This window comes from Bacillus rossius, chromosome 7 (genome assembly GCF_032445375.1).
Source record: "Bacillus rossius redtenbacheri isolate Brsri chromosome 7, Brsri_v3, whole genome shotgun sequence".
NCBI classification, from domain to species: Eukaryota; Metazoa; Arthropoda; class Insecta; order Phasmatodea; family Bacillidae; genus Bacillus; species Bacillus rossius.
This window is the reverse complement of record NC_086335.1, coordinates 47,457,579-47,928,348: the sequence shown is the minus strand read 5'-3', so window position 1 is coordinate 47,928,348 and position 470,770 is coordinate 47,457,579. Positions and strand designations below refer to the sequence as shown.

The 470,770-nt window shown below is 38.4% G+C and overlaps 2 protein-coding genes across 14 annotated transcripts; one reads left to right on the top strand and one right to left on the bottom strand.

The window, feature by feature from the left end:
• Positions 1-12,996: 12,996 nt before the first annotated feature.
• LOC134533972 (DNA-directed RNA polymerase III subunit RPC3) lies at positions 12,997-24,806 on the bottom strand. Of its 2 annotated transcripts, XM_063371830.1 has the most exons (9): positions 24,596-24,806; positions 21,982-22,106; positions 21,067-21,200; positions 20,212-20,464; positions 19,278-19,489; positions 17,295-17,448; positions 16,327-16,516; positions 14,288-14,455; positions 12,997-13,160 (listed from the first exon to the last, which is right to left on the bottom strand). In XM_063371830.1, the coding sequence occupies exons 1-9, from the start codon at positions 24,740-24,742 to the stop codon at positions 13,020-13,022; spliced, it is 1,524 nt and encodes a 507-aa protein (XP_063227900.1). In that variant the 5' UTR covers positions 24,743-24,806; the 3' UTR covers positions 12,997-13,019. The 2 variants fall into 2 exon arrangements, with proteins under 2 accessions (XP_063227900.1, XP_063227901.1); XM_063371831.1 differs by lacking the exons at positions 21,982-22,106; positions 24,596-24,806 and having other exon boundaries at positions 21,067-21,971.
• A 6,328-nt stretch (positions 24,807-31,134) lies between these two features.
• Positions 31,135-422,983, top strand: LOC134533970 (atypical protein kinase C). Of its 12 annotated transcripts, none has more exons than XM_063371820.1 (15): positions 31,135-31,238; positions 31,443-31,649; positions 38,109-38,230; positions 42,083-42,172; positions 338,172-338,222; positions 344,930-345,015; positions 347,342-347,522; positions 348,528-348,626; positions 351,533-351,708; positions 352,690-352,924; positions 361,339-361,519; positions 367,631-367,749; positions 369,252-369,421; positions 379,815-379,930; positions 418,763-422,977. In XM_063371820.1, exons 2-15 carry the CDS (start codon positions 31,594-31,596, stop codon positions 418,848-418,850), a joined length of 1,770 nt encoding a protein of 589 aa, XP_063227890.1. In that variant the 5' UTR covers positions 31,135-31,238; positions 31,443-31,593; the 3' UTR covers positions 418,851-422,977. The 12 variants fall into 12 exon arrangements, with proteins under 12 accessions (XP_063227890.1, XP_063227889.1, XP_063227887.1 ...); XM_063371819.1 differs by lacking the exon at positions 379,815-379,930 and adding an exon at positions 378,973-379,088 and having other exon boundaries at positions 31,137-31,238; positions 418,763-422,980; XM_063371817.1 differs by lacking the exon at positions 379,815-379,930 and having other exon boundaries at positions 31,137-31,238; positions 418,763-422,980.
• The last annotated feature ends 47,787 nt before the right edge of the window (positions 422,984-470,770 follow it).

Below are 470,770 nucleotides of genomic sequence, written 5' to 3'. Positions count from 1 at the left end.
ACTTAAAAGACTGTCGAGCAACCTTTGTGATGGGAATCAATTACATTGAGTTGCACCATATTAATGAAAGGTAAATACATCTGGGTGCGGGACAACTTTTCGTGGACATATACTTTGTGCAAGCATTGTTCGAAATGATGTTGGTAACAAGACCAAATATTTTGGACATGGACTTGACTCTGATGGGTCACACATCTCATACAGTTAATAAACCTGCCTCATCAAGTGAGGCTATTTTGCAGAGCTGGAATTGAGGAAAATCAATCATCACCTAGTTCGCCTGGGGAAATAGCTGCCCTTTCAAAACTGGAATAGAAAAGGCCACACATAAATTTATAATTACATGACGCCGACCGCCAATGCTCCTCTATGTCGCATAGACCGCTAGGCCTCATCAACGTCTCGCAAAGGCGTGTGCACCGAACGCGCTCGTGTGCGCAGCAAAGTGTAGTTCGTGTGACGAGGCGAATGCCAGGCAACGAGTGCTACGCCGGCGGAAGGATCTGGCCGGGTGTGGCATATCCCTCCGCCGCACTACAACAAATTAATTTATGTATATTTTTCCACAGGTTTTTATTAAACATTAATTTTCATCAATTGATATTTCAGTCCTTTCAAAATCATGTTTCACTGTGCGCTTTGTCCTGAACCTGGCCGGTTCAGTTTCCCGCGAAATTCACGCGTTTCCGCGGGAGGGCTGGCGGGGGAGAGGGGTCGCGCGCGGCGACACGGGCAGTGTCCTTCAGGAGCTCCGACAGGCCAGCAGCCTGCGCGCAACGTGGAACCATCAACCTTTGCTTTCACCGACATGTAGTTTCAATAGTTTAATATTTTCATAATCGTTTACGTACAGTTCCGCGGTCGGCCTCAATCTACCATGAGGTATTTCACTTAATTAAATCAGTGCTCCAAGATGAGTGTTCTACATAATACGTGAGTACTGTGGGGAGTCTACGAGACTTTACGTCGGCGCTTCACGCCCCAACTTAGCTTACCGGCTACTTAGTTTTGGCCCGCACGGGGCAGCCAGAAGGTGACACGTGCCACCGAATGTACTAACGAATCAGTCCCTGGGACACATATAGGTATCACGTAGAGTCGCCGGAGACACGGGCCTACGTGCCACTAGCCCAGTATAAGAAGTGTACGTAGTAGTGAAATGTTTGCTCGTCAAAGTGTAATCTGTCATGTTAGAGTTTAGGTATCACCGCTGCACGGTATCGTGCCACCAAATGTACTAACGAATCAGTCCCTGGGACACATCTAGGTATCACGTAGAGTCGCCGGAGACACAGGCCTACGTGCCACTAGCCCAGTATATTAAGTGTTAGGTAATAGTGAAGTGTTTTGTTCGTCAAGATATCGTTCGTCATGTTAGTGTGTATTTTGTAACCGCCGCATCACGTGTACAAGTCCGCCCCTCACGCGCATTAAAATCGTGAGCCGCCACTGAGGAAGTGAGCTGTGCGTGTGACTATAGTCGCGTCGGGAAAACCGTTACGGCCAGAATGGGCAGCACCATGTATAGGGCTGTGCCGTAATAAATTCATCAAATATCCTCCAGAAACTTTGTGTTATTCTTCAGGCGTCCCGAGTGGCCATAACAGCTCGGGGGGCCCTACTGCGTTAACCCCTACCTCTAGCCACAAGGCCGAACCTTCCCTGAGATCTCGAACCCAAGCAAAAATCACGTAAAAATCATAGGAGGTATCGGGGACGGCGTCATACATTAACAACGAACCTTACACCTACAAATCTGGCTGAAGGCTCCCGAAACATCAATTATTTTTATTCAATTAATTAATTATTGTATTATTTTATTGAAAATTAGATGCGACATATTTTAGTATTTAAAATACAGATACATTTACTTTTTTTTTTTTTTTCAAAATCTATAGGATGGATTTAAATCGACCATGTGATGTCCCCACACTTACTCGGCACATAAAACTGCTGTTTCTCCTGTATTACAAACCAAACAAAGCTAGAATCCTGGTTGCAGCTCAGGTCAATCATACTATGATTTCAAATGTTTTTGTTGTCCTGTTTGCTTAAAATTGAATTAAATTTTATGTATCATTGATTCATTCCAAGCTGTGCTAAAATGTGGTGAGCATCTCCGAGTGGAGAAATATATAAGTGTTCCAATCTGCCTGAAGTCAGCTATAAAAGAGTAGCTTCACATTGATGTCATGACGCCATCCCCGCTGCCTGATTTGAATTTTACGTGAATTAGAAATGTTTTGATTAATTTTGATCTCAAGGGCATGCTTCCTGGCCTCGTAGCTGCAGGCAGGGACGTGTCGGCAAAGGACTCCCAGGGCTGTTATGGCCTCCCAGGACGCCGTATTAGTAAAAACACACACGTCCTTTTAACTGGTTTATTCCGTCGCACACTTTACACTTGACACGCTCACGCGACTGGCCGCTTCATCGTCGACCTATGCTCCACGCACGCCACCTTCTATTGGCGGTACTTATTACGGCCACACGGTAACCCAGTGGCTAATACGTTAATAGGGGTTGTTTCCGGCGAGCTGCGAGTTGGATGCTCGGGTGAGCGATAAGTCTGTTCCTACCTACGTGAGGGTTTGCGGAACGCAACATGAAATACATGGACGACTGGTCATACAACATTACTTAATACAAAACACTACACTACAGTCACTGTGGTTAGTCCCGGGTTCGGACCAGGTCCGGGCGTCCCACACAGGTGGTTACACAATGGCGGCTACTCCGCGCGGTGGCTAGGGCCACGTTATGCTGGGTACGGACGCGGCGGAATCCGGCAGGATATTGCACCCGCGACCGTGGCACGTCCCAGTTAATGACTCGTCTGAAAACTTAAGTTCGCATTTGGCGCAGTGCCGCCCGCGTGGGCGACAGAACTAATTCCCGATGTGGGATTTCACTAGCGTGAGGCGCAGGTGCCACGGAGGGTCACCTAATTAATTACGTAGCACACGAAAAGCCCGGTGTCGGGCTACACATTATATTGAAGGACCGTACGAAATCTCGAACGGCCGATTCGGGTCGACCGGGGAGCTGAGTTAAACGGTTTGACTATAATTACCTATTGCAGTGAATGTTGATGTTGGCGCGAAAGTTGAGAGCTCCCCGTGCGCGGACTGCCGGCCCTGGCGAGTGCTGGATGGCGACTGACTAACCTCCCTGGCCATCTTGGCCAGGGAGGGGGGAAATTCCGCGGAAAACTGCGGAGCGCGGGAAGATGATTTCGGCCAGTTTTGTGAATGATCCCAGTTTACAAAATGATTATTGAATTAACATTAATTATTAGTTATTTTACAAGTATTAGTTTTTGTTTGTTTTATCAAATGCATGAACAAATTATTTAGTTGCGCAGTGCCACACCCGGCCGGGCGCTTTGCACACGTAGGGGGCCGTGACTGACGTCACGCCGTCCGGGGCACTGCACTACATTGCACGCACTGGCGCGTTCGAGGCGCGGCACTGATCAGGTGTTGAGGAAACATAACGGCCTGTGCTCTCAGAGGGAGCACTGACGGCGGCGTCAGTCATATTGCCGACTACTTGATGATACTGATGTCATTCGTAGCCTGGCAGAGTAAGCCACCAGGGCTGCTACTGTGGATTATGGGGGGGAGGTTCACTCCCACTGTTGGGTGGACCATGGTTTGTTCCTTTGGTTGTTCATGGTGGTTGCTGTTGTTTTTAGTCGGAGTTGACTGCTCTGAGAGTGCTGATATTGTGGCGGTCAGCCGTGCGAGTGAAGCAGAGCTCTTAGCAGGGCCGGTGCAAGGTAAATTGGCACCCTAGGCGAAAAACCTTAATGCCCCCCCCCCCCCCCCCGGGCTAACACCACAAAAAAAATTTTCCTTGCCTCAAAATACATCACGTAAGCCTAATATTTTGTCAACAATAAAATGTAAGCAGGCTTGTGTTTTTTCTTTCTTTTTTTCTTATTACAAATCATAAACAGACCACCGTGGACTTTAAATAATTACTTATATCAATATAAACATTCCAAACTGTTACAAAAATCCATTTTCATCTAGTTTCAATAATCATTAAACAAATTATATCAGCTGTTATGTGTCGTGCTGTGCCGCCCCCAGCTACTTGACGCCCTAGGCGGTTGCCTAGTTCGCCTATATGGACACGCCGGCCCTGGCTCTTAGCCTTCTATGCTGGTAGGAGAAGCTAGTTTAGTCTTTCGCCAGTAAAATTCATTCCAAAAAATTGATATTTTCTTTGGGTGGTCGCCAACTTGACGTCAAGTTGGCGACCACCTTAATATATTGCCGTCACCCGACCTATGTGAAAGGCCCGGGGGGTACCTGACGGGCGCTACGGGCGTCGCGGTGCTCTTGTTGTCCGGAGGAGCGCCAGGCTAGCGGACTGCTAGGCCGTTGATGTTGGGTCGTGGGTACTCTGCCCCCGCGTGCCCCGCCAGGTACACGGCTTGAATCTACCCTGAATGGTTCTCCCTTGACTGTGAAGGCCGCTCGGCCGTGTGGAGGACGGGAGACTCCGGAAAATTAGTATACACGAGTTGGTGAGAATTACCTTTAATCTAGTCCCGCTACAAAACACTCTCACCAACACTTGGCGACGTCTAGCCGTTACACGATTAACACAGAAAAAACAACGCTACTCGACATTAATGGTTACCGCGGCAGTCTCGTGGGACGCGGGTCGATGCTCGCTGGAAACGGCCAGCGCCGAACATTAACGGGTGCAGGGGATGCTCTATGAGCGGGCTCCTAAATTCGGCGAAACACTTACGTGTGTGCAGCCGGCAGGCATATGCACGGCGTCCTTAAGTAAAAACACTTTCGCTGGAGTCGGCCAGCACCGTACGTTTTGTGCTACGATACGTATCGCGGTATCACACTTAAGACGGTCGGGATAGGCCCGGCTCCGCAAAATACGCGCCGAGTCGACGTGGGCAGCGGTGAATTAACAAAAGGTTTTAAATTTAAAGATTTAGTACAGAATAAAAAGTAATAAAATGAAAGAAACTTGGATGCTGCCCACGGACACACGTCTGTTCCCGGCGCGGAGTGGTTCGAGACTGCCGGACATGGCCGCCTCGCAAGGAAGAGAAACTTTCTCTTCTTTGTGAGTCGGCGTCAAAAAACTTATATTAATTTAATTTACTATATTACCAGTTAAAACATGTTCCAGGTGCCCAATTAAAATGTAGCACCTGGTAATTGGGTGCTTAAGGCTTAGCAATAGTTTTAATGTATTTAATTATTTAAAATGAAACATCAAGTTGGCGACTGTAAATTTACTACCATGTTGTCCCACTGTGAATTGTTTTAGAGGGACTTCTCCTATTCCGACATTCACGGGCATTTTAATTAAGGCCAGTGGCCGCGGTGACTGTTAATTTGGTTTGTTGTCTATTGGGGTCACGCCCGAGGCGCTCGCCTGACTCAATCCGGCTGGGCAAGGGGCGCGCTTCGAAAATGGGATACGGTACTGGCGGTGCGGAGCACGGGCTTAAAGGCCATGGTCGGTACGACGTCAATATGCTATAACTTTTTACGTAATGCAGCACAAACTCTGATTTCGACGGCACAAAGTAGCACAAATTGAGCACTAATTTGTGACAAATTTTGACCTTGAAATTCCAATGTGTGGTCGCCAGCTGTCAATTCGCTTCAAACATATCAAGGGCTATAACTTTTTAGTTTACGTTGCGATAAGCTCGAATTTTTGGCTTCTTAATTCGTGACATAAAATTCATTCCAAAAATTGATATTTTCCTTGGGTGGTCGCCAACTTGATGTCAAGTTGGCGACCACCTTAATAAATGCTATAACTTTTTACGTAATGCAGCACAAATTCTGATTTCTACGGCACAAATTAGCACAAATTGAGCACTAATTCGTGACAAATTTTGACCTTGAAATTCCAATGTGTGGTCGCCAACTTGACACACGTGCTGCCTAGCAGCCACGGTACGTCTTTCTCTGCGAGAATCTCAACATGACTGCCACTTTGACTGGTCTGAAGCGTGTAAAAAAGCATACAGGTGAAGCTAATAATAATATAAAAAGCATGTATAAAATCATTATTCTTGACGATCCTTTTTAGGATAATGACATTTTTCCCATCATTTTCAATTGACCATTCTATAAAAGTTAATAACTAAGACATGCAAAATTTACACAAAACTTTGTAACTTAAAAGTGTAAGTATAAATATTTTTATCATAGTGACATAAATGCATCAACGTTTTCTAAAGAGATACCAATATTTTCAAATATGTTTTATAAAAATTGCGGTGTCAAACTGAACCTTGAGAAATCATTCATCACTTATAACAAGAAATAAACTGCACAATGTTATTGACTTGGTTATAGTAGCTCGAGAAAACACGGCTGCCATCTCTCGGTAAATAAAATTAACAATTCTCAATATCGATTTTTCAGTCGACTGCCTGTTTCCAGAGTGAGGAGAATCAGTGTTGCCAGACGTACCCGAATTCGGGTACGCACACCCGAATCACTGTGTCTGTACCTGGTACCCGAGAAGACTTGCTCGGGTACGCAAATGTACCCGAATTTTAGAAAACGAAAAAATCAATAGTAAAAAATTCTCAACTTTATTATTTTAATAAAATATTTCTGTTTTATAACAGTAACTTTATTATTTAATATTAGTGAGATGACTCTGGAGTTAGGTTTTACCCAACATACTTGGAATATATTGGGGATTTACAGGTAAACGAATAGTAAATATGAAATATTTTCGTGTGTAGAACCACTTGCTTGAGTTACTTGTTTTTATGTATTAATACTCCTGCGTTTTTAATTGTGCATGGTTTACATGAATGAAATTATTCAATAAGTCTTTTTTTTTCAATTGAAATTGCCTGGTAAACGTATTTTACGTCCAAGTTATTTGGCTATTTATATTTATTTCACTTAATCGAATGACAAATGCAAATGTTTATGCAGACCTGAAACCACAAACATCAAACCAACTACATGTCACTGCTGAAGACGATTTCTCTTTTGGTGACTGAACGTCCCACAAATATTTCCTGAACTTTCTATAAATTGTTAAACACACGTGTCATATAAAAATTTGTGTAATTTTTTTTGCGAAAGTCTGTCGCACTTCTAAAACTACGATTTACGAGTGTAACACTCAGCAAGAAAAAAATATCAGTATATAGAATCAGTTATGTACATAATTACAATTTAACCCCAATAAAAAATTTGGTGTTTAAAGCGACGTCAACTACAAGAAAACACACATACTTTAAAAACAAAATTTTATCCTGTTTATGCAACAAAATTACGGAGTGTAGACACACGGTCAAGAACAACACAGAGGTAAGGTAAGTGAGAGAGCAGTCAATACTACAAAAATGGACTGTACTATTCTCTCACAAAGCATTCAATCATTCGGAAAGCTTGATACATAGGTAAAGTATTCTCATAAATAGTATCAACTGATATTACAAACCAATCTTAAAAAATTATAATATGCCCATTTGTTCACCAGTAATACTCATAAAAAGAAGCAGTAGCATAGCCATGCGTTAAGAGGGTCTGGTATTGTTTAAAAAAAAAAAAAGAGGGGTAGTTGGGTGTGAAACAGATGTAAGCTCCAGAGGGTGTGGAGGCGGACAGAGAGAGGGCGGAACACCTTCCTGGTGAGGACGGGGAGGGAGTGGAATGGGCTGGGGGAGGAAATGGTGGAGGTCAGGGATGGGAGGGAGCTGAGGAGAAAGCTGAAGGAGGGGGGGGGGGAGAGGGGAGTGAGTGGGAGTTCTTGCCACCGGGTGAAAGCCCAATTGCAGGTTAGGTAATAATCAGTGTTGTTAGAAGTACTCGTAAAAAGTAATTGGGCTCAATTACAATTACTGTGGTGACAATGTAACTAATTACAAGTAAAAATTACTTTACATAAAAGTAATCAGTAAAATTACAATTACAATTACTTTCCACTACCATTTTAAAACTGACTTACGATTCAATTTTTTTACACACTGTTACATCAATAAACATACATATATGTTTTGTTAAAAAAAATTATTTCATGTAATGATTAAATATATTATCTTTAGTTAAATGAATAATATTTGAGGACAAACATGCTTGAATAACATCAAAAGACTTCATACAAGTAGCTACCTGTAATACAAGTAACACTCTTTAAATTCTGGAATTGACCTTACAAAACAATTGCATTTTAAAGTTCTCATCAAATATATTCCCTCTCTTGATGGCAAAAACATCTTTACTAACAGTAAAAAGACGCTCAACGGGAGCACTTGACGGTAGTGATGTGTTAAATTTTAAAAATGCAGATTTTAGGATAGGGTAATGTTGGATACACTGCAAGTCACTAGCACTACAAGCGTAATATTATAAACTTTACTAATACAAAAATGTATGTTCTTCTTGTTCTTAACTGTATTCATTATACGTTCCGAGAATAAAAGGAACGGCAAGTAAATATAAAGTATCGATTACCTTAATGTAACGATTACAATTAATGTTATGTATTCCGATTACATGTACGAATTTCATTTTTTAAATGTAATTCGTTACAAGTATAAATTACTTGAAAAGTAATCGTTACAAGTAATCCGATTACTTGTAATTCGTTACTTAACAACACTGGTAATAATAATAATAATAAAAACACTTTTCACTGTACCAGGAAAAGTTATATATATATATAATGGTTTTGAAGATCTTATATTCATTTTAATTTACTTTTAATCATATAATATAATTGAGCTGTTAACTAAAAACTATAATATTAGCGAAGTTATTTGTTCCTGACCTCTAAATTATACTTTTTTTTTTATTTGAGACCTAATCTATCCCTTCCACCTCGTTCTGCCAAAACCACACATTTTAATATTCTTCACACGGGCCTTGATACTATAAAAGTTTTTGCTATGAGATTGTGTCATATATGACAATTATTTGTTTAAGAAGATAGCTATTTATGTTTTAATCCTTTTTTTTTTGTATGTACCGGAATGATACCCGAAATAAGAAATCCTCGTACCCGTAAGTACTCGAATTTTGAGGTAAGTGTACCCGAATTTTGTGTGCTACGCCTGGCAACACTGGAGGAGATATTCCATTCGAGATAATTTTTCGGTTTAGTGCATTTCGGTCTAGTGCCTTTCGGTGTAGTGCCTGACGCCAGAGTTAAGATATATTCTTAGCTAGAGAAATATTCCATTTTTCGGTCTTGTGCCTTTCGGTCTTGTGACTTTCGGTCTTGTGCCTGACGCCAGAGTTAAGACATATTCCTAGCGAGAGAAATTTTTAATTTTTCGGTCTTGTGCCATTCGGTCTTGTGCCTTTCGGTCTTGTGACTTTCGGTCTAGTAATTTTCGGTCTAATGCCGCTTCCCCATCCTGGCTACGCTACTGCCTCTGTTTACACCACAACAATCTTAAAGATGGTAAAGAACATGTGGGTGATTAATGAGGTTATGAAAGTTTAAAAAAAAAAAAAAAAAAAATGTTTATATGAATGTAGTATGCGAAATAAAATTTACCTGTAAAAAAGAAAATTATGACAGACGATCATCATTTAGATTTATGTTTTTAAATATATTTATTTACATTAAAATTTAACTTCACATATTTAGGCCTCCAGCCCCCTAATTTGTCATTAGAATTACAATGGATTTGTGCAGGGTTTAGTTTTAAAGTTTCACATAAAATTAGTTTTAGTTCTTTGGCGTATTTTAGGGGTTGCTGCTCTGCCACCCCTCCCCCCTTGGCAATACTATCGCTCGCCACCAACAACCTCCTGGCAGCCTTGAGTCTTCTTCGAGCCCCAGTCCAAGAATGGATTGTCCTACAGAGAGCCATCACCGCTGTTTCATTGATCACAATACTTCTGGTAATTACACCTTTTCAAACTGAACCTTTTTGTTTATTTCTCCCCACATGTCTCCGAACCATTTCTAGTGCAGGGCATGACCCGGCTATCGTTAACTTTACCTGCCGTGTGACCCATTGTAGCGTGGTTTCGAACTTACGGCACTGGCCGACTCCAAAATATAACTTGGCTTCAATCGGCCGCGCATACATCAGCCAGCTTTTCAAATAATGTTTCAGCCAATTTAATGTAGATTCCCAGCACTCACTGCATAACCCGAGCTACGTGTTTAAAACACCATTTCTTAGAAAAGACTGTTGCGAGGACTAAGCATCGCGTGCCACTATGCCGTCACCCGCGGTCTCGGGATCGAGACCCGGGGCAGTCCTGGTGGTTTTCAGTGGCTCTAAAGGAAATCTTTGGCGGGCGCCAGGTTAATTTGAGGTTTAACCGAGGTGGTCGTGGGTTTTTGCCCCTGCGTGTTCCACTACGATCGACGGCTGTTGATGGTGGGAGGGAGTCCCTACTTCTAATAAGCACTGGCCCTAAACAGTATAGAGGACTGTTTCCTAATTGTTCAGGAGGTGTTTGCAAAATAAATAAACGGGATTTAGGTGCTGGTTTTTTAATATCGCATCTCACATTGTGGGGATGGAGGCACAAGTTACACAATTGCACTGGAAAAAAAAAAAAACACGTTGGCACTACATACACTCACACTGATAATTAATTACGTATTACATGGATGTTACGTTGCGACACTTGCAAACAAGGTCTCTACATTGATTTGTGGGTCGACGAAGAGTTTGGGTGGATTAACGGCCACTCCTGTGATAAGCTGTAGATGGATTCGTGCCCGGGCTCACCTGTGTGAGTCACGGGACCACGAAGATAATATTAAATGGCAAAGTCTTTAAGATTGCAGTCGGCAGGTGTATGCTCGACGAATTACGTGAAGTTCTGTTCGCGGGAGTCGGCCCGGATCGTAAGATGACTGCGTCGTGAACCTTTGTTCCGCGACGAGCAAAAATTAAAGCAGCCAGGATAAGCCGTGCACCGGAAAAGGGGGAGGAAAAAGGTTTTAGCAAATTATAATAGTTACCAGAATGACGAATCAGAAGCACAAAAAGTTGAAGTCTCCTCGCAGGATCACACGTCCGCCCCAGCCCGTGAGTAAAACTCTACTACCGCTTTGTGCCAGCTTAGGAGGGGAGGAAGCGTCATGACGCGCCAAACTTTCTAATGTACCGTTATCCCAACTTCATAATCATAATTAGTCATTATTATTTATAGAACACTCTTATCTTAATGACATCTGTCTGAATTAGTTGGCAGAAGGCCTATAATAATAATACATAACAAAATTTATATTAATTATATTTGAAAAAAAAATGTCAAGCTGGAAACTGTCTGTCACTTGTTGACTACTCCAGTGGCTATTTGCAAGTAAAAACAGGGAGGTAAATTAGGTTTGTTAACACTGTGGTTAATTATTGGCGGAAGGCCGCAAGGGACGTTCCGAACGTTTATAAATTGCGGTTTCCCATGGGGAAAACCGCTGCACCCCTACGACGCACTTTCACTATTAATGGTTGTTCTGCTAATTAAAAATCACTTAATTAATCACAGCAATTTAAGATGCGTGAGAACTGTTTGGTGGTGTGGGCATATGGATGTATCTGGGGCACTCACCGACGTCGGCGGCTCGCTTGACTCACGTGAAATGTGCTAGAGGTGTGTTCTGTTAGCGGGGTTTAATACTGGCGAGTGGAGGCCGGACTTTAGGGCCTTCGGAGGGATGACAACAACTATTTATAAATTGTGTTTTTGGTGCTTCATTCTTTCATTGGTTTTTGTAGTTTGCCTTTGCAAACAGTAGATATGTAAAACAAGTCACATGTAAATAAAACATCGTTGCTGAACCACTTTCACCTACATCACTGCATATTGTGTACCTTTCATGGTATGATAGAGAGGGCATGGCATTTGACATCTGGTGATGCCACCCTAATATCTCTCCACCCCTTGTCTCTCTAAATGTTATATTTTAACTGGCGTCCAAATCAACCATATATATATATATATATCTTCACCAGTCTCTACCAGCTCGTATTTCCCTCATCAACACTCACCCCACAAGTGGCATTCATCTTAAGGGTAATGTTTTCTATAGCATACCTATCATTACGTGTAAACCTGTGGGTTTTAAACTTGTAATAAGGTTAGAAACATATTAAAATGCTAAGAGAATGAAAAAGGGTTTCTAAGACTTAAGCTACTTTAGAAAATTTAATATTGTTCAATTATCAATAGTTTACTTATTGCCATACAGATGTTTTATTTGGCAAGTTAAAATGCATTGATTTTCTATTACAGCACAGTTTTTAACTAGTCCAACGGTCCTTACAGCATGACCTGACGAGACACAGTGCTTCAGTGCTGTTTTTCCTCAATTCTTTTACCTAAACTGACTGAGGTGAAACAGACTACCTACTTAATGATTAATTATATTCTCCCTCTCTCCCTCCCTCCCTCTTCCCCTCTCTCTCAATTATGAAGGAGCATATATCTAGGTTAAGGCTTGTGGGATGCAAGAGAGCCAGCAGTAATTATCATTACACATAATTTGTAGCTTGCCCAACACTGACAGCATGCCATGTGTTTGTCTTCCTGAAAATATTGTTGCGACGTGACTAGCGACGAGGCAACGAAGGCAGGCCAGTCCATGTTGGTGCAGAGAGGTTGCCTTGATCGCTTGTACATCATTCTGCACATAACGTCACTTGCAGCCCCAGCTTGGCTTTCCACCCCGTCCACTCCTATCCATGACTGCAGTTTAGTAACACATCTGCTCGTAACAAGTGTTAAACGACAGGGTAAAGTGAAAACAGTTATTGTACTTGATAAGACCTATACAAAGTGCACATGTTATAAATTGTTATTATTGCATATATAGTATGTATGTTGCAGTGGTGGATTTAGAGGTGGGGGGGGCACGTGCACCCTCCCCCTCCCCCTCCCCCTACTATGTCAATGGTAGGAGAATTTTTATCTCATATGTATCATCATATGTAAAGTTTGAGCAAAACTGGAGATTTATTACACTTTATAAAATAATTAGAAAAAGTCACACAAAGAGTTTTAAAATGTATCAATTTATATTTATAAGTTGTGATAGTTCAGGAACAACTGAAGCATGAAAACTGTATCATCAAGTTGCATTTCAGCATCACTAAGTCGTTTTATCATAGACTTGACTTTTTCCAGGAGTGTAAGTTCAGGTGGGGTGATCATGTCTTCAATCTGAAAAACAACAAATTCAAAATGAGGCTTTCTTTCGCATAGGCAAATACATATATATTTATTGTACAACCAACTACGTACTCATCAAGGAAGGTTGTAGTATAGTCATAATTCAAAACAGAAAAACAAACTTTCACAGCAAGAAATAGGAATTCGTGTGCAAGCTGTATGATGTATGATATACACAACTCAGGTGTGAAAATCTTTTTCAAGAATTCCAATTTCATTTCCAGTCTCCATTATTATACTGCTTTACCCCTCTCAACACATTCATTCTTCAAGTGGGATTTCAATGGCAGTGATCAATAAACTTCCAATGCATGTGAAAGTGGTTCACATCCAACTTCTGGCATCGTAAGTACTATGTTACATACATCACAAAGTCTTTATAATAATGGGGTTTCATCATTTAAATACTTTCGGGCCATAGTAGTGCAACTCAAAAAATATCTTTATTAATAATAATTATGCTAGTTTCTGTTGGTATTTAATTTTGTTTGCCAACATGAGCAACAAGTGGTGTAGCTATAGGAGGGGATATGAGTGTAACTAATTCCAAATTACTTTTTTGCTTGATAATCACGAGTTACATTACACGCAGGGACATAATATAGGAAATATTAGTTAAATACAAGGTATTTTATTAATTCTCTTCATGTATATAAAATTAAAGTTTTTAATTATAAATAGTAAATATGTACTTCATATGTAGCTAAATTTAGCTCTGAGACGTTTGTGTAGACACCTTAACCAAGAACACCCCCCCCCCCCCCAAGAACACAAACCTACACCACTGTGGAAGGTCCAATCTACAATCCCTCAAGATTTATCTATACCCCAAAGTCTCCAAAACAGTCAGCCATAAAAAAAATTAATTTATGTATAAACTGTATTCTATAAAAATAAATACACACATGTAACTTTATATACATACAAGAAATCTTTTGGGTCAGATCCTTAACACTCACGGTCATGGATATTGTCTATGAAAAGTAACAACATGGACCCAGGAATGTTAGGAATCCTTTCCCCTAGTTTCATAGAAAAAAAAATTAAAGGTTTCCCACTTGGATGCAAAAACTGCTCCTCCAATATACATTCTCAGACTACGGGGTGATATACTCTACCTCTGTTATCTGTTCTGCCGCGATCCCTTGTGCACGCATGCTCAACGTGATGGACTCAATCCTCTGGTGTTTCTCAATCAAACGACAGTTCTCCTTCTGCTCATGTTCCCTGCGAGTCAGCGCATTGTACAGTGCTTTGTAACATATCTCAATTACCATTCTAGCAACCTGGAAAACAGCAAAAAAAAAATATATTAATTTCATTTTAATAAATTAACTACATAATACCATCTGCTTGTCCTCTATAAAATTGCAAGTTCTGTAAAACTTGTTTGATTCACAACCAAAAGAACAGAAAAATAAAAATAAAGTTTCAAAACCATCCACATTCATCCCTACCAGAGCTACTAGTTCCTTGGTAAGCTACTGCCACTGCAGTCTGGGAGTACACTTGAAAACAATGTTGCAAGTGCAGGTTTAGAGAGTAATGTGACTATGAAATGTAACACATCAGACAAAAATCCACAAAGTTGAAACTATAAGTTGTGGGGGAAAAACACACGTTAGAAGACTGACACAGTGACAACTATGTTAACAAACCTAACAGTAAGAATTCAAGAAGAGTTACAAAGGGATTTCATGTTTGAACACATCTATGGTAAAAGAGTGTTTATTCCTTTGCCACATAATAAGTCATACATCTGTAAACAGTCTTTCATCTTCCACTGAAAAAAGAATATGTCCCCTATGAAGAAATCCCGCATGTTTTACTAGATGTTCCAAGCAATTTACTTACAATTATTTAAATAAAAGTATAATTAATCTTTTTTTCACTTTGATTGATTAGGAAATTAAAATGACTAATGAAAATTTTTGAACTATCCACAATATTGAAACAAAGATCGAATCAGACAGGTTTTACTGTAGTTCACTTTATGATTTTAAATGACATACATTTCTTTATCTTAATACCCAACATTTTTATATCACTAAACAGCAATAAGAATCAATGTATAGTATATTTATGTTAACTGAGCCTGGCCATTTTCCCCTCTTTCCACCCATGCCACACATTAAGGTAAGGGGTGGGAAGATGAGCAGATGAATCCACGTATAATATATCAAAATAAAACTAAGGGTGGGCTAATATTTATCCTCAAATACCATCAAATCTTTAGTATTCTCAGGATTCTATATTCTAGGAAAAAGATTTGAAGAAAAATATTAGACTGGTCGGTGAGGTCATTTGGCTGCCTCTTCGCCGCGTGGTTACAAACAGTTACGTAGTCTCGTCAGTCGTCCAAGTGTTGTGCTAACTAATCGCGCCATTCAGCGTCTCACAAAAAAAAATTTTTACAGGTGCTTTGAAGCACACATTTCCATGTCTAAGGCCAGGCCGCAACTAAAGTATTTTTCAGCCTTTGTCTCTTGTCAGTTTATGGACATTTTTAATTAGAAATTAAGCCCCAAACGTGCAGTGCAGGCTTGGGTCGCCAGGTGGTCCACCAGGACATTGTTCCTTTTTGTCATACCTAGACGACGAGGTCGCTAGGAACATTCTTTCACAAAGGGACGCAATAATGAGGAGCAATCAGCAAAATTGAGTTTTGGATTTGTGGAACCATTATTTAAATTTGACATGAGAATAAATAATCCAAATTAATTGCAAACTCTTTTATTTAAATATAACCATGAACAGTTTTGAGAAAATGAATAGTCATTGACAGAATTTTACAACTAACTGCCTAAAACATCAGACAGTATATTTTTCAATTTTTCAAGTTTTTTTTTTTTGCAAGTGAAAGGAACGATCCTTGTATTAGCCGGGCACAACTGTGACTTGTGCCAGCCAATTCTACCTCTACGTGTAAATACATAACTTGTTCACTATAGTCGTACAAATTCGTACAAAAAATTCTAACTGATGCACTAAACATAATTAACTACATTAGCAAAAGTAGACAATCTACAATATTTATTCATCTTATATCTGAGTCCATTAGTTACTTACCATTTTACCATTGAATATTTGATGTTGATCACACAAATAAAACAGTAAAACAGCATCATACTCTTAACAAATACGTATTATGGTATACCTGATCTATTTTAATGTAAAACAGAAAGAATGTTTTGTTGGGTCCTGCAGTAAGCGACTTCCTCAGTTCCTTCATCTGGATGAAGTTTTCTTCGAGCAGCTTGTAAGTCAGCAATTTGGCTTCCTTGGCAGGTATCATCGCTATCTGTTGTATCTGCTCTTGTTCAACATACTTTTTTGCCCTAATTAACCTGGAAATAAAAGCAACGTAATGGAATAAATACCGGTAATAATAAAAAAAACTTAAAATGTGCACAGGAAAGAAAATAACATGTCATAAAAATGCAGTATTACTGTTTTGAAAAGTCTCTGAAATGACTTAAAAATTTAAATTTAATAACCTTGTAACATGATAACATTTGATGTATTCATAGATCAAGGACCTGTTGGCTCAGTCGTTAAAGTGTCCCAAGTTAGATTTCAACAATAGCAAACCACCGTAAACTCATCTTGCCCAATTTGCCCTAGCCACACCATGGCTTTCTTCCCCCTGGTGACGGCTGGGTGTTCAAAACAAGCTTTTGGGCAGATCAAGCCGTTGTCAGAAATTGATACAACTGCCAAATTATTTAAATCTTTAAGTCACAAAAATTTATTAAACACTTAAGGGGAAAAAATAAACTAGCACGTACTGCACAAACTGATTCCACGAAGGTCCCATAAAACTAAAATTGTGCTGGTGACATTTACGGAGTTCGCGCAAGAACAACTTTGCACTTTCGAGACATTGGAGATAAACTCATAGTCTCTAAGACTACAGTTAAATCTCATTAAAATTTACATAAAAAAAAAAAAAACTTAATTTGGGTACTTGATGAAAGTTCCTTATACCGAAGCCATTATTAATAATGATGAATGACTAGTAGGGATTTGAAAACGTACCTAAAAGTTAGGAATACTTTAAAGTTAATTGCTTGTAAATGAGATTCTACTGTAGTGGTAAACTGTACACAAGACTTCAAACAGTACCTGAAAATTCTTGCTGCTTTTGAGCCAAACCTCTCGAGAACTATATTTTCTACAGTTGTCCAAGTCAATTCCAGAAAAGCATACTTGATATTGACGCTGTACTGGCCACCAGCACTGTCACCAACCTTTGAAACAAAACAGCTTGAATCCTCTTCTGCAAACAAAAAAAAATCATTTAAATAGCAATATACTTACATTCCAATTCTTCAGCAAACTAAAAGAGCTCAAATTAGGGTAAAATTTTTAAGTATGATTATTGAATAGCACAAAATATAAATCACTGTTTATAAGATAAATAAAAAATTCAAAATGACAAAAATTAAGGTTTACTCACTTACAATGATGATATTCACAGAAATTAGATGACTAGTTAAGTACATAATTGCAGAACCACAACATTACAGATAATTCAAAAGAAAACAAACAACTCTGTCCTGGCCTCCAGAACATTTACAACACAACCCTTCATGAGAAAAATAATTATGAATGAAAAATTGACAAAAAAAAAGAGAAAATATTGAAACTCAAATTTAATACACAATACATTTGATAACTTTACACCTTAGAATATTGAAAATAATGACATGAAACAACACTGAAGTAAACATTAAACATATTTTCAGTCAATTGTGAATGATGGTTGGATGATTGATGATTATGTTGACTAAGTCCTTGTTGTTTATGATGATGATGGATGATTAGGATGAAGATAAAAACAAATATGAAGACGAAAAAGAAGATGATATTGATGATACTTATGATGATTTGACAATGAATTTCAGCCGCTGAACATCTTTAGCACTAAGAAAATGAATCACAGCACGTATTTCACAGTTGGCGGGATTCTCAATCGACATAGGCATAGGTACACATGCCAATTGCAGCGCTGCAGCGGCCGAATTTCAAAACGGCCCTTACTTAAAAAACACGCCTCGTAAATTATTTTATTTTGGACCCTTGAGACCTAGATTTGGATTCAAGAAAATTGGGATTTGACCCATCACTAAAATAAACACAAGAAAATAATACACAATACCCTTAGCAATAACATATACACTTCAACAAATTACAACTTTTCAATAGAACAAAGAATCTCCAAAACATAACCAAGTACGTACGTAGAATGATTCTGATTATAATTCAGTTTGTAGGTTGGGCACTTGTGACTGAGCAGTAAGGTGTGGCTGGAGGCAGTTGTGTCATTTCGCCAGTTCTCTGCTCAATGTCATCTGTAAGTCACGTTCTGCAGTGGCTCACGCCAAAACATAATGTGTGATACGTAACGAACTTCACTGCTGTGGTCCGGGCTGCGCCGGCATCAACTTCGTTTCGGATTTATTTAGAATTTCAGTCACCACAGTCTCAGTACACAGCCCAAAATGGGGCTTAAGTAAATTTTTGCCACCATCCCAAGCACACCTTTGTCCTGGTCTTGTACTGTCAACGCCAAGCGACTTCACGACTTATTTACAAAGTGGAATGTGTATACGTGTGTGTTAAGAACGTTTTTTTTTGCATTATCAAAATCAACAGACATTTAATTTTTGAGCAGGAAAATGTAGTTTTTGTTGTTAAGAGAACTGTAAGCAATGACTGTAAACCTCGTGTAATGACGAACTGTGTTTTGTTTTGTGCAAGAACCAAAAAAATTAATCTATGTAAAATTTCTTTAAATCATTTTCCTTCAGTAAAAACAGCATAACCAAAGTCGTACATAACCTCGAAATCTAAAACCATTTTCGATGAACATTCTCATTATTTATTATTATTTTTTGAAGTTTTTTTGTAATGTTGCAAGCCAGATCGTCTTTCAGCCGGGCCTATCCTAGTTGTAATACTCAAGACATAAATTGAAAACCTGGTTACATTCTTATCATTAATTTTACTTAACTGTCTCACATACAAAACAAACTAGATCTGACCCCATCTTGTAACAGATACCATGCCAACATGTTAACTATCGATGGAAATCACTGAACATACCCATAACCTTCAAGTACTGATCTAGGTACTGAATCAACAGAGGGTGACTGTTCAACTTCTTGATGGTGTCCCGTAGCTCCGTGAATGGCACAGGGTTGGAAACCGAGGCCCAAGGTTCGGTTCTCAGGTACATCTGCTGCAAGATTACACGCATCAATTCACCAACATCCTCGTCAAATCGTCTGGTCATGGAAGATATCATGATGTCATCCCTGCAAATGTTCCCAATACCGACATAAATTCTTTTATTTAGTATTTAGTCCCACAGAAGTACTACATATAAAGTACTTCTATAAAACCACTAGTACATAACTACTTATATTTCAATACTAAAATCAGCACACCTCATATAAATATTATAATAATTTTAAAAATCTAAAGGCTAGTTTTAGAGAGCAGATTTTTTAATAAGCACTTTTTATTTGAGGTGCTATTATGTTGCGCACAATGACTTAAATGTTTGTCGAATTTGTATTTGCTTTGAGTTTCACGAATTCGTATTTTTCTGAGCGCACGTGAAATTATGAATAACTTTTTTTTCTTTTTTTCTTTCTAATTGCTACAGATATCATTACCTTCCAACCATAAATTGTTTGTGCCAAGCTAATTGAGTTAGTTGTGCGCACTCCCGCTTTGAAAATTTCTGTAATACTTTGAAGAGATTAGAGACTTTTTTAAACAATAAAGCTTATCTGTACTTTTTTATTCTATGCAGTAACTTATTACAACTTGTTTTTAATACTGTTGCACTGCATTTATTTCTATGGTGTTCATGTTGAAACTATATTGAAGTTTTTATAATTAGACAAAATTTCTAATCAGAATGGCAGTGACTCAGAATGTGCCGGATTAAAAACTTTTCATTGTAGTTAATGATTTAAAAAAAAAACTAATTTAAATTAAATTTTTTTTTAACAAACGCTAGTTAATTTACCGGAAATCCTGGTGGAATCTATCCAAGTTCACCCTCCAATATATTCCTTTATCTCCGGGATCAGCATTTTCCCCTTTCTGCAATTCAGTCAGTGCCTTAAGATTCAGTTCGGGTGGTAGAAACAGCTCTCGTTCTTTTATCGTCAGCGTTGGGACTGCCTTCTCTTCCACCGGGTTGGGGCATCGCATCAGAAACTGCTTTGTTGCAAGGGTCGCAAACTTGTCCCGTATGGTCGTCAATTCCACATTACCAGCTGCATCACACAGGCACAAACAACAAGCAAGTAACAAACCGTTTCTGTGTCGTAAGCATGTTATTCATTGGCAGAAAAAGATATTACGTATTAGCACGATACACACAATAGAGCAGTAGTTATTTGTATCACATTCACTAAACAAGCACATAAACCGAAGTAAATTTATTTTATGAGATTATTTCATAGTTTAAAGTTAACTATTTTATCTACTGCAGCTATTAAAAACATAATTGTATTATTTTTAAAATCACATTTAATGGGTTCCCTTTATTATACTATGTATTTCTAAATTTTTAGAATGCAAAACACAGACATACATACTCAAAATTCTACAAAAACAAGTCTCACTGCTGTACATGATTATATTTTTATTGGTTAACACTACATATTTGTATGCCTGCAGGCTGAATGGAAATGCCTTACAAACTGAACTGCTGGAAAAAAATCGGACAGCATTGCTGGGACAGTGCTCTACGATCCTAAACACAGTAGCAGAATCAGTTTAAAAAGCCATTATAATATAATTTTAGCATTTATGATTTCAGATCAAGGTCATTATAATAAGCATCTCAATGAAAAGGCATAATATGATACATTACCTTCTGTTGTGTTTTTCAGTCTTTCTGACGCTCTCAAAATTACGGCAGAGGCGGTGTCTTGCCCTTTCCTCAGGATTTCCTCAACCAAGATTTCTGCCTCATTTCCATACCGAGTCTTCATTAGCAATATGTATCTGAAAGAAGTACCACAAACAAGACTAGACGGGACCAGAACCTGTTAACATCACCTTAAGTTCTGGATTAAATGGAATTTGCCTTAAAAAGCATGTAAGACAATTAAAAACCTTTCACTTAAGTAAAAATTTTTAAAAAATCTTTGTTTTCTATGTGTCTCTTGCCCAAAGCAAAGTATGTATGTCAAAAGAAATGTTGTCAGTAATAAAGGTGAAACGAAACACTTGCCTATGTTTTTCTCTTTTAATTTATTAACTGGTAGTGACAATCCACTGTTCATAGGAATTACTGTTGGGCCTGTATAGAATTTAAATTTAAGGGTGTCTCGGTGGTTGACCTCTGGTGATTTCTGACCGACAGGTTTATTACAACCTGGCATGCCTTCCTCAATTTATTTAATTTCTAAGCTGTTTATAATTATTGATCATAAATCACCGATGGCATGTTATCTATAGGTACCTGTATTAGGTACTTTTTTATGACCACATGTGTATACTTGAATATATTTGAATAATATTATTACTACTATTACTTTCATGTCTGTACTTGTATGTACATACTTGTATCTACCTTTTATTTATAGGCTATATTTAAATCTGTATTGTTATTGTTATTATTAGTATTATATTATTTTAATGTCTGTACATATATGTATCTAACATTTAACTGATATTTCTTGACGTGTCCCATACCATCATGTGGTAAAATGGACGAATGAAAACAAACAAAAGGAAGTGATGATAGGAGTGATGGAATGCATGGTCTCCAGAAAGTACTTACTTAGGATAACGAAGTAACAGCAGCACACGCTCTGGTAGCAGCGTATACTCTGCCTTGTTTGGAACACTCCCTTCACAAAACGTAACGAGTCCATACTGAACCAGCACACTCAAGGCCCTTGTGACCTGAAAAACAATTATTTTTCTTTACATCAGAGTTGTGATAGTAGGTTTAGGACTGTATGTTGTGTTGTTCCGAAACTTTAACTTCACACAATTTGTGGGGTGCCATATACGCGGCAAGGAAAATTTTCATGAGAGGAAAATCAGAGACCCGGCTGGAAATTAAATCTGGGACCTTAGCCTCACCAGGCAGAATTTCTAAAAACTGAGCCAACAGGGCGAAGCAGCATCCAAAACAACTTTTTTTTATATAAAATATGTTTAGCTTTACAATTACCGAAGCTTACTTGCTGTTTAAAATTTAAGTTAGTAGACCACTATAATTTCCCCTGTTGTGTGGTCCCCAAAGATTCACACAACAGACACACTTAGGTTCAGTAAACCATGCGATATAACAGGTATGCAAAATTGTGGTATGCGAGGTAGAAAATATGTCATTGTGGAAGTCTTTTAAGAAAAATAAAGGAGGATATAAAAAAATCTGTGGATGTTAAATTGGTACAAGGCAAAGTAGGAATATCAACATTCAAAAGTTATAGGAAGTGATGCTACATGGATGTTTGTGTTGTTACTGTGATTAAGATAGTGTGTTTAAAATATGAGATAATTTGTTGGGAGATACTACAAAACCAATTTGTAAAAAGCATTTGTTACACATAAAATTGTTTCAAATTTGTTGTGACAGTAAGTTTTTAGTGCTACGATAAAAAAAAAAAATATACAAGTATTTATGTGCTGTGAAAAAAATAAGCTGGGATGATACAGTCAGCAGAGAAAATTTAAATTTAATTAATTTTAAAGAAAGTTGTGAAGAGCATCTGAATGTCAATGAAGGTAAATGAAAAACAAATTGTGTCCAAAAACAACTGAATTCATAAATAAATTTTTCACTGGTGTGACAAATTGCAACTATTACAATACTTCTTATTTCTTCCCCTGTAAAAAGTGTTAAAAGAAGAAAAAAAAGGAAAAATTATTATTTAAGCACGCAAGAAGACATGTCTTAGAAAACTGTAGGGAATAACCAGAAAATAATATGATCCTACAGAATGTGCAATTAAATAATTTATCAGTTATAATGATTGGTAAATGAAATGTGAAATATTTGTAGGCAGGAGTGGTAGAAGATTTAGTAAGTCAGTGAATGTCATTAACAACACTAGACTCCTAACAAACTAATATACATATTTATAGATATTTGCATATGTGATCGTACTTTCACAGTGAAATAGATTGTGCACTGTAAAATACATTAGGATACCATTATAGAGTACTATGTGATACCAAAAAAAATTAATTTATAACATTAAATGAACTGAATTCTGATAATCTAGTGTACTATGTGATAATATAATATAAATATACATATTCATAAATGGCTTTATAATTCAAGGCATGGTAGTTTACTAAATGATAGGTAAATATGTAACGGGTAATGCTTGATATCATTACTACTTTATATAATGCATTTTGCAATACAGAGATAGATCGAGATAAGCAAGGAAAGCTGCTGATGTTTGCATACAACTGTGAGGTGAATTAAACAGTGGTGGAGGGGGGAAACTAGCTACAAGGTGATCTAGACAAGCTAGCGCATTGGTCAATGAATAGTGGGATGGCATTAAATGTAAACAAGGCGAAGGTGGTTAGGTTTACGAGGAGGAAGGTGATAAAGGAAGTTTATTGGTAAAAGGTGCAAGACACACAGAAGACAGAGAATTACAAGTACATGGGGGGTAACCCTGTAGAGCAACCTAGTATTGGGAAAAAGGTACAGCAGGTGGTAAAAAAAAAGTGAGGAGGGCTGAAGCTGATTTCTAAGACTTTGAAGAGAAGAGGAAGGCAGGAAGGTAAAGGCAAAGGCATACTCCAAGTTTTTCAGGCCGATGGAATATGCGGCCATGGTGACGGAGATAAGAGAAGGTACAGCTCAGGGTGGAAAGATGGTTTTTGGGTATGTAGAGAAGGGATTAGGAAGGGAGGGAGCTATATACACCATCTGTGACAATCCGGGAGATGGGGTGGGAAATGCTACAGGGGAGGAGGTGGGTAAAAAGGCTTTGAAGCTGTGGGCAAGGGAGAGGGAGACTAGGAGAAGCTGGGTAATAGATTCCACAGATGTGTACAGAGGGAGAAGAAACCAAGAGTGGAATATACAGAAGGAATAACAAACGGGAGGAGGAAAGCACTCATTCCTGTTAGGTCAGGGTGGGAGTGGAATGGGCTTGAGGGAAAGATATTGGAAGTGAGAGATGCGAAGGACAAAGCGTAAGAGAATGGGAAACTGAAATAGGGAAGGAGTCTTGCCACCTGGCGGAAGCCCAATTGTAGATGTAAAGTCCAACTCTAAAATTAAATTATTTTTATTTGCGATTAGGTTTATTATACATGTACACCAAACAAAAGCCACAAAATTGGCATATTAAAGAAAATGTAAAGTACAATATACCAAACCTATTAAACCCTTAGAATTGTGAAAAATAATCTGATACCTGCTGAAATTTTAGACGTGTACTATTTACTATAAACTGCAATGGCTTCGAACCCCATTTAAATAAATCGTAACCTACAGTTTGCACAATTTCACCGAAATGTTCTAATAAAATAACTGAACATAACTTTCCGAGTTGAACAGACATAACCAAATTCTTTCAACATGCTTTAAAAATCTGTCATCAATGAGAATAATAACATCGCAGAGATAAGAATTATTTTTGGAGGAAACTTCCCTTTTATTTCAATGGCATAAGTGAAGCTCGTGGGGAATTAAGACCGAACGGCGCTAGTAGTAGTATCTCCCAGGCTAAATGTAAATAGGTGTATGGTAAACCAATATATACTTAACTCCAATATTTAAATATTGTACCCAAACTTGAAAATAAAAAATAAAAAAGGTTATTATTATTTTGTAGCGATTTGTGTATGTTGATTATAAATCTTTTATGGCTGTATGTGTTTGGTCAGGTATTTAATACAGTTTATTGGTAGCTAACCGACTAATTATCACTTTGCACCTGACAGCAACAAATGTTAACAATTTTAATTAAAAATTATTGCAATTTCTCTTAGACTTTATACGTAGTTGACATCGTACAGTCTATAATAGTAAAAGTCCGATCCCCACCCACCAGTACCAATTTCTGCTGGCTCAACGTACCACTCGCTCATTATACACGAGTAAAGAGTGCAACTTAGCCAATTGACTAATATAGTGTGACATGTGCTAACCACTGAAGTTTGAATCAAAAGGGAACTAATAATTCGATGTGTACTTAAGTTTATTAAGGTTCAGTTGAGTTATGACCATTAGGGAAGTGTATCATAGGGTGTAAGTGTAGGCCCCATATGGCCACCGTGTGAAGTTAGTGACCTTAAAACCCATTATGTCCCCTAAACCTTAATTAATTGGAAATATAGCTTGAGCAGGCCAAATTAAAGTTCTTTAACAATAAATAGAGTAGTGGCAATCAGCAACCGACAGTCTCCAGTTTGAGTTGCCATCACCTGCGGTCTTATGTTCGAGAACCGTGGTGTGCCTAGTGAGGACTGGCATGAATGATGTTTGACTTAGCTCTGGAAGGGCACCAAGCTAGCTCTTGCAGTTAACCGATGATGTCTCCTCGTGGGTCATCGTCCCCAGTATGACCCACTAGGCTCGGAAGCTGAGGTTTAATTAGAAGCCCAATACAAACCAGACACTCGCATCGCTCATTAAACTGATAAAGATCCCTGAATTATATAAGTGTTTGGAAAACATTTGTTTTATTCACATGTGACTTGGTTTGTAGATAGATTTACAGTTTGACGCCGCCGTCAGTGCTCCCTCTGAGAGCACAGGCCGTTATGTGTCCTCAACACCTGATAAGTGCCGCGCCCCGAACGCGCCCGCGCGCGCAACGTAGTGCAGTGCCCCGAACGGCGTGACGTCAGTCACGGCCTCCTACGTGTGCAAAGCGCCCGGCCGGGTGTGGCACTGCGCAAGGGTATTGTTTCTCATGCATTTTATAATATAAACAAAAACTAAGAAATCTAAACCATTCAATAATTAATGTTAATTAAATGATCATATGTTAAAAGGGTTTAATTCACAAAACTGGCCGAAGTCACCTTCCCGCGCTTCGCAGTTTTCCCGCGGAATTTCCCCCCTCCCTGGCCCCAGCGGCCAGGGAGGTTAGTCAGTCGCCATCCAGCACTCGCCCGGGCCGGCAGCCCACGCACGGGGAGCCTTCAATTTTCGCGCCAACACCATATAACTGCAATAGGTAAATATAGTCCAAACGTTTTATATCAGCTCCCCGGTCGGCCCAAATCGGCCGTTAGCATCCACGCGCGGTCTTTTAATAATATGTGTATCCCATCAGGGATTTGTATAGTTTACGTAAGCAATTAGGTGACCTGTCGTGGCACCTGCGCCTCACGCTTTAACGTCCCACCACGGGACATAGTTCTTTGCCCACGCAGGGCGGCACTGCGCCGAACGCGACCAGAACTTTCGGACGAGTATTCACCTGGGACGTGCCACGGCCACGTGTGTGATATCGCTCCAGATTCCACCGTGTCCGTGCCCAGCTTAACGTGGCCCAGCCACCCCGCGGACTATCCGCGCATGCATATCCTCCTGTGCGGGACTAATCGCAGTAATTCAGTGTAACGTGTTTTAATAAGTAAATATTCTCTTGTGCGGGACTAATCGCAGTAATTCAGTGTAACGTGTTTTAATAAGTAAATCATTCTCCTGTGCGGACTAACCACAGTAATCTAGTGTCATGTGTTTCCTTAATTAATTTGCGGGACCGATCGTCCACACACGTCACGCCACGTCCGTGTACTCTCGCAGAGACCCTAGCAGGTTCAGGTGCGCGGAGCTTAGGTCGACGGTGAAGCGGCCAGTCACATGAACGTGTGACCTGTAGAGTGTGCTACGTAATAAATCACCAAAAGAACTCGTGTGTTTCATTAATAAGGCGTCCTGGGAGGCCATAACAGCCCGGGGAGTCCTTTGTCGCCGCATCCCTGCCTACCGCCACGAGGCCAGGAACCCCCCCCTTGAGATTCAAAATTAACCTACCAGCTTAAATTTACGTAAATTCAGTTTAGGCAACGGAGACGGCGTCAAGTTTATGTATAAAAACTACTATAGCTCTTGAAAGAACGAATCACTGAACACTGCTTATCAATAGTAGCACACTATGGTTAGATCTCGTTGCAGTCTTTTCTAAGAAATGAAACCAGATAAAACACGTATTTCTAGTTCTTCAGTGGGCGCCGAGAATCTATATTAAATGGGCTGAAAGAATATTACTTGAGAAGCTGGCAGACATATGCATGGCCGATTCAAACAAAGTTCTGAAGTCGGTCAGTGCTATAAGTTCGAAACATGCAGCGGAAGGGTCATACATCACGTGAAGCTAATGACAGCTGGGTTATGACCTGCACTGTAAATGGTCCAGGGACATGTGGGGGGAATTAGAAAAATGTTTAGGTTAAATAGTTATAATAATTAGAGGTAGTGTTACCAATGAAACAATGACAATGGCTCCCTCCTGCGAACGATGCATCCATCCCGAACCATACCCTGACGAAGACTGGAGACTGCCGGTAGGTGATGGAGATAAACTTATTATTTTGGTAGGTGGGTGTGTATATATATGACTTCTGCCAACTGCATAAATGAACTAACACTAATTTTACATGAAACTTAACAACTAAACACTTTACAAATCCATTAAATAAAAAATCTAATGACAAATTAGGTGACTGAAGGCCTTAAAATGTAGTCAAATTTTAATGTAAATAATTAAATTTGAATTAATGAATCAAAATGGAGATCGTCTGTCACTTGCTGTGACCACTCTATTTACTATTTTGACCTTAAGAAACAAAATTAACAGAATGGATTAACTTAAGAATTTAAAAGAAGAACTGTGGGCAAATACGTATTGCACTTATTAGTTATTTGGTACTAACACTATGACTTCTCTGACTCCTGCGGTCTGGTAGGAGAAGGGGTTCTGCCAGTGGGCGAATAGTACTGGCGGGTTGGTGACCGGTCTTTACTGCTGTAGGAGGTACCATGTTAGAGTCATAATTTCAAACTTATTAATTAGGTTAAGAGCAGCTACAACATGTTACGCCCTCAGTAAAGTATTGACATGTCCCGGCAACAGCGTCCAGTGCTGGAGTGGCTTAAAGTGGGGTGAACATCCTCCTGAGGGGGGTGGGAGGGTGACATCTCCAGATCCAGACTTCACTGCCAAATAGCTCCATAAATCGGGCAGCTGGTCCTCTTATTGGACAGGAGAACAAGGAAGAGGAGGGGGAAAGGACCTAGAGCATAATCCTCGAGAGGCCACTCCAGGAGGAATGTCCTAGGTAGAGCATAATCCTCAAGAGCCCGCTCAAGGGGAAGAGGGATGCTGGAGCGTAATCCCGGGAGCCGCTCCAGCGAAGGCCACTCCAGAAGCAGGAGAGAGAGTGGGAATGGAGAGTGAGAAAGGAGAGCAAAAAGCACTATACCAAGTATCAGTATTCTGCTTTTATTCCCCCAGATTACTCTAGGATAAGTATCTCTGTCTGGAAGATTTTTTCTCCTAACCTAAATTAAAACTAAGTGTATTTGAGAGGGGTCTGGGTTAGGGAGAGACTCTAAGTGCGTCTCAGGCCGAAGCCTATACGCTCTAATCATGCAGGGGTTAAGCCATGCGGGAGAGGGAGCATGCATCCTGTGCTAGAAGGGGGATTGGCCAGCCATGGTAGCGATTTGCACCATGACTAACTCCCCTCACTGACTATTCTAGACTGTAAACTAGACAAGCTGGGCCCCGGTAAAACCTTCATAGACACAGGGAAAACCCTGGGCACTTACATGCTGTATGCAAAATTCATGCATTATTGGCGAGCAGGTTGAATACGGGAAACAGAAGGATGGTTCAGGATGAAGATTTGGACAGAATAGAGAAGAGTCTACCATGCGGGGGGTTGGGGGCTTGCACATTGCTGTACCTGTCTGGTCAAACATTGCTGGATGATTATGTCCCCCAGCTTTACAAATTAGTCAGCGAGAAACCATTATACTATTCTATTATACATCATATATCACAGCACACTGCATATTATTAACTAAATATTTATAACCCTTTATAATACATATGACGAATAATTAGTGCCAGAGTTCCATTGCGGCAAAGGCACAATAATTATTTAGTATGTTTGTTCATAAATCTTGACGCCTTCTGCCTTCTGCCGAGGTGATGTTAAGGGTGTGGAGTTGCTTTTGGACGCCAACTGGCAATATTAACTACATGCTAGTGCGTAGCCGAGACTCTTGACTCAGGGCGTGACGTCGCCACGTGGCCGGCAGGCAGTAGGGGTCGTTCCGTCAGAGTTACCCCCGGCTGTTTTAGCCACCAGGGACGCTATGCTACGGGCGTTGTAACAGATATGCGGAGGCTCAATTTAAAGTATTTTATTATAAGGCACGCTATACATGCACTGTGTCGTGCATGGTTCGCTTACTGGGAGCCGGGCTCTACAGGCCACGTTTATGATGGACTTGTGCCGCGCTACCCTAATGTTCCGCTCGGAGCTGACGGGTTTAAAATCTCACGCAATTCCGGTAGAGGTGGTAAGGGCGGAGGTCGAGAGGCTCCGCGGGCGACTCGCGACTAGTCTCCTTGGAGGGCGGTGATCAACTGGCGATGGCTGTGGCATCCGCACGACTCCCCAGCCTCGCTCCCGCGAAAATGTGTCGTGTGCAAAAGTAATCCTGGGCCATGCACGCCGCCTGATCGCGCTTAAGTCCAGAATTACAAATAACATTTAATCATAGCCATCACTTAATTAAAATTGTTTTAAGAGCGCTGAAAGTTAATTACAAAGTCCAGATAATCAGGTCACCTCACAGTACCTCCGTGGTCGACTATCGCGCGGTCGACAGTCGATTAGGCGGGGCAGCTTATGTTCGAGGCGTTGCACCACCCTGCACCCAGGTGCGTTCACATTGCACACGCTCGGGGTGAGGCGGCGATGCGCCATAGCGGTCTGTGCGGATTCGAGGAGCACTAATGGTTGGCGTCAATCTGTTGTCGCCATCTATGGGCGCTTGCTGCACTAACTGGCCAACTTCAACGTAACATTTTATGCAACTCAGTCGTGCATACGCGTGCTAGTCACAAGTAACTTCATGAACTAACATTGATTCACGTCTCACGAAGCCAGGTTGAGTCACGAGTTAACAAACATTAGGGGGTTGAACGCCTCCAACCATTTACTTTCCCTAACTAGACTACTGTTAAAATCGAGTAAAACATACATAGAGTGCAACCTGTTTGTTTAGGGTCTCAAGTGTAATATGTAATTTTTCGGCGTGAGCCATGCAATCCAAACCATGCAACACACGATTAAAAGCAAGCCTTGCCAAAAACCTCCCATTATTTAGTACGTAGTTTACCGCCTACTCTAATCAAGAACCAGCGACCTATGCTGTCTAGGAAGTGCGTCCCTGTTTTAACAGTTAGTCATTTAGTAGTATCTGACAGCCTAGTGCCTAGTGGAATACGGGGGCCGACGACCCACGCAGATTATCCTGGTGTCTCCTTCCCCCTAATGGAAAAACCATAATTTCTCCTCAATCACAACTAGGCCCACCCCTGGCTTCAGCCTCGAAGCCGCGGGTGAAGGCACAGTTATTAGAATGTCTGACCATATGTAAATCGTGCCTTTTCGATTGTAACATGGCCTTTGTAACTGATTAAAAAAATATTTTTTTAATGATGTCAAATAACTGTAATTTTGAACTTGATATTAAAAATCAAATATATACAATATATAGAGAGTTGTAAGATATTGGCAAAGATCTATTTCTGAACCATAGTGACAGATTCAAGTTAACTCCAGTGCTAATAAATCACTTATAAAATTCTTATTAAAAAATTTATAAGTGGAAGTAGAAGAATCTGTTATGTGCAAATAGTCCTTTTTGGTATGAAGAAAACTGTGCTGCTCTCTTTCATGTTACTTTGCAACTACCTTCGAGGCGAGGTTTCAAGCTACCTTAACAAACAAGCATGATACTGTGTTTTGTTTTGTAAGGCGTTGCTGTCAAAAGTATACAAACTTTGTTTTAAGTTCACAAGGGTAAGTATTAAACCTTTTAGTTTTGTATTTATTTATAACCCATAGTGATTCTATTATGTATGAATTCAGTTTATGCTCGTATAACATTTGGTTATGGTTTTAATTGCTTAGGTAACATCATTTGTTTCCTTTAAAGGTATATCAGATTTTCATGTTATATTACTGATTTTAATTCTATTCTATTGTACATTTGGTGTTTTTCAGACTGGTCAGCGTGTTTGACTGTCAGTTTGGTCTGAAGAGTTACCGCCCCCAAGGCGAGTTGGATTGCTTGTGGCAGCTATACGTTGTAGTGGTTAGGTTTTATAGACGTAGAATCAGAAAAGGGAAGAAATTTTTACGACGATTTTCAGTCATGCCTACTCAAAACTCAGAAGTACCAGATATAAGAGTCAAATTTGCATACAATGGGTAAGTGTTAAAAGTTGGTACAGCAAATATTACGCTTCCAGCCTCTCTAGCGTGGAGCATTTGTAAACAATTTAATTTTGCGGTAAATATTTACTTGGGCGGTATTTCCGAAAAAAAATGTTAAAAATCCGAAAAAACCTTTATTTAATGCTCTTCAACTTCCTCTTTTCATTAAAAGCGGCGGAGATTAGAAATTCCAAATACTTTAGGAGATATCGAATTTTTAAATTTCTTCATATGTAGCTGAGCGGTATTTGCGAAAAAAAATGTTAAAAATCCGAAAATACCTTTATTATACGCTCTTCAACTTCCTCTTTTCATTAAAAGCGGCGGAGATTAGAAATTCCAAATACTTTAGGAGATATCGAATTTTTAAATTTCAGCACAAAACCAGCGCATTCCTGTGGCGTGCGTGCACCATTGTTTCTTGTTTACGTACGAGTATCTGTTTTTTTATTGGATAATGATGTCACGTGATTGTTCGTGATAGGCCAGAATTCAAATGAACTAATACGTGATTATTTAGTTCAATTATTGTTTAAAACAGTGTTTAATTACCGCCTCCAACTTAGGTGAGTTTTTAACGTTTCTAATTTTAAAGTCTTATTTGTTATTTTGATATTGTTGCGCTAGTAATAAGTAACAAAAAAATTTACGTGAGTTGTTACTGTACATCCTTTGTTACGGGTTTGTTAGGTAAGGTCAGTTACATTATAAATAATTTAAAACTAAAGAATAATTAAAATTAATTCACATTATTTTTAATATCACCTTAGTTTGAAAGTATTTATAATGTAACTGACCTGACATAATCGACCATTTTAGTTTACTGTTCACCCTCTGTCCGGGTTTGTTTGGTCAGGTCAGTTACATTATAAATATTTTAAAACTAAACAGCCATTAAAATTAATTCACGAAATAATTTTTAATGTCGGCTTAGTTTGAAAGTATTAATAATGTAACTGACCTGACCTAATCAACCATTTTATTAATTACGCATTCACGGTTCACGTATTCACGAACACACGGCAAAATAACAAAAATGGCGCCGCTCGAATGGTTCCACAGGTCTTGTATTGCAAAATTAAAAAATTTGATATCTCCTTAAGTATTTGGAATTTCTTATCTCCGCCGCTTTTAATGAAAAGAGGAAGTTGAAGAGCATATAATAAAGGTATTTTCGGATTTTTAACATTTTTTTTCGCAAATACCGCTCAACTACATATGATGAAATTTAAAAATTAGATATCTCCTAAAGTATTTGGAATTTCTTACCTCCGCCACTTTTAATGAAAAGAGGACGTCGAAGAGCATAAAATAAAGGTATTTTCGGATTTTTAACATTTTTTTTTGGAAATACCGCCCAAGTAAATATTTACCAATTTTGCTGTTTCCTTTGTGTTATGGTATAATTATGATACTTTATGTGGTAAACGTTGAATGCTACTACTTTTCTACAAAAAAAAAATTAAAAAAATTCTTAAATGCAGTTAACTTCCTAACATGTTTTCTAATCATTCTGTAAAAGCTCATTGCATTTTAACAAGTATTTTCCTCATAATAAACTTTTAGGTAGAGGTTTGGTTAAGGTAGCCACATGAGAAAAATTGTATTTTCGGGTAAACATTTATTACTTAACGTAAATATAGGATGAATATTGAGGACGGGTGCATCGAAAGAAAGGCAAACTATAATTTGGAAATTCATTTTTTTAATATCATTATGTTTTTTTGTAATCACTGTGTAAAACTGCATTGCAAAATTACTATTAGTTATTTCATTAGATATAGCAGAATTATTTTACAGTAGGTGTTCATACAAGGATATGATTTTCACCATGTTTTATTCTTGGAACAAGACATTTGCATGTTGTTTGAAATATTGCTTTTAGTTCCTAACTTTTGCCTAATCAATGTATAACACATTATTGTGATACTGAGTGCAGTTTTCTGGTTTATCGGACAGCTAAATACACTTTGTAAACTACTAGAATAAATTATGCTGTTATGAAATTCATGTGATAAGTCATGATAACCAGTGCTATGTAAATTTAAATTCTTTTATATGTTTTATTTATTTTACACAATACTTTGTTATTGTGAAAACATTATCACTTTGAGTGGTATACTTTGACTACATTTCGAATTATTCCGTTGTCTGTTGTATTATACCTATTTTCTTTGTACTTTCAATAAATCTATGATGTTTGCAAGTTTAATGGTGATGCTTGGCTGGGTGCTTGGGTCTAAAACCATGTTGGCTAATGGATAACATGTCACTTCATCCAACTGGTGTCCAGTCTTCACATAGTTAATATGCCTTTAGGAAACCTTAGCTAAGCAGTCACCCTATAATTTTATGGTGAAATATTAAATATATACGCTATCTGTTTGTTGCTATATTACTTACAATACCTTAAAATATTTGTGAAAATACCTGTTTTAGCATTTTAGGGACTATACTATATCATGATACCATAACAATATTAATGATGTCACCAATATGGTATTGCTTACGTTATACCAAAATTTTATTTTCTTAAATGACAAGTACGGAAACAATAAACACACAATTTTTCACGCATTTCAATTTTTAATATCATATTAATTTGTTGGTATCATAAACTAGAATATAATTCCCCCTGGTACTATTCTATTTTGCCGATGCAGATTTTTCACTACCAATAAAATTATGTCTATTACAATTTATGGCGGTATCAAGAAAATTAACATAGTGCCCTATTTATTATAAAAAATCATTTTACTGAAAAATAAAATTTGTTTGAAAAGTGAAAATACCAGTATCGCAAACTAGAGTTGACTGGGTGGAACTGTGTTCTTGGTCACAATACCGAGAAAATATATTGAAGAACTCACTTTCAAAAAATTAAATACCAGTATAGCAAAATAGATTAGACCGGGTGGGCCTATTTTCTATTTCATGATACCACAAAATTTTAATCACAAAAATTCTTATTTTATACAAATGAAATACAGCTATCGCAAAACACACTAGATCTTGTAGAATTTTAGTCTCCTTTACGATACATTCCACCTATATAATTCACTAATTTACTAAAATGATAAACGTGAAAGTTTTTTTTACTAGTCGACCTACCTTTCCCAAACCTTTTGCTTTTTTTAATCACTTTAATGATTTCACAATTAACCTATAGGAAAATGAACCATTTTTACATGATTCACCTAAACAAAGTAACTATTTCACCTAACATTATAAATTAAACACATAACACACCTCTCACCTAACTCATCACACTTACCACTGGAGTGCGAGATGACAATGGAAATAACCTGGAAGGTGTCTCCGTAACTTTTAACTCAACATTTATTCAAAATTATAATGAACCTGTTCACAATAGTAATAAGTGACATTCATCAATCCTTCATTCAATACTTCAGTGCTTCTGAAACATATACCAGGTGTTATTTGTAGATGGCAATGAAACAGATACCTAAATCTAATATAGGTAGGTCATCATATAAATATTGGTTATGATACTCCAAAAGATAATCATTGAAAGGGACATGAATATAAGCCATCTGAATTTATCTCTTAATATATGTACAAGTCCGGATCTACACAATGTAAATATAAATAAAACACTAATATTAATCCCCAATTCACAATGCAATAACAATATTATACAAGATTATTTTCTTATTATAAAATTACACGGGCTGTTTAAGGAAAAACTGTTAGTACAAATTCGCTTGGTAACCGTGTGCGCCAAAGGAATAGCGCAAATAAGATACGTAATATACTACAAATATTAAAATATAAATATATTATCAGGGCACTGCGTGTGTTCAGACTCAGTGTTCAGCAGTTACATCTGTAGCCTAAGTCTTTAAAGCTACTATGAATCTTGTAGTAACTTGCCTTGGTTTCTGCTGCGCTGCGGCCGAGTTCCCACTCGTGTCACCCTCACCTCGCTGCCGGGTGACTCGCTGCAGGCCAAAGCATTCGAACCACTCGTACACAGACACCGAGCTGCCATATGATCTCTCGGTACCAGATCTTCTGAAACAGTTGAAAGTCACTCGCTTTTGCACAAGAGTTTTGCACAGATCAGGCACACTACCACTTGTGTACTGCTAGTCTTTGTCCCTTGACTGAAGACTGTCACTGCGTACTCGCTGCTGTTAATGAATGCGCCATCTCTTTACAAGCGCGTGACTATCTTATAACTCAATTGCGAACCCACTTTAGGCACTCCGAAAAAACACCTCGGACAATCATTTTCATGAATGCCCTGCCATACTGAGTTTGAATCTGCATAGTGGTTTTCCTATTACGTAAGCGCAACACCTCTTACATAATTATTTAAGAACACGTAAGCACTGTAGTCTCGTGCAGGAAATTAAGTCCAATCTATAAAAGTCGCAGCCACTACCGTCAACCGCTGACCAGTTCTATGACTAACCATAATCGTCACCCGCCACTAAGTCCAGTAGTAAGTGTCTAACAAACTCTGCGACGAACGGCAACGTCTTCCGTAAATGATTAAGTAAGTCCAAACTTGTTTTATAATATTTCCAACCTCTTCCTACAGTGTTCCACTTCAGAAATATTCTTTCACCTCAGGCTCGAAAATTATTCTATCACTTAAATACGACTTAACGTTTCATTGCCATACACAGAGGCGTGTCGTTCCAGTGGAGTTCGGGCAGCGTGACTGTGTCTACGGAGTCGGAGCGTCGGTGGGCATAGTGACGTTCTCAGTGCGGCAAGCACTGGCAGACTCCATGCTGTTACTCACCCTCCAGGGGGTTTATATATCTGAAGCAGCAACGATCTGCCCAGAAGAGAACGTCCTAGACGTCCTAGCTCTTCTATGTAGTCGCAACAATGGCAGCCTTCCGGTATGACGTCATTTCCGAATGTTGGCAATAGGAACTTTTATTTTTTCTTGGGACACTTCTTTTCTTAGCAGACTACTCACTTGGCGTGCAAGCATTGTGGCTAGCATCCCCGTAGGCATTGTGTTAGGGATCGTTCTAAATAATTACAAGACAAGTGCTAAAAGGAAAGGGCGCCCACCTAGGGCACAACAAACTAAATTAACATAAAACTACAAATCACAAACATTTTAAAGCCATAAAAATCACTTAGATTTATTAGCATTATGGCAATAACAGTTTTCTGTCAATATTTCTCTTGTAGATATTAAATTTAAACCAAATATAATATGCCATTCCTCCTTTTAATTTATTTTATTTCATTAAACACTAACTGTCAATCCCCTGGTTACTACTACAATCACAACCACACATTCTCTCTACACTGTACCATTATATTGATATATGATGAATAAACACAACCTTCCTCTTCTCTTGCCACTACTACACTCACTACCCCACATATGCAACAAATTTATTATTACTTACTTAATGCTTATTGCATACTTATTTATTCAATTTGTAATGATATTCATTTCAGCTTATTCATTCGCTCTTGTATAAACGACCATTACTATTGCTCCAAAACTCACACTATCATTAGTATTTTTTTCTACTGTGTTATTTTGTCTTTGGGTATTGCCAATACTACATGATATATTTACTGTTCCACTATTAAGTTTATCATCATTGACGTTAAGTGTGACGGTGTATGCAAAGCCACATGTAATAATTCAGTAAGTTCTCCAGAAGTTGCTGAAAACAAATTCTCATGATTTAAAAAAATTTAAATTTGAAAATTCAAACATTTACACATATACTCAGTAACAACACACGTAACATTTTAACCGAAGCTTCTAAACCATCCTAAGTAGTATCCTTTAATTATAAACCCAATCAAAAACTTTCTTTTTTAAATTTAAAAACTGGATGTTGTGATGTCATGATGTCATTCTTTTCCCCTACTTTTTTTTTATATGTAATAAGCTTCCGCATTTGGCCTGTATTGCGATCTAGAATTGAGAATTCAGCCCATTTTCTCATTGCCACATGTTAACACCTGGAACTGTCCACGCTGATTGGTGGCCCAGTCTGGCAGTCACCTTAAGAGGCCTATCTACCTGGGCACACATTCATTGTGCAGAGCTTCAGAATAAACCATGCGATTTGAAAACTGCTTAAGAAATCAGAGTGGTGTCTGTTTACAAAAAGCATTGATAATGTGGTGAGGGTGGATTAGTAGTTCTGTTTCCATATTTTATTTTTAAACTTCATATTTTGGAGAGTGAAAGATGCTAAAACATGTGTTTTCAGACGTGAAAACCACGGTAAAAATTCTTGAAAGTGCCTTTATCTTAGTTTCTAATGTTATGGTTACTGCTTAGTTGTCATAGTTGCCCTATGCACTACAAGAAGACTGCGCGCCAGCTCAGAGCCTTTTGCTTAGAGAAGATACCAACTAGAAGCGAACATCGCACCTATCATCCCGCCTCACTAATACAGATCCTCCCTTGGCTATGAAATTTTGTTTTGTTTTCAGAGAGATCATGATCACTTACATAATACCTCAGATCACTTTGGACCAGCTAACCCAGGAGATACGAGACATTTGCCGTTTTTCGCAGGACCAAGTGTTCACCATGAAGTGGGTTGATGAAGAAGGTGTGTGTGCCATGATCACCATTTAACCATAAGACTTAGTTAAAAATATAAAAATAAAATAATCAGCTAACCAATGTTTTAAGATGACTATAAAAATAAAATAATCAGCTAACCAATGTTTTAAGATGACTGATAAACCCATTGAAAACAGTATACTCTTAATTCTAGCAGTGATGCGAAGCTTGAAAAATTCACAATCATTTCATGGATTTTGAAATTAATTTTTTATAATTGAAGTTATAATATTCTAAAACATTTTATGAAATTTTTTCAGACTAATAATAATTTGAAGTAATTTTGTTCTTTCCGATCACTTTGAAAACTCATTTTTATTTTTACCAACATGCAGAACTCACATTAATAATTAATTTTTTACAAAATTTTAGATTAGTACTAGTAAAATCCACCTATCTGAATTTTAACAGAAAATATGAATGCTCTGAATGTTTGCTGCCTCCACAATGTGTATCAGCAGCTTATCATGGTTTCACATGCCTTGAAAGTTCTTGAAAAGTTTTTGAAAAGTATTATTATTAATTTCAAGGAACCTTAAAAGAGGTTAAAAAAAATGATTGTGTGTATAGAACTCCAGACTTCTGGTTATCTCAAAATTTGTGTAGAGTGCACATACCTAAATACTTGTAAAGTTTGATAGAATGATAAAAAAATATATTTAACTTTCTAAAATAAATTTTACTGCCATTGATTGATTAATGAAATAATTTCTCTTGTACACAAACTGATTTTTACTGTTTTTATTTATCCTTTGCGAAGCGACAGGACACAGTCTATATTAAGCCTGCGACTCATATGTCTGGCATTCATCCCTTCCTTCCACAAGGCCATACACCCTACTTTCTTCACGCCCTACTTCACGTACTTCACAACGCACTACCTACTCAGTGCAGTGCAGTTTATCATTTTGTATGGATTGGTTTATTGTGTGTTACATGTGTATCTGTCTCAGTTTGACAAACATTGTGTTGTTTTGAAAGTTGAAATTAAAACAAGTATGGCGACAAAAAGGAAGAAAGTTATTGTATCAATGGAACAAAAACTTGAGGCTATCAGGAGACTGGACAAAGGAGAGACAATGCAGAATATGGCTGAAGACTTTGACGTTGGACGGTAACAGTAGGGGACTGGGGAAAAAAAACAATCAAATAGAAAAATGGTGTGCATCAAGAGTTACAGAGGGGCATTCAAAGAAAGAAAAACTATGAAAAAAATGTGACTATGAAAAAGTTAGCAAAGCTTTGTTTTGGTTTACACAGTTCAAGGGCAAATGTTTGCCTATTTCAGGGCATATTTTTACAGCAAAAGGCATTGTATTTTCTTAATGAATTCAATGAAGGGGTTCCAGATTTCACAGCAAATGTTGGTTGGCTCAACCGATGGAAGATATGCTATGGCATCCGTCAGTTGAGTGTTGAAAAACTTTCATTGAACTTTGAAGATATGGAAGCATTCAAAATAAGATTTCAGGAATTTATTGAAACTGAAAACCTAATGGGTGATCAGATATTTAACAGTGATGAGACAGGGCTATATTACAAAATATTACCTAGTAAGAGTCTTGCAGCCAGAACCCTGGCTACAAGTATAGTAAGGAAAGGATGATTGTTTTAGCATGCAGAAATGCTCAAAATGGACCTTGTAATGATTGGAAAGTCCAAAAATCCTAGAGCCTTTAAAACAATTTCAAAAGGCACTCTTCCTGTAAAATACTACAGCCAAATAAGTGTGTGAATGAGCAGTGAAATTTAAAAAAAAAACTGTTTTTTTTAAGGAATTTATTTCTTCAACACAAAAGTATTTGAAAGAAAAAAATCACCCAGAAAAGCTCTTTTGTTGTTAGATAATGCTCCAACGTACCCTGATGCATAGGAGCTTCGAGATGGTTACATTAAGGCAATATTTTTGCTTCCTAATGTTACTGCCATATGCCAACCTATGAATCAGGACGTATTGGAAACGATTAAAAAGAACTACCGCAGAAAGTTACTGTCTGCAGTGACAAAATAAATCGATGAAGGGCGAGACATGATTGACAAATTAAAATGCGTTAATGTGAAGGATGTTGCTTTTTGGGTTGCAGGAGCCTGGGCTGATGTAAGGGCTCAAGCAATTGCCAGATAATGGAAAAAGCTGCTCCATAGTGGTGAAAGTATGGACATGGAAAGCACAGATGAAGCTGAAGAAACCATTCTACCTTAAGTGCAACATATTCTTGTATGTGAGGATGTGTCTTTGCAAGAAACCGAAAGTTGGATGGAGGCTGATCAGCATGAAATAACTGATGGAGAAATTGTTGCTCTAGTCAACTGCAATGACAACAGAAATGAAGATGAAGATCAAACACCAACTGTTCAGCCTCGCAGAATTTTCACGTAACGACAGAGTTAAGGCTCTGGTGACTGCAATTAAATACATTGAGCAACAAGAAGAAGCTATAGTAAGTACATTATAATGCTGCAAAGATGGTGAGATTTGGCAGCGAAGAAACGGCACTTATCAGGGAAACAGATTACAATAAAAAGGACTGAACTTTAAGTGTAACATATGGCACTCATAACTTCAGACAATAATTTTGTAACTGTAAGTTAATTTTTTTCAATTCATTTTTTAATAGTTTTTTTTATACTTGTAGAAGATTATTTTGATGTAAGATCGTAATGTATATTATAAAAAACATATGTATGTACAATGTATTATGTTCCAAGTTTCAATGTAGCTTAATATTTAAGAAGTTTTTTCTTGACTCCTCCCTATTATCAAACATTTTCGCTTATCCGATGTTTAGCCGGCCCCTTTATGATGGATGAACGAGACTGTACTGTACATGTCAAAAATGCAGACTGGTCGCACAAAACTTCTGCACTGACTCCAAAACACAAATTTATTGTGGTGTACCGAAAGTTGAAAATTATATACTGTTCATAAGTAAATCTCATGATTGCTTGCAACTCACAGTACAAGCCGAAGAACTTCTTCCTCGGAACAGTGACGAAGGTACTATATCATTTTTATGGGATGTTACCAACGATTGTGGCCAAAATTTTCAATTAAAAGTTCTGAAACACAAAAAAGGTTGAATATAAATGGTAGAGCCCTAACCACAGCCAGAAAATTGTCTCCCCACTACATTTTTTTGTTAAGTTTGAGCCACTGCCCGACCCTCTTGCATAATGTGCTCCATGTACTCTACAACCACTGAATGCAAATTGCACTTCTATTAACGTATGCATGTGAATGCTCACTTATGCATCTAAATACACTCACACACAGGACACTTTGAAGTTTAAGATGAATTGGAATTAACTGCAGTTCACTATGATCAAGCTGGTGGTTTATCATTGCTTTAAAATTTGCATTTGGCCCCACAAATATTTGTCAATGGCTAGTTCACTTGTACTAAATTGTTTATGTACTTATTTATTACAATGTTATTACTCAACTCAGAACTCAGTTCAGTAAATGCTAATTAGTAATTTACTGTACAGCATTTACCAGAATCCAAGGTAGTGCACTAAGAGTGAATTTATTAAGAAAATTATTCTCTTTATCATTCCCCTTCTATTTCATTGGTAATAAAAGCAACAACTATGCTGTAAAGTATATATTTTCACTGCCGAGCATGCACATTTGTTAACACTTGTCAGATTTTGGTGTCTCCTTAAATTATATGTTAACTCTCATAGAACCGCAATGAAAGTGTATTTTATTTACGTGCATCACAAGTATCCAGAATAACTTTCAGCAATTTGTTTTTCAAAGCCAGTTACAGAAATATTCGCTAACTAGAATAGAATGTTATCACTGGCAATATTTAGGAGTTTGTTTGGTTCGTAGGTGATCCTTGCATAATTTCAACACAAATGGAACTCGACGAGGCAATACGCTTGTACGAGCTGAATAAAGATTCAGAGCTGACAGTTCATGGTGAGTCAGAAAATTTTCATTGATGCATGTGTTATGTATTTTATTTGGTGTTTTGCACATTTTGCAATATGAGTTTTAGCACCTTTATTTACAGTGTTAGCCTTGTTTAACTTATCTCAATGTTTTCACACACTTAATTTATTTGTTTACCAGAATTTTAGTTCATCATTTTCTTTACTTAACTAAGGTTAGGTTATTTTTTTTTCCTGTCACTTGAATAAAATGCTTCTTATTTATGTGAGTTTAGTTTATTAGTTTTAAACTTTAACAACTATAGTCGGGCTTTGTTAAATACAGAGTGGGTAAAATGTAACTCAGGTTGTCACGACATAGGAACAGTAAAACATAACATAGACCAGGGATGTTGGGACCTATAGTAAGAAGCATCCCAGCTTTTGCCTGGAGCGGGATTCGAACCTGAGTCCAGTGTCCCCTACCATGCCCCCACCTTTGGGTACTTCAAAATGGTCCCTTGATGTCATCCTAGGAACACAGGAACAACTTAGTTGAGGTTGTTAATAGTACTCTTCTGAGACGTGTCCACTCTGTTGAAGCTTCCTGGAACAGCAATTGGTTTAGCATGCTGAATTGAATAAGTGGTTCTTTGCAGTAGTCGAATGTGTTCATTTTTAGTTCCAGAGCTTGTGTAACATGCATGGTACCACATACAGATGTACATACCAGTATGCCAGTGGTGTACATACATAAATAATGCCTGTTACCTGCCCATTCTTACTTAAATTGTGTAAATAGATTAGTGCATGATATTGTTTGAGTATTAGTAAACTTTACTTCTACAAGTTAACATTATGATTATATGTGATGTATATTTTGTTGTTTAAGTCTCTCAAGAAAGAATATGTCAGAAAGTAAAATCAGTTGTCTGAGCATTTAGTTGTTTACCATGAAACACTGGAATTTACATTTTCACCATATAATTATAACTGTGAAGAAATGTTTTGTTGTGCAAGTTTTCATTTGTAAATAGACTGAGTATTCAGATTGATGCTGGTTATCAACATCTTAGTTCTAAGATGAATGAATGAGGAATGAAGGTGTCTCCTATAAACTGGTAGTTTATGATCTAATTCAAAATAATAAGCTGCATTGTGAGGTATAGCACACATATACACGTATGTAGGTAAAATCCAAATATTTTAATAATTTTTGGTTTGTAACTTTGTGTTGGTTACTGATATTAATTTGGTAATACACGAATCCTTCACTTAGCACATCTTTTATAAATTGCGTTAATTCATTTAGCGGGATGTTAATTTTACTGCCCCAGTCTTGAATAGCACGTCTGTAAATTTCAGCTAGCATGAAATCGCTACAGGCAAAAAAAAGTCAGGTATGACACCACAAAGTCTGCTTTAACTTTAAACAACAGATGTATCGGGCATACAGTTAGCTATGCGAGGGAACGAAGAGAGAAACGTGCAGGTAACTACACCATCGGCTGTTGTACAAACATCAGCTATGGCAAGTTCAGTTGCGGCTATTGGGTGTAAAGGACCAAATATTTTACATCCGCACGTATGGCGCTGGGCCGTACCGTTGTCGCCCGGCCACAGACCGGGCCGTGATGAACTTCAGTCTAGCCAGTGGCAGGGAACTCGAGACTGTAATGCATCATGTTCAAGTATTTGAGACAAAACTAGAAGTATTATGGCATGCAGACTGTCATGAAGGCCACAGTTTTGTTGGTCGCACTTTAGTTTTAAGCAAGAATTTAACTGTGTACACAATCATATGTATCGTAAATAAGTACTCTATCAAACATTCATATAAGTCCGATGCTGTTTGTAGTACTAGGGGGAATGTATTTGACATTAGATACTGGAACAGAAATTTTAGATAATTCACATGGAAAAGGTTGTTAAATGAATGGTGTACTTAATTAAAAAAATATCATGGCCTAACAGGATTGGTGTGAACCAAGCGGTGATATGTGATTAAGCTCTTTAATTTTGAAATACGTAACCACCTATCTCCCGTTACGCGATATCGTATTTTTCATACTAAGGATTCAATGGTAGGCTTATAAGGATAAATGGTGTGACGTATTTATTATTGAGTGTTGTTCTACATATTTATATTATGTGAAGAATATTTCCCTACACATTTTGGAACACATTAAGTAAATTAACCTTGCTATTATTGGAGAATAATGCTTCAGAATACAAAATTTCAAATAACACATTTTTAGGATCGCATTAGTCGTTCTAAGTGAGGGATTGGTGTAGTTCCATATTTGTTTTTTTGCAGAATTGTAACCATAGTGTGACCTCTCTGACATTAGTACTGTAACAGTATTAATGTTAATCTGTGATATATATTTATAATTATTGTTTAAGCAAGCAGTCATATTGTATGAATTGATGTGCTATGGTGAATATGTCAAGCTAATTTTATATGTAGCTAGGATTCCATGACTGACACAGATTATAAGTTGTGTGGAATTATAACAACTATTTTGATATTAGGATAATTGTGTACCTATTGTTAAAATGACGGTGAAATTCATGCTGTGGAGGTAAGTCTTCACATTGATTGGACTTATTGGCATTGTATATATTACAGTCCAAAGTTAAATATTTTGAACACAAACTTTCTGAGTCATAACATCTATATGAGAAATTATCTTTTGGTAATGACATTTTAATGATCAACTAGAGACCAAAGCATTTATTCAGTGATCAGTTATTTTGGTTTGTGGGAGACCAGTGGTCCGAGTTGAATCTCATGCAAAATTAATACCCTGAGTGAAAAGCCTATTGAATTTAGTAAAAACTTTAATTATTGTGGACCCAATAAGAAATTGTATTAAAGGTACACACTCCTGTAAAGAACTCTTGACTGGACATTTGTGTCCTTCCTAAAATACTGGAATTTACCCCCTCGGACCTGCTAACAATAAGTTATGTGTGAAGGATACAAACATATGGCATAAATTTAACTTTGCAAAAAATTAGTAATTAGGTACATTTATTTATTACAGTGTACATATAATTATTATCCGTAGTATTTTATTGGTGTAATCCTTAAGCATTTACATGCTTGGTTATTGTATTATGATTACTGTATTTTGCGTATGTTTAGTTAAGTAGTTATTTTAAGGATATCAAAACCCAGTGAAAGTATTATCTTTTAAATGGTGTGGTAATATTATGAGTATATAAATATTAGTATACTGACAAGATAGTATTTTGTGTATTACAACACCACTGTAATAACCAACACAGTCTCAGAGGTCCGACTCAGCACATATTATTTTTATAGTGGCTAACAGAATTTATGGTAAGCTTTACTTGAATTCCTAATCCTGCTTTTAGTGTATGCGAAAGTGCTTCATGAAAATGTGAAGTTTGAAGATATGGTTTAATTAATGCATTACTAATGAGCTTGTCAATATTTTGCAGTTTTAATGTTTAACCAGCTACTTTTAAACATAATGTTGACTTAATGGAATGAAGGAACATTCACAAATGATGCAACCATTTTACTATAGTCAAATTCATGAATGGAAAGTGATTCAAATGCCCATGTTGCAATAATTCACAAGTTAGTGGTGTTGTGTGATAGGTACATAATCATGCATTTGTTCTTTATTGTTTCAAGAACAATTAAATCAATATAAAATAAACACCATTACATGCAGTACTTAATGAAACATCATTTCTCAATGTGATGCTCACCTTGTTAGAATCTCCAGGGATAGCCATACTTGAATGGGACATTTACTGGTAGATGACTTTGCTGATATAGTCCAGTGCTTTGGTCCCCATGCATTCCCTTGGAATGAACCCAATTGAAAGTTTTCAATTTGTTAAATCATTAAAATTGTAAATGTCACCCCAAAAATTGACGTATTGATATCAAGGCTGTGATTGGTTCTATTACTACTAGCTTACTCTTCAGAGTATAATCCAACTTTGGAGTATTTTTTTAAGTTTATTAATCTAAGAAATCATTGTTAATACTGGGTGTTTAAAATTTGTTATATTGTCTATTTACAATCCTCTTAATCTGTAAATATGAAAGTTTGGATATTTGTTACTAATTATGGCTTTAATGCGGAATTGATTTGGATAAAATTTGAAATAGAGGTAGCCCATATACTGCATTAACAGATAGGCTACACAGCATATAAAATACCAATCCTAAAGGTATGTGCACAGTGGTCATCAACGCACGCATGTATTAAACAAGACTGCTTTCACTTATCCGCATTGTACGTATCGAATGTCTGCAATTCCGATGGGAATGGACAAGAGGGCAAGATATCTGTATAGTCTGTACAATGCGGATGACTAAACGACACATAGAATGGAGCATATTTATCTGAGATTATGATGTTCCAAATGCAGTGGGAGTACTACGTAGAATAAATTGGATTTGTGCCCTGTGTCCATTGGCAACCAATGTCCATCTACCTTAAGGGAGTGAAAAAAGAACAAATTTTGTTTAAGTAAAAAAATTAATCATAGGCAAGACATTGGGTATCCTTTTTTTATTTCCACCAAGCATAACCTACAAACTTTAAGTTGTGGCTCCAAAGGTGAGCCATGTGTCCATTAATAGCTCAACACATTGGGATTTTACATATGATTAAAAAATAAAATTACGTGACTTTTTACCCCTCTACTACTAATATTATAATACTTATTTCAGTGAGATTTCAATGAGTTGCCAAAAAATGATAGCTGAACCAAAGCAGCATGCATGTTGTCATTTATTTAAAATATTTATAGAATATTTAATGGATTGATCTCTATTCAAAAATACTGTACTATTTGACTTGTGTACAAATAAACAAAATATTGGATATTTTGTATTACCTTAATAGTTTACATTTGTTATAAATGGATTATAATTACTTTTGTCCTACTTCCTACTAATATATGAATGTTAAAGTTTGTAAGTTTGGATGTCTGTTATTCAATGATAATTGTACTATAGAATTTATTTGGATAAAATTGGAAACAGAGGTAGCCCATGTACTGGGTTAATGCATAGGCTATATAATTATGAAATTTCAACGAAGAGATGAAAATAGGTAAGTTTAGTTTCAATAAAAGAAACATATCCCTGAAGTAAATTAGGCAAGATGTAAGATTTTGGATGTGATTAATAAACATTAAAAAAGTTGGATGCATTGAAACTGTGCATCACTGATTTTCAACCAATTAGTTTTAAGATACTTTAGTTTTCATCAGCACAAAACTCACACTCATGAGGTTTTATAAATCATTTGCAGGCAACATACATACTACTTTTGAATTATTCTTAAATGTTAGGATGTCATAATATGGAAACAAGCTAATACACGCTGAGTTAGTATTTTGTAACCACAGTGCTAAAACACCAAGTTTATTATGCCCATATCTACAGCATGTGGATTACAAGGTAAGTTCGATGCCATCCTTTGATGACCTGAACTAAGGCAGTGATGGCCATCACAGTGAAGTGACATTACAGTCGCTGATGGGGAAACTGTTTTAGGCATCTAAGAGTGAAAATTTTTGGAAATTAACGTACCAGACTCATTTTAATATTGCAGCGGTGAGAGACTTGATTTTACTGCATGACCAGGCAATCCATTCTCATTATGCTGGCCAAATTTGATCTAGCTTTGCATTTATACCTTCAGCTGTGCCATCCCAGCATTTCCCAGTAAACATTAGTAAATACAGTGTCTAATTTGCATGTTTATGAACAGAAATGCTAAAGATTAATGAATCTCCAATATGATGAGCTTTGAACAACTTAGTTACCAACTCGATGCTCATAAATTAATCTGATTCATGCTTGAGATTTTGCACAACCTGTCCCTCTTACCCCTGCCTCACTATTTGAGTCTAATGCAATAGTGACCATGGCCACTTAGAATACAGTTAGCACTGGTGTTCCAGAATTTCATGTCATGGCAGTCATGTTCGTGTTCACTTTGGCAATGGTCAGAAATCTCTTTCTTCTCGGAGAAAGGTGTGAAGCGTAGCCTTGACGTGAGCCTCTTGTTGGCATAACTATTATTATGTTTAGTGTAAGTGATTCTAGTGATGATAATTCCTGTGAAAATGCTAACATTTTTCATTGAGCCTTTAAAGCAGCACGCAAAGGACATTCGTTTCAATTGTTTATTATTTTACTTATCTTATTAATCTTGCACATAAAGCCTGAAGCTAACATCTAACTGATGAGGTACCATTGTGGTTTTTAACTTGGTCATGAAGTGGATGCATCTCGAACCATCACCAGTTCAACGTTACCACAACTGGAATTTGGTGATTGGCAGTGGTCATTTAAGACCTTACAAGTTAATATGTGGAAGAGGAGCCACATTCTTTGCCCTTATAAAAAGTGGGTTTTGACCTCAATTGTATTTTTAAAAAAAAAATTAATTTCCGCTGATACATGTGTGAATGGATAGTTGCCCCTTTGTCACATAAATATAGTGTTCCCAATGCATTAGGTATCTCTTATTTTTTCTCGAACCATGCTTTATATAATAATCATCTGCATAATTGTTTTATCCAAAATGATAAAAATGCTTATTGAGGCTGGTATTCAAGGTGCCTTTCCTTGTGAAGTTGAAATGCAAAGTAGACAGTATCTGCAATGAAACAAAAATAAAGAAATCTACTGTGCATCATCACTCATAGGTTTAATAGTTGCAATTAGATTAGCACAAGAAACTCTGTTGTAGTTTGCCAGATTTAGTTGCATGTTCACAGAAACTATCTTTTTCATATTCTTCTGTTGTATGACTTAAATATGTTTGCAATATTAGGACTACTTTGAAAGTTGATAATGTGTAGAAATTTTTTTCCTTAAGCATCCATTTTCTGTGTTAATTACTTTTCTGAAGCTTAGTAGACAAGAGTATTTGGTTCTACATACATTCTTATTTGTCTACTTCAGTGACTAAATTTATAAATAGCTAAACAAAACTGTTATAACATAGCATTCTTATGCTCTAAGCCATTAAGTGCCGGGAGCTTATAAAGAATTTTGTTTTGTGAAGGGCCCACACTTTGCCTGCTGTTTGCTTCAAATTATTTTCTTTTGTTACTGGGAATGACAGATTTTTTTTTTAGGTTTTCCAAGGGGGGGGGGGTATATATATCTGTCATCCTCTGTATTTATGCCCCCTGCTTAGTGCATTATTCTTATATATCTATGAAAATAACTAATATCTGACTATATTACATGGTTATTAAAGTTAAAATTACCTCATTTCAACTTGTCTTGCAATAGAATGGAAATAGAAATAAAAACAAAATTTTTAAAAATAGTTATGCATTTTTTTAAATAATAATTCAACAAATAATTTCTGATGTTTTCTGTTGTCCTTCAGCAATGACATTGAACCATAAAATGTATCTTAATTGCTTATTTAATTATCCTTCCTTATAAATCATACATAATGGTTCTATTTTATTTTATTAACTTTAAAATACTTTCGTTATGGTAATGATAGAGACATTTTAAATAAATTACAATATATTTTTAATGACTTGCAGTAATTACATTAACCATAACAGCAAGCTTAAATTGTAATGTTTGAAAAACATTTTCTCAAAATATTAGCAGTAGTTACCGAAGCTATTAGGCGACTAATATTGCAGACAGTGAATTTGTTCCCCCCTCTAAAATACAACTATTCTATGTTAAGTTGTATAAACTACCCAGAATTATGACTATTGTTTTTGAAAATCAACATACAAGTTAACAACTTTACTGTATATATACAGGTATGTATTTATGTGTAAATGTATGTATGCATTATATAAGCAATTGTTGACACATTTCTTTTCTCAATGATTTTTCACTTTACCGTACGCAAGGTAACAGCATTATGTATCAAATTTGAATTAAAAAACAATAAGTTATTACTGACGTGCGTATTGTTTAAATATAGCAAGAGTACACACAGGCAGAGCGCAGAGTACAATAAGCTTGCTGAAAGGAATAATGCACCCCCAGGTACGGGGTTAGTGGGAAGTTGGTGGCTTTCCAGGAAAGCCATGCGAATTTTTCGTAGCGTTTAATCTTTAAATACCGACCGGTAAAAGCTCGCTCGCTCCCTCCGTCTCAGACTTCCGGCCCGAGGCATCCATCGACGGAATGCCAAACTATGGGAGGCCGTGCCTGAAATATTTAAGCAGCGGAGCTCGTGGAAGAGATGGCGGCTCATTATGTAGTTTCCCCCCTCCCCACCCCCCCAGCACCCACCACCGCCAAATTTCTCCCATCTTTTCAACTCTTCTCTGCCTCCGACCCAGAACAGTGTGTGCGTTTGCAGAGCCATCGCTGTGGTCGCGAAGTGCGTGTGTGGTTTATATATATATGTATAAAAGGAAAGGGTGAGCGTAGGGCCTTTCTCTCTCTCTCTCTCTTTCTCTCTCTCTCTCTCTCTCTCTCTCTCTCTCTCTCTCTCTCTCCCCCTCCCTCCCTCCCTCCCTCCCCCCATGGTCATTCTCATCACTCAGTGTTCACCGAGGGTAGCCTGTCGATGGGTGGTGCAGTGTGCCGCAGCGACTCTGAGGAAATAAAAATGGGGTTGGGGATTGTATTTTGAGAAAACCACATCCTACCGAGTGAAGCAGAATTGCCAGATGTTGACTGTTATTTATTTTTCTTGTGTTACTTCTATCCAGTCAGGTTTGAATAAAATTTTTACCATTTTAAATTTGCGAGTGAATATTAAAGGGCCCGCCTAGTGAGAGGTGTATCTATGTTCGAGAGTGCTGGTGCTTCTAGCGCGGTATCGCCTTCAAGAGCGCTGTCTTCTCGTCGTGCATGGGACAAATATGAAATTTGAGTGGTAACCATGACATTAGATGGTGGAGAAATGAAGATAAAGGTGTAATACAGGGCCCTTGGGCGCTTTCAAGAATATTTACCGGTGCCTTTAATGACTAAAAAGGTATTCTGAAAACACGCTTTTTAACCCTTTTCACTCTCCTAAAAATTACAGTTTAAAAAGAAATACTGATAAAGAACTACCCATCCGCCCTCAGTGCATTTTTTTATTGCTTTTCGTTAACAAAGTCACTTGACATCTCGAGCAGTTTTCAAATCACGTGGTTTCTTCTGAAGCTCTGCCCATCGTGTGCGTGCTCGGGGTGACGATGCGAGGAGCATTGACGGAATGATTGGCTAGGAGAAGCGGGAATACCCCGAGAAAACCGACCGGCTCACGGCAACGTCGACAACTTTTTTCTCTTGTGAAAAGGGGGGGGGGGGGGGGAATCAGATTTCGACCCCGCTGGGAATCTGAATGTTGTATGTAATCATGACCCAAATAATTTGTTTTATGAATTTGTTTCTCAAAAACTTTGTGTGCTAAAGTTGCTTATGATTTTGTTGAAGAGGAAACTTATCTTCTAAATGTTTGAAGTAATCAAATTTGAATTAAATAAAAACTTTTGCTTGCTAAATGTACACACAAGTTCATTTTTGAAATATACATGTTGACTCTTTGAAAAATTGCTTCTGTAAAATACTTAACGTATTTTCTGACTATCCATTATTCACAACCTTTGTCTTATGAAATGTGTACTTTTTAACGTATGGCGGATAAATAGTGGGACAAAGTCGTTGAATGGATGACAGTTTTGGTATTTAGCCTTCGTGGAATTTGGCAAGATAACCAAAACATTCTTGAGGAATAAGAAGTAGTACGTCTAGCTTGGAGGTAGAGTAGCAACAATATTTTTTTAGTGATTTTTATAAATCATGCATTTTCGGTGCATGTTTATCTTTCGCGTCGTTTTGAATTAGGTGCTACAGCAGCGGAAGTCTGTGGAATCTGTTATGTGCATTGCCCTCCTGAGCACTAGGGCTTGAGAATATTAAGTTGGTACTTAGGTCGTGTGACGTGCTCTTTGTATCCTTCTAGTTGGCGTGCTTGTATTATAAAAGCCCTTCTTCGTATTTGGTATGATAACGGCCTCATTTTCTCGTACCATTTTTTTTTCACCTTGTACTGCATCAATCATCTGTTGGTTTATGTCACACAGATGATATCACGCAGTTTTTTTGTGTGTTGCTTACGGAAAAATAAATGCACATTTAGTGTACACATCCAGCTGATAGATTCTGTGCGTGTGACACGTGAGCCCATGCCGCCCTTAGCGCCTGCGCACACAGCCGCGATCAGGGGTGAAATGCTCAGATGGGCTTTTTTGGTAAACTGTCACGGCACGCTCTCCCACAGCCAACCCTGGGAGCGGGGTTGACGTAATTTTTTTTTGTAATAGCAGACGTCCTTGGTTAATTAAGGGGAAAAGGGGGGGGGGCAACCTTCCGAAGTGGGTATACAAGGATCAAGGAGATGTAGTTAGAATATTTGTAATGTAACATCACAAACAATTTAAATATATATATATATATTATTGTTATTGTATGATACTATGGAAACACCCCCTTTTCCAAACGTAAAAGTTTGAATTCCGGAAGAAAAAAAAATATGCTTCATTCCTCTTTCAGTTTTAAGTTAGAGATACCAACTTGACGACAAAAGTTAACTAATGTTCTGTTACCATAAATCCCCCCCCCCCTTCTCCCTACTTTTTTATTATAATTTTGAGAAAGTTAATTAATATTAGTGGTTAGAGTTGGTTTAGGATTTCGCGAGTTTGTAAATTTTATGTGTTTTTTTTTGTTTACTTCGCTGTTGCTACTTGCTATGGACACAGTTGACAAAGTGTCGGTGGTTTACGCCAAGCCGGCCGGGTTGTCTGCCCGCTCTCCCGCCCGGAGCGCTGAACGCAGCCGCGCTCGGTCGACGTGGTAGTCGCCGGTATCTCTCGTCCCGGCCCCTCACAAGGAGTCCTTGTTCGCGCCGCGCGCTGCAGTCGCGCGGGCGATAACCGGTTGGCGAGGCGGCGATGCGCGCATGCGCGCTCCGCGACTCCGGGGTTTGTTTATCGTCGCGCAAGGTGGGCGGGAGGCTGAAAGGGAAACCTTACCGCCGCAGGAGGAAGTTGGCGGGTGTGTTGGTGTGGGGCTACGGCTAGGAAGGGGGGGGGGGGTTCTTCGGAGGGGGGAAGACGGAAACGGCACGCGCAGGCGGCACAACAACGTTTCGCCACGTCGCCGGCAGCTGGCGCGCGCAGCTGGCGGGACGACGTCACGTGGTCAGCTGGCCAGGAGTGTCCATGGGTACCAACCCCTCCCCCGGCAAGACGTTTGCGTGGAGCAGGGAGACCGGGAGCCGAGGTAAAACAGCACCTTAACTCTCGCTGTTCAGCGTCCGTTCATGTTTATCGCGAAGGAAACAACAGTTGTTTTGTGTACATGGTGTAAGAAACCTGGGATTGTTTGGCAAGTTTACGTATTGTTGTAGTTGCCTGCAAATTCACTTTTTTTTTTTTTTTAAATAATAAAATGCTTATTAAATGCAAAATCATCTCGGGGCTTTTGGCAAAACGCTAACTGACGCACTGCTTTTATCGCTGACCATGAATACTTGCTGTAATCGGCTGTTAAGCCTGTTATGCACCTTTAGGTTCATTGTTATAAGTAAACCTTTGTGAAGCATTGTTTCACTTGTATGATTTTATGATTTTTGAAAGTCAGACGCATACCTGTCAGGGCTTTTTTTTCCCCTCCCTTCTCGTTTTGGGAACTCAAATGGGTTACTGAAAACGTTTTTGAGATTAAATGTCAATACTTCTAGCTTTTCATTTAATTTTTTTTTTTGAGAATGTCGACACAGAAATCAAGCAAAGTTATGTTACAAAGACATGGAACTTTCTTGCGAACGACTGAACTGGACGACGGATTTCATCATCTTCGCTAATCTTCTGCTTCACTGGTTTTAAAATAATATGTAAACATTATGTGTGACCTATGTCACACCATAGTCACCAACATAATAAGAGATGCCATGTCAGAAATGAAGAGAGATAAAGGTGTGCTTTTGCCACAGTTATTTTAAGCAGTAGCAGACGCATTTGTAGGGGGGGGGGGGACATCTCTCCCCTAAGTTGGGATTTTATTTTGCAGAATATTATTGAAGGCGGTTTCTTATTTTGGGTGACGCAAGGTGTTACAACATCTGCAACTACAACGGGTCCCTACAGCTACTTCTGTAGTTTCATAGGTCAGTGTGTTAGTGTCAATAATAATGTAAGTTTTGTGATGTAAGATTTGTTTTATCGAATTCCACCTACCCTTCCATGAAAAAAAAATACAGTATCCGTACTGATGTTAAGTGTATTTTGGAAACTGGAGTTGGCCAGTCTCTGGTCTACCAGCAGATTGTAGCTGTTGTGTCTGTCTGGACTTGTTGACGGTAAAACACAACTATAGACAGGCCGTCTCACGCTTTGATTGAAGTACATGGCTTATGGCGCGCGCTGTTGCCAGATCTCTCTTTAACACGTTACGAAGAAGTTGCAGGTTGAGTGTAGTGCTCTTTTGGAATTCTGAGTGCACGAGAAGCATTTTAAGAATCCGTTTCAGTGAGGCCTATACCTACTATCACGCTCATAAATCTGTAATATAGGTATAGCTTTTTTTTTTTTTTTTTTTTTACGAATTTTTACGAGAATTGTAACGTTCACTTGATAAACAAACAAACAAACGATATCCAATAGTTTCGATTTCAAACGGGGACACACCAAAACGCCGAACGTACAATAACTCCGAAAACCATAACGCCGAATGCCAAATTGACTACAACGCCGACAGCTAGAAAACTGCTGCGTACCACAACGCCGAATTACCACAACGCGGAAAAATGTCATTGCAGGACTGCCACAAAGGTTAGGTTAGGTTAGGTTAGCACACAATTTCATTCAGTTGTTTTTCATTTTGCTCCTGTGCAACCCCCCCCCCCCCCCCAATCCCCGTAGCAAAATTTTTCGGCGTTGTGGTACACAGCAGTTTTCTAGCTGTTGGCGTTGCGGTCAATTTGGCATTCGGCGTTATTGTACGTTCGGCGTTGTGGTAACGACCCATTTCAAACACGTGTGACATGTGACAAGAGCGCGCGCATGAACGAGGACAGAGCGTGTGCGGGAGCGCGATCTGAGAGTGGGACGCTCTGTGGACGAGCCCGCGCGCGCGTGGGACGGATCTCAGCGGCGAATAACTTCCTCCCTGCCCGTGGGCGCCCGTCTGTGACGGCAGTAATGCGTGGGCGGGACCGCGCGGAGACCGACCGACCGTGAAGATAGGCGCCGGTGCTCGGGGCATGTCACGCGAACACCAGTTTCGTCCGGGCGAATAAGCACCGCGTTCCTGTGAGGTGACTGCGCCCGCTCCGAGGGTTGCTGATGAAGGAATTTACAACGAACGATATCAGGATCCAGGATACAACAGATTTTTTCTTTTAGTCCAGGTTCTATGCCAGAGTAATAAATATATACGTTTTAACAAGTTAATGTGTTATTTGTAATCCCATATCTTGATATTCATGAAAAAAATATTAATTTAAGTTTGTGTTCGTAGATGATGATAAACTAAAAAATCTGCTTAGCCTAAATGTATCACAGTCACAGTGATACTCTTCGGCTCTTAAAGTCGCGATGATTATTTACATAAATGCCCATCTAATACAATACACTGAAATGGGCTTACTTTAAAATGGAAGCTTTAATTACCGCAAATATGTACCTACTAATTTTCATTAACTGGCGTTGTTAAAGAATTAAACTGTTACATTCAGACACGGGGGCGCATAACAATCAACATTAATAATTCTATTTAAACTTAAACGTTTACCGGGTTATCCCGATACATTCACATTTAGGCGCTACATGTTATTTTGTCATTATGCATCCTATTTATAGTTGGTAATGCATCAAACAGACACGTTCAAATCCCTACGCTGTTTGACGGACGCCATTTCAATAAAGAACAACACCAACCTGACGGTGTGTAACATTTGTTGATTTGCACGTTAAAAAAAAAAAAAAACATTGTTATCTCAACGCTAAAACGCTGTACGAGTCAAGTTAATGAGGTTTAGAAAGTAACAAAAGTTTGCCTAGAAGTCGCGTTATAAAAAAAAATAATTTATGCATCAGCTTTGAAAGTGAATAATTCTGACGGTGTATACGGAATCGTTCATGCAAAATAAGAGCAGCGTTGGTCGTATCTAGTGTTGGCCCACTGCATTGACTGCCCGATGTTTGGGCAACGCGAACGTCGCTTGGCCTGCTGTCACCACGCCTGGTTAGAGATGTTGGCAGTCAAGTGTCAATTTGTACGTCAAACATGTTTTCCTGTCTCGTGCTGCTGCCGATCTCTCCCGAGGCGGATTACGATACTAGGGTGACGTTTCATAGGGTCGCTTGCGAGGTTAGGAAAGTAAAATTCAAGCAAAGACTTTGCAGTTTAATCGAATGGAGTAATTGCTCTCCTTTGCCCGGAAGTCCCAACTGTTCCAGCCGGCTTTGGTGTTAGTTGTTTCGAGCGTCGTATTACATTAGGCGAGTTTGCTAGTCACTCGTCGTCACTTGCTCAGCGAGTGTCTGTTACTCAGGGCGAGTGAAACTCGTTCACTCGTTTGTGAGAGGTTTGCTTTTAGCAAGAGCGCACATGTGTAGGATTCGTAAGGAAGAAGGGGGAAAAAAAAAGGGGGGGGGGATATTGTGTCTCAGTGGTTTTGCGTGTGGAGGTTACCGACACAAGTAAACTCATTTGGCAGTCTAGGCCTTATATGCATGGAATAAGAAAAAAAAAAGTAATAGTGAAATTTGTTTTTATTTAAAACATAGTGTGGACGCTATTATTTAGTTTATTTCCATTTCACATTTACCTATTGCCTTCACAGGTGAGGGGCTTTCCAATTCCTGTGGCCCCTCCCCGAATCTACGCCCATGGCAGTGATATTAAATAAAACTTTGCCATTACTGGTCATATATATATATATATATATATATTTAAATTGTTTATTACAGCTATTTATTGATACTTCATCTACCGCTCGGACACACCAGTGGCGAGCAAGAAGCGAACCGTTGAGTTCACGTATCACTGTGTTTACACCTAGTTAGTTTTTTTTTCTTTTTCCGCAAAGTAACGACGTTGGCCGCGTATGCACACACTTAATCAGGGTGTTTGCCGGGTTAGGGGGGGGGGGAGGGGAGGCGTGGCTCCTGGAATTGTTGGCTCATTAACGTTGCACTCGGGACGCGGAGTGTCCTGGGGGGGGGGGGGGGAGGCAACTGAGGGAAGGGACGCGTGGGCGAAGTGGGACGCGCGAAACACGGCCGAGTCGCGAATAGCGTTGCCCGACCGGCTCTCTATCTGTGTGTGTGTGTGTGTGTGGGGGGGGGGGGGGTGTCCAGCTCGCCGGCTTCGAACGCGTCCGTAGCTCATCACAGTTCTCGTGTTGTTGGCGGGCTGTAGCGCTTTACACAGCTTTATGTTACCTTATTGTGCCATCGTACGATAATAAACACACGGTGTAAACCTCTGCACACATTGTACCTTTAAAAAAAGATTCTTTGGGAAATCAGTTGCCAGGAAATAGTTTGTAAACACTACATGTAAATAAAATATAGGCGCATAAATTTTAATTTTAATTGACATTTTATACAAGCATAAATATTTTAAACCATGCGAAAAAAAATATTGAACAATTTATTTTGTTTTGTTTTGTTACGCTGGTGGTTAATGTCCGCAGTTAGTGCTGGAGAACATTTGAAGGAACAGTTAAAAAAAAAAAAAAAAAAAACTGAGACCACAACAAAACATTAATGTCCGGGCAAGAATCCAAACCCAATATTACGGCGAATTTAATTTATTTTTATTTTTGTGGTGATACAGTTGCTCTCATGTAAATTTTAAAATGTACAAATATCTTTAATTTTACAAGTGAGCTTTAGAACTCGTTCTTGCCAGAATTATGCTGGCTCATACAGATTAAGTTACAGGATGAAAAATTGGTGGTGAATCATTGCACTGTTACGAGTTTTTACCTTAAATTTTGGTATACAACTGGTTAAAAATAACCCAGGAGTCTTCGTAAGCTAACAGATATGTTAGAAAATTTACGTGTTAATGATTTCGTTTACTTTGAACATGGATTCGCAATAACCGTCTTGGAGTATAAACTAAATCTAATAAACGGCAAAGAAAAACCCTAGTTTTTCATTTCAAGTGCGTTTTTTAACACGTTGAAGCTGACCACATAATAGCAAGTCGAAATCCATGGTTATTTATGCGAAAATCCAGTTAATCTTAAAATACAAAAAAAAAAAAAACTTTATTTTAGTTGCATTATTTGTTAAAAAGTGAAAAAAAATTTTTTGTAAGTTCTACAGCACATTTATTAGGGAAATACAAAGGAAATGCTTTACTTTTAGAAAGGTGTTTGTATGGTTTCTGTAACTCAATTGTTATCACTCAGGAACCCTATAACAAGTTATTCGAGATTAACTGGTTAACTCACCATAGTTCCTAAGATTTGCAGGCAATGTTTTGTAATGTTACAAGAAATACTGAAATAGTTTGCAATGTCAAGTCACAGGAGGGTCGAGTTAATTTTACATGGGAATATATACCATACAACTTATACACACTAGGAGGGTAGTAATTATATGATCCGGGAATATTAAATTTATAATTACAACTACTAATGTAAATGTGTTAAATTGTAGTTACGCGTTGGGTTTGGCTGGCGACAAGTACAATAAACATAGTATACACTTGTTGATCGTATTTAAAATTTACTGCAATCTATCGGCAATGGCGTAACTTTCTGATTCAATTGACCATGGTATGAGCGCGTACAGAAGAAGTTCTGTACTGATAAAAAGATTGGTTTTGTAATACTACTGTTACATTTCTATAAACTATGTAGAAGACACAGGGTTTCAAAACATTTGTTCTTATACAACAAATAATACAGTTATAATTTTATTTTAATTGTTACTGTGTGTTATTACTAAGTGTGGGAAACGCGTGTTGAGAAAGTACAAGTATAGAGGCTATGAGGATATGAAACATGTATTTCGACTGAACTTAACTTTTCTTGATTGTCAGCTCGACGGGTGCTGAATCGTGCAAGGCGCACAGCTGTGTAAAGGAGCGAGCGTCCGCGATAACATTAAAACCTCGTGTAAACAGTGGAGATAAAAGGAGTTATTAATGTGCTATGTGCTGCCCTCGGATGAGGATAACATTCCCGGAATCGTAATCTCCCCGTGGCGGTGTCCCTGATAACATTGTTACCGCGCCTCGGTGCGGTCTGCACTTTGCTGAACTCCGCTAATAGAGCTCCTTGCACTTCTAATGTAGCACGTTTTACTCTCCAGGCTCGTTCTCATCCAATCATGCTCAATGCGCCTGGAGCAAAACTTAAGTTTATCGCCATTCTTTACTGAAAACCTGAATACGTAACAGACTTCATGCAATTAAAAATCAATTCATAAAATAGGGAATGGAATTTATAGCTACCAATATACTTGGCTCCCGCGAAAGTTTTTTTTTTTCTCGGGAGATTCAGGTGGTAACATCTGTGATCATCACAACGCTACAAGAAGAACCAGCCAATTCCCAGAACATCTTCAAACTACTTTTCTCCAGTAGCGATACCCGACTTCATGATTTATAATCTTAAATTCATAATTTAAACTATAGAAAACAATGCAACATGGATGTGATGAGTATTGTATCTGTCGATTATTAATACATAGTCAATGTTTTGTTAGTTTCGTAGCTATGTATATTTTAATACATAATTTTAGCATAACGAAAATGCAAACTAAATAAAATAAGCATGTAAATAAAACCAACATGCTGTCCCCCATATATAGCGTACTTATTCCACAAAAAAAAAAAAATCGAAAACTTTTGAAAGGCTTGACGAATCAAAATTTAAAAAAGTTTAAAAAAATGTTGTTCATGTTGTCTGCCCAATTAGAGGCTTTCATAAAATATGTCGATATCATAAATACTGTACGTAAATTAAAATAACTGACAGGTCAGCCATTAGTTGGAAATTAACTGAAGAACTTGACTTAAATAATATAGTTACTTGAACTATAATGTAGGTCTGGATAGATGTAGCATCATACAAACATCCTTACTAATTCATGGAGGTATGAAGTTAAGGAGTGGGTGTGTAATGTTAATTATTAAAGTTAAAATGAGAACATCTGAACCCTACCCCATTTCCCACTGGGTAGTAAAACATTTTTGGGTTACATTGAAGTTTAACGCTAACTCTTTGATGATGTTTTAACATCTTTGTTTAGCAATACTCACTTCATGATAGAATATTTACTGGTCTTTTATAGTGAGTCATTTCAAGCTATTTAATTTATTGTATTTATTTATGTGCCAGAGAGAATTATTTTGATACTGTTGATGTCAATGTGGCAACATTATAGATAAACTTTTCTTAACAAAGCAAATGCACTTTAGCCTGCATGTGAATGAGATCTAACATTAACACTATAAATTGCACATTTAACACACCATTTATCATATATTAAAGGTAACAGTGCACTTTAGCCTGTATGTAAATGAGATAAACACTATAAATTGCACATTAAACATAATAGGTATCATACATTTAAGTTATTATAGAGTATTACCTTAACATAGGCAGTTTAGCAAGAATCACACATTGTATACATCACAAATTAACAAACTTCTAGCTGTGGCCTGTACACAGCTTTATACAACTACGGCTCGTTTCACTAAACAATTGCTAAACGAAATGAACACACGCCCACTCCATAGACTGATACATTCGTGTATTAAAGCGTTTAGGAATACCATGTAAACAACATTTCTTTTTACTATTTCGACCATAGAGTAATGATGAAATAGACAGGACGCACTAGGTGCGCAGTGGTCTTGTGTTCCAGTAAACTAAGTCAATGGCAGTTTGTTCGTACGTGTTCCGATGCAGTAGAAGTGTTTGATATTTCGTAACTAGTGCATTAAAATACAACTTTACAGTTAATACCATAATTGCGAATAAATAAAATCGAAGTGCGTGTCTGTGATTTTGAATTATTCAACATACAATTTTTTTTCTGCTAGCTAATTTAAATACCTAATTCAAATCTAATGTTTTGTAATATCTTAGATTATGTCGGGTCTATATCCTTACTGTCTATGGTTTCGACAGTTGGTGAAGACTTTGATGGTGCAGAGGCACTGAACTTATGTCATCAACCTTTAATTGTATTTATAATCAACAAAACGAGTAAAAATAGCTTATAGAGCATATATATCTTCAGTCCGGCATTCTGTAATTGAGCACCAATCGTACCACTTGTGTTCAGATTGTTTTTTTAATTGGGGGGGGGGGGGTAATTCTGCTGTTGAACTTGGCAACCAGGTCGCGTTGCTGCGCTGCGTGTATTTTTAGTTTGCTCAGTGTTTTGTTACTGTCCGATTTAATTTCAGTACAGTGTTTCCTTTTTTTTTTTTTTATAGCATGTTACATATTATATTTCACGAGTAAATTTAACTGTCATATGTATTTTTTTCTTTATATAGAGCAGCTTTTTAAGTACCACGGTACTGTATATTTATTTTTCTTATGCGTTCCATTAAAAAATATATTGGCATTCGATAATTCGGTAAATTGATAATCCGGCATGGCATTGGTCCCAAACGTGCTTAATATAGCGTCTTTCCCCCACGTGGTACAGTTGTTTACAACAGCAGAAAATATAGCACAATTTATTATTAGACGGCATATTCAAATTCACTGAATCATCCTTCTGTAAACATGATACTGAAAATAATTCTACCTCAGGTAATGAAGTATTACAATTATATCTTTGCCCTTTTTACAGAATGATTAGAAAAAAGTGGGAGGCCGGCTCGCTCAATGCGGTTAAACCGGAGCGGTTGCCAGTTTCTACTCCGTGATTTCTACTATATCAGTTGTTTACGTTGCATGTTCTTCGATTTTGATCACTTTACTTAGTGCATTCTCGAGAGACCCGCATTACGCATCGTAAGAAAAGCTGTGGAAAGAACATCCAGAAAAGAAACAAGAACGCCGCGAAAATTTTAGCCGCAGCAGCAGAAACACACAGTGTAACACCAGACTCGGCAAGTAATAATAATAATCATGCATTTTCGATTTTTTTTTTTCCTGCTCGAAGCAGAATGGCGAGTGCAGCAGCGGTGACAATGCAACGACTCGGAACGGAAGAACGGTTAAGTCGACGGTCGTTCGTTCACGCTCCACATATCCTAAGAATTCCAGCCTGTTACCCCCCCCCCCCTCCCCTTCTCTCTCGGTCACCCATCCAGTAGCTGCCGGCCATATTTGAGGGTCGAGCCGTTTTCCCTGTGGCGGGAGTCTTGTTTTCCGCCCGCGTTCGGTGCCAGAGGCGGAGTGCCGGAAGAAAAGCACCGCGGAGTGGTTAGGAGAGTGGGGGGTTAGAGAGAGAGAGAGAGAGAACCGGGGATTGGAGGAGGTAGGAAAGAGGTAACAGTACCGCGGCGCTGCATATTGCCCCAGAGTTCAAGGTCGTCGGGCGCTTCCCCTCGTCTATCCTCGCCCGGCCTGTCGGCCGCGGCGGTCAGTAGCTCATGGCGCATTCCACACGGTCGGTTTCCCACATCCCGTTCTCATATTCGTTCTCACTTAAAGTTAACGGTCATAGACCAGTGATGGTCAGCTTCACTTTTTTTTCTTCCAAGGGCCAGATTCCGCATGAATACAAGGGGATATAATACAGTTTTAAATAACACATTAAAAATAAAATTTGACACAAAGTTTGTTTTGATACGTAGTTGTTAACTTTCTCTACGTCGTCACCATCCAGATTTTTTTACATTTTCCCCCAAGAATTTATTGACCCTGCTAGTTTGGTTATTGTGGATGTTTTCAGATTGCTCCTTAAACCACTCTTATACATCACGAATGACGTCGTGTGTATTGTCGAATCGGAGTCTTGCAGATTAATTTTTAATTTATGGGAACAAAGAAAAGTTATAACTTGGTGCAAGATTGTAAGAATAAGGTTTATGCTGCAAGATCTCAAAGTCACATACATGCCCTTGTTTTGTCAGCTGCAACTTGTGATGCGTTAGCAGGTGCATTGTCAGCTAGGAGACGAATGCCACTGGAGGGTCATGTAGCCATTATGTAAATTACTTTTCTAGCTCACAATAGTGCCATATGATAGACCATTCTGAAGAACAATTCATGAATTGTTTGCAAACATGAAATACACTATAACAATTTTACAATGCGGGTTAGACCTGAATGGTCTATTAACAAAAATACAGCTTGTATTTACTATGTTTCATTACAAAGGTCTAAGTGTTTCATTTATCACATGTGAGCACAATGTGTGCAGAACGTAGAACCCCTGCGTATTTTTTTTCTTGTAGGGGGAGTAGATGGAGTGAATAGAGTGTTTGAGGGACTGAACCTCTCTCCCCACCTTAACTGCGCCCCCCCCCCCCCCTTTTCTAACTGCCCATGAAGTGAGACTGAATTCTGACTTAACCACAAATGAAAACTTATTGGACGTTAATGTGATCCGGGGGATTTTCCATGGGATCATTGCGCCATTATTGCATCACCCCCCCCTCCCTCCTCTGGGACATTCAAGTAACGAATCCCCTCTAAAGGAAAACTTTGCGGGTTATTATGATCGGGAAATATTTTTTTCTTTTCATACAGCCACGCATTCAAGATACGGCGAGACGTTTTAGGGCAGGTGATTCAGCGAATGTTCTGACTTTGATAGCTACATGCTGCGATTTAATCAAACAAAACAAACCTTGGATAAATGTAGAACCAGACTTAAATGGTCATGCATCAGAAATTATTCTGTTTTTTATCGTAATTATTCAGCTATCGGAAGTCCGAATGTTCGTCGGGGGAAAAAAAAAAAAATCTCGCCTTTGGTTGAGCAGAGTGTAGCTTGTTGGACGGACGAGCCCGCCCTGGGGTGGGCGGACTCCGCCGCGCGGCCGGTTTGACCACGTGACCTGCGGCCAGGGGTACCGTTCTGCACGCTCCTCCGCTCCCCTCCCCTCTCCGCTCCACCGCCTCCTCCTCGTGGTCGGCTTCAGTCGCCGCCTCCTGCTGGCGGCCGTCGCGCGTGTCTCGAGGTGTGTGTCCCGACGGAGCAGTGAGGCGAGCTGTCAGTCGCGGGTCTTATCGGCTGGACGTGGCTGCTGGGAGCCGGCGTCGTCAGAGGTGAAGTCCTGTTACCAACCTTTTTTAAGCCCTCATTCATAAACAACGCACAATGTTCGGCGACAACATTTCATGTTACCGGTTTATGAACCACTCAAGTGTTAATGATGTTCGTAGGCTTCCACGGCCATTGTCTGAAGTAGCTTGGCTTCTGGGTTGTAGCCGCGTCCTTGGCGAATAATTCACCGACGTTTCGGTTGACATTGCAGTTGTCATCCCAGGCAGTGTAACTGCTCCCTGAGATGGCAACTGCAATGTCGACCGAAACGTCGGTGAAATATTCGCCAAGGACGCGGCTACAACCCAGAAGCCAAGCTACTATGCAAGTATTGTTTAACTTAACCCAATTTCGTGCGTTTTTCCTCGCGTTGCCGACGACCGTATTTGTAGAGAAGTGATCCAAAAACTTTTAAACTTTTTACTTACTACCTATATACATTATGTTTGACACAGTTAAAGGAAATATTTAATAATTGACAATTTCATTTGTTTTCCTGATAAAAACGAATTATTTAAAGCACTCGGGGTTATAAATATATTTTCTGTTTTACAAATTTTAAGGCACTGGGTTTACTAACGCCTTGCGACTCGCTTACATTATAAACGACTCTGATTTTCTTGCGTTGTTTGCGTTCGTTGTGTAGTTAATAAACCAGTCGTGACTTGAGGCAAAGAAAGGTATCTATTCCATATGATTAACCTGCAAATCTTTCGCTTGGATGTTACTTGCCTGATCCTGACAGCGTTCCTAATTGGATTAATTAGGAGATGAGTAAGGTCATGCGTTGTTGCTGACCGTTTGTCCGTCGGCTGTCTAATATTTATTTTGTTTTTCGGAAAAATATTTTTGCTGTGGCGTTTGTCTATATTTTCTTAATCTCATTTATTCACCCCCATTGCAACAAATTTTCGAACTTTTGACTTACTCAATATTGCAAACTGGCGAACACGCCCCATTTTTATTTCGTAAAAAGCATCCCTTCGGCACACTAACATAAGTAATCCAGATATCACGGACCAGATTCACATTTCGTTAAGTTTTTTTAAAATCTTTGCCTGAATTAGGGCCTGATCAACAAACGTTAACTTGAACCCGTATTTTATCGTGTCTGTTATTTAATTTTTAAATGCAGCCAGTATATTTTTTCTCGACGATTGTCAACCGAGCGAAGCGAGGTCTTACAAACAACTAGAGTTTTTGGCGTTTGTGTGTACAATGCGACACAGAAAAAACGGGAACTTTTGGCGAACAAAAATATGTATAATACATGCAACAACAAAAAAATTGACAGTAATTCCGGTAAATATTTACTTGGGCGGTATTTCCGAAAAAAAATGTTAAAAATCCGAAAATACCTTTATTTTATGCTCTTCAGCTTCCTCTTTTCATTAAAAGTGGCGGAGGTAAGAAATTCCAAATACTTTAGGAGATATCGAATTTTTAAATTTCATCATATATGTAGTTGAGCGGTATTTGCGAAAATAAATGTTAAAAATCCGAAAATACCTTTATCATATGCTCTTCAACTTCCTCTTTTCATTAAAAGCGGCGGAGATAAAAAATTCCAAATACTTTAGGAGATATCGAATTTTTTAATTTTGCAATACAAGACCTGTGGAACCATTCGAGCGGCGCCATTTTTGTTATTTTGCCGTGTGTTCGTGAATACGTGAATCGTAAATGCGTAATTAATAAAATGGTTGATTAGGTAAGGTCAGTTACATTATTAATACTTTCAAACTAAGCCGACATTAAAAATTATTTTGTGAATTAATTTTAATGGCTGTTTAGTTTTAAAATATTTATAATGTAACTGACCTGACCAAACAAACCCGGACAGAGGGTGAACAGTAAACTAAAATGGTCGATTAGGTCAGGTCAGTTACATTATAAATACTTTCAAACTAAGGTTATATTAAAAATAATGTGAATTAATTTTAATTATTCTTTAGTTTTAAATTATTTATAATGTAACTGACCTTACCTAACAAACCCGTAACAAAGGATGTACAGTAACAACTCACGTAAATTTTTTTGTTACTTATTACTTGCGCAACAATATCAAAATAACAAATAAGACTTTAAAATTAGAAACGTTAAAAACTCACCTAAGTTGGAGGCGGTAATTAAACACCGTTTTAAACAATAATTGAACTAAATAATCACGTATTAGTTCATTTGAATTCTGGCCTATCACGAACAATCACGTGACATCATTATCCAATAAAAAAATAGATACTCGTACGTAAACAAGAAACAATGGTGCACGCACGCCACAGGAATGCGCTGGTTTTGTGCTGAAATTTAAAAATTCGATATCTCCTAAAGTATTTGGAATTTCTAATCTCCGCCGCTTTTAATGGAAAGAGGAATTTGAAGAGCATATAATAAAGGTATTTTCGGATTTTTAACATTTTTTTTCGCAAATACCGCTCAACTACATATGAAGAAATTTAAAAATTCGATATCTCCTAAAGTATTTGGAATTTCTAATCTCCGCCGATTTTAATGAAAAGAGGAAGTTGAAGAGCATAAAATAAAGGTATTTTCGGATTTTTAAAATTTGTTTTCGGAAATACCGCCCAAGTAAATATTTACCGTAATTCCATGTTTTTGAAAGGTATTTACACTTTAAACAAAAAAAAAGGGTAGTATTTTCACTGGATTCATCTTTATGTACATACATTTGAAATGGAATTGGTTAGGTACTTCAGTTACTCTGTATTTTTACAAAACACAATTTTTTTTATTATTTACGACATCCATCTCGTATTTTATCAATTACTGCAGCATGTTCGTTAAGGTAAATAGATTGAAATGTGTTAGAATGCACCTGAGCAAAAAAAAAATTGATCACAATAATATTTTTTTTTTTACTAACAGGTCCGCGTGAGAATATCGTAACTGCGAGCGGTAATTAAACGTGGAGGGGCTTCTCTCTCTCTGCGTGTGGGTGTTTTTTTTTTAAGTCCAATCAGCGAGATGTGTAATGCTATCCCCTGCCTGTCCCTTCCCTCATTTCTTGTTGGTCGTTAGCGGGACCAGGTGAGCGGTGATACGCTGGAAGTGCCCCCGACTGAAATCTGTTTTCACTCTTGTTCTTTTATCGCTGTTATTCACGGCCCGGGATCGCGCGTGAAGCCTCTCGGGAGACAAGGGGTTGATTGTATTTCGCGCGAGCAGTTTTCGGCAGTCCGCCTCAGGGCTAAGATCAGGACCCCCTCCCTCCAGGGGCAGGTAATGGGGTGTCGTGGCGTGCCTTTGGAAAATCTATGAGCCAGAACTTCGCGCGTGTTTTTTCCTTATTTATTCTGCAACGTACTGACACCGCGCTGATGCCAGCAAGTCACAATTCTGCTTCGAACCTAACAGACAACAGAGTGAGCGAGCGGAAAGAGTAACCATATATGTACCGTAATACGCAGGGAAACGTTAAGTGGGAATAATTTGTATAAGAAATGCAAGACAGACACGTTCGGGGCAACAAGCATAACGCTATGTTTATTTGGTGCAGCATTTTTCTCTCTCAATATATCAACAAAATAGAAAAACTCCTTTGCCTCAAAAATGTAAAAGGTACTCAACAAAATTACAAATAAAATAAAAATAATTGCGTTACTGAGGTGACGTCACGATGTCTTCTGTCTTGGGCGGCACCCGGTGAACTTAATTTATTTAAACTACTGAACATTATTTTAGTAGTCTACTCGTTGGAACATATGGGCTTTAAAAAGTTAAGCAAAAGGAGCAACAAACGATAGATGAAATAATACATTGCTCATTGCTACTAAGAAATAAATGTATTCTTCTCTTTCATGGATCGACGGCTATTGCATCTTTAAATTAATTTTTACTTATACAGTAATTTACACATATGTTTCACTACAAGCATTTCGTGTTTTGCAGAATTTTGTTTACATACATATGCTCTATTTTACTAACTATTCGTAAAATTTCAGACCAAAAATAAAGTTTTCGATTGACTAATTGCGTAGTGGTGACTCAAATATATAAATTATTTTGTCATTTCCCAAGTTGGGGAATTTGAAATATAAATTAACACAATTCTGGATTCTAAAAAAAATATACGGGTAATACTAAATATCCAAAGTAGTGGGTGAAGTGTAGCCTCAAGGATAAATAAAATTTTGCGAGTTAAGGTTTGTTGGATCAGGTTTAGAAACCAGAGTGTAATATTAAAGTGTAACCAATTAGCGATTTTCTTTAAATCACAAATAAGTAACTTAAAATACTGTTGTTGTTTGTTGTACCTTTTTAATTACGAAGAGGAAAAATCCAATGACTGAAATGACTATAGGCCTAATTGTATTAAGTATTTGATAAATGTGAAAAACATTCAGTGAAAGTTAACCATTTATCATCCATTATTATCGTCAAAATAATACTTAAGATTTAGCTGCTCTAGAACCAAGAGCGGTTTAAGACATGATTTTATAAATTGGGGGGGAATAGACAAATGTCAGCATCACAAGGGCAAATGCATATTTGATCTGTATGTGTATTTACGCACATTTGTCCCTTGTGATATTTAATGTGCGTTTATTGTTGAAGATAAAATATTTACTAACACCAAGATTTAAAGTGTAGCAAATTATTTAATAATTGATGAAGAAGGAACTTAAACATGAACACCTCTCATTAAGACTGAGATGGGAGGGGGGGGGGGGCGGAGTGTCGCCCCTAGGTTCCGCAAGACTGGGATGCTTTCTTTACGAGAAATCGTAGCGTATAGATGATGCATGCTACCCTTTCTGAAACCCAGCATGATCAGGCGTTATAGGCTATGGCCTTAGGCACAGTTATTCTTCCCTAACTCAGTCCTCTCCCCTCTTTTCATCACGTTAGGAAATAAAGAAAATTGTGCTAGTTAGCGGTGTCTCGCTTTTCTGAAGTTGACGGTCGTGTATGGGCCAAGGGCTGTGTTCCCTTGGTCTTCCCGAGATAGAGAGATATGCTGCTTGTGTTATGTGAGGTAGTGCTGAGGTGGAATTTTGTTCTGCTTGATTTTATTGGAAAGTACGGAAGAACTTTCGGCCCGCTGAACCAGGTAATTCTGATCGTATACTACGGATTTTATTTTTCTCGTCTTATATTGGCCGCCCGCATATTTAAGAAAAGCAACATGATATATTCTCCTTAACAAGAACCTTGCGTACAGCCAGTCTATGATGTTAACATCATTTGCCGACATATTTTACAGTTAGGTAATCTTGGTAAGAATGGAAACCTCTAGAGCAGTGGTTTCCAAAAGGTGTTCCGTGAGTCAGGACGAATGTCATATAAAGCAGGTACTATACTTGTCAAATAACTTTCCATTGAAGTCGGGGTTCCGCCAAACGAAAAGTCGTACATAGGGTTCTCTGGCCGAAAAAAAAAAAAATAAATAAATAAAGAACCCTGCTCTAGAGAGATGCAAAAAGTGAGCACTAAACTTATATCAACATACGTATAAAACTTGTTGTATTTTCAAATCACTTTAGTTTTTACAGCGCTCAGTCATTGTGTTTATGAATGTAGGTACATATGTTTGTGATAAAGGTAGCCGAGCTCTTCTTGTGTGCTGTCATCTATTTAAACCTTTGAAGAAATCGACCACTTAAAAATACAAATCCGATATATTTCACTGAAACAACTCCTTTAATGAAATTAAGAAATTTCTTTTTTAAGGATTTGTCCTTCACATTGCTGTTATATTGACAGTAGTACCCAGCAAACAAATTGAACGCGCGTGTATTTTATTATAAAGTGATACACCTGTGCACAGCATGTTAATGTTCGTGTACAAGTGAGGTAAGCAGCGCGTGAAGGCATGCCATCCCGACGACAAGGCGGCCGGATGTTTTTGTCACGACTGGTAGCGCTCACCGACTCACCTCGGGCTAATTGACGTCATTGACGACTGAGTGCACCGCGGCGCTGCTTGTTGTGAAACTGCGCACGTTGTCGATTAGCGCGCGCGCGCGCGTCTCTCTCTCTCTGTCTCTCTCTCTCTGTCTCTCTCTCTCTCTGTCTCTCTCTCTCTCTGTCTCTCTCTCTGTCTCTCTCTCTCTCTGTCTCTCTCTCTGTCTCTCTCTCTCTCTGTCTCTCTCTGTCTCTCTCTCTGTCTCTCTCTCTGTCTCTCTCTCTGTCTCTCTCTCTCTCTCTCTCTCTCTCGGCTGGAGAATCGCCTCGCCCGCGCTCGAAACTGGGTCTCTGCTGTTTTAGGAGCGGTGGGTTAACGAGAAGCAGAAGGTCAGCTGCCCGCCTTGTCAATTGTCATTCGAGTCCGCGCACTCCACAGGGTCCCCGCGCAGACGGAGCGAAACTCGAGGAATTGGAAAGGTCTCTTCAAAACCTGGAAGACACAGAAAAAAAATAACATCTTGGTTACCAAACAATATCATTCGTCATAGTATGTAGGATCTTAATGCCTGATGCCTGGTATGTATTTCAATCGCAAATTCATGTGTGGTTAATTCCGTATCTGATTTCCCCCCCAAAATTAATTAAACGTAATGAATCGAAACCATTGTGTATTAATTTGAAGCACAATGAAATATATAGTGTCATTTTAAAATTCAATAATGTATCATTTTTTAAAATTTTATCAAACATATGCTGTGCAGGAAAAAATATTTTTCTAGTGAATTGTGCATGTTATGTACGTTTGTTTGTTGAAATGTTTTTGATAATAATGGATATATGTTATCTTGCGAGATAGATCGATTAGACAGGAGGAAAATGTTAGGTGGGACAAGCATGGACGTAGATCTGAGGGACGAAAAACACACTTCTAGCATAAGTGTTTATACAGCTATGGCTTGTTTTGCTAATTAGAGATCTTAATATATATAAATCTCGTGTCACAATGTTTGTCCTCAATGGACTCCTAAACCACTTAACCGATTATAATAAAATTCGCACACCATGTGCAGTTCGATCCAACTTGAGAGATAGGATAGTTTTTATTTCGATTAATGGTCTTAATTTATAATTAATAATAAACTGATTATCCATGTTGATTGGTGTTTAAGCCCGGGAAACAATGGGTACTTCGTCTCCATGACAACGTTGCGTGCTCGAGAGTCGGGAAACCATCGGTGCTATTCGTTTTTTCTTTGGTACATTACAAAGCAATGTATTAAGTTTTGGTCAAAATTAATTAATTTTCATTTTATTTCATTTATTATAACTGTAAATAAGAGATTTGGTCTCATTTCCTCCCCCATTAATACAACCGTGCGAAGCCGGGTCGGGCAGCTAGTAACAATATATAAAACATCCACTTCTTAGACTAACACCTCCGTGGTCCTACCAAGTACAATGTGGGGAGAGGAGTTAGAGGCCCCTCACTGAGGACTTGTGCTTGCATAATCGTGACTTTGGAATTGGGTTTGATAAATGTAAATGTCGGAAAATGTGTTTCATGGAAAACATTCTGTATATTTCAGTGTTTTCTGTTTATTTTATGCGTATAAGCCAAGATATTGGGCAGTATAAAACATACAAGCACATGATCTAGAGATGACTTGTGTCGGTTTAAAACCCCACGCGGAAAACTCTCGGGTCGTTCCCCTTTGACAATCCTCCGCGGGGACAAGGAAAACAGGAAAAGCTTAGGTGGGGGGGGGGGATTGGCTGGCGTAAGAGTGTTGTAACCCTGAACCAAAGAAAGGCGCCGCGCGGCTCGGGAAGAAAGGAGTGTTCGCTTGCAGTACAGACCCAGTGCGATCCGGTCCGCGCAGGATCGCTGACCTCTGGCAATGTAGCTGGTCGCAGTCCCTCGTTCCCCTCCCCCCTTCAGGTCGTTCCCCCCCCCCCTCCCACTCCACCCCCGTCTACGTCTGTGGCGACCCGCTCTTCAGGGCTGTACAGTCGGGCGGCTGCTGTCAGCATTCGGGCCACGCGTTCACCCCACCAGCGCCGTATTGCGTCCAGGGCCTGGTAGGACAGAAATTACAAGTCCATTCTTAACTGAAACCTTGCACGTCACGTAATAATATACGCGCGGATCACGTTTACAGTTACGGCCTCAGTAAAGTATACAGTCTCTTTGTAAAAGTGGTATATATATATATATATATATATATATATATATATATATATATATATATATGAGTGGGGCTCTGAAAAGCTAAAACTAAAAATAATAGGGAGTGGAGTCCAAATTTATTTGTCCTCGTGAACTTTGTTTCTCTCGGTGGCCCTGATTCCCACGTCCGATAGCGCAAATCTGTAGTATTCGCAATTGGGGGGGGGGGGGGGGGAGTGGGGTGCGAGAGTTTCTCACGCGGGGTTAATCGACACGTTATCTCTGGATGCGGTGCTCGTATGTTGTATACTGACCATATTTTGGCCAGCATGCATGGAATAAGCAGAAAACTTTAAAATGTACAGAAAGTTTTGCACAAGACATAATTTTGACATCAATAAGGTTCCCTCAGTGAGAGGCCTCTTAATTATAAGGGGGGGGGGGATCGGGGCTCCCTGCCCCCCCTCCTCCCCCTGGATCAACGCCCTTGGCCAAGCCTTAAACATTGCGGGAATGGCGCCGCGCCTGATGGTAAGTATAGATATGAGTTAGAATTTGTCGTTAAAACACAGCCACTTCCACGAAACACGGTCTTTTAAAACTGTTTCCACAATGCAAACACGGCGCGGACCCATTAGTTGGACGAAAAGCGGATTCACGCAGTATCCATGCATGATTGATCATCCCCTGATGTAGAACGAACCCAAAAGAGCTGATTATTTTTGTGTTCCCCTCTTCCCCCTCTTATTCCCCCCGAGGGGGGGGGGAGGGATCATAATAAAGGGGTTTATTGTAAGGGAGTGCATGTTTCATTTGTGTTTAGTAAACATGTGTGTTAAGCTATCCTCAAATCAGGTCAATAGACGAAGGAATACAAGTTTCCGTGATTGGCCACATGTCGGGTTAGTAATTTTCTACAATGGCAAGCTACACGTAAGGTTGCCAATTTTTATTTTATTTTTAACTGGGCAATTTCTGTAACCAGCTGGTCCCAAGTAGGGTCATCAGACTTTATTGGCGCTGGATAACAGTTAGTTATTGCCACTAAGATGAGCCAATATAATACTTAAATACTATAATATTGTAGTATAATAAAGTGGTTGGGCGCCATTGGTCTTAGTAATTCGTAGTTTTAAACAAAGTAATATATTCAAGACAATTCCCCTTACTTTATAATAAAGATATTCACATCGATACATTCTATTTTATAATACTATAGTAATACATTATTCATTTATACATTAATAAAATTAAGCTTCACTGAAAAACACCTACCTAAATTAATTCTTTCCGTAGAATATTTTGAAGACAAATATTTATATTTTATTTCATTTACACCAAGGAGAAATAAATGAACCAACGTAGAGGACATTCCAGTATTTACAAATTAAAAACTTATCACCGTTACAAATTAAACCATTACACTAGTCGAAACTCAGTTTTTAACATAACATTTTAATGAAGAAAAAAACTCTAACCTAACTAATACATGTATTGTCCTAACATTTGCTGTAATAAGTCGGAATTTTCGCATCAGATTAATTGGTTTAGCTTGTACAACGCATGTTTTCCATACTTCATCAGATGTGTGTGACGTGTTGGCAAAGGAGGTACGCAAGCACGTGCTTGAACGTAACCCTCGCGGGAAAAGTTACGTGCAATGTGTGTCAAGGGCCTCGGTGGAAAGAGATGTATACAGATGAAACATTAGGTCTTCCGGGCGAAGGGCTGAAGCTAGGAGAATGTTAGTGGACAAACGCCATTATTTGAGGTTTTTATGTGACAACCAACGCAAACCAGCAATGACGTTTGTCCATGAAAATGTTTATTTTAAAAAATCGCACGTCGCTATTGCAGGGATCATTCAAAGAAAGAAAGAGGGTTAGACGGAAGGAGGGAAAGGAATTACGGCGACGATTCATACACGCCTCGCGAGGCCCTGTTGCTCGGAAGAGATAGTCCCTCAGTCATGGCAAGAAGCGCAGTAGCAGCGAAGGGCGTATACACCGAAATGCTTTCACGGCTGTCCCGAGATACACTCCCCTCTTACCCTTGCCCCCCAGAGACTAGCCGCCAAAGTTCGCTCTGAAGCCTTCGTCCAATGAGTATTCCTTTCGGAGCGCAAGTTTTGATCTTTTCCATGAAACTGCCTGTATTGTCACTGCAAACAGAACCACACTTGGAACTTAGGGTGTGCCCGCGATTTAAGTACCTAACATAGATTTTTCTACTGAGATGGCTTCGTACGGGTGTAGTTACGAACAGTGTCATAAATACAATTAGTAATCTTACATCCGTAATTTGTGAGAAAATATTGATTAGTTTTATTACTTTTTTTTTATGGCTCCCCATGTTCGTTGGAAATTATAGGGTAATCTTTTAGAGACCGAAAACATCTTCTTTACATTATTGTAATTAGTTCTTTCTGAATAGTGTTTTTAAATGACACGCTGAAAGTCCTACGATTTTATTTTACGGTCATTATCAACTGGAAACAAGTAATTTGAACTGCATTTATAATTTCAACACTAACCTGATGACCCAAAATAACATTTATATGAAGGACAGCAATCATTTTTGCTAAAGTCTCACATAACTAAAGCAATGTGATCTAAAATCATAGGCTGTTACAAGATATTATTTTTATGGATTTTTTTATATGGCGTGGAACTAATAAAAAAAAAACAGCTTTGAAAACAACATATAAATGAGATATACACGCGGTAATTTTCATTGTTTTTAGTTTAGCAAGTGCTTTGATTTTCTTACAGGCCCCACGCCAAAATGAACAGCGAATTTATATTTTAATTGGTTATTACATGGAAACCGTGAATTTTAAACCTTAAGTTCTTTTTTGAAGTATATGTTATTGCTTGCAGAATTTAGTTGAAATATAAAGTAACGAGCCTGAGTATAAAATAACATCCTTAAACAAAGATGACGTGCAAAATTAAATAACTCAGCTGTCGGAAGATAGTCGCGCATATGTAGGTATGATAGGGGTCATTCTTTGATAGGGGCAAATATAACCTCCTGAAGCTACAGTTAGCCACATTTGAAATAAATACGGCCAGTATTCTCTAGTTAAAGACAAGATACAAAATCTTTGTATTTAACTAATGTTTGCCACATATGTGTGTAATGGAACTGCTTATCAAGCGATAATTTGGAGTTTGGACTCATTTTACTTTGTCCTTAAGATAAATAAAAGTTTGTTTATGATTTACTGACCTAAACTGATTCCATGGACATACTTCATTTCGGATTTACACACGGTCGTCACAGTAAAAGCTCAAGAATAGACATTAAAGATGAATTCATAAACTGATATGGACTTGTTCTCCGCGTGATCATGTATTCATTTTTGTTGTCCATTCTTGAAGTTTTTTATTTTGACGACCAGTCTAAAACGACAATGACGTAGTTCAATTAAAACCAGTTTACAGCAGTATTCCCAATTTGCAAGATTAATTCAAAGAGCGTATAATTTACTAAAATTTTAACGCATTTGTTGTCCTCCCTCCAAATATTTTTACAGATACTTCTTTTAAGTCTTCGTAATAATCATCACTTGCACGAATTTTTACACCTATGATACTACAACTAAGTGAATATCAGTTGAAAATGTATGTGGCACAGAACAACATATGCAAGGTCGGTATCGAGTTGACATTATATAAATAGCTCCTAATTAACGTAAATTTAATTAACTCTTAATTAAAATTCATGATGAAAAAAAACGTTAAAATAAACATTGCGTGTGATACCGAGTCTTAAGGATTCAAACTCATATCCAGTGACTAACGGTGATTTTGAGCAGTTGAAAATGTTTCCCTGAAACTCCCGGGACGGGACAAGTCGCACACGTGCTCAGTAGGCCAGTGCGCAGCGGGGAGAACAGCGCAGGCAGCTCTCGGCCCGAACAAAAACGCGTGTACTGCGCCTGCGTGGTTTCAAACGGGGCCAGCCGTGGGTGGGGGGTGAGCGGGGTTGCAAATGCGCTGAAATTCCCCCTCCCCCCTGACAATGCCGGTATCCCCCGCCTGTCTGTCGTGGTTGGACGCGTTTATTCGCTGCCGTGCCGAAGCGGAAGGAAGCGAAGCGAGGAGCAGGGCATTGTTTCCGGGGGAAGGGGCGGGATGACCGATGATGGTGTGAGGGGGGCAGAGGGTCCAGGAGCAAAAGTGGTCAGCGGATGGCGTGAAGCGGGTCACCGTTCGATACCGCCATCACGAGAACCACGTGCGCGCCTGCAGTCTCCGGCGAGAGTAACTGTCGCGGTAGTGGGACTTGACGCTCGTCTTCAACCGCCTGTTTTTTTTTTTTTTTTTAATTTTAAATTGTAATTCGGGACGTTTATGATGAAATATTTCCAAAATGGACTAACAATTTCAGTTTTTACGTTACCCAGCAGTGAACATGAACTTTTAAAATTGTAATTATGACGCAGCTTCTCACGCAGATCGTTTCAGTTATGAATGTTTGCTTGATTCTAAAGAACAGCGGATAACATGTAGAATAATAAATATACTGATGAAGAAATTTCTGAAATGTTTAAGTAAGGTTTTATATATTGTAGTAAATTATTTACCTGTACTTTTTCTATAAATATTTTTTGTCTTTTATATATATATAATTTCTGAAACACTTCATATTGTATTTAATTGCGATATTAATTTTATAGTACTTGTGTAAGATTTCGTAAGTTTATTTCATTTATTTATTTGTCAATTGCTACAATTTTTAAAATGTTTACATCAGCACAGTAGCCTACAGCACACAGATTAAGTGACTAGATGCACTAACACATAAGTTTGCTTTTGTGAGTGCTAAATTTCGTGTTTAATTTAGTGAATTGTAATCAAAGTGTAAAAAGATGAAATAAAATTTATACTTATTAAAAAATTAAGAAGTAACAACTAGAAGCATGTATTTTTCGCAAAAATACCCGATAGCTCATTATATTGCAATAAGGTATGCCTGCGCTAACGATTTTTGACATGTGATTGACTGCCTTCTTTAAGAGAAGCCTTTGCCCTGTTTGGCTGGGAAATCAGGACGCGTTTGCTTACTTACTTGATGAACTGTGATTGGTGTGCTGGCAGTAGACATGCACCTGAAATAAACACTGCCAACTACGAAATATAACTGGTACGATACTCCCACACTACCCTTCAAGGGCGCATATTGTGAGGGAAACGTTGAGAAATGCCGGCCGCAATGTCGGAATATATCTGCCAACTACGAAGAACAGACAATGCAACAAAGTTTATACACACAGTTGGTGTGAATTTATTATTTTTTTTTGCGAAAAATACATGGCCTAGTAATATCCAACGAATAAACAGTTACTTATGGTCTGTAATTTTTTGGAGCCTGAGATATATTGCATTTTTTAAAAAAAATATTTCTTAGAAATTTGTAACTTACTTATATGGGCAACAGTTTGCGTTCGTAAGTAACTATTAAAAACACTGTTGTCTCAAGCCTACCTGGTATGTTAACTGCTTTAAACTGCCAGTAATTATTTTGAACAATTTCCATCTGCAACGAAAATTTTTCCTGATTTCTACACTATTGTCGATCCAAATGTGAAACAAATCATAAGGTAGCTTACGGTAAAATATTTCCATGGATACTTATATACTCCTTGGCTACACATAGTACGCTCGAACTATAACGTCTAATTTTTTTATATTGTGTTTTTAGTCAACAACGTCGATGGCCTACTGTTCACAGGGATGAAGCCACAACCAGAACCCGAACAATTCCGAAGTTTACCGAAGTAAGCTTAGGTTAGGTTCGTTTAGTTAATGAATAGTTCTTTAGTTTTTTTCCCGGGTGTGTAGGTTGGATTAACTAAAATGAAAAGTTGGTTAGCGGTTTTTTTAAAATACTCTTTGACCGTAAAATATATAAATCCTTACTTCGGAGAACTTTTTGGGCGGGGCTCTTGTCCCAAACAACATAGTGCGTGCCAAAGGCAACAATTAGTGTCAGTGAATTAAAATTTCTGATTCTTTGAAAACGGCTGTGCTGCAACAAAATTAATTTCCCCGTACTAAACTTTACTCCACCCGGTTCGTGACCTCCCTTCACCCAAACAGTAATTAATCCAGGGGGTTGGGAACGGACAGGAGTCGGCATGCTGTGACGTAGTTGACGCCACCTTTTTTCACGTCGTCATCGCCATATTGTCACGTTCAAAACATTATGGAAATGTCGCTTCCACAATGCAAACATTATACTTAAGTCATTGTTTGGGGGGTCTAACCAACATGGCGCAGATCATGAGCTAAAAATACGATTGCTTCGCCCGGTTAGCACGTAATCATGCAGACGTGGCCACCAATGGATGTAAATTGCTTCCTCTCTATAGAGGAGAACAAATTTAGAGGAAGGGAACGTTATAGACCAATAATTATCGTATTCTGAGCTTGAGGCTAACATTGGCTTTTTTGCCATTTGTACTGTTCTATACATTAGTTTACAAATAATACTTAAACAATGAGTGAACATGATTGAATATGAGGTTACAGTTAAACGCAGAACGCATCAAAATTTACCCGTAATGAAATATTAGCTACTATTAATTGAAACTTGACAAAAAAAAAGCGGTACGAGATTTTATAACCTCAACAACGCACCAGCAGCGTCCGCTGTGAGACACAAATTTTGACTGTTGTAATTGTGAATAAACCGTACAGTGGTGATCGCAATACAGTTATCGCAATACAGTTACCGCTGCTCAGCTTGGGCGCGCTGTCTACGTACACTTTTATTCTGTGGCTGAAACAGGCGGAAGCTTTCCGAGAAAACCTTTTCACTGCGCTTGCGCACCCTCCAACTTGTTGGTGGTTATATCTACCGCACGCAGGACAAAAACTGCGAATGCAGACAGCAACCGATTATGGTACATCCCAAAAATTAAAGCGATTTCGCGACAAGTAACCGTTCTTTAGTTACCTAATTTGTGAGTGAAATAGTGATCGATTGTTTAAAAAAATTATATTCTTTAAAAAAATATATTATATTTTATATTATTTTATACGTTGTATTATATATTATTATTAAAAATATTTTATTTTATGCAATAGTTTTTTCATATTATGTCATGATAATTAGTACGTATATATTTTTTTGTTCCATGATTATTATTATTATTTTTTTTTTAACTTGGCTGGTGGTGTACGTATAACCGTCGTGGTACACATTTTGGACCAGAACTTTTAATTTTTGTTTTAACTGGTTGATATCTGTGTGTGTGTGTGTCTGTTTTTTTTTTTTACAATGAACGGTGTTGTTTTTACGATTATACGATGATAACACGTGTAGCTTAGACGGTTCAATAGACTGTGTTGTTGGTTTTACGACTTGCCGTTATCTTCGGGGCTTAATGCGGGCGTGGCTTCTGCAGTCAATACACGCGGAGGAGTTGAGGTTTCTTGCGTTGGCTCTGCAGCGCTGTAGAACGTACTGGTGTTCAAACAATAGTAGTTCTTACTGCGAGAACATCTCCGTGTAATACGGACTTCTGAACTACGGGTGAAATTAGTAGCTTAGCAAGGTGCCAGGTGTGAACTCTACAGCTTCAACAGGATTAACTAAGTTCAAACACTCCTGAATGTAACAAAGCTGGAACAATTGTAATATTAGTTTTCGTAAACCAGAAGAAAAGCTTAATTCATACTCTAAATACCTATACTTTTAACAGTTAATCACAAAACAGTATAAACTTAACATTTACTATTGTTTATATAATTTAGTAACTGTAGTATTTCCAATCCAGAAGCAGTTGGTGTGTGAATTTTTATAATTCATAATTCCATTCTATTTTCTACGATCGAGGTGTATATTTTTTAGTACAACTGAAGCATATTCTTCCATAAAATAACTTAACATTTTCCTATTTTTTTGTATTATTTTACTAGAAGTACATAATTTTTCAGGAAATATAATAAAAAAGCTAGTTTGTGTATGGAAGCTTCTATCTACTTATTCTACTTGCGGTATATTTTACTATTTATACAATGGAATAAATTGTAAGTGTGAATGTTTACTATTTTTATTCAATACTTTTATGAAAAAATACTATTTATGTATACATGTAAGGTAAAACAACACATAGATACAAATATTTATAGTTAGAAGAAAATAAATTTAACTCTTTACTAGAGAAAGAAAACATATGTCAATATGTCATATCAGTTATATTACTTAGCAGTTTATGGTAGATTTTTATCGAAAATAATTTTAGTTTTTATATTTTTAGAATGAATAGTTACAATTTTTTTTGGTACATAGACTTTTAGGATGTATGTAAATATTTTGTGATGTAAAGGAATATATATTTTATATTTTTCTTCTGTAGTTTTGATTTAGTTGCGGCATTTCTGATAAATGTTTGTATTAAATATGCATGCAAGTAATTTTATTACATTTAAACATTCCCCCCCCCCCCCCCGACCATCAGATAAATCTATGCCTTCAAAACCTTTTTCTGCCGCCATACTGCATATAATTTAATGAAGTAACAGTATTTATTGTCAAGATTGATTCCCGTTCTTCCATTTTTATAACGTTCGTGACGTATCAATAAACAACCCTCTACTGTTGAACTTAAGTTTAAAATGGTTATTTTTATAGATTAATAATTAGGTCTAGTAGTGTTGTTTTTTACGCGTCTGTAAACTATTTAAATTACTTTAGCTGAAATAAAATAATATTTTTAAAAATGACAAATTAGTCTTGCAATATACGTTGGTCAGCGCAAATATCACCCCTATAAGGAAACATTCGAGACACAAAGCTCCAAAAAAATAAAACGGGACATGTCACTTTTTCTCAGTGTCAGATCTCCATGAGACAAATGATTGGGGCAACACGTGACCTTTCAATTAATTGCAACAGCCAAACTATTGAGGGGCTCTGGAACTTAGTGGTGGGTCAAGAATTTTGCAGATTTGAGTGTCGTACCATTTATTTGAAACATTTCAGAAGTAAAATATGTAACTAACTCAAAACTGCAAAAAAAAAAAAAAAATTTACACAATTTATATGGCAGTTACGTGTTTTAACTTGAACCATACTGTGCGCAAGGTATGTTCAAAACGTCACAGCATCCTTCAAGCTGAACCAGCCAAGGATGATTTAAAAAAAAATTGTAAAAAACAAGGGTTCTTAAGAATGCAGGAGGTGTAGGGGTAATTACGGCGCAACAATCTAAAGAATAACCCAAGATCTATGCAATACTAATATTTATTCACATTAGCAACAACCTCTAACATAACAAATATATAAACCGATGTCTCAAGCGTAACAATGAATTAAAGGTTAATACATTAAGTTGTGTTCTTAGTAGTCCATCATGATTAAATGATCAAAGAAAGTTATCCTAGCTTTTACCATAAAGACACACATACGATACGCAAGACATACGTGTATACAACTAGGCATACTTTAAACAATACATCTAGATCATGGCGCCAAAAAATAACATCAGGTGGTGACGCAATCGGTAAACGAGATTAGAAACCAATATCTGTAAACCAGCCTACTTTAACCAGGTATTTATAATGTTTCCCAGTGACCTGCAGTCAGACCAGATATTTTAATCAAAATCACAACACACTAAATATTGACGGCGCGCGAGCCATATGGTCATGGGCGAAGAGAGAACAACTAATAATAAACGAGAACTTAGAACGTGGCCAACGAAAGGGAAAATTGACAAACACAACTTTAGGTAAACTAGCCACTACATACCAACACACACTTTATTAAGGTTCTATGTTACTCACGCCCATGACCACGGCTTCGACGTCACCAAGTGCACGAGTGCACACACGAAACGTCAAGGCAGACTGCAGGTAGCGACACCGCTAGTAGCGGGTTTATATACTAATTAACTAGGGGCGGAGTAAGCACACTGGGGAGAGGGGAAGGAAGGGGGGAAGTAGCCCGAACCGTCCAGACTGAACTGGCTTGACCGAGCACACTCCAGCGGAGGGGAGGCAAGGAGGGGCAAGGGAGGTGAGAAGGAAGCAACCACAGACACAGAGAGCGCAGTCACGTAGCAGCCGGAGGACAGTGAGACGTGAGTAGACACGTAGCAGCCGGCGGACAGGTGAGACATGCGTAAGCACGGCTCAAAACCCCCCGCTCTAACGAAGATTTCCAGGCGAAGAACTTTAGGCAGATGTAGTAACTTCTATCCACCGAAGTAGCCGACGTGGATATGACCCAGCAGGTCCAGAGTCCATGCGTAGAAATTCAGCCATCCATCCGGGGTTCCGCCTTCCGGTAGAAGCTCTGCAACTCTGAGTCCAGCTGACTAAACAAAACTTGTGTGTGTAGTCAGTTCATAGTCTATTCATCTCTGTCCGGCACCAACACATAAATTCTTCTAGTAGTCACATAACGGGCCGAGGAGCATCGTAGGAGCCAAAAACTAACCAGTCCATTATAATGGCCATACCCAGGTCACTCGACGAAAAGATGCAGGAGTCTGAGCTGGTCCGCGAATATCCGGCTGTCGTGATGAGTCCATCAGCGAACCAGTCCGGTCCTTGCGGCAGCAAACAGAATCTCCACTGCTCCATCCGGAGCGGAACCCCGCCAGGCACATGAAGAGAGCCAAGTAGCTTCGGCTGCCAAGACAGTATCCCAACTGCAGTGCCTTCCAAGGCGGGCCCAGCGAAAGAAGAAGTGCTGCAACAAACTCGAAGAGGGATGTGAGGAGGGAGAACACAACGGGGGTGCTTACCCCTCAGACATATGAACACCTATCTATATCAAAACACTAACTTAAAACATAAGCATATTACAACCTCACAATAAAAATGAAGATAAAGATATACTCACAAGTTAAATAAGTATAAATAATGCACAAAGGATTATCTTCATATCTTTACAGTTACGCATGGTAAAGCTTCAAATGTGAGACATGACATTTTCTCTGCTTACCCCTACGGCCTTGCTGCGACAAAAGTACTGTGTTCCTCCCCAAAAAACGCGAAATGACGTAAGGTCCTACGTAGGGCGGAATAAATTTGGATCCTACTTGATTACTTTTAGAAGGGAGAGAAAAATTCCTGGCCAAAACTATATCTCCAGTGGTAAAGGGGGGATCTAACCTACCACTGTTATACCTGTCACAAACAGATTCTCTAGCTTTCTGAAGATTACATGCTACTGAATCTACACTTTCTCCATGGCATCCTGTTCCAACGGACTGTCAATGGAGAGTAAACCCCAAATACTTAACAGGGGATGGGTGAGCTCTCATCCCAAAAAGGGGACGGAAGGTGAGAATCCTGTAGAGGAATGTACAGCACTATTGAGAGCTATGTTGATGAATTCAAGATCAGGATCCCACAAGGTGTGGTCGTGGCGGTAGTACACTGTGAAAATGGACTTTAACACCTTGTTAACTCTCTCAGACATGTTGCCCTGAGGAAAGTAAGCACTGCTGAAGACAGGTTTGATGGCCCACTCAAGGCACATCTCACTCCACTCAGAAGATCTAAAATAAGTGGCGTTATCTGAAACAATCACTGAGGGTGCACCAAAAAACTTCCAAACATGACGTCGCAATGCTAAGGTTATAGAGGAGGCTTTGAAATTACGCAAGGGAAGCAAAAAAATAAATTTAGAAAATATATCCACCACAACAAGCAAACAAGTGTTTCCTAATTTAGAACGTACCAAAGGTCCAAAGATATCTACATGCACCGTATGGCAAGGAGCGATGGGTGGATCAGCATCATATAATCCTAATTTAATATTTTGAGGTGGTTTGGAAACCTGACACTCATGACAACGCCTAACATACTGACGCACATCCTCTCGTAAGCTAGGCCATGCAAAACGGTTGGTGATCTTCTTGAAGGTCTTTTCCATACCCAAATGGCTACCCAAAAAGGCATCGTGATAGTAACGAAGTACCAATGGTCGTAACGAGACCGGAACAAAAACCTTTCTAGCACGTCCTGATTTACCGGTGTAGTAAAGAAGACCCTGTTCACTCAGGTAGGGAATCCTGCTTCCTGATTCTATCTGCTGTTTCAGACTCAGACACTCGCCGGCGGACAGGTGAGACATGCGTAAGCACGGCTCATACTTTGTGCTGTCTTTTTAACTGAACTGTTTTCCTAAACGCACTATAAATCTGTGCCGGGGAATCAAAGCCGAGATTTACACAAAAGATGTGAAACGTCTTAGACTGGTTGTAATTCTACGTCTGCTCACTAACGGCGCTGCCGGCAGCGCTGCTGCTGCCATCTGTGTTCTCGGCAAGTAACTAGATAGATGAAGTATGATTCATAAATTCGCGATTCAAGTGAATTTAGTGTTTATTTTAACAGTACAGTACAACTATCCGTGATTTTCTTCTTCAAATTTATATGAACCTGAAAATGTTGTTCAATGTGCAGTTGACGTATCCGCAGCGCCAAACAATTTCTCGGTGTCTCCATAGAAGTGCAAGAGGAAAAACCACGACGCCAAAGAAAACAAAAAGTTACACCACTCTCTTCCTGACAAGTCACTTTTTTTTCTCTCGTTACGCCCTGATGATGTCATTGCCTTGGCTAAAACCCACCGCCTGTAAATATGTTTACTTAAAAAACGGTATTAGCGAAACGCACAGTTGTAAGGTCATGTATTAAAAGTATTCCCGCGCCAACAGCCTCTTCGTTGTAGTCGGTCACCGTCTACAAGAGAAGCAATCACCATTCCCGACCAGGCCAAGCGGGTTGAGTTTGCTTCCGCACAAAACCGCGAAACACCAATACACACAGCTAGCTCGGCGAGAAATACATACACCCCTGCAAAAAAATATGTGCTAGGAATCAGCCGGCCCAAAAATAAATAAATAAATAGGTGTTATGAGCTGGTGGACAGGGAAACCTACAACTCCCGTAGTTTCGGTTCCCTACCACGTTCGTGCAACTTCGGATTTCTCTCAAAAATTGAAATTAAAAAAAGCGAAGGGTTAGGTTAGGTCAGTCACAACATGCTTGTTTTCATTGGAAACTTCTGATTTAGCGGCTGAAGTGGCGTTAATACCAAAACGCAAAACTTCGGAAATCTTCGGAAATTCTTGCAGGGAACCGAAACTACGTGAGTTGTAGGCATACCCTGGTGGACAGTCGGTGATGAGAGCTGGCAGCACTTCCTGGCCGTGCTCGAGGGCGACATAACGAGCGCTTAGTCACGCCCTGCTCTTTGGAGGGGGAAGAACGCCGTCCCAAGGTCGCCCTGTTTAACGACGCGTGGGGCCGTGGGTTTAGCGATAGCCGGCCGCAGTGGGCTTGGACTCTGGAGTGCGCTGCGCGCGAGCATGGGGTGCAGTCCCGTGAGTTTGGAGGCCCTGCTACCCAGGTGCCGGGAGTGCTTCGCGCTCCCCGCCAGGCTCGTCCTGCGAGGGGTGGTCGGACACGCCAAGGCTTACGGTGAGTGGTTACAGGCCTCGCCATCGTATTACATGGCATGGGTAGAGACCTGCAAAATTCGCGGATTGATTCATTTCGTGATATGCTACAATTCAAATAATTATACCGTAGCGCTGCTTCTGCAATTGGTTCACTGTTAATCTGGAGTAATGAGGGCCAATTAGAGACCCCTCGCTCAAACAAGTGTCGAATCACAGACACTCGGTCGAGACGACTCACAAGTCAGCAGCCAATGAACAGGTGGCATTTGCCCGAGTGTGTAGAGTGTAGTAGAGTCTATCCTGGAGGTCATTGAATCCGCGAATTTTGCAGGTCTCTAGGCATAGGTTTTGGTTTGGTTTTCAAAATTTCTGTTTATTCACGGAGTAAGTGAGTTCAGAGGCAACGAGGCCAAATATATTCATGAATGATAATAATAATAATACACACAAACCTGGTTACACAATAGTCGCAATTCCAAACGTAAAAGTCTCTTCCTGCGAAGAAACACAAAAGGATAAAATGAAATAAATGATGCAATTACACTATAAAACATACAGACCAACATGGGGAAAAGTAGAATATTAAAAAAAAAAACCATCGCTACGTGGCATAAGACTTAACTTTTGACTTTTTTGTTGAGTCCAACACTTGCGAACTGGTGTGATCATCATGATGGCTGTATCCGCCTCACGGCTCTTAGACTAAAGCCTGTTAGTAAATATGTGGTTGAAACAAGGCGTAGAAGGTCTGGGAGACATCATTTGTCATGACATGCTAAAAAATTGGGATGCATAGTTCAAAATTAGAATTAATGCTAAATAAAAATTGGAATATTTCCTTACGACAGCAGGTTCGTTAGGGACGATGAAGAGCACTGACAGAAAGGACACGTGAGGCAAAACGGGATTGCCCCGAGAAAACTCATCGAGTGATAAAGGAGCCCTACGGCGTGATATAGTTTTGTTTTTATTTACCCGATGAAATTTTTTTTCTTAGGCTCTACGAATGAACGCAACGAACAATGCTCTATTGTGTAGAAATATGTTTGGATTTCCAGCAGAGCTTTCGTTTTTGAATTACTTGTTTTTCACTCTTTCCGGCCGAAAATGCTTTCAATTATTCGTCGAATGCAATGCAGCTCTTTAGTGAGATTTTTGAAAATCAAATTCAAGTAAGTACGTTCATTGAATGTAAAAAGTCAATTTTTTGTAATTGAGCTTTCCATGCTTTAATTTTTTAGAATTGTTGTAATTTGGCATATTACTACATCTAGTGCAACCAGTTAAGTAACTAAGGAATGAAGTCACTTAAAACACGTTCTATGACGCCTGCCCAGAGGAATGTTGTTTAATTACGTTTATATTAAAATGAAAATGGGACGTATATCTGAATCATTTATAAGATATTAGGTTCTAGAACTAAGCCTTTGACGTTTTTTGTTGTAAATTGGTGTATTGTATTTAATGTTGCGTTTACCTTTTTCTCATGAGAGGTTTATTATTCATAATATAAATAGGATAAATGTGTTGATATTTGCTCCGTGTCTGGCGTATTTTCGCTGATTGTAAACCGTATTCGCTAATTTTTGACTACACTTATGCTTCTGTAACATAAGAACTGTTTAGTTTTAATGATATTTGACACATTGGTTTATGCAGTTATAAAGAGATGGTAGTCGTGTATGCGCTGTTATTCGATGCGATAAGCAGCGTTCACAGCGGCAGGTTGCTGAACTCTGATGGCGGCTGCTGGCTGGTGGGTTGCCCCGATGCTTCAAATGTCCTCAATTGGCACTCCGACATCATCTACCCTCGCCGCCGCGGCTTGAAGTGGAGTGTACAAACGGGGCGTATAGACCTACGGAGAATTTAGACATCTAAATAAATTGTCATGAATTTAACTTGGAGGTGTTATTATAGTTATGTCATTTAGTCCTTAAACATACACTTTTAACCTAGAATGTCTCAGTTCTGTGATATTTAGTTAGCCTTCCGCGTATGTTCCCAAAATTTAAAAAAAAAACGATACTTTGATGGTTAATAATATAAGAAATTATCGGTCTCACCCACCATGTTAATTATTTTACGTGTCATTACTATTGTCCTATGGGTGTAAGGACCGTTCCGCATAACCGTAAAAACTGAAATGGATCCGGACCCGAAATATATTTACGTATCGCTGTCCATCTGCCGCTCCCACAATGCACGGAGACGTAACAAATGGCAACCGATGAGATTGTATTTCACGATTACGAAAAATTAATTTGAACCACAATGTAATGCTAAAACACTATATTTCGGTAGCTGTGGCGGTGTGGTGTCGTTGAAATGTCACTGGCATTGTGGAGTGCCTAGTTTCAACACGCCGACGTGGAGTGCCGTCTAGCTGCGGACTGACTGCGTGGGAGTCTGTGACTGTGATCGCTAAGTACTCGCGCCCACGAGCCTTAAAGGCCGGACTTTATGGACTATTGTGAGACATTTTACGAGTCTTTGGTCGAGGCTACGTCTGCATAGCATTACAAATACCCGAATTTTCGCCAAGTCCACGTGGCCAGGGACAAGAGGGCGATTTCCTAGTTATTTAGTTTTTCTCGTGATTGAAATTGAATACAAAAAAATACCCTTCCAGAAACCTTCTTCAACCACAGACTATATAGAGTTGGCAGGTTAGTGAAAATGCCACCCACATTTTCTCAAATTAAATGTAAATCTGTATCTCTATAGTTTTCTTATTAATAACACAATTTCAGTTGTGTTTTTTTAAAAGTGATTTAAATAAATTAGATTAGCCTAGTTATTTCTGTTTAGTTTAAAAGATACTACCTAATTGCAAATAGTTGGCTTTACCCAAAACTTTACGTTTGATAACTTGGTTATCTACAATTAGCAACTGCATCGGCTCAAGCTTCGGGCATTGTGTTGGAATGCAAAATTGTTTGCAGATTCCATGATTGTATTCATTGTCCGTCTGAGGGAAAAACAGAAAATCAACTTCTAGTGGGCGATCATGCCGTAATAAGTTAAAGCTTAGTTTTTTTGCCTGTGACATTTTATGAAACAGATAACATGTAGCGAAACGTAAAATGAAATGCTTATACCAGATATGTCAGAATTAAATTTAAAAAAATCGGCTGGAGGTTTATCGCGAAAGATTAGCGTTGAACACACAAATATAAATATTGCGTGTGTGTCTGTGTCTTACGGTTTAAACGGCTTTCCAAGGCTGTTATACACCTTGGATGTTTGGAGCCGAAAAACTATTTTATCGCAAATAATAGAGTAAGTACCTAAGATGGGACACTTAGCGTTTGATTAATGTTTCCTTAAACGCCAAACTTGTCGCGATTGCAAAATGAATTCATTTTACGACAGCGACATATTCTGTGGTGGTTTTAAAAATGTTCAGTTAAACACTGACCAGATGTCCAGTGCTCGATTTGAAACACACACTCAATTATTTTCAATACACCAGTTATTCAGATTTTACTTCAAAGCCGTATACCAACACTGGGAAACACTTTAAATCTTGAGTCTTTTTGTACTTTTTTGTGACTAACCTGCAGCTGAGTTGGGTCGGTGGGATTATAGTTCTACCTGTTTAGTGAAATTAAGTAAAAATTTCCTTAAAAATGTAATAATGGCAGATAAATGCAGCAAAACAGCATATGGGTGGTCCAGTGGGTAAATACAGGGCTACGATAAACCTCCTTGTGGGATCTTATACCGTGTCTCATCTTTAGTTTGCAGTGGCAATTTACTCTCTATTTCCAATGCACGAGTTTTGCCATTAGCAATGTTCTTGCTTCTGTTCTGTTGCAAGACATACGTCATAGAGCACTGAAGTTTGTCACGACTTTCTAAAGTAGTAATATTAAAAAAAATTGTATTTGAAACATTGTAATTTGTAAAGGAAAGTAGAATGTGAATTTCAGAAATATATTTTTTGTATGTCATTAAGAGCACCGTCCTATAATATTCCATATTCATAAGGCGATGTAATTGAAAGACGCCATCTTGGTTTCAATAGTTTTAATTTCAACAAAATTTTGGCTCCATCTGAGCATATCGTATAATTTAATAGAACGTCTTGTTATTGAGTTACAGATATTTTCTTCTGTGGAATGCATAATAGTCGTGTGTTCAGGACTTGTTTTTTTTTTTCCCCAGAATGATTACAACTGTAATGATACACAAACATTTAGGACGTTAGCAAGCCGGGCAGTGTGAATGTTGGCAACAGTGCACTGCAGACCGAGAGAGTTGCGAGACACTGGCGGGTGCAGTGCCGGGGGCAAGCAGTTATGGCGGCTGCCGCGGCCGGCGTGCGTGCTATCGGTCATGTTGACGGTGCCGGCCGATGCTATCATACCCCCCAGCTCCCTGTCTCCCTCCTCCCTCGGGGCAGACGTCTGTTCGGTCCCACCGCGCCGCTCGTGGCGCCCCCCGGCGGGCGGCTTCAGCTCTGGCTCCTTATCTCCCTGTACGTCCCCGCCGCGGGTGATTTGTGGCGCGGGACTCCCTTTTGTTATCACGCCCTCCTCCAACCCCCCTACTCTCCCCTCCCCTCCCCTCCCTTCGTCCCGTCCGTCCGTCCGTCCGAGCGAGGCCTGCTTCCACCGCGGAGGTGCAGGGTGTCCACAGTTAGTACTTTCCTACTAGATCTAGTACTTTTATAAGGTATTTTAGTGGTCTAGTACATTCACGCTCAGATCTAGTACTTTTTTCTTTAATACAATAATATTACAGTAACTCCAATATGTTTTATTGTTAAGCGTAATTATTTTTTAAAAACTATAGAATGTATGTGTGTGTGTGGTGTGATATTTAAGTTAGAGCATTGCAATGTCATAATAACTTCCTAAATTGTTAAAACCATAACAAATTATACTTTTTTTTTTTTCAAATCTAGTACTTTTTCTCGCCTAAGTTGGTACGAAATATTTTTTTCTCGCGGACACCCTGCGGAGGTGTTAGTCCGTGCGGGTGTCTGTTCCGAGACCATTCATTCCCTGAGTGTGTGTTCCTCGCGTACTAAGCGTTAAAGAAACGTCGCCGGTTTGTGGGGTAAACTATTTTTAATTAAAGCAATTTTGAATCTTTCACTTTATATTTGGCTGGTGTTTAATTAAATTGAATAAAATATATGTATATTCAAACATGTTAATAAGGAATTTTCCACAAATATGCGCACACGTACCGATCATAACTGCGAAACGAATGTAGAATCACAAAGTAAATTTCCGCAAGTTCTTGTGGTACTCATTAAGTGTTGAAAAAAAATTACAAATTTCAGATAAAATTTATTTCTTGGAAACGACAAATGTAAACTTCATGCACGGCTGGCTGTTGCCACTAGAGGAGGACCGACAGTTAACCTGTCCGGTTTCGTGAAGTACGCCACAAGGACAAGTGAAGTACTCAAGGACGCAAGTGCACAGCTATGTACTTGAATTCGGACACGGGCTTATGTTAGTTACTCTGCTTAGCAAATATATTGGTATAAGTTTAATGGCGTGAAAAGAACTCGCTTGGAACATTCGTAAGATTTTGACACACGTCAACTTTATTACAGCATAAAAAAGGTTTTGTTAGCCTGATTAGTTGGGTGAGGGGGAGGGGGAGAGAGAGCTCATTTAGACTTGGGTAAACATGGTAAATATTGCACACATACCACCCGCTCTCATACTTCTCACATCTATGGCTTCCAACCCAGAAAATTGAATTTTGTTCAGCGTGTTAGGCATACGTACATCTCGTGCAGTTTTCGTTTCCACTTGTAACTTTTTTTTCCCCCACTTTGCACTTGCGATGAAGAGGTCAAAATTAATTTAATTTTACCAATAAGCAAAGTGACCGAGACAGCTGTGAAATATCCAGCTGTGAGCATTTACGGGTGCAGGAATTTATTCCGGGAGGAGATTTGAACAAAAAAAAAATGCGAGCGAGTCTTTCAGTAGGACTCTCCAGTAATGTGTAACATCTAACCTCGGTAACTAGCACAGTCATGTGTCCTCATGTTGCAAATACACTTATAATGTGAAAATCGTACACGAATTTAACCTAGGATTTTTTAAAATAATTACGTGCGTAATAAATATACACATCGTGTTTCAAACTACATTTAATGACGTGAATCATACGTAGTTTCAGCACCCGCTGCTAGAATTCGCTGTCGGAACAACTACGTCGACCATTGAATCATTCGATTAGCAGGCATAAATTTTTAACTTATAATGAAAACGGCTTCGATGAAAGTGAAAAAGACTTGAAAAAAATACTAAACCCCAGCTTTGGGCCTGATTTAAGTGAATTTTTATTAAAATGCTGCCCATGTGGTTAAAATTCATTAAACTGTTATTATAACGTTTCCCTTCGTCTTTATGAACCTTGGTTCACGCTCTGTAACACAGATGGCAGCACCGTGGTTATTACTGATTTATGTTCCTTGACTTCCGTCGCAATCACGAAATTACTCCCACCAAATGCCGCTTATCGAGAGCTGAGATGTTGCGTATCAAAAAGACAAGGGATTTGGACAGTTAGACTATAATTCTCAACATGCGTCACTTCTACTTTGTGGTTTGTGATACCAGGCGTTGCTCACTTTACATAACCAAAAATAACATATTGCCTACACAAAGATTTCACATATTTTTTTTTGTAACTTCAGTTGGTGGGGTGTAATACATCACCCTGTCCCCCATCTGCGTCCGCCACTGGGTGTGAGCAAAGCTTGAATCGAGAGGATTCGCAGACAGCAGAACACGCAGAAAATGCTCCCAGCACGAAACCACGAATCACCTTCATATCGTGGTGTCATCCCGACGAAGCTCTAACAACACAATCAAAAAAGATTATTAGAAGCTTAAAATAATATATATTTGCTAACTATTCTTCCTATAAAGAATATGTAATTGAAATTATAGATTTAATTCTTTGTAATATTTTTCAACAATTTGAAGTAGAGAAGTTGTATAAATAATAGAGTTGCGAACCTGACTCTTTCACTAAGATGTTTTATAGTGCTTTAGCTAGATAATTGTAAGTATTTTTGTAATTGTGAGTATTTTGGTTTACTTAATAGTTTATAATTGTGTAGTATTCATTCCACAACTAAATTACATTTATTTTATCTTAGTAAATATTCTATTATTATTAAGCACATAAAAAATTTCAATCTGGTTTGAAGAAAACTATCCATCCAACTTACGTAATGTAAATTTCCATTTTAAAAAGTAGTTACGGTACCATCCTGGCTTGTAACTCTGTAGGGGAGTGTTTAGTCCAGCGGGGTGCTTTGTAATTACATGAGGGCACTAGGGAGGCGACCCTTCAAGACCTTTGGCGTCAACTGTAACTTAGTTGGGTTCTAATTCAGCTGTGTTTGATCCATAAACCAAAGCCTTTGGAGAAAATTCGTTGGTTGGGAGTTTCAGCAATGCAATTATAAATTTGTGGGTTTCCTTCGTAAACATGATAGAGGTCCGTTTTGCTCTCGCGGCAAATAGCACTCAAAGAATTTACTCCCACATTTAGTTACATGTTATGTTATCAAATTATTATAAACTTATATAATCTCGAAGGCCGTTATGAGATACCGGTAAATTATTTTTGCAGTTTTACGTAGTCACCAAAAACATACCATAACAATTTTTGGGAATTTACTCTTAAAAATAAAGGTATTGAATTCTTTGAGGAAAAATTCAAATACATCACGCAGTAGACGGTATTAATGAATATTGACCTGAGATATTTATTTTCTAGTGCGTTTCGTTTTTCTGATGGGTAGATCCCTCATACTTATGTTAAAAAATGTGACTTTTCGTCTAATTGTAACTCTTTTAATGTTACGGAAATAACATAACTCCAAAGTTTTCAAGTTGACTAGTGTGTCGCGTAAATATTTTAAGAATTGGAGTTTACCTGGGTACACACATTGGGTGCAGGGCTTCAGAAGGGCCCAAGTGTTTTAAGAACTGATTCAAGATATAAGTGGTGTCTGTGTACGTAACGTTTGTTGATTTTTGAATGGTGGTATTGATTCCGTTATTGGTTTATGTGTTAATGGCATGAAAAGAGTTACCAAAACCATTTTATGTATGAAAAATCCGATATTTACAGATTCTTGCAAGCACTGGAGGTGCGTGAACTACACCATATTCGTTTATTCGCCTCTCAAACCTCGCAGTTTCCCTGTGAACGACGTGTCTACTTCGCGCTAGTTTAGAACCTTGCGCTTAGAGGCGATAATGCAGTATCAACACAAGTAAGCACCGTAATTATCATTCCGCTTCGCCCTTACCTAGGCGGATCCCTTTTTAACGAGTGTGTGTTTTGTGGGGGACAAACTTGCAATTAAATTGCGTCTTTACTTTGTGCTTCAGGTGAAATGAAATCCTGATCCATAGGTTACATGGTGTCTCAATAAATCGTTTTCTTTATGTAGCAGATTGTAACCTTCGCCCAACTCTGTTTTACCGGTGATAAATAAAATACTTAGACATTTCATTTTATATTAATATTGTTACAAAGGGAAAATTATTTACAGAAGGCTAGCCCAATTTATTAAATACAGATTTGTTTATCATACAATGATTACACTAATAATTTACAATCTTAAGTGTTTACAATTAATAATACTTTAATAAATTCACTATTTACTCTCTTCACCGGAGCGCGGATCGAAAATGGCTCTCTACTGTTCGTCTCTTGACGCGCACGTCTGTCTTAACACCCTGCTTAGCACCACTGAACTCGTCCGCCACACTCCAACACCGTCCCGGATTTTTCTGTCCCCGATACTCCGATCTTCGTTCACGAGGCCCGTCGCTCTTCGCCCGCTCTTCGCCCGCTCTTCGCCCGCTATCGCTCGCCAAGATACCACTCACCATTTTCACTTCATTGCCCAAGGATTCGCCGATATTGCTACCAGCCTCTTTTCACTCACCGCCGGAGGTAGGCGTCATCTTATATACGTGCTATGTTCAGTTCCGCCCTGGAAAGGTCCCGTAGACCAAAGATGTGTCGCGTCATCAGAATCCCCGACTTAACACTCGAAGCTGCGAACACAATGGCGTCCTCGTTAACGGCTTTCGAGCGGGCGGCGTCTGGGAGCCCGCAGAATCTTCCAGACGAGACATAGTTGCCGTGGACTCCTTTGGGAAGGCCGCTAATCGGATTAGGCGTGTAGCGATAAAGGAGACTTGGATCAATCGGCGATCAGTGTCCGTCAGACACAATTTAGGACATTGCATTTGTAGACGGGTGTTGATCGACCGACGGTCGTAGCTCGCGCTGCCTTCACAACTCTCCGTCTGGCGGCGCTGGTGTCGTGCTGTCAAAAATGCCGTGACTTCATTCACCACTTAAAGTGCACTTATTAATACGAATCTAAAAACTTCTCTAAATAATATCTCTTCTAAATAATATCTTCAAACAACTAATTAAAAACATAAAAAATGGCTGGTTTAAAATATCAAAATTTACAACTCATTGAAACAATAGCGGCAAGGCTAGAAAGGATGAGACACGAGCCCTCACATTAAAAGTGTAATTTTAACTGCATGTATGTTAAAGTTTGTGCGGTTCAAAGTGTAAATTTACGCATACATTAGCTATAAAATACAGCATTTTAAATTTTTTATTTAGGAAAAAAAAGGGGGAATAGTTGGAATTTTTCTTTACGCGCGTAAAACTCATTTTATTTTGCACACGCATCTCCGATTATAAAGGTTTCTCTTCCAGAAAAGCCGTGGAAAGTTTAAGTTATGAATTTTTTTCCACAGCAGACAGATGAGTGTTGATTCTTTGGGATTCGCTGTTATGCTTTCATCAAAATATCGTGTTTTTTCCCCTCTCTTCCTAAGGAAGAAAGCTGGTTAGTAGTTTATCGTTATCGGGTTTTGTACTTGCGTGTATCTAGGGCATTTGAAGTACATTTCTTCAACTGGCGTCTAAAAGCTCTCGTAGGTCTCGATTTTCCTCCCCCCCCCCCCCTTTTTTTCTTCCTCTCTTTCCTCAGAGTTCAATTGCTCCTTTCCCCGTTCTTTAGTATTTTTTTGTACCTCCCTGTCTGGGAATGAATGCTGCACTATCTACTGGGCTATTTCCACCGCGCCATTCTTCTGCACTTAACTGTAGCAGTGATTTACGCTCTTTGGCGGTTGGCGCGGCGTCTGGAAGCGATCCAGAGACCACGGCAGGGTCGTGACGGAAAGTCGAGAAGACTCGGGGGGGATACGCGCCAAAAAGCACAATGGACTTTGACCCGGGGGGAGGGGGCGGGGCCACGAGACTTCCTTCTCCGTGGGCAGAGGGGCGCTCCGAGATGTGTCAGTGCCGCATTCTCGCGGGGGAGGGAGAAAACATCAGCCGTCGTCATGGGTTCCAAACAATTGAATACACAGTTTATTATTGATGGAATACCATACCTGAAGTATGGTTGCAGTTGTGACAAATAGCTTCCCTCGTGAAATCGATCATGTTCAGTATTTAACTAATTTTTTTTAATGACTTAAAAAAGGGCCCATCCTGTCAGTGGTAGTGAGGCGGGGTGCGACGCTAGCTGATGATTCTTGTGCGGTATCGTCTCTAAGCTCAAGGCTCTGAACTGGCGCGCAGTCTTTACGTAATGACTTGTTCAATAGCGAGATTTGAGTGGGAACTATAACATTACGTGGAGGAGAAATGAGATAAAATTCCCTTGAGTGCTTTCGAGAATCGTGCCCAAAAATTATACCGAAAGCCTGCGTTTTAGCCATGTTTGAGCTTATAAAAATACAGTTTAAAAATTAAATACGGAAACAAAATTACTCATACGCTCTCAGCGTATTCTTAAATGTTCTTTATTGTAAACAGATGTCACTCGCATATCTCGAGCAATTGTTAAATCACGTGTTTTTTTTCTAAAGCTCTGTGTGCCCGGGTAGTCGGAGCCCATTATTTTTAATAATATCGACGAGCACTTTGATTTCGATATTTAGACAATCTGGTGTGTTTTTTCTGCTTTAATCAATTTTGTTTTACACTACTAACTATATAAAAAAAATAATTTCTGAAAATCCAATTTTACAAAAAAAGTATCCCGATGAGACTGAGGCTTTGAAATGTTCACTTTTTGTTTTGCCGACATCAAGAATATTGAGGCCTGCTGCCTTAATGCATTCTCTGTGAGCAACGCGAACATTTGAGAGTTTGTATGCCCGTTTTTATTTTCAGTTGAGTACTTTCTTTGGAAATTCGTCGAAAGATACTGCGAAAATCGACTTTCACACGCTTTATAACCATTGAATATGCCTGCATTTAAGTAGGCTGTTTGTATTGCAGAATAAAACCGTAAACCATAATGTTTGTCAGGACTGTCCATTTTTCCATAATACTGAAGATTATTTGTTATCTTACTTTCACTTTTTTTTTTTTTTTTTTTTACTGTGTTCATCTGCTTGATTGCAACAGTACACGCCAAGCTACTAGATTTCCTATATGTGGGTTTATACTTGCATGATTATTTCAAGCTATAGTTGAATTTGCATAGTCCTATTTACCCAAGTTCGAAAAATTTGTACTTACGTGATATAATTATATCTACCTGATTAGTATGTTTTCCCCAGAAGTTCGTCTAGTTCGTTAACTTTTCTGGAATTATATTTCAAATTTAGGAAGTTCTATTTTTTATTTACCATATGTTGATATGACACGAGCATAGTCTCTGGGATATAAAACAAGTTAATAACTTACATATATAATACATGTATGTCATTTTCATTAAAGAATAAAATTAGTATAGCATTAAATATACACATTTCAACAAAATTAACAGATACTGTTTCAGGCATAATGAAACACCATATTTCATTATACATTTATTGAGTTGCTCATTTTCTTTATGTACATCTGTGAACACTGTACAACGTCTGTCATGTTACAGTCGAGTAAGCTTCTTGACCTAAGCCTTCGAGCATGGCCATAAGCCATTACACAGACGTACAAATTTGACAGGATTAACAAAATTAGTTCAATAATATTTTCATCGCAGATTAACACATTCAATTTACTGGAAATTAACAAATTTAAATTTTCAAGTAAGAAAATATAACTGAGACCACCAAGATTATTTAATATAAATATTCTTATAATTAAATTTAAAAAAATATTTAAAAAAAGATGGTATACAAGTGTTGTAAAGGCTAGCATTAAAAAATAAAATTCATGCAATATATATCATGTACGTTCAGTTACTCTTAAATTTCACCTCGAACATATTTATATTGGTTGCTAGTGCGGTAGCCTACTACATACTCATAGACGTGGGATTCTGTGGAATTTTTTAAATTGGCATTTGTGTCATAAAGTGTCATTGTCTGATAGCGATTCATCATGCATTTGGCCAACAGATCCATGGCGGTTGTTTGGACCATAAATCTCTGCTTTCCATTTTATTGGAGAGTATTTAGCGTTACGCTGTGGTATTGTTAGCTTTCAACGATGACTGGAAATTTCGCACATTCTAGGAAATTTAGATGGTATTTATATTTTCCAGGCATTGGTCTGAGTAATTATTTTAAATTCCAAATCAAAATAAGCCCTCATTTAAATGTGTTTGCTTTCCCAGGACAGTACAATATGTTAAGGTGTTAATGGTATCGCCAATAAATATTGATCGACATATTATGAAAATGAATTGAAAAGTGATTTTCTAACCACTGTAATTGCACCTCTTGGGCTGATGATTCCTGATAAGGATGGTGTACACATGGTGTCACATCTCAAAATAACTGGGCTATGCACTTAACCTCCCCCCTCTCTCCAGTATAAATAATTTGGCATGTCCGCAGTGCAGTTTTGCGTGTTTTGTCACATCTCTCCATTTACATGGTCAGGGCAATGGGAGATTCTGTTTTTATTATCTTTATGTGTCTGCGTGGCTTAATGTTGACAGTGAAAATTGAAGTAAAGAATAAATCCCAAGCCATGAGTTTAACTTGAATATGTTTTTTTTTCAAAGGCCAAAAATGTACTGTGCTAAAATAAAAAGATGTCTAGAGCTTTGAGAAGGACTTTTTTTTTCCTCCTAAAATAAATTGCTATTACATTGTGTGATGAAGTAAGAAAAGCAATATCTCATGATAATGCCGAATATAATTTATGTGTGAATAATAAATCACCAGGCTTGTAGCAAGTGTTTGCTGAAATTGTAAATTACTGGCATTTCGTTAACGAAAATAACTTACCCATATTAAAATTGTGGTTATGAATAGTTATTGAGAATATTAAATCGTCGTTTTTGAGGCAGTTCGGCGACCTCGAATGACCCATCCCTGCAATCCATCTCATTTGTGGCGGTCGTGACTACACTGCGCGTGTGATTATGCGATTGCAGCCTAATCGTCATGACTGTGGCGTATGTGTGTGTGAGTGCGCTCGCGTGTGCAGTAGTATGTTCTTCTTTATCGCGCTGCTGTTCTCGGAGGAGCGTAGGGCAAGTTGGAACCCCGGCTGCCCACCACAGAAAGGTCACGCCGAAAGTGCACTCTCCCCTCCCCCTACCATCCACCCACCCATTTGCTCTGACGGATGAGTCGTCGTAAAGGTCGCGGTGGTGGGGACTGCGATCTCGGAAAGTGTCGACCTCGATGTTTCGGTATTCAGTCCAGGAAACAAAGACCAAAACAGACCCAATTTTTTTTCCCTCGAAAATAGCAATATACCATGTAAAGGTCAAACCCGAATTTTAAATTGTTCTCTAGCAAAATGTATATATGCCTGTAACGTTGTAACCGAAATCGTACCGTCAACGTGACCCAGCCGTTAGAATGTCTGAATACCATGTCGGCGACTCGGGTTCTATCTCACTTTGTATTTTCAACTACATTTCTGGACGAGAATCGCACGTAGTTCCCGCACGGCGTGGTAAGGCGCGGTGTAGGTGGGGAGATATGCTTAAGTGTGCTTACCCGAACAGACAGACACGTGAGGGCAGACGACTGTGCCACACGCATGCGAATACTGATTTTTTTTCCCGCTGCAAATTAATTATTATTCACTGCAAATTGATTACAATTCGATTTGTTTACTCGATTTTTGGTTTATTTAATTAATGTTCTTCGTGAAATACAAATAACTTTTAAATTTTTGGGTATACATGCTGTTAGAACTTAATTTGGAAGTATTTATTTATATATATATTTAGAGCATTATTTGTGATATTCTCATATTCTAAATTATATTTTTGTTAAATTTATATTTTGGTTTATGTTATTGGATTATGATGAGCCTAACCAATGGTTACATTCTTGAGTGGTTTGGTGATAAACGTATGTGTCTTATTTGTAAAATAATTAGCCTAAATAATTAAAAATGCTACCCAAAGACAGTATTCCACGCGGACGGAGTCGCGGGCACAGCTAGTTGCAAATATTTATATTTTAAATGCTTGGAAGTACCATGGCAGTTGCGCAAACTATACTTAACCTGGGTTAGTATTTTCGGTCCTGGTTAAAGATAAAAATCAACTCTCATCCCATTATTATTTTTTTTTTTTGTCGTGTTAAGGGTAAAAGTCCTTATTTGATATGGATTTTTTTTTCGCTTTTAGCGGTTTGAATGTGTGCGGAGGGACGACGGCACTCCCTTCGCGAGCTCGTCCCGACCATTATCTCGCCTCTTAAATTATTGAATGTCCGGGAGTGCTGCTCTGCCCCCTCCCCCTCCTCCCCCTGGGCCAGGGCGCGCGAACAGCCCGCGTGGAAGGAGACTGCGTGTATTCCAGGACGAACCCTCAGCAGGCCGCGGCCGGGTGTGGCGCGGGGGTTCGCCCGCGCTTTCACGTTCCTGCTTGTGTACTTTGCGAGCGGAATGGGTTTTGTTCTACCTCCGCCTTATCAGCGAGACCTCGAAGACTGAAGTCGTTGTTGGAAAGCTTTCTAGGATATTTTAAAGAAACCCAATTTCTAAATCTTATATATATATATATATATATATATATAAAATATCTTTTTGATATTCTCATCAGGCTGTATACACACTGGAACGTCAGGGAAAACGAGGAAAAAGGCTGGGGAATTAGTATTTATCAGGGAAAGTCAGGGAATTTACTTGAAATCCTGGAAATGTCATGGAAATTCCCCGGTGATAATAATTTGAGGGGGAAATATCGTGCTCCAAACCCAGATTGTGTAAGCATTATTTTTTTAAATTTCAGATGTGTCATTGCATAGAGATAACACTTTAAAATTGCGTATGAAAGGTTATGTTTAATCTAAATCAGCGATGGGGATGGGGGAGGCTGGTTATTCTCTATTTGTCATAGAAAATTGAAACATAGTTAAATTATTTAATATATATTACTTAGAGAAAAATTTTAATTTTTGGTAATGGAAAGTGAGGGAAAATTCAGGGAAAAATATTATTACAGATTTGTGTGGACACCCTGATTACAAACTGATATTACATCTGTGTGTGAAGGAACGCTTTTGTCTCAAGGCACGCGCGCTTTGTGTGTGTGTTTGTATGTGAATGTTTACGTGAGGATGGATTAACTTTTTGAGTTAACGCGTGTATGTATTTCTGATATGTAGGCTCAACGTTTAGAGCTCGTGCGTTGCGAGGCAAAGGTCCCGTGCTATAGTAGATTCCCAACCGGGTCGGAGGTTTTTCCACTTGTACGAAATTTTCTTCGCTGCCTGGGTGACTGGGTGTATGGTGTTTTCTCTTCACCTATGGCCACTGCTTATCCACCTTGTCACGAATACCCCGGGTGCGTCGCGGCTTCCTACACCGCGTGGTACTCACATGTGTCAAGGAATCATCTTAATGTAACTGTATTGAAATATCAACACTTAAAACTATTTTTTTTTGACGTGACAACGTCTAATAAATCGATGAACGCCGGCTGCACGCACGAAAAAGGATGACTCATTATCCCTTTACGCATATTGTCCCGTTAATCTTATTGTCCCGTTACGCACATTGTACGCTTGCGCCGAATCTATCTCTCTTCCGCTCGATTGGAAAAACCATCGATTTGACTTTTCCGAGGCACATTAAACTGAAACACTCCCATTCGTTTCCTACTTTTCCTATCATCGTCCTATCCTTAACAGAATAACACAGATTGGAAGAAGTTAAATAGCAAACATGTATATAAGTTATAGTTAAAATAATCTGTTCGTTAAAGTAATAAACATATTTGAATTAACGACTGTATAAAAGTAAATTTATCAATTAAATTGTAGATTTCATTTCACTCCTTTTTATTCATACAAAATAGTGATAATTCAATAGAAATGATTCAATTTTATTCATAAAAGTATGCAATCATTTCATCAATGTTTTGTTTTGACGTTGTCACGTTAAACTATCGTCCGTAAACCGACTTTACAGACAACCAATTTTTTTACGGTATTTAATGATTCGGCTGTTGGTAAGACAGTAAACAAGAATTAGAAAAAAAAAATTGTGAGCGAGTATTTTCAGTACTCGCCAAAGATGTGTAACATCTAACTTCGGTAAAAGATCAAATTCTCGTTTTTTTTTTTTTTTTGTGTGTTGCAAATAAACTTTTAATACGAAACCCGGGCGTCGGACACGAATTTTTAACGTGGGATTCTTTACAGCAATGTTGAGCGTTATAAGTATACGCGAGTTGTGTTTTCAACTTGCTTCCCGGTCGCTAATAACACGTAGTTTTATGCGCCCGCCGCTGGAATTTTCCTCCGGCGCAGCTACGTCGACTGTCGAATCATTCGATTTGCAGAGCGAAAGGTTAAACTTTATAACTGCTCGAAAAAAGATACCATAAAAAAATACTAAACCCCGGATTTGGACCTGCTTTTCGACGAGAATTTTTATTAAAATTTTGCCCATATCGTTAAAATGCATTAATAAGTTAATACTTATAACGTTTCCCTTTGTATTTGCGAACTTTTATTCGCGACATAACGTAACGTGGAACTGTGGTAGTAAATGTTCTCTGTGCTTCTTGCAGTCGTTACACACTTCACACCACGACTTGGCGAGTTTTTTTTTTCTATTTTTGTCTCATATGACTAAGAAAATTATCACAAAACTAACCCATTGAGATCTATAATATGTCATTGGTTAATCCAAAAGATATTTTTTTTCCGGAGGTAAATAGGTAATTTCAATAATACACAAGCTAATGAAAAAATACCTTTAAAATAATTTGTAATATTTTTCAAAATTGTGGTCGCACCTGTTAGAATGTTAGCAGAAATAGATTAACTTACCTTTTTTTTAAGATTTACAAAAAACGATAATGTTCTTATCTACTGAGCACAATAACCGGCGAAATGAAAATTTAATTGATAGTTATTTCAGAAACTGGGATGGGAGGGGGGAGACCTTGATCAAATGCTTACATTCTCTAATTACCTTACTGCCGACGAGACTTGAAACCAAAATTATTTATGCGGTTACAAGAAACCAGTGTGTGGGAATGTAGTAGAGAGCTTATGCAAGCCGTGTTTTGGAAATCAAGTTTTATTCTCAACGCTGGAGAACTTTTAAAGTTAGTGAGTCAAATTGCATTACGCTGTTAAAAATTATAACTTTATTTTAAATTTATTAAGAAATCTTAATACAGAGCATTCACAGTTCTTCTTAGATTTTCGGGTAATCTGGTAGTTCACTTCATTTGCACACGAAGTTACAAGAAATATCTAGAACGAACAATACCTTCATAAGACTTGATAAGTATACAGCAAAAAAACATAATTTCTTCACCCGCGTATGCTTACAACGGAACACAGAAATCTGAAGTCTTGAGTACGCCGTTAATAATACGAGGAGACTGTTTATCTATGGAAATACGAAAAACCCTTCTTTTGTTTGATGTGCAATGTTTCTTTGAAAACTCTAATAATAATTCACGGTGATTTATAGTAGTGTGTTTATGTACGCAGAAAAAATTTGACTATCCACAAATTTTAGGCGGGTTTTCGAATTATGTACTACAGAGCTTGTGTTTTCCCAGCAAGCTGTAAGCGGATTCTGTCGTTGCCAACCACTCAGTCCGCGTAGTTCGGCACGCCATGCGGTGCTCTTAACCCCCTCCCTCCCCTCAGCAATCCGCAAAGCACCACGCTCCAGCATAGCCATCGCGCTTTTTACCTCCCTCCCTCCCTCCCTCCCTCCCTCCCTCCCTCCATTCCGGTGATAACTGCAGGTGGACCTTTGCCACGAGGTTCGTTAAATCTGCGGAGTTATCAGTACAGCTCTAGTCACGCAACCGAGCCCACAAGTTAGCTCTCCCCCCCCCCCCTTCCCCCGCCCTCGTTCCATCTCGCTGTTGGATTATTTATGCTCCCTGCATTTTCCTTTTTACGTGCCAGTTTAACCGTTGGTTTGTTTTTTCCCCATGTACTAAAGCTGTCGATAGGTAGTTCCAGTATTTTTGTTTTTCCTCCCCGGAAAACTCTGCCCGTAAACAGATTTATCTCATATTCGGTGGGAAACAGCAGAAAAGATGGTACTTTCGGTGTTCAGGTAGTCCGTATCCAACTGTAATCAAATTTATCATGTTGTTCTTAGTTTATCCGTTCCAAACTGCCCCCACGCGGAAAATACCTCGGTAACTTTTAGTTTGCTCGTCATAACGAAATAATTTTGATGCATTGTCTGGATCTTTGTTGATCATTTAATAATGCTGGTTGAGGGAGTTAAAAATGTGTGCGAAGTAGGTAGTTCTAATATTAGGTACTTTAAACACTATGTGAGCTAGTTTTTCGGTACTCACCCGTGATTTGTAGTATATAACCTCTGTAGCGAGCAAATTCGTGTGTTCTTACGTCGCAAATACTTAAAATATTAAACTCGGACACGCAATTTAACGTAGAATTCTTCATAATGATGCCGAGCCTGATAAATATAAGAAAAATGTGTTTTCCAACTACATTTCTGGACCCGAATCAGACGTAGTTTCCGCACGTGCCGCTAGAATTCGCTGCCGGAGCAAATACTTCGACTTTTGAATCAATTTGATTAGCAGACCGAAATTTTAAACTATATAATGGAACGGCTCCGATAAAAGCGAAAAAAAAAACTAAACCTAATTCTCAACAAGCAATTTTATTAAAATACTGCCCAGTTTGTTAAATTTTATTTAACGTTAATACTATAAAGTTTGCTTTGTCCTTGTGAACTTTGGTTCGCGCCATTCGTCATGGATGGCAGCACCGTGGTTGTTGCACATTTCCGTTCCTTAACTTCTGTCGCATTCATGAAATTACTCCCTCTAAATGCCGTATACAAAGAGCTAAGATGTTAGACATCAGAAATAGTTTTATTGTGCTTGCTGTTGTGTTGATGTTCTCCTAAAAGTTGTTTTCGATCCCCACTCCAGCTGCCTATTCCCATAAGTGGGCGGAGTCGTTTTAAGATAAATTTGAAAAATATATGTTCAGGAATTGCAATAGAACTTGCCTGGAATAGAAATTATAAACAACTGTAGGAAAACACAAAAAAAAAAAAATATATTAAAAAAAGTATTTTTAAGTAATACTAGAATAAACTTCAAAGTTATAATCAATTGCATGAAACTCCAAAGCTGTTAATGACGTTAAGTAAATATCGGGTGATACTGGAAAAGCTGTGGGAAGCTCCTAAACCAGAAATAAATAAAGTTATATAGAAAAAAGTGTATTATGGTGGCTTTAATTTTTTTTAATAACCACTTAAGATTCGAGTGACTGATCTGTTTTCATCTAGATAATAGGGAAATGGTTTCAAGGCAAATAAAAGCTGAGTACATCCTTTTAGTAAGACATTCAACTCGATGACACCGATTGGCCAACGTGAGAAACACTAATAAGCTAGGCCTTCATTCATGGCTAAAGGAAAGAGTCGTTGCAGATCTCCTTGATAGTAAGTAGTTTACCACACGGACGGATACAGTCGGGTCTTCCTTCATGCTCTACCAAAGAAGAACTATAGAAGTTCCACCTACAACCTAGATACCTAAATGATTAGCTGTCACGCTTGAGATGCTGACAGCAGCACTATGAAGCGACTTCAGCCTGGAAACCAAGATTGTCTTGTCACCGACCACAAAAGCCCATGATGGGTTTGAGCACTTTAATAAGTTCTGGATGGCTTGTGTTCCTGGTTGCAGATTAGAAGGAAAGACACACTATATATATATATATATATATATATTATATATATATATATATATATATATATATATATATATTTCACCAGTCAGGAACGTTGTAGATTTCCCGTAAATACACTGTAGGAAACTTCTTAATTATTCGAATACGGCACACTTCACTCATTTTGAGCACGTTTGAGGGAATCTGTAAAATAATGCGTGCTTGGGAAATAAAATCTTATCCATTTGCGAGCCGTAAATGTTTCTCTCTCTCTCTTTCTCTTTCTCTATCTATCTCTCTTTCTCTCTTTCTCTCTCTCTTTCTCTCTCTATCTCTCTATCTCTCTTTATCTCTTTCTTTCTCTCTTTCTCTCTCTCTTTCTCTCTTTCTCTCTTTCTCTCTTTCTCTTTCTCTTTCTCTCTTTCTCTCTCTCTTTCTCTCTCTCTCTTTCTCTCTCTCTTTCTCTCTCTCTTTCTCTCTCTCTCTCTTTCTCTCTCTTCTCTTTCTCTCTCTCTCTTTCTCTCTCTCCTCTTTCTCTCTTTCTCTCTTTCTCTCTTTCTCTCTCTCTCTTCTCTCTCTCTCTTTCTCTCTCTCTTTCTCCCTCTCTTTCTCTCTCTCTTTCTCTCTCTCTCTTTCTCTCTCTCTTTCTCTCTCTCTGCAGCTTAATCTATTCCTACGTAGCGCAACTTTTCGATATATTATATTCTAATTTTCCCATCCATCATCGTGGGTCTCGCAGGGTGGTGGAAAACAAATGGCCGGTTACACGTGTTCATGCTCGGGACTGTGAAAAACCTCCACTCGCGGCGTCGGAGAAGTGATGCAACGTCGCGAGAATTCGCTAGGAGATGGAGGTCTTCTTCGGACAGAGCACTCCCATTCCCCGCACTTCCTCCCAACGCCTTCGGGCCGGAGAGGGCGGCTCCCTTCCGAAAGGGAAATGGAGACGCGGAGGAAAAAAAAGAATTTTCCCCCGAATGGGGTGCTCCGACGCCGCGTACCGCCATATCTTCGTGCCGCCTCTTTCTCGGGGGCGTTGTCGGAAAAGGAAAGGCATTTCCTTCCAGCGCCGGGCAGGGTACCGCCGCGCCGTGTCACGTGACGCCACCGATGGTAACCAGATAGTTCCCGCAGCACAGGGATGTCCAAAGTGTGGGGTCGAGGTGCTTGCAAGAGCGCCGAGGTCATTCTGAGTTTTGATTTTTTTTAAAATTATTATTATGGACATACTCATTGCTAGTCTGCACTGTATGTCATTGACAAAACTTTAACCCCGAAAGAAAGATAAATGCACTCACACAGTACCCTAACCATAAATGATTAAAGTCAGTGACATGCTGCATTAGTTTTATTTATTTTTTACACATATTTATTCTTCTCATTCTGGGTTTTTAATTTTTAGAACATATATGATAACAATAAACTAATTTTGTTTTACCGCCGGTATGTATAGTTTGATTAAAGTTTTTATTGTACACTTTTTCTATTTGATTTTTTAATATCATCTTGCGGGACCCTTAGAGGCTTCACCACACACTGCTTGGGAAACTGGTGTAAAGGGGGAGGTAAGGTAACCAAGCTTAAAGCCCATCTTATTGTTTGAAATGTACTTGGGTTGTAATGAAGCGAGCCAGTGAAATCACCAATAAAGCTATATGCATTTATATTTGTTTCGTGGTTCATAGTTATGATTGTTAAGTATAAACAATAATGCTTGTTCATTAGTTTTTAGAACTTTTGTCTGGAATTTGCGGTGTTTTTTTTGCTGACAATCCATATTCCCCTTTCTTCTGTGCTTCCTCGTTCGTTTAGCTATTCTTTTTTTTTTTTTCTACCAACGAGTTTTATAGAATGCGTTTGACCTCTCGTAGGAGATAATGCAATTTCAAGTTCTGGCTTTCTTCAAAGAAGGTAGGGCGCTCTCTTCCTTTTAGACTCCTGTGTCCTCGGGAGATGGCAGTCTATAGGCCCAACGCGTACCTCTTTTATGTTCCAGCTTTGCACACCCCCGGAGGGATTTCGAGAGGCATTCCTGGACTTTTCTTTACGACCCTACGACACCATTTCTTTTTTCTTTTTTTCGGTGAATTTTTTGTGTTGAGGAATTTACTTAAAAAAGTCCGTGTTTAAAGTAGCGCTGAAATCTCTGAACAGATGTGTGTGTTGGTTTTGTTTCATTTTTAATTCCAGTTGTTCCTTCTAGATATTGCACCGGCGTGTGTTGTTTGCTTTAGTGTTTGTTGTCGTTTACTGGAATGCTGCACGTGAGAAAGGTTCTGGGTTCGAACCCACTGTAGGAAACGTAGGTATGTTTGTGACGTGTCTTGACGTTTGTTTATATTTAAGTATAATCCCTTTAATTTTTTCTTCTCGTTTTCTTCGATCGCTTGGAATTAAGTTTTGCTTAATAAAAATATAATATAACTTCATTTTTGATAAATTATAATAATAGTTATGGCGTAAAAAAATTAAGTGCATTGAAATTTGTGTTATTGTATTTCCTACCAGTTGGAATCGTTCACTAAAATAACTGATTGACATGTTTGATGATTCATTTTGTGTTTGCCAAGTTTTTAGTGCTTAAAACACGTATTTCGGTGATATACGGCGTTACTGTAATTCTGTGTTATTTTTAACCTACATTTCAAGTAAAAGTTTTACTTTATTTTACTAAAAATTATGCTAACGTCGATTTTGCATTGAAGTATGTTCATTCGTACTTTTTAGCGGCCGCGAATTTGTATGTTGTGCCGACGCACGTAGGGCCCATGTATAGATTTATTTAATTACGTACTTATTTTAAGTTTTTCAGAGAGGGATTTTTTTTTGAGTTAAGTTTGTCGTGAGTGGCTTCGTAGCGTGCTATTTTCTCTTTTTTCCCAACTGCCTATTCCCAGAAGTGGGGCGGTGTCGTGTTAAGGCAAATGAGTGCTATTGATTCTTTCTGGAGAAGCTGGTTGGTTGTGGCTGCCGCAGCTGCTTTCAACCCCATCGCCCCTCTCTACCCCCCCCCCCCCCTCAACCCATCATTCAACTCCTTCACCGAGAAGGTTGCACGAAGAAGCATGAATTCAACCTTTTGAAGCACAGTCGTGTGGCAGTTCGAGTTGCCTGCTTTTCGAAGCCCCAGCGTGCTTTGGCGTCCTTCTTGTAGGAGCGTTCGTGAGAGCAGAGACCACGGTCCTTCACGTTCAAAAAAAAAAAAAGAACTGTGATCGCGAAACTCCGTATCTTGTTACCGCCGGGGTCTCGTCGGACCTAAGTGCAGCGAAGATAGCGTCCGTGGACTGTCACAAAGGATTGTGGTTCCTTTGCTCTGGTCTGGCCTGGCCTCTGTTGTGCCGCTGAACCACAATACAATGCTGATGAAGTGAATCTTATTAAATAAAGTTAAAACGTTTTACTAGACACGCAAACTTCACCCAAGATGCAGCATATGTGCTCGACTATAACCTACTCTCTACTCTCTAAATAAAATTCATGTAATTACATTTACAAATAATTATTTAATTTTTTATTTTGGTCGTCTGATTTTTCAAATAAATGCAGTTGGTATAATTTTACACAAATGGAAACCAATCTCCACTGCATGCCTTGGTAAAATTACACGAATGTACATATTTACAACAGCTAACATGTAAAATTAGTCGACACATTTGGAAGCGCGTGTAAAAATACACATAGTAGTGCTAAATTTTAAATGCCTTTTTTTTAAACAACATTGTGGTAATTTAAACATATCGTTGCTAAAGTGCATTATAGGCATTCGTTGGAGTAATTTAAAATGACCAAATATCTGCAAAAATACATATTAACCGAATATCGTTAAATTCACATATGTTTACTGTTCTGGCATTATTTAAATACGACGTTATTCTAATGATATTCCCATTACATAATTGTTTATGAGTGTGCACATATCTAGATGTCAAACTTTAAGAGTGGCAATCATTAGGTCATGGTCTCGATAATCTGCCAGTTCACTTAAATACAAATATTAGTTTATTTGTTAGATTGTAGTAAAGTTAAAAATAATGCATATATTTGAAGTATACGCATGAATAAACAGGTCTAAGCCACAATAATTGAAATATTTTGGAAATAAAAACGATTTTACATATGCGAAATCGAGAAAATTTGCTAAATATTATGAAACTGGCATATGTGGTAAATTTACATACCATGCAAAAAAAAATATACCAAAAGCTATTTCAAACTGACCAAATCACAGAAATCTTATTTCTATACTTAAGATAGTATCTTTACTTCAAAATAGTTTACAAAAACCAAATAAGAAATGAGTAGGTTTAAAATGCACTGTTATCAGTAGAAACATTCTGCTGCCACACACACTTACGTAATTTCTTTTACGGTATATCAGATTTCACTTCAATGATATGCAGCCGTAAACACATGCATGCTACATCGTTATAAATAAGAGATCAGTAGAATGGTGCATTACTTGTCTGTACATGAATATCTGTTTTATGAATTGTAATATTAAAATGTTTTCGTGTAATTTAAAAGAACTTTTTGTTTTGTTTCAGGTGAGTGACAGTCTTCCGTTTTAATTTGGTTGTGTGGAGGTAAGTATATTTAATTAGTTTTGATTTTAAGTATAAAATTATTTTTGTTTTATATTTATAGCTTTTTGTTCATACAATATATGGTATACTGTATCTATATTGTATGCGTCGTATGTAGATAGGGTTACAGTTATTTTAGACATTTATTTTATATTCCCCCACTATTTTTTTTCCTGATGTTTTGATATTTGTATTGTACGGAAGTTTTGTGGGCATATATATACTCTATAATATTTGTCATATTTTTTGTATCTATTTATTTTTTAATGTTTTTTTTAAATAATAGTATTTCTTTTACTCGTGCTGTTAAAGGCTGCTGGACATCTACCATATTATCAAAAATATTTCATAATTGTAATGCATTTATTATAATTTATAATGAAGCTTTTTTTTTTTACAATGGATAACTAAATATATAGCAAAATAAGGTGTGTTTATGTTTTACGTAAATTATAGTGGTTTGCAAAATAACTGTATGAGTTCAGAGTAACAGTGGTTCATGTAGTAATATTTTTTTATGTGATTAGACTGTAAACATTTAAATATGTACATAGCTAGTGCAGACTGCAATATGTTTTCCGTTTTATTGCTCTTTATTTTAAAGCATATTTTTTTAGTGAGGATTACATTAAGAGTACAGAAATTTGCACGTACGTAACCTCTATTATGATAATTTTGCCTATGCTTTACACCTTAGTGTATATTGTCAAACCCGTGTTAGCCACTACTTCTTGAATGGAAAGATAAGTCTATAGAAGACGTAATTGATATTTTTACACGATTATTAAATTATTTAACAGTTAATTCTTAGCAACTTCTTGAAGAATGGACAGGTCCTTCAAACCCTAATTTTCTGTACATAAAAATTACCCGTCACAAGAGTATATTAAAGTCTTGTCTGGCTTACAATATAAAAGGTTAACCGTTGCTGCTTGTTACATTTGTTAGCCTTCCCAGGTGTAACGGGGTGAGGATTTTGCGAGGGTGCGCTTGTACCAGAACACAAGAGATTAGAAAACTAGAAAAATATTCACCAAACTCCACACGGTGGCACTGGAAAACATGGATGACTATTGGTGCCTTGTGGATTTCTGAATGCCGACTTAACAACGTCGAACTTCGTATAGTGGTTTACTGTGAACATAATATTGGGTATGAACACTATGAATAAAAAGTTTATAAAACCTACACAATTAAAACAGATTATAGGAGACTTAACAGTGAGGATCAAAAATGCTACTGAGTAGATTACTCCAGTTAATACCTATATTATCGTAAATTAGTCTTTGTAAAACTGCTCCGCTGTGGCTATTAAAATATTATTGCTAATCACTTTAAAAACACTGCTTAAAATATGAAAGTGTTTATCTAGCAACGTACCTCTATTAAAATCTGAGCACTGAAACAGCTGAGTCAGTATTGTTTTCTGTGAATTTTTTATGTTCATATTTTTTATTATTGTTGGAATCTTTTCCATGACAAAACAGTGCAAAACTGCAATGGCGTATGTCAAAAAACTGAATTTAATTAAACTTCCTTGTAGATATGTTTGGTTTCTTAACAGTCCAAGCAATGATAAAAAATAAAATCGTGCCACTAAAATTTCACATTATAAAAGACATTATAGTTAAATTACATCGCTAACCTCTTATTCGTCTCACACCACCAACTGATACACACGTGGTATATAACGTAGCACCGGTGCGACGTATGCCGCCCGAAACGTGTGTTTTTATACCTCAAAGGTTGCTGTACATGCAATCAAAACGTCATAAGTGGTGAGAGCTTAACGGAAAATGTTGTTCGCAATCACGCAGCTTCTTCCTGTAGGAATCACCACGACTTCCGATGTTTACCGCGTCTTGTATCGCAGAGCGTGTGTTCGTAATCAGGCCGCTGGGGAGTCTAGCCCGGCGCTCAGCTTAGGCATTGTGTCGTGATTGTGATTCGTTCTTCTGACGGAGAGTGTTCGAGTGAGAGCAGCCGCAGACTTTCAGAAGCCGCCCGCGACCGGTGCTGCCCTCAGGCGGCAGCGAGACGCACCTCTGCAACCACTGTCGCCGCGCGGCGGTGCTTGCAAACTGTTCGTGCCGCGCTCCTGAGTGCCTGGAGCTCTCTTACTTTTTCAATCCATCACGAGTCCTCTTCTGTCTTCAGCAACGCTGCAAACTTTCATTCCTTTCCCCCCCCCCCCCTCTCTCCCTTGCAGCTGATGCACAGAGCTGTAATTGCATGCCACGAAGTCTTCAAACTCCCGCACCTTGTCATAAGCTTTAAACCATGGGCGCAGTGTCCACTTGAGTCCTCCGATGCCATCTTCTCTTGCTGATTCTCCGGGCTGCCCTCCCCTACCCCCTCCTCCGGCTCAGATGACATTCCGCATTCCCGGCCAATCCATATGCTTAACACAGCTGGATGACCCTTGCATCTGTCATCCGCAGGGCGCAGTCGATTGCAGATGGTCGCTGCCTCTTGTGTGCTCGCAGGTGTTCACAAAGCATTCCACCCGCCTACCGTGCGGTCAGAGGCAATGGGACCTACGGCAGAGCAGTCGGAGCTTCCTAGCGATTTAACACGCCACGGGAGACATGGAGCGACGACCTCTACAGGTCACCTGCCTACCTACCGTTTTATTGCAGCTTTTTACCTTCATTTATCAGTCGGCAGCGTATCACGTAATCAATAAGATACTTACCGTTTACATATTCCTTTAAGGGTATATCTTGAGCTTTATAAGCCTAACCTCAGATACCTTTTCTGGTTTCGCTTCTGATTGCAAGATGTAATATTTAATAAGTCAACGAGAACCCTTGGGATCTGTTTTGAGTTGCACAGCTCATTGCTCGGTTTTACGAACAGTATTCATAGCTGTGCCTGACAGATTCGCGCTTGTTTTCACGCAGAGCATTTAAATAGTGTTAAATAATAAAAATTGTAAATTCCTAGAAAGAAGGATGATGGAGATAAACGTGTTGAGACAACCATTGACTCATCATTAAACTAATTTATCATTCGAAAATTGTCTGTTAAACAAATGTACCATGCGTTTGAAATGCGGAGAGGAAAGGACTTGTTTGTGTCAAATAAAGGGGAAATTTATTTATTGGCGTGTGGATATATATTTTTTGAGAACCGCCTTTTGCCAGCCCCGCTTTACATACTCGCCTGTCGCGCCCTTGTCGGCGGAGTGCCCGCCACTCTGCCTGGGTGGAGGTAATACAGCGGTCCGTCGGCCCCCGGTTTACAAATCGATTGTGATATCCGCTCTCCCGCCCCCCTCCTCCCCCGCAGGCTCTGCAGATCGCCCTAACTGCTGCCGGTGTCCCGTTTTGTGTTTTCTGACAGCCTGACATCTATTGGCACTCCCTCCGGCATACCGGGGCTGTGCGCCCACTTCCCTCTCCCTTTATCCCCCCTTCTCTATCTCTCGACATTCACCGTCCACTCCTCTCCCCCCTAGCACGACCGCAGGCGGATGGAGCGACTGCGGTGAATTTCGTGATTGCTGGATGAGGGGTCCGGAAAGGAGGGGGAAGGAGAACTGCTGGCGGTTATAAGAGGTAATAACTATTCCGCAGCTTTCCGGGTGGGCGTCGAGGAGAAGTAGGAACTAATTCTGGGGTTTCCCCTGCAGAAGGGGGGGGGGGAGGAGAGAATAATAATTTATATTTCTGGTACTGCACGAGAAAGGAAGATGGAAATATTGATATGAAAAATTCGTTTCGAGAACGGTATCGGTCCTAAATACCCATCGGATCAGCAGTCGAACGAAAGCTCTGCACATTTCAGTCGTCCCGGAGATGATGAATGCTTTCTCCGGGGGCTTAAGTCTAGGAAGTTACGAGCAGAAAACATCTGGAATGGCCCTGGCTGAAGTGAAAATGGAGCCAGTCCCGCTTCGAGCAAGGTCGAAAGAAGGGCAGAGAAGTGCCCAATAGCTAAGTAAGTAGGTATCGCTGCGGTTGGAGAGTGCACTTTTCGTCTCTTCATTAACATTCACATAATTGAAGCACATACGCATTAGGTGAGTGCGATGTACAAAGATTAATGTCTTCAACATTTTTCAGACAAATTACTTTTTTTTTCAAGTTTTTTTTTTTTTTTTGCGAATACAGGCTTGTGTAATTCGGTGTCGTTGGAGTATTAGTAATTTCTCATTACCTTAACTTATTCCTGTTTTACCTGCAATTATTATAAAGGTAACTTAACTTCGGGGTCGTTATGTATAGCGAGAGAGGAAACTTTCCAGACCGTGGATGGAAACACTCCTCCGAACGGAAATGAGAAAATGCTTGGAAGTGGAAAAAGAAAGAAGAGGGGATCTTGTATTTCACAAAAAGGAAACGAACCTTGGAGGGAATATTTCGGTACAATTAAGTTCTTTAGAGGGACCTTCACGTGTAATTTCCTGTCAGCTATCAGAAACTTTTATCTCCTGAAAGGCGGCCCAGGAAGTGTGTGCGTTGGAAACGTCCACTCGAAGGGGCAGTAATTGAAATGTACGTACTGGGACACGCAGTAGGGGTTATTGGGAGGATGATGTGATGAAAGGCAGTAGTCCCTACTGTGCACTTTGAGACCACCATTCGGTGTGCTCCTTTCAAGTTCGTGTTTGCTCCGAGAGAACATGTCAGAATCATGGAGTGATCCGTAAGCTTACAGAATATATTTTTATTAGAGCTTTGTAGGACTTTTTTCTCTTTTTAAATTCAACCAAAAAAAAAACACGGGTTATTATTGAGACTTTCAAAAATATATATCAACATTCAGACGATGTGTAAGGAGATGATGGAGGTTATTTTACCGCAAGTGGCAAGTCACAATTTTCGTGGCAAGTTACTAACAACTTCGTGGTTTCTGTAGTTACTCGCCTGTTACGCAGACTTGTATCCGCGTACGCGGAGTGTGACTTTGCGCCTGCGCTCGTGAAGACGCCTCCCGCAACGCAGCGCGCGCTACGCGTGGACGTAGCTCGCGGCGACGAGCAGATCGGAGCCGCTCGGGCAACTTCGGGTAGACTCTTCTTCGCGGGCTTGGCGGCGGAAATGGTCTCACGAAGGCGGTTCTTCCTGTTTAATGCCTTTAGATCGTTTGATTCTGTTATCGGTTGAGGTTCTGGGCGTATATACACACCCCCCATTTGGAGGCCTAGAGAGTCTTCGCTCCGAACAACATGTGACGTCAGAGCTACGCCCGAGGGAGACCTGTCCGACTCCGACTGCTACACCGTCAACCTCACCCGCTCTTGTCTACCAGTCGCTGCCACTAATGGACTTAGCCTTCGTAAGCCCTGAGTGAGAGATGACAAGTCAGATGTTGTTGAAGTGGTTGTCAGCAGCAATTGGGACTTAACATTTTCAGAGTCGGCCGTTACGAGTGGTAATTGATATTCGGCGGGACTTGAAATTTTTATGTGTTTTTATGTGGTGTGTGGTAACGGTTTAGCTGGGAGCGACGCGTGTTTGAGCGAGGGCAACTCTCAGATTTTGATGTGGACTTCCGATTTTGGAAGCTGACAGTGTGTTGACGTAGACACACTAACAGTTGAGACGTGCCTAGAAGCTGCAACGTGAGCCCACGAAACGGACGATTGCCGCGGACTACTGAAAATGCTGCTCGCAGTCCAATCAGCAAATTCGAGCCGTAACGAGTTTACCAAACTAGAATACGTTCTTCCGGCCTGGTGTGACCGCGCCGGCTGGTGTCGTCGCATCACGAGTTCAGCGAGTCAACGTACTTAAGATGAGAAAGAACGCACAAGCTTAACACAATCTCCGCGGTACACTGCCAGTCGCCCCGCGTAAATATATGTATAATGAAGCAATCGAACTTTGAAACACGCCTTTGAAGTTTCGCGTCAAAGTTTGAAACGGACTTCAAACCATCTTCAAGCAATGTTTGGTACCTTTGTTGTTGAGTAACTTTAAATTTATTCATTATGAACGCTCAGTATTACATTTCATAAGCCACGCTTGTTAACGTAGAGATTAAAAATATGTAATTTATAAATTGTAGTTTTTTTTGTAAATATTTTATTGTACTCTTATTTCACGTAATGTCTATTGGTCTTATGTTTTGGTAGCTTTCTTATAAGTCAACACACTTTCGCCTTGGCATATTTAGATTCTAGTAAAGTTAACATCATACCAAACAATGAGTTGTTTGCTTGTCACAAGTAATTCTGTAGCTACGCATTTTTGACGTCGTACATAACCAAGGCAATTTAAGCTGCTATCCGTGTAGTCCGTGTAAATGACGTCAACTGTGATAGCCATACACCCTCAGTGTATTTATGATGTCTGCAACCAGGCATGCCTAAACGTCGGTGAAGTCATTGGTATTTAATGTGGTATTGATTGCAGCTCGACGCCTTTCCGTTCTTTTCGTACACTGTACCCCCGTGCCCTCACTGACTCATAGAACCTAACTAAACAGTTTTTTCCCCCTCAACGTGAAATCGCATCAGCACCAACGTACGAGCTTAATCGACCATTTGGCGGGACTAGTAACAGAGTTCCGGGGAAATAACAATGATAATTCCAGTACCAAATTAATTTTAACATCATTTGGTGGGTTCGTACAGTATTTCGTTCTGTTAACTAAGTGATTGTTTATTTTTAACCATAATGGCCCTGAACTCAATAAAGCCTTTAAAAAAATGATTGTTTGTTTAACCGCGATTTTGTTTTTCGACATCCTTGACATGGTATATTTCGTACGTTCAACTATTATGGGGATACAGTAAATTCGGCTAAATAGCTGGTTTGAAAAGTATGCCATGTTTATTTAGAAATAATAAGGGCATCAGCAGTGGGCTTGTGAAGCACAGTTTTAGTAGAAACAATAAAAAAATTTCAAAAGATTTCATTTTAATCATTTTCAAGCGAAATGGAACCAAATTTGTGTGTTTTTTTTAAATCCATACAACAAGTATAGTTGCAATTTTTAAAATATTAACCACGTTTATTTGAACCATATCACTTTTTTTCTTCATAAATGGCTGTATTCCATTTTATACTCACGAATTGTTGCTATACTCAGTCACCTGTCAGCTCATCTAAAATCAAAATTGAGGCAGGTAATCTATTTTATTAAGTTATTTTTAGTTAATTTTTATTTGATGACCATAAGTCGTCTCGTAAAAAATCAACTTATCGCTTCGAGTTTTCAGAGTGCTGAGACACCGGGTTGCGTGCACGATTTGCATTCCATTCCGTTATTGTGATTGTGGCTCAACGACCAGCAGTTGACTTGTTCTCTGTGGTATGCCGTCTGGAATGGTGGCGTTATTTTTGTTTCCCTTGGGGTAAACTCGTTTTCTTCCTGGTGCGGCGTGTTGTTTATCGCGGCCGATCTAACTTCACCCCGAGTCGCTCGCTCATTGGTCAACTTCGTTGTTGTTTCCCCGATTTCGTAATGGGGATTGTTATTCTTTCCTCCGCCGCCCCCGCCTCCTTAGCACCTTTGCTACTTCCGGGAACCGAACAAACTTTATAGGATCGATGCAAATATTTTTTTTATGGGAAGGCCCGACTGTAAACCTTTGACTCATTAACTAACCGTAGCGGAATTTTATCATTTTAAAAAAAATTATCTCAAATTTCTTGTTTTCTTTTTTTGATTTCCTACGGGTTTTTTTTCTTTCGTTTATGGATACGTTGGGAGATTATTAGTTTATATTGCTTTCAATGCAATATGTGAGAGTTTATTGAACATTATTTAAATTTTATTTTGACCTGAGGACCTTCAAAACAATTTTAGGTAATCGAAGACCTCGCATTTATGATTGATAGTAAATCGCAATTTGAAGTTTTAACCGGCCGGTATTTCGGAGTGCCTGTGTGGAGAGGGTGGAATAATTAAAGTTTTGTCGTGTTCCGGCCTGGCAGTCAGGTGATTAAGAGCTTTATAGTGGCAATAATTAACGACTGTTAATTGAATTTCACATGTGCATCCAAGAATATATTCAATAGTTTCACACATTTAGCGAGTTTATTTAGAGTGTATAACATGATTCATATTTTGGTTTATTTGCTATATGTGTGTGTGTGTATATATCACATATTCAATTTACTGACAAGGAAGCAACGTTGCATTTTTAAAATGTTTTGTTATTCCATAAAATTAATGTGGATTTTTTTTGTGTGAACGTTTTTTAAAGGATATCTAATAATAGTCCTTTCTGCAAGAACTCATCAAAGCCGTCCCCGACACAAATGTCCTGCAGAAAAATCTCTCCCCCGCCCCTCCCTAGTACTTGTAATGCTTTATTCGTCCGAAAGTGCTCGAATATCGCTTTGGATTTCCTAATTGCTGTCGTAAATCAATTCTTTTTTTAAATCTTGGTTTCGAATGTTTTTTGTCCTAATTTCTTCCCCTGTGAAATGATTATCTGCGGAAACTTGAAACTTGGGGGGAATATAAATTATTTAAATTTTGGATGTTGGCAGAACGAGTTTTCTTGCCTTAGACTTTCGGCTCCTCCTTTCTCTGAGCAGTTCGCAAAGTGTGGACCGACTTCATTTAATGTTTTCTCTTATAGGACTCAGAAAAATATATTCATAAAAATATTATTTATATATTTGTATATAATATAAATAATAGACTATATATTATACATGCATTCGAGGGCCAAAACGAAACTACAGTATTTAGAAGTGTGTACTGTGTTATTTACAAAGTTTTTTCCCCTAAATTTATTTTATATTATACTTGGTGTACGTATTGTAATTCGTAGTACATATTTTAATAAAAATTTCTATTTTAAAAAAATGGAAGTTGTTTAGGCCTATTAGGACGATTTGCATAAAATGATCAAGTATTAAAAATATATATGTGAGCCCTTAAAATGCGAAATTTTAAAATGGGTGTAACAAAATTTGAAAAAAAAAAAAAAAAAAACAGATTTGTATGGAAATTATTTTCAGGAAGATCGTTAACTCAATGTAACTGTTGTTGCTAATAAAATTCCTCTTCAAAGTAAAAGTAGCGTATTTCAGATCATTATATTATACATACAGTTATCAATTCTGAGGTTTAATCACTTTTTTAATAATCATCAATCACCAATAAGCTTTTATCATAAATAAACGTGTAAATAAAAACAAAAGGTTGTTATCGTGTAGCACAAAGGCAAGCCGTTCCCGTTAAAACTGCATTTATTTTCAGAAGATTGTCCAAGGAGAAAGTCTTTACCATTAGATAACGAAACAGGCTTGAAACTAATTAACTGCAAACTAACAGGAGTACAAAATAACGTAACAGGAGGTTTCTGTTGTATAAACACTAAGTAAATACTCTGCTTCTCTGAATTGTGAGAGATTCTGTTAAAAAAAAAAGTTAATTTGTTTGAAATGTCAAACGTTTTAACTGTTAAAATACATGGTTGATCAAATAGGCAGAACTGATTAATTTGACTCTTACCAACAGAAAGGATAGTCGTAATAAGGTAGTTGAAATGTTAAATCTCAGGTTGCCAGTTACAAAGCTGAGTAAATTTAATTTTGGTCCTCGGGTGGATTTTTTTTTTCCTTTAGAGTTACTAGAGCCGGGATATGTTAATCAAGGGAGGCTCGTGTTTTGCACCGGCCATATGGAGATCAGGTCTCATTCAGGAATATGCGGGGCCTTATTTGTCTCCCCTTTCCGCTGGTTTTCTTCGCCTCTCGCTGCCTTCCTGGCCGTGTTTCTTAGTTGCAGTGTCGCGGAAACGGGCGAGCCCGATTAGCAATTCAGAACCTGATAAAGGGCAATTAGCGAGAGGTTTTTGTCGAGTGGGGGAATCATTGGTTACGCCTACGAGGGGACCAGAGTTCTGTCCATCCTCACGTCTCATGCCGCCCGAGTCGATTGTCCTGTCGCCTGCGTGTTGTGACTTGGAACAGGTCTGCCGCGACGGGGAAGCCTACGATTCACTCGTCCTTCTTTCTCTAATCTCTGGACACACCCAAATACTCACGTTGGTAAGCCTTTTTTCAACAGACGAGAGAGCCAAACGGCCAGTCGTGCATCTTCGGTTTTTTTTTGTTCATTGTATATAAATATACAACTCATGATAACTAATGGTCAATAATTTAGGTTAGCTACATTATAAATACTTTAAAACATTGTGGATGGTTGATTTTGTTAGGATAGCTACATTAAAGATACTGTGAAATCACGTAAACGGTTTCCCCCAAATAAATACACCTGTTGTGGTATGGAAAAAAAAAAAGCGAGCATGAAGTTCGGGGAACTTCGGGTTTGGCTCTCTCGTCTGTGAAAAGATGGCTTGTCAACGTGAGTATTCGGGTATGTCCATAAGGACGGGTGAATCGTAGGCTTCCCGCCGCGACGCGTCGGGCCACGAGGAGCTCGCTCAGAGCTGTTAACTCGACAAGTAACTTCCCGTCGATTCTTCGATAACTAGGAGGTTGTAAGGCGCCCGAGGCGCCCGTTCAAAAAATTATGAATACAACGAACACTTTAATCTGTGCTATTTATCGATAATTTCAGCAGCAAGAAATTAAGTGACCACAAAATAAGAATACAATACAAAAATTCAAAAGGGCGTAACTACAAAAAAAGCTAATCTGCCAAAGAAAAAAGCTTTCGGGTATATATGCAGTGAAAAAAACCTTTTAAACCCCTCGCACTGAAGTAGTGTCGTAAATGTACATTTATGTAAAATTGGGGGAATTCTGGGCCCGATTGTATGTGCACCAAGCCTCACTTGCTGGTAATTGGTTTTTTGTCTGTGTTTGGTCTGTGTTCGACCCCAATTTTAGACATAATTCATTAACTGAGCGTGTTGAGCAAAACGACCCTAGCTATCAATTTTTTTTGTTTTACTATTTTTATTTTTTCTTAACTTTTACCGAAATTTGACCTATTAACCCCAGAGTTTTTTTTTTACTGATCTAGTTCGCCGTTGTGATAAATGGGGAAGATGTTAAAAGAATTTGAATTTTTTGAATGCGGTTAGTTTTTTGTTAAATTAAGTTGAAGTCAATGTTTTTTTTCATATTTATATCCATTTTTTGTCTTTATGATTTCAGAACTGATTCTTTAGTCGATCTTCGCATCTAACACTGCCTTGCATAGACGAAGGATGCATCAGGGACCAAAAATAATAAAATGATCAAATCTAAAACACGTGACAAACAAGCTATAATTTTTAAGAGTTCAAATATTTGTAAAAACTTGGAAAATATTTTTAAAAAAATCACAAAAAAATTAGGATCCCTAGGGCCTTTTTGCTCAATATGTATTTTCGAAATGGGTCCACCAACACGTCCGTTTAATGTACAGTATGTCTTTTTTTTCCAGTCTTTTTTTGCTTCAGAATTGAGTATTATTAGGTATGTTAATAGCTCAACTGGGGTATATATAAAAAATGGAAAATCTTAGTAAAACAATACAGCGAAAACATGACACTTATGAATATAATTTTTTTGTAGCAAAATTCACGCAACATATTCATTTTTCTCAAAAGTTTACTTTTTTTTTCACTTAAGTCACTTTGTCTTTCACCCGCCCAAACACGAACACATAATTAACTGATAACGTGTGGTACTTACCTTGGGTGATATCGGGACTCGAATGCGAGTGCTGGTTCCTAGCACAGCGCCACGTCGCTTGCCTCCGGGGGGAAAAACCAACCCCCCCCCCCCCCCCCAAGTCGAAGGACTTGTTTTTACTGTCCGCCGCGCCGCGAAGTGCGTGCGAGAGTGCGCTACCTCGATGCGCGCGGTCTCGGCTCGGGACTTCACTTTCCATTGTTGTTTCACTGCGCCCTCTACCCGCCGCAATCCCTGCCGCCGCAGTGCCGCCCCCTCCCACCCACCCCTACTGCCGGCGGCCCCGATGACCCACTTCGGGGGCGCTGCAGCGGTGACCCACATCTTCCCCTCCGCATCCTTCACCGCCGAACACTCGTCGTAAGAAAATTAGCGTAGTCTTATGTAAATAAAACTGCAAATGTTTGTTCGTTCAAAATCTTAAATCTCCGTAATTTCTTCACCGATAGTGCTTTGACATTTCGACACAACGTTGAATTCGAATACGCGTGATTTGACAAAAATTATTTGGTTAGGTCAACGAAATATAGGTATTTATTTCCCCCATGTACAAATATTTTGTTGAGGCAAACAACCTTTCTCTCAATGTAGCAGTAGTTAGTGTCAGTATCACATACCAGAAGCTTAGTTTTCCCTGCAATATTTATAATTTTAATTAAGGAAATGAGCGTATTTTTTTTTAAAAATTTCATTGAGATCTAACATGGTTCGGTGTATGTTATTTCATCCATTGTGTGGGTGATGAATTGTGTTATTTCTCCCGTTAAAACTGGCGCAAAAGAATCATTTAAATGTTTTTTTTCTTCTAACATATAGGATTATAATATATATGTTGACGGCCACTGTTTGCGAGCTACGTGATTCACCTGGTATTATCATGATCAAATTTTGATTCCAAATGTGGCGTTCAAATGTTTCCTGTGTGGGACATTTTATTTTAACTGGTTGACACATTTATTTTCTCATTTTCAACTGTATCTACATAGTTGAGACGAAGAAAAATTTTGGCCACGATAAATTAGCATTATTTTTGTACCCTGTTTCGCGACAGGCGATTTTTTTCTCACTCTGATTCTCAATGCGATTGCACGCGGCTCAGCATGGTATAGTTAATGTGAAAATGTAGTTTTTAAAATCGTGATTTTCAGTTATTTCTCCGCAACTGAAATGTGCATCCTATTTGGTTAATCATTGTCAGTTAATTTGTGCATAAAAATTGAACCGCGAATATCAGCGAGATCAGTAGGAACACTCACGAAAAAGTTTAAAGTTAGTTAGATTTTTTTTAAAAAAAGTTCACAGTAGTTTCAGCGAAGAAACCCGCGTTTTACAAGTCATGCACGCGATTCTCACATAATTTTACTTTCAGGAATGAATTTGAGAAAGTAAATTTTATTTGTAGACAGTTTCATTATAAAACTTTTATTACTATCGCTAAGTATTTTGTTGTACACGGCATATATATTCTTGAACACTTAAAACTATATTTTAAACTATACTTAGTCACTTCTTATTGGTGAAGTTTAGAACGCAATTAGCTGATTCAACGTCCCAAGTACGCATTGCCAGACACTGCGCTTGTTCACCAACAAACTGCACGGGAACTCCTCGCGAACAAACAAAGCTGTTTGCACTGTTCACACGTCTACTTTTTGAGATTTTCCAACTACAAATGAATTAAAAGGCTTTTAGGTGATAGATTATTGTATATACATTTTCAACCTAACAAGGTCTGGATCAGAGTTTCGCCCTAATGGCGTCCTATTTATTTCGAATGTTTGTCGATATCTATGCAGGACTGTGACGACTTGCTGATAACTTATTCTAGAGATTGTATGACTGGGTAGCAAATTTTGTTTTACCTGCCGTTTTAAAGAGTTCATTAAAATTAAAATGGTACAATATTATAAAAAGTAATAAAATAATAGTTGCGTGAAACTATTTTAGCATAATATTAACATATTTTTATTTTATGATTTTTTTGTATGTAGTTTACTGTGTGCGTGTGGGACTAAAAAGTTTCATCAACTCTATAAAAAAAGTTTATATTTCTTATTGCAGGTACATTTTTCATCCCACCAGAAAAGAAATGTTAGTTGTTCAGGTTGCGAGCATTTGCAGTCTTGCTGTATGTTTTTGTTCTTTGGAACACGCGACCTCATGACACTGCCGACAAACGTCATTCCATACGCTTAATTTTTTTTAACAATGTCTAAGGTCGACTTGCGCTGTCGTGACTTATGGAGAAGTAGAGTTATTCTCCATTTGATTTACCTGCAATGTTTTTGCTCCTGCTTTCTTATCTGACTGCAAACTAGCTTAATGTGGCTATTTGATGAGGTCTGAAGGCTTGGAAACTATTAAGAGCGAGATTGGCTCGCGCATTTCATATTACTTCGCCTCTACACGCAGATTTCGCATCAGTAACGCGCTCCTAATGGCCTGGTATAATGTAGACCCTGTAATTTTCTGCGGAATATCTATACTAATAACAAAACTGTTCGGGAAAAAAAAGGTCTGCACATTGTATGAAATAATGATGGAACTATTGGATAATGCTATTTACATTATTTTAAAAATTTGTTTGTTCCAGCATCAATCAAAAACTCCTTAACGGGTTTTAATAATTGTTTTAATTAGAAAAGTATTTAGCTAATTTAAAAACTAGGCTAAATATAATAACAGAATCCCTACGCTAAGAAGGTGAAAGGGGGTAAATATCGTTTTAAGATTAATAATCATATCTCTGAAATTATTAAAGCATAAGAAAATATATTGGGTACTAATAATAAACATACGAAAAAAAAAACGAACTCCAATTTTGCCATTTTGCAAAATTCAACCCCTAAGAGGTGAAAAGGGGGTAAATATATATTTTTTAAGATTAATAATTATATCTCCTATTTTAATTAAGCTTAATAAAATATATTAGGAACCAATAATAAACATAAAAATCTACCGGCCACGACTTTACCATTTTACAAAACTCAACCCTTCATATGTGAAAAAAGGGGAAATATGATTTTTAAATAAAAAATTATGACTCCGCATCCAATTAAGCATAGTAAAATATATTGGGTACCAATAATAGACAAACGAAAATTACCAACCACAATTTTACCATTTTGCAAAATTCAACACGCAAGGGGTAAAAAAGGGGTTAATATGGTTTTAAGAATATTAATTATATCTCAATATATCAATCATAATAAAATATATTGGGACCACTAATAATTATACGAAAAATACTTACCACAATTTTACTATCTTGCAAAATTTAACCACTGATGGGTGAAAAAAAAGGTTTAAATGTTTTAAGATTAAAAAAATTTATCCCCGAATTTAATTATAATAAACTATATTGGGGAACAATAATAAACATACATCATTACCAACCACAAATTTAACATTGTGTAAATCAACCCTTAAGGGGTGAAAAAGGGTGAATATTGTTTTAAAGTAAATAATTATATCGCCGAATCTAATCAAGAATATTAAAATATATTGAGTACCAATATTAAACATACGACAACTAGCAACCACAATTTTGCCATTTTCGAAATTCGAAATCTAAGGGGGGGGAGGGTAAAAGGGGTAGTTTTAATTGTAAAAATAAAAATTAATACTTAAGATTTAATTAGAAACTATAAGTAAGAAATAATGAAAAAACACCATGCGTCTAGAATGACGTATTGCATTTTTTTTTTTTCATTATTGAAGTTAGTCTTGGAGTAAAAAGAGGGTAAGATTTGATGAACTTAACTGAATATTATCTCTGAAACTAATTAAATAAGACGTAAATTACTCTGTAAAAATAATTAAAATAAACACTATAGATTATTATTTTACTGTTTTGCAAGATTCCCCCCCAAGGGTCAAGTTTCTTAAAAAAAAAAAATGCATATACTCATATCTACTACATCTAAGGTTATAAAATTAAGAATGAACAAGCATAAAGAGTTACGAATTGCATTTTTTCAATTTTCTGTAGTTTTACATTTAATGGTGTGAGAAGGGCGTAAGTCGGGTTTTATCATAAAAAAACTCATATCTCCATAGCAAATAAAGCTGGATGTAATAAACCGTGCAAGAATAACGTACATTATTATGATTAAATGCTTTTTTACCTTTACAATTTTTCTATATTCGACCGCAAAAGAGGTTGAATTTAGCGGTCAATTTTTTATTATGAAAATCGTATCTCTGAAGCTAATAAAGCGGGATGTAAGTTATGCGGTATGATTTATAAACATGTAAAATCTACCAAGTTTGTTTTACGACATGCTGAAGTTCTACTTCTTAGGGGTGAAGTGTCGTAAATATCGTTTAAAAATCTAAAGGTATATTCTGATCAGATCAAACTTAATTTTAGATATTAGCAATTTTTAATTAAAAAAATACCTTAAGCTACCTTCTCATTAACGTTCTCCGAAATATTACCTCTTAAAAGTTGTAACAGGGGCTGAATATTATTTTTTTTTAAAATAAAAATGTTATGGAACTCACTAAATTAGTACTAACAAGATAAATATAAATTCAACAAGAGATGAGTTTGATTTTATTTGGTTAACGAATATTGTCATATTAACTAACTCTGTAGTTATGAATTTTTACATAAAAGCATTCCTGTGGGTAAAGAGGAGAGGGGTAAGAAATTTGGGAATTTTATTTAAGTAATACCAGTCATAACTAAAACATCTAATACGTGAAATAGAAATTTGGAAATCTGTACTCTACATTTCAAATAAAGATGAAATTTGTTCAAATATCTTAAAATAATTTAAGTATTTGTAATAATGTGAAATTATTTAATTACTTTAAGCAAAGTTTTAACCATCGTAAATGACGGTGATAGTGTAAACTATGGCATAAACTTAGTTTAAAAAAAAAGCCGCGTGTTAAATTTTTTTAAAATGTATTAACTCATTAAATGAAAAGGCTTTATGTGTGATTTCATCACGGTAAAATATATCCTTGAACACACTAAAACATAAGTTATAAAAACAGGTACTTAATCTATACTAAAAAAAAGAAGTAAAAAGGACAACGAATAACCACTGTAAAGAATATAATTTCTAAACAGTTTCGTTATGAATTAGATATTTTATGGACCTGGCAATTTATTGTCTCTACTTTTTTTTTTTGCAAAAATGTTTGGAATTTATCACCTTCGTTTCTTTCAAATGGTAATATATCAGCAATACCCTGAAATTGCGCGAACGAATTCGGGGGTTATTAGCTAGATAAAAATTAATGTTATCTTGTTTTGATAAACAAATTTCCATACCTACAAACTGGGCTAAAACCCCTGTTCTAACCTTTTCCGCTGTCAAGAAAATACAAATAAGAAAAACTAGAAATTGGAATGGGTGGTGGCGCAGGTGGGTGTGATGACTCTTCGGAGGCCTTGTCATGCATGCCTCAGTCAGGCCACGGCTCGCTAATACAAACCGAGGACACACTACACACGGTGTCAAAACTTCATTACCGTACCTCTTATTTCGATACCTAATCATGGATTAATTCTCATGAACACTGCAATTTAACTACGAGAAATGTTTGTTTTTAAAAGAGAATCGCAGTTATTATTTTTTTTCTCGCGGTGACGACGTGGCACAAATAGTGTTATTTATTAATAAAACTTTGAGAGCAATATCCTTCGAATGACCGTTTCACTTAGCAAGCGAATATCACGCGGTATACGTGTACGGACGTCTGTTCGTTGTGAAACACGTTTTGGCGACTTGAAAAAAAAAAGGTTTCCATTCACACTTCAACACTGGGGACCCTTGTTTGTCAAACATTCTAACCTTGTAGTGTTGCTTTTGATCAAGTAAATTCGTTCTTTGGTCGAGTATCTTCTTGTAAATAATTTTGCTAGTAAGTAATTAAGGTTTCTTGACATCGTTGAAAGGTTGGGTGGTCAAATCATTCGCCTCTTACTGCGTAAGATGATCGACGGGGTTGAACGTTTTTTTTTATTTTTTTATTTTTTTGGTGGGTGAGAAACGTTGCCGTCAGCCTGTGAGTGCTCTCGGGGTACTGCCGTTTCTCTTTTATCGTTCCTAATGACCTCGTTTACAAAGAAGGCGTACATGAATCAAACATTTAACAGATTTCAACTACTCTGCATCCAGTCGGAACCAACTTGAACTAGCAACCCTCGCGTAACTTTCGGAGAACTCCAGAAATAATAAATTCTTAATTGTGATATATGCATTTTTTTGAACTTCGTGACAAATTTTTAAGTGAGAAGGCAACATTTTTAACTTTCGTGCTTATTGAGATAGAACAAAGTTACAACTCGGGGAGAAATGGTTGCGGGTTTGAGGAATCGCGTTCCTTCTGGTAACGGCGTGCGAGAGTGAGATTCTGCCGTGTTCACTCGTCTCTGCGAGTCTTGTTAAGCGCGCCGTCTTGGCTCCTAGTTCGAGCGTAAGGTCCTTTGATTTAATATTCCTTTCGGAGAGAGAGAGCTCTGCAATCAAGGAATAATGAAGTCCCGTGAAAAAATGTTCCTTCCGATGCGTCACCCCAGCTCGCGGTGCCAGGCGCAAGGCGGGGTTCTCGGGTTCTCGCCAAGCATCCCGGAGCGTCGCGCGCACAAAAGGTGTCGCCATTCCTTCCGTCCTGTTTGTCCCGGGGGCACATTATTCCCCCCTCCCCATCATTCCGTGTTTTCTTCGCGCCTTGCCAACCAAGAAGAACAAGGAAATTTCGTCCGAGCAATTTACGTAACCCCCAACCCCCCCCCCCCTCCCACCCCCACCCTCTTCATACTATTCTCTTCTCATGCGCGCGCAATTTAACACTACGACATTGCGGCTGAATGGTAAAAGGGATGGCGGGGGGGTTGCGGTTCGGAAGCTGCGGAAAGGTGGAGTGGGCGGTGCCCATTGTTAACTAACGAGTCCTCGCTCGCCCCTTTCACCCCCTCTTCCTTTTTCTAGTCTCGTGGGAAGACGTCTTCACTTAACAGAGGTGGAGGGACTGACCCGCCCTGGGGTGGAAAAATCTGCCGTTATTGAACCCCCCCCCCCCCCAAATTACCTGCGACGCCATTAGCAGGTCTTTTATAACCCGATACCTTAATTTCCTGCAAGTGGCGACCCCTCCCCCTCCACCCTTCTACTTGTCGCACCTACGATGCGGCGCATGCGTGGAAGGCCTGCTCCGCGTGCACTCGATGACGCGGCAGTCGATGGCGAATCTCCGCCACGTGGTTCGGCGAGTCTCTCTCTGCTTGTTGCTGGTTGGTTTCTGTTGGCCGCCGCGTGTGCAGTAGAATAACTTGCGCCGTAACGAAGTTTCGGTACGTGTTTCGAAGCATCTGTACGAAATTGCGTTGTAGGTTTCATCTCTTTGTTGCTCGGTGAAAGATTGTTTTTTTTTTTTTTTTTTTTTTTTTTTTTAAGAAAACTGAAATAAGCAGTAATACTTTACTCAGATGGTTAGCGCCAGTTGCTATTTTTGATTTTGAGGAATTATGTCATGGTTGACAACGGATTGTTTTCAAGTGCGTTTAAGTGCTAAGACACCCGTGTTGGTTTTGTGTTTTGAATTTAAAAAAAAATATTTTATAAATTTTGATTTTTAAGTTACAGAATATGAATACCTATGCTGCTGCGTTTAAATTTTTATACGCGTGATGCAACTACGTTATCAGTACGACACGGCAAAGTAAGGTCCACTCAGAACATTACTCTGTTTAATGTTCCTGCTAAGTTCTCGCCTGGCTTTTTCTTACCCGAAGGTGCAAGCCATTATTGAGTCATTCAAACTTGCCTATGCTCTGGAAAGTGCTGTGCCCCTTCCCAACTGCAGTAAACGTACCAGGTGTAATTAGTTTTGCATCCGTGTACATTATAATATGCAAAATGAATAATTAATTAAGCTGAGTTTAATTTTATTTTTCTCGAGCTCTCTTACTTTTTTATCAGCTTCCAGTAGAATTTTTTTTTTACTTGTGACTATAAAGTCAAGTTTAAAAAAATTGAATTCTGAGTAGCAATTCCAGTAACGCACACGCTGCTTACGGTTGTGTGGGTTTGGTGCCCGAATTCCGAATAACCTACCACCTCACTGTCTAGGCTGAGGCTGAGGCTCAGTCCTTTATCATAACGGTCTCCACGAAGCATGCCGCTCACTCACTGCAAACTGAGCAATACCGATATCCATTGAGAAACATGATCATTGAAAAATGAGCACATGAAATCAAATTATCAGTTGATATGGTATATTTGTTTTCTATTTTACACTTAATGTAGTCCACAAAAAAACTGTTTCTTCCGCCACCCGGGGCAGGCTCCCTCCCCCCCCCCCCTTTTTTTTTCCTGTGCCGTGCTTTGGACAGCACAGAAACTTTGTGTTGCAGCCCGTCAATCTTTCGGTGCATCGCGAAGAGGCTGTTTTGTTGAAATGAGTTGCGCGTCAAACGGCTCTTCACTTGGGCCAGGAATTAAACTCGTGTGCCGTGAGTTATCTGCTCGTTTGCACTCTTTGGAAATGACTGCCGCCTTGGACGCCGTGACCGCTTCAGGAGTGTGGGCCTTGGGAGGGAAGGTGGCGAACTCTTTGTACGCATAAATTAAATAGATTATTTTGTGGGTAAACAATGCCAGGAACGCGTGTGAGATAAGTTTTCATGTTCGAATATTTGTGTTGTTAAATGTAAATGTATTTTAACAAATTTTTCGTATGTGCAACCTTCTAACATGTATTTAAATAATACCTTTGGTAACGTATTTTGGCCGAGTTTATAAACAACGCAAGAAACTAAAGACGTGAAAAAGTAATTAACGACGTTGAGTTTCAAATGCATTTCTGCCTTCTGTGTTTCAAGTGAAGTGTGCCGAAAACTTACTTGTAAATCTGCGAAATCAAGTACAGTGGTAATGTATTCTGTGATGCTTCGGATCAAATGTGTATGCATAGTCTTTCCATGATTAGTAATTGTTGGAGGCATCTGATAACTTTCAGTTTTTCTACGTGCTCCTTCCAAGAAGACTTACTCAGATTGGCCATGCTCTCCTTCATTCGTGACCACCCTCAGGGACCAGTATTAGAGCGGCTGCGAATGTATCATGTTAATACTATGCCAGAACACCTAGCGTGCTTTTAGTTGTTAGTAGCCTGTGATGCTTCGAGACGTAATGTTTATACAAGGGTACGATTTTATTTTCATCACAGATTTTCTCAAACTTCCGTACATTAAAAGCAAATGACGGTTTGAATAAAAATATTAAGAATTTCACAATTTGTTCGTGAAAATTATTATTTATGCACGAAAAAGATTTTTTTTCTTCAGTTTCACGAATTAAAGTTGTAAGTTACGTGATGTCTTGCCTGTTTAATAAACTGCCAACTTGCGTGTTGTGCGTGTCTTGCGAAGTTCACAAACCCAGCCTTCATTTTTACATAATTTTAGACTTAATTTTTAGTAATGACTTTGTCTTGGACATGTTTTTAACTGTGCTCAGTTTAATAACAAAAAAAAAAGTTTGTTACATGATAGACAAATTTCAAGACAGTGAACGTTAAAAGTGTAGTCTGCTTTGTACTCTTCTTCTGGGGTTGTTTTGAAATATAGCAGCGTGAAATTAATCCTGTCTTGCTTCAAATAAGTGGTGATTTGAAATTAATTTCACTAGGATGTTTATTATTTAAAACATATTTGGCGAAGACTACAACTTGAAAAAAAATCTGATTCGTTATACACTATTTGAAATTACTTGTAAATCAAATATAGTGGTAATGTGTTGTGATGCTTCGAATCAAATGTATATGCTTAGTCTTCCCATTATTAGTAATTGTTGGAGGCATCTGATAACTTTCAGTTTTGCTACGTGCTCTTTCTAAGAAGACTTACTCAGATTGGCCATGCTCTCTTTCAGTGGTGACCACCCTCAGGGACCAGTATTAGAGTGGCTGCTGCATTTATGTCGATACTATGTCAGAACACCGAGCGTGCTTTTAAGTTGTTAGTAGCCCAGAAGCCAAGGTGTTTACGTAACATTTTAAGTCTTATCCACTTTTTAAAATTTTCGCTTTAACGCAGTTTTATTAACTGTGTCTACATTTAGATCATATCATATGATGTACTATCGTCCTGACGTTTTGCTCGCGAAATAACCCGTCGTGTTTCAATCTTCCGTCGGGAGAGATGATGGGACGATTGGCTCATTGTGGAGGGAGGAGGGAGCAGGGAGGGAGAGGTTGGAGCAGACGGGTATCCCCCCTTCCACCTTAACCGACCCCCCTACCACCTCCCGGGGCACATGATTGAATTCTAGGCTCCCGGAAACGTTCAATTTCCGGCGCAGCGCGCTCGTTTTAATGGAGCGAGAGCGGACGAGAGAAGTTCTGGTCGCGGGACGGACCCCGGGGTAATTTCCACTCGCATCCACCGGGACGTGATGGGCGTCACTTAATGAAACGTACCGTCTGCGCTAACTTGTCCGCGTTCCGCACTTCTTCCCCGGGGCCCTGCCCCCCCCCCCCCCTCAACCCCCAAAAATCCCTCCCTGCCGACTCCCTACAAAGGCCTTTGCGTCTCTGCGAGATCTCGTTCGCTAACTTTCCCTGTTACGCGTTCCGCGTCGCCTCGCGCGCCACCCCGGCGAGTGTCTGTACTGTTGTGTTTTGATTGGTTCGCGCAGGACCCCAACTAATTAGCTCGGAATTGCCCTGGGATGGTGGGTCGCACTCGTGCGTGTGGTTGGTTTGCGGGCGAGAGATGGGAACCGGAAGACGCAATTTTAGTTTCAGCAGCTTTCATGCCGTAATAATTTATTTTATATTGAAAATTTACCTTCTTTAAAGCTTTGATCACGCATTGATAAACTTACAAACAAATAACATAGTGTATACTGACAGTATTATTACAATTTTAGTCCTTCCCAAAAATAAATTGAACACTTAACGCCAATGACTTAACAGGAATAACATTTATAGCAGCCGCTAGGCCTTATTCACTTAAATGTATTCCGTTAAATTTTGTAGTATGCTTTAACACAGCCAGATTTTGAAAATCAAGCTTTAGAAAAAAGTTATGGCCTTAAAATTTGATAAATATTTCTGGCGAGTATCAATACATGTGTAGGTTTTATATAGTTAAAAGGGTTATATTTTTTTTTGTGAAAAGAAAATGTTATTTTAGTTGTCCAATGTTATTTTTGCCGTTAACGAAACTGCTTTAGTCCGTTTTAATATTTATAGTTATATGCTTTGCTGTAAATAACTTGATTTATTTTACAGTAACGCAATATTAATCAGTATATTAAACTTTACGTATAAGTTTAACTGATTTATTCACATTATTAATCCCAACGTGGTTTTTTTAAAATATAATTTTATGTTATTCACAACCGCCGATACAGCTCTGTGAATGTTTCTCTTATTGAATTATAGCTTATCTCACACTTAGCCTTGTATCGATTGTATCACTAATGGCGCCAATTTCAAATGTTGCCTTAAATTTTCGAGTGTTATCAAAAAACGTTTTTTATTCCCATAAAACTAAACAAACAAATTTTATCTTGCTGATTTACTAATATTTAAAAAAAAAAACTACTGCTGTCCATTATTTAAATATCACATCATATCTAAACAAGATGGACTTTTTTTGTGTATAAACTTTCTGGGCTCTAAAGCTACGTAACAAATCTCTTGCGCTGGTTGTAAATTTATGTTGTTTGAAGAGGCTGTAGACATGATTGGTTCCTCATGAGAACTTTGTGATGATAACGAGAACGGTTTTTGCGTGACATGTTAAAATCACGTCGGTAAGTGAGCGATAGTTGTCGCCCTTTACGATTCAAGAGAAGAATGACACCGGTATTTTCCCTAGGCGTTAGAAAAATAATTTATGTTGCGCATTAATGTGAAGGATGGTGATCATTTTAGATGTCTGGGCATTGAAAATCACGTCGAACTGAGTTAATAAAACTTATTCGTAAAGTTTACACTTTTTACGGTTGCTTGTTCTACAGTTGGCACTCCGGATTCCCCCCAGAGAATTCTGACAGAGAGTGAAATTGTATAAGTACATTTGCCGTAAATAGTAGGCAGCTTGGTCTGGTATCTTTGGTATGTAACAAAAATATAAAATTTACTTGTAAAGCACAGGATAGTGTTAAGCTATAGTGAATATTGCACAAAACGAGTTTTGCAACCGTTTAACAGATAGCTGAAGGATATGTATGGGACAAGATGAATTATGTAGCGGTTTTACTGTATGGACATAACAGCTTATGCAGCATTATAGCCTGTGGATATGACGAGATTTGCTGCAGTTGCTAGAATTCATCACTCAAATAAGCATGGACAAAACGAGTTATGAGATATGTGTGTATTGTAAAACGATGTAGTTTTTTTTTTCTGCAAATATTGGTAGTACCAGCTCCATTTTTTTTTTCATTTTTTGGAAAAATAAAAATTTAAAAAAAAAAGAGAACTGCAGTGGGACGCAAGTACGTTGTAAAAACCAAAGGTGTGCGGTGAATAAACAAAACCCTCTGCAGTCGTTTCCTGCGTTGAGTTGCACGTGGGGGTCCCTCTCCTGTGGGAGCCTGCGAGCGGTCGTGCCCGCAACACGCCGTGCAGTCGTGTATTGCGTGGTTGCCGGCTCTCCCCGGCGCTGTAGCGTGTTGCGGTGGGCGGTGACAAGCGCCGCGCGGCTTCGCGACCATTCCCTTTCCATTCCGTGTTCCCTGACACCAGCCATTCCCAGTGCCCTTCCTCCCCGTGCCACGTGACATTTCCACCTCTGCCAGGTCGCCCGCAGCGGGCTACACACTCCCCCCCCCCCGGGATCTTGCCGATGCCAGGACAACAGTTCAAGTTGGTCAAGTAGCGTTATTACTCCTTACCATCATACTTGCAAACGTTAACGGCGTGGGGGTCGACTCCTGATCAGAAGTCGTGGCCGTGGACGAAAATGAATTCGTCAGATTTGAACGTCATAGGATAGTGGTTTCAGTGCAGGCTTTGCTTCTATCCAACCAGCGAAGATGGAACCTATAGACGATGCGTATTTCCTTGGAAGTCCGATATCAAAGTACTAGCTGCAGTACCCAGCGTTGCCCGGGCTGAACACAGGGTGAAGGGTAACTGTTTAGAGATCAGATGTAGTTAGTAATTGTCTTCCTAATTTGAATGTCGAGTGTGCAAAATAATTTATATCACTTTCAGATCCCGACAGACGTTGTTCTGCCAGTTTATAGTTATTTACGTGGTCGGTATGTAATCTAGACTCTATAAAGCAATATAGAAAAAAACTGAAAAATAAGGGATTACTAATATTGAAAAGATTCCATTATCTAGCTAATGCTCGGCATGCATTGCAATGCCTCATTCAGTTTTGTTTTGTAATATGTTTGAAGTAGTTACACATATACAAATAATCTATCCATGTCTCTAAATATATATTTATCTTTATCTACATCTATAGTCCTATACATCTATGTATCTCTATATCTGTATTTAGCTCTTTATATCTACATATATAACTCACACTATCTCTATGTATTCTATATGAGGGTACTGATTGCTTCGTTGTTAATATCACACGAGTGTTTTTTACTTGTATGGGAAAATTAAGAATGATAAGGCATCTAGTGCGTGGCAACAATGTTAATAGGCAATAGGAAATAAACTTCTATCGCCTGCGGCATTGTCAACACACACTTTGTACGTGTACTGCATGTTGTATCTAACCCCCTCCAACGCATTTGATTCTAAATTGGACTTCTAGTAAGGATCCTTAATGTTATTGATAATATAATATAGACTATACCCTTCCATGATAAATGTACTATCCAACACTGAAATAATTTTTCAAATCGGACCACTAGTTCCTGAGATTAGCGCGTTCAATCAAACAAACAAACTCTTCAGCTTTATAATATTAGTATAGATTTGTTAATGAGTTGTGAAAAAAAAACTGGCAGGCAGTGTAAATACTTCCATTTTATTCGCATTATTTGATTGTTCTGACAGACCCATCAGAACCACTTTTCGTCAGAACAGCATCCACTCACTAAACGTAGTCTAATTAATTGACTAATTTCCTTGCCTACCGCTCCAACGTGAAACACTATGAATATTACGTTCACAATATCATGCAAAATGTATTGTGCGTGGTGCACCCTGGGGAGAATGCTTGTCACAAAAATATCCAAACTTGAAAACTAATTTTTGGAATACATGATGCAACACAAATAAATTATTACTTTCGATTTTTTCCGTAGCTCTTAAAAATTAAAGTAGCCAGTAAACAGTATAAATTGCTTGTAGTAATTTTTTAGACATTTTTATTGTGAGATGTTTACGCATATCCATGCATAATGGATTTAACGAAACGTAACGCACACCCTTCTACTTTTTCTCACGACTTGTACCGTGTTTTACTGGTTGGCACACAAAAATGTTATTTATACATTAATATACATGCAAACTTGTGGCAAAAACGATTCCTTGACTAGTGAAGTCAGCGTTCTGCACATTTACTATGCGAAAGAGGTTAAGACAATGGGAATTACAAGATGCAAATATAATTGTCATTTTTTACTTTTATTTCAGACGTTTTACAAAAATATAACGGGATGTTTTCTGTCTGACGTAAACAGTTTAAGAAATCTCTTTAGAAATTAACTTTTATTGTGATTTTTAAAACTATGTTCTTGCCGTGGGAATTTATTTTACTTTGCGTTGCAGTACTTGTGGATTGTATAATTTCAATATTGCAATCTCGTTAATCTATTCTGCGTCATTAATGCGTGATTTCAATTGTTTGCCCTTAGCAATTACAAGTACAAAAGAGTTAGCAAGAAACTGCTTATGATCCAATAGGAATTGACATTAATGTAAATTAGAACGCCTCTCAATATTATTTTTTAATATGTGCAAATGTTATAAATGTGGAATGGATATCTTGAGTCCTTGCTCAATTCCATTGATTTACGTTGGTCGCTGTCAACAAGTTGTAAATCCGTAAAAATAACAAATTAAATAAAAAGATCCCGTAGTCTTGTCGTAAGCAATAATTTGAAACCTGTAAAATTCGTGTTATTTTCTGGTGACACGTTAGACTTCATACACTTGTCTATAACATCAATGCCATGAGTTAATTGGCTGCTGCCACGGTTCACCTTCTCTCCGGGCCGCACGTGATCGTCGGATTTTTTTTTAACGAGATGGTCATTGGCTTTTAGTTCTTTAGAGCATTTGCAATCTAGACGCGAGTTTTGCAGATCCCTAGCCAAATGCACATAATCGTGCGACGTATTACCGTGACTTTAGTTTAATTCTATTTGGCTGGGAGGATAAGGATGCATCACGAGCGATTTCGAGGTTGCTGATTTTCAAGATCGAGTTTGAGTACGTGTTAACTTGCCTAGCTGGTGTGTGTTTCAACGCTTGTTCGGTTCCTGACCGTGGTAGCTGGTCGCTCTTGCGTCAAGTTTCGTGACGAGCAGGTCCGCAGGTCCGCCGCTCGGCCGGCCAGCCGTCCTTGCCGCAGAGACGAGCACGTTTAGTTATTGACCGGCGAGGGGGATTCGGAAGGAGGGTAGGCGTGTGTGTGTGTGGGGGGGGAGGGGAGCCCGCCGGACGTCGCGACGCCACGCGACGCCGGGTGCAGGTAGTCTGGTGCCGCGTCCGCCGCCGCCACGCGTCGGGCAGCCGGAGCCCCCGCCATGCACGGTGAGTCTTCGAACTACCCTCTTGGCTCTGCCGAGCCTTGCCCTCAGTTTCCTACGTGCGGGATGGTGTGTGGCGAGCGAACCCACGACCGTCGCCACGTGAGCGCGAGGCGTCACCGACCTCGGTCGCCGAGGACCCTGCTGTCCAGGGGCGCAACAACAGGGGGGGGGCAATGGTATTTTGCCCCCCCCCCCCCCTCTGAAACCTTGAAGTGGGGGCGAACGGGGGCAAAGAAAGTGCTGTGTAATCAATTTTTTGATAATAAAACTGCTTAAATAGCACCATTTTCCACCTTGAAAGACAAATTTTCCCGGGGGAAAAACCCCCGAACTTCAATAAGGGGGATCGATGATTCTTTATTTCCCTTTGGAAATTTAGTTGTTGCGCCCCTGCTGCTGTCGGTGTAGTTTCGTAGTTGTGCGGCGAGTATCCACGTCACATCAAACAATAAACGTTTCAATGTTGCTGTCCTTAGACGCATTTTTACTGCTTTCCCTTTTGGTTGGGCAAAGAAACCCTCCAGAGCCATCTCCATCCATTTCAATCGGAGAAAAGTAAATTTATTTACTTTATACTGAACATTTCAAGAAAACCTCACAAAAATGCCTGTTATGAAAGCCTTATAACTGAAGCTTTCTTGCTTTGAAGCAAAATTAAAGTAGTAGATTCTAGGCAGAGATTTCGCTACCTCTTGAAATCAGGGTTTCGAAAATATAATCTAGTTTTTACGTCTTCCTATAGTCCGGGGATATATGTAAATACACCATTGAAGTTATAGAAATTGTTCCATTGAGTTTTAACTTACCAGTTTATTCACTTTTGAAAAATTCTGTTAATCTTATTTGCTACGCAGTGTCTTCGCGAAGGAAAGTGGAAAAAAAAGGGGGTGGGGGTTAAATAGCTTTTTTTTTGCGTTACCTATCTGCCTAGTGATTCCGAGTTTGGTAGCTGAGTTTATGCACTTGTAGTTTCAAAACCCTCTTTATATAGGCTATTTTGTCTGTAGTAATTCCTTAGTTCCAATATCTAATCCAGTACGATGTTTAAATGTTATTATTTGAAAGTTCTGGCAAGTTACATACCTTACGAAGAAAAGCAGATATGAAGGAGTACGCGAAATTCTCGCTGATTTGTCTTGGCAGTAATAGTTGTTGGCCAAATAATAGTTTCAACGCACTATTAAGAGGTTTGAGCTTCAATCTGGAATGAAATTGAGACATAGTAGGGGCTGTGCATGAGGGATCCATGGCGCAATAAAGGTGCAAAGTGAACTAGGTTAACCTAGTTTCAGAAACGCTGCTGTGGCGACGTCGAGAGAGCCTGCCTGAGAAAATCGATGAGAATAATAAACCACACGAGCCGGGAACAACCTACGTAGGGCTGGTATCAGAGTACCGCGCATTTATTTTGTTTCGGGAACAGATTATACAGGTTGTAGTTTAATTTGTGAATTCTAACATGGACAACTTCATTCTTTCGAGACGTTATTTTATGCTTTGCTGACTACACCTGCCTTTGGCTTCAAGTCGGCTTCGCTTATAATGAACTTAACACTGACTAAAGAAGTTATTCGACCCAATATGTAATACGGAGTAATGTGAGGCGGCCAGAAGCAAATGGGTTCTCTTTAATGGTTTCTCCATTCTGTTGAGGCAGTTGACGAAATGTTGACCATACGCGCACATGCCAAAGCTTTGCGTATAGTCCACATTTGCGTTTTCCCTTTCCGTTTATTTATTTATTTTTTAATTCTTAGCGATTAATTAATCGTAATTTTTTGTACGTGCATATAAGTATGAAATCTTCCACAGAGAAACAATTTATTTTGTTAATTTCAGATCCATGTTTTTCTCAAACTAAGAATACTTCTTGAACATTTTTCCTGCGTGGCGTCTCGTTTACACAGATGTTTTTTAATACCATTGTGTGCTTCGTTTTTTTCTCTCTCTCCAAAAATAACCATTATAAAGAGGGAGAGGGTTACTTCGAGATAAACTTCTGTGGTTTTGAACCATTAGGTTTATGCCTGTTGCTCGTCGGTGGAATGGGATAGGAAGGTGCTCGAAGGAAGGAGGAAGGAAGCAAGGAAGGAAGGAAGGAGGAAGGAAGCAAGGAAGGAAGGAGGGAATGAATGAGTGGATGTGGCGTCGTTGGTCCTGCGAGACTCCAGTCTCCTGGGAATTATCTGTTTTTTTTTTGGTAGGTATTATTTTTTCATTCCAGTCCCCTGTGACTCTTTATTTTCCTCTGGGCTTCGAGAACAGGCGTCTCTTCGCCGCGACGTCGGGACGCAATGATTCATATCTGCGAGCGCGGCAAACACCCACGCTAGCCGCGCAGTTTGTTTGTTTAGGTTGGCCGTGCTGTGAATGACCGCTTTCAACGGTCTGACGCATCCTTGATAGCTGTATATCACAAGATAAGTGTACAAAGTTGAATCAGTCGTCAGTTGTGACGTCACGCCCGGTCTTTACCACGCTTCCAGCGGTACTTTGCGTAACTACTTGCTGCGTAAAAATAAGCTCATTACCCAAAATCTGTTCCTACGTAATTTGACGTAGCAGTAAAATCAACTTTTACATTTTAATAACATATCTTTAAAATCTACTTAAAAAATAAATATTCAAACGTTACCAACAAAACTAAAATATTATAACTGAAGGGCGTATGTCCCATTTCAGGTCATTATTTTAAATTTACGTTCCACACGGTTAAACTAGCCGACTTTAGGAGTGGCTAAACTTTCATAAGGTGAAAAAATATATCTCATACGTTTTGCATAATTAGCTGGCAAAGTTGCGCTGTTAACGTTTTTGTGCAGTATGGATACGGAGAATGAAATGGAGTATAAAACTGGAACTTTTTGGTTTTAAAGTCTGTTTTACTGTCTGCTATGTGATATGATTTGATTTCATCCAGAAAAAAATTATTTAAATCTATTGTCCTTTTAAAATTATCAGAATTTTTATGACTTTAAAAGGCTAAATTAAATTAAATATTTTTTTCTGAAATACTTTTTAATCATACCGCCCTTTAGCCACCGGCATTGCCTTTAACAAAAAAAAATTTCAGTTATTTATTTAATTTGGTTTTCCTTGTCCATGCTGCACAAAAATGTTGAAAATTCAACTCTGCCTGCAAATTGTGCGAAAAGTATGAACTTACATAAATAATATATATATAATATGTATATATCATTTTGTTGAAGTTCGGCCACTAAACTAAAATAAAGACCTGGAACGTGGCATACAACCTTAAACTAATTATAAACTTAAATAAACGTTTCGCAGAAGCGATGAAATCAGAGTATTAACATGCGTGTTTTTGCGTTAGGGGCGAGAGGTAGCAACTGGATGACGCTGTATTGGTTTCAACGGTTTTTGTGCCATAACATATATATCGTTTGATATTGAAAATTTGTCTTATTTAAGGCATAGTGATAACACATTAAGTGATTTAAACGACCACAACATAATGTTTGTTAACAGTATTATTACAGTAGAATTTTATTCATCTTTGGGAAACATACAATACTCTAATGACTCCATAGGGTTAAATTGTCCATAAAATGATACTTTACTTTAATGAAATAAAATTAAAAGAAATATATATAATAGTTATGATCTTAGAACTGTTAAAATTATTACGGCTCATTATGGTCATATCTCTCTCCCTTAACAACTACGAAAAACAGTTCCAGAAAATACTCAGCCGGAGAAGTAACTAGAATAAATTAACCACGCAGTAGTACTAGGGCAAGCATTTAAATTTGTGCGATCGACCACTACTGCTAGTCTATAAGTACGCTTTCACGCGCAGTGTGGTTTTTATAAATTTAGATTTGGAGAAGTAATTTACTGATATTGCTCTTGGTGACTTAAAGGTTTTTTAAGCTGTCAGTTTGCAATGCCGGCTATTAGGAAGCTGAATCAAATCCAACATTTCGAAATATTCCATCGTTTTAATTTTTTTTAATAGCTTATCAAGGTTTTTTTTAAATACCCCGAGATTGAATCGGTATATTTCGTGAAGTACACCTCCGACTTTTTTTGTTGATTTCTTATAATATAAATCTAGTATAGAATACATATTATTTTGCTAACTTATACACACCGAACCATAACAGGTTAATATAGGGTAGCTATTGTTATTCCGTGACTTGCAAAAAATAAAAATACATAATTTTAAATGGAAGTTCAAGTGAATTTGTGGTAAATAAAATAATTGACGGAATCATAAGCCAGGAGCAGGAACGAATTGCTGAAGCGAAAGTCAGTTTGCAGAGACACCGGCCGAAGGTTTGCAGTTCCGCAGCCAGTCACAGGGGAGTCCAGAAATCGAGCGGCGGGGGAATCCCCGGCTCTCAGAGCGACTACGCCCTGCGCTCTCTCCCTCCTCTCTCTCTCTCTCTCTCTCTATCTCTCTCTCTATCTCTCTATCTCTCTCTCTCTCTCTTCCCAATTTTTTTCCCTACCCTATCGTAACGCCACATCGCCCGCCCTTCGTCCGTGTCGTCCAGACGTTGCGCATGTCGCCGCTTGCTTCGTTTGCCGCGAACATTGAGGAGGCGACGTGTTGTGTGTGCGGTGACTCATTAAAGAAACGGGGAAGTAACTCCCACAAGGCAGCAGTTGACAAAACTTTGTTCTACCATTAAATGAAAAAGTTGGTCCCCGGGGGGGGGGGGGAAGTAACAATTTTTTTTCGTCGCATAGCTAGACATTTTGTGCAGTTAGAAACATCAGTTAATAGTACGTTTGTGTTTTGCATGTGACGGCAGCACAGGCGTCGGAAGGGTTAAATAGCTACAATTTGCCATCTGGGCACAACTCTGTTCACGAGTTTTTAAGTACGATAATGCTTTGAAGCTTACTACAAACTTCCCTCAAGTAAAATTGTCCCTACATTTTTTCTTTCGTAAATCCTAAATTTGCATGCAGTAACCATTAAGATTTCTTTGTCGGCAGTGTTTATTTATTGCTGTATAAAGAAAAGAAAAGTGTTCACAATGGGCCTGCAGTATTTATCTTGGTGCCTCAAAACTGTCTAAAGCTTACTACTGTTTCCAATCTTCTGAAAAATAAAAACTTCAGGACATGTAATGCTGCAAGGAAACGAATGCGTCACTCGGGGAATGCGTTTCCTGGGCGAACGCGAATCCATCTTATTTTCTTAATTCCTTGTTTCCGCCCCCCCCCCCCCCTTGCCACCCCACCAGATCATAACTTGGTGGAACCACTCCCAGTGGAATTTGTCGTACACGATTGATATGTTAACTTGCAAGTCGTGGTATAGTTGACAGCGTCGTGATTTTATGTACACGCATACCAAAAGCTTTGTTTTTTCCATTTTGAATATTTATGTGATTCAGGTTACTAAAAAAATTCAAATTTTAAAAATATTTTAATGCATTGTTTGCTTCATATACGGTTATCTTAGTAAAAAATATATTTATTGCCAATTTGATTAAGCCTATGTTAGAACCATTGCTGGTCTGACAACTTTGTCATGTGAGGGTGAGACGTGTCATCATAATATTTTGAGTGAAATACTTACATATTCCATACATAAAGGAATTAAAATCTTTTTATTGTGTTTTGAAATGCGCACATGACATAAGAAAATATATATACTGTAAGTTGATACATTATGAACTTTGTCTCCGTATGCATGTTTTTTTTCTGATTTGGGATACTATGAGCATTGCCACATTGAAAGTGATTGTGTCGAGTAGCCAATGGTAGGTGTAGTCGGGTATATATTTGTGGCTCGTGCATGTGTGTAGCCGTGTGCAGCTCGTGCATGTGTGTAGTCGGGTGTTTTTTCTTCTTCTTAAGTTCTGCACACCGTATGCGTGTGTGTGCCCGTGTATGCGGGGCCTTTAAGAGCTTGTCTTCACGTCAGCTGCTGGAGCATAGCGCCGCTGCGTGTACATTGTGAAAAAAAAAAAGGGGAGGGGGTGATATGTACCACTGGCAGCGAACACGTGCATGCCTCCTACCCGTGGGGTCAGGAGGGAGTTGGCGATCCTTGCCCGCTGCTTCCCGCGATACCGGCGTCTTCATTAGTGCCGTAATCTGTGGTTCTCAGGCGGCTGTCCACCCCTATCGCCACCTCCCCCTGGGAGTTAGCTTCTGCTACAGGGGTGGCCAGCCTTCCTTCAAATAGTGACTGCCAGATGCACAAACAAAGCAAAGTATTGTAGGGTGTTTTTTTTTTTTTTACCATCAAGAACTAACTCTTATCCCATCTTGGTTTGTGATGGAATGCAAGTACAAGTTTGAGCTGTGTCAGTAGAATCTTGGCAAAAGGGAGACGAATTCTGTCGCACAACAAATTCATCGCATAAATGACAGACCACTTTACCCCCCCCCCCCCCCAGTAATTAGAAGTGATGTTAATCATTGCTTTGTTTCGCGCTTTCGTGTTCTCCAAGCGTGATAACCGAATTAAAAAAAAACACAATTATTTTTAAGTTTTTTTTATTTTTCCGCGGAAAAAGAGGGGGAGTGTACTTCCCTTAGGAATAGTTAAGTTGTAGGTCATCTGCAAAGTTTCCACATAACTATCCCTTACAACATCCGAAGGTTGTCGGTCTTGTAGGATCATGTCCGTGTGCGACACGAGTCATGCCTCTTAAAAAAATAAAGCCTCATATCTGCGCTTAACAAGTTTTGCCTAGGCAAGTTCCAGAAGTTCCTTTTCTTTCCCGTTCGTAATCATCGTTTTCGTGACTTAATTTTGTTTCGTGACCCTAGAACCAAGCAAAAAACTTCGTTATTCAAACTAATTGCAGTGTACCTGTCGTTGACAGTTAAGAATACAATTTTATAAAGCTTTTAAATCCGCTCGGTTGCGTAGAATGTTTCATTACAATGCGCTCCATGTTTCTGTAAATATAAATAAAGAGGAAAATGTATGGTTGACTATTCAAAGCTCGACAGCTACGTTGAATAGGTGAATTGTTGCTATTCCGTTGGATGAAACTGCTTTAATTTTCTACATTTCAAATTTTCTGACGTAAAATGCACGTTTTTAGTTCACAGTTTGTGGTTCATTGAGCCCCGTGCTAAAGCTCCCCACATTACATTTTCTAGTCATACATAGCGGGAATGAACTTTAGAACTGTAAAAATACTAGGAAAACGGTTTTATCACGCCATGATTTAGCAGATTTAGGTGCGCTTACAGATATATCGTGTGTATTGTGCTGAAACGGCAGTTTATTCTTTTTAACTACCACGTTAACACTGTTTTTTTTAAATTCAACTAACATTTAAGTGTCTTCCTTCCTCTGGTCAGGGTTTATTTTTTAATTTAAATTTTCATTTTTCTGGGTTTTCCCGCCTCCATCCCATTTTCCAGAAACACAACCTGAAAATCCATTTCCATTTATCGAGGTTCGCGCTACGCGCAGATGTTGGCGACGTTGAATACAAAAAAATAGGGCCTATTAATTTTTTTTATTTTGTCTGTTTTTTTTTCTTAATGGACTGTGCTGTAATAACACACTTAAAACAATTTATATATTTTATTGGCTTTTTTATTTATTTTCTTAGTTCGATGTTAAGTCATATTCTTATTTACAGAAATACTGAACTTTTTCTTCCTACAGTGATCCCTAGGCGTGGCTTTACGGAGCGGGGTAACGCAGTAACGAGACGCAGGGCCCACTTTCCAGTCGTAAACAGAAGGTGTGTTGTACAGCTTCCGAACACTGGGCCTAGATTGGTTGGTTTCGTCTGTCCGGCTATCCCTATTTCTGTTTTCCATTGTTTCCCGAAATAACGCCAGGCATTTGCTAGGATGGTTTTTCACTGTAGATCAAGGTCCGATTACTTCCAAACTATCCTCGTTTTGTGTTTGTGATTCTGTCTTTACGGCTCGGTGTCACATGTCATGTTGTGGTTTTTGAAGTTACACTTATTTAGGCACGTTAAGAAAACATTATGAAAGTGAATTTTTACGATGCGCGCGCACCATACAACTAAATTTTCACAGAATAAAAAAAACTTCATACAAATAAAAATTATATATGTGCTTTTTTAATCTTATATTTTAGTGATTGATATAGAATACTAGTTCATGTAATTAAAATATATATTTTTGTGAATATTAGTGATATAAATTGTGTTTATAAACTTTTTCAATTGTATTTATATACCTAAGTGAGGTTACTTTCCCGTATGTATAACGATGTCAGGTTGCTTGTAAGCTTCCATTGTCGCTGACAGGGAGTGTCTGTGGGAGATTTAATAGCTTGCATGAGTGTTTGTAAGGTTATGTTCCCGTATGTATAACGATGTCAGATTGCTAGTAAGCTGGCTGGCAGGGAGTGTCTTGTGGAAGGTTTAGTAGTTTCCCGGCAGTTTTCATGGGAGTTTTTTTTGAGGGTATGTTCTCGTTTGTATAATTTGTTTGCATTATTAATAAATAATTACAGTATTTAATAAATAATTGAAGTTAATATTTTAGAATAAACATTCAGAATTTGTACTTATTTTCATTATTAAAATTTTTCTCGATCAGTTTACTAAATTAATTTTTTTAAATTTGATTGAATTTGTACTTTACCATCCGTATTTGTTATCATTCCGGTCTTTTTATTTTTTTTATTTCTATTAATTGACGAATTGTGAGTTAACTAATGTGTGTTTATATCATTTTGCACCTACACACTAACAATAAAGATAACTGGGTTATGTTATAAAATCAAAGCAAACTACACAAAGTGGCGACCAAAGTGGTACAAAACTATTAACTATGTACAAAATTCAAACCTACGTGGAGTAAAGACTTACCCTAAAAATTCTCGAATCCACGCCTTGCTCTTTATAGTTTCCGACTGCAGTTTTCTTACTGTGATTTTCTCCCATCTCGCCCTGTCTTTTCCCCTTGCCCCTTCTCCAACCCTAGCCACTTTCCACCCCCTCGTTCTGGGTCCCAGTCTCTGGCGACGGTCCAAAAATCACGTGCTCTCCGTGCTTGATCTACGGGGGCTAACTAACCCCCTTCGCCCGGCGAGCTGACGGTCTCTCCGGGAATCGTCCTCTTGGCGGGGCCGCCAGCCCGATGTCTCCGTATAGAGTCGTCAGCGATCCGGGTCGCGCAAATTGCTCCTCCGCTCGACCCGGTGCCGCAGGAGACACCGGCCCAAGGGGAGCCAGAAAGATCTGCCAAAATGTGGCTCCGTACGTTTTGGAAGTGGGGGTGAGTCAAGTCAGGGGCGTAAACAGGTGGGGGGGGGGGTTAGGGGTTCAAACCCCCCCCCCCCCTTTAGCCCCAAATCTTTAATTAATTTCTTATTCATCACTCAAACAAATTTCATATTAAAATTAATAAAAATTTTACCATTACAATATTTAAATTTAAGAACCGAAAACTGCTAAAATAGCACTATTTTACACCTTAAAATCCAAATTTTCCCGGGGGGCCCCCGCTGTAATACAGGGGGGGGGGGGGGGGGGCATGCTTCTTAACACCCCCCATACACAAATTCTGGCTACGCCACTGAGTCAAGTAGATGTCACCAGTTCTCAGCGAAAGAGTAACGCTCGGCGAGCAACGAAAAGAGAAACTATTGAGAGTAGGGCGCTCGATGGCATATTCTCGTTGAAGCACACTTGCACTCTTGCCCACATTCCTATACCTGTTATCGGTGAGGTTAAAACTGCTAACGCGTGGAGCGGCCAGGCACACACGTGTTTTGTTCCCTCCGGGAATGGTTCCAAAACTTAACTAACTTTACCCACTGCCAGTGGGTGAAGTGGAATGCCAACAAGTAGGCTACGTTGTAAATCAGGATAAGTAGTTTACAAATGCGGTTGTGGTTGTTACTGGACGTTACAGATACTGGGCGTAATAGCAAAGAAGTTAATTACCATTGTGAGGTTTCAATGCTGTGATGTTTCATTTGCAAAGGTCAAATTTTGGTTAATTAACAGTTGATATTACGTTTAAATTTCCATACACATCAAAAAGTAACGACAAAGTTATTACAGATTTTGATATCAGAGAAATACGTTTATTACAGATTTAGATATCAATGTGTCAGATCGACGAAGTAAATTAATTTAGATCATATGCAGGTTGTGTGGTTCCTCAAAAAACAAAACCAAAAAAGTGAACAAACGTGACTATATTTAAAAAAAAATTAGCATTACAAATTTTATTGCATAGCATTGGAAATTTGAAAATCTTATCAAGATGTTTTCAAACTACAAACATCCCCTTTTTTTTAAAAAACAATTTTCTAAATATTATGGTTAGATTTAATTACAATAAATTCTTCAAATGCAAAATCCTTTTTTTTTTCCTTCGGGATTATAATATTCTTAAATCTTAAGAGATCTTCAAAATATATTATGTATTCAGTGGTGTGTTAAACACAAGTACTTAAATGTTTTATCACGTAACACGATGCGTTGAAAGGTTTCAAATGATTTTAAAACACGTCAAAATTGTTGCCAAAATGCACTCCATTTATTAGGATCAATCCCCGGCGAGAGCTCCTGTGCTGTGTTCTCGCAAGTTGGGAAACCAGGTAAGATGTCTCTCTTGAGGTCTGTTGGTTTTTTCTTGAGATTAATTCCGGTTCACGGATCCCCGTCTGTCAACTCAGTGCGGTAACTGCCGCGGTCCGGACCACAGGGGACGCCTGGGAGACATGACCCGAGGGGCCAGCCCCGCCGGCTCCAGTGCCCCGGAGCTTGCAGCATCCTTCCAGGCCCGGTTGTGTCTTGTTTCCACATCTGAAGCCGCGCCCAGACTAACCTTCATTGCGCTATTGGGCTCTTGTCAACAAAAATTTTTTTCTAACCCACTTTGAGAACTTTCTCCAATGTAGCAGATAAGTAGCGTCCTTCATGCATGACTGTACTATCTATAAAAATTAAACTTTTGAGTGCGACAAATCGTACAGATTTAAACAGGGTCTCTAATAGCATGGTCTCTGTCAAAAAAAATTTTTTTAACCCACTTCGAGAACTGAGGTCTCGGCAATGCTGACCCACCGGGCAGAGTTTCCGAGTCGAGGGACGAGCTTCTTTTTGGTAAACACCGCTAGACCCACGGGGAGGCAGAAGAGGCAGAAGGTTGTCTTGGTGTATTCGCTTCCAAAACCCTTTCCACGGACCGGGCGGCTTCTGTCCGGGGCTACTAGAGTCGACAACAGCTCCGACGCCTCGAATGACGCGCGCCGTCCCCCGCGGGGGCCCGGGACCACTCCCAGTGGAGCGTCTGGACGGCGTCGCGGCGCCAGTAGTGCGAGGCAGTGTGTTGGGACCCGGGTGCGGGGTTAGGAGACGAACAACAGAAACAGCCTCTGTCGAGCCGAGCTCCAGTGGGGAGATGAAACAGTGGACAGTGGACAGTCATTTAGATTGAAGTAGCTTGGCTTCTGGGTTGTAGCCGTGTCCTTGGCGAATAATTCACCGACGTTTCGGTCGACATTTCAATCGCCATCATCAGGGAGCAGTTTCGTACCGAGGTAACCGAAACGTCGGTGAATTATTCGCCAAGGACACGGCTATAACCCAGAAGCCAAGCTACTTCAGACAATGGCCGCGAAAGCCTGCGAACATAAGTAATTTAGATTGTTGTAATTCAGGAAAAGATATAGCTACACAGTAGTTAGTAAATAGACTCTAATTAAATAATTGGGCTATGCTCTCGTACCTGTATTTTCCACTCCTAACAATATTAATTTTTGAGCAGAGCTAATGTGTACTTACTGTTTGGTTTATGTTGTAAATATAGCATTCGATAATGATGTCAGACGTAAGTAGCCTGAAACTGAAATGAATGCGCCGCACATTTTGTGATTTAAATTCCGTTAATCCTTATTACCATAACTGCCTGTGCTGAAGGCAAATGTTTTACTACACCATTACATTTTACTATACAATTCCATTTTACACCATTATATATTTAATTTAACAGAAAGGTTTCGCCAAATATTTTATCCGTGTAATAAAAGTATAATTCGCGTAGTTCGGAAGTTAACAGAAATTTTATTGGAGCCTATTAATGCTTCGAGCGCTATACTTGGGTGTTTTAATGTAAATAGACATTAAATTGTTTACGATGAATTCTCATTTACTCATATAATAAAGCAGTTGCACTGAAAATCAGCTTGATTAATGCTTAGTTTAACGCTTGAAACGAAAATATCTCTCAGAAGTGGATACTCTATAAAAGGTGTGAATTTTCATTTATAGCGCTTGCTGCATTAAAAAGTATTTCTTTAGCTATGGAATTTATTTCTACGGTATTTCTCCTGCTTTCAAGTTTTAATTCGTGTGTTTTATATATATGTGTGTGTATGTATATAAAATTCACGCGCGCACTGAAAAACTGGAGTTTAGCCACTGTTATATTGTCCTGTATTTCCTCGAAAGTCTCTAAACTAGGAAATAAATTAGTAGACAATTGTGTGGTTTTATAGCTGTGAGTAGGTACAGCATTTATATTTTTGCTGCTAGGTGCTAACAAAAGGAGCCAGTACTTAAACTAGGTAATAAGTGACCATTAGTTTCTGAGTACAGTGGGTTGTTAAATTTCGTTTGTTTACTTTAGAGTCACAATCAGTAGTACATATATTTCCGCCGGGCCATACGTGAGTGGTTGTATCGGTAAAAAAATTATAGTATTGATTCCGACTAATTTTAAATTCTTAGCATAGGTTCAGTATTTCTTAGAAGTGGTTTTAATTTTTTTGATAATTGGCATTCCAAAGGATAAATTCACTTTTTTTTTACTTGTGGATTTTAAAATCTAATACAATTTCTAGTATTTTTTTTTGCAACACACGTCGGTTGTGGTAGTATTTAATTATATATTTAACTAGCTGCAGTATCCGGTGTTGCCCGCGAGTTAAAGCAAAATGGATAGCGCTGTATGACAGTGTGGTGGACCTAAAGAAACGACTCACAATTATTGTAGTTTGTATATCTATGACCTATGATTTTTTGTTTACCTATGGCGATCGGCTGAACGGTTCAGAAGTTTAGAAGTTGATGCACTGCAACGCCGTCTAGCGACGAGTTACAAAAAATGGATAGCATAAAAACCTTTTCCACCGTACGCATTATTCTCTCGCATGAAACTCGCACAACAGTATTTTGGGATAGCTGTGGCTGTTCTGCATGCATTTCACTGCGGGTTGCATACCTTTTAGGCAAGCTACTCTACTTTCAACTATGTACTTCTGAAAGAAATTTTGACTTATAACTGTAATTTAACACTAATATTCATGATTAAGTTTGTTAAATTTTTTTTTTCATCGTACTGGAAGGCATGACAAATAGTTTATGTGAGTAATATATTTTTTACAGCTTTTCGAAATATCACGAAGCCGTAAAAAATATTTTATTATTAACTAAAGTAAAATGTTTTCTTCACCAATCTTACCCCTCTTATCTCATTTATTTCATTTGAAAGCCTTATAAAATATATAAAATAAGCTATAAAATATTTATAAACATTCGCCAATGGCTTCTTGTGAAATAGGTGTATTGATTGATATTGTTATTTCACACGAACATATACAGCTTTGAACCACTGCATTATCATGGAAACCATTTTTTTAATTGAAAATTTGCACATGGATTTCATTTTGATGTTAAATGAGTTGACTGCTGCGATTTCTTAAAGTTTTGATTTTGAACATTTTCTTTACTTTTTGTTTTGAAATTTCGAGCCTCCAATGAGAATTACACAACTTTATAACCATCAAATGCATCTCGTACCAATTGGTTTTTATAAAACAAACTTAGTAATATTTTGATTTTCAAGGGGACCTTTATTTAATCTTAAGTTTTAGAACAAATCATTTTCTTGTATAAAAAGTGGATGAAATATTGGAATGCTGAAGGAATATGAAAACTAAACAAAAAAGGATTGATTTTCTGGAAGAAAAGTTGATTTGTTTCTTTCAAACATAATTAGTACGATTAAATATAATGGGGAAACGTATTTCGCTTTCTCTTTTTAATTTACATTTAAAATACAATTGAACCACAGTCGAGATTTTTCCGAATTAAATCAATGAAATTCGGTTCACTATGTAGATTGATTGGACTACTAGGCGGTGTGGAGGCACCCGCGGTACCCTGGCGTGCACGTGTCTAGCCCCCCACGCCCTAGGCGTGCGCGGACCGGGTATCTAGGTCAGCGAGGGCCCAGAGAAACAACGCCTGAACTTGCAGTTCGGGCCGGGCCAGCCCCGCCCTGCTTCTCCAGCGATGGGAGGGGCAGTGTCAACCTCTTTTCCCCTTCTTCCCCCTTCCCCACCTTCTCCTCCCGTGTTTTGCATCTTCCTGGCGGTTGCGCCATTGAAGTGGAGCCGCGGTCGAACGCGAGCCACCTGAGAGACGTGCGGGTTGCAGTGGCCTTGGGGGAAGGGGGGAGGGGGGGGATGTAGCGCGGGAGGGGAGGGGAGGAGCCACTGCGCACGCGCGACGCCCCGCAGCAGCCAGCTCCAGCCCCGGCCGGCGGCGGGCCAGCGCAGTCGTGTGTGTGCAGGAGACGGCCGCGCCATGGCGTGGGGCTACTGGAGCGCCACGTCCGTGCTGCCCGACCGCGGGCGCTCGCCCCGCCGCCAGGCGTCCTCCGCCGCGCTGCCGCCGCCGCCGGCCTCCGCCCCCGACGCCGGCCCGCCCGCGTCGCGCCGCCCCTCGGTGGACGTGGGCGTGGCGGTGGTGCCGCCGCCCCCGCCCGGCCCCGGCGGCGCGCTCGCCGCCGTGCTGTGCGGCGGGGCGCCCGGCCGCCCGCCCCCGGGCTTCCTGGACGCCGGCGGCGGCGGGGACGGCGTCGTCGTCGCCTTCCCCGAGGGCTTCCGTCATCAGGAGCACTGCCAGCTGCACCAGGCCGCGCTGGTCGAGTGCCACCGCGAGGAGGCGGCGTCCGCGTCGGACGATGACGAGCCGGGATACGCCACAGGTAGGCCGTGCCGCCGCCGCCGCTGCCTGCTGTTCGGAGGCTCCGCGGTATCCACGGCTCTTGACACGAAGTGTACTGGGGGGAAATATAATACGCTGGTGTCATGATACAGGTTCATTTTCTTATATTCTAATTCTAATTCGTTTGCTTTTTCGAACTGTTTTCCTGTAACCACGCACCCAAACATGTTTTTAACATTTACAAAAAATGTAAGCAGCTTATTTTTAGTCCAATATGCCTTTAGTTTTTCAGAGCGTGATCTGACAGTCTGCTTTCCCTTCAGTCGTGAGATAAATGTGTATTGGACGAAGTGTTGCGCTTGTTTGTTTTGGCTCCGCCGCTGACCGGCAGTGGGTTCGCATCCCGGCGACGTCGCGGGGAGTTGTTACGTAGTCGTGCGACTCCCGGGGACACCCAGGGGGGGGGGGGGGGGACCTGTTTTCCGAGCTCGACCGCGCCGCGCCGGCCGGATGCGCGGCTCTGCGCCCAGGCCGCGGCCACTCGGGGGCTACAACCAACGCCCCGTTTCCGCTCGCCTTCCCGAGGGGGAGGGACGCTTCCGGGACATTCCGGCCTCCCGCCCGTTGTTCGTGTCTTCGCGGCACACCTGCGCCCGGCTCGGGTCCTGCGCGGCTTTTGTTTTATGTCACTTGTCGCCAGTGTCGTAGCCAGGATTTGAGTATGGGGGGTGTTAAGAAGCATGCCCCCCTCCCCCCCCCCCCCGTATTAAAGCGGGGGGTCCGGGGGTCCTCCGCAGGGAAAATTTGAATTTGAAGGTGTAAAATAGTTCTATTTTAGCAGTTTTCGGTTCTTAAATTTAAATATTGTAATAGTAAAAATTATATTAATTTTAATATGAAATTTGTTTGAGTGATGAATAAGAAATTAATGATTTGGGGCTAAGGGGGGGGGGTTGAACCCCTACCCCCCCCCCCCCCCTGGCTACGCCCCTGCTTGTCACCGATCAGCACGAGGCACCACAGAGAGAACTTCAATGGAGTTGCGAGAGACGAAACAGCTGTCCTGCAGAGACGGCAATAGCGTGGGTGTTTATCGTGATCAAGAGATCTGGAATGCCTTTGCAGGTTGTTTAAAATAGTTTTTTTTTATACTCCCCCAGTGCAGCTATGACCAGCAGAACATTGAGTTGGTACTGGGGTCATCTGATATTTCCTGTGTTTTATTAAAGTCTCATTTATCTTGTTTCTGCTCTCCCGGCACATGAATTGTGGGAGAAGGGGGGGGGGGAGTAAACAATTGGGAGCACTAGGTTAGGATGAAACAATAAGTGTTAATATTTTTTCCCCCACGATTAGGTATGTAGTAATCGTTGGTTAAGCGCCTAGCTTCACGATTTCCAAAACCATGTGCATTGGGTATCCTTCGAACGTTTCCAAAAAAGACGACGTGGGCAAAATTAAGGGTACAGCACATTACCTGACAATTGCAGGAATTTGAAAACATGTCCTGAGTTGCTATGGTTACTATCTTCAGAAGGGAATCAGAATGCAAGGAACATGTGACCATTTCCTGGTAACATTTATCAAAGCTGTCAAGCGGGAAGTATCCCTTCCAAGTGTCAAATCATCCGCAGAAACCTGTTTAGTAAATGTAAGGTGTAAACGGTCCTGTTTCGTGTTTTTTCTCCGTTTCTGGCCAGTGACTTCCTTAGGTCACGTGCTGTTATATGGCATTCCAGCAATCTGGCGATACCTAGATTGATACACCATCGCAGATCATCAGTACGCGAGGCAGACTTTTTGATTTTCAAATTATTATACAAATTAATCTTGGCGTTCATAATGTAACTTAAGTAATCGCAGCAATATCAGTGGTTAGAGTGCAGCAATTTTCACCAACTTTTTTTTATTTGTTGTGTTGATTTGGATTGATTTTCACGGTTTTGTTATTTTAAAGTATGTATGACAAAACGCTAACAGGTGATTGCTTTAATAAATAGGTATTTCGTTAAAAAAAAGCAAGGAATTATTTTTTTTTAAAAAAATTCGCAAGTCTTGTGGATATTTTAACATAGAAAATGGTTCATTTGAAAGCAGTGCCCGTGTGAATGTATTAAATAACCATTACAAATTGTAATCGTGCTCGTTTTATTTTACTGAATACACCAGAATGCATGCAGATTGCAGTCAGAACCGAACGCAGGGGGTTGGGAAAATGAGGAGAGGGGGGGGGTTACTTCCTTTCGAAATCCTAAAAAAAAAGGCTACCATTCTCACGAACAAAAGGAAAGTATTTGAAAAACAAAACATCTGGCAAAGTGGTTGTATCTCCCTCCCCCCCCCCCCCCCATCCCACCTTCTTAAATGAAATTCTGATTGCATTTTTTTCCTGCCGAATTGTAAGCACAAATATTTATCATTTCGTGGATATTGGTAGTTACTGTGTTGCATACAAATACAGTGGCTTCATTCAAACGTAGTTATTGTTTAGTGAACAGTGTAGGCTCTGCCATGTCGACATCACCCCGAAATTCGTTGAGCTTTCCTCGTCGCCGGTTGGTACCGCGACGCCGACGTCCCTCGGTTTAATTGGCGGAGTGACGTCACCGTCTCGGGCGGAAGCGGCCGTGAACCGCAGCGGAGCGACAATAGGCCGCGGAGGAACGGGGGGCGGGGCGCGCAGGTGGAAGAGCTGCGTGACGCAACGACCTCGCTTGCCCGTCGCCTTGAGCGCTTCGCGGCGGCTCTAGGTGTGTTCCTGTGCTTCGTTGCTGGCGCATACTTTATTATCTGGGCTGCAGGGCCCCCGCCTACCCGGGCACACAGCTTGAAAAAAAAATAATTGTCTGTAAAGTCGGTTTACGGACGATAGTTTAACGTGACGTCATAACAAAACATTGATGAAATGATTGCATACTTTTATGAATAAAATTGAATCATTTTTTATTGAATTATCACTATTTTGTATGGATAAAAAGGAGTGAAATGAAATCTACAATTTAATTGATAAATTTACTTTTATTTGCACTCGTTAATTAAAATATGTTTATTACTTTAACGAACAGATTATTTTAACTATAACTTTTTACACATGTTTGCTATTTAACTTCTTCCAATCTGTGTTATTCTGTTAAGGATAGGACGATGATAGGAAAAGTAGGAAACGAATGGGAGTGTTTCAAGTTTAATGTGCCTCGAAAAAGTCAAATCGATGGTTGTTCCAATCGAGTGGAAGAGAGATAGATGCGGCGCAAGCGTACAATGAGCGTAATGGGACAATGTGCGAAACGGGACAATGAGTCATCCTTTTTTCGTTCGTGCAGCCGACGTTCATCGATTTATTAGACGTTGTCACGTCAAAAAGCGATTTGAAAACTGCTCAATATATCAGCGAAGCCTGTTTACGAAAATAATTTAAGAATACGCTGATGGCGAATGAGTAATGTTCCCATATATGCGGTATTTTTATAATAGCGAAAATGGCTTAAACGGGTGGTTTTCAGAATAATATTTAGGCATGAAACACCCGTACAGATTCTTGAAAGCACTCGAGGGCCCTGCATTACAGCTGTATCTTCATTTCTCCGCCATATAATGCTACGGTCACAGCTCAGATATCATCATTGCTCTGTGCACGACACGAGAAGACTACGCGCCAGTTCACTTACCGGCGTGCGTCGCACTTGTCATCCCGCCTCACTAACAGGGATACACCCCTGGCCAGGCGGGACCGTAAAGAGTTCGTCCCTACTGAACCACTGTACAAATGATTTATATTGGAGGACTCTGCCATGGCCTATAATGAAGAAACATTCCGGCTCTTGCCTGGAGTGATTTCGGAAAACCAAGAAAAACCGAAATTAGGATGGCCAGTCTTAACTGTCCCACTTCGCACCGTATAGTCATACAGGTTACGTTAAAAATCTAATGTAAAAAAGGGTGCGTGTACTTAATGTGCGCGCGTTAGAAGTTTTAACTTACTTGGCGTAAAAAAAACTAATTTTAATTTTGCATGCAAATTATTTGTAGAAATAGAATAATAAAAGAATGGAAAGATATTATAAACACGGCTGGTTAAGTATAAATTCAATCAAATTAAAATATTTAAATAAATACTCAGTATTCAATATTAATATAAACACATTAAAAATGATTTAATTTAGTAAAATAATCGAGACATTTTAATTGATGATAAAAATCGATAAATATAAAAAAAGATTCTAATTTATTAATTTTAATTATTTTAAATAATGTAGTAATTTAAAATGCAAAGAAATTATACATACGGAAAACATAACCTTACTAAAACTCCCATGAAAACGGTCAGGAGACCACTAAACCTTCCACAGACACAGACTGCGAGCGACAATGGAAGCTTAGAAGCAAAATGAATCGGTATATATACGGTAATATAACCTCACTTAAATGAATACACTTGAAAAATATTATAAACACACTTTATTACACTAGCATTTAAAATAAATAAATATTTTTAATTATATCGACTAATATTCAATATAACAAGAGTTACTGCATTACTTCTGACGAATTAAGTCTTTGAATCAATTTTTTTTTTATGTTGTACAAATACTATGCCAACGTGAACATTTGCAGTAATCACAATTACCTCTATTACTTTTGGATATTAATCATATTTTTATTTGAACTACGAGGAAAATCTTGACTTCATTAATTTTTTTCTTCCAAAATAATATGGACATGTAGGAAAGCCAAGGCTAGTAGAGAGTCCATAGCAAAAGGAAGGGAGCGTGCTCTGTCATTCTTTAAAAGTAAGGTGCTTTCGCGAAATTTACGAACAGGTTAACTAATACAATTTTTAAATGTGACACATCATTTTTTTTCTAACGATATGAAACATCTGCAAATACAGTGGGAAACTTCGCCATCAGAAAAGCCGCTTTAGAATACCACGAACAATCTGTTTCAAGTCAGCCTCCCACGACTGTATACCTGCACCTCATTATATTGGTCACCATTCCGCACGCATTTAATCCTGTGCAGAGTCTAAAGGTGCAAGGAGAAAAATTAGGGCAGGAATAAGGCAACGAATATACAGTATTTACTTGAAGCAAAGGAAAGAATTGCTCCGTTTGATTAACAAGTTTCCTTGAATTACTGTGCAATACGGCCTTATTGTGCATTTTGGCAACTATTTTGACATGGTTTAAAATCATTTGAAACCTTTCAACGCATCGTGTTACGTGATAAAACATTAAGTACTTGTGTTTATCACACCACTGAATACATAATATATTTTTAAGATCTCTTTTAAGATTTAATAATATTATAATCTCGATGGAAAAAAAAGGATTTTGCATTTGAAGAATTTATTGTAATCAAATCTAACCATAATATTTAGAAAATTGTTTTTTTTTTAAAGGATGTTTGTAGTTTGAAAAAATCTTGATAAGATTTTCAAATTTCCAATGCTATGCAACAGAATTTTTAATGCTATTTTCTTTAATATAGTCACGTTTGTTCACTATTTTGGTTTTGTTTTTTGAGGAACCACACAACCTGCATATGATCTAAATTAATTTACTTTGTCGATCTGACATATTAATTGATATCTAAAAATGTAATAAACGTATTTCTCTGATATCAAAATCTGTAATAACTTTGTCGTTACTTTTTGATGTGTATGGAAATGTAAACGTAATATTAACTGTTAATTAACCAAATTTTGACCTTTGCAAATGAAACATCACAGCATTGAAACCTCACAGCATTGAAACCTCACAATGGTAATTAACTTCTTTGCTGTTACGTCCAGTATCTGTGATGAATCCCCATGACCGCCACGACCAACAGTACATTATTATTTATATTCGAATTTAATCTGTATTTGTTTTGAGTTGTATATTTGTTGCGACAGTTTCTTCTCTAAAATTCCCCATTATTTTTTTTTTAATTTACTGTTAACACAATTAGTACCACTTTTTATTAATAGATATACTCCTTTCAACCTGGACAACACGTATACATGGTTTCGTAACAAAATCAAAAGGGATTGGTGACTTCAGATTATAATATTCCCCGTCGATGCAAACAGCATGTGCAATATCTCCTCGATAACGAATTAAGCGATGAAACTTTTGCAAGCTAGGATATATATATATATATATATATATATATATATATATATATATATATATATTGCATTCTTAATTTACAAAGAATAACTTGGGAGTAAGAACTTGGAAGGCGGTCATAATGTTGTTTACCTGGATGAGTGGTCATCAGAGAAGTGAGTTTGTCGCAAGACCGTACAACAAATTTCTTGCGAGTCATTTTGACATTGGAAGAAGCACTCATCTTGAAAAGAATTTTTTTTTTTTTTTTCAGTAATTTTTCCATAGCCTATGTCTTAACATTTTACATCAATCTTCCCTATTGCACGAATCATTCAGAGAACGCAATAAAATACGTAAGATGAATACGACCTCTACGTTTTTTTTGTGACATTGCTTTTATTCCGTGATGACAAATTCAGTTTTGCCGTTATGGTAGTGTTGTTTTCCCGCTTCTGTTTGCAGACTTGTAAGGTAACCCACTTTAATTCTAACTTGAATGAAGTTTGTTAAATGAGGAACGTGAAACTAAATCGTGTTCGTGTGGTGACGGGGGGAGGCTCGCTAGCGGCCCTGGGAACGGTTTCAAGTTAGCGGAGGAGTTTCAAGTAGCGGTCTCTGCGGTCCGCGGGTTGCGGGTTACGCAAGTGCTGGGGAGACGCTACCATCACGTGCTCCCCGCCAGTCCGAACACACGGGAAATGATCTTCATATCATAACACTTGCGCCGCGAGGTCTGCTATGTATCTCGTGTGCACCTAATATCGAGTCAAGATGAGTGTCAATAGTGGCCACTTGCACTGCCATATTTGAGGAAAAAGAAAGTTTTAATTCCATTTCATTTATCTGCAGTCTGACTGTGCAAGCTTCTACAAACGTTTTACATATGTGTGTACCTCCTGAACAGTGGCTTTTTAAAAAACACATTTTTTTAAAAAACACATGATACCGATTGAAATCAAACGGTTTTGCCACATCTCGAATATAATTTCTAGGAACTGGAATTTTATTTTCAAATAACTAAAAACTAAAAACTAAAAAAAAAAAAAAAAAAAAAAACATTTTCAATATGATTTTTGATTAACATATCTCTCGGAATACGGCATTTGGTAGGTGGAATTTCGTGAATGAAACGAACGTCTTGTGAAACGAAATGTGTAACCACGGTGCTGCCATCTGTGACGGATGGCGCGAACCAAAATTCACAAAGCGAAAGGTAAACTGTGTAGTATTAACTGTTAAATGGATTTTAACAAGATGGACAGTATTTTAATAAAATTCCTAGTCGAAAAACAGGTTCAAAGCTGGGTTTTAGTTAGTTTTTTTTTCCAAATCTTTTTGGTTTTTCGGTTTGCTAATCAAATCCACGTAGCTGCTCCGGTAGCGAATTCTAGTGTCAGATGCGGAAACTACATGTGATTCATCTCAATAAATGTAAACTAAAACACAATTTGCGTATAGGTATCTATCACGCTCAGCATAATTTAAAAAAAAAATCTACGTTAAATTTATTGTCAGTGTTTCGTATTATAAGTTTATTTGCAACATGAAAACACATGAATTTTCTGGTTACCGAGGTTAGATATTATACGTATATGGCAAGTACTAAAACACTCACTTGTTTTTTTAATGCGTCCAAATATTTTTCTCCCCACAACACATGCTCACAATATAGTCCTTACGGGTGAAACGATTTTCAACCCGTACCTACATCTTTAATTTCAAAACAAATGTTACAAAATTTTCAAATTACTGCTCTGCCATGCGGTAAGATTGTAGAATTTAAAAGCTCATACAAAAATGTTTGATGTGAAACATTAGGTACATATCAGAAACGTCAACTGTATTGTCTACTTTAAACCGAACAAGTATTCGAATGAGCTTCAGACCGTATTTACTTTCAAGAGGTTGACTTCTCTCATGCAGCAGGGAACCAACCATCGAAAAGACGTCCCTGCCGAACAATTTCAGTTAAAAAAGCCTTTAGGTGAGTGAATAACCGTCGAAAGACGACTCTGATTTCGACCAATGTGTATTGTCAGAATAACCCGTCTGTTAATGACATGACACTGATACTTCTTTTAAACTAATTTTGATAATTACGAATTTGCACAATAATTAAGTGTTGCCTGCGGTACGAGTGAATGGGCTTAATTATAAAATAACGAATGGTAAACATATTCTCCAATCGTAATTTATCTTTCCTACGTTAGTTTAGTCAGATGTTCAGTGCAGGATGAGTACCATATTTGTATGGTAAATTTCCTATGGAATTTGTAGTTTAATTATTAATGCAGGTTTGGGGGCACGTTACGAAACATATTTTTTTTTACAGCGTGCATGGTGCGAAAGGAATTATTACTTTGTCTTTTACTTAGTTTGTTCTGCGTGTTTCATTCACTTCGTCAGATAAGAGTTTCGGGCACTACTCCAATATTTTCATTTCTTCAGCTTTATGCACTGAATACAATTTTAGTATTTGGTTAGTATAAACCACACACACGCGTGTGTGTGTATGTATGTATATATAAATATGTGTGTATATATATATATATATGTCTTATAAAAATGTGTAGTTCTATAAAGTTCCTTTTTATAATTTGCTTTTTTTGTCGCTACTCTTGTGATGATTTAACGTATTATCATCATACTTTGTGAACTAATTAAACAGCTCAGTAAAGGTTTTTTTTGGTAAAAATAATTTTACTTGTAACATTAAAGTGAATTCTTTACTCTATAGTTTTGTTCTGCAATTCGCTGTATTTCTATGTTTGTATTTGTTTTAAAATCCAGTTTTCTGGCAACACGTGTTTCATTAATGCATATCTGAAGTCTTGCTATTTATTTTCGTATAAAGCTATTCTGCGTGGAAATTAGTGCATACTCATTTCCTATATTTTTTCATAAAAAATTGTTTGATCTTTTTTTGTTTGCTGTCTGTTTAGTCTTATCTGAGAACAGATTATAAAACATAACGAAATCATATGACAGTCCTATTTGATGTGCGTGCGTGCCTTGGTCGCGCTTTTGCTCTTCGAGGCACTTGAAACAAGTGACTGGCTACTGCGAGCTTAGAAATTATTCTACACTTGTTTTGTAACCTCCTGACATTTTCGTCTTCGAATTGTTCATTTTCTGGTGACTTAATATTAAAGTTAAAGACTTTTTTGACGTGACAACGCCTAATCGATGAACGCCGGCTGCACGCACGAAAAAGTGTCCCATTACGCACATTGTCCCGATATGCTGTGTCCCGTTACGCTCATTGTACGCTTGCGCCGCATCTATCTCTCTTCCACTCGATTGGAACAACCATCGATTTGACTGTTTCGAGGCACATTAAACTTGAAACACTCTCATTCGTTTCCTACTTTTCCTATCATCGTCCTATCCTTAACATAATAACAGATATTGAAAGAAGTTAAATAGCAAACATGTATAAAAGTTATAGTTCAAATAATCTGTTCGTTAAAGTAATAAACATATTTGAATTAATGAATGCAAATAAAAGTAAATTTATCAATTAAATTGTAGATTTCATTTCACTCCTCTGTATCCATACAAAATAGTGATAATTCAATAAAAATGATTCAATTTTATTCATAAAAGTATGCAATCATTTCATCAATGTTTTGTTATAACGTTGTGACTTTATCCTATCGACCGTAAACGGACTTTACAGACAACCAATTTTTTTTTTCTGCTGAAGATTGCTTGGTAACAGCAATACATTTACTTTTGTGGTTCATTTCTTTGAGTACTGGCCAACAGCTAGTGTCAGTGGGCAACTCGATGGCACGGGCAAGAGACACAAAAATAGACACGTAAATACTAAATTATTCACATTTATAAAACTTTTTTATAATTTTTGACTTCTATTTTAAATGTAAAGAAACTGAATACAAGCTCTAAAATATTTAAATAAGTTCTTTGTTCAAAATATGTTCAGATATGCTCGTTTAAGAACACTTAAGACATCCTTTAGTGTGCGTCTCTGTCTGTCATATTGATAAGGAACTAAAATTAATGACATTGGTATGGGACGGTGTATTTGGATTTCAATTAGTTCATATCTTCATTTTTAATGATGGTAAGATTTTATTGCTTTAGAATTTTAGTTGATGTTCTTAGACATATTTTATATCTAGTTCATAAAATACTAGTTTCTTGAAATGCAACCATTTAAGAGGCTATGGGAAAGAAAATCATTTTTAATTTCGTACTGCATGTTTATTTTGTCATTATTTAATTATACTTTGCGTTATAAAATTTGTAAACCGAAAATTGGCGTATTGTTTATTATTTTTTTCTTTGCATGTGTAGTGTTTATCCGTTTTATATTGGTTTTGTGATTATGTGCGTTTACATATTTTTGCATTATATTTATCTTATTTCTCATTTTGTGTGCTTTTTCATGCCACGCAACTTCTTTCGTTTGGTTTTGTGGTGAAGACTTTGTCTTTTTGCTTCTTTGAAAGCTTAGTCTCTGATTCTTTATGCGTGCCTTCTCCCTACCATCCCCAAGGGATTATTTTCGCCATATTCACAGCAAATAACGGTTACAATCCTTCGCGCTTTGATCTCAGTCCTGAGGCTGGGTCTTCCTGAGAATATTTTGTGTGCATATCGCCCTCGATTGAACTGACTTTTTTCAGTCGTAGCTTTTGTTCTTGGTTTTGTTATGGGCATCAATCTACCATTCAACATTCCGTGGTTTTTAAAATGTGTACATTTTTGAAGGCCATTTCATTTTTCTGCTTTTAATGAATTATTCTCCTCCACCCCCTTTTTTTTATCACCGCCTCCTTTTTTGACCAACTTCAATTTAACATAAATATTTTATAATTTTCTCGTTTGACTTTGTAATATAAATTGTTTTTCGGTTGTTTTTAACTGGTGATCCTATTTTTAAAAGCCTTTCCTGGTACGATGTCGTTGATTTATCATTGGAATAATTTTGTAATTTAGTAATATTTACAACTTATTAGTTGAACGGGCTTGTAACTTTCTTTGGCGCCTGATTTTAGTATAAGTTTTTGGTAATGTTCTTTGATTTTAATTTATATTTGTATGAGCTGGATTTTGTTGTTTGTTTTAACTGACAAGTGTACGGTCCATTTCTACAGATGTGACCTTGATGTTGGTTGACCAACCTACCTGAAAGTGCGAGATTAACCGCCATGGACCTTTTACTGCGGAATACTATGTAAATCTCCCCTCCCCCCAGTATTCTCATTGGGAGGAGAAGGCTGTATTGGTGATGGTTTGCGCCAAGCATTTAGCAAGATTAAAATTTTGTGAGCGATTAACATCTGAGTGTTCGTCGTAATAATCATTTTTGTGCATAAATATACTGTGTTTAGTCATAACCCTTGATATATATATATATTTAATTTATCCCGTCCTTTGCTATACTTTCTCCTACACTGTTAAAAATGTTCACTTTAAAATTACGAAGAACGCTGGTTACAAATTATCCAGAGATCTTCGTATATTTACCGTTGTCTTCGTTAATTTACCCGTATCTTCATTTTCGTAAATTGACCGCTATCTTCGTAAAATTACGAATACTAAATTTGACTTTGAACCTGAATCCACGAAATAATCTTGGTATACTAGCAAAACATTCAAAAACCGAGACCGCAAAAGCACTCGTTTTTCCTTCGAGAGTGTTCACCTTAAAAATCAGAACTCGAAAGTCGAAATACGGTGTAGTTTCTACGAAGATTCAGCTATATGACATTAGGAAGAACTCTTCGTTTATTTAAGGTGAATTCTTCGTTGAAAAGTCAGTAAATTTACTGCAATTTCTAATAGTGCAACGGTCTGGTGTACCTCCCCCATTTATCTTGCCTTTTATCTTCTTGTAGGAAGTTATTTGTTTACTGTTTTGTTTCGTTTATTTGGTCGAGTTTTCTATTCACTGTTATACACAGAGGCTCAAGGCTCGTCTCGCATGCCATGTATTATTTCATGTTCAATTATTACTGTTAAACAAGGGATTTTCTTGTATATTTATTCCCATAGTTTTCTTGCATTTGTTGTGTCGCAAATTTGCTCACAGTTATCAAAAGTTATTTTCGAGCTGTACAATTTCACGCAAGCGATCATAACCGCGTGGATTTTACTGCTGCTGGATAATAATTGGTAAACATTCGAGGGCGTATCAATTAAGTAACGCACATAATGTAAAATAAAGAATAAAAACAAATTAATGACAACATGAAACAGAAATGAGTGTTACACATTTAATACTTTTCTACATAACGTCCATGCATGTTGAGGCATGTGTCCCAACGATGGATCAGTTTGAGAATCCCTGTCTCTCAGCACTCCGTCGGCTGCGAGAAGGGTCACATTCGCTCGGCCCGTGTCGAGCTTCTCACCCGAGGAACTGCTTCACGGTCCTAACAGATGGCAGTCGGGGGGTGCCAGGTCCGGGCTGTAGTCCCTGCAATTTTTCACGAATAGGTTCGGTCAATCCAGTCTTGTCCGTATACTTCCTCCATCTCCGAATGAGCCTCTCCAACTTTATTTCCCTTTGCTCCTCCACGGTTGACGATGTACTCACAGCGTCATTTTACCGGTGACTGACGAACGCTATTGGTACGTGGAATCACCAATTCTTGCATTGCGCCCAGTCTAGTTCACTTTTTAGTAAATAATATCAATTTTACTAATTATTTTTCTACTGGAAATTTCACGTGTGCGTTACTTTTTGATATGCCCTCGTATATCGAGAAAGTGTTTAAGACTGAACATAAAATTCAAGAAAGCGGTCGTGATAAATGTACAGCAAAGCACTAAACTAATATATAGTAACGCCAAGAAGATGGAAAGACCAACACAGCGTGAGAGACCGAGGATTAAGGAGACGGAACTCCCAAATCCAAAAATCACCTTCGGTAAGGAACCGAAATTATAGTGGTTTCCGAACCATGCCGGATGTGGCGTGTGCGCGATCACCGTTACCTCCGGCTTTCCAGTGCCTGTAAATGAATTTGTAGTTAATACATTTTGAACACCTCCATACTAATGCATAGCTAATGCTATTTTAAATTTGAAACTGCCCGATATTAGGTAGGGAGTTATATCGAAGTCAATACGGTTGATGGTAAAACTGCACAGCGCTCTAATTATCTTGATCATCTGGATTTCATCAAACTTGTGTGGCGAGAAAACTGGTTATAAGCGAGACGTAACCACACCGTGCCTCAAAATAGAGCACAGTGTTCATTACCCGGAGTTATAAAATAAAATAGTTGTAACTCAGTACACTAGATAGAAGTGAAACTACTTTGGCAATTCAAATCTCCGACTCGTAAGTATATCGTAAGGGATAAAATGGCAGAGAGAGAGAGAGAGAGAGAGAGAAGAAAATGTTCTAAATACACTTTAATTAACAAAAGTATTACTCACTTCAAAATAACTCTACAGGATATCAAATAATTAGTGATCAATCAATAATGATTAACAATCAATATTACTCAATGTTGAAACAATACTCATATAACACTGGTCAATAATACTGATTTACACAAGTAATTAAAATACGTACTTCAAAGAACACCACATTCTTGCGAATATGGCCCGTATAGCGGTGCACAACAATAAGCTCAAAACCCTTTGTGTTGCCCTCTGCCCAAATTCTCCCTTACTAGATGCCAGCAAGTCGGATGGCGTCGCAGGCAGGTTCCTAAGGCCGCGACCCGCCTATCCCTGCCGCACTCTTACCACGTGGAGCCCGCTCAAGGGAACGAGTTCTCTGTGCCGTCCGCAACCTATAAGCGTGAGAAATCGTTGCATAACGTTTCACGAAAACGATGCATTAAAATTTGGGCTTGGAATTTATTTCACTCTCATCGCGCCCAAAGAAGTTTCGCTTAAAAAGAAAAAAAAAAACTCTTGTGATTCGGATTTTGGAGGCCACTTTGGTCGGGATGTGGTGTGAAAGCTTTTTCGTGAGCGATTGCGTAGATCCTGCGGGGCGGGTCTGGTCTTGGGAAGTTACGCGGAGGGAATATTGCGATTGTGAGTTAAGCTGGGCTCTCTGTCTCTCTGACCACGCCCCCGGGCGCGGCAGCCATCTCGCAGTTTTAATCACAAGCGCGGCGGCGCGCTCGTTCCCCATGGAAGTTACTGCCTCTTCCTCGCATTTGGTTTCCAAATTTCCCCCTCGTAATTGAATACGGACCTCGTGTTAATCCGAGCCGTTACACTCGTGGCACACGACTCGGGGGTGTGCGACACATAACTAGTCTGTCTGGTCGATTTGAGTTTTAGATTTCGGTTCGACATTTCCAGGTCGACATGTCGCGTGCCGATATGTCGAGGTCGATGTGTCGAGAAAAAGGTCGACATAATGATAACTATTATTGTCAACAGTTGAATTCGACATACTTACTTTCAGTCGACATGCGAAAGATGTATACGATCGACATAAAAGGTCCGTTCTTCACAAAACCTTCCTCAGGATCTGGGTTAGCAGTGCTACCATTATCGAGTCTTATGAGCAGTCTCTCTGCGTTGAAAATAAACGATGTATCAAGTTTGTTTCCAGTTATTTTTACAAAGAGTGTTCTACGTAATATTGTCATAATTTTAAGCTCATTCGGCACATATGCATTAATAGTGTAATTTGTTTTCTATTTCCCTTTTTATCTTACACTTTAACCATTATTTAAACTGAATTATTAATTATTTAAAAATTGGGCTTCTAACAAGGAACCATTTCAGATTCTTTGTTTACCAAATGATTTCGTGAAACCGTGGGGAAGCAATGGAAAACTAAAATCTGGATTGCCGAAAAACCAACGGATGAAACCAACCGATGAAAAGCGTACATTTGAGTCGGGATGAGATCCTTATAATTGATTAGGATTGTTTTCAATTGATTTGTAATTTTTCATGATCACAAATACACATATATATAAGTATGTGTGTATATATATAATATGGATGTGTGTGTATATATATAATATGGATGTGTGTATATATATAATATGGATGTGTGTGTATATATAATATGGATGTGTGTGTATATATAATATGGATGTGTGTGTATATATAATATGGATGTGTGTGTATATATAAAAGGGATGTGTGTGTGTATATATATATAATATGGATGTGTGTATATAACACTTATATGGCAGCTAATAAGCAACAGTTTAATCCAAAACTTTGGATGATATCTGCACGGATCGACGCCGCCGCGGGAGCGAATGGTAGTTCGGTCGACCTGCGGACTGGGCCAGCCACGCGAGAGGTCGATACTCGGCCCTCGAGGCGAGGTGTTGTCGACCTGGGGCCGCCGGGGGGAGTGTCCTCGCTGCCCGCATTCCTCGCGCGACGATAGAGTCGGTCCCCGCGGAGACATGTCAGTCGTCGGCCGTCCGGGGCGACCTCCTTTCCTCACCTGGGCGCGCCTGCCTCGTCCCAGGGGTATCGCTTTTGGGTCGTGGTGCCGGGGAGGAGGAGCCACAGCTGGAATGTTTCTATTCCCAATCTAACCTTTTACAAGTGCATTGATTTGGGAGAGGGAGGTCTTCCGAACTCCGTACGCCTTAGGGGTCGTCCATTAATCACGTGATGTTTTTTTTTTTAGCAAATTTTTAACCCCCCCCCCCCTTCACCCTCTAGTGATTTGTGGTAAGGTTTTAGACTTTTAGACTAACCCCCCACAATAAATCACGTGTATTTTTTTTTGGTACAAAATATTTTTAAAATTTTCAGAATATTATCTTTAAATATAGGTATAATCTAATTTAATTCTGGAAAATTGAGCACAGTTATAAAAATGTCCAGACACACATTAAGGTTGCAGGTTTATTCTCACTGGCATAAAAATAATAAAGGAAAAGCTTATATGTGAAAAAACATATAACTTAATAATTACGCAGGTATTCGTCTCCGAACTCAGTCTTACCATTGAATATATATAATGTATAGAAGTCGCGAGCCCAGGTTAAATTTTCTGTCCGGTTTCTTAGAAGAATTGTTGTAGTTCCAAGCTCCGCCGCTGCGATCGCTTTCATCGCAGGGTATCGGCTGTATACGCCCCTGGCGGTATTTGGCAGAACTAGGTTAACCAGCCCAGTCGTGACATCATCCTTCACCCCCCCCCCCCCTCGAAAATCCCAGACCAACGATTCAAATTACCCGGCAGGTCTTATCAACATCGTTAGGCGACCTTGAAGAGGAGCTTCCCTTACCGTCGTTTGAGAATGATGAAATCCCAAAAGAAGCTAGCCACGGAAATCACTGAATGATGGGATTCTGTACCCGAGTGAAGTGAAAATTAGCTATTAAAACTTTGTATTGGGCCAATAGTCAGTGTTACGTTCAAAATATGGTTTTATTTTAAAAGTAAAATACTTATTTAAACTATATTTCGCGTTTGTACAAATTTACTTTTAGATATTGGCAAGGAAAATCAACATACCTTAAACAACCTTCTCTTATTCAACGTTATCTATTAAGTAGTAAAAGGGGTAGATATTATTTTTAAAAATAAAAAAATGTAACCCACTAAATCAGTATTGGCAAGATATATATAAATTCAATATTAAAATACGCACATTAAAATTTTTTGTAATTAACTTTTTTCGGTAATAAAAATTCAGGATGATTTTGGTTTAATTGGTTTACGTATATTGCTATATTTTCTAAATCGCATAGAAAAGGGAAAACAGTGCATCAGTGAAAATTCAAAAATTTAGTTTAAGTAATACTAGCCATACCAAAAGATCAATATGCGAGATAAGAAATTTGGTAACTGCTCTACATTTCAAATAAAAATGCACTGGTTTCATGAATACTGAAATGTATGCGTAATAAGGCATATTATGTTATTATACTAAACATGACTATAACTAAAAAAATTACAGTAATTTAAAACGATGGCAGTCTTAACATACAATAAGTGCGCGAGTCTTAGTTTATTTTTTAATTGGCTTCTTCGTCAGATGGAAAAGAGTTAAGATTTCATCAAGGAAAAATATATTCTCAAAGTCACTAAACCGGGAGATAGAAAATAAGGTAGGTACTTAATTTTAAATAAAAGTTAAAATAGACTTACGCTAAACCAATTAAAAATAAGTCATAAAAATATTTTTATTTATTAAATATGTTCTATACTTGACAGTTCTTTATGTATAATTCTTCAAAAATCTTTGAAATGTAATACATATTTTCTTAAAATGGTAGACTATCAGCAATACCCGGAAATTACGTGAGCAAAGCCACGGGTAATTAGATACACTTTTATTATAAAATAAAAACAATTATGCATTTGTAGTTCACGAATGTGATATTTTGTTTATTGCTTCACAACATTCATTTGCCAGTCTCAAATTTCATTGTACCACTTGTCAGAAATGTCACCAAAAATGAGAGATAGATTTTTTTGAGGAATTTCAATTACGAGGAAACCTTTCGCAAGACATTTTTTCTTCGCAGTAGTCACTGGGACACCATTAATTTAAATCCACTAAGATAATAAAATTGTATGTATAATGATTTGTTTTTGTATATTTATATAACTTTCCAACCAATTTTTAATGATTTTCATATGAATAAAAACTTGTAAAGCAATTTAATTAACTGTGTCATAATACTTCTGATTAGATGGAAATACAAACTTTTCATCAGTAATATACGATGATAAAAATATTTATTATTGCAAAATAATATTCACTGTTCAAATGCAAATTTAAATAGATTATTCATACATGTTTCCTGCTAATTAATGGTTTAAAATAATAATTTTTTAATATAAAATCATTTTTCTCTTGTGTTAAAATGGGTTGCTAAAATGAGGAATTATAAATATGTCACTTACTAAGTCCGTGCACAGATTTACACAAAACAGCAATGTAAATAATCTTTTTTGGTAGTTTCTAATTTTGTGCCCTGGATAACATGAATTTGGTTTAATTCATACCAAAGTGAATTTTTTGAACAACTTAAATTGATGTCATAAATAAATATTTATTTTATATTAAAAATCCACAAACAGTTTTTAAAATATAATATTTATCACGCCAGATGGAATAATAAACAAAACAAAAAATAGCTCTTATATGTTGTCTGTTTAAAGAATTGTATTATATTTCATGGAAATAATATTTACCTTTCGGTTATTAAAAGAAAATATATTTGTATTCAAAATACTTGCGCATCGTTTTTACGAGCATAAAGGCCGGGATACATTCGCAATAGCACGCAAACAGCACACAGATAGCACACACGCACAGAGATAGCACAGAGCTTGATGCTACATTCACGCACAACACAACACAAAATAATACCGGAAGCATTCAAAAAAGTTTTTTAAATGTAAAACTCCCGTTCACAATTTTGGTCACTGAAGTTGGCATACGTGACGTTTGTTTAGATTCGTGTGTTGTTATTGTGGTACGGTTTTCGTTAAACCCAGAAATATTTTAAATATTTCAAAGTTTACGTACAAAACACAATGAGCATTCAAAATTATATATATCACTGTTTATTTCAAATCCGGCTTCTTTAACACATTCAGACACAGACTTCCAAGCATTTAATTTAGCTTCTTCATTTTTGTATCCTGCGGATCCCCTGTCATACAAAATATTTTTACTTTCTATTACAGCTATCAAAAAGCTATCAAATGTGCCTTCCATTTTTATGTTATCGCGTGTTTGAAAACAATAACAAACTACTCAAGTCAAGAGCACCAATACTTTCGTGACAATTGTTCTTTTATAAGCCCACTCGAGTAGTACTTAAACTGTTTGCTGATTGGCTACCACCATGGTCGCGCACAGAAAATAACCTAAAAGTTAAAAGTTGATGAACTTTCTGTGCGCCGATCCTGTGCTATTTTTCTGTGCGCGTGCTATTTGCCAATGTGGCAGCTCATATCTAATAGTGTATGTTGAACTTCTGTGCGTCTGTGCTGTTTGCTTGCTATTGCGAATGTAGCCCGGGCTTAACTTGTGTATCTAACCTCAAAGCAAGGAATATAAAGAGTGGGAACTCAATGCTATAACAAACACTCTTATTTTCTTTGGAGATCCGGGAAATGTGCGTTATTTATAAGCAAACTTAACATAGTAAATCGTTAACTTTTCAGATCTATGTTGGCAAAATTGATTTTTTTTGTGGTCATTCGCTAATGGGAATATTAACCATATAACGTTTAAGATTATTTATTTTGAATAACGAAACAACCAAAACATTATGTAAAAATGCTTCATCTTATGTTAAAAAAATTATAAACTGCATAGCCACAAAGTATGACATCATACCATTAGTTTCTGTTACTAATAACAACACGTGCACGCGTTTGAACAGTCATCGCAGCCATAGTTGTTTCATAGCTACCAAAATCATTCAACGTTGTCAAGAATTATTCCAAATTATGTTTTGCCATTTTACTCAATGCGCCACTCCGTTAACACAACATTTTATAAATTCTGAACTACGAATGTCAGTGGGAATGTACACTATACTGTACATTCCAATCTGATACGCTTTAAGAAATTTCTGTAGTTTTCTTATTATTAAAACTTAATTTTTGATGTTGGCATCTTTTAACCGCACTTTTTTTTTTTTTTTTTTTTTTCGGTGGCCGTACTCCTCCAATTCAGTTGCGCCCGCCGGTATCTAAGCGCTCGGATTTCAACAAAAGGCACCGCCTCTCGATAGAGTGAAACAGAGAATTACGCGCACGACCTTGAAAAAAGCGACGCTACAGCGCTCTGGCGTGGAAGCTGGTAACTACGAGTACCCTCTTGTGGAAAGAAGAGCTGTCTAGCGGCGGAGCTAACAACTACCTCAGTTTTGGATCCGAAAATTGGAATAATAAATCCTATCCCCTCGCGACTTCTATAAGTTATATATATTCAATGGTCTTACTGGCTACAGGCAAGCCGAGCCGGGTGGTTCATGTTGCGGCGGGCGGGGATATTGTTGCCTGGCTACGGCGAGTCAAGGTCACGCGTCGCTTTTCGGTTTAGTAGAAATCGCGCGAAAAAATAAATACACGTGATATCTCTCTACACCCCCTCCCCTTTTTTGATATTTCGTGATTTTTCCCGACACCCCCACCCCTCCCTTTTCGAGCCTCGCGTGATTAATGTACGATCCCTTAGGCTGGTGTTACAACTATGCGGTTGAACCGGAGAGGTTGCCAGTTTATTATACTCGGCGCGATTTCTTCTAGATCAGTTGTTCGCACATTGAGAGCCCTGTGTTGTGCACTCTCGGGAAAGCTATTTAAAGAATATTCAGCAAAATAAATAAATGCTGTGGCACTTTTAGCCGCAGCGGTACAGTGGTAGAAACACACGGTTTTGACACCAGCCGTACGCGGGCTTTCAACCGTGCAAAAAGGAAGGGTGGCCGTTTCTGCCAAATCAAAGAAATTCAACTTCAGACACAGCCCGCCTTAAAACCTGCTCCAAACTGACTACGTATTAGGAAAATATTAGTTTCATAGTTTAACGCCTTCTTGGATAAAATAAAACACCATGTAAGAACTTAAGAATGTTCCGATAAGCTTTCGCCATAAGACAAGGAAATGACTTGAGAGATTATATATGTATATATATATATATATATAACTAGAGTAACGAGCAACAACGTTGTGTTTGAACCGCTAATGTGTCATTTTGTATATATATAAGTTTCTATTGCTCCTTGCAGGAGAACTAACGAGGTCGCGGGAATGTTGGCAGAAGCCACCGCGAGGCTGGGTAAATTTGGTCATTGAAGAGTCGTTAAAATTTAAGTGATACCAGTCGGGTAGTCTTCGTAAGTTTTAGGCAAGATTTATCCTATTTTATAGATTTAAGTGGTAGTCCTGTCTTAAAGTCCTCAAGGGTGATCGGTTTCAGTTCGCACGTTAATTTATGTATTACTAGCTAGTGTGTTAGTATTATGCTAAACTCTCCAGCCTAAGGCACGATCGTTAATATATTGAAAATGTAAAAAAAATGAACGTGGGAGCGGCACTCGCAATTCTGTACTAGAATTTCGTGCTATAGCGTGTCTCATCCTTTGTTTGCAGTGCAGTGTGTGTTTCAATGAGCATTTACTTTCTTTTTCCAATGCGCGATATCTGCTATTAGCGCAAAGATCACAAAATGTTTAGACACGAATTTGTAATGTAAATGTAATATTTTTATATGTACTAAAAATGTAATTTTGCAAAAAAAAATTGTAATGAGAAATTTGAAAATAAATTTTCTTATTGTATTTAATCAATAGCATCATGTGATATTATTTAATTATAGGGAAAAGACGCCATTTTGGTTTCAAACTATTTTATAATTTTTTATGTTTTTTTATAAAAACACATTGGCTCTATTTGACCGTAGGACTTCGTTAATGAAATTTCTTGTTACATACAGACAGACTGCTTCATTTAGTTTCTCCTGTGAAATAATAATTTATGTTTAGAATTGATACTTTTTTCCTTCAGAATGTATACAACTGTGCTAATACGATCCAAATACATTACTTTATGGTCTTGGAAAAATAAACAAACAATAAAATTAATATATTAAGGTTTTATAATTATCGATAGCATAAAAAGTAAGCGTTTTAATGCTAACAAGCCGGATAGTATCAGTCGGGCAACAAGTCTGTATTTCCTCTGTACTGCAATCTAAGCGTGAGACAGACTATAGCTTAAAGGTTAAAGAACATTACCATCGCTTGAAGTTGAGGCCAGTCGAAGAAATAACAAACAAATGAATACTATATAATGGATGAGATATGACTTCTTAAATTGTTCATGGAAATTTGTGTATTATGTGCTAAATAGTATAATAATAGCAAACACTGTCCCCTCTTTTTTTTTAAGTTTTGAACGCTAGTAGTTTGAATAACTATTCATTTTTTTTGTAATAAAAATAAAACTCTGCAAGCCCATTTAGTACCTTCGTACGCCCCGTAAGTATGCCGCAAGCTTGTAGCATTATAATTAATGACTGGCAAAAATGCTATAAAAGCGTGCTCTAAACTTCGTTTTCCTCTTTTCATCGCGGAAAAGTAATACGTGGCAGAGACCTATATTAGACTTTTATGACTTTTTTTTATGGCCTTTATAAACCAGCGAGGTTCCTGCTGTGAATTCTGGGAAGAACCGTGTTTTCGGAATGTATGTACCGGGTGTCACAAAGCCTGAGTTCTAGGAAGGCTTCGCGCCGCAAGCTTGCAGACAGTCATTTAACCATATTTAATTGTTTATAAAAAGGTTTTCTGCTAAAAAAATGTTCTTATTTTATGGTTTTTGTGAACATAAAGAAAAATTTTTGTTTCAGCCCTAGCATGTACTGAAAGCATGAAATCATTTGGCTTACAATTTTCTATTAATCTTTATTTTTCTTACATCGTTCAATAATATATAAAAAATCGAGTTTGTACAAAACCCTGAAGAATGCTGATTTCTAAGATTTTGGGAAAACATAATCAAAATGTACGTTTTATCACTCAAATCAGATTCAGTTAATAATCTTTCTTTTCTGTTGGTTAAATGACCTACACTTAAAAAGTTGTTTTTGTTTAAAAAAAAATTATATTGTAACAAAAATGTATTTGATTTTATTAGTGCATCGTCCGTTACAATACGTCAGATATTTTTTTTCTATTTAAATATAATTCGCTTGAGTACATCCGTTCGTGCGAAAATTATTTGGTGCAGATAACCTTTTCGTGGTAGGCCTACTTTACTCAATTTTTTTAAATACCTTTAAAAGTTTTTTTTTCAAGCAGTTTTTAAATATCTTTGGTTTCTGCTGAAGCTCTGCACACCGTAAATGTGTCCAGTTGGCGGTACCCTTTAAATAAGTCTCACGTTTCCAAGGAGAGGAAGAAGTGGGTAACAGCCCTAGGAGTTGCCGGGATGGGCGAACGAAAACCTTTCCCATCTTGGCCAAAAACTCCCCAACTACGAAGAGCGCGTACTTCGCGGCGGGAGCTCGAAGGCCGCCGTTTCCGGCGGAGTTTGCCTAATGCCATCACGTGACCACGCGCCAAGGCCCGCGGGCGGGCGGCTGTGGGAAGCGGCGTGCTTCCAGCAGATAAAAGCCAGTGCCGTGTAAATCACAGCGGAGGTGTGTGCGGCCTCGCTTGGCCCGACCGACCTTCCGACCTCCCGCTCGACTAAGGCCCCGGCAGGTAGCCGTCACGTGACCTAACCTTATAAAAAAAGCCGTTAGGAATATGCTAAATCAATCCTTATCGAATGATCGTCGTGACCTCGAACCACGGGGTCGAGAATTGCCAGGAGATGGAATGATGTGGAGTCGCTATCTTCCCCACCATCCCCACATTGCAATTTCCAAAACATAGCGGAAAGGGTGCTAACCATGCCTGATGATGGTTAAGGGGAATATACGGGAACAGAAAGACTCCGCCTTGGTTTCAACAGTTTTTAGGCCACAATTTTCCTATCGTTTATACTTCAAAAGTGGGCTTCGTTAAAGCATAGTGCCTGAAGTAATACTTACTGTCTGCTACAAGGAGTTCCCCTGTGAATTCTTTGGCTTTTTGACTTGATTTAGCCACTCAGCGCCGATAGATGCCACTACTGTAACTAGTCTCGCGCACTTTAAACACACATTGTACCAGGTTCGCTGGCATAATTTGTCTCGAGTATTTCTTACAAGTTTCCATAATTGTACCTATTACAATATTTGCTGCAACTATAATATAGTTAGACTTTGAACACCTCTTCATGTGTGATTTTTGCCTTAACGAAGGAAAATTTTAAACATCATTAAATATTAACCTATGGTATTAAAACTGTCAGTAGCAATATAGTGTATTTCTCATTCAGTTGTTGTATATCGTCCTTTGTTAGTACAAATTATAATTCCTGTATAAAAAACAAATTGACTTCCAAAAATCCAGTTTTTGGAAAATATTTTCCACAGTGCAACAGTCCACACTTCTCCCAGTATATTGGGTGAAATGCGAACATGACGCGGACCAATCAGCTGGACGAAAAGCGACTCCATGCAGCATACCCCCGGCCACGAATTACGTGGAAATGAATGGTGATCGTGGCGTGTCTAAGGATACGTACGTTGTGTGATTCCGTGCAGGTTCGCCACTTAACGAGCTTGTAGGTGAAAAAAAAAACACACCTAAACCTTACAAAGAGAGGGTACGACTTGGGAAATTCACTTCGGGATGAGACTCAATGTATTAGTAGTAAACCTTTAGTGTGTTCTTCTGAAAATAATAAAGCTCATTGGCCATTCAGTTCAGAGAGAAAAAAAAATCATTTGAAAATCTGAGCACAGTTTATATTCTAGTTTTCACTCTGACGAACGGCGCAGCTGCGTAAGTGGTAATGTACTTGCTTGCCGCTCGAACTTTTTTAATAATTAAATGTAACAAATCTGTTTGCCAATATTAATTTGACAGTAAATAGCCTAATTGTTTTTATTAAAAACTGTTTTGTTATGCATATTACTTTATATTTAAATTACATCAATTAAAAAGTTAGATTTTATTAATAAATTTTATTCATATATTTAATTTTACAAACAAAAACCTGGATGATAATTAACATCCCAGAGCGAATTTTCCAAGTCCTGCCCATCCCTTGTCTGTCGTGAACCCTGGAGCACTGCAGGTGTCTGCAATCGAACATCCTGTGTATTGCATTAAATGTCAGGTGTCTGGTTGGTAGCGTTGCGTTATATAAGAGAACAAACTTGTGTGATTTTCGTTTCATTTAAATGTGCACTTGCTTATTTGACTGGCTGTAAATTTTAACTGGTGACACATGTCTCCACATTCTGGCGATTCCAATTATTCATCCTGGATTTATCGTCTCTGTGCTCTTTTTCTCGGATCATTATTATTTCTACCTGGTGCTTAAATTACTTTCACCTTGTGTTTCATACCGCGCATAAGTTACGTACCAATTTAATTCTTATTTTTCACTTGTTTTCACACCTGCATTAATCAAATTAATTGCTTTGGACGTTTCGGGAACTGACAATCTGCTCCCGCCATCATTGTAAAACAGCATTGACTGTGTCCATGAAGTGGTTTTAAATCAGTCTTCCACATTTGCAAGAATCTTCCGAAGAACGTAGTCATAAATATCATATTATTTGTTCATTAGAATAGTTTGTACTAGAAAAACATTTTCCTGTTGAATATTTTGAGAGGAAAACGTTAACAGTGTTCAACAACGGAATAAGACAGCCTCTTCTGGAACAATTTAAATCGCAACAGTACCAGTGGTTTTTAAGGTTTAAAAAAATGTTAACGTGTATGTACGTGTTTACATGACGGTGAAATTTTCTGGATGTTTTAAACAGGAACCTAGGAGAGTTAGTTTTTTAAGTATTATTCTCACAGCCTACTCGTAAATAATTAGTTTTACTAGTAGAGTTTCCTTAAAAAAATTAATCATTTTCCATGATAGGTGATTTACTTTGCAAATCATACTGATTCATGACCATTGGAAAGGACATTAATCTAATGCAGGGACTGGAAGTAACGCGCTACTAGTAACGACGTTATTTGTAACAGTTACTTTTTATGGTAACGATCGTGGTAACGCAATATATTAAGTTTTCAGTAACTGTAACTGAATTACATTTTTCCGCCTTAAAGTAACGATAATTGTCGTTACTTCTTGCGTTACATTTTTAAAATGTATTTCTTATTGAACGAACAACGATTTGTTGATTTTTTCAATCCCAGAAAGAAAATCCCGACAAGCATATTATTTGCGATGGTATTTCTTGTACTTGTAAAACTGCTGTTGGCTAGCCTGCGCTCGTATTTTGATTGTCATTTATTTAATATTTGCGACATGCGGGTTTATTGCTGTTCTGTTTAATTAATTAACCTACCTGTGCACATGCGCGAAAGCAATGACAGAATCTAATGAAGCGAGTAGCTAAGAAAGCAGTCCAGAACTTTCGTTGCCGTGACCTTCATATTCTAATTATTTCGAAGTTCGGTCGAGTGATCAAAATAACCTTATTGTGAAGTGCTTTTTGTGTGGTGCTGCGAACAATAAGATGATCCGAACGAACGAACATTTCATTATTTTGTGGTGTAAACTAATTACTCAATGTAATTTAAGACCTAATTTAAATTTTTTCAGTTTAAATAAACATATATCTTTACTAAATACAATATGTGTTATTAGCTTTTAATTATAACAATATTACATATCACATTTTTAGTTTTTCACATAGTAACTGTTAAAGTAACTTACATTTACTTTTCTCAGAACTGTAACTGTAACTGGTTTATTTTCAGTAGTGTAACTTGTAGTTGTAACAGGGTTACATTTCCATTGGAGTATTTGTAGCTGTAACTGAGTTACTTTTTAAAAGTAACTTTCCGGTCCCTGATCTAATGCATGCTCAGCAGCAGACGTGGCAGTTATAACCAGGTTCGACTTGAGTGCGCAAGTGTAAATTATATTATTTAACTTTATTTCTATCTTCAATTCAGTGACCAGTTTATTTACACCGCTTAGCCACGTTATAAGGAATCAGTTCCGTTAAAAAAAAAAAAAAGTTAATCGTGAACTTGGAGTTTGAAAGCTAGTAGTTTGTATTTCTGTACAGGGTGGAAACGAGAAGTACGCTGGAAATTTGTGGCCACGATCAACTAACTATCTCCTGTTATCGTGGCAGGAAACTAGCTCTGGCTGTAGTTCCTCCTCCTCGCCTTGTCGCGCCCGTGTTAAGTTTCTCCTGTGCTTTTCCTTCGTGACGAAGTTGGCGGGGTTTTGCCGATACCGGCGCCCTGCGGCACCGGGCCTGTATTTGTGTTTCCCGGTACTCGAGTTGTTCCGGGGCTCTAGGAGGGGGAGGGGGGTTGCAGTAGCTCCGGGGGTCGACACCGAGTGAATTACTGGCGCCTCTTCTTCCCGGGCACAGCGCGCATTTCTCTCCGCGCGCAAGAGGTGCGGAACATCATTGTGTTCCGTGGAAGCGCGCTGGTAACCTTTCCAAGGTTTTTTTTTTTTTTTTTTTTTTACCATTGAGACTGATATATTTTTATCTCCATTCCAGCATAATTTTTTTTCGTTTTTGAATTACAATAGTGATTACTTAACTTTATTTGAATCTATTTTATCTTTACCTAAATTTAGTTTTATCATTTATTTTCTTTTTTCTTTTTGTTCGGCCCATGTCATTGTATTTCACCGCGGACAAAAATTGTAAAAAAATATTGTTCAAATTTAAGTTTAGTTTAATACCCGAATATGGTTGGATCCTTTTTTTTTTAAATTTAATAATTACAGCTATGTTTATCCATGTTCGTGCATACTATGAACACAGTTAGATTGTAGTTATGAACCAGTATTATATGAGTTTAGCATATTATTTTAAATATAAGAAAGAAAGTTATTTTCGTTGTCAATGTTGGTACAGTACCATATGTATTAAACAGCTTCATTGTTAAACTGGGCATACCGTTTGTCATCGATCGGACTGACGTGAAAACAGTGCCAGGTTTTAAAAAATCTTGGGAGTTGTCCGGTATTAGTATCTAGTGTAATTGCTCATGCTGTTGACCCACTAAACACAATGGGTCCTTGTCGACCTGCTGTTCGAAGGTGTGTTGAATTCATATATGAAGACTCTCCGATTGTGCGCTGTTTTCAGAAACTATCGGATTTTCTGCCTTCGAACTAGCGTATAAGAATCCACACGGAAATATTGTTGCCGTGGCAGCGACTTTTCTGATCGCATTCAGTTAATAAAGCAATATCTGTTGACGTAGTATTAATTGAACCAGCGAAATGATTTCCTGTACTCGGATGAATATATGTTCTAATTTACGAATTCACTCTCGTTGCACTGTCTTATGTTTCTGTAGTCGCAGGTAAGTTACTGAGGACCTTTTTTTGGTCTAGCTCCTCACCAGTTTGTAGTAATTTTAATTAATGATTTTTTTTTTCCCTTGTGTTGCAGGTAAGTGTGTCCATTCGAGCGTGTCATCACCGCTTGTGCTGTGGTGAGTAGTGCTTGGATGAATTTCAAGTGCGTTTGGTGTTGGCGTTTTGTAGTATACAAGAGTTTTTTTATTGCCTTGTTTGGGTAATAACAGGCGGACACATTCAACTAACAGAGTGTAGGGAAATGCGAGAAGGAATCGGATATGGCCGATGACAGGATTGGCCTACCTTTTAAATAACGAGGTTAACTGGCAATGCCCAAATTTTTGTTGTACAGTTTTCCCTTCATCGATTTTGTGAATTTTGAATTTTTGATAATGCACAAGTAACGAAAACTCAGATCAGCATTGCATCAGCCAAATCACCGCTCTCATCTACAGAAGTTGTTAAGTATGTTGAGTTACAAATTGAAATATTTGCTAGAACTTGTTATCTTGTTTTGATTTCAATTCATTGCTCAGTGAGTGGTGGCCACAAATCGGCCGCTACTGACCCGTGTCGGGAATTTGTTTGAAGTGTTTTCGAGAAACCTTGGATTTGAACCCTGGTCTACTCTCATGCGAGTACAAGGCTGAACTGCTTGTGCCTCCTCGCTCAGGACGCCTTGAGCTGGCGGGTTAGTGCGCAAACGATTTTTTTTAACCTCAATAAAACTTAAGTGTTTTGTAGGATGGGTCCTGGAAAGGAAGGAACCTAGATGAGTCTCAGACCGAAGCCTAATACGCTTAGTCATCTTGAGGATTAGCCATGCACGAAGGTCGCGTGCATCGTGTTCTTTGTACGGGGATTGGCCAGCCACGAAAGTAATTAAGGCCATTACTAACTCCGCCATCTTCATTCGAATACAAACTGGAATATTTTGTGTACAGATATTTTGGTGATTTATGAAATCTCAAATATAATGCCTTATTTTTCTACGTAAGTTTCCTTCAACTGAAATACATTTGCTCCGTCGGAGAGGAAGCTTCCTGATGCCTCCTTCAGTTGGCCATATGGCAGTCACATGGCCTGAATATCGTCTTCATTGACGCTGGTCGCCAGACGCCTTTTATGGCTTTATTTTTCTACTTTTATCACGACTGTGCCCAATCGAACACTTGGGTTTTACTTAGAGTAGCATCACCGAACTTTTCTCGGAATACTGATCCTCAAAAATTATTGTTAAATAATACCTACATATAATTGTTCTTTATTTTGATATGGTTTATTATTTAATGGCACCACGAACCCCTTTCCTTAGTGAAAGAGGTTGAATTTTGAAAAATGCCCCCTTTTTCCCCACCGATTTTTTTTCCGGTTTGAGCTGGATACGCCGTTAGCAAGTATGTTTTTAATTAGGCGCTAATTGGGAACATTCTGCTCACCGAAGTGGATGTTCGGAGCTGGTGATGGTGTAGCCGTACCGTCATGCGCGGGAAGTTTGATGACCGTGTCGGGCGTGCTCCGAGGGAGGATTCATCTCGCAACGGGTTCAGCGTTCGCCGTAACGCCCGTAAAGAGAGACACGCAGCGGTGTCGGTGGATTGGCCGGGCCGGGGGGAGGGGGGGAAACAAGGCGAGGGTTTTGTCCTTGCCGTCGGAGGGTAAATAAACCCCCGCGGGTGCCGGCTGGCGCTTCATCTGGGCGAGTGTTGTTTCAGCGCCTCGGGGGAAGTGACCAGGCAGAGGCCAGCGTAAAGTAGCAGAGTAAACACACTCGCCCCTCTTCTTCTCTCCATCTCCCCTCGGTTCTTTTATTGGCTGGCGCGCACGGCTCAGACACCGTGTGGTAGGGGAAGGTGGGCGAATTCTGCGCACTTAACTTGGGACGTATCTAAGATACGTAAATAATGTACTCAGGTGAAATGTTTTTTAAGGGTGTTTGTATCATAATCTTCATTCATTGTAATGATTCGAAGCGCTAACATAATAACCAAAAGTCATATAAATTTTTAAATGAAATGCTGCACTGCGCAGTATTACCACACCCAGTCGGGTAATTCTGCGCTGTATACTGGGTAATTGTGCGCATCATTAATTATAGACCTAACCAATAAAATCTGAAAAAAAAAATCCCCAAATATTAATGCATAATTAATTATTTTAAACTAAAACACCAAACAGATCAAAGTTAACTAACATATTGATAGTAATGTTTTAAAATTGGATGATTCAAATAAACGAAAATAAATTCAATTACCACTAAATATTTAACAATCAAATAGACACAAGAAACACACGAGTTGATGATAGCAATAAAGTCTCCGAAATTGAATATTTGGGTTAGTATTTTTAATAAAAGACAAAAAAACAACACTAATAAGTTTGAGTTAGCTTATCATTGGTGTTAAAAAAAATTAAAAACTAAGGTGACACACATGTTGTTATTCTTTGACACATAAATCGCATTTGTAGTCTGTTGGTGAATCCCAGCCACTACATTCTTCATGTGTCCACCCACCACACTTCACATATCTGTACCACAATTCATTATCGCGGCCAAATTCGTCACAAATTGAACACACATCTAGATTCAAAGGCTCAATGTTATCATTATTGCTGTCATTACACAAATCCTTCTCGTTGATTAATTCGGTCTCAGACTCACTCTCTGATAACGTTAGTTGTCTCTTGCATCTTTTGCGTATTAGCTTCGTGTTTTTCTTGTCTGCTTTGTTAGGCCTAGACCTGCTACTTGTTTGGATTTTAGCTTCCTTCTTCCTTTTATTATTTTCTCTTTTTTTCTCAATCTCTTCAAGTTTTTCTTCATAGGTGTACCAGTTAAGACTTCTGACTTTTGTTTTCTTGATTTAGGCTCTTTTGGTTTATTTGTGCTAAGGGATGCAGCATTCTTTGAGGGATCAGGCAAAGGTGAAATGTCTGCCACCTTCACTTGTTGGACATTTCCTTCCGTAGACCTGCGTTCTTTTCCTGTCTGGCTAGGTGTACAGATAAAAGTTACATGAACACCATCACTTTTCTCGGAAGATGACATGTCTGAAATTTCTGCCACTTTTGTAGGTATCTGACTAGGTCCAGCATCCCTTGTTCTTTCGCTTCAGTTTGTGTTATTCTGCTCTTCGTTCTCTTCAGCCTAGCCGACTTCGATTTCAGTTTCTTTACCACAGGGTTCAAACTCCATGTTAAAATGCTTATCAGGGTTAATGGGTGAAATACCAGCTGCTGAAAATCCAGAAATCCCCTTTTCCATAGTTGCAACTTTTAAATATGCTCGGTTAAACAATTCGGTGAGTTCATACTGGGTTATTTTCCTGCCTGCTTCATTTTGGGAAGTAAGCCTACTTTTTGATTTCAAAAAATGAGAACACTCTCTGTAGAAGGCTGCTTTTAGCGGACTGAAGAACGTTAAATCAAGAGGTTGAAGTCTGTGAGTTGTATGGGGTGGCAGAGATAAAAGGACGATGCCGTTTTCCCTACAGAAGTTTTAGATTATAACTGAAATGTGGCTAGAGTGATTGTCCAGGATCAACAGAATGGGATCAGCGTGTTGTATGAAATACATGCCATTAAATCACTAAAAATTACATTCACATTAATTGAAAGCAATATTTAAATGCATTGGGAACCTAAAACACGCACTATTTACCTGAAAGAAATAAAACTAATCCTTATCAATTGAAAACATTGAGGGCAATTCTGCGCACTTGCGCATTATTACACTACATCTTTGCGCAGAATTACCCCAAGCACAAACATATTTAAGGCTCGCAATAATATAATTTTAAAGTGATAAGTTAAAGTTATTATAGTGCTCAACAGGAAGAATATATGGTCAACTATTGTTGCAAATATAATATACTACTAGAAACACACAACTATTGTACCATACCTTTATTTATTCTTCGCCGAAAATAACAATTTCGATCTGAACCTACACACTGTTGTCGTAACTCAACTAACTCAATGGCGTCTCCTTCCTCGCACTAAGTCCTCAGTGTCACCGCCGTGTGGCAGCATTATACAGACCGACGCAGTGTACGTCAATTCCGAGAAACCTCACTGCGCAGTAATACCCGCTGCGCAGAATTCGCCCACCTTCCCCTACGTATACCCGACGACATGTTGCTCGCAATGTACCATCATCACAATTATTCGGTCCTATGTATAGGTGTCAAAATCACAACAATTTTGCGAGTTTTGAAGTACTGGGTAAAATTATGTAAATTTGACTGAAAGGAATGAGATAGCAACCAGCAAGCCCTTAAAAGTAGTTTCCCTTTTTTTTTAATCCAATCGAATTTTCGGTTTTGTCATTTAAACTTTATGATCACTGCAACTAACTAATCCAAAATACGTTCTTTATGTATGGATTATTATTGGTTGGACGCTAAGCCACTTATATTCTGCAGCTTTAACAGTGATTAACGTAAATATGAAATAATTACAGAATAAAGAGCAAGGAGCGATAATAGCGAAACCAGCGCGCGTATTTAGTCCCCGCACGTCGCCTTTACACGCAAGGCGGTGAACAGCGAACTTTTAACCGTGCTGCGTGGTTTCCAAATTGTACTGCACGCGAAAAACGTGTGACCAGTGGGCGTATAATTTTAAGCAAATTTAAAAATATATATAATCTCGACCCGTTATTGTTGTTACCATCAATGCTTTTAAAGATTTTCACCGGGAAAATACGAAAGGCACCCACTAGTTAAATATAATCCAGAGATATTCGTGAACTTAAGGGTAACTGCGTAAGTGTGTAGGTACTAGTTTACCTTATTTCAACATGTATTCGCAAGAGTTATTTTGGTATGGTAAACTTCTTTTTTGAAGTAGCTTGGCTTCAGGGCTGTAGCCGCGTCCAAGGCGAATACATCACAGATGTTTCTGTCGAAATTGCAGTCACCATCATCAGGGTAACTCTACCCTGATGATGGGGACTGCAATGTCGACCGCAACGTTGGTGAGCCGTTATTTTACTCTTGGTTCAGTTTGCTAAACCTCACCAAGGTAAAACACGACGGAAGACTCCGGGACCTTAGGTTGAATGACCTTGCTTTGTTGTATTCAAATAAATAACGAGTAAAGAGGAAATATGCAGACTGGGAAAACTACAGAACAAAAGTTGATAACCTGTTAAGTATATATATTAGTAAGAAATTTAAAAAAAAAAAGGTTAGGAAACCGCAACATAAAATACCTACACACTGATATCGGGTCAGCCATAACAAAACTTATTTATTAAAACAAGATAAAAGAGTATTAATTGAGTATTCGTACAGTCAACACAAAAGAGGGGCCCCTTACACAAATATTATTACTTAATGTTACATTTTCAAAAATTAAAGTAAATTCAACAATGATACAGTAAGTATTTAAAATATTATCATTAAAATATTATTCATTAATTAAATTTTGATATGATGCCAATGGGGTAGTTTGATGAAATAGTCGATGAAATTGCAAGAAGATACGCGTGGCCGAAACAGGTTAACTACCCATGCTGCATGCTTAGGATTTAGTCGTCGAAAACTTTCCTGGAATTTTCGTTGGCGGCTTCCATCGCCGTAGAACCACGGGACAAGCCCTGGGGTGCCCAGATGTTATGGGCCAAGCTTATGGATCACTCAGGCATGGGGCAGCGAGAGGTCGCCAACACCCGGACCGCTAAACAAGTTTATAACAACAAGAAAAATAAAACTATCCCATAAATAATTATAAAACCATGATTCCCGGGGAAAAGGCAGTAAAACTCACCTAATGCGGTAGTAAATACACAACTTTCGACATGGATGCCGATGGATACTTGACGAGCACAAAAATATAGAAGTTCACATCATGGCTGACAAAGGTAGAAAAGAAAGTACTACCTTGTCTTTTCCAAATGGAAGATGACCATAGATAGGACAATACGTAGAGATGAGAAACTTAACATTGGTTACACTTTCCTGCACTTAAGTGCAATAACTCAATAATTAAATCTTAACCACAATATTTATATAAACAAGAGGAAAAATTAATTTATGAATTTTAAAGTCTTTTGAAGTCCATATGTTTTCTTTAAATCCATAAAGCTTAACAAAGACATAAATATATATTTAAAAAAATATATTTATACAAAAACAATTATTTCTTACAAATTGATACTTTAGGTAATAATAATTTCATTACGCTTTAAATAATCAAAAGATTAAAAACAATTAGGTATTGCAAAGCAATATAGTAAAAAAATGTAGCCGCCCAGTTTGCATTTAAAATTAAACAAGATATATAAGCAACAATGGGCGCATGCCCACACAACAAGTGCACCACGGCACATTGGTGATGTATTCGCCTTTGACGCGGGTGTAACCCGGAAGCCAAACTACTTTGACAATGGCCGCGAATGCGTGCGACCTTTATTAAACTTATTCATTTGTTTTCGTGGTGGGCACATACTTCCCTGCGCGAGGCTGTCGATGGGTTGCGCGCGAAACGGCTCCGAGCGCGAGGCGTGGGGCAGTCACGTGGCGGCAACGCGCCGAAATATCGATTGCGCCGACCATCACCCTGGCCCGGTCAACCTGCGTCACTCCCCCCCCCCCCCCCCCCCCCTCCAAACCCCTCCGCCGCCCTTTTGCGAGCACTAATTCGTGACACTCCTTGTAGGGTAACCACTTCGCCACCGCAACACACCCACAACACCTGTACCTCAAGAACACCTGAGGAAACTTAATACATATGCGTGTGACCGGCAGGAAAAAAACTTCCATTAATTTCTTCGGAACAGGAGATCCTTGCCACGGGTACATAACATTTTCACTGGACCTAACGCTTGTGTGGCTCTAGACATGGCTCTTGTAACTCTCGCTAAAAATTTTTAGAAATAAAACTGTGCTTTAGTTACGATGTTAATGATTCGATTTAAAATTAACTAACCTTTACACGTAATTTTAAACAAAACAAATTTTCGCCAAATTTGGACTTTTAGAGACTTTTTTTTGGATCTTGAGGTAGTTAGAAACTGTTCTAACAGAAAACAAAATTGTCTTGCTTATTTTGCCGTTGAGTCTCGTCTGGAACGAGGTCACTAGAGAACGTCGAAGTCGTGACCCCGCGTCGAGGAAACAGGGAGAGGATCCGGCCGTGGCCTCTTTGATTCATTTTGGCAATCCACGGAAAACAAAAATAATGATGGATGGACCGGGACAGGACGAAGCCAACTTCGCCTTTCTGGGAAGTGCGGAGAGATGTTTGGTGGGTTTTGGGTAGTATGGAATACTTCCCAATAAGATACGGAGTAGTAAATTTTGTAGGAAAAAAAATTAGCCCCCGTAAAAAGCTATTTTAACGCTGTTATGACAGTCTTGAAAAATCATAATCCAAACTGTGGATTTATATGAATTTTAGAGTGCCAATTTAAAAAATAGGCCACTTACAGCACAGGGAAATCAAAAAAATATAGGCTATTATCTGAAAATACGTAGAAAAAATTTAATTGAGCGGTTTCGCTCGGTGAAATGAGAATAAACAGTCGCGTGAGTGCCGTATTCCTAGGCACCGTGCGCGTCGCTCTGGTGGCGACAGTGGTAACTAACTACAGGACGGCAGCACGTCGCCGGCCTTAAGGGAAATTGTCGAAACGATTAGCAATATGGATGGTTATAAAGGGAAAAGTTAACGCAAATTGCTGGGTGGTTGGGTACAGTAATGCTTAGAGAAATACAATACAAGGCGGTACGCCATAACTTCGCCATTTAAAATAAGGCAATAAATAAATCAGATATTTTGTGTTACTCATTCCCTAAGCTGAAAACTGAAGAGTAACGAAAGGAAATTTTTGGATTGAAGCGGTATGCGTACACTGCTTACGAAGTATGATAAAGTTTAAAAAGTTTGTATACTCTATTAGGAAGTCCGTTAAATAATTTATGCTCAAACTATGTGGAGATTATATTATATTTCACTTAAATTCGTGCATATACGATCTAATTTTTTCTTACAATAGCATTAATTTATATTTCACTCAGTCCACTGAATGTCACATGACGTAACTAAAACGTCCCGTTAGCAGCCATCTTGTCGTTCAAGTGATTGATCTTCAGATTATTCCAAAGACTTTGGTGTCGGACATGTCTTAAAAATTGTTTTTACGTTGTTCCTATCTTTATCCAGTTTCATCTCTGGAAGAAGGATATAAATCAGAAACAAACTTCTGTAAGAAAATGATTTTTTTTTTTTTTTTTTTTTCATAAAACATACTATACGATACATTTCAAATAGGCGTACTTGGAGTATGTGAAATTCCTTCCAGTAAACTTTTTCCGCTTTCATTAAAACAAAATTTTATGAGCGCATTCTAACGTGTCGAATGATGAATTCAATAAATATTTGATCGTGTGAATATGTCTTCGGATCACAGGCCACAAGCAAGGCTGGCGTGGTTCAGTTTACGAGCCACAATCCGGTTCCCAAGTGCTTCCTAGGCTGCTGTGATGTTGGTGGTCCTGCCCTCTTCAAGCCTCTGCGCATAACTTCGCGACCTTAAAACTTGTCAATCCTTATTTTTTTACTCTCATCTCATTCGCTTTGATCCTTCCTCTAGCTGTAAACAACATGAGAATTTTTTTTTTAATGTTACTCTAGGGTTTCATCTCTCCCGTATCCCATTTCTCCCAACCCGTGTTTTATTAGCATTGTTAGAAACTTGGCAATATTTCGTTTCTCCTCGTCATTTTTGGTTCCTTTTTTTTTTTTTTTTTTTTAACCAGGAATAATACTTCAGCTCTGAGGCGAAAAACAACAATGTGAAAAAAGTTATATTTCAACAGAAGCGTAAATGTAGGTTACTTGAATGTGTTTCGTCACATGAATGCGGGGTAAGAATGTGTTATATGTATAAATATATAGAAAATTCAGTAGTTCTCATGTCAAAGGAGGCTTTTTTTTGTTTTGTTTACCATATAATGGTTCAGGCACTACGGTAAACGGAAAACCACTCAGCCGTGATCACAGTTAGTAAGAAGTGTATCGCACAGCAGAAATTGTGACACAGGATTTATTTTGCATTACGAAAGTCATTAAGTCCTAAGAAGTTTAATTATAGAAAATTTCAGGGAAGTAGCAAACAAAGACGAGAAATTTAAGTATTTTTTTTTGTTGAATTAACTAAAATAATATTCTGTTGATTAGTAATTCATGATCTGAAGATATCGAATGGTTAAAACAATAGATTTGCTGTTTCAATAAGAGTGAAGTTTGTACTACATTACACGTGTTAATTTTTTTTTAAGGAATTTTTTTCCCAAGAATAAATTAACAGAATGTGTCAATGTTTTTTCCCCCGTCAATTGACGGATGTTTATGAAAATACATGGAAAATATAGTATTAAGGTTACTATCTATTGTTGGCAGTTTGCATACCTCTCATTATTTTTTCCTTGTCAGTGGCTGATGCCACGTTACAATAATTCATGAATAAATTACGACTCAAGATTTTCGTATAATTGACTACAATACATTTACCTGCAGATTTACGTGTATTTTCTGATTGATATTATCTTAGCTTCCTTATAACTTTTATGTGCGTTACTTTTTTGTTTTATTTTAGAAGTATCCGTCACCTTATTTAACAATGCTTTTTTTTTTCTTCATGTTTCATACGTTCACGTCATTTGTCAAGTATACCATTGACTACTCAAGTACAGAGAATAAATACAGCATGTCCATAAAAAAATGTCCCAGTTATAAATTTTAATAGTATCAAATGTAAGCGTTGTCATTTCTCGTTTGCAGCGCCAACTACGCAAAATGGTGATTAGTATAGGGTGAACTTGTAAACTTTATTTGGCCCTTCCCCATTGGAATCTCTTTGTACGAGAGAGGTTGACCGTTGGATGGGTCGTAATGGTCGAGACGACAGAGCTCTTTTTCGTTGGCCTCCACGTTCACTTGACATAACGCCATTCGATTTTTTTTTCATTTGAGGCTTAATAAAAGGTCGTGTATACGTTCCGCCGCTACCTAACTATTTGCCAGAGTTGAGACACAGAATTGAAGAGGCTGTTGCTTTCCATTTATTCCGGACTCGTTAAGCAAAGTGTGGAAAGGATGGGGCTAAGTAGGATGTGTGCACAATTTGAACAGTTGTAAGGAAAAACTAGGTTAGTTTACCTTAAATTTGATGTATGGTTTGTTGTAAATAGTCTAAATTAAATTTTTGTGATGTACCATTGAAACTGGGACATTCTTTTATGGACATCCTGTCGATTGGCATTAGGCAACCTAGCTTGCTCAGGGCAAGGGGAGGGGTTGTCGAATACTTTTATTTCGGGCCATTTCTACAAAGATGCGTAGGTGCGGTAACATCTGCGTTTAGCGAGTCTGTTGGCACAGGCTCGTGATTTGGCTTCGCGAATCTGCTCTCGCCTTGATTACTTCTCTGCCGAACCCACTCCATTTCCTCGGCGGGTTCCCGTCATCTTCCCGCGCCCTTCCTACTCCAATTAGTCGCAAATTGCCGGTAATCTTCGCGCCGGCTGATCGCGCCCCGACCGATGCTAAATTGACGCTGAGCGTAATTTTTGGCAAAGGGGTGATAGGAGGGGGAGGGGGGCAAAGTGCAGGTCGATGATTTTGGTTCTTGGGGAGGATATTCCTCGTCGTCGGACACAATCCCGCATATTTGGACTGTGGGAAGAATTCCCCTGGGCCCTCGTCGTACGAGAGTTGCTCGTCGTCTGTAGCGGAGTTTGCGACGGCGCTTCCCCCTGAAGCTTCCACGCGCTAAAACACGGAACGCGAGAAAAGGTAATTGATTCATCTGGTGAAGTTATTGCCTTAACATAAGCAAACATAAGCGTGGTTAACCTTTTGCAGGGGCCGCTCGCAAATTCGGAACTGTAGCGCTGGGCAAACAACGTCGTGATGACAAGCAAAATAATAATGTAGTGTATACAGAACAGATTTCTAGCTTTAGGCTTCTTGCGCATCATACAGTTCGACACTCCCGTTCCACTCCGATTGTACCAGGATCGTGCGAGTGTTGTGCTTTGCAATGGAATGCAATTTGGTTATAGCTATATTGTTTTTGCACCGCCGCTCTAAAGTAAAAAAAAGGGGTTTGTCTGTAAAGTCGGTTTACGGACGATAATTTTACGTGATAACGTCATAAGAAAACATTGATGAAAAATTTCATACTTTTTAATTTTCAAATATTACAGTTTTTTTGCAAATTTAATTTAAATAATAATTTGTTTGAATATAATCACGAACAATTAGTAAAAAAAGCCCGCCTTAACATGTTAGATATTATAGAAGATTTTCTCGCACGGTGGTTGGCCGGTTCTTGCACGCTCGGCTCAGGCGGAACGTGACAATTTTTCGTGCGTGCAGCCGGCGTTCATCGATTTATAAGACGTTATTACGTCAAAAAAATAAATAAATAAAGGGTTTTGTCCCATGAAACGGGTGAAATTCATCAATTCCACATCTTTCTAAATTACTCGTCTTGCGTTAATCACACCCCAAACTCTTGTCAGCAATGCCTCTGCAGACGTGTCCACCGGACGGATCACAACCGGCGAGTGTGAACGTCCCAGCGACCTGACACCGTCGAGGTTTGTCCGGGTGCTTCCCGTCTGGACACATCCCGCACAGTGTGAAAAGGTGCACATGTTGCAATGTGTAACTGTGTCACTGTCACAGGAACGCGTGCAAGAGGCCTTAAGGCCCAAAAATATTTCGCTGCCGCCAATGACTTGTGATATGTGAAATTATTTTTTTGGTGGATAAAAAAGCTTTTTTTTCTCAAAATAATTATATATATGGTTCTGCGAGCTAGATGTGACACAACAGGCCTTAAAGATATTCTATTTTGGCGTCTTGATCGCTTGAAATCCCATGGTCGTCAATAGCGCGATTGCACGGTTTCTCGCATTTAATCCCTACTGAAAAGGAACGACGAAGCGTTTGAAGCGTGTTCCATTCTCTTCCTTAACTTTAGATTGTCCTTGTGACTGCGTGTGTTTCGAACGTTCAAAATAGCTTTATTCACATTGAAAAAAAGTTTTGTGGAATTACATAATATATTTTACAGTTTGGTCGTGTAGTTAAAAAATAAAACAAAAAACAAATATGAATGTAACTGTACACAAATGTTTATATAAAAACAAATATTTCCTCTGACTTAATTTAAATTACACTAATATAATCCTAGCAATTAAATTGCAAAAAAAAAATTATCACACGTGGATATATGTTCTAATAATACATACTGTAAGTTTTGATACGTTCTTTAATTGATTCATGCAACGAGGAATTTTGATTTAATGCAGTTTTTTGAACATACGCCATTGCGTATGTCCAAAAGACTGCATTAAATCAGTAAGTTTTTAATAAACTGTATTTTTTATCACTATTTGTAGTTTCCTAAACAAATTTGGCCCGATTGTAGAAGTCCTTAATATACGTCAGGGTAAATTTACATTTCGACGTCCAAGTATCTGCAAAAATACATATGCATATGACAAATCTCATCAAATTTACGTATACTTACTGTTTATATACCACTGTTTGAGCACAACGTTATGTAAGTGTTATTCCCATTAGGCAATTGCGTCATTTTGCACGATGGTCGAAAGTATAAGAGACGTTGGCCTGGCGCAATCCGTAGGTTTTGTGATCAGTTTTTCACATTCTAGTTTTGTAAATTTTAACTAATATTGTAGTAAAATGTCTAGGAATTTGTGTAAATGAACACATGCATCGTGTATGTAAATCATTTATTTAACACGAAGTAAAAATACACCAAAATATATGCCAAATTTACCTAATCGTAAAAATATATTTTTACACTCTGATATTACTTTTACTTAACTATTAAAAAAAACACTAACATTGTTGGTGTAAAACTACACTGACGTAAGGGGAAACAGTCTGTGTACACGTACATTCTGTGTAAAACTTTTTTTTACAGTGCAGTGGAGGCTTTTAGACAAAAACTTATGTAATATAAGTAGTCAGTCTTGTCTAATTTTTGTTTTCTAGAATTTACAGAAAATTTACAAACTTTTGGCGGAAAACTAATCTCAAGCAAACATTTCTTCGTAATTTAAAAAAAAAAACTGGATCTTCGTTAAACTACGCCTAATTCAGACTTCCGTGGGTGGGCCGGTCTGTTAGTGAGTTTTTGTGCTTAACAAGTTTTGGAAGGTTTGTGTCAATATCCCATGACGTTTCTCGTGTGAGTTCAAAGTACGTGAACTCGTTTACGAAGGTCTCTGGATGATTTGCAGCTGCTGACACTGATAGTATATTTACTGTAAAGAATTCTGTTTATCAGTGGAACGCCATGATTGCGCTCTAACATATACCATTGGGGGTTAGAAGTAAGCGAGCTGGTGTTTGCGATATTTGCCAAGTTGATAACCAAACATTTTGTATTGTTATAATGAAGTCTTGAGTTAATTTCTTGCTGGTGTGTTGCTATCTTCGTTTTCCCTTCATATTTCATGATCGTATTTTTTTAACTTTTAAACACAACTACGGTCTGTTTTAAAGCATGTTTAGGACTTACGCCATTGCTGCTTTACGGTGTATGTTATAGAGAAAACCTCAAAAATGGACGAAGAATAATGAATACGCACACACACACAGAAAACAAGTCAAAATGAGCTGATGTCAAATGTTAAATGTATATAGACAGCGCATATAATTCCCTTGGAAGGAATTATAAAAATAAAACAGCACAGACGACGTTCTAATTCCTTTCACGTAAATTATCTGTGGTGTCTTATATACGTTTAACATTTGATTTTGGTTTGTTTTCGGTGTGTTCTGTGTATTAATTTTTATTCGTCAATACTTCAGGTTTTATCTTTGACATAAATTGTAAACCAGCAATGGCGTATGTCAATGATGTTTTGAATCAAGCTTCTCCATTGCAACAATCGGTAAAAAAAAAATTGTTTGTCCTGCTAATTAATTTGATATCCTACACCTCACAGGGATGAAAGCTACAACCAAAACACAAACCGTTCTGAAGTTTACCGAAGTTTAATAAATATTAGTTATTAATATATATTTTTTCGGGAAGGTATGTTAGGTTAGCGTCACTAAAACTGAAGGTTATAGTTATGATAGGTTAGCGTTATTTAAAATACTCTTTATGTCCGTAAAATATATAAATCCTTGCAAAATGGAGCGTTCGTCAAACTTCGTAGAGCGTCGGAACTTTTCGGGTGTGGCTCTCATCCCAGTGGGGAAGCCTTCTTTTCATAGACGTGAGAGCCAAAACCTGAAGTTCCTCGAAGTTCATGTTTTTTTTTTGTTTTTTTTTTTTTCGTATCTTTAATGTAGCTATCCTAACCAAATAAACCGTCCACAATGTTTTAAAGTGTTTATAATGTAGCTAACCTAACCTAATTGACCATTAGTATCCTTTTTATCAACACCGCCATATTTATTTACAATGAACCAAAAAAAAAAAAACCGAAGATGCACGATCGGGCGTTTGGCTCTCTCGTCTGTGAAAACAAGGCTTTCCCCATCGCAGTGAGCTGTATGTAGTCTCACCCGACTGATAGCCCAGCGGGTCCACTCCGTGAACCAGGACGCGAATGGTTGGTGACGTGTTCCCTCGCCGTTGACGGGGTCTCGTCCGGAGTGGCTCTCGACCCCCCGACAGCGGCCGGGCTGTCGCTTGTCCTTGTCCGACTGCCGCTGCGGAGGCGCTGGGATCTCGACCCTCGATTGTCCGAGTCGGGGGAGTGGCTCTCCGACACCTGTCGAGGGTCCTCAGTCTCCTCCTCGTGGCGAGGACCAGTCCTCTCTCCTCCTCCTCCTCCTCCCCCTGGGACAGGGCAGTCCACAGTCACGTTCCCCCCAGTGGTCGTAATCTGCCATCACCCGGACTGAGAATTTTTTGTTTTTTGTTTCAGATACGTTTTTTTTTTTAATGCCTAGTCATACACACTATAAAATTGCGTTGCTGAAGTTATCGTTTGAATGTTCATTCATGTTATTCCAGGCCAGTCATGGGAATGATATGGAGGCTGTACAGGTAAACTGTTTAATACAATTCCTTGGCCATGGGCCATTGCAACATTTTCCACTGTTTGTCATGTGGAAAAATTAATAAATTCAAAATAAATATAAAAAAAATTGAAAATATAAACTCACGGAAAACAAGTCTAAATCAGCTGAAGGAAGGAAACACCTTAGGTTTTTTTTTTATGCATTACATCAGAATTACGTGCGTTAAATTTAATTTTAAAATGTCTCGTTGTGCCATAGGTTTTTTTTTTTTCCAACATGCCAGGAAGTAGTTCCCTGTTCCGAAGTGGCGAATAAACCAGGCTGGCCTGCCGAGGGAGTATTCGCGCCCCAGGCTGCGTCACCCGGCCGGGTGATACCGGGGCTGGCAAATGGCTGGCGTGGGCGGGCGCCGTGAAACATGCTCGTCGTCGGGGGAATTATTAGCGGGGGTCCCTCCCTCTCCTGCGCGGGGGCCGGCGGAACTGCGCCGTCGACTGTCTGGCCCTTCGTGGCGAGGTGAATAAAACTGCATAATTTCATAACCTGCATGTATGTGGCAGCGGTGTCGCCGCTGATGTTAATTTACACTTACCACGCGTATGTTCAAGAAAAAAAATTATATATGACATTGATAAACTCAAGACACCGTCTAACCGATCGCCATGAAAATGGGGTATATATAAGTAGGTATTTGAACAAATAAAATATTTCCACACTAAACAACTTGCTATAACTGGCCAATAGATGGTGCTGCAGCGCATCAACTTTCATTTCGTTCAACCGATCGCCATGAAAATTTGTGTATTGTAATTTATACTATCCTTAATCGTCAATATCAGCAAATGGTTATTGTGACTGAGATTAGTATTTGGTGAGCGAGTTTAAAATTGAATAACATTTCAAATGCTTGATAGATTATATATTACGTACTAACCATCTGAGATACATGGAGGTAAATAAACTCTGACAGGACAACGTCTGTCGTGTTCTCCTGATAGAATATAAAAATTGCAGTTGCTATGATTCTATTATTTTGTCACAGTTTTTGACGTATTTTTTTATTACTCCAATGTTAACACAACGTATGAATGTATACATTTTGTACTTCTCCCAAAAATATTTTCATTTAATTTTTGTAGTTCGTGTGTGCATGTTGTGTACTTTAAGCAATTTTTGAGTTTTATCACCATTTAATAAACACTTCTATTAAACTCTGTGAACTGGCGGAATATTGAACCCACAACATATCGATGGACATACCATCTGTCCACCATCGGTGCACACTAAAAAAAAAAGGGAATTTCACTTTTATAACGACGTGTTCAACTAATTCTATTCAAACATGAAGCATAATTAAATTTGATGAGATTTGATTTATATGTTAATGAATTTTTACAGATACTTGGTAAATTTACTCTGACGTATAGTTGCACTTTTACAATGACGTAAGTCTATTAAACAACTACAGTGTAGTAACAACAAATAAAATATTTAACATTTATTTATATGTATGTTTTAACGAGTACATACAAACTTGCAATTTAATAAATTAGCTGTGGCATTTTAAATAGTTGTTCGCGCAGTAGAACCTGAAAATAGTAAAAATAAAATTTAGAAATATTATTGTTAATTATCAGAAATGTAGCTTTTTTTTAACTACACATCAAACATGTAAAAAATTACGTAACATGTGTTGAATTTTACAAATTTCTTTTATAGTGTTACGGTATATTTAACCAATTTCACTTTCGCGAATTAATTTTCATATACAGATACGTACATCTACATTCGTAGATAAAATTTTTTGAAAGACAGAATCATAAAGTATATCTCGTCTAAAATTTTTACTATTGACTTTTAATGAAAACATGGCGCATTGCATTGCTAGCTCTGTAGTAGGCCTGTGGTGCAAGGCCGTTAACCCGGCACTTTGGGGACCGCGGACATGCCGGATTATCGAACGCCGATATAATACAACTTTATTTAAAAACAAGTTTTATTAAGCTGCTCTATAGAAAGAAAAATTAGAAATAAGCGTTACTGTGAAAAAAATCTCTTGATTTGTTGCGTCCGTGATACAAATCTTTTCTTTAAAAAAAATCAATACGGACATGTACCTGTGAAATGTTGAATGGAAACCTGTTAGGGGACAGGAGAAACTGTACTGAGATGAAAGCCGACAGTAGCGATAAACTGCGAGCCAACTAAAAACGACTGCAGCGCGGTAATGCGACCTGATGGCCAAGGCTTAACAGCTAGAAATCACCCAATGAAATTTGAACGTGAGCGGCTTGTTGGTACCGAATTACAAAATATGCCGAACCATAGAACGCCTTTCTCTCTCTCTCTCTCTCTCTCTCTCTCTCTCTCTCTCTCTCTTTCGTGAATAACCTGTTTTCCTGTTACTTCGGACAAGTGTTATTCCAATCTTGTAGCAGCACCTCCATTAATTAAGTTTTGCGGGAAATTATTCTTTCTCGCTATTCTACCCAATTCCTCCCAATGATTCTCTATGGAGTTCAGGTCGGGTGACTCGCGTTGTAGACTAGCCACAAAAAAAAACTTCCCGCCGTGTGCTTGGAGTCTTTGTCCGATTGGAAACACGTCTTTGACTTTTTTTTCTCCTACTTTTATTAAGATTTTGTTGCATAATATATTTTGTAAAAAAAAACACTCAAAATATCCAAGGCTGTTAAAATACAACTGTTGAGCTAACAATAGGCATTGTTCTGTAATAAGCAACCACCAGCTTCAAACTTCGCTTTATATCAACTTTATTTTGCGAGCGCATCGGTCCAATAAGTAAGCCTTTTGTAATAGTTGAACAACAATTTTAATTTGAATAAACTGCTAGTCTGCCATTATTTCAACTAAGCTGAGAATAGTGCCTATTTTAATCTTCGTAAAAAAACATGACTATGAGTTTTCGTGGTAGGTATTGAAGGCATCAGTTGGTTGACTCCAGTGTGTTGCTAATTTAATAACCAATTATGCTCGTTTTCTTCCGACGCGACGTATAACTCTTGCGTTGAACAAGGTGAGCCGGTGTGCGTTTGCATATTAGCTTGCTTATTTTGAGATGGCTAATGGCCGCGTAAATGTTTGCCTGGTAAAGACGGTGACATATCCTTTGCGGAAAGTTTGGAGCTTAGAACAAAAATGTGACCGTTAAAAAAAAGTAGGAGTTTAATTTTGCAGAGACATATTTGAACACTTAACCTTTTGGAACATCGTGATGCTAATTTTTTTAAAGAATGTTATAGTCCAGAAGTTTTGCACTTACCGACGAGTGTCCACGATGTCATCACCTAGGTATTCAATTGATCGGCAAATCTGTTGTGCGAGTTCTTTTAAACTCACTTGTATGTATCTTATATTCATGTCGTGAACATTAATGAACGAAATGTAAAATAACTCATTTACCAATTAAAATAGTTTAACAAAAGTCATATTACTTAATTTAAAAAAAAAATTCTACCCTTGTGAAAAATAGACGTATCTTTATTGAAGTTCGCTTTTCAGACAGTAATATATAATACAGTAATATTTTAACGTTCCAAAACAGGACTAATTGATTCAGTTATTTTAACATTAAATAGTAATTTGTTTTTTAACTTCGAAATTACCATTTTGCATGGGACTGTGGTTAAAACCATTCAGTAGCTTGCGTTTTGGCGGGGTCTCAGTCCTAGCATGTACTCCAATCATGATCATTTGGTTTGCAAATTGTATTATACATTTCGTATGTAGCCTTCGTCTTTAAACTTGCGTATTTTTAATATACTATTCATTAAATTAATAAAAAATAGTTTTTTTCTTTTAAAAATCATAAACTTCAGTTTTTCAGGCTCGCGTTGTTCCATTGGCTCAAATAAAACGCCAAGTCATCGACTTGTAACCTTTAGTTTTTTATACTCCGTCAGATCAAATACTTTTACAATTTTATCTTACAAGAAAATATTAAAGCTTGGGGCTAGGATGTAACTAAGTCATGTGTGAATCTCTAGACAAATCTAGCGCATATCTCACTAGTAACAACCAAAAAAAGTGCGTCGAGCTCTGCAATTCAGTTCACGTAATTGTTGTAATCCACCTACCGAGGACGACGTATACCAGCACACCATTCACGCCTGTTTGCAGTGGTAACATAATTTACATACAACAACGGCCATCCTCGGCAGACAAAACAAGATGTTGCATTCACGCGCCAACTACGATGTCGCGTTTTGTGCCGGTACGGGTATCCTGTATAACATAGCTATATATCCTGCACATTCATTTAATTTACATAGCGCTGAATGTAAATTTTCTACAGTACAGAGTACGCGCATTGTAACGTCGTGTAAGTGGGATAACGTTGACACGTAGAATTACATTCAGCGTTAAGAAGCTGTGTGTGTATGTGGGGGGGAGGGGGGGGCGGTGTTTTGGTTACTGAACAAACTTGGTATATTAATCTTTGGCGTTAGACTTGGTCATCGCGGTGTTACTACTGGACGATTGTTTGCTCACTGCTGGTCTGGTCGCAAGTCTTGTCAGCTGCACCTAGGACCAGGAATGCATTAAGGTTGCTTGTTCCCAGAGTCTCCGCCCCCCACCCAGGCCCCTCGCAGCAGAGATTGCTCGAAGCGAGGACTGGGAGGTGTGTTTTTTGCGGGGTTTCCGGAGAGACCACGCCTGCTGCGGAGAGGCGCACAGGGAAGTGGGGTCTCGCATAAATCCAAATTAGTCCGGGTGAATTCCGATCATCACAGGGCGGAGGGGGTGGGGACACGAGGGCCGACGCCCTTGGCGCAAATTGGTACTTGGCACGGAGCCCGCTCTTGAATGAGATACAATAAAAAAAAACTACCTATAATCAGGGGTATTTCACTAAGAAATTGTTGGCTGCTTCAAACTGATCAATAATGTATTATATGTAAGCTTTACAATGAATTTTATTAGCAGTATCCCTCTATGTCTCTCTCCCACTATGTCTCTCTCTCCCACTATGTCTCTCTCTCCCACTATGTCTCTCTCTCCCACTATGTCTCTCTCTCCCACTATGTCTCTCTCTCCCACTATGTCTCTCTCTCCCTCTATGTCTCTCTCTCCCACTATGTCTCTCTCTCTCTCTCCCACTATGTCTGTCTCTCTCTCCCACTATGTCTGTCTCTCTCTCCCACTATGTCTGTCTCTCTCTCCCACTATGTCTGTCTCTCTCTCCCACTATGTCTGTCTCTCTCTCCCACTATGTCTGTCTCTCTCTCCCACTATGTCTGTCTCTCTCTCCCACTATGTCTGTCTCTCTCTCCCACTATGTCTGTGTCTCTCTCCCACTATGTCTGTGTCTCTCTCCCACTATGTCTGTGTCTCTCTCCCACTATGTCTGTGTCTCTCTCCCACTATGTCTGTGTCTCTCTCCCACTATGTCTGTCTCTCTCTCCCACTATGTCTGTCTCTCTCTCCCACTATGTCTGTCTCTCTCTCCCACTATGTCTGTCTCTCTCTCCCACTATGTCTGTCTCTCTCTCCCACTATGTCTGTCTCTCTCTCCCACTATGTCTGTCTCTCTCTCCCACTATGTCTGTGTCTCTCTCTCCCACTATGTCTGTGTCTCTCTCTCCCACTATGTCTGTGTCTCTCTCCCACTATGTCTGTGTCTCTCTCCCACTATGTCTGTGTCTCTCTCCCACTATGTCTGTGTCTCTCTCCCACTATGTCTGTGTCTCTCTCCCACTATGTCTGTGTCTCTCTCCCACTATGTCTGTGTCTCTCTCCCACTATGTCTGTGTCTCTCTCCCACTATGTCTGTGTCTCTCTCCCACTATGTCTGTCTCTCTCTCCCACTATGTCTGTCTCTCTCTCCCACTATGTCTGTCTCTCTCTCCCACTATGTCTGTCTCTCTCCCTCTATGTCTCTATCTATCTCTGTCTCTCTCCTTATCTCTCTCCATATCGCTCTCTCTCTCTGTCTCTCGAGACCCTGGAACGCCAAAGTGTGCGTCCGCTTGGAGTATCGCGCTCCATCTCCCGTGCCTCGCCCATCTCCGGCGGAGTCCGTAGGCAGAAAGGAGAGACTTTTTCTCAGCCTCGAATGGGAGAGGTTCCGGTATGAAGAGACAGCGTAGGGGCGGTGGTCGGGGAGGGATAGGGCCGCAATAAGATATCGCCCGTTTCCCCTCGGCGACGGCTTCGCCATTCTTCAGGCCTGCGAGTGAGCCACGGCGCCGTAAAGTCGCGGAGGGCCTCCCGCACGCGCGCCCCGTGGTGACGGGGTTGACGGGGTGCCGGCAAGAGCCCGGAGCCCGGAGCTGGGAGGATACCTTGGGCTCGCCTCGTCCGACAAGCAGGACCTATTGTAGCCGTTGCCATGGCGCGACTTCCGGAACATAGACCGTAAAACCATGTGACACGATACCTGACGCAATTTTTCACAAATCACTTCCAAACTGATACATAAAATCCAGTAGTGGAAAATCTTGGTCCAGATTTTTAACGGGCAAATTTCCACCAAAGGGTTAAAAATGGGGAAGGTTATTTTTTTTGAAACAGAAAAATCGCTATATCTCCAATAATATGGAAAAATGTCACATCCGTTTGAACGTATTATAACTCGTAGGAGTAATACTAAAATCTTTTGTCTTAATAAAATTTTGATACTACCAACCATAACTGCAAGAGGTTGAAAACAATAGGACAAAAAAAACATAACTCCCTTCGTAGGCACGGCATCCAATTCGTACAATTGTTTGTAAATTTTATAATTTTTAAGACGAGCCATTGTTTCAAGGGGTTGAAAAAATAAAGGGTGTAATTTTAGCGATTCATTTCTGTACCATGTACCTATACTATTAAGTACGTTCTGTTCTGTTGTAAAACCTTAAATTATTATCTACAACATTCGTCTGAAATAATGTTTTATACGACCAACCATTACTGCAAGGGGTGGAATAAACAGGGGTTGAATGACAAAAAGAAATCCATAAATCACTTAGTAGGCATGGTGCACAAAAACAACTGCTGATCTAGCACATCGCGCTCGAATGATTTTTTTTATTTTAAGGTTGTGGGTTATGTTCAGCCAATGACATGAATTTATATTTTCTGTCCAAGAAACAACTACCCCTGAACTACTGAAATTTAAACGTCTCTCGTAAAAAAAGTCTCTTTAGCTTGAAGAAACCTCAGTTTATTTCTCAATTGAATTTTTTTGGTAATTTTAAAAATTACACTCTTCTATTAGTAAAACACTCATACACTTTTAATTGAAATAGCCTATGAATGTCTCTAGATTTGCGGTGGTGGCTTTCCTTCTTAGGGCCCTGCTAACACCGAAAACCTTGCCATTGGCCTGGTATAGAGTGCAAAAATAAACATAAGGGTTTCAACCCAAGGCAGTGCTTACACATGCATCCAATCCCTACAGTCGATGTTTTCTCAAAAGATGGGTAATGGCAATTGAGTGGTTTTATCAATAAAATTATCGTTTATAAAAAAAAATATTCTTACTTTGCTCAAAAATAACCTCAAAACCACTTGGATTATACACCAAACAAAAGACACAACACTAACAATTTCACCGTTAAATAAATCTACGATCCCACTTAATTTCTAAACCTGAATGATTTGATGCCCAGCTTAGCGCAAAGCTAAAAATACATCAATTAAATTACCAAGTTCCATCGCATTATTATAAAGAGCATAAATTAACATTAAACTCGTGTAGAAGCCCATACCATTAAAAAAAATCATAATTACTAAAAAGTTACATCATATTTGTTAACCTAAGTAAGGGTTTCTAGCGTTTGCTGATTTGTTGTAGTTCATTTCACGAAAATAGTAAGCCGACCCAAATAAAAATATAGCTATCACCCCTTCGTTGCATAATATAAACAAAAAAAACTATTTTACACTCAGCAACAGTTTCATTGCCTGTGATTATTTTTTTCTAATCGGCCCCGTCAAGTTGCGCCCTTGACGAAAATAGTTTCCATCGTCACACATCGCTAAAAATGGTTATCACTCCAGCTAATACTTGGCTGTTAACTCTTCACTGCCAAAACTACTAAAACAGGACTCCAAAAGGCGATGCAGGTCACTAAAACCAGCAACCAGGGTCTTGTCCCCGATCGTTTCCGCTTGAACCTTACACTCCAACAAAGTCAAATAGGTCAGCTCAGTTAACTGCGACGTAATTTCTCCGGTCAAATTACCCCATGCCATGTAGGAATCGAAATAATAGTTTACCGCACACACTTTCCTAGTAATGTGCAGAAGGGTTAAGTACAATTAATAAAAATTCCTGGGCCTTTGCTACCCATACCAAACTGGATCAAAATAACTGACTACTTATTGCGCCGCGTCGCGCTCTCTGCAGTAGCCGGTAGTTAACACAACAGTCCCGGTCGTAAGACCAAGCTTATCGCCGCGTCAGGCAGCCGAGACAGCCTTCCTTCGCCTTGGCGCCGTGGTGCTATATCTCATCCCAGCTGCGCCAACTTCCAGCTCGCCTACCCATAGCAGAGTTTTCTTTTCTCTTCTTACAGCCTTTTGTTGTTCTTCGCCGCAGCGCTCCCAGCGCTGCTAACGGTCACTTCGAGCAACAGCAAAAACAGGGCCACCAACCGTTCGTGCGCCAATTCCCCTCATGCGCACATTTCCTATTTGTTTTGGGCCGGGCTTGCAAATAACTTTTTAGTTCTAAGAAAAAATCGGCGATAAACTCGAAGTACATAACCAAAGTAGGATATGTAACCGAAACAAAAGGAAAGTTTAAAAGTTAGCAGAAATTATGAAAAGTGCAATAATGCTAAATTGAAACAAAAAATTTCAACGCCTGAAGTGTAACATTTTCAGGTACTAGGTACCTTATATTGAATGAAACTAAACGCGTTTAGTGAACTTTCATGGTCGCTCTAATAAACGAACCAAACTGTCAAAATGAAACTACGTATTTTAATAGCAAAATACTGATAAACTTTTAATACCTGTGCGTGTGTGTAGGTGTATGTACATGTGTAGTTTGAGTAGACTCATTTTGGTTCTCTTTATGTTCATTTCATTTTTATAAACGTTCTTGGGTGTCAAATTATCACGTTAGCATTGCTGTAGTATTTTCCTTGATAAACTTTTTTTCATACACTCGGATCACACATTCTATTGAACAGGATCTTGATCACTCCGTTGTGGAATCCACTACCCCCACCTCTCAAACAACGTTGTTTTGAGTAATTACAAGAAATGTATTCAAATCTCGTTAAACCTGGTCCGGCGAGGCGGGTGCAATGCGCTCTGGAATGTAATCACGTGAAAATTGAGTGCATACCAGTCGAAACTGCCCCAATGGCATTTCTGAAGTCGTCATCGTTGCAGTTGTTAAATTGCTCTAATTTGCTATGAATTCCACTGACTCGGGTATTATTGCATTCAGATAGTTCATCAGTCGGTAGTAACATAGTAATTAAACTTTGTTTTACCAATATTCATTTCTTGAAACAACGAAATAATTTGATTTCTCCCCGGGTAGTCTACACAGTGTTCCGAGTATTTGGCAAACATCTTTAGTCTTTAGTTGTAGCTTCTAGCCCAACCTGGAAACAGTCCCTCACAACGCCAGTGGCTGTTTAGGATTTAGAAAATGAGGGGGGGGGGGGGGTTGAAAAACCTGTTAAATTAAAGTTTAATATAAATTTTAAAACGGTAATCTGGGCATTTGACCTTCGTAATGATGTAAATTCCCAAAGTAGCTATCAACACGTTAATGATATCTACAGGTGCGTTAGAAATTATTAATTTCAATTATAAAGTTAAGTTTGAAAATAATTTATCATTTTAATACACCTCAAAGCTGCATTAAAATAGGGAATGATTTTCAGTAACTTAATCAGTCTTTTCTTTCAAATTCGCAATGTTTTAGCATTTCTAAGACAACACACTCGATCTCACTCCGTCACACACTGCCTCTTTTTCTCTCAAACATGGAGGTAAGAACTAAGGGAGTTGGTGTGTCAATATTTGCCATTTTAATACTTTAAGTCAAAATAAGAACGACCTATAACCCCTCTCCCTTTTTTTCCCCTTTTTGTATAGCAAAACAATTTTTGGTTATAATGAAGTTTAACCCTAATTTCTTGCAGATGTGTTGGTATTATATTTCTTTAGCAATATTCACTATATGATTGCAAATTGACGATTCTTCATAGCGAGTTCTTTTCAAGATATTAAACAAATTTATAGCATATTAGCCTTTATACAGCTACGATTTGTTTTGCTATAGGTATTGTATAGCTACAATGCCTAACAAAAATATCCTAATACCCTAAATCCTGCTTATTTTTTCTCTCTTACTCAATAAATATAAGAAATTGCTTGAAATATCATGTGTATGGGTATGTATAAAAGAAATAATGTAATATTTGTAATTCAGATTATCTGAAATTTTTTTTATCAATGTTTGTTTTACTTCAAAGTTATATGTATGTAAAACTGTATGTATATGCATAACTGTAAAATATGTAAATAACATGTTCCATAGCCTTATGGTTTCTACCAAAAGAAGGCTCAATGGAATACAAATAAATAAATAAAATAAATACTAAATTGCTAACCAGTTGACTTCAACTTCAGAACAGACAACCACTACATATACTAATACCTTAATGATTTCAAAGGTCAAGCGTATAAGATATTATAGAGATCGGATGAATGATGAGCTATCAATGCAATGACGAAATTTTATCAATAATAATTTAATTTTTCTCTAAGGATTGGTTTTATCAGAATCTCACCTAGAGTACGGTAATGACCATTACGATTTCCCGTCCAATACGGTCAAATGTTTTGTTCCCGCCAATAATAAGTTGTTATTTAGATATTATGATTAGTTATTATGTTATTTGTATTTTTATTTATTTTTTTTCCAGTTTAAGATGTTGCCCATTAACTTCATTCCCGTATAAAACGATGTCTTGTTTGTTAGGATTTTACCGGTTACTTATTAGACTAAGAGAAATATGAAATTGGTGATGTGTAAAGTTTCTCATATTTGGTTAAATTGATTATTGTACAGAGTGCGCTCGCATAGTCCAATATCGATATCGATAGCTCGCCGATTGCATGCAACGCGCACGCTCTGTTTCGTGCCGAGTGAACTACATTTAATAGCCCCGCATTCTTTCGTTGTTAGTCTGTACTACGACGATGGAATGGCAAAATGTCACCAAGAATAATTAAATTATTCTTTTAAGGGGTTTGTTATATCGAAATCTCACCTGGACAGTGACCTTCCCCTTGTTTCAAAGGTCAATTGTGTCTTAAGTTTCAACTCCCATCGGATGAACGATGCGCGAGCGCATAGAAGACGAACACGCATTCATTTTTATATACCTACAAGATGAATGAACTAACCTATCAAGATTGTTTAAACGTAAGTGCGGTTGAATACCATACCACTGACCGACCGCCAGTTCAGAGGTCAGAGGGCAGATGACCCCGGATGTGTTCTCTCTTCGCCGGAGCCCGCCGCTCTCAATAGAAGGCGTTGACGGTGTGTGTGTGTGTGTACGTGATGCGTGTGCATGTATGTGTGTGTGTGTGGATCAATATCCTGTGTGCGCGAGTGTGGGAAACTGACACCCGCCGTCTGCCGTCACCGCGGCGCGCAGGTATTTTCGGCTCGCGACGCGACGTTGGGAAGTACTGCCTGCTGGACCTACACCGCCCAATAACCTGCTGTTGCGGAGATTAATTATTAAAAGAAACCAAATACGCCCACAGCAACATAACTTGAAACAATTTAGAACCATCAGTAGGCAACACCACAAAGCTTTCGTTATAAGGCTTTGTCCTCGTTATCGTAGGAAACGAGAAATTGCGTGGTTTCCCCTACACGTATTTCCTTGAGATCGCGTGTTTAAAATGTAACGTTTAGCAACTTTTATTTTTTTCAAACTGTGTACATTTGTATTTATTTAATATTTTCAAAGAATTTTATTCAGAATAATTTTTTTTTTTTAATTTTCCGAAGTATGTAGAAAAGATTTTCCATTTTTCGATTACACTATTTTGTACGTTTGAATACATTTCGTGTTTTCGACCTAGGGACTGTATAATTAAAGAAGGGGAGGGAATTTTGCTATATACGTTACATTATTTTCCTTTTGCTTAATACAGCTGACTTCTCATTTTAACAGGTGGTCGTACTACTTATATTGGGTCATTATTATTCGTGTTATATTGGTTTTAACGTCGCTCCTGATCTCTTGGATGCTTCCCAAGCCTCGTCAGTTTGGCCTACATTCTTACGCATTCAACTAGAAAATGAAAAACGTTTAGCGCGTCGATTATTTTTTTACATTTTACCATTAACCTTGAGCTCTAAAAAAACATTAACTAAATGATTACTTCTGGAGACTTCATTATTCTTGATTAGTATTGTTCTTAAATAGTATTTTACCTTTCAAAATATCGGAAAAGGTGGTTTTCCAATCTTAAAATTCCTGTAAGATAGTAAATATTCGGACTGGTACAATTCTCTGGTAGAATTCGCTGCTGGAGCAGCTACGTTGTCTATAGAATCATTCAATTTTCAGAGCAAAATTTTAAACTATATAATGAAACTGCTACGATAAAAGCTCAAAATACTTGAAAAAGTACTAAACCCCAACTTCAGAAATTAATTTCGACTAGTAACTTAAATAAAAATACTGCCCATTTTGTTAAAATGCACTATACAGTTAATACTAAAAACGTTTCCCTTTGTCTTTGTGAACTTTGGTTCGCGCCATCCGCCACGGATTGCAGCACCGTGGTTGTTACACATTTCCATTCCTTATTCGCATTCACGAAATTACTCCCACCAAATGGCCGGAAATCGAGGGATAAGATGTTACACATCAAAGAACATTGATCACATCTCGCTTTGCGAAAAAAAAAATGGCTATGTTGGGAATGGAATCTGGATCGTCTCAGTGTGAGGCGTGCTCAGACTCGGCCACCAGCCAGCAGCCAGCAGTTGCTGCACAGCGAGATGGACTCCGGATATCCCCTGTCCAGCCATTGTGGTTGCCTGAGATGGTTACTTGCAGAATCATGGCTTTTTCCTTATTTTCGTTCCCTATTTCCTATGTGTGATTTAAAACACATTATTTTGGACATACGCCATTGTAGTTTGTACTGTATGTCATAGAAAAAACAGTAAGACCGTATAAAGATAAATGAATCCACAAACACGCAGAAAACTATGTATACAAAATCAACCGATGTCAAATGTTAAATAGGTATATAAACAGTACAGAGGATTCCGTCAGAACAATAATCACAGCACAGACTAACAGTGGGCTGACGACGACGTGACAATTGCAACAAAGACGGTAAATACAGACAAACAGCCACGTTGGACAACAAAACGACAGAAATATATTATACAGATTCCACGGAATCTGTATAATATACATTATACTGTCTATACATTTGACGTTTGAAATCGACTGATTTTTTAAATAGTTTTCTGTGTCTTTGTGTATTCATCTTTATTTGTTTTCGGGTTTTCTCTATGACCTAATTTTCTTACGTTGCGGCTTCTACGGAAATTAATAATAAACATTCAGAAAATACTTTTTACGTAAAATAGAAACGTTCTTGTATTTACCTTGAAAACGGCGTCTTTATATTCTAACTGGTTTATGAGAAATCACAGTTTATAGCTTACATTTTAATACCTATGCATTGATGCAGTCATCGCCATTTTTTTACCTTCTTATTCATTAAGACTCGCAGAATCTGCAAACCTAATATTCTTTTGTGCATGTTGGGTATAAATATTACAAATTTGTTACATCGTGAGTGGTCGTTTAGATTAAATTCGTCCCTTTTAAAATATTTTAGTATATTGTGTACGGTTAGTTAGGTTAGTATAGCCACATTAAAAATACTGTAAAGTATTTTTAGTGGTTGCTTAGGAATTTCAACTTAGCCTAACAACCAGTTCACACACGTCCATACCGAGGCCCGAATAGTTCCGAAGTTCACCGAAGGGTTCCGAAGTACGCTACTCGCACGAGCAACTCAGTAAGCACATATTACCGGATAAATACGCGCATGAAATATGTCCATGTCATCTTACTTATGGGAAGGAGACATTATAGAATAGTCGAGCTACATTAAAATAATTAAAAAAAGTGTAGACTTAATTAGGTTAGTATATCTACATTAAATATACTGTGAAATCGTGTGAACTGTTGGTTATGATGATAGCTACATCGTAAATTGTTAATTCCTAAGCAACCATTAAAAATATTTCACAGTATTTTTAATGTAGCCATACCAACCTAACTAACCGTCTGCAATGTTTTAAAGTATTTTTAATGCAGCTAATCATTTTTAATATTTTACTTGAGTTCTCCAAAACTTAAACACGTGGACCCACAGGGAAAGCAAAAAATTGTCACGGCCGCATGAATGCTCAGGTATTGTAATGCAACCTATTAAACTGTGGTTTCTCATATACCAGTTGTAATTTAGAAACGCTGTTTTCAGGGTAGATAGGGAACGTATTTAATGATAGAAAAAAAGTATTGTCCGAATTTTACTATTTTATTTACGGAAATTCCACGACGTGAGAATTTTACCTCTCGATGACATAAAATGCAAACTAGCTTATCTTTAAAAGATTTGTGCAATGGGAGTGCATGACTTGATGTAAGTTTTTGGACATACGCCATTGCTAAGAACTTTTTCTGTTGAAGAAAAACTAATAAATAAAATAAATAAATAAAAATACTCAAAAAAAGACAAAAACACACAAAACTAAGCAAACAATTGCTGTTGTCAACAAGGATATGAACACCACAAAATATTCCGAAACAGGAATATGGTCAGCAAACAAAGAAAAACAAAGAAAAATGTACTAAGAGAACGAAAAAATCCCCACAAATGATGACAACACAAAAATATTGAAACCCAAAATAATTCAGCACAACAGTTGAAGCGAGACAAAAAACATGACAAAACGAAAAGACAAACAAATACAATAGTTTTACCTAAACAGAAACAAGCTGTCTTTTTTTGAGTATTTTTATTTATTTATTTTATTTATTAGTTTTTCTTCAACAGAAAAAGTTCTTAGCAATGGCGTATGTCCAAAAACTTACATCAAGTCATGCAAACTAGCGATGGCGTGTGTCCCAAATAATGGTTTTAATCAATCCTTTCCATTGCAAGAATCATTTAAAAAAAAAAACGTGATCTATGTGTACGTTGTGTGTCACCAGGTTTTTTTTTAATGACCTCGCGATTTACGGTCGTCTGCGGCGCTGATTGACTCTTGTCGCGTCGCGGGACGTGTGCGGCTGGCGAGCCGGGCGACCGGGTTGATCTTCGACGGGGCGAAGTCTCCGGGGGAGGCCTGCGCGCGATCGATGTCGTCGGGAAGTAGTAGTAATCCTCGGTTCGTTGCTTGGCAACAAGCGCCACGCGTGGCGCGGCTTCCTTCGGCTTCCTTCGGCCTTATTCGGCTTCCTTCGCCGACACCTCGTGGTGGGCAGTGCCCAACCCCCGCATGGTAGTCTCTTTTCTACTCTGTCCAACACTTCATCCAGACCATCCTCTTGTCTCCTGTAAATTCCTACACGTAACGCATGCCAATTTGCATCCCGCATGAATGTGCCCAGGGTTTTACCTGTATGTCTATGCAGGTTTTACCTGGGCCCAACCTATCTCTAGTTATAGTCTAGATTTAAGAGTGAGGGGAGTTAGTGGTGGCGCCAATCGTTGCCATGGCTGGCCAATCCCCTTCCTAGCACATGATGCATGTGACCCTCTCCCTGCATGGCTAATCCCAGCATGACTAGGCGTATAGGCTTCGACCTGAGACGCACCTAGGTCCCTCCCTAACCCGGACCCCTCCAAAATACACTTAGTTTTAGTTAGGTTAGGAAAAAAAAATCTCGTGGTCGGCTTGGGCGTGGGACCGCCGAGGTTATTGTGGACTCAAAACCACAACCACTTCGCGGGAAAAAAAATCACTTCTACTAAATATTTTTGGATACCATTTGCCAAGAAATAGTTTGTAATACTTCAAGAAAAAAATATTGTTAGTTTGTACAACACATTGCTTTGGCTATATTTGCATACATGACATACGCTTATGGAAATAATACTGAATATTTGCTGTGCTTACGAATATTAGCTCATAATTTTAAATTTTGATTGTTGGTTTGTACAAGCATACTTTTATTTTAAACCATGAAAATGATATACGAATATTTAACAATTTGACTTTTATTTGTTATTCTATTATGCTTATAAATGTGCTTAGTTAATACTATAAAGCTATTTACAAGTAACTATAATTAATGTAGGTACTGAGACAATACAAATCTTAAATGCCTGGGGAAGTATTACTGCGATCATTTTTTGGTAGTGAATTTTTAAATTTACATGTATCTGTAATTTTACATGATTATTTTATTCCCATTTTGAAAAAAATATATGTATATTTTTACAGTGTATCACTCATTGCTCGTAAAAACTCAATTCATGCCGTAATTTTATTTCGTTTTAATTTATATTTATTATATATTATATATTATATATTATATATTATATATTATATATTTAAATCCAACCCACGACTCTCGCCACATGGGCGTAACGCTTTAGGCCGTTTTCACATTATGCGTTTGTGCCGCTGCTGCTAGAACTTCGCACGCAGCATTTTCCGGCGGAATATTCCTCAGCAGCTTTTCTGAGAGAGTGGAAAATGCAGGTCTCTTTAAGAATTCTCCAAGTAAATTGACCAAAACCGAACATGTAAACCATTATCTTGAAGAAATCACCGAGTAGAAACTGGCAACAGCTCAGCGTGACCGGTCTTAGCAATCTCATCCGCCAAGAATTCCCGTTAGGTTCTTGTACTCTGAAAGCAAGACATTCGGCCTTAGATAAGTTATTTCTTCTTAATTGTTTTTTTTTTTCTCATTTCAAAGTAAGATTGTTTTGAGGTATACGTCCCTGAAATTTCCATTATACTACCATAGAAACAACCAAATAGACCTCTATGAACATATAACGTGTTAATGCTACAGTAAATATTTTGATTCCTTTATAATACATCATAAACTTTTGTCTTCGAGATTTAAAATAGTTATTTACCTTTGTAGTGCAGGCCAATAAAAATTACATTTGTCGAAAAACGTTAAGCATTTATTTTTGCAATTATTATCATGATTAATATTATTTGGTAGAAATGCCTAGTATCTAGAACAATTAAATTTCTATTCTTTTGTTTAATTTTTCTTATATTAGTCTTTGTACGTATTTCCTCTCCATTTTTGTGTTTGTTTCTGTTTTTATTTTCTATTTCTCTATTTGTATAGTGTCAGCCTATTTTTGACTATGTATGTTAGCTAGTACTAAAAATAAATAGAGTGGTACAGTAGTGACGCTTTGCAGACACGGCGATTGTTACCATGAATTAAATAATGAATGAATTCTTAAATTCTCGTCGGCATCACGGTGATTAGAACCGATGCACAACTCTCTCATCGTGCACATCGTAGGATAGTTACTCTGCTCTCGTAAAATCACCCTTGCGATATGCCTAGCTAACTGCTTTACAGGATTCTCGTAATAATACTTATAGATATTTTATTTTGGGTATTAGCTTTGGGTAAATGTGCTGACTGTTCTCTAGACTGTGTGTTGGTTCCCAAAATGTCCAAAATTTGTTTTGATGGCTAGTTACTCAAAACACTTGCAACTGATATTTTTTTAATGACTTGCAATTATGTTATGATGTCTGTAGGAAAATGTTTAATGTAATTATTCAGTGGTAAGAAATGTCCGGGAAGAATGAAGCGCCTACGAATTGTTAGCTTTCATTAAAGCTTTTAATCGTTTTAAATAGTTTGACAGGTTCACCCAACTTGTGCCCAAAGGTGCTCTAAAGCGAAATTCTAACAAAAATATTTTAATACCATATATTTTGACCCTTTTTAGGTAATTTCAAAGAAATCCTACCTTTTGTAGCCGTTACCATGGTGCGACTTTCCGAAAAAAAAAAATTTATAAAGATTTTTTTTTCATGGTCCATGGACCCCAAAACCATCGTCAGGTCAAAAGTTCATATATATATATATATATATATATATATATAAACTGTTGCAATTTTTTACAAATCACTTTCAAACTGATAATTAAAAACTAGAAGTGGAAATGGTCGAGTTTTTAATAGGCAATATCCGGCCAAAAGGGTAGAAAGGGGAAAAGTCTTTCTAAAAAAAACCAGAAATCGCAATAACTACCATAATATGGGAAATATTACATCCATTTGAACGTATTATAACTAGTAGGAGTAATACCAAAATCGTATTGTCTTGATACGACCAACCTTAACTGCAAGTGTAAATAAAAGCTTTGGAGGACAAAAAAATCATACCTCCCTTCGTAGGCACATCGAATTCGTACAAATTATGTATTAATCTTACAATATTTATCTAAAACTTTCGTCTGAAACAATGTTTTATAACAGGAGCCATTGCTGCAGGGGGTTGAAAAAAACAAGGGTAGAATTTAAAAAAAAATCATAATTTCCGTACCATTTAAACTATCAAATATATTCTAATTTATTGTAAAACCTTAAATTATTATCTACAACTTTTATCATAAATATTTTTTATACCACCTACCAACACTGTAAGGGGTGGAGTGGAATAAACAGGGGTTGAATAACAAAAAATTCATAACTTCCTTAGTAAGCACAGTATCAAGTCCGTACAAATTTTTTGTAAGTCTTATAAAATGTATCTAAAACTTTTGTCTGAAACAATTTTAGATAATAGAAACCATTATTGCAAGGGGTTGAAAAAACCTGGGGTTGGAATGAGAAAATAAATAAAATTTCCGACCCGGTTGACTAGCGAATCCAATGTTATTTTTTTTGTAACTTACTAAAAACTGACTAAAACTGTTCTTTAAATAATTTTTGTTTACCCAACCATTACTGCAAGGGGTGTAAATAACATGGTTTGAAAGTAAAAAAAAAATATATTTTTTTTAATATACCTACTATCATATCCGTTATAAATTATTATATTAATCGTGAACCACGTTTAAAACTTTGTATGAAACAGTTTTTGTTGAAATGAATTATTACCATAAAAACAAGAGTTGAAATTTCAAAACTTTCTAAGTATCAATTTCGTTTGAATTTATTTTAAACCATTATATAATAATATTATATTAAACCTTGTTCCAAAGCGAATTTTTATACGACCAGTTATTGGTGCAAGGGATTTAAAATAGTGTTTGAATGTCAAAAAATTTAAATAACTATCTTAGTTGGTATTAAATATGTAATTCGTCCTAAACTTTTCAATGCTGCATTGTAAACTATTCAATGCCAGATACATTGAGTTAAAAGTAATCGTAATAATTTCGCTGCATGGAAAATATGTTATGTGCATTAAGTTATAAAAATGTTCCAGAAGTTTATAGAATTTTCCAAAATATTTTCGAAATCTGCCTACGCCTGTAGGCTGTTGCTGGAAGGGATTTATTTTATTGCAAACAGCTTTTTTTTTTTTGCCCAGTTTAAATATCTTTAACTAAGCAATTATTCGTCTAGTAGTTTAATTAACGTTATAAATCTAAAAATTTGCATTTGAGCCTGTAGCCCGAGGTTTTGTTTCTAGTAGTTCCGGGCCCAGCCAACAGATAGCGTCACAAGTCGCGCGAAACCCGGTCTCAGTTTCCAGTGCAGTGCAGTGCAGGAGTCGCACTCGCATATCTGCCTCGTTCTATGACTGCCGCTAGTCCTCCAGCCGCCAGTTTATTGGGCGTGCTCGGCGGAGCGTGCGGGACGAGCTGGCTAATCCGGCGGTATTGCGCGCCGTTCGGCAGCCGAGGAGTGGCGCAGGGATTTGGGGAGCCTTGCCCGGCGCACACTTAGCAACGTCATCGTACCGAGTTCAATCTTACCACGAGCGCATCAGGTGCGCCCTCACACGACATGTTCATTTTTTTCATTACTTTTTGACGTGACGTCTAATAAATCGATGAACGCCGGCTTTACCCGCACGAAAAAGTGTCCCATAACGCACATTGTCCCGTTACTGTGTCCCGTTACGCTCATTGTAGGCTTGCGCCGCGTCTATCTCTCTTCCAGTCGATTGGAACAACCATCTATTTGACATATTGGAAGAAGTTAAATAGCAAACATGTATAAAAGTTATATTTAAAATAATCTCTTCGTTAAAGTAATAAACATATTTGAATTAATGAGTGCAAATAAAAGTAAATTTATCAATTAAATTGTAAATTTCATTTCACTCCTTTGTATCCATAAAAATAGTGATAATTCAATAAAAAAGATTCAATTTTATTCATAAAAGTATGCAATCATTTCATCAATGTTTTGTTATGACGTTGTCACGTTAAACTATCGTCCGTAAACCGACTTTACATACAACCAATTTTTTTTTTGTTTTTGAAAGGGCTATTTATAAAAAAATTAATGCGATACCGTCCTTGCATATTTTTCAACGGATATTCACGTACAGGTGTAAAAAGGTGACAAGTCTCTGTAATTTTCACTTACGCAACTTTTTACACCCATGATATTAAACTAAGTGAATATCTGTTAAACATGTATGTGGCAGAACAACAAATAAAAGTAAGGCATGGATTTAAAATTTTAGAAAGAGCCGTTTAAAAAAAATAATGACAGAAAATCTAAAACATGGACGTGAGACAGTCTTTTAAGGCTTAATCGCACAATCTACTTGAGACCAAGAAAAGTATACTCAATTTGATTAACCTTCGAAACCTTCCATGCATGCATCGAAATACGAAATAATTATTTGGCCTGAGTTGGGGTAGTGTTCAGCGTAATTAACTTATAACTGCTGGGTAGTGGGTAAGAATCAGAATAGGTGATTTTGTTGGTAGTTCCCAACTAAGCCATCCGGCATGAGATAAAAACTTTCATAAACTCCAAAATAAAATTATAAAGATGCAAGATGATTTGAGGCAGCTAAACATTTATCTCATAGAATGCTCAGTAAATGTTGGGGTGACGGCCGTCCAGCAGTTGGAATTTAAGAATTCGTGTCACGCAAAGGACGTCACGACAAGAACTCCGTACTATTAGATGTCGTGAAGTTGGTACTGTAATAAATAACAAGACTCGGCTAATGCACGCGCTCGCCTGCTCTTTATTTAAAAACTTGTGCGCACGACTGTAGCACAACCGTGGCGAGGGCTGAGACTAACGAATTAACTTCGCAAGCGAGACAAAAACTTTGTCCGAAGTTCAGCACAAAAACTAATAAGCGCTCCTTGTCTTTTTGGCAGAGGGGCGAGGTCGTTGGAAAATGGGGAAAGAAGAGGGGAGCTGGGAGAAGTTACTCCCGATATTACTTATCCCAACGTTCCCGCCTTCTTTAAGTCAATAACTGCAACTTGAGTTTAGGGGGTTTAGCTCCAGTCGTTTCTCACAAGAATGCAATACTCGTCGCGATTAGAATACACAGAAATATTTTATTAATATAATACAACATAATATTAAGCACTTCAGTTTTAGAAAACACCATTTTGGAATAAGTTATTTAGTGCATACTTGTAAGGAAAGAGGAATATCACAAATATCAAGAAAGCTGTATTTGAAAAGGGCAAACAGAAGAAAAGTGCGCCTTTCATGATTTGGCTCAAGCAGAATAAACAGCGCAAAGGAAAGATCTCGATGTGTATGGTTATGCATTCCAATTACTTGCTAGCCGTTTAGGTTAGGAGTGCACGAGCCAACCACAACACCGCATGGAAAATGGGAAAATATTTAATCGATAATTTTGTAATATATGTTTTGTACATTAAGTTCTTAAAATGATCCAGAAGTTTATAGGTGGCTTCCAAAATATTTCCAGAATAAATAGGTACTTCGAAATTTACCTACTCCTTAAGGCTGTGCTGAAAGGGATTTTTTCTTTTAAATACGTATCTAGTTTTCCAGCCTTGTGAGGGTAAAGCTGACCTGTTCTAGCGTGGCCACTATCAAGGTCTCTCTACCAGGATTTAGTGCCAAATTTAAAGAATCAAAACCTTAATCGTAAATAATTAGTTTGTTTCAAAATGGAAAACCTAGTTATGGTCAGCACTAATCTATCTGATTGGTTTTGTTCTGCTAATCAAATTATTTATTGTGAATGTATGGAAAAATATTTTGTACAAACGTTTTAACTAGTTTGAGAAAAAAATTTGAAGGAAAATATATGAACAAAAATTCCCAGCTTAAACACTCCACCACTTTTAAACAAGAGGTCATATTTTTAACTCTGCGGTTTTGAACTTAAAAACTATAGTGATGTTGATTTTTGCTCCCCTAGAGCTTTAATTTGAAGTGGTTTCCGATATTGGGGATCAGGTCGATGAAGAGGAATGGTGATTTCTGCGAGAGTGAAAGCTGTGTTGGGGTCTTGGGGCTCAATGACCAACTTTCAGTGTTCTGTGAAGCAAAATATGAATGTTTATCTTCAATTATTGTTTATTAAGTAAAACGGGAAATATTGTTCGACCGTGAAAAATACATTTTACACAGCCATTGTAATTTCCGTTTGAAACGATTTTACGAAATCAGTCCGGGTAAATGTTGGGATTGTTTGTTGCTATAACAAGGTAGCCACAAGAAACTGTAATACAATTTCCCTGACTATTCATGGCCTGAATTATTTATTTCCTTCACTAATTTTATTTAAAATAATTCACCTATATAAAATTAGACAGAAATATAGAAAATCTAGCCCCAACCATCCCAATATAGCTGGCCTAGTTAAAACAGAACCTTGAATATGCCATTTTACGGTGTGTATGACTATGCACCAAATCACCATCTAAAAAAAAAAAAAGGTTTCACAGACTGGGCGATGGCAGACTTGAGTATGTTCCCCTATAATAACTATCACTTGGAAATTTCCATGACATAATGTTAAGTGAATTCCTCGACTACCCCTCACCAATTTCATTTACCCTGACTTTTTTTCTTATATTTCTGATCTTACCCTAATTTCCACAAAGCGAATCAGCAATGTCCAATTCCTTTCCCTAAGTCCTGTTTTAAGTTGCGTACTACTTGTTTAATGACTTCGTTGTCAAGGAGACATACAGCCTGAATAATACACATAAGTACAAGAGGCGAGCTACTGCACAAGTCAAGGCTCGGACTCGCTTGCCATTTTGGTTGGTTATTTAATTTACTTGTCGTTTCTATTGTAACCTCTCGTGTCAAACGCAAGAGGAACAAGGGGTGATATGGTAGACATAGGTGTGCTAAGTGTTAGATATACACTGTTTTATTCTTCAAATACACATACCCTTAACATACAAACATTAACTTCAAGATATAAACAAATAACATTTGTTTCCAGAGCTTTCACTTGTTACACAGCTGGAAAGTCTCTGAACAGAAAATACAAAAATGATTAGGACAGCCCTTACTTAAGTAATTTTCATTTCAAATTCATTGATCACAGGAAGTATCGACAACAATTTTTTTTTGTGTAACATCTTAGCTCTCGGTGCACGGCTTTGAGTGGGAGTAATTTTGTGAATGGAAAGGAAGTCTCATGGAACGTAAATGTGTAACCACGGTTCTGCCATCTATGGCGGATGACGCAAACTTCGCAAAACCAAAGGTAAACTTTATATTATTACTGTTTCATTAATTTTAGCAAGATGGGCAGTACGCTAATAAAATTACGTGTCTTAAATACAGTATAAAACCGGGGTTTAGTCTGTTTTCAAGTCTTTTTTCGGTTTTACATAAGCCGTTTCATTATATAGTTTACATTTTCGTCTGCAAAGGGTTAGTCGACGTAGCTGCTTCGGCAGCGAATTCTAGCGGTGGGTACGGAAAGTACGTGTGGTTCGCGTCCAGAAATGTAGCTGAAAACACAATTTGCGTATTTTATGACGTTCAGCTTTATTTTAAAAAAATTCTAAGTTAAATTTTGTGTTCGAGTTTTTACTATAACATGCGAACCCATATATTTGCTCTTTACCGGGGTACATGTTACACATCTATGCCGAGTACTGGAAGATTCTCTCACTTTTTTTTATACTACAGTTTTATCATTTTTGCCAGTTTTAAAATTCCTCGTAAATAAATGTATTTTCCGTCAAACAGATAGAGCAAACGTATGAAACTTGTTCCACCAGCGATAGTCCTGCTGCCTCTTGACACGACGCCAGCTGCACGTTACAAGCTCGTGTCCGAACGCGACATTTTACGTTAACACCCGTTCCTCCCGCCGACAACGCCGTTACAAGCGTGAGTTAACACGCTCGTTTACTTCGCGCCGTTCCAACCACGCGAAGGTGCGTTCCAGCGTGTGACCCGCCGCTTTTTCAATGCTCGCCTTATCGCAGGCCTGAGCAGAGGGTTCCTCATCCGCTAGGTCTGCAGAGGCAGGAGAGCGTGAAAGTGGGCGGAAAGAAGGGTCAGTTGGCCAAAAACCTATTTAACACTGAACACTGATTCAAGTCAATTGTTTGCAATTGTTCTGCAAAGTCACACAGCGGGAACATTAAATAACTCTTCAGTTCGTAATTTGTAGTAACGGCCTTCATCAGACAATCTCCGTGTAGTCATATGAAACTCAAGACGACTGCAACTCGCAAGCTGTTGTTATTAACAAGCAGCGATGATCACTCACTTGATAACCACCAAAAGGTGACAAGACGTTGAAACAGCTCTAACTTAAAATTACTAAGTAAATTTTCAGGGAAGTTACTCCGAACAATCATCGCGTTGAACTCCATTTTTCTTACTTTTATCTTAAGTTTTTTTTTTTAAATTTCAGTTGCAGAAACACGCGAAGAGCGACGCCCGTCAGTGCTGTTGAGGGAGGGTGGATAAAGTAGAAGAAAGGCAGAGAGAGAGAGTGGGAGAGGACGAAAGGCAGAGGGAAAGAGACTTGTAGAGACAGGCAGAGACCTATGCAAGATACGCAGACCGAGGCAGAGAGGAGAGAGAGGCAGCTGAAGAGGCAGAGGGAGAGACACAGGGGTAGAGACAGTCAGGACAGAGGCGGTGGGAGAGAGAGAGAGGCGCACAATGGTCCACGGAGAACTCTGCCGTAATTAATAGCACCGCGGGGGGTGCCGGTCCCGCACTCAGCCCCTGCGTCTCTTCTCCGGCGCACGGGACGAAGAGCCCGCCCCTGCAGGGCGCAGATCCCGGCTGCAAACAGGCCTCGTATTGACACTGCATTAGGGAGGACTGCTTGCCGAGCCGGCCTGGTGGGGCAGCTCTACGGCTGAGGCCACAGGCACGAGTACCCGTACCCGGGTACCGCAGGTGCGCCACGATGAAAGCTTTCTTGGACGACTCCGTGGCCGCTGCGCTGGTGCTGAGTGTTCTGCGTGCTAGTTTTCGTCTTAAATGCGTGTCCGGCAGTATCCTGCTATTTATATTTAATGTGCATCTATAAACTGAAGAGCGTGGTAAAAAAAAATTGTTAATTTAGGGCTGCTGGAAATTTATGTATCATGACTTCCAGCCCCGTTTTTGTTTTATCCGGGACTTTTAAGTGACTTTCGTGCCCTGCAAACACCCTGGTTTCGAGAATAATAGGAACGCGCTAGGAACTAATGCCTTGATATTAAATATTTCTAATGGAAATATGTGAACGAAACATTATAATACTTGTACGTTACACCATCATTATGTATAATAGTAAAATATTAGTATAAATGGAGCATATTTTAGTGATTCTAAGTTATCCAAATGTGTGACTGCGGTATTGGGTGACTCCTGGATAGTCCTCATGCAACCAGAATGGAATCGAACCGGCGACCATTTCAGTAGAGACCTGGGGAAGGTAGCTGCTAGCCCAAAATGCTAGCCAGTTTCCCGAACAAAGGAAATCCAGCCGCAGTGTGCCAACAATCAGCAGCAAAATAACCACTCGAGGCCAGAGCTCCGTAAAAATAGAATCAAATTAGAAAGTATCGATTCAAGTTTTCGCTGGTTGCGGGGATGGCAGATTCGCACGCGAGAGCAGTTCGGTTTTTTCGGTAAAATATTTCTACCGTTCGAATCCCATTGCGGTTACACTATAAAAAATATATTTTAAAATTCGCAAGAAATTTGCTTGTATTTTCACCAACCCGTGTAAAAGTACAACAGCGTGTTTTGTAAATACATGTTTGTAAATTTACAAGAGAAAAAATAAATACTTGTAGAAACGCGTAGTTACTGGCAGTCGCAACAGGTAGCAGCAGTAACGTCTCGTGCTAAAGCACAAACGTGACTTATCTGTTTTTCACGAGAAACCAGTACTATAGATTCCCAGAGGCTTACAGCATGCTTTGAAACAATATAGTTCTTATTATCTTTCATTCTGTAATGATTGTTTAGTCTATTGGATAAGCGCTTTGTTCTAAAAGTTAACATTTGCAACAGCTTTCCTCGGTTCGAAACCAACCTACGCCAATATTTTTTATAAATATTTTTAAAAACCTTTTTATAAAATACATCAACAAGATGGCGGCCTATCAGCAAACGACGCAAATCCAAGATGGCCGCCAACACCCACCAGAATAACTTTAAAATACTAGAGTATAATCTGTAATTTGGTACAGAGCTCTGCCTTGTAGTTTTACAAGTGATATCGTTTGGCAACTGAGTTTAAAAAAAAAATACTGTAAAGGTACAAAAATATTTTTTTTCAATGCACAGTTTGCTTCCGCTCCTTTCTACTTGTGTGGCTCACAGACACCAGAATAAATCATAAAACACAGTAAAATATGTTTAAACATGGCAGTCTGTGGTTCGGCACTTTATGTAATCTGTAACCAATCCAGCGGATCGCTCTCGTATTTTCCTGGGTGTGTTCCGTTTTTTGATCGTGGTCGCGGTCGCATTATTTGCTGCCCAGCCTTTTTAGTTCGCTCGGACCTTCTCGTTACTGCCGGTATTCATTTCAGTGCAGTGACTATTTTCTAGCTCTTCAACATTTTCAAACTTTAATATTCCCACTGAAACAATACTGTCGTTTGACAACCCGGCACGACCGCTAATCCGGTAAGTTCGTAGATCCAAACGTACTGGATTGAGAAACTTTCACTGTAATAGAAAAACGCGGCACAAATTATATATAATATAATTTACGCTCATCACTGACTCACTGACTGTATGAATTCTGTTTTAATGCGCTTACATTTTATCATTTTGCTCGTTTCTAACCTGTTCCTCTTAGCATTGCTGCAGAGTCCTTGGCGCAAAGATAATATGCATGGGGGTACGGAGTCGTATTTTGACGAGGCCGATAGTATCAAAATTTTTCAGTGATGAAAGCCGTGGTTTAGTTTGCCACTTTTTTGGTCACGTATATCGGTTTAATATAATTCAAGTTGTTGAATCAAATCAAAGTGTGTTTGATTAAATTGACCGCGAATATATGTTAAGGCACATTCGAACTGTAGCATGCTGATGTTGTTGCGACCTCGATTTAATTGAGCCACCTTCATACGAATTGCACTGCTAATATGGTTTCCATCCTATAGTATATTAAATAGAATACACAACAGGAATATTCCTGAATGACCAGAGACAATTAACAGGCAATGTAGTTTATTGAGAGGTTCTTCGTTAAAAAACAATTTGACAATTTTTTTTATAATTTCATACATATATATATAATCAGAAAAATTTTCATTTCCACAATATTTAAATAAATTGTATTTTTAATAAAGATTTGGTGTATATTAAATTAAAATGTTTGTTATATTCATCATTTTTCAACGGGCGCCTACTACTACTAGTAGGTAGTAAAATAATAGCAAAAGAGCTTCCCGCAATTTTCGTCTCACGACGCGTGGGTTTATCGCAGGGGGAAAAAAAATTGTTTCGGCGTAACAAACAGAAAACAGGATTACACGAACCCTCCGAAGCCGCTCCGCAACGTTTACAGCCAACTCGGGCAAATGATCCGCGCGGTAACGAAACTCCATTCCCCCTCCCACTCCTCGGCTAATACTCTTCCCCCTCTCTCTCTCTCTCTCTCTCTCTCTCCCCCCCCCCCCCCACTCTTCATGGTTGTTCCCGCAGATTCCACTCGCCCGCAGACCTCTGTTAGTGGGTAATTAAATTTTACGAGCGGAATCCTCGCCGGCGACGGGGCCGCCGCCCGTCGGTAAGGGCCACGCACGCGGCTATCTCAGAGGGCCGAGCCAGGCGAAACTCGTCCTTACGGCGCGGCGGCCCCGGGAAACGACCGCCCGAGGATGTTCTGCCGCGAACAGAAAGGAACAGCGGTAACAGGTGATAAAAAAAATCCCGAAGGGGGGGGGGGGGGTGGTGTGTGTGCAGAGGAGAAAAAAAAATCACCTGAGGATGCAACAAATACGAGCTCTCCCCCTCTTCTTCCTCCTTTTTTTCTAGGTAGGCTACTCCCGTAACAAATACGACCTCGAGCGGCTGTCGCATCTACCTTCTCCGTTCTGAGATCGTTCCGAAGCTGAGGCTTTTATCCGGAGTCCCCCCCCCCCCCACACGACCCCGCATTGTATCTGTGGACGTGCTGATCACGAGGGGAAAATCATGCACTCCCCGATTAGTTTGCACGCGGTAGAACCACTGCCAAAAAAAAAAAAAGTATTATTTAATATATATTCTAAAAAATTCTCACCGTAGGTTACTCGGGAGTTAAAAAATGCTTTGTCAAATACCAAATTCGCCCCCACGTCTAATAGTCATGAGTTTTCAAATGTTGAAAGCTGCAGAGTCAGGAATTGCAATGAAGCGCGTAGGTCCAATATCCTCCACTCTATTCTGAAACCTCAGCTCTTAATATTTCCGATAAACAAGTCTATGAACTGCAGTGGCTCTTATTAGGGTGGATTCGCTTGCCTCGACAACTTTCAGGTGAAAACCAGAGGATAATACACGGGTAGTAACTAAACGGGATCTGCCAATGAGGTGGTGAGGTTATGTCTGCCTCACAAAAATTTCAGCCCTCATTCTGTTCAAAGTATTATTAACGCAATTTAACAGGACAATTTTTTTATGCTTTACAATATTCACAATTACTGATTTCCAACTATAGTAACAGTAACGAAAGCATTAAATATCTGTTAAAGAAATAATGCAATATACGAAACATACGTCATCAGTTAAGGATTCCAATTACTACGTATGTGTCTAAAACATCTTAGGTACGATCTAGTGTATTATTTACGATTAATAAAAGGCACCAGTAAAAATTAATTAATTCACTAATTTTAAGTAACGGTTGTTTTATCTTAGAAAGCCTACTGTGTTCGCCTGTACTGTTGTCTTCCAAATTATGTTTAATATCTACCATCGTTGGGTTCGCCTGTTTGTCCTATAGTTTCCCGAGGTAGTTCTGTGTGTTTGTTTACTTGTTGCAATTGTCTCGTCATCAGCCCATTGTGTTAGTCAGTGGTGTGATGATTTTATATTCCGTCAACGGAATTCTCTGCGCTGTCTAAGCATTCAACTTTTTACGACTGATTTTGACTTTTTTTCTTCTCAGTGTTGTGTATTCAAATCTTGTCAGTTCTTATATCTTGCAGGTTCTACGACGTGCAGGGTAAACCAGTAAAATAAAACTTTTAAATTAATCTTCTCGATTAATTGATTCAATTAAAGAACGCTCGACTAATGTGTTCGTTTCCTCGAACGTCTCTTGTAAGGAAGAAACAAGCTGCGTGTGTTCCTCCGCATAGGCATATTGACGACTCATCTCAATGCCGACTAGCTTCTCTAACGAATAATGTGAAAGTAAGCATCTTACATTCAACCAGAAACTATCTCCACGAGAAAGATCATAAAAAAAAAACACCCATTATATTCGCGATAAGTAGTCTGGACTCTAGACAGTTCAGGTAGTAAAAAAAACGTAAAAGTTGGACATTACGGTGGTACTGGAGAGAGAGGAATAGCGGACGAGTTTATGACAGCGCACGCCCGACCGATCAATTTCAACGAACGACCTCTCCGGCAATTTATACGCTGTTCGTGTCGTGAAGAGTCTGGCTGCCGGGCGCAAGGAAGGGGCGTTAAGTAATGAATGAGAAAAAAAAATGAAACATGGCCTAAGCTTAAGACGGGGGGAACGAGCAGAAAACACGACGGAAGAACAGCCATCAAGCGCGCGGCGGATGGAACAACGAAATGAAGCAATCGGAGAAGTGGCGGAGAATGAGGAGGGGGGCGAAGCGAGCGATGAAACCGGGAGGTAGTGACGCGACCGGCGACTGCAGTTACCTCCCCCCCCCCCCAACCCTTTTTTCTAACAAAAGTACTTTTTTCCCCCGACGCGACGGGACGCTCTTGGAGCGCAGCCAACGCCGACGGCTGCAATGCGCACACGAGCTGCGCCCCTGGACGGCAGGCACCTCGCAGTACATCGATCCCCGCCGCGAGGCCTGCATGTGCAGGGGCGAAGGGGGACGTGGCGGATCTGCACACTCCGCGGACATGTTCCGAGAGCTGCCATGTCTCGGGCATGGCAGGCCTCGTTCACGCCACAGTGGCCCACTCCCACCAAGGTATACACCAAGTCAGGTGTACGCCCGCTGCGAAAAATATGTAGCAAACCCCGAAGTCTACATAATGCTGTTGTTACACGGGAAAATAAATAATCTATTGGTAAAAACTAAGAACGACGATATATATATATATATATATATTATCACTAGCTGAAGTAGCCGGTGTTGCCCGGGATAAACATACCATAATATAACGAAGATCACTTCCGAGTTTAAAAGTTTGCAGGACAAACGCTTGAAAAAAAAAAAACGGGAAATTTTGATTAAATCCAATTGATTTGTACAAGCTCGGGTGAATCTAGACTACGCATCAGCAAAACCGAGACGCCAATCTTCAGCTTAATTTTGTGGGGAGGCAGGTAATAACCCCTCGGCAAGATGTGACGGACGCATCAGACGGTAACGCATTACAAATTCAAGGCAACGCCGTATTGACAAAGTTTTAAACTAAACTGTTATTGGCGCTTTTAATTCGCCAGCAGCCGAGAGCTTCACTGAGCGGATGGGTTTTGCCAAGGAGAAGCTCACTTTCGCATTTATAATATTAGTAGGGATTAGTAATATGCATATATATTCTCGTGAACAGTTATCGTATGCACCATATGCACCAGGCACTGCCAATATTAGGCTGGAAGAATTCTAAATACAGACACTGCATTGCTAAAATTTAATTTAATTATATAATTTATTCCAGAGCTAGTTTTGGAATACAGTCAAAAAATAAAGGTACCAAATTAAAACAAAATCTTTTTTCTGCCAGAAAAAGATCTTGGCCTTAAGATTTCATTTTCACGGTTTTAACCATTTTTTGTTTTTAGGTAAATACTGATGTGCCCACACTGAGAGAAAGGTTTGTTTGCCTCAACAAAATATTTGTTTATATATGGCGAATTAAATATATTTAGTTAATTCAAACAAATATTTTGTAGTAGGAGAGATACTGTTGACCCAACAAAATGATTTTTCAACTCAAATGTATATTTGGTTAAGTGTAACAAATTATTTTTGTTACGTACCGAGTTTGGTTAAACTAACAAAATATTTTTTTCCACCTAGTAAATATTTGTTTCGCCATATATAAACAAATATTTGTTTGATTTAAACAAACTTTTTTCTCTGTGCAGAGTTCGACATCTCCATGGGCGATCAACAACTGAAAGCTTGGTATCATCCGGTTGAGTCTGCCAGTTAGAAACTCGGTTATAAAGTTATCTGGATTCCACAACTATATTTTCTGTGTACGAAGATCGGCCAGACCATCATCCAATCATGGCCGCCCACAGGAACCAGTTGCAGCTCGGCTGTAAATTACCCTAAATTAAATACTATGCCAGAAAAAAAAAGTCTCCGATTCACCTGTCGGCGTGCACATATATGGGCTAGCAACCCATGCATGTGCTGTAAAGGATTTCGTTGGAGCGGCTCTCACAGCTCTACACTACGCGCCTCACCCGAGCTAGGTCACGAGCTTGCATCACACTAACAAGCTCATAATAGCTCAAGACATCACGACTCTACAACACGCCAGCACCTCCCTCCTCCGCCGACGTCACGCAAACGTAACTTTCTCCAGCATTGCGCAGCAAACCAGCGCACACACAGGCTCGTGTACCGAAAACTATCCCATAAGACGCGCGCCCCGCCGTCGAGCGAAGGATTTTACAAAAGTGTGGGTTACGCCTGTGTTACAATGCACTATGCGGGTTACAGCAACTTAGGTTTTTGGCCTCGCAAAGGCCTCCAGTTGTTAATCGCCCTTGAATATGGCTGCAACGTGACTAGTCGAAACGTTGGGCCCATCATTTCCTTGGACGTGATTTTAACATATAAACCATGAGGTAAGAAAAAAAAATTGGTTGTCTGTAAAGTCTGTTTACGGACGATAGTTTAACGTGACGTCATAACAAAACATTGATGAAATGATTGCATACTTTTATGAATCAAATTGAATCATTTTTATTTTAATAATAAAAGAATAAATACTTGAAATTATACTAGCAATCAGATTTTTAAAATGCAAGAATAATTAACCTTTATTGCCGAAATTGTTGTTGTAATAAGCAATGAAAACCACATTAACTTTTCACTTCACTTTATAAACAGTCGACGAAACAGTTCACGTGTAGATGTAAGTTGTGTGCTGCCGCTGTCTTTCTTCTCCTCGGACGCATAGGCCAATCGAGTGGAAGAGAGAGAGATGCGGCGCAAGCGTACAATGAGCGTAACGGGACACAGCGTAACGGAACAATGAGTGTAACGGGACACAGCGTAACGAAACAATGTGCGTAACGGGACACTTTTTCGTGCGTGCAGCCGGCGTTCATCGATTTATTAGACGTCACGTCAAAATGTTACGGTTGGTAGCAAGGTGGGAAGAATATATATCAAGACGAATTGATACGTAAAAAAATAACAAGCGGAGAAACTACTGATACGAAAGTCGAGTCGCCGGTTTATGTACGAAATCCTCTCCTTGGCATTAGGTGTCATCAAGACTTCTGGCCAGTGAGGGATATACAAGTCGCACTGCAGTTCCAATTCCCCACTTCCCCTCCCAGTACACCCCTGTCAGCCACGCCCTAAGAGGGGGAGTGAAATTTACGTGCGACCGCAGTGGCAGTCATGATGTAACGACCTTCATGAATAAGTTTGAGCTAGGAAAATATATACTCGCCAGTAATTCACAGCCGCGCCTCGCCCAGTCGGGTCGGCGCGGCAGACCAAGTGATGACGAATTTAGTGCAGAGTGCTCGGAGATTAACATTGTTAATACAAGTATTCAACTTCATCTTCATTTTCAAATGCATTGTTTTACCACAAAATTAATAGATAAGATTCAACTAAAGCTTAAAACGATGAAAAAGAAGCAGCATTTTATTTTTAGCCAAGCAGCACTGAATGAGTTAGTCTTATTTTCATCTTCTATTTTATCACTGTGTGTTCCAACGATCGCCTTTTTATATGTACACATACTTAAAAGAGTTCAATTTAATGCCATATATGTATTATATATATAAATCTCGTGTCACAATGTTTGTCCTCAATGGACTCCTAAACCACTTAACCGATTTCGATGAAAATTGGCATTTAGGTGTAATATTTTCCAACTTGAGAGATAGGATAATTTTTATTTCGATTAATGGTCTTAATCTTATAATTTTAGAGTTTTCTAATGTGATGTATGTATGAGTTGGCAGAAAATCACCACGGCGACGGCTGTAGCATTGTTGATGCTTCATTCGTCTCCATGGCAACGACTATTTCATTGTTAGTGTAGTCCTCATCACTCATTAAATACAGACCACCAATTTTTAGATGTATACAGGTAAATAACTATACACTGGTAGAACAAAGTCGGTCGGGATTTGAAAGTGATATAAATTATTCAAATTAAGAAGACAATTACTAACTACATCTGATTTCTAAAAAGGTCCCCTTCACCAAGTCAACTGACTTCGATGAAAATGGGCATTTATGTGTAATTTTTTCCAACTTGAGAGATAGGGTAGTTTTTATTTCGATCAATGGTCTTAAAAATTTATTATTAATAATAAACTGATCATCAATGTTGATTGGTGTTTAAGCCCGGGAAACAGTGGGCACTTCGTCTCCATGACAACGTTGCGTGCTCGAGAGTCGGGAAACCATCGGTGCTATTCGTTTTTTCTTCGGTACATTACAAAGCATTGTATTAAATTTTTGTCAAAATTAATTAATTTTCATTTTATTTCATTTATTATAACTGTAAATAAGAGATTTGGTCTCATTTCCCCCTCCCCCCCCCCCAATTAATACAACCGTGCGAAGCCGGATCGGGCAGCTAGTATGTATTATATATACATATAGAGAGAGTAGCAAAATAATCAAAACAAAAAGTCTATATATTTTTGTTAGTAAAAATGAATATAAAACGTTGTTGAATATGGGTTAAGACTTTTTCTTTGTTTTAATTAGATATTATTATTTTTTTTATAATTTTATAAATTTTTGTATTTATTTAGTTAATCTTTATACAACAAAGTTTAAAGAATGTAGCAACTAAAAAACTGGTTGTTATTCATTTAAAAAGACGTTACTTTAATTTTACCAATGCATGTTTTAAACAGTTCACCCTATGTTGATGAGTATGGCTGTTGCATACATCCACATAACCATTAGAATAAAATTTTGTAAACGCGTATTAAAATATTTTCGTACTAAAAATAACTTTTCACATTAACCATGAAACACACGATGCGGCCAAAATATGCTCTGAATCAAAAATTGACATAAAAGAAAACTCTTGTAATGATGTGCATACAATAGCCTAAAACATTTAACGAGTATTGAATATTTAACTGTTTACTTAATTTTATGGAGATTTCTCCTTATTAGAAACGAAAGAAAGCGTGAAGGAAAGAAAAAAAGATATTAGAAAGAAAAATATTAGGCTTATGGTAAGGAAGTATTTCTCTGAAGTGATTTTCGAAAAGAATCAACGTTTCAGTTTACAGCTCTCTCTTCCACCCCCCTCCTTCTGCACACTTTTTACAACCTAATTGAAGTGCTCCACATTTATTTGGTACGGACAAAATCACCGAATACAAGAGTGTCAGATCTTCGGCTTGCCATTAGTAGTAAATTCCACAGAAAACCACACAAGTTTATACACTGATTTTCCGACAAACTAATTGATAAAGACAGTGTCCTTGATTAACTTGGAGTTAACTTATTGCGTAATTCAACTGGATTCTGCGGTCAGACAAAATAACCTACAGTTATATAACCGTACTTTTCAAGATATTCTTCTGAAAACACCTCGACACGGAACACGATGTTTTATTTTGAACAGAAATGTATCTACAGAATTGCATCTACGTAATACATAAAAAGGTTATCATTAGTTCAGTGAATCAAATAAAATCCGTAAACTTCGCAACCATCTCCTTAAAAAGAGAGGGAAAGAGACAGAGCCGCCGTCAAAGGTTTCAAAGGCCAGAGTCATGATACGGACAGACTCCTGGCATCTGCAGGGGTATCCCCCGCTTTGATCACTCGACCGCAGAGGCGTCTAATCACACATGCTATATATTCAAAAAGTTTTGATTAGAAGAAGAGACGACCCCGCCACAGGGAATCTACTGCCGACAGACGCAGGCAAACCGCCCAAAAAAAAAATCTTGCCATCTCCAGGGCAGTTATGTTTTTTACTTACTTTTTTTTTAATTAACCGGGCAAACTGGGGATGGCTGGCACCGGTCCCCGAGGGCAGCCAAGAGCACTGGAAGTAAAAGAGGAGGCCGAGTGAGAGAGAGAGAGAGAGAGAGAGAGACAGAGAGACGCAGACAACAGTGAAGAGGCGGGAGGGGTTTTGAGTTGTGCGGTTCATTTCCTGCGCGCGACGTTGGGGCAGAGAGCGGCGAGAATCAACAACTTCAACCTTACACGTGGTTCATGATTTCAGGCAGCAAGTGTGGTCTCAAAAGAAAGGAAAACACGGGTGCTATAATGAAGTGATCATTAAATATTAAATTTTTGTGTGTGGAATTCTCCCTATAACACGCACTGCATTTTAAACTTCAAGGCACTGCTTAAGGCTACACTGGCCAACGAGACATAATGAGTCGAGCAAATTAAAGGCATACCTTATTTTGTTTTAGTAGGGCTGGGCGTCCAACGGCTGTGCAAAGGCGACGGGACCTCCCGAGATTAAAGCTGATACAGACTCAGTGCTCACAAAACAGCAGTGCTGGGGTGTTGGGATCCAACCCGCAACCCCCCGCCTCTTGATTGTGACGCATCAGTGTTCCCGGCCACCGAGGAAACCCTCCTACCTTAGCGGCGACATGAAGTCCGTTTTCATTTTTATTATTATTATTATTATCGCTTGCGTAACTCTGTCAGATAACGCGTATTTTTTTTTTGAGAAAAATTTCAGCTGAAACACACAACCCAAGAAAGAGAACCGTAATAGATTTACAGGTTAAAAGCCCTCAAATAATAGTGACAAGAAAATGAAGTAACATGGCGTACGAGACCGCCTCTAATGACATATGTATGATTCCCCCTGCATTGGAAAACGTATATAATTTACAAGTAACAAACGGAGATGGGTCTACTTCGAAAATATGATTTCCACAAGCGAGGAAGCAGCAGCAAGTTAGTAAGCTCACAAGAGGACGTCCGTTATCTCGCCTCGCGTTCTCGGTCCGTCGTCGAGGACGAACTTTGCGCGGCGTACGAGGCGAGTTAAGAATAATGCGGAGCAGTCTCGCCACGCACCGAGCCGCGACACGCGAGACGCCCCTTCGCAGTGCCCGCTCGTAAGATTTTTTTTATATTGATTTTATTCAACACATAAATACACATTACAAACGAACATTACAGCAAATAAAAGAGCACGCTCCAGCTAACTCAGCTCTTTCGTGCTTAAAATAAATACATGTTACAAGATAAACACAACACAACCGTACAAAATTATCACCACTAAAATTTCTAGGAAAAAGTACAAAAAAAAAACCAGAGTACAGCAAACAAAAAGGGAACAGAATTTAAATAAGTATTACCATAAAGGTAAGGAAAAAAAGGTAAGTAGAAGGTAAATAGAGGTCCTCGACGAGGCGACGGTGTTGCCATTCTGCCTCGCGCGCAGGCCAGCGTCTGGCTCACTTCGAACTTCTGTTTGTTCCCATACAGCCACACTCGGAACTGGTGTTTGCTCTTAATCTATATAATTTATTTTTACAATAACTGCGACGCCATCACATTCTTCTGAACGTACACTGACAATCTATACGTAAAACAGTTGCTAAACTAACGCTGGGCACTTCCGGACCGAGGAAAATTTACAACGGACTAGGACCTTCGGGGACAGTGGACTGTGAGTGCCTAACCGCATGGAACATCAGCGAAATGACATACGGCATCAAGCCACTATAATCTGCCGTAGGCCATGTATTGTCGATAATTATACATCGAGAGCAAACAGTAAAAACATTTAGAAAAAATACCGGGCAAATGTATAACTTCTATTGTCTTTCTAACATATTGAACAAATCATAATTCCATTTCGTCCCTGATTTCATGTCTTTTCGGTTTGCGATAGAAAAATGTACGAGCAACTGAGAGTTCTCACTGAAAGTAAAATCACAGCTCTGAACTACACCAAAGAAAAAATTATTATTAATTTAAATTATACAAAAAGTATTATCTTGGTTTAAAATTCATTAGCAGGTAATTTTGATGTCCTGTTTCTGTGATTAATCACTAACTTCTCACGCCTTAGATGCCCAAAAATGGTACGGCTATCACTGCTCTAGCCCCCAAACCGTTAATAATACATAATCACATTTACTACGTCAAACATTATAACATATTTCAATGTCATTCTATCATATGAACTGTTTGCTACAAACGTAAGTACTGACCACGGCTACATAATTATTGGCCAACTAAGCTTATTGTCCATAAAATAATGTACCAGCTATAAATTTTAATAGTATTAACTGTAAGCGTTGTAGAGTTTTGGTTCAAAGTCACAAAGAGTAACTCACAGTTTCAGATAAGCTCATGCGCGAGTACTACTTTGTTGTTTTGTCGCTTGCAGCCGCTACCTACGCAAAATGGAATATCCTGAGAATAAAGCATTTTGTGTTCTGCAGTTTGCTATGAGTGACTCTGTAATTTCAGTTCAACGTGCATTTCGTTTAAAGTTTAAAATGTGATCCCCCATGTGGCAAAAAAAAAACATTCGCCGATGGTATATAGGCAATTCGAAACTACCGGATTTGTTTGTAACGGATAAAGCAGCCCTCCACGTTCACCTGGCGTAACGCCATGCGATTTTTTTCTTCCCTTTGGGGCTTTATGAAAGATCGTGTCTACTTTCTGCCGCAACCTAATGATTTATTTGCCAGAGTTGAGACACGGAATTGAAGAGGCTATTGCTTCCAATACTCCGGACTTGTCAACCAAAGTGTGGGAATAATTGGACTTTAGGTGTGACGTATAACCTAAGGTGCACATGTTGAACATTTGCAAGAGAAGATAGGTTAGTTTACCTTCAATTTGATGTGTGTTTTGCTGCAAATAGTCTAAATAAAATTTTGGTAGTATACCATTGAAACTGGGACATTCTTTCATTGATACCCTGTACTTTGCCCTTCTGCACTTCATCAACTTGAGCGTCTTCGTGCCGAAGCAAAGAAAATGGCTAGTCACAACCTCGCGAGTTCGGTGTTTGTGCTGGGGCTTGCGAGCCGGGGCCTGCCTTGGCGGCTCTATGCGCGAGAGCACTTATCTTAATAATGCTGTAGAGGATGCTTAAACTTTGCTCGCACTCCGCAAACCTCCATTAGTCAAAGTCGCAGTCCGGAGCGCCCTGTAGAACGCTAGAGGGTGAACGGAAATATGTGGGGAAGAGGGGGGTGGGGGGTCGGGGCCGGAGAAGTCAAACTGAAGTTACTCGCCCATTCCACTGCTAATCGCGGATGGACCACACAACCCCGAGAGCTAGGAATGAACACAAGTTAACACGAATCTGTTTGCGATCACGATTCTACTGCACAGACGGACGAATAGCAGTTGTGTTCGTTTAGTGGCCATTCCTAACCAATGAACTAACTACACAGGCCATAACGTAAACATACGCATTAAAAATGGTACGTACCACGAAGGTATGATATCAACAAAAAAAAATACTGTTTAAATTAAAAGTCCATATTTGCTCAGCCTCAAGCTGTACGACAGAATGGGATTGTTAAAACTATTTTATTAGGATGTGCAAAGTTAGGCCTATATTATGTGAATATATGTTAAATAAGTGCCCAAGTGTACGTATGTAGACCTCCGCAGTTAAAAATAATAGTCGAATTTAATCCAGCGGTATACTTTAAACAGATACGAGAGTATGCTGCAAGATATATATTTGCTTGTATCTCTTTGCAGACAAAATTACGTGTCATTACACAAGTATATTTCCGTTGTCAGGCAACACAGAATTTTCCCCTATTCAATTTTAAAACGTCTTTCACCCCCCCCCCCCCACCACAAAAAAAAAAAGAAAAACCATCTCAAGGGTGAAATTTTTTTACTCAAATAAGATATTGAAAATTACGATTTATTGTAATACGCTAAAAAAAATATTACTAATGTAATTTTTTAGAAACTGGCAGCATAAAATCTTTTACTTTATACGTAGATTGTGTACTTTTTTACAATACATCATTGTGGGATGTGTTCATTAGCTTTGAGTAAACAAGTACATACTCTTCATTTTTTATTATTCATGAAGAGAGAAAAACATATTTATGTTTTTTTTCTTTCGGAAATATGTTCGAAGATGTGCGACGTTTTGCTTTTCCTTTCAAAAAAATATATATTGCGACTTATTTATAGAAAACATAATTTGTAAAATTAAAAACTGCGCAAAATGTACTGCAATAACTCATTATTAATTTTATTAAGTAATCTACGCAGTTTCCAGAAAAAACTTAATTTGCAAAAGCAATATACGACTACGTTCCAGGTAAAAAAGTATAACATTGGAAGAAAAAAGAAAATTAACACGCAAACTTGAAATTTATTACTTGACGTTGAAATATTGCAAACGGATATCGAATCCCTCCCTCCCTCCCTTCCCAAACCCGTATGAGCGCCTCGCATGTCCCGTGTTAACTTATTACTGGAAGTAATCGTGGCCCCGTCAAGGGGGTGGGAAGGGGGTAGGCACCCTCGGCCAGAAATAAACGGCTGGGAATAGCCCCCCCCCCCCCCCCCCCCAATCCCTGCCATGACCTTTCGCGCGCCGATAACGAGAAGGAAACGGAGCCCAGGTCACGAGAGAAGCCAAGAACAGCGAACAGGTTCTGCGAGATAGCCATCTCGAGTCGGAACACTTCGTGGAACTTCAGTTAACATCCCTCCCCCCCAACTTTCCGTCCCCCCAGTTGAAGCTCCAATGATAAGGGAAGCGCTCCCAAGGGTCACCCAGCTGGTACGCGAGCTGCGTTGTTGAGATTTTACAACGAGAAGTTTTCAACTAATAAGTACAAAACTTCGTAGCTATCTGCTTTCTTGTGAAGGGGGAAAAAAAAAAATAACATTCAATGATTCGGGAACAGTATAATTTTCGAGACATCTTGAATTAAATTTGATTTTATATATTTTCCACTAGTTCGATAACAGTTTCCTCCTCAATTGCACTCACTGAATACAAAAAAAAAGCTAGACAACTAGACTAGAGATACACACCACACAGGAAATGACAGGACCAATACTTTGAAATCCTATGAACTAGTATGCAGACTGGTTCAGTGCACTGTTTATGGGAAGAAGAAGAAAAAACTGGGCATTTTATGGTGGATGAGGGATAGGTTCACACAACTTTAGGGTTATTTTTTAAGATCAATGTTTTTTTTACCCCGTCATATAGATTAGCGCAAAGGAAATCTACTGCCGGAAACGCAAACTAAAATTTACTGTTATGAAATTCATAATTAGCTGATGAGGCACCCATATATATTTTGTTTTTACGTCACATAGACCACAGATGTCATTAGTCCACTGAATTAATTATGACTTGACCTCTCGGCTACAACGCGGTGACGGTCAATAGAGACGATGGGAGATTATGACATTGCAAATTTTAGGAAATGCGTCGGTAGGAGGAAAGGAAATATATAGAAATTCCGACGTCTCACCCGCGACGTAAATTACTTTGATTTGGGAAATCATGAAGAAAAAAAACTTAAATCACGATTAATGCCCCGGGATTCAAACCCGGATAATTCCGAATGCATGCTCAGCGTTTTACCGTTGCAAAACCTCCAAAGCAATACTTAAAAAATTTAAAAAAAAAAGTTTATTTTCAGCTCCAATTGAATTAAGTTTTTTTTAAATTATTAATTATTTTAGAGAATTTACACGTCAATAATTTAGCATTTTATTCGTACTAGTACAAAACATTTTTGCTGCAAGTTATTTTGTTTTAGAATTACAAGACTCCCAATTTTGTGTATTTTCTGTCAGCCTAGAAACATTTCATTATGAAAATGAAAAACTTCTAAAGTTATATATTGGTAGGTCCAGAAACTGAAGTCTTGAGTGGGATTGTCTTCCGCTTATCGTAGGATGATCGCGAACTTTGATATACGCCCAAATTCGCCTAAATTGACCCATAATAGTCCAAAATGATTTAAAACTACTCGTTCTTCGAAAAAAAAAAAAGTTCATATTTTGAGCGAAAAATTCCGGGTTCTGAGGAAAGAAAAGTCGTCATCCAAGATGCCACATACCAAGATGGCAGACGACTATCTCAATACACGCTCAAGATTCCAGTTTCCGGAACTACCAGTGTATTCTACTATCTACGTAGGTATACTAATCTGGATGAATACTATTCACCGCAAAGGTATTGTGTTCTAATGACTTGTCGCCCGTGAAGGTCCTGGAGTCGGTGGCATTCCCGTGGCCGCCCTGGAGGGGGAAAAGGGGGGGGGGGGACAGGACCCGACTTCGCTTTCAGTCTGATTACACCGCCGAAGAGCGAGAGAGCAAGTTCATGGGGGGGGGGGGAGTGAGGACGGCAATCTGGAGAGGGCACCCACGGAGATGGGCCGACGACGAAGGAGGGGGGAGGAGGGGGTCCTTTGTGCGCGCGCGGCCATTTACATCATGACTTCTCCGAGAGGACTTCATCCCCACACGAAGAACTGCGCGCGCGTGCCGTGGGAGCGGCCTGATCGAGCCTTGATGATTGGTTACCGAGTGTCCACAAAACCCTCCCCCTTCGGACGGCAGATGAACCACTCCGCCCCCTTCGACACCGGACTCCTTTTTCTAAAAGGAGGGGCCCAGAAGGAAGGCGAAAATGCGACCAGTGTCGCATTACGTTCCTAATTAGCGAGACGTACGGGTGGGCGATCAACGTAACGACCTTTTCCTCCGGCCGCGTCCCTCTCGCCAACTCTCCTAAATCAGCCGCTCTCCAGAAACTGCCATGGATAAAAAAAAAAAACACGAACGTGTAGCATTCGTTAGAAAATTTTAGCAATGCCTTAGGAAACGAAAAATGAGTGGATTCCGACATGTAATTCCAAGCATGTTCTAAGGCAACAACAGTGATATAATTTAATGTTTCTTCTCCATCATTATCTATGTTTATTCTTTCAGTGTATCGAAATATTATTAATTCTAAACACCAGACTCGCATTCGGATACATCCGGGTTTGTAATCCTGATCCTGGCATGAATGACGTCAGTGCGGGCCAATTCTGAAATATATTTCGTCATAACAGGCCGCAACAACAGATTTATTCCTTTTCCCTCAATAATTGCGTTGCAGCATTTCCCAAGTTCGTGGGTTCGAGTCACAGTGGAAACAAAATTCAGGTGTATGTACCTACTGCCGGTTTGACATCTGTGACGGTGTTATAGCTGAGGAGTTGGATAAACGGTGGTCCAATCAGACCAGACGCGGAAATGATGTAAAAAAAAATAAAACAGCGTGAGAAGGCAGTGGAGCCGCGCTGTTTGCCGTCAGCAGGTGTTGGAGGAGGGTGTGGTGGGGGGGGGGGGGTAGAGGTTTCCCCCGGTATGTGCGCGACTGCGGGCGGGTTCGCCCGCGAGAGGGGAGTCAATATTTATCCCCGGAGCGCCAAATTTCAAATAGAGTTTCCTCGCGGCGGGGGGATTCGCGACTGCGAGGCAAACGCAAACACGCCCTCCGAGTTCTCGCGACACGGCGACATCCCTCTGGCCACGTCTCCTCAGGGACGACAACATCTCGCACTTGGCGGGAAAACTTTCCCCGCGAACTCACGGAAAGAGTACTGGGTACAAGTTACCCCAAAGATCTTCTTGAATTTACGGGTACCGAGTTTACTTCAACAAAAGTCTCAAATTCTTGTTAAGTCCTCGTCAAATACACTGTTCTTCCTCCCACGTGCATCGCAACACAGAAGTCGGATAACTGCGTGGTTTCCACGATGATCCAGTATCTGAACTATACTGATAACTTTCAGTTTGTTTGTGATCAGTATTTTTGTTTTAATTCCTAGTAAAAAAATAACTCCGCGAAACAACACACGATGAAGTGCGTTTTCGAACGACGGTGTTAGTAATTATCATCCCTTTGCGCGACTTTTAGTAAATATTCGTTGGAAATATTTGTGAAAGAACGAGTGCAAGAGAGGTATCGCGTTGACTTTACTAATAATAATTATGAGAAGATAAAAAAAATCAACGTGTAGTATCTTGACATAAGACGGAAATGTTAATATTCTCAACAAAAATACGTGCTGAGCGATCTATGATACTGCTTTTTTAACACCAAAAAGTTAATGTAATAAAAAAAGCAGTACTGGAAATTTATGGCAAATGTGTTTCAGACATTAAAAAGTGTTAAACATTATCTTCATTATCACTCTTATCAGAGGCATAAAGGGTTTGTGTGTTAATGAACACTAAACAAGAGCTGGCAGCCTCCTAGTCGGAGAAGCTGCTAGCTGTAGGACGAGGCATGCACCGTGCCACTTCATCCTCAATAAGTCAAATATGCCCCTGTGTCGTCTATACTCAGAGCGTGGTTCATCAAGTCTGTTGTGGATCTATGCGTGTGACGCATGCCTCGCCGATAGAAAATTAGCGGCTCGCAGAACAACTAAGCTGTGCGTGCTTTTCTTCTACCAGAAATCGTCACTACACGGTGTGAATTAAGTACGACTCACTAAGAAATAAAAAAAATTTTGTTCGGGGATTGTCCTAAGCTATTGAACTCGCCACCTTTTATGTTGCTGAACATGAGTTTCATTAACTGTAAATACAAAGTGTCCAATAAATCAACGTCCAATCCGATAACAGTTGATAGATAAGTAAATTACGGTACTGATTTAAAAAACCAAAATTCAACAAGTTTACTAGTTTTCGAGTTATTAGCCTTTTTTTGACGTGATAACGTCTTATAAATCGATGAACGCCGGCTGCACGCACGAAAAAGCATGACTCATTGTCACATTCCGCCTGAGCCGAGCGTGCAAGCGAGAGCGCGGAACAAACCATAGAGAGGCACGATTGAACTAAGCGTTCGGCTTGTGACGCATCTATCTCTCTTCCACTCACGTTATCACGTAAAATTATCGTCCGTAAACTGACTTTACAGACTATTTTCAAAAGTTTTTAAATCTCCACCTAGCACCAAATTATTATACACTGTGACAAAAAATTACTTATCGCAATCATAAATAACCCTACTATTGATAACTATTCAAAATAAAATCAAACGTGCTATACCTTTGGGGGGTGGGGGATATCTGGTAAACTAATCCGGGGGAAATTTTTGAATCCGGTAAATTTGACTAGTACAACTGTAAAAACAAAAAAAAAACTTGTGCTAACATGACCCAACACAGTATCATATACAAGAGTTGAATTTTACTAGCTACAAATGCACATTGTCGTACGCATTTGCACAAGCGAGGTACTCGTTGTGGGTTTAACTGTTGCTATTTCTAAAACCAATATACGTTTTGGGCCAATCAGAAGCTCTCTACGTCGGTTGTTCTAGAACTTAATTTAACAAATAAGAAAATTCATGTGTGTACTATAAAGCGTCGAATAACAATTTTTTTTTATTGGCAACATTGGGGTTACGCTATAAACATCACAGCGCAATTTCCAAAGGAGAAAGAAAAACATATTTAATATCAAAATGCCTGCACTACTAGTTTCCCCCACACCCTTTTTTTTTATCACACACTACCAACTACAGCAACATTTCTCGAAAGGTTTAAACCACCATTATAAACAAAACAAAATGGGGCGAAGTTTGCGTTCATTGTAGAAGGTCGTTCTGCTTTTTTAGTGCGTTATAAATTTGATCAAATTGTAAATGCCCAAGTTGATTGTTTCTGGGTCGGTGTTGAATGAAGGGCTGAAATGATTGTGGGAGTCAGGGGCGCAACAACAGAGGGGGGGGGGGGCAAGGGTAATTACCCCCCCCCCCCCCTGAAACCTTGAAGTGGGGGCAAAAGGGGCAAAGAAAGTGCTGTGTAATCAATTTTTAGGTAATAAAACTGCTTAAATAGCACCATTTTCCACCTTGAAATACAAATTATCCCGGGGGAGGACCCCCGGACCCCCGGACCCCCGCTTCAATAGGGGGGATCGATGATTCTTTATAAAAAGGTATATTGCCCCCCCTTTGGAAATTTAGTTGTTGCGCCCCTGGTGGGAGTCGCAAGGGGTAAAAGCACCCCGAAAAAACACGACGGCGCACGGCAACGTCCGCCACGTTTCCCAGCCGGGGATCGAACCCGGTGGGGACGTTCCGCCGCGCGGAACTGCCGGGGGTGTGGATGCCGGCTACAGGCCTAACTGACTGGTAGAGGAAGATGGTAGAGGGGGAACAAAGCAAACCCCCGGCGCCGGTATTCATTAATCAGTCGCCGGACCAGTGCGAACCTGGCAGAAAGCCCACTTCCAGTAAAAATCCATAAACAAGGCGGTCCGTGCAGAACTGCGCGGGAACGACGTGGACGCCTGGCTGACGCTGATTGATGTCGCCCGCATGGCGGCAAGTCGGACGTGCGAGCGAGAGGCTTCGCGCGGGGTGTCCACCCTTGTCTCTCCCCCGCTCGTTATTGGATTGCATTTACCCAGCTTAGTTTTTTAAATTAACGCAGGTTGTCTACAAATACCTGGCGGAAAATTTCAACACTTTTTTCAAATAAAAAATTCTCACAGAATAACTTTATAATAAACTAAAATTTAAAAAAAAAAAATCGAAAAATATCCGAATGTCTTAGCAGATTGAGCTAACAAAATTCCTGTTCACAACAGTTTATGAACATTCCCGCACACTTCTGAATAAAATTCCGCGTACAAAAATGTTTTGCACTTTGGTCATACAACAGAAATTGAACTGTAGTTATTTCCAAGTTCTGATTAAACTCCCGTCCCGCATAGGCATTTAAATATAACTAACTAGCATATCTTTGTATGTAGGTATTTAATTCTTCACTTCTATAGCGCAACTTTCTGTTTAACTCAAAAATATTGCTTGCTATAATTTTGTTTACTAAAAAGCTCTTTTTTTTTTTTTTTTTTTAACACAATATGGATGTTTTACCCCCTGTACATTTTGAATTTGCAGGCATTCACATATATTATTTTAATAGGGTAATTCGTGGCCCTTCCATGAGAAGAGAGTTGAAAGGAGAGTGAGAACAGAGAGAGAAAAGAAAAAGAGAATAAAGAGAAAAGAAGGAAAAGGAAGAAGGGGGGGGGGAAGGCAGTTGCTCGTACGTCGCGCGCCTCGTGGGGAAGTCGCCACTCCATCAGGGCTCGCCGCGGTCGGCAGCCCAGCTTCGTCGGAGCTGGTCGACCTGGCGTGCGACATGCGATGCTGCGACCGCTCGGCCGCAGAGAAGGGTCAGAAGAAAGGGTTTTGGGATGGTGAAAAAGTGGCGGAACATGGGCTCGAAACAGCAAATACGCTGTCTCGCTTCACGAGCATTGATCCTTGACGTACACTGCCGAGGACTCAAGCACTTGGAAAACGACCATGAGCCACAATGTTAACTTTAAAACAGGAAAAATTTAAAAAAAAAAAAATGCAATCTAGTAATTGTAAAAATATTTGCGTCAGTAAAGATGTTTGCTAAGCTAATTTATTTGCCTCCACGAAATGCGAAAACCCCTGAGGTGCGTGATGCCTTAAGATTGTAATCCCAAGCACGGCATATATGGTTAGAAAGTGATGAAAACAGACAAACCTTCCGAAAAAAAAAAACACAATTTTATTCTTCCCGCGTTACATAGTTAACTTTGTCGGCAGTGTTCACCCCTACCTCACACTCGCGTCTACCTATGGACATAAAATGAATTGAACTAGTAAAAAAAAAATAACACGAAAGCATGTGTAGTAATAATTATGGTTTTGTACAGCAAAACTAACGAGAGGCGAGCTTTAAATTCTTTTTTTGCTCGGGCAACTGTCTGTGGAATTTCGTGCGCCAATTCAATCTTGATGCGTTATGGTCCGCTGGGATGGTTTTTGCAGCCGGCGTACAAGCGGTCCCGTGTTATCTTTAAAAGATTTGTGCAATGGGAGTGCATGACTTGATGTAAGTTTTTGGACATACGCCATTGCTAAGAACTTTTTCTGTTGAAGAAAAAATAATAAATAAAATAAATAAATAAAAATAAAAATAAAAATACTCAAAAAAAAAGATACAAAAAGCACACAAAATTAAGCAAACAATTGCTGTTGTCAACAAGGATATGAACACCACAAAATATTCCGAAACAGGAATATGGTCAGCAAACAAAGAAAAAACAAAGAAAAATGTACTAAGAGAACGTAAAAATCCCCACAAATGATGACAGCACAAAAATATTGAAACCCAAAATAATTCAGCACAACAGTTGAAGCGAGACAAAAAACATGACAAAACGAAAAAACAAACAAATACAATAGTTTTACCTAAACAGAAACAAGCGACGTTTCGGGAACTGCTATCTGCTCCCGTCCTCAGGCAGAGACGCACATGGTACGGAAACACAGGTGCGACTGAGAAGGGGCTGGAAAATGAGGGTATTTATCAGAGAAAGGGCTACATCTTGCTCAGCCAATGACAGACGAGCTGTCTCCCCATTGGCTGTGCACCATGTAGTTAAAGCGGATTGGTTATGGTGGGTTGAGTATTGGCTATTGTTTTGTGCTGCAGGAATGTTTCTCTCTTTATCAAAGGGATCCACATATTTTTTAATTCAATGCTCTGCTGGCTGAAAATATTTTTATTGCTAATAATGAAGGCCGATTCTTTGATTTTCCTTTTTATTTTATCGGATTCCTGTATGAGTGGTGTGGAGTCTTCCCAGAGAATTTTGTGGCTATTTTCCCATGTATGTTCAGCAAGTCTGGATTTTAGGGTTTCACCCTTCTTGCAGTTGTTTTTGTGTTCTTTGATTCGGGTGGATAGAGCTCTGCCAGTTTCACCTATGTACATGTGGCCACATTCACAGGGGATTTGATACACACAGTTGTGAGTTTGTAATTTTTCTGTGGCTGGTTTCACCTTGGTAACAATACTTTTAATAGTAGATTTAGAACGGAATGCTGTTTGAAGTCCATATTTATTTCCTAGGCGTCTTATTTTTTCTGAAAGCCCTTGAACATATGGAATAACTAGGGTTCCTGCAGGTTTCTCAGTTTCTGTGGATTTGAGTGTTTTGTTGGATTTCAAATGCTGTTTGATGGTGTTGACAGGGTAACCATTGGCTATGAGTTCTTTTTTTATATGATTGTGTTCAACCGCAATAGATTTCTCATCAGAACAAATAATCTCAGCTCGGTTGGTTAGTGTGTGAATTATGCCAGTTTTTGTTGTTTTGGGATGGTTGGATGCAAAATTAAGGTATTGGCCTGTGTGCGTAGGTTTCCTGTATACTTTTGTTTCCAGGCTGTTGTTTTTTCTGCTGACTAGTACATCCAGGAAAGGAATGCTACCTTTGGTTTCTTTTTCATATGTGAATTTTATTGATGGCCTCAGAGAGTTGAGGTGGTTCACAAATTCCTCCAAAGTTTCAGGTCCATGTTGCCAGACAGTGAAGGTATCATCCACATAACGGAGCCAGATTTTTGGAGGGCTATTACTTTTGCTAAGTGCTTCTTGCTCAAAGTTTTCCATAAATATATTGGCCATAAATGGTGAAAGAGAAGAGCCCATTGCCATGCCATCGGTCTGTTTGTAGAAAATATCCTTGAACTGGAAATATGTTGTGGTGACACAGAGGGTAATCATTTCCATGATGGATGGGATTGGTATTATAGTTCTGTCCTTTAGGGTTGGATCAGCTTCCAATTTCGCCTTGACAATGCTGAGTGTTTCGGCTACTGGCACATTAGTGAAGAGGCTTTGGACATCAAAACTCACCAGGGTATCATTGTTTTCTATTTTCAGTGTTTTGACTATAGAAATAAAATGATTAGAATCTTTGACAAATGTATCTGTCTGTCCTGCTAGTGGCTCAACAATTTTCAGGAGATATTTTGATAGTTTCTGGCATGGGGAATTACAACAACTGATGATCGGGCGCAGAGGCATGTCGGGTTTATGAATCTTTGGAAGACCGTAAATGTGGGGTGCTTTACTGCTGTGTGGTGTCAGTTCTGATCTAGTTTTTTCTGGGATGTGATTCTGATGTTTTTTTAGAGTTTGGTACACTTTTCTTTCAATGCTGGCTGTGGGGTCTTTTACCAGTTTTGTATATTGATCTGTGGTGATCAAATCAGTAATTTTTTGCTCATAGTCTGGTTTGTCAAGTATGACTGTAGCACGACCCTTATCGGCTGGGAGGATTACAATGGTATGGTCGGATTTCAGAGTTTTGATGGCCTTTAGTTCATCAGGCGGCAGATTCGGTTGAGGTGGACCAGCTGAAGTGATTGCTGTACGCACATTCCAACGAAATTCTTCTTGTTTGGCGGCAGGAAGTTTGTATATTGCACTCTCAACAGATGAAACTATGTCAAGTGCAGGAATGTGTCGTGGAGCAATGCTGAAATTGAGGCCTTTTTGTAAAACATTTTCCTCGCTATTGGACAGCTTTCTTGAAGATGAATTAACGACAGTGTTGATGCTCTGTGTTGTGGGATGTGTTTTTTTATTCATCTTACTCGTCAGTTTGGCTAATTTATCTTTTTGCTTCTCTTTGCACTGTAGAGACCTCTTTTGGACCAGATTCGTGATGGACTGATAGATGCGATTGAAATCTTTAGTATTGAGGGTAGACTGAATTTCAAGCTGTAGTGCCGAAATTTCATTGTTCAAATGTGATTTTTGGCAGTGATATGCGGCAATTCTTTCACTCAGAAGCTTTTGGCTGGCTTTCCGGGTTATTTGTTGAGCCTCTTTGCTGTTGACCGGGGATTTGATTGTGAGTCCTCTAGGAATGACTCCCTTACTGCGACATTTACAGAGAAAAGTCAAGTTATTCGAACATTGTGATAAATCAATTAATTTCTTTTCCAACTTCCTCAGAGAAATATGCATACCGGGTCCATACCGGGCATTAATGTTATCTTTAAAAGATTTGTGCAATGGGAGTGCATGACTTGATGTAAGTTTTTGGACATACGCCATTGCTAAGAACTTTTTCTGTTGAAGAAAAAATAATAAATAAAATAAATAAATAAAAATAAAAATAAAAATACTCAAAAAAAAGATACAAAAAGCACACAAAATTAAGCAAACAATTGCTGTTGTCAACAAGGATATGAACACCACAAAATATTCCGAAACAGGAATATGGTCAGCAAACAAAGAAAAAACAAAGAAAAATGTACTAAGAGAACGTAAAAATCCCCACAAATGATGACAGCACAAAAATATTGAAACCCAAAATAATTCAGCACAACAGTTGAAGCGAGACAAAAAACATGACAAAACGAAAAAACAAACAAATACAATAGTTTTACCTAAACAGAAACAAGCGACGTTTCGGGAACTGCTATCTGCTCCCGTCCTCAGGCAGAGACGCACATGGTACGGAAACACAGGTGCGACTGAGAAGGGGCTGGAAAATGAGGGTATTTATCAGAGAAAGGGCTACATCTTGCTCAGCCAATGACAGACGAGCTGTCTCCCCATTGGCTGTGCACCATGTAGTTAAAGCGGATTGGTTATGGTGGGTTGAGTATTGGCTATTGTTTTGTGCTGCAGGAATGTTTCTCTCTTTATCAAAGGGATCCACATATTTTTTAATTCAATGCTCTGCTGGCTGAAAATATTTTTATTGCTAATAATGAAGGCCGATTCTTTGATTTTCCTTTTTATTTTATCGGATTCCTGTATGAGTGGTGTGGAGTCTTCCCAGAGAATTTTGTGGCTATTTTCCCATGTATGTTCAGCAAGTCTGGATTTTAGGGTTTCACCCTTCTTGCAGTTGTTTTTGTGTTCTTTGATTCGGGTGGATAGAGCTCTGCCAGTTTCACCTATGTACATGTGGCCACATTCACAGGGGATTTGATACACACAGTTGTGAGTTTGTAATTTTTCTGTGGCTGGTTTCACCTTGGTAACAATACTTTTAATAGTAGATTTAGAACGGAATGCTGTTTGAAGTCCATATTTATTTCCTAGGCGTCTTATTTTTTCTGAAAGCCCTTGAACATATGGAATAACTAGGGTTCCTGCAGGTTTCTCAGTTTCTGTGGATTTGAGTGTTTTGTTGGATTTCAAATGCTGTTTGATGGTGTTGACAGGGTAACCATTGGCTATGAGTTCTTTTTTTATATGATTGTGTTCAACCGCAATAGATTTCTCATCAGAACAAATAATCTCAGCTCGGTTGGTTAGTGTGTGAATTATGCCAGTTTTTGTTGTTTTGGGATGGTTGGATGCAAAATTAAGGTATTGGCCTGTGTGCGTAGGTTTCCTGTATACTTTTGTTTCCAGGCTGTTGTTTTTTCTGCTGACTAGTACATCCAGGAAAGGAATGCTACCTTTGGTTTCTTTTTCATATGTGAATTTTATTGATGGCCTCAGAGAGTTGAGGTGGTTCACAAATTCCTCCAAAGTTTCAGGTCCATGTTGCCAGACAGTGAAGGTATCATCCACATAACGGAGCCAGATTTTTGGAGGGCTATTACTTTTGCTAAGTGCTTCTTGCTCAAAGTTTTCCATAAATATATTGGCCATAAATGGTGAAAGAGAAGAGCCCATTGCCATGCCATCGGTCTGTTTGTAGAAAATATCCTTGAACTGGAAATATGTTGTGGTGACACAGAGGGTAATCATTTCCATGATGGATGGGATTGGTATTATAGTTCTGTCCTTTAGGGTTGGATCAGCTTCCAATTTCGCCTTGACAATGCTGAGTGTTTCGGCTACTGGCACATTAGTGAAGAGGCTTTGGACATCAAAACTCACCAGGGTATCATTGTTTTCTATTTTCAGTGTTTTGACTATAGAAATAAAATGATTAGAATCTTTGACAAATGTATCTGTCTGTCCTGCTAGTGGCTCAACAATTTTCAGGAGATATTTTGATAGTTTCTGGCATGGGGAATTACAACAACTGATGATCGGGCGCAGAGGCATGTCGGGTTTATGAATCTTTGGAAGACCGTAAATGTGGGGTGCTTTACTGCTGTGTGGTGTCAGTTCTGATCTAGTTTTTTCTGGGATGTGATTCTGATGTTTTTTTAGAGTTTGGTACACTTTTCTTTCAATGCTGGCTGTGGGGTCTTTTACCAGTTTTGTATATTGATCTGTGGTGATCAAATCAGTAATTTTTTGCTCATAGTCTGGTTTGTCAAGTATGACTGTAGCACGACCCTTATCGGCTGGGAGGATTACAATGGTATGGTCGGATTTCAGAGTTTTGATGGCCTTTAGTTCATCAGGCGGCAGATTCGGTTGAGGTGGACCAGCTGAAGTGATTGCTGTACGCACATTCCAACGAAATTCTTCTTGTTTGGCGGCAGGAAGTTTGTATATTGCACTCTCAACAGATGAAACTATGTCAAGTGCAGGAATGTGTCGTGGAGCAATGCTGAAATTGAGGCCTTTTTGTAAAACATTTTCCTCGCTATTGGACAGCTTTCTTGAAGATGAATTAACGACAGTGTTGATGCTCTGTGTTGTGGGATGTGTTTTTTTATTCATCTTACTCGTCAGTTTGGCTAATTTATCTTTTTGCTTCTCTTTGCACTGTAGAGACCTCTTTTGGACCAGATTCGTGATGGACTGATAGATGCGATTGAAATCTTTAGTATTGAGGGTAGACTGAATTTCAAGCTGTAGTGCCGAAATTTCATTGTTCAAATGTGATTTTTGGCAGTGATATGCGGCAATTCTTTCACTCAGAAGCTTTTGGCTGGCTTTCCGGGTTATTTGTTGAGCCTCTTTGCTGTTGACCGGGGATTTGATTGTGAGTCCTCTAGGAATGACTCCCTTACTGCGACATTTACAGAGAAAAGTCAAGTTATTCGAACATTGTGATAAATCAATTAATTTCTTTTCCAACTTCCTCAGAGAAATATGCATACCGGGTCCATACCGGGCATTAATGTTATCTTTAAAAGATTTGTGCAATGGGAGTGCATGACTTGATGTAAGTTTTTGGACATACGCCATTGCTAAGAACTTTTTCTGTTGAAGAAAAAATAATAAATAAAATAAATAAATAAAAATAAAAATAAAAATACTCAAAAAAAAAAAAGATACAAAAAGCACACAAAATTAAGCAAACAATTGCTGTTGTCAACAAGGATATGAACACCACAAAATATTCCGAAACAGGAATATGGTCAGCAAACAAAGAAAAAACAAAGAAAAATGTACTAAGAGAACGTAAAAATCCCCACAAATGATGACAGCACAAAAATATTGAAACCCAAAATAATTCAGCACAACAGTTGAAGCGAGACAAAAAACATGACAAAACGAAAAAACAAACAAATACAATAGTTTTACCTAAACAGAAACAAGCGACGTTTCGGGAACTGCTATCTGCTCCCGTCCTCAGGCAGAGACGCACATGGTACGGAAACACAGGTGCGACTGAGAAGGGGCTGGAAAATGAGGGTATTTATCAGAGAAAGGGCTACATCTTGCTCAGCCAATGACAGACGAGCTGTCTCCCCATTGGCTGTGCACCATGTAGTTAAAGCGGATTGGTTATGGTGGGTTGAGTATTGGCTATTGTTTTGTGCTGCAGGAATGTTTCTCTCTTTATCAAAGGGATCCACATATTTTTTAATTCAATGCTCTGCTGGCTGAAAATATTTTTATTGCTAATAATGAAGGCCGATTCTTTGATTTTCCTTTTTATTTTATCGGATTCCTGTATGAGTGGTGTGGAGTCTTCCCAGAGAATTTTGTGGCTATTTTCCCATGTATGTTCAGCAAGTCTGGATTTTAGGGTTTCACCCTTCTTGCAGTTGTTTTTGTGTTCTTTGATTCGGGTGGATAGAGCTCTGCCAGTTTCACCTATGTACATGTGGCCACATTCACAGGGGATTTGATACACACAGTTGTGAGTTTGTAATTTTTCTGTGGCTGGTTTCACCTTGGTAACAATACTTTTAATAGTAGATTTAGAACGGAATGCTGTTTGAAGTCCATATTTATTTCCTAGGCGTCTTATTTTTTCTGAAAGCCCTTGAACATATGGAATAACTAGGGTTCCTGCAGGTTTCTCAGTTTCTGTGGATTTGAGTGTTTTGTTGGATTTCAAATGCTGTTTGATGGTGTTGACAGGGTAACCATTGGCTATGAGTTCTTTTTTTATATGATTGTGTTCAACCGCAATAGATTTCTCATCAGAACAAATAATCTCAGCTCGGTTGGTTAGTGTGTGAATTATGCCAGTTTTTGTTGTTTTGGGATGGTTGGATGCAAAATTAAGGTATTGGCCTGTGTGCGTAGGTTTCCTGTATACTTTTGTTTCCAGGCTGTTGTTTTTTCTGCTGACTAGTACATCCAGGAAAGGAATGCTACCTTTGGTTTCTTTTTCATATGTGAATTTTATTGATGGCCTCAGAGAGTTGAGGTGGTTCACAAATTCCTCCAAAGTTTCAGGTCCATGTTGCCAGACAGTGAAGGTATCATCCACATAACGGAGCCAGATTTTTGGAGGGCTATTACTTTTGCTAAGTGCTTCTTGCTCAAAGTTTTCCATAAATATATTGGCCATAAATGGTGAAAGAGAAGAGCCCATTGCCATGCCATCGGTCTGTTTGTAGAAAATATCCTTGAACTGGAAATATGTTGTGGTGACACAGAGGGTAATCATTTCCATGATGGATGGGATTGGTATTATAGTTCTGTCCTTTAGGGTTGGATCAGCTTCCAATTTCGCCTTGACAATGCTGAGTGTTTCGGCTACTGGCACATTAGTGAAGAGGCTTTGGACATCAAAACTCACCAGGGTATCATTGTTTTCTATTTTCAGTGTTTTGACTATAGAAATAAAATGATTAGAATCTTTGACAAATGTATCTGTCTGTCCTGCTAGTGGCTCAACAATTTTCAGGAGATATTTTGATAGTTTCTGGCATGGGGAATTACAACAACTGATGATCGGGCGCAGAGGCATGTCGGGTTTATGAATCTTTGGAAGACCGTAAATGTGGGGTGCTTTACTGCTGTGTGGTGTCAGTTCTGATCTAGTTTTTTCTGGGATGTGATTCTGATGTTTTTTTAGAGTTTGGTACACTTTTCTTTCAATGCTGGCTGTGGGGTCTTTTACCAGTTTTGTATATTGATCTGTGGTGATCAAATCAGTAATTTTTTGCTCATAGTCTGGTTTGTCAAGTATGACTGTAGCACGACCCTTATCGGCTGGGAGGATTACAATGGTATGGTCGGATTTCAGAGTTTTGATGGCCTTTAGTTCATCAGGCGGCAGATTCGGTTGAGGTGGACCAGCTGAAGTGATTGCTGTACGCACATTCCAACGAAATTCTTCTTGTTTGGCGGCAGGAAGTTTGTATATTGCACTCTCAACAGATGAAACTATGTCAAGTGCAGGAATGTGTCGTGGAGCAATGCTGAAATTGAGGCCTTTTTGTAAAACATTTTCCTCGCTATTGGACAGCTTTCTTGAAGATGAATTAACGACAGTGTTGATGCTCTGTGTTGTGGGATGTGTTTTTTTATTCATCTTACTCGTCAGTTTGGCTAATTTATCTTTTTGCTTCTCTTTGCACTGTAGAGACCTCTTTTGGACCAGATTCGTGATGGACTGATAGATGCGATTGAAATCTTTAGTATTGAGGGTAGACTGAATTTCAAGCTGTAGTGCCGAAATTTCATTGTTCAAATGTGATTTTTGGCAGTGATATGCGGCAATTCTTTCACTCAGAAGCTTTTGGCTGGCTTTCCGGGTTATTTGTTGAGCCTCTTTGCTGTTGACCGGGGATTTGATTGTGAGTCCTCTAGGAATGACTCCCTTACTGCGACATTTACAGAGAAAAGTCAAGTTATTCGAACATTGTGATAAATCAATTAATTTCTTTTCCAACTTCCTCAGAGAAATATGCATACCGGGTCCATACCGGGCATTAATGTTATCTTTAAAAGATTTGTGCAATGGGAGTGCATGACTTGATGTAAGTTTTTGGACATACGCCATTGCTAAGAACTTTTTCTGTTGAAGAAAAAATAATAAATAAAATAAATAAATAAAAATAAAAATAAAAATACTCAAAAAAAAGATACAAAAAGCACACAAAATTAAGCAAACAATTGCTGTTGTCAACAAGGATATGAACACCACAAAATATTCCGAAACAGGAATATGGTCAGCAAACAAAGAAAAAACAAAGAAAAATGTACTAAGAGAACGTAAAAATCCCCACAAAAGGCCATCAAAACTCTGAAATCCGACCATACCATTGTAATCCTCCCAGCCGATAAGGGTCGTGCTACAGTCATACTTGACAAACCAGACTATGAGCAAAAAATTACTGATTTGATCACCACAGATCAATATACAAAACTGGTAAAAGACCCCACAGCCAGCATTGAAAGAAAAGTGTACCAAACTCTAAAAAAACATCAGAATCACATCCCAGAAAAAACTAGATCAGAACTGACACCACACAGCAGTAAAGCACCCCACATTTACGGTCTTCCAAAGATTCATAAACCCGACATGCCTCTGCGCCCGATCATCAGTTGTTGTAATTCCCCATGCCAGAAACTATCAAAATATCTCCTGAAAATTGTTGAGCCACTAGCAGGACAGACAGATACATTTGTCAAAGATTCTAATCATTTTATTTCTATAGTCAAAACACTGAAAATAGAAAACAATGATACCCTGGTGAGTTTTGATGTCCAAAGCCTCTTCACTAATGTGCCAGTAGCCGAAACACTCAGCATTGTCAAGGCGAAATTGGAAGCTGATCCAACCCTAAAGGACAGAACTATAATACCAATCCCATCCATCATGGAAATGATTACCCTCTGTGTCACCACAACATATTTCCAGTTCAAGGATATTTTCTACAAACAGACCGATGGCATGGCAATGGGCTCTTCTCTTTCACCATTTATGGCCAATATATTTATGGAAAACTTTGAGCAAGAAGCACTTAGCAAAAGTAATAGCCCTCCAAAAATCTGGCTCCGTTATGTGGATGATACCTTCACTGTCTGGCAACATGGACCTGAAACTTTGGAGGAATTTGTGAACCACCTCAACTCTCTGAGGCCATCAATAAAATTCACATATGAAAAAGAAACCAAAGGTAGCATTCCTTTCCTGGATGTACTAGTCAGCAGAAAAAACAACAGCCTGGAAACAAAAGTATACAGGAAACCTACGCACACAGGCCAATACCTTAATTTTGCATCCAACCATCCCAAAACAACAAAAACTGGCATAATTCACACACTAACCAACCGAGCTGAGATTATTTGTTCTGATGAGAAATCTATTGCGGTTGAACACAATCATATAAAAAAAGAACTCATAGCCAATGGTTACCCTGTCAACACCATCAAACAGCATTTGAAATCCAACAAAACACTCAAATCCACAGAAACTGAGAAACCTGCAGGAACCCTAGTTATTCCATATGTTCAAGGGCTTTCAGAAAAAATAAGACGCCTAGGAAATAAATATGGACTTCAAACAGCATTCCGTTCTAAATCTACTATTAAAAGTATTGTTACCAAGGTGAAACCAGCCACAGAAAAATTACAAACTCACAACTGTGTGTATCAAATCCCCTGTGAATGTGGCCACATGTACATAGGTGAAACTGGCAGAGCTCTATCCACCCGAATCAAAGAACACAAAAACAACTGCAAGAAGGGTGAAACCCTAAAATCCAGACTTGCTGAACATACATGGGAAAATAGCCACAAAATTCTCTGGGAAGACTCCACACCACTCATACAGGAATCCGATAAAATAAAAAGGAAAATCAAAGAATCGGCCTTCATTATTAGCAATAAAAATATTTTCAGCCAGCAGAGCATTGAATTAAAAAATATGTGGATCCCTTTGATAAAGAGAGAAACATTCCTGCAGCACAAAACAATAGCCAATACTCAACCCACCATAACCAATCCGCTTTAACTACATGGTGCACAGCCAATGGGGAGACAGCTCGTCTGTCATTGGCTGAGCAAGATGTAGCCCTTTCTCTGATAAATACCCTCATTTTCCAGCCCCTTCTCAGTCGCACCTGTGTTTCCGTACCATGTGCGTCTCTGCCTGAGGACGGGAGCAGATAGCAGTTCCCGAAACGTCGCTTGTTTCTGTTTAGGTAAAACTATTGTATTTGTTTGTTTTTTCGTTTTGTCATGTTTTTTGTCTCGCTTCAACTGTTGTGCTGAATTATTTTGGGTTTCAATATTTTTGTGCTGTCATCATTTGTGGGGATTTTTACGTTCTCTTAGTACATTTTTCTTTGTTTTTTCTTTGTTTGCTGACCATATTCCTGTTTCGGAATATTTTGTGGTGTTCATATCCTTGTTGACAACAGCAATTGTTTTCTTAATTTTGTGTGCTTTTTGTATCTTTTTTTTGAGTATTTTTATTTTTATTTTTATTTATTTATTTTATTTATTATTTTTTCTTCAACAGAAAAAGTTCTTAGCAATGGCGTATGTCCAAAAACTTACATCAAGTCATGCACTCCCATTGCACAAATCTTTTAAAGATAACATTAATGCCCGGTATGGACCCGGTATGCATATTTCTCTGAGGAAGTTGGAAAAGAAATTAATTGATTTATCACAATGTTCGAATAACTTGACTTTTCTCTGTAAATGTCGCAGTAAGGGAGTCATTCCTAGAGGACTCACAATCAAATCCCCGGTCAACAGCAAAGAGGCTCAACAAATAACCCGGAAAGCCAGCCAAAAGCTTCTGAGTGAAAGAATTGCCGCATATCACTGCCAAAAATCACATTTGAACAATGAAATTTCGGCACTACAGCTTGAAATTCAGTCTACCCTCAATACTAAAGATTTCAATCGCATCTATCAGTCCATCACGAATCTGGTCCAAAAGAGGTCTCTACAGTGCAAAGAGAAGCAAAAAGATAAATTAGCCAAACTGACGAGTAAGATGAATAAAAAAACACATCCCACAACACAGAGCATCAACACTGTCGTTAATTCATCTTCAAGAAAGCTGTCCAATAGCGAGGAAAATGTTTTACAAAAAGGCCTCAATTTCAGCATTGCTCCACGACACATTCCTGCACTTGACATAGTTTCATCTGTTGAGAGTGCAATATACAAACTTCCTGCCGCCAAACAAGAAGAATTTCGTTGGAATGTGCGTACAGCAATCACTTCAGCTGGTCCACCTCAACCGAATCTGCCGCCTGATGAACTAAAGGCCATCAAAACTCTGAAATCCGACCATACCATTGTAATCCTCCCAGCCGATAAGGGTCGTGCTACAGTCATACTTGACAAACCAGACTATGAGCAAAAAATTACTGATTTGATCACCACAGATCAATATACAAAACTGGTAAAAGACCCCACAGCCAGCATTGAAAGAAAAGTGTACCAAACTCTAAAAAAACATCAGAATCACATCCCAGAAAAAAACTAGATCAGAACTGACACCACACAGCAGTAAAGCACCCCACATTTACGGTCTTCCAAAGATTCATAAACCCGACATGCCTCTGCGCCCGATCATCAGTTGTTGTAATTCCCCATGCCAGAAACTATCAAAATATCTCCTGAAAATTGTTGAGCCACTAGCAGGACAGACAGATACATTTGTCAAAGATTCTAATCATTTTATTTCTATAGTCAAAACACTGAAAATAGAAAACAATGATACCCTGGTGAGTTTTGATGTCCAAAGCCTCTTCACTAATGTGCCAGTAGCCGAAACACTCAGCATTGTCAAGGCGAAATTGGAAGCTGATCCAACCCTAAAGGACAGAACTATAATACCAATCCCATCCATCATGGAAATGATTACCCTCTGTGTCACCACAACATATTTCCAGTTCAAGGATATTTTCTACAAACAGACCGATGGCATGGCAATGGGCTCTTCTCTTTCACCATTTATGGCCAATATATTTATGGAAAACTTTGAGCAAGAAGCACTTAGCAAAAGTAATAGCCCTCCAAAAATCTGGCTCCGTTATGTGGATGATACCTTCACTGTCTGGCAACATGGACCTGAAACTTTGGAGGAATTTGTGAACCACCTCAACTCTCTGAGGCCATCAATAAAATTCACATATGAAAAAGAAACCAAAGGTAGCATTCCTTTCCTGGATGTACTAGTCAGCAGAAAAAACAACAGCCTGGAAACAAAAGTATACAGGAAACCTACGCACACAGGCCAATACCTTAATTTTGCATCCAACCATCCCAAAACAACAAAAACTGGCATAATTCACACACTAACCAACCGAGCTGAGATTATTTGTTCTGATGAGAAATCTATTGCGGTTGAACACAATCATATAAAAAAAGAACTCATAGCCAATGGTTACCCTGTCAACACCATCAAACAGCATTTGAAATCCAACAAAACACTCAAATCCACAGAAACTGAGAAACCTGCAGGAACCCTAGTTATTCCATATGTTCAAGGGCTTTCAGAAAAAATAAGACGCCTAGGAAATAAATATGGACTTCAAACAGCATTCCGTTCTAAATCTACTATTAAAAGTATTGTTACCAAGGTGAAACCAGCCACAGAAAAATTACAAACTCACAACTGTGTGTATCAAATCCCCTGTGAATGTGGCCACATGTACATAGGTGAAACTGGCAGAGCTCTATCCACCCGAATCAAAGAACACAAAAACAACTGCAAGAAGGGTGAAACCCTAAAATCCAGACTTGCTGAACATACATGGGAAAATAGCCACAAAATTCTCTGGGAAGACTCCACACCACTCATACAGGAATCCGATAAAATAAAAAGGAAAATCAAAGAATCGGCCTTCATTATTAGCAATAAAAATATTTTCAGCCAGCAGAGCATTGAATTAAAAAATATGTGGATCCCTTTGATAAAGAGAGAAACATTCCTGCAGCACAAAACAATAGCCAATACTCAACCCACCATAACCAATCCGCTTTAACTACATGGTGCACAGCCAATGGGGAGACAGCTCGTCTGTCATTGGCTGAGCAAGATGTAGCCCTTTCTCTGATAAATACCCTCATTTTCCAGCCCCTTCTCAGTCGCACCTGTGTTTCCGTACCATGTGCGTCTCTGCCTGAGGACGGGAGCAGATAGCAGTTCCCGAAACGTCGCTTGTTTCTGTTTAGGTAAAACTATTGTATTTGTTTGTTTTTTCGTTTTGTCATGTTTTTTGTCTCGCTTCAACTGTTGTGCTGAATTATTTTGGGTTTCAATATTTTTGTGCTGTCATCATTTGTGGGGATTTTTACGTTCTCTTAGTACATTTTTCTTTGTTTTTTCTTTGTTTGCTGACCATATTCCTGTTTCGGAATATTTTGTGGTGTTCATATCCTTGTTGACAACAGCAATTGTTTGCTTAATTTTGTGTGCTTTTTGTATCTTTTTTTTGAGTATTTTTATTTTTATTTTTATTTATTTATTTTATTTATTATTTTTTCTTCAACAGAAAAAGTTCTTAGCAATGGCGTATGTCCAAAAACTTACATCAAGTCATGCACTCCCATTGCACAAATCTTTTAAAGATAACATTAATGCCCGGTATGGACCCGGTATGCATATTTCTCTGAGGAAGTTGGAAAAGAAATTAATTGATTTATCACAATGTTCGAATAACTTGACTTTTCTCTGTAAATGTCGCAGTAAGGGAGTCATTCCTAGAGGACTCACAATCAAATCCCCGGTCAACAGCAAAGAGGCTCAACAAATAACCCGGAAAGCCAGCCAAAAGCTTCTGAGTGAAAGAATTGCCGCATATCACTGCCAAAAATCACATTTGAACAATGAAATTTCGGCACTACAGCTTGAAATTCAGTCTACCCTCAATACTAAAGATTTCAATCGCATCTATCAGTCCATCACGAATCTGGTCCAAAAGAGGTCTCTACAGTGCAAAGAGAAGCAAAAAGATAAATTAGCCAAACTGACGAGTAAGATGAATAAAAAAACACATCCCACAACACAGAGCATCAACACTGTCGTTAATTCATCTTCAAGAAAGCTGTCCAATAGCGAGGAAAATGTTTTACAAAAAGGCCTCAATTTCAGCATTGCTCCACGACACATTCCTGCACTTGACATAGTTTCATCTGTTGAGAGTGCAATATACAAACTTCCTGCCGCCAAACAAGAAGAATTTCGTTGGAATGTGCGTACAGCAATCACTTCAGCTGGTCCACCTCAACCGAATCTGCCGCCTGATGAACTAAAGGCCATCAAAACTCTGAAATCCGACCATACCATTGTAATCCTCCCAGCCGATAAGGGTCGTGCTACAGTCATACTTGACAAACCAGACTATGAGCAAAAAATTACTGATTTGATCACCACAGATCAATATACAAAACTGGTAAAAGACCCCACAGCCAGCATTGAAAGAAAAGTGTACCAAACTCTAAAAAAACATCAGAATCACATCCCAGAAAAAACTAGATCAGAACTGACACCACACAGCAGTAAAGCACCCCACATTTACGGTCTTCCAAAGATTCATAAACCCGACATGCCTCTGCGCCCGATCATCAGTTGTTGTAATTCCCCATGCCAGAAACTATCAAAATATCTCCTGAAAATTGTTGAGCCACTAGCAGGACAGACAGATACATTTGTCAAAGATTCTAATCATTTTATTTCTATAGTCAAAACACTGAAAATAGAAAACAATGATACCCTGGTGAGTTTTGATGTCCAAAGCCTCTTCACTAATGTGCCAGTAGCCGAAACACTCAGCATTGTCAAGGCGAAATTGGAAGCTGATCCAACCCTAAAGGACAGAACTATAATACCAATCCCATCCATCATGGAAATGATTACCCTCTGTGTCACCACAACATATTTCCAGTTCAAGGATATTTTCTACAAACAGACCGATGGCATGGCAATGGGCTCTTCTCTTTCACCATTTATGGCCAATATATTTATGGAAAACTTTGAGCAAGAAGCACTTAGCAAAAGTAATAGCCCTCCAAAAATCTGGCTCCGTTATGTGGATGATACCTTCACTGTCTGGCAACATGGACCTGAAACTTTGGAGGAATTTGTGAACCACCTCAACTCTCTGAGGCCATCAATAAAATTCACATATGAAAAAGAAACCAAAGGTAGCATTCCTTTCCTGGATGTACTAGTCAGCAGAAAAAACAACAGCCTGGAAACAAAAGTATACAGGAAACCTACGCACACAGGCCAATACCTTAATTTTGCATCCAACCATCCCAAAACAACAAAAACTGGCATAATTCACACACTAACCAACCGAGCTGAGATTATTTGTTCTGATGAGAAATCTATTGCGGTTGAACACAATCATATAAAAAAAGAACTCATAGCCAATGGTTACCCTGTCAACACCATCAAACAGCATTTGAAATCCAACAAAACACTCAAATCCACAGAAACTGAGAAACCTGCAGGAACCCTAGTTATTCCATATGTTCAAGGGCTTTCAGAAAAAATAAGACGCCTAGGAAATAAATATGGACTTCAAACAGCATTCCGTTCTAAATCTACTATTAAAAGTATTGTTACCAAGGTGAAACCAGCCACAGAAAAATTACAAACTCACAACTGTGTGTATCAAATCCCCTGTGAATGTGGCCACATGTACATAGGTGAAACTGGCAGAGCTCTATCCACCCGAATCAAAGAACACAAAAACAACTGCAAGAAGGGTGAAACCCTAAAATCCAGACTTGCTGAACATACATGGGAAAATAGCCACAAAATTCTCTGGGAAGACTCCACACCACTCATACAGGAATCCGATAAAATAAAAAGGAAAATCAAAGAATCGGCCTTCATTATTAGCAATAAAAATATTTTCAGCCAGCAGAGCATTGAATTAAAAAATATGTGGATCCCTTTGATAAAGAGAGAAACATTCCTGCAGCACAAAACAATAGCCAATACTCAACCCACCATAACCAATCCGCTTTAACTACATGGTGCACAGCCAATGGGGAGACAGCTCGTCTGTCATTGGCTGAGCAAGATGTAGCCCTTTCTCTGATAAATACCCTCATTTTCCAGCCCCTTCTCAGTCGCACCTGTGTTTCCGTACCATGTGCGTCTCTGCCTGAGGACGGGAGCAGATAGCAGTTCCCGAAACGTCGCTTGTTTCTGTTTAGGTAAAACTATTGTATTTGTTTGTTTTTTCGTTTTGTCATGTTTTTTGTCTCGCTTCAACTGTTGTGCTGAATTATTTTGGGTTTCAATATTTTTGTGCTGTCATCATTTGTGGGGATTTTTACGTTCTCTTAGTACATTTTTCTTTGTTTTTTCTTTGTTTGCTGACCATATTCCTGTTTCGGAATATTTTGTGGTGTTCATATCCTTGTTGACAACAGCAATTGTTTGCTTAATTTTGTGTGCTTTTTGTATCTTTTTTTTTGAGTATTTTTATTTTTATTTTTATTTATTTATTTTATTTATTATTTTTTCTTCAACAGAAAAAGTTCTTAGCAATGGCGTATGTCCAAAAACTTACATCAAGTCATGCACTCCCATTGCACAAATCTTTTAAAGATAACATTAATGCCCGGTATGGACCCGGTATGCATATTTCTCTGAGGAAGTTGGAAAAGAAATTAATTGATTTATCACAATGTTCGAATAACTTGACTTTTCTCTGTAAATGTCGCAGTAAGGGAGTCATTCCTAGAGGACTCACAATCAAATCCCCGGTCAACAGCAAAGAGGCTCAACAAATAACCCGGAAAGCCAGCCAAAAGCTTCTGAGTGAAAGAATTGCCGCATATCACTGCCAAAAATCACATTTGAACAATGAAATTTCGGCACTACAGCTTGAAATTCAGTCTACCCTCAATACTAAAGATTTCAATCGCATCTATCAGTCCATCACGAATCTGGTCCAAAAGAGGTCTCTACAGTGCAAAGAGAAGCAAAAAGATAAATTAGCCAAACTGACGAGTAAGATGAATAAAAAAACACATCCCACAACACAGAGCATCAACACTGTCGTTAATTCATCTTCAAGAAAGCTGTCCAATAGCGAGGAAAATGTTTTACAAAAAGGCCTCAATTTCAGCATTGCTCCACGACACATTCCTGCACTTGACATAGTTTCATCTGTTGAGAGTGCAATATACAAACTTCCTGCCGCCAAACAAGAAGAATTTCGTTGGAATGTGCGTACAGCAATCACTTCAGCTGGTCCACCTCAACCGAATCTGCCGCCTGATGAACTAAAGGCCATCAAAACTCTGAAATCCGACCATACCATTGTAATCCTCCCAGCCGATAAGGGTCGTGCTACAGTCATACTTGACAAACCAGACTATGAGCAAAAAATTACTGATTTGATCACCACAGATCAATATACAAAACTGGTAAAAGACCCCACAGCCAGCATTGAAAGAAAAGTGTACCAAACTCTAAAAAAACATCAGAATCACATCCCAGAAAAAACTAGATCAGAACTGACACCACACAGCAGTAAAGCACCCCACATTTACGGTCTTCCAAAGATTCATAAACCCGACATGCCTCTGCGCCCGATCATCAGTTGTTGTAATTCCCCATGCCAGAAACTATCAAAATATCTCCTGAAAATTGTTGAGCCACTAGCAGGACAGACAGATACATTTGTCAAAGATTCTAATCATTTTATTTCTATAGTCAAAACACTGAAAATAGAAAACAATGATACCCTGGTGAGTTTTGATGTCCAAAGCCTCTTCACTAATGTGCCAGTAGCCGAAACACTCAGCATTGTCAAGGCGAAATTGGAAGCTGATCCAACCCTAAAGGACAGAACTATAATACCAATCCCATCCATCATGGAAATGATTACCCTCTGTGTCACCACAACATATTTCCAGTTCAAGGATATTTTCTACAAACAGACCGATGGCATGGCAATGGGCTCTTCTCTTTCACCATTTATGGCCAATATATTTATGGAAAACTTTGAGCAAGAAGCACTTAGCAAAAGTAATAGCCCTCCAAAAATCTGGCTCCGTTATGTGGATGATACCTTCACTGTCTGGCAACATGGACCTGAAACTTTGGAGGAATTTGTGAACCACCTCAACTCTCTGAGGCCATCAATAAAATTCACATATGAAAAAGAAACCAAAGGTAGCATTCCTTTCCTGGATGTACTAGTCAGCAGAAAAAACAACAGCCTGGAAACAAAAGTATACAGGAAACCTACGCACACAGGCCAATACCTTAATTTTGCATCCAACCATCCCAAAACAACAAAAACTGGCATAATTCACACACTAACCAACCGAGCTGAGATTATTTGTTCTGATGAGAAATCTATTGCGGTTGAACACAATCATATAAAAAAAGAACTCATAGCCAATGGTTACCCTGTCAACACCATCAAACAGCATTTGAAATCCAACAAAACACTCAAATCCACAGAAACTGAGAAACCTGCAGGAACCCTAGTTATTCCATATGTTCAAGGGCTTTCAGAAAAAATAAGACGCCTAGGAAATAAATATGGACTTCAAACAGCATTCCGTTCTAAATCTACTATTAAAAGTATTGTTACCAAGGTGAAACCAGCCACAGAAAAATTACAAACTCACAACTGTGTGTATCAAATCCCCTGTGAATGTGGCCACATGTACATAGGTGAAACTGGCAGAGCTCTATCCACCCGAATCAAAGAACACAAAAACAACTGCAAGAAGGGTGAAACCCTAAAATCCAGACTTGCTGAACATACATGGGAAAATAGCCACAAAATTCTCTGGGAAGACTCCACACCACTCATACAGGAATCCGATAAAATAAAAAGGAAAATCAAAGAATCGGCCTTCATTATTAGCAATAAAAATATTTTCAGCCAGCAGAGCATTGAATTAAAAAATATGTGGATCCCTTTGATAAAGAGAGAAACATTCCTGCAGCACAAAACAATAGCCAATACTCAACCCACCATAACCAATCCGCTTTAACTACATGGTGCACAGCCAATGGGGAGACAGCTCGTCTGTCATTGGCTGAGCAAGATGTAGCCCTTTCTCTGATAAATACCCTCATTTTCCAGCCCCTTCTCAGTCGCACCTGTGTTTCCGTACCATGTGCGTCTCTGCCTGAGGACGGGAGCAGATAGCAGTTCCCGAAACGTCGCTTGTTTCTGTTTAGGTAAAACTATTGTATTTGTTTGTTTTTTCGTTTTGTCATGTTTTTTGTCTCGCTTCAACTGTTGTGCTGAATTATTTTGGGTTTCAATATTTTTGTGCTGTCATCATTTGTGGGGATTTTTACGTTCTCTTAGTACATTTTTCTTTGTTTTTTCTTTGTTTGCTGACCATATTCCTGTTTCGGAATATTTTGTGGTGTTCATATCCTTGTTGACAACAGCAATTGTTTTCTTAATTTTGTGTGCTTTTTGTATCTTTTTTTTGAGTATTTTTATTTTTATTTTTATTTATTTATTTTATTTATTATTTTTTCTTCAACAGAAAAAGTTCTTAGCAATGGCGTATGTCCAAAAACTTACATCAAGTCATGCACTCCCATTGCACAAATCTTTTAAAGATAACATTAATGCCCGGTATGGACCCGGTATGCATATTTCTCTGAGGAAGTTGGAAAAGAAATTAATTGATTTATCACAATGTTCGAATAACTTGACTTTTCTCTGTAAATGTCGCAGTAAGGGAGTCATTCCTAGAGGACTCACAATCAAATCCCCGGTCAACAGCAAAGAGGCTCAACAAATAACCCGGAAAGCCAGCCAAAAGCTTCTGAGTGAAAGAATTGCCGCATATCACTGCCAAAAATCACATTTGAACAATGAAATTTCGGCACTACAGCTTGAAATTCAGTCTACCCTCAATACTAAAGATTTCAATCGCATCTATCAGTCCATCACGAATCTGGTCCAAAAGAGGTCTCTACAGTGCAAAGAGAAGCAAAAAGATAAATTAGCCAAACTGACGAGTAAGATGAATAAAAAAACACATCCCACAACACAGAGCATCAACACTGTCGTTAATTCATCTTCAAGAAAGCTGTCCAATAGCGAGGAAAATGTTTTACAAAAAGGCCTCAATTTCAGCATTGCTCCACGACACATTCCTGCACTTGACATAGTTTCATCTGTTGAGAGTGCAATATACAAACTTCCTGCCGCCAAACAAGAAGAATTTCGTTGGAATGTGCGTACAGCAATCACTTCAGCTGGTCCACCTCAACCGAATCTGCCGCCTGATGAACTAAAGGCCATCAAAACTCTGAAATCCGACCATACCATTGTAATCCTCCCAGCCGATAAGGGTCGTGCTACAGTCATACTTGACAAACCAGACTATGAGCAAAAAATTACTGATTTGATCACCACAGATCAATATACAAAACTGGTAAAAGACCCCACAGCCAGCATTGAAAGAAAAGTGTACCAAACTCTAAAAAAACATCAGAATCACATCCCAGAAAAAAACTAGATCAGAACTGACACCACACAGCAGTAAAGCACCCCACATTTACGGTCTTCCAAAGATTCATAAACCCGACATGCCTCTGCGCCCGATCATCAGTTGTTGTAATTCCCCATGCCAGAAACTATCAAAATATCTCCTGAAAATTGTTGAGCCACTAGCAGGACAGACAGATACATTTGTCAAAGATTCTAATCATTTTATTTCTATAGTCAAAACACTGAAAATAGAAAACAATGATACCCTGGTGAGTTTTGATGTCCAAAGCCTCTTCACTAATGTGCCAGTAGCCGAAACACTCAGCATTGTCAAGGCGAAATTGGAAGCTGATCCAACCCTAAAGGACAGAACTATAATACCAATCCCATCCATCATGGAAATGATTACCCTCTGTGTCACCACAACATATTTCCAGTTCAAGGATATTTTCTACAAACAGACCGATGGCATGGCAATGGGCTCTTCTCTTTCACCATTTATGGCCAATATATTTATGGAAAACTTTGAGCAAGAAGCACTTAGCAAAAGTAATAGCCCTCCAAAAATCTGGCTCCGTTATGTGGATGATACCTTCACTGTCTGGCAACATGGACCTGAAACTTTGGAGGAATTTGTGAACCACCTCAACTCTCTGAGGCCATCAATAAAATTCACATATGAAAAAGAAACCAAAGGTAGCATTCCTTTCCTGGATGTACTAGTCAGCAGAAAAAACAACAGCCTGGAAACAAAAGTATACAGGAAACCTACGCACACAGGCCAATACCTTAATTTTGCATCCAACCATCCCAAAACAACAAAAACTGGCATAATTCACACACTAACCAACCGAGCTGAGATTATTTGTTCTGATGAGAAATCTATTGCGGTTGAACACAATCATATAAAAAAAGAACTCATAGCCAATGGTTACCCTGTCAACACCATCAAACAGCATTTGAAATCCAACAAAACACTCAAATCCACAGAAACTGAGAAACCTGCAGGAACCCTAGTTATTCCATATGTTCAAGGGCTTTCAGAAAAAATAAGACGCCTAGGAAATAAATATGGACTTCAAACAGCATTCCGTTCTAAATCTACTATTAAAAGTATTGTTACCAAGGTGAAACCAGCCACAGAAAAATTACAAACTCACAACTGTGTGTATCAAATCCCCTGTGAATGTGGCCACATGTACATAGGTGAAACTGGCAGAGCTCTATCCACCCGAATCAAAGAACACAAAAACAACTGCAAGAAGGGTGAAACCCTAAAATCCAGACTTGCTGAACATACATGGGAAAATAGCCACAAAATTCTCTGGGAAGACTCCACACCACTCATACAGGAATCCGATAAAATAAAAAGGAAAATCAAAGAATCGGCCTTCATTATTAGCAATAAAAATATTTTCAGCCAGCAGAGCATTGAATTAAAAAATATGTGGATCCCTTTGATAAAGAGAGAAACATTCCTGCAGCACAAAACAATAGCCAATACTCAACCCACCATAACCAATCCGCTTTAACTACATGGTGCACAGCCAATGGGGAGACAGCTCGTCTGTCATTGGCTGAGCAAGATGTAGCCCTTTCTCTGATAAATACCCTCATTTTCCAGCCCCTTCTCAGTCGCACCTGTGTTTCCGTACCATGTGCGTCTCTGCCTGAGGACGGGAGCAGATAGCAGTTCCCGAAACGTCGCTTGTTTCTGTTTAGGTAAAACTATTGTATTTGTTTGTTTTTTCGTTTTGTCATGTTTTTTGTCTCGCTTCAACTGTTGTGCTGAATTATTTTGGGTTTCAATATTTTTGTGCTGTCATCATTTGTGGGGATTTTTACGTTCTCTTAGTACATTTTTCTTTGTTTTTTCTTTGTTTGCTGACCATATTCCTGTTTCGGAATATTTTGTGGTGTTCATATCCTTGTTGACAACAGCAATTGTTTGCTTAATTTTGTGTGCTTTTTGTATCTTTTTTTTGAGTATTTTTATTTTTATTTTTATTTATTTATTTTATTTATTATTTTTTCTTCAACAGAAAAAGTTCTTAGCAATGGCGTATGTCCAAAAACTTACATCAAGTCATGCACTCCCATTGCACAAATCTTTTAAAGATAACATTAATGCCCGGTATGGACCCGGTATGCATATTTCTCTGAGGAAGTTGGAAAAGAAATTAATTGATTTATCACAATGTTCGAATAACTTGACTTTTCTCTGTAAATGTCGCAGTAAGGGAGTCATTCCTAGAGGACTCACAATCAAATCCCCGGTCAACAGCAAAGAGGCTCAACAAATAACCCGGAAAGCCAGCCAAAAGCTTCTGAGTGAAAGAATTGCCGCATATCACTGCCAAAAATCACATTTGAACAATGAAATTTCGGCACTACAGCTTGAAATTCAGTCTACCCTCAATACTAAAGATTTCAATCGCATCTATCAGTCCATCACGAATCTGGTCCAAAAGAGGTCTCTACAGTGCAAAGAGAAGCAAAAAGATAAATTAGCCAAACTGACGAGTAAGATGAATAAAAAAACACATCCCACAACACAGAGCATCAACACTGTCGTTAATTCATCTTCAAGAAAGCTGTCCAATAGCGAGGAAAATGTTTTACAAAAAGGCCTCAATTTCAGCATTGCTCCACGACACATTCCTGCACTTGACATAGTTTCATCTGTTGAGAGTGCAATATACAAACTTCCTGCCGCCAAACAAGAAGAATTTCGTTGGAATGTGCGTACAGCAATCACTTCAGCTGGTCCACCTCAACCGAATCTGCCGCCTGATGAACTAAAGGCCATCAAAACTCTGAAATCCGACCATACCATTGTAATCCTCCCAGCCGATAAGGGTCGTGCTACAGTCATACTTGACAAACCAGACTATGAGCAAAAAATTACTGATTTGATCACCACAGATCAATATACAAAACTGGTAAAAGACCCCACAGCCAGCATTGAAAGAAAAGTGTACCAAACTCTAAAAAAACATCAGAATCACATCCCAGAAAAAACTAGATCAGAACTGACACCACACAGCAGTAAAGCACCCCACATTTACGGTCTTCCAAAGATTCATAAACCCGACATGCCTCTGCGCCCGATCATCAGTTGTTGTAATTCCCCATGCCAGAAACTATCAAAATATCTCCTGAAAATTGTTGAGCCACTAGCAGGACAGACAGATACATTTGTCAAAGATTCTAATCATTTTATTTCTATAGTCAAAACACTGAAAATAGAAAACAATGATACCCTGGTGAGTTTTGATGTCCAAAGCCTCTTCACTAATGTGCCAGTAGCCGAAACACTCAGCATTGTCAAGGCGAAATTGGAAGCTGATCCAACCCTAAAGGACAGAACTATAATACCAATCCCATCCATCATGGAAATGATTACCCTCTGTGTCACCACAACATATTTCCAGTTCAAGGATATTTTCTACAAACAGACCGATGGCATGGCAATGGGCTCTTCTCTTTCACCATTTATGGCCAATATATTTATGGAAAACTTTGAGCAAGAAGCACTTAGCAAAAGTAATAGCCCTCCAAAAATCTGGCTCCGTTATGTGGATGATACCTTCACTGTCTGGCAACATGGACCTGAAACTTTGGAGGAATTTGTGAACCACCTCAACTCTCTGAGGCCATCAATAAAATTCACATATGAAAAAGAAACCAAAGGTAGCATTCCTTTCCTGGATGTACTAGTCAGCAGAAAAAACAACAGCCTGGAAACAAAAGTATACAGGAAACCTACGCACACAGGCCAATACCTTAATTTTGCATCCAACCATCCCAAAACAACAAAAACTGGCATAATTCACACACTAACCAACCGAGCTGAGATTATTTGTTCTGATGAGAAATCTATTGCGGTTGAACACAATCATATAAAAAAAGAACTCATAGCCAATGGTTACCCTGTCAACACCATCAAACAGCATTTGAAATCCAACAAAACACTCAAATCCACAGAAACTGAGAAACCTGCAGGAACCCTAGTTATTCCATATGTTCAAGGGCTTTCAGAAAAAATAAGACGCCTAGGAAATAAATATGGACTTCAAACAGCATTCCGTTCTAAATCTACTATTAAAAGTATTGTTACCAAGGTGAAACCAGCCACAGAAAAATTACAAACTCACAACTGTGTGTATCAAATCCCCTGTGAATGTGGCCACATGTACATAGGTGAAACTGGCAGAGCTCTATCCACCCGAATCAAAGAACACAAAAACAACTGCAAGAAGGGTGAAACCCTAAAATCCAGACTTGCTGAACATACATGGGAAAATAGCCACAAAATTCTCTGGGAAGACTCCACACCACTCATACAGGAATCCGATAAAATAAAAAGGAAAATCAAAGAATCGGCCTTCATTATTAGCAATAAAAATATTTTCAGCCAGCAGAGCATTGAATTAAAAAATATGTGGATCCCTTTGATAAAGAGAGAAACATTCCTGCAGCACAAAACAATAGCCAATACTCAACCCACCATAACCAATCCGCTTTAACTACATGGTGCACAGCCAATGGGGAGACAGCTCGTCTGTCATTGGCTGAGCAAGATGTAGCCCTTTCTCTGATAAATACCCTCATTTTCCAGCCCCTTCTCAGTCGCACCTGTGTTTCCGTACCATGTGCGTCTCTGCCTGAGGACGGGAGCAGATAGCAGTTCCCGAAACGTCGCTTGTTTCTGTTTAGGTAAAACTATTGTATTTGTTTGTTTTTTCGTTTTGTCATGTTTTTTGTCTCGCTTCAACTGTTGTGCTGAATTATTTTGGGTTTCAATATTTTTGTGCTGTCATCATTTGTGGGGATTTTTACGTTCTCTTAGTACATTTTTCTTTGTTTTTTCTTTGTTTGCTGACCATATTCCTGTTTCGGAATATTTTGTGGTGTTCATATCCTTGTTGACAACAGCAATTGTTTTCTTAATTTTGTGTGCTTTTTGTATCTTTTTTTTGAGTATTTTTATTTTTATTTTTATTTATTTATTTTATTTATTATTTTTTCTTCAACAGAAAAAGTTCTTAGCAATGGCGTATGTCCAAAAACTTACATCAAGTCATGCACTCCCATTGCACAAATCTTTTAAAGATAACATTAATGCCCGGTATGGACCCGGTATGCATATTTCTCTGAGGAAGTTGGAAAAGAAATTAATTGATTTATCACAATGTTCGAATAACTTGACTTTTCTCTGTAAATGTCGCAGTAAGGGAGTCATTCCTAGAGGACTCACAATCAAATCCCCGGTCAACAGCAAAGAGGCTCAACAAATAACCCGGAAAGCCAGCCAAAAGCTTCTGAGTGAAAGAATTGCCGCATATCACTGCCAAAAATCACATTTGAACAATGAAATTTCGGCACTACAGCTTGAAATTCAGTCTACCCTCAATACTAAAGATTTCAATCGCATCTATCAGTCCATCACGAATCTGGTCCAAAAGAGGTCTCTACAGTGCAAAGAGAAGCAAAAAGATAAATTAGCCAAACTGACGAGTAAGATGAATAAAAAAACACATCCCACAACACAGAGCATCAACACTGTCGTTAATTCATCTTCAAGAAAGCTGTCCAATAGCGAGGAAAATGTTTTACAAAAAGGCCTCAATTTCAGCATTGCTCCACGACACATTCCTGCACTTGACATAGTTTCATCTGTTGAGAGTGCAATATACAAACTTCCTGCCGCCAAACAAGAAGAATTTCGTTGGAATGTGCGTACAGCAATCACTTCAGCTGGTCCACCTCAACCGAATCTGCCGCCTGATGAACTAAAGGCCATCAAAACTCTGAAATCCGACCATACCATTGTAATCCTCCCAGCCGATAAGGGTCGTGCTACAGTCATACTTGACAAACCAGACTATGAGCAAAAAATTACTGATTTGATCACCACAGATCAATATACAAAACTGGTAAAAGACCCCACAGCCAGCATTGAAAGAAAAGTGTACCAAACTCTAAAAAAACATCAGAATCACATCCCAGAAAAAAACTAGATCAGAACTGACACCACACAGCAGTAAAGCACCCCACATTTACGGTCTTCCAAAGATTCATAAACCCGACATGCCTCTGCGCCCGATCATCAGTTGTTGTAATTCCCCATGCCAGAAACTATCAAAATATCTCCTGAAAATTGTTGAGCCACTAGCAGGACAGACAGATACATTTGTCAAAGATTCTAATCATTTTATTTCTATAGTCAAAACACTGAAAATAGAAAACAATGATACCCTGGTGAGTTTTGATGTCCAAAGCCTCTTCACTAATGTGCCAGTAGCCGAAACACTCAGCATTGTCAAGGCGAAATTGGAAGCTGATCCAACCCTAAAGGACAGAACTATAATACCAATCCCATCCATCATGGAAATGATTACCCTCTGTGTCACCACAACATATTTCCAGTTCAAGGATATTTTCTACAAACAGACCGATGGCATGGCAATGGGCTCTTCTCTTTCACCATTTATGGCCAATATATTTATGGAAAACTTTGAGCAAGAAGCACTTAGCAAAAGTAATAGCCCTCCAAAAATCTGGCTCCGTTATGTGGATGATACCTTCACTGTCTGGCAACATGGACCTGAAACTTTGGAGGAATTTGTGAACCACCTCAACTCTCTGAGGCCATCAATAAAATTCACATATGAAAAAGAAACCAAAGGTAGCATTCCTTTCCTGGATGTACTAGTCAGCAGAAAAAACAACAGCCTGGAAACAAAAGTATACAGGAAACCTACGCACACAGGCCAATACCTTAATTTTGCATCCAACCATCCCAAAACAACAAAAACTGGCATAATTCACACACTAACCAACCGAGCTGAGATTATTTGTTCTGATGAGAAATCTATTGCGGTTGAACACAATCATATAAAAAAAGAACTCATAGCCAATGGTTACCCTGTCAACACCATCAAACAGCATTTGAAATCCAACAAAACACTCAAATCCACAGAAACTGAGAAACCTGCAGGAACCCTAGTTATTCCATATGTTCAAGGGCTTTCAGAAAAAATAAGACGCCTAGGAAATAAATATGGACTTCAAACAGCATTCCGTTCTAAATCTACTATTAAAAGTATTGTTACCAAGGTGAAACCAGCCACAGAAAAATTACAAACTCACAACTGTGTGTATCAAATCCCCTGTGAATGTGGCCACATGTACATAGGTGAAACTGGCAGAGCTCTATCCACCCGAATCAAAGAACACAAAAACAACTGCAAGAAGGGTGAAACCCTAAAATCCAGACTTGCTGAACATACATGGGAAAATAGCCACAAAATTCTCTGGGAAGACTCCACACCACTCATACAGGAATCCGATAAAATAAAAAGGAAAATCAAAGAATCGGCCTTCATTATTAGCAATAAAAATATTTTCAGCCAGCAGAGCATTGAATTAAAAAATATGTGGATCCCTTTGATAAAGAGAGAAACATTCCTGCAGCACAAAACAATAGCCAATACTCAACCCACCATAACCAATCCGCTTTAACTACATGGTGCACAGCCAATGGGGAGACAGCTCGTCTGTCATTGGCTGAGCAAGATGTAGCCCTTTCTCTGATAAATACCCTCATTTTCCAGCCCCTTCTCAGTCGCACCTGTGTTTCCGTACCATGTGCGTCTCTGCCTGAGGACGGGAGCAGATAGCAGTTCCCGAAACGTCGCTTGTTTCTGTTTAGGTAAAACTATTGTATTTGTTTGTTTTTTCGTTTTGTCATGTTTTTTGTCTCGCTTCAACTGTTGTGCTGAATTATTTTGGGTTTCAATATTTTTGTGCTGTCATCATTTGTGGGGATTTTTACGTTCTCTTAGTACATTTTTCTTTGTTTTTTCTTTGTTTGCTGACCATATTCCTGTTTCGGAATATTTTGTGGTGTTCATATCCTTGTTGACAACAGCAATTGTTTGCTTAATTTTGTGTGCTTTTTGTATCTTTTTTTTGAGTATTTTTATTTTTATTTTTATTTATTTATTTTATTTATTATTTTTTCTTCAACAGAAAAAGTTCTTAGCAATGGCGTATGTCCAAAAACTTACATCAAGTCATGCACTCCCATTGCACAAATCTTTTAAAGATAACATTAATGCCCGGTATGGACCCGGTATGCATATTTCTCTGAGGAAGTTGGAAAAGAAATTAATTGATTTATCACAATGTTCGAATAACTTGACTTTTCTCTGTAAATGTCGCAGTAAGGGAGTCATTCCTAGAGGACTCACAATCAAATCCCCGGTCAACAGCAAAGAGGCTCAACAAATAACCCGGAAAGCCAGCCAAAAGCTTCTGAGTGAAAGAATTGCCGCATATCACTGCCAAAAATCACATTTGAACAATGAAATTTCGGCACTACAGCTTGAAATTCAGTCTACCCTCAATACTAAAGATTTCAATCGCATCTATCAGTCCATCACGAATCTGGTCCAAAAGAGGTCTCTACAGTGCAAAGAGAAGCAAAAAGATAAATTAGCCAAACTGACGAGTAAGATGAATAAAAAAACACATCCCACAACACAGAGCATCAACACTGTCGTTAATTCATCTTCAAGAAAGCTGTCCAATAGCGAGGAAAATGTTTTACAAAAAGGCCTCAATTTCAGCATTGCTCCACGACACATTCCTGCACTTGACATAGTTTCATCTGTTGAGAGTGCAATATACAAACTTCCTGCCGCCAAACAAGAAGAATTTCGTTGGAATGTGCGTACAGCAATCACTTCAGCTGGTCCACCTCAACCGAATCTGCCGCCTGATGAACTAAAGGCCATCAAAACTCTGAAATCCGACCATACCATTGTAATCCTCCCAGCCGATAAGGGTCGTGCTACAGTCATACTTGACAAACCAGACTATGAGCAAAAAATTACTGATTTGATCACCACAGATCAATATACAAAACTGGTAAAAGACCCCACAGCCAGCATTGAAAGAAAAGTGTACCAAACTCTAAAAAAACATCAGAATCACATCCCAGAAAAAACTAGATCAGAACTGACACCACACAGCAGTAAAGCACCCCACATTTACGGTCTTCCAAAGATTCATAAACCCGACATGCCTCTGCGCCCGATCATCAGTTGTTGTAATTCCCCATGCCAGAAACTATCAAAATATCTCCTGAAAATTGTTGAGCCACTAGCAGGACAGACAGATACATTTGTCAAAGATTCTAATCATTTTATTTCTATAGTCAAAACACTGAAAATAGAAAACAATGATACCCTGGTGAGTTTTGATGTCCAAAGCCTCTTCACTAATGTGCCAGTAGCCGAAACACTCAGCATTGTCAAGGCGAAATTGGAAGCTGATCCAACCCTAAAGGACAGAACTATAATACCAATCCCATCCATCATGGAAATGATTACCCTCTGTGTCACCACAACATATTTCCAGTTCAAGGATATTTTCTACAAACAGACCGATGGCATGGCAATGGGCTCTTCTCTTTCACCATTTATGGCCAATATATTTATGGAAAACTTTGAGCAAGAAGCACTTAGCAAAAGTAATAGCCCTCCAAAAATCTGGCTCCGTTATGTGGATGATACCTTCACTGTCTGGCAACATGGACCTGAAACTTTGGAGGAATTTGTGAACCACCTCAACTCTCTGAGGCCATCAATAAAATTCACATATGAAAAAGAAACCAAAGGTAGCATTCCTTTCCTGGATGTACTAGTCAGCAGAAAAAACAACAGCCTGGAAACAAAAGTATACAGGAAACCTACGCACACAGGCCAATACCTTAATTTTGCATCCAACCATCCCAAAACAACAAAAACTGGCATAATTCACACACTAACCAACCGAGCTGAGATTATTTGTTCTGATGAGAAATCTATTGCGGTTGAACACAATCATATAAAAAAAGAACTCATAGCCAATGGTTACCCTGTCAACACCATCAAACAGCATTTGAAATCCAACAAAACACTCAAATCCACAGAAACTGAGAAACCTGCAGGAACCCTAGTTATTCCATATGTTCAAGGGCTTTCAGAAAAAATAAGACGCCTAGGAAATAAATATGGACTTCAAACAGCATTCCGTTCTAAATCTACTATTAAAAGTATTGTTACCAAGGTGAAACCAGCCACAGAAAAATTACAAACTCACAACTGTGTGTATCAAATCCCCTGTGAATGTGGCCACATGTACATAGGTGAAACTGGCAGAGCTCTATCCACCCGAATCAAAGAACACAAAAACAACTGCAAGAAGGGTGAAACCCTAAAATCCAGACTTGCTGAACATACATGGGAAAATAGCCACAAAATTCTCTGGGAAGACTCCACACCACTCATACAGGAATCCGATAAAATAAAAAGGAAAATCAAAGAATCGGCCTTCATTATTAGCAATAAAAATATTTTCAGCCAGCAGAGCATTGAATTAAAAAATATGTGGATCCCTTTGATAAAGAGAGAAACATTCCTGCAGCACAAAACAATAGCCAATACTCAACCCACCATAACCAATCCGCTTTAACTACATGGTGCACAGCCAATGGGGAGACAGCTCGTCTGTCATTGGCTGAGCAAGATGTAGCCCTTTCTCTGATAAATACCCTCATTTTCCAGCCCCTTCTCAGTCGCACCTGTGTTTCCGTACCATGTGCGTCTCTGCCTGAGGACGGGAGCAGATAGCAGTTCCCGAAACGTCGCTTGTTTCTGTTTAGGTAAAACTATTGTATTTGTTTGTTTTTTCGTTTTGTCATGTTTTTTGTCTCGCTTCAACTGTTGTGCTGAATTATTTTGGGTTTCAATATTTTTGTGCTGTCATCATTTGTGGGGATTTTTACGTTCTCTTAGTACATTTTTCTTTGTTTTTTCTTTGTTTGCTGACCATATTCCTGTTTCGGAATATTTTGTGGTGTTCATATCCTTGTTGACAACAGCAATTGTTTGCTTAATTTTGTGTGCTTTTTGTATCTTTTTTTTTGAGTATTTTTATTTTTATTTTTATTTATTTATTTTATTTATTATTTTTTCTTCAACAGAAAAAGTTCTTAGCAATGGCGTATGTCCAAAAACTTACATCAAGTCATGCACTCCCATTGCACAAATCTTTTAAAGATAACATTAATGCCCGGTATGGACCCGGTATGCATATTTCTCTGAGGAAGTTGGAAAAGAAATTAATTGATTTATCACAATGTTCGAATAACTTGACTTTTCTCTGTAAATGTCGCAGTAAGGGAGTCATTCCTAGAGGACTCACAATCAAATCCCCGGTCAACAGCAAAGAGGCTCAACAAATAACCCGGAAAGCCAGCCAAAAGCTTCTGAGTGAAAGAATTGCCGCATATCACTGCCAAAAATCACATTTGAACAATGAAATTTCGGCACTACAGCTTGAAATTCAGTCTACCCTCAATACTAAAGATTTCAATCGCATCTATCAGTCCATCACGAATCTGGTCCAAAAGAGGTCTCTACAGTGCAAAGAGAAGCAAAAAGATAAATTAGCCAAACTGACGAGTAAGATGAATAAAAAAACACATCCCACAACACAGAGCATCAACACTGTCGTTAATTCATCTTCAAGAAAGCTGTCCAATAGCGAGGAAAATGTTTTACAAAAAGGCCTCAATTTCAGCATTGCTCCACGACACATTCCTGCACTTGACATAGTTTCATCTGTTGAGAGTGCAATATACAAACTTCCTGCCGCCAAACAAGAAGAATTTCGTTGGAATGTGCGTACAGCAATCACTTCAGCTGGTCCACCTCAACCGAATCTGCCGCCTGATGAACTAAAGGCCATCAAAACTCTGAAATCCGACCATACCATTGTAATCCTCCCAGCCGATAAGGGTCGTGCTACAGTCATACTTGACAAACCAGACTATGAGCAAAAAATTACTGATTTGATCACCACAGATCAATATACAAAACTGGTAAAAGACCCCACAGCCAGCATTGAAAGAAAAGTGTACCAAACTCTAAAAAAACATCAGAATCACATCCCAGAAAAAACTAGATCAGAACTGACACCACACAGCAGTAAAGCACCCCACATTTACGGTCTTCCAAAGATTCATAAACCCGACATGCCTCTGCGCCCGATCATCAGTTGTTGTAATTCCCCATGCCAGAAACTATCAAAATATCTCCTGAAAATTGTTGAGCCACTAGCAGGACAGACAGATACATTTGTCAAAGATTCTAATCATTTTATTTCTATAGTCAAAACACTGAAAATAGAAAACAATGATACCCTGGTGAGTTTTGATGTCCAAAGCCTCTTCACTAATGTGCCAGTAGCCGAAACACTCAGCATTGTCAAGGCGAAATTGGAAGCTGATCCAACCCTAAAGGACAGAACTATAATACCAATCCCATCCATCATGGAAATGATTACCCTCTGTGTCACCACAACATATTTCCAGTTCAAGGATATTTTCTACAAACAGACCGATGGCATGGCAATGGGCTCTTCTCTTTCACCATTTATGGCCAATATATTTATGGAAAACTTTGAGCAAGAAGCACTTAGCAAAAGTAATAGCCCTCCAAAAATCTGGCTCCGTTATGTGGATGATACCTTCACTGTCTGGCAACATGGACCTGAAACTTTGGAGGAATTTGTGAACCACCTCAACTCTCTGAGGCCATCAATAAAATTCACATATGAAAAAGAAACCAAAGGTAGCATTCCTTTCCTGGATGTACTAGTCAGCAGAAAAAACAACAGCCTGGAAACAAAAGTATACAGGAAACCTACGCACACAGGCCAATACCTTAATTTTGCATCCAACCATCCCAAAACAACAAAAACTGGCATAATTCACACACTAACCAACCGAGCTGAGATTATTTGTTCTGATGAGAAATCTATTGCGGTTGAACACAATCATATAAAAAAAGAACTCATAGCCAATGGTTACCCTGTCAACACCATCAAACAGCATTTGAAATCCAACAAAACACTCAAATCCACAGAAACTGAGAAACCTGCAGGAACCCTAGTTATTCCATATGTTCAAGGGCTTTCAGAAAAAATAAGACGCCTAGGAAATAAATATGGACTTCAAACAGCATTCCGTTCTAAATCTACTATTAAAAGTATTGTTACCAAGGTGAAACCAGCCACAGAAAAATTACAAACTCACAACTGTGTGTATCAAATCCCCTGTGAATGTGGCCACATGTACATAGGTGAAACTGGCAGAGCTCTATCCACCCGAATCAAAGAACACAAAAACAACTGCAAGAAGGGTGAAACCCTAAAATCCAGACTTGCTGAACATACATGGGAAAATAGCCACAAAATTCTCTGGGAAGACTCCACACCACTCATACAGGAATCCGATAAAATAAAAAGGAAAATCAAAGAATCGGCCTTCATTATTAGCAATAAAAATATTTTCAGCCAGCAGAGCATTGAATTAAAAAATATGTGGATCCCTTTGATAAAGAGAGAAACATTCCTGCAGCACAAAACAATAGCCAATACTCAACCCACCATAACCAATCCGCTTTAACTACATGGTGCACAGCCAATGGGGAGACAGCTCGTCTGTCATTGGCTGAGCAAGATGTAGCCCTTTCTCTGATAAATACCCTCATTTTCCAGCCCCTTCTCAGTCGCACCTGTGTTTCCGTACCATGTGCGTCTCTGCCTGAGGACGGGAGCAGATAGCAGTTCCCGAAACGTCGCTTGTTTCTGTTTAGGTAAAACTATTGTATTTGTTTGTTTTTTCGTTTTGTCATGTTTTTTGTCTCGCTTCAACTGTTGTGCTGAATTATTTTGGGTTTCAATATTTTTGTGCTGTCATCATTTGTGGGGATTTTTACGTTCTCTTAGTACATTTTTCTTTGTTTTTTCTTTGTTTGCTGACCATATTCCTGTTTCGGAATATTTTGTGGTGTTCATATCCTTGTTGACAACAGCAATTGTTTGCTTAATTTTGTGTGCTTTTTGTATCTTTTTTTTGAGTATTTTTATTTTTATTTTTATTTATTTATTTTATTTATTATTTTTTCTTCAACAGAAAAAGTTCTTAGCAATGGCGTATGTCCAAAAACTTACATCAAGTCAAGCGGTCCCGTGAAGTGCGCTGTTCACCGCTGCGGATAGAGTGAATCAAATTACCGCGGCAAACGACAGCGAAAAGCACGGTGAATTACAGCTTTAATGTGACGCTCGAGCCCGTCATATTAACGTATCCAGCGAAATACACAGATATTGGAACAAAGGTAATAAATCCATCGAGTTGGGCCCGATTCAATTCCAACCTGACGCACGAGTAACTCGTACAAAACCAAGTGCGGCATGCTAATACCAGAAAAAAAAGCTCTCCACGCAATTGCGTGGGCACAACTTAATTTGGGCGAAATCAGTAATTTCGGTAAATTTCAGTGTTTGTTATTTTACTATTCCGCATAACGACAAAATGTACATCTGAGTAACAAGTGCTAAGCAACTTGTTGCAACCAAAATTTCTAATATTGAGTTTTGATTACCTACTACATACACTTTAAACCTATCAAAAAAAAATTATTTCCATGGCTTTTTTAAAGTCAGATGACTTTTACAAAATAAATTCTTTCTGTGTCAGTATAATCACACAAATAAAATTTTCAATAATTTTATACATCACATCAGTGATATTATCTTCCTCAAAATATCTAAACGGCATCTAAAGTTAAAAAAAAAAAAAAAAAAAAAAAAAATCCCTTTCGGCGCAGCCTACAGGCGTAGGTAGATTTCGAAGTACCTATTAATTCTGGAAATGTTTTGGAAACTTCTATAAATTTCGGGACCATTTTTAGAACTTAATGCACATAACACATTTATGTTCTCCAATATCACAAAAGATCGATTAAATATTTTCCCATTTTACATGCAGTGAAAATATTACGAATATTTTTAACTCATTTTATCCAGCATTAAATAGTTTACAACGCAGCATTGAATAGCTTAGAACGAATTTCATATTATGCCAACTAAGGTAATTATTTAATTTTTTTGACCTTCAGACACTATTTTTCATCCCTTACACCAATAAAGTGGTCATATAAATTTTTCTTTGCACCAAGGTTTAAGATAATATTAAGATGGTTTAAAATAAATTCAAATGAAATTGATACTAAGAAAGATTGGAATTTTTTTTTAAATTTCAACCCATGTTTTTAAGGTAATGGTTCGTTTCATCAAAAACTGTTTCAGCCAGAGTTTTAGATGAAGTTTAGAATTCATACAAAAAAATATAAAGGATATGATAGTATATCTATTTTAAAAGGTAATGATTATTTTTTACTTTCAAGCCCTTTTTTTACACCCCTTGATGTAATGTTTGCGTAAATGAAAATTTATTTTAACAATAGTTTTAGTCCATATTTAGACAGTTAAACACAAATAAGAATGGATTAGATAGTTTACCGGGTAGAGAAGTCTTATTTGTTTTCTCATTCCAACCCCGTGTTTTTTTTTTTAACCCCTGGCAATAATGGTTTGTATTATCCAAAATTGTTTCAGGCAAATTTTTAGATAAAAATTATAAGATTTACAAACAATTTGTGCGGATTTGATAGTGTAACTACTAAGGGAGTTATGAAATATATATTTTTTAATCAACCCCTGTTTATTCCACTCACAGCCATGGTAGGTCGAATAAAAAAAATATTTTTCATCAAAAGTTGTAGATAATAATTCAAGTTTTACAATAAATTAGAACGAATTTGTTAGTGTACAGGATATGGCAATTATGAAAATGTTAAAATGCTGCCCTTGTTTTTTTCAACCCTCAGCAGCAGTGACAATTGTTTCAGATAAACGTTTTAGATAAAAATTACAAGATTAATTCAAAATTTGCACGAATTCGATGTTGTTACTATGAAGGGAGTTATGATTTATTTATTTTTTGTCCTCCAGTCATTGTTTTTTCAACTCCTTGCAGTTATGATTGGTCGTATCAAGACAAAAGATTTTGGTATTACTCCTACGAGTTATAATACGTTCAAATGGATGTGATATTTTCTGTTTTTCAAAAAGCCTTTCCCTTTTCTACCCCTTTACTCAGATATTGCCCATTAACGAACTCGTCCAAGATTCCTCTACTAGAATTTATGTATCAGTTTTGTGAGTTATTTTTGAAAAATTGCGACATTTATCGTGTCCACAGAAAGTGTTATATATAGAATTATAAATTATATATATAAATAAACTTTTAAGTTAACGATGGTTTTAAGGTCTTCGGACCATGAAACGAAAAACTATGTAAAAAAATTTCCGAAAGTAGCACCATGGTAACGGCTACAGTAGGTAGTATTTCTTTTGAATCTACCTAAAAGAGCATGTTCTATATAAATGAGTAGGAGATGCAAAATTTCTGGTATGCCACACAACAAGATATGTGGCTGCCAAAATAAAGTGATTAGTTTATTGAACTTCGTTTATCGACTCTGTTGTAATTTAACTAAATTCTACGTTTAGTTTCAGTAGTTGGATTATATTGATTTATTTAGTTTACTTACTTAATCACCTTTAGAGTATTGAGACGCTAATGAAGTTTTCCTGAGTAATTATCCTCTTCCCCGCCCATTTTTTTCCATGAGTTTCTCAGCTGTCAGGGTGTTAGAATTTACTTTTTTTTTAATGTATATTTTGGGATTTTGCTGTATTATGATATTCTCTTTCTTTCTGTTTTAGGTAAGTTGGTCGTGATCTTCCTGTACACACACTCTCTGAAGTGGTAAGTCAAATAGTTTAAGATATTTTGAGTTATGGCATGAACAAGTCGCGTAACTTTTCAGACAGAAATATTATCGGTTTCATTTGAGTATTTTACTTCGCGTAGCAAGTTTAGTTGTAATGAACAGTTGTTTTTATTTTGTTTTATAAGTTCAAATAAGATGACAATGGAAAAAAGCTATTACAATTGAATCGTGCATTGCAGAAAGGCGTTAAGTCACAAAAATCCACTTCAGAGATAATAAAGAAAAACTGATTAATTCTTTTATTTTTAAAAGTAAGGGAACCAAGATTTACTGCCTTAAAGAACACTTGAATTGTGATATATTTCTCGGCTAATATGCATTTCAATGATGGATATAAGTCATTTACAATAATTAATAGTGATGGGACTTATCCCTTTTCTGCTGTGAAGTATATACTTTTATACTTCATACAGTAAATAGCTCTTAACCAGCAGATCAATTTTGAAAGTTTGCATTGTACCAAGGTGTAAAACTAGCCTAACATACATTGTTTAAATACTTCCTGTATTTGGCCAGTACGAAATACGATACATAAAAAGGTATAGGTAAGCACTTATGAACTTTTTTAACAAAGATCACTACACTAACACGCCATTCTTTTACTATAGTACACTTTTACTGCTATGGAACTAATGTTGTCTTATGTGTTACATGACAGAACCAGGTGGGAACAAAAACACACAAACATTATTATAGCTGTTTGTATAACTAGATTTTGAAGTTTTTATTATACATGAATAAGTCATGTCGATATATCTTTTTAAAATAACACACACTTCTTCAGCAATAACATATTCGTTATATTATAATGTTAATGATTATTCAAGTTTTATGATAGTAGTGCAAACAAAAACTTAGTCCTTGTTTTGCATTTGCTTCACAGGTTTGTACAAAATTATTTTCTTCCTACACTTCATCATCACTGTTCATGTATCTTCCAGAAGTGGGCCATTCCAATATTTTATTGTAGAACATTGAATACTCTGATAGTATTAAATGTATTACTTTAGCAATATCTTCTAATTTACGAACATTTATTGGAACCTTGCCACTGTATGCATTCTGAAATGGCAGTGGTGGACAGGTGGAAGATGTGCTTTGTGATGTCGTTGCCTATGAATGTGGATGCTTGAACAGATCCAGGCAAATCTCTACAATACACAAACTTGCTGAACTGTGCTGGGTTGAACAATACTTTCTGTTCTCTTGGTGTTCCCCTACCAGTATCCACAGAAGAGCACACTCTCTTGTAATATTGAGGCCACCTTCGCTTGAAATCCTTGATGTCGTCTGATGTAATCACTGTAACTGAAAATTTGTTGTGTTTGCTAGCTTGGCAAATTAATTCAATGTATTGATAGGTTGTGTAAATCCTGTCTACTTTCTTGATTAACTGCTTAACAACACCAAAGTCACGGTCACATGGCAGGTAAGAATGTCCGCGTTGCGGAAAGTAGTGTGCAATTTTATCAAACTTACCTAAATCTGTTAGTGCAAGTAACATACTGATGACTGTATGATTTTTATTTTGCCCTCCGCAGTTGTCACTGAAAATGTGCACTTCTTCAGACACTTCTGTTTCTAAGTATTGTGTAAATGTTTCATGTTTTCAAACAATTAACAGGTAATTTAGCTCTCACTTACCCACATGGTTTTGCTGTTGCACGGGGTTTAACAGTTTTCCCAACCCAATTTTCAAATTATTTACCCATAACTCTGCTTTTCTTAATAACATTTCTTTTATACATTTCTTCACTACGGCCTCGTTTTCTTTTTCTACTTTCATCGATTGGTGTATTCATCATAGTGGACATTTTAACACTGTTTAATAACAAAACACAGAGATAAAACAAAAAAGCAGCGATTTTTTTACATCCAGTTGCATTCCAAAGAGAAATTTCTAATGTTCTATAGTGAACAAGGAGATCGCAGATACCTTGGCATTACAGAAAGGGGACAAGTCCTGAACTTGTCTCTGTTCTGCACTGCACGCGATAAATGTGTGTTTATTAAAAGCATTGCAGACATATGGACATGTTCCGTTTCACCACAGGACGATGCAGTAAAGGCCAAATAATGGTTTCCTAGTCATAACTAATTTTTTTTTAAATTGTGGACTTATCTCCTTTCTGCAATGCACCATTCAATTAATATATTTACACTGATCATGAAATTTGTCAAAGTTTGCTACCGACTAGCTGAATTCCGTGTGGTTTTCCGCGCTTTTTTTTTTCCAGCTAAGTAAGTGCCAGCGCCGTATTGGTCTATTTCACCGATAGTTGTAGCTAATACAGAAGAAAAAAACAACATATATTTTGATTGTCGGTGGCGGTAGTCCACCCTGGCAGTCCACATCACTGCATTCTAGTTCACAACTTGAGAGTAAACATAGAATATTGATTTGAGGTTCGAAGCTACGTGTGAGAACAAATATTGCGGACGAACATGCTTGGCAGGATTACTATACGAAGGCATCGAAGGGTGGACAAACATAGCAGAGCCGAAGGCCTACAAGAGACGGGCTCCAAACTGTAGGCCCATAAGAGATACATTAGGCTCGTAAGAACATATTAACACTTCTAAGATTTTTTTGCAACACATGATCATCTTAATTTTCTACAAGTCAGGAAAAAATACAACAGTGAAGATAATAACTTTAATTCGTGTGTATGTATATATATATATATATATATATATATATATATATAGAGAGAGAGAGAGAGAGAGAGAGAGAGAGAGAGAGAGAGAGAGAGAGAGAGAGAGAGAGAGAGAGAGAGAGAGAGTGAGTTATGAACTACTGCGTTATTCATACCACTTGATTTTAAACAAACATATACCCATATACGTTTCTGATAGTAGGTACCGTTCTTGTGCTTACATAGCTGTGAGCTGTGTAGCAAATAGTGTAAAATTTGGGACACTTAAAAATTTATTTTATTTGTGTCCAGTTCAATATGAATACTACTACTCGTTTACAACATTCGTAAAATGTATTAAATTAATCCGTTTGTAATGCCACTTACTACATACATTAATAATCACGTGATCGTGCACATGTTACATAATACCTTTTCTGAGCGTACACGTGAGTACTCGATCGTTTAATGCAGCGATCTCTGCGTACATGCGTACGTACATATGCGTGTTCAACTATGGTTGTGATTGATAATGCTGCTCGCTGTAACGCGTAGCTGTTATTTCACGCTGTTTCCATCAGTATGAGAAAGAGCAAAGAGCTGAGTCATGACTTGCAGAAAGTGATAATTGAAACTGGATGTTAAGGTCTGTAGTTGGAGGGAAATAGTAAATTTAACCAAAAAAACACACACCAATGTTCAACTAGCGGTCGTCGAATTCAAGTATTTGGGATCAACAGCCAATTCACTTGAAACACCTAAGGAAGGGGGGGGGGGAAACTCACGCAGCGAGAGGAACGTTTCTTTGTTAGCAGGCGAGGTCTAATTACCGATTGAGTGTGCCTGAACTGAACGTAATTTGAAACAGTCAGTAGGTCAACTAGTACGTAATACGAAAAACCATTGGGTATTGTATATGGCAGGCCTAAGAAAAGGCCAGGCATGTGTTAGTTAACTGAGCCGGGCTCGTAGGTTGAAATTTGCCCAGGACATTGTAAGCGAGCGTAAAGATTTATGGGGCAATGCAGCACGGACCGATCAAAACAAAACTAACAAATTTGGATCTGATGGCAACCAGAATAGGTGTAGTATAACTATACTGCCGATGTATAGGGAGATGATATTCTCTTCACTGTAAAGCAAGTTGGTGAATCGGTAATGTTTTCGGGCTGCATGTCGTCCAAGGGCGATGTAAACATTGAATTCATAAATGACATGATGGCCGGTTTAAAAGCAAGTGTGAAACCAAGTGCTCGCAATATGGTGCTTCCAGCTGGGTACTACTAATAAAAACGTTTTGGTAACTTTCGTAGACACGTATTTGAGGCCTTCTATCATCCTTGTGCATTGCTTAGGTATGTCTAACCTCAGCCGTTCGCGTGTGGCCACTGAGTTAGTTGCCCATTTTTAAAGAATAAATTTTGATTTCGACTTTGGAATCAGCCAATATACAAATATTATTTGTTTTTATGAGCACTTGGGTATGCCTTGTAGATGAAAGGTTTGCGCTATGGGATTTCAATTTCCTCTCGAACTTAAAAGGTCGGGGAATATTCGCACGAAATTTATGGCGTCTCCAGGGCCAGTTAACAAATGGAAATGCACAAGCCCATTCGTTCTTCGGATCTCGACGACGGAAGCGATTCCGATGAGGAAAGGTTTTCTCTCGGGTCGTTCCGTCTTCGGTGCTGGCTGCAGCAAAACCCCTTGTTTTTTTTTATGGGTGGCAGAGTTACGTCCTGCGGCGGGGTTGCGGCTACCATCGCCGTTTATTCTTCGCGTGGGCGAAGCCGGGGGTCGCAGAGTCGTGGGCACGGCCGGGCGGGGACGCGTAATGCAAGCGACTGTATCACCAGAGGCGGCGGCACACTTGCGCGCTCGTTCAACATAAAACGTCTGAGAAAATGGGCGGGCAGGCACGGGCGGTAAGTGGCGCAGGCGGTAAGAAGAGGGAGAGCCTCATGCGTTATTGATGTGGGACGAGGAGAAGGGGATGTTTACGGCGCCGCCATGTTTTCAGCAACCCCCATTCTCCCGCGAGATCACGGCCTACTTTCCCGAAAGAATTGCATTTCGAGTCGATGATGTATGTGACGAGCTCCCGAGTTTTTTTTTTGTCAGGTTCGACTTGGTGTATGGTACTTCCTTTGTAATTACGAGCTCCTTAATACAGAGTAACGACTAGTCAGCTGTTGGTTGACAGATATGTTGCCTCAAAGGTCCGTTCGTGCAATTGATGCGCTGGGCTTTGCTGAGTTCCTAACAGCTGTGTGTAGCTGATAGTGACTCAGGTTGTAGCAGGGCGAATATTTGAAAGTTCCCGTAAATACTGTTTTTTGTGACTTTTTTTTTGTCAAATTACTCTTCTTTTTTGTAGAGTGTCGCTGCACAGCACCCATTTCGTTCTAGCACGATTGGTTGTCAAATATTGGTTGCTAGTGGAAAAATTGTTTCGCTTGATAATTATTGTAAAAATTACTGAAATGGAAAAACAGCGGGGGAGACATTAGCTATGCTGATTCGAAGAGTGAAATAATACACCGTGAAAATCCTCAATGTTTCATTACCAACTGGAAAAAAAAATCAAATAAATATGGAGAGTTGTAAGTTTGAAGACTTAATTTCATCTGTAAATACGTTTTAAATCTTCCAGTGATACGGTTGAAGTCGTTTTAAATTGTTGGGCAAGTGTGTTTGGCGGGCACAGCCGAGCGAAGCAGATTGCACGACGTGTTTGACGGTTCCGGCAGCGTGCTCGCTATTCGGGAGAGCTGTGACGCGGGTGTCGCGACGGGACGTGATCTAATGATGCGCGGGCGGATGCTGGATGCTGGGACGGGCGCTAACGAGGGCGTCGGCAGCAGACGCGCGGCTGAATCACTGCGGTTCGGTGTCGCGGTTCGCGGTAATTTCCCGCGGCCTGTCGCTCCCCCCTCCGGGAACGGGAGACGCGCAGCCAACAGGTTGGCCTGCCTCGCGTACTTCGTGTGCTGGTGCTTCCTTTTTCGGCCAGATTACAGCCGATGCAGGATTAAAGAAACTGTGAAAAGCAAGGATTTTAATTTAAGCCGAAAGAATAATACACCAATCATGGTTTAATTTTAGATGCTGCACGTTAACCTAGTACGTAAATGTTCTTTAAATGAATATTGCATTTGTGAAGATTGATTAAAAAACATTTTTATGAGCAATAAAGATGAATACACGTACACAAAAAAGTTGAAAGCAGCCGTGGAAGGAATTAGAAAACATGTCGCGGCACAGACGAACACAGTGGGCTGACAAAGACGAGACAGTTGTAACAGGAACCAAAAAAAAGGACAAAAACTTGTGCCGGAAATTAGGCATTTCGTCACCTTTTTAATTTTTTCTATAATTTTAAATTTTTTTGGGGTTTCTTATTTTTTTTTAATTTATCTGGTTGTTAATGGGGGTGATTTACTTTTTGTTAGGCCGCTGTACGCCACGGATTTAAACTTTGTGCCAGTGGACCGAAGCCCCTTCCCAGGGGGGCCTATCTGATATTTTGCTGGCTAATGTGGACATGGTCAGCCCGGTTGAGATTTCTCCCGCCTGCAGTCACGTCCCGAGTTTGTAATTTTAATTCCCTGCATGACCAAAACTGCATCGAGCAGCTCCTGGGCTGCAAGCTGCTACCTTGTAGAGGCCTGCTGAGAATAGCATGTCTCGTCACGAAGCAGTCTCCAGTGGAGCTGCGTTCCCACCTTAGTGGCTATTTCTGCCCCCCCCCCCCCCCCCCTTCCTCTCTCTCCAGCTCACTTTAGTTCTGAGAAATCAAGCTAGGAGCAGTGACCGGACGGGACGATGACCTGATGCAAAACCTTCTCCCTGGTCCGACAGACACATCCCCGACATCTAGCGGAGGAAAATGTAACCACGGGCCTGGTCGCCAGCGTGCAGAGCACACCCTCATGACACCTGGTGGCAAGTCAGCTCACCACCTCAAGTAGTTCCCCCTTACGCCGCTAGAAAGCAGCGTCGCGGTGCCATAAGGCACTATGCTTTCTTCTCGCGGCCTGTAGAAGTCGATTGTTCTTTGCCTTCGTTTCGGTCCAGTAGAGAGCGCGCATGTCGTGTTCTTGTCACGCCCGCCTCGGACTCCTTCGGAAATCTTCGGCTTAGAACCGAACCTTCCCCCTCCTTCCTAGGGCCTGAGCGCCCGTTTTAATTAGAAGTCTCGTCCGCCACCGCGGGCACTTAGTTCTCTGAGCTCGGCTACTGACCTCGCGTCCTCGGCTTCCTCTGCGCTAAGAGGCTTTTCGCGGGAACGGCGATTTTCGGGTGCACAAAAGATGTAGTCAGTTACTTAAGGGATGTGATCCCATTTGTACAGTAGCCAGGCAGAGGTAGTTTTTAGAAAAGTCATGCGTAGTTAAATTTTTTTATTTATATTTAATCCCAAAATTCTGGTTTGCTTCGCGCATCCGCGGATTCTCGGTGCGCGTCATCCACATGTCGGCGCGAGACATCTCGCGACCCCTGTTTCCACACCCTGTTTGACAGGGTCGAAGTTACGGAGGGAGAAATTGCCCCCGCAGGATCTTCGGGACCTCCAGCTGATCCCCCCCCCCCCCCTTGTTAGAAGAGTTTGGCCGGCAGTCCGAGGTCAACCTGGAAAGACCCGGGTGATATGAGATATATATATATATTTTTTACTTAAATAGAAGGAACTAAAACAAAGATACCAGCGAGCAGTGTTTTAAGGATGTCATCCTCAAGAATCTGTAAAATCGAGGAAACTCATATATATATATATATGTAATTGTTGGGACATTCAAATTTGGTGCAATTTTTAAATTTTTGATTATGTAATAATTTTTTGTTAAGGTGTAATATGTATTGTTTTAAATAATCCTGGGGCGCCCCCTTTAACTTTGTTCATTACTAAGATTTTTATTGTCAGGTTTGAATAATACGAACACAAAATTCCTTAATAATAAAACAGGGAACCTATAGACCAAGCTACTTGTGTAGTGGTAATTTATTTATGATATACCTTGTTCCCTTAAAAGATCCACCAGCTCCCAAGTTGCTTGTGTCAGGGAGTTCCAAATTATCTTGTTCTCCACCTCGTGCCACCTCTGGTCAATAACTTAATTGTCTCATTTTTCTTACCCAGCAGTTTCCAAGGCTCTTTTTTAATGAATTTAAAATAATTTAATTTTGAGGCACGAGGGGCGTTACAAACTACTTTCTACAACACAGCGATAGACAAACACAACGATGATACAAAACAGATAATCAGGATAACACAACACCGCGACGCACAAGCGAAACCAGCGATGAAACTACCAGATATTCTGAACGAGACAACGACGACGGCACAGACGAACATAATAAACATCCTAAAACAAAACGCTTATTATGTTTCGGGAACTGAAATCTTTTTTCGTCATCAGGCACAAACAGGCTGATTGTGAATACCTGATTAAACAGGTACGCACAGCATGCATATTCTCACTATGCCTTCTTTATTTTTTTTAACTTCGTGTAAATTAAAGTAAATTCCTATACGAAAATAGTAATAAAATTTTTCTAATCATAAATTACAGCTAAGATGACCTACGCACTGGAAGTACAGCCTTCATAGCAGAAAAATAGAAGAACCGGTTTCACGTTTCCATATTTTCGCTTGAAAGCCGTTCTTTCTTTGGTTTTTTTTTATAGATTTGCAATTTTTAGCTGGACACCTGTTAGATAAATCGTTGCGAGAAGGAATTACCAAACTGCCAGTCCACTCGGCGCGCGAGACGCGCTTACGCCCCTTGTGTGCCCCGAGATCCTGTGTGGCCAGCGATAACGCCTGCCGCCGCTCAACGTTTTAGTCATCGTGCCGCCGTGTCTTGCCTTCGCACCTCGAGATTTATGTCCAGTCCCAGCCCTGGGACGTATTCTCGGGCAACTCCAGCCAGTCCCCGGGCCACGTGATCTCGTCGACCGACCGAAAGATGGAGATTATCCAATAAAAACTCCTGAAACACTAGGATTCCATGGTGTTTGGGTAATCCTAGTTTGTATTAATTTATAGAATGATAAACAAAAATAGTTCTAAGACGCAAGTTATATATGTACAAACGGTTAATCCAAAACTGTATATCACATTATTTTAATGCTTTCGGTACGTGATAAAACTAACATAATTTGTCTTTAGGTTCATAAAAACCTATAATAAGGACGTTTTAATGGTAAAAACCTGTATAAATTAAATATGGTTATGTTTTTAATCTACTTAAAATCATATACTTAAACACTAAATAATAGAAGTGAAATTATTCAGCTTACCACCCCCTTAAGAGGCCGTGTCACAAATTTGCGCTCCTATCTATATCAATGTTATTTTAAAAGACAGTTTTTCTCAAAGTCTATAAGAGGTAGGGGCCAGAAATTTTGCCTACTGAAAGTATACAATACATTTAACATAACCGCTTTTTTCAAATTTAGTTATCATATCATATATTATTTCTGTGATGAAAAAAATATAATCAATATTTTGATTTGTCCAGATACAGTGGAATTTTGCTTATATTTATAATTATTTAGCAAAAACTGAAAAGGCCATTGAAATGTATTGTACATTACCTTCCGATCAGTGTCTTCATGATCATGATGGGTTTAAAAACCTGGTTGTAATCAAGTCTTTAACTATTTCATGACAACATTTATACTTAATAATTTGGAGATAGGCCTTTTCTATCCTAAGCCCCTGAGCTTTCACTATCTGGTCTGGCGACCGACCTGACACTCTTCAACCACCCCAAGGGTCTCCGATTGCACATCCGATAAAAAAAAAGCTGTTCGTTCATTTGTTTTTGTGTCACAGACTTCACACATTTATGCCAAGGGAATATTCCGCTGATGTGACGCCATACGAATGTATTATTCGCGACCATACAACTTTTTTGTTTGTCATCGGGAAGAAATGTTCATTTTGAATTGAGCATTTTTAAATGTCAGCGTAGAATATGCTTATCTGCCCATTTTGTTTCTTTCCATAATAATGAGTAAAGTTAACATTGTCATAGACATTTTATTATATTCGTTTGCCGTCCAAGTAAAACTGTCACTATATCGCACGTAATTATATATTTTACTAATTTGTTAGTTGTCATTTTATTTAAGTTACAAATAACAGTAATCAAAAACTATTACTTAATAGTCCAGAAAAGAGATTGAGTTATTATTCATTTAATAGGGGTTTAAAATATGGTACTACATACATATTATATATATTATATATATTATATATTATACATATTATATATATTATACATATATTATCTTGTTGTCTTCTTTGTAACTTTACTGGAAGAATGGCATTTGGTATGTATGTTAACTCACAATGAAAATACTTCAGAAGTACTCAACAGTGAACAACCTAGGCCCTATACTAATTTCATTATGTTCATGGAAATATAATTAAAATTACAAATAATGAACTGTATGTGTTTCACGTAGAGATATCGTACGAACTGTATGTGGTACAGACCAACACTTGCTAAGGCTCTGAAAATACTTAATTTCAGTTAATGTGTGGAGAATATTAAAAGTTAGAAATAATGATATATATAAAACAATGCAAAGTTATCAGCATAAAAATAGAAGTTATTTTTACGTAGCGCCTATTGGAATGAATATTTTGTGTTGAATTATGTGGCATGATTAATATTCTCTTATGGTATGTGTGTTTTGTTAAAATCTTATAAAACATAACTTACTGTTGAAGGATTTTCATTTTTTTTTGTTATGATCTTATTTAAACAAGTTTTAATTATATTACACATGTCTATTTTAAAATCATTTTAATGTATACTTATAGAATTGTAATAGGCTTTATAAGGACTCTCAAAATGCATGTGAGTATCTATAATTATCTACATCACCATTATGGCCGTTTCACAAGATCAAATATTTATTGAATTCAATCAGTTGCATTCATTGTACATGATTTTCAATTTGTACATTGAATTCAATACAAATTGAAGATGTTATTCAACTAAGCTTATTAACTTATAAGTATTTTGTTTGTCCAGTACATAAAAGTAAAAGATTCTTTATTATTTAAATAATGAGCATCTATAAGCAATAACGTTTTCTAAATATTTACATAAACATAATGAAATCTAATTTTTCAATACTTTATATCTACGATCACATCAACGGCAGTATTATGTAATCAATGAGGTAATTAAATATCTTTAAAAGATATTTTCTCCTCTGTAAAGTAAATTTGTGATACAGCCCTCTTAATGTTAGTCTAGTGAGTTATTTCGTCTTCTAATATGCTACAGCAATATATAAAACTAAGTTTTGTTAGTGTTTTAGTCTTTTGTAATGTTAAAGTGTAATGTAATCAATTCATTTTTTTTTGTAAATTCTTATTCATAAAGATACATAATAAGATAAATAGTAATATTTGTATATTTAGATTCTTTGAAACAACATCGATAAGAGGTTCTCCTACCTCTGTTAAACTGTATGATGGTGCATTGTAAAAAAATTAGGTAGTCTGACTTAAGTGAGATTGTAATTAGATTGTGTGTAATGCATATGCAATATCTAAGCATAAGAATTTATGTTATTATCCTTTTAAAACGTTACACTATGAATTTCGTATACTTTTTAATGTCAACTACCATTATTTTTCACGGAATATTACATCCAGATAAAGAATAATTACCACATGTTTGAAGATTAATTGTATTCCGATACATTTAAAGTATTAAAATTTTTAGATACGACTCATACTACAGTTGTAAATGTGAGGTTTCTTGATTCTGAATCCCTGCATCCGCAATTTCCTAGTGAGCCGCCGGTCAGATTGTCATCCTCTCAGATTGTCGAGGAACCAGATACATTTTTCGTCGAGTAATCTGGCGGTATAGTAGTTTTATCACGCGCTGCGGTTACAGTTACTTCGGTTGAATAAGCCACTAAATCTCACTGTTAAAAGAGAGAACTTCTAGACCAGAATATTGGAAATAAAAATTTACTGACACGGCCTCTTAAGACAGCGACGTACTGTCGATGGCTGCGCGCCGTGAGCCGAAACTGTTGGACTGACCAGCTGTAAAAAAAATTATTTTCAATCATTGTGTGTTTTCCGTCAACATCCAGATGCGCGTGGCGTCTAGAAAGACCTTACGGTTAATTTATTCCAACGGAAACTTTTACAACAGCCACAGGTACTTAAGAGGCCGTGTCACAAATTTGCGCTCCTATCTATATCAATGTTATTTTAAAAGACAGTTTTTCTCACAGTCTATAAGAGGTAGGGGCCGGAAATTTTGCCTACTGAAAGTATACAATAAATTTAACATAACCGCTTGTTTCAAATTTAGTTATCATATCATATATTATTTCTGTGATGAAAATAATATTATCAATATTTTGATTTGTCCAGATACAGTTAAATTTTGCTTATATTTATAATTATTTAGCAAAAACTGAAAAGGCCATTGAAATGTATTGTACATTACCTTCCGATCAGTGTCTTCATGATCATGATGGGTTTATAAACCTGGGTGTAATCAAGTCTTTAACTATTACATGACAACATTTATACTTAATAATTTGGAGATAGGCCTTTTCTATCCTCAGCCCCTGAGCTTTTACTATCTGGTCTGGCGACCGACCTGACACTCTTCAACCACCCCAGGGGTCTCCGATTGCACATCCCATCAAAAAAAAGAAAGCTGTTCCTTCATTTGTTTTTGTGTTCGAGCGAAGGTTTACTTCTCCACAAGTGCCACAGACTTCACACATTTATGCCAAGGGAATATTCCGCTGATGTGACGCCATACGAATGTATTATTCGCGACCATACAATGTTTTTGTTTGTCATTGGGAAGAAATGTTCATTTTTAATTGAGCATTTTTAAATGTCAGTGTAGAATATGCTTATCTGCCCACTTTGTTTCTTTCCATAATAATGAGTAAAGTTAACATTGTCATAGACATTTTATTATATTCGTTTGCCGTCCAAGTAAAAATGTCACACTATATCGCACATAATTATACATTTTACTAATTTGTTAGTTGTAATTTTATTAAAGTTACAAATAACAGCAATAAAAAATTATTACTTAATAGTCCAGAAAAGAGATTGAGTTATTATTCATTTAATAGGGGTTTAAAATATGGTACTACATACATACTTATATTATCTTGTTGTCTTCTTTGTAACTTTACTGGAAGAATGGCATTTGGTATGTATGTTAACTCACAATGAAAATACTTCAGAAGCACTCAACAGTGAACAACCTAGCCCCTATACTAATTTCATTATGTTCATGGAAATATAATTGAAATTACTAATAATGAACTGTATGTGTTTCACATAGATATCGTACGAACTGTATGTGGTACAGACCAACATTTGCTAAGACTCTGTAGATAATTAATTTCAGTTAATGTGTAGGGAATATTAAAAGTTAGAAATAATGATATATAAAACAATGCAAAGTTATCAGCATAAAAATAGAAGTTATTTTTACGTAGCGCTTACTGAAATGAGTATTTTGTGTTGAATTATGTGCCATGATTAATATTCTCTTATGGTATGTGTGTTTTGTTAAAATCTTATATTATATTATTTATCTTATATTTTCATTATTTTTTTTGTGATGATCTTACTTAAACAAGTTTTAATTATATTACACATGTCTATTTTAAAAGCATTTTAATGTATACTTATAGAATTGCAATAGGCTTTATACGGACTCTCAAAATGAATGTGAGCATCTTTAATTATCTACATCACCATTATGGCCGTTTCACAAGATCAAATATTTATTGAATTCAATCAGTTGCATTCATTGTACATGATTTTCGATATGTACATTGAATTCAATACAAATTGAAGATGTTTATCAACTAAGCTTATTCTTATTAACTTATAAGTATTTTGTTTGTTCAATATATAAAAGTAAAAGATTCTTTATTATTTAAATAATGAGCATCTATAAGCAATAATGTTTTCTAAATATTTACATAAACATAATGGTATATATATTTTCAATACTTTATATCTACGATCACATCAACGGCAGTATTAAGTAATCAATGAGGTAATGAAATATTTTTAAAGGATATTTTCTCCTCTGTAAAATAAATTTGTAATGCAGCCCTCTTAATGTTAGTCTTGTGAGTTATTTCGTCTTCTAATATGCTGCAGCAATATATAAAATTAAGTTTTGTTAGTGTTTTAGTCTTGTGTAATGTTAAAGTGTAATGTAATCAATTCAATTTTTTTTTTGTAAATTCTTATTCATAAAGATACATATCGTAATAAGATAAATAGTAATATTTGTAAATTTTAATTCTTTGAAACAACGTCGATAAGAGGTTCTCCTACCTCTGTTAAACTGTATAATAGTGCATTGTAAAAAATTAGGTAGTCTGACTTAAGTGAGATTGTATTTAGATTGTGTGTAATGCATATGCAATATCTAAGCATATGAATTTATGTTATTATCCTTTTAAAACGTTACATGATGAATTTCGTATACTGTTTAATGTCAAAATTATTTTTCACGGAATATTACATCCAGATAAAGAATAATTACCACATGTTTGAAGAATAATTGTATTCCGATACGTTTAAAGTATTAAAATTTTTAGATACGACTCATACTACAGTTGTAAATGTGAGGTTTCTTGATTCTGAATCCCTGCATCCGCAATTTCCTAGTGAGCCGCCGGTCAGATTGTCATCCTCTCAGATTGTCGAGGAACCAGATACATTTTTCGTAGCTTTATCACGCGCTGCGGCTACAGTTACTTCGGTTGAATAAGCCACTAAATCTCACTGTTAAAAGAGAGAACTTCTAGAGCAGAATATTGGAAATAAACATTTACTGACATGGCCTCTTAAGCGAGCCAAATTCCAGTGACATTCAAATAGTTATATTAGCATCTTCATATTCCATTTTTAAAAAGGCCTTGGACTGATTTATTTAATTCGATAATAAGTGTGTAGTTAACACATGATAGTAAAAAGGATTTGTGGGAATACTAGTGAATTGATAGATGCAGATCTAAACCGATTAGATTATTCATGAATCCCGATAATCCCAGCTTGATACTATACATAACTAAACAAATTTGCGGTGGTAAAGAATTTGAATTAAACATTTACGACAAATCCCGTTGCAAAGCTATATTTTCATTTTAAGAACGGTGAAACAATAATCGGGCCTATATTAGCTGTTCATACACACATTTCAATAAGGAAAAAAAAATAGAAGCATTTCATGGAAGTAAATAATCCAGGAAGGACAAAAAAAAAGATGGGAAGATGCTGTGAAATCAAATATACGGACAATGGAAACGCATAACTTGTACTAACAACAGTAGACGAAACAAGACAGCAAGAACTACTAAAAGAAGGAAAAAACACACTCATGGTAGGTCTTGCCCCTGCCATAGATATCAACTTTGTGGAAGGAGGTGGCCTTGTATTCCAGACGGACCTGGGTTCTTATCTCGGTCCGACCGTCTTGATTTCGGTTTCTTTCTTCTTTTTTTTTTTAATCCTGCTGTGGTTCATTGGCCCCCAAATATCCCTGCTCTGTACCGTTGGGTTACAGCTTCGCTGTCAACGAGCAGTTAAGCCCTTATAATCGGTCCGAGCGTCTCGCCGCCGGGTTGGTCCGGAACCATCCGGCCTCCCCGTCCTCGGGAGATGTGTTTCAGTGTCCGCAGGTCACTAAAGTCATGAAAATATTCCGAAATAATCGGCAATGGTGTTGGAAATCGTGAAACTTTAAATTTCCAACAGCCTGTATTATTTCTGACTTGTAATTTTTTTTTATTCGACACCACACTTCAATTTATAGTCGCACATTGTTCGCTTAAAACATGTGGAAATTATCTTTAAAGGGTTTCTAACTTTAAAAAAAAATTCGGCACGTTTCTGTTTTACTTTGCGCCTATATGTGTTATGGAAAGGTTTTATTTTTTAAAAGTTCTTATGAAGTCCTGAAATTGTTTAATTATGTATCTGTAGACACCCTGTGTTTACGATTTCGTCGCTGTTGATGGGAGTGCGTTACCGCTCCCGCCGGTTATTGATCACCGCGCGTCGCGTCGCGGCGGGGTGTGTTGTGGTGTCGCGCGCCGCCGCGGGGAGGGAGGGGGAACCCCCCCTCTCGCCGAGATGCTGCTCGGTCGTCTGGAGGAGTGGCGCGCATATCGACCCCCGGGGCGGGGCGCCGACCAGTTGCGACCAGTTGCGGCCGGCGGAGTCCTGGCGGCGGCGGGGTGAGTGCGCCCTTCGAGTCTCCCGGTGGCGAAACCTGGCTTTTTATCCCCCCCCCCCCTCCTCCATCGGTGCGTGCGTTCTCATGTCTCCGCTCGGCGATTTCCGGCGGGACGGGTTTCCCCTCACGCCATTCCACAATAGGGCGGTGGGTGATCGCTATTTGCAAGAGATACATCCCGTTGTTACCGTTTTCGGTAACTTTCTTTGCGATTTAGTTGGCTGTTGCTTGTTTTATTCTAAAAAGCGTTGGTTTAGTTTTGCATTTAATTTTTTCAATTTTTTTTTGTAATTAATTTTTTTTTTTTTTTTTAATGGAACTCACACATTGCCCGGGGAATAAGCGGAGAGGTAGCCATTTACCTTTGGTTGGCCTTGGGGCATGAGTGTGGGGAAAAGTTGCTAATCGCACTGTTGCGGCAGTTAAGCAGAAGGGCGGTTGCACCGTGCTTCAGCTGTTCGGTCATAACCACGAGAATATACACTGTAACTTTTTTTTTCTGTACCTTTTTTTTACAAGGAAAATCCCTGGGAATTAAGTTGCCAACGATATCACTTGTGAAACTGCAAGACAGAGCTTTGTTAAATTTGCATATTTGCCTTGCAATTTTGCAAGTGATGTCGTTGGCAACTGGATTTCCAAGAACCATCCTTGTAAAAGTACAAAAAAAAATTGAAGTGTAGAAACGTTAAATAGAGACGAACGAAAAAAAATAAATATTTTTTCAATTTACTGTTATCGTAACATTTTAATTTATTTATACTATTATCAGTGTGTGCGCAAACAGTGGTATCACAATGATTTGTAACTGTGAACGTATTAACCTTAGCTATTCGTCCTTCGCGCACTTCTTGGAAAACATCGAACCATTTTTTCTTGCTGTACTCCACGCTAGTGGCGAACATCTAAACTTGAGTCTGACACTTGTGTGTCGCCAACACGTAAACACTTTTTGAAGCTCGTCGCGCTAGTAAAACTTCCGGAGTCAGCCGGGAGCCCACCAGTTATCTCGCTGAAGGCATTTCAAATTTTTACAGTTAATTAATCCCGTTCCTGTTACCCAGTAAAAAAAAAAAGCATGCAACATTTTTCTCATACTTCGTCTCGCATCATATTGGTTGTTTAGTTGCTTGATTTAACTATTATTTAAGGGCTCTCCCTGTGTATTTGCAGCTATGCTAACTGGCAACTTCCCGGTTGACAGCACACTGCCCCCCTTGCTCCTCCCCGCATTGCCTCCCCCCACCTCGATCCCAGTTCCCGGCACAACTCAACCAGCACAGCACGCGGTGTTCCGGATACATTTCAGAAACGTGACGTTATGCAACTGCAACATTGTGATGTTTCAGCAACTTTTACAGGAAATGTGTCTTGAGACGAAAATATTGTTTAACTTATGCCCGGCTGGTGCCAGACGTTTCGGCATGGTTTGTTGCTGTAAATATCTTCTCTCAACATTAATGGCTTTGCTTGTGAGTTTTCCCTAGTGGCACGTATTGTAGCTATTTTCTTTATTTTTAGAATATTTTTATATGTTAGTAAATGATTAAATTGCTCAAGGGAGCGGTGTATTCGCTTTTAACTCGGTACTCACGCATGCACATACAAAAAACTGAGTTACTCTTTGATTGTGACCATGAACCATCACACTACACCGCTTATGGTTGATTCTATTACTATTTATAAATGGGAAATCTTGTATAACAAATATATGTTTTCACGGTGGAAACAAAACGGATCATTAGACAATTGTGATGTTCAATTGAAATGGGCTCGAACTAGCGATAGCCTTTGTTTGTTGATAATCTATACTTTAATTTGGTCGGACCGGGGAGTGGGGGTTGGTATCCCTGTGAGAGTAATTACGGCCGTGCTTGCCTCTAACCGCGCGGCTCGCGAGCAGTCTTGTCGCTCATGCAGTTCGCCGGGCCGCGACTGCGCGCAGACCTGAGCCTTATCAGCGCGCTCTCGGCTGGTAAGCTTCTCTGAAGCGGAGATAACATTCCCCCGGGAAGGGGATTCCGCCGGCATTTCATTGCGGTTCTGGCCAGACGAGCAGTTTAGCGCGTTATCTCCATTTTACTATGCTGGTGATAACAACTCCCACTCCCCCTCTTTCTTCATAGGCTGGGTTTTTAAACTTCGCACAGAAACGCAAGAGCGCAACGACGCAACACACAGCCGACGCAAGAAAACAACGACCAACCCTATAATTTAAAAATGTAATAAAACGTAGAATAAATATCCTTCATTTGGGCTGCTTTTTCCGTAAACATCTTTAAAAAAAACTTGTGGATTTCTTGATATGTAATTTGATTTTAAAACGCCAATTACTTTCATCGTGCGATAGTTTAATAAGTGAGAACGTGATGTTTGTGATTAAATAATATCGTAACCTTCTATAAACAAAGGAACTTCTGCATTTTTAAAAGGTTTTTGAAGCACTTAACTTTGAATTTAAGGCGGAAACGCTAGTCGAAATGTTGCGCTTCTGCATCTTACGTGCTTTATAGAAGGGTATTTGGAATATTCGTTACCAAACTATTCGGATCTTGGGTTTCTTGCGTACTTTACATACGTGGCCTTAGTCAGAGACAATAAATATATTTTTTTTTGCTATGGTGGCCATCATGTACAATGGAAATTTCTGCTTCATCGCGGTGATTTGAGTGAGCGTTGTTAGTCACTTTGTGCGCTAAGGGACCTTCACTTCCTGGCATTGGCATGGCGACCGTACTTCTTACATCTTTTATATATATATATATATATATATATATATATATATAATTTATGTGATGAAAGTAATGAAAACGTCTTGTAAACGAAACTTTGTATTTTCCAGGTGCGCAAAAGGTAGGAATATATATTTTTTTGATAGCTGTAACTCCAGCCTATTTAACGGCTTCAAAAGTATATATCCGAAGTTCCCCGTGTTTTTCATCTGATATGTTCGTAAAGTTTGTTTGATTACATTCCTAGTTATAGTACTAATATTACAAACTCAGGTTAAAGATATTGCCTTTTCACCTTCTTGCCGTACCGAAAATCAGGCCATGTTATTTTACGCGCACTTCGAAATGATTAGCTGTAGAATTGGTTGTTTGAAGAAGAAAAAATAGTTTAGCTTCGTATTTAGACATAATTTTTGTTATGCCATCAGACAAATTTTCAAAGTCAGTGGTTCGCGGATTCCATCAATTAGAAGAATCTGGGTTGATAATTCACGAGGGCATTCCAATTATATATTAGAAAGATATCTGGTTTTAGCGCAATATAATATTAACCTACAACGAGAGTTTTTTTTTATTAAAAGGTAAAATGTTAGTGGTTGAACATCTATAATTGATGTTGAGACTGTATTTATTTACAGTAGTCGTTGGTTACATATGTTAATATATTTATGGAATATACATTGTTTTATTACATACAAAGATATGTAATCTGTGAAAATTGCCATCTATCGTTTAGCGGGCACTCTTATCCCAGACCCATGTTCTAAGAAATGAAGTGACATAAATAGTGTTAAGTCCATCAAAAACATTAATAAATAAAATCTATAAAAAGTATTAAAGGACTACGGTTCCTGTCTACATTTTGCTATTGACAATCCACGTTGGTAAATCGTAAAACAAATAGTCATTCGTAGCAGCATGCTAATGTTTAATACTAATTATATTTTGGTATTTATTTAAAGACATTGTAATAAAATTTGCCTCTGTAATTTCTGAAGAGCATCTTGATGATATTTGATGGATAAATAAGAGAAGAGATTAATTATAACCAAGAAGATCTCTCCGCACACTTGGCCATGAACGCTTTTGTAATCCTCTTATACAGAATGAGTCTGAATTCTACTGGAAAACGTCGGCTGCAGGTTCCACGTAAAGATTAGTGGAAAACATTTATGATATGGTAGAAAGTGCTTCTCAAGACTGGAATAGTCTTTGAAGTTGAAGCTGAACCTGTTGTTTATATTTGAAAATAATTAAGAAACTAGTTATGTCTAATTGAACAAAGTTCTACAAACACTTGATTTGTCGCTGAAGTAAAAATATTTAATGGAAATAATTTAATGAACACTGTTAATTCCCACAAATGTTTGTGACACGGAGGATTATTGCTGTTTGTAAATGCTGGTTATTAATCTGTATGTCAAAAGTAACTAAATTATGTCTTGCACTACCCGTGAAAAACTGCTATGAAATGTAGCCTGGCAGGTTTGCAACACACTAAACACTCAGTTTGAAACAGCTGCCTAAAATCAGGGACACTGATTGTTAAACGATGTACCCGCAGAAAACATTAAACTTACAATTAAATTTACTCAACTGTAGACGTAACTTAAATCACATAAACGTGAATTATGAACAAACAATACGTGTCATCGAACACCACAAAAGAAAAAAAATAATGTGATCACACATTTATTTGTGAATAAATATCTTAATTAATTTGGCTTCTGGGTTGTATCCATGTCTTTGGCGAATAATTCACCGACGTTTCGGTAGACATTGCAGTCGCCATCATCAGGGAGCAGTTACCTACTCCCAGATGATGGCGACTGCAATGTCGTTCGAAACGTCGGTGAATTATTCGCCAAGGACATGGCTACAACCCAGAAGCCAAGCTACTTCAGACAATGGCCGTGAAAGCCTGCGAACATTATGAAGAAATATATTGTCATAAAATCTAGCATGTTAATTAAAGGATGTTTTACTTTAGGTAACACAGTTCACAAATTTAGCATGTAAAGTTTGTTTAATGCATTCCATTTCTGGACGTCATTACGCCACAAGAAAGGTGACCCCATTTACCGCCGTAACATGTACATGTATCATAGCCTTGACGGGGACTAAGTAGTGGTGTTTACGTTGATGTAAGTGCGGACAGTTTTTTGAAAGTGCTGCCCGACCCAATATTCATATTGTAAGTGCTAAATTTTCTGGACTGTACATCAAAAATGACCTTTTCCTTACTTTGGACATCCAAATTAATAATTAGCTTTTAAAAGCCACATTATTTCTCCGAGCCACATTTGTGGGAAATAAGGGTTTTACACTAAATTACGTATTGCCATTAAATAATTTTACTTCAGCGACAAGATTAAGTGTTTGTAGAACTTTGTTTGGTTGTATATTACTTAGACGCTTGTCGTTTCATCGTAAATATTTATTATTAAAAAAAAAAAAAAGTCCTGTTCAGCTGCACAGTCAAAGGCGTATACCAACCAGTTTTGGGAACCACTAAAAGCACATGTGTCGTTAATATTTTTTTAACTAATTTTCACACGATGAACCTGCATCCGAAGTTTGCCGGTAGAATTCAGACTCACTCTTTGAGGAGAAATTTTTAGGTTTGCTGTGTAAATGCATTGCAACAGTTTGAAAAGCTTATATTTCGGTCGTTCGTTTTTAGCTGAAATTGGCAAGAGAAACATTCTGTCATTGGATGTGGTATGGTTCGTTACGCCAGACCCAATAGTGTTTTCCAAACAATTTTCTTGTTATTTACTACAGCAATAAAAAAAAATAAGCGGTAGTTAAAAAAAAAAACACCGGCAATGAGAGAGGTAGTTTGAGAAACAAAATAAAAAATTGTAGATTCGAGCGTCGGTGTCCATGATTCATTCCATAGGAATATGAAACAGTTGCCGGTTGTGTTCAGGACCGGGGCTGTACCGGGAACTCGCAAACATGGCGGCGGCGACACATCCCCCCCCCCCTTTTCTCCCTGTCTCTAGGAGCGCGGGGGAGGGTGACGACGGGGGAAGCCGTTGGCGCTATCAAAACGACCGATGTCTCTGCGCCCCGGGCAGAGAATTGGGGAGGGATGAAGGGGGGTTCGGGCGGGCGAGTTAGTCCTCGCAGCTCACGGGTCTGGAATGCGCGCGGGAGTGTTGTTGGCCCGCCCCACGCCGAGTTGTCCCGTCCCGCGTGCCCCATCTGTTATTAACAGCCATGGAGAGCCTCCCCTCCTCCTCCTCCTCCTTTCTCCCAACCGGGCAGGGGGTCGCAAAACCCCCCATTCTCCATTTGCACACTGCGCGCGGCGCGGCGCAGATAAATCAATTAACCCTCTGCGTGGCGCGATGCTGCTGGCGGCTGCCTCGGCCAGCCGACAGCTCTGACGTTTTTTTCGCAGTTTCGTGATAAAAAAAAAGAGGTGGAGATAATGAACCCGTCCTTGGATCCATAGAATTTTACGTCATCGGCGTTTGTGAATTATTTATTATTAAAACAATATAAAGCCGCGGGGGAGTTGAGTTACCCTTTTTCTTCTTTCGGAGGTGGTAAAAAAAAAACTTTATTGTAAAATTAATTTTCATTGCAGGGTGTCCTCATTCTAGAAGGTCAGGGAAGCTAGAATTGGTAAGGTAAAGTCAGGGAATTCACTTGAAATCCTGGATAAGTCATGAAAATTTCTCAGAGGAAAATCTCATACTCCAGTCTGCCATCAACCAGACTGTGAAAGTTTTTTTTTTCCAGATACTGTTTTAGTGCATAGTTATACACACTTGGTGGAGCTGGATTTTCTTTATTTATTTTTTCCAGAAGATTGTAAAATAGGTGAAAAATTAAAAAAATTGTTAGAGAATTTTGAAATTTCGGTTTGGGAAATGTTAGGGAAAATTAATTTAACATTGATGTGTGGGCATCCTGTATTGATTCTAGGGTACTGATCCTAGGTTGTCGAACAATTTTTCGTCACTTGTCTCAAACTTTTTTTTGTCAAAAGTTTGCACTGGGTAAACGTTTTGAGCATCGAGTGGGCGGAACAAAATCCTTGCTGCAATCGACATAAGAAAGCCAAGCGGGATGTTTTAATTCTGAGCCATTCATATTTCACACCCCAACGAGAATATTCACACATATTTAACTGACTTTATTTTTTTTATTTTTTCAAGCTGTTTGTATTTGTTAAACTTTTTGTGTATTATTTTCTCGCCTGTTTTATTTTTCGAGTGCATGCAAAGTTTTAACAAAGTGCAAATTACGTTATTAAAAACATCCGCAACTAGTCAGCTAATACCTACATGTACATTTTATCTTCAGAATGAATTTCACATGTTTAGTTTATTTCTTGCTTACACGAAGGATTGTGATTGGCCACGCATAGAATCGTGCACTAGAAAGTTTAAAGTTCGCCAAATTTTTATAAAACACTAAAATAACTATGCGTTGGCAATGGTTATTGTTATTTTTGAATGGTTGTTGTTGTAACAGTCTTAAAACTTTGCAAGACATCTGTAAAGGCATCTAGCTGAGGTGGATACGAAATCATCGAAATAGCAGACCATACATTTATTTGCGCATGCGTATCTGCGCCACTTTGCTTCCCAGAGCACGAATTAAGGCACATCAACATTCCTGCTTTGTTTTCGCCCCTTTTTTATGGTGCATTGTGTGCTTTCTCATGCGTAGATGATGGTTTGAGCCGCTACTTTGAAGGCCTGCTGACAGATAGCTGTCTCGTTGTAGATGATAAACAAGCAGTTGTTCAAACCACGTAATCGAAGGGCAGCTTTTAGGCTGAATTTGAGACACCTTTCAGCTTATTATTTAGTATTTACATGATGCATTTGTTTAATTTTTAGATAGTATTGGTTAAGTGACGTAATGGTCAATTTTTTTTGCTTATTGATCTTCAAACAGCAATTTTAAATATTTTGGGGATTTCCCCCTGAACATAAAGTGGATTACTGAAGAAATGCTGTTTGCTACTTCACAACATTATTTAATTCGTATCATATGAACTATGAAATTTTGGGAATTTTGACTGACGCCATAATAAAGTATTTTTACATTTTATATACAAATAATTTGTTGTTTGTGTTTATTTATATTCCAAAAGTTAACGTTTAAACCATAATATAGTTAATTACTCATAGTTGGATAGATTAAAGTCTTGTTTATTTTTAACATAGCCAACAATATTAGCCAGATCAAGCCCGACTTATTAAAAGTATTAATGCATGTAGACATTTAATATATACGTCGGAAATTGGCAAAATAGTGGTCTTTCGGTGTCTCGTTTTACCTTGAAATGTTCGTGGCTCCGCGTGTTCGAATCGACAGGGTTGCTTTATTGAAATGAATTGATGAGCTCTGGTATTCCCCCTCCTGTTCGCATAGGAATGTTTGTTTTCGAACTTCTCTTTGGTTAACCAACACAAATTTTATTACTTTTTTTTTTTGGCAAGGGGGGGGGGGAGAAACAGGAGGGGAGGGGGAGATATTTGTGCCGGTTTCCGATCGCCCATGTCCGTAATAAATGACGGGCGGGTCGGTAATTTACTCTGCAAGCGTCAACGTCACTCCTTGCCCCCTGCCATCCTTCCACCTTCTCTTCGCTCGGGCATCGCCGTGTGACGTCACTGGGACGGGGAAGGAGGACGGAGAAGGGGAGGGTTGGCGAGATGTCGGAGTGTGGAGAGACAATGCCCTCTTCTCTCTCGCGGGTCCTCTGCGGGCGAACGTTGATGTACGCCCTGCCGAGGTGGTCTCCAGGGGGACTGCCGTGTTGGTTCCTAGTTGCAGGACCGTGTTCGGCGACCTTCGGGAGGAATGTCCCCCCTATCCTCTTTCACGCCGCATGTCTCTCCGTGCTATATTTGTAACAGTCCCCCAGCACACGAGGGCGAGCACGCCGGACGTGTCGATGCGAAGCCAGGATGTGTTACACTGGTGACGAAATTCCGCGTCGCTGCCTTGTTTGCAAACTTTCCCTACTACGCGTAGCATGCGTAATCACAACTTCAGCTAGTTGAAAAGGAGGCCATTTTGTTAGATTTTGTATCGAATTTTTTGTTCACAGATTTGCCCTTTTCTGAAATATCTATATAACTTACAGGCTTCATTGTGATCTTATGTTTGAACAGTGTGTAGATAAGTCATGATGAGGTTTTTTTTTCTATATCTTAGCTCTCGGTATATGGCATTTTGTGGGAGTAGTTTCGTCACAACCACCATCTGATGGCGTGAACCAAGGTTCACAAAGACAAAGGGAAACTGTATTGTATTTATTAACAGTTTAAATTAATTTTAACCAGATGGACAGTATTTTAATAAGATTTATTTTTCGGTAATCAGGCCTAAAACTGGAGTTTCATATTTTTCCAAGTCTTTTTTTCGCTTTTATCGGAGCAGTTTCATTACATAATTAAATATTTCGCTGTGCAAGAATGACGTAGCTGCTCCGGTAGTGAATTCTATCGGTGTAGCGGAAACTCCGTGTGATTCGCGTCCAGAAATGTAGTTAAAAACACAATTCGCATGTGTTTGTTTATCACGCTCGGCATTATTTCAAAGAATTTTACGTTAAATTTCGTGTCCCTAGTTTCGTATTAAAAGTTTATTTACAACATGAGGACACGTTAATTTGCTCGTTACCGAGGTTAGATGTTACGCATCATTGGTGAGTACTGAAAGACTAGCTCACAATTTTTTTTCTTTGCTGTTCTTTACCATAGCACACGTTCTCACCGCCTGTTGTGTATCGTTGAGGCATGTCTTAAATAGATAAATAAATATTTCGAAATTAAGTTGTTCGTCAATTCTGAGTACTGTTTTTCTAACACCTGTTCACCGACACGCCGTTTCTCCGTGTTACCTGTAAATTTTTGTTGTTCGTTACTTCTGAGTACTGTTTTTCTTACACCTGTTCACCAACACGCCGTTTCTCCGTGTTACCTGTAAATTTTTTGTTTGTTAGTTTCTTCTGAGTGCTGTTTTTCCTACACCTGTTCACCGACGCACCGTTTCTCCGTGTTACCTGTGAATTTATAGCTCGCTATTATTTGGCGAGGCAGTGTCGCTAGGACAATGTCAGTCCTCGTATAGTTTTGTTGGGACGGGTGTTTTATTTCAGACATTGTGCTCCCCTCGTTGGGTATGGAAATTTATACACGCGTCCCCTTGTCCTGCTACACCCCCCCCCCCCCTTCCCCACAAACACTATTTTTTTTTTCCCCCTTTACATCCCACCAACCTTTCATTCCCATCTCGCCTTTCTTCCCGCATTCCTTTATGTGCTCCTGAGGATGCAAATCCGTATCCTTGTCTTCTTTTGTGCCACCGCCCTTTCCCTCTTCGCGTGCTGCGGGCTCTCGGGAGAATCTGCCAGTCCCGTCTCGAGGTGTATGTGTGTGTGTTTAGGTGTGTGTGTGCGCGCGCGTATGTGTGGAAGAGAAGGGGGGGGGGGGGCAGTTGTTGTTAGGATGTAACTCTTGGAGGAGATTTGCAAAGTGAAATGATGCCAAAGAAAACACTGTGAAAAGCTGTAGCGTATGCTTAAAGCTGGTGTGTATGATCCTGGTGATCCGAGAAGGTTCGTGAGTTCAAGGTTGTCGGTGAATTAAGTTCAGTTTTGAAATATAGATTATATATATTTGTTTCTCTTATTTATTGTTTATGTTATTTCAGGATTATTAGTAAAATAACTCTTATACATATTTATATATAAACATATAGCTGACTTAAGAATGCACTAATGACACCGTGAAAGTTACTTCATACCAGTGAAATATGAAATATTTCAACCTTTGGCTGGTTGTAGGACATACTAGCTGATATTTGCCTATTTCTTTAATATTTTAGCATGTAGTTAATTCAGTTAAGTTATTTTTATAACTTAATTGGCATAATTCAGCTTTATTGTTAGCTGCATTAAAGTGCGGAATATTTCCCTCTAATTTGAAGTGTCAAAGTCTGTGAACTCCATCCCAACTCTACTTTTAGGAACTTAAAGCTGGGTAATGGGAATGGTATACTACTTATTTACACGCTGTAGTGTATTTAAACTTTCGTAGTGCAATCTTAATCAAATTTACCAGTCTTCTTACTCAGCATACTTGATGAAAAAATAGAATACATGAGTGTAGTTGAATTACCTATGTTTCGCAATCCCAGATTCCATAAATGACATAATTTGGGCTGAAATACACGATAAACAACAAGATATTGGACTTTACAACATTGTAATGAAAAACATGATCCATATCTCTTGTGGACCTGAACCCGACATCACAGTGTATAAAAGAAAACCTGTGTGCCAAAAAATACCCCAGGAGATTTATATCTGAGACGCAAACTGGTGATGATGGTTACCCAACCTACAGATATAGAGCTCCAGATAGCCGGGAGTTATATAGGTAGGTGTATTGCATGTGAGGGAAACTTAAATGAATGTAGAACATGTGTGGGTTGTCCCTTATAATCCAGTTTTATTTCGACTTTTCAACGCTTACATTAACGTGGAACTTAGCCGTCAGTCAAAGCTATAAAATATATATTCATAAAGATTCTGATCAAACCACATTCACTTTGCACAATAATAACGATGAGGTAGAAACACATCTTTAATGGTCGCCATGTTAGCGCTTCTGAAGCTATTTGGAGAATTTTACACCGTTTCCTGTTCATCAGGGGCGTAGCCCGGGGGGGGGGGGGTAGGGGGTCTAACCCCCCCCCCTTATCCCCCATTTTTTCTTATCTGAAAGCAGGTTAGCTAAAAGCCTGGGTGTCTTACTGCTATCACCGGCCACTGCACTGGAGGGGAAGAATAAGCGAGCCCTACCGATTCTCCTTCCCTTGCCCTACCCCTGTCACGAGCAGAAGCTATAATGTTGTGACGCCGTGACGGGTCCCAAGTTTTCAAATATCTTACACCTACTGTATTTAACAAGCGCGGTAATTATAAGCAGGTGGTGACTGAGTAACTCTTCAAGCTAAAGCTAATTGTTTCCAGGAATAGGCCAATTCTGCCGAAACCCAACCATTTTTATTCTTTTTTTTTTAATTATCGAGCTTCGAGCATGATTTATGATTTTGAGTGGACATGTACAAGGCACTTGGATTGATAAAAATATATTTAATTAATTTCTTACTTCATCACTCGAACAATTTTTTTATTAAAAAAATTAATAATATTTTTACCATTACCTACAATATTTAAAGTTAAGTACCGAAAACTGCTCAAATAGCACACCTATTTTACACCTTAAAATCCAAATTTTTTCCGGGGGGGGAGGACCCCCCCCCACCACCACCACCACCCCCCGCTTTAATAGGGGGGGACGGGACCCATGCTTCTTAACCCCCCCCCCCTCCCAAATACACAAATCCTGGCTACGCTACTGCTGTTCATGAACACTTCCCCAGCAGTCGTTCATTCAGCGGTCCTTTTTTGCAAAGAAGGGACAAAGGATTGATTGTAATGATGGAAAACCTTGGAGATGGCGTCGATGGAACCGCGTGTTCGGGGGAAGAATGGCGCGCTGTTGTCGGGAGTGTTTATCGGGGAGCCGGCGGGGGCCCGATAAGGCCTGGGGCCGGCGGCGCTCGGCGGGCCACGGGGCCAGTGGCGCGGCGACCAGCATGCCGCGATGCAGTGCGTGCGCGTGCTCTGCGATGACGAGTGCCTGGGAGGTCGCCGCCCTCGGCGGAGCGCTGGTCGGCGTGGAGGCGCGCTGGCGGCCGCTGGAGGCAGGGAGTCAGTGTGCTGTGTGCTCATCCTCCGCCTTCCTTCCGCCATCCTTCGAGCTGTCGTGGAGGAACCAGTGGCGTAGCCGGGATTTGTGTATGGGGGGGGGGGGTGTTGAGAAGCATGCCCCCCCCCCTCCCCGTATTAAAGCGGGTGGTCCGGGGGGGGTCCTCCCCCCGGGAAAATTTGGATTTTTAAGGTGTAAAATAGTGCTATTTTAGCAGTTTTCGGTACTTAAATTTTAAATATTGTAATGGTAAAATTTTTTTTATTAAATTTTAATATGAAATTTGTTTGAGTGATGAATAAGAAATTTAATTGAAGATTTTGGTGCTAAGGGGGGGGGGGTTGAACCCCTGAACCCCCCCCCCCCCGCCCACCCCCCCTGGCTACGCCCCTGGGAGAAACACACACACACACAGAAAACAAACTAGCCAAATCAAGCCGATGTCAAAAGTTAAATGAATAGACAGCAGATATAATTCCGTGGAAGTATTTAGAAAAAAAATATATATATATATATATCACGGCACAGTCAGTCGGGAAGCCTACAACTCACGTAGTTTCGGTTCCCTACCACGTTCGCGCAACTTCGGATTTCTCTCAAAAATTGCAATTTAAAAAAAAATCGAATGGTTAGGTTACGTTAAGTCAGTCACAACATGCTTGTTTTCATAGATTTAGCTGCTGAAGTGGCGTTAATACCAAAACGCAAAACTTCGGAAATCTTCGGAAATTCTTGCAGGGAACCGAAACTACGTGAGTTGTAGGCTTCCCCAGTCAGTCAGCTGACGACGAAGACGACGAGACAGTTGCAACGGGAAAACGGGAACAGTAAAAAAAAAAATCATGTGACACCACTTTGGACAACACAGAGATAAACAGACGAAACCAACTATGATAACTCTGCTTTGTCCATATTATCTGTTTTTGAATCATCGTTACGTTCGTCTTTCGCTGTGTTCTCTGGTTTCATTTCTGTCCCTTTTTACAACTGTCTCGTCGTTGTCTCAGCTGACTTGTGTTTTTTTTATGGCTAAATTCCTAGTGTGTACTGTATTAGTTTTAAATTTGACGACTGATATTCGCTTGTTTTTCTTTGTGTTTTGTCTCTTCATCTTCCGTGTCCATTTTTTTGTGATTTCTCTGTGGCATGCAGTGAAATCCAGCAATGGCGTATGTCCATAAAAAAATGTTTAAAACCCCAGTTTGTTATTTCATTTGTAGTTCACAAATCGTTCCGTGCAAAATTCACTTGGTCAGGTGTAAATTTCCACGTTAGTTACTTTTTTTATGTACTCACTTTTCCACGGAGGTTTTTTTTTTTTTTTTTTTTTTTACTTTCTTGACTACTGATAGTGATATAATATTATTTATAACTCTGCATCAGAATCCGACCAGGCGCTCAGCCAACATGTTGGACGTGGAACAAATAAGATGGTTCCTAGATTTAAAAATAAAAAAAATCACAGTGTATAGTTTTCAACTGTGACACTTGGCTACTATCCTATAATAAACGCGGTCAAGTGTACGACGCGGTGTTTTCTCCGCGCCGCCCTGCGCCACGCAGATCGGCGCGCGTGTGGTCCCGAGGCCCGAGACAGTCGATGACTGCGCGTGCGCCAACACGCGTCTTTCGCGCGTGCGTAGTCACGATCAGAGACCCGGAAATTTCGCAGATTCATTTTAAGTCAGGCTAAAACTCAAAAAACTCTAACGTTTTTTGTATAAATAGTGCTAAAAAAAATGTTTCGTTCACCGTGTAAACTCTCTGCTTGGTTATTCGCGCCGAACCCCATAATTCTTAGCAATTGCCGGTCCACTTACCACGACTACGTGACATTTTTTTTTTTCCTTATAAAACTTTCAGCTCTTTCCATGAACTCGACACGTTTTCGATCCCCGTCTATCTCTTGAACAAGAAGAGATGGGAGATATATATCTTTTCCATGTAACTTAAGAAAACGTCTTGCAGAAATCGCGTGACCTACATATATTTTCCATGTAACTTAAGAAAACGTCTTGCAGAAATCGCGTGACCTACTTACCCCGCTTCTTGTCTCCTCGTCTATAATCCTAACGTGCTCGCGTTCGACCCGTCGACGCTTCCTTGCGCGTCACTTCAACTTCTCGCCACTTCTACTTCTCGCGTATATTGGCAGTCCCTGGCGAAATATTCAAATTCAACGGAAGCACACTGCAGCGACGATTGTGATAAATTTAACTTATTTCGCGGGATTCGTGGTTGCCAACTGTCGGAAGTTCTCGGAAACATTCCCCCCCCCCCCACTGTGTTGCATTCCGGCTAATCCAAACAGTTTGGAATCGTGATCGAATAGTCATTCACGCTGACTGCTGTACCTTCCATATTGGGTTGTTGCGTTTTCACGTCATTACTTATCGTTTTATTGCAATTTTTACCTTCGTCACACTATATAAGCATTCAAGATAATTTTTGCCAGATATGTAATGTATGTCACACAAATATTCATAATTAAAATCTTTGCCTGACTTGATTGTGTTGTTGTTGCTCTCTGAAAGTTAATTTCCTGGCTTTTCCACAATTGTTAAGGGGCACGCCTAGTCAGGGGCGTATCTGTGTCGGTGAGGCGGGATGATAAGCGCGACGCTCGCTGGTGCTTCTAGCGCGGTGTCGCCTCTAAGCGCAAGGCTCTGAACTGGCGAGCAGTCTTCTCGTCGTGCTGAAAACTAAATACGGAAACAGGATTACTCATCCGTCCTCAGCTTATCCTTAAATGCTTTTCGTAAGTTTCAGAAACTCTGCACGCCGTGTATGTTCCCAGGTAGGCGGGGCCTTGGTGCGTACAATGTTATTTCTGTAGTCCACTGTGAATTATTTCTTGATAAATATTTGGAATTAGCATGAAACCAAACATCGAGGGTTTGTGGTGAGGCAGAACCTGTTACAACTGACAGTGAATTATGGAAGGTAATTCCCTATTGTAACGCCTACTTAGCCGTAGTAAACCCCGAGCGAAAACTTCAAAATGAGCTGGAGTTGTTAAATGTTTGCATGCACATTTTGTGGCCATTTTTTTCATCTCTCGGGCTACGAAAGTTAGATAAGATAAGTTAGAGAAGTAAGTTCTCTTCGCCCCAAGTCACGGCTGTATAAGCTGGTTCGGCTTTATTTAGCGCAGCGCAGTTTTGATTTCAAACTGGCTTGAATGTGTGTGTCGATGCCAGAGAAGCGATTTGAGCCAGGCCGGGTGTTATCAGTTTTCATTTGATCTTGGGTGGTGGGTTAGGCAGGGATAAGCAGATTTTTATTTTTTTTTTTTTTTGCGCGAACGGACGATGACGCGCCGCAGATAACCTGCGCGCTGCTCCCCCTTTTTTTCTTCTTATTTTCTCCCCACGCGCGATAACGCTCGCCTATCGCAGTCGCAGATAGTGATCTCTCTACCCGCACGGCGTCTGCCGGCTCGTCCGTAACGCGACAAGTCACGGGAAGAATCGTACCACACAAATAAATGGTTTCCAAATCGATTGTTTGGGGAGAGATCGTAGTACCATTGAATAAATAAATTATATATATATATATAATGCGTAATATATATGCAATGGTAGTACGCACTCAAAATCTGAAAACTTTTTTCTTCTGTGATGAATGTCTTTTTTTACAAAAAAAATTATTATTTTTTCTTCTGAAACATCGGCCATTTGAGAAGTCAGTTAATTCTCGCGTTATCAGTTATCCAAATCCAAGTACATACTCGGTTTCTGCCATCTTACAGATAACTGGTATGATTATATTAAAAATAAGATGGGAAAACAGATAACAGAATTAAATTTAACTTCAATTTTATCTTACTTAAGTTTATCATGAATGCACTTTTAAAATTTTTAATCTTTTAAGAATTTTTTTTTTTTTTTTTTTTTGCTTTCGTTCAAACGCAAATGCTTGTGCACCGAGCTACAAAATCAAAACTGTAGGTGAAAACAGTTTTAAGGAATAATGCTCTGAAGTAATTACCTACTCTTACGAAACGAAACTAAAAAAATATATATCGATGCAGTGAAGGGGCGTTTCTTAAATAGCATTCTAAACGTCTGTCACATTTCTTGTAGTTTTCAAGTGAAATAAATACTTTCTGCTAACGCTCTCTTGCAAAGTTGAGTCTCGCATTCGGAAGGACCTGGGTTCGAATCCTCTTATTTCCCACCTACCCGGGCACGCATACGGTGTGCAGAGCTACAGAAGAAACCACGCGTTTTGAAAACTGCTCAAAGATATCCGAACTGTGTCTGTTTACGAAAATCATTTAAGAATACGCTGATAGTGAATAAGTAGTTTTGTTTACGGATTTCGTTTTTTTCTGAAGAGTAAAAACTACTGGAACACTTGTTTTTAGAATAATATTTAGGCTTAAAACACCAGGCACAGTTTCTTGAAAGCACTCGAGGGACTTGCATTACACCATCTTCATTTATCCGCCATATAATGTTATGGTTTCCGCTCAGATTGCATAGTTGCCCTTCGCACGACGAGAATACTGCGCCCCTGTCCAGAGCCTTGCGCTTAGAGGCGATAACCGCGCTAGAATCACCAGCGAGAGTCGCACTTATCCTTCCGCTTCACTAACACACACACTCCTGTCTATGCGGCATAACCGATTCCTCTGACCTATATGGCCATTTATAATGGCATCGTTGTCGAGCCGTAAAAAAAAAAGAAGCATCTAATAAACATTTGCAACTTTGCCTCCTTTCAGAATGATAAGTCCACACGTGCGTACGTAACTAGGTAATAACATATGCGGGAGAGGGGTTGGATAAGTGTACGTTGTTATCTACCCGATATTGGTTGTTGCATAAGTTCGTGAAAACTTAGTGTTAAAACGTTTTCCAGAGGGTAACGCTTTACGCGCTGTGTTTGCTGCCAACAAAATTAAATCTGCTACTCGCGAGTTGAATGACAAGACTTTGCATCATTATTTTGTTTCACAACCGGTTTAAAACACTTATTGATCGTTGCCAGTGAAAATTGTGCTGTGGTAATTTTAAATGGTTGCTTTAGAACCCCGTTTCAAATAAACGTTCATCTACGTAACTACGCCAGTAAGACCTCTAACGATGCGTAAATCACACTGTGAAATTACGGAAAAATAGTTGTAAGGAGTTATTTAGATACTTATGTAAAAAAAATAATGGAAATATTTTTTTTTGCAGTTTGGGAAATAGATTTTTTCAAAAAATTAATTTTTTGGATTTTAACTCTAATAAAAAAATTATCTGTCCGGGTCTTTTTTTTACCCAAAGGTCTAGTTACGGTAAGAAGTGAGAAGTTAGTATCCTTGCATAATGTAAATCCGAGTAGTATCTGTTACCTTATCATGTTGATAACCTGTATGTTCGTCTATTTCTGGTGATTTGTGCCACAGTTTGTGATCCTTCTAGGTATAGATTGAATTGGCAAGAACATACAATTGCTACAGGAACGAACATTTTCGGGTTTCACCGGCAGAGAATGCTTCGTGTAGATTCATATTTTGTCCTTTACTCCCGAAGTTATATTAAATATGGGATACGTGTAGATTCAAATTTTGTCCTTTACTCCCGAAGTTATATTAAATATGGGATATTCCATATTTAAAAAATTCTGAGTAAACCATTTTTTTATTTGTTTATTATTATTATTATTATTATTATTATTATTATTATTATTATTATTAAAGTTTGGCTTCCGTATAAATTTTCAGTACATTTTCCGTACAATTTTCTTGAGAATTCTATCTGTTCAGTCAGTGCGTGATTGCTATTTTAAGTATATTTCGAAGAAAAACTATTATAGTCGTAACAATGGTAGTGATTTCCGCTAAAATGTTTACATAGTTTTCAATTTCATGGTCCATAGAGCCCAAAATCAACTTGATCTAAAAATTTATGTGTGTGTGTGTGTGTGTGTGTGTATATATATATATATATATCGCTTTTAATGGGTTCTATGTATAACTTGTCACAATCTTTTGCAAATATCTTCCAAACTGATTTATTATATCATATATGAAAAATCTCGATCGAGTTCGTTAGTGGGCAAAATTGTAACAAAGGTATATAAATGGGGAAAGTTATTTTAAAAACAGAAAAATCGCTACATCTTTCTTTGTATGACAAATAAACGCATCCGTATGAAGTAATATAAGACCAAAAACTTTGGTACGACAAAACATAAGTACAAGGAGTGGAAAAACAACAGGAGTTGAAGGACAAAAAAAAAATCGTAACTTCCTTTTTACGTACACTATCAGATATTTAAAGTTTATTGTTAACCTTCTAAATATTATCTAAAAAATTTGTTTAAACAAATTTTACTACTAAGGAAGGAAAAAACATAAGTTGAACAAAAAATAAATAAAATCTCCCTAGTAGACACACTATCAAAAATCCAAACAAATATTGATATAACCAACTATCGCTGAAAAGATATAGAAAAAAGGGTTTGAAATATAAAGAAAACCAATAACTTTCTCACTATGTACACCTATCAAATCCGTTCAAACTTAACTGTAAACATTCTCAAACATTTGGTCCGAAACAAGTTTAGTTTTTATTCGACGATTTATTATTGCAAGGGGTGAAACATATTGCATGAAGGACAAAAGAATATTCGTAATTCCCTTAGTAGAAATAGTATGAAATTCGTTTTAAGTTAATGTAAACTTTCTTAATATTCTCTAAATCTTTTATCGATAGCCAATTTTTAATATCACGAATATAGGCCCTAACTGTCAGGGGTGGAAAAATAGGTGTATTAAGTACAAAATGTTCGTAGCTCAGTTACCAAAATATTTTGCGTGAAACGTTCATTGATAACTGCAAGCCTTATCACAAGGGGCGAATAAATTTGTTAAATTAAAAGCCTATGGGACAAAATGGTTACGTTATCTTCATCGGCGTTTTCACTAGTAGCACAGGCTAAGTTCATGGCCTTGTCTTTCTTACGGAGAATGTTCTAAAAATTTTACTAAAATGTTGTAGGTATGCCTCGAATCATTTCCGCTGCATGAATGTGAGAAAATAATTAATCGATCCTTTTGGGTTATTGGTACTACATTAAATTTTCTTAATTTTCCATAAGTTTTCTGTAAACTCTAAAAGAAATATTGACTTTAAATATAGCTCGCATGTGAGTTGTGTCGTTAGGTTTTTTTTTAAATCGCGAATTAGGTCGTAGTAAAGTTGCGTGGCTTGCTGTAAATGACGTATGCGAAATTACTTTTTCTGCCCGCACTTTTTTTTCCCTACCCATTCGCTTGGAGAATTGGCTTGGTAGATGGCGAAAAAAAAAAAAAAGCTGCGTAGGCGGTCTGTAAAATGCTTAATTTTATCGTCGCGTAGAAATTAATTAGCATCGTCGAACAAGCACGTGCGCGGGGCTAACTCGGCGAGATAAATTACAGTGTTTCCGAACACACGCGCTCTGCGATGTAAGTAAATGTGGTTAACGCGGACACGAAACACGATTTATTGTCCAGTGTGTATTTATGAACGGGTCGAAAAGAGCGGGGAGTTTCCCGCGCGTAACGATTTACGAGTTCTGGAGAAGGGCGTGGTTTGGTTCTGTCCGGAAGCTGTGAGCTATCCGTCACACCGTGTTTAAATAATACGCTATTAAGTTCGTACATCAGCAACTGTAACCCGAATAGCTACGCCGCTCGCCTGGTGGAATAAATAGACTGTGAGGCGACACGTGCAAGGGGTGACCTTATTGAAGAAAGTGAGCGCCAATTAAAAAAAAAAAAAAAAAAAAAAATCTAAAAATGTAGCTGTCGAATTTGTATCATCTTGAATCTTCACCCTCCTCCTACGATCCTCTTTGTGGATAAATTAACACGGTAAATAGAGAGCGTCACAGTTGCATGTATGCGACGTTGTACTCTTAGAGAGCAGGTGGATTGTTGCTAAAGCTATGCTGTGTGATCTCTTTAATCCCCACATTTCGTATGCTTGAATACTTCAAATTTAGGTAAAATTATATAGGAACCATAATTTTTTTTTTCTCGCAAAAGTATTCTTCCAAGTCCTCGTTTGAGAAAACGCGTGGTGAATATGGCCGATTAATATGCGGAAGTAAAAAAAAAAAAAACCTGGCCAGTTGTCATGTTTAATATTTTTGGGGCCCCTGCAGAACGTCATGTTTAGTTAAGTTACTGTTGTATTTTTAGTATCTAGGACAAACACCCGTCGATGATTCGGCTATTCTTCAGATCAAAATTAAAAAAATTAAGATCAATTAATACTTTTTTATCAATTAAAAAATTAAAATACACAAACTTTTTTTTTAAAGTAATGGTTTTATTTTCTTGTGGCGAACGTCTCGGGCCAATGGTGTCCCGCGGTTGACACCGTGGGCATTAGAGTAGATCTTCTGGTCGTGTATCATTTCACACCGCCGCGCCGTGACGTCATTCCCAGGCAATGCTCGCCCGGTTGTTTCGGGCGCGGCGGTCCGGGTCGTGTTGTTGGATCGAGCGTCTGGCGGCGCGCGCGACGCCGTGTGTCGCCTGTCCGGCCTCGAAAAATGAATTCAAATATTAAAAGTGGTCGGTTAGGTTAGCTACATTAAAACACTTTAAAACACTATGGACGGTTAGTTATGTTAGTATAGCTACATTAAAATAAACAGAGAAATATAAATAGTATATATATAAATAAACGCGAGGTTGGCCGAAGGTGAATATTCGGGCGTGTTCGGGCAGGGACACAGAACTTGATGTACATCTTAGGCTTCCCTTACGGCCCCTCTGGCTCTTCGCTGGCGGGGCGCCCCTGGTCCAGGAACAGGTGGCGAGTTCGGTCGCTGGTGCGTCTGCGTCGTGCTGCCATTCGCCCGTCTAGATGTCCTGTCAACAGAGATTTCGTCGGAGAAACTCGATGAGACAGTCAGAAATAACGCGTCTCACATCAGCTTCCCATACGGTAAAACTCGCATGCAGAGCTGCTTATGAGGCTCTATGATATTTGGTAAATTCAGTTTGGTTAAATTAAGCTCAGATTATTAGGTGTGTGATAAAAACATTTTTACCCCCAAAACGATTCAATAATTCAAGCATGCAAAGTTTGTATTACAATTACTAATAAGTAGAGACCTGCAAAATTCGCGGTTTCGATGGCCTTCAGGATAGACTGCACCGGGCAAATAACGCAAGTTCATTGGCTGCCGACTTGTAAGTCGTCTCAGCTGGTTTGTCTGGGAACGATCCTTCTTTGGTTGAGGGTTTATAACTGGTTGAGATTCGTCCAGATGAACAGTAAGCCAATAGCAAAATTATCTAAGAGGTATATGTGTTTGAATTCTAGCCTATCACCGAATGAATCCGCGAATTTTGCAGGTCTCTACTAATAAGTGTGCTTGGAAGTTGGCATCACAAGTGAATGTCTTACTTGTGTTATTGTCGATGAAACAAGTGCAAGTCGACAGCCCTCTCGTATATCTCTTGTCGACAGCGCAGATATGATTTTATTTTCTATTTCCTTCGTTTATCACTATAAACTTTTGAAATTGGACGTTTAAAAGTCCCCACTGAATTGGCGGCATTTTTACGCGAGGTTGTGCCTCAGTTTCATGCAAATAATTGAAATGTGATTTATTTGGCTCTAGATTAATGTGGCAATGAAGGGCCATGATAAACCTTTTTTCTGTGAAAAATCAGTGTCCGTTTGCTTCTGGTTGCAGCAGCAGTTATAATGTACTAACCAAACCTGCCGCTTGGTAAATACGTTCGAAGGAACTGAGATATGGAAGGTTATGTATGACTGCTGATAGATGGACCGTGTGTATTTTCTCTTGGGGGGGGGGGGGGCGGGTTTTGCTTTGATATGAAACACGCCTCAAATAGCAAGTGGTTATTCGTAAGCGGGCAGTTATCTTGGTGCGCGATGTGCAGGATAATCTCTCCCCCTCTCCCACCCTTCACTCTCTCTCGCTCTCTCGCTCTCTCTCCGCACCGAACGACTTGTAAGCTGCACGTTATCAGACCGGGTCTGTTATCAGAACACGACTGATAATGCGGTGAAATAGTGATAACTACTGTAGTTTCCGCGCCGTATGTGTCTTGTCTTGTAGCGTAATTGTGTTCTCGCTGTATCTTTTGTTGGACAACGGTCCACATTTTTTTCTACATAAACTTTAGATTTTACAGACGGGGAGTGTCTTTGCATTATTGTCCGCCAGTGCTTATGCCGTCAAATTGTTTTCTAAGCTTTAGTTTTATTTGAAAACTTTTCAAGTATTTGATTGGGATGTCAGAAACGATCGGTTTCAGATCGGTGTCGCATTACGTTATTGAACCGGAGCGGTTGCCAGTTTATACTCGAGTTATTTCTTCTTGGTCAGTTGGTTGTTCACGTGATTGATTTTTGGTAACTTTACTTTGTGCATTCTTGAGAGTCCTGCATTGAGCAACTATTTAAGAAAAGCTGTCGAAAAAAAAAATGTTCAGGAATAAACGTTGAGGAAGTTGTAGCCACTGCGGCAGAAATGCATAGCGTGACAACAGCCTTAGAAAATGTATACGTTCCATGGCAATTTTGCTTTGCCTTTTTTTTCCTGTTGTGTATTTTTTTGAACGTAAAAATGGCTGAAGTGTGCGTTTTCACGATATATGAGAGTTATGTATTTAGAAAGTTTTTTTAAAATTATTAATTAAAGTGGCGTAGGCGTTGTATAGCACATGATATTTTCTATTCAGTCATGCACTGAGGCAACAGCTTGCGTTGCCGTAGAGGCAGGCGCGTCGCGACCGGGAAGACAAGGGACGGTGCTCAGTGGCGTTGTGACGTTCCAGCGCCTAGAAATTTCAGTGGCGTTGTGACGTTCCAGCGCCTAGAAATTTCAGTGGCGTTGTGACGTTCCAGCGCCTAGAAATTTCAGTGGCGTTGTGACGTTCCAGCGCCTAGAAATTTCAGTGGCGTTGTGACGTTCCAGCGCCTAGAAATTTCAGTGGCGTTGTGACGTTCCAGCGCCTAGAAATTTCAGTGGCGTTGTGACGTTCCAGCGCCTAGAAATTTCAGTGGCGTTGTGACGTTCCAGCGCCTAGAAATTTCAGTGGCGTTGTGACGTTCCAGCGCCTAGAAATTTCAGTGGCGTTGTGACGTTCCAGCGCCTAGAAATTTCAGTGGCGTTGTGACGTTCCAGCGCCTAGAAATTTCAGTGGCGTTGTGACGTTCCAGCGCCTAGAAATCTCAGTGGCGTTGTGACGTTCCAGCGCCTAGAAATCTCAGTGGCGTAGTGACGTTCCAGCGCCTAGAAATAAAACTCTAATATGATTTTAGGTAAATGCTCTCTCTCTCTGTGATTAATTAATTGTGATAAAGATCTAAAAATATTTTTTTTGTGTGCGTGCTGATTTTAATAATACTTCTACCCTTTACCATTTTTAGAGGTCGAGGGATACGTTAAAAATCCTAGCAATACCTGTCCACGGGTATCGATTACATATTTGAGGTTTTTCTTCAGCATATTGGTGGGTCGAGTTGATTTAGTTTTAACAGTATTTAAAAAAATTAACAAGAAAAACGTGGATACTAGACTAACTTTTACTGGTCAGTGTTTGCAGATATAAAATTACATAGACATTCTCCGTAATCGCTGCTGAACAAGATAAAATAAATCAATCTTCCAGAATGTTTTTCAACCTTCTAATTTTTGGTGCCAACTGCCGGATATCATTGAACTAAATTGTACGGCCAGGCACACATGAATAAATATTACATTTCTAACAACGATATTTTTTAAGTATTATTCTGTAGAGTAACCAATAAATACTATACGTGGAATTTCACGAAGCGATTATTTTGAACATAGTACTTAAAAAAATATAAAACTTTTTTTTTCATGTAAAATATTTACCAAAGCACTACTGCTCCAAGAGTTCGAAAGCTCCAGTCGCTCAAACAGTTCCATTTGCTCTAAGTGCTCCAACTGCTCCATCTACATTCGGCTCCAACTGATTTAATTTGCATTTTTTGATCGAACTTGGCCAGAAACATATTCGAAAAAGGATGCTCAATTGGAAGCACAATAAACAAAAAAGAAGCACATCACGTTTTCCTTAATATCAGAAAATAATTAAAAAAAAAAAAACGTACAAAAATTCTGGTTTTTACTAGAACTCTGGCCTTGCTCAACAAAGAAAAGTTCACAAGCTGGCAGAAGTTGTTTTTGTAATTTTTATTCATAAGTACTTACATAATTAATGTTCACAATTATAAAATCTGCAGAGAGATTGACATTTATCTTACTCTACTTTATTCGTTCTCCCCCACACCCGACAAACCTTTTTTTTTTTTCAAACCCCGCAACAACAGTTACCTGTATACTCAGATTCCTTTATAGTTTGATGTCGCTGAACTTAACGCTACCGGCTGTAAAGAAGTTGTGGCAGTATAACTAAAAAATTTTTTAAATAAGCGCATCCGCGAACACTTCTTTGTTGTTTTCTCATTGCAGCGCCACCTATGAATGTCTGTTTTCCCAGGTAGTGTAGGGTGAACATGTAAACTTTCCTCATTGGAATCTCTTTGCATGAGAGTGGTTGAACGTCGAAGTCCCTGACCGTTGGATTGGTCGTAACGGTCTAGACGACAGAGCTCTTTTCTTCGCTGGCCTCTACGTTCACCTGACGTAACGCCGTACGATTTTTTTTGCCTTTGGGGCTTTATAGATCGTGTCTACGTACCGCTACCTAAGGCCGGCCGCACACCGGATACGGCGCGGCACGGCACGGCGCGGCGAGACGTTTTGCCTTGCCGCGCCGCGCCCGATGGTTAAGAGCAGCACGCGGCGCGGCACGGCGCGGGAAAGCAATTTGAGCAGACGCTCAGTGGATTGAAGAATTCAGACAAGTGAACTTGTGTGTTTGATAGATTGATACATATTTCGTGAAATCAGTTTTCAGTCTGTGACACGTGAAAATGAACGCAGAAGAAGAAGAGGCGACTGTAATAGCGTTGTGGTACTTCCTAAAGTCATTAGATGATTCCCCCAAGAGACAAATCTGGGTGCATCCTATCAATGAAAGACGTAACATAAAACTGTTTATTGCTGAGCTAAGAGCAGATCCGGAAAAGTTTTATAATTATTGTCGTATGAAACCGGCAACGTTTGATTTCATTCTTGGATTAATTTCTCCATCCATCCAAAAACAAAACACCAACTATAGGCTGAGCATAACTCCAGAAGAACGACTACTGATCACATTAAGGTAAGATTATTTTTATTAACTGCACATTATTCAATTTGTTAACTATAATTCGTTCATGTAGTATCCCCTAAAAAACAAATAATTACTTAAAATGTATAAAATAACCTGTGACAACCTCGGGTAGTAAAATGCCAGGTTTCAAACGTTACAAATGCTATTTTTATTGAGAAAACAATACAAAATATTTGTGGTCAATCATGGAAATTGATGATATTGTTCACCGTGAGTTGTACCATCATTATAGTTTACGCCATGCAACTGGTTAATCAGAGGAAAGAACTGATGGTTCAACGTTGAGCTTGAGGACGAAGCCACTGAAGCAGGGGACGGAGTGTAGCGACTCTGCTCACTATCTTGATCCTCCAACAGGCTATGCAATTTTGCCATGACCGATGATTTGAAGAGGCGTTGTCTTTTTGGAGAAAGCGTTTCGGCTTCGGACACTAAACTTTTAAAAAATGTTAACATTGCACTATCAGATTTTTCCTCTCCAGCTTTACGTTTTTCTGTGACAGTTTTTAGGTATTCCACCATTGGTGCAGCCACTATATCTGCTGTAGTTCTTCTTTGTTTTTTTGAGGGGTTAAAGTTGTTTTGCTTTTCAATAAGTGGTTGAGGATCGTCTTCAACCTCTCCCTGTTCTTGTGATTCGTTTAATATGTCTTGGGTCACATCGGTGTTATTTTGCAAAAAGTCATCTAAACTACCTGTCATTTTCCGCGTAGTACCAATCCAAGGTTGGAGGAAGCTCATAGCATCAAATAAGTGCCACTTTTTCTTTCGTTGCTTGGAACCACTGGGTGTCTTTTTCAACTCCTTTACGTATCTAACGTATGAGCCACGTAGATTGGTCCACTTTTTCTTGCATGTGTTACCTAAAAAGAAACCAGAAGTTACGAAAGAGCACTAAATAAAATAAAAGTGGTAAACTTATTTTCCATACTGAAACAAATCAATTCCACATCTTAACAATATTATTTGTAATATTTAATTGTGGGAAAAATTGTAAGCAACTCTATTATCTTGTCCTTTTTTACAGATTTCTTGCAACCGGTGATCGGTTCCAGTATATGCATTTCAACCATCGAGTTGGCGCTACTACTGCAGGAAAGATTGTAGCAGAAACATGTACTGCCATTTGGTCCGTAATGTCTCCAATGTTCCTAATGACTGATCCATCACCAGAGAAGTGGAAGGAAATATCAGTGAGGTTTGAAGAGCTATGGAATTTTCCAAATTGTTGCGGTGCTATTGATGGCAAGCACGTACGCATTGAAGCCCCATGGAATAGTGGCTCATTATTCTTTAATTACAAATCATACCACTCTATTATTCTACAAGCTATTGTTGACGCGGAAGGTAAATTTGTAGCAGTCGATGTTGGAGAAGCTGGAAAACACAGTGATGGAGGTGTATTTAATTCTTCAACATTTGGTCGTTTGTTTAACGATAAAAAACTGAACTTACCAAAGCCCAAAACTTTATTTAAGACAAAGACAACTGATTTTCCCTATGTCTTTGTTGCGGATGAAGCCTATGCCCTCAGCAGACACATGATGACCCCCTTCAACAAGAATTCTTTGACACGAGAACGAAGGATATACAACTATAGACAATCTAGAGCACGTAGAATTGTTGAATGTGCTTTCGGTATGATGGCGAAGAAATTTCGTGTTTTCGAATTGGCTATGTTAACTCATCCAGATAAGACAAAAATCATTGTGTTAGCGTGTTGCGTTCTCCACAATGTAATTAGAGTAAAAGAGGGTACTATGAGTCAGGTGTATGACGAAATGATGAACATTGAAGTTGAGTGTGACAATAAACAAGAGACTTCGAGGGCAAGAGCAGCTAAAGCTGCTTACAACATCAGAGAGAACTTTAAAGAATACTTCAACACTGAAGGTTCAGTACCATGGCAAGACCAAATGGCTTTTGTATAAACAACATGATTTGTTATTGACTGTATTATGTATAGAAGATGTGTTAAATAAAGTATGACTATTTCTGAATGAATTAATGTTGCTGTTATTTTATTCTTAATGTCTTACAATATGCAGTAAGTTTCATCAATATCGGTCAATAAACATACTTAAAATTTGAATTTCGGTAGCCACAATCGATTTTCGGCCGTTATTTTGGATTTTGGCAGATTGAATTTTGAAATTTCAAAAGAAATTACATCATATTCGTTTTAGCGACCAAAAATACAGCGTGAAACATAGTTTCATCAAAATCGGTCAACAAACAACAAATATTGTTTTTTTTTGCCGCCATATTGGTTTTTTGAAAACTAGGGTCACTAAAAAAGATATTGTTTTATGTCGTAAATAAGTGTTAGGGTTTACAAGTGTGAGCGCTCAGTTTGGTAAAATTTTGCCGCTTTATTTATTGAGGAACCTAAAACTCACAGTAGTATCAAAATTAACATGTAATCTTAAGGATGCAAGGGTATTTTCAGCCCCACATAACAGCCCGCACTATAAAAATGTTCAATTTTGTGATTTTTTTTTCCAGTCCAAATATAGAGGAGAACCCACATTTCAAATTTCAAGTTTCTACGATATCGGGAAGTGGGTTATTTTTAATTGTTTCAGTGATTTTAAGGTGATGTTTTCTTGTAGTGACGTCATAAAACTGGCCGCTATCTTAAAACGGACGAGAGAAAGTAAAAGTCTTATATCTACATCGATCCGCTTAGGTATAAGGAACATACATGCAACAAAATATAAAAATCGGTCAACGCGTTTAGCCGTTATCGTAGGACAAAGAGACAGACAGACAGACAGACAGACAGAAGTTTCTTGTAGCCATTTTTGGCCTATGCAACAATAACAAGTGCTAATATTAGGCCTAGCTTAAAACTTACAGGGAAAATTCTTAGCTTATTTCGTTGTTGAACTATCTTACTATTAAAATACTCGCACAACAGATAGTACTAAAGACAGGCGTATAACAACATTTACCTGGTACACTCAGCTCTTTGCCAATGTCGTTCCAAATTTGTGAGATGACGTCCACATTATGGTGTTCCTTTAACGATGTATTGTAAATTGGTGGGTTGTTTTGTACATAAAACAACAACCTGTCAACATCAACACTAGTAACTGCATCAACATCATCCTCCTGGCTTGCCATTTTCGTTTGACAGACAAACAACTGCTACACGCCACTACCACTGCCTCTCAACTACGATTCTCGCGCATGCGCAGAACGCTTTGCATCAAGCCTCTTGCCCGAAAGACGAAACTTGACAAGGCAGTACAAGGCGCCTTGCGGCGCCGCCTCGCCGCGCCATGCCGTGCACGATGCAGTGTGCGGCACCTCCATTGATAGCAATAGAAACCACATCGCATGCGGCGCCTTACGGCAAAACGCCGCGCCGTGCCGTGCCGCGCCGTATCCGGTGTGCGGCCGGCCTAATGATTTACCAGAGTTGAAACACTAGAATTGAAAGAGGCTTCTATCACTCCGGATTTGCTAACCAAAGTGTGTGGGAAGATGTTAGATGGTGTGCCCGTATAATTAAATAAAGGGTACACATATTGAACATTTGTTAAGAAACAACTATGTTAGTTTTACCTTCGATTTGATGAATGTCCTGTTGCAAGGAGTCAAAATTAAACTTTTATAATTACCATTGAACAGGGGCGTAGCCGGGGGGGGGGGGGGGTTAGGGGTTCAACACCACCCCCCCCCCCCTTAGCACCAAATCTTTAATTAATTTCTTGTTCATCACTCAAACAAATTTCATATTAAAATTAATACAATTTTTTACCATTACAATATTTAAATTTAAGTACCGAAAACTGCTAAAATAGCACTATTTCACACCTTAAAATTAAAATTTCCCCGGGGTCGGACCCCCGGACCCCCCCCCCCCCCCCCCCCGCTTCAATACGAGGGGGGGGGCCATGCTTCTTAACACCCCCCCATACACAAATCCTGGCTACGCCACTGCCATTGAAACTTTGGACATTGTTGTGGACGTTCTGTGTGAGCGGAGTGTTAGGGGTAGTTGTTTCCCGCCACCTGCCTGCGACTGGCGCGCTGGAGTGTCTTGGACGGGAAGCGCACCTGCGACCCGGACGGTAGCAGATCGGGGTCGAGGACGAGGCCTAATGGTGACTGACGACCCGGCCTCTAGGGAGACCACCACCACCGCCTCCCGACGTGCGTTGCCGCGCCGCTCCGTCCCCCAAGGAAGCCCCCAAGGCCGTCGCTGAAACTTGCGAAATTGCTTTCTTAAATAATGAATTTCAATTCCATGGTGCAGGGAGGGCTGCCGTGTCGATGACGGGGGGGGGGGGGGGTCGTCTTGCCTCTTGATGCCAGAATAGGGAAATAACGTCCCGCAGGTTTTCATCCCGCGTAAATGGCCTGCGTGAAACGAATATATTGCAGGGGGGGGGGGATGATGGGTATTGCGGACATTAAGATAAATTGCACTCGAGGTTGGCGCCAATTTTAACACGTTATTCCAGTTTCCAGAGGACCCCGGTTCGAATCCCGTGGCTACTTTTTAGATTATATATTTTTAACATTCCCCTTTATCACTGTTCTGTATGGTTGTGTGATACTGTCTCTTATTACATCGCTGTCGATGATGTCTTGGCTTTTTTTTTACGCCAAGCGGTTACACACAGAGGCTTAAGGCTACGGGGACCTCCCAAGATTATAGAGGGCCCCAAACCACTGGCGCAGTGACGCCGATTGGCGGCTTGCGACATCGTGTAGCACGGCCCGCCTCAACAATCTTTCAATAAATTTATTCCGTTGTAAAGGAAATGATATATTGGAAATATTTGAAGGTAGTGTTGCGGGGCAAGAGTGTGTGTTCGCCTCGTCATCGCGTAGTCCGTCGCCCCGGCTTTCCGCCGTGAGAGGTGTGTTGAGCCGGTCGGCAGCTTCTGGTCATTGTTCAGACGTCCCGCGTGGTCGAACGACGAGACCGTCAGTATGACTTGTGCAGGGAGAGTTATAGTTATGTCTCAACGAGACGAGAGTAATGATAGTTGTACCGAGAAAATGTGTAATATAGATGTTTATAGTATAGAATGATAGCTATCAACGCGCTGGGCGGGGAGGGGGAAATCTAAAAAAAAATGGAATTTGACCAGTATGACTTACGATAAAAAAAAATTATTTCGCTATTACCAAATACATACACATACTTTGCTTTCACACATTCGAGCCGGGAGGGTTGTTTGCCAAGGAATTGGAAACTTGAGACCAATCAATGCATTACTTACCCTACACAGATGCAAAAAAAATACATTTCACGGTACATAATTCTTAACACTGCTTCACAATATTCGTAAGAACTTGATTCAAGTTTTTACACCGGGCAGCGCGAACGCAGTCCCGACTACCAAAAATCACGTGCCCGAGTTACCCGCATTTTGGGTAAGAGTTCAGCTCAACCGAAGTGCAAGGGAAGAGCCGATGGGGCTGTGATCACGAAACACAGACGATGCTGCAGGGGTTTTCAACCCTCAGCTTGTCTCTAAATGAAAAAAAAAAATATGCGTGCGCCGAAGTATTGTTACGGGGTTGTTACGATCTTGATGCCAGGTTCGGAGCTGGCTGGCGGCCCTGCACGGCCACGTGGCCTCCACTGACGTAAGGCATGCCACGCGTGCCTGGCCGGATTACAAGGGTCGTCGCTACCCCCACCTCCCTCCGCTCCCCGCGCATCGTCCTGCATCGGCGCTGTTATCCATCGCTGAGCGGCCTTGGGAATTCCACGGGCCGCCGCGCGGAGTGGAGTGAATGGGTGCCGCATTTCTCGACTTTTCGGGCGTCGGGTCGGCCCGGGATGACGCGACTCGTCACCGCCGCTCTCGTCGGTTCGAAAAGGGCGCCCCAGGTACTTAAGCAGCGACGCCGACCTCCGCGGTAGTGCGGCGAGAGTTCGACATCGGCCAAGAGGGTGAGAGACCCCCTCGAAAGTGGCGCGACGTGGAGCGAAGGGATCGAGAGAGTGCGACTTGAGTGGCGCGAGACTGTGTGTGGACAGGCGCGAGGTAAGGGGCGTACCACTGTCGAGCCTAGCTCCAGTGAGGGTTGCGAACTGTGGGACTTGACAAGACATTGAGTGACTGGCGAATAAACATTTTTAAGTGTCAGTGATTGGTGATCGGACATTTTTAAGTACAACTATTTACTAGTACCTTTGAATATATATACTGTATAGAAGTCGCCAGCCCAGGTTAAAATTTCTAATACGGTTTGAGGTAGTTGGTTAATTCACCGCCGCAATCGCAATCATCTCTAGGGCATCGACTTGTGGTGGTCCCTAGCGGAAAAGTGTCGAACTCTTCAAACACTCCTTCCCCACCCTCCCTCAAACACGCGTTGTTTTCCACCCACCCTCTACTCCACCTCTCATCCCTACAGTTTTGTGACGCACAAACTCCCGTTGAACGACCTTGAGCTGCAGTGAATGTTGGGTTGGGGGTGCGGGGGAAAGACAGCGGGCGACAGTGCTGCGCTCTGACGTGCAAATAACAACCTAAGACGATACAGAGCGTTACGGCAGCGCACTGCAGCGGTGAAGTTCCCAAGTTGCTCATCATACGCTCCTGAAAAACGTAGAGTAAATCCTATCCGCTCGCGTCTTCTATACAGTATATATATTCAAAGCTAGTACTGTAAATATAAGTAATTAATAAGACTTAATTGGGTTATCCCTTGCGAACCCAGTTCTCCCCACATCAGGTCGTAACAGTATTAGTAGTGTGGGCCGACGGCCAGTTAGCGGGCGGGTCAGGGCTGGGTCCAGCTCGATCAATGAGCTGGGGCGGGGCCCGCGACCTCTCGCCCCGTGGCCCGCCCCGGCGAGCTGAACCGCCCCCTCGGGCGTCTGCGTTACTTACTTGCTGCAGTGGGTGATGCATGGTAGCTACCTCTGCTGGACAAGTGGTGGACCTCTTACACTGTGAAGAAAACAGAATTTTTTAATGATACTGAATCGTGTAAAATCACAGATATTTGTGAATTTACATGAAAGCAACTTGATCACTACAAAAAAAATATTCTAGGTTATACTGGGTTTGGATTTTTGGCCAGGCATTCAGGCTTTGTTTTTTATCATCCAAAATTTAATTACACCACTGGAAAGCTAAAGGATCAAAGAATTCGTTACGCTAAGTGAGGACTGTGACGCATCGCGCGCGGTGGAGGGGTAAGCGCCGCCATTTTGAGGTCATTTTGCTGCGTTTCGAGATTTACATTTATTATAACTTTTGACTCGGAGAAGCTACGACGTTCTTTTGAGTTTCAATCGTCAGCTCTCGTCAAAATCTATCGATTGCACATTTAAAACATTAATGTAAAATAGTTAAAGCGAATATATTTAATATTACCTGTTGCGTAGGTACACGTATTCACGTACAACACACAGCCATGTCCATGACACAGCCACATCCCATTTTTTTCTTATTGTTTTACACGTTCTAAATACGTTGTCTATGTTGATGCATAACGAGTGATACATAGAATTCACTCATCAGTGCCGTTGAGATTCTTGATGTTTTTTTAGAACAGTTGTGGTGTAACCGGGCCACGCCGAGTCGGCGCTATTCGCTTCCGTGGAGTCCGTTTGGCGCAACGCGTTTGCCAACCAACTACAGGGCCCAGCTCGCGAGACGGCTTGATCGCATTTTAGAACGCCCATTCTGAACGAGCGCCATGCGGTATTAAATCCCGCTGCTCCTTTTTAAATTTTAGTAATTATATGGGCTAAATAAAAGGCCCGTATACGAGGGACGTTGCAAAAATAAGTTTCGTCTTCTTTCACTCCAGGGATTCTGGATTACAAACAGAAAAATTTGACATTGGTAAATTTGTAAAGCTCATGTGTTGGTGCCCTAGTCACGTTTTAGTTTGTGTTTGAAAAAGTGTTCAAATATGTTGCCGATGTTTTTATTTTTTATTTTGCGATCAGTTTTTCTATTTATCTATACTAATAAATAATAAAACTGTTCTAGGCAAAAAGTCTGTACATTGGGTGAAATGATGAAAAACGTTATTGAAAATGGCTATTTACATTATTGAGAACTCAAAAAATATAGTTTTTAAATTTTTTTTCTGTGTGTTTGTTTGACTGTTTGTTCGAGAATCAATCAAAAACTACGGGACGGATTTTGATGAATTTTTTTAAAATTAAAAGCTCTTTGGCTAACTTAGAAATTTAGGCTATGTCTAAATACATAATTCCACTTCTAAGTGAAAAAGGGGTAAATATGGTTTCACGATAATTATATCTCTGCAACTAAACAAGCTTAAGAAAAGATAATGGGTACCAATAATTAACATTCGAAAACTACCCACGACAGTTTTTATATTTTACGAATTTCAACCCCTAAGGGGTGAAAAAGGAGTAAGTATGTTTTAAAGGCTAACAATTATATCTCCGTTTTTAAATAAGCGTAATGAATGATTTTGGTTACCAATAATAAACATACGAAATATTGTAACACCATTTTTATATTTTGCGAAATTCAACCCCTAAAGGGTGAAAAGGGGGTAAGTGTGTTTTAAAAACTAATACATATATCTCCGAATTTATTTTAAGTGCAATGAACTATTTTTGGTACCAATAATAAACATACAAAAACTTACAACAATTTTAATTTTTTGTGAAAATCTCGCCTGCCAAGTGTGTTCTCGACAGCAGATCGAAGAGAACACGCTTGGCGGCCGAGATAATGCATTCGGGTGTGAACTACATCTCCTCCTCCTCCCCCACCCCTGCTTCCTTCCTCCTCTGGACCTTATTCAGGTCCACCACTTCCTTCCCTTCGGGGTCAGGAAGGTCGTCTTTACTGCCTCCTCTAGCTCTTCGGCAAATCGTTTTCGAACCAAGGTGAATGGTGTGAATGGTAGAAAATCTTCCTCGTAAATACTTCGGTGACGTTCCTCAACCAGCAATATCGGTTTTTTCTTGCTTTTAAAAAGTGTTAGAAATTGAAGGGGAAAAAAGAAGAAAAAACGCTTTGGTGATTCCGTGAGTGACTGCTTAAAATTCATATTTTTTAAGCAATTTACAAGATAAGATTTAACTGCTCCATGGTGATTGCGTTGGAAGGATGATACTTCTTGAAAATGATTTTGTAAAGCGGCTGTTGTCTGTAATGTTTGAATAATTTATGCTTACGAATCATCTAAATCGATTTGTCATTTTGTATTTTGCGATGTGTACTTAAAACAGTCAAGAATTACCGCAGTTATTTCGACACAACCTTGTTTTAACATAAAGCCCGCTTTATCATCAACGGCACGCCAAATCTCATTTCCCAAGGTCGTCCAGAATAACTGAAGCTATAGACTACTTGTGTGCACGTTCCCGTATACTCATCACAGATAAACATTGTTTTTTTTTTTTGTTTTATCTTAGGTTTTAGCCAATTTTCAGCGATCATTATTGCAACATACTTATTTTCATAAAGGGGGAAATGCGAGAAAAATTACAAATATTATACGCGTCTTAGTTCATTAGAACATTATGTTAGAAAATCAAAATTGAATGCGGATTCGACTTTTTTTTACTCCTGCTACGTTTATATGGGAATAATTAATGTGTAATTATTACGTAAATTATCACTTGAAGACGCTCGGTCATTTACCTGGCGCGAAATCGCTAGGCCATATTTTTTAAATACACGCTATTATCCAGAGATCGCCACCCTACAGCGCGACTCATGCTGTTTCCGAATAATAAGGATGCATCCTTAAGAGGCCGTGTCAGTAAATGTTTATTTCCAATATTCTGCTCTAGAAGTTCTCTCTTTTAACAGTGAGATTTAGTGGCTTTTTCAACCGAAGGAACTGTAGCCGCAGCGCGTGATAAAGCTACTATACCCTTATCACAGGATTAGTGGGACGGTTGACAGCTCGAGTTTACTCGACGAAAAATGTATCTGGTTCCTCGACAATCTAAGAGGATGACAATCTGACCGGCGGCTCACTAGGAAATTGCGGATGCAGGGATTCAGAATCAAGAAACCTCACTTTAACAAATGTAGTATGAGTCGTATCTAAAACTAAAACTAAAAATTTTAATACTTTAAACGTATCGGAATACAATTAATCTTCAAACATGTGGTAATTATTCTTTATCTGGATGTAATAGTCCGTGAAAAATAATGTTAGTTGATATTAAAAAGTATACGAAATTCATCATGTAACGTTTTAAAAGGATAATAACATAAATGCATATGCTTGTATATTGCATATGCATCACACACAATCTAAATACAATCTCACTTAAGTCAGACTACCTAATTTTTTACAATGCACCATCATACAGTTTAACAGAGGTAGGTGAACCTCTTATCGACGTTGTTTCAAAGAATTTAAATTTACAAATATTACTATTTATCTTAATACGATATGTAGCCTACCTTTATGAATACGAACTTACAAAAAAATTATTGAATTTATCACATTACACTTTAACATTACACAAGACTAAAAAACTAACAAAACTTAATTTTATACATTGCTGTAGCATATTAGAAGACGAAATAACTCACAAGACTAACATTAAGAGGGCTGCATTACAAATTTACTTTACAGAGAAGAAAATATCCTTTCAAGATATTTCATTACCTCATTGATTACATAATACTGCCGTTGATGTGATCGTAGATATAAAGTATTTAAAAAATATATTCCATTATGTTTATGTAAATATTTTGAAAACGTTATTGCTTAAAGATGCTCATTATTTAAATAATAACGAATCTTTTACTTTTATGTACTGAACAAACAAAATACTTATAAGTTAATAAGAATAAGCTTAGTTGAGTAACATCTTCAATTTGTATTGAATTCAATGTACATATCGAAAATCATGTACAATGAATGCAAAAGATTGAATTCAATAAATATTTGATCTTGTGAAACGGCCATAATATTGATGTAGATTAGGGACCGGAAAAATTCGCGGTTTCGACGGCCTTCAGGATAGACTGCACATTCCCCTGTACACTCGGGCAAATAACGGCAGTTCATTTGCTGCTGACTTGTTAGTCGTCTCAGCTTGTTTGTCTGTGATTCGATCCATCTTTGGTTGGTGTTTTATAATTGGTTGAGATTCGTCCAGATGAACAGTAAGCCAATAGCAAAATCATCTAAAAGGTATATGTATTTGATTTCTAGCCTATCGCCTAATGAATCCGCGAATTTTTCCGGTCTCTATTAATTATAGATGCTCACATGCATCGTGAGAGTCCGTATAAAGCCTATTACAATTCTATAAGTATACATTAAAATGATTTTAAAATATACATGTGTAATATAATTAAAACTTGTTTAAGTAAGATCATCACAAAAAAAATGAAAATCCTTGAACAGTAAGTGATGTTTTATAAGATTTTAACAAAACACACTTACAATAAGAGAATACTAATCATAAAACATAATTCAACACAAAATATACATTCCAGTAGGCGCTACGTAAAAACAACTTCTATTTTTATGCTGATAACTCTGCATTGTTTTATATATATATCATTATTTCTAACTTTTAATATTCTCTACACATTAACTGAAATTACTTATTTACAGAGTCTTAGCTAATGTTGGTCTGTACCACATACAGTTCGTACGATATCTCTACGCAAAACACATACAGTTCATTATTAGTAATATCAATTATATTTCATGAACATAATGAAATTAGTATAGGCCCTAGGTTGTTCACTGTTAATTGAGTACTTCTGAAGTATTTTCATTGTGAGTTAACATACATACCAAATGCCATTCTTCCAGTAAAGTTACAAAGAAGACAACAATATAATATAAATATGTATGTAGTACCATATTTTAAACCCCTATTAAATGAATAATAACTCAATCTCTATTCTGGACTATTAAAAAATAATTTTTATTACTGTTATTTATAACTTAAATAAAATGACAACTAACAAATTAGTAAAAAATATAATTACGTGCGATATAGTGTGATATTTGTACTTGGACGGCAAACGAATATAATAAAATGTCTATGACAATGTTAACTTTACTCATTATTATGGAAAGAAACAAAATGGGCAGATAAGCATATTCTACGCTGACATTTGAAAATGCTCAATTCAAAATGAACATTCCCTAGCAAGAAAATTTATTTTATATCACCACAAAAAATCAAACTGCGGCGTCATTTTCCCGATGACAAACAAAAAAGTTGTATGGTCGCAAATAATACATTCGTATGGCGTCACATCAGCGGAATATTCCCTTGGCATAAATGTGTGAAGTCTGTGGCACTTATGGAGAAGTAAACCTTCGCTCGAACACAAAAACAAATGAACGAACAGCTTTTTTTTTGATAAGATGTGCAATCGGAGACCCCTGGGGTGGTTGAAGAGTGTCAGGTCGGTCGCCAGACCAGATAGTAAAAGCTCAGGGGCTGAGGATAGAAAAGGCATATCTCCAAATTATTAAGTATAAATGTTGTCATGTAATAGTTAAAGACTTGATTACACCCAGGTTTATAAACCCATCATGATCATGAAGACCCTGATCGAAAGGTAATGTGCAATACATTTCAATGGCGTTTTCAGTTTTTGCTAAATAATTATAAATATAAGCAAAATTTCAATGTATCTGGACAAATCAAAATATTGATAATATTATTTTCATCACAGAAATAATATATGATATGATAACTAAATTTGAAAAAAGCGGTTATGTTAAATGTATTGTATACTTTCAGTAGGCAAAATTTCCGGCCCCTACCTCTTATAGACTTTGAGAAAAACTGCCTTTTAAAATAACATTGATATAGATAGGAGCGCAAATTTGTGACACGGCCTCTTAATCCGATGCAGTTTTTAACTTGATGATCCTTAAACGTCAAGGTTCCGTTCAATGAGCAATTAATAATGGAAAGATGTCAGAACTATTTCGATGCCAACACAACCCGATTTGTAGACCAAGAGGTTGGCATTACTGCGGTAATACGCTTTTTTTATGTGTTACATCTTATCTTACGGTATACGGCATTTGGTGGGAGTAATTTCGTGAATGTAACAGAAGTCACACGGAACGGAAATGTTTAACCACGGTGCTGCCATCTGTGACGTATGGCGCGAACCATAGTTCACAAAACCAAAGAGAAACTGTATAGTTTTAACTGTTTAATGAGTTTAAACAAGATGCGCAGTATTATCGAAAATCAGGTCCAAAGCCGGGATTTAGTAGTTTTTCCGAGTCTTTTTCGCTTTTATCGGAGCCGTTTCACTATATAGTATAAAATTTATTTCTGTAAATGGAATGATTCTATAGTCGACGTAGCTGCTCTGGCAGTGAATTCTAGTGGAGGTACGGAAACTACGTTTGATTCGCGTCCAGAAATGTAGTTGAAAATACAATTTGCAAATATTTATCACGCTTGGCATAATTTAAAGAATTCTATGTATGTTAAATCTTGTCTGGGTTTCGTATTATAGGTGCATTTGCAACACGAGAACTATTAAATTACTAGTTATCGAGGTTAGATGTTGCACATCTCTCGCGAATACTGAAAGACTCCCTCACTTTTTTTTTGTCCAGCTGATGGTTCACGCCATGTTTGCAAGAGCAGGAGCCTACGCAAATTTTCGGGGGTGTTGTAGAACCTCTTTGTCCTTTGATGCTTTCAAATTCTTTCCTTTTGTTGGTAGGAATGATTGATTTTTTTTTTAAGATTTCGTATTTTTGAGAGTCCTGTACGGGAAACCCAAAAATCGGCTGAAGTGTAGTTCTTGCATTTTGTGGGAGCAGTTTTCAAGAACTGTATTTTATGAAAGTGGTGGTTTTGCGACAAATTCTCATTCACACGTACTAACCAACATTATATGTTGTCAAGCACCATTTACGCAATGTTTTCGTCGTAGTAATATGTGGTCTCCTGATAATTACTGGCTCCTTGGTGTCGACAAACATTAGCTTTCCGCTGTCGATTTCTTAGGTAACTATGCTGTTTAAAAGGTTCTCATATTGAAGCCCATAATTGAAAAAATAAAATTAACTAAGAGTTTTCAAGTAAGGCTCTCACTTTCTACTTTAAAAGTGCGTTTTAGTCCCTTGAAAAAAAGCAAGGAAACATGTAAATAAAAATGGCCGACATTCTTTAATAAACTGTTTTTTTTTATTACAGCTTAACTTCCCTGTGAGAATGCACCAGAAAACTGCTTTATTATATGAACACAATGTTGGTACGCGAGTGGTTCTTTATCTTGTGATCTTTTTTCTGTGCAAAACTGTGATAGTGCCTTTTGTTTTCCGTGTTTCAACTTTCATAGTTTGAAATGGGGCTTATTTTTTCCACAAAGAAAAAAATCACATTAGAAACATTGTTACACACAACTTAAAACTATTTTAATGATGTTATTTATAGGCTTATCGTATAGCTGAGGAAGGGGGGGGGGGGGTAGAATAGAACCACTTTGCCAGCTGTTTGCTTTCAAATTATTTCCATATTTTTTTTGTGGGAATCATCTCTCTCTTTTTTAAAGATGTCGGGGGTATTTCCCTCCTAGCATCTCCATGAGAACGTGTACGCCCCTGCCTATCAGTTACGATGATGAAGAGTTGTTTAACTCTACAAAATATTTGTTTGAACAATAGGTATCATAAAAATATGTAGTTGCTGTCATGTACTCTCTAGTTTATAAACTTTAAAAATATAATATATTTAGATCACTAACACCAGCTTTTGGACACAGCAAAAGCGATCCTATTAAGTAGAAAATGTTTTTATGCAACATTTTGTTTTGCTAATTGTCTGTTTCTATATTCTTATTCAGATTATTTTATTTCGTATACCCATCAGTCATAGTTATCGACATTAAAAATGCTGCATAATTTTGTGGAGTACATTGTTTCGATATTTTTTTTCCGTTTTATTTAAAATGTTATAATCGTCGTTATTGTGTAGAATATCTTCAAAGGCTGTTCTTTTTTTTTTTTTTTTTGTGCATGAATATCGAGTTACTACAGCATTGTTTTCAACTGGCCATTGTTTCCGTGTGCTTTGTGCTTCGCTTATGTTTTCTCTTTGTTTGTTCCAGTTTTCCCCAATGTGCCGCCCGCCCCTGGAATGCCTTGTCAGGGAGAAGACAGTGAGTAACTTTTCCGTATTTTTTTAGGGTAACGTTTGCGCCATCGCGAAACTATTTATCTCTATTGTTACAATCTTCGCTTGCTTGGAATTATGGGTGTTTAACTTTTGTGTATATCTTGTTCACGCTTAAATAAACATTTACTTTTAGACCTACATAGGCTCTGCTTGTATCCTTCCGCTATATGTTTATTTGCCTTGGAGCCTAGTGACCTATAGCGTATCCAGACCAAAGCAGCCACCAAATTATTACATAAAACTTTTAAATAAGAGGTTGAGTTTCTACTCTTCACTGTGTGTGTAACCTACGCCATGAATCTGAACATTTTTCTTTCATGTCTACTGGCAGTGGATTTTTTTTTTTTTTGACGGTTGATTTCAGAAAAATTTAAGATAAGCTAGACTGTACTCTTATACATACTTATTCGTTTCACATTGTGTGTGTTATCTGTTATTTTATATAGATGCATTAATGAAGGTATTTAGTAAGGTATATAACGTGGTTTAATCTTCTGACTGCCCCTCTACAGCGCTAGGCTGATAGACGCGCGCTGCTAATATCATCAAGCGCCACGTTGCAGCCTAAAGCCGGCCGCACACCGGATACGGCGCGGCACGGCACGGCGCGGCGTTTTGCCGTAAGGCGCCGCATGCGATGTGGTTTGTATTGCTATCAATGGAGGTGCCGCACACTGCATCGTGCACGGCATGGCGCGGCGAGGCGGCGCCGCAAGGCGCCTTGTACTGCCTTGTCAAGTTTCGTCTTTCGGGCAAGAGGCTTGATGCAAAGCGTTCTGCGCATGCGCGAGAATCGTAGTTGAGAGGCAGTGGTAGTGGCGTGTAGCAGTTGTTTGTCTGTCAAACGAAAATGGCAAGCCAGGAGGATGATGTTGATGCAGTTACTAGTGTTGATGTTGACAGGTTGTTGTTTTATGTACAAAACAACCCACCAATTTACAATACATCGTTAAAGGAACACCATAATGTGGACGTCATCTCAAAAATTTGGAACGACATTGGCAAAGAGCTGAGTGTACCAGGTAAATGTTGTTATACGCCTGTCTTTAGTACTATCTGTTGTGCGAGTATTTTAATAGTAAGATAGTTCAACAACGAAATAAGCTAAGAATTTTCCCTGTAAGTTTTAAGCTAGGCCTAATATTAGCACTTGTTATTGTTGCATAGGCCAAAAATGGCTACAAGAAACTTCTGTCTGTCTGTCTGTCTGTCTCTTTGTCCTACGATAACGGCTAAACGCGTTGACCGATTTTTATATTTTGTTGCATGTATGTTCCTTATACCTAAGCGGATCGATGTAGATATAAGACTTTTACTTTCTCTCGTCCGTTTTAAGATAGCGGCCAGTTTTATGACGTCACTACAAGAAAACATCACCTTAAAATCACTGAAACAATTAAAAATAACCCACTTCCCGATATCGTAGAAACTTGAAATTTGAAATGTGGGTTCTCCTCTATATTTGGACTGGAAAAAAAAATCACAAAATTGAACATTTTTATAGTGCGGGCTGTTATGTGGGGCTGAAAATACCCTTGCATCCTTAAGATTACATGTTAATTTTGATACTACTGTGAGTTTTAGGTTCCTCAATAAATAAAGCGGCAAAATTTTACCAAACTGAGCGCTCACACTTGTAAACCCTAACACTTATTTACGACATAAAACAATATCTTTTTTAGTGACCCTAGTTTTCAAAAAACCAATATGGCGGCAAAAAAAACAATATTTGTTGTTTGTTGACCGATTTTGATGAAACTATGTTTCACGCTGTATTTTTGGTCGCTAAAACGAATATGATGTAATTTCTTTTGAAATTTCAAAATTCAATCTGCCAAAATCCAAAATAACGGCCGAAAATCGATTGTGGCTACCGAAATTCAAAATTTAAGTATGTTTATTGACCGATATTGATGAAACTTACTGCATATTGTAAGACATTAAGAATAAAATAACAGCAACATTAATTCATTCAGAAATAGTCATACTTTATTTAACACATCTTCTATACATAATACAGTCAATAACAAATCATGTTGTTTATACAAAAGCCATTTGGTCTTGCCATGGTACTGAACCTTCAGTGTTGAAGTATTCTTTAAAGTTCTCTCTGATGTTGTAAGCAGCTTTAGCTGCTCTTGCCCTCGAAGTCTCTTGTTTATTGTCACACTCAACTTCAATGTTCATCATTTCGTCATACACCTGACTCATAGTACCCTCTTTTACTCTAATTACATTGTGGAGAACGCAACACGCTAACACAATGATTTTTGTCTTATCTGGATGAGTTAACATAGCCAATTCGAAAACACGAAATTTCTTCGCCATCATACCGAAAGCACATTCAACAATTCTACGTGCTCTAGATTGTCTATAGTTGTATATCCTTCGTTCTCGTGTCAAAGAATTCTTGTTGAAGGGGGTCATCATGTGTCTGCTGAGGGCATAGGCTTCATCCGCAACAAAGACATAGGGAAAATCAGTTGTCTTTGTCTTAAATAAAGTTTTGGGCTTTGGTAAGTTCAGTTTTTTATCGTTAAACAAACGACCAAATGTTGAAGAATTAAATACACCTCCATCACTGTGTTTTCCAGCTTCTCCAACATCGACTACTACAAATTTACCTTCCGCGTCAACAATAGCTTGTAGAATAATAGAGTGGTATGATTTGTAATTAAAGAATAATGAGCCACTATTCCATGGGGCTTCAATGCGTACGTGCTTGCCATCAATAGCACCGCAACAATTTGGAAAATTCCATAGCTCTTCAAACCTCACTGATATTTCCTTCCACTTCTCTGGTGATGGATCAGTCATTAGGAACATTGGAGACATTACGGACCAAATGGTAGTACATGTTTCTGCTACAATTTTTCCTGCAGTAGTAGCGCCAACTCGATGGTTGAAATGCATATACTGGAACCGATCACCGGTTGCAAGAAATCTGTAAAAAAGGACAAGATAATAGAGTTGCTTACAATTTTTCCCACAATTAAATATTACAAATAATATTAAGATGTGGAATTGATTTGTTTCAGTATGGAAAATAAGTTTACCACTTTTATTTTATTTAGTGCTCTTTCGTAACTTCTGGTTTCTTTTTAGGTAACACATGCAAGAAAAAGTGGACCAATCTACGTGGCTCATACGTTAGATACGTAAAGGAGTTGAAAAAGACACCCAGTGGTTCCAAGCAACGAAAGAAAAAGTGGCACTTATTTGATGCTATGAGCTTCCTCCAACCTTGGATTGGTACTACGCGGAAAATGACAGGTAGTTTAGATGACTTTTTGCAAAATAACACCGATGTGACCCAAGACATATTAAACGAATCACAAGAACAGGGAGAGGTTGAAGACGATCCTCAACCACTTATTGAAAAGCAAAACAACTTTAACCCCTCAAAAAAACAAAGAAGAACTACAGCAGATATAGTGGCTGCACCAATGGTGGAATACCTAAAAACTGTCACAGAAAAACGTAAAGCTGGAGAGGAAAAATCTGATAGTGCAATGTTAACATTTTTTAAAAGTTTAGTGTCCGAAGCCGAAACGCTTTCTCCAAAAAGACAACGCCTCTTCAAATCATCGGTCATGGCAAAATTGCATAGCCTGTTGGAGGATCAAGATAGTGAGCAGAGTCGCTACACTCCGTCCCCTGCTTCAGTGGCTTCGTCCTCAAGCTCAACGTTGAACCATCAGTTCTTTCCTCTGATTAACCAGTTGCATGGCGTAAACTATAATGATGGTACAACTCACGGTGAACAATATCATCAATTTCCATGATTGACCACAAATATTTTGTATTGTTTTCTCAATAAAAATAGCATTTGTAACGTTTGAAACCTGGCATTTTACTACCCGAGGTTGTCACAGGTTATTTTATACATTTTAAGTAATTATTTGTTTTTTAGGGGATACTACATGAACGAATTATAGTTAACAAATTGAATAATGTGCAGTTAATAAAAATAATCTTACCTTAATGTGATCAGTAGTCGTTCTTCTGGAGTTATGCTCAGCCTATAGTTGGTGTTTTGTTTTTGGATGGATGGAGAAATTAATCCAAGAATGAAATCAAACGTTGCCGGTTTCATACGACAATAATTATAAAACTTTTCCGGATCTGCTCTTAGCTCAGCAATAAACAGTTTTATGTTACGTCTTTCATTGATAGGATGCACCCAGATTTGTCTCTTGGGGGAATCATCTATTGACTTTAGGAAGTACCACAACGCTATTACAGTCGCCTCTTCTTCTGCGTTCATTTTCACGTGTCACAGACTGAAAACTGATTTCACGAAATATGTATCAATCTATCAAACACACAAGTTCACTTGTCTGAATTCTTCAATCCACTGAGCGTCTGCTCAAATTGCTTTCCCGCGCCGTGCCGCGCCGCGTGCTGCTCTTAACCATCGGGCGCGGCGCGGCAAGGCAAAACGTCTCGCCGCGCCGTGCCGTGCCGCGCCGTATCCGGTGTGCGGCCGGCCTAACGTGTATCAAGGATGGCTCCCGCTGTGGAGATCCGGCTTCAAATCCTGATGTGGCTTAGGTTGGATGTGTGTCGTATAACTAAGGGTGCACGTATTGAACGTTTGTAACATTTGTAAGAAAAACTAGGTTAATTTACGTTCAACTTGACGTACGATTTGTTGTAAATGCTCTAAATTAAACTGTTATAATATACCTACCGTTGAAATTGGAACATTCTTTTATGGACAAAAGTGTTCTTTATGGCGTAGTTGAATTATAGTTCTGAATTTTATTGTACAGTTTGTTCTAATCCACAGGTAAGTTTTTTTTTTTAAATAAAACGCATGGATTTTTTTTACTTACGTATTTAATGTTAAGCAGTTGTGTTCGCCCTCGTCTCCCGTGGTTCGTTTTTTCTGCCTGGTGGTGGTAGGGCAAGAGACGCCACGAAGTTGTCCTTTTTGTGTTCTTTAGTCCTCGCCGCGGAGTTTCGCAAGCGCTTTGAGTTTGTTTTCGTCGGCGTGTTGAACTTATGAAAGCAGTTGCAGCTTTCAAAGGTAGCCATTCTCTCGGCTGCGAAGTGCGCCAAGCCCAGACTCCTGCTGCCTGCGTGTCTCGCGACGCGCCGTGCGCAGAGCCTATAGACTCTGCGGGGCTGCTCGGCTTTTTCCGTAATTAATTTTTGAACTATGCGCACAGAAATAAACCTGAAGCACAACACAACGACAATACTGCAAAGCTCGAGGTTCGTGTCGTAAATACGTTCGCTTTTTTTATTTTCTTTTTTCGGCCTATTCTTCTTACTCTTGCGTAGCTTTTGTTTCCGCTTGGCCTTTTCTATATTCTCTCTTTTTCGGTTTTTTTTTTTCGTTTGCAAAACTTTGTTTTGTAATTTTTACATCAGAACATTATATACCTATATTCCATTCTATTGTTTACAGCCGTTTTCATTCTAACATTCAGGGGTATTTTCAATTATTCCGTTTCTGTATGGTTATAATTTTTTTTTATGCTCTCTCAAAGTTGATTTTAAAGCAGCCATTAAATTGCTTAGTAGATGTTTTGTTATAAGCAAGTGCTTGAATTGAAAAATCCATAGCGAATGTGAAGTAAAGATTATTCACTCTGGATCGTTTTAGAGTAATGGAATGGACGTTCAGATGTGTTATGTTCCGTAACGTGACTTCACCGGCACACGTGATTGTAACGGTTCTCTGCGAGGGCGTGATTGCACAAGTGCTTTGCGATAACGCCTCCCCTCCCCCCCCCCCCCCCCCCCGGAACAATAACTCGTAACGGCCCATTCGTTACCGGCCCATTCATGCATATTCAGTGCGGCGCCTCGCCGAACTCTCGTTATTCTCCGTGTTTCTGCACGTCTGGGCTTCCCCGCAGAGACTACAGTCCCTGCTGACAGCTCAGCGCCACATCTGTTGCCTGCCGCATTTCCTCTGTTCCTTATCCTCTTCTCGAGCTGCGAAAAACAAACCTGGACTGTGTGGTAGCGCAGCAATGATTTGATTACTTTTAACAATAATAATAATCATCTGGGAACGTTTATCTCACATTCACAGAGTAGATTCCTTTTAGGGGGGGGGGGGGGGTCCGTCAACCACCCCTCCTCGACCTCTGGAAACCCTTAGGCCGCAGGTTTCCGCCCCCTTCCATCTAGACCTTGGGAACCCTATAGATTTAAGCCCATGCCTCCTAGCATTTTGAATGAAAACAAGGAATAAAATCTACTCTAAATGATTAAATTTATTAAGTTGTTTGCTTTTTTTTTACATAAAACGAATATGTATGATTTGTAAAAAAAAAAACAGTTCATACTTTTGAATTATTTAGATATTCAGCTAGACTACTTATTATTTTTTTGCTTTTTATTAATAGGATGGGCACTTGTTAATATCACTTTGTATGTTTAGCCCTAATTGATATAAATAATTTGCATTTTTACTGGTTTTGAAACTTTAGTTTTGCTGTTGGTTCTGAGTATGCAATTTCTCATTCGTAATTTGGAATTATTTGTGGTTAGTTAAAAAAAAATTAATGTTAAGGTTTTACTATTTATCAAATACAAATCCATAATTTTTTCACCCATAAATTCAGTTACCCAAGTAAATTCATACTTCGTATAGTTCTGAACAAAGAGATCATGAAGCACATAACTTAGGCATAGTATTTTGTTTTGAGTTCGCGTGGTTGTTTGTTTCAGGGAGCATCTACAGACGAGGAGCGAGACGATGGCGGAAGCTCTATCGGGTCAATGGCCACATTTTTCAGGCCAAGAGGTTCAACAGAGTAAGTATTTTCAGTCTTAGAAGTGTTGTGATAGCTTTTAACAGCAATCATTTAATTTGTTTACCTAGATTATATTTTAAGTGCTTTAGAACAGTGTTTAAAAGTAAATTGGTTGTTATTTGTCTTTCACAAATGTGAATTGCCAGCATGTCAATGTGATATGTTGTATGGAAATTTTTTCTCCACATTTTTTTGTGATCAAATTCAATTAAAACATTTGTTCTACTTTTATAGATTTGTGCAGAGTATTGTTTTTATGAACTTATTTGGTCATTTCAGTGACAGGGTGAATATTTTAACTTTCCAAAATTATAAAAAGAATTCTAATCGATGAGTTTAGCCATGCATAGTTAGCTTTGACTAAATAACAAATTGTTCAATAAGCCATAACTGCTCATGTAGATAGATATGTTTCAGAAATTGTTTATAAGTAGTGTACTGTATAAAAATTACAGTTCATTCTTCATGTTGCATCTTGTTTGATCAAAATTTTAAATAATTTAGTCTTCCAGTTTAGTGCCTTGAAAATACTTTTAATCTTGGAGTAATACAAGTCAGAAAAAAAAAAAATATATATATATATATATATATATATATATATATATATATATATATATAAAATGAACAGGGTTCATGCAGATAAGGAAAAACTTGGGGAATTGAAAAAGTGTCTTCAAAATCTCAAAAACACAGGTAAATAGCCATTGTATGTATAAGTACAAAACAGTGTGCAATATTTAATGTCTTAAAGCTCAATGTAATTTAATTGTAAAATCATTTGCTGTTAGTTCAGTAATCCCTACCTAATTTTCACTAACATTAATTATGTGTAAGGGATACAAAGAATACACTTACTGTGTATTAATTTGAAATGAATTAAATATCTGAATGCATATAGTCTTTGGCTCATAACAGACTATACTTTATCATTTTAAAGTTTGATTAAACTAATGTATTCATTATATTTTTATCAGGCTGGCAGAATTGGTTATGCAGTGTTGATGAAAATTATATCACTCCAAACTGTATATTGTGCAGAAAAACATTTCATACTCAAATTTTCATTATATGTATATTTGTGGTAGTGAGTTTTGATAATTTTTTTTAGTATACCTGTTATTTTGCCAGATAGACTGCCAAGTAGTGGTTTCTCCCAGTGACTAGCTGTTTCTGTGCAAGTTCACCATACGAGACTAAACTTGCAAAATTAACTATACATTGAAAAAATTCAATTTTTCACCACTTTCTGTAATTTGGGACCAATCGAGCCACTGGCGTTCAGATTTTTTTCAGGCAGATTCTGATTGTTGACGTTGGCAGCCAGGACTCAGTACTGCGCTGCCGTCGTTTTTAGTTCGCTCAATTTATCGTTGCTGTCGGTTTTCATTTCAGTATGGTGTTTCCTGTTTTCTAGCGGGTTACATTTCACTTTTCAAAGTTAGATTCCCATAAAAATGTTTTGAAGAATACCAGTGTTCATTTGTATTTTTTTATTTCAGTTGATGACCTTATTACAACTTGTTTTAAATATTTTTATTTTGTATATTAATTATCTTTGGTATTCACATTTAAAATATATTATTCATTAATTCTGTGAAATCTCTAATCCATAAGGACAATATTATATGGTGAATTGCGATAAAACCAAAATAACACCGAAAAGCACGTCAAAGTACAAGTTAATACACCATTCAGCACAAAAATGAAATTAAAATCATGAAATCAACCAGCAATTTGACACAACCCAAATTACAAATATGTAATCCTTGATTCTAGTAAATTCACTGAATGCAATTCATTAAGAATGAAGAGACTACAAAAAAAAATTATTTAAATTGAATGCTAAAAAAAATGTTTGATCTGGCATTTCTTATTAAAAACACTTTTCACATTAATGACGTTGGCACTTTTTCCAAGTACGTAAAAATTTGCATGTTTGTTTTCATTTTTTCTGATTAATTCTGTCTCAGGCAAGCTTATTACAGATTATTTTACAGTAAAAGTGCATCATGTAACAGTAAAAATGTAATATTTTTATTGAAGATATGTTGAGAAGTATTAATTTTCATGTTTGTTAAACAACATATTATCTTCATGAGCAAATACCATGTATAAAAGTAAAAACAATTACATCAAAATCTACTTTTTACAAAAATTGAACTGCCTAAAAAAGAAACCATAAAATCTTGTCCCTAGGACACGGGCGTGATCCCGAATGTCCCGGACTAGAGATCTATCACGGTAGTCCATTGGGATGGCTCACTTGATGTGCGGTAGGTTTGGCTGCTTGCTGTGGTGGTGGTGACGTGCCTGTTTGTGTTCGCAGCGAGCGTTCTGTGCCTTCTGCCACGACCGCATCTGGGGCCTGGGTCGCCAGGGCTACAAGTGCATCCAGTGCAAGCTGTTGGTGCACAAGAAGTGCCACAAGCTGGTCCAGAAGCCGTGCAGCAACGAGCAGGTGGAACCCATCGTGAAGGAGGAGCAGAATGGCGAGACGCCCACCATCAGTGAGTGTCCTCTGTCCGGTGGACAGTGGCATCTCTTAATTGAAAAAAATTAACATTTTCTTTGTGAATGCACAGCAATTCAAATTAGCATGTGGCACTTGCGTGCATAGATGTGAAAACGATTACCAGATAGTATTCTGACAAGAAATCCTTTGTTGATTTTGATGCAATTATGTTCTTGTTTATAGTATTCCACCAATTATTGATTACAGCATTGTGTTATAGAAATTTTGTGAGATAAAACAAAGGAATAATATTGTGTACAATGTCTTCACGTGTGTAAGATCTCTGTTATAAGAAATATCTGCCGATTTGTAGTTTAGCTACAAATGTTTACCAATGTTTCTTTAAAATGTTTTCGAAATTTCAAATTTAAGCTATTACTATAGAGAAAAAGTTTTATATATGATCTGCCTTATTTTCTGATAAGGAATCTCTTTCCAGACATTAGAGGTATTTTTTGGAAACACTCTGTGCAGTTCAACATTATACAAAAAAAAACTGTCTTTACTTTTGGTCTCAGTATGTTGTATAAAAATATATTTGGTTTTAAGCTATATATGCTGGTTAAAAGACAGTTTAAACTTCTATGGTTATCGAAAATAGGGAAGACTTTTTTTTTTTTGTGTTAGTCTTGGTTCTAATCATCAAGAGTTCATGGGCCTCAAGCCTTGCATTGAAAACCAACTTCTCCACTCTAGTCAGCTGCTGTTAAGAAGAATAAGCCATTTCTACTTATTTTTGCTTTACAAAATGTTGCTTTAAAATAAGCACATATTGTTAGTTTGCACTCAAAAGGGCTGATTTAAAAATTGTGTTTCATCTGTCCTTTTATCAGCCATGTATTTATAAATTAAAACACAACTCTGTTCATAACATTAACGTGTTAATTGTATTGTTTAGCAGTTTGTAAGAATTTTGAGATGGAATTTAATTTTTAAACATGCTCTATAACATCAAAATATCCTGTTAGAAACATTTTGTGATTAAATTTCTGCTCTTCAGGCACACCTACTTCAGAACTTCTGCCGGACCTCAGGGAGTTCCCGGAACCTCCTTCGGACCTAACCTTGGAGTCTGTGCCTGTAGAAGATCACACGAAAAGTAAGTGCATGTAGAGCTTAAATTGGTGGTGGAGAAATGGTTATTTTACATGTTAGCTCTATGGCTCATGTCATAACACAACCAGAGTATAATTTATTTGTGATCAGTCATTCTATCATACTAGTATTTAAGCTGTGTCTTTCATGTAAGTAAATAATTTGCTGCAAATTGGCCCCACAGATAATTTTACATCAATACTTCATTTATTTTTGTAAATTATATTTTGTGCTGTGTAAATTTGTTAACAGGTAAAACTACAGTAGTCCCGCTTATCCGAACTCCGCTTATCCAAAAATAAGGCTAATTCAAATGAATTTGGGTTGAAAATAAACAAAAATATATTGAATTTTTTTTATTTGAAAAATTATTTTTGTTTTCATCCAATCATCAAGATATCATGCTTGTAAAAGTGTTATAAGTTGTGTACTGTACTTAATGGTCATAGAGATGTGTTTTACAACACGCTCTTGTATTAAGGCAATTATTCAGCCAATCTGAAAATATTGTAATCCAAACAGTCTTGGCCCCAATTAGTTTTTATTAGTGGGACAATGTTTCCTTAGTTTGTTTAAAGTACCAATAACTGTAATGAGTAAAACTTTGTTCATCATGACAATTAAAATACCTTTGAAAAATATTTTGAATGCTAAGCTGATATAAATATAGAATTTTTATAAGCTTAATATGTATTTGTTTATCCTGCAAAACTATATAAATGAGAATAGGTTAATGAATAATTTTATTTTTGCATCTTGTCATTAAAGATGACATTAGAGACACAAATAAAACGTTTAAGAATATTGTGGAAGGAATTGGCCATGTGAAATTGTAATTAATATTCTTAGAATTTTTGGAATTATCTGAGAAACCATTGAGAAACAAAATCAGTATAGACTGGAATTCGAACCTGAGCAGTCCAAAATGTGTGACCAATGCATTACCACTGTGTTTCCTCTTCGGTACTATTATTTTTTTGGTGAAAACTAATGATTTTAAGAGCAGAGTGCAGTAAGTTCGAATTCCAAGTTAATATACCTAACAATCTGGTTGTATTGATCTGTTATCCAAATCACTATACGTATGTACATTTTTGTAAAAAAAAAAAAAAAAAAAACTGCTGAAACATTTTAGTTTTTATTACTATAGTGATCAGGCCTGCTATGAACTAAGGTTGTGCAAATACAGCTATTCTTTAATGAAATGAAAATTGTTTTCATAACTGAAAAAAGTAGTGTTTCTATATATGTGTTCTTTCACTTAATTTAAATAAGAATATTTGCTCTTTAGCAATTTATCAACCACATGTTGGGTGGGGGGGTAAAAAATCCTTTCTGCACAGCCTACAGGCGTAGGTAGATTTTGTAGTACCTATTTATTCTGGAAATATTTTGGTCACTTCTATAAACTTCTTGAACATTTTAAGAACTTAATGTATATAACAAATTTGTTCGCCAATTTTACAAAATGATTGATTAAATATTTGCCCATTTCCAATGCAGCAAAAAATATTACGAATATATTTAACTCATTGTAGCCAGCATTCAATAGTTTAAAACGCAGCATTGAATAGCATGGAACAAATTTATATTATATGCCAACTAAGGTAATTATTTAATTTTTGGACCTTCAACCACTATTTTTCACCTCTTGCACTAATAACGTGGTATTATAAAAATTTTCTTTTTTTACCATGATTTAAGATAATATTAAGATGGGTTAAAATAAATTCAAATGAAATTGGTACTAAGAAAATATTTATTATTGTTTTAAAGGGGTGAAAAATAGTGGTAAGGTCAAAAAATTAAATAATTACCCATGTTTTTACGATAATAATTTTATAATACATTCAAATGAATGTTATATTTTCCATATTATGAGAGTAACAGTGATTTTTCTGTTTTTCAAAAAACATTCCCCATTTCTACCCCTTTGGTCGGATATTGCCATTAACGAACTCAACCAAGATTTTCCACTACTATATTTTATGTATCAGTTTGGAAGTGATTTGTGAAAAATTGTGACAGTTATGGTGTCCACATAAAAGGGCTATATCTCTTCATATATAGATATATAAATATATAAACTTTTGAGTTTTCAATGGTTTTGGGGTCTCTAAGCCATGAAACTAAAAATATATAAAAAGTGTTCTGAAATACGCACCATGGTATCAGTTATAACAGGTAGTATTTCTTCAAAATCTACCTAAACATAAAAAAAGTACAAAATTATAAAGTTAAATAGCATTGTTATTTATTATACAAATTTTTCATTTTACAGTTAAATTTGCTTCATATCACTGTGTGTTTTACATTCAAAGTTACTTATTTGAGATTCCATTTCTATTCCAAGTCTCCCTTACATTTAAAATTGTTTTATATTTGAGGTTGAGTTACTCGATCATTTTATAATTAAGATCATATTATGTTCCATGTTGTCTTTAATTCTATATTTTTAATTTTGGGTATATTTTTAAAAATCATCTTGTATGACTAAATGAGTATGGCGCTTAACATTAGAAAATCAAAATTGATATTTAAAGTGTTCAAAGTTTTTCATTAGATTAGAAAATACTATACTCCAAAATAGCACAGTGAATACATAAAAATCAAACAAACATTCGTTAGGGATTTTTATATACTTTAATGACTTAAGTTTTTCGTTTCCTTGACATTCTTTAATTGAATTACTTATAGAAATCAAAAATACTGTTAAAGAATATTAATGTTTCAATATCGATATTAATTGCAGTACCAAATATTTGCAGAACCCTATGATGAACCATTTATTTAATCACTCTTTAACTTCTGGAAATGAGCTGTGTGATCAATTTTTTTTTTTGATAAATGATTGATATTTAATTCATGGGAAAATTATTTATTTTGGGTTTGTTTTGTTTTCTTTTGTAGATGAGGAGGCCTTAGAGCATGTTGGCTCGCAGCGCCAGTACTCTCTCATAGACTTTGAACTGATCCGTGTGATTGGGCGTGGTAGCTACGCAAAGGTGCTCATGGTGGAACTGAAGAAGACTCGGCGGATATACGCCATGAAAGTGATCAAGAAGGCATTGGTCACTGACGATGAGGTGAAATAAATATATATTTATGTTACAGCCTTCATTTATCATTGGCTTCTGTGTGTATACTTTTGGTTTAAATTTTTTCATGCAATGAAAATAATTCCTGAAAATTTTGACACTAGAGGTGAAAGTTTCAAATACTTTTATAAGAGAATAATGACAAATAATTACCGAGTGAGGGTAGTAATAATACCAGCTACATTATAACAGAAAACCGTGGTAAATTTGTGTAGATGATCGGGGTGCATGTTCTTTTCTCAATTTTTTTTTTTTTATGTGATTTCATGTTCACGTAGATAAAAAAAGGTGACTGCTTGTCAACTCAACAACAAACCCAAACAAAAAATAATTAGTTATTTTGATACCAAAATGTGACAGTTTTATGACAAATTATGCTGACCATGTAAAATTATTTCAAACATTTGTTTGGAATCATTGCTACAAACTAAACACCATTGTTTTGACATCACATTCCGGTATTATTGAATCTTGCCAATCCTGAAAGTTGATTCTCTTCCATCTATCGCAATTATTGATGACTTGAAGACTTTTTTTAGGTACATACTGTTTACTGACTGTATTCCTGTTATTTTGTAATGTACGAAAAAAAAAAAAGTTGTCATTATAAGACAGTAAGTGAACATTTTTAGATTATTTCGTGAAAAAATAGCCTAGCTTTCAGATTTTTTTTTTTTTTTTTTTGCCACGTAGTATTTTATAGATATTAGTGGCTGGGAAGTTCAAATTCTTAAACTTGGCATTTGAAGACGACCAAAACCAAATTTAATTTCACTCGGTTCTAGTTTGAAATTTAGAATGTTTGCATACCCCTAAGATTGGTTTAAAATATTTACATTGCAGAATTGTGTGATCAGTTTTTAATAGAGAAATGATTTGCAAGTTCTGATCCGAGGTCTGAAACAACAGTGTTATGAATCGTCTTTAATGGATTCCACCACACCACCGCCACTGTGTTCCGTTTGGCAGGACATAGATTGGGTGCAAACGGAAAAGCACGTGTTCGAGACTGCCTCCAACCACCCGTTCCTGGTCGGCCTGCACTCGTGCTTCCAAACACCGAGCCGCCTCTTCTTCGTGATAGAGTTCGTGCGGGGCGGGGACCTCATGTTCCACATGCAGCGGCAGCGCCGGCTGCCCGAGGAGCACGCCAGGTTCTACGCCGCAGAGATCAGCCTGGCCCTCAACTTCCTACACGACAAGGGTGAGCGCGGCCTGGCCCGCGTCCCGTCGAGAGAGGCTCGTTGGCATCGAGGTTGTTGCGTGAAGTGGACGGAATAGTGGCGTTGCCCAGAGAAAACGAGTCGGCTCCAGGGCCGTAACCAAGCACTGTAAACATTACCGTGTCCATAAGCGTGATCTGTGCACATCGCATAGCTTGTAATGTTTTCTTGTTAATTCTGTTAGATATGGACTTGTGATTTTCGCCCTATCGAGGTAAACCCAAGCTTCAAAAATAATCTCGAAACTCAAGTGGGACCTCCCTGGTGCCCGGGCCCTGGGGATTTTTCCCCTATTGCCCCTCCTTCCCCTCCTGCTTCTCCCTCTCGACAGCCCTGGCTGGCTCACAGCAACAACTTACACATGTACCACTTGTGAAAAATCCAAGTGCGTCTTTCTATGTCAAATCACCCAGACCATGTCACTCACCAACACGGATTTCCACAAAATTTCGTGTACTTGTTGCCTTGATGAAGTTATGAAGCCATATGAATTTTTTCTTCATTGGTCCTTATAGTTTTTTTTTTTAACAGAAGGTCAAAGTTATATGCATTTGCTTGAATGTGTCACACTTGATACTCCTTTTCAGAAGTGCAGCACATTGCTAAAAAAATTATATTTCAGCATGTATACTTGTTTAATGTATGAAATTATTCGTGTAAGTGAAACAAGATTTTCAGATTCCAAGAAAAATTGCGCCAAAGCATTTTTATGTTTTCTTATTACTTAAAAAAATTATTTAAAATGAAAAGAGCATGTTTTTACAGCATAACTAGAGATGGTGATTTATAGCTTTTAAAATATTAACATTTAGCATTTTGATTTGAAATTTAGCATTTTTTGCATTTTTAAAAACAAGATTTAGCCAATTCTCTCATTTTACATTACTAAAGAAAAGTATATTTTTAAAAAAGCATTAAATAATACACATATTAATTATTAACAAGCACAGAAATAAAGATCTAACACAACAACAAAGATAGCCTATCTTGGCAGGTTTCCAAACAACTTTTTAGCACTTATGAGTGCAATAAATTGAATACTTAAAATTACAATAAATATTTTTTAGCAGTGTTCGTGGCCATAGTTGATGTAGAGTGCACAAATAATGGTATTGAAACTCGTTTTTTTCAATTTTCACCTTTTTTTAGTTTTCGATCATGCCAGAAACCGTTGCTTGCAGTTTTACCAACTTTTCTTCATCCGATTTCTCGGTGAATCTTTTTTTTGCAGTCCCTCAGATTTAATGTGCTTTTCAAGTACATATTTTTTTTTCCACTCCAGACGGCGATTACATAAATTGCACATTAAAATATTCGTATCACTTTCGTAGAACTGTTCACTTTTGTATTCATTTATGCGATCGCAAATGGAAATTACGTTTCGTCCCATTTTTACCACGAGAAATAACAGTATACAACACATTCACGAATATGCACGTATTTGTAAACACACCACCTTCCACAGACTACACAAGAACGCTGCTTTCACGTGAAACACAGACAGAAAATGGGCGCGACGAAGCAGAGATGTCGCAATATGGTGGCCTAAAAACTTGTACTCTGCAAAATGACGGACACTCTTCCAGCTAGTTGTTCTTTGCTTTGTTTACAATCGTGAGGCACGGATGGCCATTTTTCATTCAATATTTACGAACAATAGTGTTGTGAATGATGTGACAATAAGATACTTGTGCTGAATACGCCATAAAATGATGGTTTCTTTAGATACTGAACTGAAACGAAATACAATCGGTAAATAAATTTTGTAGAGTGAAGACGAATCTACGCTTTTTACCTTGATTTCGCATTTATCTCGGAATAGTCTAGATTTCGCATTTTATAGCGGAAAAAATATAATTTAGCATATTTTCGCATCTATTTCGCGAAAACGAAAAATCACCATCCCTAAGCATAACACATGAAATTGCAGATGAGAAAATTTAGCAAGAGGCAATAAAGAAAACTCATCTGTATTGGTTTTACATTAATCCTGTAACTACATTTTATGATATAACGAAAGAAAAACAGTGGGGTTTTGAAGGCTTTGATATAAAATTTATACAGATTTATATAAGACATTAATTGGAAACCGACCACAACACTCATTACAAATATTTTCTTAATTTGTTGTAGCTGCTACTAAAGAATAACACTGCATATATTTATGAACTGGTGATAGTGTCAGTGATTATTATTAATTATCAGTGTATTCATACCTTTTTAAGATATTTTAACTCAAACATATGTACTATCACAATTCATTGCAAGTTGCTATTTAATATGTTTGCAGTATTTGGGTTTATTTTCCATTTGCTACACATGTGTGTGTACCCACACACATACATAATCTGAAACCTGGTTATGCTTTAAACCAACGGCCTTATCCTTCAAGTAAGTGATGGAGTATAATTACCTTGTGCAGTATTTCTGGTGTTTGATGTTCCTAAAGTCAGGATGCAGGATGAAAACTTCTATCTCACATTAACTAATTTCCCTTGTTGCAGGTATATAAATACAAATATTTTTCCCTTCCATATCAATTCATAATAAATGAATATTAGTCCAAAACTACCAATATACTGTATACAGTTAGTGTTATGAGCCAAAATGTTTGTTGAACAGAATTTCAGCAAACGCTACCTCTTTTTCTGGGAAGTACCACATCCTACCACTTCCTTTTGTGACTGGTACACTAACAACTCTTAGGATATTATACAGTGGAATATCACACCTGTCTTCTCTGTCAATGGAAGGCCAGTGGAATGACCTTGCTGGTCCATGTGGATGTAAGAATTTAACTACCACATCTTCTTCATGATTTAGCTTTTCAATTGTCCCAAAGAACCAGTGAGAGTCATATACACATGAAATAAATGAGTTTACAGAAAGCTGTGACATGGTGACAAGCATACAGAGGTGTAGTTTTCATCAAAACTTATGCGTTTCGTTGCTACAACATCTTGCAACAGTGGTATAAACTGATGAAATCCGCATGATCCAGGGATTGTCTTTACTTTCGTAAACCGTCCTGACAACTCATGTCGCTCCTGTTGAATCAGCTCCTTTTTGACAAGCCTGAAATGAATATGTTCAATGCGCGATGTACAGAATTTGAATACTTCATCTACTGTTGTTATGTATCTGGTTATCAAGACATCTTCCAAGGCTCTCTTTAGTAATTTAGTAACTAAGCGTTTCACTGTGCCACCAATGCCATCACATGGGGACTTCCCATGGCTGGTAGCAAACAATGACCAAGATGCTTCGAAGGAAAAATCCTTAGCATGATAGCACAAATTTTTTAAGTTTTTGCAGTTTTTATATTGGCCAGCACAGCCGTCACTGAAGTAACGCACCTTTCGCACAAACGAAAATTTTTCACAAATTAGCTTGGCAATTTATTTTTGTGTTGCATGTACGAAGGCCACATCGTGATCCAGATCATCAGACAACACACAAAGATTACAAACAGGCAAATCCACTGAGCCAGGCAAGCGGACATGAATGACTACAGTATGTAGAGTACAAGCACCACTTGTCCAGTGATAACCTTGTGCTTCATCTTGGATAACATATGAGAAATTCTCACTGAAATCTAGAACAACTGCTGTGTGTGACTTCAAATTAACTTTAGTTTCTTTCAAGTAGTTGGATTGGGCTTGTGCAATATATGAGTGTGGAATAAGTTTTTCTAGCTTTTCAATCAATTAGTTCAAATAGTCTTCAAAACTTGCACTACACCATATGAGTTCTGTTCGATCAGTACTTACTCACTGACTATATTCTATCTCATTGTAAGGATCATAATTCAGTTTTCCTTGAAGAATTCTCCATAAATTCTCACTTGGTGGGCAATGAGAGCAGTGACGCACCATGCAATCTCTGTTTTCCTTGGAACAAACTAGGTAAGTTATAAGGTCATGATAGGATTCATTGATTTCACCAACTGCATGAAGGAGAAGTTTCACATTCTGGTGTATGCTACATACACATACAGAATGGGTTCCTGATGATCCTGGCAAAACACACCACTTAGGTCTTAGCATACAGAACTTAGAGAACCGAACAGCAGATTCTGGAAATTGGAATATGAAAGCAGCATACAATTCTTGTAAATTAGAAAGAATAAGACGTTTTTGCTTGTGGACATTCCTAGCAACACTAACTACATCCTTCTTTCCAGGCATTATTCTAGAATAGTCATCATTTTCATAAAAATTGCGCACCCGTTCAACAGTTTCTAAGCTTAAGGATTTCCCTCTCTTTGATTGTGGAGTAGATAAAATTCCTTTTTCCTTAAGAAGATGTCTTGACTGCCTAACAGCATACTCACTGACTTCAAATTCTTCCATGATCCTTTGTCTGCTCCAAGAAATTGGAACTAAAGTTAAAAGTCTAATCATTTCTGGTGTATTCTGTGTCATTATTACTTTTTCCTTAATTAAAGATAAGAGTGTATCTAGATCTTCTGCTTTCTGTTTGATGTCCTTTGAAATCTGTTCATTGTCATTTTTCTCAGTGGGAAAGCCCTGGCCAAGTACTTTGCACACTTTACTTCTTAAGCTGTCACATGCCGATTTCAATTTCCTTTTCCCATAAACTAGCTTGCTGTGTGCTGGTACAGCATGTAACTTTAAAGGGGATATTCCTAGTTAATCAAATGTAGTACTGATGGTCTTCAAAGCAGCTTCCTTGCTTGATGATGCATCAAGATCACCTATACGGCATACACTGGCTGTATCAGATATTTCTGATGATTCCTGGTCTGTTGTATTAATAGGAAGTTCTTGTATGCATTTTCTGCAAGATGAACAAATCTTCTGTCCTTGTGGTATTTTCAAATTTAATTTTTCATATATTTCCCTTGAAATGTCTTTATTTACACATCGTAGTGATTTGTAGATGGTTTTCTTATGTTTTTTAAGTGGATCACAACATGTAGTTTGATACAGTTCATATTTTTTTGTATAAAAAATCCTATGGTGCTCACAGACACTCGCTAACCTATCACTTTTTATGCCACTCCTACAGGATAAAAGTTCTTTGTCAGTATCACTAAGTGTTTCAATGTGGTTCAACCTCTTCAAATGGGTATAACTTGTTTTATGACACTCTGTTCCAGTCTCCTTACCAACACTACATGGTTCACTAATTCCTGACTGCTGAAGTTCCATTACTGCTTCATCAACTTCACAACGCTTTCACATAATGTCACTGGTTCAAAAACCAAATCATAAAGTTGTTGTGCGATCCCAATAACAACACAATGAAAAAATTAAAAGAATAACTAAACAAAAGTTTGTAGTTCGTTCCACATGCTTGTTTATTAACCTTATACCAGAAAGCACTGAAGAACCTTCCAACTCTGCTTCACCGACTGGCTATCCTGCTACATCAGCGGAGGTTACTGCAGCTGCCTCTGCAGATAAGCCCAGTGATGACTACACACTTGTGTAATGCTGACATGACTGGACCTTCAGTGCAAGAAGGTGATATAGGTAGCCATGTGGTTACCAAAGTGAAAACAAAAGATGGGGTTATTATACATGCACTTACATACATAAACCTTCAAAACCCCACTGTTTTTATTTCGTTATATCATAAAATGTAGTTACAGGATTAATGTAAAACCAATACAGATGAGTTTTCTTTATTGCCTCTTGCTAAATTTTCTCATCTGCAATTTCATGTGTTATGCTGTAAAAACATGCTCTTTTCATTTTAAATAATTTTTTTAAGCAATAAGAAAACATTAAATGCTTTCAGGCAATTTTTCTTGGAATCTGTAAACCTTGTTTCACTTACACGAATAATTTCATACATTAAACAAGTATACATGCTGAAATATTATTTTTTAGCAATGTGCTGCACTCCTGAAAAGGAGTATCAAGAGTGACACATTCAAGCAAATGCATATAACTTTGACCTTCTGTTAAAAAAAACTATAAGGACCAATGAAGAAAAAATTAATATGGCTTCATAACTTCATCAAGGCAACAAGTACACAAAATTTTGTGGAAATCCGTGTTGGTGGGTGACATTTCAAAAAATGTTTGGGTGATTTGACATGGAATGACCCAGGTACAACTTTGTCGGGTATAGAATTTGGATCGCCTTGGGGGGAGGCAGTTTTTATCAAATGCCGTAAAACCTTCTTAAAAATACCCAATTTAAAAAATTTACTGCATAATATTTTTTTTTAAAAATTTACCACTGTACCTATTAACACATATATACAGTTTAACCCTTTTTAATAAATTTTCTCCGATTATTATAAATTTTTAAGTACCTTCATATACTGTTAACAGGGTTTTACTGTATTGTAGTTTGCTTTTTCTGGTTGTAAATGTGACTTTGTTTGTTCATGGAAATAACACTGAAGTTTATTTGAAATGATAATATAGAAATTTAAACTAAAATAAGTTTCAGATCTATTATCTTACTATGTATGTTAGTAGAAATGTGTTTGTTGTTTTTATAAGTACTTTATATCAAACCGGGGAAAGTGGTAGAGAAATTTGTTATGGTCTGTTGATGATGAATCATGCCAGTATTTGCCTGAAGTGATCTCAGGAAATGATGGAATGGTAAGATAGAATGTCTGGACTGGGTGTTTCAAAATTTCCATCATACCACCTTGCAGGGTGTTTTCGTCAATTACGCAAGCTTTTTAGTGCACATTTGTGTGATGTTAATGAAGAAAATATGCTAGACATATACTGGTTAATACAAAAGTACCAAACTTGATGGCGTAGTTGAAAAAATGTACTCTCATTAAGGAGAAGCTTGGTTCGAATCACAGTTCATTGATCCTGTTGGTGGTGTTGTTTGTGTTGGTGTTGGTGTTTCGTGTTTTATTTTACAAAAAAAGAAAAAAAATTGAGTAGACCTGTATGTTGGAGATTGCTAAGATACCTTCAAATCATTAGGTTTATTTTAAAAAATTTTAATTAAGTTTGTATTTGATGTATTTTAGCAGTTAACTAACTGTTAATGAGGTTGCCTACTGGCCAAAAAATAAAAAATTTAAAGCATATAAAAATATAAAATTAATTATGATGTGTGAATATTGAAAATTTTATACATCAAAATTAATAGTTTTAGTATTTGTATTCAATTCAGTTTTGTATCATTAAATTTTTTAATAAAAAATATTAATTTATATTCTAAATGTACTGTATTTACCTCGTGTAACTATAACTGTGAGGTTAAAAGTCATTGTTACACAATATAAATTATCGTAGATGGTTAAAATACACTAATAGGCCTAATGTAATTATCCAAATTTTTATTTTAAATATTCACAGTGAATAGCATTGGCTTAAGTTCAGACTGCGAGATAGTGTGTAATATAAAATCTTTAAGTTGAAACTAAGAAAATAATAAAAAGTTAGCATAACACCAAAAAAATTTCCAAAAATTTCAAAACGTAGTATATGTTAGTACAGTGTAAACTCTATATAACGACATTTAATGGACTTAGCATTTTTCGGCGTTATAGAGAGTGGTCGTTAAATGGAGAGAAATAAAAAATACATATAATTTTACTATTCTATAATAATATGTATTTACTAATAGGCCTATAGTACACATTTTACTCACGAACATTAATATTCATACAAATAACAACACTTATTGCGTATAGTCTGTTATTTTTTCTTTGTTTTTCTTCGTTTTTTCTGGCTAAATCCAAAGCGTCTTCCAACATCACTGATCTTTTCTCCCGCCTCTATTGAGCGTATTAATAAAACTTTATCGTCAATACACAAAGATTTTCGTTGACTCGTCATGTTTACAGTTAGAAAGTCTGTAAGCAACTGCGATAATGATAACGTGTAACAACTTGACAAAAGTCTAGTGACTAAGGTAAACATTTGAAAGTTCATCATACAAAATCAAAAGACAAAATTTCTTAGAATCTCCAGTACGTTAGTCGAAGTAAACACGTGCTAGATAATACAACAACAAAACAGCAAACAAAAGAACTTACACAGCTGCAGTTCTTATCAACTTCGACAACTTAGAAAGTACTGCTTAATGATTTATAATGCCGTATTGTTGTCGTTAAATACAGTGAGCGTGGACGCAACACAGTGTGTATTATTGTATAGCAAACAAGGTAAACAAGCCAAAGTCAAGCAATTTGGACGTTTTAAGGAGTTTGTCGTTAAATCGAGTGACGTTATAAAGAGTTTACACTGTATTTGTAACTGTTAACCTAAAATACCGAATGCTGTTGCTCAAACCCCTCATAAAAAAAGGTAAAAAAAAATTTTTTTCCTCTACTTTTACTGTTTGAAATTGATTTTGTATTCACTATTCATATTCAAATTAGATTCGAACCATAGAATTGGTATTCTCACAGGCCTAGTGATCATGTTGTGCGATTGTGCAGGTATTATCTACAGAGATTTGAAACTGGACAATGTTCTCCTCGACCACGAGGGCCACATCAAGCTGACAGACTACGGGATGTGCAAGGAGGGCATCAGGCCGGGCGACACCACTTCCACGTTCTGCGGGACGCCCAACTACATCGCGCCTGAAATACTCCGTGGCGAGGACTATGGTTTCAGGTATGTTGGCGCTTGGGCACTTTCTCTTTGCTCATAGACTGAAATGTAACGTACAATAGAAGTTCCCAGATGTTTAAAGGATGAATGGGGCATTGGCACTTATAGACAACAGGCGGTGTTCCAATCATGCGCTGAAGGATAGTAAGCTGTGCCTAATTACAAATAATGTTTTATTTTATGTACACCTATCCCTCACTTGGCACGTCTTCAGATTGCGCGGATTCATTTAGCGTGATGTGAATTTGACTGCCCCAGTCTTGAATAGCACGTCTGTAAATTTCAATTAGCACGAAATCTCGACAGGCAAAAAAAAATGTCGAGCACGTCGCTATGAAGTCTGTTTTAACTTCTGTAAACAACAGATGTGCTGTGGGGTACAGTTAGCCAAAATAGGGGGGAAGAGATGCACGCGCTGGTCTGTCTATGCTCTCAGCTGTTGTACAAACATCAGCTATGGCAAGTTAAATTGCGGCTATGGAGTGTAAAGGACTAAATGTTTTTACATCCGCGCGTATGCCGCCGTGCTGAACCGTTGTTGCCTGGCCACAAACAGGGCCGTGAACTTAGTCTAGTCAGTGGAAAGGAATTCATTCAAACAAAAGCAATGTCTGCCCATTCAGCTGCCGGTATCTGTACGTGCTTGATCACTCATAATGCATCGTGTTCAAGTATTTGAGACAAAACTAGAAGTATTACGGTGCACAGATTGTCATGAAGGCCACGCTTATGTTGGTCGCACTTTAGTTTTAAGTAAGTCAACTGTGCGCACAATCGTACGAAATAAGGACTCTTACCAAAAGTTTATATAAGTCTGATGCTGTTGGTTGTACTAGCGGGAATATATTTGACATTAGATACCGGAACATAAATTAACAGATGATTCACTTGGAAGAGGTTGTTAAATGAATGTTGCAATAAAGAAATTAATCATTGGCCTGACAGGATTTGTGTGAACCAGGTATTGATACGCAAATAAGCACTTTAATTTTTGAAAAATTAAAAGGTAAGCGACATAAGTTGAAGGTCACGCCCGGGCGGGCAAGTCAGCCAGCCGACTGACAATAAAGTACATAACTACGTATCTCCCGTTACGTGATGTCGTATTTGTCATACAAAGTACGATGGGAGGCATGTAAAGATAAATGGTGTGACATATTTAGAGTTGAGTGTTATTCAACGCATTCATATTACGTAAAGTATATTTTCCTACACGATTTTGGAACACTTTAAATAAATTAGCCTTGCGATTTATGGAAACTAATGCTTCAGAATACGCAATTTCAAATAACACAAACATTTTTAGTAACGAATTAGTCTTGCTAAATGAGGGATAGGTGTATACTATTGATGGACGAAATGCCAATTTTCTCGAATCCAAATCCGAAAGAATACTTTGAATATACCCCTCAAATCCAAGTCTAGGTCTCAAGGATCCAAATGAAAATAATGTACAAGAAATGAAACATATTAATTATAGTGTTGAAACATTTAACTCTTTAAATGTTTCATTCATGAACTAAGTTTCCAGAATCAATACATATTGTAATTTTATTTATATGATTACATGTTAAAAGTAAAATACCTTGGGGAATGGTAGCTAGATAAGTATGAAGAGAAAAACTCACCCAGTAAAATTCAGAGGTTACCAGTTTTTAATTTTATTGATATACTTTATTTCTCTAATATATATTTCTATTCAAATCTTTTTTCTTGAATATTGAATCCCTGGAATACAAATATTTGATTGTATTTGCGGGTTTGAGGATTTGGTTGACCCGTCCCTAGTAAAGACATGAAGTGAGTTGACCAAAAATATATATTTGGCTCACAGATAAAAAAAAAATTTTATGTGCATTAAAAATGCTAGTGTTTGATTTACAAAAAACAAACACCACCTAAGAACAGCATTACAAAGGCCAGCAACTTAAATAAAAATATACAAAAAGCTTCAAGCAAACTGAAATTACGAGTATGTAACAGCAATAAGGACAAGCATAGTTGCTCACATATCTAGTGACAACTTGAACTCTCAATTGTGCATTTTACAATTGAGCATTGTGTGTTAGATAATGGGTGGCAAATACAATAATTATTAAGTAACTCATCAGTTCCAGACAACGATCCTGAACAAAAATCGTGATTCTCACCAAGTGGAAGTATGAAATTGACTAGTATTCCAAAAACAAGTTAAACATCAGTATTAAGCTCTTGGGATTGATCATGGTATCATTAAAATAAATAACAATGTCGAACAAGAAAAACAAAGTTAAACACAATTAGAAAACTGCATTTGAATCCAATTGTAAATTTTGATGGTTAGAGCCTAAACTGAAATGTTGCCTAAAACGAACAGGGAAATTAACAACTTGAATAAAAATGGTATCACCACTTTGAAACTGGAACATACAAAAACAGAACTAATACTTACAGAAAGACCTTGATAAAATCCCACTTTTTCACGCTCCAATCCTAACTTATTGACTCAATCAAAAAATAATAATGAGAGGGATAAAGAGTTTGCAGGCTCTTAGATGCACTGAAGGTGCTTGTCTCGCACATGCTCAAAGCCAAATGCTGTTCGCAAGAGGGGAAGTGGAGAACACAGAGAGAGAAGGATGAACAACCACTATAGAAGATGGAAAATTGTTTAAATGATAAACTTGTCAATAAATGCTACAAACAGTTTTATTGGCGACGAAACGCTGTAATATCACTAACTAGCGAATTTGCAAATCATCATTATTTGCACGCTTGTTTTCATTTTGGTCATTTCTGTGTATTAATTTTGAAGCCATGGACATAGACTGTAACAACGTGCGAACACAGTAAAATGATGCTCTTTGTGAGCAATATATTGATTGCTGTGGAAAGATGCAATTGGAAAAGGTTGTCCTGTGATGAATTCAAGCTATAATTTCGTGAAGCATGTCTCGCAAACCTAACATGATAGGCCAGTCAACAAGAGGCTTAGTAAGCACATTTTTCCAGTAGACCTGAAAACTTGATGTAAGGGTAATTCGAGGACGCTGAATTGAATGGTGTTAATTTTTTTTTAAATCGGACGTGAAGTTTTTGGAGAAAAGGGTTAAAAATTGGTTTGACTCAGTTTTTCTCAGAATCTAGAAGCGAAAAAAGTTTCAAACAAAAGTCAATAAAAAAATACATTTAAAAGGTTCCCAGGTCCATCTTCATATTTTTAAACATGAGCGAGAAATATTGGAGAAAAGTAGTAAAGCATAATTTTAAAAGTGGGGTTAGTGTGCAGGCGAGCGTACGTGTTAACTAAACACAAACAAAGGGTCTTCTGCAATTTTCGGGCCTCTCCGTCATGACTAGAGAGTGCGAGTTAGACAGACCTCTCTTTTTTATTATCTCATGCGTTAGCGAGTATTTTTTGTCTTTGGCCATCAGGTGTAGAGGGTTCTACATATATATATATATGGTTTAGGAAACTATTAGTTTCTATTAAAATGAAATATTGTTGTATTTTTATTTATTTATGGTTCACTATTTTTGAAAATAAATTAGAAAACGACGTGCCATAAGCATCACGATTCGATTTTAAAACAGTGCGCTTATACACCGATATATATAGATACTAGCTTTTACCTGCGGTTTCGCTCGTGTTATGTCCTAAGTATCAAAGATCATTGCAAAGAAAATAAAATAATATGGTAATTGTTTTTTTTTTTTTGCGTGATAGGAATAATCAGTATTTAAAAATTCTAATATCCAATTTAGCTTAAAAAACTGAAAACATGCTTTATTGAAATATGTTTCACTATTACAAAAAAATGAACTTTTTAAAATGTTAGGATTAAAAATTAAAGTATTAACGTAGAATAAAAAAATTAATTACATAATATTCTGCCCCAGTTGTGTGATCTGAAGCCTCGTTCCATTACATAGTCGAGGATCATCTAGATTTCGTATAAGCATAATTTGTACATTTAGTTTCATTTGAAGTATATGTTCCGAAAGTTCAAGTGAATTTAAAAACTCGGAAGGATATGATGTTCTTTGTTCTGTATCCATGAATGTATCTATTGACAAATACTCCTTCATTTCCCCTTGCACCTCTTTTAAAATATAAGTGTAGATTTTATTAACGATATAAATATTTTGGCGCCAATATTGCTCTTGCATACAACCACCGATCACTATTCAAATTTTGCTGCAAGTCTGGAAAAAAATTAGATCCACATCATTTTCACTAAATTACAAAATTCTCTTGAAAGTTGAAATAAAATATAACCTTCAGCATCAATGTCCAAACAACGATCACTGAAGAAAATAGACACCTAACCTCAAAAATTTAAAAAGAATAAGTTCTGCTTGGCGGTTTCAGAAAAATAAAATGGAATAGTAAATTGACCGCTGGTATTATATTATTAAATTGGCGAATTATTTAATTTACTTATTGAAATGCCAGATGGCGTTAAATTTCATTAAAATAATTCAAACTCGCAGTCAGACGATCATACATACAAAATCAATTTTTTTGCCCTTCGGAAAAAAAATTGTTTTTTTATATATAAAAAGTATCTTATGTCCTTTACTATATCCTTGAAAATATGCCCACAAAATTTCATGATGATCGGTTGAGTAGTTTCTGTGTGAAAGCGTAACAAACAAACAAACAAACAAACAAACTCACATTCACATTTATAATAATAAAACAATAATTATAATAATAATTAGTAAGGATAAGGATATAGAACACACGACACTCGAAGGCCAAAGACGAAAATTACTCGCTAACGCGTGAGACAATAGAAAGAGAGAACAAATGGTTTCGTCTCTCAGTCGCACTGGCTAGTCATAACAGAGAGGCCCGAGAATTGCAGAAGACCCTTCATTTGTGTTTAGTTCACACGTACGCTCGCCCGCACACTAGCCCCTCTTTTACAATTAACAGCTTTACTACTTTCTCTCCATTGTTTCTCGCTCATGTTCACAAATACGAAGATGGACCTGGGAACCTTTTTAATGTGTTTTTTGATTCTCCACAACTTTTGTTTGAAACATTTTTTTGCTTAAATCCCTAAATTCTGAGAAAAACTGAGTCAAACCAATTTTTAACTTTTTTCTCCAAAAACTTCACGTCCGATTTCAAAAAAATTAACACCATTCGATACAGCGTCCTCGAATTACCCTTGTATCAAGTTTTCAGGTCTGCTGGTAAAAAGTGCTTACTTTGCCTCTTGTTGACTGGCCTATGAGTGCATCTATGATGATATCGTTGCTACTTTTTCATGAGCGATATGAATTTTCTGATGTGTAAATCGTGCAGAATTATTACTAACAAAAAAAAGTGAGTTTGAAGAAACGTGTTAAAAAGGCGATGTATCTTAAAATACCTGAAAAATTATAAATCCACATTAATTAATAAATAAATGCTATAGAAATTTAAATAGAAACTATAAAGTAGGTTTATAAATGCTTTTTTCCTTCATCTATAGGAATTGATTGATAATCAACATGCCTATTTGGCTATAAATCTTGGAAAGTCTTCGGTGGGACCAGAGCTCTAGAAAGGGTTTCGTGCAGTTACGACACAATCTTACATAAAATACCTTACCTTTTATAGGTAACCATAAGAGGCATGATTCGGTGTTAATGTAGTTCATTAACATATTTCAGCGTATGAAGAAACAATTGCTAATAATTTATGTGTACATATATATATATAAATTTTAAAGTGTTAAAATGTAATAAATTTAAAAGATTACCATACTAATGTTATACTGTTGCTACATACAACTGAAGAAAATGTTTGAGCACTAAAGAACAATAAAACACTTACACGCATTGTGTGGTGCATGAGTAATTCTAAACTGATGTGTGTTCTCCTATGGCAAGTGAGGGAATATTACATGCCTTCTGTTGTGCTTTAAATTGTAGTATTTACTTTTTTTTTTAATCAAAACATTACCATATGTTAAATTTTTTTATGTCTTTTTTTTCCTTACATTTCAAATCCTCCCACCCCTCAAAAACCGGTGCTCTGGGGAAAAACTTAGTTTGTTTGTGTGTAAATTGAAGCCTAGTTACAATCTGTGTTCAGAAATGTTGGTAACCCTATTGGCTATTGCATATTCTTGGTTTCAGTGTGGATTGGTGGGCACTTGGTGTGCTTTTGTACGAGATGCTTGCGGGGAGGAGTCCCTTCGACATTGCGGGGGCGTCTGAAAACCCTGATCAGAACACAGAAGACTACCTCTTCCAAGGTTTGTACACTTTCCTTACTGATGATTCAACTCGAAATGTGTTTCTATAAATAAATTATGAGAATAATGGAGAATGATTATCGGAACATAAACCTGTTTGTATTGATTTTCTTTTACTTCTTGGTTTCCATGGTTATGTATGACACTACCAGACTGAAAAAGATTTCGAACATGTGTAAAATTAACCAATTTCAAAGTAAAGTTCTTGATTTCCCTTAATTTCTTGGCCATCTGACCTAGCTGCCAGTACGAGCTGTGATTGCGTGAATGCTTGCACATTATAAATTATCATAGTAAAGAAGTTTTCTCCACTAAATTGCAAAAAACATGTTTTTTGATGTGTAAACATCTTGGCTCTCTGTATTTGGCATTTGTTAATCGCATGGAACGGGAACGTATGACCAAAGTGCTACTACCTGTGGCAAATGACGTAATTTGAGTTCATAGAGACAAAGGTAAACATTATAGTATTAACTGTTTAGTGAATTTTAACAATATGGACCGTATTTTAATAAAATTCCTTGTCGAAAATCAGGCCCATTGTCAGAATGTAGTATATTTCAAGTCTTTTTCACATATATCGCAGTCATTTCATTATATAGTTTAACTTTTTGCTTTGAAAATCGAATTATTTGATACGATGTAGCTGCTCTGGTAGCGAATTATAATGGCAGGTGTGGAAACAATGTGTTATTCGTGTCAAAAATGTAGTTGAAAACACAATTTGCTATATTTATCATGCTTGGCATTATTTTAAAGTATTCTACGTTAAATTTTGTCTCTTGAGATTCATATTATAAGTTTATTTGCTAGATGAGAACACTCGTTACCAAGGTAAGATGTTTACACATCACTGGCGAGTACTGATAGACTGGCTCCTTTTTTTTTTTTTTTTTTAAATAAATAAATAAATTATGTTCTGTTAGTATCTGTAGACTCAATATACTTTCATGGCTTCATTTCATACAACCTTGCCACTAAAGGACCCTTGGGTTAAGACTACGTCAGATAAGGATGCATGGTTTTTTCTGAAAGCCAAACATGAATGTTTTAAACCTGAAAGGTTATCGTCTGTTCTGAAATAACATAAATCGTACAAAATAACTATTATTGCATGCAAATCTAATCACATAAGTGTATAAATAAATTTTTGAGTGTAATAACTGTAACTTGGCCTTGCACTGATGTGAGAACATAAATTGAGGCGTAAAAGTCATAAAATTTTGTAATATATAGGTAAGAGTATTTATCTGTTAAGTAAATAAGAGTAATTAATCATAGGTTCCAGCAGCAGTATTTATGCTTTTGTTTCTCATAGTGTAGATGTCGGTTGAAATTTATTCTTTGAAAAATTATCTTTAGTTTATTTTTTATGTAATTTTTCTTCTTAGTTTTAAAATAATTTTTTTTTCATAAATAACATACGTGCATGCTATTTTTGTTTTACTTTAAGCTCACTGTGTATTATCGGTATGTTTAGTTGTACTTTTTTGTGCTTTCAGTTATCCTAGAGAAGACTATTCGTATTCCTCGGTCGTTGTCTGTGAAGGCTGCATCTGTTCTAAAAGGCTTCCTCAACAAAAACCCTGCGGATAGGTTAGGATGCCATCGTGAGACTGGATTCCTCGATATTGTTAACCATCCCTTCTTCAAGAGCATTGATTGGGAAATGGTGAGAGCTTGGTTATAATTATCCATAGTACATGTTCATCTCGTATTTTGAATGTGTTTTCAGAATATGAGTTGCAGAATGTGGAGCGGTGTTTGAAATTATACAGGTTTGTTAGCAGGAAATAACACATTAACATAAATTACTCTGCATCTGTTGCAAAGCTGATAACCACAATGAGAGCTACTAAAGGCTTTGTTTCACCACCACCACAACCCCCCCCTTCCCCCCTTCTCCCCTTTGCCACCACAATATGTTGCCTCATTTTCATGCTATAATTTTTATCTGGGATAATTTCTTCAGATGTTCCGTTATATGAAATTTACAGTTTTTTTTTTTTTCTGCATTGAATGTCCTCCCAGATACAGGCTACTTGTTATCTGCCGTTTTTGTTTAACTAGTTGCATGACTGTTATTCACTAGATAATCCTTTTCTGAGTTTGGATAGCTGGTTAACACACAACTTGATTGCTTCTATAATCTTTATGAAAATCTGAAATGAGCCAAAAAAAAAACCAAAAATTTAATTTGGAGGGTAAAGCCGAACCTTAAGGACAATACAAATAACTAAGTCTGTGCGAATAATTTTTTTTTAGTTTGAATCGAATACGAATAAGATTACCAAATTATTCGTGAATACGAAAATCAAATTTGAATAGTAAGAATGAGAATTATTAAAATCCCACTAAACATTTTTTTCACATTGTGTAACAACTTCTGGGAAATAATACTGAAGTGAAAGGTTAGTTTAATGGCAGCCATGTAAATTTTATTTATATCAGCAATATTATAAACACAATTTCTGCTAATTTCATCATACTTCCTTACCATGAAATTTGTTCAAATTTTTTAAACCATGTTAAAATTATCCTAAGCCTTGGTCCAAAGCAAATTTTTATATGCACACATATGCACACACATTAGAGCAAGGGTTCAAAAATAGTGTTTAAAGGTCAATAAAATTCACTCCTACCTTGGTAGGCATAATATGATAAATTGTTCTAAGCTAATCAAATTTAGATGCATGAAATTAAAACATTGGAAACATTTTCGTGGAATATGTAAAACTTTTTTATTTTTCATTTTGGAATATTGGTATTTGGAGAACGTGTAGGATGTTATGTATATTAGTTTTTTTTAAATGTTCAAGAAGTTATTAGAATAAATATGTACAGTAGTTCGAAATCAGGCTGTGCCAAAAGGGATTTTTTATCTTTAATTTGTCAATCAATTTAGTGTTTGTTAGCCTAGGTTTACAATAGTTACAAAAATAAAAGCCACCCTCGGGTCTGGTGTATTTAGTTTTATCATTTCATTTGAAAGGTTTTATTTTTAAATGTTTACATGTTCAATGTATTAATGCGAATGCATGCAAAACATTAGCTTACATTCCATGTTTTCATTAATTGTGGCTGTATGACACAATGTCAAATGTAGAAACTGCAAGTTTTCCAGCCTGAAAAATATTTTCAGCAGAATCTAAGCTGTAACCAGATATTCGGCAGGAGCTTGATTGTACAATAATACACCTTCTTGATAAACTACAAACCCCGGTGATTTTCAAGATGTAAAAATAATTATTTCTTGCCTACAGTAAATTAAAATAAACAGACTAAAACTACTTTTAAAATGCACTAAACGGACAGTGTACAAGAGCTTATAAAACTGTGTTCTTCGTGCTGCTCGAATGACATGTTCAGAACCCCCACTCCAGAGTGTATCTCACCTCTCCCCATCTGAAAGACACTGGACTCGAGTCGGCGAATGCAGTGGCCATAGACCATGAGGCTTCCAGCTCAGATTTGCTGCAAATCTGCGGTTGTCACTCCACAGGCAGGGAATATGTGACTACGCCACAAGTTCAGCGACTTTTCTTCAGGTGTGTTGGTTCCTCGGAGCACTGCCGGATCCTGGGTTAAACCAGTCTGGTACAATACAGTGTCTCTCTGGAGAAGTTCGCTACAGAAATAAAATAATATAGATTTCCATTTGCATGTTGACTAAAAATAAATGCAGCAGCTTGACACAATAGGCAGAAAAGTCTTTGTATTATGATAGTAATTAATGTGTGTAGTTAATGGTAATGCTCACATTTTATAAGTAGCCTATCGTAAAAATGTTTTCATTTAATTTTTTTATCAACCTCCCCGCCTTCCCCTCTTTATGCTCGGTTTAGGTAATGGGTAAGGGGAAGGTAGAGTAGGTGCAGTAGGACATACAAATATAAAAAATGTAAATACTTAGAGAGAGATTCCACATACTTCCATGCCTCATTGGGGATTTAAACCCAGATCCCTGTAACACACCCAGAAGTTGGCTGATACATCCGGCCAGCTATGCCTTGAGTCGAACTTGATGAAATGGTAAATGATTAATAAGAGAGATCAGTCTGTTCGAAAATCAAATGATTCTGCTGTGCCAATTTTTGTTGTTGCCACCGATTTCAAATTAATGAATTCACGTTGTACTCTGCTAAATGTATGATTTGATAATAACTATTTTCATCATTATATCTGAAGTTGTATCTCAGTGAAATTTATTACTATTAATACATTAATGTATGTTGTTTGTATTTTTAGTTTTTTTTTTTCTTTCTATTATTTTCAGTGTTGATCTGTATACAAGTGTGTTTCTGTTAGTTTATTTCATCACTGACTTCACTTAAATTTTTTGTTCTTATTGTTTATGAATACCCGTTTATCTTCATTCCTCTCCAAATTACCTTTTGCGTAACCCTGTTATTATTTTAAAATATTGTGCTTTATAGCTTCTTTCTCTCTAGCATATTTTTGTAATCCTTGCAAAGATTCTCTACACAATTGCATGTTCTGTGTGTGTTTGAACCTTTAAAGTTTACTTCTACGGATGGTTTTTTTTTTTTTTAATCTAATGTTGCATCTTTGTGATTTGTGTCCTTATACTTGTGTGTTACTGGTCAGTGTGACATTTTCTGTTCATGAATGTTAAAAATGCAATTGATAATTGCTGAATGTGTTGTGGGCCACTATCAAAGATGACTGTAATCTGTTGTCTTAAAGTCCATGACTTTTGCATGCAAGATGTTGGCTTGTTTGTGACACCATTGCCTGCTTCAGATATGTGGAATGAGCATTTAAATGTGTTGACACAGTATTTTCCAAGAATGTTTTGATGTGTATGTTAATGTTGTTTCCTCGTAATGTTTCACAGTCCATGGGTGGGACAAATTTGCTTTTAAAGTGTGGAATGTGGCCAATGTGGCAGCCCTGTCTCTGTGAACGCTGATAGAAAAACTGTGTGCCGACAAAGAACACTACACAGAATTAAGGCTTCTAAATGTTATTGCTGTACCTGTATAATAAGTCAATAAACATATATCAGGCACACAGCAATTCTAGACACCCCTACAAATGCATATAGCATATTAGTATGCGATTGATTATTCAAAATTTTTGTCTGGTGTGATGGCCCAATGTTTTGTTTCAAGGACATTGAGTTAGAATTAAAATCATTGCTTATATTTTTTTGTGGTGAAAACTCTTATCCTTTATATATTGAAACAGACTCAAGTGATTTAAGTGATTGTTTGACACAGCTTTTTAATCTGGACTCTGGCTTTCTTTCTTCTGCATTTAATGCTCAGTTACCTTGAAGCCCACTTTCTAACTTGGCCATACCTGTAGTTTGGTTTTACATTATTTTTCTTTCAATGCATTGTTGCAAAAGTATATTTAAAAACTGGCTTAAGTTTTTTCACTGTGTACTAAATCCCAGCTGCAGTTATTTCTTGGGCCACTCTTGAATCCTGTGTGGCAGCCGTAAAATTATGACATTTCATTTCGGGAGAGACAATTCAGTCCTGCATTTTACATAACTTTCTTTTTTTTTGTGAAGGGACTAAAAAATGTTGACTTGCTTACAAACAAATATTTTTTAAAGGATCAGATAGTGTGTGTTTGTTTGTAAGTTAATTGCAGAATCATTCAACTTACCATGTTTTCTCGCATAATCGTCACACATTTTATTCTAAAAAAATCAAGTTTGAAAAGTAGGGGTGCAAAGATTATGCGGAAAAAATTTCTTTTTGTTAGATAAAGTATTCATAAAAACAAAACCCATTCATGGAAAGTACGTTTATTTACAAAGTGAAGTATAAAAGAGCACGCCAAACAATTTAATTTAATAAGTCATGCAACAAAAACCTTTCTTCATCTTTAAATAGAAAAACAATATCTGTGATCCAAATGCAAGCCGAACGAACACGTAACTACCGTAGTAAACACCACGAGAGTGCGGGATATCAAATGTAGTTAACTCTGTTCTGGATAGAGAGCGTGCATTGCATGCAATCGGCAAGATATCAATATTTGACTATGTGTGCGCGTTCTATACGGGAAGCAACATAATCAAACAGTAATGATTGTAACGAGCGCTGACTACATTTTTTAAGCGATACACCGCGGCGATGCAGACGAACAGATGAAGGTTATAACGTTTAAAAAATCTTTAAAAGAAAATTTACACTTCAGACAGTTTCGTATTTCCATTATTGAAATAAGTATGCGGTAATTTCTGAATAAATATTATATTTATACTTTAAAATGGATCGTTTTATACGGGAAAGATACCTACACAAAGCGCTCAGCATCTAATAGCGGTACCAAAAACATCATGCGACGTTTGCGCTGGAGTTTTTTTTATCCAAATTTTGACGCCCTAAAATATGGGTGCGACGATTATGCGATAAAAGAGGGTAAGTGGGATTGCTCTAAGAAGGCTTTTTTATATTTGAGGATTACCCCATTACAATAGTCCATTAATTAATGAAGTAAATATATGGGAACTATGTTGTACAATCATTTTTAGATTAAATAAAAAATAAAAATTCGTTTTGTTGAGCATTTGCATGAACATTGTGATTTTATGCTGTTGTGTACGTGCCATAAACGTGAGCATGAAATAATTGTGGTGTGTGTATGTGTAAGTGTGTGTTTTGACTCGCATTATACTGGGAAAACCCTAATATCTGGCTTCTGAGACAGTCAAATACATGTAAAATATTATCCATTGTTTGTGGTAACCTTAAACTGGATAGCCTCAAGGCTACTCAATTTTGTCTTGTGATGTTACAAAGCAGATTGTAGATTAATGCTCTCTAATATATCATCAGATATAAAAAAAAATTTATTATTATGCACACCCTGCTAAAACTTATTTTCATGTTTTTGAATGGAATTATTCTTTACTAACCATTATCAACTTACTATTGTCACCACATTTTTAAATTCATTTTGTTATAAATCTTATAATGTTTGCACTTTAGAAATAAAAGTATCATTATTTGATTGAAAAAAATACACCACTTTTATGTCACCCGCAGTATAGAAGCTTTCGTAATAATGTGAGTTTCTGAGCTACATAAGGTAAATTTTTAAGAAATTTTTTTTAAAAAGTTTCAAAAAAAATGAGATCATAACTTTTTTTTGTAATCATAGTTTGTTACTTTTATTTTTATCTTCTACAAGCAAAAACCACAAACTATATTGGTCATGGGAAATAGTCTCATGCTCTCATGGAGACTTTGTAATTAAGGGCAATTTAATTTTCTCTTTTAAGTAAAGCATTCAATTATATCAAGTTTCACAAATCCAGCCGTTGCACATAGGGGTATTGGACTAATCTAGCGGGACAAAATTATTTATCGCTCTTAAACGTTTGGAAAATAATCTATAATTCATAAAAACTTGTATGCAAAAGTATCTTCACTTCTAATTTCCAGCAATGCAATGTAGCAAAGGGCAAAAGCGTAAACAAATGGCGAAAGAAAATGAAAAATTCTTGTAAATAAAATTTATATAGGCTAATCATTACAGTGGTCAAATATATACATATCTACTAACTAAATTAAAATAAAAAATTATAATAATAGTTTAAAACTAAAAATATAAATATTAAATGGAAAAAGCCTTAACTTTCTTCACACATCAAGATTTCCAATGTTTCCTTCATAAAAGAATTTCGTTTTTTCTTGATCATTGTTCGCCTTGATGCAAGCAGGGGATCAGATGTTAACAACAGCCTATTTAAAATATCTGTATTACTGTCTACTCTATTAAATTTCCTTGCGAAATTTTGTCTGTGTGAACGGAAATGCTTATTTCTGGCTTCTGCTGCCTCTTCAGACAATAGGCAAAAGGGCATTCTCTATTATTATAGAACCATGTATCAATAGTTTATGCATGGCAGGCGTCATGTTATGCCTACCGTACAGTTCAATATAAAGTTCTGCAGTCTCTCTAGTAAATTTTTGAAATTTTATCACATCTATTTTGTAACCGCTTGAAATGCATTCAAGAATCACTTTTATACTTTTTGAATGAAAGTAACATTCAGGCCTGTTATTTCAGCTGCCAACTCAGGGTCTTCAAAAAATCGTCGACTTGTATTTCCGTCATTAGTGTTCCCGGATCCAGCTTTGGGAAAATCTACGCGGAGAACTAACTTGCTTTAAAATTCGTCTTGAATTCTTTCTTTGTTCTTTTAAAAGTTTGTCTGCTTAAGATTTATCGGGTAAATATTGCACGCCAAGTTTGTAAGCAGTATGCAGTAAGCTTTCAAATAGCCGAATCCTGGCGTGTAAAATAGACAAACCGATTTTCAACGAATCTACATTAATCTCACTTGATTTATTCAAATCGTTGAAATCTTTAGATGTAGCTCCACATATATAACATCTAATTGTATATTTTGTGCCTGTTGCCACATTGCACACTTTTGAGTCTATCATTGTTAGCATCATCTTGTTTTATACAATATATGGTCTTCAACCAATTGTTACTGTTGGTTCCAATTTATTTGCCGCACTTTCCACATAACTGATTTCTTCCTTCGTTATGTAAACTGTCTCCTTTACAAAGCGCATACGGATAGGTCTACAGTAGCGCGGTGACGATGGAGTTGCGTTCTGCCACAATATTTTATTTTCCGTTCAATTTACTATACGCAGAGGCACAAAAGAACTTTGAAAAATGTGTGAGTCGCATCCGCTATCATTTTCAAACTTTTGCTTGAGCTGAGCCTGTTGTGAGCCATCACACCCCCGGAAAGTATTTTCACTATCGTCAAGGGTTTTCAAAACTTCTTCTAAATGTAAAAGTAATCTTTAGTCTGTGTGGTTCACAACACCTTGTAAATTCACTTCGGCCCAGGTTTCAGTTATGTTGAAAGATTCATCGGAAGGATATCAATGTTTTTTATATTGCTGAAACACTGAGTAGCAGGGAAGATTTCCTGGTGTTTGTCTGATTCTGTCATATTGCGTCCCTGACAAATCAGCATCTACAAACATTGCTAGTGCTTTCTCCGGACAAACTTGCTTGGCATGTGCCTTGTCACACTCAATTGAATTCCTGTACTCCTTAGCACGATCCTTACTTTCTGAAATCTCTTTCAGTATATTTGACGCACATCTATTTCCTTGGGCTCTCAATTCCATTTCAGCTGCATAGATAATTTTCTCAGGGCTATCAGACAAACGTATACCCTCAGTCTTGCATCTTTTGCTTCGCTCACTAATGTCTTGAAAGGATTTTGTTGGTCTACCAGGTCTTCTTCTTGCCACTAATACAGGTAATTTAAACACTCCACTCAACCACTTTTCATTGTTTTTTTTACAAATAAATCACTTCTGTAATTTGCTGTTACCCAGGGATTTTTTATTTATGATCTCAATCGTGATAAATTACGCTTTATTTCCATAACTTGTTCTTCAGTATAAGTTTTATGTGAAACCAAGTAATCTTCGATGTATTCTAATTAACCATTAAAATTGAGATGATTTTGTGATCTCATCATGTCAAATATTACCTTACGAGTCATCAAACTATTTCCAGAAGGTCCTGAAATAATAGAAATAAAATGTATTTTTTTCACATTTTCATAATATAAATTTGAAATCACTCTACATTGAGGAGTAGGAATTAGTTGGAACCAATAAATACATTTCTTAAAAGTATAACTACTATATTTTGAGAATATATAAGCATCATAACCGGGAAATGCCCGGCAGTATAACAAAAAGGCTCCCAAAACTACTATTTTGGATAAAAATAACTGAATTTAAAAGCCTGTTTTAAAAGTCAAAAAGAAAAAAAGTGGTGTATAAAATTATAATATTTGGACTAAAAAAACAAAGTTACTTACCAGGAGTTTCAGAATCCATAACCAGAATTCATCTTTTCACAATAGAACATAAAATAATAAATACTTAAATATTGAGTTTTAAAGCACGAACATCGAGTATACACAACCACTGCGAGCAATACCTGAGTTCCGACTGACACTATCATCTGTAAAATGGTGTGGGTAAAATGAAAACAACGTGGTTAGGTCGCCCAACTACTTAGCTTTTATAGGAAACGTTTTTTTTTACCTGAGTGCAATTCTGAGAATTCGGCTTTTGGCCAGCTAAATTTAAGAAATACCCCTATGTGCGTTGTTTGAATTTCGTACATTTGATTTCCTCTCATTCACTAAACACCATCTCATGTTTCACATTCCACTGGGCTGTGTTTTTGTTTCTTACAAATTTGTACAAGTTTATTTCAAACCACTGATTACACAAATAACTACATTTATTAAAAATTATGAAAACATTTTGAATTCCTTACATTTGCTAGAGAAATACATTATCTATAAATCTTTACAAATCTTGTATAATCTATGTAAAAAAAATTGCAGCTAGTAAATAAAATAAGATGAAAAGTGTGTTAAAAATTTTAAATAAATCAAAGTGGTGGTAGATATTAGGTATTAAAAAAATGGTGCTGCACTTTAACAGATGTCAAATGGAATTTGTGTTTTTGAGTTACCATTTCTTGTAAATATGGTAGATTATAATAAGAGGACTATTCTTGGAACACATACATGATGTTCAGTGATGAAACGTTTTTGCTATTAATCTTATATATAATTTTTTTAGACTGTTTTTCTGTCGGTCTGCGAGATCTTCCTTATTCCTTTATCAAATTCCATGATTTACCCCTCATTTTAAAGCTTCTCTTATATTTATTCTTTACACACTTCATATCCATGGCTGTTTTGCAGGAGAAATTTATTTTGAGATTTACTTTTTGTGATCTTGATAATGGTGCAAATATGCAAATATTTTGTGTAATATAAGCCGAAAGGGGCTATAATTTTTTATTTGTATAAACCAAATTTTCCAAATATTTCTTCAAACAAGCATACTGTTTTTAATTTTTTTTTCAAACATATTGACAAATCATTTTAACTTGTATTGCTCACATGTACAGAAGATAACATAGTACCAAGTAATAATTAAATTTTTTAGTGTGGTTCTTTTGCTATAGTCATAGTTATTTGAGGAGAGAGTCACATTGAAATCAGGATGTAATCCCACGATGATCAGTACTACCGCAGATACTTGTTAGTGCTGGGGCATGTGGCGTAGGTTGTGGCAGTGCTGTACAGGTGTGGGTTGTGCATGCTCTTGTCCACTTTCTGGCCTCTTGCGCACTGCACCACTGTGTTCTCCTTCTTCTTGTTTCTTGCAGCTGAACCAGAAACAAATTATCCCTCCTTACATACCTCCCTTGGAGTCCGAGATAGATTTGGAAAATTTTGATCCCCAGTTCACAATGGAGCCTGTCCAGCTCACGCCGGATGATACGTAAGTCACCGATCGCCGTGATGCTGCCTCCATTGTTCTTCTTTTTGCATTTTGGTTTTGTTTGTTTATGTTTTTTAATTTTTTTTTTTTTTTTTAACCAGGCCTTTGAAGAATGTAATTTATGCTGGTGTTTGCTTCTCCGTCAAAGTTTGAAGACAGAGAAATTGCAAAAAATATAAGTCTGTTTAAAAACTGTCATTTCAAACTATTAGTCTGAATCTTTCTCAAAATTTACATGTATTTCCATTTTGAGAATTGTAGAATGAAGTGTCTCTTAAGATTTAAATTGATTTGTGCATCACCTATGTACTTTGAGGCATATCTTCCACAACTTCATTCATAGCAAAGGTTGAATCTGAACACATGATCACATTTATTGAACCAGAAACATTCTGACCCTTTGAATAAAATTACTAAAGAGATTTTTGGGGATCATCTCTCTATCATATTTTAGTTTTTCTTGTTCTTGTCATGTGTTTCAAACTCCTTTACAATAATAATTTTGAATGTATGCAGTAACAGTACCACGAACGTGAAACTTTGAAATTGATGACCAGCAGCAAACGTCAGCATGCCAGCACAGTTACATTGCTCAAGGGGCCCCTAGAACGCCAGGCCGGACCCAGGACTCGCGAGCCGTAGTTTAGCCACAGCCGCTGTGTGTGTTTGTCCGTCCGCCCTGCATCCCGCCCCCCCGAGTAGTTCATATCGCTGGTTGGTCCGCAGCTTGAGCAGAAGCAGGTCGCTCCCCCGTACAAACCGCGGCTCGAGTCCGACCGGGACCTCGCGAACTTCCCGCCAGAGTTCACCGACGAGCCGGTGCACCTCACGCCGGACGACACGTGAGTATTGGCCGGCCCTTTGCGCTTCGCTTCACGACCAGTCGGGAGCTGCTGCAGTCTGCCTGCCTGCCTGCCTGCCTTGCTGCAAGTGCAATCAGAATAAGATGCCTGCCGTTCATAGCCAGGATCACTTTAATTTGTGATATTCACTTTATTTTATTCAAAAATAATATGACTTCAAGCTTTTGTCTTAAAATTTGGAGAAAAAATAATAATTTGAATACCATATTATTTAATTTTATAAGAAAAAGCTCATTTTTAATTTTAATATAACTGATTTGAGCCCAAAACACTTTTTTCTGTTGATGATTTTGTTATTTTTAACTCTTTACATTGATTTGATGGATTCATTGCCCTCCAAATAGGGCCCTTGGTGGCTGTGATCGCTTTTCTGTAGCACTCATGTGGGTCATGGGTGCTGTCCCAACTTCCTGGCATGATTAAAAGTAGGAACCTAAGTGGTTCATAATCCTATCACTTTGCCTTTATGCATAACTTTGCAATGTTAATCCTTTAACAAAAACTCTACAAATATTAGATTGAAAAATGAAGGGAGATAAGCAGTTTTAGTTAAAAAGCACAGTTAGATTTTTTAAATTTTTTTTTAATTAATGCGGGAAACAGAAAACTTTACCCTTAACTCGTAGATGAGTGTTGGTATATTGCATTGCTTTTGTCATCACTAGAGACAGAAAATTTTCATGAATCACAAAATCCAACCTGCTTGGAGCCAAACCAAATTTAACTAACTTCTGCACAAGGCAGATGGAGTAAAATTGTAAACTATCAAATGCATAGCGATTGCATCAGCTGTCTGGAAAGCGTAGGCCAAATTAAATTGGCTTAAGTTTATCATAATATTAATGAGCTTCCAACTAAAAGGATTGCAAACTTAAGTTATGAAAGTAAATTTTATGAGATGTTGTCCTATACCTTGAGTAAACCATTTATATTTACAATATTTCTGAAACACTACACCGTGTAGTGTTTACCGTAATCATACAACCGAAATTTATCAAATTGGCTATACATATTCCTACCAAATGACATGTTTCTCAACTCAAAAGGTGAAAATTAAAATAAAAAAATCTCTATTCCAGAAATGGTGACAATTAGCTCATACATTTGTTATAATCCTTGGTTATTGTTGGTTCTTCGTGGAGCCATGTAAATAGCATTTTAGTTCAGTGACATTATGAACACACATCTGCAAATTTCCTCTCGAATTGGAAACCTTCATTTACATTTTTTGTTTTTTTCGTTTTGTTATCAAGTCACAATGTCTGGTGCATTAGTCAGCGATGCTGTTTTGGTTGTGGTTTGTTCATCCATACATTTATGTAAATGACAAGCAATAAAATTCATTTATTTATACATAAGCGTAAACAAATTTAATTTTAAAAAACTGACTTATTAAATGTGTTCAATTCATATTATCAAAATATAGTGCTGGTTACACTTATAATTTAATTCTTGTGCATCAGATCTTTAATTTTTTTACATGGCATCTTAAAGACAGGAATTACCATACTTTGTCTTCTCATGTTCTCACACCTAGCTGTGAAGTCGATGTCATAGTACAGAATGTGCCAATCCAAAGAATGCCGGACAAAAGAGCATTGACTCTACACTATTTGTACCATATATATGGTATTATTCATACCAAATGTAATAATTTTTGCTAGATTAGCTTATGAAATTATGGTTGTTTTTAATGTAAAATAATATTTACCTCCTTGGGGTTAGAATTTTGTAATATTACACGTACCGCTACTTAAAACAACCTGTCGTACAAGATAAGTAGCAGATTCAAACTCTTTAGACTTGCATAGATTTCTTTTCTTATAACATGCTGGAAAATATGGCAGTTGATATATTGTTTGAATTCTGTATGAAGACCAGAACCTTTATAGAATCCCCTCTATCTCATTTGATAACATTTACAAGAGAATATTACATTGAGTTAAAAAATTGCTGGGTTAATTGTTTTAATCAATCTTAGAAAACCAATTCATTTAATAATATTTAATAATTGCAGCTTTGCTATATCTTGATCATAAATTAATTTCAAATCGAAATTGAATCTTTAATAATAAACAAATAATAAGTTTATTAATGGTTGTAATTTTTTTCCCTAAACAAACTATTCTATTTCATTAATGCTTTTTATTCACCAAGTGAAAAATGTTTGACAACACCCTGGAAAAACTATTTTGTAGCAGATTTTATGGTTTTTCATTATAAAATAAAATTTCCTACCATTCTTTGTGTAAACAATAAATTCTAACCTTTAAATTACTAAGTATTTTGTTATAAATGAACATTGGCACAGTTTTACACATCTTATTCTGATTGCTGATACGTTAAAAGCTTGGAGAACGCACACAGCGCTTAGTTTTAACATAAAATTACAATGTCCATATTTTTGTATTGTTTCTGCATGTTTTTAAACTAATGTTTGTGTTATACATAGGCAAAAGCAGGTATATCATTGCTACATTTAAACTTTAGTTCTGATTAGAAAAAAATTAGTTTTAAGTAGGCTTGCCATACGTCCCGGTTTGACCGGGACAGTCCCGGTTTGAAGCTGTTGTCCCGGTGTCCAAGCCGGTTTTGTCCGTGTCCCGGTCAGTGGCAATTAACAGCCAAAAAATGTATTTAAAAAATGAAAACAGGTTACCAGCCAATATACGCAGCTCTTTAATCACTTCTCTGTTCAAGGTGTCAACTTTCCAAATCTTGGCAGGGTTTTAGAATATATATGTTTTGTTTGCCAGGTACATCGGCAATTGTAGAAAGAAAAATTTTCATTAATGAACAACGTTTTGGGGAGACGACAGGGATTTTTTTTTGTTAACATGCAAAGTAAATTTGCATCCCTATTGCTCAGACTTTTATGAACTAATTAAAAGTAAAAAGTACATGTTAAAAGAATTAACTTCAAGCCAATTGTATGAACTGTTTGGAATGGGGAAATAACTTTTTTTTGTTTTATTAACATATTAATACTAATTATAATGTAAATAATTTTAATGTAAAACATAATACAAAAAAGTTGTCCGAAAAATGTGTTTATCTTTATGGGATTTTCAAGGTTTGATTTTTAACATAATTTTTCCCAGGGGCTGTCCCCCCCTCCCCGGTCAATCCGCTGTCCCGGTTTGGCTCGGAGAAGTTATGGCAAGCCTAGTTTTAAGTGACCTTTTGTTAGAGATTGCATAATACATAATTATGTAAGTAGATATTTATTGTAGATTTGAATAACATAGTAAAAATGTTGCATTTTGCATGTTCAAACAGTAATAAACAATGTTATACAAGTTTGGCTACCCGAGTCGTTTCCTAACACTATGTTTGTCGTAATTTAGAAGTATAATATTAAGAAATTTTTTAATAATGAATTAATAATTGTTATAATAATTTACCAATCAGATTATTTTGTTTGTTAATTTGTGTAATTTAAAATGATTTCACATCCAAAGGACACACTATAATAAGGTTGACTTACAATTATGATCATAGGTGAATCACTATGTTTTATTAAAAACATGAATGTTATTTCATGTTTTGTGTTATTATATTTTAAACATATTATTCCATGAGCCCTTTATAAATATGTGAAGAAAAGCCAGTTTGGTGGGAAAATAAAAACCATATGTGTACTATTAATTATTCATTAAGCTGCAGTCATTCACTAGCAGTTCCATGCAGTTATACACGTATGATAAGTGGAGTCCTGTCCTTAAGCCTTTGAAAATACCATGGGACATAAAGCCTTACTGTTACTCTTCCTCCCCCCTTTCATCCTTTGGAATAAAATGCATATGGTTTTCAAGTGAGAAATATCATTCCAAGAAGATTTTTTTCTTCAAAATTTCCCTGCTGCGAGTTTAGAAACCTGGGTTAAGTTGGTGGTAACGAAATTGGTCAGAGAATACCAGGAAAAATTATGAAAATTACAATTTCTTGAAGTTTTTCTTATATAATGATAGGTAAATATACGTAGGTCTTGCAAAGCACATTCACTCGCTAATTTTAAAGGCGGCGTAAAACCTGCACGCTTGGAATGGACCATTAAGAGGCCATGTCACAAATTTGCGCTCCTATCTATATCAATGTTATTTTAAAAGGCAGTTTTTCTCAAAGTCTATAAGAGGTAGGGGTCAGAAATTTTGCCTACTGAAAGTATACAATACATTTAACATAACCGCTTTTTTCAAATTTAGTTATCATATCATATATTATTTCTGTGATGAAAAAAATATAATCAATATTTTGATTTGTCCAGATACAGTGAAATTTTGCTTATATTTATAATTATTTAGCAAAAACTGAAAAGGCCATTGAAATGTATTGTACATTACCTTCCGATCAGTGTCTTCATGATCATGATGGGTTTAAAAACCTGGTTGTAATCAAGTCTTTAACTATTTCATGACAACATTTATACTTAATAATTTGGAGATAGGCCTTTTCTATCCTAAGCCCCTGAGCTTTTACTATCTGGTCTGGCGACCGACCTGACACTCTTCAACCACCCCAAGGGTCTCCGATTGCACATCCGATAAAAAAAAAGCTGTTCGTTCATTTGTTTTTGTGTCACAGACTTCACACATTTATGCCAAGGGAATATTCCGCTGATGTGATGCCATACGAATGTATTATTCGCGACCATACAACTTTTTTGTTTGTCATCGGGAAGAAATGTTCATTTTGAATTGAGCATTTTTAAATGTCAGCGTAGAATATGCTTATCTGCCCATTTTGTTTCTTCCCATAATAATGAGTAAAGTTAACATTGTCATAGACATTTTAATATATTCGTTTGCCGTCCAAGTAAAACTGTCACACTATATCACACGTAAATATATATTTTACTAATTTGTTAGTTGTCATTTTATTTAAGTTAAAAATAACAGTATTCAAAAACTATTACTTAATAGTCCAGAAAAGAGATTGAGTTATTATTCATTTAATAGGGGTTTAAAATATGGTACTACATACATATTATATATATTATACATATTATATATATTATACATATATTATCTTGTTGTCTTATTTGTAACTTTACTGGAAGAATGGCATTTGGTATGTATGTCAACTCACAATGAAAATACTTCAGAAGTACTCAACAGTGAACAACCTAGGCCCTATACTAATTTCATTATGTTCATGGAAATATAATTGAAATTACTAATAATGAACTGTATGTGTTTCACGTAGAGATATCGTACGAACTGTATGTGGTACAGACCAACATTTGCTAAGGCTCTGAAAATACTTAATTTCAGTTAATGTGTGGAGAATATTAAAAGTTAGAAATAATGATATATATAAAACAATGCAAAGTTATCAGCATAAAAATAGAAGTTATTTTTACGTAGCGCCTATTGGAATGAATATTTTGTGTTGAATTATGTGGCATGATTAATATTCTCTTATGGTATGTGTGTTTTGTTAAAATCTTATAAAACATAACTTACTGTTGAAGGATTTTCATTTATTTTTTTTGTTATGATCTTATTTAAACAAGTTTTAATTATATTACACATGTCTATTTTAAAAGCATTTTAATGTATACTTATAGAATTGTAATAGGCTTTATACGGACTCTCAAAATGCATGTGAGTATCTATAATTATCTACATCACCATTATGGCCGTTTCACAAGATCAAATATTTATTGAATTCAATCAGTTGCATTCATTGTACATGATTTTCAATTTGTACATTGAATTCAATACAAATTGAAGATGTTATTCAACTAAGCTTATTAACTTATAAGTATTTTGTTTGTCCAGTACATAAAAGTAAAAGATTCTTTATTATTTAAATAATGAGCATCTATAAGCAATAACGTTTTCTAAATATTTACATAAACATAATGAAATCTAATTTTTCAATACTTTATATCTACGATCACATCAACGGCAGTATTATGTAATCAATGAGGTAATGAAATATCTTTAAAATATATTTTCTCCTCTGTAAAGTAAATTTGTGATACAGCCCTCTTAATGTTAGTCTAGTGAGTTATTTCGTCTTCTAATATGCTACAGCAATATATAAAACTAAGTTTTGTTAGTGTTTTAGTCTTTTGTAATGTCAAAGTGTAATGTAATCAATTCATTTTTTTTTGTAAATTCTTATTCAAAAAAATACATAATAAGATAAATAGTAATATTTGTAAATTTAGATTCTTTGAAACAACATCGATAAGAGGTTCTCCTACCTCTGTTAAACTGTATGATGGTGCATTGTAAAAAATTAGGTAGTCTGACTTAATTGAGATTGTATTTAGATTGTGTGTAATGCATATGCAATATCTAAGCATAAGAATTTATGTTATTATCCTTTTAAAACGTTACACTATGAATTTCGTAAACTTCTTAATGTCAACTAACATTATTTTTCACGGAATATTACATCCAGATAAAGAATAATTACCACATGTTTGAAGATGAATTGTATTCCGATACATTTAAAGTATTAAAATTTTTAGATACGACTCATACTACAGTTTTAAATGTGAGATTTCTTGATTCTGAATCCCTGCATCCGCAATTTCCTAGTGAGCCGCCGGTCAGATTGTCATCCTCTCAGATTGTCAAGGAACCAGATACATTTTTCGTCGAGTAATCTGGCGGTATAGTAGCTTTATCACGCGCTGCGGTTACAGTTACTTCGGTTGAATAAGCCACTAAATCTCACTGTTAAAAGAGAGAACTTCTATACCAGAATATTGGAAATAAAAATTTACTGACACGGCCTCTTAACCACTTGGTTGCCAGCCAGTGCTTGTGAACATAAATCATGCCAGGGATTGGGATCAAACCTGTGGTTCACAACACCGAGAACCTGCTGAAAACAATAAGTGAAACGTGATAATCAACCGAGCCGAAGCAATTTCTCCAAAATAAACTTGAGTGATTCAGCATATGAATGTATGTATGTATGTGACTTTGCCCACCGATAACTTTTGAACTGTTGATTAGATCTTGATAAAATTTGGTAGGTAGTCATATAGGGCCAATAGAATTTTATTTAAAGTTCATATATATATATATAGCTAAATTTGTCAATGGTTTGTTGATATCGTCCCTTAACAGCCAGAAGGGCCAACATCACACTTTTTTAAAAATTGAGGTTTTGTTATGGCAGTAATCATGGCCGTTCGTAGTATGTCCTGGCATATCACAGAAAATTGTATATTTATATTAAATAAAAAAGCATCTTTGTAAATACACCATAAATTATTTATATTTTCTAAATAGGATTTTTTAAATGTTTTAATTTGATCCTGAACAATTTGACATTTGTGATGTTGGCCCTTCTGGCTGTTAAGGGACAATATATTGTTGTCAAAGATGGAACGAAAAATTTCAAAGTGAAACAAGTGGGGTATGTTATGAAAGTTCTTTATACATTTCAGAACTATTTATTTATTTTTATTTAGTCTAAATAACCCAAAATATAGTCCATTTAATTTAGTATGCTGCAATCGATACTAGATGGGGTTAAAATTTACAAAGTCAAGTAACAGTCAGGTTATAGGGTATCATTAAAGATGTTTTGGGGTATCATTATTAAGTTTATATTTACACATTTACTTCTAAAACTACTTTAAAAAAATAATTAAAGCTCATTGTAGTACAAAATTCAAAACTAGATGTCTCTAGGAAAAATATCAAATGCTGAATCGTGTTGACGATAAAGCTTGTCGAATTTGTGTTAACTTTCAAAAATTTTGCTCAATTATCTAAGTTTTGTATTATTTAGTCAATATGTTTTTGACTGCATTGTAATTATTATTTGTTAGTAGTGAGGTTAAAATTTACAATGTAAAATAATATTCAGGTTATGGGGTATCATTTAAAAGGTTTAAGGTTATTTGGTAATGTTTGGTCAGTACGTAGCTAACTAAAAACTGAACATCGTAAGGTCTCAATTCTGAAAAAACTACTCATGCGTTGCACATCGATGATGTGTGCCTAGTGCTGACAATGCTGTGCTTTCGAGTGTCTCTTTGCTGTCTTCCTCGTGTACCCACAATTTGATGTTGTCTTTCTTCCCATTATTATTACTTATATATTATATATATATACTTATATAATACTAATATATATATACTTATATATAATATAAACTTATATAATATTATTACTTAGATATTACTTTAATGTTGTCAGAAGAAAAAATTCATACTGAGCATTGTGTGAATTTCAACCTGGGTCCTCTGGAATGTGAGTCTAGAGTTTTAGATTATAAAACATAAATTTCCATTTTATTGTTAAAGTATTCAAACAATTCAAAAGTATCACAGGTTGATAAGCAAAATGAAAGAAAAAAAATTCCAAGGAAATGTTGTACAAATTTTTTTCAAACGTGATTGAAGTTAACAAGCCTTGCAGAAAAATATTTTTATGTGCTTAAAAAAAATCTATAGCCTACATTATGCAACTTATTGCCTCTATGCAAAATTTTTACTATTGATTAATGATTGTATTCATTGAAGGATATATTTTTTTGATATTTGGTTCATTAAAAATACATTAGAAATTGATCCACCCAGTAAAAAAAATGGCAGTTTGTGAATGAAATAATTTGATGCACTATATACATAATTTTGCTAGTTATAATTTTTTGTTGGTCGTGGTCATGGCATAAATTACCCTCTCATAATGAAACAGTATAACATAATTTAATAATTCAAATTACGTCAAACTAGGGTGCACTCGTGTCCACAGACGATGTACTTATATTAATATTTTTAAAAAAAGTCTGTCCTGGGGTTTTAACAATGTCTGCTGAGAACATAAGATCCTTGGACGTAAAAAAATTAATGTTACACTGCTTGTTAAATTACATTTAGATGTGTGTGGTGCTGGCTCTATCGCCTGTCCCCCCCCCCCTCCCCTTTCGTGTTACCTCAGGGTGGGTGGTGCGCTATTCTATTCAAACAGCACGTCATACACACACGTCACTCGCAGTAGGGTTAAAAGAGGGGTGGGGTTGCAGCATGGAGTCACATCGGGCCTCGCGACAGTGTCGCTCTCTTTGCAACGTGGAATGCCACATAGTTTGAAAAGGGAATCCATCTGTAATTTATCAAGTCACAATATTTTTATTTTTTTCCCCGCCATCCTAGCACTGCCTTGAGCATGCATGCGTCCGTAATTGCGTCTTGCACTAAGGCAGGCACGGTGTCCTCGAGACCTGGACGTGTTTTGCAGCTCCGACTGTCATGGAACGTTTCACGTTTTAATTAATTCAGCGCTGAGTAGTATTGCAGATGTGATGCGAGCGCTGCGTTTTCACCATGGCTCCGGCCAGCCTTGTTTTTCGTGCGCTTGGAAAGTTAACAACTAGCAAAGTTTTGTTGTTTTTTTTTTTTTTTTTTTTTACCCCCCCCCCCCCCCCCCCTTGGTTATGTGTAAAATTTTCTTGGGTTCATAAATAACTTCTTGTTTATGATTGTGAAATCGCTTAAGATGGTAACAGATTCTGTGTACAAAGTTGAGTCTTTTATAAAAGGCCCAGTGAAACACATGTGAAAAGAATGAGCTAGTGATAATTTACAGTAGTGTAGGGCCTTTCTCCTTTCTAGCACCACCTCTAGGTGTGCTCTTACAACAAGTTCTTGTCACAATGTACCGTATATTTACTCAATCTGTCATTATTTTCGTACATGATCCACGGGGCCTCTCTTATGACTCATTTTGTATCAACTATACAATCATTCAGTGTGCATTATATAATATATGTATATTATATATATATATATGTGTGTGTGTGTATATATATATATTCCATTTTGTTCAAACGAAAAGTTGTTTTAGAGACCACTTAGTTATTAGAGGTGCTTTGTGGATGAAAGACTACATACACACCAGCAGTTTTACACTTGCGCAACCCACATCGCCTCCTCTTCCCTCGCGTGAAGTCGTCACATGTGAATACCGCGAGAGCATGCTGCACCTGGTGAATGGCAGCTTGAATAGCTGTAGAAGAGACCATGCAATTGATAGGCGTGAGCAGGACTTAACATTTTAGTTAACAAAATATAACACAGATGGTGTTAGTAGGATAATAACATTCTAGTTAATAAAGTAATACACATCACTTTTTCAAATTTTGGTTAAATATTGGTTTACAAAAATAATCATAAATAACATGTCTAGACATGACTTCAAATCACTATGTTGAATTTCAAAACTAAAGGTGTTATGGTTTTTTCATAAAATGTACCAAAAAAAATGTACGGGTTTTGGGATAGTGTTAGAGCTCGCTTTGCTTGCGCTAATTAAATATCTTGACAACAATTTTTAATTGTTTTATTTTGTACAGTAACCAATAAGTTAAATATGTGGTATGTGATAAGATACTAAAATAAGATTCTCTAAATAGTTAAGTTTTTTTTAAAAAAAAAACCTCTAAAGTTAAGAATAACTATAAAACACACAGGCCAAGACCACAGAAATATAAAATATATTGTTGTACTTTTTTGTGAGAATATTGTGGCTCCTAAAATATATCTTCAGGCAGATTATTCTACACATGTAAACAGATGGCTAACGTACGAAAGTTACTGAATATATATTATGTTGCGGGACGCTCCAAAGCCAAACATGTAAACATACCACAACCAACCATCTGCTGTGCTGTACACCAGACTGCTTGTATTACATAATGGCTAAGGCGAGGCAACACAGAAATGTACGGTATGTTCACGCTGTTCGCTACGTATGTTGCTATGTTTGCTGCGCCAGGCGGCCAGACAGATCAGTCTAGTTCGCGATGTTGGAGAGACACATGCCATGGGATTCTTCTATTATGATTTTCTGCTGGCTCTCGCAGTGTGTAACCCTAAAAGGAAATGGATTCATAAAGTTAATCTAAAAAGAAAAGAAAAAATTGAATAATTTTGTCATTTGATGAAGCATTTGCATGTGAGGACGAAGCCTAATCTATGGATTATTTCAGAATAAATATAAACCCATTTTGATAGCATTCCCTTGAAATCAAATCCCAGGCATTGTCCTGCATACCCTGCCTTTTATGTTCTTCCATTGATCTATTCCATAAACATAGATATTTTCGTACTTATTCAATGAAATTTTCCATCGACATGACTATTTGAAGCACAATACTGAGAGTTAATTTAGTTCATTTTTGTGCAAAATTACTACTACCTTGTGTAATTGTACTCCAAATGTCAGCTTATGTTCTAAAAATTTAACATTGGTGTAAAAATAAACAGTTGCAGATTCTTTTGATAGTTTTACACCCGCAGTGTTCTAGTACAATTTCATTAACATAAAGTAAAATAGCATTTTATGTTGTGATAATAATACATAGACGAGGTGTTATTTTACACAAGCAATATACTTATATGGCACCATTCCGCAAAGTTACCACAACATTGTGTAATTTTGCACCAAATATAGGTTGATATTCTAAAATCTCAACATTTGTGTAAAAATATTCTGTTTCCATTTAAAAGAATCCTTTAAAAATGGCACACCCACTCTGAAAATATATTTAATAAAATTACATATAAAATTGCCCAGTAATTTTACATATTTACAGTGCAGTTTTTAAAAACAAGTACATTTTGTGTAATTGTCCACAAATATTTCTAGCTAACCAAATTTGCTAACATGTTTTGGAAAAAATACAGAAAGGTTGATATTTTATTTCAATAATGTATGTGTCGAATAATACATTTGGAATTTTATGTAAAATTACACATACAAGTGTTAAATTAATAAAGTTCTATATTTTGTCGGTACACTACAGTTAACTTAACGTCATTGTAAAAGTGTATACAATTTTTTACTGTAAATTTAAAACGACCGGGTAACTACATAAATACAATTTATTTTGCTATTTATACTGACGAAAACCCATTGATTATACATTAGATTACGAAAGTTGTATTTCTATTTCTTCATAGTTGTTGTTTACAATGATCGTGAGGATAAGATGCTTGAGTGATAATAAAGTATTCTCCGCTAGGTAACTGAGAATGTAGTAAGTAATAACGCGGATCATTAAAAATTTATAAAATTAAATCTAAATTACATAACAGTTTTATAACAGCCATAATTTGAAAAAAATTCCAATATTTTAGGAAGTAGTTTAAATTAACGTGTTCAGTCTTGTTATAAATTTAGTGAATGATGCAGTAAAATTAACTGACAGTTGTGGTAAATTTACAAATGCATGCATATATAAATTAATATAACACAGATTAAAAGTGGCATATTTTCCTAACCATGGCAATTATAATTTTTACAATAACATTGGCGGAGACTCTGCTGCCACTTAACATTTTGTGTACAATTATGCAATTTTTTGCTTTACAGTTTATACTTACATTTAACTTTTATTCTAGTAATTGATATGATAAGTAATTTTTATAAACAGAAACTAAATTTTCAAAATAACTATATTTAATACATTATTATATTTTATAAAAAAAATTTTTACCTTCCTAGTTAGTTCGAGCAATCTCGTATTGTACATGTTTAGCCATTCAGAACGTTGCAAACATTCTGTGACACGCTGTCTTCCGTCCGAGTTGTACGCATATCGTTCTGAAGGTGTGGCGCGTTTCCACCCACGCAATTCCGCGCGGCGCACCTGTGATACGCGATCTGTGGGAAGGGGGGCAGGCAGCTTTCGCTTTTACTCTTTCTGTATTCGGCTTCCTGCGCGGGGGCTTTTCCTTGGCGAGATGAAATAGATCTGACGAGGCCGGATGTTCCACGCCGGACCGGGCGCTCTTTAGGAAGGTCTCGTTTTGCCGGGCCGGAGGGTTGCCCTGACGAGTGGTTCGGGTGGAGGGGGGAGGGGGAGGGCGAAGGACGTATGGAAACAGCTTGTTAGGAGGCTGTGCAGACGGTCGCCTGGAGACCGCCCAGTGACGTAGCCTCGCGCGGCCACGCATGTGAAAGAACATGGTGGGGGGTCGGGGGCGGAGGCGTGTTTGTGCCATGTTACAGGTTGCTGGGGGGGGGGAAGTGGGGAGGTTCACCGCCCGCCTGGCACCAGGCTCTCGCAGCGCGCTGCCTGAGGGATGCCCCCCCCCCCCCCCGTAATCCTCGCGTGTCGCCATGGCGACAGCCAATCATCGAGCTTGCTCGGGGAACCGTGTGTATGCGTGTGTGTTGCTCTACTTCCCCTTCCCCTCCCTCTATTCCAGAACTTTCTCCCCTTCTCCAAAATCCTCGGCTTATCAGGATATAAAACGCCTCGGGGTTTCGAGAACTTTTAGTGATGGCCAGTGTAATAATAAATTGCTAGTTCGGGGATCTCTATAATTATGATGCGCGCTTTTTTTTTTTTTTTCGTCTCATCATTTGTGAAGTTTTGTTTTAACGATTTCACTTACACGAACATTTTGCACGAAGCTGTTCTATTTCATATTTTTGAATGAACGGATCCTCGAAACGCCACAATTTCACCCGTTAGTGTGCACACGAAATGTGATGTACATGTTGTTGCCTAGTTACATTTTCACGTTTCATTGTTGTATCCTCGGAATTGTTCCTCCGTGTTTTCGTTACGTCTAGTCATGGGCGAATATGTTTGTGGGGGGGGGGGGGGGAGGGTGAGCTGGTATCAAAAAGCCCCTCGCTGAGGGGGGGCCCGCTAATCCTACAGATTTTCGTCCCAGCCTCTAGTCTGGGTTCACATTCGAGGACGACCTGGGCCTCTCTTGAAACGACAAGCTAGAAACTTGGGTTCTGTGCAGTGTTGTTGGAGTGAAGCTAACACTGCCCATGTAAGTACTAACTTGTATCTAGTTGAAGACATGGAAATAAGGGAAATAAGGGTTGGAGCATCGTGAGGTTCCAAAGAGAGAGGAAAATTGCGAAATTATTTTTGGAACGACATTCTTTTAGTGCGTGCTGATGCCCTCGGATAAACGTCTTCGATCAGCGGAAGCAGTAAATTCCCGGCACGTTATTGGCATAGTTCTGGGCCGAGGCGACACGGCAGTCCACTCAACGGCCCGGTCCTTGGACCCGGCCAATTGGCGCCGTGGTTACGATCGATAAAACAAAATATTTTTATAGCTGGCTCTTAAAAAATTTTCTTCCCGAAAAACACAACTTTTTTTTTTCCCCTTCTCTCTTGGGTTGTACCTCTTGTGCGTTTTTATGACCCCCGGTGGATTTTTATGTGGCGAGTTTGGTGAGGCGGCACTGCGTCCGTAGACTTGGCGACGTTTACGACGAGTGGTGAGGTTGGGGGGCATGAAGCTGTCATGTTCTTCACCCCCCCCCCCCCCCCCACCGTCCTTCATGGGGTCCAGAGTCTGCCGGGCTTCGGCCGGCTCGTTACTCCAGGTGCTTACGCTCTTTTGTATTCGTATTTCGTAGTTTTACCGTACGGTAAGGTGAAATGGCGAACACATTCCCAATGGATTCATGGTACATCTCCTTTTTTTTATGTTTGGGAAATATCTTCTGTATTTGAGGGGAAGGTGTAACGTTAAATTCATAGAAAATATCCCAATATTCATTTGTCCTCAAATATGCGGTACTTTTTATACTCTATAAACCAGTTTTAAATTATGTATAAGTAAAAATGTTTTCAAAACTTTTAATTTTATCTTTAATTAAATTATTTCATTCCATAGCTCTTTTGATAAGTCAACAAAATTTAGCTCCAACTGTTAAGTATATTTTATAAAATTTGAAGTTAACTTCGATGGTGGTCTCTTATGCTAACTTGAAGCACTGTAGCAGTTATGATTTAGTAGTATTTATGGTGGTGTGGTGGGTTTAAATCAGAGAGAGTAACGAGACTGCCATGCCTCCTGGCTTGTTCTTTGAAGCGCAGCACTTCTTCCGTCGGCGCTCTGGGGAACACCCTGTATCCCGCGAAGACCAGGCATCGCGTAAATGCCTCGAGTTCGTCGACCCACAAAATGAGCAGAAGCGGTTTTTTAACTGCCGAGTTTTAGTGTCGGTGCAGTTACGCCATTGGCGTGGACCCGGGTGGGAATAAAAAAAATTGTGCAAAATAAAAAAATTTGGCGTATGCTCTGTGGGAATAGAGCTCTTAGGGGTGTCCATAGATCTTATGTTCGTGCAACTTCGGGTTGTGTTAAAATACAGGATGTTTATGAAACGCACGTCAAAACTTAGTATGCGTATGTACGAAATGTCGATGAACATAGTGTTACTAGTGGCAATACATTTCCGGAAAGGATAGCCCAAATCAATTAAAATATATTAACTAGTATTTACACTTTTTCCTGAATTATTACAATCTAAATGACTGTTAAAAACTACTGCAAATCAGTGGCATTCGACAGAAAATATATATAATTATTTTTATAGGATCGCAACTTCTAAAAGTTACTTTTTTTTTAAAGAGTAATTGTAATTGAAGTGGTTGGAGTATAGACGTGGTGGTGTACTAATATGATTTTATGGAAGATATATATTTTCTTGCAACACACCCTTCAAATCCTTCCAGCATACTGACACCAAAGCAACCTGAAGTGCCGTGTGCATTTTCATCCACTATAAAAACAAAATTTTCACCAGAGTATCATGTGACACCATTCATCAAACCACCTCAATTGTTTATTCCTTCTATGTTGGTGGGTAGGTAGCGCTGTGTGTTAAAACTGGAACTTTGGCAGCTAATTATGCATTAAATGTGCAATATTTACTGTTAAATTAAAACTACTTTAAAGGTCTAAAAGTTGAAAAAATATCACATAAATATGAAATGCAAAATAGTTCAGTGGGTGCAAAGCAAGATTAACACCCTGGGAGCTGTATATAACATATTTGTTTTGCTCTAACGCCCGTTTGTCCGTTTATGCTTGTTTGCACTAGAATAGGAATATATTCGAGTGGACGAAGACATGGCGAGTAAGCGAGTGAGGATTTGCACACGACAAGAAACGAGTTAAGTAGATGTCAGAATGCCGAGCTGAGAATATGTAATCCACTAACGAACTCTTCTAAAACATCGTCATTCACACCTCTTCAGTGAAGAGCTAGCCCGGGGGGGGGGGGGGGGGAAGCTGCTCGATCGTTCACTATTCACTTTACTGTATCAGTTCACTCGCCGCTCACTAAACCACCAGACTTGACAGTTCTGTTCGCACACGGCGAGATTATACTAAATCACTCGACACTCGAATATATTAATTACTGGCCAAGTGTAAACCACCCATTAGGTGGGAAATTAGGAATTTCCTAATGCATGTTGGATTAGTCATTAGTTCCGACGAACTCTGAAATGTTAACTACCTGTAAATGAAAATGCAAGTGGCGAGTGTTTATTTAAGGCGTGACTCATTAAATTTAAGTTGAGTATTGTTAAGAGGCTGCTAGAGACGGACGAGGCAGCGAGGCAGGCCAGTCAGCCCGGCGCTACGGCCGGCGGGGGATCAAGGGGAGGCCTCACCTCCCGGACACAAGTAGCGCCCGTAATTCGCTGCATGGTGATCCGATTAGTGTTTGGCACGTCCCCAGAGCCCCGTCTGCATGAAGTGGCGTAACTAGGACGCCATTGTTCTTGAAACTTCTGGTGTTAAGTTGGCCTTGATGACGCGACACTTTGAATGGCTACGAGATCTTTCCAGAGCGGAGCTGAGAGGTGTATAAGCGGAGAGGTTGACATGTGAAGTCAGTGAAGTGGAAGTTGACTGACCCCTTGGCGGGCGACAGCGATGGGCTTCGTGTGCGAAACGGTGTTGTGTGCGCGGCGGACGAGTGAGCAATGCGAGGCAGTATGTTGCGACAGAGGTGCGCGGTAATGGACGAGCAGTAGAGAGAAACACAGTCGAGTCGGGCTTCAGTGGGAAAAGTAAACAGTGGACTTCCATAGTGTAATTATTAGTTCAAAAATAAAACTGCAATCGATTAATTGGAAATATTCTTTTCGGACCATTTTTTTTTCCCCACACGTAGCAGTATTGTTTCGCGTGGTTTATGGTTATGTCTATTTCGTGATCACTTGCGAACTTTTTTTTACCCCTACAGTTTTTATTTTCGTATTATGTTTCAACCCATATTCGTACACTCCCCGAAGGATGGATTACATCGCTTGAATTTCAATTACGGGCTCGAAGGTTCGTTCCCCTTATTTTTTCCCTCCCGTCCTGCGGAGTTGGAAACGAATTACACGCACGCTCGATAAAGCAGTTTTCGTTAACGCTGCCGGCACGTGTTTGCTTAGCTGTATTTATGCCCCTGGGCTAAACAGAAAAAAAAATTAATGGGAAAAATAATTCTTGCGTTACTGCTATGCTTTTGGCAGTGCTAGAAGCGTATTGACTTTTATTATTTTTACTTCCTTACATCAGGTATCAGCTATTGAAAGTCAGGTTATGGATTTGGCTGAGGAGTAAGCCATCGTTTCATTTTCCTTTTATGAGTATTTTTAGTTTTTTTTTCCTGGTTTTCCAAACGCCATTATTTTTTTCCGAGAATTTATTGATTAATACTTTCCTACTAGCTGATTAAAAAGATCTTGTGAAGTGGTATTGGTGTGTTTACAATTATTTCAGAGTATAACTTCTTAAGGGATGCAGTTTTGTTTTAAAAAGAGTATAATCTATTGTAATTTATTCTGGTTTATTAAATAATCCATATAACATTTTACTTTTTATAATTCTGTATAATGCAGGGTGTCCATTAAGTAATGCCCCAATTTCATTGGTATATTGTAACAGTTTAATTTAGACTATTTACAACAAATCATATAGCAAATTGTTGGTAAACTAACCTAGTTTTTTTTACAAATGTTTAATATGTGCATATATAGTTATACGGCACATCTAAGTTCAATTCTTAGCACACTTTGGTTAACACATCCGGAGTAATGGAAGCAGTAGCCTCTTCAATTCTGTGTCTCAACTCTGGCAAATCATTAGGTTGCTGTACGTAGACACGATCTTGTATAAAGCTCCAAAGCATAAAATCGCAAGGCGTTATGTCAGGTGAACGTGGAGGCAAGCAAAAAAGAGCTCTGCCGTCTCGACCATTACGATCAATCCAACGGTCCAGTGCTACACAACCAAGACAGTATCATGTATGCAATTTTATTCTTTCGGGCTTATGGTAAGAACAAATTATATGAACAGTTTACATTATTTCAGAGGATTGTTTAATCAGTATTGTGTCGATATGGCAGACAAAATGATATCTGAAAGGATTGATTTATAAGAAGCAATAAAAAAATTGAGAGCTGATGAATATTTACATCTACGAGACGCTGTTGTAAATTATCAAAATGCTAATGCTTCTAATATAGATCAGTATGTTATATTGTCTTCTTCATTTACAGGATCTCCACGATTTATGAATGATAAGAGCCAAGACGCCATGTAATGTGTTACAAACTTTGGGATACCAGATCTTTTTATCACCTTCGCCTGTTACCTCAATTTTAATTTCTGGCCATTCTGGATATTTTCATATCAAAAATCGCAAGATAGGCGTGAATTAATTTCAAGATTTTTCCATTTAAAACTTAAAAAAAATTAATAAGCCTCCTAACAAAAAATAAATATTTTTTTGGACCAACTAAGGCCTTTGTGTATAGTGTTGAATAGCAGAAAAGAGGTTTACCTTATACTCACATTTTTCTATGGCTTACAAACAAATTGTAACCAGATTCCATAGATGACATGATATGGGCTGAAATACCCAATAAAAAAACTAAATTCTGGACTTTACAGCATTGTAATGAAAAACATGACCCATTGCCCTTGTGAACCAAAGAACCCATCACCGTGTATGAAAGAAAACATGTGTTCCCAAAAAATACTCCAGGAGATTTATATCTGAGACACACACTGGTGATAATGGTTACCCAACCTACAGTTGTAAAGCTTCCGATAGCGGGGGAAATATAGGTGCATTGCATGTGAGGGAAGCTGAAATAAATTATACAATATTATCTTTGAAACTATTGTTTAATGGGAGTGCATGACTTGATGTAGGCTTTTGGACATACGCCATTGCTTAGCAATGGCGTATGTCCAAAAGCCTACATCAAGTCATGCACTCCCATTGCACAAATCTTTTAAAGATAATAATATCAATTCCCGGTATGGACCCGGTATGCATATTTCTCTGAGGAAGTTGGAAAAGAAGCTTAGCAATGGCGTATGTCCAAAAGCCTAAATCAAGTCAATTTATACAATAGGTGGGTTGTCCCATACAACCAGTTTTATTACGAATTTTCAGCGCACACATTAACATGGAATTTTGCCAATCATTCAGAGCTATAAAATATATATGCAAAACATTCACAAAGGTTCTTATATAGCCACATTCACTTTGCACAATAAAAACAATGAGCTAGAAAAATATCGTAATGGTCGCTATATTAGCACTTGTAAGCTGTTTGGAGAATTTTACAATAACCTATTCATGAACACTTTCCAGCAGCGGTCCATTTTCAAAATAAACAAAGAATTTATTTTAATGATAAAAACCTTCAAGATGGCATTAATAATCATCCTGCATCGACTCTCGCTGAATTTTTCTAGCTCTGCAGAAAGGACGATTTTGCAAAAACTTTGTTATACCATAAAGTGCCCCAATATTACACCTGGAAAATAAACACATTTTCTAGAAGAAAACGTAGCCAAGATGAAGATGTTGATGGTTACCCTAGTGTAATAAAAAAAGACACTTTAAGTCGTGTTTATAATGTTCATCCAAATCAAGCAGAATGTTTTTGCTGAAGAATATTATTAATGAATATGCGCGGACCAACTTCTTTCGATTATCTTAGAACTGTTAATGGCAATATTTTGGCAACATATCAAAGCGCTTGCTTAGGATTATATGTATTAGAAGGAGATGAACATTTACAATTTCAGACGCAGCTATTTATGAGGCAGCAACAAAACTTAGAGTTATTTGTTATTATCCTAATATTTTGCCATCCATCAGAGCCAACTAAATGATGGGGGAGAAAAGGTTATAATATGTGAGAGGACATATTAAATAGTATTAGATAATGCAATACAATCGTAAAATATACAATAAAGGGGTTACATCGATAAAGAATGATCATGAGATGTGCGAGAAAAAAAACTCTTGCAGATTTCGGACTCCCGGCACCGATTCGCCAATACGTGCCAATTTATTGTTTAAAGAAAATTTTTTTCAGCCAGGGTAACTTCTTCACAGCCGGTAGATTAAGTCGAGGTTATGGACATCGTCGTATCGTAACGAAAGTGTGTCGCTAGAAGGGCAACCAAAAAAAATTGCAACGATCCGGAGTGGGGCGCTAGATTGTGGAGAGGGTGAGGGTGCTCAGATGTAGGGCGCTCGCTGGCGTATTTTCGTTATTGCATGCTCGCGCACATTCTTGTAACCTCTCTCTCTCTCTTTCTCTCTTTCTTTCTCTCTCTTTCTCTCTTTCTCTCTCTTTCTCTCTCTTTCTCTATCTCAGTCTCTTTCTCTTTCTCTCTCTCTCTCTCTCTCTCTCTCTCTCTCTCTCTCTGTGAAGTTTCACTTGAAAAGCGCGTGGCGGCCGCGGCAGAGCTGTATAATTTAATATTTAAAAAAAAAATGCACCGTGATCAAACTGTTGACGCTTGACGGCTGTGCGCGCGCATGTAGAAGAGCGTTACAACTCCACGTGGCGCTTCATTGCGAGTGGGGCGGTCGAGGCGGGCGAGGGGTCACCGCGCCCGGCCTGACCACAGCGCGCGCGGATCGCGCGGCATGGCCGGCGCGCCAAATTGCGAGCTGTAAATCTCTCCCCCCCCCCCCCTCCCCGCCCCCTCAGCTGGGCGAGGGGCGAGGGGTAGGGGAGTGATGGTTGGCCATCTGCGCCTTCCGGGCACGCGCGCGCTACGGCCCTGGCTTCCAACCACCTGCTGGTGACATTTAACGTAACGAATGGGGTGCCGCCGCGCCGGTGTCAGGGGAGTGAAGTGAAGGCGATTGCTGGTTGGCATTTTCGAAGGCCGGTCGCGCACCATCGAACCCTCCGACCTTTTCCCTACCCCGCACCATCACTCCCAACCCCCTTTGTGCCGTCACGGTTAGTTTTGTGTCGCTGCTGGTCGGAACTGAAGTTTTCTGGTGTTTTATTGCCAGATGCCTACCTCTTTACTTGAGATTACCTGCAATAGTCGGAACTTCGAATACTGTGCTCTGAGAAATGAACTGGTCAAAGTAATCAGGGGATCCGACAGAACTGATTGGGGGATCGGCGTCTGCCGTGGCCAGCTCCTCTCCAGACTAAAATCCAGCTGAGCACGTGGGTTGCGTCAGAACGAGCCACTGCAGTCAGACAAAGGCTCCCACAACTCGCGCAGAGCTGGGACAGCTGAGTGGCAACTCATCCTTCAACATCCTTCAACAGCTTAGTTATTTTTAAAGGCCAAAACTCTTTGAGGTGTTTTGGAATTTTGAAATTTTTTATGGAATATTTTCCCTTAAAAATTATTATTATTTTGTTGATTTTCAGTTTTTTGAGATTTTTTTGGAGAAAATGTTATTTTGATGTGATATTTTGAGTCATTTTGATGACAAATTTGGTGGTTTGAGTCAATTTTGGCGAATTTTTAAGGCCAAGTTAATTCATGTTGGCGGCCGTGACGTCACAATTCTAGATGGCTGGCTCACAATCCTAATTTTTTTCAACAGCACCAGCACCACGAGCGCCCAAAATATAGTATTTTGATTTGTATTAAATTTGAAACTATGTCGTATAAACGCTTTTTCAATGAGCGGTCATGGTAATAAAAATAGGACACGTCTAATTGAATCAGGAATTTGCAAAAGGTACCAAGTCCACTTTTTGAGAAATTTCATGTTATACGAGATTCCGAATCTCCAAAGTGTTCTCTTTGCTGTCAGCAAGAAAAGGAACCAAGTCCTGTATAAGAAATACGATAAACGGACCAGTAAATATATGCGGAACTTGCAAAAGGTACCAAGTCCTGGACTCGGTACCTTTTGTTGAAGATATCAATCTCTGGACTTGGTATATTTTCTATTTCTAAGTACCACCAGATTGTGTACAAATCTGATGTGAAAGGTGTTGTTGAAGTATATGAACAGCTACAGCGGTTGGTTATTCATACCTTTCATCTCCAGCTCCCAGGACAGTTGAGACACATTGTAATGCCTACAAACAAAGCTTACAGAAATGTAACTGTACCAATTAAAAAAAAAAAACTTGAAGACATTCACTAGTGTTTAGGTACATTGCAGTTCATGATGAAGCTCTCACATTCTACGACAATATACTACATTGGCCTGCCACAGACTAACAGACATGCCCATGTATGCCACAACTGCATTATTTTGATTATGACTTACGTTATTGTTTTTGAAGGATCTGTTTTCATATCGTTTGAAGTTATTTCAATAGCATGTACTAAGGTTCCACTAATCTATACCAATGACACTATGCATTCTCAGATGTGTAAATTTAATACTTCTTTATGGGTAAATGGTATCAGGCGGTGTTGTTGTAAAATATGTTTTTGTGTATCATATTATTAATTTTTGCATTATAATATTCCAACACTGTACTATTATCTAACCAAAACATTAGTTTTATGTGCCATTGTTTGAATGAATGATACTTCATTTGCAAAAAGTACCAAGTCCACTGACTTTATTGATTTTTAAAATATTTCAGACAAACATGTATATATGTGAATTACGTTTAAAATCATCACACATCCACTATACTTTCAATTGATCCATTACTGATAACCTGTTTCATTACCAGGTCGACAATAATATGTTTTCTGTTGTTTCCCAACAATCTACTTACTTGGACTTGGTACCTTTTGCAAATTCGTGATTCAATTAATGTTCTTAAATTTTTCCGTCATTGACAGGACAGATGTGGTCGAAGGACACTAGCGGCTGCTCTACTTTCCTAGTATTTCAAATTTGACTGTTCGTAGAAGCCGCGGGGCGTATTTACGCTGTATTCTAGAACCAATGTAAAGAATAAAGTTAAAATATTCTAGAAACTTCAAAATGAATGTTACTTACACTCCCGTTGCTTGAAAAAAATGTATATATTTTTTAGTATAATTATTAATTGCTATTTTATGTACTCAACATGTATAAATTTACGCATAGAAACTATTTAAAAATAGAGTTTCACGTTGCATAAAGGACGAATAAGACTTTTAAGTTATTAAATAAAGATAAAGGTTTTGCTACGCCGGGTGGGTTTGGGGAGGGGATGATACCTAGTTATCTAAGTTGATCTAGCATTTTCGTGATGAATTTTTTTAATCTTATAACTAAACCGAAAGTTAAATTACCCAAGCAAGAGCGATTGCGTTTCATGTCTAGTTTTTTTTTTTTTTTTTTCCCAGTCCCCTTCCCGGAAGCGGAGAGCTCGCGATTGTTGTTAGTTGTGAACTCGCGTGAACCGAGTTGGACGCGCGGCGGGTTGAAGGTTCCGGCGAGTTCATAATCATCGCGGCATCTGTAGGGGTTGTGTTGTGTGCGCGCGTGAGGGGGGGAGGGGAGGGGGGCAGCAAGGGTCGCTGTTGCCGGTAAAACATTTAATTAAACTGCGCGCGCGCGCGCGCGCGCCGTGGTGGCTTCCTTTCCCTCTTCCGTGTCCGCTCAACCGGACGAGCCGACGTCAATTCCTGGAATCTAATGAAAACAAGGCGTGTGCCGGCGGCTTCGTGGAGCGATGGGGTTCGCGACCCCATTCGGTCCAGGGGGGGGGGGGGGGGGGGGAGTTGTTGGCTCGCGCCGCTACCCGACCACGGGTGGGAGGTAGTTAGAAATTTACCTACACGTTCTTGTTTCGGTTGGCTTCTGTTGTCGCAGGGCTGCCACTCATGGGTTTTTCCACCCAGATCTGGGTTTTTCCGATGGTGTTTGGGTTTCTGGGTTTTTAAATAATGAATTCCAACAATTCTAGGTTTTTTATAATTTTAATTATTTTTATACCTAAAACAATAATAAAGATAGTAGCTACTGTATCTGTTGCAATATCTGTTTGATAAATGCAAACAAGTCTATGTGTTTCACACACAAAAATACATATAAACACAAAACTAGCTTTCAAGAAGCTAAGTCGAATATTAAATTAGACACATTCTTCAAAGAGGCTTGCAGAACACAAAACCAATGCAACAATTAATCTTCAAACCTATCTTGTAGAATCAGACTCTGAATAAAGACCAACGTACATGATGCAGTTTTATAAAAACAATTACTGGTTTAAATAATGCAGTGATGGTGTTTGTTTTGTCATGTATATATTTTTAGGTTTTTTTATGATATGTGCTGGTCCAAGAATTATTTATACAGCCATTTTGCTGTAGTGTAATTTTCTTGTATTGGTTGTATTTAACCGTTTTCAGTCTTGTAAGGTAATTAATTGTTTTATATTAAAACCAGTTATGTTTATATTTTTGAATTAGTACGCAAACATTTTCAACGATAGCATTTTAGACGCATCTTGGTTTTTTACCCATGTGTCTGGGTTTTTTTTTTGTAGGTTATCTAGGTTTTTCATGAATATCAGAGTGGCAGCCCTAGTTGTCGTACTTTCTAATGAAGGGTAGACTGTGTAATAGATTTTATCTTAGCGGCACAAAGCTGGACGTTTTCCACCCTCGAAAACAACACACAACCAGATCTCGATGGTCGCATGTAAAAAGTTTTGATTCGGGGTATATTTGTCCGTTTCGATATCCCTATTACATACTTTACTTTCAGTTTTATTTATTGTGTAATCCAAGAGAGTTATCGGAATACTCGTACAGGTAAATCCCTTCGAAAATAGTAATATTTACACTATTGGTCGACTAACAATCTTTTAGATGTAATAACAAGAAAATGAAGTATCAACTCGGCGTGTGAGACCGTGCCTTAGATCTGGTTTATAAACTATGCAAGGCACAATTACGCAACGCAAGTATTGTTCTATTGTTCAACTTCCAACTTTCTTCGTACTGGCTGGCGTTTTCGACGGCCATATTTAAGATGGGTGTTCCGAAAACTTTTAAACGCGCAGACGTTACGTGTTTTGAAGAGCACAATGTTCTTTTCATTATTTACATCATGTTTACACATTTTAAACTTCTTACAGTGAAAGTATATAACGCTTTTAAATCAAATCATTGACAGTTTATTTTGTGTTTAACGATAAATAATAATGATCAAAAGAATCTCGGGGTAGAAGTTTGTTTTATTCTGTTTTACAATTTTAAGTTTTAGGGATGGTGACATTTCGAGAATTGCGTGCGTTATAAACAACTGTAATTTTCTCGCGTTGGTTGCGTTCCTTGCGTTATTTATGAACGCAACCTAAAAAGCCATTTACTTGCGTTGAAAACAGGTGAGTTTGATAAAGCAGTTGTTATTTGTAAATAAAGGGGGTGGGGGAGGGGAGGAACACGCGGTGTTCACAAGCGGTCACACATGTAAGTACTAACCACGCTCGACGATGCTTACGTATCTTCGGTGATCGGACTATTCAATTCCAGATATTTATTTACACATAAAATAAACTTTACATAGGTGTGGGATTAAACAGAATTGACACTCCAGCACATTGTGCTTTTTTGCCAAAAATTTTACATTTGGTAATGCATAGTTTTAATGAAATGGAGAGAAACCGGAACAATTTTAATTCATAAAAAGGAAAATTTAAAAAAAAGAAATTTTGCGCGAGCGCCGGTGTATTTCATCGTGATGTGCTGCTGTGAATATCTTCCCCTGGAGACAGTAACATCAGCCAGTGCCACCGTACACACGCCCGCGCTCTCTCTGCAGGCAGCGCTGTGTGATGTACCGGCTGCGGGCATCCCCCGTGTTGCTGGCTAATGCGCGAACTGTGTTACCGCGTGTGCGGGCGTGTTCTGCAAGGGCCTTAACGACACACGTCACGGGCCGCTAATGAACACGGGGTTTGCCCCGGCGTGGGTGCGCTCCTGCAACTTGCTTTTCCGGCAACTTGCTTCTCCGGCGAGGAATTTGGTAATTTTCATGTTCCAAAGTTTCATCTTGGTCCTGGAGTCTGCTTTTCAGAGTTCTCCGTATACGACTACCGTAGCACAACGCTCGCAATTTGTACGTGGAATTCGGTAGTGAAATAACTCGGGTATGTTTTTTATCTAACTATTTTTTTTTGTAAATACCACGGGCTTCACTCGAATGTACCATGATACTGGTTCGATACAACAATATTTGTTTCAGTGTTTTATAAATATGTTATATTATTATTTATTTCCTATTGCTTATATTTTAACGATTTATTACACTTATTTTTTTTAGGAAATTTAATATTCATAAAAGCAGCTTGTGTTAGTCTTTTTGTGGCTACGTGCATTTTTTATAATTATACTATCCATATAATGAAAAATAAATATTACAAAAAATTACACAAAACTAAACCAACAAAACCTTAATTATTTTTTAATGCTACATATTAATAGCAAATAATTCTAGGTTGAACGATTTCATTAAAAAACTAATATATAAAAAATTTATTTCGTATTTATATTTAAACTACAACATTTATAATAAATTGTGTAGTATCCTATAATGTGTCTTGAAGTGTATGTTTTTACTGTGCGTTTTATTGCTAATAGAATTCATTGGAAACTTAAAACTTTTGCAACAAGCACACTTTTCGTTTGCAGTTATAACCAAGGTAACGTTTAGTCTTCAATTTTTATTGTATGTATGTATGTGTAAATATACATAAATGTGTATATACGTATGTATGTGTTTATGCATATACGTATATTGGTATATGCATATGTGTGTGTGCATATATCCATATACATAAGGGTATATCCATATATATTGGTATATGCATATATGTGTAAGGGGTTTTAGAAATGGTACATTAGGTGATGAGGAAGGAGGGGAGCTCCCCCCTCCCCCCAGGACGGCCCATGCCTACAGGAGCTGTGCGCGGGCTGTGTGGGGATAACGGAACAGTTGGGCGCGGGTTCGTGCAGGCGGCCTGAGCCCGCGGTGTGTCGGTGTAAACGACCTCCCACAAGGGCGCGCGGCGTGGGAGGGGCCTCAGTTGACGAGCTGTTTAGCGACTCGCGCGCCATTGGGAGGGGGCCAGGCGCCCCGGACTGGCAGGTTTCGCGAATCAAGCCAAACACGACTCCTGCAGTTGGACCTGAGACCATCATTACTAGAGACCGGAAAAATTCGCGGGTTCAATGCCCTTCAGGATGGACTCCAATATCCTCTACACACTCTGGAAAATGCCAACTGTTCATTGGCTGCTGACTTGTGAGTCGTCTCGACTGGGTGGCCGGTGATTAGACACTTCTATGAGTGAGGGTGTCTAATTGGCCCTCAGTCATCCAGATTAACAGTGAACCAATGGCAGAAGCAGCACTAAGGTATAATTATTTGAATTTTAGCATAACACGAAATGAATCCGCGAATTTTTCCAGGTCTCTAATCATTACCTGTAAGCCCATTACGCCGCGCCAGCGGCCATCTGCGAGAGAAGCCATTGCCGTATTTGACCGGACCACTCAGAACGCACTGGATCATTGCGATTGTTGTGCACCTGAAAGTAAACTTTACCAATCGCGAAACAGACGATGCTACGGTATTTAACTTTCAGCTAGTCTCAAAAATGTTTGCGAATAATACATCCCTCTGTCACACATAAGTAGGGGCATGACGATTTCGCGAAAAGATTTCGGGACTAGATGAAAGTTAAAACACTGTAGCATCGTATGTGTTTCGTTATTGGGTGAGTTTCTTCCAGGTACATATAGATTTTAACAACACCAATCACAGTGATTCAGTGCGGAAGCAACGCGTCCTTAGTGGCTTGGTCAAATAAGGCAACGACTTCTCTCACAGACGGTCGCCAATCACAAGGAAAAAACCACAGGTGTGGGTATACCTTGTTGCAGTCTAGTAGGCGTTCAGATCTTTTCGCGAATAATACATCCCTCTGTCACACATAAGGCTCGATCTCACACTCCATGTTGATTTTTTTTTTTCTGTTTTCTCGCCGTTACTATTATTTCAGGATTGTATCTGATGGTTTAACAAGATACCTCTTTTGCATTTTTTGTTCTGTCACTAACATTTCCAGCGGATATGCACCAAGTGTCATAAAATGGGCGTAAAAATTAGCACAAATGATAATTACGAACACTTATGAGACATTTTACACCCATTATATTACACTTGGTGGATATCTGTTGAAAAGGGTTATGCAACAGATGCAAGGGAGGTATAGAGTTAAAATATCAGAAATAACTCTTTAATGATAGTAATGAGCAGCAAATGAAGTAATAAACGTGGCGTGTGAGACTTCAACTTTAGTGGGCTATGAGCCAGTAGTAAAGCAACTGCCTCGAGGGTACTCATCCCAGCACCACGGCATGACTCATATTTATGAGCCTCTGTGCGTGTCCGAGCGACGTTAAGGCCGGTGAGCGGTAAACAAAACGCTTCAGTGTAGGCAGCCAGCGATGCATGCTCCGATACGCAGGGTAGGTACTTGGAGTTTAGCCTAGACGTCATAGAATCGGTTGCATTCTGCAGTTCCTGTGCATCGTAGCAGGCTTTTCTGCGCTGTCAGAAGTTACCGCAAGTTCCCGGACTTTCGAACGAATACCTAATTCAAATGAAATAAAGGAAGAGTTCTTCGTAGAAACAAGTATTTGAACTTAACGGTTTTGTTTTTTTTATATATAAAAAAAAGTAAAATCACACACATTGGGGCAATTGTTGGTTTTTTTTTTTTTTTTTTCAGTATACTGAACCAGTTTTTGGAATGTTTTGCTTATTTTCCAATATCATTCTTGTTGATTCACGTTCAAAGTTAAAACTTAGTACCCATAAATCTTAGTAGGTAACGATAAATTTACGAAGAACCCTGGATAATTTGTAACCAGCGATCTTCGTGAATTGAAGGTGAAAATTCTTAAGTGTTCGCGCTTGCTCCCACACTTCCTGCAGAGGCAACTCGCGGGTCTTTGGCGAGGAGTCGTGGTGGGGAGTCACTGCACTCGCCTTCCAGAGACCCGGGCGCAGATACTGATTTCTGTTTACCGTTATCTCCAGAATTCAAACCAGGCCAATCAGTACCTTTCCCAATATCCCTGGTGTGCATAGTTGTGTGTGAACCGTCTGTGGAGCTCGCTGTCGACGAGAAGTTACAAAGGATCCATAATGCTTTTTTTTAAGTTCGATTTTTAACTTGTAGTCTCGTAGTTCTCTGTCTTGAGTATTATGACCAGCTTGTGTTGGTTGCGACTTCACGAATGACGGATTTGAAATCGTTTTAACACTTGTTTATAATTTTGTTTTGAAAAATTCTAGCCCATATTCTTTATGCAACCGACTGGTCTCGCAAAGTGATACCCACAGTTTTAATGCACACGCTCGAAATAGGAAGTTAAAGTTTGTGTCCCCGCCCACAAGACGCGGTACTATGCCAACTCCTTCGCTGTTTGTGCAGCGCGCGACTGGAACAGGCTTCCTGCAGGGTTGCGAGGCTCAGAAACACTAACCAAGCTTAAACTTGAGGTTGCGAAATACATCGTTCAGTGTCGCCGATGATACCACTACCACTGCCGCGTGTGTGCATGTGTCATGTTTGTAACCAAATAACTGTTATATTCCTATTTTAAGTTCTTTTTTTAATATTGAACGTTATTAACTTACCTTTTATGTTTTTTTAGTAGTGTAACATTTTTGCATTTTAGTTCATAAAATTATAATACTAACCTAACAGCTTAAGAAGTATGATTTTGTGTAGTTGTGTCATACAACGGTTAAGTTAAAGAAACGACTTAACGCCTTAACTTCGCTATTAAGTCAATAAATATATCAAATAAATAATAAGTTAAACGCAAGTAAAATCTCTCGTCGCCATTAGATGAAAACATGGACGTTTCTTCCGCAATGTTCCATCTGGATTAAGTATGTACTTAAAATGGTTCTTGCAATGGGTGATATCGATTAAAATATTTTTAGGATACTACCTCAAAGGACTAAAAAATGATTAACACGCAAACGCACAGGGAAAAAAAAATACATAATCAACCTATGTCAAAATCTAAAAACATAGACAACACAGAAACTTCGTTAAAGGAATCATTTTAAAAGGCTAAATAAAATTAAATAATTTTTTTCTGGAAAAAAATTGAACCATACTCGCAAAAGCCACCGGCATTGACTTTAAAAAAAGAGTTATTTATTCCATTTGGTTCTCCTTATCCATACTGCTCAAAAATGTTAAATAAATCACCTTTTCCAACTTATTATCCAAAATGGTTTATAGGTTTAACTGTATTAAACGTAAAAATAAAATACTGACATGAAACGGGACTACTGTCTTAATGTGATTTTCGGAAACAACCATTATGTAGCTTTGATCAGGATTTTCCCTTAAGCTCGCCAGAACTCCAGGATATTACAGTTATAGATCAAATATCAAGACACATTACAGGATTTTACTTCTACCACCCTCACTTACGACACGTCCGTAGACGTTTTATTTTATAGTTATGTGCAGTTGATGGCACCATACTGTAATATTTTTATTGAAGCTTATAGTGATAGTGAAATTTTTAATATTTTCTTATATGAGTCCTGGTCTTCGATCTGTGACTGTAGAATCCTTTAAATGATCATTCATCGCTAAATTATAATAATATAGTAATATAGTTTTTGGATTGTTATGCTGCAATGTCACTTAGATATATGAGGATACACATCGACAGCAGTAAACTTTCGAACGAAGCGTTTCCCAGCATGTATCCCTGTAAAAAGGAATTGTTCCAAATTATTACTTTTACCTATCTCTAAAAGTATACAAATGTCGCTCATATCTTAAGCGGCAGAATTTGTTTTTAATTTGACTACGAAGAAAATATCGTAAACTAGCGCATCTGATTACAGATTTTCTGAATGTTTTTTCAGAAATATTCTCAAAGCTTAAACGTCAGGTTGCAGAATAAATCTTTCAGTGTCGCCAATGATTCCAGAACCACACTGGGTTAATTTATAGGCAGGGGCATTCATGTAGACGTATGCGTTTTTTTTTTTTTTTTTACATTTTCAGATCCATTATTATTTCTTACGTTTATTACCGTGTTTATGTTCTTTAGACTTTTGTAATGTCTCGACTTGAGTTTTTTTTGAAGTCATTAGGTTATGTTAAGTTGAGTTTAGTGCTGTCGTGAGATTATGTAACGTGATTTCGTGTAGTTCGCCAAGTATTTTCGAGGTGTAAGAGAAGGCTGAAAGCCGTAATTTCGCCAGAAAGTCCTAAATAAATTAAGTTAGACATATGTTTTTTTGTTTGTTTTTTTTATCTCGGCCTGAACAAGTAGGCCAGTAGTTGCAAGGCGCCTGCCAGTCCCCTCTGAGAACGATCTGAAGAACGCGCACCCTTGGCTGGCCCCTCTGCTGTTCGGTCGATGTCCTGGCTAGAATTTTGCGGTGGGGGGTGGAGGGGAGGGGGAGCGTGTACTGACCTACCCCATGCCGAGATGCGGTGGTCGGGCCGGGAGAGAGTCGTGGTTAAATCCGTCTTGTCGTCGGTCTGGCATGCCGGCTGCTGTGTGCCCGGACCGTCACAGGCCGTCTCGAGTGCGCTCAGGTGTCCCGAAATGTATCTACCTTCTGTTCCACGTCGTTTTCGATTTGAACGGCATGGTATCATATCGTATCATTTTTAAATACGTATTTCATTTTCAGACATGTATCCCTATTTACTTATCATGATTTAATAGTAACGCTGAAATAAATGCGAAATGGGAATGCTTTGTTCGAATTCCGGTCAACAGTCGATTAAGTTTTGTGGACTCGGGGTTTTTCTGGAGTCTTGATTCCGAAACATATTTTCTTTTAGCCTTTCAGTTTAGCGACTTCCTATGTGGAGGTCACTGTGGTGATAGGCTACCCCTGGATCGCAAAGTGACAGGTCTGAATCCCGGATAACCAGACGATGCGCGTGTATTCTGTAGCTTCAATAATATGGTGGTATGTCCACCGCAGCCTTGCGTTCTTCTATGAGCATATTCATGAAGCCGTAGGGAAGTATACTATAAAGTACTGGATGAGTCGTAAGTCTCCGTACAAAAATGTTGAAAGCTGTGATTAATGTTTATTTTATTCGTAAAAATTATGTATAAAATATACAAAATGTCAATCCGTTTTTATCTTTTCTGTTGGTTCACCTGCCTGAAAACGAAAAAAAGAAATTAGTCACCGCTTTCACGTATAGACTTATGACTCTTACTGTATTAGGCATCTTCACAGTTGTTTTCTTTCCATGTTTGCGTGGGCAAGTACGTTTTTTCCTCCCACTCGTGACTGTTTGCGCAGTTAACTTCAGCTCGAGCCACTCCCAGCGCAAAGCAGTTGCTGTGAAGCGCCGGAGTCGGTAGTCGTCTGTTTTTTTCCCGGCTGTGCAGAAGCCATGCGTCACAGCAGTGCTTAAGGCTCGGCATAACCACCACGTGGGGTTGTTTTATTTGCTTGTCATTTCGTTTTATTAGGGCAATTACTAAGGACGATTAACTTTACAATCATTACATTGTTTTCTTCAAAATTTGTCGCCAAAATTGTGTTACGTTAACTGGTTTTATTTTGTTAGGTCAGGATAATATTCATTCTTAAAACTTTTAGATCGACTAATGCATCAGTCTCTCAAATGTGAAAATCGTGTTTTTTTCCACAGTTACGTCATACTTATCTTCTTTAGTACTGTTCTATTATTTTTTTCATATACTGCAGAAATTATAATTTTTTTTAAATTAAGATGTAGGCGAGTCTATTTTTGATTTTTCAATTTTTAGTTATTTTTTATTAAAATGTCTTAAATTGCGAGACTTTGATAAATATAATCACATGCTTTAAAGCCTTTATGCAGTGTATTAATTAACAGGCTCCAGTTAAACACAGAGAGAAAGCCAATGGTTGTTTAACGCGAGGAACTCTACAGCTGCACAAACAAATTGCATTAGTCCGCGAATGGTAGACTTCAGCGAATGCCCGGACCTAGGACTAATGCTCTACCGAGCCTTAATACGTAGTACAGGAGCTTTACATCAACCTTTGTCTGAACGTTAAAAAAAATACAAGATGGCGGGAAATTATCTTAATTAAGGTTAGGCTTCATGCAAGTTGGCTTATCATTGCAGTTTCGTTTAGTTATTTTTATTTGGTTACTAGTCCTGCGGATTTTTATACATATATATACATACACACTTAAGAGGTATAGGACACCATGTGAAAAAATTGTAACTTTTCAGAACAGCAAGTTTTCTATTTGTTTAAACTTTATTTATTTTCAGGTTTCATCGCTAGTAGTTGCAATTGCTAATTGAAACTTTAAAAAAAACATTCTTAATTTCTTTGCTAGACAAAAATGATAAGATAATTAGTTTAATGTTTTAATTTTTTTTAACGGGGGAATAGAGTTTGTACATGAAAATTGCTTTTCTGACATAATGATATTAGTGCTCTGTCTGTACCAATTCACAAAGAGAAACACAATCATCATTGACATGGGACCAACTATTTCTAATGAAAAATTTAAAAATTGTGTTAACCTCAGAGGTAGATGTGTATAAACATTGCCAATTACTCGTTGTTATTGCTCCAGATAATATTCTATACCTTTTTTTTTCTCGTAACTTATGCAAAATCGGGGGAAAAATCGTAATTAAGTACCGTCCATCTAAACCAGTAACGCCATTAGAAGGGGTCACGTGTCCCCTCCCCAGAAGGGTAAAATATACATTGGGTAATACGACTTCTGAAGTGGCCCCGGATCCGCCCCCTGAATAACGCCCTGGTCGGCCACTGTTCTTCAGGCCGTGGAGGCGTGGGTGCGGCCGGGCCTTAAAGCTCGCCGCGCCGGTCGTCGCTCCCCGCAGCCCGGCCAAGGACGCAGTTGCGCCTGGTCGCGCGCCCGTGTAAACAAGCGGCGGTCTCGCCGGCATCCTGCCTGCGCGCTCGCGGCTTGTGGGACAAGGTCCCCTCCTCCCCCCCTGTTTCGTAGCCTGTGCGACCGTGATCGATTGAATTCCTTCTGTTCTTTTTTTCAGGTTGCTGGGCTCCTCTGAGTATAGCGTGGCCGCGTCCAAGTCGGAAGATTCCCCGCCGACGTTTCGGTCAACCTTTTCAGTCGCCATCCATCATCCAGGGTTGACTGCTCCCTGGATGATGGCGACTTGCAAGATCGACCGAAACGTCCGCGAAATCTTCCGACTTCGTCGCGGCCACAACCCAGAATCCAAGCAACTCCAGACGGCCGCGAAAGCCTGCGATTGATTGTTGTCGACAGAGAGATCATATTTTCGTTACCAAACATTTGCCACTCTTTGTGAGCCCGTAGACACTGTTCTTAATTCGCCAGTTTTTTTTTTAATGTCGTTACAAAAAAATATCTATTTAGTAATTATGGCTGCATCAGCCGATCGGACCAGCAATGCCTCACCCAATCGAACTTAAACTATGATAATTTTATATTCAAATACGTATTCATGATTCCTATAGTGTTTGCGTATTGAGCACGTTACGTTTCGCATACAACTATAAATCCATGAACTGCAACCAGTAGTACTTAATGTAATTCATTTCAAGCTCCCACGATTAAAAAACAATATGGGTGCGTGTACTTTCGTACGCGTTTTAATTTTGCATGCAAATATTCAGTATAAATAAATAGTAAAAGGACTGGTGTGCTATTATAAATACGGTTGGTAAAATATAAATTCAATCAATTTAAAAATTTTAATAAATACTCAGTATTCAGTATTAATATAAACACGTATAAAATTGACTATTTAGATTAAAAATAATTGAGATACATTTTAATTAATAATTAAAATCAATAAATATGCAAAAAAATTATTCTAATTTATTAATTTTTATTATTTTCGAATAATGTAATTTATAATGCAAATAAAGTTTACATACGGGAACATAACCTTACTTATATAAATACAGTTGAAAACTCTCTTTCAGCACGGCCTACAGGCGTAGGTAGATTTAGAAGAACCTACTTATTCTGGAAATGTACTGGAAATTTCTATAAACTTTTAGACCCTTATAAGAACCTCTGTTTTTTCCATCCTTTGCAACCATGGCTGGTTGTATCAAATATAGTTCCAGACAAAAGTTAAGATAACATTTATTAAGGTTTACAAACAATCTAAATTTGATATATTTCCTACTAATGGAGTAATGAATTTTTTTGTCCTCCAGCCCTTATATTTTCCACACCTTGCAGTTATGGTTATAAACACACTTACTATCACTAATATTCACAATGTATAAATGTTTTTAATTAGATGGACCAGTATTCGATATCAAATTACTACAGGATATGATTTGAAAGCACATATATAATTTTTATTTATACGTAGCCTTTTTTTCATCCTGTGAAAATTTGGTTGCATGGTGCGCGCTCATCGTAAAAATTCACTCATCATTTTTTAAAACGCGCCTAAAGAAGTTTAACTTTAAAAACGTGATCTGCACGTATCGATTTACTTGTAAGGTTTCCTGTGAATGTTTATTAACAGTGGACTTGTATATTTTTGTCCTGTCAGGGTAAACCCAAGCATTAAATAAAACATGTTTGGGAACTCAGCTGGGGCCTGACACTGGACAGTATTAGATTTATTTTCAGAACTTCGTTCCTCACGTTACCCTTCGCGTTCCGAATCGGAGGTCACCGGACGTAATGTATTCTGAGATAGCGATCGAACCTCCGGGCAAGCTGTGCTGCGTGGTGCACTTGCAGCGCAGTCTGCGTCTGTACGACGGGCAGCTGTCGCGCGCTGGCAACCCCCCTGAGTGGCCGGGATGCTTGGAGCTGACTGAAGCAGCCCCGACTCTAAGCTCGGCGTGGCCCGTGAGCTCTTGGGGGCTCGTCGCGGCTCTTGTGTCCCGCCAGAGGTCAGGGCGACCGCCCGCGGGTTTAAAGCGTGCTTTCATCTCGTCCACTACTGCTGTCTCCTCCGCGCATGTCACACGTACTAATGCTACGGAGAGAGAGAGAGCGAGAGAGAGAGAGAGAGAGAGCCGTGAGTTTGTTTGATTCCAAGACTTCAACTCGAATTCCACTGGACCCGTTTTCAAAAATTCTTGTGTGAGAAAAAATAAATCACAATCGTCCACGGTTTAAGACGACGATTGTTCATATCACGTGCGGAAAACACTTGAAAAATATCCCATCGGATGTTGCAGGTAGTTAAAGGTGTAAAGTTCTGAAAGTTGTATTAGAATAAAAAGAGTTTATTTGTTCAGCTCCTGTCGAGAATTAAATGTGCGTTGCACGATGTGACCGGAAATAAAAAAATACTCACTCTGGCCCGATAGCTTCTCTCAGTCATCTGCCTTAATGAAAGGCTGTATCTAGCGACTTCGTCCACTCGTAGTCTGGAGCATGATTGTTAAATTAAAGAGCCAGAAAACTTAAGGACAAATGTTAAAATCACATATTAGTAGCGACCCGGCCCCGACCCCAGATGTGGAAACGTCCGCCTCCAAGCACTCGTGAAGCGCCGAACGGCACGACCTGTCTGCACAGCACTCGGAACGACGACTTGACTATGCTACGCAACTGCCTATAGTCACGCAGGGAATAGGCAGCCACGTGACCTCGCCGACCAATTACAACACATCTCTCTACGTACAGGCACACATCAGTACACAAATCACATTCCTCGCATCGAGGGGTTTCTGTAAAAAAAAAAATAATACATTTTCGAACTTCACTTCTGATTGGCTGGGCACAAAACCTGGATTAATTTACCGCTTCCCGTGGGAGCTAACACGTGCAGATTTTCCCCCACGGTCATATAGACAGGTCTGGCAACTTCATATCCCTTGCCTCGGCGTGTCTCGTCGGCTTAGTGAAGCTCGTAGCGGCCTGCGAACTAAAGGCGCTAGTAGCAGGTGTCCCCTTCATTAACATTGGATTGAAAGGGAGTTTCGTATAAAACTAGACATATTTAAAAAAAAAAAAAACTGTTTTGTTTTAAATGTCAGGTAAAGTTTAGGGTTATTAATTTATTTGGAAGCTTTGTAGTGTTTGAATACATGGCAATAGCTTGTAACGTTGCCGCAATTGTCAGTTTAAGTTTTAATCTACAAAGATACTATTTACCCGATATTTTGTCTTCAATTCTGAAGTCCGCGGCGTGGTGTAGTGGTAACGTGCAGGGGCTGATAGTGTGCGGGCTCAGGATCTATATCCACTAGGATCGTTATTTTTTTTTTTTTTTTTTACATTTTCATCTTAGTATTTATCGCAAAATTAAACTATTAATCACAGAAATTAAATATGTTTAAACAGTTAAATTACATAATCAGGTGAGATTTTGAGTAAACATTAACGAAAATTCTAGCAAGTAATTATCTACTCTGCTTTTTATTTACTATCAGAAAAAAAAATACTTTTTTTTCATTTTCCAATAAAATAATACGTTTTTAACTGTTTGAATATATTTAATTTCTGTTAAAAATGGAATTATTGGATATTGTGATATTATCTAAAAAGTGACTCTTTACATCATTATAGTTATCCTTAAGATGTATTCAACACTGAACCCCGTTGATTTTACAGGGGAAATAAATTTGTGCGGTAAATAACTATCTACTTCAAATATTCCGTTAAACTTGACGAAATCAAATTTTCAATTTTACAAAAAAGTAATACATTGGTATGAGCTAAAAACTGTTAAATAAAAAATGACGTCTTTATGTTACCATTTCTCCTCCATAAGGAGGATAAGTCTAAAAATACTTTTTGACGTTTCCATTACTGCCGTGAATTGAATTTTCATTTATTTAAACTTTTGAATGATATTAGTGCATTTCCATGGCTTTATCTTGTTTCAGTCTGAAGTTAATAAACAGGCGCCAGGAGAAAACCAGTCGCAAACGTTGGGTTGGGGAGGAGGAAATTTGATGAATAATATATTCCCCCCTCCCGAGGTTATGAAAAAATGGCTATATATCTGTAAATGCGGTATGTTATTTATGCAGGTTGCGCCTTGAACAAGCTATAATAATATGAAATGTCTCAAGTTGTGATTGTTAATGTAACAGTCAAAAACTCTTGTAAGTTATTTGAATGCGCAAATTATAATTTTATATATTTCCCTATTTCTTCCAAATCCTCCCCCCTTTCAGGAAAAAAAAACCTTACATCCGCCACTGCAAACAAGTGACTTCACGCAGACTACTGCAGCTGACATAACAGTGGCACCTGTCCTTTGGATTTTGACTTCGTTTCCAAAGCTATTTGTTATATCTAATTTAAGTTTGGGTTGTTTAGAATTAACAGTAACAATTAGTCATGACCTTAAAAAAAACGACGATGTGTATAAGAATGTAATGGTTTATGATTGTCGTTAACCGTCAATCATAAACCATTACATTCGCATAACACACAATTCTGACCGTCAATTCTTAAGTGCTCATTCGTAAACTAGCCTTTATGCTTTTCCGAGCCACCACAAATTTAATAAGATAGATGTGGTGTAATTTTTATCCCTTGAGGCTGAGTCTCGCACGCCATTGATTTTTCAATATTCTCTTCATTACTATTAAGCGCTATTTCTATAAATTTAAAAGTTTGAATTTTGTTGTGCTGTTATAAATACATTGGGTGTAAAATGTCGCGACCTTTTGCACCCATTATATCACACTAAGTGAATATCTGTGAAGGTATTTGTTATAGGACAAAAAATACGAGAAAATGGGAAAATCAGCATGACGTGTGAAACCTGGGATAAATGAAACATGTAGTGTGTCGGAAGAAGAGAGGGGAGATGGAGAGCGTGTGGTTGTTTTGCAGACGGGTGATCGAGAAGATCGACCAGTCGGAGTTCGAAGGCTTCGAGTACGTGAACCCGCTGCTGATGTCGCTGGAGGACTGCGTGTGACGACCGGTGGACATCGAGGAGTGGGGGGAGGGGGCGATCCTCGCCCACGTGCTGTGCCTCCCCCTGCGCTAGCCCCGCCTCGTTCCTTCTCCGACACTCTCACTCTCTCTCACTCTCTCTCTCTTTCTCTCACTCGCTGTGCTGTACCGCCACGCGCACTTCGTCTGCTCATCTGCCGGGGGGTCGCGAGCTACAGTGGAGTCTGTCATGGGCATTTCATTTCGTTTCATTTCGTTTCATTTCACGCATCTTTTCAATAGTTCATGTTGCGTTGTTGTTTTTTTTTTTTTTTTTACGTTTTCAAGTTTTTTAGGTTGAATTTTCATTCACCTTGATAAATTGTCGCGCACAATGACTCACTTCACTCTCATTCTAACCTCCTTATACATATATACATACATATACTATTTATATACAAAGAAACCTGCCAAGAATGAGTTTCGTTCCAGAAATAAGATGAACTACCTTAGCCGAAATTGATCCGATCATCTATCTGCATGCCTCTTTCTGAATCTTGCAACACTCCTACTTCTTACTTTAAGGCAGTGAAAAAAATATCTCTGTAGTTGAGTGTATCAAATGGTTCCCACTAACGAACGTTAGTTTTTTTTTATTATTATTATTCCGTGTGCGAAAATTTGAAATTTTGTTAACATAGGCATCACACTTTACGTATAGCACAAGCATCACACTATGGTGTAAGTTTAGTAGTATGGTGCGATGCGTCACAGCCGTTATTATTGTATATGAAAATACTTAGTGTCTATATTCATGGTTTAGTGGACATTGTCAAGTTCACTTTTTTTGTACAGTACTATGCTTAAAGGAATTTTCGCGTCATGCATAATGCATATGCGTAATTTGGCACTTACCTGCCACATAAAAAATGCAGAAATTAGATCTGTTTAATAACTTGTAAAACCATTTTCTGCTTTTTAAACTACAGCTTACAGTATGTACTTAAGAATAAAAATTGAATACATACATTGATAAAAATCATACAAATTGAAAATAGTAAAACTAAAATATATATATAGAATGTACCATCTTGACAGTTAAGGTTTTTAATCTTATTTCTTGCAAGCCACTGTGTGGTATGGCTTATAAGTGGCCTAATAAGTATTTTAAAAACCTAATTATTGCTTAGTTGTGTTATGGTTGTACCATGTGGCATTTCAAAATATGATTTAATATAGAACTGATACTGTGTAATTATAATTGCTTATAGAGTTGTGTGTGAACTATGCATGCTCATCTGTGAGCCACAAGTTGACTTCCATTGAATGGTAAGTTTGGCTGAGACAGTGTGAATGAATTCTAATGTTATTTTTAATTAAGCCATTCCATTGTTTGTTAAAAGTTATTATAAAAGATGTTTTAAAAATGTTTTATGGCAAGTATTACTCATGTTATGACAATGTGTCATTGATTGTAGCTTACGTGTATGGTAATGACTGTTTTTTATTCTATGGTATGTTATTTTTATGTCAGTTTTGTGATCATTTTATATACAATATACTGTTGTAAAGTATGTCACACACTAACACCTAGAAGTATTTCACCACACAAGCTTTATGTGATTCAAAGTGCATTGATTGTTTTTTGTAGCTGTAAGTAAGTAATTGTTACACTGTTGATAAACTGGATAGGTAGAAAAATATAAAATTTAGTACAACAGAAAAATAGTAGAACACATGAAGAGCGTTTAACTGTTATTAATGATTTCCCCCTGGTCTTCAAAGCCTCTCGTGTTGAATTTAAATAGCAAATAGCATATTTTCTATTGCAGTAAAGTAGACCTTTGTTTAAAACAGGTATTATTTTTTGTAAATTATATTTTTATAACTGCCCAATTCAGATGAAAATTGGAACATTTATGTACATAATTTGTTCATTGACATTCCATATCAACATTTTGTTTTTCACTAACGTTTACATTCCGTACATCATCTTATTTATTTCAAAGTCAGGCATTGCTGTACAGCCATAATGATAACTGCTGGACCAAACTGCCTTTGTGTCATAGAAAAATCATTTATTATTATTTGTGTATAAAAGTGCTTTTTTATAATTTGTCTAAAGCATTGCTGTATATTTTGATATTCTTTGTTGTAAATGTTTTGGGAATCCATATCAGCTGAATTTTTTTTTATTATAATGATTTATTTCTTTGAAATAATAGATGTACTATTCCATTTTTGAGCTTTCTTTGTGTTTTTCACAGATTTTTCATTATATTGTCTTATTTAATTGTATATTTAATTTCATGAATTTTTTAATTTGACTTTGATTATAAGAATACATGTGTGCCTAATAAAAGGATATAATTAAAATGAGTTTTTTTTTTTCATTTCTGCATAAAAAAAATTACATGGCATGGTTTTGTATTTTACACTATTTGTAAAATGAAACTAAATTTTTTTGGAACAGGGCCTTAAAAACTTATTTTATTTGTCTCCACTAATTATATCACTTAAGGAGGTGAGTCTTGTCAAAATGCATTTCAAACATCATAACCGTTGCATTAGCAATATGCAGGATGAACTAGCAGTCAAATATAATGGAGGCCCGGCATTGGCAGGAAACTAGTGTAGGGAACCATGGCAGATTTTTTTTTAGAATAATATATTTTATTAAGTTTAATACCTATCCGTTGGACTAATTCACAAGCAGGAAGTAATAATATAGCACTATATTAAAAACATTTTATTTTTTACCATCGTACTACTTATCTGAAATATTTTCATTTTGTTTAATCAATTTATTAACAATACTGAAATAACCCTTCAAATTGTTTTATGTAGCATATGTAAAATTGTGTTTTTTTTTATACCTCAACAGTATATCTAAATTTTTATTTTTACTCATAGGTGATGTGTTGCAAATACCTTCTCAAAATGAACGTGAACTAAATATTTGCAACGTATGGGTACAATTCCAAAACTAATGAGGGGAAAATTTTTTTCCCGCAGCTGTTAGCAAAGAACGTGTGTTAACATCTGAGGAGCTTCATGAAGAATTTTTTGGTTCAGTACACTACTTGACTCTAAAATGCATATTAATACGCTATGTAACAACAAAATGTAAAAGCCATATGTTATCCTAATTAAAAATCAAATATCTCAATAAAATGGATAAAAAGTACAAATTTTCTTAAAAGCAACTAAAATGACAACACTCAGCACAAAATTTTATTAACATCCGCCAGCATTTTTAACTAGCGCTTGCTCATAAAATTGCATAGTATGATTATCCATTTTGTATTCGACTACACAATAAAATTATTTCCAAAGCTAATCAACATGAAGTTAAGATACTGTGTATTTATAAAAAAAACATACCTTGAATACTACAAACTCCGATTTACCAATTTATAAAATTCTAATCATAAGAAGTTTAATATAAGAAACTTTACTGATGTCTGTAAAGAGTCACGTAGTTCTTTTCTTTCATATTTTTTCCAAATATATGTACATTGCTTAGGGGGTGAAAATGAGTAAGTTCCTAATGAGATTATCAAAAGCAGAAAGTAATAAATTTCGCAAAAATTACATGCATAAAAATTTACGTAACATATTTTATTCTCTGATTTGTTTTGATTCCACCTCATAGTATTTAAAATGTTCAAAATTTAACTTCATGTGGAAAATTCGTAACTACGGCTTTATTAAACTGGATGCTATGAAACTAGGCATGGTCAGCACACACTCACAAAATTTTCTGTTTTATTTTTTTTACCATTTTCTGGTTTTTTTTTTAGTGTTTAAAGGGTGTTTGTTGGTTTTATAAAAGCTTTAATTATATAGGGATTCGCTAAAGCAGGAGGTAACTGAAAATGAATGAAATATTATTTATTTATTAATTGTCACATGCCCACCAACAGCCGAGGGGATTTAGCAGTGGGTACGACACTCTCCTTTGTCGTTACCGAGAGCAGGCAAGCTCTAAAACACTACCTGAAGGGAATCTTCAACAGGTAGGCACATCCACAAATGGCCAACACACGTAAGGTGAGTGAACCTCTCACTTGAATTGACCAAAAAATACATATAAACAGTTAGAACAAACACACACATCAAACCCAATAACGCAAAATAAATACAAAACACAACATGACAGAATAGTTGACACGTTAATTTTCAATAAAACAAAGACAAAGAGTAAGATAAAAATCTACACTTCTCTTGGAGTGGGGGAAAAAGATTAGCATCTTCAGTCCCAAAGGTTTGGCTGGATTGGGACATCAGAGAGGCCCCCTTCTACCCCCTCAGTTGAGAGGCCTCCCAGCCCTTCCCCCGGCTTCCCCCTACCCTAGTGCAATCTATATTAAGAATTAAAATTTTAAAACAAAGTGGAAAAATGTTTGAGAAACTAAGGAGCGTAAATAAATAACTAGAGGTAATAGAAATTATGAAAAAATTTACTTAACAAGTTTACTGGCCAGATTGTAGAGTTTATTAAATTAGAAATTAATCTCTAAATTATATTATTCCTGTTATAGTACGTGCATAAGGTAGCTGACAGACTGTGAAATTGTGGAATTTAGAGTCCAGTGATGTAGAGAATGTATTTGCAATTGATTTTAAAACTAACCATTTTTGATTAAAATTGCATCTAGATATCCTGTATGTTCAGAAAGAGAAGCTAATTTATGTGGAGGTAAATGTATCAAATTGAAAATATTTTCTAGTTTATTTTAATTCCAAATTTCTTTTAATCAGTTGAATTAATTAAATTTCAAATTACTGAGCAGTGTTCTAATTTTGACCTGATTAGTGATAGAATAGAATCAGGGTAAGTAGAATATAATTAAGGCTAGAGTTCTTCTTGAACTAGAAATTATATGCTTTACTTGGTGAAAATATAATTTTGCATCTAAAATGAGCTATATTTTGAAGAAAGGTTTTTTGGGTATTACAACATTTTCAAATTTATAGTGTAATATGTATTTCCTTGCGAAATAAATAATTTTTGTTTTATTAATATTGAGAGCTACTAGATTAAAGTTTGCACTAGTTAAAAATAAATTATAAAGTTTTCAAAACTTTACTCCTGATGAGGAAAACACACATATATTTGGGTTTATTAGGGCTAAGCATATCACAGAATCAACAAAATAGGAACGTATGAATTTTTTCATACAATGGAAATAGACAAGCCTGTTTTTCTTTTCTAATTCCACCCCTGAGTAAAAATATTATTTTGAAAGGTTGTATGGTTGGTATTTTGGAAGTCTATTGTCTCTGATCCCACTTATAAGGAAATAAGAAATTTGATACTAATTTAATCTACATTAAAAATAATATGCTATTGTATTAATATTGTATCCCTAATTAGCTGTAGTATCCGACTTCGCACAAGTACATGCTCACACACAGAGCAAGTTCTATTATTCTTTTTCTAGTATCTACTTTTTTTTTTCAATTATTTTATCAATACTGTGCAGATATGATAGCAAAGATGATTACAGAGTGACTGGTTAAGATCCGAAAACTATGTTCTCTTGATACATGTATTTGTATATATGTATATATAGATAGCATATTTCAAACTGACTTCTCGGGCAGCAGTGCCGATATGACATGGTAATTGAGTCTGTAACGGATAAGTCATCAGCGTTTAGGTACAAAAATGTCATCAATTTGGTTGTTTCCCTCCCATTTTATTTAGGAATATTGCTATATAATTTGGCACCATAATTATTAAATAAAACATAGCCTATGTCTATCTGTAATAATTAACTTTAAAATATGAAAGTATTTGTTTTTAATTAGCCAATAGTTATCAAGTTTATTTTTTAAAAGCATATAAAGCTCAAGCTCTCTCTCTCTAATGCTCTCTCTCTTTCTCAATATTAGGATAGAGTGTATAAAAATGGTATGGTTTGATTTCATAAAGGTTATACAAACTAACATTGAACATGCAATGTCAAAGTTGGCATAATACTAATTGAAAATGAAAAACTATTTGTTTTTTTTTTTATGTTCATTATTTTACGGAGTAAAAAATCGAGGTTTGATTGCAGGGCCGGCGCGTCCATATAGGCGAACTAGGCAACCGCCCAGGGCGCCAAGTAGCTGGGGGCGGCGCAGCACGACACATAACAGCTGATATAATATGTTTAACGATTATTGAAACTAGATGAACATGGATTTTTGTAACAGTTTGGAATGTTTATATTGATATAAGTAATTATTTAAAGTCCACGATGACCTGTTTATGATTTGTAATAAGTTAAAAAAAAAAAAACACAAGCCTGCTTACATTTGATTGTTGACAAAATCGTAGGCTTACGTGATGTATTTTGAGGCAGGGAAAATTTTTTTTTTGGGGTGTCCGGTTGTGGGGGGGGGAGAATTAAGGTTTTTCGCCTAGGGCGCCAAGTTATCTTGCACCGGCCCTGTTTGATTGTATGGTTGTTAAATACCTATATATTTGGAACCACTCCAGTGTGAGATAAACAATTCTGAAAAGTAATCTACATTAAAAATAAGCTTGCATATTAACAATTTTTACATTCCTACCATGAATGGTTTTGTTGTTAATGAAAGCATACACACACAACTGACATTAATTATGTGTTTTGCTTTAGTTCAGAACGTCGGGAATTGATCACATTTTTTCTTACACTGTCACAATATCAGCACTATCCTGAAATTAGCGCGTGAGCAAAGCAGTGGGTGGTAAGATATAGTTTCTTGATAAAAAAATTTGTAACGAATAAAGGCAATTTAATTTAATTTAGGCCAAAATATTTTTTTTTTATCCATTTGTAAAACAAATAATATAGTTGACTATATATTTTTATCACTGATTTTTTTTCTATTATTTGCAGGAACTATCTGCAAGTGGTTGACTGTAAAGAAAGGCAGTTATGTCAAACCAATAAGTTGGCAGTGAGCTACTTGTTCATAGCCCAGGAAAAAAAGTTTTGAACCTCTAAAAAATTTTTCCAAAGCTTAAATTTTGCACAGTGGTATATTCTACTATGCTTAATAACATACCTATAGTTTACCGCTGTAGGCCTTGTGCGTATCACCGAAAACGTGCAGTTGAGTCCTAAATTATCATTTCTAGCATTGATCCACACAAATGCTTGTTGTGCCTATTGCCCCCCCTCCCCCCCAAATATTTTCTTAGTTTTTGTCTTTATTTTGGCCTGAATTATTTGTAATGTGGCTAGTGCTGTGCGTCATCTCTGGGAGGTAGGCAACTGGCAAGCCCTCAACAAAAAAAAATTGCTACAGAGGAAAAAAAAGCCTCGCTTGCCGAAAAAAAAAGTGTTGCTTGTGTCATGTGACCTGGAAATGGATTTCTTGCTACTCGGTCATGGTAGGTTAGAGAAGGTTTTTCCTTGTGCTTCTGGGCGACTTGACCGAGTATACATAGACCCCAGCGAGCTGTGTCAGGGAGGTGAGAGTTCCAGCTGAAAGAAGCCTTCGGAGACCCGTCGACTGAAGATCGCTACACTCGCCGTCGCTCCAAAACGAAGCTATGTCCGACGTCCGAACAGTCCAGAAAAGCAGCGTCAATTCGCGCTACTCCGCGCGGCGGCCCGCGGAATTCACCAAGGATGCTCAGCGATAGATAACGGCGCCGAGGCATGACGATGCGCGGGGTACGGGGGGTGGAGGGAGGTAGCGACGACCCTTGTAATCCGGCCAGGCACGCGTGGCATGCCTTACGTCAGTGGACGGCAAGTGACACCAGGCAGGGCCACCAGCCAGCTCCGAACCTGGCGCGAATCGCGGTCCTGTGCTTTTAACTATATATATTATATATATTATATATTATATATTATATATATTATATATATATGTAGACAAGGGTCGTCGCTACCTCCCTCCACCCCCCGTAACCCGCGCATCGTCCTGCCACGGTGACGTTATCTATCGCTGAGCAGCCTTGGGAATTTATATATATATATATATATATATATATATATATATATATATAAATATATATATATATATATATATATATATATATATATATATATATATAATTATTTAACTTGGATGTTAAGGTGTTCCTGTTCACAAGGTCTAAAAAACAATAAGTTAATTTCAATTTTATTAAGACTTATTAAAAATCTTTCACAACAGAAAATCTATTTATTATTATTTTACATGCGTTAATTTAACTCAAATATACTAACTTGTGAACTTGGCCACCAGGTTCGCGAGTAACGCAACAGTCGGCGTCGCGCGGGCTTGCTGCGACAGGAGCACCGCCACATGACGGTACACACTCCGGCGCTTTGGCTGCTCTAGCGATTTAACTAATTGCGCTAGACTCTTTAAAATTATACCGCCTTAAAACTTAAGGAATAGGCAAAAAAACATTTACCAAGATGATTTTCACGTTGGGCCCTTCATTTGCATGTAAATAGTAATTTTATTTCCAGGACTGATGAATAAACATAATTTAAACGATTTTTATTCCATCTTGAGTATTCGACTTTTGAAATATTTTTAATTTGTTTTGTATAGTAACGTTTCTGTTTTATTTTGATGGTCTTAGTGAAAGTCTACGTTAGAAACTGCGTTTATGGGAAACATTTTAATGAATGGCTGTAAGACGCTGTCATAAAGGTATTTGCTGCTTCTTTTTTTTCGGTGTGTCGCACAAGGTGTACAGCGGTAAACTCTTGGTATGTTATTGAGAATAGTCGACTCTAACACTGTACAAAAATTCAGCTTTGGGAAAATGTTTTTTTTTAGGTTTGTGCCTCTTTTTGGTCTTTGTTTCCTGGACTATCAGCCCTAATCGCAGGGCGAATATCTGGGCTCCCCCTCCCCCGCTGCCCACACGCCACAGGGGTGCACCAGGTAGCTGGGGACCGTTTTACGACCGTTTCTCGTAAATGTCGTGGCAGTATAAGCGCCATTATCTCCACGGCTTTTTATTTGGAAATCATAACAGACACCGGCTAGGCAATAAACTCGCCCTTACTTTGTTCCGCCCCCCTCTCCCTCCTACATCACTCAGCATCACAGCTCCTGAGAGGCAGGGAAGGGGAGTTAATGCAGACACTTCTAATAGTGCCTCCCTTCCCCTGTATTCTTTTTTATCGTCGGAAAACCACTGTCTCGTTCCTCGCCAGCAATATAAGTTATAACGGCGGGTTTGTTTAAAGCCGTTAAAACAGTGCCTTAAAAATTCAAAATGTGTTCGTAATGTGGGTTTTGCGCTTAATTGCAGGCTTTTATTTGTCTTTCCTTTTTGAGGCGGTGATTCCGGGCTCCAGCTGCAGGTTACAGGCAAGGCTGTAAAAGACCAACACCAAAAAGAGTCAGATTCGGTGAGAAACAAAAAGAAAAAAAGGGAGGGGGTTTATATTCTAATGTTTAACGTGTCCCTCTAATCGTGTTCTGCACAAGAAGCGTAGTTAAAGAAAATGTCGGTGCGAAATTATTTCGGGCTGATTAAGTCTGGTAAAAGCTTTGTGGCAGGGCATAACAAATGGTCGACTTCAAAGCTCTACAACCCTACAAATAACGATCACGAGTTATCCGAGTGCAAACATAAATTCGAGAGGAAGCAAGAATTTAGGACCCTGCCAAGTTTTTTTTAAGGCATACTTAACCACGCAGCACAAGTTTCCGTACAATTTGACACTGAAATGGCTTTCGATTGCTGTTGTTGACGCAAGAGTTTTGAATACAAAAATTCTTATATCCTATTTTTTTTTTAATCCCTTCCTGAAATTTCAAAATTTATCTATCCGCCACTGAGAGCGAACGACAAGACTCGTTATCGCTCGAGGTGGCTCGATGTTTCTCGACATTTCTCGTGAGATGTCGGTAAATGCTTGGACATCAAAGACTCGTGGTTCGACAGATGAAGAACCTCAGTATGGCTAGTGCGCACTGTAATTGTTAACAGTGTATGCCTGCGCTGACGATTATCATGAATTCCCGTTTTTCGTGACGTCTGCAAAAAATGTAGCTGAAGATGTATTAAGAATATTGCTGTTATTTAATCATTAGAATGTGCAATTTAACAAGGCAGCCTTGACCAAAGAATCCTTTAATTTCAAGGCTAAATTTAGTGTAAAAATATCCTGAAAGAGTATACTAAATCTTTAGGCGTTACTGAATGCTTTTTCGGCAGACATTTGTTTGCATTAACAATTTTTTTGTACTCAATTTTCAGTAAATTTAAATGTTCACACTTTTTTGACAGATATAGACGAACATAAAACGATGTAGATCAAGATCTATAAACATATCTATAGACCTTGGTTGTATACAGCAGTTGGCTAACGAGACATCAATCAGACTATTGTTACATCATTACTAGAAGACAACACCACAAGCCCTTTAAAATGCCTCGAGGATCCATGAAAGAACGCGAGCAACTCGTCCTTAACCAAAAGGTTGCAGTATTTTTTAAGAAGGGCCCTCGGTGGACACGATCGTACAACTTTGAACTTCCACCTCCGTTCCGCAAGAGGGCTGTAACAAGCCACTGCAGAATAGCCCTCCCCCAATTCCCCACGGAAACATAAGATGCGTCGTTTTCTGCGAAGAGCGTGCATATGTTAGTATGCAAGCCATCGTAGTTGCCTAAGACGTTAATTGGATTGCAAACGTCATAGAAGTGGAATACGTGACCGGACCTGCAACCATCATAGAAGAAATAGTCCCGAATGGACCTGCAGCTGTCACAGAAGTTGAAGCCGTGAATGAACATGCACCAAAAAAATTAATTTAAAAAAATGCAGAATATTGTGACAATAAATATAACAAAAAAATTAATAAAAATTGCGTACCTATCTGCTGAACGTATTCTAGATACGCCACTGCTCTGCTCTAGCGTTTACTTGGTGGGAAGGCAAGTGGTTGGTGCGTGTTACGGAACGCAGTCTCTCCCCTTCCCAGCAGCCACGGACTGCCCCATCCCCCGCCCCCCTCCGACGCTAGTTGAGCAAGCACGCGTGGCTTCATAACCTGCATTCCTCGCCCCCGCATGCCGACCCCCTAGTGCTCGCCGGCCTTGCGGTGTGAGGGGATCTGGGCTCGGGTCCCGGGTAAGGCATGGATATTTTAAAGGTAATATTATTGTTAATAAAACCTAGTGTATCTACCCGTTCAAATAATCGCACGGTGATTTTTTTTTCCTTTAACTATCACATCATGCAATTAAAAAAGTTATAACCAATCGTGAAATAGCTTTTGTGATAGAATAAATAAATGATATTATGTACGTGGTATGCAGTAGAATTGGCAGAAGTGGCTGTTGGTAGAAATGGGAAAAAAAATGTGGTTTTAATGTTATATCTCCGGCTCCCGCTATCGCAGCGAGATAAAATATTACACCAGTTTTAAATCTTTTAAACCATTTAATCTTTTTAACACATGATGTTTCATCAAAATCGGTCCAGTATTTATTGCGCGATGCTCGAACAAACAAACAGACAAATATACAGTTATAGTTTTATAATATTCAATAATAATATTAAAATTTGTTAAGGAAATTATTCAGTAATAACTGTTTTTAACCCAATAAATTATATATGTATATATAATGATAGCAAATTTATACGGCTTAACAGCGTGGTTTATGCTTGAAAAAAATTGAGTTCTTATCGTATTAATATATATTATGATACTGAACTGAACTCATTAAAACTATATTCAACAAGTGTAGCCGCAGATATGAAGGACTGCTGCTGTCACTGGGACTCGAACCCGCGCACTCTCCCGTCTCCTCGCGGCCCGCGGCAAATATCATTTATTTTTAAGATTGGTAGCACACTGGCAAGTTTGACAGTCACCAATGTGTCATTCTTTTTTTTTTTCATGTAACCCCGCGTCATTGTGAAATTGTATTTGTAGTTGTTGGTGGACATCACAAATTACATCCATGTCATATACGGGATTCGAACTCAGAGCCCCCGGACCGTAGTCCGTCGCGTTGCCGACTACGCTACGGAGGCCATTCCGCACAGTTCACCACCTATGACGTAATAACTCAGAGATAGTCTTTAGACAGCGAGGGCTGGCGATTAAGGACAATTATATTCAGCGTGGGCCAATTAGATTCGTGTATGAGGGTCTTGACTGTGGCTTTTAGCGCGTTAAAAGTGAATAATATAGTTCACCAACGTTTCATTGACAATGCAGTCGCCAACATCAGTCTCGTACTGAGCGCTTCACTTTTGACTAAGGTTATAAACCGCGAGCCGAGAAACCTCAGGCAAGTGGCTGCGAAGTCTTGTTGTAATTAATTATTTTTAGTATTATCAACATATCACCCTCCCCTCTCCTTTTTTCCCCCATCCATCTATTTTTATTCTCCCGATTTCGCGCTATTTTTTTTTGTAAAAGAACACAAGTGCAAGCAACTGAACAGCACATAAGTACAATCACAGCTGTTTTCTACAGTAACTGGAAAGTAATTATTTTTAAAGATGACATTTTCCAAGTATGTGCTTCTTGGTTTGATTTCAGTGAAGTAGGTTAGTGAAGTGCTATTTATTAAAGGAACATAGACGGCAGGATATGTCCTATTCCCCCCGTCACTCTCTCGCTCTGTATGTGTTTGAATGTGCGTGTGTTTGTGTGTGTTTTGGTTTGTGTATTTTATGTGTGTGTTTTTAGTTTGTTTGTGTGTTTTCTGTGCGTGTTTTTCTCTGTGTGTGTTTATGTATTGCAAGAGCATGGGCTATCGATCCTTTTTGGACCGAAAAAATTAAAAAAAAAAAAAAATGCTTTTTAAGAAAATTCTGACGTTCAGTTCGTTTACAGATGGTTTGAAATTTCGGGCCGAAATATGCGACCCATAATTCGCAATACCTGTAAATATGTGAAGGATAAAAACATTTTTATGGTCCATTATCGTCCCTGTTCATGAAAATCACTACAACTTTGAAATAAATATTTGAATTATGCGCCCTTTTCTTTTCGCAGCCATAAAAAAAAAAAAAAATATTGCACCACTTGTTGAGCGATCTGCATAAACTGTCTGTGCCTTGTTGACGCCTGCTCGCCGTCAGACAGCCCGCGTCGCTCCGGAGAGGGTGGAGGGGGGGGGAGGTAACCCCCTCCCTCGGCCCTTGTAGAGCTTCACCCGCCCCCGGACAAAGGGGAGCAGGGACGCCTCTTGGGGGGCTCTTCAGACGCCGGGCGTCTGGGGCGGGCGCGCAGCAGTCTAGTCTCTCCCGCCCGGCGCCAGGGAAGGAGGGAAAGTCTCCACGAAGCATTTCAATTCCACGGGCTCTCGAGTTCCACTCCAGTCCCGCCCTCGGTTCTTACGTCGCGCCCCGCGGTCGTCATGGCGACCAGCCGTGCGTACCAAGCCCGCGCGTGGGAAGGGGGGGGGGGAGGATGATGGCTCGGCTTTTCATACCTGCCTTTGTTCCTGGTGTGTACGCACAGACCACTCCTGTCTGATGTCAACCCTCCGCCCCCCCTTTTTTTTTTTTTGACGTGATGGAACTCCGACTAGCATTATTCATTTCGCACTGGTTCGATATGCATGTAACCGGGGGAAGGGAGAGGGAGATACAACTTTGTGCTGCAGACAGCCAGAGGACTGGCGCTTGGTCTCTTATTTGAGGTCTGATTATGAACATCAATCAAGGTATACCTACGAAAAAATGATTACTATTGTATATAGTACCTCATAAGGAAAAACTTGAATACGATAAAATTTAAAATTTATAATATTTAACATATTTAATATGTTGTTGTAACTTTTAACCTGTACATTTGTTATTCGTTTTCCTATAACTTTCTTTTAACATGCACCATAATCGCTAAAAGTATGTTGGTACTAACTGCATGTTATTTGCAAAATTAAAAAAAAAAATATTAACAACCAATTGTTATAACGCTTGTGAAAATACAACGTTGTTTTTCGCATTTCCTTCTTTAATTTAGTTTTTCTCCTTATAAGCGAAGTTAATTAATTTATCTTTCATAATTTTTAAATCACATTTTTCAAACATTTTTGTACAGTTATTAGGTAACACAATTTTCATTTCTTTATCTAAGATACAAGAAACATTTCTACCGAATTTAGTATCTAAATACTGTTAAGCTCATTCAGTTTTTTTTCGTAGTCAAGCTATTTAACTAAACAAATGTAAAAATACTTCAATTAAATAACACATTCATAAAAATATTTTTATTAAAAAGGTTTAGCTAACTAATTACATATATAAAATCAAAACATAATGAAAAAGTATAAAAAAGTTGGGATATGAGAACATTTTATGAAATGCTTGCAATAGAACTTTGTGGGTGTGGGAATTATGTTCATTATATATATATATATATATTTTTTTTTAAATATCATAATCACGATTGTAAGGGAATATAATTTCAGAGGATTTCTGAAGTGATATGTACTTCTTTGCTAGGGGGCTAAAATTATCGAGCATTACGAAAATTCCGATCGCATGAAGGGAATAGTTACGTACGTGGTGGGGGAACCGGTACATGAGGAGACAGCAGTGGAGAGGTTGAAATGACGCAGCATACTTGCATACTTGCATACTTACGCACTTGCTTACTTGCATACTTACACACTTGCCTACTTGTCATACATGCACACTTTCATACTCGCACACTTGAATACTTACACACTTGCATACTTACACACTTGCATACTTGAAAACTTGCATGCGTACACACTTGCATACTTGCACACGTGTACAAGTGCATATTTGGATACGTACATACTTGTATATGTACACTCGCTTACGTACACACTCGCATTCTTTATCTTTCAAACTTGCATGAACAAAGGCATAAATTAACGCTCGCATACTTGCATATATATATTTTTTTTCTGAGACCTCTGCCAAAGAGAATTAAGTCTCCTCTACCTAATAATATTTTTAAAAAATCTCTTTCGGCACAGCCTACAGGCGTAGATAGAGTTCGAGCTACTTATTCTTCTGGAAATATTTTGGAAACTCCTATAAAGCCTTCATAACATCCTATATGTACGCCAATATTTAAAAAAAAATCGTTTTAATTTTTCTCATATTGCATGCAGTGAAAATATTTTGAATGTTGCATCCAGCATTGAAAGTCTTAACGAATTTCACATAATGCCTACTAAGGTAGTTATGCAATTATTTTTTTATCTTTAAGCACCATTTTTCATCCCTTGCACGTGATCGAAGAATTTTTTGGACAAAGGTTTAAGGTAACATTAAGATGGTTAGTAATAATATCCAACGAATTTGATACCAAGAAAGTTATATATATTTTTTTAATTTCAACCCCTGTTTCTACAGTGATAGTTCGTTTCATCAAAACATTTTTCAGCCAAAGGTTTCAGATAAGTTTTATGCGTTTTATAATAAATTATAATAAACTTGATAGTATATATCTATTAAAAAAAGAAATTACATTTTGTATTTCTATTTCTACCCTTTTTATTTCCTCCACTGTAGTAATGGTTTGATTATCACAAATTGTTTCAGACAAAAATCCACAAAAAAGTATTAGATTTACAAACAATTTGAATGGATTTGATAGTGAGTGTACCTAATAAGGGAGTTATGAATTTTTTAAATGTAAATTCTACCCCTTTATTTTTTAAAGAACTTGCAGCAATGGTTCGTCTAAACAAAAATTGTTTCAAATAAAAGTTTTAGATAAAAATTATAAGACTAAAACAAAAGTCGTACGAATTTGATGTGCCTACGAAGGGAGTTAAGATTTGTTTTTGTCCTCCAACCCTTACCTTTTCAACCCTTTGCAGTTATGGTTGGTCGTATCAAAATCTTATTCAGACAAAAGATTTTGGCATTTCTCCTACGAGTTATAAAACATTCAAACGGATGTGATATGTTCCATTTGCGGGAGTTAGAACGATGTTTCTGTTTTAAAAAATAAACCTTCCCCATTTCTACCTCTTTTGTCGGATAAACGAACTGGACCGAGATTTCCCACTTCTATATTTTATGTATCAGTTTGGAACTGATTTGTGAAAAATTGTGACATTTAAAGTGGCCACAAAATCGTTATATATATATATACACACACACACACACACACACACACACACACACACACTTTTGATTTGACGATGGTTTCGGGGTCAGTGGACCATGGAACGAAAAACTATATAAAAATTGTCCAAAAGTTGCACCATGGTATGGCTACAATAGGTAGACCTAGTTTTTTTTTAATATACCAAATAAAGAAGTTTCTCGTCTGTCACGCTTGGAATCCACGCAAACTTTTTTTTTTTAAGTTTAAACTCTGTATATAACAACGTAGTAGCCTACATCTGTCAAGTCATAAAGTCAGCAGTGTGTTGACCGCCCGTTGCTCGCCGCCCTAACGTTTCCGTTTGGTTACGTTACACATTTATAAAGTAAGAATACCTCAGAAAAAAATAAAATTCTTACGAGTTATTTAATAAAAAAAATAGTTTTGAATAAATATTCTTGTATAACATTAAGGCATAATTGTTTTTCGACAAAGTCCCAATAAAAAGTTATACATGTATATAATCTTATTCCATAAGTATGTTTATAACATATGCCATTTTTCATTCGTAAAATATTTATTACCTAAATTTATATCAAGTCTTTTTCGCTTTTATCGGAGCCGTTTCATAATATATAGTTTGAAAAACGCATGATTTAATTGTCGACGCAGCTGCTCCGGCAGCAAATCTAGCGGCGAGTGCGGAAACTACGTGTGATTAGCGCCCAGAAAAAATGAGTTGTATTGGTTGTAGAACTTAATTTAATAAACATGCTCCATACGCTTAGTGTTCAATCTCAAATACTTTCTCTATCATTTACAATGAAATTGTTGTTCATCTCCAATTTCAAAAATGAATACCAGTTTTGGGAAGAACTTTAGACCATAAGTCATATTAGAGGTTTTCAACTTATTTTGTCGTGGTGAACCTGCAGTTGAAGTTTGTCGGTCGAAATCGGACTTAGCCTGTATACCTATGTATGATTTATCGGAAACTCAGTTGTGTAATATTTGTGCAATTGATGCTGAAAAATAATTTAAAGAAAAAAAAAACGGTTATCATTTTAACTTATTTAATACGATGTACGATCGTTTGCTTGGCGTACTATACGTTCGAGTCTGTTCGAACACACAAGAAATGGGAGAAGTAAGAATAATGATCGGAGAAAAATGAGAAAATGAGTGAATTGGGGAGAAAGTAGTTTGTCCTCTTCACTCAGCAGTTTGTTTTTCGTGACAAGAGGGAAGACCTTCCTCTGGAGACAGAAGGCGAGAGAAGAGCAAATGGCCAACCCCCTCTCCTCCCCCTCCGCGGACCTGCTGCTCTTCCAGCCAGTTCGTGACGTCATAAAAGTCTCCAGCTACTTGCCCCCACCAATTCTTTTTTTATATATAAATAGCCATATCAAGGGAATAGAACTGCGTTGTCGTAAGCCCGTCTTAGCGAGGTCTCATCCCCATTTCACTGCGGAAAGGAAAAAAAAAAAAAAAGGCAGCCGAATAGACTGCAGACTCGCCCGTTTATTTCCCCCCTCCCCCCCTCCCCATGGAATACCGTCAAATGGGGCCACTTTCGCTGACGGGAGTGTGGAAGAAGGGCGGGTAGGGGGTGGGGGAATATCAATTCATTACACGCAGTTCACGTAAAAGGCTTTGCTTACAAATCTCTGCAACGCAGTGCGTATTTCACTTGTCCCTGGCGCTCCGCGCAGGGCAGTAAAAGCGGCGAAAACAACAGCCACAAATTATGTTGTTTCTTTTTTTTTTTTTTTAATAAAATAAAATAAAATGAAATACCGCCGACTTCCTTCCGGCGCGGCAGGGCGGCGGAATCGCGACCAATGACTCTTCATTCTGCGGGGCTCGGCGCCGGAAGCTCTGCGGCGCGACACGACTCTTCGCCCCCTTCCCCCCCTTCCCCATCCTTCCTGTCATATAGCGAGCCGGCCTTTCCGACCGAAACTTGTACCTGGAATGGGGGGGGATGGGGGGGCTGCGAAAACAACAAACTTTGGTCCTGGGACGGCCCGCGGGGAGAAGGCGTCTGCGCAAAGAGAGAGAGGGAGAAAGAGAGATGGAGAGAGAGAGAGAGAGGGGGAGAGGGAGAGAGAGCAGAAACTCCTAAAACTACGGCCAAACAGGAGCTATGCTCGCTAAAGTTCGCGATGTACGCTACGCGGGTGAAACACAGCCAACTTAATCTCAGGTGTCACACTGGCCGCACAAATTCTGTGTTTTCGCCATGTTGGGCGACGTCGCCAGGTGTTTTGGTTCTCGGCTATTAATTTAATTTTTTCTGAAGACGTTGCTGACATCGTGCATGCGCAAGATAAAAAAAGACACCTGTTTTCGCGCGGAATCGTGCTGTGCTTCTGCGTTTTTTTTTTTTATGAAGTTTAATTTCTCTCAGTATTTGTGCTTCGAATTGTCAAGTCGACGGGAAAGTTATTACGCAAATATCCAAGTTTATGGAATAAATCTATGGAAGAATACAGACTGCAGGATATGTAGGACAATGCCTGGTATTTTATTCCAAGGGGATGCTATCAAACTTAGTTGAATTTATCCTGGAAAAAAAATTGCATAAATTTGGTTTTCGTCCTCACTAGCAACTGCTTCATCAAATGAAAATATTCAAATTATTTTTTTTTTTAAATATTAAATTCATGAAGCTTTTTTTTTTTTTTTTACGTTCACATACTTTAAGAGCCAGCAGAATTTTTTATCATGGTCGGAATCATCACTGGAATCCCACGGCATGCGTCTCTCCGACTTCGGGGAGCAGACTGTCTTGCCTGGCCACCTGGAGCAGCGAACATGGCGTAGCTCTCTGTGTGGCCTCGGCTTTAGGCCGCCCGCGCACTAGGCGGTGGACACACCAAGGCGAGCACGAACGATAGCGCGGGCGCGAACGACTGGCGATCGAACCCAGTACACACCAAGCGAACAGAGGCAGTCGCGGGAACAAGGTGAAAGACGTCTAGAACATATTTTAGAGCCTGTAATTGGCGAGTTTGGGGCCTTTCAAAATCAGAACATATTTCCTAGAAGGCCTGCAAATTATGCATTTGAGATTCACGACAGATTTGTTTACTTTTTTAATGCTAATAATGATAACTAACAAAGTTCCTACATCGCTTAGTACGTTCAGTTGCAAAAACCTTGTAGTTATGTGTACCAATTTTGTTGTTATTTCTATAACTACCTATAATAATTAAATAATTACCTGGCATTCTTAGTATGATTCCTATTTCATCCCATTTATTGTTTGTTACTCTGTTGTTTTTGTATCCTTTCATAGACATATTGTACAGCACTTCATTCACTTTTACAAGTTATATAAGTCGTTCGGTGATTTCAGAATCCACGTTTTCGTCCAAACTGCTCACAACTGCACACTGGCCGCGCGAACAACCCAGCATGTGCGGTCAGCTCGCAGCTCGCGCGTCCTGACCGCGCGAACTGCTCGCTCGGCGGTGTGTGATGCTGCATTCAGTCCTTCATGTTGCGTTGTTCGCGCCCGCGCCCGCGCTCGCGTTCGTGCTCGCCTTGGTGTGTCCACCGCCTTAGAAACCTTACGTCACACGTGAGAACGCGCGTCTTGTCGCGGCGACCGTCGGGAACTGGCGCGGCGCGCAGGCGACCGGATGTTTGTCCAATGATTCAATGGCAGGCCGCGCACGTGCAACAGAAACGGCGCGACCAGCGCAGCGTAGCCTTGTGTCAGTTCTGTTGTGACTGCGTGTGCTGCGTGTGCTGCGTGGTGGTGTTGAGCGGAACTCATTACGGAACACAGTGACACTGGAGTGCTTAATAGAAACTGAAAAACGCCCAGCCATTTGGAATGTTGTGCATCGTGCGAGGAATACAGCAACAGAAAAACTCGAAAAGAAAAAAAAAAGTTGGCAAGACAACAGTGGATTTGTTCGGCCCTTCTTTACGTCGCGCGTTTGTAGCGAAGGATTTGCCCGTACTTTCTTCCTGCGATTTTTTTTCGCTTCCTCGTTAGGTGCCACACAGCTGCCACTTGCTCCGTGTTCATCGTAAAACTGTGCACAATCTGGCGTGTGTCGCCGGCTGAACTCCTCAGGATCCCGCGCAGAGCACTGCCTCTGCACTCTGCACGCGAGCGATGCCTGTCACGTGACTCGGTACCGCGGCGAAGCCGTGCCTGTATCGACGCTCGTGTTCGAACCCCGAACAGTTCTTGTCAATGGTGACGTCAATGCGCTGTTGTGGTCTGATATCTCCCGAGCCACCGCGAGCCACCATTATTACTCTGATCATAGAACAGAGAAACTGTCGTGCAATACCTATTGGTAATTATCGGACACTACTCGCGCGCCTTCAGTTCTGCTTTAAGGGTTTGGTTTAACGAAATCTTACCTAGAAATCGACCTTCCTCGTGTTTCAAAGTTCAACTGCGCAAAATTTCTTCAGGTCGGATGAACGATACACGAACGCACAGAACACGAACACACAAACGTTCATTTTTTACATACGAGATTAAGTGAAACATTAAAAATATTGCTTATTTATATTTTTATTCAATATTTTTTTATAATAGCTCTTGATCGCAGGTTTTCGTCTCAAGAGTCTCTAACTACTTCTCGGCTTCTGGTTTGAAGCCACGCGATTGAAGGTGTGCTTGACGTTCCGGCATGCTTTGTTGCAGCCATCTTCAAGGGAGATAAACTACTTTTTCGAGACGTCAACTACCAATAAATAACTGATGGCAAGCGAATTGCGAGAAAAACAGACCAGTTTTCAACTTCACCAGCTGGTGCAAAACTAAGGCTGAAAATATCACAAAATAACCTGACAATTAATTAGAATTTTTTAATAAACAAAATATTTTGTTAAATCAATTAAACAATTTGACAAGAATAGCAAAAGTAAAATATGTGATTTCATACTACGGCGTTCAAATAATTTTAATTTTTCAGCAACCAATCCAAAAAAAAATTTTTTTTTTCGGGATAATACAAATCTTTCCTCAGCGTATCAATGTAATTTGTCAGGGTTAACTGTGTCGTATTCGCTTAAATTATTTAAACCTGGGCTGCTGTGACAGGAACTTTGTAATTATTTTGCTTTATCTATCTTTCGCAGCGCGCAATTAGCATTTAGATGTAGCGCGCAAATGACCTTGGCCAAGTGAGACGCGTGTATGCAGCAATTTATTGTACGTGTGTAGCCATTTATCAAGTGAGTTGTTCAACTCGGGTGTGCAAGTCGTCTGTCGCCAGTATACGAGGCGCATATTACATTATAACCTTGAATCTGACTTGGAGTTTGCATTGGTAACCACACATGACTGAAAAAATAATTATCGAGTTCTGTCTTTAGCATACATAGATTTATGATGTATTACTTGTAACTTATTACTATAGCTATTATTTATTATAGCTGTCGATTCACTAAATGTGTGCACAGAAAAATAAATTATCTGTACTTTTACAAACAATTCCTTTGGAAACCAGTTGCCAAGAAAAAGTTTGTAATACTACAAGAAAGATGTAACTTTGTACAACACATGACTGTTATTTTTGCATATATGAAGTACGTTTTACGAGATATTACTGAATACGAAAATTGGCGTAATATTTTATATTTTAATTGATTTCTCATTCAAGCATAAGTTTTCGAAACCATGGAATATATATTTGAATATTCAACAGTTTGTCTTTATTTTGTTTTATGTATATAGTTTATTTTGTGCGCGATGAATACTGGAATGCTATTCAAGGAACGGTTTACAAATAATATTAACCATTGGAGGTACTGGGACAACATAAACATAAATGCCCGGGTAAGAATCCGAACCCAGTATCACTACGAGCAATATGTTGTAGTGATATAGTTGTTTTAATGTAAATGTTAAAATTTACAAATATATATTATTTTACATGAATATTTCTGTTCCATTTACAAAAAAAATACAGTGTGGGATTTAAGACACTGCAATAAGACAGCTAAATACATCATGTTAGGCCACTGTAGCAATTGTTTTATATGTGGACCGATCGTGTTGGCCATAGCAAATTAGTTATTCAAGCTTAAAAAATATATAATTTATTGCCTTTTCTACAAGATATAAGATTAGATAGGTTCAAGATTGTATGGCTTCATTGGCAAATAATAAAATGTATCTTCTTCATTTATTTGTATTCCAAATTAAAGAAAATGAATTACAAGATCAAAATCAAATAGACAATCCTTAATTTTCACATTAATCGTTGCTTTATAATCACATAAAAGCCACACAAACTCCATCCATCTTTAAGACAAGTAATTATTCCTGTGTGAGTATAACAGGTTATGGCCAACAGCAAATTAATAAAATAATAATCAGCCCTAAGTATACACCGTGTTAGACTTTGATAAATCGTGTTAATGCTTTTGAACAATTGGTTTTAGGTACTATAGGCTATTTTCGGTGAAAGTGCCTTTTCGCCCTTTATTAGGCCAATGGTAACGCGGTTATTATGCTAATTAATTAACGTCCATGATTTTCCATAACTGAAAGAAGAAGCTGTAGTACGTTTTTGAATGATTTTTTTTCAATGAGGACAGGTTAAAGAGAGAGTTTAACATACGTTATGGTTGCGGACGGGTATAATTATGAGTAAATACTACATGAAACACCATTGATAAGCATTGAAAATAGAAATTTACCTCAGGGCAGTATGTCTACTGAGACAGTGCGAGATAAATTAGCAGATTACTTTTCGAACGAAGGGATGTTACCGTGGCAAGATCGAATAATTTGGATGTGAAAATACGTTACTATATGTATGTATGATTGATTATAAATTTAACTATGCACCTACGAACCTGTTTACCTGTTGAGCTATTCTTCCATGTTAAATAAATATTAAATTAAAATTTTTATGTTGTATTAAAAACGTTCCTACTAAAAAATTATATTTATAGTACTTACCCAAAGATTTCTTCTTTTCATCGAGTCCGCACTTCCAAATATCTCACTCAGCCACCTCTACCCAACACGACTTCAAATTTCTATACCTGTGCTCCGAGGATTCCAAATCCCACAGTACACGTCTCTTTCAACTTCATCAACGAGTAAACCAACATCAGTTTGACCAGCCTGCTCCTTGGTGGAGGGTACATCCTCCACGAAAACGCGCGATAAACAACGACCGGCGACGAGCAATAACGCGAGTTAGGTCTGGCGCGCGTTACAATGCTCCATGTGTACCAATCTTCCGGCGTCTCCTGTGGTGTCCTGCAGTTGAAGGCATCATTTTTTTTATATTATTTCCCCCCCCCCCTTTTTCCCCCTCCCTTTCACGTTTCGTAAAGGTGCCTCCCCAGGCCAAACTCTGATTCCACTTGCACGCCAAGGTAACTCAATGTCTTCCCCTCCCCCCCCCCCTTCTTCACCAACAACTATTTCCAACTTTTTTCACCCAGCCGTCACACCAACACTTCCTGGTTGTGTCAACCCCCTCCCTCCCTCCTTTCCCAACACTCCCCCCTTCTTCCTGGTCGTCCACTCAGCGCAATACGGAGGGCCAAAACTTTATTCACTTTGTTTTCGAAACATTTTGTACAGATCTCTTACAGCTACTTGAACATGGCACGAATATAACCGCAGTGCATGATACGCATGCATTTTACTCCTGAACAAAAAATTTGTATGACATAGCTACTTATTAATGAATGGATGCTATTTTCTGCGAAAGATATACATCAATTCGCTTCAGTTATTGTCGGTTTCACCATTGAATATATATAATATTCAATGGTTTCACCCAGTGATACATCCAAAAAATTTCAGTGAGGCATGCAATATGAACCTTTAAATTGCAGTGTGCAAATTTCTAAGGCTGGTGTCACACTGTGCACTTCTACCGCTGCGCCTAAAACTTTCGCAGCGTTTTTTTTTACTAAATATATTTTATCACTTAAATTTATCAAAAAAAAACAACATTTAAACAATTGATCTAGACAATATCGCCAATTAGAAACTCGCTCCTGTCTAATCACATAGTGTGAAACCGGCCTAAAACATCGTAGACGTGTCTACTTTCTATTCTTTCTTTGCCGTAATGCCATATTATTTTGTTGCAACATTCAGGAGGGTTCGAAATAATGTTATGGCTTTGTTCAGCATCTTTAAATCACTGAAAATAGGCGTATGTTGCCAGATTTTTACAAGTTTTACCTTCCCCTAAATGAACGAGACTGAAGACATGTAATTAAAAAAAAAAAAAAGATATAACGTTTACAGTCACTGATGTTACAGAAATAACGAGCTGAAATATTTTACTATGGAATGTAATGAATGAATTACGTTCACAGTAAATACGCCTTTGGTTTCACCTTACTTCACTAAATTTTGACAGACCAGCGTGGCTAACTAAACAGCACGTAAACATGAAGAATACTCCCACTAGATAGTATTGTGTCAGACGATGAATGGCTGATGTAATTTTTTGAAACAAAATCAATCAATACTGTTATTGTTTCATTCCATTTTTACACAAAGAAATAAAAAAACAACTAGAAAACATCGTGATTCACGAATGATAATAAAACATCACGCGAAACCTCTAGCAAGCGAGTAAGCGTGTTTTAGTCACCATGTGCAGTCGGCACTCGTTGGGCGAGTGAAAACACGCTCAAATGCAAGCGCTCCCGAGTTTTTTTTAATTTGTTCCACCGACGAGTAGACGAACAACTTCAGCTGTTTCACGTTTAAATGAACGTTTTCGGAAGCACTCAGTGGCAGGCCCGTTCTACAATGGCATGTGACGGAGGCGGATATCCCGGAAAATTTCATTACCGCGTCTGCTGCGTCCACATTGCACACAAGCATAACAAATGCGATTGCATTTCAAGGTTATGAAATATTAATTTAATTAAAAAATTGGTTGTTTGTAAAGTCGATTTACGGACGATAGTTTAACGTGACGTCATAACAAAACATTGATGAAATGATTGCATACTTTTATGAATAAAATTGAATCTTTTTATTGAATTATCACTATTTTGTATGGATACAAAGAAGGATTGAAATCAAATCTACAATTTAATTGATAAATTTACTTTTATTTGCACTCATTAATTCAAATATGTTCATTACTTTAACGAAGTGATTATTTTAACTATAACTTTTATACATGTTTGCTATTTAACTTCTTCCAATCTGTGTTATTCTGTTAACAATAGGACGATGATAGGAAAAGTAGGAAACGATTGGGAGTGTTTCAAGTTTAATGTGCCTCGAAAAAATGGTCAAATCGATGGTTGTTCCAATCGAGTGGAAGAGAGATAGATGCAGCGCAAGCGTACAACGAGCGTAACGGGACAATGTGCGTAACGGGACACTTTTTCATGCGTGCAGCCGGCGTTCATCGATTTATTAGACGTTGTCACGTCAAAAATACATATTAAGCTTCGAGAACGGGCAGAACTTGCATATATAATGAAAACAAACAACAAAGTTATAACATAACACTAGAGATCCTTGTACTTAAAACAATTTATAACTAATTTAGAACATAAATAAACATGGCTACCACCGCAGCCAAATGCTCGGCTTCTATTGGCCGCACGGAGCAGTGTAAACGGAAGAGCTCAGCATCGCCGAGCTAATCCGTACGGGACCGTCTCCATCTACAGCTATTGTGGAAACTCTGTTCCGTGAGATCCGTCTCCGTTTCCGTGTCGTTGTAGAACGGGCCTTATTCCGTTATTCGCCTAAGTAGATTCGTCGCGAGCCTATAGTGACTTGTCAGCATGCGCCGAGCGAGGCTAAAATGTTACATCGTTGGAAACGGCAAAATGTTGCTGTTACGCCATATCCTATTATTATGCCCACACACTAGAATAAAACTATTTTAAAAGTCTTATATTTTAAGTATAGAACTATTATAAGGCGTTAAGGGGTCCGTACAGTCAGAAGTGTTAGTGAAGTGGGATGTTAAGAGCGACGCTCGCTGATGCTTCTAGCGCAGAATCGCCTCTAAGCGCAAGGCTGTGGATGTCGTGTGTGAGATTTGAGCGGCAACCTTAGCATTATACGACATATGTAGAAATGTAGATGAAGGTGTAATGGAACTCCACTGAGTGCTTTTCACGGACCTTTACCAGATGTTTCATGCCTAAAACATTATTATAAAAACACGAGTTTGAGTCAATTTCACTCTTCTAAAATTACAGTTCATAAACCAAAATACGAAAACAGAACTACTCATCCGCCATCTTCTCAAATGCTTTTCGAAAACAGACACCACTCTGATATCTTGAACAATTAATAATCACGTGGTTTTTCCGCCCAGGTAGGCGGGGGGTCACAAGTCTTGGAACTACCCTAATATATCGGCGTGAACACGTTCGTTATATACCATTTTACGGGCAGTGAATTTTTTTTTACAGCGGTCGATTTAAACAGTGTATATTTAAGCCTACATACAATGCGTAAATTCGCTCGATGTGACGGAAGGGTATACATTCTTGCGACACGCCCTGTCCCGAGCGCTGCGCACACCTGCGCTTGCATCGGCGCATGTCTCCCCTCCCCCCACCCCCTCCTACGCGCACCCAAGCCACGCCTGTTAGTCATTCTGCTCCCGGTCTTTGTCGGCTTCTGCCGGCCGCGCCGCGCATGCGCGAAGCGCGAGACCTCGAGTCCACTGCAATACAATGGTACGAACCTTTGAAAATAATGGCACGCATTACGAAACAATGGTACGAGTCTAAAACAATAATGGCACATACCGAAAATAGATCATAGTAGGTTCTCCGTTTCAGCTCAAATTGATATTTAAATTTCGATTAATCTCTAATATTTGTCGACAAGTTAATACTACCGGCATCAAAGGAAAATAAACTGTAAAGAAAAAGTTAACGGACCAACGGACTGAGCTATGTGTTACAAATTATTACAGAAATTAGTTAAATAGCAAGTCAAAAAATTATCTTTTCTTAAACTGCAGTATAAAAATTCATTAAAAAAAAATCAAATAATTAAATTATAAAAAACTTCAATACCGGGATACGAACCGGGAATCATGAGGCTTATTTACTAATAAGCCGATTTCATTCATTTTAAATTTATAAAAATGTGAATATGGTTATAACGTTGGAAATATGCATAACATATGATTGCACCAAATGGTATTCACTGCAAGAATCATTACATTAAAATTAATTCAGCGTAAAAAGTATGAAGTTTTCAAATGTTTCATTTATATATATATATATACTATTTTACATTTGAACCAGTGACAGAATTTGGTGTATTTGGAGATTGTGACGTAAATCGTATTTTATCTAACAAAACAATAAAAAAATAAAAAAATAACGGATTGGCTTGTTTGGTTTTGAACTATAAAACTAATAAAAACACGCGTCTATAGATTACTTACTTCTGAACTTATAAATTGCATGTGGCGACCAAAACAAATATCATAATTTCCTTGATAATTTCAATGAAAACTAGGAAAACTAGGAAATAAACTTAGTTTTAAAACTTTCATAATAACCTCGTCGGAGTTAGTGAAAGGAGCAAATAACGAATGACATCTGCACCAAATTACAAATTCCAAAAATCCAAATTGGTCAATTCGAACACGTCCTGAGACTCTTTCTTTGTGCGTATAGCTCTTATTCTAGTTTAAATGAGTCGTGTTCAGTGTGTAAATTTTCATCACTTTTCAAAATGTATCGCTTACTTGCGCCGACCATGTGAAACAAATGATTAAGCCCATTCATAATATAGCACGTACAAAACAAAAATTAATCGACTTGAGTGCCCACTTCTTAAAATGTCTATTTCATGCCGAAAACCTGTAGGTTCCTTATTTTCAGCGCTGGGAGCAGTCTGTGTTGAATCTGTTAGGCTTTTAAAACACAAGACACTCGACACCAGAGAAACACTAAAATCTTTGCTACACTAAAAAACTTCGACCACGACTGTTGTTGTCAGGTTGAAGGACAAATCCCCCAGAGTAGGCCTACAAATTTGTTACTTAGTTAAATTGATTAAAAATCTAGGTTTTTTTTATGGTTGGGTTCCTGAATTTTAAAAAAAAATGAGACAAGGGTAGCCTAGTATAAATAACAAAAGAAAATTAAAAATAGTTAGGCAAGAAATTATTGTGGCACTTGTGACAATAACGCCTTTTCAACAACCATTCAAAACCCACGTAAGAAAACCATGTCACATGCATAGCTGAAAGACTGAAATTTGGATTAATTTTTTTGATAGTATAATATTTCATTATGTTTTGTTCAGTATCTACTGTTATTTTCAGGAACAAATTCTTGACTGACTGTGGCCCACGCTCGTTCGCCTTGAACAAGAGTGATAAGGGCAGAAACAAGGTCATGCACCTGCGGGAACTATGTAACCTATCAGGATGAAAAAGTCCTTAAAGTTACTTTACGACATGTATTACTTTTTTGCTTAATTTAATCAAAATTCATTTAATGTTTTTTTTTTGCGTGATTTTGTAACGAATCAACAGACAGTTAAAAAGAATCAATACTGTTGTTCTGGCTTCAGTATCAGTTGTTATAATGCGAAATATGAATTATTTTGAAGTGAAACATGTTTGCAGCCGGTAGGGTGGTTCGAGGCGATGACTTCATTAGAGCGTAACGTAAGTGAGACGCTCAGAGGGCAACGAAAAGTGCAGTTATCAATGAGTGGGGCCCTCGATGGCTGAGAAGGGCAGAGGGGGCTCAGGAATGGGGCGATCTATGGCATATTTATCATTATAGCACACGTGCGCACTCGCATACTTGCGCACATTCTTATACCGCCATATGTGTGAGTTTCACTTATAACGCGCTTAGGCGGTCTCGCATTCATGTGTGTGTTGTTTTTTTAATGCATTTCATATACAGACACGACTCCGTTACAGTTTTATTATGAATAATTATTTATAGATAGATTTTTTAAGGTTGTATTTGTTTACCATTTGAACTCAAGAATTATAATCAGGTTTGCCATCTTTAAAACTCCTATTTCATTAGTTTGCCACATCTGGCTCTCCAATCCCTGGAGAGGAAAGGCTCAACAAAGTATTGGAGCAGGAAACTATATGGTGAAAACCATGCTCGACACAGGCTGTTGGTTTCCAGACGTTGGCGACACTGCCGCCGTCACACATCCGCGGAGCACCGTGGCCGCATTCAGATGAGTGCCCCTTGGAAGTGGACGTCAGCCACGCGCCTTGTCGCATTTGTGTTGGCCGCGCGTCTTGGAGCCGCTCTCAGTCCTGCCTTCACCTCCTCCAACCTCGCCTCCTCCAACCTCACCTCCTCCTCCATCTCTCCTCCTCCACCTCCTCGAGAGAGAGAGGCCTTGAACCTCGACCCACGGCCCGCCATCCGAGCGGAACAGTTGCCGGGGAGCGCGTAAGCCAGCGCGCGCACATAAATCCAATGTTTACTGCGTTAATTTGTATGCGTGGTGACCCACGAGCATGACTGTATAATGGTGAGAGGAGCTAAGATAACACCTGCACTGGAAGTAGCTTCCATAATGGGCCTCCGCGTACATCCACAATTTTTTTTTGACGTGAATACATCTTTAAAATTTCTTCCATAGTGGGAGACAAATAAAAAAAAAACGAATGAGAAACAAAATCGGGGGATACGCAGTTTTGGTGTTGCAGCTACATATCTATCATCTCCATCTCAAAATTTAATTACACCGCTGGATATCTAAAGGATCTAAGAATTCGTTACGCTAAGTGAGGACTGTGACGCATCGCGCGCGGTGGAGGGGGAAGCGCCGCCATTTTGAGGTCATTTTTCTGCGTTTCGAGATTTCCATTTTGTATAACTTTTGACTCGGTGAAGCTACGACGTTCGTTTGGGTTACAATCTATCGATTACGTATAAAAAACATTAGTGTAAAATAGTTACAGTGAATATATATGGTGTTAAAATAAAAAAAATAGCGTATTTTATATTTTGTATTGAAAACATTACCTGTTACGTACACACGTATTCACGTACAACACACGGCCGTGTCCATGACACATCCACACCCCATTTTATTCCTGTGAGGTGTATTGGCTAGTCGCTGCGCTGTGTTGCAGGTGTGTGTGTGTATGTGTGTGTGTATGTGTGTGTGTGTGTACATATATAGTATGAGCATAAATTATCACTTCCAAAAAATCATTTTAACTAAACGGTGTCGATGATTCATCGGAAACTTCTTTCAGTCAATAGATTTTTTTATTTTTATTATTCGTATTCGTTCGTTGCTATAAGCAGCTAGTGTTTATAATGGCGCCTACCACAAGAAGCCACGCGATTCCAAAACTGCTGAAGATATCAGAGAGGTGTCCGTTAAAGAAAATCATTTAAGAATACGCTAATGGCGGATGAGTAGTTCTGTTTCCGGATTCGTTTTAAAACGAATTTTTAGAAGAGTTAAAATGGCTAAAATGCGTGTTATCAAAATATGTATTAGGCATGAAACATCCTGTGCAGAGTTTTGAAGGCACCCAAGGAACTTGTATTACACCTTTATCTCCAATTCTCCGCCATATAATGTAATGGGTTCAGCTTGAATCGTATAGTTTCCTTATGCAAGACGTTAAGATAGAGCTTGTGCTTAGAGGCGTCACCGCGCTAGAGTCGCACTTATCGTTCCGCCTCTCTAAACAAATACACCCCTGGGTACGCAGGCCCCGTAATTCGGTGCTCACAAACTGTCACGGGTCTTACCCGATGTTTGGGCTCTGCTCCGGCTAGCATATTGTTTCGCACGTGATGCGTGTCGAACATGTCCATGGTTGGACAGGAGGGATGGGGAATGTGGTGGAAGGAATTATAAACACGGGTGATTATAAAAAAAGATCAGATCCTTCGTGCTAATCAGCAACGCAACCGCCGAAATGAATACCATTCGAGACACTTCCGACGCGTCGGCAGACAGTGGGTAATCCATTTATACCTCCTCCCCTCACCACTCTCCTCTTTTTTTTTTCCCACGCGCTTCTTCGTCCTCGGCGAAAGAGGAGAAAGAGGGGTGAAGCATCCCCCCCCCTTTCTCCCCTCCGACCGAAGACTGGGGTTATCTCCGGAGAACGGTTGAGGAGGATAAGGGAAGGAACCCGCGTCTACTACTACGTCGCGAGTATTTCCTCCCCTCACCTTCCCCCCCCCCCCCTAGGGATCCTCGTGGGGTCGGTTGAGGAGAGGAGGATTGTGGGGGAGGGTGTGCCGGCAGCCGTGACCGGGTCCTTAAACTGCCTTGTGGAGCTCCGCCGACGCCGGTCGTTCACCGTCGGGGCGCTCCCTGGAGACGCTTTACCCGGCCGAGTTAGCCCCGCGGTCCCGCTCACTCCCCCCACCCGCTGCCTACAGTGTCTCGCACTCCCCCCCTCCTCCAGCACCCCGGGCAAGGAGGGGGAGGGAGGGCAGTCCGACCTGAGCTCGAGGCCGTATTGGTCGTCCCCGGCCAACTACGTACACCCTCCCGCTCGTGTTTTTTTTTCTTTTTCTTTCCTTCTTTACAACTACGTAGTTTCGCTGTGGAGATAAAGACTACTTGCCGTGAACCAACCTTAACCCCCTCATGACTGCCGATATCTGCTTGCACCGATACACCCCCAATAACTCTACTTACATGGCGTTTAAATGTTCCGGTGCATTCTCTTGGTTACCTTGTATTATTGGCAGTCAGCAAGTAAACAACGGCTATACATATATTTGTCCGCTATTTATATCCCAGTTGATACACGGAGTTTAACAAACCTTGAATGTGTGGGGGTCAAGGTGTACATTCTAGTCAACATCAAACCCAATGACTATGAAATAAATAAATTTCATTATAATTTGATGTAATATAATAACTTAAGATTATGATTACATAAAATATAAAAAATAGTTTAGTTAAAAATTTAAAAAAATAAAATGGTATATTAGTAATTGACAATGTTAAACTGAAAGGGTTAAATATGTGTTAAATGTTTACATTTTGAAAATTTTGATACTAAAATTAATTTCCTGATACTTAAAATTATCTTAGGAAACTTATAATTACGTTATTAAGTAGTCAGTAGAATTGATTATTAAACTTGAAAGATTCATTTCTCTAATTCATGGGGTCCTCCTTAAGGGTAAATTTTAAATATACGAAAATATGAAAATAAGTTGTTTGTTACCGCACAACGTTTAACGATATTACTAATTAGTGAGGTGGTGGGCTCAGAAAAGGCTGAAGATTCTGAATCAGGTTTAAGGAAAATATACAATAATGTTTTTAGGCTGACCCAAGATTCTACTATTTTAACGCCGACTTTAAAAAAAAAAAAAAACGCAAGGAACGCAGTAACCCAGAAAACACAAAACTTAGACGCAAAAACGCAACGCAAGCATCACCCAACTTTCAACTTCTTGCGTTCCGGCTTGCGTTTCTGCATTCCATGTTTGAAGTGGAGTGTTCCAAAAAAAATTTAATGCGCAGATGTCATGTGCATAGAAGGCCACGATGTTATTATTATCTACACCAAGTTTTCACGTGTTAAACTTTCGCACAGTAAGAGAAAACAAAATTTTTAAAATCACATTAACAATCGCGTATGTTCTAACGATAAATATGAATTATCGAAAGAAGGTCGGGGTGAAATTCGTTTTCTACTGTTTTGCAATTTCAGCGACCGTGATTTTCTCCGTTCTTTGAATTATTATTGCAATGGAGGAAGATTCGTTTAAAAAATGTTATGGGAAAACGCCATTGCTGATTTTTTTTACCGTATGTCACAGAGTAACTACAGGAATGGAAAATAAAGATGTGCTGTCGCTGCGTTGCCCAAGGCTGTTGTTTGTCTGTATTGTTTTTTGTTCTTGTAACAACTTTTTCGTCGTTGTCAGCCCACTGTGTTTGCTGTGCAGTGATATTTTCTCTGACTGATTACTTCCGCGGAATTCTCTGTGCTGTCTGTGCATTCATACATTTGACATCGGCTGATTCCGGCGTGATTGAGTGTTTATTTTTCTTGTTCCATTACTGTGGTAACTGTAAGTATTGCGTCTAGTAAAAAAACAAAGCAATGGCGTATGTTCGTGGAAATTTTTCGAATCTCGTGAGTTTCTCGCATCGATCACGTGTTGCGCTTCTGCGTCTTCGCGTTTTTTTTTTGACGTGACAACGTCTAATAAATCGATAAACGCCGGCTGCACGCAAGAAAAAGTGTCCCGTTACGCACATTTCCCGTTACGCTGTGTCCCGTTACGCTCATTGTACGCTTGCGCCGCATCTAAGTCTGTTCCACTCGATTGGAACAACCATCGATTTGACTTTTTCGAGGCACATTAAACTTGAAACACTCCCATTCGTTTCCTACTTTTCCTGTAATCGTCCTATCCTTAACAGAATAACACAGATTGGAAGAAGTTAAATAGCAAACATGTATGAAAGTTATAGTTAAAATAATCTGTTCGTTAAAGTAAATAACATATTTGAATTAATGAGTGCAAATAAAAAGTAAATTTATCAATTAAATTGTAGATTTCATTTCACTCCTTCTTTGTATCCAAGTGATAATTCGATAAAAATGATTCAATTTTATTCATAGAAGTATGCAATCATTTCATCAATGTTTTGTTATGACGTTGTCACGTTAAACTATCGTCCGTAAACCGACTTTACAGACGTGTTGCTTGGTTTACAAAATCCGGGTCTCGCGTTCCACGGTAGAGGTGTCAGCGGCGGTTCTGGGCCAGCTCTTCTTCTCGCGCGCTTCTCGCAGATGCCGCGCCGCGCGCTCTGGTGTATTTTTAGAACCGCAGTTCCCCCGCAAGGACGTGCGCCGTCGCGCGGGGGGAGACTCCCGCAGTTCCGCGTGTCCCCCCCCCCTCTCCCGCCCGTCGACGGAGACCAACCGGGTTCCCTTCACGGGCCTTCGCCGGCGCAGGCCCCCCGAGGGACCCTTCCATCGCGGCCAGCTGTCGGCGTGGAACAAGACTGTTATCGCCCGGTCCAGACGGCGTCGAAAACCAGTTCTCCCCTCCCTCCCCCCCCCCCCTCCCCTCGGACCTTCCCTCCAGACACCCGCGTCCGACCTCATTTGATCCACTTCATAAACTCCCTAAATTATTGCTTTCCCCCCCCCCCTTCTCCAACCCCTTCTCGTCGCTCCTTCATCCCACCAAAACCCAACGCTCATATACCTTCTTCCTTTTCTCTGTGCTCGGCAATCTCCATCCCACGTACCCTGCTCACGTAACGTAATTCTGTTCCTCTATTGAGGAATAGGATTTTATAGCCCGCGGTAGGATAAAAAAAAAAGGGGGGGGGGGCAGATATTTTTTTTTTTAAGATAAAGGACGAGGAGCAACGGAAGGAACCGGGGGGGGGGGAAATGTATGAGCTGACGCTGCAGTCGGTGCTTTCTTTCTTTATTTTTATGAGGCCTGGGTATGCAAAATGTCACCCTTCCTCCTCTTTCCATCATTATGCGCTATAAGGAATAGACGTCGGCGAAGAGGGGGTAGCTGGGGATTGGCTCCTGTTCTCTCAGGGATCGGGGTGGCGGATGGTGAAGAAGGTTTTTATCACAGCTCGGTCACCGTTTGCAAGCGAGCGTTGCGCAAGCAGGCAGCAAGCACACACGCTTACCAACACGTTCTCGAGAAAAGAAAGAAAAAAAGAAAGAGAAGAGACGAACTGCGCAGTGTTTGTGAAGATCGCAAACGTTCACTTATCTAAAGACTCCCAATGAACAATTGCGATGTGTTTTTTTTTTTTTTTTTTTTACGGGTGGCCACAGTTCAACCGTCCAAGAACTCCGCTCGGTTACGCAAACATACCAACCGTCATACATAAACATAACGTAAATGTAAACACATACATATGTAATAGATCCTATGTGAAAAACTAAATTTGCGGGAGAGTTTGGTTTGTGGAATATTACGAGCCCCTGAAAATATATCAGCCCCGCGCATTTCCCCCGTGCTTCCGTCCCGCGCGCTACTGTAAACGGACCGACGTCGAAAAACAAATGCACTTAAGGCGTCAATACACTGTAGAATTATTTTTTATCGTTCTATACGTAAACAAACATAATGTGTTTGCTTTTAAAGTGTCGTTTGGTAAATGGGTACCGAGGGTATACAACTTTTGTGAACTGTAAGGCGCTGAAGTCGCTCTTTACTGTTTGTAAAAAAAATAGCCTGAATAATCTTAAAAATACTTTTCATTTAATTTTTTATAGCATTAACATTTTTTCTCAGAAATTTTTGTATGGTGCGATTACAATTATTTGTAAGATTTTTAATGCACCCTGACTTCAAAGGTTTTGAGAACCACTGTCATACGATAGTCACGCTGCAACGTCCCTCCCACACGCTCTGGTTTACCTCTCCAAAATAATAATTCAACCAAAGCCCTGAATCAGGAGTCCTCTGTGGGCGTTAACGTTAGCGCGTCACGCTCGGGTGTGACCTTGAGAGCAACTCCCATCACTTAGATTCATGAACACGAAGCTGGGCAGCCAAGTGTCTAGAGATCCCGTCGCCCTAACCCTGTTTACAAGGCAGCTTTGTGACGTAAAATCGTGACTTTATTTACCGTTGCGAGACTCAAGTACCGTTCATGATTCTAGAATTTATTTTTGTTTGTGTTTAACTAACAACCTAGCTCTGGGTATACGGCATTTGGTAGGAGTTATTTCGTAAATGTAACGGACGTTGCATGGAACGGAAATGTGTTTCCGCAGTGCTGCCATCTGTGGTGGATGTCACGAACCAAAGATCACAAAGACAAAGTGAAACTTTATGGTATCAACTGTTTAATGAATTTTAACAATATGGGCGGTATTTTAAAATAATTTCTTGTTGAAAATCAGGTCAAAAGCCGGGGTTTGGTTTTTTTTTTTTTTTTTTCAAATTCTTTTTCGCTTTTATCGGAGCCGTTTCATCATGTAGTTTGAAATTTCGGTCTGCTAATCTAATTGATTCAATAGTCGACGTAGCAGCTCCAGCAACGAATTCTAGTGGCAGGTGCGGAAACTACGTGTGATAGGCGTCTCAAGAAATGCAGTTGAAAACTCAATTTGCTCATATATTTTTATCACGCTCGACATTATTTGCAACATGAAAACACATGAATTTGCTCGTTACCGAAGTTAGATGCTACACATTTCTGGCGAGCACTGAAAGAGTCACTCACATGTATATTTTTTAGTTTTATATTACTTTTTAGTCCAATCATTGTTCAAATCTTGTTTTACAGTCCCAGAAACATTATATCATAACTAGAAACCTGCGCATTTCACGTTATTTTCTAGTGCCAGTTTATAACTCCATAAACGAGTGCATAAAGTCGATGTCAATTGTTGATTGGCTGCTGCTACATTTCACCTTCTCTCCGGGTAGCTTAAGATTTGGCCAGCGTTTTTTTTAGTTTTGGAGTTTTCCGTGTCCTTCAAGGCGTGGTAAAAAAATTCGTGGTCCTTCAAGTGTACAAACATTGGAATATGGACTGTCGGAAAATAATAACTCGAACTTAGCAGGTCTTTACTTATAACTCTAGGCCCGAAACATCTGTACCTTTACCATTGCTTTGATGATAGGCTCACAATTGTTCCGCCACTCCCCTCTACGACTGTGGGCCAGTCAGCTATCAGTTAGCAGTAGGCAGACCGAATCACAATGGCCCACTCAAAATAAGGGAAGGTTCTACACCAACAAATCAGCCAATAGTAAAGCGTGTGGGTACGGTATACATAGGACTGTGGATATTATCCTGGCACCAAAGAATTCACAAAATTTCCGGGCCTATTGTAATCAACAGCTATTTGCGGTAGTTTATTTTACGTTGTTGTGTGTTTAGCACCAATTTACAACTCGTGAGGTTGTTAACAAACAGGGCAACCTCGTTCTTCGGGTGTTCAACTAAGTGCGTTTGAAAACCGAGTCGGGAGAAGCGGAACACTCGACTGTCAGGGCTTCGGACGTTTTCGCAGCGCGGTGCTGGGCCGGCGTTAACGATATGTTAGCGGGCGTCTCCCGTCGTCGCGTCGGCCACGCGCCGGATGAGGGCAGGGGGGGGGGGGGGAGGGGCGGTCAGGGAAGAGAGAAACGACTGCCAACAGCTCGTTAACTTCGACTTAAAACTTGGAGGAGATCCGCTAGTGCCCGGCCATGTCCTCGCTCTCCGACAGGGGCTGCGAGACCCGCGGACGCGCGGAAAAAAAAAAAAAAACATTATAATTTACGGCCGTGTTCGGATGTTTTCACGCTTGTTTGCCTTCTCATTTTAGCTGTCTACCCTTCTCCACCCTCCCACAAACCTTTTCCTTATAACACTTTATCCTTCTGTCTCTCTCTCTCTCTCCCGCCCCCCGCAGTTAAAAGCGATCGCCATTCGGACTGTTAACGGCATGTGCAGAGAAGTACCAGAGGTATAACGACCTCGCTCCCCTCCCCCGTCTGTTCCATATCCTACTGCTGGAAAAGACGCCGTAAAGCGGCAGAACAAATACGACGTCTGCCTTCCTTCCACGACGCGCGACGACGCTCAAAGGCCGGGAAATGGCCCAATGAAAGCGCCTCGTAAACGGATCATAATCGCGGGTTACGAAGATGGCGAGCACCTGCGGCCCTCGTGGTGATGGCGGGGGAAGGGGGAGAGAGGGGTGGGATAAGAGGTGGGAGGGGGAGGGAACAGCGTAACGATCGCAAGGCCGCGTCGTTGAAATAAAAACGGAACGATGCGAAACGGAAGATTGTTTTTTGAGTGTTGCGCGAACTGGTTTGCTGCAGCTATCGGGCAGGCCACCAGGGTCACGAGACTGGTGTGAGAAATGTATTAATTATTTTTCAATTTTATTTTATTTGCGCTTATTTTCTGGTCGACGAGGTCATTATCATAAACGCCAGCACAAAACAGCAACGGCGTAAATCTGTAATACTCAGGGCCAGAGAGTTGCATGTGGGTTTTAACCAAAACATCTCATCTCTGGATAGGGTGCTTGCATGTTGCACGCTGCCCGTATGTTGTCCCATATGCACGCAAAAAGCAGTTAACTTTGAAATATATACGGAAAGTTTTCCATAAAATATAGTTTTGACGTTTACGTTTATGAACCCCGTTTCACAGTCACGATTTGGAAGGCTCAAGCGGGCCCCCTCTGTGAGGGACTTCATCATTCCAGGGGGGCCCGGGCCCCTCTGGTCCCCCTGCCCCCCGGGATCTACGCCCATGCACAAAAGCATGCCTGTACCACGGATATCGGGAAAGGAATAAGCCATGATTAGGGGCATGCGTTTTTCGCGAAATAATCTGCTCGCTCGTTAGACTGTTCCCTTGTGATTGGTGCGCCGACAGTAGACATGCACCTGGAATAAACCCAGCCAACCACGAGACACAGAAAATGCTATAGAGTTTTAGCACACAGCTGGTCGGAAAATCTTTTCGCGAAAATCACATGGCCCTAGCCATGAGCCCATAACTAGGGACCGTTTGTTGACTAGGATAGACTGCACAGTCCTCTGCATACTCGGGTAAATATCCGCTGTTATTGGCTGCTGACTTGTGAGACGTCTCAACTGGTTTGTCAGTGATTCGACACTTTCTTGGTTTTTTGGTTTCTCATTGGCTTACAGTACTCCAGATAAAATGTAGACCATTCGCAGAAGCGGTACAAAGGAATACTTGTTTGAACTGTAGTCTATAGCAAAATGAATACGCGAATTTTTCCGGCATATTACCATAACCTATTGTAATCCAATACTGTTTCCTGGGAGTGTTTTAGGGAAATCGTAGAAAACCGAAATAAGGATTGTTGTATTGGGACTCGAACCTCCCAAGACGTCCGGAATACGGGTTTAGTGTCTTACCTTTGCGCTACTTTTCTCCATTTAAGGCCCGGTGCACACGTGCGGACATTGTCCGCACGGCGCCGCTGCGGCGCCGCAACGTTGCCGCAGAAACACATTCACACAGTACGGACAAATACCGCACAGTCTGAACGATGCCGACTTACGAGATGGATGTGTACAAACGTAAACGGGTATTCTTTGTGTACCTAGTATACAAATGTTTATTGGATACAACTAGGAAACATTGGGTGCATCCGTTCACCGACTCAATGCTCCTGAGAGGCAGATTTGCAACAAGTTTTTTTCCTTGTCATCCTTTTCGTCAAACGATTCGCAAAATTTACGGCACATGTTGATCCACGCACATCTTTTTTTATTACGGTCATGGATTCTTCAACGGCTACGTTCCATATCTCTGGATAACTTTTAACTTCTGCGATGAAGAGTTCAACATCTAATATGTCTTCAAATTCACGTGATGCTGCCATCTCACTTTGCGGCAGCATACCGCACGTGTGCACTGCTCGATTGACACTAATGTACTAAGGAACGTAGTTGGACGTGCGGCGCCGCAGCTGTGTGTGCATTACTTCTTATCAGTCAAGCCTTCCGAGAACGCATCTCCGGCGCCGCAACGGCACCGCGCGGACAATGTCCGCACGTGTGCACCGGGCCTAAAGGTGGAGTATCGTGAAGGGAAGGGGAAATCCACCTCACTTTACCTCAATGACGTTAACAATTAGAAACATAAAAAAAAACAATGGCCCTTGTAAAGGGACAGGCAGAGTGCCAGACGTGTTGTGCAACCCCTAAAGAAATAAGCGTAAATATCAGAAATACAAAAATACACAACTTTTTTATTCTTTAAATCAAGCCCCATATGAATGTAGAGCGGCAACACATAACAAGAATTACGAAAGAAGGAATTACGTAAACAGGTACTGATGAACAATACAAATAGCGAATATACAAATGTTATGTGCTAACGTTATTTAAATCAAGCAATTGCAAATAGAATGCTGTCTGTCCGGAAGTGAGAGGTGCGGCGGAGAAAAACGGCAAACGCCCCAACGGAAAATGGGTCGAATGCAAAAAAAAAAAAACAAAATCAAAGAAATGCACTGGCAATGCAAACCAGAAAATTACGAAACAAATTCGGTGTCCAGCAAACATTACTTTATGAGGCCAAAAGGAGGCAAGCCAAACTACAGAATTATCAAGAAAGAAAAAAAAATGTAAGACACCGACCAGAGAACACCTGCTAGCCATGCGTAACACGGCGCGACGCCGAATCACCCCTCACGGCGATCGCTCCCGGAACAGAACAGAACGAGCAAAATAATGACAGCCCTATATATAAAAAATCCAGATGGCGCTAGTGTCGCACTCAGTAGGCCTGGAAGGAGGCGCCTACGTCACGCGGACGTCACAAGGGAGTGCGGGAGGGGACTTTAAGGGGAACGAGGGAAGGGGAGGAGCCGGCGGGCGTCTGAATGCCGAAGCGCACGTTGCAAAGGAAAATGGTCATGAATGGTTGATCGACTCGAAGGTGGGTTGCAGGTTATCATGACGTCACTAGGACGGACTAAGTGAGATTCTGCGGTGGTTCCGCGATGTCATCCACATTATATTTTGTGGGACATATATCGCAGTTTATTTGTGTTTGCAAACTGTTGACTCATCTTTTGATCACCAAGTATTCGAACAAGAAGTTTACAAATACAAAAGGAAACGTTATAATATTAATGGTTTAATATATTTTAACAATATGGGCATTATTTTAATAATATTCCTTGTCGAAAATCAGGTTAAAAATTTTTTCAAGTCTTTTTCGCTTTTATCAGAGCCATTTCAGGAAAGTTCAAAATTTCTGTCTGCTAATAAAATAGTTCGGTAGTCGAAGTAGCTGCTCCGGTAGCGAATTATAGCAGCGGGAACGTAAACTACGTGTGATTAGCGTCCAGAAATGCAGTCGAAAACATAATTTTCGTATATATTTATCACGCTCAGCATTATTTAAAAGAACTCTACGTTATATTTCATGTCCGAGTTTTTTTTATAAGTGTTTTTCCAACATGAAAACACATTAATAAGCCCGTTATAGCTACGCATCACTGACGAACCCTTACAGACTCGCTCAAAGGTTTTATTTATACGATTTCATCCAACGTACAGACGTTTTACCTCTAGCAGTTTTGTTATTAGTGTAGACGTGAATGAGTGCTCACTGGCTAGACGTCTCTCCTCCTGCAGACGGTCTCACCTCCCCTCCCACGCCTCCGAGAATAGACGCCCACTGGTCCACAAACAGAGCGGGCGAGTCCTTTGAGAAATGGGGTCGTAAACCCTGATGGTTTGGGAGCGGACAGCTAGAAACAAACGTAGAACTTTTACACTTCTCCCCGTATGAAACCTTATTCACATGTGTAGTGTGAGAAATTATACAGTACATTTACGGCGTTTTCAAAGCAGGATGCACTTCTAAATAAACGAGGTTTTCTTTGTGGTTTCGTAGACAGCCTTCCTGGATCTCCGTATGGACGACGTTCAGTGGCGGCGAAGACTTTGCAGGGCTATGGAAAATTTACTTTTGCTGGGCCCCTAATGTTTCGGAGAGGGGCCCGGGTGTGTGTAATTGCCACCAGAGAAAAGGGAGAGGTTTCGGAGCCCTACCCCCGGGAAATTTGATGAATAAACACTTAAAAACAACCTTTTCTTAAGCCAAACATCATCTTAAATTCCGATAGTGGTTTTGTCTAATCATCTTAAAATATTGTGACATTTTCTCCGGAGAAATTATACTCAGATTATTTTTTAAATGCAAACTATCAAATTCGCAGGTGAAATCGTGTCAAAATAAGAGACAATAAAATCATTAAAAGTTTTTTAATACAACATCATGAAAACTTACTTGAAATAGAATAGTAATGAGCACTTCAAATTACATGCCAATAACATTTGATTTAATACATTTTTTTGGACAGACGCCATTGCACTTTTGCACTGTTTGTCATGTAAAAAATTAAAGACTACAAAAAAATGAAAACACATTGACAGAGAACAAGCCTAAATCAGCTGATGTCGAACAGATGGACCCAACGATGAAACTAAACAGGTATTATGGACAACACTGACTAGGTTTCCTATGACTAAACAGTATCTACGTTTCAGGAACTGGCATCTGTTCCCGTCATCAGGCACAAACATACTGAATTTTGAATTTTGAATCTTAAAAATATTTTTTTTTCATGGCAAACAGTGCAAAACTTCAATGGGGTACGTCCAAAGAAAATTGTATTAAGTCAAAATTATCCATTGCATGAATCATTCAAAGAACATGCCAATGCAATGAGGTTCTTCCTTTTCCCATGAATGTGCATGTATTTGACAGAAAAATAGACACACAAGACAAATGAAAATGGAAAAGGGCTGGTGTAGGACACAGGCTTCCAACTTCTGTATTCCGTTTTGAACATAGTTAACACCCACTGGAAGTTTCTCAAGTTTTTGACGTGACAACGTATAATAAATCGATGAACGCCGGCTGCACGCACGAAAAAGGATGACTCATTGTTCCGTTACGCTTTGTCCCGTTACGCTCATTGTACGCTTGCGCCGCATCTATCTCTCTTCTACTCGATTGGAACAACCATCGATTTGACTTTTTCGAGGCACATTAAACTTGAAACACTCCCATTCGTTTCCTACTTTTCCTTAACAAAATAACACAGATTGGAAGAAGTTAAACATGTATAAAAGTTATAGTTAAAATATTCTGTTCGTTAAAGTAATAAACATATTTGAATTAATGAGTGCAAATAAAAGTAAATTTATCAATTAAATTGTAGATTTCATTTCACTCCTTTTTGTATCCATACAAAATAGTGATAATTCAATAAAAATGATTCAATTTTACTCATAAAAGTATGCAATCATTTCATCGATGTTTTGTTATGACGTTGTCACGTTAAACTATCGTCCGTAAACCGACTTTACAGACAATCAATTTTTTTAAAGGTTGCCTTTAAAACCATGTATAATAGGTATATACCTAAATTTAAGGTGAAAATTTTTAACAATTATTAAGAGACTCGAAATGAGCTATAACGCTCCTTATCTGTAAAAAAAAAAATGCTCGTCCAAACTCCGATAAAGATGCGTAGAAGAAGCCAACGGAGAAAATTAAGAGCACGGACGTCGAGAAGCACAAAAAAATAAACGAGACGGCGAGACGGCGCGGCATAAAGGTTAGAAGTGCTGCCACGCACACAAGCGCGTGACAGCGTGAGTTAACGTTACGGCTCCACAAACACTCACTGCATCCCACGGAACACTGGTCGCACGTGTTGCTTGCCACGTCGCAAGTCCTCTTCGCTACCAGGAGCCAGAGGCGTAGCCAGGATTTGTGTATGGGGGGTGTTATGAAGCATGGCCCCCTCCCCCCTGTATTAAAGCGCGGGGCCGGGGGTCCTCCCCCGGGAAAATTTGGATTTGAAGGTGTAAAATAGTGCTTTTTTAGCAGTTTTCGGTAGGCCTACTTAAATTTAAATATTGTAATGGTAAAATTTTTTATTAATGTTAATATGAAATTTGTTTGAGTGATGAATAAGAAATTAATTAAATATTTGTTGCTAAGGCTGGGGGGGGGGGGGGTGTTTGAACCCCTAAACCCCCCCCCCCTGGCTACGCCCCTGCCAGGAGCTCTCCGCAGCATCGCGCAGTTATAACCCAGCGTCACGCAGTTATAACCCAGCGTCTCGCAGTTATAACCCAGCGTCGCGCAGTTATAACCCAGCGTCTCGCAACGACAGTCTCTCGGCAGTCAGTCCACGTTCCCACCCCTCGAATAAGGATACCGGCGCTTCTTGATGACACGCTGCATAATTGATCTTCACAACAGGGCAGCAGTTACTGTCGATATATGATTTCTAGTGATGGGTCAGATCCCAATTATTTTCTTGAGTCCGAATCTCGAATTCGAATCCTAGAAAAATGCCTCGAACGTACCCCTCGCATATCTTCGTAATTTTCATGCTCTGCGTGACTTTTTACATCCACTATATTAATAAAAAAAACTAACTTTAATTTTGCTTCCAAATAATTAACGACACTGTAAACTTATAAACAACCTGACCTGCGGGAACAAAGTCTCACTTGTACAAATATATTTTAAAACATACTCTTAATATGGTTTATAGACACAATTTGCATCACTAATATTCACAATAAATATATATTTTTTAATTATATGAAGCAGTATTCAATATCATCCACTAATCTATAAGATTTAAAAGCACATATATAATTTTTACTTGTTTGTAGCTTCTTTTTTTCCATACTGCGAAAATTGTATTGCATTGTGCACGCGCGCGCATCGTAAAAAATTCACTTATAATTTTATTCATAACGTTCCTAATAAAGTATAGCTTAAAAAATCTAAAAAATTGGTTGTCTGTAAAGTCGGTTTACGGACGATAGTTTAACGTGACAACGTCATAACAAAACATTGATGAAATGATTGCATACTTTTATGAATAAAATTGAATCATTTTTATTGAAGTATCACTATTTTGTATCGATACAAAGAAGGAGTGAAATAAAATCTACAATTTAATTGATAAATTTACTTTTATTTGCACTCATTAATTCAAATATGTTTATTACTTTAACGAACAGATTATTTGAACTATAACTTTTATACATGTTTGCTATTTAACTTCTTCCAATCTGTGTTATTCTGTTAAGGATAGCACGATGATGGGAAAAGTAGGAAACGAATGGGAGTGTTTCAAGTTTAATGTGCCTCGAAAAAATCAACTCGATTGTTGTTCCAATCGAGTGGAAGAGAGATAGATGCGGCGCAAGCGTACAATGAGCGTAACGGGACACCGCGTAACGGGACAAAGTGCGTTACGGGACACTTTTTCGTGCGTGCAGCCGGCGTTCATCGATTTATTAGTCGTTGTCACGTCAAAAAAAAAACTTGACGTGGCTCGTATGCATGGGGATGTATCTATGTAAGTCAGGCGGGATTATAAGCGCGACTCTCGCTGGGTATTTCTAGCGTGGTATCGCTTCAAAATATTTTCCCTCCTGGTGTCTCCCTCAGCTCTCGCTCGCCATTGAGTACTGTCTTCGCTGACGCTGGTCCCGGGTGTGCTCTCTATCTCGCTTCTTGTTCTGTGGTTCTGTCCGGCGAGACCTCGGCTACCTCCGGTCAGCTGACAGGTCGCTCAGGTGATCGCTCAGTCCCGTCAGCTGCGTGGGACTTAACGCGATGGCCGCCTTCGAAAAGGGAGAGAGGAGAACCATCCCTCCTTTCAATGCGCTGCTTTTTGTTTTTTTCCCCCCCTCCTCCTCCTCCTCCTCCTCCTCCTCCTCCTCCTCCTCCTCCTCCTCCTCCAGAGCCGAAGCAGCTGCCAAAAAAAAAAAAGCAAAAAATGATGGTCTTGTTCTTTGGTCACTCAAGCCGCACACTTTCCGCGACACCAACAAGGAGAACTGACATAATATAACTGACGGAGGAGGAAAAAAAACTGGAGAAACTGGACGAAAAACGTTGCTGTGGCCACAAATGATAAGTTCGGTTTATTCTTCAGACGAGGAGACATGTAAACTGGCAGATAAACTGAGAGTGAATGGGGCCCTTCCACTGTAAGTCCTGTGACTGGATACTACTTCGACTGCGGGTTTATCATTGGCTGGCTTTTATTTTCTCCGTATAAAATATGGGTCAGTCACAACATAAGCAGTCTAATATTTACCTATGAAATGTAACTATCTGCAGCAATTAGCCGTTGACAAAAATTATAAATTGGGAACTGATCGAACGTGTTGCTTGAATGCTACGCAACAGCTTAAGCCTTGTAAAAAAAAAAGGGTAAGTACAATGTTTTCACAAGTCTGCTACGTTTACTCGTGCAGGTAAAAAAAAGCAAAAAAAAAAAACAATGTAAGGGAGTCTTTCAATACTCGCCATAGATGTGTAACATCTAAATTCGGTAACGAGCAAATTCATCTGTTTTCATATGGCAAATAATACGAAATTCGGACACGAAATTTAACATAGAATACTTCAAAATAATTCCGGGCCTGACAAATATATGCAAATTGTGTTTTCAACTACATTTCTGGACGCGAATCACACGTAGTTTCCGCAACCGCCGCTAGAATTCGTTGCAGGAGCAGCTACTTCGACTATGGAATCTTTCGATTTTCAGAAACGAAATTTGAACTGTATAATCAAACGGCTCCGATAAAAGTGTAAAAAATTCGAGAAAAAAAAAATACAAAACCCTGCCTTTGGTCCTGATTTTCGTCAAGGATTTTTTTTTTAAATACTGTCCATCTAGTAAACATTCATTAAAAAATTAATGCCATAAGTTTTCCTTTGGCTTTGCGAACGTTGGTTCCATTCGACTTCCGGCCCATTCGCGAAAGTTACTTCCACCAAATACCGAATACATAGAACTTAGGTCGTTACACTTATATAAAATAATATTTAAAAAAAAAAAAGGTGCAATGTTTTGAAAACGTCTGCCAAGTTTATCCACGAAGGTTTTTTTTTTTTAAAAAAATTCTGGGTTCGAATCCCGGATCGCTGTGGTGGAAAGGGCGATTGATCAGACCGGTCGCACATCTTCAGTAGATCCGGCAACATTGTGTCCGGGTCGCGGATAGCGGCGTACGGGCGAAGCAGAAGGGGAGGGTGGGAGGGGGAAGGTTACCGGCGTTATCGACTGCAGCTCGATAGCACGCTGCAGACGCGCCCCTCTCTCCCCCCCCCCCCACCCCCCTGGTCTAGCCCCAGTCAGCCCTCGTCGCTCAGTGCGCTCGGGACATTCCTCGCCTGTCGATACCGGCCGCTAGGGCATCAGCTGCAGGACCGGGCCCTTTGGGCAGGGGGTGGGGGTAGCCCCCCCCCCCCCCCCCGCGGCGAACTGACCGCGGGCGTGCTGGCGTGTTCGCGGTGGCCTAGAGGCCGTGCACAAATACTATCTTACCAGGGTCGGTCATTCAAATATACACAGCAAATTTTTTTAACATACGGATTTATTGGTGATTTACGAAAATACAAATGTAATGCCTTTGTTTTTTTTTTCTACATAGTTTCCTTCAACGGAAATACATATTTTCTCCGTCGGTTAAGAAGTTTTTTGATCCTTTCATGAAAAAAAAAAGATGGTTGCCAATTGCGCACGTACTTTTCGACCGCAGCGTCGTCTTCAGAATCTTCCCCCTCTCCCGATGACTTCCCTCGGTGGACTTTCCACAATCTCACGTTCGGCATTGCAGCTGGTCGCCTGGCGCCGTTTTATGGCTTTGATTTCCCGCCTCGTCACGACCATTTCGGAAACTTCTGGGCCCAATTTTACCCGGCGTAGCAACGCCGAACTGTGCTCGGAGTATCTTCCAAAAATTTCAGCTCGGCTTCACACCTTCGCTGGCGAGGAAAAGAATAACAACTCGTCACGCAACTGAGGGAAGCCTTCATTTCACAGACGAGAGAGCCAACACCCGAAGTTCCCCGAAGTTCATGCTCGCTTTTTTTTTTCCGTTCTATCTCTTTGTATAAACATTAAATTTTGCGGTCGATTAGGATTGGTTAGCTACATTATAAATTCTTTAAAACATTGTGGATGGTTGGTTATATTAGGTAAGTATAGCTACATTAAAAATACTGTAAAATCATTTTATGGTTGCTTAGCAAATAACTTTTTAATATGTAGCTATCCAGGGCTAGGAAACCGTTTACATGATTTCACAGTATCTTTAATGTAGCCATCCTAACCAAATCAACCGTCCACAATATTTTAAAGTATTTATAATGTAGCTAACCTAACCTTTTACAATGAACAAAAAAAAAAAAAAACCGAAGATGCACGATCGGTCGTTTGGCTCTCTCGTCTGTGAAAAGATGAAAAGAAGGCTTCCCCGCAACTGACGCTGGTGCCGTCACAGCAACACTGACATGACTCACGTGAGTGTGAGGGCCGATTGCGTGTGTATCCCCCCTCCCCACTCACGGCTCCACCGCTCCCTCCCCCCGCTCATGTCTCTGCTCCAGTCGAATGAACCAAATTCCGATTTTTATATGATTGGTCCTCGTAATTACACGTACTTGTCCCTGGAAGTGACAACACAAGGGTTGTCCGAACTGCGAGTGAAGCAAATGTGCAAGTATGCGAGTAAACGAATACTGAATGTGTACGGCTCGCGTATACTTACGAGTTCAAGCGACTTCGCCATTTTGATATACCTTTTTTTAAAAAATTTATATTTGATACAAAATTTAAATAATTTCTGAAGACTTGTGAAATAATTTTCAATTCGAATTGACTGATTTTAAGAAATTTAATAAACTAATAATTTTTTTAAGAGGTTTAAAAGTATGTTTCAACAAATATATGCGAATACATGCCGATCGTAGGTACGAAACATGATATATTATTGCTTTAAATACATATGAAAGTAAAAAAAAGTGTTAAAAGTTACTGATTTCAGTTGAAAATTTTTTACAATAAAATGGATTTACTAAATATAAATGTAAACAACCTTTATAGCTGGCTAATGCCGTTTGAGGAGGCACAAAAATCTCGAACCCGTTTAGATTCGTCAAGTAAGTCACAATTTTATGGAAAAATTTGCAAAATATCACTAACTTACTATGTGAGAAGCCACCACGATGCATACGGTCCATATGTCGGTGTGATAGTGTCAATCGTAATGTAAGATTTATTTTTCGAATTCCCCCCCCCCCCCCTCAGCCTCCACCCTCGGGGAAAAATTGTCTGAATCCGCCAATGCACCCATACGGTGTGTAGAGCTTCAGGAGAAGTCACGCGATTCGAAAACCTGCTCAATATATCCGAGTGGTGCCTGTTTACAGAAAGCATTTAAGAATGCGCTGAGGGTGTGTGGGTAGTTATGTTTCCGCAGTTTGTTTTTAAACTGTATATTTATAAGAGTAAAAAAGAGTAATACGTGTTTTTTCAGAATGATATTTAGGCAAACGTCCGGTTAAGATTCTTTAAAACACCAAAAGGCCTCGCATTACGTCTTTATCTTCATTTCACCGCCATCTAATGTTACGGTTACCGCTCGAATTTCATAGTTGTCCTATGCACGATGAGAAGACTGCGCGCCAGTTCAGAGCCTTGCACTTAGAGGCGATATCGCGCTAGACACACCATCGAGCGTCGTACTTATCATCCCACCTCACTGTTCCATAAGGACGGGACGCATCTCGCAACTGTCCACACGCAAAGTTTTCAACAACGATTTACCTGCGCAGGTCACATCGTTGTAGACAAGACGTAGCGTGTAGACAGGAAAACTGCGCAGGTTTGCGAACTGCGCGGAGACGGAACACGAGAAGAAAAACTGTGGCCAAGAGCATTTATGTCCGCGCAGTTTAGTCGACCTGCACAGACTTGTAGTGTGTGGACACTTCCTCCGTCTTCTCCGTACACGGGGCTCAGTTCTCCCTCGGTATTTGTGCCGGAACAGTGTAAGTTGTTTAACGATGACCGATTTGCGACAGTGTTCACGTGAATTTATAACAGAGTTCATTGGTCTGTACAAGTCATTTCCGTGTTTGTGGCGGGTCAAATCAAAAGAATATAGCGATAGGGACAAAAAAGTCAAGCATATGAAACACTTGTGCAAAAATACAAAGAGGTTGACATCGCGGCTAACAGAGATAAAAAAAAAAAAAACATTAATTCTTTTAGGTCGGTATACCGGAAAGAATTAACTAAAGTAAGGAATTTTCGCAACTGATAGGATAAAACGTGGCTGCAAACTGTGTTGTGTGGACACGGCTAAACTGCAACCTTTTGTTTGCACAGTTTTGCCTGCGTAGTCAAAACTGTGTACAAAACGTTGCGTGTGGACCGGCCTTTAGGCAAGCCCACTCTGTTCGTCTGAGCTATGGTCGTTGTGGTGTCCAGGACATCTGCTTTGTCGCATCGCGGGGTTCGCACGTGCATTTCCCTGTGTTATCGTTGTGTTTTCCACATTACCTCTTTAGTATCATCATTGAGTACGTCCAAGGTCGTTATTTTTGTCTTTTTATTTACTGTTCTTGCAGCAGCTGTCCTGTCGTTGTCAGCCCACTAAGTCCGTCTGTGCAGTAATATCATTTTTCTGACATACTTCCTTCCGCGGAATTTTCTGTGCTGTCTGTGTTTTTGAATTTTTGACATCGGCTTACATAGTTTGGCTTGTTTACTGTGGGGTTTACGTTGTTCTCTTTTCGTCCGTCGTTGAGGTAGGTTCCGTGTGATGTACAGAGCATCCAGCGATGGCGTATGTACAAGATAAACATCTTAAAACGGTCCGGGGTTCGACTCCCGGCGGGGCTCCTCATGACCCGGTGGTTTTCCGGTCATGATGTATAGCGGAAGGGGGAGGGAAGTAGCACAGGTTTAAAAACTAATTTTTTCCCTCCAATTTTCACAATAAAAAGCCATTTTATTCTTTGTAAGTTACAACTGAAATTGATGTTTCTTACGATATTTTTAATAGTTAGATTTATTTTAAGTCTGGAGGCTGTGTTGTTATAACAGTGAGTCCTAAAACCTTAAATACAGAAGCGTTGAATAGATTAAGTGAGTATAACATAACCGCACAAATTGGTGGGACTGTTTCTGACCACAGCTTAGGTGAATTAATAAATTTATATGGTAACTCTTTCTCGCTAAGCTTAGTACAAACAGTCTTGCATTTGTATCTTCGCTCATGCAACATTGTGTGTCCACATCTTCGAGATGTGGCATATGTATTGAGTGTGTTGTGTATCAAGTGCTCTTGCTTAATGTGAATCTCGAGTATATGATATTTGTCCAGTCTAAGCAAGGGCAAGTTTGTAATTAAAACTACATGGCTGCGAATGTGCTTTCCTGCAATATCCTCTAAATCTTCACCGTGGACATAATGATTGTAAATAGTGACAACCTTGTACCTGCGTTTCTTCGGTTCTTCATCTGTTTATCCTCACAACTCGACATGTTTACAACAGATATTAACATAATATAATTACATCCGAAACTTTAGTTCTGTGCTATAATTTTCACGTAGAAAAATGCGTATCCCTTGTGGAATTTCAAACAAAATGAGTGCTCGGACATTGCTGGCGCATATGCACGTCCCCCGACCAGGAACGAGTTGACTGGAATTTTGCATTTCTCCTCGACCAAATGTAAAGTGCTTTAATTCGTTGGCGTAGGCCATCACGATATATTTTCGCCCAGCTACATACCGTAGCGAAAGAATGTTTCACGAATTACGTGACGTAAATTAGGTGCGAGTTCGCATTCTTTATTGTGTACATCAAGGCATTAAACGCATTTAACCCTTCAATGACCAAGCGCTATGAATGGTATTTAAAATAGGAGACAATTTTAGTTGCTATGTTTTCCTGTCCCTCCTGTACGTTTTTTTTTTTCAGAGCCATTACACTCATCTACAATATAAACAGGCATTTGTTACGGCCCACTGCATTCCATCATGTCACTTTTTAACCATATCTAATTTACATCGACCACTGAATCTGTTTATTATTTAAAATATAAACTTACTTGACCGGGGGGGGGGGGGGGGCATTCCGTATCATTTCTTGTTTTGGAATACTGGGATCTTTTTTTTTTATCTTGCAGCTATTTATGGTTTGAAAACAAAACAGAAATTTTCATGATTTAAATGTTACGTACAGGTTATTGTTATTAAAATATTTTATTTGTCGTTTTGGACTAAATTGTTTGCAATTCAATTACGGAAGGAATTGAGTTCATTTTTTTCGGCCAGATAAGGTTTTTGTTTTAACTTTTGCTTATGGGGCACGCCTAGTCAGGGGTGTTTTTATGTATGTTAGTGAGGCGGGATGATAAGTGCGACGCTCGCAGTTGCTTCCAGCGTGGTATCGCCTCTAAAGGGGGTTACATACGTAACTGCAATCTTGACGAGCATGTAAAATCAATATTTTTGTAAAAGCATACCTTTGCTTCTGTAAGATAAATTTTCGCAAGTATTTTAGCTGTACACGCCGCTTGAAGATTAATTAAAATTATGCAAATTTGCGCAGTTAAAACTTTGCAGACACTTAATATTCGTTATTAAAAACTTTCTCTACTATTTTAA

Coding starts and splice junctions, on each gene's coding strand:
- LOC134533972 (XM_063371830.1), bottom strand. CDS start 24,742: ATGTCTGTTCAACTCGGAAAGTTATGTTCAGTTATTTTATTAGAACAT. Junction 17,449..19,277: donor TCAGTACTTGAAGGTTATGG/GTATGTTCAGTG, acceptor TTTTGTTTGCAG/AAGAGGATTCAAGCTGTTTT. Junction 16,517..17,294: donor AAAGCAGCAAGAATTTTCAG/GTACTGTTTGAA, acceptor TTTTATTTCCAG/GTTAATTAGGGCAAAAAAGT.
- LOC134533970 (XM_063371817.1), top strand. CDS start 31,594: ATGCCTACTCAAAACTCAGAAGTACCAGATATAAGAGTCAAATTTGCA. Junction 42,173..338,171: donor TTCAGAGCTGACAGTTCATG/GTGAGTCAGAAA, acceptor TGTTTGTTCCAG/TTTTCCCCAATGTGCCGCCC. Junction 351,709..352,689: donor CATTGGTCACTGACGATGAG/GTGAAATAAATA, acceptor TCCGTTTGGCAG/GACATAGATTGGGTGCAAAC.